Raw genomic sequence first — 576,716 nt, forward strand, 5'->3', positions numbered from 1 at the left:
ATAGAAGTGTTTAAGATTCTGAGGGGCTCAGATAGGGTGGATAGGAAGGCACTTTTTTCATTATTAGAGGAGTCAATAACCAGTGGGCATATATTTAAGGCAGTGGTAGAAGAGGGGAGTTGAGGTGAAATGTTTTCACCCACAGAGGCTGGTGGGAGTCTGGAACTCACTGCCTGAAAGGGTGGTTGAGTGAAAAACTCTCGTAACATTTAAGAAGTATTTAGATATTCATTTGCATTTCCATAGCCTCCAGGGCTATGGGCCAAGTGATGGAAAATGGGATTAGTGTAGTCAGATCTTTGTTGACCAGTGCGAACATGATGGACTGAATGGCCTCCTTCTGTACTGTAGACATCTATGAATTAAATGGAGAACTGCTGCATAATTCTGAGGTGCAGAGGGATCTAGGTGTTTTAGTACGTGAGTCACAAAAAGTTAGTATGCAGGTATAGCAAGTTTTAAGAAGGCTAATGGAATACTATCCTTTATTACGAGAGAGATTGAACATAAAAGTAAGGATGTTATGCTTCAGTTGGTGAGCATTGGTGAGACTGCACTTCGCATACTGTGTGCAGTTTTGGTTTTCTTTTTTAAGGAAGAGGTGGTTCAAAGGAGGTTTACTAGATTGATGCCTGGAATGAGCGGGTTGTCATATGAGGAAAGGTTGGACAGACTGGGTTTGTTTCCACTGGAGTTCAGAAGAATGAGAGGTAATTTGATTGAAGTATACAAGTTCCTGAATGGCCTCGACAAGGTGGACATCGAAAAGATGTTTTTTCTTGTGGGTGAGTCCAGACCTAGAGGGCACTGTTTTAACATTAGGGGTCACCCTTTTAGGACAGAGAAGAGGAGAATTTTTTTCTCTGAGGCTTGTGCAACTTTGGAATTCTCTGCCCCAGAAGACAGTGGAGGCGGGGGTCACTGGATATTTTTAAGGCAAAAGTAGGTAGATTCTTGTTATGCAAAGGAATCAAAGATTATCAGGGATAGATGGGAATGTGGAAATTGAAACACACGAAGATCAGCCGTGATCTTATTGAATGGTGAACAGGCTCAAGGAACCAAATGGTCTACTCCTGCTCCTATTTCTTATGTTCTTATGTACTTTCCCTACAAGCCACCTCTTTCAACACTGGGATGGAGATCATCAGGTCCAGGGGATTTATCTACTTTAACTCCCATTAATTTTGCTAGTACTTTTTTTTTCTACAAATATTAATATCTTGTGGATGCTCATTTACGCCAGTCTCTTGCTATTTCTGGGAGGTTTTTACTATTTTCCTCCATGAAGACAGGCACAAGGTATTTGTTTAGTTTCTTTGCCTTTTCCTTATTCCCCATTATAAATTCTCCTGACTCCACTTGTAATGGACCCACATTTGTTTTTGCTAATCTTTCCTTTTTTACCTATATATAAAAGCTTTTACAATCCATTTTAATGGCCAGAATTTTCCATTTGACGTGTGACGGGGGTGGGCCCTGCACATCCACGTGTAAAATGACGCACGGTGACGTCAGGCAAGCGTCCTGTCATCACCGCGCCCCATCGCAATATTTCGCTGGGCAGGCGTGCGATGAAGTCCAACGTGCGCCCGCCATTAATTAACAGGCCACTTCAGGCCCTTTAGTGTTCAATCGACGTCAACCTTTCGGCGCCCGTGCAATCTTCAGGTCGGTGCAAAGGCACAACGGGCAGGTGGGTAGGAGACATTTGTATTTACCTCATCCATGGGCAGGATGAGAGGGCTCACTGGGGTTGTGAATCTGCTCTGTGAAGTATTTATTGTTGAAAGTTTTTCAAACTTGCCTGTGTGTTCTGCAGTACTTCAGAATGCATCCCATTCTGGACTTTTAACCTTTAGGTCAGCATTCTGCAGTGAGGAATCTTTTCAGGCCTGCAGGTTTCAGGAAGCCTTCCCTTAGCCTGTGTATGGGAGCTGAACTGTCCACTGGAGGCAGCTCCTCTGAGGAGGAAGGGAGGGATAGAATAAGGAGGAGGCCAGGAGTGCACAATCAGCCTCCAGGGGAGCCATCTTTGGGAGGGCAGGTGCAGACACAGGGCCTATAGGAAGTCCAAGGCGGAAGGGGCCACAGAAGACACCACTATCCTGTTGCCAGGGTGTACAGGCGGCGAAGCAGCTACCTCAATATGTGTGAGGTGCAGTGCCAAATGAGGCCCTGACTGTCAAGGGAGACAGTCAACTATATCTGTCAGATCATTGGGCCTGAGATATCCCCTAACTGTGTGGGTGGATACCCCATGCCTCTGGCTCCTTCCAGGGCTCAGTGGGTGATCTTTGCAGTGTCTCCCAATCAGCTGTTCACACTTGTGTCAAGCAGGTCACAGACGCTTTGTTCAGGTGTGCATTGATCTTCATCCACTTCCACTGGGACCAGGCAAGCCAGGCAGAGCGAGCCAGAGGCTTTGCGGCCATTGCTGGCTTTCCCTGCATCCAGGGTGCTATAGACTGCACACATGTGGCCATCAAGGTGCCAGCAGGTGAGCCCGGTGCCTTTGTCAACAGGAAGGGCTTCCATTCCATGAACGTGCAGATAGTGTGTGACCACAGGATGCTGATTCTACAAGTCTGTGCAAGGTACCCAGGCAGCTCCCATGATGCCTACATCCTCAGACACTCCCAGGTGCTGGGGCTCTTCAGTGCTCCGGCTCAGCTTAATGGATGGCTGCTGGGTGACCAGGGCTATCCCCTCAGAAGGTAGCTCACGACGTCTCTCCGCATCCAAGAACAGAAGCTGAGCAGCGGTACAATAGGAGCCACACCTCCATAAGGGCTGTTGCGGAGAGAGCCATCGGTCTTCTCAAGATGCACTTCTGATGCCTGGACCGCTCAGGGGGCACGCTCCAGAATCCCCCAGATTGCGTCCCTCTGATAGTGGTTGCACACTGCGTTCTCCACAATCTTGCGCTGGAAAGGGGGGACACAGTGGACGATGAAGATGTCGACGCAGCGACTGCGGCTGCACACGATGAGTCCAGTAGTGAGTCCGAGGATGAACACGCACAGGGAAATGCTGAGGAGGTAGGCGCTGACCCCGGCATACTCCAGGGAGGCAGGGACACCTGGGAGGCTTTAATCCAACGAACCTTCAGCTAGCCCACCACAGATGGGCCACCAGGACTTGACACCTATGTGCAAATCCTGCCAGGTCAGCAGCACTAACTGAGGGCCTTTTAAATAAAGCTGAATATCCAACAAATCACTCATTACACTTTTGTCAACCATACACATGGAAAAGAAACGAGGCACCCTCAGCTATGGTTACACATCTGCATTTAATGTGTGAAACGAAAGAACTTATCACAAAGAGAAAATAATAGCGTTAACAATCAAAAAGAAATAATAAAGACCTTATCTCAGGCCAACACAAAAGCACCAGTGAAAAACCTGTGGTGTGCCTAAGGTGCCTTATGCTTTCGTTTATGGGTGCTGCAACTTGGTGCTGTCCCATCGCTCGGAATGGCAGCTGAGACAGCCTCGATGACCTTGGCGGGCATTCTCTGGCCCGTGGAGCCTGTGCTGGCCCCGCCTGGGAGGAAGTGGACAGTTCCACAGCTGGCTTCTCCCCAGTTGCCACAGCCTCACCGGATGCCACGATCACTGGCAGAGGGGTGGAGGAGCTGGTGCCCTCATCCGGAGCGCCTTGAGAGAAGCCCGCAGAGACAACAGGCAGCTGCTGCGCCAACGTGAGGTCGCTTCGGACTTCCCTGCTCACCATGGATGGAGGGGCACTGAGCTCAATGCCCACACCATCTCCCACACTGGCAGTGAGCAGCTGAGGTCATTGCTGATATGAGGGCTTGCTGGTCAGAGTGCATCCCCAGGAAGCCCTGATGGGTCTCCTGGAGTAGCCTGTCCACAAGAGTCACCACTCTCTCCATGGAGGATGCATGGTGCTTGGACATGTGGCTCATTGCTTTGGCGAACATCTACGTAGACTCCTCCACCACGGAGGCCAAGCCAAGTATAGCCTCATGTATGTCCACCAGACACTCCCACACACCCGGCTGCATTTCCTGCCCGTGCTGCGTCACGGGCAACTCCAGAGACACATCATCAGGCACCGACTGAGCACGTGCCTGCTCCCCTGCAGTCCCCTGACTGCTGGCGCCATGGGCACTCTCTGTCTCTGCCGGCTCCTCCAGTGAATGTGAGGTGCTGTCACTGCTGTGCATCGGGACACTAGCCGTTGTTCTAATACCCGCCGAGGTGTTAATATCTGTGCTGGTGCCTGCCTGGCAGAGATGGTGTGATGCTGGTGAGACTTCAGGGTCCTCAGGTGTGAGAGGGGGCCTCTGCTGCTTCTTCTCCCAGCCTGCTCCGGTGATGCTGAAAGAAGAACAAGGACATTGGATCAGTTAGTGTGCAGACAATGACAAAGTGCATTCCTGTTCTCCCGGCTCATTATGCGCTCAACCTTCCATAACCAATGATCCAGCAATGTTGCAACAATATCTAGTTTAACAATCAGCAGTGCCAAGGCTGTTGGGAGGACAATGCGGATCTCACTGTTGGGCATAAATACCTGGCCATGGCACCCCAGCCTCACCAACATCAGTAGACCTGGGTGATGGCACCTCTGCAGTTCAAGGGTCTCCTGCTCGAAGTGGCTTAGCATGAAGAGCTGTGCCTGGCCGCCTCTAGTCCTGACATGCTCGGCTGCATTCTGCGCATTCTTCTCCTGAAAAAGAGAGAAGAGCATTGATTAGGGAAAATTGCAATGGACTCTGTTCGTGCACGGCCCACCTCAACCAGAGTGGGACATATCAGGCCTCCAGTACCACCTCATCCCGCTGCTGCTAATCACTCAGACAAAGATGCCAGATTTGCTCCCCAACCCCCCACCGTCCCCTTGGACACATGCTGCCTACATCACATTCGGAACCACACAGTATTTCCTCCCATAGCAAGGAGGTGCAAGCATGTGCAGTGTAGAGGGCAGCAGATGGTTCATTGCCACACCACCTTGAATCTCTCCTTCCATCATCTCATTACCCTGACTAGGACATGTCCTGGAGTTCTGAGTCTGCGCCCAGATGCAGCTCCTCCAGGTCGCCCCCACAAACAGTCATGCAGGACTCAGATTAACACATGCTGCGGGTGGAAACTCATCTCCTCAATACCCACTCAGACTGACAACAGCATGGGCAATATCTGCTTGCCCATCCAGCAAAGGAAAAGTGCCGTCAATGATTCAATGCAGTCACGACACTGAGACTTGGGGGATGGTGGGACCACAGGGGGAAAGACTACCTGCTGGGTTAAATGCCCAATGCCAACATGGTACTCACCCTGCCAGAGTACAACAAATCTTTGATGCGCTTGCAGCACTGGATCCAGGTGCACTGTGCCACATCACGGGAGCTCACCACCTCCGCCACCTCCTCCCAGGCACATTTCGTCATGTGGGGGGGGGCCTCCTCCTACCATTCTGGGGGACCAACAACCCCCACCATGCTGCCACCTCCTCGAGGAGGGCAGCAAGGCAGCCATCAGAAAAATGAGGGGCATACTGGCCCCCCACTGGCCTATCTTCCAGCCTGGCCTTCTCACCCGAACCCCTCTGCAGTAGCCTAGCACTGGCATTGTGAGCAACCTACAAAATGCTGCCAGGCCTTCATTTAAACAGACTGCCAGGTCACCATTGGACCACTGGTCTGTGCATGCCCACCGCTGCCCACATGCTCCCGCTGTCCTCAGGAGTTGGGAAACATGCTGAGCGGGCCTTAATTGGCCCGCCTGCTTAAAATGGCGGTGTGGACCTGATTGTGGGCGGCAATCGGATCTGCACCCACCCGCTCCGCCTCCCCTGCCAGATGGTAAATTCTGCCCTATGTTTCTTGCAAGTTTGCTCTCATACTCTATTTTCCCTTTCCTAATCTTTTTCTTCATCCTCCATTGCAGAATTCTAAAATGTTCCCAATTCTAAGGCTTATCATATTTTTTGGCACCTTTATATTCCTCTTCCTTTGATCTAATGCAATCCTTGATTTCTCTTGTTAGCCACAGTTGGTAAACTTTTCTTGCTGGATTTTTGTGCATTAATGGAATGTATTTTTGTTGTAAACTGTGTGTTAGTTCTTTAAATGTTAGCCATTGCCTGTCTACCATCATACCTTTTAACACAGTTTCCCAATCTACCATAGCTAATTTACCCCTCATACCTTCTATAAGTACATATAGCTGTGATCATTTTTAAAAGTTCAATTAATTAATTTTTTTTGGATCAAAATGACTGATTATCCCTTCAAATAACTGAAATTACTCAGTATCGTACATTGTTAAATCAAAATTCAAGGGCTAATGTCAACTGCTTCTGTTGTTTAATTTCTCTCAGTCAGGATGCAAGGTTTACAAAGATATGACATTCTACTTCAGCAACATACCAATTTACTTTCTTCCTCTCAATTATTCCATGTTTAATATTTAAATCTAAATAATATTCTCCCACATTTTAGGTTCCACCACTATGTACACAATTTCCAGCACAAACTGTCAGTACTAATACTGCTCTGTAAATGCCAGCCAGGAAGTGCAAGAATACAGGACAAGGACTTGATCACTAGTCTCCCTCACTAACATTAAAATACTCTAATCAAACCATCCGCAGTGGCCTGTTGGGAACTATGTTGTGTGAAGAGCTGACAGTGTGAGCCCTTTCATGAATTACTCTATGAATATTTGTTGTTAACATCTGCATGACTTTTACTAATGCCCACAGGTCACAAGGGAACAGATTTAGCCAATGCGCAAATATTTGTCTTCCGTTCATTCAAATATATACTTTTAAATTCCTCCTAATGAATCAGGCTTTGGAAGTATTAAAACTTTGAGGTATTATCAATATCTGAAATAAAACAGGTGGAATATATATGAACAGAGTGAATAAAATCTCATTTCTTTTTTAGTATGCTCCCCTAAAGTTGAGCCAGGTTAGAGTCAATGTTCAGGTGAAATTACCCCACTGATATTTTTAAACTGACATACTCCATTGGATGCCACTACGAATGACTCGGAAACACAAAGTACCCTGCTCCCACTTACATAAGAGCCACATTTTGTACTTCACCAGGCAGGGGCAACATTTTTGCTCTTCTTCTCAATCATTTACAATCGATTATCACGTTAATCGTCTTGATCCTCTTTGTGTTAGATAATTTATACAGTTATTAGTTTCATTTTATTATTGTTGTTACAAGCTCAGTTTGAGATAAGAAAATTTGTATTTTTTGTTGGTGCAGCGCTCTTTCTCAGTACAGTAAAATCTCTCAATTCACGACTTCCTCTATCACAAATTTGCTTATCTGAGCAAAAGTCTTTGTACACCAGATTGCCCATCGCAGGCCCAAATGTTCACTTATCTGTGGTTTTAAATGTAAAAATAGAAATCAATTTTAGAAAAAGCCAAAAAAATGCCTAAATGAATTAATAAAATGGAAGGTTTCCATGACAGATTTCCTGCAGTAGAAATTGCAGACTGTGCATGTGTTGACAGCAGTTGTTTGAACATGGGTGTTCCTTGTTGCTGTGATTTAATTCCTGATCACAGTCCAGCTCCACTCTCAAGCAAAGTACTGTAAGTGTGACAAATTTTACATTGTTCTTGTTTTGTTTTATTAAACAATTTCTCCAGTAAATTTCTCTTTAAGTTTATTAAAAGCATAGTTTTTATTGCCTTTGATCTTTTATACATGTCAAATTTTAGGATGGCTGGAACCTATCTACTTGACTCCCATTGTCATTTGTGATTGTGCTGTTTGCGAGGTTTTGCGGGAACATAACCCCCATGAACGAAGGGACTTCATTGTATTAAGTAGAATTCAAAACGGAAATTTCTAACTGTTTTAGCTGGTGTTTGTATTACCAACTGTACTCTGGGAATGAGAAGTAACTTTGGAGTACCATGGGAAGGATTATTAAGACTGGCTTCAATGGAAGCTGATATTTGGCATAACTCAGGGAAGTGGAGTTAGAGAAAGAGAGTGTTGGAGGGTAGAGTCTGACACCATTTGAAGGACATGCATCTGAGGTCATTACGCATTCAATTAGATCGAGCTCTGGGGTTTAGCAGTACTTGGTGGAGTGAGACTAAGTAGAACCAATGTGAGTGATGGGTAGCATTGGAAAAGGAAATATAGAAATGATCCAGGATCTGACAGGATACCATGTGGGGTTTGGCCTTCTGTTTCCTACTTTTGCATTTTGCTGAGTTGGAACAATGTTGAAAATAAATAGTCTATATCTTTCAACAGAGATTCAATAAATAAAATTGGACTCTGCAAACTTCAAACTACTTATTTTTGACATATCTTCTGCCAAAGAAGGAAAATTGGTTTGCATGAACTCATGACTTTAAATATTTGCTTCAGCTGCAGAGAGCAAGATTTTCCCAGGAGAGCAAGGTTTTGCTACATATAAAAATGGTAGCATTCTAGCTGTCACAGAATTAAAACCATTGCCTGGCATTATTTGAACCCAATAAGTATCAGCAGAAAATGTCAGATAAATAATGTGGAATCAGAGTAGAGCTGAAATCCTGGTCTCAGTAAGAGACAGGTACATAGAGAAAAAAATTGTTTTGGTTATTTGAAAAGTAAAAGTAAAATATTAAAATAAAATGAAGTGCAAAATTTTGTATCTCATAATCCTGAAAGTGTAGTAAGAACAAAAAAAGCTATAGCTCTGATACAATATATAATTCAGTAGATCAACTGCCTCTTAAATGTAATCTATAAGAAGTGTTATATGTAACAAAAATTATTTTGTGAAGGAAATTTTAATGAAAGAATGTAATGCAGTGCTTGCATAAGAATATAATAGCCTGCAATGCTTTGGTATGCTACAAAGTGCACCACTTATTAACAGTCAAAATCGATGAATATTCAAATCTGTGCACACAAAACAAGCAATGCTTAAAATGAATACAATTTCAATGAGGCATTACTGGATTTCCCACATCTAAAACAGGTGGTGTTCAAATATACCTAATTATAAATAAAGCCAGCCTACCTGCTAAAGAGAAAGTTAGAAGACAGTGTCTTAATGCCAAAGAATATTAATAGTGCAGTGGATTACATTCTGATTCCTGTGGTGATGTAAAGTTACGAAATAATGGAATGTTTGTACAACTCAGGTCAACAGAATTTAGAGAAAACCAGAATGCAACAGTTCTAAGACCTTCCTTCACGCACCTTTCAGGCAAATACAATGGGCTAGAATTTTCCATTCCAAATGGGGCAAACCTGGGTCAGGCAGGGAGAAAATGAGACAGGAGGGAATGATTCTGGGATTGCCAGCCCCATTTCCGTCCTCTGCTGTTTTCAAGGGCGTGGGACAAGGGTCATGATCATGCACTCAGCAATCCCGACGCTGGCGACTCCATTGCGGATATGGTGATTTCAGAACCCCCACAATAATCATAGAGTTGAGCCAGCTTCAGAAGACTTCAGAAGGTGACGTGGTTCATGCCAGGTCAGAGGGGTCGTGAACCATGCAGCAAGCTTGTTCTGGAGTTGGGAACGTTTTTACAGGTAAATTTAAATGCTGTTGCCAGCTTCACATCATAATTAGGTGTTGTATGATAATTTAAGTATGTTTTCAATGTAGTGATTGATTGTGCTTTGATAGTGCATTGTTCTTAAAAGGTAAGTGACTGTTAAATTGACCAGCATTGTGAAAGTGTTCAGATGCATTAGAGTACATTATTCATTACATAAAGTGCTGCACTCAACAGTATTGAGTTTGAGATTTTTAATGTGCCAATTGGACTCTGTGCTTTGATTTTTACATTGCTTGACAGTCCAGCAATCAGTTCAGAATTTGAAATAGACAAACAGATGGCTGACTTCTTCGATTGACTGCCCAATCATCTGTTCAGCCTTTGAAGCATTGGAACAGATGGCCATCCATTTCAGTACTTCAAAGGCTTTAATGTATCTAGCTCTGGAGGCTTTGTTAACACAGTTGTGCAATGGAATATTGTTATAAATGTTTGGTTGAGCTCTAAGCCTCCAAATGGATTTAGCTCAGCAGGGGTCATTGATGCAGCTGTCAATGAGGTTATGAGCTTTGTTTAGATTGACAGTTTATGAGCTCCTAAAAGGATGCTTTTTTGAAGTGGAGTTTGAATGGCTATTTGTTTTATAAATAGTTTTGTGAGCATCCATGAGTTTTTTTTTCAAGAGGAGTTTGAATGGCTGTTTGTTTATTTTGACAATTTCATGAGCATCTTAAAGACTTCCCAATGTTATTATAGGACTCGTGAGTTCTATCCATAGTGGATACTGAATGAGTGGAAATGAGGGCAGAGGATATGGAAACAGCAGGGAGGATATGGGTGGGGGGGGGGGCAGGGGAGTGGGTGGGGTTGAGGGAGGTAACGGGTGAGAGCTAGGATGCTTAGCGCTCATGTACAGAATTGGGCCAATGTCCCAGTGAATGGAGACAGATTCCCTGACTCCAGCCCGTCCCCACCGCCCCACCTTGAAGATAGCGTGGGTGGGCACTGCTAGCAGAAGGCAGGCTCGTGACTTGCAATTCCCATTTTAAAAGGGAAATCAATATGTAGACATGCAGAATTAGAGCATATGGCACACTCCCAAGTGATGCACTAAATTGGTTCCACCTTCAATCTCCCACATTTAGATGAACCTATGCTTAAAGCTACCAAATACTTAGAAGCTAAAGATAAAATTATTTTTTATTCCAGTCTCATCATTATATATAGAATACCACATGAGCTAGACTGCTTTGTAATTGGCACTTCAGTCTCCAAATAACCTCAAATTTCAAAAACAAAGTTTGAATAGTTTCGTTAAAATCATAAAACGTACCATATCCTTCAAGCATGATTCTACATACTTTGCTCTTTTAAAATTACAATACTGGACTTATTTACAGATACTGTACAAATAAATACTTCAAAATATAGAAGTTAAAAATTTAAAACAGTTCACTTTTGTTCAATGTCTTCTTTATCCTCTTTTTTAACTTATTCTCTTTTCTATTTTTGTTGGTTACATTTTACTTTTTGTTGTAGGAACTACTTTTTATATAATGTTTGTATTATATTTAAAAATATTGTGTTGCTATTTTACTTCCTTTATTTTCTGCACCTCTAGGGTCCCAGTGCCCATTTCTGAATGGGACCTGCAACATTTGTTGCAATTAATCAATTAAAGTAAAGATTGACCTGAATCCAGACTGGACCAGGTAATGTTTGACATATTTTAAAAGGTTAAACACAGACTCAGAATGCAAGACACAACTTTTTGACATTGCTGTTTATGGGAGCTTGCTGTGCAAAAATTGGCTGCCATGTTTTCTAAATTACCACAATGACTACACTTCAAAAAAACCACTTTGGAAGTTTTTGTAGTCACGAAAAGTGGTATATAAAGGCAACTTTTTTTTTCTTTTCGTATGCAGCAATAGCAATTTGATCACAATGTAGGTTGATTTCATTTTTGTGTATTTTGTTTATTAGGGATGAGAAACATTAATACAGTAAAGATGGACCAAATATTAAAATCTGCATGATATGATCCCTATACATGACTTAAAGTTGAAAATAAATTGTTGTCAGTGTGAATCATATTCCACACAGCTTCATGGTATTATCCTTATTATGAATGTGTGTATATCATAAAAATTATAATTACATTCTAATTGTTCCTTGATCTTCTCCATTGCTAACCTAAACCCTATGATACCATGATCACCCTTCCCCAATGTTGCCCCAAGACATTTGGTCCACTTGGCTCACCTCATTCCCTGCACTTTTTCCACATTTCTATTTGAGCCAAGAAGATATTAATCAAGTAAGTTCTCCTAAACATATTTCAGAAATAGCTCCCACTCCTTACTCTTTACTCTAATATTATGCCAATTGATATTTAGATAATTAAAGCCACCCCCCACAGTATCACCATTCTATAGTTCTTGAACATCTCTGTGATTTCCCTGACAATTTGTTCCCCCATCTCACTATTTGGAGGCTTATAGAAGTAGTGTAATCTTACCTTTTTTGCTTTACAACTCTAACCAAATGGACTCTGCCCTTGCCCCCTCAAGGAAATTCTCTTTCCTATACACAATGTCTTCCCTAATTATTGGCCGCCACCTCACCTCCCATGTTTCCTTCTCTATCTTTTCTGAACACTTGATATCCTTGTATAATAAGTGCCCAGTCTTCATTTTTAAGCCACATTTCCATTATTGCCACTACATAATTTTCCCACACTACCATAGGTTGTGGCACATAAGTTGACCATTGAAAACCTCAAAAATGGGGGTTGACTTATATGCTGAAAATAAAATGTAAACCACCGGTGTGGATAGTCGTCATTTTGAAATGTGGAAAAAAAAACACCCATAATTCATATTAAACTAATGTTTATTGAAGGAATTCATTGTTCAAAGATGCCTTGACTCAAAATCAAAATGTTTAAAATGCTCAAGTTCATTTTCTTCAACATCCAATGCAAAAAGAGTTGATTGAATTCGCTCTGAGTCACTTTGGCTATGGCATCACCGAAGGATCCTGCTCTGGAGCAGATGTGGTGCTTTCACTTTAGGAATCATTCATTCACAACAAAACATCTTCCTCTCCATCAATTAAACTGGATATTCCACATGTTTTGAATGATTTGATCATACTTGGTGGACTAATAGTATCCTATGATTTGATAATGAAACCGCACAAAACATCAAGTGGAGCAGCATGTAAGTTTCCTTCATTCTTCGTGAAGATTTTTTCTCTGTCAGCCATCCATATATTCCATTTTGTGTGAACATGATCCTTGAATGGCTTGCTGAGGCACTCATCCAAAGGTTGAACTACGGACGTTAGACCCCCTAGTATAACTGCATTGTGAGTGTTATTTCCTTGCAGGCACCTCTTGATCTCATCGGTTATGTGGGATCTGAAAATATCCCACACTAATAAGCAGCATTCTTTCAGTAGGCCACCAGGGTGCCTATTTCATACATTATCGATCTATAACTTCATTCCAGCCTCATCCATTCAACCATTGCCATGGATATTCACAAAAACTCCTGCAGGGAACTTGATGTTCAGCATGGTTTTATTGGTTGAAAATTACCATAAGCTTTAATTTTGTTCCGATGGCCATGCAAGCTATTACCACCTTGAATCTTGGCTTCTCATGTCCCATCTTTTTCAGTAGGATTGTTTTTGAGCCTTCCACAGTTTGGCTGCTGGGCATATCAAAATTTATGGGCGTTTCATCCATGTTGCCGATGTGACTTAATGGCTTCTTGTGTTTTTGCTGCTGTCTGACGATGAATTGCTGGAAACTGGAAATTTGGCATTGGGGTCTTTTGGTGGTCTCTGAGCAATCTTGGTCTTCTGTTGCAACATTAGACTATTTTGTTCCATCAAGTAGCTGTTGCTGGATTTGGGGCTTTATTTGGCCTACTTAAATACGTATTTACGCATTGCATTTCTGGTGATGCTGTGACCATCCCAACGATTTTTGAGGGTCCATTCCAATATGTGCTTCTTAAGATCAGGCCAGTGGCTGGTCCCTGTTCTAATGGTGCATTTGGTCTTGGGCATCTTCTTCAGGGTGGATTCCTTCTTCCATTCTTGCACCAGTTTTTCACTAATACCAAATTCCCTCGGTACAGCACAGTTATTTGATGAGTTAGCAAATGTTATGCCTCTTAGCTTGAAAGCAGCTTTATACTTCATTTGTTTTGCTGGAAGACTCGTTTCTGCTCGTCACTCACCATTTCACCTGCTTGATCCCATCCACTGACTTAAAGTAAAAGGTAAGTAAACCATTATGCATCTTAATCTTCTTTTCTACTTCTATGTGCTGGTGCCCATCCCCCTGCCAATTTAGTTTAAACCCCCCCAACCACAATCGTAAACCTCCTCATGAGGACATTGGTCCCTGTCCTCTTGAGGTTCAAACTGTTCCTTTTTGAATAGGTGCTTTCTGTCCCAGAACTGGTCTCAATGCCCCAAGAATCTGAAACCCACACTCCACCATGCTTCATGCCATGCATCAAACCTGCCTATTTTCCTATCCGGCTACTGTGTGACATTGGGAGGAATCCAGAGGTTACAACCCTCAATCTCCTATTTCCTCCCTAGCTCTTGAAAATTTGACTTTAGAACCTCAATATCTGCTTTCTCTCATAGTTGTTGGTACCAATTCATGCACCACAACTTCTGGCTCACTCCCTTCCTTCTGCAGAATATTCTGCACCCTCTCCGTGGTGTCCTTTACCCTGGCACCAGTGAGGAAACACAACATGCAGAGCTCACAATGATGGTTACAGATATGCTTGTCTGTCCCCTTAACTATGGAATCTCCTATAACAACTGCATTTCTATGTTTTGTTCCCTCTTATACAGTCCCTTGCCCAATGGTGCCATAGTCTGGGATGCATTCCTTTGGGGTACTGTCACTCTCAGCAGTCTCTAATACTGAGTATCTGTTCAAGATTGGCACACATCCTGAAGATTTATGTACTGCCTGCCTCTTCCTACTCCTCCAGATGACCACCCATGTATTGTCCTGACTTTTCACTGCCTGTAGGTAAGCACCTCCTGGAATGTAAGATCCAGGAAACTTTCATCCTCCTAATGCTCTGCAGTGACTCCAGCTGCACCTCAAGCTTGGAAATCCTGAGCTCAAACTGGAGCAGCTGGACACACTTCCTACACACGGGATCCTCCAAACCACGTGACGTATCCTGAAGTTCCTACATGGTACTGGAATTTCAAAAGCTCTAAGCTGCCCATCCATAAGGTACAAAAAACGCTCTGTTACTTATTTAAGAATCTAGTTAATGCCCTGTTTAAACTATTAACTTTAATTATTACCTCTGGACCTGCTATGTGCTTATACTGTTATTAATTCACTTACTGCTGTACTAACCCCAACACCTTAATTTGAAATAAATACCCTAATTTAGAGAGACAGAAAAGAGAAAAATACCTGACCAATCAATCGCATACCATCTTCCTGGTTATGTCACAATTTATTTTCTTTAGAACACATTAGGTCAGACGGTCTCACTGTGCTCTCCCCCAACCGCTCCTTCATAGCTCTCCCCAGTATTGCTGTACTCTCCCCCAGTCTGCTTCTTGAGAGCTCCCTCGCTCCCGCTGTGCTCCCTCCAGTCCCACTCCTATATCTCTCTGGGGCTGCATCTTCCCGTCGGCGAGCAGGGGGCAGAGCCTGCTCGCCGACACGTAAAATGACGCGGGGTGACGTTGGGACGCATCCCGCATCTGTTAGATTTTCAGTTCGCTGGGCACACAGCTGAATCAGCTGCACACCTGCCGAACTATCAAAAGATCTATTAAGGCCATTAAAAAAGTAATGAAACTGATTAATGCATCTGCCCGTCCAACCTTAAGATTGGCAGGCAGGTGAAGAGCCCAGGTGGCCTTCAGAAAAAAACATGAGACCTCATCCAGGGGCGGGAGGAGGTTTCATGAGTGTATTAAAATTTGTATGAAACGTCTAAGTAAAGGAAATTGACATGTCCCAGCTCATGTGATAGTGTCACATGAGGGGACATGTCAGGAATATTTTTTTCTGCCTTTGATGAAACTTTGAATCTTGAGCCGATCTCCCTGAGGTAGCATTTTGCCTCAGGGAGATCTGTGTGATCTTTCCCGTGCACTCCCGGCTCAGGGAAACACCACCCACCCCCCACCAAAGCCCAGACAGGGAGAGCACAGCGCTTCCAAGCGGACGTCACATTGGCCCGCCCGTGTAAAATGATGCTGCACCCCTGATTGGGGGCGCTGATCGGGAACCCACCTGCTTGTGCCTGCTGCCACACACACACACACACACACACACACACACACCCCCACCGCCCCCCCACCGCCCCCCCGGACGGGGGAAAATACTGCCCCTATTCTCGCTGTGCTCCCTCCCAGTCCTGCTCCTTTATCTCTCAGGTTTCACTGTGTTTCCTCTCAGTCCCGCTCCTATATTTTTCAGGTCTCACTGTGCTCCCTCCCAGTCCTGCTTCTTTATCATTCAGTCTCGCTGTGCTCTCTCCCCCAGGACCACTCCTTTATAGCTCTCTCCAGTCTCCATTCAATAAAAGCTCTAGCTGATCGTCCACCTCAACTCCACCTTTCTGCACTATTCCCTTATCTCTTAATTGCTTTAGTATCCAAAAATCTATCCATCTCTGTACTCAACGACTGAGCACCCACCACTATTTGGGGTAGAGTGTTCCAAAGATTCATAGCCCTTAAAGAAATTTCTCACCTCAGTCCTAAATAACTGGGCCCTTATTCTGAAACTGTGTAACTCCCCAGCCAGGGGAAGCATTGTCCCAAGCCTGTCAAATTCCTTATGAATTTTTTACATTTCAATTAGATCATTAGCGTGCTTCCATTGCACCTTTTCCTGCCGGATGCAAAGTCAGCAGTGACCACTAGTCCCGGTGGCAGTGCTGGGACTGCTGTGCTCCCGTCTTCTGATTGGCCCTCCTTTAAAAGGATGGCAGCCCCTTTGGTATCGAAGTATTTGCCTGACCTCCATAAAATGGTTTTGTTAAGGGGAGGTCATGTCTGACCAATTTGATTGAATTTTTCAAAGAGGTGACCAGGTGTGTAGATGAGGGCAATGGATTTGACGTAGTCTACTTGGACTTCAGCAAAGCTTTTGATAAGGTCCCGCATGGGAGACTGATAATGAAGGTAAGAGCCCATGGGATTCAAGGCAATTTGGCAAATTGGATCCAGAATTGGCTGAGTGGCAGGAAGCAGAGGGTGATGGTTGAGGGGTATTTTTGTGACTGGATGCCTGTGTCCAGTGGGGTTCCACAGGGTGTTGCGTCCCTTGCTGTTTGTGGTATATATAAACGATTTAGACTTGAATGTAGGAGGGTTGATCAGTAAGTTTGCAGATGATACGAAAATTGATGGAGTGGTAAATAGTGAGGAGGATAGCCTGAGATGACAGGACGATATAGATGGGCTGGTTAGATGGGCTGATCAGTGGCAAAAGGAATTTAATCCAGATAATTGTGAGGCGATGCACTTGGGCAGGATAAACAAGGCACGGGAATCACGATGAATGGTAGAACCCTGGGAAGCACCGAGGAGCAGAGGGACCTTGGTGTGCATGTCCACTGGTCCCTTAAGGTAGCGGGACAGGTAGATAAGGTGGTTAAGAAGGCATATGGGAAACTTGCCTTTATTAGCTGAGAAATAGAAGATAAGAGCAGGGAACTGTATAAAATGTTGTTTAGGCCACAGCTACAGTGTTGTGTGCAGTTCTGGAATCCGCATTATAGGAAGGATGTGATTGCACTAGACTGAGTGCAGAGGAGATTTACCAGAATATTGCCTGGGCTGGAGAGTTTTAGTTATGAGGAGAGATTGGATAGACTGGGGTTATTTTCCCTGGAGCAGAGGAGATTGAAGGGGACATGATTGAGGTATATAAAATTATGAGGGGCATAGATAGAGTAGACAGGAAGGAACTTTTCCCCTTGGTGGAGGGATCAATAACCAAGGGGCATAGATTTAAGGTAAGGGGCAGGAAGTTTAGAGGGGATGGGAGGAAGAAATTTTTCACCCAGAGGGTGTTGGGAATATGGAACTCACTGCCTGAAAGGGTAGTACAGGCAGAAACCCTCATAACGTTAAATAAGTATTTGGATGTGCACTTGTGATGTCATGACATACAAGGCTATGGGCCTAATGCTGGAAAATGGGATTAGAATAGTTAGGTACTTGTTTGACCGGTGTAGACCTGATGGGCCGAAGGGCCTTTTTCTGTGCTGTAGACCTCCAGGGCTCTATATGACTCTCAAATGTGGTCAGGGGTCCTGCAATCATCCGAGGTGGGGTGGTCCCTGGCTTTCTCTCCCATCACCGGGATCTCTGCCACGACTACAAAACTCAGCATCTTATCTCTGGAACCAACAGCCAGAATTTTCCTGTGGGCTTCTGCCATGAGGCTGAAATCTGGGTCAGAAGCCTGCATTATGTAGAAAAAGTCACTTGTTACGATTTTTCCTGGGGCGACCAATTAATGACCATAGAGCAGATTTACAGTTCAATTAAAGACAGTGGGCTGGCTCACAAAGCTGGAAGGCCAATCTAAGGCCTTGCAGCTTGAAAGGAGCAGCAGCCTGTAATGGAAGGGAAGTAAGGGAGAGTGCTGTTCAAAATAGAGGCAACATCTGCGCAGCTTTTTAATATTTAAATTAAAAATGACTCTTGCAACCAGGCCGCCACTGTTGGGAGGGGGTGGGTGCGTAGGGGATGGGTGGGTGGTGGAAGTGTGAAGGCCCTCGGCAGGTCAGCTTCTGGCTGCTACCAAGGTAGGCAGGGGGAGGGCCTTTAGGCCTGCCTGGGGTGCTGGACCCCTGAAGTGCCGCCACTGGGGGACCCCTGCTGCCTGCGGGAGCCTGGAGGCTGACTGGAAAATCCCAATCAGTCTCCTTTTAATGGCCTTAAGTGGTGCTTAATGAACCGTGTCGACTTCCCACTGCATCTGGGTAGGTGGTCCTGCCGCACCCACTCACCCCTGATCCTGCCTCTGGTCTTGAGTCCGGATAAAACTGGCAAACTGGCATGTAGCCTGTGGGGCAATCTTTGGCTGCCACCCATCTCCAATCCAGTTCCCAATGGGAGCTGAAAATCCTGCCCTAAATCTACTTGTAGATATCTGAAGAGACTTGCCTTTGCTGGCTACACTCCTTGAGGGAGACAGTTGTTTTGTTGTGTGGTCAGGGTCTAGACAGGGGTTCTGGGGATTGTCTATTCCCAAAAGTATGCTGCTCAAGTCTGTAGTTTCTCAAAAACATTACTCTTTATTTACAACAAGTATTTACATGTTTGGACCTCCACATGAGTTTGGAGCTTCTCCTCCTTCCAGATCTCTCTAACTACTTCATCATGTGATCTGATATCATTATTACATTTTCCTTATTCATTTATGAGAAGTGGGCTTCGCTGACTGGACCAGCATTTATTGCCCATCCCTAGCTGCCCTTGAGAAGGTAGTGGTGAGCTACCTTCCTGAACCGCTGTATTCCATGTGATGAAGGTACACCCACGGTGCTGTTAGGAAGGGAGTTCCAGGATTTTGACCCAGCAACAGTGAAGGAATGGCGATATATTTCCAAGTCAGGATGGTGAGAGACTTGGAGGGGAACTTGCAGGTGGTGGTGTACCCATCTATCTGCTGCCCTTGTCCTTCTAGATGGTAATGATTGTGGGTTTGGAAGGTGCTAACTAAGGACCCTTGGTGAATTCCTACAGTGCATCTTGTAGATGATACATATTGTTGCTACTGTGCATTATTTGTGGAGGGACTGAATGTTTGTGGACGTGGTACCAATCAAGTGGGCTGCTTTGTCCTGGACGGTGTCAAGCCCCTTGACTGTTTTGGGAGTTGTATTCATCCAGGCAAGTGGGGAATATTCCATCACACTCCTGACTTGTGCCTTGTAGATGGTGGACAGGCTTTGGGGAGTCAGAGGTGAGATAGTTGTCACAGGATTCCTAGCCTCTGACCTGCTCTTGTAGCCATAGTATTCATATGCCTAGTCCAGTTCAGTTTCTAGTCAATGGTAACCTCCAGGATGTTGATAGTGGAGGATTCAGTGATGGTAATGCCGTTGAATATCAAGAGGTGATGGTTAGATTCTCTCTTGTTGGAGATGGTCGTTACCTGGCACTTGTGTGGTGCGAATGTTACTTGCCACTTGTCATTCCAAGTGTGGATATTGTCTAGGTCTAGCTGCATTTGGACGTGGACGGCTTCAGTATCTGAGGAGTCACGAATGGTGCTGAACATTGTGTAATCATCAGTGAACATCCCCACTTCTGACCTTATGATGGAAGGAAAGTCATTGATTGATGAAACAGCTGAAGATGGCTGGACCAAGGGCACTAGCCTGAGGAACTCCTGCAGTGATGTCCTAGAGCTTCAATGACTGACCTCCAAGAACCACAACCATCTTTCTCTGTGCTAGTTAAGACTCCATCCAGCGGAGAATTATCCCCGATTCCCATTGACTCCAGTTTTGCTGGAGCTCCTTGATGCCACACTCGGTCAAATGCTGTCTTGATGTCAACAGCAGTCACTCTCACTTCACCTCGGGAGTTCAGCTCTTTTGTCCATGTTGAACCAAGACTGTAATGAGGTCAGGAGCTGAGTGGCCCTGGCGGAATACAAACTGGGCATAATTGAGCAGGTTGTTGCTAAGCAAGTACCGCTTGATAGCACTGTTGATGACCCCTTCCATTACCTTACTAATGATGGAGAGTAGACTGATGGGGCGGTAATTGGCCTGGTTGGATTTGTCCTGCTTTTTGTGTACAGGACATACCTGGGCAATTTTCCACATAGCCGGGTAGATGCCAATGTTGTAGCTGTACTGGAACAGCTTGGCTAAGGGCACGGCAAGTTCTGGAACACAAGTCTTCAGTACTATTGCCGGAATATTGTCAGGGCCCATAACCTTTGCAGTATCCAATGCCTTTAGCCGTTTCTTGATATCACATGGAGTGAATTGAATTGGCTGAAGACTGGTATCTGTGATGCTGGGGACCTCCAGAGGAGGCCAAGATAGATCATCCACTCAGCAATCCTGGCTGAAAATTGTAACAAATGCATCAGCCTTATCTTTTGCACTGACGTACTGGGGATGGGGATATTTGTGGAACCTCCTCCTCCAGTGAGTTGTTTAATTGTCCACCACCATTCACGACTGGATATGGCAGCACTGCAGAGCTTAGATCGGATCCGTTGATTGTGAGATCACTTAGCTCTGTCTATCACTTGCTGCTTATGCTGTTTGGCATGAAAGTAATCCTGTGTTATAGCTTCACCAGGTTGACACCTCATTTTTAGGTATGCCAGGTGTTGCTTTAGAGATGCCCTCCTGCACTCTTCATTGAACCACGGTTGATCCCCTGGCTTAATGGTAATGGTAGAGTGGGGGATATGCCAGGCCATGAGGGTTACAGATTGGGTTTGAGTACAATTCTACTGCTGCTGATGGCCCACAGTGCCTCATGGATGCTCAGTCTTGATCTGTTCGAAATGTATTCCATTTAGCACAGTGGTAGTGGCTCAAAACACGATGGAGGGTATCCTCAATGTGAAGGTGGCAATTCGTCTCCACAAGTGGTCACTCCAACTGATACTGTCATGGACAGATGTATCTGTCGCATACAGGTTGGGGAGTATGAGGTCAAGTATGTTTTTCCCTCTTGTTGGTTCCCTCACCACCTGCTGCAGACGCACTCTAACAGCTATGTCCTTTAGGACTCAGCCAGCTCGGTCTTGGTGCCACTCTTGGTGATAGACATTGAAGTCCCCCACCCAGAGTACAGCCTGTGCCCTTGCCAACCTCAGTACTTTCCCCAAATGGTGTTAAACATGGAGGAGCACTGATTCATCAGCAGAGGAAGGCGGTACATGGTAATCAGCAGGAAGTTTCCTTGCCCATGTTTGACCTGATGCCATGAGACTTGATGGGGTCCATAGTCAATGTTGAGGACCCCCAGGACAACTCCCTCCTGTCTATATACCACTGTGCCACCACCTCTGCAGGGTCTGTACTGCCGGTGGGACAGGACACATCCAGGGATGGTGATGGTGGTGTCTGGAACATCATCCATAAGATATGATTCCGTGAGGCTGACTATGTCAGGCTGTTGCTTGACTAGCCTGTGAGATAGCTCTCCCAATTTTGGCACTAGCCCCCAGATGTTAGGAAGGAGGACTTTGCAGAGTTGCTAGGGCTGCGATTGCCGTTGTCATTTTCAGTGCCTAGGTTGATTCCAGGCGGTCCGTCCGGTATGCTTCTGAGTTTAATCCTTTACTCTACATCTCCCCGTCGTCTTTATGCCCATCATATTTACATCCTCCTGTATCTCCCCACAAAGTCTCAGACTCCACCGGTTAGTCTCCTAGGGGCCTTGACCAATTTCCCTGAGCTCATTCTGATCTCCTTTTGAGGATATTATGTACTCTCCCTTCTATTAGTGTTAGTGTTCTTCTCCTGAGTGGTTGTAGAGCTTGTCTTTCCTTCTTCATCAGGATCTGAGTAGTAAGCCCAAGTTTCTATTGGTTTTCTCTCCAAGGGTATTAAGGCTGTGGTTTCTCCTTATGATACCCTGGTCTGTTTCAAGCCTGTACAATCTTGGTTGTGGAGTTTTTTCAATGGTTGTGCCTCCCTTCTGTTGGTCTTGGACCTATACACTATTCTCATGCTTCAGCACTGCTAAAGTCACGTGCTCTATGCCTTTGATTAAAGTTCAGAGCCTGGTTGCTCCTCTGTTCTTGGCAATTTATGTCACAAATAAGACAGTTAGACATCATTTCTTTTAAACAGTCAGTAATGCCTGCCACGAGGCTGATTGCTTTGCTCTTGCAGCACATTTTGCTATTCCTAGATAACCTTGGTGAAATCTGAAGAATATCAAGCTGAAGTGTTCTTGGTATGACTGTTCTCTCATTAGACTAGTAAGTTGTGAATGACTGTGAGATACTTGTGCTATTTAAAGTTCTGCCATTGCATCAGATTAGTGGGGATATAGTCCTGCCATCATTCCAGACAATACTCCTGAACTTTGAGACGTTCTTCATTTTGTTGCTGGACTTGTTCTATTTCCTGCAACTTTTTTGCAGTAGCTGGTAAGTGCTGAGTGATTAAGGATGCATATGCTTCAACCTCCTCAATGAAGTGTAAATCCTCTTGTTTGGTTCCTTCTGATGGTACTCGTGACAATGTGTCTGCTATTGTTTGATACTTCCCTTCCACATACTCTGTGATGGAGTCATATCTCATCAATCTTAGTCTGCACTGCTGGATTCTGGGTGGCATCTTCACAATTTCTTTCATGTTCAGAAGGGTGACTAATGGTTTATGGTCTGTTTTGATTTTGAAATGCAATCTCATAACATAGCCTGAAAATTCTGTGCCCACGTTGCTGCCAATGCTTCTTTTCCTTTGTGGCGTATTGTTGTTCTGTCTCTCTGAGTGACCTAGAGGTATAATAGACTGGTCTACACATGCTGTCACTCTGCACTTGAATTAAAACTGCCCCGGATCTGTAGACGATGCATCTCCTACAATGGTTAGTAATTCTGGGTCAAAACGTGCCAAGGTTTCAGAAGAGATTAAAAATTGTTTAATCTTTTCGAAAGCATTTCAGCACCATTGTTGACCCTGTCTCAAGAACTGTCCCAAGGGCTTGTTGACCTCTGCTAAATTTGGTAGGAACTTGCCTACATGGTTGACCATCCCCAGGAATCTTTAGAACTCAGTTATGTTCCTAAGTTTTGGAAATTCTCTGATTACTTTTGTTTTTTGTGGATCAACTGTGATTCCAGTAGCTTGTATCATGTGACCTTGAAACTTGATCAAAGGTTTAGCAAACTCACATTTTTCATTCAATGTTAGGCCTGTATCCTGCAAGACACTCAGGATTGCTCTGCGGTCATGCCCTTCTCTTGTGGAGCCATGCATAAGTAGGACATGTATAGGTAGGAATTCTAAAGGGAAATTAGGGATCGGTAATAAATGCTGGTCTAGCCAGCGATGCCCACATCCCATAAATGAATTTTAAAAAGTATGTCGTCCATTTGGCATATTACTCCTTCCGTGCCTTCCAGAGTGTGAGACATTGATCTCTGGAAAATTTCTTGAGCAGGCACCATTCCAAAGGGCAATCTATTGAAACAATAACAAGCAAATGACGTTATAAATGTGTTTAGCAATCTGGATTCTTTGTCCAAAGCAACTGCCAAAATCCACTGTTCGTATCCAAAGTACTCTTGGCCAGTTAAGCAAAGCTCTCATCCACTTAGGCCATTGGGTGAATCTCACATTCCACTGATTTGTTTAGCTGAGTTAAATCCACACAGATTCTTACAGATCTGTTTGGCTTTGGGACTGTAACCATTCCTAAACACCACTTTATCACCCTTGACTTCATCCAAGGTTAGGTGAGGGATTTTCCTTTGTGGAAAGAGGCAAATGGGTTCAGCATCAGCTCATTGGGTAATATGATACTCGGTCTTTAACTTCCCTAACCCTGTAAACAATGTTGCAAATTCATTTCGAAATGTACTGCTGTAGTTCTCATCAGCAACTTCATCCACTTTGTATATTATTTTCAGTTTTAGGCATCTTTCTGGTTAGTATACTGCACTCTTGATTTTGACTGACATACAGAAGTTCAAAGATTTCTTGGTCTTTATATTTCAGCTTTGTTATGAGTTGGCCATTGACTTTTAAAGTTGTCCTACAAGGACCTTGTAATTTTCTTTTTAATCGCTCATGGGATGTGGGCATCATATATTGCCCATCCCTAACTGCCCTTGAGAAAGTGGTGGTGAATTGCCTTCTTGAACTGCTGCAGTCCATGTGGTATAGGTACATCCGCAGTGCTGTTAGGGAGGGAGTTCCAGAATTTTGACCCAGCGACAGTGAAGGGACGGTGATATATTTCCAAGTCAGGATGGTGTGTGGCTTGGAAGGGAACTTCCAGGTGGTATTCGAGATGGTAATGGTCGTGGGTTTGGAAGGTGCTGTCTAAGGAGCCTTGTTGAGCTCCTGCAGTGTATTTTGTAGATGGTAAATATTGCTGTCACTGTTTGTTGGTAGCGGAGGAGGTGAATGTTTGTGGATGGGGTGCAATCAAGCAGGCTGCTTTGTCCTGGATGGTGCCAAGCTTCTTGAGTGTTGTGCGAGCTACACTTATCCAGGCAAGTGGAGAGTATTCTATCACACTCCTGACTTGTGCATTGTAGATGTTGGACAGGCTTTGGGGTCAAGAGGTGAGTTACTCACTGCAAGATTCCTAGCCTCTGACCTGCTCTTGTAGCCACAGTATTTATATGGCTAATCTAGTTCAGTTTCTGGTCAATGGTAACCTGCAGGATATTAATAGTGGGGGGATTCAGTGATGGTTAGATGATTGAATGTGAAGGCGCGATGGTTAGATTCCCTCTCGTTGTAGATGGTCATTGCCTGCAACTTGTGTGGTGCGAATGTTACTTACCACTTGTCAGCCCAAGCCTGGATATTGTTCAGGTCTTGCTGCATTTGGACATGGACAGCATTATTATCTAAGGAGTCGCGAATGGTGCTGAAAATTGTGCAATCATCAGTGAACATCCCCACTTCTGATCTTATGATGGAAGGAAGGTCATTGAGGAAACAGCTGAAGATGGTTGGGCCAAGGACACTATCCTGAGGAACTCCTGCAGCGATGTCCTGGAACTGAGATGATTGACCTCCAAAAATCACAACTATCCTCCTTTGTACTAGGTATGACTCCAATCAGCGGAGACATTTCCCGTGATTCCCTTTGAGCCCAGTTTTGTTAGGGCCCTTTGGTGCCACACCCAGTCAAACGCTACCTTGATGTCAAGGATAGTTACCCTCACCTCACCTCTGGAGTTCAGCTCTTTTGTCAATGTTTGAACCAAGGCTATAATGAGGTCATGAGCTGAGTGACTCTGGCGAGGCCCAAAGTGAGCATCAGTGAGTAGATTATTGCTTAGCAAGTGCCACTTGATAGTACTGTTGATGACCCCTTCCATTACTTTACTGATGATGGAGGGTAGACTGGCTGGGTTGGTTTTGTCCTGCTTTTTGTGAAAAGGACATACCTGGGCAATATTTCACATTGCTGGGTAGATGCCAGTGTTGTTTTGAGATGAGAGTTGCAATGTAATCTGCTTGACCCCATCTGATAATAGAAACCCCCCGCTCTTGTTTAAACTCTGTGGGGTGTCCATCCACTTAGAGTTTGATACACCAATACTCATTTTCAGTATCATTTACCTCTCCAGGAAGGTAAGTTCCTTAGCTTGTGGTTCTTCCACTTGTTGTATGTGGCTCTGTTTTAAAATGTTCTCCCTCTTTTCACAGGTTGTCAACATTTTCGAGCGACACGCAGTTTTGAAGTGGCTTATCTTTCCATAGTGTTGCACTCTGCCTCCCCTGCTGGACCTTTTTCTCGCTTGTGCGGTGTATTCCCACCACACCAAAGACATTTCAAAATGGCAGTTGGCATGCTTTTCCTCATTTTGGTGGGCTTAGGCTTTAGTGCACTCTCTCTCTTATATCCTATAAACTGAATGGTCTAACTCGATCTTCTCCACAGGACCTCTCCTTCTCTGCAAACAATCGATCAATTCTGTTTCCTGAGTTCTGTTGCCTTGCCATCTGCACTGTTTTAACTTGTGCTAATTCCTCTTTTGCCTGTAGGAGATCTGATAATGCTTTGTCTAGAACCCTGACAATGGTTCTGTTGCAAATCAGCTCATCCTTGAAGATTCCATAATCACAGTTTCCTGCCAGCCTATAAAGATTGTTATGAATGAACCCATGCTTTCACCTGGTCTTTGCTTGCTTTTATTAAATTTAGCCCTTTCTATTACTAAATTCTGATGGACGCTGAAATAAGAGTCGAAGGCTTGCAGGTTTCTTCATAAGATGTTGAAGTCTCATCCCTTTCCTTGCTATCATGTCATTAGTGATAGATCCTACTGCTTAAAGTAGTGTACTGACCTCGTCTTTTTGATTTTTTTTTGTAATCCTGAAGCAGTTCTGTACCTTTTTCTCCAGTTATCCCAATTCTCAGCCTGTTGCAATCCTTCTGTGCTCTGAAATGGTTCTGGGAGGACTAGTGTGGATTCCATGCATTTGGTGAGCCCTGGAATTGTTCCTGCTTAGTGCTGCTGTTTGCTGCTTTGGGCCTGTGCACTGTCTAGGTCTGTTCGTATCTATTTCTCCTACCATGTCTGCCATATCCTGACATCTTGGTGAGTCTTAATTTCTTTTTTACTTTTGTCCTTCCTTCGAAGATCTCTTTGCTTGCCAGCCCTGTATCTTCTTTTTAAGGTTTGTTGGGTCTTTTGCTCATTGCCACCATGTTTTGTTGTGTCATTGGAGTCTAGACAGGGGTTTTGGAGATTTTCTATTCTCCCAAAATATGCTGCTTGAGTCTGTAGTTTCTCAAAACCATTACTCTTTATTTACAGCAAGTATTTACACATTTGGACCTGTATAAGAGGTTGGAGCTTCTCCTCCTTCCAGATCTCTCTCATTTCTGACATCATTAGTACAACTGCATCATGTATGCTTCTGGTGTTACCCCTTTACAACAGTCACAAAGAGTTATGCCTTCTCCTCAAATATGACTTTCAGACAAGATCTCCAAAGGGCCAGCCCTGCCAGTGGTTGTGAAAGTTATCATGGTATTAATATTTTATGTGATAGACAAAACCAAGCTTTCATCTGTGACATTTTCTGCATCTATCAGTCTCGTTTCTAATACTGCTTAAAACAATTGTAAGAATTTCTATTTGTTAGGCAGAATATTTTCCTTTGTAGGACAGGAGGGAAGAAAACCAGAAGACACATTTTTTTATGAGATGGTTGACTTTCCAAAAGCGCAGGGCTATATTGATAGCATTCATGCAGACATCAGGACTCTGAGCAACAAACCAGTGGCATGCCTGAGTAGAAAAGGCTTTTCTTCTATTTGTATACTCGTGGCACCAGTCCATAAGAACAGAGTAATGTGGGTTAATGTGATGCACTGGGATATTCACTGTGGCTTTATTTTGTATTGCTGAAAAAAAAGACATTTTTTTGTCAAAGCTTTTTGCCTTGCACTCAACAGGACAATTCGCAAGAAAATACCAGTGTCAGGGGAAAGTTCTCAATCCACCTCAGATTACTCTTAAAGGGCAGGGTATCTCAAAAATTTCAGCAGCAGGTGAAGCTAGCTGTTTCACGCTGCTACTATGCAGTAGTAACACAAGTGGCATTTCTCACTAACAGGATGCTGCCATCAAGCCAAAAAGACATTCTGCCTATCACACAAATGAGTAATGTGGCGTATGAGTTTCAGTGTCAGTGCGATGCTAGGTATGTAGGGCATACATCCCAAAGACTGGCGGGTCATATCAAACAGCATGTCCCTTCCACTGTTCATAACGGGTAAAGTAGGGACCATTCCCAACCAGCCTGTGCTGCAAAACACAAAACGGTGTCCAACATTAAATGTGATTCCGTGATGGGACAACATTTGCTAAATAATCTTCAGTGTGCTAAGAATTACACTGACAACCAACTTAAGATAATCAGTCAGGCTTGCAGTATGGCACATTTATGTGTACTGGAAGCTACATATATTAATACACAAGGCCCTGTTCTTTGCAGACAGAAGGAACATGTATACACATTGCACCTGTTTCAATTAAACAAACTAAGTGACAACCATTCATTGGTTCATTCTCCAGGGCAATGTCATGACCAATCAGAGTCAAGCTGCCTGGTTTAAATTTCAAACAATGCTTGGTAGTTAATTGTCAGTCACCATCAATTGGTGCATTATCCATGGCAACACCTATACCAATCATAGCCCACTTGCCAACCAGTCAGTACTGTCCTCTCAAACAATATAAATATGTTGTTTCCCTTTATGTTGGTAATTGCTTGCAAATTGTCCTGATGAGTGTAAGACGAAAAGCCTCAACAAAAATGTCTCTTTTTTCAGCAATACTCAAATGACTTTGCTTTATTTTGTGTTAGCAAATCCTCCCAACATTATTAGTGAGGACAGGAAATCTGAACTGGTAGCTTCTAAAGAAGCAAGCATGTCTATTACAGCTCCGGTTACATTCAGAAACTCAGAACACAGATGAATCAGAGATACAATGGTACTCATGCTTCTGCCTGAATTCTGATAAAATACACAATTGGAATGCTATAAGAGATATTCTGATGTTTGGGTGGGGGAGGAGGGATTGGGCAAGGGGGTACTGCTCATGTACCTGCATCCCTATCAATTCATCATACAGAGAGGACAAACCTTATAGCAAGTATACCATACAGAGAAGCTCAAAGCCTTTGGAGAGGAAAAAGATACATTGACATGCAACCAGGAATATGGGGATATTAATCTTGATTGGCATTACTTTCACCTAACTCTGTAAATCTGGATTGGCATAAATAGCCTCCTTAACTGCCCATTTTTCAAACCTCTATATGGAATGACTGAGTTCGGTAAACGTAGCGTCATTCTGAGAGATAGTTACTTCATTGCTGCCCTGGCTGCTGGGTGTTCTGTTTGGATGATCAAGGGTCCCTGTTCACTTTGTGAGTACAGGAACATTGAATTTATCCTATGGTTCAATAAGGCTTTCAAAAAACATATGATAAAGTTCTGCATCTTATGCTTTGAAAGAAGAAAATGCTCATTGAATAGTAGCAAGTTCGTTAGCTGGACTGAAAGGCAGATTGACAATAGAAGGCAGAAGTCTTGATAAGTTGAGACAGTTCTGTTTGAGGACAGTGATTAGTAGAGTTCTGTATGCATCTGTTGTGGTTTATGCCTGTTCATACAACTATAATCATAATAGAGGGAAGTGCTTTAATAAACAGGAGTTTAGTTACAGTTCAAATTATAGTCTTTTTAAATATCTATTTTTGAGAGATGGCTGGTCACCTTTAATTTGTGTTAGAAGAAATACACAAGGTCCCTTTATTGAGAGTATTGCGATTCATAGGTTTGGCTAGAAATTGCTAAGATGAAGAAATATGTCTTCCACGCCATATGGCTACCATGACACTTGTTGGCCTTCATATGTTAATACCTGTTAAATGTAAAACCATTAATGTTGATTTGACCAGAATCAGATAGCTAACTGCACAGATGTTTGTTTATTCAGTCTAATTGTCGGCTAGACATTTTGTTTGGGTAGAGATGTCAAACCCTACTTTGAGTGACTGTTGTAAGTGACTGCTGTATTTGTGCAATCACCACTTGGATTCATCTTATACCAAAAACAGGTGAAATCATGTAGTGTTACCCAGTGATCTCAGTAGAAAGAGATCGCACAGGATATTTCTGATGGTTAATTGTGTCATGCACTAACAGAAGTATATTTTGGGGCCCTCTCTCAATGCTGATGCAACATCTTCTGATACAAGTATGCCACAGCATATGTGGAGGTGATACATCCACATTCTTTAGGCCATATAAATCTTCACACAGAGCAGTGTTTTTCAGTGCTAGGCCCGCCAGCCAATGGCGGCTCCCATCAACACTAAGTGCAGCTTCCCGACTCCACATTGGTAAGTTAAAGGGGCCTGTACTCTCATGGAGCATCGTGAGATTCATTTTAACATTGTTTCCCATGTGACTGGTGCACTTTGGCGCAGCTTCTCACCACTCCCCGATCTGAGTTGTGGCCTCTTCCCCCTCTCCGACCCATCCTCACGCCAAACCTCCCACTCCCCGACTCACCCTTTTGCCACTTCCCTTTCCTGGATCTGCATTCCCATTCAAGTTCCAGATCCAATCTGAAGTCAGTCAGAGCTTTGATGTTGTAGAAGTATGAATCCTGATGGTGCAGTAGTAGGGAGCTATGCTGCTACAATCCATGTCTTTTTCAGGAAAGGGAAGCAGCAAGCGGGAGCATTTTAAAAAAAAAACATGGACTGTAGTAGCCCCAGCTCAGTACTTCTTCACCATCAGCACTCGCATTCCCACAACATTGGAGCTCTGACTTTGGATTGGAACTGGATCCTGACGGAAATGCAAATCCAGGAGAGGGAAACAGCGAGAGGGTGAGTCAGGGAGTGGGAGGCTCCGCAAGAGGGTGGGTCAGAGAGGGGGAGCAGGCCACAACTCGAAGGTCAGGGATGGAAAGAGACCACAATGCTGAGGATTGGGGAGGAGGAGGATCTGCAGCTACCAGGAGGATGAGGAAGCAGGATTGGTGGCAGGCAGGAGGTACTGTATGTAGAAAGTTATATTTTTCTTTTAAAATAAAATAAGTTTAAAAACTTAAAATTTATTTCATTTACCAATGTAGGAGTTTAGCTCTTCCTGTTTTTAAAGTATGTTTTGCATTATTCAGCTTTTAAAATGTTTACTTGCATAGGTACATTTTTAATTCCTTATATTTTCCTGGTTATTGTTTTATAAATGCTGTATTTTTTTAATTGTACATGTGTTTTTATTTTTAAGTATAATATGTGATTTTGTTTTAGTTACACACGTTGCTATGTAGCATTACATCATGAAAGAGTAGTAAGCATTGACAATTTAGTAGTCGATGTGGCTCTCACGTTGCAGGTTTTTTGCTAAAGTAGCCCTTGCTTGACAAGTAGTGAAGATTGCTTAAACTGGGTCTCAAATAAAAGTGAAGCTAGGTTTAGTATCAGCGGAATTAATGAAGTGCTGTGTTTGTGTTTTGTATCCAAGGAAGGAACAGGAGTTAATGCTTCTTTAATGTACTGTAATCTGCTGCATTGTCTTATACTGCTGTTACAATTAATAAACTTGTTCTGTAGTTTAAAGCATAAGCCGTGGTCTTACAGTATTGAATGTGATATTGATTTTTACTGCTTTGCAAAATCTAGGATATCACTAGAGGGTTTGCGATGTATCCAGCAGGCTAAATAGTCACTAGGTTTTCTGTTCAACCACTGGGCTTATTTCATTGCTGGATATTGAGTGTACAAAGTTACACTCCAGTTTGTAGGAAGTAAGGGCTTGCTTAGAATAGTGATCTCTAGTACTTAACATAGCAAAAATATCTGAAAAAAAACTCCTCAGAAACAAGGCAAATATTTCTAGTAAAGTATTTATTTTATATTAAATTAAGTACAGACGGTGTGCATTTTTATTTTCAGTAATATTTAGTACTGAATTATCTTTTGTCTTTTAATGTCTTCACTAATATTTTTACTTAAAGATCATCGACTCTTCCTTCTGTCTGAGTTTAGACATGATATTTTTGCACAGAGCTGTGTCTGAGCTGAATTTAGATTGTGCAGAGTACCTCATTTCCCAAGATACATCAGTGCTACTCAGTCAGCTACCCAATGGGATGCTTTCTACCCAGTAGCCTACCTCCAAACAATTGAAGGGGATAAATTTAAAGCTTTACTTTGGGAAAATGTGTAATAAAAATGAGAGATTATATGAAAAAGAAATGATCTGATTACATTAGCATTTTTAGCTTTTGTTTTTAATAACCGTTAGAGATTGTACTAAACTGAAGGAGAGAAGATGCCAAGAGAAAGATGTCAGGTTTGTTTTTTTCTAAAAGAAACACTGGTTATGTTTTGAAACCAACTAATAACTATCTTCACCTGTGTTTTGTTGATAGTTAGAAAAAAATTTATTTGCAATTGTGCTTGACATGGACTTTCTAATGTTGAGTACGTGTAAGTTTTCTGTGTTTTTGTTCCTTAATTGTGGTTCCCCTTTAAGGGGTTACCTACTTTGATTAGTTTATTTGACCTTTTGTTGATTTATTAATTTGTTCCCCTTTTTCTCAAGTTGCTTGCTTCAAAAGAGTAGACACTTGAGAGTGGAAATGACTGAGAGAGAGAAAAAATCAAAGACTTGAATGATTCTCCTGAAACTATAGAAGTTTACAGCATAAAATCAATGCATGGGAGCAATGTTCAACTGCAGGTCACTCATTTCCCAGCCGAAAATTGAGGCCCTTTGGCTGCCCCATTGACACCAAAGTCTAACTGTTACAATTTTGAGGCAGACCTGTAAATGGGCATCCAACCATCTATCTGTTTCCAGCAGGAGACTGCTTAAATATGAAAATTGGGGTCTTATGCAATTTTCGGGCACAAAGTTCATAGCAGCAAGGAGAATGCTCCACCCAATTGCACCCAACATTGAGTGGCCTAATCAGTGAGGGACCCTGAAACGAAGGGCTCGAGGGGCCAAATAGCCTACTCCTGCTCTTAATTCATATGTTTATATGTTCTTATGCAATACAAAAACAGGGAGATAATGGCCTAAATTTTCAGAGTCATGGAGAATACGGCTTATCCAAAATGGCGCTGGGGACCTGGATCTGGAAGTCCTGCTCCCATTTCCAATAGATCCTATTTTTACTGTTAGGGAAAAGGTGCAGGATACGATTCATACACTGGGGAAACCTGAACTCAGCAGGGCCATTTGAACTCTTCACTGATTTCAAACAGACCCTATCTTTGCTAGAGTGCAGGCCTTATCCCACAGTGAGTTACAAATTTTTAGAATAGACATAAAATGCTTGTAAAGGGCAGATGGGGTCTGTGGAACAGTCAAGCTGTCAAGTCATTTAAAATGCCTGGACTTAAATTTTTTTTAAAGGATCAGCCTGCCCATGTCTAAGTTGAAAATAATCTGCTTGCAGTTTTAATCGCTGCTTGTTGACAAAACCCTAAGTGCTATATTCACAGTTTGATTGACAGCTCCCAGAGGTTATTAAAGGATTATCTGTCTTTGATGTAGTTTTATGAATACAAATATTTGTTTTTATAAGGGACTAAGTACTAGAGGGGGTTTAAATGTATTGAATAGACTTTCGTGAATGACAGCCCCAAATCTTCCTGTCTCCAGATCACTGGAGATGGGATATATGTCAGGAGATGAGCAACAAGACCCTGTGGAAGTCCTGATGCAAAGACAAATGTAGGAATTGCTTAGGAAATTTAAACCTCCGATGGGCTGGTTCCTTGCTGCCCAGGACACTCTGCGAAAGTCTTTGACCCTGAGCTCAGGGTAGAGACTTAGGCTGGATACACGGGATTTGGTATTCATCACAATACTGGCGATGTTGTGCGTGTTGTTCCTGCTGTTGTATGAGTTCAGCTTGATGTTGCTGATGTTCTTTCACTGCTAATGGTGTTGATGTTGCACCACTTACTGGTGATGCAGTTGATGTTGTCTCACTTGTTAGTAAACTTGGTGTTTCCAATGACCTTTCCTGCTTTATTAGCTCAGGTATAGGTCTACGGACTGTGTTCCTTCTCATCTGCTTACTGGTTTCAGTGTCAATGATGTATGATCTTGGAGGCTCAGCTTCAGCAACAACTTTTGCTGGGTTTGGGTTTTCAGGATTGGATTCTGTATAGGCACAGGTTTAGCCTCTCAACAACTCAGTCAAGGGTTTGGCAAGCTTGTTGAAGTGTTGACTTATTTCAACCTCTGCATTAGTGAGTTAGGAACATAGGAACAGGAGTAGGCCATTTAGCCCATCGAGCCCTGCTCCATAATTCAATTAGATCATGACTGATCTCTATTCAACTTCACTGCCACTTTCCTGCACTTTCTCCGTATCTCTTGATGTCATTAGTCTCCAGAAATCTATCGATTTCTGTGTTGAACATACTCAATGATTGACCTTCCAAAGCCCTCTGGGGTAGAGAATTCCAAAGATTCATCACCCTCTGCGTGAAGAAATTCATTCTCATCTCTGGAGGTCTCCATCTTCACAGATGCCAGTCTTCAGCCATTTCGATTCACTCCACGTGATATCAAGAAACGGCTGAAGGCACTGGACACTGCAAAAACTGTGCGCCCTGACATATTCCAGCAATAGTACTGAAGACTTGTGCTCCAGAACTTGCTCCGCCCCTAGCCAAGCTGTTCCAGTACAGCTACAACACTGGCATCTACCCAGCAATGTGGAAAATTGCCCAGGTATGTCCTGCACACTAAAATCAGGACCAAATCCAACCCGGCCAATTACTACCCCATCAGTCTAGTCTCGATCATCAGTAAAGTGATGGAAGGGGTCATTAACATGCTATCAAGTGGCACTTGCTTAGCAATAACTTGCTCATTGATGTTCAGTTTGGGTTCCGCCACTTGGCTCCTGACCTAACTACAGCATAGACAAAAGAGCTGAACTCCGAAGGTGAGGTGAAAGTGACAGCCCTTGGCATCAAGGCAACATTTGACCAAGTGTGGTATCAAGGAGCCCTAGTAAAACTGGGGTCAATGGGAATCAGGAGGAAAACTCTCCGCTGGTTGGAGTCCTACCTAGCACAAAAGAAGATGATTGTGGTTGTTGGAGATCAGTCATCTCAGCTCCAGGACATCACTGCAGGAGTTCCTCAGGGTAGTGCCCTTGACCCAACCATCTTCAGCTGCTTCATCAATAACCTTTCTTCCATCATAAGGTCAGAAGTAGAGATGCTCGCTGATGATTGCACAATGTTCAGCACCATTTGTGACTCCTCAGATACTGAAACAGTCCATGTGCAAATGCAGCAAGACCTGGACAATATCCATGCTTGGGCTGACAAGTGGCAAGTAACATTCACACCGCACAAGTTCCAGGCAATGACCATCTCCAACAAGAGAGAATCTTTCCATTGCCCCTTGACATTTAATGGCATTACCATCGCTGAATGCACCACTATCAACATCCTAGGGTCAGAAACTGAAATAAAAACAGAAAATGCTGGAAAAACTCAGCGGCCATTGACCAGAAATTGAACTGGACTAACCATATAAATACTGTGGCTACAAGAGCAGGCCAGAGGCTAGGAAATCCTCCAGCGAGTAAATCACCTCCTAGCTCCTCAATGCCTGTCCACCATCTACAAAGCACAAGTCTGGAGTGTGGTAGAATACTCTTCACCTGCCTGGATGCAGCTCTAACAACACTCAAAAAGCTTGACACCATCCAGGCAAAGCAACCTGCTTGATTGGCACCACATCCACAAACATTCACTCCATCCATCATAGTGGCAGCAGTGTGTAATATCTACAAGATGCACTGCTGGAACTCACCAAGCCTCCTTAGACAGTACCTTCCAAACCCACAACCACTACCATCTAGAAGGACAAGGGTAGCAGATAGATGGGAACACCACCTGGAAGTTACCCTTCAAGCTACTCACCATCCTGACTTGGAAATATATCACCCACGATTCCTTCACTGTCACTGGGTCAAAATCCTGGAACTCCCTCCCTAATAGTACTGTGGGTGCACCTACACCAGGGGGTCTGCAGCAGTTCAAGAAGCCACCACCTTCTCAAGGGCATTTAGGGACAGGCAAGAAATGCTGGCCCAGCTAGCAATGCCCACATCCTATATACGAATAAAAAAAAGTCTTAAATGACTTGCCCTGGAAACATCTTATCTACATCCACCCTGCCACACCCTGTAAGAAATTTATAAGTTTCAAGGAAGTCACCCCTCATTCTTCGAAACTCAAAGGAATGTAGATCCAGTCTCCTCAATTTCTCCTCATAACACAATCCTGTCATCCCAGGGATTAATCTGGTGAACCTCTGTTGCAATCCTTCTATGGCAAGTATATCCCTCCTTGGATAAGGGGACCAAAACTGTGCACAATACTCCAAGTGAGATCTGACCAAGGCTCTATACAACTGCAACAAGACATCTTTACTCCTGTACTCAAATCCCCTTGCGATGAAGACCAATATACCATTTGCCTTCCTAATTGCTTGCTGTACTTGCATGCTAACTCATAAACAAAATCCCTATGGACACCTGCACTTCGCAACCACTCGCCATTTAAGAAATATTCTGTCTTTCTGATTTTTCTATCAAAATGAGTAACTTCACACTTATTCACATTCTATTCCATCTGCCATGTTCTAATTCATTCACTTAGCCTGTTAAAGTCCTCTTGAAACCTTCTTGCATCCTCCTCACAACTTAGGTTCACACCCAGTTTGGTGTCATCAGTAAATTTGGAAATATTACAATTGGTCCCCACATCCAAATAATTTTTGTAGATTGTGAACAGCTGTGGACTAAGCACGAATCCTGGTGGTGCCCCACTGGTAATAGCCTGCCATCCTGAGAATTATCTGTTTATTCCTACTCTCTGCTTTCTGTCTGTTAAGCAATTCCCAATCCATACCAGTATTTTTCTCCATTCCCATGTGCTCTAATTTTATTTACTAACCTCTGGGGTGGGACCTTGTCAAAAGAGTTCTGAAAATCCAAATACACTACAACCACTGGTTCTCCTTTATCAATGCCACTAGGGATATCTTCAAAAACTCCAACAGGTTTGTCAAACATGATTTCCCAGTCTTAAATTCATGTCCACTCTGCCCAATTTTACCATTATTTTCGAAATGTCCAGTTATCACATCTTTTATAATAGATTCTAACATTTTCTTACTGCTACGTCAAACTAACAGGTCTGTAGTTCTCCATTCTCCTCTCCCTCCGTTCTTAAATAATGGGGTTACGTTTGCTACTTTCCAGTCCGCAGGAATCTATAAAATTTTGAAAGATAACCACCAATGCATCTACTATCTCTCTAGCCACCCCCTTCAACCCTCTGGGATGAAGCTCATCTGGTCCAGGGGATTTGCCAACCTTCAATCCAGTTAACTTTTCAAGTACTCCTTCTTTACTAATAGTAATTTCTTTTAGTTCCTAAGTTTCACAAGTCCCTTGGTTGCCTAATATTTCTGGGAGGTTTTCTGTATCTTCTTCGATAAAGACGGACACAAAGTAACTGTTTAGTTTCTCCATCATTTCCCTTTTCTTTTCACTATAAATTCTCCTGTCCCCACCTGTATTGGACCCACATTTGTCCTAGGTAATATTTTCCTTTTCACATATCTAAAGAAGCTTTTCCAGTCCGCCTTTATGTTCCCCGCTAGCTTGCATTCATCTCTTTTTCTTAATCAATTTCTTGGTCCTCCTTTGCTGGGTTCTAAATTGCCCCCAGTCCTCAGCCTTACCATTTATTCTGGCATCCTTATAAGCCATTTATTTGATCTAATGCAATCTTTAACTTCCTTCATTATTTAGTTGATTTACCTTTCCTTTTGGTGTTTGTGCCTTAGAGGAATATATATCTGTTGTAGATGGTGTAGTACTTCTTTAAATATTAGCCATTGCCTGTCTACTGCCAACTCTTTTAATTTATTTTTCCATTCCACCATAGCCAACCATAGCCAACTTGCCCCTCATAGTTTCAAAATGAACTATATCACATTCAATCTTAATGCTATCAGCCAAAATTCTATCATATTATGGTCAATATTTGCCAAAGCTCCTTTACAGCAAGGTTATTAATTAGCCTTTCTCATTACACAACACTAAATCCAAAATAGCTCAATCCTTACTTGGCTCCTCAATGTACTGATCCAGAAACTCATCTTGCACATACTCCAGGACTTCCTTCTCCACAGCATTAGTGCTGATTTAGTTAACCCAGTCAATGTGTGAATTGAAGTCACCCATTGTTACTGTATCATCCACGTTCCATACGTCTCTAATTTCCTGATTTATACCCGCCCAATATTACCACTACATTTTGGTGGCCTATAAACGATTCTCACTAATGTTTGCTGCCCCTTGCTGTTTCTTCGCTCCACCCAAACTGATTCTACATATTGATCCTTCAATCTGATATCCTCTCTTACTAATGTACTGATCCTGTCTCTTATTAAGAGTGCTACCCCACCCCCTTTTCCTTTTTGCCTATTCCTCCTAAATTCTGAATATCCTTGGCTATTCAGTTTGCAATGTTGGTCACCCTGTAGGCACATCTCCGTAATGGCAATTAAATCATACCCATTTACTTCAATTTGTGCATTCAAATCATCAACCTTTTTGCAAATACCATGTGCATTCAGATAGAGTACCTTTAATTCTGTTTTTTTAACATTATTCTCTATTCTGTTCCTATTTGATGCTATGCTTTGTCTGTTTTCTATTTTTGCTTTCTACTTTTCTCCTTCCTTTTACCAGTTTTGCTTCCCTTGAATCTGAGCTCCCTCTCTGGTTCCCATCCTCCTGGCAATCTAGATTAAATTCTCCCCAACAGCACTAGTGAAAGTCCCCGTGAGGATGTTAGTCCTGGTCCTGCTAAGATGCAGCCCGTCCATCTTGTACAGGTCCCATCTGCCCCAGAATCACTGTTGCCTTACTTCCTCCTGGTCGTTTGGAGGATGTAGCCTGCCTGACAGAATTGCCTTGTGCTTTTTGCCATTCAATAGCTCTGCAGGCAATTTCATGTCAGCCTTGAGAAGCGTAGCTTGAAATGACAATAAAGTAAAGTTTGGGTCTTCCTTTGTTTCTCAGCATTTTGAGAGTTTTCTTGATTGTTTGGATGTGTTTTTCTATGAAACCATGTCCGTTTGGGTAATGTGGTGATGAAATTATGATATTGAACTCATACTTTTCAGCAAATTCCTTAAACTCTCCGGAGATGAATTGGATTCTATTATCACATTATACTCTTTCAGGAAACCCGTGCTCAGCAAACAGAATTTGTACTGCTGTGATGATTGTTGTAGCTCTCAGATCTTTCATCTTTCTGCTAAAAGGGAACTTTGAGTAAGAGTCTACTACTATAAGATACATTTCTTGTTGTGCGTGGACAAATCAGCTCCCACTGTATGCCATGGTCTGCATAGTACTTCAGTAGCTATCATTTCTTTCTGCTGTGTATTTCTATACTTCTGGCATACACCGCATGTAGACACCGTCTTTCTGCCTATCCAGTTCACAGTTGAGCTTACACTTCTGCATTTCCATGTATCTTCTGGAGAAGTTCTTTCTGCATCATTTTGGGTATGATTATTCTGGACCCAGCCAGCAGAACACCATCTTCTAATAAAATATCATCTCTGATTGACCAATACTGCCATTTTGCTGACTGTGTTTGCTATATCTCATCAGGCACTTTAAGGCCAAAGGGTTGATGCAGGATTTTGTACAGTCCAAAGGGTGTATTGAATGTCATCAATAGCGAAGATTCCTTGTCAAGCTTCATGTGCCATTAGCCATTTCTCATACCAAAACTTTCTGGCTGAAAGCTTTTGCCCCTGTTAGTGCTGGCATGATCTCTTCCAATGGTGGAGCAGGGTAGTAATTCATCTTTATGCTTCATTAAGATCTTTAGGATTCAGGCAAAATTTGTAGCCATCCATTTGGCTTATCTCTCACAAGGATGGAATTTACCCAATCTGTAAGCTCTGTGACTCTGGCGATCACTTTCTTTTCTTCTATCTCTTGGAACTCTCTTTCAAACTTTCCTTTCTGTTCTATTGGTACTTTACATGGGGATGAATCATTGGTGTCTTCTCTGGATCTATGGTGTATGATACTTAAAATTTTCAAAACATCCAACTGTCTCATCAAAACACTGGATACATTTGAATCAGATCTTTCTTGCTTCTGAGCGGAGGCTGCTTTTCAGTAGGTGTACTTACCTTCAGTGACACCTCCTTCATTTCATGGTTCACTGAGATCAGCTGCAGTTCTTCGCAACTGCTCAACCCCAAGATAGCAGGGTCATCTGTTTCAGCGATGTAGAATGTACAGTTAACATCTTTTCCTTTGTGTGTCCCTCTGATTTGGGTCATTCCTAACTGTGGAATCTTAGTTGCACCACATGTTGTCAGCATGGCATTGCTCGATTTCAGAGTATCTTTCTTTGGGTAACCATTTTCTTTCAACTTTTCAGGAAAGATCTTCTATCTGAGGGGGATGATGATCCTCTCTGCTCTGGTATCAAGATTAAGATTTATGGCTGTGGGCTTATTTCTCACCACTTTTCTGTTCTGAATGGTTGTATGAATTTCTTTTCTCTGGGAACCGTTTTATTCAGACATTTTATGTGGTTGTATGATTCCTATCCCTATTGCATCCTCAAATTCATTGTCACCTTCCACGATATGGATGTTTTGGTTTCTTTTCTTTCTCATTCACCCTGTTGCTTTTCCTCTGATAACACCTTTACCATATCCTTTCTTTATTCTGCACAACTTTTCCCAGTGCTTGGGGTTTCCACAAGCTCTGCAGTTTGATCCGTATCTGGGGCCAATTCCTTTGCACTGTGAACTCGTGGTTGTTCACAGCTCTTCAACATTTTTTTCTCCATCTGGTGTACATTCCTTTGATGCTACTTCTATGTATCAATCCTGCTGCCTTTCCCTTGACTTAACTGAAGGCTAGCAGTTTGGACAGTCAGCATCTTCACCTGTCTCCTCATGGCTTTGTGTACTTTGGCCGTGTCAACAGCCTGAGATTTTGTGAGCTTATTTCCAATCTGAGCTTTTTGTACATCATAGTGTTCAGAGCCCCAAGTGAACTGATCCACCAGCCTTTCATTTGTTTCTTTGAATTTATACCTGATGAGTACATTTCTCAATCTCATTAAAAAATTATCAACATGGCTCACCTGGTTCCTGCCTCAGGCTCTAAATTTCATATTGGTGGATCTGATGGTTTGACTTTGGCTGGAGATGTGTGCTGAATTTCTCGAAAATTTTATCTGCCTTTTTTCACTGTCATCCTCATTCACTTGCCAGCTATTGAAAAGATCTAATCCTTTCTCTCCTGTCCAAAAAAGGATGTAGCTGACCCTTTTGTCTTCACTTCTGTCTTTTAGAAAGCTACTGAATATCAATCTGCACTTCTGTTTAAACTTCTCAAATGCATCTACGACACTATCGGTCTCAAAATTCATTATGGGGTGGAACTGCATGTATAATGTTGCAGTGGTGTCCATTTTGTTTTTACACAACTGATTCTGTTTTTTCTGCCTCTCTTGTGGCACTTACTCGGGTTTATTTTTCTCAGTCTAATTCAGCTTTCATTTTGTTTCTCATTGCTCACAAACATCTGCTGCCACCATGTTATGTCTTGTGGTTCCCAGAAGTTTGAAACAATCACACTTCTAGACACAAATGCTGTAGCTTTCATTAAGTGCATTTTTCCAGATCTCACCATGTGCTGCAGAATTATACCATGTTGCATTGGTACACAGACAAATTAGTGAGTGTTGTGACATCCTAACCATACATGTATACACATACATGCATAAGCAATATAGTTCTTAAATAATTTTAGAATAATGTAACAATAAAACACCATTCTAAACATTACATATCAAGATAAAGGTAAGGATCTTTACCAAACAATGCATGCATAACAAAAACATTATTCTAGAACAGATACCTGTTTGAAGAGAGCTGGAGTGTTAAATCATAGAATGGTTACAGAACAGAAGGAGACCATTCTGCACATTGTGGCTGCTAGCTCTCCAAAGGAGCAATTCACTTAGTACCATTCCCTTGCCTTTTCTCTGTAGCCCTGCACATTTTTCCTTTCCTTGATTGAATTTGCTTCCCCCACATTCTCAGGCAGTGCATTCCAGATCCCAACCACTTGCTGTGTAAAAAAAATTCATGTTGCCATTGCTTCTTTTGCCAATTATCTTAAATCTGTGCCCTTTGGTTCTTGATCTTTCCACCTATGTGAACACATTTTCCCTATCTACTCTGTCCACGTCCTTCATAATTTTGAATACCTCTATCAAATCTCCTCTCAATACTCTCTTCTTCAAGGAAAACTGCCCTAACTTCTCCAAGCTATCTACGAAACCAAAGTTCTTGATCCCAGGAAACATTCCTATGGATCTTTTTTTCACCCTTTCTAATGCCTTCACATCCTCCCTTAAGTGTTGTGCCTAGAACTGGGCGCAGTATTCCAGTTGAGGCCGAACCAATGCTTTATACGGGTGAAACATAATCTTCTTGCTTTTGTACTTTCTTTAATTCTTTCATGGGACTTGGGCGCACTGGGTAAGCCAGGAGTTTTTGTTTTTGCCCATCCCCAATTGCACTTGAGAAGGTGATGGTGAGCTGCCTTCTTGAACCACTGCAGTCCATGTGCTGTAGGTACCCCCACAGTGCTGTTTGGCGGGGGGGGGGGTTCCAAGATTTCGACCTAGCATCAGTGAAGGAATGGTCATATAATTCCAGTCAGGATAGTGTGTGGCTTGAAGGGGAATTTGCAAGTGATGCTGTTCCCGTGTATCTGCTGCCCTTGTTCTTCTAGGTGGTATAGGTTGCGGGTTTTGAAGGTGCACTTATTGATAAAGCCTAGGATGCTATATGCTCTATTAACCATTCTCTCAAACTGTCTTTCCACCTTCAATGATTTGTGCGCATAAACACCCAGGTCTCTCTGCTCCTGCACCCCTTTTGGAATTGTATCCTTTTTTTATTGTGTTGCTGCGTTCTTCCTACCAAAATGAATCACTTCACGCTTTTCTGCATTTGGTGGTGGTTCAGATCCTTTCCCCCTGTGGAGAAGCTCTATGATTGGACGGATTAGAAAGAAACAACTATTCAGCAATTTTTTTTCTTTATTCTTTTATGAGATGTTGGTGTCACTGAAAAGGCCAGCATTTGTTGCCCATCCCGAATTGCACTTGAACTGCATCATGTGCTAGGCCATTGCAGAGGGCTGGGTTGGGAGAAATATGTAGGCCAGACCAGGTAAGAATGGCAGCTTTCCTTTTCTAAAGGACATTAGTGAATCAGAAGGGTTTTTACAACAATTGATGATAGTTGCCATGGTCACCATTATTGAGACTAGCTTTATATTATAGATTTATTAATCGAATTTAAATTCCACTCGCGCTGTGGTGGGATTTTGAACCCATGGCCCTAAAGGATTAGCCTGGGCCTCTGGACTCGTCCAGTGACATTACCACTATGCTACTGTCTCTTCACTATTGGTGTTAACATCATCAGTTTCCTCAAAATTATGTTCTATTTGATTCTAACACAAGAAGAAAGTTTTAGGAACATATGCCACCACATTGGCAATTACCCTGGAGAAGTATGGATCTTCCGCTCCAATTTTCTTTTGTAGCATGAATTATGTCCCCAGCCAAGTTCTGTAGCACCTTTATTCTTCCCATGTCTTTGTATGCAATTCTGCATACAATGAGACAAGACAGACATGTTGCTGAAGCTTTTTGTTTTGCACTCATCAGGGCAAATGCAACATTTCATATTCTTGTGTTTGTCCTGATGAGTGCAAAATGAAAAGCTTCAGCAACATGTCTCTTTTTCAGCAATATTCAAGTCTTGTACTACCAAATGACAATGAAATAATCTAGTTTATATGCCAAACTAGTTAGTTTTAAAGAGAGAAATTCTAGTAAATAGGCAGACAAACAGAAATGAGCATATTTGCAATGGTGCCCCTCACTATTTGAGGGTAAGCATGGCAAACATTTATATGAGCTTCAATTCTGTGATTAAAAAGGGCTATCATGAAATCTGAACAAATAAAACCCAAGCCAAATAATATAATACAACATATAGTCCGGCAGACTGGGATTGTTGTTACTTAGGCACATAAGGGTTTAGGTTAAACTTGCAAAGTGACAAATGGCAGGTCTGCTGAGTCCAATACTTTAAATACATTCCAAGATCGTGGACTTCCAAAAGGTATTTGATGAAGTGCTGCACAACAGACTCATGAGCAAAGTTAGAGTTCATGGAATAAAAGGGACTGTAGCAACATGGTTATGAAATTGGCTGAGTGACAGGAAGAAGAGAGTAGTGCTTTTGGTTTTTTTTGGACTGGGCGAAGGTTTATAGTGATGTTCCTCAGGGGTCAGTGTTAGGACCACTGCTCTTCCTCATATATGTTAATGACCTGGACCTCTGTGTACAGGGCTTAATTTCAAAATTTGCAAGTGATACAAACTTGGAAGTATTGTGAACGGTGAGGAGGATAGTGTAGAACTTCAAAAGGACATAGACAAGTTGGTGGAATGGGCAAACAAGTAGCAGATTAAATTTAACACAGTTAAGTGTGAAGTGATTTATTTGGTAGATAGAACACAGACAATATTAAACAAAGTGTACAATTGTAAAAGGAACTCAGGAACAGAGGGAGCTGGGTGCATATGTGCACAAATCATTTAAAGATGGCAGGACAGGTTGAGAGCATGGTTAATAAAGCACACAACATCCTGGGCTTTATGAGTAGGGGTGTAGAGTACAAAAGCAAGGAAGTTATGATAAATCTGTATAAAACACTGGTTCAGCCTCAACTGGAGTATTGTGTCCAGTTCTGCGCACCACACTTTAGGTAGAATGTGAAGGTGTGAAAGAGGGTGCAGAAGTGATTCATAAGAATGGTTCCAGGGATGAGAAACTTAGTTACATAGGTAGATTGGAGAAGTTGAAACTGTTTTCCTTGGAGGCAAAACAGGTTGAGGGGAGATTTGATAGAGGTATTTAAAATCATGAGGGATCTGGACAGAGTAGCTTGGAAGAAACTGTTCCCCTGGCTAGAAGGATCAAGAACCAGAGGGCACAGATTTAAGATAATTAGCAGGAAGCAATGGGGACATGAGGTGAAACCTTTTGAATGGTTAGGATCTGGAATGCACTGCATGAGGGAGTGGTGTAGGCAGGTTCAATCAAGGCATTCGCCTTGCTGTCCTCAGCCTAGCTTCACAGAAATGACAAGCCAGCTGCAACCAGGCAGCTCTGAGTGACAACGTCCAAACCCAATCAAAGTATCTGGAAAGGAAGAATGTGAATGGCTACCGGGCGAAGGCGGGAAGTGGCTCTAGGTGAATTGCTCTTTCAGAGTGGCAGCACAGACGTGATAGGCCGTAAGTCCTTCTTCTCTGCTGTAACCATTCTATGTTTCTAAGAACCTTTGTTAAAAAGGATAACTGGAAATCTTGCCAAAAATACCATGTATTTCGAGCACACACTTCACCTAAACTGACAATGCAAGTCAAACAGGTAAATAATATAAATCTTCCTGTATTCAGCAGAACTGCAGCCAATAAGAAAGCCAAGACCCGAAACAAATCTTTCACTCAGAACACATGCTCAATGTAAATGTCAATCACAGGTGCGTCATAAACGCGCACACTCTGAACCCGGAGCTCACGTTCACTTCCCCGGCTGGTGATTGGACGAAGTTGTTAAACTGTCAGAAATCGACGGGACAGGCTGTGATATGTTGTTCGAATAGCCAATAGAAGAAGAGTGTCGGGAGACCTGCCCTTCCAGTGTCATTTCTCCTCAGATCGGTTGGAGAACAGAGCTGTCCATCACAACGACCCCATAGGATAGCAACCAATCACATGAGCTATCGGAAGGGGTGGCGCATGAACCCATGTTCTTTCCCCATGATTGGACAAGAGCAATGTCGATCACGCTTCTATTGGAGCCGGGTGAGCTGCAGCTCTTACTTTGATTGGGTGTGGACGTTATCACTCAGAGTTCCCTGATTGCAGCTGGCTTGTCATTTCTGTGAAGCTAGGCTAAGGACAGCAAGGCGAATGAGTGAGACACAGAGCCTGGGATTAACTAGAGTCACTTTAACAAGTAGCGTCCAGCAACCGGACCGATTCACGCAAAAGGAGGAAAAGAAGGAACAAAATCATTCATAATATATCATTTGGGAGAATAATCAATAACCAACAGGAACCAAAATATTCTTGAGCGTCCTGGGATCCCTAGTGAGTCCGGAGTGAAGACCTTTCTTGCAAATTGTTTAAACAATACATTTTATATAATTATTTTTAAAAACGCTCCTCTATTAAAGCGGTCTCACCATGTCCTCCTCACAACAAGCATCTCAAAGAGTGCGGCGCAATGGGTCGCCGACTTCGAACCGCCTGCAGCCCATCAGGGCCACCGTGCCCTTCCAGCTGAGACAAGGCAATAACAGCCCGACCCGCTCCTCCTCCTCCTGCAGCGGCAGCATCAGCTCACCGGCAGCAGCAGCAGCTCACTCTGCATCAACTGCAACCATCTCGACCTCAACAGCAGCCACATCCACCGCCTCCAACGGACAGAAACTTTCCCCGACCTCCTCGCCCACCTCTTCGCTTTGGGCTCCGGCTGCGATTGTCGCCGCTGACGGACGCATGAGACACAGACGGTCTCCTGACAGTAGGAGCTCACCTGAGAGAAGGAGCCCCAGCTCTCCTGTTTATAAAGGTATAGAAGGAAGCCAGAGAGGCAGGCTATTGTTGTCACGGTTAAATTAAAAGAGCAGAACGATACGATTATGTGAACGCGTGTTTGTCAGGGTTATTTACTATTTTCTTCAAACCGGTTTATAAAGGTTGGTATTTTTCTAGTATATTGTCATATAAATGTACGGAGCATAGACGTTTTGAAAACAGAAAAGATTAATTGGGATGTTTTTACACCCAACTGATAAAGGTAGGTAAAGAAACACCCATGCAGCAGTTTGTAAAGCTACACAAAAGCATTGCAACAACGGGGTTTGGTATTGTTTAAATGTAAGGGGCAAGGAACTGCAATTATGTTTCTTTTCTGTGTGTGATGGTGCAAAAATAACTGCAGGGTCTGGTGATGTTTTTTGTTGATGCAGAAGGGGATTTAAATGACATGTCGTGGGCTTCTATGTTTGTATGCAGGCTAGGCAGAGACCCAGAAGGATTTTTTTTTCTCTGGGACTTCATGTACATGATGTCAGCTTTCCAGTATATCCGTGTAAGAGGCAAAAATAGATTGTTTAAAATGGCCTTTATCGAGTTAATAAAACAGTTTTTATTAACTCGCAAACACACAACGTAAAAACAGCGCTTGGTTATCTACGTCTCAGTTTAAGCAATCTATCTTGTACATTACAGGGCATTTTTTATTTCCAATATTAAAATGTAAGTGCTGGCGAATGCAAACGACGCAAAATGCATTGGTGTAAATTCAATGCCAATTTGCAGTATTTCAATATTTTTCCAATTGTCTTGTATCCATCATTTCAGATCCCACTTTCATCCTTTGAAGCCGAGAAGCAGTAATATAAAGCAAAACTCAATTTGAAGACCAAACCCGCTTGTGAAACACTGCACCGGGGGGGGGGGGGGGGGGGGGGGGTGGTGGTTCCAGAGACTGAGAGGGTTTGCCTCTAATCAGTGTTTACGATAAAGCCTTTTCACTGTTCCTACAGGCGCTAGTGCTTTGCTCCGTACTAAAGAAAGCTTTGTTTCAAAGCAGCAAGAAAACTAGATAGAAGACATTTAATTAGATTAAATAAAGCAATACATTTAAATAAAATGAGGTACACTTCTGATATAGTAAAATGTTGACGTGTGCATCAATGCAACGTGACTGACAAGCTTATGTTTTCAAAAGACGTCTTACAACCATAAATGGTTGATCCCGCAATTGTGTACAATTAAATTTGAAGTTGGATTACGACCTCGTGGTGGAATTCACCTGGTGCCTAATTGTTCTGTGCACAGCTCATCAGTTCAAGGCTTGATTAATGTCAGGTTTCAGTGTATAAGGTATTTAATTTGACCACCGCATTAAAATGTCACCTTTTCCTATTCGCTTTTCGGCTGTTTACGAGCCAGCTGCAGCAATGAAGCCACAGTACTGTTACTGGGGTTATGGCTAAGCATTTTACCTGCCCCTCCAGGCTTATGCCTGCTGATGCATTTAAAAAGTGGGAGTGGGAGGGGGAGGCGAAGAAAAATATGAATGAAATTAAAACGATAGTTTTAAATGTCTCTGCCCAGTACAGACATGTGATTAAAATGTGGTTCTAAATCTGATCCTGATCACTTACAGCCTTCCCAGTGCGTGCTTTTAAGTGGGGGAGAATATATTTTAAAGAGCGATAATGATATTCAGTGCCAGAGAATGGGCTGCTTTATTGCAGAGCTGCCGAATGCACTTGGCATTCAGACAGTAACACATGGACCAAGGGCTTCTGGCATTTTAATTCATTCGGGGGCCGTAGCAAAGGACAATACTCAAACTCCACCGAATGCGCAGGAACATCGAGTTTGCATGAAATGCCACACATATGTGGAATTTGTTTAGAAAAGCCTAACTATCTATTTGCATTTTAATAAAAAATGAAACTGTGGACATTTTTTGCATTAATCGGTGAAAACTCAGATCACGTAACCAGAATCAACCCTTCTTTCCCCTCCTCGGCCACCAGATATTGTGATTTAAGGAGAAGTCGGTGGCTTGTTCGCATTCACTGTTTACGTAACACGTTTGCTGCTGACCTGGTTTCCATGAATCGGACTTGGTTGCTTCTGATCTCCCGATGCTTTTCTGCTCTGTGCGGAGACCTCATGCAATAATCCCACTGCTGGTAGCGTCATACATCTTTAAACACTTCGACCATCCGCCATCCTGTGCAAACCACTATTGCACATTTGGTAGTAGATTGTTTTAAAAATACAAATTAGTGCATTTAAAGTCAAAACACGTTAAACCGGGGCGAAATGTACACAGATGCCCAGTTCGACCCGCCGTTCCCCGTTTGCAAATCTTTCCATTAATGTCAAAACATTATTAACAAAGGCAAATGTTATTTTCTCTCTGAAGCCACAGCTAGTTGTCACTCTTGGTCTGTGAACACGTTGATGAGCCGGGAGCCAGTGAATGAAGGCGGGGCTGGAGATGGGTTTCCTTGTGTGGGAACTGGCGGTGAATGTCAGTCTATCAGGATTTGTTGTTGTTCAAAAAAAACACTTTAACATTTTAAAACAACTTTGAGTGAGCTAGACTATAAACCCACGGGTTCAGATTTCTTACTAATTCGTATTTGGTATTATTAGCATTCATCCGTTAGTTTAAAATAGAAGCGGCTGTTTACAAATCTGATTGCAAGCAGAAAACGCCTTTGGAAGATTTGAATTTTTAATAGATTGGTTTGCGAGTTTGTTGCTTTGAGGGAGATCAACAACCCTACCTCATTCCTGTTTTTCTTTAATAGGAAAATTGCACTTCCTCCAGCTTTATTCAGTTTATATGGAGAGGGGTGCAATTCCAGATATTTCATTAATATTGCTGTTTCGTCAATGACTTATTTAGATATTTTTGGTGTAGAGGAGGATTTGACACCTCGAGCTTGTTCGGAGCTTGGCCGAAATAAAGCGTTTAGAATTGGGATCAGTTTTTAAGTACAGGTTAAGAATTAAAATACATATTTTAGGTAAAATATTATTAAAATTCTCTTTTTTGATAGAAATAATGCACGTTATGGTTGGAAATAAAAGTATTTGTTGCAGAGATAAAATCTTGGAAATTTATTTAAAATTAAATACCTAATTAAGTGTCAGTTATTTCTAATAACAAATGAGCCTTTTTGTGAACAAGTATGTTTTGCTATACTGTTCAGTGGATTTATTGTTTGGGTTTTTGCAAGCAAAAATCTGCCTAGTTTGTGACAGGCAGACCTTGACATTTTGGGGCAATACATCATCATTCCTTTGCTCAGTAATAATTTAGCCTAATACTATTTAATGCTATCATTAAAATCAGAGCATTTATAGTTGGAAATCATAGAAGTTTACAGCTTTGAAAGAGACCAATTGGCCTATTCTGTCTTTTCCAGCTCTGTGCTAGAACAATCCAAATCTAATCTCAGTGCTCTGTTCTCTCCCAGAGCTATGTATCATCCTCTGCTTCAAATATTTATCCAACTTTCCTCTAAACAATGCAGTCGGTCCTACCTCAGCCTCTCATTCTGACAAAACTTTCCAAACGCCAGTAATTGCCTATTTAAAGAAATTTCTCCTAACTTTTCTCTTTACTCTCTTGGTGATTAATTTTAAATTGATGATTTTTTGTTGTTGACTCTCCAGTTAGATGAACTAATTTCTCTCTCATCTATCACTACCTTCATTATGTAAACATCTTTATTAAATCTCTTTAGCCTTAGCTCTTGCCAGAGTAGTCATGGTATCTGGAATCCTTCTTCACAATTGTAGATTGCCAGAATGGGAAACTGTTTTTCTATAGCTTCAATGCCCTTTCTATTATTGTGTGGCTAAAACTGAGGACAGTGCTGTGGCAAATCTAATGCTCAGATTAAATTCGCAATGGCATCATTACTCTTCTAGTCTATATGTTTATAAAATCTAAAATTCTTTTGGTCTTTATAGTGCATTCGATTTTCAATACCAAACCTCAGGAAAGACCTTCAAAGGGACGTAGTGCAAATTCGCCAGAATGATATCAGGGCAAAATGGTTAAATAGTGAGGACTGGTGGCACTAACTTGGCCCTTGACTTGAAGGGTGACCTCATTGAGGTTTTCAAAATGATAAAAGCGTTTGCTAAGATAGATTCAGAGAAGCTGTTTCCTCTTGTAGAGGAATCCAGAACAATAGAGCATAATCTTATAATTAAAGCTAGGTCATTTCAGAGTGAAGTCGCATTTTCTCATGCAAGGGATAGTAATTGAAATCTGGAAGTCACCTGCAAAAATGTGAAATAAAGCATTTTCAGAGGAATAAAGAAAACAAGTGGAATAAGCACTAAATGGAATGGCACAAGGTGATGTTGATTAACAGAGCCACCTGGGCGTTTAAAAACACAAAAGTGAGAGTTTGGTCACATTGGAAGAAAGTAAAGTAGATCATCTAATTCCCTAAGCCCATTATCCATTCCATTAGATGACAGCTGATGTGAATCTGCTGGATTCATTGACATTTTCAAAACTATGATAACACATTTTTGTTGGGCAAGAATACGAATGGATATGGAACGAAGGCAAATAAATGGAGTTTAGGTACAGACTTGACCTGATGTAATTGAATGTCAAGTGATTTGGAGCTGAATGGCCAAGATATGTACCCTGGACCCTCAGGCTTTTATGGAGTAGTGTATTTGAACCCCATGGCATCTGTTCATCAACTTTCTTCATTGTCTTTCTATTAGATGTATTCTCTCAATTCCTTGTGTTTTTTTACCCCCCAAAATGCTTCCCTGTGTAATCCACATTACACAGCTTATGTCACCAGCACTGTACCCTGTAATTTTTGGTTGAAGTACAGGGTAATTTCTTTAAGTGTGTAGCCCTTTGAAAATATTTTACCCTGCACACGTAATTTAAAGGGGCCAACTTGTGCATGGCACTGCTGGACCTTTCGATTTACTGTGCAGCCATGCAGCTTAGATGGTATATTGGTCACCAGTCTGTTCATTCTACTAATCTACCTGTTTTCTTGAAGTCTTTATATTCTCCTCACTGTTTGCTAAACCTCCAGAATTGGAGGTTTTGTATGCAATAAGGAATGTTAAAGGCTTCAAAAGATTTAAGATTGTCCTGTTGATGTTCAAGACTTTTTGTTATTGGACTTATTATTATTATTATTATGCCTTATTGGATTGTGTTTGGACATATTAAGCACTTTATCTCTGCATGCAGTGTTGGATCGTAACATTGGTCAAATGTCACAGCTAAGGCTCTTTCACTGATCCTTCTGCACTCGTGTGTATTGAGTGCAGAAGTCAAACCATGGCAATTGGTTAATTTCCCCCCTCATTGTAGTGATTATCACACCCTAATTATTTATGCATAAACTGCTAAAACAGATTTAAAAACATCACCAAATGTAAAATGTCAAACACATGAATTTTACATATAATTTGGATTCAGCTCATCACTTAATTCTTTTTCTGGTGGGATTGTTTAGACTGATAGGCAACAGACAGCATCACAACGCATCCATGAAAATCCTTGGTGTAAATGATAAATTAATTTAACATCACAGCTAGGTCTGTTTAAGTGATCTTTTTGCGTAAGATCTCCTGATACAGGATAATATTGAGTGTAGTTGTCATACCATGCCCACATGCTTCTGCAGATATCCTTGTTCCTTCACAAGTGCACTTTAGGTGGGAGAGTTTGATTTTTACAGTAGTGTGCCAATTGGTAACCAAGATGAAATAATGTCTACTGTGTGATGCTCCATTTAATGTAGCTGCCCAGATGTAAATTCATGGCTCAAACTTGTCACCACCTAGCTGGAAATTAAATACACAACCATTTCAACTTTGAGTTGGGCAGATTTCACATCATTTCAATCTGTTAAACACTGAAAAATGTATTTTGAATTGAATTCTTTTTAGCATGGCACTTTTCACAACATTAAATTTCCCCACACTTTATTTGTGTATAAATATTGCAATCTGATCTCCGGACCTGGAGTATGATGTACTTGACCTTGCAAGCCAGTTTCGTTTGCAAGTATACCATTAGTAATTATTAATTAATCATTCTTTTTTATGAGTAAAAATGCTCTCAGTAGCTGTATCTTGGAGCATTGGATTCTCAGTTGATTCCAATTCCAGTCTTAATTAGCATTCACAAAAATAATTTACATTGAGATGCATTTGGCTATCATTTGATTTGGGAAGAAACGTTGATCTGGTTTTTTTTTTGTGGGTTGAAAGTTTTCCCATATTCCTTGTATATGGTGACTGTCAAAGGAACAGAATTAAATGCATCCATGGAGATTTCTATTTACTGGACTATTGTGTTTTTTTCTGTAATAGTGCAGGAATTGGAGGGAGTGGAAATCATTCAGCTTGTGATTTGGGAGAAAGCACCAAAATAATTTGTTTCTGCAGCAATTCAATATTTTTCTTTTTAGGCTGCTGCTTAGCATTACTTATTTAGTAGGCAATCAGCTGGCAAACCTATGACACTTATTATCATCTTGCTGATAAGTGTAGATGTAAGAACTGTTTGGATGACCTTGTTTTATCTTTCTTTTAGCACCTTTCTTTTCTTTCCTTCCTTACAATATCATTCGGTGGGAGGAAGGCATTTCTCTTCCCATGAATTTCCCCGATAGCATAGCTCAGGGTGACAACTTAACATGTTAACATGGCTGTGGATATGAACCCGTTTCCTTCCACTCAGTGGCATGTAACTTTTACTTCTTTGGTCTTTATGCTGTGAAATGATCCTTAGCTTTATCTGAATGTGCTGCTCAGTTGTTTGATCCCTATTCCTGGCTGTGCCATTAGAACCACCATTCCATGGCAAAATGCACTGGAGCAACAATGAGTTTTGCTTTCTGGAATGACCTCCAGCCATGAGTGAATATGCTGTCATGCCATGGGAGGCCTACTGCTAGCAGTGTCAGAAAAGCTAACACTAATAAAGTATAAAAACAAAAAACAAAAAAAAACAAAAAAACTGCGGATGCTGGAAATCCAAAACAAAAACAGAATTACCTGGAAAAACTCAGCAGGTCTGGCAGCATCAGCGGAGAAGAAAAGAGTTGATGTTTCGAGTCCTCATGACCCTTCGACAGATGTATGTCTGTTCAGGATGCTAACAGTGTAACCCTCAAAGATAGTGTCCATTAACATGTGAACAATGGTTGTTGGGGGCAGTGAAGCAGACTGAGTGACAGAGTTTTGTAGTTATTACATTACCAGTTACTGTATATTGGTTATGATTGTAATTAGTAAGTCCAGAGGCTTCTCTTCTGGTATTTTCATAATGTGGACCATTATTGACCTAAACTTCCTTGACGATGTAAAAGTTTTCATTTTGTCAGTGATTTGTCCAGATTGTGTCAGCAGTTCAATGTTCAATGCAATGCAGAGCTAAGGTGCAATCCTATTTGCAGAGGTTAATGGTGCTGGTTATTGCCTTATAGAAGACACACACATCTATACAGCAGCAACCAAAAAAAACTATTGGGGCTGCTTTGAACATTTCTGTCCCTCACTTCCCATTGAATGGAAAGTACAGTCTCATTAATTCATGTCAATATGACTTCATTCCTGTAGCACTATGGAGGCATAATCTTTTTTGTAGAAGGCCCAGTGGCCAAAATCTTTTATCAGAGGCTAGTTGATTAATCAAATAGTTGTACCCTGGTTTATGTTTACTTTGCCTATTCAAAGTATTAAAGTACTGTAAGTCATTTTGAAGAGGTCTTTGTTCATGAATGTCAGAAGACAAAAGTTTTTTGCTTTCAGTTTCTAAATGACATCTGTAGACATACCTTTTCATAAAAGGTGGACCATAAATATGAACCTATTGATGCATGGTACCTAACTGAATTGCAAAACTTTTTTTAATTAAAAGGGACCTGGGGTAACGTTTGTTTTAAATTATGGCCCTTTTAGGAGTCGTGATTTGAATGACATTCAGATTAGATGCTTTCACAAACTCTCTGATCAGGCTGCTATGGAGCATTGATGCTAGGAAGAGATTGCAGGGTATGTTTTTCTTTGGAGAAGAATACCACAGTCATAGAATAAGACAAATAAGTGTTGGTGGGAGCTCTGGGGTGGGTGCTGTGGTGGGGAAGAGAAAGTTGTAATTATTCTGAATATTTAAATTGTAATGGTTGAGGTAGGCACAATTGTGGGAGGGATTGTTTATGGGACCAGAATGTCCCCTCAACCATGAATCTTCTTTTATCCAAGTTTAAAATGGTGTGGTGTGGGTGGCTGTGGAGGAGGAAAGGGTGCAGTCAATTGTTTTAAATATAGGTGCACTCAATGTGATGATCAAGCTTTGATGCCATGCAATGGTAACCACAAGAGTATCTGCTTGTGCACATTGCTTTTAATATTGAGCAGTATGCTTAATAGGCCAAATGTACTTAATTGTTTAATGTATATGTAAAGTTTTTTTCCCCTCAAAACAGTTTTGTAGTAGATTTGTATTCTGTCTTTGAGGGATCATTTTAATTATCAGGACAAGAGCTGTGTAATATTTACTGCTCCTTCATTTTCACAGTTGAAAGGTCGAAATCTCAACAGATGAGAACCTCAAATACAATCCGGCGCACCTCATCCCTAGACACCATAACAGGACCCTATCTCACAGGACAGTGGCCACGTGATCTCCATATACACTACCCATCATCTATGAAAGACAAATCTACACAGGTAAAGAGCAAAATTTAGATTTGTGGTTTATTATATACTATATTCATATTATTTTGTGACCTTGGTTAGTGCATAACCACCATTCATTTTTTAAAAATACTTGCTCCATCATTAATTGGCTTTTGTTTGGTCCTTGAATCATATTTTGGAATGCTGATTTTTAAAAAAATCATTTGTTGTTCCGCTCTTGCTGCTGTCCCCCACATTGGGTTTAGAGAAGTTCTAGATGCACCAGTGCTAATGCCACTTTCTTAGTCATTAGTCCAGAATTACTGTCATTATCATTATCTTCTGATAATTAAAGAACTAGGAGTTGAAATGTTAGACATGATTACTGTTATTAAAAAAAATGTGTCATGGTCAAGCATCATATCTAACAAGGTGGCATTGTTTCCATAGGAACCAAGAATTGCTATGTTGTGTACAGAAGTAAGATGTGTTTTTATGGAAGTTCCACATAGTTTGTGGGCTAAAGTCATCAGTGACTTTGCTTTTCAGCTCTTAATTATAGGGCCTATTCCACTGCAATTCTTGAATTCTTGTTTGAAGTTTTAAGTTAATTTTAGTATAGTTTTTAATCTGCATGTGTAGTTTTTATTGCCCCCCCCCCACACACACACACACACACACACACCAACCTCTTTGTAGCATTTCTGGCCTACATATCTATTTCTCATAGCCTCTTGCTAATGCACATTTTCCCAGTTGCATAATTATGTCAAGGGTACACATCTTAACAGTTGCAGTGTCCAAGAAGCAGTATATTGCATAACTGCTGCAGGGTGATATAGCCGAGTAACAAAATGCTCGGCGTTTTTTCTTGCTTTTGCAACGGAGGGATGCTAGTTGTGGAAAGTTGTGTTCTTGATTTCACTACTTTGTGAAATTCAAGATGAGAGAGAAAAGGTAGGAATGGGCTGGAAGAAGTATTGTTATAATTTATTTAACACACACAGGTTTTACGGTGCAAATGTGAAGAAGTCTTGCTGCAATTATATATGGCCTTGCTGAGATCACACCTTAAGGATTATGTACAGTTTTGGCTTCCTTACCTAAGGAAGGATACACTTATCTTAGATGGAGTGCAATAAAGATTCTGTAGATGGATGAGGGGATTCTCCTATGAGGAGGCATTGGGTAGGCTAGGCTTATGTTCCCTTTGGGTTAAGAATGAGAGATGATCTCATTGAAGCATATAAGACCCTTAATGGGCATGACATGATAGGTGATGGGAGGATGATTCTTCTGATTGGGGAATCCAAAACTAGAGACCACAGTCTCAAGCTAAGGGATTGATCATTTAGGACTGAAATGAGAAACTTCTTTAGTGTAATGGTTGTGAATCTTTGGAATTCTCTATCATAGAGGATTATGGAAGCTCCATTGAATACAGTCAAAACTGGAATTGATAGGTCTGTTGATACTAAGGAAATTAAGGGATATGGCGATAGTGTGGTTATATGTAACTGTGGTTGGAGTTCAGTCTTGATCTTACTGAATGGGAGTTTATGCTTGAGGTGTATACTCCGATTTCTAATGCCCTTGTGGTGGGATTTATACGGGCATCATATTGGTGTGGGAAAGAAGCTTTTAGTAAGGCCAGAGTATGGTGCTAATTTTAAATGCCCACTTTTGTGTTAAATGCGTAAGTATTTTGAAGCTGTAAACTTCCACCAACATTCAATGTGGTATTGTGCTGGAATAGCTTCAGGTTAGACCGGGACCCATTTGTGCTTTGTTTCGGCCTTACCTGGCAGTTTCCGGAATGGCCTGTTGTTTGGCACGGGCAGAGTCACTACCGCCAAAACCATTGATTCATTGATGGGGCGGCTTCTGACATTGAGAGACCCTGTTTCCTTAACACTCTGATGGACCCCGTGATCCACCTCTGGTGATGCGTCTACTAGAATCAGTCATCCCCCAGTCTTCAAATGGCAGAAGGTGTCTTCACATGCAGGTCCAGGCTAGGATTGTGATCTGGACCCCTGAAGAAAAATTGAACTATGTCAATTAGGTTATTTCCTTACCTGAAACTCTCCTGCTTTGCCAGATCAGGTTGTGCTGTAATTTTTGGCTTCTGGGTAAAGATGTGCTCTTAGTGGTATGGGACCTGCCAGTAATATTAAAACAAAGAGAGCTCAATCCAACATTCTTGGACCATTTGGATTTGGTAATCAATGTATCAAGCTGACTCACCTTAGCACTAATACTGGATTCCCCTCTAACCCCATTGAATTTTCAGGGCCTTTGATCTTAGTATACGAGTAAACTGTAAGGGTATCTAGATGCAGGAAAATGTGATCAAATAAAATCATGTGTGTGGATATATTTTTGTATATAATAATGAATTTATATTCTTACACTTGATGTCTGAGATTTGTAAGTGACACTGACAACTTGTAAATTGCAACTTAGAAATCCAATTCAAGGGATTCAGGTGAGGAAATGTAAATGTCTAACTTTTTGTATTGGAGATTATTGATCATAAACAAGGCATTGCCAACAGGGGTTTGGTAGAATGATTTTAGTTATTTAAAAGAAACAAATTTCTTTTTTTTTTGATGGTTAACATTAAATCTGGTTGGGAAAATTCCATTGTGTTTGAATGTATTTTAACAAGTTGCGTCACTAGCTCAAAGTATTAAATGTGGTTATTTTTGCAGTACTGTTGGCAGTCTTCTTTGACTGGGTGCATTTCCAAAAAAAATAAAATTGTAATCTGCTGTATGATGTATTTTGAACTATGCCATGCAGTATTTTCTAGGTGGTTTATTGTATGTTAATGTTTCAAAGCTTTTTTCCTGTTAGATGTCTGATGCCTAGAATATAGGGCATTTTGTGGCAGATTGAATTACTATATTGTCTTATCACTTCTTCGGGACTGGGTTTGAATCTTATCCAGATTGATGAAATGAAAGTCTCATCTCTCTGGCTATAAGGATTGTGAGTAAATTAAGTTTAGGCAGTCATAATATGTTTTCTGTTGGGGCTATGTTTGTAGCAGGAAACACTCAATGGCACAAATTTGCAGTTTGTAAGGATAGGTTTGTGAAAATACCATTTGTAGTGATGTAGTGAAGAAATTTAGATTTTTCTCTTAAGGTTGTGGTCAGGTGCATTTTTATGGCAGGATACAGGGAGCTTTGCCCTCCATGTGGACAAAAGTAGAAGATTGTTCTCTTTTACGACATTAACATCTCTCCAATCAATCAGCAGAAATATACTAAAAACTTCCTTTTAGTAATTCCTTAATTAGATCTACATGTTAATTTGTGTGTATTGACTTAGTAAATCAGTAATATGTTTGTAATCATCTAAAATCCATTAATCCAGGTCCTCTTTTAACCACTTGATTGGCCCATTGAGTCATCCGGTCCAAATGGCCCACAAGAATCATGTGGTATAACCATTACTTACTCTAGGGATTTGGCTTATCCATGGAAAGCATGTGATTTAGTGATGTTATTGATTACCGCTGATCAACGCTTACTGCCCAACTCTTGAGCCAATCTTGTAGCACTCCTGCAGATGTTTGATCTCTTAATTAGTTAACGTCTTTGTTTGACTCTGCTTCTCTCTCTTAAATTACCACTTGGGTGTATACTGTTACCCAAACCCAGTTCCTCAACATCTGGACCCACCAGTTCTCTTGCTACCTTGAGCCTTAGCATTGGATCTCTCACTCTGTCCATTTGCTGTTCCCTGTTGAGGAACCCTGGGGACTTGGGATGAATGCAAATGTCAAAGTAGAAATCCAGGCTGAAGTCCAGGATCACTGAACTGCCTTATTCCCTGCCCAACTATGGGCCTACTCCCAGTTTCCCAGCCTCCAAGCTCTGTTCCTGCCAGTCCTGACTCTAGATCCCTCTTGCTTTCAGACCTTGGCGCTGAGACTGTCATTCACTTCCGTGGAACCAAAATGTATGCCATTGAGAGCAGAGACAGAGGAGATACTTACCCAGCTGAGAAATGGACTGCACCCTACCGTTTGTGCAGCAGGAGTATGATGGACAGAAGGCCTGGAAACTGAGTTGATCAGCCATAAAGGACAGGACAGAAAGTGTAACAAGACATGCTGTAAGAGTCCATATATATATCATGAGATTGAAGCAATTAATTGTAGCTTCAGAATGTTTGGACACATGAACAGGATGCCATTTTAAAAATAATAAAAGTTGTTTATGAAGAATCATCTTTACAAGTCACAACAATACCTTTTGGATCTTGCTGCTGTTTCTGTGCATTGGTGCTTCTGTAGGTTAAAACTTTACGATTATGGCTGCAGGTTTAACAGTCTACTGTTGTGGTTATAGAGTACCTTTAAGAGCCAGAGGGGCTTTGACAGAATGGATGTGGAGAGGATGTTTCCTCTTGCGGGAGAATCTAGAGCTTGGGGTCACGCTTTTTAAAAAAAAAAATAAGGGATCACTCATTTAAGACAGATGAGGAGAAATTTCTGAGGGTCATGAGTCTTTGGGGGGACACTCCCTCAAAAGGCAGTGGAAGTGGGATCTTTGAATATTTTTGAAGGCAGAGCTAGATATATTCTTGATAAAGGAGTGAAAGATTATTGGGAGTAGGCGGGTGGTTACAATCGGATCAGCTGTGGCAGGCTTGAAGGGCAGAGTGGCCTACGCCTCCTAGTTTGTATGGTCATATGTACTGTGACATTCCAAAACCTACTTAAGGTGAAATATCTTCTATCTCTTTTTTTTTTAATCCCTCCCTCTATCTCTCTTCTCCTTTCTCATTCATTTCAGCCCTTTTCTTGCACCAGATATCTTGCTACATTGTTTTAGTGTTCAGGCAGTTCAGATAATTAATGCTGAAACTATATGGAATATAACAAAAGCATCTATTAAACTGAAGACTACAGTCTACATTTTATTTTTGAAAGAAAACTCATTTTGTAAATTGTCTAATTGAAACATGTACAATTCTGAGGGGTAGATGCTGAGAAGGTGTTTCACCTCAGGGGTATCTAGAAATAGGGGGCACAGTTAGTCTTTGGAATTCTCTCCCATAGAGAGCAATGGAGGCTGTGTCATTGAATATATTCAAAGCTGAGTTAGACAGATTTTTGATCTATAAGGGAGTCAAGGGTTATAGGGGTAGGCAAGAAAGTGGCATTAAGGCCACAATCAAATCAGCCATGATATTGAATGGTCGGCAGGCTCGGAGGGGCCTAAAGGCCTACTCCTAGTTCTTAAGTAAAACAAAGGTGGAAATACTGAGTTTAGTGCTGCAATTATTTGCTATTCTATTTACCATGAAAGCATGTTTTTACTTTTTTCTGTACTGTAATTAATGAGTTGTTAAATCATTTTGTTGGACCCTACAAATAACTCTCTTTGGATAAATGTTGCATTATTAAAGCAGGAATGGTGCTTATGTTTGTCTGACATAGGGGCCATCACTGATTCTGCAAATGTCACTCCCCAAAATCCTTAAGCTTTGTCTTGGTCTGATTTGTACATTATTGTTTTCTCTCCTAGAACTATCTGATGATTTATGTTGTGTTTGTGTATCTTACAATTATGTAGCTGCTTTATGGTGCACCTTTGCCTCAACATATCGCATTGAAGAATTCCAGCACTGACTATTGAGCTAATAACTTGCATTACCAAAGTGTTGGTGAGGAGAGAAACCAGCACCAAATTGATTCAATTTGTTGGGTCTGTACCTAAAGTAGAAAAGATTTGCTTTGATTTGAGTTTTGTATATGAAAATCCGTCCCTTCTCTCTACACTGATCTAAATGTTTTCCTTCCATAAACAATGTTGAATGCAAAAAAAAGTGGAGTATTTTTTTTAAAAAAATTAGTGCTACAGAAACTTTGTCTTTGCCTTGTTTTCCTTTTCCTCCTTCCTATCTTTTTTTTTCCACTCATTCACCTTTTTTCCCCACCACATGCTTCCCAAATACTGAATTCTTTACTGGAGATGGGCCATGCTCATTTTGTACAGCATTGGTCTAACATCTCTGTAATCTTCATAAATGTACACAGCATCTCCTGAAGTGAAGCTAGCACAAGATGGGAGAGTCATAGAAACAAGGCCCTGCAGCGTTACAGTTTGATACTATTTGGGTGGGATGGTGATGTCACAGCATGTCTTAAATGCCATATTTCTAAGTTCAAAATTAGGACGTTTCAGTATCACTCATTCAAGAGTTATTGTAATTCAGCAAGTTGTCCATCACCTTCATTCTCTGGGTTATTTTCTCGTTCATGGGATGTGGGTGTCGCTGGCTAGGCCAGCATTTAATTCCTATCCTTAATTGTCCTTGAGTTGTGGTAGTCTCTTTTTCTGTCATTGTGTTTTATATTTACTTTATCTATGAACTAGTTACCTGGCTTAAATTGTTCTGTTCTTTTCTGTCTTGCACCCTCCCCCCATACCCCCACCCTTGCTGGTTGCTAATAAAGCATGCCCATAACCAGTTTTATTTTCAGTTCTGTTACTAATTACATTTCACACTTAGTCTCTACATTTACTTTTTTCTCTTACCAATTTTCTCATCATTTGAAGATATTGATACCTTGTGGGGGATGTTATTCTGTGCCAGGCCCAAGGAGCTCTGTTTTACATGTTTGTCAGCTGTGGCTCGGTGATAGCATTCTAGCTTCTGAGTCATGAGGTTTTGGGTTCAAATCCCACTCCAGAACACACATTACTCCAGTGTAGTACCAAAGGAGTGCTGCACTGTTGGTAGTGCCATCTTTTGGATGAAACATTAAATTAAGGCCCTGTCTGCCCTCTTAGGTGGGTGTAGAAGATCCTATGACACTATTTCAAAGAAGAGAAAGGGGAGTTATCCCTGGTGTCCTGGCAAATGTTTAGCTCACAGTCAATATCACAAAAAACATTTTCTAGTCATTATCACGTTGCTGTTTGTGGGAACTTGCTGTATCAAAATTATCTGCTGCATCAAAATTATCTGCTGCATTTCCTACATTACAACAGTAACTAAACTTAAAAAACTTGATTGTAAAATACTTTGAGACATCTGATGGTCATGAAAGGCGCTATATAAAAGCAAACTCTTCAAAGGTGAACATGGATAGTGACTGCCAGCAGTCTTTTTGTTCATATGCAGTATGTTATTCTCATTTTATAAAAGCTTCCGTAAGACCATAAGATGTAGGAGCAGAAGTAGGTCATTAGGCCCATCGAGTCTGCTCCACTGTTCAATGAGATTGTGGCTGATCTGATAATCCTCAACTCCACTTTCCTGCCTTTTCCCCATGACCCTTGATTCCCTTACTGATTAAAATCTGCCTATCTCAACCTTGAATGTACTTAATGATCCAGCCTGTACAGCCCTCTGCAGTAAACAATTCCACAGATTCACTATCCTCCGAGAGAAGAAATCCCTCCTCATCTCTGTCTTAAATGGGTGACCCCTTGCTCTGAGATTATGCCCTGGTCCTAGACTCTCCCACAAGGGGAAACAACCTCTCAGCATCTACCCTGTCAAGCCCCTAAGAATCTTATGTTTCAATAAGGCCGTGCCTCATTCTTCTAAACCCCAATGAGTACAGGCCCAACCTCTGACCTCTCCTCATAAGAAAATCCCTCCATCCCTGCGATCAACCTCGTGAACCTTCTCCGGACTGCCTCCAATGCCACTATATCTTTCCTTAGGTAAGGGGACCAGAACTGTTCACAGTATTCTAGGTGTGTTCTAACTTGTGCCTTGTATAGTTTTAGCAAGACTTCCCTATTTTTATACTCCATTCACTTTGAAATAAAGGCTAAGGAAGTACTGGCAGAGGTAAGAAAATTAATTAAAAATCTGTAAATTAGGCCTGAAATTGAAACTGACATAATAGGATACAGTCCCTCAGATTCACCAAGAGATGAATAGGTCAATTCTGGGGTTAAGTCTCAACCTGTCTCTGGAATGGGGCACAAAGATCTTTGGAAGTGTTGGCCTCAAATTGCTTGGGCCTGGCACCATCTGTAGTACAGCTATAGTGTATAGTGTTAATCTGGTTTGAAAAGAGACTCCCTGGCCATTTTCTGAACTTACCCACAGTTGTTCCCCATTTGTTGAAGAAGGACCAAAACTCGTCAAACTTTTCAAGTGTCTCTCTCTCTCGCTAGCAGTCCCTTCAACCGTGGAGGATGCTTGCATTGGGGTCTGTGGCAGTGGCTTGCACAGTTTAGTAACTGGATAACAATAAGGGATAGGATTCATGATGGCTACTCTTTGCACCCTTCCAGGCTACTGAGACCATTGTAGTGTTTTTACTAATACTTTGGATTAAACCTGAGGCCTTCTTGGCCAGTAATGCTCATGTAAATTCATAAACGATATCAGGGAACCCTGAATACAAAATTGAATACTCCCACATAAATTATTTAAATATTTAATTCCATACAGCCTACCTGAGTAAAGCTGTACTCTGACCTAGGCATCTATCTTATCTGAGAATATTGTCAGACAATTTTGGTCCATGTGAATGAATTAAAGTGCAGTAATTTTATTTTTAGTGGGCTTTGTTTTCGAAATTGTATTACAAAGGTATCAAAATGTTTGTTTTCATAGGCCACTTAGTATATTATGAGCCACATATATACAGTACAAAATACATTTAAATAAGGCAAATCAAGGCATTGCCTACAAGTTAAGTAACTGACTGAAAATATTTATTTTGTTATTCCATACATAAAGTTCTTAGTACACCATCCAGTTCAAGAGAGTACACTATGTTAAGTCATTGGCCTTTTACTCTTTATACAATACAGCCCAAACTGTTAAAACAAAGACATTCTCTTCATTTTCTTTGAGTCATATCTGTCCTTTTGAAGTGAGTTTGATCCACTTCAGAGTGTGTATGGCATTTAACTGCTAATTTAGCACTAATGGTAGTACCACTCAGATCAGTTTGAAGATTGTTGGTGTGAGGCATGAAAGCATGCCACACGAGTACAATTGGGGTTACTTTCCTAAAACTGGGGCTGAAGCACAGAGTGGAGGAAACTATGCTGTGCATCTCACTTGCTTATATGCCTAACCTGCTTGATGCAGACATTGGATGAGCACAATGTCTCAAGTGACACTTCCCAAGCACCTCCCCAATCTAATTGGCAATTATTTGATTTTGTTACTGCTTGAATTTTTAGCTCGAGTGAACCATGGAAGGGCTAGTAGCCAGGGCAATACATGGTGCACATAAAAAATGGGCTATAGTTTGGGTGCCTTCGTTGAATTACAGAGCCTTTAAAACACTACCAAAGTTTTCATTATTAGTTATAGTTAAAAGTGAGAGTAGATTCATGTTGAACTCCGTTAATATTTGCTAGTAACTTTAGCAGGAAGCTTTAGAAGCGTTACCATATCATACAAGTTTTGTCTCAGTGCGATGATACAATATGTCTGGGTACATTTTATGATGGTTAACAAGGACCTGAGCTCTTATGTGTTCTGAAGATGATGTCAGCTGTAGTTTTTGTGCTGTATTATTCTATACTTTTCTAAAATTAGGGAGGAATAGCCACATCAAAAGTGGTATTTAAAAGCTGTTCACACAAGACATCTTCTGCACATTCAATTGAAATCTGATGATTATTATTAAGCCTGGAGGTCCAATTAGTTTCCACCCAGTAGTTCCTAGCAGTTGATTCAATGCCAAAAGGGTGTGAGACATTTGTAAAATCAGAAAAACATGCATTGATTTCATGAGAAACAAGATAATTTCCATATAATTTAACAGGAATTAATGGAAGTGTTTTATCTATCCATCACTTTTCGCTCCTCTACTTGGAGAATGATTCGTTGCTGAGTTGTGGTTCCAATAACTACTATATATAGTTATTTTAAACAGAGCAGTTAATGAAGATTTTAAGATTGAGCATTACAGTACTTACACGCTTCAGACCACCAATTCCTAAAAATACTATGGCCATAAGTATTTTAGCCCCACAAAACAAGAACCTAGATAGAGATAATAAAGTAAAACTTCCTCAATAATAGAGTGCCTTGTATAATACATTTCCAGATCTTTAATTGCTTGACATTCAATTCTAGCCTGGTTAACACAACAGATCCCTTAGTTTTTATGTTTACAAGAACTGGATTGACTAAAAAGGTGTTTAAAATCAGCTTGTCCCACAAATGTTCCTAGAAACCACTAACTTTTTTTTAAAAAAGACAAACGAGTTTGCTTCAGATTATTAATACATGCACTATTCATTTAGCATCTACTGGAGAAGCAAATTTAATTTAAAAAGACAGAAAGATCATCCTAATTTGAGTACTAAACTAAATGGACTTGTGTTCAAAAATTTAATGATTTGTCCAATGGTTCAGCCAGTATAGGCATAGTAGCTGAGTTACAGAGACAAAGGTGGCCCCAATTCCAGAGTCTGGCTTGTGCCAAATTAACTCATTGTGAGTTTCCATGTCAATGGCCCAGGTGCAAATATTAGTTTCTCTGATCATTGGCTACCCACCAGGTTGCTTGGATTGAGTTTTTTTTTCTAGGTGGCAGAATTTGTGAATAATAGTTGGGCTTTGCTGAGGATGACCTATCCCACCTCGTATTGTTACATCATCTGTTGATGATTTTTCTGTGGCTCAGAGCTTCCCACTTCAGAGAATGTTAAGACAGGAAGGCAGAGAGGAGATTAAAAAAAATGTTTGGCAGGAAGATATGAGAAATGGTTTAGTGCCAAATTGTAAACATAAAGAGGAAGCAAATCATTTTAAAGCAATATTTTATTACACATTTGCCTTTCTCTATATTTAAAAGCTGATTTATTTTCAAGGTTGTATTCCACAGTGTTGTATTGTTGAAATATAAATAACTGGTTTTGTATATTTGGCTTGTGAGACTGGGATTTACCAGTTATAAGTTTCAGGGAAATAACATGTAGGCGTATGCTTCCTATTTGAAAAATGAGTATGGATGCCTACAGTGTCTTTCAAGTATCTGCAGCAATACTTAAGAGTTTCAGAATTAATATTTGCTAGTTATATATGGTTTTGCACCTTGGGATAGTGAATAGTGTGATATACAAGATGCAAAGCATATGAATTAGAAGCAGGAGTAGGCCACTCGGCCCCTCGTGCTTGCTCTGCCATTTAATAAGATCATGGTGTAAGGGACCTATCTTTTTATTTCTGTTGGACTGTGGGTTAGGATTACAATGGCTGCAGTTTGAAAGACATGTCCACTAGAACAGGATGAGATCGATATACAATGTTGCAGCCCTGGAACAGTGTGTGCCATGAAGGACAGGATGGTGTTGGAAAGGAGTGCTGGATCAAGGGAGGTGCCTGACAACAGCATTTTAATTGGCTTCTGACCAGGTGACCTGATTTTTGTGTGGTAGCAATGCAGCAGAAAGATCCTGGTCTGCAAAGAGATAACACCTAAAATGTCTTCTCCTTATGTTTCTATAACCTGCTCTCACTCTCTCTGAGGAAACCCCTGTAAAAAGGAAAAGGGGAAAACTACTGTTAGAGACATTGAAAAGCAAGTTCTCAACCAGTGAACTAGATACTGAAAGTGGTGGAAGACCACCTCGCGTCATCAAGAACTGAAAGGAATTTGGAAGACATCGATCAAAATCGGCCCATTGAATCCTGTACTCCAGGATTGGCGCCATTGAACTGTTTTATCCCACCCTTAAAATCCATGTTTTATGTGTCTTATGTGTCGTGTGTGTGTGTATAGAGATTTGAGAAGGGGGTAGAATTTAAGTTAGTGTTATAAGTTAGCAGTTCATAGTTCTTTCTTTCGCCACTAGTTAAAGACGATTTGTTCAATAAACAGTTATTATTAAGTTTCCAAACCTGGTGTTCATATCCTGTTAACCTAAGTTTAAAAAGTTAGGTAGAACTGGGGTCATCTGGTGGTTTGGTCAAACTTTTCACCTTGCTGCAGCTCGGGGAGCAGTGGAGCTTGATAGTGCATTATAATATCTCCAGTGAGTCGTGACAATGGTTGATCTGATGTAACGTCAAATCTGCATCCCGCCTATTTCTGATAACCTATGACCCACTTTCTTACCAAGAATCAATTCACCTCTGGCTTAAAAATATTCAAAGATTTTGCTTCCACTGTCTTTTCAGGAAGAGTTCCAAAGACTCACCACCCTCTGAGAAAATATTTTGCCTCATCTCCATTTTAAATTTGTGACCCTTTATTTTTAAAAGTGACCACTAGCTCTAGATCCTCCCATGAGGAAACATCCTCTCCACATCCACCCTGTCAAAACCCTGCAGGACCTTTATATGTTTCAAACAAGTCACGTCTTGCTCTTCTCCAGCAGATACAAGCCTAACCTATCCAACCTGTCCTCATAAGACAACCCACCCATTCCAGGTATTAGTCTGGTAAACCTTGTCTGAACTGCTTCCAATGCATTTACATCCTTCCTTAAATAAGGGGACCAATACTGTACACAGTGCTCCAGATGTGGTTGCACTAGTGCTCTGTATAGCTGAAACATAACCTCCCTACATTTGTATTCAATTTCCCTCGCAATAAATGATAACATTCTATTAGCTTTCCTAATTACTTGCTGTACCTGCATACTAGCCTTTTGCAATTCATGCACTAAGACACCCAGAATCCCTCTGCATCTCAGAGCTCAGCAGTCTCTCACCTTTTAGATAATATGTTCTTCCTGCCAAAATGGACAATTTCACATTTTCCCACATTATAGTCCATTTGCCAGATCTTTGCCCATTCACTTAACCTACCTATATCTTTTTGTAGCCTCCTAATGTCGTCTTCACAACTTACTTTTCTACCTATCTTTGTAGCAACCATCCCATCCATCCTTTCATCCAAGTCATTTATATTAATTGTAAACCGTTGAGGTCCCAGTACCAATCCCTGTGGCACACCACTTGTTACATCTTGCGAACCTGAAAAAGACCCATTTATGCCTACTCTCTGCTTCCATTTAGCCAGCCAACCTTCTATCCATGCCAATATGTTACCCCCTATATCATGAGCTTTTATTTTCTGCAATTACCTCATGTGGCACAATATCAAATGCCTTCTGGAAATCTAAGTGCAGTACATTCACTTTATCCACAGCACATGTTATGTCCTCAAAGTTAAGCCCTGAATGTTACAGAATATTTTTAAAATGTCTCTTATGTTGGTTATTTTTAATTTTGGAGTGGGTATCTCTGGTTATCCCTACCATTAGGTTAAATAACTAAAATTATTTAGAATGAGATGACATTTCAGGGCAGAATTCTAAAATTTATGTTTGCTATAAATACAGTGGAGGCTAGTTGTCATATGCAATGCTAATTGGCCTTGGCGATCCCTTTCTATGCTTTAAAATGAAAATGCTGAAAGGGTGAAAAATTTCTGCTGAACTAATTATTTTCTCTGTAATATTTCATATTTTAATAATATCAACTGTCACCCTGAGTGTTGAAACCCATTGTCAGGTTTAAAAATCTCCCCAAACTAAGTGATTGGAAAATCAATGCCTGCAAAGTACCCATTTGCCTGATGTGCATTGAACATGCCCCTTTTGGACAAGACGAGATTGGGCTTCGGGGTCACGGGATGTGTACTGGAGTTTAATCAGTTATAACCTCTTAGTCTACCACAAGGGTCAGTGCTGGAGCCTCAGCTATTTACAGCCAATATTAATGACTTTGATGATGAGGTGGAGAGTAATGTATCAAAGTTTGCTGATGATACAAAGCTAGGTGGAAAGGTAAGCTGTGGGGAAGACAGAGGCTGCAAAGAGTTATAGAAAGGTTAAGTGAGCAGGCAACAAGATGGCAGATGGATTATAATGTCCAGAAGTGTGAAGTTATTCACTTTGGTTGAAAGAACAGAAAAATTGATTTTTTTTTTAAAAGGTTTCGCACAAATGTCCAAGTCTAGTGCCAAGCACCAAAGTTGCTAATTATCTGCCCAATTCAAGTCTTTGTGTGGGGCTTTTGAAAAGACGAGCTGTGAGGCTGTCAGTTTGTCCAGGGTGGTTTGTAAGGGCTGATGTATGCCAGAGTCCTACCAGAGTCCAGAGTCCTTCCCTTGTCCAACTGCTTCCTCTTTTTGCCACCAACTTGGTTCTGGACTTGAAAATTACGCTAAGCATTTCCTTCCACATTGAAAGGTGTAACAGCTTTGAAACTCATTGACATGGATTTCATGTCACAAGAAGCCATGACAAGTTTGCCAGTGATCTTGTGCACTGCAAGATTAGCATGAATGACAGTGAGATGAATGACTAGTACACACTGTGTGAGAGTGGTTTCCTTTTGTATTGTTTCCTACCTGTTCAATTGTAATTTTGCTGTTAATGAATATGACATTTTAGCCATTGTGTTTATGTGTGACATTATTAATAAAAATTATCCTTGCTAATGAGGGATAGCTGTCTTCCATGACTCTGACCATGGTGGATGAGGCTGATTCGGGTTCTACGGACTTTATGGCACGTAGGGCATTTGTTGTCAGGTGGGATGTTGGGTCATTTTCTTTTTGCCACTTTTGCCATACCTCTTTATTTTGTCATAATTGGGCCTCAAAATGCTGACACAGACACAGACACTGCCATCCAAGGCGATGGCCTCCCAGGTTTAATGTCAATGTTGCATTTCTTCATGTTGGCTTTCAGCATATCCTTGAAGTGCTTCTTCTGTCCCCTGGTGTGTCTGCACTGACTGAACTAGGAAAAGAAGACCTGCTTTGGGAGCCTAGTATCCGACATCCAAACTGTATTACCATCCCAAAGAAGCTGATGTAAGATGATCATAGCCTCGATGCTTGTGGTACCTGCTTGTGAGAGGACACTGATGTCGATGCATATGTCCTCCCACTTAATATGCAAGATCTTCTGCAGGCAGCATTGATGCTATGACTTCAGCATTTTGAGGTGCCTCCTATACATTGTCCATGTTTCAGCCCTGCACAGTAAGGAAGGGATCACGACCAGTTGGTAAACCATGAGCTTGGTTTCAGGTTTGATGTCATCATCTTCAAACACTCACTTCCTCAGATGGCCAAAGGCTGCATGAGCAGAGTTCAGGTGATGCTGGATTTCTTCGTCAGCTTTAGACTTTTGTGTGAGAGAACTTCAAGGTACTGGAAGTGTTCCACATTCTCCAGGCACTCAGCATGAATCCTAATCAGTGGGGCTGCAGCACGTGCATTTGGAGCTTGCTGGTGGGTAACTTTTGGTTTTGTGAATGTTGAGTCTGAGTCCCACCACCTTGTATGCCTCAATAAATATGCCGACGATTCTCTGGAGATCAGTTCCCAACACAGCACTGCCACCACCATCAGCCAGGGGAAACATCCTTTCTGCATCTACCTTGTTGAGCTCTGTAAGAATTTTGTATGCTTCAATCAGACCACCTCTCATTCTAATGAACTCTAGAAAATATTGGCCCTGTCTCCTCAATCTCTCCTTTTATAGGACAGTCTTGCCATCCCAGGAATCAATCTGGTGAACCTTTGTTGCATTCCTTCTATGGCGAGTATATCCTTCCTTAGTTAAGGAAACCAAAACTGTACACAGTACTCCAGGTATGGTCTCACCAAGGGTCTGTACAATTTCAGCAAGACACCTTTACTCCTGTACTCAAATTCTCTTGTAGGCCAACATAACACTTGCCTTTCTAATTGTTTGCTGCACCTGTATGTTAATTTTCAGTGACTTACGAACAAGGACACCGAGGTCCCTTTGGACATCAACACTTCTCAATCTCTCACCATTTAAGAAATACTCTGCATTTCTGTTTTTCCCACCAAAGTGGATAACTTCACATTTTTCCACATTATCAATGAAACATGGCAGATGGAATACATTGATTGTGAATAACTGGGGCTCAAGCTCTGATCCGTGTGGTACCCCACTAGTCACAGCCTGCTAACCTGAGAATGACCCATTTATTCCTTCTTTCTCTTTTCTGTCTGCCAACCTATTTTCACTCCGTGCCAGTATATTACCCCCCCAACCCCATACTCTAATCTTGTTTACTAACCTTAACTTACCTTAATATAGTGCCTTTTAATATAGTAAAATGTGCCAAGACGCTTCTCACTCATAATTATCAGAACAAATTTTGACGCCAAAACCACAAGTTTGGAGAAGAGTTAGGTTTTAAGAAGTGTCTTAAAGGAGGAAAGAAAGGCAACAGGTTTAGAGAGGCAATTCCAAAATTTTGCGCCTAAGCAGCTGAAGATGGAGCGATTTAAATTGCTGATGTGTAAGAAACCAGAACTGGAAGAACATAGAGATCCTGAAGACTCCTGAGGAAGCTACAGACATATGGATTTGGGGAGAAGAGACCATGGAGGGATTTGAAAACAAAGCTGAGAATTTTTAAAATTGAGGCATTTCATTCCCAAACCAACATCCAATGTAGACTAGCAAGCACAGGGGTGTTGGGTGAAACAGCATTTTTGTGTGAATTGGGGTACAAGCAACAGAGTTTTGAATGAGCTGAAGTTTATGTAAGATGGGAGACTGGCTAGGACAGCATTGGAATAGTGAAGTCTAGAGGTGGCAAAGGCATGCATAAGCAGCAGATGAGCTGAAGAAAAGGCAGATTCGTATGGTAAAAGTAGGTGGTCTTGATGGACATTTAGTTGGAAGTTCATCATGGTGTCAAATAAGACAAAGTTTGGTTTAACCTTTTGATAGTTGTCAGGTAGGGAGATGGAGTTAGTGACAATGGAATGGAGTTTGTGGCAGGGACCAAAGATAATTTTGGTGCTCCCAATAGCTAGCTGGAGAAAATTTCTGCTAATCCAGTACTAGATGTTGGACAAGCAGTCTGACAATTTAGAAACAGTGGCGGGGTCAAGGGAGTTGGTTGTCAGATAGAGGTGGGTGTGGTCAGTATGCATGCTAAAGCTCAAGAGTTCATGGATTATATCACCGAGGGTCAGCATGTCAGTGAGAAATAGGAGGGGGGTCAGGGAAAGACCTTGAGTGCAACACCAGAAATAAGTGTTGGAGCTGGAATAGCACTTCAAGGAGCTTCAAGACACTTGAAGAGAGACTTTAGAAGAAGATGATGTCTTCAACTGCAGCAAAGGCTGCAGAGAAGGATAAGAAGGCACAAGAACTTAAATAGGAATAGGAGCTGACCATATGGCCCCTCAAGCCTGCTGCAGCATTCAGTATGATCTTTGCTGATATTCTGCCTCATTCCATTTCCTCTCCAGATATCCTTTGATTCTGAAACGAGAGACATGTTACCAAAGCTTTTTGTCTTGCACCCATCAGGACAAATGCAAGAATGCCAAATTTCAAATGATCACAGTTTATACTACAGGAGAAAAGGGTGCTGATTGGTTGGCAAGTTGAATCTAACTGGCCGAGGCATTGCCGTGGAGATAGCAACAGGGAACTATAGCCTCCCCAAGCTCCAGGGTAATTTAAAAAAAATAGGCACAAGGCTTGAACATATTCCTTGCATTTGCAGAAAATGAGTCCCTGTGTATGAAAGTATGTCGCTTATAGCAAGCATAAATGAGCCACTTTGAGCTCAACTGATTATCTTAAATTGGCTGTTAGTGTAGTTAGTAGCACACTCTAGACTGGGCAGTACATGCCAACCATCACAGAATCACATCTAACAGCAGATATTTTGTTTTTGGTTTTGCAAGTGCAAGTTGGTTGTGTATGGTCTGTATGCTGTCTATTACGAACAATTGAAGGAACACGCTGTTTGACTCGATCAGCCAATCTTTGGGATGTACAGCCTAAGTACCTGGCGTCGCAAAAGCAGTCAGAGTTGACTTGTAAGCTTTCAGTCCCTAAATTTGCTCCATTATTTTTTCTCTGTTGATACTAATTATCTTAATTAAGTTCCTCTCACTTTTTAGTCCCCAGGTTACTTTCTCTGGTGGTATATCTGGTATTTTGCTGTGAAGATAGACACAATATTTCTCCACCTCTGCCATTTCCTCATTCATTATTACAATTTCTCCTGTCTCTGCATCTAAAGGATCAAATTTCACTTTAGCTGCTCACCTTTTTATGTACTTGTCAGCACTTTTACAACCTGTTTTTATTTTCCTGTGTAGTTTTCTCCCATTCTGTTTCTTCCCTTTTTATTAACTTATGGTTGCCCTTTGGTTCTAAAACTTCCCTCAGTCCTCAGCTTTACTATTATCCTTCACAACATTATAGCTCCTTCTTTTAATCTAATACCATAACTACCTTGCCATGTGAGCCACAGATGGGTTTTTCCACTGTTTTTGTGTTTTAATGTAACACATGTTTGGTGAACATTTTGAATTGTTTCTTCAAATGTTTTCTACTGTTTATTTGTCGCCATAGCTTTGTCTGATTTGGGTAAATTGTCTTAGCCAGCTCTCTCCTCATACCTATGTAATTGGCTGTGTTTAATTTAAGATTCCTGTTTTGGAAAGGACTTTTTCTAACTTAATAGGGAATTTTAATTGTATTATGATCACTTTTCCCAGAAAACCTTTTATGAGATTACTAATTAACCCTGCCCCATTACACAATACTAAATATACAATAGCTTTTTCCCAGTTGGTTCCACAATGTATCGTTCTAAGAACCTGTCTACAAACTCATCTTGCTGACTACTTTGCCAATTTGAGTTCTCTAGTGTAAATGAAGATCAAAAGTGCCCCACGATTATTAAATTGCCTTTTACAAGCTCCAATTACTTCTTGACTTCTATCCAATTATATTACCACTGTTAGGGGCCCTATAAAGAAACCCACCAGCATTTTCTGACCCTTGTTATTCCTAATCACTACCCAAAATGCTTGTCCCTCCTGATCATCTGAGCCAAGATCCTTTTTTATTACTGTCCTTATGTCATCCTTTATAATTGGAGTTAACCCTCCATCTTTTACCATTCTGCTTGTCTTTTCATAGTGTTAAGTACCAACAACAATTTACATTCATATTGCACTTTTAACATAATAAAACATTTCAAGCTGCTTCACAGGAGCTTTATAAAACAATATATGACACTGAGTCATGTAAGGAGACATTAGCTCCAATGACCAAATGCTTGGTCAAGCAGGTAGATTTTAAGGAATTCTTAAAAGAGGAAAGTGAGGTAGAGAGGGAGGAAATTCCAGAGTGCTTAAGCCTATAGGATCTAGAAAATTGTAGCCACGGACACCAATGGTGGAGCAATTACAACCTGGGATGCTCAAGAAGCAGTCCATGTCCAAATGCAGCAAGACTTGGACAATATCCAGGCAAGGGCTGACAAGTGGCAAGTAACCTTTGCACTACATAAGAGCCAGGCAATGACCATCTACAACAAGAGAGAATTTAACCATCACCTCTTGGCATTCAAAGGCATTATCATTGCTGAATCCCCCATTATCCACATCCTCAGGGTTACCATTGACCAGAATCTGAACAGGACTAGCTCTATAAATACTGTAGCTACAAGAGCAGGTCAGAGGCTGGGAATCCTGCAGCGAGTAACTCACCTCTTGACTCCCCAAAGCCTGTCCACTGTCTACAAGGCACAAGCCAGGAATGTAATGGAATATTCTCCACTTTCCTGGATGAGTGCAGCTCCAACAACAATCGAGATGCTCAATACCATCCAGGATAAAGCAGCCCACTTAATTGGTATGCCATCCACCACCGATGCACAGTAGCAGCAGTGTGTACCATCTACAAGAGGTAATGTAGGAATTCACCAATGCTCCTTTGGCAGCACCTTCCAAATGCACATCCACTACCATCTAGGAGGACAAGGGCAGCAGACATATGGGACCACCACCACCTGAAGTTTCCCTCCAAGCCACTCACCATCCTGACTTGGAAATATATCGCCGTTCCTTCACTGTCACTGGGTCAAAATCCTGGAACTCCCTCCCTAACAACACTGTGGGTGTACCTGCACCTCAAGACAGCAGCTCACCACCACCTTCTGAAGGGCAGTTAGGGATGGGAAATAAATGCTGGCCCATCCAGCAATGCCCACATCACATGAAGAAATAAAAAAATAATTAGATGACTGCAGATATCTTGGGGCTGGAACAGATGAAAGAGATAGGAAGGAGTGAGGCCTTGAAAACAAGGATGTGAATTATAAAATCAAGATGTGCTTGACCAGGGTCCAGTGTAGGTCAGCAAGCACAGTTGTTATAGGTGAACAGGGCTTGGTATGAGCTAAGATATGAGCAGTAGAGTTTTGGATGACCTCAGTTTACTGCTGGTAAAATGTGGGATTCGGCCAGGTGTGCATTGGAATTGCTGAGTCTCGAGGTAACAAAGGCATGGATGAGGGTTTCAGTAGCAGATGAACTGAGGCAGGAAACAAAGATAGGCAATATTACGTAGGTGGAAATAGGCAGTCCTCGTGGTGGTGGGAATCTAGTTTGCAACCGATCTCTGGGTCAGATATATGATATCAAGATTGTGAGAAAGTTGGTTTAGATTCAGATGGTTGTAAGGGAGAGCGATGGGAATGGAGTTTGGAATGGGGACCAAAAACAATCTTCCCAATATTTAATGGAAGAAATTTCTGCTTATTCAGTACTGGAAGTCGGCTAAGTAATCCTGATAATTTAGCAAAGGTGATGGAGTTGAAAGATGGTGAGGTAGATTAGATTTAATCATCAGCGTACAAGTTAATGCTGTGTTGTTGTTGTTGCTAAGGGGGCACCATGTAGATGAGAAATAGGAGTGGGTCAAGGATGGATCCTTGGGTACATAGATAACGGTGCAGAAGTGGGAAGAGAAGCCATTGCCGGTGATATTCTGACTCTGATTAGGTAAGATAGAAGTAGAACCAGATGAGAGCAGTCCCACCAATCTGTGACACTGGAGAGACATTGGAGGAGAGTGGTGTGTGTCAACTATGCCAAAGGCTACAGACAGGTTGGGAAGGATGAGGAGGAATAGTCACTTTTGTCACAGTCACACTCTATCATTTTTGAGTTTGATAAGAGCAGTTTCGGTAGTGTGGAAGGGGAGGATACCTGATTTGTTGGATTAGAATATGGCGTGAAGGGAGATAGCCAAGATCTAATTGAATGCTGGAGCAGGCTCTAGGGGTGAATGGTCTACTCCTCCTAATGCATATGTTCGTAACCCTAATTATATTATTTGCCAGGATGCTGATCCCATCCTAATCAAACTCTTTTCCCAGTACTGGTGTAATGAAATGAAACCCTTCTTCCATACCATTGTTTGAGTCACGTGTTTAATTCTCCAATTTGCTTGACTGTATACCAATTTGTGTGCAGCTCAGGTAGTAATACAGAGATTATTACTCTTGAGATCCTGGTTCTTAATTTGGAATTAGTCCCTTAAACTCCCTCTGCTGAACCTTGTTCTAATTCTATCCATCATTGGTTCTTGCACGGTCCATGGCAACTGGATACTCCCCACATCCCACCAAATTCTTTTCTGACTGTGAAACAATGACTTAAACCCTGGCACCAGGCTGCCAACATGGCCATTGGAACTCCAAATCTCGGCTGCAGAGAGCAGTATCTGTTCCCCTGTCCGTGCTGTCCCCTACCACTACCACGTTTATTTTTACTTCCACCGCTTGAATGCCCTGCACCATGGTGCCATGGTCAGTTTGCTCATTTTTCCTACAGTTCTTATTCTCATGTACGCAGGCAGTAAGTACCTCATTCATACCTGTTGCGCAAAGCCATGGGCTGTGGCTTCTCCATCACTATATCCTGGATACCGCCTGTCCCTGACCGTTGATTAACTCTCTAAAGTACTACTTAACCTAAGGGGTATGATTGTCTCCTAAGACCATAACTATAAGGCCATAAAATGTTGGAGCAGAAGTAGGCCATTCGGCCCATCAAGTCTACTGCGTCATTCAATGAGATCATGGCTGACCTGATAATCTTCAACTCCACTTTCTTGCTTTTTCCTCATATCCCTTGATTCCCTTACTGATTAAAAATCTGTCTATCTCTGCCTTGAATATACTTAACGACCCAGCCTCTACAGCCGTCTGTGCTAAAGAATGCCACAGATTCACTACCTTCTCAGAGAAGAAATTCCTCCTCATCTCTATCTTAAATGGGCTACTCTTACTCTGAGATTATGCCCTCCGGTACTAGACTCTCCCACAAGGGGAAACAACCTCTCAGCATCTACCCTGTCAAGCCCCCAAAGAATCTTTTATGTTTCAATAAGGCCACCTCTCATTCTTCTAAATTCCAATGAGGTCATGCCCAACCTACTCAGCCTCTCCTTATAAGAAAATCCCTCCATACCTGGGATCAATCTAGTGAACCTTCTCTGGACTGCCTCCAATGCCAGTATATCCTTCCTTAGATAAAGGGACTAATACTGTTCATAGTCTTCTAGGTGTGGTCTAATTAATGCCTTGTTTCGTTTTAGCAAGACTTCCCTATTTTTATACTCCATTCCTTTTGAATTAAAAGCCAACATTCTATTTGCCTTCTCTATTACCTGCTGAACTTGTGCATGAATCTCAAAAAGATAACATACAAGGACTCCCAAATCCCTCTGCTGCAGCTTTCTGCAGACTTTCTCCATTTAAATAATATTCAGCTCTTCTAGTCTTCATGCCAAGTGAACATCCAGTGATAGATTTAGTATTTATTCCCTCCCCCACTTTTGCCCCATGATTATTTAGTATTTTTGGAATGCTATTAGTGTCTTCTATCGCAAAGACTGATGCAGAGGATTTATACAACTCTTCTGCCATTTCCTGATTCCCCATTATTATTTCCCCAGCCTCATTCTCTAAGGGGCCTATGTTCGCCTTGGCCTCTCTTCCTTTTTATATATTTAAAGAAGCTCTTACTGTCCGTTTTTATATTACTTGCTAGTTTACCCTCAAAGTTTATTTTTTCCCTTTTTTTTGGTCATCTTTTGTTGGTTTTTAAAACTTTCGCAATCATTTGGTTTACCACTAATCTTTACCACACTGTGTGCTTTTTCTTTCAATTTGATATGATCCTTAACTTCCTTGGTTAACTATAGTAGGTTTATCCCCTTCCTAGAGTCCTTCTTCCTCATTGGGATATATCTTTGTTGTGAGTCATGAACTATTTTCTTTAACGCCTGCCGTTGTTCATCAACAATTTTTTCTGTTCAGCTCCTTTCCCAGTCCACTCCGGCCAACGTTGCCCTCATTCCTTTGTAATCATCCTTATTTAAGTTCCTCTCAGTTGTTTCCGACCCATGTTTCTCTCACTCAAGCTGAATGCTAAATTCCACCATGTTATGATCATTGTTTACTAGAAGATTTTTTACTCTGAGATAATTTATTAAACGTGCCTCATTACAGATTACCAGATCCAAAATAGCCTGATCCCTGGTTGGATCCACAACATATTGTTTTAGGTATCTGTCCTGGATACATTGTATGAATTCTTGATCGTCACTATATCTGCCAATTTTTCCCAATCTACATGAAGATTAAAGTCACCCATGATTAATGTACTGCCTTTTTTACATGCCATCCTTATCTCCTGATTTATTTTCTGTCCTACAGTATAGCTACAGTTCGGGCGCCTATAGACTACTCTCACCAGTGTTGTCTTCCCCTTGTTATTTCTTACCAACACCTATATGGATTCTACATCTTTCGATCCAAGATCCTTTTTTGCTATCATACTTATTCCATCTCATACTAACAAAGCTACCCCACCACTCTGTCCTTCCTGCTTATCCTTTTGAAAAATCTCACCTTGTAACCATGTCTTAGTAATGGCTATAAGATCATACCCATTAACCTCCATTTGTGCCTTTAATTAATTTATTTTGTTCCGAATACTAGGTACTTTTTAAAGAGCCATTAATTTTGCTTTTTCACCATTTTTTCCCCCTTTGACCCTATTTGCTGCTTTTTAAAATATGTTTATACACTCTGCCCCATCCTATAACACTCTGGGTGTCATTACCTAAATAGCTGCCCTGCAGTGCTGCTACATCCTTTTGCTTTGTAAGCCTACGTATCCCCTCCCCCCTCTATTTAGTTCAAAGCCCTCTCTACAGCCCTAGTTATTTGATTCGCCAGGACACTGGTCCCAGCATGGTTCAGGTGAAGCCTGTCCCCCTGGAACAGCTCCCTTCTACCCCAGTACTGGTACCAGTGCCCCAAGAACTGAAACCCATTCCTCCCACACCAATTTTTGAGCCACGCATTTAATTCCTTTACTTTATTTACCCTATGCCAGTAAGCTTGTGGCTCAGGTAGTAATCCCGAGCTTATTATCTTGGAGGTTCTACTTTTTAATCTAGCTCCTAACTGTTCAAATTCTTTCAGTGGAACCTCCTTTCTATCTTGCCAATATCGTTGGTACCAACATGGATGACGACAACAGGATCCCTCCCCTCCCACTCCAAGTTCCTCTCCAGCACTGAGGAGATGTCCTTAACCCTGGCACTGGGCAGGCAACACAGCCTGCTCATGCTCATGGCTGCATAGAACAGTATCTAACCCCCCACAGGTTCCTAATCCCCCCCCCCCCCAACTTGAATGGCTCCCTGTACCAAGGTGCCGTGATCATTTTGCTCATCCTCCCTGCCATCCCTGCTCTTATCTCCATGACTTGCAAGAATCTCATAACTGTTAGACAATTGCAGGAGCTGAGGTTCCTCAAATGCTACCTCCTGGGTCCCCGTGCCTGCCTCACCTGTAGTCACACCCTCCTGTCCCTGATCACAGACCAAATTTGAATCACCTAATCTGAGGGGTGTGCCCACCTCCTGGAGCAAAGTATCTAGATAACTTTCCCCCTCCTCGGTGTGGCACAATGTCTGCAGCTCGGACTCCAGCTCCTCAACTCAGATCCGAAGTTCCTTGAGCTGCAAACACTTACTACAGATGTGTTCGCTCTGGATCACCTTGGTGTCCAGCAGCTCCCACATGCTGCAGCAGTAACACATCACCCATCCTGCCATCACTATCATATTTTATTTAATTAATGAATGAATTAATTAATTACTCTAGAATGCCTGCTCTTTAAAATTTATTGTAATATTTTTACACACTGGTATCAATCTTGCACTTAACAATCTATTTTTAAGAAAGAGAAAATAAAGACTAGAGATCTAAACACAAACTGAAGACCTTAATTTTACTTTAATGACTAGAAATACTTGCCAATCTTACTTATCAATCAGCTGCTCTCCCTGCTCTTGGAACAAAGTGCCCAAGTAACTCTTCCTCTCCCTGATATCCTGCAGTCTCTGCAGCTCAGACTCCAGCTCAGCAACTCTGAGCCAAAGTTCCTTGAGCTGCAGACAGTTACCACAGGTTGTTTGGGATATTTTACTGTGGTTATTTTGACTTTCACTAAGGCCTTTGTCAGGGAGAAATCAGATTAAAATGATTCAAACAAGGAGTTGCAGGAAAGATGAGCACAGATTTGGGAGGTGACAACACTTTCAAGACTTTGGAGAAGAAAAGGACTTTGGAGATGGGTCCTTACATAAGGGTGCCAAGTCATTTTTTTGTAGTTTTTCAAACTGCAAGAGGTCAACTGAAGAATAAGTTTTGTTGAGACAAGTTAAGGAAGAGTTTTGTGTGCAGAATGGGTTTGATCCTGCAAGGTCAGATAGGAGAGTGAAATTAGTTCTAATTAATTAAGGGGTTAGGTGAATGGAAATAGGATCAAGAGCTAGAATATATGCACAGTTCATGATCTCTGAAATTTCAGATCGGCAATCTAACAGTGTTGGGAATAAGACAGGAAACCCTTAGGCCCTGAGATTAGGGGATGTCCTAGGACGAGAGGCTGAGTAAATTGAGCCTATATTCCCTGCGTTTAGAAGAATGAGAGGTGATCTGATTGAAACAAAGAAGATTCTGAAGGGGCTTGATAGGCTAGGCACTGAGAGATTGTTTCTGCCGTTCAGGGCAATCTAAAACACAGGCACAGTTTCAGAATAAGGGACCAATCATTGAGGACTGAGATAAGGAGAAATTACTTCTCTCAGCGTTGTGAATCTTTGGAATTGTCTACCCCTGAGGGTTGTGGATTCTCCATCATTAAATGCATTTAAGGGTGGGATAGACGGATTTTTGGTCTCCTAGGGAATTGAAGGATATGGGGAACAGGCGAGAAAGTGTAATTAAAGCCCAAGATCAGCCATGATTGTATTGAATGGTGGAACAGGCTTGATGGGCATAATGTCTACTCCTCCTATTTTTGGTATCCTTTCTGAAGAGTGCAGCTCTGAAATAGTTGATTGTTAACAATTGTTGAACAATACATCTAACATCTATGTACAGAGATGCAGATTTCTTTGTAGAGATGGAAAAAATAAACTGGGAGTGGTTGTTACCCTGTATTTCAATGAGAACCTGTTTGTAAAAAGAATGGATTTATCTTGCTTGAATGCATGATTGATGGATCAGGATAAGCTAAATGATATTGAACATCAGGAGAAGGTATTGAATCAATAATCTGTAATAAAATATTTGAACAAACAATTAGTTCATTTTACCATGGATAGATTGGGAAACCTACAAAGGATGCAAAAGCAGTGAAATGGTGAGACAGTATTATAAAGGAGTAATTGGTCAAAGAACCCATTTGAACAAGAATTCTGATGCAACAAATCAGTAACAGCCAGAAGATGGAAGAACAGGAAACACCTTGGCAACAGGAACAGAAATTTAAGGTCATTCCTATGCTGGGAAATAGATTGTTTCTCTTTGTACTCTATCAACTTTAGAAATGTAGATTTTATGGGATAACCATGTTGGAGAAGGAAACAGTTAATTCTCAAGGAGCTTAAATGGTAATTATTAGTTAACAAGCAAAGTACCCACTTGGGATGTATAAAAAAAAACAGGTGAGACAACTGCTGAGTAGAGTTTTATATTCCAGAATAAAACTCTGTTTGAAGGAGTTGGTCTTGGTCTTGGTCTCTATCTTTGTTGTCAAGCAGCTTGTTATGGCACAGCCAATGGTAAATGCTGAGTTGTTCAAATCCTAGTGGGAAACTTAAGACAACTGCTACAAGTATTTTTACAATTTGTATGTTTTGAGATGCGGACTTTGAATTCAGTATTGATAAGACCACCAAGCCTTATAAGCTTTTACAAAACTAGATTAAACATTTATTAGTAAGAAACATGACTTTAAGCGCACACATATGTGTACAAATTACTACTATAATAACTTCTAAATCCCCTAATTGATCTGATTCCCAGTTACCCGTCTATTAAGGCTACAGTAAAACACAGATTTTAAAAGACCCAGCAAAGTAACACGATAACCTGGATAGTGGAATTCAAAGTGAGTATTTTCTCATCTTTGATTCCTTGTAAACAGCAAGTAGAGGCTTCGAGGCTGAAGGCTTTTCACACTTGTTAGATCTTAGACTGCCTGCCTTTATACACAGCCTTCTCTCCTTTTATACATATTTTCCCTTTGAATGCAAATTCCTATTGTTTCACTATGCCTTTGGACTTTTACCTCTATTCTAATAATTTCTATCAAAGTACCAATTTTACCAGTATTCTTTGAGAAAAATAAACACACTGTTTCTTCATTTCTCCTGGCTAGGTGTAATATTTCGCTCCCTCTTTTGACTTCATGCTAATCTGGTTTATTTAAAAATGCAAATGTTCCCTTTACACCTTACATTCTAACCTTTCCCTATATTAATCTATTTAACATTTCAAACCTGGCTTATCTTCTGATACATCAAAGTACCCAGACCAGCTGCCTTTAGTTCAGTTAAATTGCACGCAAGCATGCAAAGACATAGACACATCCCACTATTACTCTATAATATTACTATAATAAATTCCATTAACATTATGGACATTACTATACCTTCCTGACACAGCCATTGGAATTTAACAACCAGCAACCCGAAATAAATTAGACTGAGCATTGCTGTTGAAGGGGAAAAATAAAATTATGTGGATCATGCTTAGAAATATTGAGTGAAGAGCAGGAGGTTGAAAGGATAATAGAGAGTCAAAGTACTGGCGCTAAACTAATAAGACAAAGTTCAGCAAGTTAAGCCAGGATCTTCCCAAATTAATAGAGCAAAAGAGTTGAAACATGTTGACTCATTAACAATAGGTAATGCTTAAGTGGAATGGATACAATACCAAATAAATATATTCCTAAACCTTGAAAAGGGGTGCATCAAAATAAATTCTGTGGATAAATAGATTGAATATAAATATGGAACTTAAAGGTAAGGAATATGATAAATGATGACTAGCTGACAATAGTAAAGGACATAATGGGGAATATGTTGGAGAAATATCAAGAGATATTACAAGGGTTAAGAAAGAATATGAGAAAAGACTAGTATACAATGTAAAACAAATTATTAAGGGCTTTTATAAGCATACAAAAGGGGTAAAGGAAAGAGTCCAATTGTGGAGAATGAAGTTAGGGTGGTGCGATTTATTTATTTTTTAAAATGATGGTAAAAGAAATAATCTGTAGTAGAGGAATATATGGAACAATTTTCTAAAATTATTAGCAGAACTCGATGTGGATGAATCATTATGTCCTCATAACCCCTTTAGGCTGTTGAAAGAAGATGACAGAGATTTTGGCCACAATCTTACAATTTGCATATTTCAGGAGATTGAATCATGGGATTGGAGAATAGCCTTTAAGAAGGGATAAATGGTTAAGGTCGTTAAATCAATTATTCTTTTGTCATCTGTGGGTAAGCTCTTAGCCTCATCTTTGTTCACCTTGGCTGGTGGCGCTAATTATGCTCTGATACAATTCTGCTTGCATGGTAAAACAATACACAACTGACCAATGAGCGATTGAGGCAGACTCTTCAGACAAACTTAAAAATATAGTTCTTGATCTCGACGTGTGTGCTTTCCAGTAGGGACACTTGATGCACATTGAGAGTGGGAATCCTGATTGTTTTAAAACTTCTTTTCCTCCACAACTCCTCTGCCCTGTCCCGCCACATGAAGACCATTGTAGTGGATCCAATGTCCTATCAATCCCTTTGACTGGGATCAAACTTGGGACCTTCTTGATTTGTGCAGTTGAATTCTGTACAGGGTGGTTCGTGCTCTCGACTGCATTGTGGTGTTCTCAGATGCTGTACAGTATGCACCTCTAAGGAGCTCACTTTTGGTTAGTTGCAGACACTACTAGTTTGAAATATGAATATGCTTTTGGCTCAGTGTGTGTTCAGAATTGTTCAGGTTATAACATAAGAGTCTGGAAATGCAATTTTTGAAATTCTTCCAGAGTGTGATTTGAACCTATAGCAAGTGCTGGGTTTGTTTCTAAAGCCCTGAAGTTACAGGGGCAGGGGAGAGTGGAGTGAGGGCAGATCTATTGCTAATTGGGCTAGAATTTAGGTGTCGTCCTGCACCTGTCAATTTTCTGCCTTATTTAAAGTGCACCTTAAATTAGATTTTTGTCTTGCCCCACTTCCCCCATCAAGAGGGTGTCAGTTAAGTGTCAGTTTCTGGGTTGCCCTAGGAGCTTATGCATGTTATATCACTATTAAAACCAATGGAACTCTCGCAGGCTTCAACCTGGTGTGGATTCTATTCCAGGCTTTGCTAAAGTTCCTAAGATCGTCATGAGGGCATCAATGAGAGAGATCCCTTTGGACCATTAAATTTTACAATTGACTCAACTCCTTCAGACCTGAGTGGGGGGTCTATTCCGCCTTGGAATTACTAGAGCTGATCTCCTATTCCTGGCTGCCGTGGGATGGACGCCTCCTGAAACAGCCTTACAGGTGCAGCTATCACCCGAATTGCATTAATAGTCTCATCCCCACAATTTGGGATGAGATTTGCGTCCATTTCCATTTTGTGGTGGAGCAGGACTCCTAATATTTAGTGCCAAAGTGAGAATGTGACTGAAAAATGTTTTTCACCTGCCACTGAATAGTTTGAACAAGTGGTCTGTTCAAAGCAATTACCAAATATCAAAATATGCAAATATTGAAATGTAGATTATTTCCAAATCAAAATCCTAAATTAGTAATCTATTTGTGTTGTGATACGAGATTTTTAGGTGTTTAAGAGTAAAAATTTAAATTATTAGGAAGCAAATTCTCAAATCATAAAAAAGAAAGATGTTTTCTTTGTTCGGTTTTTGAGGTTATGAAAGATTACCATCAGGCACTGACCTTGCATCTTTTTTAAAAAATTCAATTGAGAAAATCTAATACCATTCAGCCTGTATGGTTACATACATACTGATGCTTTTCATTTTCACTTAGGGTGATTTATACTGAAGTTGAAGTCTCCTTTGTAATGAAACCACTGTGGAGCCAAAATCTGGAAAAGCAGTTGAATTCTTAGAAATGTAGAAAAATAAAATGTGGGTGCCGTAAGTCTGAAATAAAAACATAATGCAGAAAATGCACAGGTGGCCAATCAGCAATTAGAGGAGAAAGATGACTTAAAGGTGTAACCCTTCAACAGTTCTGAAATTTTAATGTATCTTTCTCTTTCAGATGCTGAGCGATCAACTGTGTATTTCTTCTCTCAGTGCTTATGAATCTGCACACGTTGTATCCACAGGCATAACATATTCTGGATCTAAACATCTAGCTTTTGGCATGTGAGCTACTTGTGTCAGGTAAATGTGCACAGGAATTGATTCTATGTGAATCAAACATTGGCACTAGAACAACCTTAGCTTCTGAGGCATAGGATTCAGGTATCAAATCCAAAACACTAATAATTTCTCCTCAGGTTCATTTCTGGCTTGCCCTAGTCTTACCACACTCACCTTTAATTCTGGCTCTGACTAACCTTATCTTGTGCCACTTTGTGTTTTCATAAGCCTCTGCCCTCTTCCCTTCACTTACATGTGCTCCATATAACATTGGCAAATGTGTGTACGTTTTCAATATCTGGTTATGTTTGGAATCAGCAGAACATTTTCAGTTAGTTATAATCTTCCTTTATTGTTTTAAGTGAACGCCCATCAACTATATGGAGTTGCCGTGATCTAATGATGCATTGAACCGATCTGCTGTGTTTTTTGAGCATTGATATGCTACAAAAATGAGCATGGGTCCTTTCTGAATAATGGAAGGCCAACAGACCCAAGTCCTATCCATGTCACATTCTGGGTAGGGTAAATGGAGCCCTACGCATTTGTTTGTTCAGGCTGCATAAATAGGCTAGTTGGTATGAACATCTGAATGCACACATGGCCTTTGCAGAAATCCTGTTGCTCTAGTTGCATATTAGCAAGTAAGCAGCTGCAGAGTGTACTCAAAACTGATCAGCTACTTTAATTCCATTGACAGTTCAAACTTTTTTTTTAAAACGCAAATTAGGTAAAAAAGGGAAACTTGTAGAAAAAAATGTGGATCCCTGTCAAAATTTTGCAAAGATTATAATAGTGCAACACCATACGAATTAGGAGCAGGAATGGGCCAGGCTGCAGCTTGTGAAGAAACTGAGTTGTGTTGTTTCAATTCTTTGTATAGTAAACACCTCGCTGATTTCTGTCAAGCATATTTATTCTCATTTTCAAATGGCCACTTGTGTGATATGCAGTGCATGCTATGTATGGAAATTTTGGTAGGAACTATTTCAGCTCATTCTCCCATAGGAATTTATAATTTTAACTTGTTAAATGAGACTTTGTGGGCCTTATGAAGGACCTGCTTCTGTTATAGTTATTTTTAGAAGAGCGCAAATTCTGTATCAACTGCAAATTAAATGTTAATACTGTAATTGTATGTGTATCACACGTTACTGTAAACTGAAACTAAATACAGGAAACTCAAAGATGGCAGGCTGTGATAATACACCTGCTTTAAATATCTTGATGAATGTCTTGTGTTAACAGTTTACCTCGAATCTTGGATTTTATTGCACCTGAGTCGAGTATGCAGAGTCAATAAATTTCCTGATTATACAAACTTGACACAGGAAAATTGCCCCAAATGATTGGATTTTTATTCCAGGGAGCAGGTGCTAACTGGAGTCTGGCACGCTGTCACCGGAAAGAGTACAGAGGCAACCATTGTTTAAAAAGCCCCCCTGCAGTGCCCTGGGACTTCGTACAATTGTAATAAAAACATTAAAACAAAAAACAGCTCTCTATCCCTCACTCTCCATGCGCCACCCATGCCATTGCATGGCCCTTCATACCCTCCATACTAACTATACATACATACTATGCCCCTCTATTCATTTCCCACATGGCCCTTTACAGCTCCTTTACCAACTCATGCCAATTCATACCCCTCCCACCACCCTTTGCCCTCCATACCAGCTCACCCAGTATCCACCATGGGTAGACCTCAGGAGCTATGCTGAGATGAAATAAAATAAAGTGCTAAATATCTATTGCAAGCTTCACTATATTAAAAAAAAATTGATAAAAGCCCATTTAAAATGTTCAAATCCCTTCAAGCACTTAATCCCTTAAAACAAACATTTCCTTCAAGTACTTAACCCCTTCTAAAAATGAACACATCAAAGACAGCTAATCCCTCTAACCACATGGAACTGTCAGTAAAACTGAATTTACAGGTCCCTCCACTGTGATAATGATGAATTATGGAAGCAGTCAAGCAAGTATAATATTATAATGCTAGCATTCTGGTTTATGTCAACATTTATTGAAATTGCAGGCATCAATTTTCTTCAACTGCTGGGTGTTTTTTAAAATGTAAAGGGCAAGGGATTTAAGTGACTTGACAGCTTCACGTTTCCACAGATCTTATCCATTTTTTACACATAACCATATCTACTCTTAATCTCAAAGGGGCACCCGACCCCTCCAAATACACCTGGCAGATTTAGACCTTTTGCTCAAATGTCTAAAGCTCATGAATCATATTTCAGACACTTGGGTGACTAAAAGTGCTTCTGAGTATTGCTGAAAGAAGGCATTTTGTCGAAGATTTTCGTCTTGCACTCATCAGGACAATTGCAAGAGTACCAATGTCAGGGGCAGCAACAACTTTATACTGTATGAGAAGAGAGTGCTGATTGGTTGGAAAGTGGACTCTGGCAGAGGTGTTACCATATAGAATGCACCAATTAATTGTGACTGACAGTTAATTGCCAAGTGTAATTTGAAATTTAAACTAGGCAGCTTGACTTTGGCCAAGGTGCATTGCCCTGAGGGAAGAACCAGAGAATGGCTATCACTTACTTTGTTTAGCTGAAACAGGCGCAATGTGTGTACATGTTCTTTCTATCTGTAAAGAACAGAGCTCTGTGCATTTATTTTATGTAGCTTCCAGTACACAAATGTACCACACTGAGAACCTGACTGACCTTTTTAAATTTGTTGTCAGCATAACTTTTAGCACACTGAGGATTCTTTTTAGCAAATGTATTCCAATAGTGGAATCGCATCTAATTATGGACACTCTTTTGAGTTTTGCAAGCGCAGCTGGTTGGGCACAGCCTGTACCTTGCCTGTTGTGAACAGTAGAAGGGACATGCTGTTTGATACGATCTGCCTGCCTTTGGGACGTATTGCCTAGATACCTAGAATCTTACCGGCACTGAAATTCATATACCACATTACTCTATTTGTGTGATAGACAGAATGTCTTTTTGGCTTGATGGCAGCATCCTGTTAGTGGCGAATACCACTCGTGTAGTAGCAGCATGAAACAGCTAGCTTCATCCATTGCTCAAAATTTTTGAGATAACTTGCCCTTCCATGGTAATTTGAGGTAGACTGGGGACTTTTCAGGGCCGAAAGTGACAGCCTTAGGCCTGCTCATGAGTTTCTGTGATATACAGCGCAGAATGATATGATCAGAGCAGCCATTATCTTGCAGGATGTCTTTGATGTGGCCTAATTCGCATCAAGTTTGCATGGTGAGCAAATGGCTTGGTCCCTATTTACAAAGTTGCCGATGAGGCCAATTTTAGTGTGCAGAACTGTAAGAATCCCAGCGCATGTATTGACCAGTGAAGGTAGGCTTGCAGTATACCATGGTAGAGACCGCCCAGCAGATTTCTGAACTAGTGCATCAAGGAAAGGGAGTTCATCTGACTGCTCCATTTCAAAGGTGAATTTGATCACAGGACGGGAGCCCATTAAGACAAGTAGGGAAATTATTACGTGCTGCTACGGATTTAAATATAGCCACATCCACATAGTATCATCCACATATCAGAATTATGCAAGGAATAGGAGGTTAGGTGTTATTCCATTGAAGATGCGTTTATCGCATGGGGGTCCCATGGCAGCACCATCTATTTGGGTATATGTTGTCGTTAAAGCTGAACTCAACTGCAAAAGTTGCTGAGTTCATAAGCTCAATGAATACTGATTCATGTGGTAAAATTGCTTCCATTTGAAGGAAGCTGTTCTTTTACATGTGAATGTGAACCGTGGATGTGTGAAAAAAATATGGGTTCCTTAGTCAAAAAACGGTTGAAAACCACTACATTAGGTATTTGTCAATGCACATGAATTTCAGGAGCATGATTGAGTTTTCCTGATGATGCAGAGTAAGTACTTTGATAAGTAGTAAGGGGGAAGACCAAAGACTTCAGAAGCGTTAGTAGAGTGGGCATAGGGGTAGCAGATGGGTTTTAATCTGGAGAAGTACAAGATAATACATTTTGGAAGGCAAAACAAGGAATGATAGCATACGTTCAGCAACAAGACACTGAAGAATGTGGAGGGAACGAGCTTGGGTGCAAATACATAATCTTGTGTAAATGAGAGTGCAGGTAGATAATCTATGAAAAGCCAACAGTATTTTGGTTTATGCATATATAAGCATAAAATATCAGGAAAGCAGCGAATTGCTTTTTGTAAAGGAAATGTTTAGAGAAAAGTTAGAATAATATGTGCAGCCCTGTACCCTATTTTAGAGCAGACATTAAAGTTAGAGAAAACAAGAAGTGTAAGTTCATTGGGTTGGCACCAGGAATGTGAAACTATAGTAGTGAGAAACAATTTGCTGCCAGACCTGCTGAGTTTTTCCAGGTAATTCTGTTTTTGTTTTTGATATATTGGAACTGTTTCCACTGGATTTAAAAAGTGTATGGGGATTTAATGAAGGATTTTGAAATTTGTAAAGGGTTTGACATGGTTAATAGTGAAAGACTGGCTGGCCAAGAACTTCCTCTAACCTTTTGCTGCTTTGGTGTCAAAACCTCACCAGAAGTGTGGAAAATCCCTGTTTACGTGTGTTGAGTTTCCACTGCACACCTGGTGAGGACATGGCAGTGGAGCAGCAACAGCAACTCTGAGGAAATTGCTAGCCTATTTCTTCTGAATGGAGAGTCAGTAATGTGTAGCCAAAATCTTAAAATTGGCGAAGAGAATGCAGAGCCATTAGAATATGGAATGCTTTGCTGTACAGAATTCAGCTGTCAAAGAGAACATAAACATTTATAGAATCTTTATAATTTTACAGAACAGGAGGAGGCCATTTTGTCCATTGTATCTGCATTGGCTGTCTAAAGAGCTATCCACTTACTCCCATTTCCCATATTGTTTCCCTGAGCCCTTTCAGATTTTGAGAACAATGTGTGTACTTCACTTTTGAAAATATTACAAATTTTGTTTCCACCATTTTTCTGCTCGTGCATTTTATATTCTAACTATGTTTGCCACATAAACAAAAGGCTCCCAACCCTTACCTTTGTTCCTTGTCATTGATCCTAAATTTATACCTTCCAGTTATCCAAATGAATGTGAAAATTGATTTTCCTAATTTACCTTATCAAAACCTCCATTATTTTTGAACACCATTTAATTTCTGAATTTATCTTAACTTTTCTTTTTAATGAAAAGAGCACCACTTTCTGTGGTATGTCCTTGTATCCAAAGCCTTTCTGCACCTTTTCATATCTTACCTTTTTAAAAGTAAGACAACCATAACTGGAGAAGTTGTTTTAACTGTGACCAATGATTTGTATGGATTTAGCATTACCAATTAGGTTCATAGACAAGTGTATTAAACACATGAATAAAGAGTCTGTGGTTTTTGTTTGCAGCAATATCAGCTTGTACACTCACTTTTAAAGGTTTGCACTTTTGAGCCCCTAAGCCTTTTTGCTCCTTGCCTCCTTTTAAAGTTTTATCATTTATTGTATTTCTTTCTCTATTCCTGCTCCTAAAATGCGTCACCTCCCATTTCACTACATTAGATTTCATCTGATATTTATCGGCCCTTTCCACTAACCTGACAGTGGCCTCCTTAAGTTGACAGTTCTCTTCACAATTAAATGTACTTTTTATCTTTATTGTCTGAATTTTCATATTGTGCTATCTATTTCAAAGTCTGGATTATGTGAGATAAACAGTGAGCAGAGCAATGGTCCCAACATTGACCCCTAGGGAACACCACTGCTTACCTTCTCAAACTGTAAGACATCCATTCATCACTTTTTAAAAACTGTTTAATTCAACCTGCTGTCCACCCTACCATACTGTCTTCAAGACTAATTCACAAGACTAATATTAACACATCTCCTAAGTGGCATCATATTAAATGTGCTTTGTCAATTCATATACAGAATCCCCACAGCATTTCCTTTATCAATATGCTCAAGTATTCCCTCAAAAAGCTCTATTAACTTGCAGAGAATTGAAGTAGGTAATGATACATGTCTATAGAAAAAGAGTTGAATTATTGGAGTAGTTTAGCCAACATTATGGACTTACCGGGTTCCTTTTGTTCTGTGAACTTCTATGTTTCTATGGTATAACCATACCATTTATAAAACTATGACCCAAAATTTATTGTCACAATGGTGAATGCCATTTGCATTGTTGTCATTTTATGTATAAATGTTACGCAGCTTCAGGTGATGGTAGAAGTACATTAAATGCAAAAGTTTAAAGATTCTGTTGGAAATGCACCATTCTGCCATTAGTTTCTTGAAACCCGCACCTCGCTGTCTGGATTCTCACTCAAATGCTTTGAGCGATGTGAAGTTCCTGTACTTGTATTATAGGTACAAAGTAATTTAAAAATTGTCATGTAATTTCAAGTCTAAGTACCCTTTTAATGACATGTATTAATTACTGCCAGTCAATTTCTCTGGCACTGAAAGTTAGCCTAACATCTGTGGTTGGGAACTTGCTGAAATCTCTAATTAAGGATAAAGTGGCTGAACACCTTGAAAGTTTTAGCTGATGAGAGAGATCAAGCATGGATTTATAAAGGGTAAGTGATGCCTAATGATTTTAATTGAATTTTTTTGAAGAGTCGACTAAAGTAGTGGACACGGATATCTATGGATGTTATTTACATGGATTTCCAGAGTTATTTGATAAAATCCTGCATAAGAGATTTACATGGATTTCCAGAGGTATTTGATAAAATCCTGCATAAGAGATTGTTAACTAAAGTTGAAGCTCAGGGAACTGAATGCAAATTATTGACCTGGTTAGAAAATCGGCTGAATGACAGGAGACAGAGTAGTGATATTGGGAAGGATTATAATTGACTAGATGTGTCCCACAAGGATCTGCCTTAGGGCCTCAACTGTTCACATTGCTTGCTATCTCATCATCTAATTCATTAATAAGTCACATATCCAGATTTGCTGATGACACAAAAATAAACTATGTAGATGGAAACACAAAAATACAAAGAGACTAGATGAATGGGGAAACAGTCACAAATGGGTTTCAGTGTAGGCATATGTGAGGTCATCCACTTTGGACCTAAAAAGAATAGAAAGGGTAGTGTCTAAATGGTCAAACAGCAGGGGTCCAAAGAGACTTAGGAGTCAAATTACATAGGTCATTGAAATGTCATGAACATTGTAGTAATTATGGTTTTGTTAAATGTAGGACTGTAATTTTAAGAATGGTCCTGTGATGTAAGACTACATGATCTGTGTAAACTAATGGGAAGAATTTTCCATTCGGTGTGCAGGCGCGCGCCCGATATGCTGGAACGTTAAATGACGTGTGATGATGTCGGGTGTGCATCCCGACATCACCGTGAAGCTGTGCGATATTTCATTCGGTGAGCGGGAGTGCGCTGGAGTCGGCTGCATGACCGCCCATAATTGATAGGCCTATTAAGGCATTAACCAGGTAATTAACTAGAATTTTACGCTGCCCATCCAACCTTATGGTTGGCTGGCAGGCAATAAGACCAAGCAGCCTTTATGTTTTTTAGGAAATCTCATCCACGAGTGGGATGAGGTTTCCTAAAGCTTTTACAAATTAAATAAAAACTTTTTTTGAAAAATAAAAACATGTCCCATTTCGTGACACAGTCTCACGAGGGGGCATGTTTCATTACATTTTTATTGTATTTCTTTATTTTTTTAAGAAATGCTTCAGCCTCCCTGAGGCAGCTCCGTGGCTCAGGGAGATTGAAGCACTCGCGTGCATGCGTGCGAAAGAGAGCTGGATCCAACTCTCCCTCCTCTCGCACAGTTGGCGCTCAGCGCTACCGCTCGCGATCCACGCACGGTGGGGCTTAATTAGCCTGCCTGCATGAAATTGCGGTGCAGAGCCGATCACAGGTGGCGGTTGGCTCTGCAACTGCTCCTGCCGAGCCCGCCTGATGCATGGAAAATCATGGCCAATGTGTTAGCACAGGCTACCTTCACAGTCAGTGCAGAGGTAGAGTTGAAAGCACATGTGTAGTTGCTGCTGGCTGTATTGTAAATAAACCTAATGTTTATACTAAGAAAGTTGTCTGCAGATCAACTCTATTACAAATAGTTGACATGGCCACACTACAACAAACTGGTGATGAAGATAAATCAGGATAAATCATGATAAATTGGAATTGGTACTATACCTCGCCCAGTGGTTGAGTATTAATATTTGTTAAAATAACAGAAGATATATTCACCCAAAATACCACAATTTGGTAAAATTGACCCCATTGAGCCAGCCACAGACGATTGGTTTCTGTATATATGCCTCGCATCCTTCTTTCAACGAACAAAATCATGGGGAAGAGAAGAGGTGAGCGATCCTCTTGAGTACTTATGGGTTGCAAAACCTACAGCTTGATTCGAAGTTTGATGGCACAGAGTGCCCAGACTTGAAGAATTTTACAGAATTAGTGGACCTCATAAAGGGACATTTTCAACCCAAACCCTCAGTCATGACGCAAAATTCTGGTTCAATTTGTGAAATAGAGCCCCGGGTGAGACAATTCCTAGCTACATGACGAATTTGAAGCAACTAACGGAACATTGCGAGTTTGTTGAGACTCTGAACGACATGCTCAGAGACACTATTCAGAGAAGATTACTGGCTGAAGTGAATCTGGATTTTAAGGCGTTAAAAATAGTGCTGGCCATGGAAAGCACTGTAAGAGATTCACAAGCAATACAAGGAGTGCAAAATGATGTCGTACTCCAAATTGGGCGGGAACAATCAGCAGAAAGTAGTGCGATAAAGTGAGACTCCACTGCAAAGAGGGAAACAGCCCCCGCTAACCAAAGAATAGGAAGAAATAATTTAGCAGCTAAATTGAAGAACAGCTTTAATCGGTGTGGAAACAATCAGTCTTTTAGTGATTGGCAATTTATCAAAGTAGAATGTTACTTTTGTCACAGAAGTGGGCATATGGTGAGATGGTGCAAAGAGAGATTTAAACAGGCTTGCAAACAACAGAAGAAGCCCAATGAAGTCTACAGTGTAAAAGAGCCTGAAACAAATTCTGACATCTATTCATTGTTTAACATGAAAGTTGGGAAGACAGAGCCAATATTTGTTACAGTACAAGTGAATGGTAAACCAGTAAAAATGGAAGTAGACATGGGAGCTTCCACTACTGTAATTGGAGAACACACTTTCAGATATTTAAATAATGGTGAACATCAATTAAATTTGGAACAAACAAGTGCCAAGTTAAAAACGTACACAGGCGAAGAAATTTAAGTAAAAGATATCAGCAAAGTAAGTCTATTATAGAAACCAATCTGCACAGTTACCAGTTATGCTATTGAGAGGCAGAGGACCAAGCCTTCTAAGGCAGATTGGGAAACCAACCTTGATTGGCCAGCGAGATTTCAAAAGGAAGCTGGAAGAGTTTGTCTTGAAAAAGGAACAAGGCAAAGTATGGCAGAAAATGCCTAGAGAATCCAAGGACCACAACAGGATGGAAAAGGAGTGTGTAAAGACTCAAAACCTGAAGAAAAAGCAGTCTATCTCAAACAAAAACATGGAAGAACAGCAGAAGAAACCCAAGGAGACCCTGCTGATTAACAGAGTTCGTGAGTAACCTTCGCAAGGAAAAGGAAAACCTGTTGAAAGACCTTCACACATGATAACATTCCCTTAGGTCAAAGCTTGTGCCCCCAGAACAGTACAAAGAGAAACAGAAGAATTTAGCACCTCTCTGAACAAACTGAAGAACTAGTTGGCAGAGAAGACACATCAATGTTCAAGCTTTCAGGAGGTAGCCAACAAATACAAAAAAGAGACAGAAGAGTTGAAGAGTCAGCTAAATGAAGTCAGAGGCTTTGAAAACAAAAATCAGAGTTTTCCAAAAGGCGAGCAGATAATGAAGTTTTGGGAGACTAAGACAAGTTGAGATTTCACCTGAAAGAAGTCTGGCCAACAGTGAAGTCAAAATGGAGGACGAGACTATACTCTGTGGTAGAAAGAAGATGACAAAAAGGAAGAAGTTTCCGAAAAGATAGTAAAATGGTGGCTGGCAGCACCTATAAACACTCCAAGGAGACAATAAACAAATTATTGAACTGTGCCTACTTTGATAGTATCCCAGTCCCTCACAATAAGCTGCTGGATGATGATGTTGAAGATAAAATCAAAGTGGTACAAGTTACTTCCAAGGCCTCATCTGGAAAGAATTCTAGATGCAGTAGACAAATATTAAGTTAACAGGTGATTCGTTGGAGACCAAGCTTGCACGCTTTCTTTTTCACTACCGAACGACCCCCCACACGACGCCGGGAGCAGCACCTGCAGAATTGTTGATAAGACACTGTCTTAGGACAAGACTGGGCCTAATATTTCCAAATTTGGAGGGGAAGGTGGAGAAGAGTCAAGGAAGCCAAAAAACTGCGCATGACTTGCATAGCCGTGAGTGACAATTTACTGTTGGAGAAGCAGCATATGTAAAGAATTTTGGTAGAGGACCGAAATGATTACTGAGTGAAGTTATTCAGTGACTGGACCATTATCATACCATGTGGAAGTGGAAGGCTCAATCACCCATAAGCATGTGGACCATTTAAGAAAAAGAGAGATGCCACAACAAGATATGGTTCCACCTGTAACCATTACTGAACCAGTATTTTCTGTTAAAGATGCTCAACCAAGTACTGACATGTCTGATGTCTCTATCGGAGTGGAAGACGCTGAACTGTAAGTGCCCACCGAGGTACCTGATGTTCATCTAGTTCCAGAGAATGAGGTTCCTGAAAAAGAATCTGAAGTCGTGGAGCTTCAGCGTTCCACACATCAGGAAACCACCCGAAAGACTGAACTTGTAAATTTCATGACCTGTATAAATATTATAATGTCATGAGATAAATATACTTGTAAATACAATACGTACAGCAAAGTTAAAGGGGGAGGAATGTAGTAATTATGGTTTTGTTAAATGTTGGACTATAGCTTTAAGAATAGCCCTGTGATGTAAGATCACATGATCTGTGTAAACTAATGTGTTAGCAGCACGGGCTACCGTGTAGAGACAGAGATGGAGTTGAAAGCACATGTGTAATTGCTGCTGGCTGTATTGTAAATAAACCTAATGTTTCCACTTAGAAAGTTGTCTGCAGATTAACTCTGTTACAAATAGGCGACAAGGCCACACTACAGCAAACATGTACAGAAAATAATCAAAAAGGCGAATGGAATGCTGGCCTTCTTATCTGGAGAAACAGAAGGAAGTAGAAGCCATGCTTCAGCTATGCAAAGCCCATATTACACCACGTCTGGAGTACTGAGAGCAGTTCTGGGCACCACGCCTTGAGTGCAGCATGGATTTACCAGCATGAAATCTGGACTCCAAGCATTAAATTATGAGGAGAAATTACACAAACTAGGATTGTATTCCCTCAAATTTAGATGGTAACGGTGATTTAATCGAAGTTTCAAGATATTGAGGAGAACAAATAGAGTAGATATAAACTATTTCTGCTGGTTGGGGAGTCTAGGGCTAGGGGCCACAATCTAAAGATTACAGCCAGACTTTTCAGGAGTGAAATTAGGAAACACCTCTGCACAGAAAGGATGGTGAAAGTTTGGGGTTTTCTTCCACAAACGGCAATTGCTGCTAGATCAATTGTAAATTCTAAATCTGAGTTCTGTTACCAAAGGCATTAGGGGATATGGGTGAAAGATGTGTAAATGATGGGTGAGATGATCCATCACTGATCAGCCATGATCTCATTGAATGGTGGGACAGGCTCCAAGGCTACTTATGTTTCTATGGAAAAAAATTTCCCCCCGTTTGTTGGGGGGGTGGGGGGGGGGGCCTTCAATTGGCACCCCCATTTGGGGGAGCACTGCCATTTTACATGTGCAGGACAATTAAGGCCTGCCCAGAGTCACGTCCGCTCAGAAGTACTATGCACACCCTGTGTGAGTTGGGGGGGGGGGAGATTCCCTCAGCCCAGAGTGCACTGTTTCGCGCATGTTGCCTCGGAGATCGTCTCCGATTTAAAACTTTAAATAAAGAGGTTTAAAAAAATTTCCCTGCCATGTCCCCTCATGTGACACGGTCATATGAGTTGGGACATGTCCATATCTTTTATTGAAAGATGTGATAAAAATTTAAAGACCTTCTTGAAACCTCATCCCGCCCATGGATGAGGTTTCATGCTTTTTTCCGAAACCCGCCAGGGCTCCCGGGCTGCCCGCCAACCTTAAAGTTGGATGGCCAGGTCCATTAATGACCGTAATCACTTTTTCAATGGACTCAATAGGCCGTTGATAGCTCAGCGGACGCGCAACTGATTTGGCTGTGCCCCCACTGACCTGAAAATGGAAATGACAAGGGGTGGCCTTGGGAGTTCTACCCAATGCCATCCCACCTCATTTTACCTGTAGGAGAGTGGGTCCGCCCCTGCTCGCTGACCGGAAGATCCTGCCCTATGAAAATGAACTATTATAAGCATGGAATCTCATTGCTTCAGGATTAAGTTGTTGTTTAAGATTTTTTTAAAATGTTACGATTATGTTTATTGTGCCACAACATTAAGGGAAGCACTTCCTGCATATGCTCAGTTGTGGTCTGTGTCAGAGCGTCAGCTGGTAACCAATTGCACCTTCTTGATATTTAGTCCACCTTTCATTTAACAACTGTGAAACATGCTTCAGTAAACGAGATTCTCGACTTCCCATGTAGAGAATCGATTGTAATATTTAGTTTAAGAGCACATTTCTTTTGGTAAAAATCATATTGACTAACATTTTGGGCCAGTCCCTAGTTTAAAAAAAATGTTCATTGAGAAGTTGGATCAGTTAACCTTGTACTGATAATGTGCAAAAATACCAGATAAAAGTGAAAAGATGCATGAATCCAATATTCATTTTCATATTATGACAGATGATGGAACTTCTGCATGTGTCTGTGATTTACTTCTGACCTTGTAATTTTTATCAAAAAAAATCTCCCTCTGGAAAATGATATGTCAAAGCTGAAGTAACTGCTCGTGGTAAGACCCCTTGTAGAGCATATATAACAGCCACACCACTGTGGATACTTTCCATATATTTTGTTTATTTGAAGCTTAAGTTTTTTTTAAAAAGACTTTCATTTGTACTTGCATTCATGACCACAAGACATCTCAAAGTACTTTACAGCCAATGAAATACTTCTGAAGTACAGTTGCTGCTAGGAAATGAGAAGATAAACTTGCTGGCAGATGTGATATGCAAATCTCCGAACAAGAGCATGTGAACAAATGTTCAAGGCAGAATGTATGCCTTCATTATTTTCTTTTCTGATAAACATAGGAGTGAATTTCCTCGCACCTTCTCCAGCTGTTTAGAGGTTTTCACTGAACTTCATTTGGCTCAACGAGAGAAGGCTTAAAGAAATTCACCTCTATCTTTTTACTTTCTGTTTAGAGTGTAACCTAATACTGCAAAATCAAGCAGCAATAATTAAATTTGCAAAGGGGTAATGCAGCCCTGTTAAAAGCTGCAACATTTATGCCAAGTGGGATTTATTTGCAAGCAAATAATCATCCAAAATCACTAAAAGGAGGATAAAATGTAAATGAACAGGAATCTCATTGAAAGCTTCAGATCTGCCCTTTTGCAAAGGATGATATCTAGTCAATTTATTCATCTGAGCCTTGTTGTGGAATTACTGCTTAAATTCATTGACTCACAAGTTTTAATTTTACAAGCCAGCTATTTGAATTTCTGTTTTCTTGCTGTTCCAGCAATCTTGGAATTTCTTTGGTGTTTTCAAATTAAACCAGAGATGAAACGTAGAGTTAGCAATTTTATGATGGGAAATAAAGGTGATTTGGTTCATAATATTAATGTATACATTACAAAAGCTGTTTGATGCTTAACTGTTGCTGAGTTAGCTCACCTTGGGTGGAGGTGTGCTAAAATTGGCCTTACTGTATTTTCAACAGTTAAGTTATGGATTAGGATTCCTGCTCCTGGTCATTTATTCTCTGATCCTTCTGAATTAGATATGCACTGTAACTGAAAAATTGCAAGGCTATGGGCAAAAGGAGGGGAGTGGGACTAACTGGATAGCTTTTTCAAAGAGCTGGCAGAAGTACAATGAGCTGAATGGCCTCCAGTGTTGTGTGATTTACAAGATTCACTTGGATGAGATATAGAATGGTTGCTGATATTCATGCATTCATTTTGTATTCCTCACTGATGTCAAGAGTGGAGGAATAACACTTGAATAGACATTCTTTTTTCTACCACTTGGACTGTAAGTAGCCCGAACTAAGATTTAGTGAGGTACTGAGGCAAGTCAGCTGTATCTTTTTAGCTATTAGTATAATATCTTTCTTAGCTCCATAGGGTAAAGTGAATGTGTAGCCACTTCCAAACACTTGCCTATTTCCAGAACAAGGTGACCAGCTAAGGGAGTAAAACTGACAGTTGTTCAAGTTTTGCTTTGATCAACTCCATATCTGAATTGGAAGAGGAGGAACTGACTATCATAGATTGCAGCTTCTCCCAGACTAGAGAAGGAAAGTCAGAAAGGAGAGAACTCTCTGGCATCTCCTTATGCTGGCTCTAGGAACACTGGTGTTGACATCTGAGCAGGCCATCTGCTCACTCTTTTGGCAGCAGGCCAATGGAATGAGCATTAAAGGCTTTACAAGAAGTAAACTTGCCCAATACTACTTACGAAAGGTTTAAAACAAAAATGCTGCTCTTTTTTTGGCTGATGTTGCTGAGCCTCTGTTTCGCTTCTCTATCTGAAGCCCCAATAAAGACATAAAATGCTGTAGAATCTCCTGTTGGCTGCATTCAAAAAGAACTTAGTCCTATAGAGTTTGGTGAGCCAGTTTTACGTTCTGTCAATTAAAAAACCCTGGTGTTAAATGTTTCAGAGATTAATTCCTTGCTCCTGCTTGGCACAATTATTTCTGGTGGATCCATGCCTATGCCTTTGGTTAGTTATTCGGGATGTTTGGATAGGTTACATTAGTTGCTTCAGAGCGCAATAAGGGTTTTTGTTCCCATTGGTCATATCTGAGCAAATGATTGCTATGTAAAAAAGAAATTGCTCACACATATGTTGAGGTGGAAAACTACCGTTATGATTTAGCTTAGTAAAATATGGATCTCATTGAATCCAGTTGGTTATAATCTTGAGATTCACATGCCATTGTTTTTTTCAGGTTAGTAGATCTTGGCTAATTTATTTCACTCTGCCCCTCCATAAAACTAAGTATTTTAAACAATTTGTGATACCCTCACTGCCACTCTGGCTCAGGTCAGTTTGGGGATTGAATCTGGCTCATTTCTCATTTTATGGCTCAGCTACGAGCTGGACAAATTAATTGAGGGGCCTGAATACTATCTTAACTGAGTTTGAGCTATATACTGATATTTTTTTTCTAAGCATAGGAAGCCCTATTGTTGATTGGTTCAATGTTGTATTTTCAACTTCTGCAAAGTAAACTTGTCATTCCAAGTTTTACATCTATTTTTTCACATCATTGGAAACACAGTGTTCTCATTTCACTTAACTTCACTTAATACCTGTCCCCTCTTCTGATGTAAATGTGGACATTTTGCAGGCACCAGAAATGATGATGGGTCCCTTACTGTCAAGTATACTTTGTTAGCACCCTCCCAAGATAGCCTGGAGGAGATAATGCATGAACTCTGAGACTGTGAAGGTGCAGGCTGAATAAGAATTTTGGAGTTTGACACAGATGTAATTGTGAGAAAAGCTGAAATGGGATAAGCTTTGTTGTGAAGATTACTAAACCAAGGTGGAATTCTCTACCCCAGATTCCAAAGTACTAATGACATCAAGGGAGATGGGGATAGCACAGGAAGATGCTGTTGAGGTGGGCAATCAGACATGATCTGGTTGAATGGTGGAGCAGGCTCAAGGGGCTGAATGGGCTACTCCTCCTGTGTCCTATGCTATTATCCAAAAGCAGAAACCTGTGACAGCCTTTCAGGAGCAACTGAATAGTTCTTTGAAAATAGTTCTTTGATTTATATTGGCATCTTGTTGTATGCATCATCTGTCTTGCTGGGCTGACTGGTTTAGTTTTCAGCTAATGTGCTACAGTGGTGAAAAAACATTTGCTGGATGCTGTGAAAGGTAATAGACCACTACTGAAATCTTAATGGAAACACCAATTTTTTTGATGTTTAGTAGCTTTGATCCTTTGTTCTACCAAACTATGCAATTAAGAATGTTTTATTTCCTGAAGTTTGAGTTTAAAAACGGCAAATGGTATGTTGGCCTTCATAGCGAGAGGAATCGAGTACAGGAACAGGGATTCCTTGCCCTGCTGCAATTATACAGGGCCTTGGTGAGACAACAGCTGGAATATTGTGTGCAGTTTTGGTCTCCTTATCTGAGGAAGGATTTTCTTGCTATAGAGAGAGTACAGCGAAGGTTTACCAGATTGATTCCTGGGATGTCAGGACTGACATATGAGGAGAGATTGAGCCGGTTAGGATTATATTCGCTGGAGTTCAAAAGAATGAGGGGGGATCTCATAGAAATCTATAAAATTCTAACAGGAGTAGACAGGATAGGTGTAGGAAGGATGTTCCAGATGGAGGGGGAGTCCAGAACCAGGGTCACAGTCTGAGGATACAGAGTGGACTATTTAGGACTGAGATGAGGATAGATTTCTTCACCCAGAGAGTGGTGAGCCTGTGGAATTCGCTACCACAGAAAGTAGTTGAGGCCAAAACCTATGTTTTCAAGAAGGAGTTAGATATAGCCCTTGGGGCGAAAGTGATCAAAGGACATGGGGAGAAAGCGGGAGCAGGCTATTGAGTTGGATGCTCAGCCATGATCATAGTGAATGACAGAGCAGGCTCGAAGGGCCGAATGGCCTACTCCTATTTTCTATGTTTCTATGTAAAGCAACTTTTCCATCCAATGAGAAGACTTGGGAGGCAATTTCCTCAGGATTTCTGTGATCAATAGGATTTGCACCAACATTACGCCAGCTAAGTAGAAGAACTCAGGAAATTCACCTCCCAGATTCAGAGCATTGATATAGTCATCACATCAATCTTTGTCTAAAAGTGTGGATGTGCCCAGAGGGGCTCTTGATGACTAGCTTATTGCCACAGCAGCCCAACAGCACTCAGACTTGTCTATCTATCTATCTATAGAACTTAAATTTTATGCATCTGAATATGTTCAGTAAATTGTCTCAATAATAGATTATAAATCAGCACTATTAAATAAAGATGATTTCCACCAATACATCAAAAACATGAGTCAAGTTGTGGATATTTCAGTAATATTTAGATTTGTCTTCAGTATCGTTGAGCACATGTTCTTGTTCTGTCTGGTTTTATGTAAAAGTTATAATTGTGAGACTATATTATATGTATTATTCTGCTTAAACATAGGTGCTTGTTTCTTTAAGGCTACACGTTAATTTCTTTGAATTATTAATTGATATTCAGGCTAGCAGTCAGAGCCCTGGCGTCCAAATATTGACATCAGTACTTTGTGTCCCTGGAGAGGATTTCTGTGCATTCAAAATTCCTTTGTTCCATTATACTTATTTTTTTAAAAAGTGACCTGTAAATTTACATTAAGATATGTGATGTCTGAAGGTGATAGAGAAAACTCCAATATATGTAATAAATAATAAAAAACATTTTCCATAGCACCATGCTGCCTCAGAAGTTTTCAGGCAGCATGGGAAGGAGGATAAAAAAAGGAGGGTGTAACGTTATTGTTTAAAGAAACAATTACAGCTGTGAGGAGGGATGATATGCTAAATGAAGCATCAGATGAGGCCATATGGGTTGAGCTCAGAAATAAAAAAGGGATGGCCACATTGCTAGGAGTGTACTATAGACCCCCAAATAGTGGAAGGGAGTTAGAAGAGCAAATATGTAGACAGATTTCTGAGTGCAAAAACCATAGGATAGTAATCATTGGGGACTTCAAGTACCCTAATATTACTTGGGATACAAACAGTGTGAAGGGCACAGAGGGTGCAAAATTCTTGAACTGTATTCAAGAGAACTTTTTAGCCAGTACATAACAAGCCCAACGAGAGGGGGCACAATTCTGGATTTAATCTTAGGAAATTAAGCTGGGCAAATGGATGAAATAGCAATGGGAAACTATTTTGGAGATAATGACCATAATATATTTAGATTTAGCATCATTATGGAAAAGGACAATGAAAGAACAGGAGTAAAAGTTCTAAATTGGAGGAGGACAACTTTTACAGAGTGGAGAGTTGAGCTGGTGAGAGTGGACTGGATGCAGCTATTAGAAGGAAAATCTGTGCCAAATCAGTGAGAGGCATTCAAAGGTGAGATTCTATGGGCACAGTGTAGACATGTCCCCACAAAGGAAAAGGGTGGTCCTGCCAAATCTAGAGCCCCCTGTTTATCCAGAAGCAGACAGGCCAAGTTAAAGCAGAAAAAGAAAGCTTATGACAGTCACAAAAGACTTACTCCTCTATGCTTTCTACAGTATTATAGAAGGTACAGGGTGAAGTAAAAATGGAAAGCAAAGAGACGATACGAACAAATATTGGCAGTGTCACATGAGCTGGGACATGTTTTTTTATATTTAGGAAAATGTTTTCATTTAATTAATTAAAGTTTTAGCAAACCACATCCCCTCATGGATGAGGTTCCCTAAAAAACACAAAGGCGGCTTGGGCTTTTCGCCTGCCTGCCAACCTTGAGGTTGGATGGGCAGTGTTGCAAACAACTTTAATTGTTTTTTTAATGGCCTTAATAAGCCGTTGACAGTTCGATGGGCACGCAGCCACCTCTGGCATCCAGCCACTGAACAAAATATCTAAATGAAGCGTGATGACGTCGAAAGTCATCGTGTGTCATTTTGCGCGTTGGTGTGTCTGACTAAGAATGTTTATTTTTCTCAAAGGTTACTGACAATATTGTCAATATGAAAGTTTTTATATTACGATGAAAATACAGTTTCAAAGACATATAAAAAAATAGAATTTATATATTAAAAAGAGAAAAACATATATAAAGGAGAATGAAAAGCTATTTGGGAGGAAGGCCTTATAAGATCTAGCAGGAGTATGTGAAATAGCCTTAATGAAGCCTCCAGCATTTGTACGTAAGTCTGCTATATAACGAAACTGAAGTTGGGGAAAAGCCATTTGGAATTCCATTGTCAAGTGGGTATTGTGTTAACTTGCTGGTTCTGTTTTAAATCTCATCTATTCTGGACTGTTGCCTTAAAAGGAGTGTAACTTGAGGTCATGTTAATAGGAATTTTAGGAGTTATTATAATTAATTGTAGTCTTACGTATGTGCTTGAAATCTTTTATATTATGTAACTAAATATTTTAATTTAATTTTAAAAATCTCTAAAGGTTTTGGTGGACTTATTACTTCTAAATTCAGTGCACACATCTTGTCATAAATACAAATTGCAAAACCATTGTGATTGTGCAGCCAAGTTTCCCTTGTGGATTTGGTCTCCCTGGCATACATCTGCCACATCATAACACTGGGCATTACTTTATGATTTACCAGAGGTTAAGTTCAAATAATTTACAATGCAATTTGGTAAATTGTATTCAACAAATCTGAAAATTTGTCTGACTTGTATCAAAAATAAGATGGCCATTGCACTGTTGTTTGCTCAGAAAAAAACTAATTTACTGGTGTCCTTCAGGGAACGGAATCTACTGCCTCTACTTGGTCTAGCCCATATGTTACTCAAGTCCATACTACCTGGCTGAATCCTAAGTCACCTAAGATAGGCAACAAGGGATTGGTGATTACATTCTGCCTTGCCAGCATATATGCTGAAATTAGATTTTAAAAAGATTCTACGTGAATTTTTAAATTAGGTGATTTAATTTGAGACTGCGTGAAGGAATGCTGGGATGCAAGAGGGGGTTTAAAAGGCTCTGAATCCAGCTTTCCGTTTGAGGGCTGGATATTAGTAGAGGCACTAATATTAAATTACCTGCTCTATTGAAGAGCCCTGTATTAGGTTATATAGTTCACACTTTACAGCATTGCAAACCCAATTTTGAGCTGCCCTCATTTAAGTCATTCCATTTTAAGATCGTGCGGTTAATGGGGCCAGTATTCAATGGGAGTTTCATTGTAATATCATTTCATGCTGGGTTTGATGTAGACATGTGACCTGATCGCCATTTTGGGGCAGCTTCTCTGCTCTCTGACCCACTCGATTTGCAGCTTACCTCCACAATCCTGCAACCCGAAGCTACATTTCCTGCCTCTTGCCGCTCATCCCCAGATCCTTCACTCATAGTTGTCAAAGCAAGTTTTGGAAGATTTCTGATGAAAGGTCATTGATCTAAAACATTAACTCTGTTTTTCTCTCTCTTCAGTTGGTGCCAGACCTGATGAGCATTTCCTGCATTTTTAATTTTTATTTTCAGATTTCCAACATCTGCAGTATTTTAGTTTTGTAAATTATAGACCTGGTAGTCTACCAGTTGTTGTGGAGAGGTTATTGGAATCTATATTTAAGAAGAGAATGACTGACTGTTTAGAGGAATTTAAGCTGATCAGAGAGAATTGATGAGGGTTTGTAAAGGGTATATCATGTCGACTGATCCTAATTTAATTTTTTGAAGAAGTAACTCAAGTGTAAGACAAGGGAAAGTCTAGGACTGTAGTTCAAATGAACTTCCATAAGTCATTTGTTAAGGTTTCATTTAAGAGACTATTAACCAAATTTAAAACTCATGGAATTGAGGGCAAATTATTGACCTCATTTGGAGTTTGGTTAGTTGACAGAAGCCAGAGAATAGGAATAATTGATAAGTACTTGAATTGAAAGAAATTGGCTAAGTTTAATTGCTAAATATTTCTGATTGTATCTTCTTGGTGTCCCAAAATGGCTGAAACTTAACACTGTATTTGTTAAAAACTTAAATAATGCAATTAAAGTCATATATGCAAGTTTGCTGATAAAACAAAGATTGTTAGCATAGTAACTTGTATGGGTAAGAGCATAAAATTACAAGGAGACATTGGTAGATTAAATTAGTGGGCAAAACTGGCAGATGGATTTCAATGCAGGCAAGTGTGAGGTCAGCCATTTTAGACCAAGAAAAGGATAATCCAAGTCTTTTTTTTAAATGATGTAAAGCTAGGGTTAGCAGATGTCTGAAGAAATTTAAGGGGCCATGAAGACATCAGCAAAATAGGGTTGCCAGTTGCAAAAATAATTTAAAAAGCTAGTTAAATGTTAACCTTTGTATCTAGAGGGCTCAAGTATTAAGTGGGGAGGAGGTTCTGATACATCTGTGTAAAGCTCTTGTTAGACCACATTGGGAGCACTGTATATAGTTCTGGACACAATACTTTGGAAAGGAAATATTGGCTTTGGTAGGAGTGCAATTCAGATTCACCAGACGATAACCAAGGCTCCAAGGGTTAAATTATGGTATGAGATCCCATAAACTAGGCTTGTATTCTCCAGAATATAGAAACTTAAGGGGTGATTTGATTGAAGCTTTTAGGATTTTGAGAGGAATTGATAACCTAGATAAAGGCAAATAACCCATGCTGCTGGGGGATTCTAGGATAAGATGACATCATCTTAAAATCAGGGTCAGACCATTCAGCAGGTGGCAACTGAGTCATAAAAAATCAGTTTCCTCTGTCGTTTTAGAACTAACTTAACGGTAATTTGGTAGAGGTGTTCAAGTGATCAAGGGTTCTGATTAGGTAAATAGCTAAAACTATTACTGATTGGTGAATTGATTGAAGAATTTAAGATGATCCAAAGAATGAAGGGTGAGGTTGAGAATGTTTTTCTGTTAGTTTGAAGGGAAGCGGGTAACTACTTGAAAAATATGAATGGTATAGTGAAATGGCATGGAGGTGCATAACTGTTTCAGAGTCAGCACAAATACGATGAGCCAGATACGATGAGCCAGATGGCTTGTCATCTGTGTATTCTTTTACTCTAAGGTCATAATAGATTAATTCTGGCTACAAGTGAAGAATTTTGAAAGGTTTTGTATGGTCATAAAGAAGAAGAAAAGCTGAAGAATAATTACAACCTCAGGCAAAAGCAAGGCCATTATAAACTGAAGTCAAGTAGACCATAAATAACCCGAAGAGTGGAAAAACAGTGGGAGTGGTGAGGCATATTTGCAAAAGAGGTGGTGTCCCTGTCAAATATGGCATCAATGGAAAAATAAAATATTATGGACCAGAAGAATTGTCTCATTATAGTTACTCTAAAGTATGGAGATCTGTCATAATATAAGAAGTACTAGTATGAGGCAACTTCAGTATCAGCCCCAGGAGAAATGTTTAATATAATGTTGATGAATAGGCTCATTCTAACATCCTGAGTTTGGAAATGGATGATGTTGAGTGTACAAAGATTCAAGTGTTGCATTATCTTATTGAAAGTTATGAATAAATAAAATGTCAATTTCATCGTTTAGTTTTATTTTGAAAAGTTCTTAAACAGTCTACATAGAATTGCAATCTGCTAAATCTTACACCATTAAGTATTTCCTTCGAAAGACATAAACATCATTAAGGAGTTCTGAAGTAATGGAACATAATTATGAACTAGAGCAAAAACCAACAATATTTCAAAATAAAGATTGGAATCTGGCATCAGGTCATCCCTATAGTTTGGGTTTTCAGTAGACCTGAAAATATATGTAATTAAAGAGAAAAACAGTGGATTTAAGAGATAGCAATTGGGTTTTGTGAATATTTTAGTTGCAGAAATGACCTTTCAGGGCAAAGCGCAAGGAATGTACATTGGAATGGATGGCCCCCAATGTTCAGCTCAGAGAAATTTTACAGAACGTGTACATCAGTTGCATAAAAAGGAAGCAATGTTACAGTAGTTATCCATTCAGTTTTTATGGAACTCGCATAGTATTATTCATAAGCACAGAATGTAATGAAATTCTAATCTTTTTATTAAACACTAAACATTTTATACTAGGGAGATACTTTTATGGAAGCCTTCATAAAAGTTGTGTTTTGGCTCAGTGGAGTTTGCAGTGCTGTCTTTAAGTAATTGGCTGATTAGAGGTTTCCAGCATATGTGAAATAGAGCTGTGAATTTTTCACATCTGTATAACCCTTTTATTGGTGGTTCTGGCAGAAAGTTAGTACTTATCCCACAGAAATGAGCTAAATCCAGCTCTAATTTTCTGACATTGTTTCTGGTATAAAAGTCTTTATAATGTCATCAGGATCTCTAGTTCTTTACTGCCCCAAACTTTACTTTTTATATTTATTGGTTCTTGTTGATCATAAAAGTAACATAAATAAAAGTTGTGCAGATGCTTCCATGGTAAAGTATCACTCAGTAGCAGTAAAGTTGCTGTGATTGTAGATGTCTGATAAAGAAGAAGAATACATGTCCCTGTAAAATTTTAGCATTTTCCAGTACTGTAATATTGTGCATCACAAATAACTACAAAAAATTGCTGGATTCTTTTCTTTTTAATAAAAGACACTGGGCACAACATTTGAATCATTTGTCTGTTTTTTGAGCACTACATTAAACCTTCAAAATGGCATCAGCAGCACACACCGTGTTGGTGAAAGTGTTGGCGTGTACACAGTGAATATCTGCCAGAAGTGTAGAGAGCAAGGGAGATCATGATGCCAATCTGATTTGATGTCAGTGGTGCCATTTTAGAGCGCATCACTCCAGCTAATGCCTTATCCTAATTGTGCACAGCTGAACAAGCATTCAGCAAGGACTCTTCATCAGTGCTATTGAAAGGGATCAACTACACACAGGATAGTTGCTGGTTGATTTCTTCTAGGATTCTACAAGTGTCTGGTGCTTTCTATATTTGTTTGAAATTGTAATAGTCAACAGGGAGTGGCATAGCAGGTGCTAAAGGAGTTTTTTTGCTGACTCTACGGGCCGGATTTTCAATTGCTGGTGGGCTCTTCACAGCTCTCAGCCTTGCTATCACCAGTGGCCTGCTGCAGTAGCATCCATGTAATGTCTATTGTTGCTGCCTCCATGGCAGAAAGTTGGTGCACATTCAGCACCTCCTGTCCTTGCCATCTCCCTAGTGTTATGTACATAGTTCTCCTGAGTGATGAGCAGAGATGAGCAGAGAATGATGCATGAGTAGGCTGCCATCCCTCAAATCTGACAGCATGACATTGACATGAGCTGCCATGCTCCTCAGTGTTGTCCCCTTCTCATCCTCACTCCATATGAGGGTGGAATAACATCTCCGTGATGCCACTGGGTACTGGCGCTTGATTATATTAGGGAGCTCTGTGGACACACGCTCTGCTGACCTCGTGTGCAAAGTTAGGGACCTGTTACTCAGGTGCCACTTGCCAGTCTTTTTCCCAGATTTTGAAGTTCTTGCTTGTTACACTAAACACATGTCCTCCTGGTGAAACTGTGGCTGCTCAGCTCCTCTGCCACCTCCAGCAATGCCCTCTTGGTCTCGTGAGAGTGTTGCTTTGACCAGAAGCTGGGAAGAGAATCTGCTGCCTCTTGGCCACAGCCTCATTCACCTCCTCCAGGGCAGAATCAGAAAATCTGGGGACTGCCCATGCCCACCTGCCTCTTCCATCACCAACTTGATCCCCTTCTGTGCCCTGGGCAGCCATCTCCGCAGCATGCGATAGACCCATGCATGGCCACCACTTGCCTTTTCAGGGGGCCCTAGGGGACTGAGTCCCCCCCCTACAGGCTACTTCTGGCACCTGCTGAACACACCCCTGCCAGGTCAATTACCTGATTTCCATTTGAAGATCGTGTCGAGGCTCAGGCTCTGGTGGCCGGATTCCTGACCTACAATTGAAAATTCCAACCCAGGCTTCAGCACAAGCCAGTTGCTCTTGGACATTGCTGCACTAGTAGCCATTCCTCTCAGAATTCAACATGACGGATAATGAATAGGGGCCCCACAAATTGGGAGAGAATGGCTCTCTGCAGGAGGCCTGATCCTGAAATCATTGTAATGAGCAGGCCGTATGAAGTTTGTGAGCTGACTGTGTTGCTGTCAGTGGGTGTGTGTTAATTGCAGACAAAATCTCAGCAACCATTTTTGGGAGCTATCGAGTTCCATAACAATTGTAATTAGCAGGCAATTCTCCTATGTCTAATGTTATGACCCAATTAATTACTCATTACTGGCATCTCAAAAATGTCATTTTGTCCCAGCTTTTCATCTTTCTGAATCATGACACTTGAATCATAGCTTCACACCTTTTGACTACGTGATGTATTATATCTGTTGTAGTAATGTTGATCCTGGTCAGTCAAAGGGATGAAATTGGTCTTCAATGCAACTGTAAAATGGGCAGTCGCAAATCAACTGCCCCTTTTACATTCTGCCTGATTTGCTTTTCCATTGAAACCAACAATTAAAGACCAAGTTTCCCTCCAGTTATGTAAAATTTAACTTTATTTGCTTACCAACACTACCAAATTCATTCACTCTGGTTTAGGCCATTCACAATAATCTGTCAGATTAGACGTAGTTCCATTTGAGAGATCTTCCTTTAACTTTCTTTCACTCATTGTTTGCATAGTATAAGAACAGCAGTAATCCCTTAAGGATTAGCTTCAGGATGTTGGAAGTATGTTCAGTCTTTGCTGTGTTAAGCAATCACATTTGTTGACTCGCTGGCATTAAATGCAATATCACCCAATTAGGAAGGTTCGCTGATCTAGAGATTTGCACATAATGTAAACTGAAAAGTATTCAGTTGTATTTTCTTAGCAACTAACATGGTATCTTTCTAATTTGTAGAATGTCAATTTAAGTACCATTTAGTTTGATGATTTATTTAACCTATTGGTGCTGCTTTGTTTGAAAGCCGGAAGAACAGCTGCTTATTCTCATTGGAGCAGACTGATATTTGCAAAAATGGCACTGTCAAGCATGCTGCTCCATGATGAACAGGCAACTGTCAATTCACAATCTCACCCGTGCATAGATTATATGAAGCCAATTCTCAAAAGATAAACAAAGCTGTACAAAGAATATTATAAAGGTTTTCAGAAGTGCTATGTTGGGTCTGTGGATACAATTTTCGTCACTAATCATGGATGCTCTTGGCTCACAAGCAAATTGGTGAGAGTAATCCATTTCATTTTGAGGGGGTGTACCATTAATGGCATGCAGACTGCTTACGCCAAGGAATAATAAGGCCATTAGGCCCATCATATCTGTTCTGGCTCTCTAAGTAGGCAATTCACCCGGAGCCACTCCCCTGCCTTTTTCCTGAGAGAGTCTAGCCATTGACCCTTGATTTCAATGGCATTACCATCACTGAATCCCCCACTATCAACATCGTTGGGGATTACCATTGACCAGAAACTGAACTGGACTAGCCATATAAATACTGTGACTACAGGAGTAGGTCAGAGACTAGGAATCCTGCAGCGAGTAACTCACCTCCTGATTCCCCAAAGCCTGTCCATCCTCTACTAGGCACATATCAGGAGTGTGATGGAATACTTCCCAATTGCTCGGATGAGTGAAGTTTGACACCATCCAGGATAAAGCACCCTTCTTGATTGGCACCCCATCCACAAACATTCAGTCCCTCCACCACCAACGCACAGTAGTAGCAAGATGCACTGCCGGAATTCATCAAGGCTTCTTAGACAGCACTTTCCAAACCCTTGACCACTACAATCTAGAAGGACAGGGGCAGCAGATATATGGGAACATTGCCACCTGGAAGTTCCCCTTCCAGGCACTCACCATCCTGTCGCTGAGTCAAAATCCTGGAAGTCCCTAACAGCACTGTGGGTGTACCTACACCACATGGATTGCAGCAGTTCAAGAAGGCAGCTCACCACCACCTCCCTAGGGCAACTAGGGATGGGCAATAAATACTGGCCCAGCCCGCGAAGCCCACATCTCATGAATGAATAAAAAAAAAACCTTTTCACATAATGATCCAATTTGCTTTTGAATGCCTCAGTTGACCCTGCCTACACCACAGTCTGAGGCAGTGCATTTCAGATCATCATAACTTGCTGGGTAAAAAGTTTTTCCTTGTGTTGCCAAAGCTTATTTTACCAATTACTTTAAACCTGTGTTCTCTGGTTCTTGATCTTTACATTTCCATCAATGGGATCAGTTTTCCTCTATCTACCCTGTCCAGATCCCTCATGATTTTGAATACCTCTTATCAACTCTCCTTTCCATCTTCTCCACGCTGACTATGTAACTGAAGTCTTTGGTCCCTGAATCTTTTCTGCACCCTCTTTAATGCCTTCACATCATTCCTACAGTGTGGTACCCAGAACTGGGTGCAATACTTCAGTTGAATCTGAACCAATGTTTTATTCAGCTTTAACATAACTTCCTTGCCTATTGATAAAGCCCAGAATGCTGCATGTTTTATTAACTTTGCTCTCAATGTGCCCTGCCATGTTCATTGTGTGTGATTTTCAACAAGATGGAGCGAATGGGAATTGAAGCATGTTGGTGCAAATTTGCCTAAACTTAGGGTGTGAAAATGTGGAGAGATTACAAAGGAGTCACAGGGCAGGAAAGAATAAGTAGCGGGATAAAGGAAGAGATAACTTAGGAGTATTAAAAGATCAGAGTTGCAGTGTTTAAGTTTCAAAGCTCAATGCATTAGAGGAACTAGAGGCAATGATTACATTGGGAGCCCAACAAAGAATGAGACCATATTAGATCTGGTTTTAGATAACATAACTTTTAGGTAGAAGAACACTTGTGAGGTGATGACCATAATCTAATTAAGTCCACATTGAAAATATAGAAAAATACAAAGAATTGTTAAAGGTTAAGCTGCTCCAATGGAAATTAGCTAACTTAAGAAGGATGAAAGAAGACTTAAACCAGATGATTTGGTTTCTCCATAGATGCTATCTGCACTGCTGAGTATGTACAGCTTTTTCTGTTTTTGTTTTCATACTTCCAGCCTGTATAGAGTTTTCATAATCACTTGCTGGGAAAGTTTTAATACTGTGTCATATGTCTTGTAAATTCAAATCTCAAGTACTAACCAAGATACTGCAGGGTATAGTCAGCACAGTTGCTGATCTGAATCATCAGCTACAGGCATGTTAACAAACTAGTAAATCCAAAGGCAAGACTGATAATTCAGAGAATTTAAGATCAATTTGCACCACTTCTGTGTAAAAACCCAACTAGTTTCCTATTTACCCCATGCTTGGCATCACTAATACGGCTTATCTGGTCATTTATCACATTACACACAAAAACTCTCACAAACAGCAAAGCACTTGCCTTCTCTTCTTATGTTACAATAGTGATAACGCTTTAAAAAAAATTCCATTAGCTGCAGAGCATTCTGAGAAGCAAGGAGGTTAAAGGGCCCATATAAGTACAGGTTCATTCTTTTAAATTTAAGAACAGTTTGAACAATTAATTTTGTTGTGTTAAGCATGTCAGGGTTATTGAAGTCATTAAGTTCTTAGAAAGTTGATAAACGGCATTATTTTTGATAATTGGTGTGAATTTCTGTTGAAGGAATGCTGTTTATGCAAATTACTTAATTACAGTCCAAAATTGATACTTGATATTTTTCATCAAATTATCTGCTACAGTCTGCTCACTGATAGCAAGTTTTCACTACTTGAGACCATTGACAATATATTCCATCCCAATCAAAAGCAAGTGTTGACCTCTTGCTGTGCTATTTTTCACTGAAGATTGGGTGAACCTCCTGTACTTCATCCAAACGGCAATTATTTGTACAAGATTTGGTAGGTTATTTGACTGCAGGGGCATCACAACTGATTCGCATCCCATTCTCATGCAACCTCCCAGCAGAGATTGCTGGATAGAAATTTCAATCGGGAGTGCCAGTCCTGGCTGGCTTTCTACTTTCTACTAAGCTTCTGAAGCCAATGTTGCCCAGTTCATATCAGAAAATCCAACAAACTGGGAATTGAATCTAGAATCAACTTGGTTTGTATGTTTGGACAAACTGAGCATGAGTACATCTTTCAGACCATTAGAAAGGCTCAATTGTTGTTTAAAGAACTATGCCACCGTAAATTCCAAATGTTGCTCTCTCTCGTGATGTCATGTGATTAGAGAGAAAGAGAGAGACTATTTTGTCACATGCAAAAGGCCTGTGATATTGAATGCAACGTATATTGGTTTGCTAACCTTGGTTGTACATATTCTTGGAGCTTCAATTGTATGACATTGCTGTCTGCAAATGTTATTGCATCTACCTTGGGTTGGGCCTTCTATAGTAGCATATTTGCTTGTGGTTACTTCTAAACTGGAGGTGGTTTTTCTTGCTGCCTCAGCAACTCCAGAAATTGTTTTGAGCTATTCATCAAAGTCAGTGTAAAATACACTGTGGTTTGACTGTAGATCTCTGGTTGTGGGAGTGAGAAATCAGCTGTCTCCCACACTGAGGGTTGAGCATGGGCTGGCAGCAGGCACAGGATTTTGTCTTTTTTGAAGAGCCAGATGGAACACTGCTACTGAGGTTCAGGAAAGGCCACTCAATGTGCCCCCCTGTCAGTCCACCAGCTTGGCAGTAAAATAATGACGTGCCCTCTCATTGGTGTGAAACATGACCACTGTGATGACTTCTAGCAGTTAAAGAAGTAGTTCAAAGTTTTTGATCTCAACAACAACAGCAATTTATATACTAAGATAAAAGCAAAATACTGCGGATGCTGGAAATCTGAAACAAAAACAAAAATACCTGGAAAAACCCAGCAGGTCTGGCAGCATCTGCGGAGAGGAACACAATTGACGTTTCGAGTCCGTATGACTCTTCATCAGAACTCAGCTCTTCATCAGTCCTGTTGAAATGTCAATTGTGTTCCTCTCTGCAGAAGCTGTCAGACCTGCTGAGTTTTTCCAGGTATTTTTGTTTTTGTTGTTACAGCAATTTATATAGTGCCTTTACGTGATGAAATGTCTCAAGGCGTTTCACTGGAGTATCACAAGACAAAGTATGACACCAGGCCACATAAGGAGATATTAGGTCAGATGATCAAAATCTTGAATAAAGAGGAATGTTTTAAGTCTTAAAGGAGTCAAGTGAGATAGAGGCACGGAGAGGTTTAGAGGGAATTTTAGAGCTTGGGACCAAGACAACTAAAGATGTGGCCATTACTTCTGGCCTCCTGTGCATTCCCCAATCAAAATTGCTCCACCATTAGAGAACTGCAGGTATCTGAGGTGAGTGGGGTTGTTGATTCCAGAGATGGGGAGTGACAAGGCCATGGAAGGATATGAAAACCAGGGTGAGAGTTTTAAAATCTAGATGTTGCTTGACCGGGTTGGTCAGTAAGCACAGGGATGATGGGGGAAATGGGACTTGCTGGGATTTAAGATCTGGGCAGCAGAGTTTTGATGACGTCGAGTTTACCAAGGGTGAAATATGGGAGACTAGCTAGGTGTGTGTTGGAATAGTCAAGTCTAGAGGAAACAAAGGCATGGATGAGAATTTTGTCAGCAGATGAGCTGAAAGGGGCCGAAGTCCAGCGATGCTCCGGAGGTGGAAATGGTTGCTCTGAGAGTCTAAGTGAAAAAGAACAGAACATGATGTAGCTTTCTCCAGGGTTCCCAGCAGTGCCTAGGAGATCCGTCATCCATCCTGGGAGATTCCTGGGTAGTCTGGGGGCATTAACAATGCTAATTATGTGTTCACGTGGATAAAGTACCTCACATCATTCACAAATAGAAGGAATGCTCATTAAAACAATTCTTTGTCTTTGAAACTGGGCTTTGGCATTGCCGTCAGTTGAATTTGTCACAATCTTTGGGTTGCAATCGACGTAGTGTTAGGACTCCCTTTCCTTCCAGCCACCATTAGATCTACTTTATCCCAGTAAAAACTTCATAATTATGAGATGTTAATGTCTGCTGTGTGAAATGAATATTCCTGGATAGTGAACCTAATTTTGGTAACTAGTTTTTCGACTGGGTCGAAATTGTCACACTGATCAAACTACAGGAACCAATTAAAAAGCCTGCCATGTTTAATTGACAGTCCCAGCTAGAAACTGTTCTTTGAAAATGATGTATTTATGTTGAACAATGATACTAACTCTGTAGCACAGCTGTTTTAATAAAAGCTGACCTTCCAGAGCTGGATTTCTACATTTGGCTTGCAATCAGTTTGATCGGAAACTTTGAGCTGTTCCAAATGAATTATGTGTTTGGCATCACTAACATTGCATTTCTAGGTGGGGAAAATAGAACAAGTTCCAAAGTTTTTGTAAGGGAAATGCCTGCACAATATCAGCTATTGCTGTGTGATAGACATCTGTTTGAGAAGCACTGTTACTGGTGCTTGTAAAATTTGCACGCAGCCATGAGAAAAGATGGAGTGGCGATGTTAGACATTATCAGCTGTTGACTAAGTCTGATCAGGAGTGACTTATAAGTTCCCCTTACTGCTGTTTTGAAGACTTAATTGTGTGAGTGATTGCATTTCATAAGGACAACAAAATTACAATGGTTTTTTTTTGCATAATTGATTGTGAACCAGAAAGCTGCAAGTTTGCTCTTTGGCTGAGAGTCACTGACCTCTCCTTTGCTCAGTTACTGAATTTCATCCATTCTGGCCTCAGTTGGGTTCCTTAATTAGAATGTTGCTTGACAGTGAGGAATTCCATTTCCAGTGGAAGAGAAGACTAATTTTCCTGCATGAATTGCTACTTTTGATGCCAAATCATAACTCTGGAGGTGTCTAACCCAGGATGTTCCGAGTGAACTAAGTCACTTGAGGGCAGGACAAGTTGTAGGAGGGAAATGTTTTGCTAGATGGAAAATGTTAGCTTACAATTTAATTCAAGGATATATGTATATATATATATATATATATATATATTTCACTTTCTGAAAAATGCAGATTAAATAGTTGCTGTAAGAGAAAAAACAATATTTGTGTAAAATGTTGCAACTTTTATTGTTTTATGGAATGGGTTGAGGCAATTATTGTTATCAGAAGAAATTGATTTTTCTAATTTTTAAGCATTTTTAGCAAATTTAAATGAGTCACATAACTCACCTCAGATTTCACCCCTCTCCCACCAGCTTACTGTGACCACAGTGTGTGCAGGTAGTGTTTCACATTTGGTTGTCCAAAAACTGGACATTTTTAGAATGTACCATGTATCAATTTTAATTGAATAAAATGAAAAAAATACTTGGACAATTTGGCTAGGTGCTGCATTGGCTCAGTGTGGCGCTGGACTAGTTATCAGCTTCACTTTTGTGTCAGTCTATTCCTGCACTCCGTGTGACCCTCCACTCACCCAACTCAATTTGCCTCGAACTGGCTACAGCTTGAACCGCCTGACCTGAAATCCAGCAAGATCAGAAATCCGGCATGGCCTTGTTGAGGTTGCCAGTTTTGCAACACTGTACCTGTACTATTTACAGGCAGCACTGCAACCGCTCCCAAACCCACAATCTGCAGTACCTACAAGAGGAGCAGCAGGTTCATGGGACTGTCCTCACCAACAAGTTCCCCTGCAAGGCATACACTACCCTAAATGTCACTTTAGTCACTGGGTCGAACTCCCTACCTGATAGCATTGTGAAGGCACCTTTTTCAAAATCTTTCTTGGGCAGACTGCACACAGACTGCAATGGTTCACAAAGGCAACACCACCACGACCTTTTAAGGTCAACTAAGGATGGGCACTAAATACCAGTTTTGCGGGAATGTCCACATCCTGAGAGTTAATCTCTGTGTGACTCTTGAGTACGAATGCTTGCTCACTGCTCTTCAAAAAGATACTCTTGCAAACAAATGAATAGAGCGATCAGTTATGATATGCATTGTTTGTGTCAATGCTGCACAAATGGAGGGAAATAAATGAGGAATTCTGCTGTCGCTTTGAGATTTTTTATTATTTGCCCCATGAGTAATTTGGGACTTATTCTGTTAAGTGAAATTTAGCTCACAAGGGATTAAATCCACATAAAATATGCATGGCTCCTGGAAATATATCACAGAAAAGTATGTTATGAGGTTGTTCTGATATAGATTAAAATATATTGTAAGCTGTTTATTGTTCATTCAGTTATTACTTATAGAATTAACCAGTTGTTTGTTTAAATGGAACAGCAAGTCCAGGCACTTGGTGTGGGCTTCCTGTTAGCAAAGTAATTTTGTAAAGTCAATTCTAGCTGGTTTCTCGCAACCTTTTTGTTGTTGCAGGTGTTTTATTCACTGGGTTTTCATCAAAGGGTAAGATGTGCTGTCGCCAGGACCCAAAGCAGGATCCGAGCTTGTGTGGGCAAGTGACAGAATCCTGGGCAGCATTTTACCAGTAGTTGACAATTACGAGGCTAATTGAGGACGGCAGCGTGCATCCCAGAGCTGCCGGGCCAGTCAAAGGGCTGGCAGTGCTAATGATAGAGGTGGTCTGTGCTGTGGCTGCATAAAGAGAAGGATGGATACCGCCGTGATGAGGTGCCCTCGCAAGCCAAGTGCATTCTTTCAATTTACCAGGATCGAGGTGGGGAGGGGGTGTAGGGTTTTTCATTGCCACCAGAGTAGGGGGGGGTTTGCCTCTGTGGGGCCACTGAACATCCAAATAGGAGCCCCCCCCCCCACCCGATGCCAGCAAAATGCTAGTGGGTCAAAGAGTGTCCCTTAAATTAACTACGGTTGATATAATTGCCCGCCGAACTCCAGTCAGCGGGCAGGCGAGCTAATGACCTTCCCACTGCTGGTAATATCCCATGAAGGTTGGAAGACATCAGGCTCCCCTCCTGATGTTTTCTGCCACCATTTTGAGGTGACCCCTCTCCCAGCTTGGCTCCAGAGAGCTGGTAAAATCCAGCCCACTGTCTGTGCCTCTCGCCTTTAGAGATGGGCGCTTCTCATCTTTGTGCTATTTATGGCATTAAAAAAAATTGTAGAATTTCAAAGATCTTCAGGATGTTGGCTTAAAGCTCAAAGATTTCTGAAGTACTTAGCAGCTGCAAAAATTACTGTCAGTAACCCAGGTGACATGCAAGAATAGAATGAGGAAAATAAATACAAGTACTCGAAATCTGGAGGTAAAGGTATGAAATATTTGCAAAATGCTACCATCTCTTCCAGTATTTGAGGGAGAAGACATGTTAATCATTTGGGTTGCATCCTTCATCTGTAAACCAGATTTTAAAACTAGATTCGCTTGGGGATGGGAGCCTGAGGAGAAATTCAGAGTAGAGAGGAGAAAAACTGGCAGTGAGTAGAGAAGTATTAACTGATGAGGATATATCAGAGCAGTATCAAGGTAAATGGAGTACTGGGAGACTTTGCCAGAATTAGAGTGGGCAACAGTAGGTCATTAGATGGGGCCAGAGTAAGGGGGAAAGTAATAAAGCCTAAATCAGGGATAATGTGCTTGTATGTGAACGCACTGAGTGTGATTAATAAGATTGGTGAACTGTAGAGACAGGTTGATGAATGGAATTATGATATTGCTATAACATAGATCTGGCTCAAAGAAGTGCAGAACTGAGTGTTAAGTATTCCTGGTACAAGATATTTAAGAGAGACAGGAAAGAAAGAAAAATGTCGGGGGGGGGGTTGTTGTTGGCCATGGAAAAGGACAGGGAACAATCCAGAGCAGGGATAATTAACTGGAGGAAAACCAACTTCGATTGGATGAGAATGCATCTTGAGTTAAGTGAGTTGGAATCAAATGTTGGCAGAAAAGACATTGGCTGAACAATGGGCCACTTTCAAAAAAATTATAGAGTATACAGTATTGCAGGCAATGTCAAGGTATATTCCCTTGTCAGCCTGGTGAAGCTACACCACAGGACTACTTGCGTGCCAAGCAGCAAGTGATAGACAGGGCTGAGCAATCCCACAACCAATGAATCAGATCTAAACTCTGCAGTCCTGCCACATCCAGTCATGAATGGTGGTGGACAATTAAATAACTCACTAGAGGAGGAAGAGGCTCCACAAATATCCCCATCCTCAATGATGGAGGAGCCCAGCACACCAATGCAAAAGATAAGGAGCATTTGTAACAATCTTCAGCCAGAAGTGCCGAGTGGATGATCCATCTTGGCCTCCCCTGGAGGTCCCAGCATCACAGATGCCAGTCTTCAGCCAATTTGATTCACTCCACGTGATATCAAGTAACGGCTGGAGGCACTGGATACTGCAAAGGCTTTGGGCCCTGAACACATTATGGCAATAGTACTGAAGACTTGTGCTCCAAAACATGCCACACCCCGAGCCAAGCTGTTCCAGTACAGCTACAACACTGGCATCTACCCAGCTATGTGGAAAATTAGCCGAGTATGTCCTGTACACACACAGCTGGACAAATCCAACCTGGCCAATTACTGCCCCATCAGTCTACTCTTGATCATCAGTAAAGTAATGGAAGGGGTCATCAACAGTGCTATCAAACGGCACTTGCTTAGCAATAACCTGCTTGTTGACTCCCAGTTTGGGCTCCACCAGGGCCTCTCAGCTCCTGACCTCATTATAGCCTTGGTTCAAACATGGACAAAAGAGCTGAACTCCCGAGCTGAGGTGAGAGTGACTGCCCTTGACATAAAGGCCGCACTTGACAGAGTGTGGCATCAAGGAGCCCTAACAAAACTGGAGTCAATGGGAACCGGGGGAAAACTCTCTGCTGGTTGGAGTCATACCTAGCACAAAGGAAGATGGTTGAGGTTATTCGAGGTCAGTCATCTGAGCTCCAGGACATCACTGCAGGAGTTCCTCAGGGTAGTGTCTTGGGCCCAACCATCTTCAGCTGCTTCATCAATGACCTTTCTTCCATCATAAGGTCAGAAGTGGAGATGTTCACTGATGATTGCACAACATTCAGCACCATTCGTAACGACTTAGATACTGAAGCAGTCCATGTCCAAATGCAGCAAGACCTAGACAATATCCAGGGTTGGGCTGACAAGTGGCCAGTAACATTCGCACCACACAAGTGTCAGTCAATGACCATCTCCAACAAGAGAGAATCCAACCATCACCCCTTGATGTTCAATGGCATTACCATCATTGAATTCCCCCCTAACAACATCCTGAGGGTTACCATTGACCAGAAACTGATCTGGACCAGCCATATAAATACTTTGGCTACAAGAGCAGGTCAGAGGCTAGGAATCCTGTGACAAATAACCCACCTCCTGACTCCCCAAAGCCTGTCCACAATCTACAAGACACAAGTCAGGAGTGTGATGGAATACTTCCCTCTTACCTGGATGAGTGCAGATCCCACAACACTCAAGCTTGACAGCATCCAGGACAAAGCAGCCAGTTTGATTGGCACCACATCCACAAACATTCACTCCCTCCACAGTGGCAGCAGTGTGTACCATCGACAAGATGCACTGCAGGAATTCACCAAAATTCTACAGCACCTTCCAAACCCACAACCACCTAGAAGGACAAGGGCAGCAGATAGATGGGAACACCACCACCTGGAAGTTCCCCTTCAAGTCACTCACCACCCTGACTTGGAAATATATCACCATTCCTTCACTATCACTGGAACTCCCTTCCTAACAGCACAGTGGGTGTACCTACACCACATGGACTACAGCGGTTTAAGAAGGCAGCTCACCACCAACTTCTCAAGGGCAAGTAGGGATGGGCAATAAATGCTGCCCCAGCCAGCGAAGCCCACATCCCATGAATGAATAAAAAAAAAGAGCAAAGGTAGGACAAATCCAGAGTGCCCTGAATGACGAGAGAGATAGAGGTGAAGGTGAAAAGGAAGAAGTCTGTGTATGACAATGTCATGTCAAAAATACATGGAGAATCAGGCTGAATGCAGAAGGACTACAGGTGAAGTTAAACAGCTAATAAAAGCAAGGAGAGAGCATGAAAAGAGATTGGCAGCTAACAGAAAAGAGAATCCCAAGGTCTTCCATAAGCAAATATATAATAAAAGGGTGATATAGGAAAGAGCAGGGCTGATTAGGGACAAAAAAGGGACTTGCATGTTGAAGGAAACATTGTCAACTGTGATGAGGATAGTTGTGAACTTCAAAAGGACACCGACATGTTGGTGGGTTGGGCAGAGAGGTGGCAGATGAAGTTCAATGCAAAGAAGTGTGAGATGATTCATTTTGGCAGGAAGAATATGGAGAGACAGTATAAAATAAATGGAGAAGCTCTAAAGTAGGTGCAAGGACAGAGGGACCTTGGTATATATGTATATAAGTCATTGGAGAGGGCAGGGCATGTTGAGAGAGCAGTTAATATAGCATTTAGTATCTTAGGCTTTATTAATAGGGGCATTGAGTACAAGAGTAAGGAGGTCATATTGAATTTGTATAAGACAATAGTTCAGCCTCATCTGGAGTACTGCATCCAGTTTTGGGCACCATACTTGAGGAAGGATGAGAAGGAATTGGAGAGAAGACAGAGGAGATTCATAAGAATGATTCCAGGGGTAATGAACTGTAGCTATGAGGATAGGATAGAGGGGTTGGGACTGTTTTACTTAGAGAAGAGAAGACTGAGAGTAGACTTGATAAAGGCATTCAAGATCCTGAGGGGTATGGACAGGGTAGATGGTGAGAAACTGTCTCCACTTGAGAGAGCATCAAGAACGAGAGGGCACAGATTCAAAATAATTGGCAAAGAAGTAATAGTGATGTGAGGAAACTTTTTTTGACCTGGAGGGTGGTTGGAGTCTGGAAACAATTTCCTGAGGGAGTGGTGGAGGCGGTTTTGATCAAAGTATTCAAATAGGAATTGGATTGCTATCTGAAAAGAGAGAATGTGCAAGGCTACGGGATGAGCAGGGGAGTGGGATTAGGTAGAATGCTCTTTCAGGGAGCCAGGGCAGACTCGATGGGCTGAATGGCTTCATTATGCACTGTAAAGATTCTGTAAGACAAAATCATATTTGATAGTATTTTGGAAATACATACAGCAAAATCTTTGATATCCAGCATGCTTGGGAATGGGTGGTGCCAGTTAAACAAAAATGTAGGTTAACAGGGAATTGCATTACACTGGACACAAGACAAAATGTGCGCTGTATCTTTGGGCAGAATTTTTTGTTTGAGGTGCGGGGAGCGGGCCCTGTACATCCGTGCGTAAAATGATGCGCGGTGACGTCGGGCAAGCACCCTGACATCACCGCGCGCCATTGCAATATTTCGCTGGCCCAGCGCGCGATGAAGTCCGACGCACGTCTGCCATTAATTAACGGGCCAGTTAAAGCCCTTTAGTCTTTAAACGATGCCGATTTTTTGGCGCCCGTGCGATTGTCGGGTTGGTGCACCGGTGCAACAGGCAGGCAGGTAGGAGACATTTCTATTAACCTCATCCACGGGCGGTATAAGAGGGCTCACTGGGGTCATGAATCTGCTCTGTGAAGTATTTATTGGAGAAAGTATTTTAAAAGTTGCCTGTGTGATCTGCAGTACTTCAGAATGCATACCAGCAGTTTTTTTCTGGACTCTTAACCTTCAGGTCAGCACTCTGCAGTTAGAAACTTTTTTCGGGCCTGCAGGTTTCAGGAAGCCTTCCCTTAGCCCGGGTATGGGATCTGATCTGTCCACTGGAGGCAGCTCCTCTGAGGACGAAGGGAGGGCTAGAAGGAGGAGTTCAGGAGTGCACATTCAGCCTCCAGGGGAGCCCCTTTGGGAGCATAGGCACAGGCACAAGGGGCGCAGGGCCAAGAGGCAGTCCAAGGCAGAATGGGCTGCAGAAGATGCCACTATCCTGCTGCCAGGGTATACAGGAGGCAAAACAGCAACTTCAATATGTCTGAGGTGCAGTGCCGAAGGAGGCTGCAACTCTCAAGGGAGACAGTCAACTATCTCTGTCAGATGATTGGCCCTGAGATCTCCGCTAACTGTGTGGTCGGACACCCCATGCCAGTGGCTCTGAAGGTCACAGCTGCCCTCAACCTCTATGCCCCTGGCTCCTTTTAGGGCTTGGTGGGTGATCTTTGTGGAGTCTCCCAATCAGTTGTCCACACTTGTGGCAAGAAGGTACAGATGCTCTGTTCAGACGGGCATTGACCTTCAAACACTTCTGCTGCGACCAGGCCAGCCAGACACAGCGAGCCTGAAGCTTTGCAGCCATTGCTGGCTTCCTCCGCGTCCAGGGTGCAATAGACTGTACACATGTGGCCATCAAGGTGCCAGCAGGTGAGACTGGTGCCCTCGTCAACAGGAAGGGCATCCACTCCATGAACGTGCAGATAGTGTGTGATCACAGGATGCACATTCTGCAAGTCTGTGCAAGGTTCCCAGGCAGCTCCCACAACACCTACATCCTCAGACACTCCCAGGTGCTGGGGCTCATCAGTGCTCCAGCCGGGCTGGATGGATGGCTGGTGGATGACAAGGGCTTTCCCCTCAGAAGGTGGCTCATGACATCTCTCCGCCATCCAAGAACAGAAGCTGAGCAGCAGTACGATAGGAGCCACACCTCCACAAGGGCTGTGGTGGAGAAAGGCATCGGTCTTCTCAGGTTGTGCTTCTGATGCCTGAACCATTCAGGGGGCACAGTCCAATACCCCCTAGATCGTGTCTCAGTGATAGTGGTTACAAGCTGCACTCTCCACAATCTTGCGCTAGAAAGGGGGGATGCAGTGGACGCTGAAGATGTCGACGCAATGTCTGTGGCTGCACACAATGAGTCCAGTAGTGATTCCAAGGATGAGCACGCACAGAGAAATGCTGAGGGGGTAAATGCTCACCCAGGGCTGCTCCAAGGAGACAGGAACACTCGGGATGCTTTAATCCAATGAACCTTCAGCTAGCACACCACAGATGGACCACCAGGACAAGACTAGGCTGCCGCCTCAATACTCGACAACTGTACAAAATCTGCCAGGTCATCAGCACTAACTAAGGATCTTGTACAAAAAGGTGAATGTCCAAAAAAAACACTCATGACACTTTTCTTAAACATACAAGTGGAGAAGAAACGAGGCACCCTCAGCCATGGTGACACATCTGGCATTTAATGTGTGAAACAGAAATTACCAGAAATATTAAACAATAGTGTAATCAATCAAAAAGAAATCATGAAGACCTAATCTTGGGCCAACACAATAGCACTAGTAAGAAACCCGTGGTGTGCCTAATGTGCCTTCTGCTTTCGTTTTCGGGTGCTACATCCTGGTGTTGCTCCATTGCTTGGAGTGGCATCTGAGATAGCCTGCTGACTCTGCTGTCCTGTTGGCCTTGATGACCATGGCGGTCATCCTCTGGCCAGTGCTGGCCCTGCCTGGGAAAGATCTACCTGTACCACAGCTGGCATCTCCCCAGTTGTCGCAGGCTCACTGGATGATATGTTCATTGGGAGAGGAGTGAAGGAGCTGGAGCCCTCATCCAGAGTGCACTGAGAGGTGCCCGCAGAGATGACAGGCAGCTACTGTGCCTACGTGAGGTCACCTTGGACATCCCTGCTCATCCTGGATGGATGTGCAACGAGCCGGGAAGCTTGATGCCCAGACCATCTCCCACACTGGCAATGACCAGCTGAGGGCTTGCTGGTCAGAGTGCATTTCCACAAAGCCCTGATGGGTCTCCTGGAAGAGCCTCTCCACAAGAGTCGCCACTGTCTCCATGGAGGACTCATGGCGCTCGGACATTGGCTCATTGCTTCGGCGAGCCTCTGCATAGACTCCTCCACCATGGAGACCAAGCCAAGCATAGCCTCATGTATCTCCCCAAGGTGCTTCCGCAAACCCGGCCGTGTTTCCTGCGCTTACTGCGTTGCGGGCGACTCCAGAGGCACATCATGTGCTTGATCCTCTGCAGTCCTCCGACTGCTGGCACCATGGGCACTGTCTCTGCCAGCTTCTCCAGCGACTGTAAAGTGCCCCTGGGACACTAGCCGATGTTCAAGTTCCCACCGAGATGCTAGTATCTGCGCTGGTGCCTGCCTGACAGAGATGGTGTGACGCTGGTGAGACTTCAGGGCCCTCAGGTGTGAGAGAAGGCATCTGCTGCTCCTCCTCCCAGCCCTGCTCCGATGATGCTGAAAGGAAGGACAAAGACAGTGGGTCAGTTAGCGTGGAGACAATGACAAAGTTCATCCCTGTCTCCCAGCTCATTATGCGCTCAACCTTCCATAACCAATGGTCCAGCAACGTTGCAACAATAACTAGTTTAACAATCATCAGTGCTATGGCTGTTGGGAGGACAATGCAGACCTCACTGTTGGGCATAAATACCTGGTCATGGCACCCCAGCCTCACCAACATCAGTAGACCTGGATGCATGGTGCCTCTCCACTTCAAGGGCCTCCTGCCCAAAGCTGCTTAATATGGAGAGTTGTGCATAGCCGCCTTCAGTCCTCACACGCTCGGCCATGTTGTGAGCATTCTTCTCCTGAAGAAGAGAGAAGAGCATTGATTAGGGCAAATTACACATGGACTCTTCTCACGCACGCTACATCCCAACCAGAGTGGGACATATCAGGCCTCCAGTACCACCTCACCTCGCTGCTGCTGATCACTCAAAGTTGCTAGACCTGCTCCCTACCCCCCCCAATGCCCCCTTGGACACATGCTGCCTACATCACATTTGGAACCACACAGTATTTCATCCCATGGCAAGGAGGCGCAACCACACGCAGCGTAGAGGGCAACAGATGGTTCTTACACCACCTTGATGCTCCCCTTCCAGCACCTCATCACCCTGACTAGGACATGTCCTGGCGTTCTGAGTCTGCGTACAGGTGCAGCTCCTCCAGGTTTCCCCCAAGCCAGCCATGCGGGACTAAGATCCACACACGATGCGGGAGAGAGCTCATCTCCTCATGACACACTCAGGCTGACCTCAGCATGGACAATATCTGCTTGCCCACACAGCAAAGAAAAATGCCCTAAATGATTCAATGCAGTCACAACAGTAAGACTTGGGGGGACCTCAGAGGGCAAGGCTACCTGCTGGGTTAAATGCCCAATGCCAGCATGGTACTCACCCTGCCAGAGCATAACAAATTGTTGAAGTGCTTGTGGCACTGTGCCCAGGTGCGCTGCACCATGTCGCGGGAGTTCACCACCTCCGCCACCTCCTCCCAGACACATTTGGTCATGTTGGGGGGCCTCCTCCTCCCATCCAGGGGGACCAACGCCTCCCGCCGTGCTGCCACCTCCTCAAGGAGGGCAGCAAGGCAGTCATCAGAAAAACGAGGAGCGCATTGGCCCCCTGCTGCCCTACCCTGCAGCCTGCCCTACTCACCTGAACCCCTCTGCTGCAGCCTAGAACTGGCCATTTTGAGCAGCCTACAAAAGGCTTCCAGGCCTCCTTTCAAACAGACTGCCAGGTTGCCATTGGACCCGGTGGTCTGTGCACATCCGCTGCTGCCGCCCGCACACTCCAGCTATCTGCAGGAGTTGACAAAAACGCTGGGCAGGCCTTAATTGGCCTGCCCACGTAAAATGGTGGAGCGGACCTGATCATGGGTGGCAATCTGGTCTGTGCCCGCCCACTTCTGCTCCCCCCACTCCCAAATGGAAAATCCTTGCCTTTGTTCAATAACCAAAACTGACCCAATGATTTAATAATTTCAATGTAAAGCCTCAGAACAACTTCTGCAGACTTACAATCTATTGTTATTATTCTTAGCTTTTTAAAACAATGCATTATCTGAACACTGAATATGATCGGCTTTCAAATAAAAAATCAAGCTGTCAGAAATTCCAGCTTAGTGAATTCCGGTTGGTAGAATGCCCGATAATACACAGTAATGCTGTACTAGTTTTGTTTTTGTAAAAATCTGAAATGTCGCCAACTTTCTTGGAACATTAATTGCTAAAAAGGAAGCTTAAATGAACACAATTTATTTTCTAATATGCAGACACTGACCATACTGTAGTGATGGATAATCCTAAGTGAAGAGGGGAAAGGGGAATTGTTTCCAGTGAATTTGTGTATTTTATGGGGCTTTTGTTTTAGATGTGGAGTGATGTATAAAAAAAAAGGATTTTTTATATTGTATGATTTTTGTATGTATAGTTATTATGATACAAAGGTGTGCTTTAACATGTGTAATGATCCCTGTTATAGTATATTCATAGAATTTTATAGAGAAAAATGAGATTATTCAACCCAACATGCTAACATTGAACCTCAAATTTTCAAGGATACATCCTTTCCCATATCCATAAATACTTTCTGCTTTGCATTTAAATGTGTTGTGATCTCGGGCGAGACCAGTAACTTTTTTTTAAAGAAATCTGAAATCCCAGTTATTTGCTGAAAGAATGAAGCCACAAGCTCCCACTGTTTAAATCAAAAGAATATTGACAGTACAAGAGTCAAACAAAGCAAACACTAAATACTATCATGGGTAAACAACTATACTCTAAAACCCCAAGCCACCATAGTTAAACATGAATTAACAGGAAAATTGTGAAACTATGAACTGTAAATTACACTTTGGCAGGTACAGCATATGTTATGAATTGGCTCGGCAATCCTTTCAGCACATATGTCAATCTCAGTCACAATGTCCTTCAGAACTCTGTCTTCCCCATAAGGAATTTCAGCTCCTCTTCTAGGAATTAGCCTGATCCCCAACCTATTTTCAGCTTCTGGATCTAGCCTCTGACTCCTTCAACCTACCTGTACTGCACCACTGGGATCATAATCTGTGCTTTGATGACTGTGTCCTTTGATGTAGTTGCGATAGTCTCCCCAGAAGTTTTGGTTTCCAATCTCAGTTTCAGTCTTAATTTCCTTAGAAACTGGAAGGCTCAGTTTCCTTTCTCCGTTTCCCTTTTCAATTATAGTCTGTCTCAAAACAAATACAAGCTTTGAAATCACAAATTCCATGGCAAATGCTATACAAGGATTCTGCTTCTGTCACTGTTTATGGTAGGGGATTCCATGCCCCAACAGCTCTGTGTTTAAATATAAATATTTTCTAACCTCAGTTCTTTCAGTAAGTTTGTCTTTTATTTACTAATACACAGAGCATTAGAAATTACGTTCCCCTGGTTATTTGATTGAATGATCATTTTGATGATCGCCAAAACTTCCTGTTAACCTTCTCTTCCTTTTAGATAGCAGGAAAAGAGAGAAGTGAATGAAAGCTTGAATGGGAAGGGGCATGAAAAAATGGTGCCAAATTGAACGAGAGGTATGGAAGAGCATACCAGCTAAAATGATCTTATAGGGAAGAAGAGTGTCTCGTGGAGTTGAGGGGACAGAGGGAGGCTAAAGAATGACGGTATAACCTGGGACGGCTAGAGGAGGACAAAGTATTTTGGTGAAGGGGTGGGGAGTTGGTTGGGATACCGTGTCTCTAAATTGAAGCTGACACGGTTAGATGAACATGCCTCTTTGGACTCGGGTGAGGGATTGGTTGACAGTGCAGCTGATCAGATAACTTTTGGGTCCGTTGAAAATCCAAATGTTATTTTGTTTCTCATTTTATGAGATTGAAACACCATGAATTTTAAAAGCACTTAAGATTAAAATAATTTTAATGCAACTTTTAAAATTTTTTCAGAGGAACGTGTCCCTGAGTCCCATCAGAAATGCAGCATAATTTTGGCTTTTAATGTGCCCCAAAGTTCAGTAGCTAGAAGGTGCGTGCCATTAAAGCTCAAACATGAATACATGGTGCACAGCAAAACACTGAGTCACAATTTGGAATTAGTGTCAAATTTATATTTCAAATATGTTTATTTAACCACATGATTCTATTTGTCTGAAGGAGAGTTTTTTTGCTTTAGTCTGAAAATGAAAGTATTGCCATCTGACAGAGCTCAGTCCATTTAGTTTTTTGGGCGGAGAGCTGAAAACTTGTGTGATTTGCCACAGAATCTGAGACATCACCAGGCTCTCCAATAGACGATTACAGAAATGAATATAACTTGCTTCTATTGCTGCACTGTTCTAAGAGCAGAGTAACACTGTAATACAATGTACGTACGACTCATTTTAAGGCAAAACAGTTGCCAATTCAAACTAAATCATTTTAACTGTTGCGAGTACAAATTGTTAGTAGAAAGTCAATCAGAATAGAAAATAGGATAATGGCCTGTAGTTACTAACCTGGGTGTGTTCAATTTCCAGTGTTGCTGATACAACAATGTTTTCTACTCCATAAATAATGCAAAATGTAATTGTAACAGAGAACACATTAAAAAAATTTGCATTTGGAATATACATTCCTTATGCCTTATTAGTTACAAATTGAATAGAGCATTCATTAGTTTAATAAATGTGGACAAGTGTTAAAGTTTTTTTTTAACTCTAATGCAAAAGCAAAATACTGTAGATGCTGGAAATCTGAAATGGAAAATGCTGGAAATACTCAACAGGTCTGGCAGCATCTGTGGAGTGAGGAACAGAGTTAACATTTCAGATCGATGACCTTCCATCAGAACAGCCATCATCCAAAACTCTGCTGTCCATGTCCTGAAACATACCAAATACCATTCACCTGCCACCCCCAAATTATTTTGGCTCCTGGCCAAGCAACATATTGATTTTAAAATTTTCATCCTCGTTTTCAAATTCTTCTACAGCCTCGTCCCTCCCCATCTCTGTGATCTTCCCCAGCCCACAGCCATCTGAGATATCTCCATTCATCAAATTTTGGCCTCTTGAGCATTCCCAATTTTCATTGTTCCACCAGTGGTGGCTGGGCCTTCAGCTCCTGAGGCTTAAACTCAGGAATTCTCTCCTTGCAGCTCTTTTCCTCTCTACCTCACTTTGCTTCTTTAAGATACTCCTTAAAACCTACCTCTTTTACCAAGCTTTTGTCATCTAATACAATTTCCCCTGATGTGGCTCGGTGTCATACTTTGATTTATAATATTCCTGTGAAGTTCCTTGGGGTGTTTTATTATATTAAAGATGCTATACAAACATAAGTTCTTATATATACATAAGTTGCTTTCCCCCACAAGGCCATCTGTAACTTGTTCTTATGTTTTGCTTTAACAGAGTGCTGACCCTTATTCTGTTATTAACACATTCTGCTATCTTACCTTTATGCCACTATTAGCCCCTCCTTTAATCTTTAGCACTACTATTAACACTCCCTTTGTGTTGTGTCCATGACATGTTTGTCAAATCCCTCCTGAGCTCCCACCTATCCCTGACCTTTTTTGCTCTATCTGTTCCACCCCCTCTTAAACAGTATAAAATCCATCACATTTCTACCTCTCTTAATCTCTAGAGAGGAGTCATACGGACTCAAAACATTAACCCTGTTTCTCTCTCCACAGATGCTGCCAGACCTGCTGAGATTTTCCAGCATTTTCTGTTTTTATTTCAGGTTTCCAGCGTCTGCCATATTTTGCTTTTATTATATAAGTTGTTCTTGTTGGGCCTCCTCCTCCTGTTAACTGTTTATTTGTCCACCATGTATATTCTTTTAGAATGAACATTAAATGTTTCATCTGAGGTGCTGTACTTCAGATGAGCTAAGCCAAGAATCATGGGACTTCTCTCATTGCGGCTTATTGATAGAGAGCTATTGCTGCTTTATTCTTAGAACTTGTGTGTGGACTGTCTAATGTCGCCTCCTGTTGTGCAATGGCATCCAGCTCAGCAGGGGAAAGCTGGAGGCCCCGCATGTGCTGCCATCCAAAAAAAAGGTGCCTATCATTTGCTGTTTCACAGGGCCCTTGATCTGTGTCCCTAAAATTCAGAGTCTCTGAAAGCACTGGGTGTTAGCAGCCAGCACCCTTCCTTGCCAATGCTCTAGTATGCAGGAAGTTACCCATTCTCTGATGCCACCAGAGCTGCAGTCTGTGCTTCAGTGGAGGAGGCCTTACCAACTGGTATCTGGCTGATTCTTGGCTAGAGGGAATTACTGTCACAGATTCCAGTGAAGTTGCCACATGCTCTACTGCTGACTGTATATACAAAATTTCCTTGATGCTGGCAAAAGTGTGGGCTGTTGATCTGTCAGCTGCTGCAAGACCTTGGAGTTAAACTTCAGGGTCCAGCATGAAGATGTGATGTCCTTCATCTTTTCAGATGTGATTTGGGTCCCACAGTTCCAACCTCATGGATAGCCTTCTCCTCTGCATCTGTTGGGAAGAGGGATGCCATATCCTCACTCCTCTTACTCCTTTGTGTTCTGTGAATCACCTGGTGCCCCATCTTCACTCATTGTCTTATTCATCCAGGAGAAAATTGTCATTATATATATTTGTATTTTTGTCCTTGAGGATCTTCCCTTCTCTCATACTCATCCTTCATTCTTAATCCCTGTGGTAGATTTGCAGGTGGGTTTGATTTGGTAGATGTGGAAAAGATTGGGGCGAGTGGTTGGCTGGGACCTCTTGCCACTAAGGGTCATAAAAATGAAATAGTATTAAATTGAATGAGGAATTCAGAGAAAATTTCTTCTCCAGAGGGTGATTAGAATATGGAATTTGCTGCTACTTGAGGCTGTGAAGGCGAATAGCATAGATCCATTTAAGGAGAAGATAGATAGGTGTAATAGGAAGAGACAAATAGAACAATATGTTAATAGGGTAAGATGAAGTGCAACATTATCCCCTCCATAAATCAGTTGGGCTGAATGGCCCTTTTGCTGTAATTTCTACATAATACTATGAAAGAAGGGTATAAGATATGTTATAACCCTCTTGGCAAAAAGAGGAATTTGTGCTGCTTCTCAGGGAAGCCACACTAGTTGCATCGGCACTGTCTAGTGCTGGAACTGTGCCACTAACTTTGTCAACTCCCCTAGGTAGGGTGGAGTGCCATCTCAGCAGCTGCATAACCACCTTCATATAGTGTGCTCCTTAATATTGGGGATCTCTGGTCCATTGTCTGTCGGGCATTGTAAACTCCTCTTAATGAAACATTGATTAAATTAGCTGAAAAACTAGCAGTAGAAGGATAACTCGCAGGTAGCATTAAACAACTGATGTAACACAACTATCTGTGGGTATCAAACAGAAAATGCTAGAAATACGCAGCAGGTCTGGCTGAGGTTCTGAAGTAAGATCCTTGACCTGAAAGGTCAATTCTGATTCTCGCTCCCCAGATGCTGCCAGACCTGCTGAGTATCTCCAGCATTTTCTGTTTTCATTTTCAACTTCCACCATGTGCAGCATTTTGCTTTTGTATCTGTTAAAAGTGGAGGAAGGGGTTTTTTAATATTCCGCATGCAGGTGAGTACTGTTTGGGAAGAAGGTGACATATGATAATCACTTGGCATAATCCAAACTCTCTACCTTTACAACTATTCTGGCTCCTGTCTTCTGTATCATTTCAATAACTGTAATAAGCTGTGGTGACCAGAATTGTACACTGTATTCTAAATGAGTGTGCACCAGTGATTTATAAAATGGAATGATTACCTCACTCTTTCAGTTCAGTATTCCTCCCGAAGTCATTGTATCCTTTCTGAGGTTTTGTGCTCAGAACTGAAAGCCATACAGTATTTATGATGGGGCCTGACCAAGACTTTACACAACTGAAGTATCATTTCCTCACTTTTGAATTTCAACCCTCTTGAGGTAACACTGGCCTTTACCACGCGGAGGCTGAGCGTCAACTGGCAGACACTTCCTCCTACCTCTCCCTGGACCATGACCCCACCACTGAACATCAAGCCATTGTTTCCAGGACTGTCACTGACCTCATCTCCTCTGGAGATCTTCTCCCACAGCTTCCAACCTGATAGTCGCCCAACCTCGGTCGGGCCGCTTCTACCTCCTACCCAAAATCCACAAACAGGACTGTCCTGGCAGATCGATCATGTCAGCCTGTTCCTGCCCCACGGCACTCATTTCTTGCTATCTTGACTCCCTTCTCTCTCCCCTTGTCCAGTCCCTTCCCAACTACATCCGTGATTCCTCTGACACCTTACGTCACATCAACAATTTCCAGTTCCCTGGCCCCAACCGCCTCCTCTTCACCATGGACGTCCAATCCCTCTACACCTCCATCCCCCACCAGGATGGTCTGAGGGCTCTCCGCTTTTTCCTCGAACAGAGGCCTGAACAATCCCCATCCACCACTACTCTCCTCCGTCTGGCTGAACTTGTTCTCACACTGAACAATTTCTCCTTTAACTCCTCTCACTTCCTCCAAATAAAAGGTGTGGCTATGGGTACCCACATGGGCCTCAGCTATGCCTGTCTCTTTATGGGGTATGTGGAACATTCCTTGTTCCAGTCCTACTCCGGCCCTCTCCCACAACTCTTTCTCTGATACATTGCTGATTACTTTGGTGCTGCTTCATGCTCTCGTCGGGACCTGGAAAAATTTATTAATTTTGCTTCCAATCTCCACCCCTCCATCATTTTCACATGGTCCATCTCTGATACTTCCCTTCCTTGACCTCTCTGTCTCAATTTCTGGTGATAGACTGTCCACCAATATCCATTACAAGCCTACCGACTCCCACAGCTACCTCGAGTACAGCTCCTCACACCCCTTTTCCTGTAAGGACTCCATCCCATTCTCTCAGTTCCTTTGCCTCTGTCGCATCTGTTCTGATGATGCAACTTTCAAAAACAGTTCCTCTGACATGTCCTCCTTCTTTAATTGAGGTTTTCCACCCACGGTAGTTGACAGGGCCCTCAACCGTGTCCGGCCCATCTCCCGTGCATCGGCCCTCATGCCTTCTCCTCCCTCCCAGAAACATGATAGGGTCCCCCTTGTCTTCACTTATCACCCCACCAGCCTCCACGTTCAAAGGATCATCCTCTGCCATTTCCGCCAACTCCAGCATGATGGAACCACCAAACACATCTTCCCTTCACCACAATCCCCCCCGCCCACCTCCCCGCGGCATTCCGTAGGGATCGTTCCCTCTGGGACACGCTGGTCTATTCCTCCATCACCCTCTGCTCCTCAGCCTCCACCTACGGTACCTCCCCATGCAAACTTAAAAGATGCAACACCTGCCCCTTTACTTCCTCTCTCGTCACCGTTCAAGAGCCCAAACACTCCTTTCAAGTGAAGCAGCATTTCACTTGCATTTCCCCCAACTTAGTCTACTGCATTCGTTGCTCCCAATGCGGTTTCCTCTACATTGGAGAGACCAAATGCAGACTGGGCGACCGCTTTGCAGAACACCTGCGGTCTGTCCGCAAGAATGACCCCGACCTCCCTGTCGCTTGCCATTTTAACACTCCACCCTGCTCTCTTGCCCACATGTCTGTCCTTGGCTTGCTGCATTGTTCCAGTGAAACTCAACGCAAACTGGAGGAACAGCACCTCATCTTCCGACTAGGCACTTTACAGCCTTCCGGACTGAATATTGAGTTCAACAACTTTAGATCTTGAACTCCCTCCTCCATCCCCACCCCCCTTTGTTTCTTCCCCTCCCTTTTTTTTTCCAATAATTTATGTAGCTTTTTCTTTTCCCACCTATTTCCATTACTTTTAAATGTATTCCACCCATGGTTTATTTCACCTCACCCCCACTATAGCGACCTTGCTCGTCCTGCTCTCCAATCTTAATTAGCACATTCTTTTAGATAATATCACCATCTTCAACACCTCTTTGTTCTTATGTCTGTGACATCTTTTGGTTATCTCCTCCTATCACTGCTTGCTTGTCCTAACAACCCCCCCACCCCCCTTCTTCCCTCCACTCCTTAAACCAGCTAATATTTCACCCCTTTCCTATTTCTACTTAGTTCTGTTGAAGGATCATGAGGATTCGAAACATCAAATTTGTTCTTCTCTGCCAATGTTGCCAGACCTGACTTTTTCCAGGTATTCCATTAGCCTATTTGGTTAATTTTTTACACCTGTACACTAGCTTTTAATGACGTGTACTTGGGCACCTAAATCCTTTGCTCCGGTGGTACTTGTCTAAGACACTGAGTTTTTTGCTTTCAATGTCTGCTGACTTGTGCATTTGACTATTTTGGCTGAAGCCAAGGGGGAATTTCTATTTTAATTTGAAGACGGTTAAAAGGGTCATGAGTTGGATAGTCTCCTAACTTTTTTGTTTGGACACTTTTGCCCCCAATTTGTTTTCATCTTTAATTGTGTTTTTTCTCTGATAGTTTAGTGTATTGTTAGATTTTGATATTCTGGTCGTGACCACTGTTCCTGAGAAAGGCAGCCAGAGGCCATGGATTAATAGTGTGGTATTTCACATATACTCTATTTAAAGCTATATTTTATTCCCTGTACTAGCTCGCAAAAACTGCACACCTAAACTAATAAAGATAAAATGTATACATGCATGTATATCCTTTTAACATGCTACTGCCAACATTCAAATTTCCAGTTTCCTATTAAATTAAGACCACAGAAATGAAAAGTGCAACAGTTGGTGGTTGCAGTCTTTATTTCCTGGAACATAAGAATTGCAACAATGTATATTTGTTAACATTTAAGGTGTAGACTGATCTTTTGAATTATTTTTATGAAGAGTCTGTGTACTATACAAGGAGTATTGTTGACTTAAATATGAAATACTGTACACTGCAGTTGCCTTATCTTGCTCAACACTTGAAATGGGATCGCAATGATTCACGGACATAGATCTTACAGGAACTGGTGAACGAACAGTGTTCCCTGTTCATTACATTTGCCTGTAGGCTTTCTGTGGGTTTTTACACCGTGACTTGTGGCAATTAAAGAGCTGAAACAATAATGTGCCCTCTACAAGGGATCCTGGGACCTGTGTGAACAGAGCAAGCAACAATATGTTACCTGAACCAATCAGATTGAGGTGCCCTTACTGAGACATGCAAAATCTAAACTGGAAGTGTAAATTAGAATATTTAATCTAATGTCAAATCATATACAGAAAGTGAAATAGAGAAAGGGAAAGAAATATGGGATTAAGATGGATCAAAAAAAGAGACAAAGTTTAAAAACATTTTTTTCCAAATTATTTTGCATTTTCAACAATAATTAAAATCAGAAGAAATGAGACATCACACTTTTAAAAGTAAATAATCTGTACCATCGAGCTTGTTTGGCAGTAATTAAGACCTATCACAGTTAAAAATTCAAGTACTTTTCTGGTGAGTTTAGTGGATATCTATTGGGTGAGCATCTCAACTTTATGGTGTTGCATGTGTTTGAATGCTGAATTCCTCGGTGTGATACTGTTAGAGCAAAGCTTGTGGTGGAGAATGGCAAGTGGGATAGCAACTTCCTGATTTCTACATTTAGCCACGCATGTGCAGACACCGGAAATTGTTGTCAGTTCACTCCTTAATAATGGTGAGCACTGAACCTCACACTCATCATTATTCTTACTGCAAAATCTGGACCCATTAGTCAGAATTCTCTGCAGGAGGCAAGAACCTGCTGTGCCACATTGGTACAGTATATTCTACAATTATGTACATTTCAGCTGATAGGAATTTTAAAAATTCATTCTCCTGATTTTGTCGTCACTGGCATCAGCATCTGTTACTCATCCCTAGTTGATATGCGGAGTGTGATGTTTCTGGTTGGTACTTGAACCATTACAATTTGTGTGGTGAAGGTGATCCCACGGTGCGGCTGGTAGAACATTCAGAATTTTGACCAAGTTACAATGAAGGGACGGATTATATGCACAAACCATAACTGTGTGTAACTTGGAAGGGAAACTTGCAGTGTTCCCATGCAACTGCTATAGTTGTCTTTCTGGGCGGTGGAGATCATGGGCTGAATTTTGCCCCCGTCGGGGGGGATGTTGATGGGCTGGCACGTACAGGCACTCTTCCGATCAGCGCCCCAGATCGGAGGCACAGCTTCATTTTACGTGGGTGGACCAATTAAGGCCCGTCTGCAGTGAAGCGCTATGCGCTCCCTGTGCGGGCGGGGGGTGAGAGGGAATCCCAAGATCAAGAGTGCGCTCTTTCGCGCATGCAGTCTCACTGCAGCCTCAGGGAGATCGGCTCTGAATGTAAAAAAGATAAAAGTAGAAAAATAAAATTTCCCTTACATGTCCCCTCGTGACACTGTCATATGAGTTGGGACATGTCCATAATTTTTACACAATCTTTATTAAAATATTTTAAAGCCTACAGGCAACTTCATCCCGCCCATGGATGAAGTTTCATGTCTTTTCTAATTGTCGCCAGGGCTCCTGGCCTGCCCGCCAACCTTAAGTTTGGACGGGCAGGTCCTTCAATTGCTTAATTGATCCTGTCAATGGCCTTAATTGGCCATTGACAGGTCGGCCTGTGCACAGCTGATTTTGCTGCGCTCCTGCCTTCCTGAAAATTTAAATCAGGCACGGTGAAGGTGGGAGCTCCCCCTGTCGACTCATAAATTTCAGCCCCATGAGTTTGGGAGATACTGCCAAAAAAGCCTTTCATGCCGAGCCTCCTATAGGCAGTACACTGGTGATAGATGTTTAGGCAAGTGGGGGAAGTGTAGGTCAAACAGACAGCTTTGTCCTGGATGATGTTGAGCTGCTTGAGTTGCTGTGAATGGTGCGTACAGCAGCCACAGTACATCAGATGCAGAGTGGATAGTATCAAGCTTCTTGAGTTTTGTTGCTGGCACTCGTGATGATGGGCACTTCAGGCAGCAGCCAGGCAAGACTTTTTGTTCTAATAGAATAGTATCTTTCAAGTTCCTGTAAATATAGAGACATTTCACAAAATGAATCATCCACAATAAAATGTTTTATATAAATTTTGTCATGTGTTTTGCAGTTCCTTTTGTAGTGTTTGTGTAATTAATGTATTCTTCTGTACTGCAGCTCTAGAATTTAAGCATGTTAATTTGGATTATCAGAATTATTTGTGTACTTCTGCAATATGCTAATAAAATGGGAAAACTCTTCAATGAATGCAGAATGGGCACACAAGGACAGGGGAAACTTTGTTTGCATTAAAGTGCAAGAACAAATGATGTTTTAACTTGTGCATCATGCTTTCCTTCAATCAATGTGTAATGAGTGCCACTCATTGGATTATACATTCCCATCCTGAGGTGTCTCCCTATTAACGGATTCACACTCACTGATATTTAATGAGATATGAACATGATTTACCTGGCATTCCAAGATGCAGGTTGAATATGCACAGCATTTTGGGAGAGATGGGTCCATTGAGTTCAATTTAATATTTTGCATCTTAACTCTTGAAGAGTATGTTTGATAGTAACTCAAAATTTGGAGTAAGTGGGGCTATTTAACATTTTTGTTAAGACACTTAAATTGCAACATGGAGGGTGGTGTGTAAACCCTCTGTGAATAGCAAACACACTGGACTTGGCATTGTTTGCCCATGGATTGCTGCATTAAGAAAACATTAAACTTAGAATAGGTAATGTAATTAGCAAATGACTTTCAAAATGCAAGATGATGAATTTTGATAGGAAGAATGAGACCACACTCCTCGAAAAATAAGAGTCTAAATGGAGTTGAGCATTGGATCTGGGGGGTGCAGATAAACAAATCACAAAAACAGTGAAACAGATTAATCTAAGACCAATTAACAAAAGTAAACAAAGCACTGGGGTTAAATCCCAGAGGGACAAAATTGAAAAGTGGCGAACCTATGTTAAACTTGTAAAGAATAATGGCTAGACCACACTTGGAGTACTGTGCACGGCTCTGGCCTCTTATTATAAAAAAGACATAGAGGGACCAGAGAACGTACAAGACTATGATAGCAAAACTGAGAGGCAATAAGTGGCAAGAGCAATTGTGCAAGCGTTCTTTCCTCTTTAAAAAAAAATGTTGACAAGTGACCCAATAGATGTATTTAGAATCATGAAAGGATTTAATGGACAAGGTGTTTCAATTTGTGGTGGAGACTAAAACTAGGAGCCATAAATATAAGATAGTAACTAATAAATCAAATAAGGACTTCCGGAAAACCTCCTTTATCCAGAGAGTGGTGAGAATGTGTATCTCACACCACAAGTAGTTGGGGTGAATAGTATAGATGCATTTAAGGGGAAGGTAGAAAAACACACGATTGACATAAGGAATAGAAGGTTATACTATAGGATTAGATGAGGAAGGGTGGGAAGTGGTTTATGTGAATCTGTTGGACTGAATCACCTGTATCTCCACTGAACATTGAATAATTAAGACAAATGGGTAAATTACAGGGCATAACCTAGACAATAGCAATGTCAATAAATATGGAATGCCGGCAAAAAGAGATTATGGGCCAGATCTATAAATGATGGCCATGCAGGGGCCTAATTCATAACTAGTGTTTTCAAATGTAGACCATATGTGAATGGGCACATGTTGAGCTCATTAATACATTGCCTCTGACTTGCACTATAAGCCAACATATTTGTCGTAGGTTTCCATAACTTAAAAATCCATAGGTATAAGCGCAACCCAGTTTTGCTAACTGCCCAGTTAATAAACTGTCGATGCTCCAGGGAATTTTACATGTCTGGCCAAAGCATCAGATCTTCTTTTATCCCCTCAGTTAACTAGTTGAGAGGGAGCAATTTTATTTCCCACTCCCATCGGAAGTCTGTAACAGAACCTTTCTGTCCAGTGTTCTGTGGCTGTCTGGGTTACTCTTTTGGGATAAGTTTGAAAACGATAATAGTTATATTGCACGTGTATCAAAATGAGCATCATCTGTAATTTGACTCAAATTCAGTTTGGGCTACATACCTAGGGATAAGAATTTTGTGTTTTGTGTTCTTTCTCTCTTTCTAATTCCCATCCCCTTTCTCTCTCACTCACCTTCCTGCTTTCTTGCTCTCACCCTTTGCTTGCTCTTGCTCTTCACCTCTCTGTTTTAATGCCTGCTCTTGCACATCTCTCGCTCGCTCTTGCCTCATGTCCCCCTCGCACTTGTCAAGTACGCCCTGTATACAAAAATCCAACCCAGTCAATTATTGCCCCATCAGTCTACTCTTGATCATCAGTAAAGTAATGGAAGGGGGTCATCAACAGTGCTATCAAGCGGCATGTGCTTCGCAATGAACTGCTCACTGACGCTTAGTTTGGGTTCCGCCAGGGCCATTCAGCTCCTGACCTCATTACAGCCTTGCTTCAAACATGGACAAGAGAACTGAACTCCCAAGGTGTGGTGAGAATGACTGCCCTTGACATCAAGGCATCATTTGACCAAGTGTGGCATCAAGGTGCCCTAGTAAAATTGGAGTCATTGGGAATTGGGGGAAAACTTTTCATACCTAGCACAAAGGAAGATAGTTGTGGTTGTTGGATGTTAATCATCTCAGTTCTAAGGCATCACTGCAGGAGTTCCTCCAGGATAGTGTCCTTGGCCCAACCACCTTCAGCTGCTTCATCAATGACCTTCCTTCTATCATAAAGCCAGAAGTGGGGATGTTCGCTGATGATTGCACAATGTTCAGCACCATTCGTGACTCCTCAGATACTGAAGCAGTCCATGTCCAAATGCAACAAGAGTTAGACAATTTATAGGTGTGAGCTGACAAGTTTGCACCACATAAGTGCCAGGTAACGACCATCTCCAACAAGAGAGAATATAACCATTGCCCCATGACATTCAGAGGCATTGCCATTGCCGAATCCCCCACTATCAAAATCCTGGGGGTTACCATTGACCAGAAACTGAACTGGACTAGCCACATGGATACAGTGGCTACAAGAGCAGGTCAGGAGCTAGGAACCCTACGGTGGGTAACTCACCACCTGACTCTCCAAAGCCTGTCCACCATCTACAAGGCACAAGTCAGGAGTGTGATGAAATACTCTCCACTTGCCTGGATGAGTGCAGCTCAAACAACACAAGAAGCTCAACACCATCCAGGACACAGCAGCCCGCTTGATTGGCACTCCATCCGCAAACATTCATTTCCTCTACCACTGACTCTGTGACTCTGGTGTGTACCATCCACAAAGATGCACTACAGGAACTCTCCAAGTCTTCTTAGACAGCACCTTCCAAACCCATGACCACTACTATCTAGAAGAACAAGGGCAGCAGATAGATGGGAACACCACCACCTGCAAATTCCCCTCCAAGCCACTCACCATCCTGACTTGGAAATATATTGCCATTCACTGTTGCTGGGTCAAAATCCTGGAATTCCGTTCCTAACAGCACTGTGGGTGTACCTACACCACATGGACTGCAGCGGTTCAAAAATGCAGCTCACCACCACCTTCTCAAGGGAAATTAGGGATGGGCAATAAATGCTGGCCTCGCCAGTGATGCCCACATCCCATAAATGAATTTTAAAAAATAGTTCAGTATGTGATCCCATATTCGCTTGACTGATTTGGAATGTCAAGGATGGCGAGGGGTGCCAGCAAGTTGACAGGAAATTAATAAGATACAAGTAACCAATATTTTAAGGGAGAATAGTGGTTGTACTTCAGGAGAAGGTAATACACACTATTCAATTCACATATACATTAATATAACCCTAAAAATCATCCAGGAATAAGAACAAAGGAAATCATCTGAAGTTGTTACTCTTTCAGAAATCATTCTGACAGATTCACGTTGCTACCAGTGTGAATTCTTGGTATTGATGGAGCCAGTTCAGCTGGTCGTGAAACCTGTTAGTTGAACTCCTTTTAAACTGTGGCTTTGTTGTTCTCACTTTCCAGACACCCAGTTTTTGGTCAGATGAAGGAACAGAAAAGAAAAGCACACATCAGCGCTCTGCTTCATGGGGAAGTGCTGATCAGCTGAAAGAGGTAATGAGTAAGCAGTCCAAAAACAGCATTAAATTAATAATCAAATTGTGAATCTTCACAGTTGGATTTTTAAAAAAGTACATTTTCCAGTTTCTATTGATGCTGAAGTGAGCCCAAAATGCTATAAATATATAATTTAGGCCAGTTTCTTAACCCGTTGCTGTTGATAACAGTTCTTTTCATGTCCCAGATAATTGATTTCTGTGAAACTGAAATTACAATTAAAGTTGCAATTTATTCCACAGTTGATTTCCCGTGATGTTTAGTTATTATGGTAGTTTTTTGTTTACTTTGCATTCTTAATTAGTTGCTCTGTAAAATCAATTAATTTTTATGTGAGCTTAGATAAAAAGTGTGGCCAGGTTATTTCATTTTGCAGCATTACAGTTAACCCTAACCCTATTCTCACCCAATGTCCAGATTCACGGATTTTTCAACAAGTAATGATGGATTAATTACAACAATAAGAACCCCTCTAATTTTTCTGGTCTGTTGACTGGGGGAGGGTGCTGAGTCAATCTCTGGTTAAAAATAGGGTTAAAAATTGTAATGATAACTAAGGATAGGAATGATGTAATATTTTTAAGAAACATGGTGCTGGTAAAGGTGGGAACTTGTATCTTGTGATGTGAAATTGAGATCAAGGCATTTTGCTGCCTTATCCTGAGGGGCATTCACCACTGGAAGGTAAAAATATTACAGCTCCCTAAAAGGTAAACATGGAATACAAAGGATTTCAGGTCCAGATGATATCCATCCAAGGCTGATTAACAAGGTTGGACAGGTACTCTGTGAACCCCTTCAGCAGAGCAGAAGAGTCTGGAATTGTTACATTAGAAGTTAGCTCATGCAGATTCCAAAGAAAAGGACAAATCAAGACTCGTAAATAACTATAGGCCCATCAGCCTAGCATCCATCATTGAGAGGTTCCATGGCAATCCTAACAGAGGATCACTGGGAAAGTGAAGGGGACAATAGATATTCTCTGGAAAATAAAATAGTTTCTTAAATACTTGATTGCTTACTGGGTTAGTAGATGAAAGTAATCCAGTTGATGTTGTCAACGTGGATTTTTTAAGAAGTATTTGATGAGATACCTTTTAATATGGTTACGTCACAAAATAGAACCTTGTGGTATCTATGTGAATTTGATGTGCTGGATTAGAAATTGTCCCAGATCAGCATCCACAAAGTTGTAGCCAGCAGTTGTAGATCAGTTTGGAGGAATGCTATTCGTGTTGTGCCCCATCAGACCTTCTACTGTTCACTGCCTTTATTAATTATCTGGACTGTGATGCTAGGGGTAAGGTAATTAAGTTTGTAGATGATACTAACATTTGTGTGAGTGTTAAGACAATAGAAGAGAACAGTGTTATGATCAGGCGAGGAGGGGTGGGATGGCTCCCCTCTCTTTTCCCACTCTGCTGACAGCAACAGGTTTTATTTAAAGAATATTCTTGCCAATTCAGTGAACGTTTAACTGTTTACGTGCTGTGACTATAAAAGGCACAAACGAGTTTCCTTGAGTTTTTTTAAAATAGAAAAGAGAATAGTACTTATTGTATTTAACCGGTATATAAAACAAAACAAATTACAGCTTGGGAGGACTGAGTAAGCAATTTAAAGTCCAGTAAAGTTGACAGGTATATGGTTCTTGAAGATTGGCAACTTAGCTAGCTTCAGGCTGAACTTGGCCCTTCTGGGTTGGCATTGAGGTGGCTTAAAGAATTAGAGAGACAACTTATCTGTTCTTCTGAAGATAGCTGTGGGATTGAGTTCTTTTTAAAATCTTTGTCAGTGGCATATGGATATTCGAATTCCAGACTTGCAAGTTGGTTGGAGAGAGAGAGAGAGTGAACAGGAGAGAACCCACTCATGGTCTTGCTCCTTCCTCATCTCAGTTGCTTGTCTGATCTGCACAGAAAACAGATGCCTGAACACGCTTTCCAACTGCCCAGTGACCCAATTATGGTCATGGCCCCTGAATTCCAGTTGTAACTTGATTAGATCATGGCTGGAATTTCCCCCTCAGCCAGGGTCCTATTGTCCATGTGATTATGTCTAATGGTTTGCCTCTACCCAATTGAGTACCCAGTAATTGCCTAGATGTTTAGCTAATAGGATAGGATTGGCACCCCCATTCATACTCCTTCAAGGCAATTTGCCCTGGTGTAGCTTTGCAGACAGGTTGTCTCTAATTCGGTGGTTTTGGAATGTAGAATATATAATGATGTAAATGTGCAACCAAATTTGACTGTGATTTCAAGTCCTTGGAATGTGGATTTAGTCTTTTTAATAATTCAATTAGTGGTTTCCAGTTGGTAAATTCAAAAATCACTTTTTGATTTAAAGCATGGTTTCACAACAACAGTCTTGTGCAAAACAATTTAGATGCGCTAAGGGAGTGAGCCAAACGATGGCAAATGACTTTAACCTAAATACAGCGTCATGCATGAAGCTAGGATCAATGAAAAATACATTTTTTCAGTATTGTTACCTGTAAATCAGTCGGGAGAGAAAAACATCCAGGTATCATTGTGCACGGGTCACTGAAGTCTTGCCACCAGTGCAGAGAAACCATAGACAAAGCAAACAATTGTGTTAATAGAATCATTCGATACAAATCAGCTATGCAGGTTTGACAGTAGGCTGTATCTGATATACTGCACCTTTGGTTCCTTCACATGTTGGCCTATCCCTCAGAAAAGGTTCAGAGGAAGGCTATGTGAATGTTTGTTAGCTTAGAGAATGTCAGTTATACCCGGGCTTCAATAGCTGGGTCTATTTACTTCAGAAATGTGTGGAATTAGAGGTGCCCCAGAGATATAACATAACAAAAGAGATGAATTTGCATGCCTATTAAAAGATTATTTTAAACAAAAACAGAAAATGCTGGAAAAACTCAGCAGGTCTAACAGCATCTGTGGAGAGAAAGACAGAGTTAATGTTTTGAGTCCGTATGACTCTTTCAGTTTGATTATTTTAGTTTGAAATAGAGGGAGAATTGGGGACCGGCATTTAAATTGTGTAAAAGTAGGAATAGGCCAGTTGTTGAGCGCTTTTTCTTTTCCCAGAGAGTAGTGAACTTCTGGAATGCGTTGCTGGCTTGTGTAATGCAGGCTGACTCTGTGCTTGTCTTTGAGAGGAAACTGCACCAGTACTTGACTGGGTCAGAGATAGTAAATAAAATGTAGGTGGATAAATAGTTGCACGCATGGTCGTAGTGATCACCTGGACTGGTTTCAGTCACTTGTGGGGTCGTAAGGAATTTCCAACTCCTTTTCCCTTATGGGTTTGTCTGTTTTTACCTATTCCGGGTAATTACATGGCTGTGGGTATGTATGCATGGGTGTGGGCAGGCTTGATGGGCCAACTGATATTTTGCCACCAGTCATTTTTCTGTTTGTATTTTGGTAGGAATGTCTTTTTTGACCTATAGAATTTCTCACTCCAGTTATGTTTCTGAGAAAATCATGGAGAGGAGAGAAAAGGACCAAAATGTGCATAAGAAATTATATTGAAAGAACTTAGAACAATGGCCCTATTTCCTTGCTGGATCATGCATCTTGCATCTTGCACCATGCTTCATTCTTCTTCCCCCAAGGAAAGATGGGGGACAGCATTGTCTTTGCTGCTCTGAATCAGGATAAGACTTCTCGTCTTCTACCCCAACTTCTGTCTTCATAGTATCTGGTCAGGTTTCCCAATGTCAACATAGTTCACTAAGAAGCTTTGTCATAGTGTTTCATATTGCTGCTTCAGTTGTATTGTTTTGAAGGAGCTCAGCTGCAGCTACATCATGTGAAGGTGCAAAGAATAGGGATAGCTGTTCATATAATTAACGAATGTCAAGCCATTATGAAATGGAAATCTCAAATAAAACTTTAATTCCCATTTTATTCAATGATTAATGTTTTAATACTGCAAAATATTTGTCTTCCTTTTAATGTGCAGCAGAACTGCGTGGAGTAAACCATTAGTGACTTGAACGGTGTTGATTAGTGGAGGTGATGGAAAGATGTAATTCCGTTAAAGCGTCCCCATGGAGAAAGCTTTTAAGAGATATAACAAATTATCTGTTCTGACCGTGCAAGAGTTTATTCCAGGCTATAACACTTTTGGGATTCAGATTGCTTTTGCCCCTTGAGCTTTGCTCTTATATGATGTCACCCCAATTTCTGAAGTTCGCTGGTTTATAAATACGTCCCAACTGTTTATTGAATATATAGTACCTGCTTTGAAAATTATCTCATCTTGCAATTCCCACAATGTATCAAACGCATAGAGATGTCAGAATTTGGAATGGATTCAAATTTGTTACTTGTTTATTTTCATGGTGGTGTTCTATTTTGGAAGTTCATAATGTAGTGAGCTAAAATTTTACTCTCTTTTATGGCTGCTGTTGAACGTAATGAGTGTTGAAATTCAATTTTGCTTGTTTTTTTAAAAAAAAGTCACCACCCCAAGACAAAGAGGCTAATTTTCCTCATTGGCATCTCCTTTCTACCTTTTTCTGGAACATTTTGCTGACTTATTTTGCTGGATGAAGATATGCATGTTTCCAAGGCAAGAAGGGCAGGTATAGGAAGAAGCCACCTGAAAATGACATTTAAAATGATAAGAAAATGGTATCAAAATACATCAGATTTCCCAAAGTTCAGGTGTGTTTGATGGAATCCTTATAGCCCCAATGTACTCCTGTTGGCATAAGTGGCCTATAACTCGGAATCCAAAACCCTTGCAGTTCATTATTCTCCTGAATGTACTAGACCTGCCCTTAAATATCAAGCACCTGCTCCTCAAAAAGTGGGAGACAATATAGCTTGGCAATGCCTCATTCCATTGTCATCCTCCCCATCTTGTGTGCTGCCTTCTACAAAAATAGGCTTGCACTGAGTAGTTGATATTAGTGGCTGGTCACATCCCTGAAATCTATAAACAGGTATTACGAAAACAATAAAGTGCAACATGGAAGAGGTTGGCAGGGCTATCTGTCGAAGGATCTCCCCAGCAAAAGAAATGGCACTAGACGTGGAAGATGCTATAAAGTGCCTTGTGTGGCCAAAGCAGCCTCCATGGGAAGTTGGGGACCACAGCTTGCATGATAGGAGGAAGAATTTAGCTAATGGTTTTGCTGCAGTGCCTAGTGAGAAAGGTTCCCCAACCATGGCACTCCTGATGAACCACAAAACCTTTATAGTGCAAGAGGAGGCCATTCGGCTCATTGAATCTGCACTGGCTCCCTGAAAGCACATTCTACTTAGTCCCACTTCCCTGCCTTATCCCCATAACCTTGCACATTCTGTATTTTCAAATAACAATCCGGTTCGCTTTTGAATATCTCAATCAAACCTACCTCCACCACACTCTCAGGAAGCTCGTTCCAGACTCCAACCATTCTCTGAGTGAAAAAAATTTTCCTCACATCACTATTACCCCTTTTGCCAATTATTTTGAATCTTTGCCTTCTAGTTCTTGATGTTCTCTTGAGTGGGAACAATTTCTCACTATTTACCCTGTCCATACCCCTCAGGATCTTGAATACCTCGATCAAGTCTCCTCTTAGCTGCCTTTTCTCCAAGGAAAACAGACCCAGCCTCTCCAGTCTATCCTCATAGCTACAGTTGTTATCCCTGGAATCAGACTTGTGAATCTCCTCTGTGCTCTCACAAACAAATAGCCGTGAATGCTAAATTTCAAAGGGAACAGCAGTTTACCCTGCATGAGAATCTATCAATAATTTTTCACATCCTCTGATCCCTGGAGCTCACATTCAGCCCATCAGCAGCCGCCTGCCAAGACCTGTGCCCTTGGATACAATTGTGTCTCAGGAAAGCAGCAAGTTCCTCTTTAGCTGCACTTGCAGCAACAGGATTTCCTTATGTTACCTTCAGAATACAGTGTGCATTCCTTGCTACGGCATGGAGGAGGATGGTGTGGAACTTCAAAAGGACATAGACAAGTTGGTGGAGTGGGCAGATAGGTGACAGATGAAGTTCAATGCGGAGAAGTGCGAGGTGATGCGTTTTGGCAGGAAAAACGTGGACAGATAATATAAAATAAAGGGTGAAATTTTAAAGGGGGTGCAGGAGCAGAAGGACTTAGGTGTATATGTGCATAGATCATTGAAGGTGGCAGGATGGGTGGAGAGAGCAGTTAACAAAGCATGTAGCACCCTTTTCTTTTACTAAGATGAAATACGATTTGGCCCAAGTGGACTGGGAGCAGCTACTTGCAGGTAAAACTGTATCAGAGCAGTGTGAGGCATTCAAGGAGGAAATAGCAAGAGTACAGGGCAAAAATGTTCCCATAAAGACGAAAGGGAAGGACCAAGTCCGGAGATTTTTACCCAAGTCTTTCTGCTCCTGCGCCCCCTTCAAAATTTCATCCCTTATTTTATATTGTCCGTCCATGTTCTTCCTACCAAAATTCATCACCTCACACTTCTCCGCATTGAACTTCATTTGCCACCTATCTGCCCACTCCACCAACTTGTCTATGTCTTCTTGAAGTTCTACACTAAACCTCCTCACTTCTATTATTGACTCCTTGATCAATATTGCAACCTGCTTCCTCTCAACAGTAAATACATGGAGTCACTACAGCCATAACAAGCATAACAAATCAAAATGGTAAAAATAAACGTACATGCATAACACTCATCTCTTCATCAAATATAAAGGGGGAATTGCAACTTGCCTCACCTGGTGGAGAGTGCATGAGAAAGCATTGATGGGTAGAATAAAGGAAATCCAAAGGGGTTTTTTAAACATATAAAGAGCAAGAGAATAACTAGGGAAACAGTAGGGCCAATTAGGGACCAGAGATGTAATATGTGTGTGGACCTGGAAGACGTGGGTACAGTCCTCAATGAATACTTTGCGTCAGTCTTCACAATGGAAAAGGGTGATGCAGGTACAGATATCAGGGTGGAGGACTGTGAAATATTAGGGAGAGTGGAGGTATGAGCGCGTTTAGTGGCCTTAAAAGTGGATAAATCCGCAGGCCTGCATGAGATGAATCCCAGGATATTAAGGGAAGCAAGGGGGGAGATATCCGAGGCCCTGGCAGAGATTTTCAAATCCTCCCTGGCCACAGGTGAGGTGCCAGAAAACTGAAGGACTGCTAATGTAGTCCCGTTATTAAAAAATGGAGGAGGGGATAGACCAAGAAATTACAGGCCAGTCAGTCTAACCTCAGTGGTGAGGAAGTTACTAGAAAGAATTCTGAGGGACAGAAAATATCTGCACTTAGAGAGGCATGGATTAATCAGGGATAGTCAGCATGGATTTGTTAAGGGAAGGTCATGTTTGACAAATTTGATTGAATTTTTTGAGGAGGTAACCAGGAGTTTTGATGAGGGTAATGCATTTGAAGTGGTCTACATGGACTTTAAGAAAGCTTTTGGTAAGGTCCCTCATGACAGATTGGTAAGAAAGTAAGAGCCCATGGGATCCAAGGCAAAGTGGAACGTTGTATCCAAAATTGGCTGAGAGGCAGGAAGTAGAGGCTGATGGTAGAGGGATGTTTCTGTGACTGGAAGTCTGTTTCCAGTGGGGTTCCACAGGGCTCTGTGCTGGGGCCCTTGCTGTTCATGGTGTACATAAATGATTTGGACTTAAATGTAGGGGGTATGATCAAGAAGTTTGCTGATGATATGAAAATTGGTAGGGTGGTAAATAGTGAGGGAGATAGCAGTAAACTGCAGGGGGATTTCAATGGACTGGTCAGGTGGGCAGAGCAGTGGCAAATGGAATTCAACCCAGAAAAGTGTGAGGTAATACACTTGGGGAGGGCTAACAAGGCAAGGGATTACACTATGAATGGTAGGATCCTGGAAAGTACTGAAGATCAGAGGGACCTTGGTGTGCATATCCATAGATCCTTGAAGGCAGCAGGGCAGGTAGATAATGTGGTTAAGAAGGCATATGGGATACTTGCCTTTATTAGCTGAGGCATAGAATACAAGAGCTGGGAGGTTATGCTGGAACTGTATTAAAAGCTGGTTAGGCCACAACTGGAATACTGTGTGCAGTTCTGGTCACCACATTAGGAAGGATATGATTGCACTGGAGAGGATGCAGAGGAGATTTACCAGGGTGCTGCCTGAGCTGGAGGGTATGAGTTATGAGGAAAGAGTGGATAGCCTGGAGCTGTTTTCCCTGGAGCAACAAAGGTTGAGAGGGGTAAAAACAAAAAAACTGCGGATGCTGGAAATCCAAAACAAAAACAGAATTACCTGGAAAAACTCAGGTCTGGCAGCATCGGCGGAGAAGAAGAGTTGACGTTTCGAGTCCTCATGACCCTTCGACAGAACGTGAGTTCGAGTCCAAGAAAGAGTTAACTCTTTCTTGGACTCGAACTCACGTTCTGTCGAAGGGTCATGAGGACTCGAAACGTCAACTCTTTTCTTCTCCGCCGATGCTGCCAGACCTGCTGAGTTTTTCCAGGTAATTCTGTTAAAGGTTGAGAGGGGACCTCATAGAGGTGTATAAGATTATGAGGGGCTCAGTTAGGGTGGATAGGAAGGCACTTTGTTCATTAATAGAGGGTCAATAACCAGGGGGCATAGATTTAAGGTAAGAGGGGAGTTGAGAAGAAATTTTTTCACCCAGAGGTTGGTGGGAGTCTGGAACTCGCTGCCTGAAAGGGTGATTGAGTCAGAAACTTTCATGACTTTTAAGTATTTAGATATTTGCTTATGTTGCCATAGCCTCCAGGGCTATGGGCCAAGTGCAGGAAAATCGAGTTGGTATAGTCAGATCTTTGTTGACCGGTGCAGACACGATGGGCTGAATGGCCTGCTTCTGTGCTGTAAACGTCTGAGTCTACCATCCGTAACTTTAAGTTGTCGAATTGCTTGATGACCCTTTGATGTGTTTTGGTGGCTGTTATTTTCAGTTACTCTGGATACTGAGCTTCATGTCCTCTGCTTTTTTAACAATGCAAGCTTGTGTAATAATTGGGTTATTTGGAAGCCAATTTGGCAGCCATTTCCTTGACCTGTAATATTTACAAGCCTAACTCAGTACATTGTGGTTGCTATATAATTATTTACATCTTACATTACATTATACTTTGACTTCAATCCTTACACCTCTGTGAAGCTTGGAGCACTTCTCTGTGTTAAAGGCACTATGTAAATGCAAGTAGTTGTTGAAATTGATTGAGTTTGTAAATAGTATATGCAAATAATCAAATTTCATTTACTTGGCAAGTATGTGGTTAGTGTTTCATTTAGGTAACACATAATATGCATTTTTATCTTCTATGACATCTTGAATGACTTAAATATTTAGAGGTGGGTTCTGTGTTACCATTGTGCGCTTTTCAGCAACACGTTTCTATTTTTTTCCTTTTATCCTTTAAGGAGGGGGTGCCATCAGTTCTGTATACATTGAGTTCCAGAGTATATTGAAGTTGAAAGGGCAGATTGCCTGCTTCCCTGTCAAATAGCACCCCAAAAAAATGCATTGTGGAGAAAATGTGCGTTAATGATATTCCCCAGTTTGCATTTTTAATACTGTTGCTCCTGATTTTCTCTTGGCTTTTCTCTTGGTCTTTTCCTGACTTTGCCCTAGAGGCTGCAGCTGTGTAAAATACCTGCAGATGGCTCTGCATGGATTTCCTCCAGTAATACCCAGCGAACGTGTGGAGTAGATCGCCCCCATATTTAAAAAAAAAACCTGTCACTATTGCTTCCTGAGCTGCCTTGTAGTTCTTTTGGTCTCAGTGACAGGCTGGCATTGGTAAGATAGGGGATTTATCTTTTGCTTTTTGAATAAACTAATTTTCCTGCTTAAGACCCTGGTGAATACTATTGTTTGTGATAAAAGCAAAATGCTGCAGATGCTGGAAATCTGAAACTAAAACAGAAAATGCTGGAAAAACTCAGCAAGCCTAATGGCATCTGTAGAGAGAAGAACAGAGTTAACGTTTTGAGTCCATGTGACTCTTATTCAGAGCTAAAGAGAAATAAAAATGTGGTGAAATTTATACTGTTTAAGGGGGTTGGAGCAGGTGAAGCTGGATAGAAGGCCAGCGATAGGTGAGGGCAAAGGAGAGACTGACAAAGATGTCATGACAAAGTGGGTGTTAATGGTAGTGATAAGGGCTAAAGGAAGTGCTGATAGTGGCATTAAGGGAATAAAGCAGAATGTGTTAATAGCAGGACAAGGGTAAGTACTCTGAAAAGAACAACATGAACAAGTGATGGTGGCCCATGTGGGGTGAGGGGAAGGGGACGATGGTGGGGAAAAAGATCGAAAATAGGATAAAAGGTGGGGATAAAACAATGAATAAATGAATAAAAATGAAAATGAATAAAAATAAGTTGATCCTACCATGAATAAAAAAAATACATTTCAGCCAAACTTGCATTTTCTGGTATTTCTGAACCAAAAGTCTACTGTTTTCAATGTTCCTTCACCTATTCCTTGTCATCATCTTTTACCAACTCCTGCCAAGATAGACTGCAGTAAATATGAGGGAATTGAAATGACTTGCAAAGGATTCAAAGCGGATCATAAAAGTTTTATAAATATATCGAGCCAGTGGTATCGCTGAATGTTAGCCCATTATACTCATGTGCTGTGATAATAGATAATAAAGAAGTATTTGTTTAAACAAATATTTGTTTATTCCTTCTCAGAGTAGAGGAAGAGGACAAAATTCCAGAGGTTTAAGGGAACAAAATATAAGTCGAGACTGGGTGGTGGGTGGGGACCGGGCGGGTGCAGGGGAGTTATTGGATTTAATGCAGGGAGCATAAGAAAGAAAATGCTAAGGGAAATGTAATGAGATTCAAGATGAACAACTCTCCAGGACCTGAAATAAGTGAGGAAATTGGAGGTGCATGGTTGGCACCCCATCCGCCGCCTTAAACATTCACTTCATTCACTGCTGATGCACAGTGGCAGCAGTGTGTACCATCTACAAGATGCACTGCAGTAACTCACCAAGATTTCTTCGACAGCACCTTCTAAACTCTCAGCTTCTACCACCTAGAAGGACAGGGCATCAGATGCCTAGGAATTCCACCACTTGCAGGTTCCCCTCCAAGTCACACACCATTCTGACTTGGAACTGTATTGCAGTTCCTTCACTGTTACTGGACTGCAGCCGTTCAGGAAGGCAGCTCCCCACCACCTTTTCAAAGACATTTAGGGTTGGGCAATAGAAATGCTGGCCTTGTAAGTGATACCCACATACCGCGAAAGAATAACAGAAACTTCCAAAACTCTGCAGATTTGGAAATTATCCCTTCTGGATTGGAAAATTGCAAATTCACTCCACTATTTAAAAAAGGAGGGAGAAATTGGGAACTGCAGATCCATCAGTTTAGCATCAGCTTTGGGAAGTAGCTTAAACTTATCAGTGATCGGGTGACTGAGCTGTTGAGCAACTTGTGTTGGGTAGGTCGTGACTGCTAATTTGGTTCCATTTTTTGAGGAGGCCACTATGATGGCGGGTAGGGGAGTGTCAGAAGATGTTAACTTTCTTTTTGAGCACCGTGCCTCAGGAAGGAATATTGATTTTAGAAGGGGCCTCCTAACTGAGCCTAAGGGGTTAAACTATGGAAATAGGTTGCAACTCTGCTCATCCTAGTCCATAAGGTTTTGTCAGAAATGTGAAATTATGATACTTACCATGACCCCTTCTGGGCACACTCTCAGGCTCCAACAGATCTTGTTGTCAGAATTGAGATTTTTATTTCAGATTGTGGTGGTGTGCTGATGATATCAAGCTGCGACATTTGCAAGGAGGATGACTAATTGTTCTGTATTTTAAGGGACTGTCCCTTATTTTGACTTTGGGATGCCTTTTGTCCCTTATTTCTGGGGCAGGCTGTGGTAGACTGACCCTGGGAGTGTCCTCTTGCCCTTTTTTTTGTGGTCATACGCATTGTGGCTATTGGTCACCAGGGGGGACAAATGGCCCTGTGGCTCTCTGTCTCCACCCAACCCCCATTCTCCCCCATATTTGTTCTACGATCGTTGTGACTTGGGTAAGGTTGGATGTTGGGCTGTATTCATTCGAGAGAGGGAGTTTGATCTGTTTCTGGTTGATTCAAGCATCGCTTCATATAAAAAGTAGACAATCTATGATATTATGCAAAGAAAAGATCTCCTGAGCTAGTTTCCATCACCTGAAGAGGTTGGAGAGGGCCTTTCCAGTTTTTTCCCCTATCTAGTTGGCACGGTCTCTTTGCAGAGCTTTCCTCACTCTAAATGACTGAAGTCTTGATTTGAGAACGGCTCTAATAAAATTAGAGCTAGTGCATTAAATATCAAGGCAGAATTACACTCATTGCGCAGGATGTGAAGAAAAATGCTCTGTTCATTCTTTGTAGGCAAGGTTAATTATTTGCTTTTGGTATCTTAAGCTAAGGTCAATGTCAGCTTGGGTAATCAGAGTATCAGAATTCTAAAAGGCAATTTAATATTGTTTGTACAAGGTTCCAGTATTTTTAAACTGTAAAATTGATTGACAGGAGCACAGCATGCCTGTGCATGTCTAAGCAGTGTGGTTGAACTTTCTAGTTGTTGGGTTCAGGGTGTGATGAATTCTGATAATTAATTCCCCAAAGCTATTAAAGCTGTGCTGAAGGAAGAAAACATACTATTCTTCAGTAATGGATTGGGTACGAGCCATCTCAAAGTTATGTTCAAAATGAAAAAAATAATTGTATTACATAGAAATTGCTGCTAATGCTCCCCTCTCCCCACCAGGCGGCTTACTTCACTGCTTACCTTCTGTTTCTTCGTCAGACCCTTCACTGCTTCCTGCTCTCACCAGCCTGATTGCCCACCTCTCGCCACTGCATCCTCCCGCTTGAGACAGAAGGACCAGCGCAGGAAGTGGCGTAAAGAGTGGGAGGGAAGCAGGAGGAGTGGTGAAGCGCACAGTGGGGAGTTGGGAGAAGCGACAGAGAGCACGGGAGCGGCAGAGTAGACTGCAGGGAGTGGGAACGGGAGGTTTTGGAAAGCAGATGGCGGACACACAGTCGTGATGTCAGTGGTATGAGTTCGTGTTGTTCAACAGCCTATCAAATCAGTAATTTGTGCATTGTTTTTTTTTTTCCAGCTTCTGAGTCTCTATCTCTTGGCATAGAAAAGCTCTGTTATATATTGACCTATATTCATGTATAGCAGGGATTACAATTTACAGAAGTGTTCCAGCCATGGGTGTATGGGCTGGAGTAGTGGGTAACTGGTTGGTTGCTTTTTACCAAATACTACAGCTCGTGGTAAAGATTGAAAGTGGAACATATGGGCCATCACAACAGTGCACTGAACTGTTTTCATTGTTACAGAGAGGAAAGTTCTGGTAACCATGTAACAACAATTAAATGCTGGTAGTCTGATTTTACAGACTTGATCGTATGACTTTCCATAATGGGTATTGAGACGACATGCTATACTTTGATATCGAGTTTAATTGTAAATGGTTTACAATAAAAATAACTACCTTTCGTGTAAGATTATAGCTTTAAAGAGTTCTGAATCTTTCAGTAAATTATAAGCGAAGTGCACCATAAGAGTTAAGTAAAACATTTAAGTTAACTCTATAAAATAGGGACGCCAGCACAATGAAAGGAGCTGAATTAGTGAGTAGCGAGTGAGTATTTAAGACTCATGTGTTTTTCTGTTATGTCCGTTAATAGTCAAATAAATAGAGGCATGGCAGGGCACCTCCTATTTGGTACACACCCTTGTTAAAAGGAAACTCCAGAAAACTTCTTGCATGCAGAAAATGTCAGCTGGAGGGGTTAAGCTGTACAAGCAGGGGCAGAGGGAAGATTGTGAACACAATAGTGATAGGGGATTCTATAGTTGGAGGAACAGACAGGTGTTTCTGCAGCTGTAGGCATGAATCAGGATGATGTGTTGCCTCCCTAGTGCCACAGTCAAGGATGTCACTGTACGGCTGCAGAGTGGTGGTGATGGTGTGGGGGGTGGGGGTGTTTTGTTGGGGGTGGAGTGGGGAAGGGTGAACAGCCGGTCATGGTCCATATTGGTACCAAGAACATAGGTATAAAAAAGGATGATGCCCTTCAGGCAGATTTTTAGGGAACTGAAAAATAAACGAGCAGGCAGGACCTCAAAACCTTCAGATTGCTCCCAGTTTCTCATGGTAGTGAACATAGAAATAGGAGTATACAGTGATTGAATGCGTGGCTGGAGAGGGTGCTGGAGGGAGGAATTTAGATTTCTGTGTCATTGGGGCCAGTTCTGGGGGAGATGTGACCTGTACAGCCTGAGCTTGTTGCATCTGTACAGAGCTGGGACCAATGTCTTTGCAAGTGCTTATTGGAGAGGATTTAATCTAATTTGGTAGGGCGGTGGGAAACAGGAGGTAACATTAGAGAGGAAAAACAAAGTGCTTATAGAATTAGCAGAGATAGCTAGCACTGGAGTAAGAAATAGTAAGCTATTAGTTGAGGTCTGATGGAATAAGAGGGAATGCAGTAAAGTCTGAGCAAGGTTTGCTGGGCATGTACATGAGCATATGGAGTGTGGTAAATAAGGTTGGTGAGCTGTAGGCACAGATGGTCATATGGAAATACGATGATGTGATGATAACTGAGACTTAACTCAAAAAAGGGCAGGTCTGGATGCTAAATATCCCTGGATAAAAGGCGATCAGGAATGATAGGGAAGCAAATAGAGGAGTAGGGGGCAGTATTGATTAAGCAGAATATTAAGAGTGCTGGAGAGAGAGGATGTCCTGGAGGGGTCAAGGACAGAATCTATATGGTTAGAGCTAAGAAACAATAGAGGTACATTACACTACTGCGTGTTTTCTATAGGTCACCAGCTAGTGAGAAAGATATAGAGGGGCAATTGTGCAAAAACTATTGAGTTATAAATGGGGGACTTTAATTATCCTAATATAGATTGGGTTAGGAATACTGCAAAGAGCAGAGATGGAGAAGTGCTTCTGAAGTGTGTTCAGGAGAATTTTACAGATCAGTGTGTTTCTAGTGCAATGAGGAAGGAATGTTATGATAGGCAGGTGGTATTTGCCAGGCTGATCAAATCCCAAAGGGAAACTTGACCAGTCTATCACAACAATTTTGTAATTTGTATTGATTACGAGAAGGTTTGTGCACTGAAGTCAGAAGTAATGAATCCACTCTCACCTTTTGAGATTTTAAAGATTAAATTAAAACATTTATTAACAAAAGAAAAGAAAACTTAAACACACGTGATTACAGTTACACAGTGACATTTAGTTTTATAACAGTTCTCACAAGATTTCTACTTAACTAGACCCCCAACTACACACCTCCTTCCAGGCAACAGTCCAAATAGATTCGTAATCTATAAAATATCCAGCAATATTACCAGAAGCACCCACTGTTGCTATAAGGGAGGGATTTCACAGCTTCTTTCTCCTTTTCACTTGAAAATGGAACTCCAAAGGCTTTTCACAACCTTGGTTATTGGAACAGTAAACTTCACCAGGCTAGAGGCTTTTCCCACAAGTCTGTTTCACACAGTGCATCTCTCTCACAGCCACTCCACACACAGCTTTCCATCCTCCTTTAAATATATTTCTTCCCTTTTGACCTGTAAATCCAGTTGTTTCAGCCTTTCTTTGGAAGCTACTTTTCCCAGAATATTAAAATCTTTCATGTTGTCACTATGACCAGCACTTTCAGGAAAAATAAATTAAATAACTTTGCCTTATTTACCTTGCCAGTTGTAAACATTTTATATTGTCCCTTTGAAAATCAAACAACCTCTCAACTTATCTAACAATGCAAATTCCATTCACACTGTATCTGCTGAGACTTCATCCTAGTTTACCCATCTCCATTTCAAATGCCTGTTTTGCACCTAATCCCTTTTGATAATTCAAACCTTGCTGTCTGATTGTCTGCAGTTTAATTAAACTACGCACATGCACACTCCATAAGCCTGCTTCAGTACCCCTCAAAAATATTAGAAAAAAAAATATTTCCTTTACAGGAGACATTGCTGGATCTGGTTCTGGGGAATGAGGTGAGTCAAGTGGATCAAGTCTCAGTAGGGGGAGATTTAGGGGACAGCGATCAGAGTTTCATATGGTTTAGGTTGGCTAAGGAAAAGGACAAGGAGTAATTCAGAGTAAAAATAATTAATTTGGGAAGGGCCATTTTCAATGTGGTGAGAATTGAACTGGCCCAGCTGAATTGGAATTGAAGATTGGCAGCCAAAGCTGTAATGGAACAATGGACTGCCTTTAAAGAGGAGACGTTTTGGGTACAATCAAGATACATTCCCACAAGAGGGAAGAGATAGGACAAATGAAACCAGATCTGCCTGGATGACAAAAGAGATAGGCAGTAAGGTAAAGCAGGAAAAGGGTTTATATGGCAGATGTCAGGTTGCTAATACAAGTGAGAACCAGGCTGAATATAGAAAGTTCAGAGAGTAGTTACAAAGGAAATAATAGAAGAATAGAGAGAGTATAAGAAGAGACTGGCAGTTAACATGAAGGAGAATCCAGAAGTCTTCTGTAGGCATATAAATAGTAAAAGGATGGTAAAAGGAGGAGTGGGGCTCATTAGAAACCAAAAGAGGCATTTATATATGGAGGCTGAAATACTAAATGAATACTTTGAATAATCTGTCTTTACCAAGGAAGAAGATGCTGCCAAAGTCATAGTGAAGAGAGATTAAAAAATCATAAGGAGCAAGTATTAGAAAGGCTGACCATACTTCAAGTTGCTAAATCACCGGGACTAGGTTAGATGTATTCAAGGATATTGAGAGAAGTAAGGGTGGAAATTTTAATGGCTCTGACCGTTATCTTCCAGTCCTCCTTATATATGTGGGAAATGCCAGAGGACTGGAGATTTGTAAATCTTACACTCTTGTTCAAGGTTAAATTCAGAAACTACAGGCCAGTGGATTTAACCTCGCTGGTGGAAAAGCTTTTAGAAATGATACTCTGGGACAAAATTAACAGTCACTTGGACCAATGTGGATTAATTAAGAAAACCCAGCACTGATTTGTTCAGGGCCAATAGTGTTTGAGTAATTTGATTTGAGTTTTTTTAATGAGCTAATACAGAGCATTATGAGGATAATGTGGTTGATGTGGTGTATGTAGACTTCGAAAAGGTGTTTAAATAAAGTACCACATAATAGGCTTGTCAGCATAATTACAGCCCGTGGAATAGTATGGACAGTGGCACTGTGGATATGATGTTGCCTGATCGACATGAATTGGAGTGTAATGGTGAACGGTTGTTTTTTGGATTGGTGGAAAGTATATAGGGTTCCTCCATGGGGCTGGTATTCGGACCACTGCTTTTTAAAAAAATCTATATTAATACCCTAGACTTAGATGTGCAGGGCACAATTTCAAAATTTGTGGATGTTGCAAAACTTGGAAATATTGTGAGAAGGACAGCGATAATTTTCCAAGAGGACATAGTTAGGCTGGTGGAACGGACGGATATGTGGCAGATGAAATTTAATGCAAAGACCCAAATTTTTAATTCCTCTCTGGCCACGGGGGAGGTGCCAGAGGACAGGAGAACAGCTAATGTGGTTCTGCTATGTAAGAAGGTTTGTAGAGATAAGCCAGCGACTACAGGCCAGTGAGTCTCACGTCAGTGGTAGGGAAACTATTGGAGAAAATGCTGAAGGAGAGAATCTATCTCCACGTGGAGAGGCAAGGCTTGATCAGGGATAGTCAGCATGGCTTTGTCAGAGGGAGGTTACGCTTAACAAATTTGATTGAATTTTTTGAGGAGGTGACCAGGTGTGTGATGAGGGTAGTGCAGTTGATGTAGTTTATATGGATTTCAGCAAAGCCTTGGACAAGGTCCCATGTGGGAGACTTATAAAGAAGGCAAATGCACATGGGATAAATGGTAATTTGATAGGGTGGATTCAAAATTGGCTTAGTTGTAGGAGACAGAGTGATGCCAGAAGGATGCTTTAGTGACTGGAAGCCAGGGTCCAGTGGCGTACCACAGGGATCTGTGCTCGGTCCCCTATTATTTGTCATTTATATAAACGACATAGATGACCATGTGGGGAGTAGGATTACTAAGTTTGCGGATGACACAAAGATTGGCCGGGTGGTTAACAATGAGGTTGAGTGTCTTGGGCTACAGGGAGATATAGACGGGATGGTCGAATGGGCAGATAAGTAGCAGATGGAATTTAACCCTGAAAAGTGTGGGGTGATACACTTTGGAAGGAGTAATTTGACAAGGAAGTATTCAATGAACGGTATAACACTAGGAAGTTCTGAGGAACAAAGGGACCTTGGCGTGTGTGTCCATAGATCTCTGAAAGCGGAGGGGCATGTTAGTGGGGTGGTGAAAAAGGCATACGGGACATTTGCCTCTATCAATCGAGCCTTAGATTACAAAAGTAGGGAGGTCATGTTGGAGTTGTATAGAACCTTGGTGAGGGCACAGCTGGAGTACTGTGTGCAGTTCTGGTCGCCACATTATACTGTGTGCAGTTCTGTTCGCCACATTATAGGAAGGATGTGATTGCACTGGAGGGGGTGCAGAGCAGATTCACCAGGATGTTGCCTGGGATGAAACATTTAAGTTATGAAGAGAGGTTGGATAGACTTGGGTTGTTTTCATTGGAGCAGAGAAGACTGAGGGGTGACCTGATCAAGGTGTACAAGATTATGAGGGGCATGGACAGGTTGGATAGGGAGCAGCTGTTCCCCTTAGTTGAAGGGTCAGTCACAATGGGACGTAAGTTCAAGGTGAGGGGCAGGAGGTTTAGGGGGGACATGAAGGAAAACTTTTTTACCCTAAGGGTGGTGACGGTCTGGAATGCACTGCCTGGGAGGGTGGTGGAGGCGGGTTGCCTCATGTCCTTTAAAAAGGACCTGGCATGTCATAACATTCAAGGTTATGGGCTAAGTGCTGGTAAATGGGATTAGGTAGGTAGGTCAGGTGTTTCTCACGTGTCGGTGCAGACTCGATGGGCCAAAGGGCCCCTTCTGCACTGTGATTCTGTGATTCTGAACTGTAAAGTGGTACATTTTGCTAGGAAGAATAAGGAGAGACAATATAAAATAAAGAATGCAATTATAAATGCGGTGCAGGAGCAGAGGGTCCTGGGTGTGTAAAGACGCAAATTGTTGACGGTGGCAGGGTAGGTTGAAAAAGCGGTTAATAAAGCTTATTAGATCTTGGGCTTTATAAATAGAGGCATAGGATACAAAAACAAGTAAGTTGTGGTGAACCTTATAAAATACTGGTTCAGCCTCAACTGGAATACTATGACCAGTTCTGAGCACTACACTTTAGGAAGGATGTTAAGGCTTTAGAGAGGGTGCAGAAAAGATTCATGAGAATGGTTCTAGGGTTGAGGAACTTCAGTTACATGGATAGATTGGAGAAGCTGGGGCTGTTTTCCTTGGAGAAGGGAGGGTTGAGCGGAGATTTGTTAGATGTATTCAAAATCTTAAGGGGTCTGGACAGATAGATAGGGAGAAACATGTTTCCATTGGCGGAAGAGTCAAGAACCAGAGGACACAGTGGATGGCAAAAGAACCAAAGTTGACATAAGGAAAAATGATTTTATGCAACACTGCCTGTGTGTGTGGTGGAAATTTGGCCTTCAAAAGAGAATTAGGTAAATATCTGAAGAGAAGTATAGAGGGCTAGGGGAAAAGATGGAGGAGTGGTACATGGTGAGTTCTTCTTGCGTGATGGGCCGAATGCTCTCCTGTGCTGTAACCATCCTTTGTTACTATATGAAATGGAAAATTTTAAAGGAGAAAAAAGCTGAAGAAATAAATTAACTTAGCAAAAGGTAACTGGATTCCACTGATCGCAATTATAATGTCCCGAACCTTTGGGTCAAACTGCTGATGAGAAAAGGGGGAAAAAGATCCTCAAGTACAAACTATTGTTCAGATATAACTGTCAGAAAAATATACAGAAGACAATCTGGCCTAGTGGACTTCTGTGCCCGATTTGCACAGAGTCCTGAAAGACTGTCAGCCTTGGCTCAGCTGGTAGCACTTTCAACTCTGAATCACAAGGTTCCAGGTTTCACTCCAAGGCCTGAGCACAAAAATCAAGGCTGACACTTGAGTGCAGTACTGAAAGAGCATTGAACTATCGGAGGTGGTGTCTTTTGGATGAGATGTTAAATCACATTAAACCAAGATTGCATCTGCCTGCTTGGGTAAAAGATCCTGTGGCACTATTTCAAATGAGAGCAGGGAGGTATGCCTGATGTTCTGGCCAATATTTATCCTTCAACCAATATCCTCCAAAAAATTATCAGGTCATTGTTAGAGCATAGCTTCCCAAACTTTTTCCAGCTGTGATCCCATTTTAATGTTTGAAAACTGATGTTACCCCAGAATGGTGGTGGTTTTGGGTGGGGACAAATGGCTTTGTCCACAACAGTTTTGAAGACACTGAAGGGGCCTCTGCTCTAAGAATCTTGTGTGCGCACATGTAATGGTGCCTCAGCACCAATCCTAGATCTGTCCTGCTGTTCGCCACCGTATGCATTCAAAGTAACCCCCACCATTACAAACCCGCCAAAGGAGCTCCCCAATTAATCAATCAGAGTGCTGAAGTGGATGGCAAATCATGGCACTGAGAGAACTACTAATAAGGGCAGTGAAAAGCTGTCCCATTGATGAACCATTTGGTGGAGAGAGGAAATTCACTTGCTGGCCAAAGTCTTCACTTGACAATCGCCAATCCCACCTTAGACCTCTCAGTTTCAAAGGATTGACCCACAACCCCAATGGGGGTCATGAATCATGGTTTTGGAATCCCTGATTTAGAGGATTGAATTTGTTTGAAATTTGAAAACATTTAATTAATTAAGCATTCTGCAAATACACAATTATTTTACTTGCACCATGTAATAAAATAGTATAGCAACTGATCTTGATTAAACTGACTTCAGGCCTTTCTATCTCAAATGTACTATGTTGAGCTTTCTTATTATAAATTAATCTTTCCTCCTACTGGCAAAAAATAATGTTTCCAACAAGCAGTATCCACCATTGTTCATGGTTGATACCGCACTGGCCAGTGTAGGAAACTCTTCTGGCTTACGGTTCTATTATTCTGGCTTGAGACAGTTGCATGGACAAGGCAAAACACACTCTAGCTACCATTGATGAAAACTGTGGAAGGCTTCCTACTATTTTATTTTTATGAAAGGATTCTGCTCAGTGGTCTTCGGCTGATCCTGCTCTTAACTGGATTTACACAGTTATACATGTTAGTGAAATGAAAATTTGGTTCCAACTACCTTCCTGTTGTACCCAGGGAATCATAACATTTATAGAAGAGATAAAATAGCAAAAGCAAAAGTTAAATGCACCAGTTTGATCATATTACATTAGAAATTACCAGTATAATAAATTAGTATAGAAGTAACAAAAATAAAAATACCTGGAAAAACTCAGCAGGTCTGGCAGCATCTGTGGAGAGGAATATAGCTAACATTTCGAGTCCGTCTGACTCTTCAACAGAACTAAGTCCAAGGACCCAAACACTCCTTTCAAGTGAAGCAGCATTTCACTTGCATGTCCCTTAATTTAGTCTATTGCATTCGTTGCTCCCAATGCGGTTTCCTCTACATTGGAGAGACCAAATGCAGACTGGGTGACCGCTTTGCGGAACACCTTCGGTCTGTCCACAAGTATTACCCAGACCACCCTGTCACTTGCCATTTCAACACTCCACCCTACTCTCATGCCCACATGTCCACCCTTGGCCTGCTGCAATGTTCCAGTGAAGCTCAACGCAAACTGGAGGAACAGCACCTCATCTTCCAGCTAGGCACTTTACGGCCTTCCCAACTGAATATTGAGTTCAACAATTTTAGGTCATGAACTCTCTCCTCCATCACCGCCCCCCCCTTTTTTTCCCAATAATTTATATAGATTTTTCTTTTCCCACCTATTTCCATTATTTTTAAATGTATTTCCATCCATTGTTATATCTCTACCTTTTAGCCTTTTTCGATTCCTTCATCCCACCCCACCCCCACTAGAGCTATATGTATCTTGTCCTGCTTTCTACCCTTAATTAGCACATTCCTTAGATAATATCACCACCTTCAACATCTCTTTGTCCTTTTGTCTATGACATCTTTTGGCAATCTCCACCTATCACTGGCCCTCTATCCAGCTCTACTTGTCCCACCTTCCCTTAAACCAGCTTATATTTCACCTCTCTTCTATTTTTACTTAACTCTGTTGAAGAGTTACACAGACTCGAAATGTTAACTGTGTTCCTCTCCGAAGATGCTGCCAGACCTGAGTTTTTCGGGGTATTTTTATATTTGTTTTGGATTTCCAGCATCCGCACTTTTTTGCTTTTATCCTAGTGTAAAAGTAACTTCCTTTTTGTTGTAGTTGACCTCTGCAACCTGGAGCCAGAGGAGGGAAAATAAATCAGTCTGTTCCTCCTCTTGATCGCTAATCCGTGACACCTCCTGGTAATTGTAATTGAATGTGGGGAACTGTTAGGTAAAGATGGGGTGAGTTGACTGAGGTAATTCACTCAAAGCCTGATAGCATACTTTGCCTAGACTTTCACCTGAAGAATGACTCAGTGGAAAAGGTAGATGAGGGCGCTCCTGTCTTTGGAATTGCACACAATCATGAGATAGTGCCTTGAGAAAATTGTTAAAGGAGAAGGCAAGGAAGAGGGCAGCTACAGGGAACATTTTTTTTACTATACCCGAAAGAAATCATGGTATTGCATATGCATCAGGAATTGTAGAAAAACAGTCAACAGTTGAGTGTCCCAATTGAAGTTTTAGTATAAACTGATAAGTTCATACAGATTCAAGTTGATCTTGTAAATATTTACTGCTATGTTTTGAAACAGTACCCAAATAATTTTAATTCAATATCACCTGTACTAAGAATGCCATGTAAAGAATGCTCGAGGCTATTGTTTTTAACTGGGGTGGGTGACGTGTCTATTGGTATGCAGATAGCAACTCACTAAGGCATCTTTGACAGCACCTCCCAAACCTGTGACCTCTACCAGCTGGAGGGACGAGGGCGGCAAATGTATGGGAATGCCACCACTTGGAAGCTCCTCTCCAAGTCACTCACCATCCTGACTTGGAACTATATCGCCATTCCTTCACTGTCGCTGGCTCAAAATCCCAGAACCCCCTTCCTAACAGCATTATGGATGTTCTTTACAACACATGGACTGCAGCGGTTCAAGAAGGCATCACATCACTACCTTCTCAAGGGCAACTAGGGATGGGCAATAAATGCTGGCCTAGCCTGCAACACCTGCTTCTTGTGAACAATTTTTTTAAAAAGCCATGAGTTATTGGGTTGTAACTCGAACAAAATAAGGCAAATTGAGTAATGATAGATGTACTCCCTCAAGTTCCAAGACATGCATTTTCAGAGTGATATGTATTAAATTATTAAATATATTTACAGTATTTTGTAACATAATCCTCAGATTGGCCACTAAGTTATCTCTAGATTGCTTATCAGACATTGCCAGTTTTGTGCAAAACAATTATTACTTCTCAATTGAGTGGTATCAATTGAAATTTGTATATGCTGAAGAAACAGCAAAATGTCATTTATGTACCTATTTACTGGTAGTGTTGAACAATTTTCTCTTAATTTCTGTTCAGCTCCTAACCTTTCCTGAATATCTAATAATTAACTGTTCATGAACCTTTTATAAAGGACATTGCGAACAAAATTGTATTTCCATCACTAGCTATTTAGCCCTTTTAACTGAGGATTTCAATGGGGCCATTGGGTTATGTGGCTTCCAATTTAGATTAGTCCCTTGACATAATTTATGAAAAAAATGAAGTTTTCCAATTTGAGTACAGTAAAAAACAGTATTTGTGTTCCTGCCACTTGAGCCAGAGATAAAACCATTTCAGAAAGTGGTTTGTCGTCCCACCCAAGGTTTAAATGTTGTTATAATACATTTTTTAAGGAGTTTTGTTCCCTGACATTTTTTCATTATAGAAATTGCCCTTTCCATTGAGATTTCACTTTCCGTTCTTCCTATTTCCTCCCTGCCTTTATTCCCACACCAATAAGCAGACACAGTTCCTCATTGATAATAAGTAATATTCTCTCTGCTCCAACTTTTAGATTAGCAGAAGATGGTTGGGCAGATTTTCTTCTCACCTCTAAAAATACTTTGATTTCCTCTGGTGATTTATTTTGAATAAGGCTAGAGATTGCTGCTTTTTTTCCATCCCCTTTGGTTTTTCAGGACCATTAATCTCTGTTATTGATGCGAAGAAATGGCAACTTTCCAGGTCTTTACTCACATTACCCTTTGACAAGAAGATACCCAGTGATGACCCAGTGATACCTACTTCACCCGCACATTATATCAGCAATCTTTCTTAGCAGGAAAGAAAATTATGGCAACTCAAGTGTCTGGAGACCAATGAACATTGCTGTAAGAGAATTAAAAAATTGCTAAGTAACACATGTGGTTAAATCGAATGAAGTCTGAAAAAGAAATACTTAATGGGATTTAATTCTCCTTAGAATAATAAGATAAATACAGTATAACAATCGAAAGAGCCCTAAATAGAAGCTAAAGAGGCTGAATGATTTGCTGCATCCAAAATGCGAAGAAGAGTGAATTTAAGATGGTGGGTCTTTGCAATAGAGGGGTTCTTTTCTCTGAGACCCTCCCCACACTGAAGTTCGTGACACGATTCACAAATGTACGGCTTGAACAGAATGACCAGCGAGACAAGTTTCTTCTGACAATTCACAATTGCTTTATTGAATTAACCACGACTCCACGGTATAAAACCCCAAACTTTAAAACCACCCGTTCCCAGCACCCGACACACTGTCACCACGACATAGTTTAAAGTTACAAAAACACAAAACAAAACATCACGTCTTGTCCTGAAACCTTAAGAAAAAACCCTCAGACGAATATCACCAAGATATGGCTGAAACAAGTTATAAGGTACTAACAAAAAACACCGACTTTTCACCCCAAACCTTCATAAAACCCTCAGACCAATATCACTATGATTTGGCTGATACTTAGAATCCCCAACACGGCTGGTCTGTCTGGTGTTGACTGAGTCAAGATGACCAGACTTGACCTTTCTTCCGACTGCAGCCCAAAACCTTCAGGCCAATATCACTATGATATGCCTGAAAACACATGCAATCCCCAACGCGGCTGGTCTGTCCAGCATTCAATATAGGCCTGAGTTAAGGTGACCAGCCCTGACCCTCCTTCCAACCATAGCCCAGATACTCAGATCTGCTCTTTTATAATAATTTAACTCAGACATGTCAAAACATATTTCCTGTTGTTCCAGTGTCCATTTAGTTGATACCACACAAAGTCCAGACTAATGTCATCAGCTCCTTCTGGTTGAAACAATAAGGGGTTTTCCATGGAAGATGTATCCAAACGAATATTATCAATTCTCAATGTATGAACAATTCTCCTGCTGTTTGAGATAGCACAGTAACAGCACCTGGCTCCGAAGTTAATGAGGGTTTGAATGACCCTATTCTAGTAAGGTCTGTGGTGCTGACCTTAGTTGCATAATGCCTTGTGTATTGTATTGCAATGTCCTTTGTGCCATTGTATTGGGTAATCAGACTTATTGATTGCATTAGTTGATGGCAGGTAATGACATTTTTATGGTACCATTGTTCCCTGATAGAAGACAGTCAATGTCCAAACCCTTTTGCTGAGTCACCATTTTAACCCCTTGCTGCCCAGCTCTGTACTGCTGACTGCAGTTTATCTTTTGTAATTTATAGTTTCAATCATGAGGTCAAAACATGTCTTTTGGTTTGAAATTGTTCCATAAATTTCCCAGTTTGAGGGGTTCTGCTTCTACAGCACAGTTGCATAAAGGGGAAACGCTTTCCCAGATACTGGTAGTAATAACCCAAGATATGCATAATGAGATTACCTTCTAACTGGGCTTGTGTCATTGTGAGGGAAAACAAAGAACAGCAAATCTTGCACCTACTCAGTCCACTGTCTTCCTTTGCAGCAAATGCAATGTCAGAGAGGTGATGTTTAACTTAGAGTTGACCACCAATGTGCAAATCATCATCTCACAAGGCAGAAGACTACCAAAGAAGTTTGAGAGTGGTTATAAGAATTAACCATTTTGAAGAACAAGAACGAGTAGTGAAACTACAGCCTACTGGCAATGTACATGCCAATTTTGGTTTTAATGATACAAAAGTTTTGGCTGATATTCAAAATGGAAATAAAGAAAGAATTTGTAGGGGGATTTAGATCTTGCAATGTTCTGTTCTTAAAGTTAACTATGAGTTACCTGGTGATAGAAGAAGAGTTAACTATAAAGTGGTTTGCCATGTTTTAGTAGCTTTGTTTTTAATAACCTCCTGTCCTCTAACAACAAGTACTCTTCATGTAAAGCTGAGGGTTGTATTTCATTTTCACATTCAAACAAATTTGAAGGTACAGTTTCAAATCTGTTTGAATTCAAGTATAAGTTGAGGAGTATAGTACTCTGGATGGTGATCATTACTGGTGCTGTGCCATGTAGATAAGTAATATTGAGAAGTGGGTCTTTTACTTGGCTTACCAAGTTACTAATTTCAGTTGTTGTGGGTAAATGCTATCTCACATATCTTGTTACAAGTGGCAAGCTGGAACCTGATACTGGAGGCAGGCTGCATTAACACTGGAATTGCAGCATTGATGGTAAACCAGGCTGCTTGAACTGATATTGCAGCTGTAAAGTAGAATGCACCTTAGATAATTCTTTTGTAATATTTTCTGTAGTTATGCAACACTATTGCTGGACTGAGTTGTTAGACTCAATGTGAAGTAGAATTATTATATGCTTCTTACAGTCTCTAAGGCAAGTTGGGAGACATTTTTTAAAATGGTGTTTATGCTGGGCTTCATGCAATTTCAATTTCACTCCAGTATGTGGTAGAATCCGCATTCTCCAGATCTATGGTTTGCCTATCAGAAGGTCTTTGGTAAAATGGACGGATGCTACATGAGACTGAATTGAATTTGATTTTGTTAATTTTAAGCATACTGATTGTTATTCAGCTAATTGGTAATATGCGTTGCGCGTTGAGAGTGGTGATGGCTGACGAGAAAAAGGCAACAGGAGCGGCCAAGAAGAGCACGAAAAAAATCATCAAAAAGACGCTGCCCAAGAGCGGCAAGAAGAGGAAGAGGTCCAGGAAGGAGAGCTACTCCATCTACATCTACAAGGTGATGAAGCAGGTCCACCCAGACACCGGCATCTCCTCCAAGGCCACGAGCATCATGAACTCGTTCGTCAACGACATCTTCGAGCGCATCGCGGGCGAGGCTTCCCGCCTGGCCCACTACAACAAGCGCAGCACCATCAGCTCCCGGGAGATCCAGACCGCCGTGCGCCTGCTGCTGCCCAGGGGACTGGCCAAGCACGCCGTGTCGGAGGGCACCAAGGCGGTGACCAAGTACACCAGCTCCAAGTAGAAACACAGACAATGCACTGCGAAATAAGTAATTGGTAACCATGCTCATACACTTCATTAACATTTTTACAGCTGTTCTATTAAGCTAGTGATTTTACGTTGGGTTCTGCTGTTAGGAAGGCAAAGGACTTTGATCAAGAGGACACCTTGGGGATATTGGTGTTTAATAGTAAAGGGTTTAAGATATACGTGCTGTAGACTCCATATAACTGAGCATCTGAAGGGATTTAGTTTCAACTTTGCTTAAGTCTTTTATTATGTAATATTTTGAAATACAGCCCTTTCTAGGTTTTATTTTAATGTGATTGAAACCATGGTGTTATTTGCCTTGCATCTGAAACTCTTTATCAACCAACTGCATTATGAGACAATGGCCAGAATTTTGTGCTTGCTGGGCAGGGGCGGTCAGGAACCCAACTGCCACTGGCAGTCAGCTCTGCACCGCAATTTTTACGCAAAGGGGCCAAGTAAGGCCCACCCAGCTTATGACTCGACAGCAGCAATAGCAAGAAGGGGAGGGAGCTCAATGTCTGCCTGGTCCAATGACGACCCAGCAGCCGATTCAAATGCGGCCCAGGCAGCCCCTGGAAGGCTGCCTTGGAGGGATGCAAAGTTGTCATGGTGGATCCGGTTGCTGGTGGACACGGCAGGCAGGAAGGCAGGTCGGCGGGGCACCTGGAGGAGGTGGCAGTGTGGAGAGAAACTCTTGTCCCCAGGGACAGGAGGAGGAAGCCCCCTCCCCCCACCTCACATAAAAAGGCCTAGGAGGAGGTGGCATCCTGTGGCAGTATGGGACCAGTGCCGGATGCACTTCAATGATCTCCTGTGATCGGGAAGGGTGAGTACCGTGTTGGCATGGGTCACTTTTCAGAGCAGTTTAGGAACTGCTGCTGCCCGAAACCCCCCCCCCCCCCCCCCCCCCCCCCCCCCCACCCCAACCCCAAATGTCGAAGAGGAAGCACCTGGGCAAAGGGGCGAACCCTGCTTGGAGTGAGTATCTTGTGAGCCCTGTGAGGTGTTCCTCAGGTGGGGTTGGCCAGGCTGCAATGGCAATGCAGGCTCAGAGTGGACAAATCAATGCTCCTCTTTCCTTTCAGGAGAAACCATCCCATAGCAATGCTGAGAGGTTGCAGACTGGTGGGGGACCGCCCTACCTACTCATCTTGACCCGATATGAGCAGGAGGCCCTGGAGTAGGAGAAGGTGCCATGCACGTAGGCCAATCAGCTGCGGTGAGGTTGGGGTGCCACATGGAGGTAAGAGTGCAGGGCACTGAGGTCAGAATGCCTGTCATTGCAACCATTACACTGTAGTCTCTATACTGATGTGCCAGGCATGCACAATGACAGTGCAATGACTTCAACTAATGTCATGTCCTTGTTCTTCCTTTCAGGCTCACTTGCAGCCCATCGGGGTGAGGATCCTGAAGGCCCACCCCCGACCCCTGAGGACAACACCCAACAGATGGCACCTGTGCCACACCCTCTCTGCCAAGCAGGCACCAGCGCAGATACCAGCACCTCAGTGGGCATTAGATTGTCGGCTAGTATCTCGGAGCACATTGGTGAGGACACTTCACACTCACTTGAGGCACAGGTGGAGGCAGAGAGTGCCCAAGGTGCCGGCAGTTGGAGGACAGCTGGGGACTAGGAATGTGCTCAGTCGGTGGCTGATGACGTGCCTCTGGAGTTGTCCTTGAGGCAGCAGATGCTGGAAGTCCAGCAGGGTCTGCGGGAGGATTTGGCGGAGATACATGAGAGAATACGTGCCATGGTCTCTGTTGTGGAGGAGTCCTTAAAGAGCATGGGCGATGCAATGACCCTCATGGCTGAGCGCAATGCCACCTCTGTGGCGACTCTCATGGAGAGGCTCTTCCAGGAGCTGAATCAGGATTTCCTGAGGATGCGCTTGGATCTGCAAGCCCTCACACCGGCATTGATCTCTGGTGGTCAGCATGGGAGATTGATTGGGCACCCAGTATCCCAGCTAGGTGCCCGACCATCAATGGTGAGCAAAGAGGTCCAGAGCAACCTCACGTTGGCGCATGAGCTACCTGTCATCTCTGGGGGCTCTTCTCAGGGCGCTCCAGATGAGGGCAGCAGTTCCTCTTTCCCTCTGCCAGTGACCGTGGCATTTGATTAGGCTGTGACGACTGGGGAGATGCTAGCTGTGGCACAGGCCACTCCCTCCTAGGCAGGGCCAGCACAGGCTCCATGGGCCAGAGGTCGCCCGCCAAAGTCGCCAAGGCCAAGAGGACAGCGGAGTGAGCAGGCTGTCTCCAATGTTGGTGCCAGCAAAGGGGTGGGGGGGTGGGGGGACACCTAGACACAAGCAAGTGCAAACTTAAAGCACCTTAATCACAACATGGCCTCAGCATGAGTGATATTTGTTTTCCCCACTTTTAATTTAATTCTTAATTGGTGTGTTGGAGAACACTCTGAATTTCATTTGTTAACTTTATGGCAAGCACCATATCATTAAATATGTTTTTGTACAACAAGCATCTGGGTGCTTCATTAGTTCTGCAGGTTAACCCATGATGTTGAGTGACTTGTTTCTCAATATACTTTATTGAAATGGCACATAGTGCATGTTGTTCACCAAGCAAACGTTCCTGTCAGGTATCAAGTATGGAGCCTGCAACCCTGGCATGTGGTAGTGGTTCTTATTTGGTAGTCTAGCTGAAGGAGCGTTGGATCAAAGCGTCCAGGGTGTCCCTGCCTCCCTGGAGGGATTGCCCAGGTCAGCGTCTATCTCCTCAGTGTTTTCCTGACCGTGCTCGTCCTCAGACTCACTACTGGGCTCATCGCCTGTTGCCTGAGCAGCGGCGTCAAGACCTTCTTCCTCCACTGTGTCCCCTCTTTCCAGTGACAGACTGTGGAGAGCACAGCATGCAACCACTATTAGTGACACACGATCTGGGGGATACCGGAGTGCGCACCCTGAACGGTCCAGGCATCGGAAACGCATCTTGATCAGACCTATAGCACTCTCTACCACCGCCCTTGTGGACCCATGGCTTCTGTTGTACCGCTGCTTGGGCTCTGCTCTTGGATTGCAGGGAGGTGTCATGAGCCACCTTCCGAGGGGATAGACCTTGTCGCCCAGCAGTCATGCATCCAGTCGAGCTGGAGCACTGAAGAGCCTGGGTACCTGGGAATGTCTCGGGATGTAAGCGTCATGGGAGCTGCCAGGGTACCTTGCACAGACTTGCAGAATCTGCATCCTGTGATCACACACTATCTGCACATTCATGGAGTGGAAGCCCTTCCTGTTGACAAAGGCACCCAGCTCACCTGCTGGCACCTTGATGGCCACATGTGTGCAGTTGATTGCATCCTGGACATGGGGAACCCAGCAATCGCTTCAAAGCCTCTGGTTCGCTCTACCTGGCTGACCTCATCTGTGTGGTAGTGAATGAAAGTCAGTGCACGCCTGAACAGAGCGTCTGTCACCAGCTTGACACAATCGTGGACAGTTGATTGGGAGACTCCACAAAGATCACCCACTGATCCCTGGAAAGAGCCAGAGACATTGAAGTTGAGGGCTACTGTGACCTTCAGCACTACTGGCATGAGGCGTCCAACCACACAGTTGGAGCTGATCTCAGGGCCAATCCTCTAACAGATGGAGGCCACTGTCTCCCTTGAGAGATGGAGCCTCCTTCGTCATTGCACTTCAGACGTATTGAGGTAGCTGCATCGCTGCCTGTAAACCCTGACAGCAGGAAAGTGGGGTCTTCTGCGGCCCCTTCCACTTTGGACTACCTGTTGGCCCTCTGCCTCTTGTGCCTGTGCCTGCCCTCCCACAGGTCGCTCCCCTGGTGGCTGAATAATAACACTAAGCCTCCTCCCCCTTCTGGACCTCACTTCCTCAGAGGAGGAGGTGCTTCTAGCAGAGACCACAATCCCCATTCCCAGGGTAAGGGAAGGCTGTCTGATACCTGGAAGGCCCCAAGTGGTATGAATCCTCTGGGGGCCTAGAAAACAACCTGAATTGAAGCCTCATATTTCTGTCAAAGTAGCTCTGAGGTAAATGAAGATGCCCTGTTCACACAAGGAACAAGTTATAAGCTAAAGTAGAAACTACTCACAATTGCACTCATCCCTCTTATCCTGCTTGTGGATGAGGTTTGGATAATTGTGGCCTGCCCGCCTGTCCATTTAGCCCATGCGATGGCCTGAAAATCGCACAGGCCATGTAAACTGCTGGACAATAGGTGTCTCAAGGGCCTTAACTTAATTAATGGTGGGCCCACCTAGTAAAATATCGCGAGGGTGTGTGTTGATGTCGGCATGCTCAGCCGACGTCAACACACTTTATTTCTTGGTCAGACGTGCCTGGCATACACCTGCATGCCGACCTAAAGTTTCTGCCCCATATGACATAGGAGCACAAGCAGGGCATTCAGCCCATCGAGTCTGCTTTGCCATTCAGTGAGATCATGGTTGATCTGATAATCCTTAACTCCACTTTCCTGCCTTTTCCTCATACCCCTTGATTTCCTTACTGATTAAAAATCTGTCTATCTCAGCCTTGAATATACTTAACGACCCAGCCTCTACAGCCCTCTGCAGTAAAGAATTCCACAGATTGACTACCCTCTGAGAGAGGAAATTCCTCCTTATCTCTGTTTTAAATGGGCACCCACTTACTCTGAGATTATGCCCCCTGGTCCTAGACTCTCCCACAATGAGAAACAACCTCTCAGCATCTACCTTGTCAAGCCCCCTAAGAATCTTATATGTTTCAATAAGGTCGCCTCTCATTCTTTTAAACTCCAATGAGTACAGGCCCAACCTACTCAACCTCTCCTCATAAGAAAATCCCTCCATCCCCGGGATCACACTATGCCAAAAATAAAGCTCCAAGTGCATTCCCGTTCTCAGTTTGGTAGTGCCATAAATTTGCCCAGTAAATTTAGCTGAAATTATAGAAGCAGGGATGGGTGAAATTGCTCTTTGGCAGTGATGTGAAACAGGTCTGATTTGCACCCTTCCCAAGCATATCTGGTATAGTGTAAAATGGACTGCCAATGTTATAACCCATTTTTGTGCTACTGAAGACCAATTTCATCCCCCATGTCTACTTTAAAGCCTTGTTCAGGTAATGGAGCCATTTGAAAGGCAAGAGCATCATTGGCTTGTATATAACTTTGAGGGTGACTTGACAATCTTCCAAAGTGAAGAAATGAAGTGAGCTGCATTAGTAGAGGCTGAAAAGTTAGTGACTGGTACAGACTGGTTGCCCTTTCTAATCAACATTTTTAACAATCCCCCATAACACAGATTTGACTTGTTAATGGGAGAGAAGGAACAAAGGGGAAAAAATAAATCTATTTCCAAACTGCATTAGGTTTGAGGTGCCATGTTCAGATTTGCATATCTATATAAATTGTTTTCCAGTTGGACTAAAGAACCTCTTTAAGAACCTTTCTGTATATGTGGCCAAAGGGGATCATCTCTGGTCATATGTCTTTTTTGGAATGTGTGTGTCAGTATATTTTAATGACCACAATTTCTGATGCTGACATCTTCTTATAGCAATTTACTTTTTCATTAACTTTGAATCTGTTAACACCATCCTCAGACAATCGTATTGTTTACCTTCATAGAATCTTACAGCACAGATGGAGGTTATTTGACCCTTGTGCCTATGCTGGTGCTTTGAAAGAGCTATTCAATTAGCCACATTTCCCTTGAAGAATGATCACTTTGCATTCCAAACATCCATAACTGATGACTAGTCCAAAACCTTATTGCATGACACCACCCCCACCAACCACCTTGCAACAACTTTACAGCATCCCTTGCTTTTAGAGAGCTGTTTCAAAATTGAAGGTGAAAGGAAAGGCGTTTGGTGGTTTGGCAGACAAAAGAAAACTCAATTTCAGGGTTGTTACAGGAGTACATTTTGAGAAGGGGGAGGATGACCACCAAGCAGAGGTGCTTAGAAGAGCATTTTCACATAATGGGCTGAAGGATCAGCCACTGCTAGAAGGGGGACCAAGGGGAAGACTCGTCTTCAAGACGTGTTGAGCACATATGACCAGAGAAGACAATAAATAGCTGGAAAAACTCAGCAGGCCTGATAGCATCTGCGGAGAGGAACACAGTTAAAAAGACAAAGGGGTGTTGATGGTGGTGATATTATCTGAGGGATGTGCTAATGGGGACATTAAGAGTAGCAAGCAGGACAAGCAAGTGGCAGATGGCCCTAGTGGGGGTGGGATGGGGGAAGGGATCGAAATGGGCTAAAAGATGGACGTAAAACAATAGATCAAAATAAATTTTAAAATGGGTGGGGAAGGAAGAATATATTTTGAAAAATTATAAATTATTGGATAAAGGGGGATTGGAAAGGGGGTGGGGATGGAGGAGAGAGTTCATGATCTGAAGTTGTTGAACTCCATATTAAGTCTGGAAGGCTGTAAAATGCCGAGTCGGAAGATGAGATGCTGTTCCTCCAGTTTGTGTTGAGCTTCACTGGAACATTGCAGCAGGCCAAGGACAGACATGTGGGCATGAGAACAGGGTGGTGTGTTGAAATGGCAAGCAATGGTCTTCTGGGACGGTCCTGTTTGATCGTGTCAGCTTGTTCCTGCCCCACAGAACTCATTTCTTGCTATCTTGACTCCATTCTCTCTCTCCTTGTCCAGTCTCTTCCCACCTACATCAGCGATTCCTCTCACGCCGTACATCATATCAACAATTTCCAGCTCCCTGGCCCCAACTGCCGCCTCTTCACCATGGACGTCCAATCCCTCTACACCTCCATCCCCCACCGGGATGGTCTGATGGCTCTCCGCTTTTTCCTCGAACAGAGGCCCGAACAATCCTCATCCACCACTACTCTACTCCGTCTGGCTGAACTTGTTCTCTCACTGAACAATTTCTCCTTAAACTCCTCTCACTTCCTCCAAATAAAAGGTGTGGCAATGGGTACGCGCATGGGACCCAGTTATGCCTGTCTCTTTATGGGGTATGTGGAACATTCCTTGTTCCAGACCTACTCAGACCCCCGTCCACAACTCTTTCTCTGGTACATCAATGACTGCTTCAATGCTGCTTCATGCTCTCGTCTGGATCTGGAAAAATTTATTAATTTTGCTTCCAATTTCCACCCCTCCATCATTTTCATGTGGTCCATCACTGACACTTCCCTCCCTTGATCTCTCTACCAATTTCTGGTGATAGACTGTCCACCAATATTCGTTACAACCCTACCGACTCCCACAGCTACCTCAACTACAGTTCCTTCGCCTCCGTCGCATCTGTTCTGATGATGCCACTTTCCAAAACAGCTCCTCTGACATGTCTTCCTTAACCGAGGTTTTCCACCCACGGTGGTTGACAGGGTCCTCAACCGTGTCCGGCTCATCTCCCGCGCATCTGCCCTCACACCTTCCTCTCCCTCCCAGAACCATGATAGGGTCCCCCTTGTCCTCACTTATCATCCCAACAACCTCTGCGTTCAAAGGATCATCCTCTGCCGTTTCCGCCAACTCCAGCATGATGCCACCACGAAACACATCTTCCCTTCACACCCCCCCGGCAGCCTTCCGTAGGGATCGTTCCTTTCGGGACACTCTGGTCCACTCCTCCATCACCCCCTACACCTCAACCCCCTCCTACGGCACCTTCCCATGCAACCGCAGAAGGTGCAACTCCTGCCCCTTCACTTCCTCTCTCCTCACCGTCCAAGGGCCCAAACACTCCTTTCAAGTGAAGCAGCATTTCACTTGCACTTCTCTCAATTTAATCTATTGCATTCGCTGCACCCAATGCAGTCTCCTCTACACTGGAGAGACCGATTGCAGACTGGGTCTGTCCTCAAGCATGACCCAGACCTCCCTGTCGCTTGCCATTTCAACACTCCACCCTGCTCTCATGCCCAAATGTCCGTCCTTGGCCTGCTGCAATGTTCCAGTGAAACTCAATGCAAACTGGAGGAACAGCACCTCTTCTTCTGACTAGGCACTTTACAGCCTTCCAGGCTTAATATTGAGCTCAACAACTTCAGATCATGAACTGTCTCCTCAATCCCCACCCCCTTTCTGATCCCCTTTTTTCCAAGAATTTATAAATTTACAAAAATATATTTTTCTTTTCCCACCTATTTTTAAATATATTTCGATCTATTGTTTTACCTCCATCTTTTAGCCCATTTTGATCCCTTCCCCTCACCCCACCCCCACTAGGGCCATCTGCCACTTGCTTGTCCTGCTTGCTACCCTTAATGCCCCCATTAGCACATTCCTTAGATAATATCACCACCGTCAACACTCCTTTGTCCTTTTAACTGTGTTCCTCTCCGCAGATGCTATCAGGCCTGCTGAGTTTTTCCAGCTATTTTTGATTTTGTTTCAGATTTCCAGCATCCGCAGTATTTTGCTCTTGACTAGAGAAGACTGCTGATGCCGAGCAATTTGAGGTGTTGGGATTTGAAAGTAAGATCACTGAAGTGTTCTTTGTGAAAAAAATCTGCATTAGGTTGTGTTAATGAGCTGGGACCTCAGTGTATAAGTGACTGAAAATGGACTGGGGGGGGGGGTTGGTGGCAGGGGCAGGGTGGGGACTGGTGCAAGTGGTGTGGTTTATCCCAAGTAAAATAAGGGTATCTGGCTTATCTTGTCTGGATTGCTTGGAACAATAATACGGTAATTTTTTGTTGTTGTGTTAATTAGCAAATACTATAGATGGAACACAGCACCATTAACACATTTCCCAAATCTTCAACTGCCCCGCTGTCTGTAACAGAAGAACACAGAGGTATTGCTCCTTATCTACAAAATTAAGCACAATTTTGAAATAAAAGCTAATTGACCATAACGTAAAGTCCCATGCTGGATGTTCCTGGTTTCTTCATGCTTTTCTGCTCAAGGTATTCTAGAACCCTGTGCCTCAAAGATGTGCATAAGAATCCTGGACAAAATTAATTTCGGCCTTATTACTGTCCATTTTCCTTCATCTTTCTACACCTGCTTTTGTATTTGATTTTCTTCAAACATTCCCAAATCGTGTCTGAGCTAGTTTCAAACAGAAGATGACCATGACTGCCTATGAATTGAAATAAAAACAATTCATGTCTGTCTGTAGACTGATGTAAACATGTATTAGGATACCTTCAAAAGATATATCTAATACTTAAGATTGCTTCTAAGACTTCTAATGTTATAAAGATGAAGTATTTTACTTGAATGGTTTCCGTATGGCATCTCAAGAATAAGGTCATTATTAAACTCTGAGATGAGACACTTGTTGAATCAACAATGTGTACTGAGAGTCTCCTGATTCTTTGATTCATCAAAAAGTAATTACAACGGTGTTCAATATTTCCCTTGTGTTTATGTAAGTGTCCTTCAACAGCATCTAGGCTGATTGTTATTTGCTCACTTTATCACTTAGCTATACACAACTTCATCGTTGATCAAAGATATAAGCCCACATTCATTTTCACACTATAAGCAAGATTGAGAATCCCTGCAAATAGAATTCTTTCACTTTAATATGAAGATCTGTAGTGTGTGTTGGAAATTGCAGAAGCTGAAATAGTTGCTTGGTAGCACAGAATTTGAGTATTGCTGAAAAAAAAGTCTTGCTGCTGGTGTTTTTTCATCTTGCACTCATCAGGACAGATGCAAGATTACCAAATCTCATAGGGAACAATAATTTATGCTGCAAGCTTGGTAGTTAACTGTTCCCCAGTGCATTCTCCATGGCAACATCTCTACCAATCAGTCTGCTTGCCAACCAATCAGTACACTCTTCTCATGCAGTATAAATTATTGTTCCCTTTGAGATTTGGTATTCTTGCATTTGTCCTGATGAGTGCAAGACAAGGAGCTTTGGCAGCATGTTTCTTTTCTCAGCAGAAGCTGAAGTATAATAATCCATTTGACAAAATGTAGCGCAAACACATGTATTTGTATATTGGTATGTGTGTTTATGTTTCATTGGGGTTTATACAGGAGAGGCGGTGGTATAGTGGCATTACTGGACTAGTATTCCAGATACCCCGGGTAGTTCTCTGGGGACCTGGGGTTCAAATCCCACCACAGCAGATGGTGGAATTTGAATTCAATGAAAAATCTGGAATTACAAGTCCAATGATGACCATGAAACCATTATCGATTGTTGTAAAAACGCACCTGGTTTACTAATGTCCTTTAGGGAAGTTTATCTGCCATCCTTACCTGGTCTGGTCTACATGTGACTTCAGACCCACAATAATGTGGTCGACTCTTAAATGCCCGCCGAAATGGCCTATCAAGCCATTCAGCTCTCAAGGGCAATTAGGGATGGACAATAAATGCTGGTCCAGCCGGTGACGCCCACACTCCATGAACAAATAAAAAAATATATATTAAGGTTTCCCTGATCTGAATTTGTGGTGTGGTCCATTTGTTAGAAACAATTAAATTTTATGAGCTGCCAAGGTCACCTTATTGAGCATTTGTGTAAGTTATCTACTTCTCTTAAAAAAGAGAATTCAGTCAGGCATTCTGTTTAATTTCCAAATGATTAATTCTTTAAAAAGTGTAAAACTGAGCATAATGCAGATCATGCTGTGGTAAATTGGCATGGTGCTGTAAAGATCCTTAGAGAGGCTCCCTGCTAGGTTCCAATTCAAAAGTAGTTCATAATTGTTAGTAGCCATTCCTGGTAAAGCAATTAAATAATAACTCCAAGTACTTTAATAATCTTTGGATACTTCGGGGAGTAATTTTAACCTTCCAAAAATGTGTTGGTTTGGCTTTGATGAGAAGCTGAAGTTGGTAGAAATTTCAAACGCAACCCCAACCCATCTCAAACCCACCTATTTCCAGTATTAACAGAGGATGAGGGTGGGCAACCAATCCTCTGTCAGGTGGCAGGGTAGATAATGAGAGTTTTTAAGGTGGCTGCAAACCTTGAAAGGTGGTGAAAAGGACCAATTCTGAAAGCCAAGTACGTTTTGCAGCACTGTCTGTTGGGCCATGAGGAGCAGGAATGTTTCCTCAGGTCCAATAAGCTGCTCTGCTTTCAGCTCCATGATTGCCAGCTACTGCCCACTCGAGCACAATCTCACGTGCCCACCCCACAAACTGCTCTCTTCTCAGCTGCAGCCTTGTCCGTTTTGAATGTTAAAGGCACTGTGTAAATACAAGCTGTTACTGTGCAATATGTGCAACAACTGGCTATTCTTAGCTACAGAGTAACACTGTTAATAAACGCTGACTAGCTGAAATTGTTAAACTAAATCTCTCCTAGAACAGTGAAATTGATGCACAATCTAGCTTCTGACCTGTTGCTCAATCTATTTCAGTCTTCCAAGGGCTGGTTAATGGTCAATTCAGCAACTAAGAAATTTAGGTTTTCAGTGCTCTATCTACGTTGTTCCAGTTCCTAGTTGACTGGGCACACAACCTTCATTGATGTCTCTCTGCTCAGAATAGCTCGAGACAGAGTGACCCTTCTCTCCAATATTGTGCACTGCTTCTCTTCTGTGGTACAGATGAGGAAATTGTAGATGCGAACCTGTTCCCACCAGTTGGAGCATTAATGGAGCACTCTCTTTCCCCTTCTCTAGAGTAGATTAAGACAGAATTTGCAGGGCAAGAGCAGAACTCATGTTAACTGTGGTTCTTTGTTTTTGCTGGACAGTGTATCAAAAGTACAGCTTGGGGCACCTGCTGCTGTAGAGACAGTTGTCACGTGAATTTGATCTAGTTGAATTTGGATAGCTTATTATTAATATGGACAAAAAATTGAGAAATTAATTGTACTGTTACAAGTCAGCAACTCGGATCTCCCATATCGTGACAAATGCTGCAGTAATCTGGGTTCAGCAAGTGACAGTTGACTCTGTGTTTGAATTTATCCAACTGTTCTGCCTCAACTCTTCTGCCCCCAAGAAATGTATTTTTAATTTCTTTATGTGCATCAGTGGTTGTTTCTAACATGGCATCTGCTCAAAAATAACATATTAGATTTCAATTAAATTGGAGCTACTTAGAGGGCCCTTGGGAAATGAGCATTATGTTTTGAATCCTGCTGATTAAATTAGTTATATTGTATTAAGCTCTTGCTGTCTGCTATATGTCATCTATCCTATTTCTATTGTGCATCCAATGTGGTACTTTTATTGCATTAAATACTGTTAAAAGGCTGATATACTTACAGACTTGGCACAATAATTGTATCTGGTCTATTGAATATTAATCTATATGATTTTTTTGAGTTGCTTTCTCTGTCCCCAGTCAGATGTTTGCAGATGGGCTAATGTATATTTATTTTACTGTCTTGGTCAATGCAGCATGGAAAACTCTAGGCTTTGGATTTCTATATAAGGGTAGCAACCAAGCAGCAATCTAGTGTTTTTATGAAAGGGAATAGAGGATTGGTGATACTAACACAAACACGATGAGCCAAATGGCCTCCTGTGTTGTAACCATTCTATGGAGCAGCAAACTTTTGTCATTTTCTATTCCTGTTTAAGATTTCCAGTGCATGTAGTTATTTTTCTTTCTAACAGTAGCTCCATAATTTCTCTATGGAACGAGAGCAAATCAGTGGGATCATATTTGTTATATTGTGCTAGGAAAGAGCAGGTATAGACATGATGAATCAAATGGCCTTCTATGGTGTGAACTTCAATGGTTCTAAATTCCATAGTGTACAGGATTGAATATGTCTGCAGTTGAAGGGGTGGGGATGGTACAGGGAAACAATATTTTCTTTACAAAAAAAGAAAGTGCTGGAAAAACTCAGCAAGTCTGGCAGCATCTGTGGAGAGAGGAACAGATGCCTTCTTTATATTCATGGAGATGTCAATTCAAATTAACTGATGTATATTGCTGCAATATGTTACGTTATATTTCTAAATGTGCCAAACTTTTGATGATGCAATGAGAATTTTCAGTGTGGTAGCCAGTTAGCTTGGAAGAGAAAGTCTAAAGAAGGAAGTTATTCTACAATTATAGAATTATAGACCAGATACAATTGAATGCAATCTGAGTACATTGCAAATAAAGTAACTGAACATATGTGGAGAGAGGGATCCATTATGTTGACAGTTAAACCATTAATTCATATTGTTGGAGGGGTTTTTGGTGAACGCCAGCTTCACTGACGGCACAGTTCCACCAAGGTGTCATGGAAGTAATTTCCAGTTAATTTATTGCCTGTGCGCATAATAATGCAGATTATTTTATCAGCTTGTAAATTCTTATTCTGCGTTATTTGTATCCAATTTTTATAGCAGATTGCCAAACTGAGGCAGCAGCTCCAGCGCAGTAAGCAAAGCAGTCGGCACAATAAGGAGAAGGACCGCCAGTCTCCACTCCACGGCAATCACACCGCTATCAATCAGTCTCAGGTAAGCTGCTTTGGAAGGTTTTAATTGCATATAACCTTCTGAACCAATTGCATTCCTCCTAGTGTAATTGTGCACTGTCTGTATACAGTCAGGTGTTTTTCATCACAATGATATTTTCACACCAAAGATATGCTTTCTGATGTAAAATAAAATTAGTAAATGCCATAATGCACAGCTGGTTAGTAAACAATTTGATGATGACTGTGCTGATGTTTCAGGTGAGAGCCTTCACCAATTCTAATGAATAGTTCCAACTGGAATTTATAACAGATTGTTTTCCTTCAGATGCTGTGCACTTGCAGCATTTTCTATTTTTGTTTTGGAGTTTAGCATTTGAGGTTTTTCTGCTTAATCTCTTATTTTCCTGTGAGTTGAGTTGTCACAGTTGATTGGCTCTTTTTTGTTTGCCAATAATATTGGTACAGATTGTGTTTTTTAAAGGTGAAGGTAACTTGAGGGGCAAGTATTGACCCATAGATGTACCTCAAGTGGTTTTGGTGTTTTTCAGATCATTTGTTTTTGAAATTTACAGCACTGCTTCAAGGTTAACTGTCTACACTCCGTTTCCACATTAAAACCGACATGCTCCCTTGGCTTCCTTTAGAGTTGAAAGTGGTGCACTTTGTTGTCAAGGTTGCAACAAGACAAAAGTGTTATTTACTGAAAAAGCAGTGGTAGCCTGAGAGCTGACTGTCTTCCCCCATCTTCTAAGATGCCCTAGGAGCCATGAAGAAAGGGAGGAAACTGGTTATCCTCAGAGAACAAATATAGATACAAGACAATATAATATTAAACAGAGAGATAAAAGCAAAAAACTGTGGATGCTGGAAATCCAAAACAGAAACAGAAATACCTGGAAAAACTCAGCAGGTCTGGCAGCATCAGCGGAGGAGAGCACAGTTGACGTTTCGAGTCCTCATGACCCTTCAATAGAACTAAGTTAAAATAGGAAAGGGGTGAAATATAAGCTGTTTTTTTTTGGGGGGTGGGGGTGTTGGGACAAGCAGCCAGTAATAGGTGGAGATAACCAAAAGCTGTCACAAACAAAAGAACAAAGAGGTGTTGAAGGTGGTGATATTATCTAAAGGAATGTGCTAATTAAGAGTAGAAGGCAGGACAGATAAGGCACAGATAGCTCTAGTGGGGGTGGGGAATACTAAAAGGTAGAAATAAACAATGGGTGGAAATACATTTAAAAATAATGGAAATAGGTGGGAAAAGAAAAATCTGTATAAATTATTGGAAAAAAACAAGAAGGAGGGGGAAGAAACGGGAAGGGGTTGGGGATGGAGGAGAGAGTTCAAGATCTATAATTGTTGAACTCAATATTCAGTCCGGAAGGCTGTAAAGTGCCTAGTCGGAAGATGATCCTTTGAATGCGGAGGCTGGTGGGGTGATAAGTGAGGACAAGGGGGACCCTATCATGTTTCTGGGAGGAAGGAGAAGGCATGAGGGCGGATGTGCGGGAGATGGGCCGGACACGGTTGGAAAAAAAACCTCAGTTAAGGAAGAAGGAGGACATGTCAGAGGAACTGTTTTTGAAAGTGGCATCATCAGAACAGATGTGACGGAGGCGAAGGAACTGAGACAATGGAATAGAGTACCTACAGGAAGCGGGGTGTGAGGAGCTGTAGTTGAGGTAGCTGTGGGAGTCAGTAGGCTTGTAATGGATATTGGTGGACAGTCTATCACCAGAAATTGAGACAGAGTGGTCAAGGAAGGGAAGGGAAGTGTCAGAGATGGACCATGTGAAAATGATGGAGGGGTGGAGAATGGAAGCAAAATAAATACATTTTTCCAGGTCCCGATGAGAGCATGAAGCAGCACCGAAGTAATCATCGATCTACCGGAGAAAGAGTTGTGGAAGGGGGCCGGAGTAGGACTGGAACAAGAAATGTTCCACATACCCCATAAAGAGACAGGCATAGCTGGGGCCCATGCGGGTACCCATAGTCACACCTTTTATTTGGAGGAAGTGAGAGGAGTTAATGGAGAATTGTTCAGTGTGAGAACAAGTTCAGCCAGATGGAGGAGAGTAGTGGTGGATGAGGATTGTTTGGGCCTCTGTTCAAGGAAGAAACGGAGAGCTGCCAGACCATCTTGGTGGGGGATGGAGGTGTAGAGGGATTGGACATCCATCTTAGTCAACTGTGTGTGTTGCGTGGGGGGATCTACATGTTAAAATGAAGAAACAAATGAAGAATGAGAGGTGACCTTATTGAAACATAAGATTCTTAGGGGGCTTGACAGGGTAGATGCTGAGCGGTTGTTTTCCCTTGTGGGAGAGTCTAGGACCAGAGGGCATAATTTCAGAGTAAGGGAGTGCCCTTTTAAAACAGAGATGTGGAGGAATTTTTTCTCTGAGGGTAGTCAATTTGTGGAATTCTTTACTGCAGAGGGCTGGAGAGGCTGGGTCATTAAGTACATGCAACGCTGAGTTAGACAGATTTTTAATCAGTAAGGGAATCAAGGGTTTTTGGGGAAAAGGCAGGAAAGTGGAGTTGAGGATTATCAGATCTGCCATGATCTCATTGAATGGCCTACTTCTGCTCCTACATCCTGTGGTCTTGTAAGAAGTGACACTCCTAGTTCATTGTATTTAAACTCCTGAAGGTGCCCCAACACCATGTTGTATATTCAGTATTGGACTTGATGTAGCTTTAATATTTGTGCATATCAATCATGACTAATAAGTAAAGACTAATTTGTGTAACTTCTGTTGACATCTGAATTAAGTAAGGCGTGCTACATTGAGGTTAAGTAAATATATCACTATTTCAGGCAGTCTTTATTTTTGTCAGTAAAAGAACACAGTATTCTACCAAATGTGTTTACTTTAAAAGTAAACTGAGAGATAGTTGGAACACTCCCCTTTGAATTCCAGGACCTGTGTTTGAATTCAGCTCAGGAAAATATGTAGACTGGATGAACATCTGTGCCTCCGTTTTCATGCTTGAAGGGTCCTACATGACCCGAATTAAGCTAGTGTTAACTACAGCACAACATCACACCAAATCGTTGGTTATGGGAAGCTGAAGTGCCAAACTGGTAATAGTACCTTTTGCTCTCCATGTGGTCGTAGTATACCTGTGTAGAAGTGCTTGGTGCTGACATGCCTGTAAAAACTGCAAAATTTCCTCATTCCCCAGCACTGTAACTATTTTTTTCTTTCATTTTTCTTTTTGTAATTTAATGTTTGCAAGAAAAGCTGATTGCTAAACCACCTTTATATCAGCCCATGGGATGTATTTTTATAACCTTGTCTGTCCTTTGTGGTGAAGATGAACGTGTTCATCAACTGGGGTATTTGGTAGGACTCCAGTGAGTATGCAGGTGACTGCTAAGGCCGATCTGTACTCAGAATGTTCTGCTGCAAGTAGGACAGAACACTGCAGATGACTGTGGCATGTCGAGTACCGGCATGTCATATTCTGAAATTCAAACTAATTTTATATTTTAAAAAACTGGACAAAAAGGCTGGAAAAGATGGCCACCCAAGGACACCTGGCTTCTTTTGTGGATTAGAACCAGTCCTTGTTTCTAGAGGGAACAAATGAACATTCCAGACTTATGTGAGGCAATACCCTTTCCTCAAAGGAGCATTATCTGATTTGAAAGGGTAATTGTAAAACAAAGGCACTGTCTCAACCCTCAGAAGTGTTAACTCACTACACAGGAAGTGGAATCAACATGAATACCACATCTTACTTAGAAAAGGCTTGAACTTGTGAAAAGCCACCTTGAGATAGTCATGTTTTCTTTGACAAAAACAAAAATACCTGGAAAAATTCAGCAGGTCTGGCAGCATCTGTGGAGAGGAACACAGTTAATGTTTCGAGTCCGAATGACCCTCAACAGAACTAAGTAAAAATAGAAGTGGTGAAATATAAGCTGGTTTAAAGGGGGGGGTGGGGGGAACAAGTAGAGCTGGATAGAGGGCCAGTGATAGGTGGAGATAACCAAAAGATGTCACAGACAAAAGGACAAAGAAGTGTTGAAGGTGGTGATAAGGAATGTGCTAATTAAGGGTAGAAAGCAGGATGAGCAAGGCACTGATAGCCCTAGTGGGAGTGGGGTGGGTGAAGGAATCGAAAAAGGCTAAAAGGTAGAGATAAAACAATGGATGGAAATACATTTACAAATAATGGAAATAGGTGGGAAAAGAAAAATCTATATAAATTATTGGGAAAAAAAGGGGAGGATCGGAAAGGGGATGGGGATGGAGGAGAGGGTTCATGATCTAAAATTGTTAAACTCAATATTCAGTCCGGAAGGCTGTAAAGTGCCTAGTCAGAAGATGAGGTGCTGTTCCTCCAGTTTGCGTTGAGCTTCATTGGAACAATGCAGCAGGCCAAGGACCGACATGTGGACATGAGAGCAGGGTGGAGTGTTGAAATGGCAAGCGACGGGGAGGTCTGGGTAATGCTTGCGGACAGACCGAAGGTGTTCTGCAAAGCGGTCACCCAGTCTGTGTTTGGCCTCTCCAATGTAGAGGAGACTGCATTGGGAGCAATGAATGCAGTAGACTAAATTGAGGGAAATGCAAGTGAAATGCTGCTTCACTTGAAAGGAGTGTTTGGGCCCTTGGACGGTGAGGAGAGGGGAAGTAAAGGGGCAGGTGTTGCACCTTCTGTGGTTGCATGGGAAGGTGCCGTGGGAGGGGGTTGAGGTGTAGGGGGTGATGGAGGAGGGGACCAGGGTGTCCCGGAGGGAACGATCCCTGCAGAATGCCGCCGGTGGGGTGAAGGGAAGATGTGTTTGGCGGTGGTAGCATGCTGGAATTGGCGGAAATGGCGGAGGATGATCCTTTGAATGCGGAGGCTGGTGGGGTGATAAGTGAGGACAAGGGGGATCCTTATCATGTTTCTGGGAGGGAGAGGAAGGTGTTTTCTTTGCCTGTTTAAAAGATCAGCTAGGGGCTGTGGTACAGGCAGTTCTACCAAAGCCATCAGAAGTATCAATTTAGCCAGCCTGTGAACCAGGCTTGGAAACAAGCTGCGAGACATCAGGCAGCCAGAATATGTAACCTGCTCCGGTTTAAAGTTCGCCTGAGAACCAACTTAGCTATTTGACTACAAGAAACCTCACAACCTGTTGTGAGCCCTTCGCTTTACAAGACCCCCACTTCAACTTAAAATCATCAAATCCATTCAAAAGACCACAAGCTTACCATGTGGAAGACCAAAGATTGTAAATCAGAGATTGAGATCATTGTAATCTGTAAAAATGTATGACCTTTATTTGTGTCCAATCTTTGTGTGTGTGACATTGCATTTAATTGATGTTGGGTAAACGTGTGAGAATAAATAACTTTCATTTAAACTCACCAAAGCTTTCTGCTGAATTATTTAATTAGAATACATGCTCAAAGAGTAAGAAAAGAGACACCTCTTTCCATACAAAGCATACAGTAGGAAAGCAAAAACATTCTGTCCGTGACAGTTCAGTTTTGTACAAGTTACTGGCTCAAGATTCCCTTTACTTGTATTTTCCTGCATTCAACTCCCCTCCCTTGATGTACTAGTTGAGAAATCTGCCAGGGGATACTCTACCACAGTCTACTGCAAGCCTACCTTCACTGGTCAGTATATACATTAGGATTCTTACAGTTTCACACTCTATAAGATTGGTCTTACCAGCAACCTTGTAAATAGAGCCTGAGCCATTTTCTCACCATGTGAGCTTGATGCTGAAATCGGGTGCATGAAGGGCATCCTGCAGGATAATGTCTACCCTGATCAGATCATTTCACACTGTATATCTCACACTCATGAACGGGCCTAAGGCTGTCACTTTCGGCCCTGAAAAGTGCCCAGTCTACCTCAGATTACCCTGGCAGGGCAAGGTATGTCAAAAATTTGAGCAACAGATGAAGCTAGCTGTTTCATGCTGCTACTATGCAATAGCAACATGAGTGATATTCAGCACTAACAGGATGCTGCCATCAAGCCAAAAAGACATTCTGCCTATCGCACAAATGAGTAACGTGGTACATGAGTTTCTATGCCAGTGTGATGCTAGGTAGGTAGGCTGTATGTCCCATAGACTAGCAGATCGTATCAAACAGCATGTCCCAGCCACTGTTCGCAATGGATAGAGTACAGACTGTACCCAACCAGCCCTTGCTCACAAAACTCGAAGCACAGTGTCCAACATTAGATGTGATTCTGTGATTGGGCGACATTTACTAAATAATCCTCAGTGTGCTAGGAATTATGCTGACAACCAATTTAAGATTGTCAGTAAGGCTCGCAATGTGGCGCATTTGCGTGTAATGGAAGCTACAGATATTAATACACAGAACTCTGTTCTTTGCAGACAGAAAGAACATGTACATACATTGTAACTGTTTCAGCTAAACACAATATGTGATAGCCATTTGCAGACTCATTCCTCAGGGCAATGCCTTGACCAATCGGGGTTGAGCTGCCTAGTTTAAATTTCAAACAACGTTTGGCAGTTAACCATCATGAGTGCATTCTCCATGTCAACACCACTTGCCAATCAATCAGCACTCTCTTCGCATACAGTATAAATTGTTCTTTTCCCCCTTCATATTGGTATTCTTGCGAGTGTTCTGATGAGTGCAAGACGAAAAGCTTAGACATGTCTCTCTTTTTTCAACAATACTTTGTAGGCTTTCAGTTTAGTAGGCAGACTTACTCCTCTGTGTTCCCAGACTGATGTTCAAAGTCTGCAGAAGGCTACACTTGCTTTGGAAAGGAACTTGCCAATCTTGTGACTATCATAGAGGAATCTCACTCCTCCCTATCACTGGCAAAATCTTTACCAGAATCCTTCGGAACTGTTTAGTGTAACGTTTCGACCAGGATCTGATACCAGAGAGTCAGTGCAATTTCAGAAAACAGCAAGGAATCACTGATAGAGTGTTTGCTGTTAGACAGTTTCGGGAGAAAGGCCAAGGACAGAACATGGACTTCTATACCAAATTTGTTGACCTGACCAAGGCCTTTGACACAGTTAGACATGAGGGCCTCAGGAAGGTAATGTAGAGGTTCGGCTGCCTTGAGAAATTCATCACATTGGTTCGACAGTCCCATGATGGCATGCTCGTGTTTCTTGGATTCTGGTGAATCTTCTGACCCTTTTCCAGTCACTAATGGAGTTAATCAGGGCTGCGTGCTAGCACCACCCCTCTTCATGTTTTTCTCCATCATGCCCTCATGGTGATACTGGCATCAAAATCAGATGGACAGGAAGCTGCTCAATCTGAGACGGCTCCAGGCAAAGACCAAGGTCTCAAAGGACATGCTTTGTGTTTTCCTACTTGCTGGCGACTGTGCACTAGCTGCCTGTTCAGGGCTAGATAAGCAATGTAGCATGGGCTTGTTCTCCAATGCATGTGACAACTTCAGTCTTACAATGAACATGAAGAAAATTGAAGTAATGTACTAGCCCTCTCCAGGAAAACCCTATCTTGAGCCTAAGGTTTCAGTCCATGACCAGAACCTGTCAACAATGGATAAGTTCACTTATCTTGGCAGAACAACCTCTCAAGCTGTCTATGTTGGCAATGAAACACATGCAGGAATTCCCAAAGCAGGTGTATAACTTCAGTTACCTCAGGAGAACAGTTTCCAAATGTATGTAGAAACTTAAGCCAAATGTACTGAAGAGACCTTGGGTGAGAAATTACAGCTTGTCATCATCCGTTTCTTTTGGGTGCTATGAGTACCGAGAGCTTTAAAATAGCGTTCACAGCAGGAGCATGCCCTTTTAGGGCAAATCGTGCTGGATAACATATTGATGAGGCCGTTAGTGCATGCTTAGTGAACATCTGCTGGAAGTATGCAGAGTAGGCAGATCAAAATGCCAATTTGCGTGAAAAGCTGATTTGATGCCAGTGCTGCCATTCTGGAGCTCAAGTCTTCAGCTAATGCCCTCTCTTAACCTTACACAGCTGAGCTTGTGTTCACCAGCAGAAAGGCCCCTCTCACCAACACTATTTAAAGGAACCATCAAATGCCTGCAGGTGAGTTGCTAATTGATATCTCCTGGCTGTAGCTTTGATTCTACCAATATTTGGTGCTTCCTTTTAAAGTTGCCAATGTCTACAGGGGGCGTTATGGCAGGTGGTGAAGGCCTTTAAGCTTGCTTCAAGACTATATAAACAAGCTGCTCCCAGCTGTTTCCCTGCTCTGCATGGCCTCTGTTTATTCTCCCTGTATTCTAAGGGCAATCTGCTGGAAGAGAGAGAAGAAGGGTCGGGGAGAAGGCCTCTCAGCAGGGGCCATAATCAACCCAGGATGGCCAGTGAGCAATTCTGCATAGCAAGGAATTGTTTGTGAGACACCTGTACTTCAGTAAGTGTCCTAGTTGACATCAGTCACCTGCTTCAGCCACAATTGCAACCTCAAAGCAGGGAAAGGACCACATTGACAGTGGCTGTGGAAGTGACTGTGGCAATGAACCTTTATGCATCTGACTCCTTCCTTGTTGGAGCTGGAGATATTCACAACATGTTGCAGTTTGCCATCCACTGTTCCATAAGGGAGGTCACTATTGCTGTCTATTCAATGAGAGCCAATTACATTTCATTCTGTCTTGCCAAGAGCAAAGCAGCAGGCAGTGAGCAGGCTGCTTTGCTATGATTGTAGATTACCTCATGAGGCAGAATGCCATTAACTGCATGCGCATCACTTTGTGGGTTAATGCATGACAATTTTGAGATGTACTGGAGCTGAAAGGACTTCCACTCCCTCAATGTCCAGCTGGTGTGTGACCATAGGCAGCAAATAATGAAGGTAAATGCCAGATTTCCTGCCAGCATCATGATGCCTTCATTGTGTGGCAGTCTGCTGTACCAGTTCCGTTTGAGCTGCCTGAGCAGATCATGTGGCCACTACTGAGCAATAAGGGCTATCCTTGATGACATGGCTAATGACTCCGGTTTGGAACCCATGCAGGTGGGAGCAGCACGTAAGCACTAAAAGCCAACTGCCACTCAAAATGTGATAGAGCAGACCAGTGATGTGCTGGAACAAGTATTCTACTGTCTGGACTGCACAGGAGGAGCCCTGCAGTACTCGGCAGAGCAGATATCAAGATTCTTGGTCTGCTGCATGCCTCACAATATTACCATTGTGAGGGGGACAGCCTTTGCCACCAGCTATACAGCGAACATCTCAGGAGCAGGAAGAGCTGAAGGAGGAAGAGAAAGGGAGGCGACAGCTTAGACAGTCCCTTTCTGCCTGATCTGTCTGTCAATAACTCATCCGGATGTGATAGATGTAACCGCAAACCAAATTCCCCATTCACCAGCTATCACTGACCATCACATCGTCTGCTTGATCACCATGCAAAAAATAAAAGCCACCTCGAAATAAACATTCCAAACCAAATTTATAAATGAAATAATGCCATTTTGTGTGCAAAACTCAACAAATCACCCTTGTGTATTCCCTCAGTGCTTGTTTCATATGTGCCTTTGCCTGCCTTAGTGCTTCTATGCAGTACTATCCCAGTGGTTGCAGCATGGCTGATTGGAAGGTTGCTGGCTTTGCCGGGGAGACATCAGATGACCTTAGAGCTGCTAGAGATCGCCCACCAAAAGGCATGACTGATTGCACCATCTTTGTATGGGTGGCAGTTGTCTAAACCATCAGGCTGATGGGCAGCAGCAAGAATACTTGCAGAGTGACAGCGATGGGAGGGTAAATGCTGTCTTGCTGAGAGGAAAGCATATTTGTGTTCCATGGAGTCACTGCTACTTTGCTGGGGTGGTGCCTCAGCAATCCTAGTGGTCAGTTGGAAGAAAGACTGCTGGTCTGCTGTGAGACCCTGCAAACACCTTGGCACACTGCTGTCATCATGGCTGTGGATTGCAGTCTGATCTTGCGTGACAACAAGCTGAGCTTCCATTGCAGTACTCATGTTGGATGGATGCTCTTGCGCTGCAATGGAAGCTATGACATTGACCACCATACTGCATAACTGTTGGGCTGTTCAGCATGGCCAACTCTGTTCATATGCTTGAAAGAATGACCTCCAAGCTCTGTGCAAAGCCCTATGTCAAGTTGGGGCTGGACTTCTTCATACCCTTTAATGTTGAATGTAGGCTTTCTTGCAAGCTTTCCAATGTAGTAAGCATTTGGTATATTGTGCATATCCATCAGCATTCCTCTGTAGGCCATTCTATCAAAGCCCTCGGAGGCCATTGCAGCAGAACTAGTATGCAACCTTATTCTTCGGCAAGCTGGTTCCTGCTGTATGACTGTCCCCAGCCTTGGGCTGCAGATCACTTGTGCTGATGTCTGACCACATACAGATCCGATGCTTATGCTACTATCTAAAGTTAGAGCTGTGCCATTAACTGAGCTGGTAGCTGCAAGTGTGAAGTCAAGTGACACTGCATCTTCACCGTTGTTCTTACTTTTCTTGCACTGTCTTGCCAGGTTTGCACTTTTTGGATATCTGAAGAAGAAAGGTGAAAGCAAGGTTGTGGTGTGGAGAAATGGGGAAAGAAAGAGGTGCATACTTGCATAATGTAAATCAGAAAAGAATGTCGGAAGGGGGCCTAGTGTGATGTGAGAGGGTGGGATTAGATATGAGGATACCATCATTTTTGATGATTTCAGCCCTGCTGGTAGTCACATCCTCAGCAACAGGCATCCCAGTACAATTTCTTCCACAAGAGGGTAGGACATGCAGGTGTGTCTGACCTCCTCCAGTTAATTCCTGCTGCTGCCAACTTGTACTGCAAGAGGGAAATGTGTCAGTGAGTAGGGTGCAAGTTGTGCAATATAGAGTATGGCAGTGGGGTAAGTGTACAAGCGGACAGTGCAGCATAGGAACGTTGAGTCGTGACAGAGATCATTGGTTATTAAATGAGTGATTGGAATGTGTTAAATTAAGTAGTATCAGACTAGTGGTGCAATTGGTAGGATGACATTTGAAGATGGATTCACTGACCTTGACTATTTGTGCATTCAGTTCCTCGAGGCTTGACGCCTAGCATTAACCTCTATGGGTATCTGCTTCCACTATCTTCTAAGCGCGTGTCTGAAGGATGTCCTGGCCCCCTGTAGATACAGGGCACCTCTCCTCCTTTCAGCCTGCTCCACAAAAGTCTCTGGTGCAGTATTCAAAACCTTTGGAGCGGAGCCAGCTTTCCCCTTTGTTGTGCCAATCTTCAATGTTTCACAGATCAAATTCACTTCCTGCATGACTGCCACCTGCCCCAGCCACAATGCAGCTCTCCTTTTTAAGAGCTGTTGACTAGTTTTCATCAGTGCAGGCTAGCTTTAAGTGGTGCTAGGCACTCTCAATATTGTCCTCATGCTAATGCATCCGGTCAATCAATGGATAGTTTGTACTAGATGGAAGCTGCACGTTCAAATCAGTAGGCATCACAAAGTTGGAGTGCTGCTTGCGTTGCATTGAATGGGCATGGGATCATCTCCAATTGTAATTCCCTTTCCTGTTTTCATGTGCCATCTAATTTAGCACCCCATGCTTTTTGGAAGCGACAATTCCTTTAATTTATCATCAGCTAAATCCCTCTGAATCTAGCAGATTTCTCTTAAAAGTACTTTAGGGGTCATCAGAGTAAATCTGGCTATAGTTACACAAACATCTGCTAGAGGTTTTGGAAATTAGCCAACTCAGAGGAGAAACAGCATATGATAGAATCTTTTTAAATTACTCATTCACCCCAACTCTCTTATGTGGAAATTAATACAAATATTTCTTTACGTCTTGCTTTATTGACTAAGCTTTTGTTCATCAGCTAAACTGCAGTTTTTTTCTTCATTTTTTCCAAGCAAAATTCTGCAAAGTACCATCCAGAAACAAATTATGGAAGCCTCAGTTACAGACTGGAAGTAGGCCATTCAACCTATTTAATCTGCATCGCTCTCGTTCTACACAAAATAAGCCATCAAATCCCACTAACTACCCATTTTTATTCATTTTTCAAGTAACTGTCAAATTCCCTCTCAAATCAATGGCTTATGCTTTAATAACAGTTTCTGGGAGAATTCCACATTCTAACCATCTTTTGCAAAGTGAAGTTATTATAATCCCGCCCTTTAATTTTATGTTTGCCGTCACTAAATTTGAGCCCTCTTGGGTGACTAGTGGAAACATTTCATCCCCGGTTTGATAGTATCACTCAAGTCTGAATCAGATGGTCTTAGGTTCAAGCCCCACTGCAGGGAATATATAATTTAGGCTGGTGCTTTAGTACAGTACTGAGGGAATGCTGCACTGTTGCAGGTCTCATCTTCCTGCTACCACAGACAGTATTTATTCCTCAACTCACCGTCACTAAATCAGATTATCTGAGCCTTATCTCATTGTTGTAGATGGGACCTTGCCATCCATAAATTGGCTGTTTCATTTTCCTATACAAGAGTAAACTAGTTCAAAAACACTTCACTGGAACATGGGAACAGGAGTAGGCCATTTGGCCCGTTGAACCTGCTCAGCCATTCTGACCAATGGTTGATTATCTACCTCTACACCACTTTTCCCTACCATCCCCATATGCCTTGATGTCATGAATATCCAGAAATCTATTGATTTCTGTCTTGAGCATGCTCAATGATTGAGCTTCCACAGACCCCTATGGTAGGGAATCCCAAAGATTCACTACCCTTTGAGTAAAGAAATTCCTCCTCATCTCAGTCTTAAATGGCCTACCCCTTATTCTCAGATTGTGTTCCCTGGTTCTAGAGTCATCAGCCATGGAAAACATCCTATCCACATCTGCCCTGTGATGCTCTGTAAGAATTTTGTAAGTTTCAATGAAATCACCTCTCATTCTTCGTGAATACAGGTCCAGTTTCCCCTGCCTCTCCTCATGAGACAATCCTGCCGGGGATTACTCTGGTGAACCTCTGTTGCACTCCTTTTATGGCAAGTATATCCTTCCTTAGGTAAGGAGACCAAAACTATGCTTAATACTCCAGGTGTGGTCTCACCAAGGCTCTATACAACTGCAGCAAGACATCTTTACTCTTGTGCTCAAATCCTCTTATGGTGAAGGCCAACATACCATTTGTCTTCCTAACTGCTTGCTGCACCTGCATGTTAGCTTTTAGTGACTCATGAACAAGGACACCCAGGTCCCTTTGAACTCTAGTGCTTCCTAACCTGCCACCATTTGAGAAATACTCTGCCTTTCTGTTTTTTTCTACCAAAGTAGATAACTTCACACTTATTAACATGATATTCCATCTGCCATGTTCTTGCCCATTCGCTTAGCCTATCCAAGTGCCCTTGAAGCCTCCTTGCATCCTCCTCACAATTTACATTCCCACCTAATTTTATGTCATCAGCAAATTTGGAAATATTGCATTTGGTCCCACATCCAAATCATTGAAATAGATTATGAACAGTAACAGCCTGCCATCCTAAGAATGACCCATTTATTCCTACGCTGGTTTCTATCTGTTAACCAATTTTCAATCCATGCTAGTATATTGCCCACAATCCCAAATGCACTAATTTTGTTTACTAACCTCCTGTGTGGGAGCATATAAGCAGCCTTCTGAAAATACAAACACCACATCCACTGGGTCTCCTTTATCTAGGCTACAAGTAGCATCCTCACAAAAACTCCAACTTTGTGAAACATGATTCCCCTTTCATAAATCCCTGTTGACTCTGCCCAATCATATCATTATTTTCTAAATGTCCAGTTATCTCACCCTTTATAATAGATTTTAACATTTTCCCTACCATTGATGTTAAACTAACAGGTCTGTAGTTCTCAGTTTTCTCTCTCCCTCCCTCTTTAAATCGTGGGGTTACATTTGCTACTTTCCAGTCTGTAGGAATTTTTCCAGAATCTATAGAATATTGGAAGAAAATCACCAATGCATCCACTATCTCTCCAACCACCTCCTTCAATACTCTTGGATGTTGCTCATCTAGTCCAGGGGATTTATCAACCTTCAATCCAATTATTTTTTGAATACTACCCCTTTATTAATACTAATTTCTTTCAGTTCCTTATTTTCACTAGTTCATTTGTTCCCTAGTATCTCTGTGAGATTTTCTATATCTTTTGCCATGAATTTTTTAGTTTTTCCATTGTTTCCCTATTCTTCATTATGAATTCTCCTGTCTCCGCCTGTAATGGATCCACATTTGTCCTAGCTAATCTTTTTCTTTTCATATACCTAAAGAAGCTTTTATGGTCTGCCTTTATGTTTCTCGCTAGCTTTTATTCATATTCCCTTTTCCTTTTATCAGTTTCTTGGTCCTCCTTCGCTGGATTCTCAACTTCTCCCAACCCTTAGGCTTACCACTTTTTTAGACAACCTTATAAGCTACTTCCTTTGATCTAATGCAACCTTTAATTTCTTTTGTTAGCCACAGTTGATTTACTTTTTCTGTTGGATTTTTGTGTCTTGGAAGAATATATATATTTGTTGTAGGCCTTGCAATACTTTTTAAATACTAGCCATTGCCTGCCCGCCATGAGATCTTTTAATGTATTTTCCAAATCCACAATAGCCAACTTGACCCTTATGCCTTCATAGTTTCCTTTGTTCAGATTTAACACCCTAGTGTGATAATGAGCTATATGTAAACTTCATGTAAAATTCTATCATCATATGGTCACTTTTTCCTAATGGTTTCTTTACAGCAAAGTTGTTAATTAGCTCTTTCTCAATTTCTCAATACATAATACTAAACTTAAAATAGCCAAATCCCTAGTTGGTTCTTCAGCGTACTGCTCCAGAAACCCATCTTGTGCACACTCCAGGAATTCATTCGTGACAGCAATAGTGCTAATTAGGTTTACCCAGTCTGTATATATAAATTGAAGGAGCCCATTATTACTGTATTAGGCAGCTTTAATTTTCTAATTTCCATCATGTCTAATGTTGCCATTACAGTTTTGTGGCCAAAAGGAAATTCAACCAGTGTTTGCTGCCCCTTGCTGTTTGTTAGCTCTACATAAACTGAATCCAAATCTTGATCCTTCGATCTAAGATCCCCTCACTAATGTACTGATCTTGTCCCTTATTAACAGCACTACCCCACCTTCTTTTCCTTTTTGCCTGTTCTTTCTAAATTATGGACACTGTTGAATATTCAGTTCCCAGTCTTGGCCACCTGTAACCTCGTCTCCGTATGGCAATTAAATCATACCCACTTACCTCTATTTGTGCTTTCAAATCACCCACATTGTTGCGAATTTTGTGTACATTCAGAGTGCCCTTAACTGTGTAGTCTTAACATTATTCCACAATCTGATCCTATTTGATGTCTGCCTTCACTTCATCTGACTTCTAATTCGCTTATTACTCTTCTACTTCCTTTTACCAGTTTTGCTCCCCTCCAATCTGGGGATCCCTCTTGGTTCCCATCTCCCTGCCAGTCTAGTTTAAACCCTCCCCAGCAGCCCTAACAAATCTCCCTGCCAGGATGTTGGTCCTGGTCCTGTAAAGGTGCAACCTGTCCACCTTGTACAGGTCTCACCAGCCCCAGGACCAGTCCCAATGCCTCAGAAATTTGATACCCTCCCTCCTATACCAATTCTCCAGCCACATGTTCAATCGCTGAATCCTCCTATTCCTATGCTCACTAGCAAGTGACACTGGGCATAACCCTGAGATTACTGCTTTTGAGGTTCTGCTTCTTAATTTCTTTCCTAACTCTCTCAAATCTGCTTTCAGGACCTCCCTCTTCTTACCCATGTCATTGGTACCAACGTGGACCACAACTTCTGGCTAATGGTTCACACTGGTTGTGAAATAACTTGAAATATCCTGAGGTCATGAACAACATTGTTCCATTTTTGCAAATTCTTACCTTTTCTGTTCCTTTTCTGTCCACCCTATTCAGAATCTTAAAAGTCCTCGATTAACTCCCCCTTAACTTTCTGAGCTCTGCAGATAAAAGTCCTAATTTTCCAAATTCTTCTTTATAACTATAACCTCTTAGTATCCAAGAATGATGGTCTTGGTACTGATATTGAATGTAGGAAAAATGTATCCTTGGAATCATTGCTTTCGTGAGACTGTGTACCATTTCCAACATCCTGATTCAATTAAATTTACTGAGAACTGGATAACCATGGGTGAAGCCTACCAAGGTAAACTCTGTATGCATGACCTTCAACGATAATGAATTCAAATCCTCGAGCTATTGTTCATTCTTTCAGTCAACAATATTTAAACCTGATCAGTTGCATTCCGTAAGTTACATTTCCATTGCCCGGCCACAACAAAAACTCTACATGTCTTAAATGGTGCAAGTGCTTCAATCATGTTTTCAAGACCGAACATCATTTAAAAACTGTAACTTTCTAATTATTGTGGTTCTTTGTGGCTCATGTTCCAGCTGTTTATAAAATGCCTACACACAAGGAAATCCATGACTTGGAAAGATATAGTGCTCAATCTCTTTTTATTCTCTCACCAATTTTAAAGTATGAGCTAGTATGGCTAGGTGGATATTAGCTGAAGCAACGTTAATTATCCAGTTTTGAGTAAGGAAGCAAAGTACAGAAAAAACAGAAACAATGCATTTGCAACTTGTAAAAAAAAAAATTCTGATAAATTTGTTAGTTTTGAAAAAAATGACATGTTGTCATTGGATGCCACCTACATGCCTCAGCTTGCCTCTCAATCCTCATCAAGTTGCAGTTTTCCACACTGCAGAAAATAGGATGTGTTTATTACCAGCAGGTGAAGACTCAACTGTTGAATAACTATTTGCTGGACAAATGTGAGCTTGCTTCATGGAAAATCACTGTTGGCTAACAACAGGCAAATAATCTATCGTTCTTTCTGCCATAAGCATTGTGAATGATGTGGTTTGCTTTTTGATTTGGAACTGGCAGATATAGAAAACAGGCAATTTACTCGGAATGAGTCATAAAATTAAAGGGATCAGTAAAACTGAGCTGGTGCATTGTACACAATACTGTGCACCACATTATAGGAAGGATATTAGTGCTGTTGAAAGGCTCAGTGCCAATTCACTAGACTAAAAGCTCAGATTTTGCTATCAGCAGTGAAGAAATGGGGCTTGGCATTCACCTAAATAAAAAAGCTGCCCAAAAAGTTTCAGCTGGCTCTAGAGTGCAGTGTCTTCTGTTACCCATGCTGTTTAATGCTGTGGGAAAGAAGATAATAAGGATGATGCAGGAAAGCTTACCAGAGAGATGTGGCTGCATCGTAGGAGGTCAAAGCATTTGGAACCTCAGGCATGCAAATGACACCACACTTATAGCTAGAACAAAGGAAAAGCTAGAGACTGTGGCAGGCCTTGTCAAAAGACACATACATGAGGCAAAGACCAGTGTTATGGCTATAAATGGCAATGGATAAGTCAAAATTAGAAGCACTGTGATAGAGGCAGTGGACAATTTCAAATATCTTGGCTTGATGATAACCACCAAAGTCACTTCGAAGAATGAAATCCAGGCTATATTAGCTACAGAAAGAGGCGTGACCAATGACTTAAGTAGCATCTGGAAGTCCCAACAGTATTAGCATGAACGTGAAAACACATATAGCTCATTTACTAGTGTGGAGTGGTGCACTCTATAGATGCAAGAGCTGGACTCCGAAAGAGGATAAGAGGATAACAACTTTGGAAATGTGGGTGTGGCGGCAGGTGCTCAGAATCAGCTGGATGGACAGAAAGAAAGATTTGATCAAGAGTTGAAATTCAGGAATCTGAAGAGTTACTAAGTACAGCTAGAGAGAGAGAGAGAGAGAGCTGGCAAGTACAGACATTGGCAAAAAAGACCTGGCAGCATTGTCATGGCAACAATTGAAGGAGAAATTGACGGTTAAAACGAAGAGGAAGAAGAAAAGTCGGATGGGTGGATAACACTGAAATGTGGACTCGGGGATGCTTGAAGGAAGCCAGAGAAAAGAAGCAAGATGATGCCAATGGCCCCACTAAGACTATGGTAAAAATGAGTGAATGAGAATGTAGCCTTCCTCTTTTCCAATGCTAGTTTGAATCTGACAACATCTATGGGGAATCTGGAGTTTCCAGCAATGGCCAGGACCAGGGAGACTAATCAACAAAGCAGGTTGAAGAATCCTCACAGGTAGCAAAGCATCGAGTCCAAGTGGTGAGAAACAGTTAGTGTAGCGGGGCTGCAAAGAGTGTGGAGAGGGAAGGTGAGAGCTCAGTCTGAGCGGCAAGAGCAGCAGAGCTACGAAGAGTGCAGAGAGGAAAGGTGAGAGCTGCAGGGATACAAAGAGCACGGAAAGAGAAGGCTAGAGCAGCAGGGATAGGCAATTTCCAGTCGGAGCCTGGATTTGGAAAGAAAAATAGAGATATGACATCATGGGGATGCAGGTAGGTGGTTGGCTGGTGAGCATTTCCTATTGAAACTACAGAATAAACTGGTGGGGGTTCTCTTTTTTAAAGTAGGTGCATTAAGTATTCATAGGAATTAGAAGTATTAGTAAGGTTTATTTGTATTGATAAAGGTTTATTCGCAGCAGTAAGATTTTTTAGTAGTAGCAAGTTTATCAACTAACAGAGAAATTGTAGAGCTGCTCCAGCCTGGTGTACAGGACAGAATTCAAAATTTGTGTATGATATGAAGCTTGGAGGCATTATAAACTGAGGAGGATAGTGGGTGGAATGGGCGGGCAGGTGGCAGTTGAAGTTCAATGCAGAGAAATGTGGCATGATTCATTTTGGTAGGAAGAACATGGAGAGAATAAAAAGTAAAGGATACAATTCTAAAGGGGATGCATATGTGCATTAGTCATTGAAGATGGCAGGACAAGTTGAGAGAATAGGTAATAACGCATCCTAGGCTTCATTAATAGGGGCATTGAGTATAAGAGCTAAGAGGTTGTAGTGAACTTGTTTAAGACACTAGTTCTTCCTCAGTTGGAGTATTGCATCCAGTTCTGTGTGCCACACTTTAGAAAGGATGTGAAAGCATTGGAACCATAAGAATGGTTCCAGGGATGAGGAACTTCAATTATGAAGATAGATCGGAGAATTTGAGACTGTTTTCCTTGGAGAAAACTGAGAGGGTACCTGATGGAGGTATTCAAAATCATGAGGGGTCTGGACACAATAGATAGGAAGAAACTGTTCCCAATCCTGAGGTTCAACAATGACAGGGCACATATTTAAAGTAATTGGCAAAAGAAGTAAAAGCGATAAGTGAAAGAACTTTATCACACAACAAGTTAGGGTTTGGAATGCACTGCCTGGGAGTGTGGTGAAGGCAGGTTCAATCGAGCCATTCAGTAGGAAATTAGACTGTTATCTGCAAAGGAAGAATGTGCAGCGTTAAGGCAGGAGTATGGGATTAGGTGAATTGCTCATTTGGAGAGCTGGTGCAGATGTGAAGAGCCAAATGGCTGCCTCCTGTGCTGTAAAAATCCTGTGATACCATATGAATGAAAAAGCAGGAAACAGAAGTTACATTCAAATCATTATACAGAAAGCAAAAATTTGGATATACACACAGGATCAAAGGAGAAATTTGAGTAACAGAAATAATAAATGTTAATGTTTTTAAAAATCTGTAACACTTATTTTTCTTAAGGAAGGAATGCGCTTGTAAGATTAATTTTTCAGCAGTAATTATGACTCGGTGCACTGTTTAAAAACTCAATTTGCCCTGTTTGAACAAAGCTCAAGATTTTCATTGGCTTTCAGACTGAGAGTAGTGGTTAACTAGATTAAGTTCATACCTTAAGAGAGATCTGAGTGCCATTTCCATTGACAAAGATCACATCAGTGCATCTTGTTGAGGAAGAAGGTATCTCTGATAGCAACCTCTGGATTTCATTTTTTAACGCTATATGTGCGGGTGCCAGAAGTTGCTGTCAGTTTACCCAATAATAATGGTGAACACTTAATGCTTTTGTTAATACTGCAAATTCCAGGCCATAAAAAGGAACAGCAAATTTAAATGATGAAAAAAAGGTGAAGACTTTTAAATCTGGGGACAGAAAAGGATAACTGCAGGGATGGGGCAGAGGGTTGTCAGGGGGAATTGAGAGATTTTCAAAATGAAGCTTTGAGAGTGTAACTTTAATTGATTTTTACCCAGTAAAAATTGGGTAATGATTGAGAACAGTGACTAAAATTAAAGTGTAAATTAGGAAAAATGCAAAGGTTATAAGAACATGAATTGCTTCAACCTTAGTAGCTATTGAGTCAGAGACTATAGCATCATTTAAAAGAGAATTAGATATATATTTGAAAGGAAGATTTGGAATTACAACCTGCTCTGTCTTATCAATCACTCATCACCTGCAGCGCTTCTTTGTCAAATTATTTGTCTGGCAACCAGTCTTGATGAGTCATTGTTTGCTTCAGGTAAACATTTACCAATTACTGCCCCATCAATCTACTCTTGGTCATCAGTAAAGTAATGGAAGGGGTCATCAACAGAGCTAGCAAGCAGCACTTGCATATATATAACCTGCTCACTGATGCTCAGTTTGTGTTCCGCCAGGGCCACTCAACTCCTGACCTCATTACAGCCTTTGGTCGAACATAGCCAAAAGAGCTCAACTCCAGAGGTGAGGTCAGAGTGACTGTCCTTGACATCAAGGCCGTGTTTGACCGAGTGTGGTTTCAAGGAGCCCGAGCAAAACGAGTCAGTGGGAATCATACCTAGCACAAAGGAAGATGGTTGTGGTTGTCGGAGGTCAATCATCTCAGTTCCAGGACATCACTGCAGGAGTTCCTCAGAGTAGTGTCCTCGGCCTAACCATCTTCAGCTGCTTCATCAATGACCTTCCTTCCATCATAAGGTTGGAAGTGGGGATGTTTGCTGATAATTGAACAAAGTTAAGCACTGTTCGCGACTCCTCAGATATTGAAGAAATCCATGTCCAAATGCAGCAAGACCTGGACAATATCCAGGCTTGAGGTGACAACTGGCAAGTAACGTTCTTTTTGTTTAGTCATTCACGGGATGTGGGCTTCGCTGGTCAGGCCAGCATTTATTGCCCATCCTTAGTTGCCCTTGAGAAGGTGGTGGTGAGCTGCTTTATGGAGCCGCTGCAGCCCATGTGGTATAGGTACACCCGCAGCACTCTTAGGAAGGGATTTTCAGAATTTTGACCCAGCGACCTTGAAGAAACTGTGATACATTTCCAAGTCAGGATGGTGCGTGACTTGGAGGGGAGCTTCCAGGTGGCGGTGTTCAAATCTATCTGCTGACCTTGTCCTTCTAGCTGGTAGTGGTCGTGGGTCTGGAAGGTGCTGTCTAAGGAGGCTTGGTGAATTCCTGCAGTGCATCTTGTAAATGGCACACACTAACTGCTATTGTGCATCAGTGGTGGAGGGAGTGAATGCTTGTGGATGTGGTGCCAATCAAGTGAGCTGGACAGTGTCATGCTTCATGAGTGTTGTAGGAGCTGCACTCATCCAGACAAGTGGAGAGTATTCAATCACACTCCTGACTTGTGCCTTGTAGATGGTGGACAGGCTTTGGAGAGTCAGGAGGTGAGTTACTCGTCGCAGGATTCTTAGCCGCTGACCTGCTCTTGTAGCCAAAGTATTTATATGGTTAGTCCAGCTCAGTTTCTGGTCAATGGCAACCCCACAGAATGTTCCTTGTGGGGATTCAGTAATGTTAATACCGTTGAACGTCAGGGGGTGATGGTTATGGTCATTGCCTGGCACTACTTCTGACTGTATTCTGTCCTACACCAAATCTTGCTCCGCTGTCACTATGTTCTTACTGACCTGTACTGGTTCTCTGTCCACCAACACCTCATTTGAAATCCTCACCCTTGTGTTTAAATCCCTTAATGGCTTGTGCTCCTTATTTCTGTAAGCCCCCACACCCTGCGCCCTCTGTTTCTGATTTTGGCCAGTTGTGCATCCGTCCCTCTTTATCCCAGCAGAGGTGATGACCCTCTGCAGTCTAAGCTGCAGACTGGAATTGCTTCACCAAACCTCTTTGTCTCCACTTCCCTTTCCTCTTTCAAGCCCACCTCTTTAACCAAGTTTTTGGTCACCACTCTTAATATGTCTTTCTTTGGCCTGGCATTCGTTTCTTTGATTACATCTCTGCGATTGCCTTGGGATATTTCCCTATGTTATAGGTGATTTATAAATGTAAGCTCTTCCATTTGAAGAGTTAATGGCCTGCTTTCTATGTTATAATTTTTATGATTTTACAAATGAATATATATTTTCTAGGATGTAGACAGCTCTCTAAGCCTTTTGGTATTAAATAGGATAAACAGCAACCTTAGATATTATACTGGGTTTAGTTGCAAGTGGTGAGTTAGCTGGTCTCAGTCATGGAGCACCGCATTTCACCACAGCGCTCCTACGCTATAGCAAGAGGCAAAGGCTTAGCCTTCATTGTGCTGCATGTGAAATGTTCTTCAATACTGGTGTTTTACTGTGGACCTTGGCAAGCATACAGTATTACAATGCTTTGGTGATTGTAATGCTGTACCGTGCCTTGCCAAAGGTTAAGGGCACAATCAGGTTCAAGCGTGGTCTCTTTCTCCCTGCTCCAAACCATGCCCTCAGAATTTAAAAGCTTCTCAACATGGCTGCCAAGGTTCATCTGTGTGAAATGGCTACAAGTGAGATAACGGAGAGTCAAATGGTGTGGAATGATATTCTTGTAGGTATTGGCTACTTTTCCATTTATCTCCATCTTGATCTCTTTTAGCACCTTTGACAACTCTTCCTTTTAACACCTGTTTGTATTCTCTTTTACATTCTTGTACCTTTAGCCTCATAGATACTTAAGTATCTTGGTGTATTTTAACTAAAAGATCACATCAGGCAGTCTGACCAATTATTTTCCTCATGGCTGGTGTGGAAATTTAAGCTGATCAAAAAATCTAACTTGTACATTTTTGAAATAACTTTTATCTCTTAAGATTCTTCATATTTTCACTTTGTTACAAATTAGTTTGTCCCATATTACTGTTGATGGAGCTAGCAATGATTTATGTACCTAATATTTTAATCATGGAAATACAAGTAAATGCTCCAGTGATTACTTTTCACTTTATTCATCACTGCAAATAGGGTTCAAGTGGTCACTTTACCATACCATGTCAAAAAAGACATCAAAATTAGCTGTATAATCATGAAAACTGCTCTCCCTCCCCCTTCCCCCCCTCCCCCACCCCTGAATTACTGAAACCATGTATATTGCAAACTTTCATTCCAGTCCTTTCCTATTTGAAATTGAAAGGAAATGAGCAGGGTATAATCATGGGTATCTAACCCCTAAGAACATGGATCTCAAAGCATTCCAGATGCCCATGCTATAATTACCTGAATATGTGTGGAACCAGGTACTTCACCATGGATGAAAGTACAGGAGTTTTTCTATGTAATGTGAACAAAGAAAATGATAATCTATGCAAGTCAGATTGTATATCATGTTATGATATAGCAGGTGGTATTTGCCAGGTTGACCAAATCCACAAGGGAAACTTGGCCACACTATCACAACGATTTTGTAATTTGAATTTATTACGAGAAGGCTTGTGCACTGAAATCAGAAGTAATGAGTCCACTACCACCTCTAGAGATTTTAAAGATTAAATTAAAACATTTATTAACAAAAGAAGAAAAAAAAACTCAAATACACAGAAGATTGCAGTTATAACAGTTCCCAATCTCTCTACTTAATCAGACTCCCAACTACACCCCCGTTTTAAGACAACAGTCCAAATAGATCCCAAATTTATAAAGTCATCCAGCAATTTTACCACAAGCACCCACTGGACAATGGACTTCCAAAGGCTTTTAACAGACCTTTGGTTACTGGAACAGCAAACTCCTGCAGGGTAGCTAGAGGCTTTTCTCCACCAGTCTGTTTCACGCACACACCTTTCAAGATCTCACATGCCCACACTTCACCTTCCACCCTTCAGTAAATATATTTCTCCCTTTTTGATCTGTAAATCCCTTTGTTTCCATTTGTCTTTGGAAGTTGCTTTTCCCAGAATATAAAAAAAACTTTCATGTTCTCATTATGGTCAGCACTTTTGGGAAAAATCAATATAATAACCTTGCCTTATTTATCTTGTCAGTTGTGAAAATCAAGCCCTTTTCCCACTTATCTAAGAACGCAAATTCCATTCACACTGTATCTGCTGTCACCTCGCCCCTAGCTTTCTCATCTCCATTTCAAACACCTGTTTTACACCTTGCTTCTTTGATAATTTAAACATTGCAGCCTAATTGTCTCTAGTTTAATTACATGCCCAGAACTCCACACGCATGCGCACACACCCTACTTTAATATATCCCCCAATAGTATTTGGAGAAATATGATAGTTTCTTGACTATCAATTTTTTCTGTCCCCAGAAGTATTGCTATATCTTGCAGTATATTCCATGTACAACCATTGCCCTCTCAAAGCCTTTCTATGTACATTAGCCTGAACTGTGAAATATGACAACCCGTGGGGCTGTGGAGGACATAACATGAGCCTTGTCCTAAAAACAAAAAAACTGCGGATGCTGGAAATCCAAAACAAAAATGAAAACAGAATTACCTGGAAAAACTCAGCAGGTCTGGCAGCATCGGCGGAGAAGAAAAGAGTTGACGTTTCGAGTCCTCATGACCCTTCGACAGAACTTGAGTTCGAGTCCAAGAAAGAGTTGAAATATAAGCTGGTTTAAGGTGTGTGTGTGGGGGGGCGGAGAGAGAGAGAGAGAGAGAGAGGTGGAGTGGGGGTGTGGTTGTAGGGACAAACAAGCAGTGATAGAAGCAGATCATCAAAAGATGTCAACAACAATAATACAAAAGAACACATAGGTGTTAAAGTTAAAGTTGGTGATATTATCTAAACGAATGTGCTAATTAAGAATGGATGGTAGGGCACTCAAGGTATAGCTCTAGTGGGGGTGGGGAGAGCATAAAAGATGTAAAATAAATAAATAAATAAATATTTTTTTTCCCTCTTTTTATAATGGAAATAGGTGGGAAAAGGAAAATCTATATAATTTATTGGAGAAAAAAAAAGGAAGGGGGAAACAGAAAGGGGGTGGGGATGGGGGAGGGAGCTCACGACCTAAAGTAGTTGAATTCAATATTCAGTCCGGATGGCTGTAAAGTGCCTAGTCGGAAGATGAGGTGTTGTTCCTCCAGTTTGCGTTGGGCTTCACTGGAACAATGCAGCAAGCCAAGGACAGACATGTGGGCAAGAGAGCAGGGTGGGGTGTTAAAATGGCAAGCGACAGGGAGGTTTGGGTCATTCTTGCGGACAGACCGCAGGTGTTCTGCAAAGCGGTCGCCCAGTTTACGTTTGGTCTCTCCAATGTAGAGGAGACCACATTGGGAGCAACGAATGCAGTAGACTAAGTTGGGGGAAATGCAAGTGAAATGCTGCTTCACTTGAAAGGAGTGTTTGGGTCCTTGGACGGTGAGGAGAGAGGAAGTGAAGGGGCAGGTATTGCATCTTTTGCATGGGCATGGGGTGGTGCCATAGGAGGGGGTTGAGGAGTAGGGGGTGATGGAGGAGTGGACCAGGGTGTCCCGGAGGGAGCGATCCCTACGGAATGCCGATGGGGGGGTGAAGGGAAGATGTGTTTGGTGGTGGCATCATGCTGGAGTTGGCGGAAATGGCGGAGGATGATCCTTTGAATGCGGAGGCTGGTGGGGTGATAAGTGAGGACAAGGGGGACCCTGTCATGTTTCTGGGAGGGAGGAGAAGGCGTGAGGGCGGATGCGCGGGAGATGGGCCAGGCACGGTTGAGGGCCCTGTCAACGACCGTGGGTGGAAAACCTCGGTTAAGGAAGAAGGAGGACATGTCAGAGGAACTGTTTTTGAAGGTGGCATCATCGGAACAGATGCGATGGAGGCGAAGGAACTGAGAGAATGGGATGGAGTCCTTACAGGAAGCGGGGTGTGAGGAGCTGTAGTCGAGATAGCTGTGGGAGTCGGTGGGTTTGTAATGGATATTGGTGGACAGTCTATCACCAGAGATTGAGACAGAGAGGTCAAGGAAGGGAAGGGAAGTGTCAGAGATGGACCATGTGAAAATGCTGGAGGGGTGGAGATTGGAAGCGAAATTAATAAATTTTTCCAAGTCCCGACGAGAGCATGAAGCGGCACCGAAGTAATCATCGATGTACCGGAGAAAGAGTTGTGGAAGGGGGCCGGAGTAGGACTGGAACAAGGAATGTTCCACATACCCCATAAAGAGACAGGCATAGCTGGGGCCCATGCGGGTACCCATAGCCACACCTTTTATTTGGAGGAAGTGAGAGGAATTGAAGGAGAAATTGTTCAGCGTGAGAACAAGTTCAGCCAGACGGAGGAGAGTAGTGGTGGATGGGGATTGTTCGGGCCTCTGTTCGAGGAAGAACCTAAGGGCCCTCAGACCATCCTGGTGGGGGATGGAGGTGTAGAGGGATTGGACGTCCATGGTGAGGAGGAAGTGGTTGGGGCCAGGGAACTGGAAATTGTTGATGTGACGTAAGGTGTCAGAGGAATCACGGATGTAGGTGGGAAGGGACTGGACAAGGGGAGAGAGAAGGAAGTCAAGATAACGAGAAATGAGTTCTGTGGGGCAGGAGCAAGCTGAGACGATCGGTCTACCGGGGCAGTTCTGTTTGTGGATTTTGGGTAGGAGATAGAAGCGGGCCGTCCGAGGTTGGGCGACTATCAGGTTGGAAGCTGTGGGAGGGAGATCCCCAGAGGAGATGAGGTCAGTGACAGTCCTGGAAACAATGGCTTGATGTTCAGTGGTGGGGTCATGGTCCAGGGAGAGGTAGGAGGAAGTGTCTGCGAGTTGACGCTCAGCCTCCGCGAGGTAGAGGTCAGTGCGCCAGACAACAACAGCACCACCTTTGTCAGCGGGTTTGATGACAATGTCAGGGTTGGACCTGAGAGAATGGAGTGCAGTGAGTTCAGAGAGAGACAGGTTAGAATGGGTGAGAGGAGCAGAGAAATTGAGACGACTAATGTCGCGCCGACAGTTCTCAATGAAAAGATCAAGAGAAGGTAAGAATCCAGAGGGAGGGGTCCAGGTGGAGGGAGAATATTGGAGATGGGTAAAAGGATCCGTTGAACTGGGAGAGGACTCCTGCCCAAAGAAGTGAGCCCGGAGACGAAGACGGCGGAAGAAGAGTTCAGCATCATGCCGAGCCCGAAATTCATTGAGGTGAGGGCGTAAGGTGAGCCTTGTCCTGTCTGTCTTGGCATTCACAGATACTCTTTGAACAGTGATTATTGCAAAAAGGGCTATTAGAATGTGAATTTCTCTGCCATGTCCTTGTCTGTACCCATAATCATTTTACAAATGAAATTAGTTCCTTGAAACAGAGGAATATTAAAGGACAATGAGAGCTAGTAAGTGTCTGGGTTTAGATGAGGTGACTCATGGAGAAAACACCGTTGTAGATTCGATGGGTTAATTGGCCTCTTTTTGTGCTGTAGCATTCTCCGATTAGTCAAAGCAGTAAACTTTTTTTTGTGACACAAGTTATATATTTTTGCTCAAACCTTTTAAATTTAATCACAATACGTATGGACTATAAAAGCCAGCAAGTGTTACATTCCATATGCCTCCCTGAATACAAATGTTGAAGTTTGATTGAGAGTAGATATAAGGTACTTAACACAAATACACACACATACACTGTTGAAAGCTCCTTTTGAGCTGAGTTAGTTATTTAAAAAGAAACCCCAGGTATAGTTTTAGGGGTATTTAACAAAATTGAATTTTTAAATTTAGAGATTTGTTTGGAATCATTATTCAGGCCAGTGCAATTGATACTGTGGTGAAAAATAAAAGAACAACACTATATATGTTAATTAAAAATAATTATCAAATATGAATTCAATATTTTAGCTATGTGTTATCTTTGAGCTAAATAGTACAATTTCTACTGTAACTGATTTATTGTTTATCTGCTTACTGTTACATTTTTGATAGACTAAAACAACGTGTGGTGTTGTGATGTCTGTCATTTTCCTTAACAGGAGAAAGATCCTGTGAAGATAAAAGATTATTCCACGATCTGAAATGATTAACTGAGGCTTTCTGTGTGTTATCCTGGGCATGTTACTGAAAGCCTACCTAGTTTTCAGAGATAGTGAAGAAAATGTTGGTCATAGATTATCTTACAGCAGAGTCACAGCTCTCAAATATATAGAAGCTGAAAATTTAAATGAAGATAGAAAAGACCCAAAAACATAAAGGCCTTATCTTCCAAAATTTGAAGATACTTTGTGTATAATTTTATAAACTTAAAATATAATTATATATAGTAGCCGGCTTTCTCATTCAGGTCATGTTTCAAAGGCAACTTCATGCATAACCACAGCTCAAAGAACATTCTATCTCTTTGAATGTAAATTGGAGTTGTGTTTTCAAAGAAGTGTTTGATAAGATCATTGCACGCTGGATGTCCCATTAATTGGCTGATCAAATCAAACATTGTTATTTTGGCTGTTTGTAATAGGCTATATATTGACCATACTCAGCCAGCCCTGTGTATGCAAAACCCAGAGCAAATCATCTGCTGTTAGATGTGATTCTGAGATTGGCGGCAGGATTTTCCACACCTGCCTACCGCCACAACCTTCCAGTCCCACCGCAAGTCAATGGACTTCTGGCTGGGGTGCTGCCTGGCCCGCGGCGGGTCCTGCCTGCGACGGGGCTGGAAAATCCAGGCCTGGGAAACACTTGCTGAACAATCCTGAGTGTACTAAGAGCTACACTAACAAACAATTTAAGATCAGTTGAGCTCTTAATATGGTTCATTTACTCTTGCTAGAAGCAACATACGTTCACAGGCAGGAACCTGTTCTCTGAAAATAAAGGGAATATGTCCAAACCTTGTGCCTTTTATGAATTACCCAGAAGCAAACGGATCCTATAGTTCCTTGTTGCTTTCTCCAGACAACATCTTGGCCAATCAGAGTCAACTTGCCAACCAATCAGCAGACTTTGCTCCTGTAGTGTGATTGTTGTGATTATTTGAAATTTGGCATACTTGTGTTTATCCTGATGAGTGCAAGACAAAAAGCTCTGGCAACATGTCTCTTTTCAGCAGTATTCAAGTTCTATACTATCAAATAAATGACTTTTGACTCCACCCCAGGAGTTCCTGGCCTCTGCTTGATATTTTCCTATAACAATCTGGTTGAATTCAGAGATTCTTCCTGTGAAGAGTCATATAGTTACACGAATCCTTATCCTGCCAGTCCATGCCACAATGAATCATGAGTCATATTCCTATCTATCTTCAGGCCTGATGAATGGTCATCTCCACCTGAAATGTTAACTCTGTTCCTCTTCATAGATGCTGCCTGACCTGCTGAGTGTTTCCAGCATTTTTTGTTTTTAATCTCAATAAGTCATGATCTCATTGAACTGTGCATCATACCACAACTTTACTTTTAGTGAAAATATGTTTCACACTTATCTTTTGGATTTTGAAACTAGCCAGAACTACTTAATGCATCCAGGAAACTACATGTTTAATACAGTGAGAGTTAACTCAGAAGCTGAAATGATAGTTTAATATTATGATTCCACCAAAGAAGTTTAACTCTGAACTGATTGTATGGGATTGGTTCAGGAGCCTTAATCCCTTTGAAGACCAAGTTGTTGTCTTGTTTTTCTTTAACTGCTGTCTATCAGATGCATTGTGCCGCTACCTTAGTGTTCATAATGTTGGATGGAAAGTCATTGAACCATGATGTGTTCTCGTTCATTAACTATTAGATTTGTTACCAGAACACTTGGGGGAGAATTTTCTCCCCATTTTGGGAGGGTGGGGGGTTGTTGGGCGGGAGCGGGCAGACACACAGCTGATTGCCGCCTGCGAAAGGCTGCACGCTGCCATTTTACATGGGTGGGCTAATTAAGGCCCGCCCAGCATGACGTGCACCCGGAAGTGCTGGGTGCTCCCTGTGCCGGTGAGGGGAGGAGGCTGCCAGAGCTGCCTCAGGGAGATCAGTTTGATATTTAAAAATTCAAATAAAGGAAAAAAGATTTCAAGACATGTCCTGAGCTGGGACGTGCCTATGAATTTTTTAAAAAATTTTTACTGAAGTTTAAAAACCTTCATGAAACCTCATCCTGCCCCTGGATGAGGTTTCATGATAAATGCGAAGGCCACCTGGGCTCTTCAACTGCCCGCCAACCTTAAGGTTGGACGGGCAGCTCAGTTAATTATTTTAATTGCTGTTTAAATGGCCTTAATAGGCCTTTGACAGTTTGGACTTGCAGCCAACTCCAGTGCGCTCCCGCCGAACTCAAGATTTTAATGACGCACGGTGACGTCAGGACGCACACCCGATGTCATTTTACATTTTGGCGAGCGGGCCCCGCCCCCGCTCACTGACCCGAAGATTCTGACCTTGAAATAAGTCTCTTGTGAATCCTCTTTACATGGAGAATGGTACATAATGTTGTGTGACACTACAAATACGCTAAATGGAATAGATTTGGAACAGAGCTAGTAGCTCCAAAACTGGACATCCAAGATGGTGTGGACCGTAAGCAGCAGCAAAAATGTATTCAACAAATATATGTAACCTCGTGGCCCAACGTATCCATCACTCTATCATTGCCATCAAACTTGGAGATCAACCCTGGTTGAATGAGGAGTGCAAGAGAGCATGCCAGGAGCAGCACCAGGCTTATCTAAAAATGAGGTAGCAACTTGGTGAAGCTACAACACAGGCCTGCATTCATGCTAAATAGCAGAAGCAGCATGCAATAGATGGGGCTAAGTTTTCCCACCATCAACTGATCAGAACAAAGCTTTGCTGTCCTGCCAAATCCTTTGTGGTGATGGACCATTGAACAACTAAACAAAGAAGAATGCTCCACAAATGTCCTTGGCCTCACTGATGGGGGACCCCAGCATGTCAGTGCAAAAGACAGGCTCAAGCTTTTGCAAACATCTTCAGCCAGAAGTGTTAAGTGAATCATCCATCTCGGCATTCTCCTGAGGTCCCCGGTGTCACATGTGCCAGTCTTCAGCCAATTTGGTTCACTCCATGTGATATCAAGAAAAGGCTGAGCACTGGATATGACAAAGACTATCAGTGCTGACAACATCCCAGCTGTAGTATTGAAGACTTGTGCTGCAGAACTTGCTGCTCTCCTGGCTACAAAACTGGCATCTACCTGACGATGTGGAAAATTGCCCAGGCATGTCCTCTCCACAAAAGGCAGGACAAATCCATCCAGCCAATTACACCTCATCAGTCTGCATGCGATCATCAGCACCGTGATGGAAGTTGTCATCGAGAGTAATATCAAACTTCACCTACACAGCAATAACCAGCTCACCATTGCTCAGGTTGGGTTTCGCCAGGAACACTTGGCTCCAGACCTCATTACAACCTTCTAAACATGGAAAAGCAAACTGCGTTCCAGAGGTGAGAGTGGCTGCCCTTGATATCAAGGCAGCATTTGACTGAATGTGTCCTCAAGAAGACCGTTAAAATTGAGATCAATGGGAATCAAGTTATGTTCTTATGAAAGGCAGAAACGTCTGAAAGTTGGTGCTCAAAGGAACTTGGATGTACTCATACAAGGAGCAAAACGTTTTAATGCAGGTACAGTAAGCAATTAGGGAAGCAAATGCCATGCTGGCCTTTGTTGCAAGGGGATTGGAGTACATGTTAGGGGTAGCATATTAGCATGGATAGAGGATTGACTAACTAATAGAAGACAGAGAGTTAGGTTTAGTGGGGCATTTTCAGGATGGAAAGCTGTAACTAGTGGAGTGCCACAGGGATTGGAGCAGGGGCCTCGATTATTTACAATATATATTAATTACTTAGATGAGGGAAGTGAATGTACTATTGCCCAATTTGCGGATGACAAAAATAGGTGGGAAGAAAAGTGGTGAGGATGACATCGAGTCTACAGAGGGACATAGACAGGTTAAGTGAGTGGGCAAAAACTTGGCAGATGGAATATAATGTGGGAAAATGTGAGGTTATGCACTTTGGCAGGAAGAATAGAGGAACTGAATATTATTTAAATGGAGAAAGAATGCAGAAAACTGCAACAGAGAGGGATTTTGGAATCCTTGTGCACGCATCCCAAAAAGCTAACATACAAGTTCAACAGGTAATAGGGAAGGCAAGTGGAATGTTGACCTTTATTTCAAAGGGAATGGAGTATAAAAATAGGGATGTCTTGCTAACAAGGCACTCATTAGACCTAGAATATTGTGAACAATTTTGGTCCCCTATCTAAGAAAAGATACACTGGCATTGGAGGCAGTCCAGAGAAGGCTCACTAGATTGATCCCGGGTATGGAGGGATTTTCTTATGAGGAGAGGTTGAGTAGGCTGGGCCTGTACTTATTAGAATTTAAAACAGAGGTGAGGAGGAATTTATTCTCTGAGGAATTCTTTACCACAGAGGGCTGCAGAGGCTGGGTTGTTAAGAATATTCAAGGCTGAGACGGGCAGATTTTTAATCAGTAAGGGAATCAAAGGTTATGGGGAAAAGGCAGGAAAGTGGAGTTGAGGATTATCAGATCAGCCATGAGCTCATTGAATGGTGGAGCAGACTCAATGGGCCGAATGGCCTACTTCTGCTCCTACGTCTTATGAATAAGGAAGTCTTGCTACAATTGTATAGGGCTTTAGTGAGACCCTAGCTGGAGTAGTGTATGTAGTTTTGATCTCCTTAACTATGGAAGGATATACTTGCATTGGAGGTAGTGAAACAAATTTACTGAGTTAGTAATTTAAATGAGAGGCTGAATGAATTAGGCCTTTATTCTCAGGAATTTAGAAGAATGAGTGGTGATCTAATTTAAATATGCAAGATTCTGTAGAAGCTTGGCAGGATAGACTCTGAGGGGTTGTTTCCCCTATCTGGGGTGCATAGAATATAGGGGCACGGCATCAGGGTACTGAGATGGGGAGAAATTTCTTCACTTGATTGTGAATCTTTGGAACTGAACCGTGGAGGGTTATGGATATTCCATCACTGTATACAGTTAAAGCTGAGATATTGGGATTTTGGGACTCTCTGGAAATCGAGGGATATGTGGAGTGGGTGGGAAAGCGGATTTGAAGATGAAGATCAGCCATGATCATGTTGAATGGTGGAGCAGGCTCGAGAGACCAAATGATGACCTCCTATCATAGAATTGTTACTGCATGGAAGGCAGCCATTTGGCTCATCGTGTCTGTGCTGTTCTCGGTGAGAGAAATTTACCTAGTGCCACTCCCCTGCCTTTTCCCTGTAGCGTTGCAAATTTTTCCTCTTTGGATAATGATCTAATTCCCTTTGAAAGTCACTCCTGCTCCTATTTCTTAACATCTTATGTTTTGAGAGCTCTTTGTGTCTATGGTCCCTAATTTGAAAACCAGTGACTTAACTGTAAGAATAATCAGATCAAAAGAGCATGGAAATGTCATTTACTTGGATTTTGTGTTATTGCCACTTATTTCTTGTTTTCCTACAAAGTTCTTTGCATAAAAAAGAATCCAACTATGACATAGAATGAGAGGATGATGAGGTAGGTGCCATGCATGAAAAGAAACATTTTAGCAAATGAGGACTTGCTTTTGGAGGCTTTATGAAGGCCTGGAGAGAGGAAGCAAGATAAGGCGCAAAGCCATTTCAACACACCACCCTGCTCTCATGTCCACATGTCCATCCTTGGCCTACTGCAATGTTCTAGTGAAGCCCAATGCAAACTGGAGGAACAGCGCCTCATCTTCCGATTAGGCACTTTACAGCCTTCCGGACTTAACATTGAGCTCAACAACTTCAGATCATGAACTCGCTCCTCCATTTTTAATTCACCCCTTTTTAATCTACTTTTTTTAATATTCATTTTTATTTTTTAAGTTTTATTTTTTACCCACTTTTTATTTTTATTTATTTTCATTTTTATTCATTGCTTTACCCCTACCTTTTATCCTATTTTCAATCTTTTTTCCCACCACTGTCCCCTCCCCCTACCCCACCCCCACAACTACCATCTGTCACTTGTTCATATTTTTTCCAGAGTGTTTATGCTTGTCATGCTATTATCAAATTCTACTTTCTGACCTTAATGCCACCATCAGCACCTCCTTCAGCTAGTACCACCATCATTAATACCCCTTTGTCCTTTTGTTTTTGACATCATTGTCAATCTCTTCTTTGCCTCCACCTATCTAGTTTCTCCTGCTCCACCCCCTTAAACAGTATAAATTTAATCACATTTTTACTTCTCTTTAGCTCTGAAGAAGAGTCACACAGACTCAAAACATTAACTCTCTTTCTCCCACAGATGCTGTTGGCCCTGAGTTTTTCCAGCATTTTCTGTTTTTGTTAAAGCTTTGTGGAATGAGTTGATTTCCTGCAAAGAACCCTTCCTCAGTTTGATCCAAGTGGGAAAAGGTGTGGCAAGCATGTAATGGTTTAATATTGCATTTGGAAGTCGTGAGCAGTGTGATTGTTGTTTGCATACGATGGAAAATGCTACTGCAGTCCTTCAAATAGCGATCACATTTTCCATCTGTTTCTTCAACATATTATTTGTAGTTGATGGTCCAAGCCTGCTATGCTTTGAGTCCTCGGAGGGACCCATTCATACAGACATTAGCTTTGGTCAGCAAGTACTGGATCTTTATACTAATAAAAAACAGAAAGCACTGGAAATACTCAGCAGGTCTGGCAGCATCTGTGGAGAGAAAAACAGAATTAACATTTCGAGTTGAATATGACTGTTCTTCAGAACATACATTTATATCTTTGTAAAAATTCTTTGTAAAACTGTTTTGGGGTTATTCCAAGATCCAGTACATTTACATATGAACTTATGAATTAGGAGCAGGAGTAAGCCATATGGCCCCTAAACCCTGCTCCGCTATTTAATAAGATCATAGCTGATCTGATTGTGGCTTCAGCTCCGCATTCTGCCTACCCCTGATAACCTTTGGCTCCCTTGTTAGTCAAGAATCTATCTACCTCTGCCTTAAAAATAGCCATTGACTCTGTCTGCACCGCTCTCTGGGAAAGAGAGTTCCAAAGGTTCACAACTTTCTTGAGAGAAAAGATTTCTTCTCATCTCCATCTTAAATGGGAGACCCCTTATTTTTAATCTGTATCCCACTAGATCTAGTCTCTCCCACAAGGGGAAATATCCTTTCATCATCCACCTTATCAAGACCCTTCAAGGTCTTATATGTTTCAGTAAGATCACCCCTCAATCTTCTGAACTCAAGTGGATACAGGCCCAGCCTGTTCAACCTTTCCTGAGGTAAGCCACCCCATCCCAGGTATCAGTTGAGTGAACACACTCTGAAATGCTTCTAACACATTGATATCCTTTCTTAAATAAGGAGACCATGCAAAACTGTACACAGTACTCTAGATGTGTTACAACTGTAGCAAAACACCCGTGCTTTTGTGTTCCATTCTCCTTGCAATAAACCACAACATTCCATTTGCCTTCCTAATCACTTGCTGTATCTGCATAGTAACTTTTTCTGATTCATGTACCGGGATATCCAGATCTCTGTACCTCAAGGGTTCTGCAATCTCTGTCCATTTAAATAAAATGCTGCTTTTCTATTCTTCATGTCAAAGTGGACAAGTTCACATTTTCCCACATTATACTTCATCTGACAAATTTTTGTCCACTTGCTTAACCAACCTATGTCCCTTTGCAGACTCCTTATATCCTCATGAATCACTAAAAGTTAGCATTCAGTTACAGCAAGCAATTAGGAAGGCAAATAGTATGTTGGCCTTCATTGCAAGTGGATTTGAGTACAGGAGTAAAGATGTCTTGCTGAAGTTGTATAGAGCAGGTGAGACATCACCTGGAGGATTGTGCACAGTTTTGGTTCCCTTATCTCAAGGGATATACTTGCCATAGAGGCAGTGCAATGGAGGTTCACCAGGTTAACCCCTGAAATGGTGGGATTGTCTAATGAGGAGAGACTGGGTCTATATTCACTAGAGTTTTGCAGAATGAGGGGTGATCTCATTGAAGCTTAGCAAGTTCTTGCAGTGCGTCACAGGATGGATGTAGATGAGATGTTTCCCCTGGCTGATGAGTCTAAAATCGGGGGACACAATCTCAGGATAAAGGGTAGGCCATTTAAGACAGATGAGCAGGAATTTTTTCACTCAGAGAGTGGTGAATATTTGGAATTCTCTAACCCAGAGGCCTGTGGAAGCTCAATCATTGAGCATGTTCAAAACAGAAATTAGTAGATTTCTGGGGACTAATGACATCAAGGGATATGGAGATAGTGCAGGAAAGTGGTGCTGAGGTAGATGATTAGCTGTGATCTAATTGGTTGGCGGAGCAGGCTTGACAGGCTGAATGGCCTACTCCTGTTCCTATGTCCTCTTCAAAACTTACTGTCTTACCTATCTTTGTGTCATCAGCAAATTTAGCAACCATACATTTTGGTAGGAAAAATCAAAAGGCTGATTTTTATTTAAATGGAGAGAGACTTCAAAAAAGTTCAGCACAGAGGGATCTTGGTGTTCTTGTGCATGAAACACAAAAAGTTAGCATGCAAGTGCAGCAAGTAATTAAGACGGCAAATGGAATTTTGGCCTGTATTGCTGGAGGTTTGGAGTTTAAAAATAGGGAAGTCTTGTTACAACTGTACAGGGTGTTGGTGAGACCGCACCTGGAGTACTGTGTACAGTTTTGGCCCCCGTATTTAAGAAAGGATAAACTGGCATTGGAGTCAGTTCAAAAGAGATTCACTAGGCTGATTCCTGGGATGAAGGGGGTGACTTATCAAGAATGGCCAAACAACTTAGGCCTTTGTTCATTAGAGTTTAGAAGAATGAGGGGTGATCTTATTGAAACGTACAAGGTTCTGAGGGGGCTTGACAGGGTAGATGTTGAGAAGGTGCTTCCATCAGTGGGGGAATCTCGAACTATGGGACATGGTTACAGAATAAGGAGACACTCGTTTAAAACTGAGATGCGAAGGAATTTCTTCTCTGAGGGTAGTGGATATCTGAAATTCTTACCTTAGAGTTGTAGAGGCTAGATCACTGAAAGTATTTAAAGAGGAGGTAGATAGATTTTTGAAATATCGGGAAGTTGAGGGCCATGAGGAGCTGGCACGAAAGAGGGACCTGGGACAGATCAGCCATGATCTTATTGAATGACAAGACAGGCCTACCCCTGCTCCTATTTCTTACGTTCTTATACATTCAGTCCCTTCATCCAAATCATTGATGTAAATTTTACCTGATTTTTGTTTTAAAAACAGACTTTTTTATAAAACACACCTAAAAAGTTGAGAATTATATTATTAGAATGGAGTTTTCCATATTGATGAGCAACCAGCCTTGGAGATCTCTGTGACCTTCCAATTCTAGCCTCTGGTGCAAATCCAGTCTTAATCACCACACACTGGTTGCCATGCTTTCAGCTTCTTAAAGCTCATGAATTCCTTCCCCAAATGTCTCCACCTCATTGTTTCTCTCTCCTTTTTTAAGAGGCATCCTAAAATCAAGCTTTTAGACTTCTGTCCTGATATCTCTATGTAACTTGGTGCCATAACGTTTTGATTGGTATCACTCTTGTTAAACGCCTTGGACGTTTTAGTATGTTGAACACAAGAAATAGAAGCATGAATGGACCATACGGCCCGTCGAGCCTGCTCAGCCATTCAATGCGATCATGGACGATCTTGGGCTTCAACTCCATTTTCCTGCCTGCTCCCGATATCCGTTAATTCCCTGAGACCAAAAATCTGTCTCAGCTTTAAGTGTATTCAATGATGGAGCATCCAGAACCCTCGGGAGCAGAGGATTCCAAAGTTCTTAACCCTTTGAATGAAGTAATTTCTCTTCATCTCAGCTCTAAATGATCAGCCCCTTATCCTGAGACTGTAACCCGGTGTTTTAGACGCCCCAATTATCAGAAACAATCTCTATGTTGACTGTATCAAGCCTCTTCAGAATTTTGTAGGTTTCAATGAAATTGCTTTTCATTCTTCTAGACGCTAGAGAATATAAACCCTATTTACTCAGTCTCTCATCATAGGACAACCCCCTCATCCCAGGGACCAATTTAATGTACATTCGCTGTACTGCCTCCAATGCACGTATATACCTTCTTAAATGTGGAGATCAATACTGCACACAGTATCCCAGATGTGGTCTCGCTAAAACCCTGTACAATTAGAGCAACACTTCTTTATTCCTGTACTCCAATCCCTTTGCAATAAAGGCCAACATGCCATTTACCTTCTTAATTGCTTGCTGCACCTGAATGAGAACTTTCTGCATCCCATGTACAAACACACCCAAGTCCATTGAATGTGCTATATTAACGTAAGTTGTTGTTGTTCGGAGCATCTGAAATTGGAAGCCAGCTCCATATTTTGAATGAGATGTCTATTAGAAATACATTTATTTATTCTTGTAACCATATTTATTCCATTTTTATGATCTATATTGAGCATTTGAAATGTATCTGAATGAATGAATGTTTTTGTATGAGTGGCTGAATTCTGATTAGGACAGTCTGTGCTCTGAAGCATTGTTAAAAGCTTAGTGCAGTTTTTTTCCACTTTATGATTTGTGTTTTTAGCACAGAGTTGACAATGTAATTTGACATTTGCTGTTATGACGTAACTCTAGGGACCTAATTAAATGCTCAGAACAGTTGGTAAAAATGCCTGAAGTCAGTGTTGGTAATGTTACAGATTCTTTGATGTGCGCTAAATTTCTAGTTTATTGCTAAGAGCAGATTTTAAGTCGATAGCCTGCATCAATGCCTTTATTGTATGCTTGATCACTGATTCCTTCTGGCAATCTTGTTAGATGATATTACACTAACGGAAATAATCCAGTGCAATTCAAGGACAGCCAAGTTGGTTATGTGCATGTAACATTGCAAATTAGGGAATATTGGGGGGGGTTTTGAACCCCATAAATGTTAATGTTGAAAATAAAACTCCTGACCCCAACCAACGCACTTTCGGTTAGACAAGAGGTGATAAGGGGGGTGAGAGTTTTGTAGGCAATTAATTGCCTCACATGTGGCTCCATACTTGGTCCTTCAATCTGGCTGGATGTGACCAGGAAACAGAGACACAAAATGCTGATCAGATCTTACCATTATATTTGGCAGGACTTTTGGGAAACACATTTTTCGAGTTTTCTGATGTCAAATAATCCCCCAGCCTGCAATCTCCTTGCTTTGGAGTTGATATCCAGTATGTTAATAGGAAACAAGGAAATGCAACATTTTTTTTAATATTTGGTCATGGCTAGACCAGTATTTATTGCTCATCCCTAATTGCCCTTGAAAAGGTGGTAGTGAGCTGCCTTCTTGAACCACTGCAGTCCATGTGGTGTGGGTACACCAATGGTGCTGTTAGGAAGGGAGTTCCAGGATCTTGACCCAGCAACAGTGAAGGAACAGTGTATTATTTCCAAGTCAGGAGGGTGTGTGACTTGGAGGGGAACTTCCAGGTGATGGCATTCCCATGCATCTTTTGTCCTTGCACTTCTTGGTGGTAGAGGTTACAGGTTTGGAAGGTGCTGTCAAAAGATCCTTGGTGAGTTGCTGCAGTGCGTCTTGTAGATGGCACACACTGCTGCCATTGTGTGTCGTTGGTGGAGGGAGTGAATGTTGAAGGTGGTGGATGGGGTGCCAATATAGTGGGCTGCTTTGCCCTGGATGGTGTCTAGATTCTTGAGTGTTGTTGGAGCTGCACTCATCCAGGCAAGTGGAGAGTATTCCATCACACTCCTGACTTGTAGATGGTAGACAGGCTTTGGGGATTCAGGAGATGAATTACTGTCCACAGAATTCCCAGTCGCTGCTCTTGTAACCACAGTGGGCTGCAACAATTACTGAGCCATCTCTTTGTTAAGTATCATGGGAAAGGTCTTTGCTCATGTTGCTCTGATCAGATTGCAGACCCTGGCAACACACATCTACCCTGAGCCTTAGTGCAGCTTCAGAGCTGGCAGATCGACAGTTGACATGATTTTCTCAGTTCGACACTTACAGTGCCGACCATTCTACATTACCTTCATAGACCTTACCAAGGCCTTCAACCTCGCCAGCAGAGGCAGACTCTTCCAACTGCTATGGAAAATAGCTGTAATTTCTTCTTTCCACAAGAACATGCACAATTCCATTAGTTATGATGGAGCAACATCAGATGTTTTCAAGATCAGCAGCAGGGTAAAGCAACGCTGCATCCTGCCGCCAACTCTCTTTGGCATATTTTTCTCTATACTGCTGTTGTAAGCTTTCAGTGACTCAAATGAGGGTTTCTATCTGCATGCCTGAGTTGTTTTACTTGGCAAGACTGCGCGCCAAGACCAAAATGTGTAATGTCCTAGTCTGTGAGTTGTTTGCTTATGACACCACGCTGGCATCCTATACTGAAGCTCATTTGCAGCAGCTTGTAAGTCAGTTCTCCCGGGCCCGCAAGGAGTTTGGACTGATAATCAACGTCAGAAGGACCAAAATTATGGGCCAGGTCATATAGACTGCACCTTCCATCAACCTAGACAACCTTCCTCTGCAGGTCATCAATGCCTTCACATACATCGGAACAACAATTACCAACATCCAGTCCTTTGACACCACAATCAGCACAGCGATTGCTAGGGCCTCAGCTGTCATGTCAAAGTTGAGAGGTTGAGTATGGACCAACAGCAACCCAACTGAAAATGCAAAGCTCTGTGTGTACCAGGCTTGCGTTCTTGGCACCCTCCTTTACAACAGTGAATCATGGACAACTTATGCAAGGCAAGAAAAGCAGCTGAACAGCTTTCACTTCCACTACCACAGACGAATATTGGACATCTCCTGGCAGGACAGAGTGCCGGAAACAAAACACGTGAATGTGCAGGGATTCCCAGCTTGTTTGCCCTCTTAAATCCGTGGTGACTCCAATGGCTGGGTCGTGTGCGGCGACTGGATGACGGCTGCATCCCCAAAGACATGCTCTGTGGTGAGCTTGCTCTTGGCGTGAGACCAACAGATCACCTATGCCTGCGATGCAAGGACATCTATAAGTGAGACTTCAAGTTGTCTGGAATCTGGTTCGATGCATGGGAAGCCCTTGCTGCTGATTGGAGTGCTTGGAGATGAGCAGTCAAAGGGTGTGGAAAAAGCAGAGGACAAAAGAAACAAACAAATGGCAGAAAAGGGAGCCTGCCAGAAGGGAAAAAAAAAATCAGTCAATCTTAGGCCAACGCCATTCATCTGTGTCAGCTGCAGAAAATGCCTGGAAGTCTGCTGTGCTTACCAGGTCTGGCCTACATGTGACTCCAGACCCACAGTAATGTGGTTGGCTCTTAAATACCATCTGAACAAGGGCATTTAGGGATGGGCAATAAATGCTGGCCTAGCCAGCGGCACCCACATTCTATGAACAAATAAAATAAATTTGTGAATTGGCCTCTACAGCCATAATAAATGACATTCAATCTAGAAGTGATATCCACCCTGGACACAGTCCATCATCTCCCAAGATGGATGTACATCGAAGGAAATTGGAAACCAGGAAATGGCAGAGATTTTGAACAAGTATTTTGTATCTGTCTTCACAGAAAGCATCACAAGGTTAGTAGAAAATGAAAAAGCAAAAGGGAGGGGGGACCTTAAAACAAAGGAAGAAATACTAGGAAAACTAATGGGAGTGAAGGCTAACAAGTCCCCTGGACATGATGACCTGCATCTTGGGGTCTTAATGAAAGTGGCTGCGGAGATTGTAGATGCATTGGTTGTAATCTTCCAAAATACCCTAGATTCTGGAAAGGTCCCAGCAGATTGGAAAGCTGCAAATGTAACACCTCTATTCAAGCAAGAAGGGAGACAGAAAGCAGGAAACTATAGGCCAGTTAGTCTAACATTTGCCATTGGGAAAATGCCAGAATCCATTATTAAAGAAGTGGCAATAGGACTTTTACAAAATTGCAATACAATCAAGCAGGATGGTTAAAGGGGAACCAGTAGATGTAATGTATTTGGGTTTCCAAAAGGCATTCACTAAGGTGCTACATAAAAGGTACATAACAAGATAAGGATTCATATTGTTGGGGGTGATATAATAACTTGGATAGAAAATTGGCTAACAGGAAACAGAGTTGGGATGAATGGAACATTTTCAGGTTGGCAAACTAATGGAGTGCTATAGGGCCTGGTGCTGGGGCCTCAACTATTTACTGTCTACGTTAATGACTTGGATTAAGGGATCAACTGCCTTGTAGCCAAATTTGTTGCCAATACAAAGATAGGCAGGAGAGCAAGTTGTGAGGAGAATAGAGTCTGCAAGAGGATATAGATAGGTTAAGCTAGTGGGCCAAAATTTGGCAGGTGGTGAATAATGTTGGAAAATGTAAGGTTGTTCACTTTGGAAGGAAAAGTAAAAAAAAGCAGAATATTACTTAAGTGGAGAGAAACTGCAGAATGCTGCAGTATAGAGGGGCCTGGGTGTCCTTGTACAAAAGACATCAGGTTGCAGGTACAGCATGTAATTTGGAATGCAAATGGAATGTTGGTCTTTATTGCCAAGGGGATGCGGAGTAAAAACAAAGAAGTCTTGCTGTACAGGGCATAGGTAAGACCACACCTGGAGTGCTGTGTACAGTTTGGTCTCCTTAAGAAGGGGATATAGTTGCCTTGATTGCAGTTCAGAGAGGGTTCATTAGACTTATTCCTGGGTTGAAGGGCTGTCTTAGAAAAGGTTGAGCATTTTGGGTCTATACTCATTAGAGCTTAGAAGAAAGGTGATCTTACTGAAACATATATTGAGGGAGTTTGACAGGGTCAATGCTGAGAGGATGTTTCCTCTCATGGGGAAATCTAGAACTGGGAGAACAGTTTAGTAATAAGGGTATCCCATTTAAGATGGAGATGAAGGGGAATTTCTTTTCTGAGGGTTGTTAGTCTATAGAATTCTCTTCCACAGAACAGTTAAAGCTGGGTCATTGAATATATTCGAGGTTTTTTTGATTTTTGATCAGCAAGGAAATCATGGGTTATGGAAGCGGGCAGGAAAGTTAAGGCCACAATTAGATCAGCTATGATCTTATCGAATGGCGGAGCAGGACCAATGGGCTGAAAAAGGTATTCCCTCTATTTCTTATGATCTTATGATTAGAATTTATATTATATGTTGCCATCACAACTCTGGGTAGCAGTGTGAAATTAAAAACAAAAGCTTTCAATAGTATGCATTCTTTGCTTTTGATTATTTTGCCCTTACTTTCCTTCCTGCCTTACTTTCCTTTTAAATGCACTTGCAACATTCCTGGATTGACTCAGTACAGAAGCACCTTCCCTGCTCACAAACCTCTGCTAATGCAGCTTTTAAGCTTGGTCATTAAGAGGGGGTGTGAGAGAGACCTGTGATAATGAGCTTCCATTTCAAAGACAAATCTTCCGCTCATTGATTTTCCTCCTTTTTCTCCTCCTGCCCAGTGTTAAAACCAAGATAGAGAATTCATCATTTGGGGAAAATACCTAATATGAACCTCCAGTCTTGGGCTTTGGTACAGCCTATCTCAGCATTCAGTGTCACAATTGCCTGAGTACCTTCTGTGTATATATACATACTTGTATAAGTAGTTGCCCATAGTTGATGCTGATGAAGAAAAATATATTACATTTCAAAAATGGCTCTGAACTCTGTAACATACAAAAGTTGATATTGTGTAAATCACAAAAACAACGAGGCACAGTTTGTAGGAGTGTACCATTACTGCTGTGTGAATGTTCTTGCTAGTATTCTAAAATCCTTTTCAAAATGTTTTTATTTTTCATAGGCCACCGCAGCAAGATTTATCCCAGGTCCAGCATCAAACAATACTGTTTCAAAATCCGCAATTTCACGGGTCCAGAACAGTGTTGAAGGCATAAATCAAGAAATAGAAAGAATGTTTATTAAAGACTGTGGAGAAAAGGAAGGACCATCGAGGGTAAGCACAAGCTCAGCCTTTATTGCAAGTGTATTTATGTAGCTGAGGTAAATGATTTTATATAAAAACCAGGCTATGATTATAAAGAGAAAAGAAAATGTGCTAAGGCTAGGAATAAAACAAATTATTGGGAATGCACATGAATAATTCATCTGAAGGAGGAAAGAACATTTAGTGTTGCAGTAGGAACCCTTCATCAGACCTGTTTTCAGGGGTCGAGCTTTCTCTAGGTTTATTATGGACTTGAAAGATTGACTGTGCTACAGTTGAATTGTCTCACAAAAGCTAGTTGAAATATGAGTTCCACCTTGGCACTAGTGTTGAACATATGCATTTGTTGATTTGGCAGTATCCTCATTTCTCTGAGAAGTATAGATGATGTGCCATTGCTCACTGAGTTGTAGCAATACTTCAAATATCATGTTATAAAGAACCATGCAGTTAGCTGTGCATAACCAGAGTTTTGTGATAGTCTTTTGCACAGATGAACTTGATCACTAGTCGGATTCTGTTTTTCTGCAGGTACCTGAATCCTGTTAGAACCTTAATGGGGGAATTAAGTCCCAATGGTGACATCATTAATTTGATTACATCACTCATCTTTTGTTTTTCTAATTAGTGTGAATGTTTTTAAGGTACTTGTTATTGCACTGATCTTATGACTGTGACCATTTATTTAATCTGTTTGGGTTAACATTACGTTCTTTTCTCTATGAAGACTACTGGGTAAGCGAATTAATTAATGTCTTATTGTCCATGTGGAACGTCTCACTCTGCACGTAACTTGGGTGTTATGGTTGGTGGACTTTTCCACACTAGTTTTGAATTCTGTGTTAATGCTTAGCCAGAAAAGAGATGTGCCTAGAAATTAGAAAGGTCATGAAATTTTTGCCTCAGTCAAAAATAGGAGAGGAGTATATTGGGGAAAGAGATTTATTTTTATTTCTCTTTCTATTTTGGCTTCTATTTTGCATTTGTTAAAAATGTCAATTTTATATAAACTTTCAGAACCCTTTGTTTTTTCCTCATTGTTCTTCTTTGAGCTTTTTTCTCTTGTGCATTCAGTCCCATGATTGTTCGTTTAAATGCAAACGCATTCACTTTTATAATTTGTCAAAAAAAATCATACTACTTGCCAATGGCACATGGACAGTTGGATTCATGCCCTATAAATGGTATTGCTTTCCACTTTGACTATAAAAGTATGAAGCAATCAACTGATTCTAACTGCAGCAGAACTTATAATTTTGCTAAGGATATATTCATCTGCATGATGCTCTTGTCACCATTTCTCATGGGTGTCCCTTGGTATCCCTGCATTACTGAAGGCAGGCCTGCATGGAAATTTGCCTAAGCTAGTGGTTCTGGTTGGGCTTGCACTGAGCAAGAGTGGTGCTGGAGAATGCAAGCAAATCTCCTGATCGAGTGTGGTCATCGGGTGGATCCTTTGGCACTGGGATTATCATAGGGAGACTTGCAGCAAACTTTCCGGGACTGGAGGCAAAGATGTTGCACTTGGAATGGGCTTCCAAGTAACAAATAACATTTTGATTGCAATGGCCTGCTGCGGGCCAAGTACTTAGGCACTGAGGGACCTGAAAATATAGGGGGTGGTGTTTGGGGGGGGGTGGGGTGACATTGTAGTGGAACAAAGCACGTTGCAGGAAAGGATGATGTCAGATTTCTATCAGCACCCCTGAGATGTCAGATTTCTAGCAGCAAAGCTTAACGGGATTAATTTGCTAAATTTTGCCGGTGAGGTTTTCTTTTTTCAGATATTTTCTGCAAACTATAAGATTCTGAAGTATTGCCTATTAAAAGCCTCATTTAGAACTGTATCTTTGGCCACTGACAAAACAATGTGGCAGATGAAAATGCTTTCATAAAAATTTCATAAAATATTTTGATGATTTAATTGTTTACCATTCTCCTTTTGGAGTTGTTTCTTGATTTTCTCTTAGTAGTTTCCCTTCCTATTTGTGTATTGTCCTCCAACACCACAAGCTTGCAGGATCTCTGTGTTGGTGCAATTTTGGCCCCTTGTTCCACCATTGGTGACTGTGCTTTTGGCTGCCTTGTGCCCTAAGCTCTGAAATTTACTCCCTAAATTTCTTTACCTTTTTCTCCCCTTTTAAGATGCTCCTTCAAACTTACCTCTTTGATCAAACTTTTGGTCATTTTCCTGATTCCTCCTCCTATGGCTCGGTGTCAAAAAAAGTACTTTTCTTGATATTGCTCTTGTTTAGCACTTTGGGATGTTTTACTACATTAAATGCACTATATAAAGATAAGTTGTTGAAGCAATCATCATGCAATGAACTGATATTTCTTACTTTCAAGGAGTTTTGAGTGAATCTCACACAAGCACTTCTAAAAATATATATAGTAAGTCATAAACTTCAAAACTAATCATGAAATTACATATTTTTTATGTTTTTGTCATGTATTGGTTTAGAAATTTGTGAGCTACAGTCATGACATGATAATAACCTATCTCTAATAAAGCTCCAACATTTCTATTGAAGGAAATAAAAGAATGGAAGTGTTGCCTGCAGTCTTGGCAGTCCTGACTGAAAAGTAGATTTGTATGAATATAGGGTGGGAATAAAAATTGGCTGTGATGCCCTCCCATGATCATGTTCACTTCCTTGCCTCTTCTATTGTGAATGACCAGTTGAACAAGCTATCAGATGATTGGTGCCCTCAAAACCCTACTCTAGTTTGGATTGCAGGGAAGTTGAAATTAGCACACCCAGCCAATAATGTTTAGCAATCTGAAATAAAAATAGAAAATGCTGGAAAAACCCAGTAAGTCTGGCAGCATCTGTGGAGAGAGAAAGAGAGTTAACGTTTCGAGTCTGTATGACTTTCAGAGCGAAAGAGAAGTAGAAATGTGATGGATTTTGGACTGTTTAAGAGGGGTTGGAGCAGGTGGGGCAAAGTTGGTGGTCAGCTACAGGTGAGAGCTGAGGAGAGATTGACAAAGATGTCATGGACAGAAGACAAAGGGAGCATTAATGATAGTGGTAAAGACTAAAGAAGGTGCTGACAGTGGCATAAAGGTAAGATAGCAGAATGTGTTAATAGCAGAACAAGGGTCAGTGCTCTGACACCACAACATAGGAACAAGTGACAGATGACCCTGGGGAAAAAGGGTTTAAAAAATGTTGAAATGGCAAGCGACAGGGAGGTCTGGATCATGCTTGTGGACTGACCGAAGATGTTCTGCAAAGCAGTCACTAAGTCTGTGTTTATTCTCCCCCATGTACAGGAGACCGTATTAGGAGCAGCGAATACAATAGACCAAATTGAAGGAGGTTCAGGTGAAGCGCTGCTTCACCTGAAAGGACTGTTTGTGGCCATGGACGGTGAGGAGGTAAAGGGGCAGGTGCTGCACCTTCTGCGATTGCCGTGGGAAGGGGATAAGGAGTTAGGGGTGGTGGAGGAGTGAACCAGGGTGTCACCAAGGGTATGGTCCCTACGGAATGCTGACAGGAGGGTGAAGGGAAGATGTGTTTGGTGATGGAATCATGTTGGAGTTGACGGAAATGGTGGAGGATGATCCTTTGAATGTGGAGGCTGGTGGGGTGAAAAGTGAGGACAAGGGCGTCCCTGTCATGGTTCTGGGAGGGAGAGGAAGGATGAGGGCAGAGGTAAGGGAGATGGGTTGGGCATGGTTGAGGGCCCTGTCAGCACAGAGTTGACAAAAAAAAAGATATGTCAGAAAGGCCATTTTGGAAGGTGGCATCATCGGAACAGATGCGACAGAGGTGAGCGAACTGAGAGAAGGGAGTCCTTACAGGAAGCAGGGTGTGAGGAGCTGTCGTTGAGGTAGCTGTGGGAGTTGGTGGGCTTGTAATGACTATAAGTAGACAGTCTATTGCCAGAAATGGACACAGAGAGGTCAAGGAAGGGAAGGGAAGAGTATTGTTGGAGACGGTTCATGTGAAGGTGATAGAAGGGTGAAATTGGAAGCAAACTTGATAAATTTTTCCAGGTCCAGATGAGAGCATGAAGTGACACTGAAACAGTTATCAATGTACCAAAAAAAGTTGTGGGAGGGGGCCTGTGTAGGACTGGAACAAGGGATGTTCCATATACCCCACAAAAAGATTGGCATAATTGGGGCCCATGCCACACCTTTTATTTGAAGGAAGTGAGACAACTTAAAGGAGAAATTGTTCAATGAGAGAACAAGTTCAGCCAGATGGAGGAGACTGGTAGTGGATGGGGTTTGTTTGGGCCTCTGTTCAAGCAAGAAGCAAACAGCCGTCAGACCATCCTGATGGGGGATGGAGTTGTAGAAGGGTTGGACGTTCATGGTGAAGAGGAGGTAATTAGGGCCAGAAAACTGGAAATTATTGATATATGACATAGGGTATCAGAGGAATCATGAATGTAGGTTGGAAGAGACTAAACAAAGCAAGAGAGAATGGAGTCAAGATGGGAGAAATAAGTTCCATGGGGCAGGAACGGATTGACACGATGGGTCTATCAGGATAGTCCTGGTTGTGGATTTTGGGAAGGAGGTAGAAGCGGACTGTGGGTTTGGGAGACTGAGGTGGGAAGATCTCCAGTGGAGATGAGGTCAGTGACAATCCTGGAAACAATGTCTTGATGTTGGGTGGTGGGGGTCATGGTCCAGGGGAGGTAGGAAGAAGTGTCTGGGAGTTGGTGCTCAGCCTCTGCAAGGTAGAGGTCAGTATGCCAGACAGCAACAGAGACTAAACGCAGACTGGGTGACCGTTTTGTGGAACACCTTCGCACAGTCTGCGAGCATGACCCAGACCTTCCTGTCGCTTGCCATTTAAACACACCTGCTCTCATGCCCACATGTCCGTCCTTGGCCTGCTGCAATGTTCAAGTGAAGCCCAACGCAAACTGGAGGAACAGCACCTCATCTTCTATTGGACACTTTATAGCCTTCTGGACTTAACATTGAGTTCAACAACTTCAGACGATGAACTCTCTCCTCCACCTTTACTCTTTTTTTAATTACAAAAAAAAATTGTATTTATTTGTTTGTATTTATTCATTTTTAAAATCCTCTTTTCACATCCCCCCCCACCCCCAAACACTCACCCAACAGGGGCATCTGTCACTTGTTTCTATGTTGTGGTTTCAGAGTGCTGACCCTTGTTCTGCTATTAACATATTCTGCTAATCAGGAACTGATTGTCTTGTCACTGTAGACTACTATCCTGACTACTGAGAGTTAGGCCGGCTGACTTCAATGGCAACGAGGGAAATATCAGAATGCTTGAAAGCATACTTCAGTCGTCACAGCATTCCCAATATTGTGATGAGCAACAATGGCCCTCAGTTCAGGAGTGAAGAATTCGGCCATTTAAATTCCACCGGCTGCCAAGTTGGAATTTGGACCCATCTCCCCAGAGCGTTAGCTTGGGCCTCTAGATTACTAGTCCAGTGACATTGCCATTGTTTCGTTTTTAAAGACAGCAGAGCTTCAGTGCTTTCTCGTTCTAGGTCTTTATTGACTAATCTTAAGATAGCAGTCTCCAGAGAGCTACCTCATTTTAGAAGTCACTTGACTGCAGCAAACCAGATAGGATACGTGGAACTGATTTGCATTTCAAATCCAAACATCCCCCTTTTCATACTGAACAAAGATACAAACATCCCACTTTTCCTGGCAAACAAAAGACAAACTTGCGTGCACGATCATGTTACTCAAGTTACCCACTATTCTCATTCATTTATAACTGTTTGTTCTTCTAGTCAGTCTCTGCCCCTGCATTGTGCACAGCCTTTAAATTGTGCAGGTCCCTTAATTGTACACATTCACGTTGTCATCGGCTATCCGTCTGGGTGATGTTCCTTGTCCAGAGAGCGTCTTTCCCATGGCATGTGTTGCCGTGGTAACTTGTTGTTCCATTGCAGTTGGTGGGGACACATGGGCCTCTGGGACTAATGGTAGTTCTGTACTCACTACAGCTGGTGAGATGCTTTCTTCCTGATTGGCTGATTGCTGTGAAGGAACAGCTTCGCTGGTTGCACGTATATGCCTGCAGTTGTGCCGGTATATTTGGTCGTTCACTTCCAACTTGCACACTCGAGGTGACAGCTTCTCTACGCATGTCCCAAGTTTCCACGTGGGTTGACTCCTGTTGGAGGGTTGAAGATTTGTACCCTGACTGGCTGTCCAATACTCAGCTCTGGCAATGGTTTGGCAATCTTGTCAAAATGAAATTTGGCTTTCTGCTGTTTCACCTTGATTTTGTCACTCATGCCTTTTATTACTTATACTTTCCATGCCTGCTGTTAGTGTGTTTCTCCACTCGAGGATTGCCTTGTACACATCTGTGCTAGATTTGCTCGATTTCTTGATGGTTCCTTTGGTGATTTTCACTGCCGCCTCAGTCTTTCCATTCAACTGGGGATAGTGTGGAGATGACGTGTAGTGTTGAATTACCCAGTCCTTTGTGAAATGGCCAAATTCCTCACTCGTGAACTGAGGGCAATTGTTGCTCATCACAATATCGGGAACGCTGTGACAACTGATGTATGCTTTCAAGCATTCTGATATTTCTCATTGAAGTCAGCTGGCCTAACTCCCAGTAGTCAGGATAGTAGTCTACAGTGACAAGACAATCAGTTCCTGCTATAGTGAAGAGGTCTACTCCCAGCTCCACCCATATTCTGCTTGGGATATCATGCGTCATTCACAGCTTCCTAGTTTGTTTAGTTTTGTACTTGTTGCACGCATCGCGCTGGCCAATGTGGTCTTTAATTTCATTGTTCATGTTTGGCCAGTAGAGCACTTCTCTTGCCTTTCTCAGACTTGATTCAATTCCTTGATGGCTTGCATCAATATGCTTCAGCATCTCTCCTTTCATCTTCTTACGGATGTGTTGTTTCCTTTGTACAAGATGCCATCTTGAATTGTCAGTTCATCTTGGTGTGTCCAATATTCTCTTGTGGCCACAGATGTGTCCTTGATGCTGTCTGGTCATCCTTTCATTACTACTACTTGTAGCACTTGGAGAGTTGTATCATGTTTTATAGCTGCTTAATTTGAGCAAGGCGCTTGTCTATCAGATTCACTGTCTACTGGGTTGATGACTTCCAAATCACGTTGAGCTTCTGCTTCATGCTGAATCTGGAAGATTTCGTAGCCTGTTGTTGCATCCTTAACTTTCTTCATGGGCAGCACTGCTCTCAATGGCATGTCAGCAATGTACATCTGTTACCTTGCTTGTATGTCACGTCCAATCTTTGTAAACAGAGAAATATTCTTTGGAGCAGATAGTAATGATTTGAGAAAAGTGCTTTGAAGTGGCTTGTGGTCGGTCTCCACTGTTACTTTGTCTCTCTCAAGCAAGTATTGATGAAAGTGTTCACAAACAAAATCAAAAGCCAGGCACTGTTCCTCAATCTGAGTGTAGAGTTGTTCTGTTTGTGTTAGTGCCCTGGATGCAAATGCAACTGGTTGTCCTCTGTGCATTAGGGTTGCTCCAAGATCTGACTCACTTGCATAATACTGCAAGGTGATTTCATCATTGATGTCATATTACTTCAGCACTGGCATTATCGTCACTAGTTGTTTGATTTTAATGAATACTGCTTCTTGTTCTGTTCCCCAATGCCATTGCACACCCTTGGCTCTGATGACACATTCAGCAAAAATTTTGCTATATAGTTCATGAATCCAACAAATCGTTGCACTGCTTTCATATTTTTTTGGTTGCTGCATTGCTGCCTCGGCTCTCACCTTGTTAGGATTTGGGCGAAGACATTTTGCTGTCAATATGTGACCCATGTACTTGACTTCAGGTATCTTCAGTTGCAGTTTGTTCTTGTTCAGCTTCAGGTTCATCTGGGGAGTTCTCTCTAGCAGTCATATTAAATTATGACCATGGTCAGCTACAGCTTCTCCCATTGTATCTCCACATCCATAAACTAATAGATCATCCACTATGGCATCTACTCCGGGAAGATCACTGACTACCTCATGCTGTCTGCATTGATACTCTTCTGGAGCTGTGGAAATGCCAAACAGCACGCGCAACCATCTGTATCTCCTGAATGGCATCCAGAATGTCATTAGAAAACTGCTTGCTGTTCTCATCCAGATTCACTTGCCAGTAACCACCCTTCATATCGAGGGTAGTGAATATCTTTGCCTTGGCAAGTTGCTACAAAATTCCTTTGATGTTTGGCTTGGGTAGTGAGATCTCCTCACCGATTTATTTAGATCCTTTGGGTCTAAGCATACTCGCAGCTTTTCGAGTTGTTTCACTTCTACCATGCTGCTAATCCAATCTGTAGGAATTGTCATTTTCTTGATTACTCCCCTCTTTTCCAGCTCTACTATTTTGTCTTTTAGGCTTGACTTGAGGGCAGCTGGAACTCTTCTCAGCAGATGCTGAATTGGTTGTATTGGTTGAATCTCAGCTACTTCTAGATGATGTTCTCCTGGTAGATGTCCCAACCCTGTAAACACATCATTGTACTCCTTTAGGATCTGTTCTGCTGTCAATGATTTTGTGTCCTATGATATGTTCTAAATATTTGGCATAATCAGAGTTACCAGTCCATGTTTTGGACTTGCTTCAGCTTACATGAGTGGCTGTTGTGTCCCATCTATGATCTGGAACTCTAGACTTTCCTTCTTGCCATTGCATTGGGCCCTGAGACTAATTTGTCCCCTCTGTATGAGTATCGCGCTATCATTTAGCCTCAACCTCACTTTCAAGGGCTTCATTTTTGGACCGCCTTGTTGAGCTACTTCGCACAGTTCTGTGAAGGTCATTATGTTGCTTGACGCACTAGTGTCTGTGTCTCGCTTCTGGTTCACTTCATACTCTCCTCTGCGATCATCATTGTAACGATTACAAATCATTTATTACCTATTAACTTGACGGAACCAATCAGTTGGATCATGTATAGTTCTTCATCAGACTCTTCTGCTGATATTTCTCCAGTAGCCATCTGTAAAGACTTGCTATGCTTCTTACTAGCCAAACACTTGTGTGTGAAATGATTTGGCTTCTTGCAGTTAATATATTACTTTCCCCATGCAGGACAATCCTTCTTTTCCTTTAAGATGTTGACTGCAGTATTTGCGCCCTGTCCTTTGTCTGAAATTGTTCTGCTCTTTCAGCCTGTCTCTCAGCATAATGTATCTCCTGGTCTGCTCTGCCATATGTGTGCTCTAACTGACGTTTTACAAGCTCTGCATTTCTACACGCGTCTATCTTGAGCGCAAGTTTCTCTTTAAGTACACTTGCTCTCATTGAGGGGTGTCTTAGGCCTAAGATTATTCTACCTTTAATCAGATCATCTTTTAGCTGTCCGAATTCACATGATTCTGCAAGCTGTGTTACTGCAGCCACGTATTGTTCAATGGTTTCCTTTGCACCTTGAGCTCTAGCGTCGATTACATAGCATTCATAAGTAACGTTCACTTGGGGTTCAAAGCATTTGTTGAAGGCTGTCAAAATCTCTCCCATATGTTTTATTTGTTCGTTGGTTAGATTCAGAGTGTATACACTCTGTGGCAGTCCCTCCCCAGTAGTGTTAGAAGTGTGACTACTCTTTTTGGTTCTGGCTTGTTAATGAACTCTGTTGCTAGCTCATAGTTTTGGCATTGCAATCGGAAAAACTGCCAATTCTTCCAAATATCGTCTTTCAATTCGACAGGGGCTGAGATTGGAAAGTTTCACACCATGTTCACATAGCCAGTATTTTACTTGCAGTCTTCTGTTTGTTTGCTTTTCCTTGTCCTTTTTCAGCAACTTGTTGCAGATTTTAACATTTGTGTGCCTTTTCGAGCTGTGTCTTCTCTGCAGCATTTCCAGGATTCTAAAATGTTTTATCCCCACTTCCTAACACCATGTTTTGTGTTTAAAGACAGCAGAGCTTCTTGGTGCTTTCTCATTGTAAGTCTTTATTGACTGATCTTAAGATGGCAGCCTCCAGAGAGTGGCCTCATAGTAGAGGTCACATGACTACAGAAAGCCAGATAGACCACATAGAACTGATTGCATTTCAAACCCAAACAGCCACTATGCCACTGTCTTCCCCAATTGGGAAACCACTAGCTCCATTGCTGCTCTGGGCTGAGTTAGGAAATCTTGGCCATGTGTCTCTAGTTAGGGAGAGGTCAGGTCATATAAGGATCTAGCTTATCGTCTGTTGCCCCTGTGCTGGGAAGTGCTGTGGTGTAGATGTTATGAGAGAGGTTTGACTATAACACCCTTGAAGCAAACAGCCTGCTAAAATTCACTGTCGGTCAAGCCTCATGAATAAAAATTACTTGAGTGAGGTCCCAAAGACCTACTGCCAATTGTTGCTTCAGGAGAAGGCCTTCAGGAGAGGACAACATTTCTTTAAAAAAATATTGAATATATATATATATATATACACACATATATATTTCAACAATGCCAGATCAGTTATGGCCAAAAGAACAGATTAAAAGTTGTGCTTTTGGTAGTTTTATGCAGTTCAGCATACAGCAATTTTTGAGGGATTGGGGGAAGGTGATAGAGAAATTAAAAGTCAAAGACTTATGGAAAAATTAAGGAAGACATCAATATGCAAAATATGCATGAATTACAATAACCAACATGTGCTTTGTTAATAAACTTGAATATGATTGTTAAGTGGGGAATTCATTGCATCAGGCTATTAGACATAAGATTTTGGTAAGCCCCTGAACATGCATCCATCCTCCAGTTTGTTTTGATAACCAACAGCAGATCATTTAATAAATCCCTTTAGGAAAAGTAAAATGAGCGTTGTGCATGAATAATGCCATACGATTGGGGTGAAACTGACGGAAAGGTAGGAGTGCTGCCGACTGTGTCAAAACAGTTGCAAACATACAGGTCACTTTTTCCATGTGTTCACTTGTGCTGTGCCAAATTCACAAATCTGTTGGTGTTTTTGATAACTTGGAGGGTGGATACTGTTGATGTGGAGATATGCCACTCCTCTGATTTTAACATTAGTTTTAATGGCCAAACATGAATACGAGAAATGCTCAACATAATTGCTCTTTCTTTAAATGCCAAAGATTGTGATCCGTTAAGAAGAGCCTGCACTGCTACAGAGTTGAATCTTCCAGATGATATAGATCAGAATGAACAACTTGTGCAATAAGTTTACGTTCTAGTAATTGAGAAACTGATAGGGTCTGCTGGAAATATGAGAGGGTGGGAATTCTGTATACCCTTATGACTCCAAACTCCTGCCACTATCACCTCAGTTGATAGTATTTTCTTTGTGAGAAGGGTCCTAATTTTATAAGTAGGACAGGTCTAAGACAAAAGTCCCATGCCTCACCGCTAACTGCTGGGAGAGAGCGTAATATAGTTTATCTGTAGCAATTAAAAGGATGCTGCTGTTTAAAGGTTAGATGCAAAGAAAATTATATAACTCAGTGTGAGATTGAAAGCGCAGAAAGTTACAAATGGCAGAAGAGGAATGATTCGTTTGTATGGAATACGTGTCATTTAATATGTGGGAAGTCTTGGACACTACTGGTGACCCAGAGGACTACATGCAGGAAATTCTACCAGAAACTTGAACTCCCCCATTTTGGAGCTACAGTGATGACTGGAATCACTATGGTGCGTCCGTGAGGCTGAGAGCTATGTGGATAGCACATTCAGAGAGGTGATCAGACCGCCGGTTAGGAGCACAGAGGCAGAAAGGGAATGGGTCCCTGCCATGCAGTCTAAGAGAACCAAGCAGGCAGTGCAGGAGGCCCCCTAGGGGTCCCGCTTGCAAATCTGTTTTCCGTTTTGGATACTGGTGAGGGCGTTGGTTCCTCAGGGAAATATAGTCAGAGCCAAGTTTGTTGGATCATGAGCAGCTCGGCTGTACAGGAGGGGAGAAAGAAGAAAAGAAGAACAATAGTGATAGGGGATTTGTTAGTTGGGGGAATAGATGGGCGATTCTGCGGCCATAGAATGGTATGTTGTCTCCCTGGTGCCTGGGTCAAAGATTTCACCGAACGGCTGCAGGGCATTCTTCTGGGAGAGGATGATCAGCCAGAGGTCATGGTCCACATTGGTGCCAATGACTTAGGTTGGAAGGGGAATGTTATCCTGCAGACAGAATTAGGGAGCTAGGGGGAAAATTAACAAGCAGGACCTCAAATGTAATAATCTCCTGATTACTCCCAGTGCCACGTGCAAGTGAGTACAGAAATAGGAGGATAAAGCAGATGAATGTGTAGCTGGAAAGATGGTGCAGGAGGGAGGGCTTTAAATTCCTGAGACACTGGGACTGACTCTAGGAGAGATGGCACCTGTACAAGTCGGACGGGTTGCACCTGAACAGAGCCGGGCATGAGTTCCTTGCAGGGTGTTTTGCTAGTGCTGTTGGGAGAATGTTAGAGAGTGATATCAAGGTGCACAAGATACTGGGAGAGACAGATAGCACTAGAATAGAGAATAGTAAGTTAATAGGCAGAATTGGAGTAGAAGGAAACGTAATGAAGTCTAAATCAAAGCTATGCTGCATGTATGTGAATGCATGGAGCATAGTAAATAAGATTGGTGAGTTACAGGCACAGGTTGCCATGCAGAATTATGATGTTGTGGCAATAACAGAGACCAGGCTCAAGGAAGGGCAGAACTGGGTATTAAATGTTTCTGGGTGCAAGATGTTCAGGAAAGATAAGGCAGGAAGGAAAGGAGGAGGGGTGGCAGCATTGGTTAAGGAGGGCATTGCAGTGCTGGAGAAAGAGGATGACCCAGAGGGTTCAAGCACACAATGAATTTGGCTAGAGCTAAGGAATAGAAAGGGTGCAATTCATTGCTCAGTGTAGTAAATAGGCCACCAACTATTGGGAAGGATGTAGAGGAATAAATCTGCAGGGAAATTGCAGAGAGGTGCAAACATTATAGAATAGTTATAATGGGGGACCTGATTTCGGATAGTGGTAATGTAAAGGGCAGAGAGGGACAAGAGTTCTTAGTGTGTTCAGGAGAATTTCCGACAGTAGTATGTATCCAGTCCAACAAGAAAGGAGGCACTGCTGGACCTGGTTCTTGGAAATGAGGTGGGCCAAGTAGATCAAGTGTCAGTGGGGAAACATTTAGGAGACAGTGATCATTGTGTCATAAGGTTTAGGATGATGGTAGAAAAGGACAATGGGCAACCCAGAATAAGAATAATTAACTAGGGGAAAGCCAACTTCAATGGGGCAATTATAGAGCTGGGTCAGATAGACTGGAACCAAAACAGTAGCTGAACAATGGGCTACCTTCAAAGAAGAAATGGTTTGGACACAGTCAAGGTATGTTCCCTCAAAAAGGAAAGGTAGAGCAAACAAATCTGGAGCGCCCTGGATGAAAAAGGAGATAGAAACCAAGGTAAAGAAGAAAAGGCTAGGCGAAGGCTAAGAGGAAATTTGATAGAGGTGTTCACAATCATGAGGAGATTGGACAGAGTAGCTAGGGAGAAACTGCTCCTGCTTGTAAAAGAATTGAGAATGAGAGGGCATAGATTTAAAGTGATCTGCAAAAGAAGCAAACGTGATGTGAGAAAAAAACCTTTTCACACAGCGAATGATTTGGGTGTGGAATGCACTGCTTGGAATTATGATGGAGGCAGGTTCAATCGAGGCATTCAAGAGAGCATTAGATGAATATTTAAATAGAAACAATGTGCAGGGTTACAGGGAAAAGGCAGGAGAATGGCACTGAGTCATAATGCTCATTCGGAGAGCTGGTACAGACACAATGGGCTGAATGGCCTCCTTCTGCATTGTAACAATTCTGTGACAGCATCAGGGCCCTAAGATCCTCAAAGGATTCAGTGGAGCTAACAATGACAATGGCTAGGACAAGGAGAAACCCCAGGGAGTATGGGGGGAGGTGACTTGTGCACTGGCAAAGACTGGCATAACTCACTGTGTATATGGGGAGGGGACCACAGCTGTCTTATACACTGTGGGAAAAATCCATATATCAACTCCTTGGTCTGTGGACACCCCCCCCACCCCCTGCCAGAGTGGGTGTCTGCTGGTTGGATGTTGCCTGCATACATGTTGTCAAACTCTCCTAGCTTTTATCCACATTTCTTCATGTACTCTGCGTCAAAGCTCAGGAACAATAGAAGTCCAAGAGGTCAATTCCCCAGGAGCCCTTGGAAGAACCAGGGAGAAAACCACAGTTCTGCTTTCATTGACATGGGCAGCTGTAGTGATAGTGGGAGTAATAAGAGCAAAGTTTTATGACAGAGTTTTGGAAGAAGGCCTCCGTTCTCACTTTCCTGTTCATACAACCTCTGCATCACTAAAAATAAGTCAGGAAAATCCAAGCAGGCCACACTGTTTCTTTGCCAGAGAGAGGAGTAAGTATCAAATATGAATCAGCCTGAAGTGCCTTGCACCATTTCTAGAAATTCCTGCATGCTGTAATTTAGGAGTTATGTAATATAAGAAAAATAGTAACTTCCAGTAGCTTACTCTTGAGACTGACTATGCCATATTGCTTGCTGTCTTTGTTCTGAGAAAATTCTACTTATGAAACAATTTATCTTTACCAGGAGATGGGTTTTTCTTCCTACTGTGCATCCAGCTTACAAACAGGTGGAGTGGGTCATAAGGAATGCGATTAATGTAGTCAAAGAAAGCACTTCCTTAACATATATTTTATCTTCATCTGTTTGCTAATGACTTTGAGCTACAAACCCTTCCATGATTGATCCCTGTTCCAGATCATTTCTGCTAACAAGAACGGGTTAGGTTTGCCAGGCAGTTCTTTAAAAAGGGGGCCATGAAGCTATTGGATTGTCATTTAAAGCCCTGATGTCCTTTAGGAAAAGAAACCTGCCATCTTTACCCAATATGGACGGGACTCCAGTACCACCAACGTGGTTGACTTATTACTGCCCTCTAAAGTGGTCTAGCAAACCACTCAGTTGCCACTATCACCTCTCAGCAATTAGGGATTAGCATTAAAAGCTGGCCTGCCATGTCCACATCAAATAAGTTTTTAAAAAATCCTTCATTGAAGGAAGGAATACATTAAATACAGCAAGACATTCCATCTACCGTCGTGTATAAGAACCATTAAAATTTAGTTTGAATTTATGTTAGGAATGGGATTCAAAGCAGGCTTCAAATCTGGAAGCATTCAGCTCCCATGCTAGAATGAAGAAATGTTCCATTCATAGGGCATGATTGAATGCTCATCTGCTTTACTTTGGAGATTTGACTCACTACACCCAATGGCTCTTCAGTTAAATTGGTCATTCAAGTGTACTATCCCTGTGTAAAGAGTTTTGTCTAGTGAACAAAAACTCAGGTTTGTTTGGTGCACAACAATCTATCAGGCAGATTGACAAATTTATCCTGTCTTTTACCATGATGCCTTCTATCATGATATGGAATGCTATTGTGTTTAAATTTTGTCCTCATGCTCATTATGGTGATGGATGTTAGTGATGGGAGAAGGGATTCTTCCACTTCTGATGTTCAGACTCAACATTAAGCACCCCTGTTTAGGTATAACAAAGCTTAGTCATAGACTAAAGCTCCATCCGCTCATTCGAACAATGGATCATAACCCAGCCTTATTGCACCACTGTGGTATTTCCATTTCCTAAGCAAGCCATCCTGTGATAAAAGCAAAATACTACAGATGCTGGAAATCTGAAATAAAAACCGAAAATGCTGGAAAAACCCAGCAGGTCTGGCAGCATCTGTGGAGAGAAAAACACAGTTAACATTTTGAGCCCATTTTCAGAACCATCCTGTGGCCTTTTGAGAAAGATTGTTCTTCAGTTCCAAGTTATGATGTGGATTGTTATTTAATTTAAGGTGGTGCAGTGTTACACTGTGTAGCAATGTTAGCCTTTCTAACAATTCTGATAAACCTTAGTCTAGCCATGCAACGAAGGTTCACTAGTCCCTAGGATGAGGGGATTGTCCAAGGAGGAGAGTATGAATAGACCACTGTTACATAGAAGAATGAGAGGTGATCTGTTGTGAAAGATATAAAATTCATAAGGGGATTGACAGTCTAGAAGTTGCAAAATGTTTCCTGTGGCTGGGAAGTCTAGGACATGAGGAGAGAGTCTCAGAATAAGATGTCGGCCATTTACAACCAAGGTAGGAGAAATTTCTTCACTCAAAGGATCGTGAATCTTTTGGAATTCTCTACCTCAGAGAACTGTGGATCCTCAGTCATTGGGTATATTCAAGACAGATTGTGATAGGTTTTTGAGTACTAAGGGAATGAAGGGAAATGGAAATAGTGTGGAAAGGTGGAGTTGCGATAGGAGATCAGCCATAGTCTTATTAAATGGTGGAACATGTTCAAGGAGCCAATTGGCCCACTTCAGCTCCTATTTAAGTTTTTATGTCCTTATATCAGCGGCCTGTTTAGAAGTTCATTATGTTTGCTTTTGATCTATGTGAAGGCAATTTCAAATTCATACAGTCTGTAACAGCTTTCTGCAGGACATAGTCTATTTTCCTTTGCTGGGTGAGGATAAAGCTGCAGTTATCCACCATGTCATGTTGTTCCTTAAAATGTTTTTTTTGAGGAGGTTGTGGCTAGAAAGATATATAATGTTTGGCATTACAACAGTATATTCTATTATACACATTTTTAAAAATTCATTGACGGGATGAGTGCTTCACTGGCTGGGCCAGCATTTATTGCCCATCCCTAGTTGCACTTGAGAAGGTGGTGGTGAGCTGCTGCCTTGAACCGCTGCAGTCATGTGGTGTAGGTACAACCACAGTGCTGTTAGGAAGGGAGTTCCAGGATTTTGACCCAGCAACAGTGAAGGTAAGGGGACATATTTCCAAGTCAGGATGGTGAGTGACTTGGAGGGGAACTTGCACGTAGTGGTTTTCCCATCCATCAGCTGCCCTTGTCCTTCGAGATGGTCGTCGTGGGCTTGAAAGGTGCTGTTGAAGGAGCCTTGATGAATTCCTGCAGTGCATCTTGTGGATGGTACGCACTGCTGCCACTGTGTGCCTTTAGTGGAGTGAGTGTATGTTTGTGGATGGGATGCCAATCAAGAGGGTTGCTCTGTCCTGGACAGTGTCAAGCTTCTTGAGTGTTGTTGGAGCTGCATTCATCCTGGCAAGTGGGGAGTATTCCATCACACTCCTGACTTGTGCCTTGTAAATGGTGGGCAGGCTTTGGGGAGTCAGCAGGTGGGTTACTTATCGCACAATTCCTAGCCCCTGACCTGTTCTTGCAGCCACAGTATTTATATGGCTCGTCCAGTTCAGTTTCTGGTCAATGGTAACCCCCGGGATGTTGATTTTGGGGGATTCAGTGATGGTAATGCCATTGAACATCAAGGGGCGATGGTTGGATTGTCTCTTGTTGGAGATGGACATTGCCTGGCACTTGTGTGGCGTGAGCAGTTGTTTGTTCACCTGTTGAAACTATGACTATTCTTATATGATTGTTTTTGAAAATTTATTATCTGCTAAATGAAGAAAGATTATAGATTGTAGCATTAAAGATCAGTCCTTTTTTTAAAAAAAATCGCTTTTACAAACGGTAAGCCACAATTTTTTCTCAATCACTATAGTTTGCTATTTCATGCTTGTCATAAAAGTTGTGATTAAACTGGGTTTTCTTTTTTATATTGTATGATTAATCCTTTGATATTTCCAGGAAAAACTTGGGTAATCAAATTCCTCAAAGTATGGAGTGCATTTGTGAATCTTATAGTAGAATTAATTGTAGACTTAATTATCTTATTCCCTATTGTAATTTGGTACAATTTTTTTTGTTGATTTACATAGTGCTATTTTCATGCAGAATTCCTGGTGATTACTGTTTCATCGATATGCATTATTTTGGTGATAGTGTTGTATAAGATGTTGGCCATTAAAGTTAACACCCCTGTGTTAAAAGCCTGTCAATTTACTCCAGATACAAAGCTGTTGTTTTGTGAACAACTCTGCGCCCTTTCTTGCCTGATTTGTCTGATTGCGCAACTTGTTTCCAAATGCTACAAGCTCAAATAATCTTTTAAACTTGTGAAAATGAGAAATGATTTATTGTGGCCAATTTCTAAGACTGACTTCAGCACTGCAATTGTGAATTGAAATCAGAATTTGATTTGTTAATCCAATAACGTCTTCAAGCGGTTTGCACCTACAGAAATGTTTTAACTATGACGCACTGTTTTGGTTGACATGTATTTAGGTGGCAGTTATACTGAAGCTCTTGGTCACAGTCACGGACTGGTGCTTGTAATGTGTATCCGCAGTGAGCAATGGATATGCGTCCAACCAGGTCCTTGCAAAGCCCTTGCAAAACAAAAATGTTTTATGCATGTGTGCTTAGACACATAATCAAAACTTTGTTCCCAAGAAAGGAGAATTGGCTTTCTACTAACATTAGAAAGTTTCCATTACAGATACTTAAAAAAAAGACTTCTAGGAAACCTGGGCAAATTTATACTACTGGGCTGGAGTTATGCTGCATTCTGTGATTTCAAATGTTAAAATGGTCCAATGGAAATCGAGGACAAGGATGAAATGTGTCTCATTACCTATGTTTGTCCCAGTATCTGATTTGCAGGTTATGCTGCTACTCCCTGATCATTATACCTGAAACCTCTTCCTATAGCAAGATAAAAGTGGCAGTATAATTGCCAATTCGTGTTCGTGGACGTCCTGTAGGATAAATCACAACTGCACAATTTTATAAGGACAACCTGTGTCTCTTGATGGACTATGCAGTCAACTTAATTGAGCACTTAGATAAAGTTGTGAGAAGATCTGATTCTAAAAGTCACCAGAAAGTCATCAAACTACTTTTGATCAGGAATTGTTACATCTGTATTGCACTCCTTTTTTTGGCATGTCTCGTCGAATTGGTGGTGGAGGGTGGGCAAGAAAGTTCAAATCAAAACAGCAAGTGAAGGGATCAGTGAACATCATTACCATATGTGCGATGGTACAATTAGGATTTTCCAAAGTTATGGACCACTGCTATAGTGAAAGATGAAGATTTTGTATTCTCATGCTAATGTTTATACAGAGTGAGATCCAAGAATAATAGATGAGTATTCTATATTTCCTTCAATTAGAAATTGGTGGACAAGAAATGCTGCAAGTTTTTCCTTTTGTAAAAGTGAATGTATGGTAGGGTTGCTAAAACAAAGGTTGGACTAGCGCCAGTAACATGATGCTACATTTTTTTGATTGGGCATGAAGAATAATCACAGTGTGACCCTGATGTCAAAGAGCAGCGTATCTGAGGACTGTAATATGCGAGACTTGTAAGTCACAAATAAATATTTCAAGCTGCCTCTTCAGTGTTTTAATAAATGCCTGATAGGTTTGTTCCCTCCTTTGTTGGGAGTTGTGGAAAACTGTAACATGGAGGCGAAATCCTGTCAGCATCATGTCATCAACTTGTTCTAAAAAAATGTGGCCTTCCTTTTCTCAAGGATTCAGAGTGAAAAATGTAAGGGAAACTATCAGCAATGCAGTGTAAGGGGGCAGTCACAATTTCCCATTGGGCTCTTCTTATTCCAATAAGAAGGCTTTGTGCCTTTTCATGCCTCCAGTCTTGACTGAGTAAATCATCTCTGTGTAATTGTGCACCAAGTTCATCTAGACACCTTTTGATTTAAATGTCCATTATACTCTTTCATATATATTCTCCACACAGTTTAGCTGAATCATCTGACTTGATTAGCTCTGGGGCAACCACTAGTCTTGATGTGGATGACGTGGTGCCACAGGCTGTATCTTATTGCTATGTTTTATAAAAAGTTCTGGGCTGCATCTTTATATCAGTATTTTTTTTATCAGCGGTAAGGTTCCTTTTCTCTGTCTGACCTCATCAAAATATGGGATAAAGTCTCAAACCTTTGGTCTACGGGAGTAAGTTAGATTCAACAGAGCAACAACATTATGGGCAGAATTTTCTGCCTGCCGGGCGGGTGGGCCCGACCTAATCTCCGGTGGGCAGGGAGCCAATCCCCGCCGGAGAAGCGGGCCCTGCCGCCATTTTACCTGAGTGGGCCAATTAAGGCCAGCCCAGCGTGACGTCCGGCGGGAAGCGCTATGCACTTCCTATGCGGGTGGCGGAGATTCCCCAAAAGAGAGAGTGTGCTCTTTCGCTCATCTGCTAAACGCTGCCTCAGGGAGATTGCTTACGCTTTGAAAAATAGATTAAAAAAATTCCCTAACATGTCCCCCTCATGTGAAAATGTCACATGAGATGGGACATGTTCATAATTTACATAATAACTTCTAATTTACATAATTAAACTTTTTAAAACCCTACATGAAACCTCATCCCGCCGGTGGATGAGGTTTCACGTTTTATCTATTTGCCGCCGGGGCTCCTGGCCTGCCCACCAACCTTAATTTTATAATTGATCCTGTCAATGGCCTCAATTGGCCATTGACAGGTTGGCGGGTGCACAGCTGATTTTGCTGTGCCGCCGCCTTCCTGAAAATTTAAATGGGGCGGGGTTCCACCCAACGTCATCCTGCGTCATTTTACGTGTTGGCGAGTGGGCCCTGTCCCCTGCTCGCCAACGGCAAAATTCTGCCCTATAAATTAGTTCAGTCTCTCTGAGGTTTTTCTTTTCTTTTATAAGTTTCCCAGGTACATGACAGGTCAAATCTGAGTGATATACTCCCAGAAAAAAGAAGACAACCTATTTAGCTTGTATGGTTGAACCAGCAACCAAACTCCTTTACTGCAGAACAGCTGAGCTATTCTTTGGGTAAAAAGTTAAACACAGAGAGGTGCTTTTTGCCTAATGAGTAGAAGTCTCAATTTTGAGGGTCCTGTGGCCTCATAAGCGGATGGCAGAACTTCCACAGCAATCTTGTCAAGCTGGTAGAAGGTAGTGCCAGCGGGTTGATGGAAGGTGCCATATTTAAAGGCCAGTCTGAAGCCTTCATACAGGCTACACACACACACGGCATTGGAAGGGATATTAAACAAGGGAACCTGTGGAAGAATGGCTGGAGTCAGGGGAAGGGTGACTCCATAGTTCAGTGACACCTTCCTTGGAGGTTCTCCTGCAAGCAGTGAGCGAATAGCGAGAGGGGTTCCTCTCACTGGATGGGAGGAGGCGGACAGCAACAGTCACAAAGTAGGCCTGGCTAGAGATGGCTGAGGAAATCAGTAGCCGCAGAATGGTCTCATGAACATGAGTGCAGTACTGGAAGAGACTCAATGACCTGGTACTGCCTGACAAGGTGAGTGGCATTCATAATTGCAAATTGGCAGCCCTGCATGCCTTAAATGGATTCCGCGAGTTGTAAGGCAAGGTGACCAACTCATTTATTGGACATGACCAGGGACCACAGTGAGGGACGGCTTTGCCTCATGCGGGAAGCCCATGATCAGTCAGGTGGTTGCTGCACCGGCAAGGCTGAATAGCCAATTGCAGCAGTCCTCCCAGTGGTGTGATGCTGGACATGTGCCACATTCTGATGAGCATAGCTGAGCAATGAAACGAGTAACACTGTGTATGTTTGTGGTTGGCAGGAGAAGAGCGCAATGTAGGAGCATCCAGAAGCATTCATGTAAATGCACCTAGAAGTACTTGGGGTTCCACTGGGTGCTGTTTATTTGCAGAATACCACACCGTTAATGCTTTGTGCAACTTTTAAGTTCTTGTAATAATACTTTAATGGCTCATTTGCTCAGTTCTGCACCAGTAGGTCATTACCAGATGTTGAGACATTTGAATGGAGGGTATGAAAAGGTGTGCACAGAATAAGGGCAGTAATGAATGTAGTCCTTTCATTTAAAGACCCATTAATTACATTAATCAAAGGCCGGGGTTACCTCAGAGAAATAAAAACAGAAAATGCTGGAAATACTCAGCAGGTCAGGCAGTATCCATGGAATATTTCTGTGAAATAGTCATCAACCTGGAACTTAACTCTGCTCTCCCTCTAGCATCTTCTGTTTCAATTCAGATTTATACAGTATTCTGCTTTACCTCGGAGAGAAACTGAATTATTTCCACCTTAAAATGGGAGGCACTTGATGGGGCACATTACAGGGCTTCCCCTGATCTGCCTAAACATTGGAACTGCATTTTCAGAAGCCTAATTGCCTGTTCAGTGGTTGTCACATGCCAGAAGTTGTAGCTTTTCCCTGCCTCTATGTTAGGGCTCCGTACAGCTATATGCTGCCATATCTTTAGAGGTTACCCCTTGTCATCCAGAATCCATCCATGCAGACATTTGGGTGGCCTCAACAGTTAAAGCACCTGGGACTGTCTACAGATGTACAAGTTGTGGCAGTTTTCTGGGAGAACATACACACCTACAGGATCCTTTTGTGGTGGTTGCAGATTATTTAAACGTTCACAAAGATCCTGGCTTCTCTGAGAGAGCTTTGATGGCCACAGGCATGCAGTTGATTACAGCGATGCTTCGGATTCCAATTACCCCCTCAGCCTGACTGGCCTGATCAGTGTGATACCCAATGTATTGCCCTACCCTCTGGTTATGGCATCTGTCCCCCATTGATACAGTGGTGGGCTGCTGACTGAGATCCCAGCGATGTCTCTAGGCAATCCCTAGAATGAGCCTGAGGTGAATAAGTTGAACACTGGGATCACCTCCACTGCCACAGGCATTAGGTGGCCTTCACATCCCATTGGTCTCAACTCCTCCTCTGGCCCTCAGCACAGGCCTGTTAACCCCTGTCTGGGCAGATGGAGTTAACTTGTACACTGGTGCTCCGACATCTCCAAGAAGCTAAGTCTTCGCCTGTAAACCCTTTCAGCTGGAATAGCATCTTCTGTGAATATTAGCCTGCCTTGGCCACGCTGCAGCTTCATCGTCCTTTGGGAGGTCCAACCATGCTCTTTGTGGTTGATTCTCTATAGCTCTCCCATTTTCCTTCTCATTGGTGGAGTCAAACTCTGAATGCAGGACACCCATTGAGATTTGGAACCTTCATGGCGTAGTGCCCCACAAACTCCTCATACTGTCTACACTTGCTGCAGTGGACCTGGGAATCACCTTTTCTAACTGCACTCTGCAATGGCCTCATATCTGAACCTCAGCCTGCCTGATTGACAAGCAGCTGTAATCAATGACTGTCACTTCCAGCCAGCACCCACTTGCTGCTGAGTTAGAGCTTGGCCTAAATAGCCAAGTGGTTATGGTACTGGGTTTGTAACCCCAAGATCAAGAGTTCAAATCTCACCATAGCAAACTATGAAACAATGTAATTTCATCTGAATAGGAATCAAGAGTTCAAATCTCACAATGGCAAACTATGAAACAATGTAACTTCATCTGAAACAGCTGGAAACAGGTTTACTCAAAAAAAAGAGTATCAAGAGTTCAAATCTCACAATGGCAAACTATGAAACAATGTAACTTCATCTGAAACAGATGGAAACAAGTTTACTCAAAAGAGTATCAAGATTTCAAATCTCACAATGGCAAACAATGTAACTTCATCTGAATAGGAACAGATGGAAACGTGGTTTGTACTCGAAAAAGTTGCTGCTGAGTTAGGCTTTGTCTAAGTAGCCAAGTGGTTATGGTACTGGGTTTGTAATCCCAAGATCAAGAGTTCAAATCTCACAATGGCAAACTATGAAACAATGTAACTTCATCTGAAACAGATGGAAGCGGGTTTGTACTCGAAAGAGTTGCTGCTGAGTTGCTTGGCCTAAATAGCCAAGTGGTTATGGTACTGGGTTTATAATCCCAAGATCAAGGGTTCAAATCTCACAATGGCAAACTATGAAACAATGTAACTTCATCTGAAACAGATGGAAACGGGTTTGTACTCGAAAGAGTTGCTGCTGAGTTCCCACCTCCTTGGAGCAGGCAAGCCTCTGACACTTAGTGGGGCCTGTGAGACCCATAGAAAATCCAAGCTTTGCAAAATTGCTCTCAGTTCATGGCCCACGACTGTCCTGTGCTTTCTCAACCCTGCTACCTGACTGGGAAATTTGCCTGGTTGTAGGAAGACATTTGGATCCACTCTGAGGTGGTTCCCTCCACGCCTCTTGCCAGGGAGCCAGTAAAATTCCAACCAAAGAAGTAGATGAAAACCATCTCAGCAGCTAATGTCAGCACCATGACTTATTGTAAGCGAAAGGAACCAACATTTGGGAAGGGTTTTCCCTGTACTGTCTGTCTGATATGGTATACTACCATACCCACTAAACCAAACATTATTTAAACTAGTTCACCTAAGAAACCTCACCTGGGCAGTTACATAATAGGGTCCTGCTTCTGCTTTGGGTGTGTCAGCATTGCAGACCATCTTTATTCTGCCAACATTTATGTGGGTAGCGCAAGTCAAATCATGCATGACCTGCAGAGACAGTAATCCAGATAATGAAAGCTTATAAATGGGAATAACTTAAAGATAGATCTTGAAGATTCCAAGTGATAGAGCTGTGACCATTTCCTTTGGCAGCTTGTTACGTTGTAGGTTTGTCCTTGGGGAAAAAAGATTGTATCAACATTGTCTTGGAAACAAATGGTTTTTATAGTTTATGTGGATGACTACCTTGTGTTTTGTCATTGCTAAAGGGCACCAGGTACTTGTTTCTGTCAATTCCCACCAGTCCATTCCATGTTCTATAAAACATGGTCAGTCTATTTTTTTCCTCCTTTGCTGCAGTCATTCCCATTCCTATTCCAAATCTTACAGAATTGTGCAGCACGTCTTTGGATCGCTTCAATCTTATTTACATTTCTCACCATGTAGAATCCCACAACTCAACTCTGGATGAACTAATGTTAGGTAAGCTATAACACTGATATTTTTGTTCCAATGCCAAAGATTCTTCCTTAGAAATCCAAGAACCCAGTTTGCTTTAGATGTTTTCTTCTGAATGCGGAGTTCCCGTTGAAGATTGTTTTTAACGTGAACACCCCCAGGTATGATTGTGTTGCAGAATTTGATTACAGAACTTAAAGCTATATGTTGGTCGATGCTTTTTGTTGGTAGTGTACATGACCTAGCATTTTTTGCCATCTCCCATTGGTCCTGCCAGTTTTGCAATTCCAGAAGTTTATCTAGCAGTGAACTGATATGATTTTGAGCTTTTCCTGGTGTATCAGCCCCACAGTCATCTGCAAATAGTTGCACCTGTTTTTTAACTGGTTGGGGAGGCCCTTTATGTACGTCAAGAAGAATAAAGGTCCCAGCAGAGTTTCCTGGGGAGCTCTGGAGAGGACTTCTTTTGGAACAGATGATTCCCTATCACATATTGCTCTGTCCCCTGTTGGTTTGGAAGAACCGGATCCAATTTAATGGCATCCCCTAACTCTACAGTAGTGGAGCTTGGACAAGCACTTTTCATGAGGAACTTTGCCAAATGCTTTTGAGAAATGCAGTATTGCCATGTGAGTAGTTTCATCTCTTTCAAGACTTGAAGCTAGGTCATCACAAGTATGTAAAGGGTGTGCTTCGGTATGTGAAAGCTGCATTTCAATAGAGAGCAGGGAGGATGCAAATCCGAGGTTCTGACGAAGGATTAATGCCAGGATAAAAAGTCTAGACTGTAGACTATTATTGACACTATTGTGATAGTTTGCTTTTAACAATATCTTTACTTTAAAGCCAACCCCTGCCTTCTCAATTTTGATGAATTTTAAATGAGTAAAGATGTTAAGCTTGTATTAACTAACTGAAATATTAAAATAAAATGACCCCAGCTTTATGTTTAATTGGTACGCGTTATCTGCCTGATTATCTGGACCTCACTCATTATACTTACAATTTTGAGAATGTACAAATATCTTCCTACGGTATCATATTTTACTAATCAAAATGGATTTGGTTGCATTTTCACCTCATTGATAAACATGGTTTATATTAAAATAATAAGCCGCTTCTGCCCTCTGGGGCTGAGACTGGAAATTGCATTGCATATGACTACTTCACTTTGCCGTCAGCCTGCTGATAATATGTGCCAACTGCAGCATTGGAGGGAAGGATTTATAAGTCAGTTGGTGTCTGCTAATGGAGATGTTTTTCAGGTACCAGTTCATTTCCATTGCACTTAGAATGAATGTCCATGCATTTTGACTGATGGAGACAATCTGCTGAAATAGATCGTACCTCCGCTGAGATGTTGTAATTTACAGGCCTTCGTTGAATGGGGGCTTGATTAAGTTTTAATGTGTTACTTGGTTTGTCTGGAAACCTTTGAACAAGGTACAATGAAAATTTTGCACCAGTGCTTCTCAAATGAGTATTACAAGCAAGGAGGTACCATAAGGCTTAAAGGATAACTGTTGAAATACAGGCTGTTGGTTTATAGTGTGAACTGCCTACATTTCAGGAAATGTTTGGTACCAATTTATATTGTGCTTTTGGCGTCAACTTTTTCTAAATCCCCTTCATTGATTCACAAGCATTTTAAAGCAACAAATTGAATTGCTATAATTGGTCACAGTAACACATGGTATATGGCTCCCTTGACAAAAGAGAAACTGAATCAAACATTTACCCAAATGCAGTGTCAAATGGGATTTACCTTATTATGTGTGAAACTAACGTGCATGCTGAAACTGGTGTGTTTCCTTTTGAAGTTGTTTCTTTACAGATCACGTTGAGTGGTGAGATTTAGCAGTATAGTGTACCATTTATTTTTTTAAGAGATTAAGCATTTCTGATTAAATGCATATCTGATACATTTTGAAGCCAGAATTATGATACATTCATGGATATTAATCTATCTGTAGAATAAAGCCATAAGTCTGTAGATGAGATGCCATTAGAACTGTTGATGTTCCTTCAGCGCACACAGACCAACACAGATGACAATATACATCCTGATTTATTTTAATCTTTCTAGCCAAATGCCTCGAAGTGTTCAGTAATCTGAAGGATTTGTATCATATGAGGCACTTTGGTGAGGGTGTTTATTTGAAATCCCGTCAGTTATATTCACATCGATCTGAGGTTTTCTGTGAAATAATAATTAGAAGTAAGACAAATGGACACAGTTTGCGTTTCAGTGCAATCTGCTTTGCTTTATTTTCGTACAAATTCTAAGCCAAAAAATGTTGAAGCTAGTTTATATCTGTGAATTTTATTTTGACAGTAAATGTAACAAATTTTAATTTGTCATGGTTAAGTATTCTCTCTCTAAGGCATACCCTAAAAATGTTCAACCTCTGAGTTCTTGTACATGCAAGGTTTATAATCTTGAGTTCTGTGGAAAGATTAGCATTAACATTTGCTGCTGCTGTTATAATAATGTAGCACTGTTTATTTATGTTCTAGCCCCTGGAGATTCCTGATGGCCACCGAGCACCTTTCCCTTCCCACTACCGCAGCAGCAGTACTCGCAGTATTGACACACAGACACCCTCTGTCCAAGAGCGCAGCAGTAGCTGCAGCAGCCACTCACCATGTGTCTCCCCTTTCTACCCAACTGGATCTCAGGAGGGAAGCCCATGCTCAACAGAAGACCTTCAGTATGACAGGGACAAAGGTGAGAGAATAGGCTTCAAAATGAGTTTATGAATTCTGTTGATGATTTTACTTCCCATTGACCACCTGCACATAGAGTCAGACAGGACTATTGCCTAATTGAATGTGGGTTTTACTGCAAACTGTTACATGGGTTAATCCTACCAGCCATAATTTAAACATGCAGATGTAACAATCCATGCAATACAGAATACAAATAAATAAATTATGCTAAGATTATTCTATCACATTTTGCGGTCATTTGATGGAATCTACCTCTCAAAATGAACAATATCGGTCCAATACAATCAGTGGGAGAAATTATTGTTGTTGTGAATAAAAGTGAAAGCTGCCATAGTCCCAGAGGACCATAGGCTGCTCTCTCATCAGAGGGAGACGACTGGCGGCGAATTTAACCTGAGGGTCATCACATCTCAGGTGAGGGGCAAGGTTGGGAAGGCAGAGCCAGTATGGGAATTGAACCCACGCTGTTGGTGTCACTCTGCATCACAAACCAGCCACACAGCCAACTGCGCTAACTGGCCCCAGTGCCAAATCCCACTTTGCTCTTATGAAGTGTTTACGACATTCAAGATTTGAAATTGCGCATACCAGTATAGAAGGTTTTTGATGCCTGGCATTCAGGTGTTCGCATTCAGGTTCTTGAGACTACCATGTTAATTCTGGAGTGGATTTATGACACAGGTGAGGGAGGAGAGGAAAACATGGTTGCCAATTTTTGTCTTCAACTCTAGGAATGTAATTGGGTAGAGTAGGTCACACGTATAATGTGCATGGCTTTTATCCATTGAAATGTTGCTGGGTCGGGGTTCTATAATGGACGGATGGGCAATCCGTTCCACTACACTACCACCTAGGAGATGAAGATGAAGATATACACCATGGTCTCCTCTACCATAATTACTCCTGCTCTTCCTTACAGTAGTTTTCCATCAGCTTTCCTTGATATTGCTTCTGCTGCCACTGCTCAAAATTTTGATAAAGTATTTACTTTTATTTTAAGTCTAGATCCATTGTAGCAGCACCAGAAGTCATGGTGAGAATAGAAAAATCTGCAGAGAGGAGGGTTAAATTGGTTACAAAGGCTCTGTAGAAGTCTAGATGAGGCAGCCCAGGCTGGTGGTGTTTTGAGAAGTCTGCAGTTCGGAATGCCTCAGTTTTATGTGCCCCCTTTTCTGGTGGGATTTGAAAATACAGAGACAAAGCGAGATTTGTTAGCTCGGGAATTCAAATAGGTCTAGGAAGTTTCTTCTTGACCTGGAAAGTTAATCAGGTAAAAAGAACTTTATGGAATTGAATTAACCTCATCTTGTTTCAGTATGAGCCTCATTACAAATATGAACCTAATTACATTTTTGTCTCAATTTCCCACTATTTATGACTGGTCACTATCATACCTTTTTCTGTTTTAATATTCAACCAAACCTAGCTCTGCATCCTTCTTTGTTGAACATGCAACAAACTAAATATGGAAACAGTCCTCGATACTTTCCAGAAACCATCCCCATTTTGAGCTCAAACTTTGCCTTGTCTCAGTCCAGATCGGATTGTCCAAGTTCCCTGTTGTTAGAGCTGTTACTGCTGCAAACGTTTCTAAACTGCTTGCAAACCTTTAAATTTTTTCATCCTTCAATGGCCTTTAACATGTTCCCAATGAGGTAACAGGCCCACATTATTTCTTAACTCAATCCAGACAAACACTTTTTTTTAATGGCTATTATTCTAGCTTTAACCAATGTCACTGCTCCTTTTTTTCTTTTATCTCTGCTGAAAGTTTTAAGTTGGAAAATTTAACCAAGCCGAGTTTTAATCAAGGCAGTGATATCAGGCTCTCCCTTCATTTTAATTAATGCCACTTATTCCTGGACTTTTATTGCTGATGCTTTGCACATTGGCTCTCTTATACTTCTCATTACCCTCTTCCATTCTGTTTTCCTTCACCCATCCTTTTGAGCAACCTTTGCTCACTGCCCTGAGGTAAGTTTATGCAAAACCTGCCGTGACTGTATTGTTTTAGACAGCCTTCGTCCTTCATTGTATTTATTCTGAGCCTCTCCCCCCTTTGTCCCCATTCATAGAAAGCAACTTCAGATATGTATAAGCTAAAGATGAGGGAGAGACCATTTTTTCTCATTTAACTCATCATTCTGTGGACACGCTTGGTCACCATCAAATACTTAGCCACCTCTTGAATGGCTCCAGGATATTTGCCTGTCCTAATTAGAAAACCATTTATTGTTTTCAGAAGTGCTTCCTGACATCAGTCCTTAATTTGCCTTTCAATAATTTGTACTTATGTGCTTGTACCCTGCAGTCATCATTTAATTTGAAATAGTGTTCTCAATAAATGTTTTTTATTCCACTTTGTTTTTGGTAAACCTGTTTTAGGTCGCCTTTCATTCCCAATCAAAGCTTTCCTCGTAACTTAATTTTCTGGACTAGGGATGAACTCAGTAGTTCTTTTCTACATCAGTTATACTTTGATGTTTTCTTTGTGTCTTCTGACCAGAACTGAACTAGGCTCTGGAATCCCTAAACCTCTCTGCCTCTCTATCTCCCTTTCCTCCTTTTAAGACATTCCATAAACCCACCATTTGACCAAGCTTTTAGTCATCTGCCTCTTTGTCTGGCTCGGTGTCATATCATGTATGATAATGCCTCAGTGAAGTGCCCTGAACTGTTTTATTGTGTGAAAGGTGCTATATAAATATAAGTTGTTGTTGGAGGGTTCAAGGTGTGTGATCAGAACTGTGTACAACTAAAACATGGTGACCTCAGACTTTAAATCTGTTGATGTGCCCTCAGCTAATAGGACCTGTCTAACAGGAATCTTGTTTCAGCCATTTTCCCATCTACCTCCATGTTAATTAGGCTATTGAATCCCTTAAAATTATGCTGCAACCTTGCATGTGGAACATTATTGAAGGTTTTCTAGACCTTTAACTTTATGAGAACCATATAATTTTACAAAGCAGAAGGAAATCAATTGGACCAACGTGCTTGGGTCTGCTTTTTGCTAGAGCAATTTAAAACTAATCTCACCGCCCTTCTTTCTCCTCACAGCAATTTATCTTCCTTTTCTGCAAATGTTGACCTAGTTTTCATCTAAATATGTGGTACTTACTTGCTCAGGTATGCCCTGTGATGAAATGTTCCATATTTCAACTCACTACATAAATACATTTCCTCCAATCTTCTTTCCTCATTCTTAGTTTTTAAACATTTTTTTATTCATTCATGGGATGTGGGCGTCACTGGCTAGGCCGGCATTTATTTCCCATCCCTAATGGCCCTTGCTCAGAGGGCATTTTAAGAGCCAACCACATTGCTGTGGGTCCGAAGTCACATGTTGGCCAGACCAGGTAAGGACAACAGATTTCCTTCCCTAAAGGACATTAGTGAACCAGATGGGTTTTTACAACAATTGACATGGTTATCATCAGATTTTTAATTCCAGATTTTTATTGAATTTAAATTTTACCATTTGCCACGGTCAGATTTGAACCCGGTCCCCAGAGCATTACCCTGGATCACTAGAATACCAGTCTAGCAAAAATACCACTATGCCACCACCTCCCCCTGTTAGTGACAGTTTTAAACTGATGATCAGTCGTTGCTGATTCCTCAGTTGCAGGGTATAGCCTTGTCCTATTCATGCTATCAAAATCCTTCAGAATATTTTAATAAATCTCCTATTAACCTTTTTCTGCTCTTGTGGAAATTGTCCCTTATCCCTCTTTATTACTATAGTTTCTTCTCCCTGGTGTCATCCTACTGAATGGTGTCTATGGCTAATTCTTCTTCTAGAATGTAGGGTCCAAACCTCGTTTTGACCCAACCTTTGTCTTGTACTATGATCTGTTTACTTCTGTACTCTTGGCCACTATTTGTAAAATCCACAATGCCTTTGGTTTATTTTTTGGGGATTTAAATACTTCTATTTGCATTTTCAGAGACTTACGCCACTGTTCCTTCACATCCTTCCACATCTTTATATTAAGTGATCACTCCAGTTCTTATTTTTCCTTCCAAGATGCAACACTCTGTACTTCTCAGCACTAAATTGCATCTGCCTGTTTGCTAATCTGTTTCACTCTGATTTTCTTACAGTCTGCCTTGATATTTGCTAAAATCTCTACCTTTGTGTTTAGACTGAACAGTGATAATGTTCCATTTGCCTGCGTTCATATTACCTATATGCATCATGAACATAAGTGAATACAGCATTGACCTTGGAATAACATTTCCAACCCTGCTCCAACCCATACATTAACTGTAATCTTTTGTTTCCCATCCTATAACCAACTTTGTCACTGCTGCTATATTTCATTACATTCTACAGGTTTGAACCTTTTGCAAATAGACTCCTGTGACATTTTATCAATTACCTGAAAATCCATATACTCAACATGTGTTACATTCCCTTTATCTATATGAAAAATTTTCATCAAAAATACCTATTAAATTTATCAAGCTTGAATTGCCTTTAACAAATTCATGCTGGCTCTCTTTGATTATTCTTTGCTCAGTTTGGCCAGTGATGATGATAGACTAACTGATCCCTAGTTAATGAAACAGAAAATGCTGGAAAAACTCAGCAGGTCTGACAGCATCCGTGGAGAGAGAAAAACAAAGTTAACATTTCGAGTCTGAATGACCCTTCTTCAGAGCTGAAGAGAAGTGGAAATGTGATGAAATTTATACTGTTTAAGGGGGGTGGGGCAGGTGGAGCTGGATTGAAGGTCACCGATTGGAGGAGGGATTGACAAAGATGTCATGAACTAAAGGACAAAGAGAGTGTTAATGGTAGTAGTTAGTGCTAAAAAAAAAAGGTGCTGATATTGGTATAAAGGTAAGAAAGCATAATATGACTATAGCTGAACAAGGGTAGCATTGTGTGAAAGATCAACATGGGACATGTGACAGATGGCCCTGTAGGGAATGGGGTAGAAGGAGGGGCGGTGGTGGGGGAAAAAGGATAGAAAATAGGATAAAACTACGGATAAATGAATAAAAATAAAATAAGTGGATAAAAAATAAAAATGAGTGTAGAAGAAAGGGGATAAAAAAGAAAGGAGGTGAGGATGGAGGAGACAGTTCATGGTCTGAAGTTGTTGATCTCAATGTTAAATCCAGAAGGCTGTAAGATGCCTAATCGGAAGATGAGGTGCTATTCTTCCAGTTTGAGTTGGGCTTCATCGGAACATTGCAGCAGGCTAAGGACGGACATATGGGCATGAGAACAGGGTGGGGTGTTGAAATGGCAAGCGATAGGGAGGTCTGGGTCATGCTTGTGGACAGGCCAGAGGTATTTCATAAATCAGTCACCCAGTCTGCGTTTAGTCTCCCCAATCTGGAGGAGACCACATTGGGAGCAGCAGATGCAGTAGACCAAATTGAAGGAGGTGCAAGTGAAGCTCTATTTCACCTGAAAGGAGAGTTTGGGCCCTTAGACAGTGAGGAAGGAGGAGGTAAAGGGGCAGGTGTTGCACCTTCTGCGATTGCATGGGAAGGTGTCTTGGGAAGGGGTTGAGGTGTTGGGGGTGATGGAGGAGTGGACCAGGGTGTCCCGGAGGGTACGGTCCCTACGGAACGGTGACAGGGGCGTGGGGGAAGATGTGTTTGGTGGTAGCATTATGCTGGAGTTGGCAGAAATAGCGGAGGATGATTCTTTGAATGCAGAGGCTGGTGGGGTGAAAAGTGAGGGCAAGGGGGACCCTACCATGGCTCTGGGAAGGAGGGGAAGGCATGCGGACAGAGGCATGGGAAATGAGTCAGACACGTCTGAGGGCCCTGTCAACCACAGTGTTGGGGGAGGAACCTTAGTTAAGGAAGAAGGAAGACATGCCAGAAGCACCGTTTTGGAAAGTGGCATCATTGGAACAGATGTGACGGAGGCAAAGGAACTGAGAGAATGGGATGGAGTCCTTACAGGAAGCAGGGTGTGAGGAGCTATCGTCAAGGTAGCTGTGGGAGTTTGTGGGCTTGTAGTGAATATTGGTGGACAGTCTGTCACCAGAAATGGAGACAGAGAGGTCAAGGAGAAAAGGAAAGTGTCGGAGATGGGCTATGTGAAGGTGATAGAGGGTTGGAAATTAGAAGCAAAATTGATCATTTTTCAAGGTCCAGATCAGAGCATGAAGCAGCACTGAAACAGTCATCGATGTACTAAAGAAGAGTTGTGGGAGGGGGCCTGACTAGTACTGGAACGAGGAACGTTCCACGTACCCCATAAAGAGACAGGCATAACTGGGACCAATGCGGGGACCCATAGCCGCACCCTTATTTGGAGAAAGTGAGACAAGTCTAGGGAGAAATTGTTCAGTGAGAGAACAAGTTCAGCCAGACGGAGGAGAGTTATGGTGGATGGGGGTTGTTCAGGCCTCTGTTCAAGGAAGAAGTGACTTAACCCACGTGGATTCCAACTGAAGTTCCATCCCTCATGTTCCGACAGACCCAGGATTATAGGTATTTACGGGACATACAATGTTCCTCCGGCTGCTGTTCTTGTCGCATTCTGAGGTCTACACTTAGTGCCATGTGCCACCATATTAACACATTCGACCTCTCTCTCCAGCAGCACAGAATCATCCTATCTCATATCTGTCCTTGTCCCCAGTTTCATTTTATTCTTCGTCTCATCTGATGCCTCAACAAGAAACTTTTCCTCTTCCTTTCAAATGCTAAGGAACGCAAGCTCCATCAACTCATTGATACCAATGCCCATCCAGGACCTCCACCCCTTCCCGTCCCTCTGACCACATCCCATCTTCCAATCCCAGCCCTGGCCGTGTATTCACCATACCCCCTGATCTTCCCCTCTCTGATGCTGAATGTTCAGGGCTCAGCAAAGGACTCCGTTTCATACCCTTACACCCTCATCTCAATGAATTTCGGGCTCGGCACGATGCTGAACTCTTCTTCTGCCGCCTTCCTCTCTTGCTCATTTCTTTGGGCAGGAGTCCCCTCCCTGTTCAACGGATCCTTTCACCCACCTGTAGCATTCCCTCTCCACCTGAACCCCTTACTCTGACCTCTTACCTGCTCTCGATCTTTTCATTGAGAACTGTCAACATGACATCGGCCATCTCAATTTCTCTGCCCCTCTCACCCACTCTAACCTGTTTCCTTAACTTGCCGCACTCTGTTCCCTTAGGCCCAACCCTGACTTTGTTATCAAACCTGTTGAGAAGGGTGGTGCTATTGTTGTCTAGCGTACTGACTTCAACCTCGCAGGGCCAACTCTCAGACATTTCTTCCTACCTCCCCCTGGACCATGACCCCAGCACCGAACATCAAGCCACTGTTTCCAGGACTATCACTGACCTCATCTCTTCTGGAAATCTTCCCTCCACAGCTTCCAACCTCATAGCCTCCCATCCCCAGACAGCCCACTTCTACCTCCTTCCCAAAATCCACAAACAGGACTGTCACGGTGGACTGATCGTGTCAGTCTGTTCTGCCCCATGGAACTCATTTCTCCCTATCTCGACTCCGTTCTCTCTACCCTTGTCCAATCTCTTTCCAACTACATCCGCGATTCCTCTCACGCCCTACATCATATCAACAATTTCCAGTTCCCTGGCCCCAACCACCTCCTCTTCACCATGGATGTCCAATCCCCCTACACCTCCATCCCCCACCAGAATGGCCTGAGGGCTCTCCACTCCTTTGTTGTATGGAGGCCCAAACAATCGCCATCCACCACTATGCTCCTCTGCATGGCTGAACTTGTTCACTCACTGATCAATTTCTCCCTAAACTTATCTCACTTCCTCCAAATAAAGTTGTGGCTATGGGTACCTGCATGGGCCCCAGTTATGTCTCTCTCTTTATGGGGTATGTGGAACATACCTTGCTCCAGTCCTACTCAGGCCCAATTCTTTTTTCGGTACATCAATGACAGTTTCGGTGCTGCTTCATGCTCTCGACTGGACCTGGAAAAATGATCAATTTTGTTTCCAATTTCCAGCCCTCTATCACCTTCACACGGTCCATCTCCAACACTTCCCTTCTCTCCTTGACCCCCCGATCTCCATTTCTGGTGATAGACTGTCCACCAATATTCCTTACAAGCCCACCAATTCCCACAGCTACCTCGACTACAGCTCCTCACACCCCGCTTCCTGTAAGGACTCCATCCCATTCTCTCAGTTCCTTCGCCTCCGTCGCATCTGTCCTGATGATGCCACTTTCCAAAGCAGCACTTCTGACATGTCCTCCTTCTTTCTTAACCAAGGTTTCCCCCCACTTTGGTTGACAAGGCCCTCAGCCATGTCCGACCCATCTCTTGCCCCTCTACCTTCATACCTTCCTCTCCCAGAACCATGATAGGGTCCCCCTTGTCCTCACTTATCACCCCACCATCATCTGCATTCAAAGGAACATCCTCCGCCATTTCCGCCAACTCCAGCATGATGACACCACCAAACACATCTTCCCCTCCCCCGTCAGGCTTTTGTTTACCCTCGTGTGTTCACTTCATTGCAGTGCTAATGAAAGCATGGCACATTGTGTTTGAAGTGCATCCCAGGAAGAACCCAACAGCACAGTTATTCAGACAATCTTGTACCTTAGTGATGTCATTAAGAATCTGCTGCCACAGCTTCCTGTGAATAGAGAAGTGTCCAACCACACCACTGGCCTCTCAAAGCAGGGTGTTTTCAATTCTGTCTGTGAAGGTTCATTTACAGTGAAGCAGGACTTCTGGGAATGGCCCAAACTTTGACAGTTTAGGTAGGTAAATCTCAGTCATGGGCCTATAGGACAACTTTAATATTGTAATTTGGCCTCGTTGCAGAATAAAGCAGAACAGTATTCCCTCTGCTATTTGAGTTTCCAGGGTTTTCCTAAAATGGTTGCTCATGCAGCTAACCTGTGCCTGTTCGTACTTACACGAATGAGTTGTGGAAGTATTTTCCCTCTAACTATGAAAGCCCCATCTCAAGCAAAAGCAGGGCATGCTATCGCAGAACCCTGGTTCAAACCCTTCTTCGTGTAGATTAGTTCCCAGTCTTCAAAAAGACGATCACCTGTCCCAAAGAACAGGATTGATCACAGTTAATCGCAGTCTGTGTTTCTGGTCTAATGCCAGCAACTGCCTTTGTAATCCTCAGTGTAAGACTATTCATGAGGTTCCTGCAATTGCACCATCTTTGCTAGCACTCTTGAAGATTATGGAAACTTCATTCTATTTTTCTACCTTTATCACATGATGTTTACAGTAATGAAAAGTAGTGATAACTTGACCAAAAAAGTACAATTGAAGAATGCAAGTACAAATGTCACAAGTTTGAGTAAAGATAGAAATTAGAGAATGGTTTTTATTCCTACCAGAACAAACTGTGAGAACATCTTCGAACCACGGTCAATCAACACCTATCTAAAAGGGTGCTGGGTTAATATGTAAACAGAAATAAAAAACAGAAAATTCTAGAAATACACAGCAGGTCAGAATCTGATGAAGGGCATCGACCTGAAATGTTAACTCTGTTTCTCTCCCCAGACATGCTGTCTGACTTGCTGAGTATTTCCAGCATTTTCTGTTTTTGTTTCAGATTTACAGTATGTATAGTATTTTGCTGCTGGAATGATATATGTTTAATTTTGAGGATTAATGAAGTGTGAAAAATGCTGCTGGAATTTTTTTTTAGGGCTGGTAGGGAAATACTTTGCTGCGTTAAGCAAAGCAAGGGGAGTAATTACTGATGCATGAACTCAGATTGGAGCAGCTTAATGGACCAAACGGCCTCTTCTCTCACCTGCCTTTCTTGTGCACTTACTCCATTGAGAGATCTGTTTGTTGGAATATCAGCTTCTGGCAGCCTTTTTGCTGGCTCAGCCCTGGCAGCCTGAGTTTCTCCTAACCAGGAAGCTATTCATCTTCCTTTTTCTAAGTCTTGAGAACTGTGTAGGGTAGAATTCTTTATTCTTTGATTCAAAAGCATCATTCATCTTGGCAGTTGCTGATGATGTAGGAGAATTTTGCAAGTTATAGGGATTAGTTAATTAGTTTAAATTTTGACATTTAATGGACATCAGCCACCTGGGGCTTAATTAAGCCATCGGAGAATCATTTCCCATAATTTTTGAGTTTCTTTGCCTCTCCCAGTAGATAGCATTATCGGTGGGTGCAGAGTAACTCCATTTATTTGATGGAGCAAGCTTGATAAGTCTATTGATCTGTCTTTTCATATGCTAAATGTCAACATATGATATGTCCAAGTGTCAATCACATGGAGTAAGTCAAGGCAGCATACTCTTTTTTTCCTGACATTGGAGTAAAAACAAACTATAGTTTTGTAGTGCACATTTCACACGTAAAGAGAAACGCACAAGTCACATGAACAATATATCCAGGTCTTAACATCAAAAATACCTTATCTAATGTGCCTCTTTGCAGCAAAATTTGCCATCTGACACTGAGGTACAATCTCATCCAATGAGGTGTCTAGGGTGCCTTTTAATTTAAAAAAAAATCTTTCCTTTAGTACTAATTTCCGTTTCTACCCCTGGATGCAATATTAACTCACAGCTAATGGTTAGGTAAGTAATTTTTCCTTAATCATTTGATAATTTTTGCATCAAATTGCGAACTGCAGGTTTTCATTACATGCCAGTGTACCTTCGATTAAATCAGTTGCCTAAGGTGGATTGATAGAATGGGAAAATTCTGTTTTCTACAACAAAATGATTTCCTGACTGATGCAATGCAGATCAGCCATAGTTACCCAGCATTTTGACAAATGTAATCAATCAAATATTCATGAACATGATCAAAATAAGCCTATTTACACTGAACTACAGTAGGTAATAGTGACTTTTAGGAGAAGGCAAGCCTGAACATTTATCAGTCTAGACTGACTCAGTTTACAAACAGATTAAATGTTACAGGACTGTTTTAACAAAAAGAAAGATAATAACAAGATAGCGGTACTTTTTCAACTAGGCTGCTACTTTGTAATGAAAATTGGCTACTGTATATAAAAAATGTTTTATATGATCCTCTGTCACTTTTCATGATACAAGGTTAGTGCCAAGAAATTATGTTGAACGCAGCATAAAATCAGCCAGCCTAATTTTGTTTCTTCATAAAGCAAATTAGGAAATTTATGAGACAAGGCCGTTTTGGACAGATTCAGTTGATTAAACAGACAAAGCAGGGCTGTAATATCTTGAGCTGTGTTATGAGTGTAATTTAAAATTTAAGAAATGGTTGAAGAAAAGTCGACTTATGTTTGTAAGTTCAAATTATCTGTTTCTGGAAAACTAGCTTAAAAAATGTTTGTCACTCCTTTTCTTTGATAATGAGTTGTTGCAATCTTGATTAAGTCTATGAACTGTCTCTTTTCTTTCTCTCTCCCAGGCATCTGCCAACTCTTGAGTTGACTACTAGAAAGTGCAAGAGATCAGTCCTGGCTGACTCACTCGGCCTTTTCATTTGTTCCCATTCTTCTCCCTTTCATCTCCCGCCCCCTGCCCTGACTTTACAATAAAGCATTCTATCGTGTTTTCTTAAGCTCTCTCTATTTTGGACTACCAGCAAGTGCGTCAAAGCTCCTCAGTGTGATTCTCTGTGTCTTTCCTATAATGTTATAACCAAGATTAAAAAATTGCCCATTGGAAAATGTTGATTATCAACCCATATCTAAGCACTTTGTAGTTTAGTGTGTTGACAGTTTCTAATGCTGTGCCACCACATTGCTCATATAACTGCTATGAAATAAGAATTGTAACAACAGAAAGGAAATGTTGTCTGTGACAGTGTCAGATGAATTAATTTGATATAGTTTAGTCAGTGTCAATATAATGCCAAAATTCTCAATAAACATGAGCATAGATGAGTTTCCCTCTAGACTTGACTATTCCAATGTTCTCCTAATCTGCCCCTCATCTTCTTTCCTCCATAAATTTGAGTTTGTTCAACTTTGCTGCTCTTTTCCTACTTCACAACATCCATCACCTCTGTGCTCGCTAACCTGCAGTGGTTCCTGGTTTCTGAATGCCTTCATTTTATAATACTCATCCCCGTGTTCAAACCTTTCCATAGCCTCGACTCTCCCTATTTTTATAACCTCCTCCAACCCTGCAAGAACCCTGTTCTCCCAATGCTGCTCTCTTGTCCATTGCTCGCTCCTTCACACTACCAATAAGATGCTGTATGAGTACAAGTTGTTTTTTGTATGACTGTTCCCAGATCATAAGCAATGAAATGTTCAATTTGGTAATGCCATCAGCAGTCAACCTGCCCATAATGAACTAAATTTTCTTTAGAAGCGCTGAACTCTAAATGCATTTCCTTAGGATTGCCAACTGGTAAGCTTTAGTTATAACTTAATTTTCTAGGAAGCATCAGTCTTGGAAATGGTTGGGCTAAAAATTTGACTGCCTTGTTTTTTTGGGGCATGGAGGTCATGATTTGCAACCTGCTCACACCAGTTCCATCAAAGGACACAACCCAAACACTTGGTGCTCCCACCTTGCTACCTTGATTTTATTGTTCTGGCTGCTGGTGCCCTCTTAGCACTGCTGTCTGCCTCTGCATTTAGCAGGGGGCCAAAAAACATTTTGAAAGTAGATGATGCAGCCAGCCTGCCCTTCTTAAAAGCAGTCTGTTCCCTGTTAAAGGAAATGATGTGCTGAATAATATTGCTTGAATTTACAACATTTACAACAGGGCAGAGGAAGGGTTCCAGAATGACGGATTCAGCACTGGAGGCATTAGTGATGGAGTTGGGCAGGAGGAGCTGCCATGATTCCATGGGGTTCAGGAGGTTCTCGAGGACCATCCTCAAAAGGGAGTGGAAACAGATAGCCAGGGAGGTCAATTCCTTGCATTTGGATCTGAGGACCTCGTTGCAGTGCCAAAAGAGGTCAGGTAACCTCGTGGGTGGCCAAGGTCAGTGAATGCATCCTAACATGATAGCCCACCACAGCACCAACCTCTCAGGCTGTTCAATGCACCCATACCCCCAGTACCATTCCCTGGCACTGAGGACTCACTCCTAACAGTCATACACTCCACCTCACCCTCACAAGCCTACTAATGTTGCCACCCTCAAAGACACCTTTCACTGCCATCACATATCACCAGCTATTCATCTATGGCAGAAACATCAACCAAACACAGCACTACACAATCACTGACATTCTGTCTTCTCTCTTGCAGTACAAGTTGGAACACAACAGAAGGGAGAAGAGCAGAACCAGCAGGGTAAAAGGATCCCTGCTTCTCCTGAGCCCGATAAAGGAGATGGCTCTCAGCATCATGGAATCAGCTGCGAGAGAGCCTGTGGTATTCGGTATCACTGAGAACATTGATGATGATGACATTTTCCTGCCTAATGCCCCTTCTCAACTCCCAGCTCGCCCTCATTCTGCTATCTGGCATGGTGAACACGCTGCTGATGATGCCACCATGGACCTCTTGCTTCCTGCCCACCACCCCCCCACCCCTTCCCTTACCGATTTCCTGTTTTCAGACACCCAAGAACTGCCTCCTGCCCAGCCACAGCAGCCCCCAGTAGAGAGAGAGAGAGAGCAACAGCGCAGCATGAATGATCTTGATCTGACACTCTCAGTCACCAGCTCAGATACTGGCAATGCACATACCTTGGGGACATGTATTGAATTGAGATCAACAGATGGCACAAGTAGCCTGCAGCCACACCAGGGTGAAAGGATAGCTTGTTTGCCAGTTCACAGGAGGGGTGGTCGCAGATGAGTTCAGCTGCAGAAGACTCGATTAGGACCGTGGAGGAGAGCGGATTCCTGTGGAGAAATGCTGGGTTCATTGGCTGGCCTGTCAGACAGCCTCCTGTGACTTTCAAGGAGCATGAAGGAGTCTGGCTCCAAGTTGGTAGAAGGCATCACACAGACCTTGTGTGGGTGGGTCACCTACTATTCTGCCATTGCTGAGGATGAAGCAATACACTCTGGTAAATCCAGGAATTCACAGTACCTCCAATAACACACCAGAACTAGTCCTGTAACATTTAATCTGTTTGTAATTTTGCGATAGCAGCAGTTCCTAAAAATTACCTTACCTTCAATTTGGTTGCCTGACCCTTTAGACAACAGTAGAGCAGGATCTATCTTGCAGTTTAGAATTTGATGTTTTCAGAATAACACGCAAAACCATTGCCTGGACCTGTGTGGTCCTAATTAGATATCCTGACATCAGCTGGCTGAGCTGTCTGACAACAGGATAACACTTTCGCAGCCTTCCAACATGTTCTGGGGAAACTAGCCAGGGACCTCTTCTCAAGAAGGTGTGTTGAGCAGGCCCCGCTGGAATCGGCTGAGGTGCAGTGTACTCCAGTGAAATATCACTAGGCCTCTGGTTGTGAATTTAGTGCCCTTTACATTAAAAAAAATCCTCATGCAGATTCGGAAAATGTGTTCTATGGAATAATCATATATACTATGGTCCAAATTAACTAGACTGATAAAGAAGAAAGTTAATGAACCTGTTTTTCTTTGTGTTTTCCCTGGATGGTAACTTCACTCCCCAACAAATACCAATTAACATCTGACATTCGCTGATGTATGCTTGACATTTCTCAAAGAATAATCTAGGAACAGTGGCAAGACAATACTCTGAGGAGATGGGGTTACAGATAATACACTAATCAGTGCATTTCATGGGATGATTCTGTTTGACTCTAACTTTCCTGCAACTTCTGATGCTATTGAAGTTCATAATAACTTGACTTGACTGAGATAATTACGCATTAAAATCATTGACAAAAATATAAGACGCAGAATGTAACAAGTTAGACTATTCAACATGTGTAGTATTAAAGCTTTTGTTCCCTCCCTCTTTCCCTCCACCCCCTCCTTTCCCTCCCTCTCTCTTCCCCTCCCTCATCCTTTTCCTCCTTCCTTTCTTTCCTTCCTTCCTTTCTTTCCTTTCCTTCCCTTTCCTTTCCTCCTTTCTTCCCTTCCCTTGCCCCTCTCCACTAGCCCTGAACCCCCTCCCCGTCACCCCCTCCCTGTGTCCCCTCCTTCCTTCCCACTTCCCTTCCTCCCGCCCTCCCCGTCTCCCCCTCCCTGTAATGCTGTATGTTGATTGAATTATTTATTGAATTGCAGTTGTTTCATGGCATTAGCACATGATCACTACAATGATTCATGTTCTCATCCCAGCTTTTGAACATACCAGTTCAATGGATCTTAGTTTTTTTTATGATTTTTAAAATCCACTTTTCTATACAAATGTGTTTGCATATTAACTCACTCAATGGCTACAGCACAATGCTGGTTGAAGAGTTTTCTTGAGAAGCTCGTATACACCAATGCAATATTTCTCACTAATAAAGTTGAATCACCATTCTGACTAATGTATTGCTTAGGAGCCAGTTTTTGGAATGCAACAACTTTTGCTCCATGTAGAGATGGCAGGCAGGTCTGGGGTTGTATTTCATCTCATGGTGAGCTCCTGATTCCTATTGTTCAGTGGTGGCAAGTGCAGGACTGCACGTCTACAATAGGAAAGTAAAAATAACTTAGCAAGTAGTTTTTTTTAAATACTATTTGTGAAGTTAGGTTAATGTTAATTCCTAATGACATGTCTGTACCCTTTACTGGAGGTCTAGAGAAAGAGTGAGGGTACAAGATTGAATTCTGGCTAAGCAGCATCCTACAATTGACTGGATAGAATATGAGTAAATTCCTAGAGATTTTTAAGTTTGGCCCAAAGTAGGCATCTATTTGTGTATCCCTGACAGCAGCCCAAGGCCACAATCAGGAGGCTGGAACTATTTTCAAGTTCAAGCCACGTTTATATCTGATTTTTGTGCTTTGTGCACTAAGAAGGTGCTAACCTGACCATTTTGGTGCGACAGAAAATTGGCCAGCTTCTGCACAACCCAGTGAGCAGGTAGAACTTGTTGGGGAGTAAATCCAGAGGGAGTGAGAACAGGCTGCAGTGGATTAAAGGTTTTTGTGGGGCAGGAAGAGCATGTATGATCTTTTCAGAGTGGCTTCCAATTAGGCTACTCAACACCTGGAAAAAAAATGGCAATTGGGACCCACAACTGGATTACGACCCAGATTTGCACACATAAGCAGCCCCATCGCCCCAGTCTGTTTTGGGCATAAGTGCCAGCTGTCCATTTAAAGACCTGCCTGAAAATTGAAGCAGGCAAGCAAACGAGCCCCCAACAGATTATCCTTTACCAGTTGCCTGATTTTCAGACATGATCGGATGGCCTGCTCCCCCTCTCCCATTCAGTGAACCAGCAAATTGCTGAGGGCGGCTAGCATAGAGGCACTGCCACAAATGGCCCATAGGAGTATTATGAATACCACTGCATGAGTACCATTGCCATTCTTCATGGGTCTTATTGTTATACCGAATGGCTTTTGTGTATTGTCAGTTAGTGATATGACGGTAGAATTGCAACTTCTGCATGAATTCTAACAAATCCTCAAGGTAGCATTTCTCTGTCTCGTTAATGATAATTTAAAGCAAAAGTTGTCCTCTGCTTTGAGGCAGACACAGGATATATTCTGCTTAGTCCTTGGCTTATAATATCTGCAAGAGTTTTTAAAAATGAAAAGACTATAGCTATAATCATTAAATAAATAGTGGCTTTCATTAAATAAAATACTTTGGCAGCTGTTGGTGTGGAGCACACATGTTTTTGCTTGGCTGTTAGAAAAGCAAAACTTTTAAAATCTTTTAAACTATCCAGCTCCATGGATAGAAAATTACATGGGAGACAAATACTATTATTTGCCCACAAAATCATTAGATTTTAATAATGTAGCTAATTACTGAAATATTGAGTAAATTTAAAGATGTTTGACCCTATACAAGTCAAATTGGACTGTTTAAATCTGCAGATTCTTGAAAGACAAAGGGATGAATGAGAAATGGCTCTAAAATGGAAGGGAAAGCAGTAGAATGTGAATCATGTATTCTGAGAATCAGTGTAAGTAGTGGAGGCAACCAACACCTGCATAGGGGACTGTGTCAAATATACATTTGTAATGTTAGTAGATGGTGTGCTTGCCGACTGGGTTGGATGCAGAAATAATGGAACTCCAGACCAGGTTCCCTTCCTCAGTTGTGCATGCATTAAGGTTTTAGACTTGATAGTATTTTCAACCTTTATACACAAGATGGTGTGCACATTGGGTTTGTGTACAGGTTATAGGGGTTGGTTGACAGGACATTACCCCCTGCACCACTTCATATCACAAAATCCAATTTACGTTTATGGATGTTCTGGATTACCTTATTGTATCTAAATTATTTTAATGCGAATTGTCATAAATAAGTATGTGTATATGTGTAAATACATATATTAATTGAGTTGCTTTATAGTTTAATCCACCATCCAAGTCATAAGCTAGTAAAAGCACCAGCATTAACTTCCAAATACGATTTACTGTTTGAATCTTTTGTTTTAAAGTGTCTTAGATTGAACTAGTGGCAGTGAAATTCATGAGGAATACAAGAATCTGTCAGGTATAAATATATATTTATTATGGGAGGTTCACTGCTGAAAGAAATTACAACACAAAATGTAAAACTTGTTCAATATGGCACAATCTTATCATGTACCTAATATATTGGAGAGCATTTCATGAAAAACAGTATATAACATGCTGATTTTTAATTTAAGCTTGAAATATTGTTGTGAATTAACACTGTTGTTTATGTTAGTTAATAAACTGGTTTGTTTCACAGCATGAAACACACCTGTGCTACTTTTGTTAATTAAAAAAAAGTTGTCCTAAAGACTTTATCCAATGTTTAAGAGATCACTACTTTGTATGATGCTTTGATACAAGACTATATCATTATTCAGCAAAAGTAAAATATAGAAGGTTTGTTGCAGTCAAATGAGATCTGTTTTCTTTTACAATGCTGTAAGCTCTTGGAGTCACCAAGATATGTTCATGGAATCCTGAAAGAAATTAAGTGGCTTGATACAATAAGTAGATTCTATCATATTGTGACAGTAATCACTTAGCTCTACATATAAGTTAAGAAGTAGAATTGCTAGAAAATTGAGCAAAATATAAAGTAATACCTTCTCCTCTTGGGACAGACTCTTATAAATTGGAAAAACATAATTTACAAGTGTGAATGCACCACAGTAACAAGAAGTGGATACCTAACTAGTAAACAAACAAGGCCGTTATTTCTCTACTTGCCTGTAGCAGTAGTATGGTGTGCGTTCTGGGGTAGACAAGCTATTTTCTATCTGGTGGTAGTCAAAGAAGAGTGCCAAATATTCACCTTTGACCTTTGTCACCTTATTTCTTCTCTCCCCTTTTTTGCTTTATTACCACCAAGGGTAGGAACCCCTGATTAAACATCGCTAAAGCTCTGCTCCATGCATGTACTTAGAGTCAAGTTTAATATGTGTTGTGCAAGAAATGACCATACCCACATAGTCAAGCTACATCTTGATATCTATTCACTGGAATTCTGCCAACAGAGATTGAAGAAAGTGACTGCCACAGTGTGAAAGCCATTCACAATATTACCCTTCTGTTTCTAATATATTCTTTACCATTTTTAACAGTCAAAATTTTACCTTCTCTGTTCTGTATTTTTATGGCTTGATTTTCATTAATTTTGGACTTTTTTGTTTTGCTTTCTTACAACCTATTTTAGGCTGAATTGATAATATACTCTGGGAAGTCACACTATGGTCTCAAGATATACTACCGCTTTCACGTCGAGCACCTCAAACCACTTTGCACTGATTCCAAAGTGACAGAATTAATGCTTCTAAATGATTCTCCCTCAAGGCTAATCATGTTTCTCTGTTGAACACCAACACAAAACTTTTATATAGAATATTCCTCTTCTAGGAATATTAATGTTGTGAAAATTTCTGCTTTAAATTTATGAAAGTCCCCTTCCAAATGTGAAGAGAAACACAAATATAATTTCATTGCAGGGTACAGACTAGCTGCCAAAAGTGCTTCGGTTAGTTCTGCATTGGAATAGATGGATCTCTAAGAAGCAAACACAAACTGAAGCAGTGCTTGAAGTGCTTACTCTCAATACTAAATAAGTTTTGTGCATACGTAGCATTCAAGAAACTTTCCAGCTGAAATGGGATTTCCAAGTAGAAGTATAGTTTATGGAATAATTTTAAATTTGCATGTAAATCAATTGTTTCAGTAGTTAGATGTCTCAGGCAATAGTAGGAAGGCTATGTATATGTAAAATACAAAACTGTGCACCCATCTGTTTTAATGACATTACTCACCCCATCCCCATTAGATTACCTTTTAAACTGGAAAAACTATACCTTTTAAACTGGAAAAACTATAGAAGCATGGGGAGAGATCAATGCAGTTCTGAAACCTTCCACATTAATCACTTTCCATACATGCCATTCTACAGAAAAGAAATGATGATTTCATAGAAAATTATAAAAGGGGAGAAACACTAGTGATTTTAAATGAAATATGAGTGCAACTTTTCCTTTTACCTGTCCGTATGACAGATACAGAAGTGGTTCAAAATTGAGTGACCTGGCAATATTTATATGACTAAACAATATTTTACAAATGGTGCTTTCAGTGTTTCCCAGTTTTGCATTATACCTGTACGCTTCTTATCATAAAATATCTTCTCATAAATCTTTCCCAGAAATAGGTGGTGTAGTACTCGATCTTTAGTGATTGTTGAAAAGTGAAAATCAGTTGACGGATTTATATTAAAATTTATTCAAAAATTTCACTGGTGCAATTAAAAAATAAAGCACTGTGTTGGTGGCTGCCTTATGTTTACCCGCATTCTGCCCCACCATCCTTTGTGACTCTGAAACCCAGATATCCAGGTGGACGTTCAGGAAGTTCAGCTTTCCCTGCCAAGGGCAGCATTAGCAGTCGAAATCAGGAGGCAAGGACTCACGAATGAGGCACTGCAGTGAAATATTTATTTCTACGTGCCACCAAGGCAGGTAAAGATGCTTTTCAGATGCCCTTGCTATTGTTTGCTTAGCTAGAACTGTGTAGTCAACAGCAATTTCCAACTCTATTAGATTATCATAACATTACTGTGCATGATTGCAAGTGAATGTTAAGTGTTCAATCAAAAACAAAAAAGTGTTACTTGGCCATAATTAGATTAAATGGAGCTTAGACTTAAAGGGGAAAAGGCCCATACATAGATTGAAACTATAGCTGGGCCAGGTATCCTCCCTTTATTCAGTCAACCATTTAATATGTCAAGGATTAGACACCATATAATGGACATAATATTCTTATGTTCTTAAAATTGTATTTGAATCCTGTGATTTTTGTTTTGATCAAACTGTCTGTATTTTGGAAATATTCAGTGTCACCTTCTCATCTCCCTCTTCCCTGTTGTAGAAGTAGTTTGATCACTCTGTCAATATATGTCCATTTGAGAACTATTTTTTTTCATTTAAACCTTCTTTCTCCATTTAGGGAAATGTAATAATGCGATTCTTGCATGTATACTTGTACATCAAGGATCTAGCAATGTTGCATTGTCAGTAATTATGTAAAATGGTGATGTGAGCCCTGATGTTGTATGGTTCCAAACTAGAAGCCTGTTTTTGTAATGTGTTGATATTTCTAACAGTAAACCATTTAATTCCATAAAATCAATGTTTTGACTGCAAGGTAATGTGAAGGTCAGGACACGTGTATTCAGGAAGATGCAAGATTGCCATTTATAAAGATGTGTTGCATCCATCCCAGATTGAGTCAGCTACTTCTTTCTCAAAAGTGCTAACACATGCCGGGATATGGTTCTTCCTCTTTATACCATGGAAGTATACAGTACAGAAGGAAACAACTTGACCCTTCATGCCTGTGCCAGCTCTTTGAAAGAGTTTTCTACTTAGTTCTGCTCCCCTATTCTGTCCCCATTAGCCCTGAAAATGTTTCCTTTTCAGCATATATGCAGTTCTATTTTTCAAGTTACTATTGAATTTATTTTCACCACATTTTCAGGCAGTGCGTTCCTGATTAGAGTCTGGATGGTGAGTGTCAGCGATATTTCAGTTGCAAATACAAGAAGTGATGATTATCATGCAACATTATTCACTTGTGTACCAGGCAACAAAAAGTTTGCTAAACCCTTCATTCCCCCCTGCTCCTCCACCAAAAGAATCAAGTTTAGTTTCCCATAAGTTTAAATTTGGAATAACATCTTTTAAGAGAAGTATTTTTTTGTGCCAGTCAATAGCTGTCAATAGCTGGCACAAACTGCTTCTTTAATCTTGCTTGCCATTTTTCCCTGAGAAAAAGCAGTTTTTTACTGAAAAAATGAGAAAAAGAAAAGAATCTGGTTTTCTCCTTCAAATCCAGTGACAATAATATAAACTGTATATCATGAAATATATGTGTTGTTCTGGAATAGTTATAACATCGCTGAGCTTGTGATTTTATTTTCTGCTTAAAAAATACGCAGGCTTACTTGGTATCTTTAAGGAGGGAATTCTGCATTAAATGGCATGTTTGGAACAATGAACTTTTGTTTGAAAATCTTCATTATTCTCTTCCTGTAAACTGTTGATGTGTTAACAGAGGAATAATGTTGGAAAATGTTCTGAGGTATGCTGTCTAAATTTTCTGCTCTTTCGTGGAAAGTTATGCTGAAAGGAAGTTATTCTCTTTATTTTCTTGTGTATGTTCCTTGTTTATGATGCACATGCTAAATGTATTAAATGCCTTAAAAAAAAACATCAATGCAGCATTGATGCCATACAGGCCATATCCTTTTTGATGTCGCCTTATTTAATGTCCTGTTCCAATAGAGTGAGGGTCACCAAACACACAAAAATTATAACTCATTACTACAAGGCATCAATAGCTATGGTGGTCTCCTGTAATTATGTTACACTCTGGTTTGCAGCCAAAGCATTTGCTAATTTGCACTTCATTGTGTGGAGTGTCTGCTGCCAGCTCAGTAGCCCTGTATTTTATACATGTAGGTGAGAGACGTCACTTGTTATAGGATGAGACGTGCTCCTTTAACTCCAGCCTGTGGAAGGAAGTTTTACTTTTCCGCACAAAATATTACCTCTGATTGTTTAACCCCTTGCTTTGCGTGTAACCAAAACGGAATCCTAGAGCATGAGAAATTATCTATTTAAAATGCTGGTCTACTTTGTCACCTGGACAAGAATCTATCCTTGGTGCCCCCTCCTATTTTTAATCTACATGGTGTCCTTCAACGACATCATCAAAGGGTACAATGTTAGTTTTCACATGAACATTGACGACGCCCAGCTCTACCTCACCACCACCTTTCTTGACTCCTCCACTGTTGCTGAATTATCTGACTGGTTAACTGAAATCCAGTGCTGGATGAACAGAAATTTCCTCCAATGAAATATTGGGAAGACTGAAGCCATTGTTTTTCCCCGAACTGTTAGTTCCTCCATTCCCTAGCTACCTGCTCTGTTCCTTTCTGGAAACAGTCTGAGAATAAGCCAGCCTATTTGCAACCTTGGAGTCATATTTGATCCGAAGATGAGTTTCCAAGCTCCTATTGTGCCAACACTGTTCACCTCTATAACATCGCCCAACTTTATCCCTGACTCAGCTCAGAAGATGCTGAAAAGCTAATTTTTTATTCTTTTGTGGGATGTGAGCATCATTGGCAAGATCAGCATTTGTTGCTCATCCCTAATTGCCCTTGAGAAGCTGGTTGTGTTGAGCTGCTTTCTTGAACTGCTGCAGCCCATCTGGACCAGGTACATCTACAGTCCTGTTAGGAAGGGAGTTCAAGGATTTTGACCCAATAACAGGGAAGGAAAGGCAAAATAGCTCCAAGTCAGGGTGGTGTGTGGCTTGGAGGGGAACTTGCAGGTGGTGGTGTTCCCATGTGCCTGCTGCCCTTATCCTTCTAGTTGGTGGAGATCGCAGGTTTAGCATGCTTTATTGAAGAAGCCTTGGCAAGCTGTTGCAGTGCATCTTGTAAATGGTACACAGTTGCTGCTGTGCATTAGTGGTGGAGGCAATGAATGTTTAAGATGGTGAATGGGGACCCAATCAAATTGGCTGCTTTGTTCTGGATTGTGTCGAGCTTCTTGAGTGTTGTGGGAGCTGCACCCATTCAGGCAAGTGGGAAGTATTCAGTCACACTCATGACTTGTGCCTTGTAAATGGTGGACAGGCTTTGAGGAGTCAGGAGGTGAGTTATTCATCACAGGATTCCTAGCCTCTGACCTGCTCTTTTAGCCACAGTATTTATATGGCTAGTCCAGCTCAGTTTCTGGTCAATGGTAACGCCCAGGATGTTGATAGTGGGGGATTCAGTGATGGTAATGCCATTGAATGTCAAGGGGCAATGATTGGATTCTCTTGTTGGAGATGGTCATTGCCTGACACTTGTGTGGTGCGAATGTTACTTGCTACTTGTCAACCCAAGTCTCGATATTGTCCAGGTCTTGCTGCATTTGGACATGGACTGCTTCAGTATCTGAGGAGTCACAATAGTGCTGAACATTGTGCAATCATCAGCTTACATTCCCACTTCTGACCTTATGATGGAAGGAAGGTCATTGATGAATCAGCTGAAGATGGTTGGGCCAAGGACACTACCCTGAGGAACACCTTCAGTGATGTCCTAGAGCTGAGAATTCTGACCTCCAACAATCACAACCATCTTACTTTGTGCAAGGCATGACTCCAACTAGTGGAGAGTTTTCCCCTCGATTCCCATTGACTCCAGTTTTGCTGGGGCTCCTTGATGCCACACTCGGTCAAATGCTGCCTTGGTGTCAAGGGCAGTCACTCCCACCTCAGCTCAGGAGTTCAGCTCTTCTGTCCATGTTTGAACCAAGGCCGTAATGAGGTCAGGAGCTGAGTGGCCCTGGCAGAACCCAAAGTGGGTGTCAGTGAGCAGGTTATTGCTAAGCAAGTGCCGCTTGATAGCACTGTTGATGACCCGCTCTATTATTTTACTGATGATGGAGAGTAGACTGATGGGGAGGTAATTGGCCAGCTTGGATTTGTCCTGCTTTATGTATACAGGACATACCTGGGCAATTTTCCACATATTTGGGTAGATGCCAGTGTTGTAGCTGTACTTGGCTAAGGGCGCGGCAAGTTCCAGTCTCTGATCTGGTTTTGTAGCCGCAATATTTATATGGCTTGGCCAGTTCAGTTTCTGGTCAGTGTGATGCCCAGGATGTTGATAGTAGGAACTCAGTGATGGTAATGCCGTTGAATATCAAGGGCAGATGGTCATTTTCTCTCTTCTTAAAGATAGTCATTGCCTGGTACTTGTGTGATTTGAATTTTACCTGCCACTTATCTAAGCCTGAATGTTGTCCAGGCCTTGCTGCATATGGGCACAGACTGCATCACTATCTGGGGAGTATCGAATGTACTGAATACTGATCACCGGCGAGCAGCCCCACTTCTGTCCTTATGATGGAGGGAAGGTCATTGATGAAGCAGCTTCATTCATACCTTCGTTACCTCAAGACTCGACTATTCCGACACACTCCTGGCTGGTCTCCCAACATTCTACCCTCTCATCTAAAACTCTGCTGCCCACGTCTTAACTGGCAGCAAGGCCGGTTCCCCTATAGCCCCTCACTGACCTCCATTATTGGTCACTGCTCAAGCAACATCTTGATATTAAAATTCTCATCTTTGTTTTCAAATTGCTCTATGGCCTCGCCTCTCGCCATTTCTGTAATTTCCTCCAGCCCACAGCCCTCAGATACCTGTGCTCCTCTAATTCTAGCTTCTTGTGCATCTCCAATTGCTCCTCTATTATTGGCCAGATCTTCAGTTGCCTCGGTCCCAAGTTCTGGAATACCCTGCCTCTCTACCTTGCTTTCCTTTTTTGACATTCCTTAAAACCTACCTCTTTGATCAAACTTTGTCATCTGACCTATTATCTTCTTATGTGGCTCAGCATCATACTTTGTTTTACAACATTCATGTGAAGTGCCTTCAGACATTTCATTACATTAAAGGAGCCAAATAAATATACATTGTTATTGTTGACATTTTGAATCTCAGGAGTAAAATTCTAATTTGGCACTGGCCTGATTTTATAAGTCACCACATTTAGGACGTTTCAATGTGTGGTGCCTGATATTTGTATGTATTGATTTTCCTCATTTGAAAATTATGTATTGGATGAAACTCTTGTGTGCAGAATTCAAAATAATTTATTAATAAAACTGTATTTGTACATGTAAGTGGGGCAGAGTGATAGTCTATCAGGAATCAATCACACATAACAACATACTTAGTTATACTTGGAGAATGTTGTAAAGAAAATAAAGTAGTGATTAGAAAGAGTGTGGTTAAGAGCAGGTTCACTTTTCATCCCAGAATGTTTTCTTCGGAATGTTCTTTGAGATTGGAGTTTACACTGGATGAATACTTAGGTGACGTCAAGGCCAAACACATCAGCAAAATTGGGAGGATATTTTGAGTTACACAAATTACAATATAGTAGCAGATTGTTTGACCCAATTGTTCTATACTTGTGGAGGAATTGATGAATGAGCATATTAATGAAATAAACAATATTTTTGTACAACTGGACAAGGGAGGGTTGTAAATCCCTTTGCCTGGGTTCAAGTTGCACATTTATGAACAAGTTCAGATACATATTCATCGCCTGAATTTAGAATTTTTATAGCAGTGGATAAAGATAAGAATTGTTAAGTTGATAGTGTCTGATAATGATGCAGAGAAATAAGTGGTAATTAAGCTGTGTGCTTTTTGTAACAAAGTACCCTGTAACTGGGAGCTCAGCAGGGATGGATCTTTACTATGAAGATAGAAAAGGCCACTGCAATCAGGAAGAGAATGTGGATCCAGTCTTTTTGTGTGCTGAATGCTCCATCTACTTTGGCTGTCTCCATTGTGCATGTTTTTTTGTTCAGTCATTTTCAGTATCACTTATGTTAACATTGCAGTGTAGTAACTCCAAGAACCTTGTTAAAAGAAGCTTTGTAAAGCCCATTGAGCTACATGCTACAGCTACATTGAAGCAGAATGTTTAGTATGCTACAGCTACATTGAAGCAGAATGTTTAGTGTAAAAACAAATTGAAGTCTAGTTTTTTGTGAAATAAAAGACATAATCACTCTGTTATGAACATCCAACCCGTTCATACCATCTTAAAGCTTAAGCTTATTCGGAACTGATGATATCTTGGACTATAACAAATGGGTATTATTGCTTTTCACCAAAAGCATGGCTTTAATCCCAAAGCGTGCCTGATTTTTAGATTACCCATATCTGGACTAATTTGCTTCTTTACTATTTGATCTTTAGTACTCTCTTCCTTTGCATTTACAGACAGCGGTAGCAACTCACCACTCCCCAAGTATGCTTCATCACCCAAACCAAACAACAGCTATATGTTCAAACGAGAACCTCCAGAGGGATGTGAGAAAGTGAAGGTCTTTGAGGAAATTACGTAAGTATTTATTCCTTTCATTCGTCTGTCAAATCCTTTTATTACTAATTACTTTTGGAAATGATCTAACCATGCTGCACCATTTGGGATTAAATAAGTAAATTATGTTTTGAGTTTTGCAAAAACACTAAAGCATCCTTTTATAAACTGGGAAAGAAAAAAAGAATTATACATTTGGAATCTACTTTTACATAGGTGTTAGCAAAATACAAATTCAGATGCTTTATTATATATGTAGGTTTTTGAATATTTGGTAACTGAAAAAGCAGAAATGTCTGCTGATTCTCGTATGGTTTCTTACCAGTAAATACGATGCTAACTTCAGTGGGATGTTGATATGTAGCTACTCCTTCATACATCCTAGAGGACCACAACTGGCACATATAGAATATTCTTTTGCACCAAGGAATGGAACTCCATTCCCAATTATATACTCTGCAATTAAACCTTTGGTAGAACTTATAAATGCATCTTAAATTGAAAGCAAATTGCTTAGACTGCAGAATGTGAATCTCTAAGGGATCAGATCAAGAGCAGCAATGATAGAATCACAGAATTGTTACAGCATAGGAAGAGGCTATTTGGCCTGTCATGTCTGTGCCAGCTCTCTATAGGAGCAACTTACCTCGTGCCATTCCCCCGCCTTCACCCCTTAACCCTGCACATTGTTCCTTTTCAGATAACATTCATCATGAATGCCTTGATTGAACCTGCCTCCCCACACTTTCAAGCTGTGCATTCCAGATTCCAACCACTTGCTGCATGAGAGTTTTTTCTCTTGTCCTCATTGCTTCTTTTGCCAATTACCTTAAATCTGTGCCCTCTTGTTCTTGACCCCTCCACCAGTGGGAACAGTTTTTCCCTATCTGTCCAGACCTCTCATGATTTTGAATACCTCTATCAAATCTGCTCTCAATTTCTCCGACCTGTGTAACTGAAGTTCCTCATCCTTAGGATCGTTCTCGTGAATCTTTCCTGTACTCTCTCTAATGCTTTTACATCTTTCCTGAAGTGTGTCACCCACAATTGGATTCAGTACTCCAGTTGAGGCTGAACCAGTGTTCTGCACAAGTGTAGGATAACTTCCTTGCTTTTATACTCTGTGCCCCTATTAATAAAGCCTAGGATGCTGTATGTTTTATTAACTGCTTTCTCAAGCTGTGCCACCACCTTCAATTATTCAATTATTCATGCATGTCTACACACAGGTCCCACTGCTCCTGCACCCTTTTTAGAATTGTAATCTTTATTTTATGTTGTTCCTACCAAAATGAGTCACTTCATGCTTCTCTGTATTGAATTTCATCTGCCACTTGTCTGCCCATCCCACCAACTTTTTAAGTTCTACACTATCCTCCTCACAGTCCATAATGCTTCCAAGTTTCATATCATCCACAAATTTTGGTCTAGATTATTAATAAATGTGAAGAGCCAGGGTCTCAGCACCAACCTCTGGGGCACTCCACTACAAACTTTGCTCCAGTTCGAAAAACATCCATTAAACATTGCTCCTGTTTTCTGTCACTTGGCCAATTTTGTACCATGATGCTACTGTCTCTTTTATTCCACGAGCTATAACTTTGCCCACATGTCTGTTATGTGGCTCTCTATCAAATGTCTTCTGGAAGTCCATGAACACCACATCAACGGCATTACCCTCATCAACTTTCTCTGGTGACCTCACCAAACAACTCCAGCAAGTTAGTTAAACATGATTTGCTCTTAAGAATCCATGCTGGCTTTCCTTAATTAGCCCAGATTTCTCCAAGTAACTATTAATTTTGTCCCGAATTATCATTTCTAGAAGCTTTTTTATCACCATAGTTAAACTGAGTGGTCTGTAGTTGCTGGGCTTACCTTTACACCTTTTTTTGAATGAGAGTGTAACATTTGCAATTCTCCAAATCTATGATGCCACTCTGAGTCTAAGGAAGACTGCAAAATTATGGGTAATGCCTCCACAATTTCCACTTTCATTTCCTTGGTTACATCCCGTCCGGGCCTGGTGCCTTATCAATTTTAACTCCAAGTGTCTGAATTACCTCCTCTTTCACCATGACCTGCATAGCATCTTCCTCCTTGGTAAAGGTAGATACATAAGCCCCACTTATCCTTTTATCACCTTTTTATTATTTATCTGCCTATAAAAGATCCATTGTCACCTCATTGAAGTTGACTTTCCCGCAGTTAATTTTTCTCACTCTGGCTTGTTCCTTTCCTTTTCCACAGTCAACAATCTTATTATACAATGATCACCATCCCCTAAATATTTCCCTACTGATACTTGGGAATGAAGTGGGCCAAATGGAGTAAGAACCAGATCTAGCAGTACCTTCTTGTTGGACTGGAAACATACTGCATTCGGAAATTTTCCTGAACACAATCTAGGAACTCTTGCCCATCTCTGCCCTTTACACTACTATTATCCCAGTTTATATTTGGATAATTGAAATCTCCCATTATAATTCCTCTATAATTCTTGTACCTCTCCACAATTTTCTTGCAAATTTGTTCCTCTACATCTTTCCCACTAGTTGGTGGTCTATAGACTTTACCAAGCAATGTCATCGCACCTTTTTGTTCATTCGCTCTAGCCAAATAGATGCTGACCTTGATCCCTCTGAAACATTCTCTCTCTCCAGCACTACAATGTTAACCTTAATCAATACTACCACCCCTCCCCCTTTCCTGAAAATCTTGTATCCAGGAATATATAATACCCAGGCCTGCGCTTCTTTGAGCCAGCTCTCTATTATAGCCTATAACTTGTGATGAAACTTAAACTCATATTCTTTAGTTTGTAGGTCAGGAACTCCAGTTCCCGATGAGCCTCGGGTCTCTTGCATATGGACTGGCCAGGAAATGGCCGCACATGCACAGTTCAGTTTTTTTTAATGTTCTTCAGGCAGGGACCAGCCCTGCACTCCTGCATAGAAAGGAAAAGAGAAAATGGCATGAAGAGGCAGGTCAGATGACCTGATAAGAACATACTGAGTGTGTCTCAGGGGGGCAGGGAGAAGGTCCCAATCTGGGGAGGGGGACAGGGAGAGATTGCAAAGGCAGTCCCAGGCAAGGAATTAAAGCCGGGGGACAGAAATAGGTCCCTTAAGTGAAGTTAATGAAAGGAGCAGAGAAATAGGCTCCGAATCCAAGAATGTAGAGAGCAGACGTTAAGCGAAGTGGGCATGTGAGGAGCCCTGAAGATCCGAGAAGGCAGCCAAAGTTTGGTGACTCCATGCTGCGGGCCGCTGGGACAAATGTAATCCTTTGGAGCTGCAGTGTTCTGCTTGACACAGCTGAAAATTTGAAATCATGCTTAGAAGGTCAGGTTTGAGTGGGCTCAGAGATCCAGGGAAAAGAACCTCGGAAGGCGAGGTTGAAATCCTGCAAGGTGGGTCATCATTGAAGCTGTCCAAATGGGAGTAACCTTTGGAGAGAATTCCAAAGTGAGATCTTCAAATGTGGAGATTGGAAAAACTCGTGAGAAAGACAAAATTTCAGTGAGCTTGTTTGGCCCACAATGTTACAAACGTCTGGGTGGGTTGTTGAGAAATCCATGGGTTCTGTTTTGGTTGCATCTGTCATCTGTTGTGTAGTGTGGTGTCTCTGACCAAAGTTTGCCTGTTAATTCGCATGTACCTCATGCTTACCCTGAATTTTAGAGTATAAGATAGATGTTGTAAATTGTTTTATCTTTCCGACCTTGTTTAGTAAAATTTATTTTTGTTTGTTTAAAACCCGTGGAAACTCATGGCTTTATTCACTTAGTAAGGGTCTTGAATCTCAAACTTTGTCTACTTTAAACAAAAAGTTATTGATCCTTAATTGGATCTCCCCCTACATCCAGGGTCTGGCCAAGGATCATTATAAACTTGCCAATTTTATTTACCACACTCCCTGCATTCGCATATATGCACACTAACCCTTTCATTACTTTCTCCCTTACTCTGAACCTGCCTATTAACTTACTATTTCCCCTTAGTGCAGTCTTCCCTCCTCTACCACTGCCTAATATTTGAACTTTATGTATCTTGTTCCCTTTTCTACTTCTAAATTCTGATTGCCATCTATCTGCGAATTTAGTATAAACCCTCCCCAATCACACTAGTGAACCTCCCCACAAGGACATTGGTCCCAGTCGTGTTCAGGTGCAACCTGTCCCTATTGAATAGGTGCTTCTGCCCCAGAACTGGTTCCAGTGTCCCATAAACCTGAAGCCCTTCCTCCTTCACCATGCTTCAAGCCATGCATTGATCCTTGCTACCTTCCCATTTCTACTCATGTTAACACATGGCACTAGGAGAAATCTAGAGATTACTATATTTGAAATCCTACTTTATAACTCTGCCAACCACCCCCCACCAGCTCCTGAAAATCTGTTGGTAAGATCTTGATGCCTACCCTCTCTGTCGATGGTGCTAACGTGCACCACAACTTCTGGCTTACTCCCTTTCCCTTGCAGAATATTCTGCTCCCTCTCCGGGAGTAAGAACAATATAAAACCAAGAGAAAAAGGAAATGTACTTAATATTTAATAACTATATGTAGTAACTTGCTTTTGGTTATTATTCTTCAGTTTTCTGCAATGATTTTCTTTTACAAATATAACCTAGGTGAATAGCTAGATTCAGCCCCAACTTGTAGGGAGGTGGGATGGGGGTCTGGGGTCTCTATGTGGATACAGAAGTCTTGATGAGTTTAACTATAGGACCTCATTATCAATTTTTTAAAATTGCATTTCCTTCCTGTTAGTCAGCCATTTGAGAGGCTGGTTGGCAGCCGGGTAAAAAAGCCAGTGACAGAAGGCCAAAGGAAGAGCAGTCAGAAAAGATCATGGCTAACTGGCGGGGTGGGGGAGGACCTGGATCATGGCAGCGAGGAGAAACAGATTTGTTTGAGGGGGATGGGGATCTCCTGTCCATCTTAACCCAGGAAGAGCGCTATAAAATCATGAACGGTGGTGGACAATTAAAGAACTCACCAAGGGAGAAGGCTCCACAAATCAATGCAACTCAGTGCAAAGGACAAGACTGAGACATTTGTAACCATCTTTAGCAGAGTGGATGACCCATGTCAGCTTCCTCCTGAGGTCCCCAGCATCACAGATGCCAATTCAATTCACTCCACGTGATATCAACAAATAGCTGAAGGCACTAGCTACTGCAAAGGCTATGGGCGCTGACCACTTTCTGGCAACAGTACTGAAGACTTGTGCTCCAAAACTAGCCACGCCCCTAGCCAAGCTGTTTCAGTGCAGCTACAACACTGGCATCTATGCAGCAAAGTGGAAAATTGCCCAGTATGCCTTGTCCAGAAAAAGCAGGATAAATCCAACCCGGCCAAATACTGCTCCATCAGTCTACTCTTGAACATCAGCAAAGTGATGAAAGGTGCCATCAACAGTGCTATCAAGTGGCACTTAACTCAGCAATAACCTGCGCACTGAATCAAAGTTTGAGTTCCACCTGAGCCACTCATTTCCTGACCCCATTACAGCATTCAACCAAACATGGACAAATGAGGTGAACTCCGGAGGTGAGGATAGAATGTCCTCGCCATCAAGGCAACATCTGACCAAATGTGGCAGTAATGAGCCTGAGCAAAACTGTGGTCAATGGGAATCAGAGAGAAAATTCTCCACTGGTTGGAGTCATACCTAGCACAAAGGAAAATGTTTGTGGTTGTTGGAGGTCAAGCATCTCGGTCCTGAGACATCACTGTAGGAGTTCCTTAGGGTAGTGTCCGAGGCCCAACCATCTTCAGTTGCTTCGACAATGACCTTCCCTCCATCGTAAGTTCAGAAGTGGGTATGTTCGCTGATGATTGCACGGTGTTCATAACCATTTGTGATTCTTCAGATACTGAAGCAGTCTGTGTTCATATGCAGCAAGACCTTGACAACATATGGGCTCGGCTGATCAGTGCCAAGTAACGAATGTGCTACACAAGTACCAGGCAATGACCATTTCCAACAAGAGGGAATCTAACCATCTTCCTTTGACATTCAATGGCATTACCATCGCTGAGCCCCACATTATAAACATTCTGAGGGTTACTATTAACCAGAAACTGAACTGGACTAGCCATATAAATACTGTGACTACAAGAGCAGGTCAGAGACTGCGAATTCTGCAGTGAATAACTCACCACCTGACTCCCCGAAGCCAGTCCACCATATATAGGCACAGGTCAGCAGCGTGATGGAACCCTCTCCACTTGCCTGGATGAGTGAAGATCCAACAACACTCAAGAAGCATGACACCATCCAGGACAAAGCAGCCTGCTTGATTGGAACCCCATTCACCACCTTAACATTCACTCCCTCCACCACTGATGCACAGTGGCAACAGTGTGTACCATCTACAAGATACACTGCAGCAACTCACCAAGACTCCTTAGACAGGACCTTCCAAACCTGTGACCTGTGACATAGAAAGACAAAGACAGCAGATGCCTGGGAACACCACCACCAAGTTCCTTTCCAAGCCACTCACCATCCTGACTTGGAACTATATTGCCATTTCTTCACTGTCACTGGGTCAAATCTTGGAACTCCCTTCCTAATAGCACTGTAAGTGTACCTACACCATAGGAACTGCAGTGGTTCAAGGTGGCTAACTGCCACTGTCTCAAGGACATATAAGGATGGGCAATAAATGCTGGCCTAGCCAGTGATGTCCATATCCCGTGAAAGAATCTATAAAAAAGAGAAAAAAAATGCTCTTGATTTAACGTCTCCATTTAGCTGTCAGCTTTTCTGTGTCTGGAAATGCAAACTAACAATTGTTAAATTTAGATCAGATTCCCAAATGCACTGTAGCAATCTGATTTAAATATTGTAATGGTGTTTTCTACCTCCCAAGACAGGGTGCATGTATGCCTTGCAACCCACTACCGTAAAAATGATGCAGGGCATGTATGTGGTGGGTAGGAGTGATCGTTAATTTCAACCCCTTTATATTCATTGTAATAATGTTTGCTATCTGAAATACTCGTACTATTTCAACTGGAGCTGAGAAGATGAAGGAGATTTTAATTGAAGTTCTTTAAATTATGATAGTCCTTGTTAGGGACATTAGAAAATGACTATTTCCTTCTGCTTCAACTTTGGTTGTGCCAGCAAAACAGACTTCATATTCTGCTGACTATTTATTATGAATGTTATTAACAATGTAATCATAGCAAGAGAATCTCTTTTTGTGATATTGATTGAGGAATAGATATTGTGCAGAGACCGGAGATAACTCCCCTGCTCTCCTTTGAAATAGTGCCATGGGATCTTTTGCATCCACCTGAACTGGCAGATTGGCCCTCGGTTTTACATCTCATCCTTTGGTTGAACAATTAATGATTAGGTATCACAAATTTAAAATTGACATTGAAACGGTGTAGAAAGGTTTAAAGAAATTTCTCTCCACAATGGATATTGGAGGAAAAGCTGGAACAAAAACAATCGTACTTCTTTTGAGAAAAAGTTGGATAAATAGTTGAAACAGGAAAATGCAGGGTAACAGAGAGAGAGCAGGGGGTTGAGGATTCATTTTGGATTGCTTTAGCAAAGATTTGACGCCATTACAGTGAACTGATTGGCCTCCTATAAGAGCCATATACTTCTGTGATACAAGTATTTCAAGATTTAGAAAATTATAGTACTATATACTGCATATGCTTTATCATATAAATGTTAATTTCTGTAAGAGGAATAATAAATAAATTACCCCAGAAATTATAGCGCTGATTTACAACTTGGTAACTCTTTAGCCCTGTGGTACACATTTTCTGGTTGCAGCATTGAAGTGTAATTAAAATATTCCCTATGGCATTCTTTGCAAAAGTTATAAAAGCATATTAATTTATATATCACATTATTTACTAATGAAGATGAATTATTTATATACATATGTGTGCAGTAGAGGACAAGAGAGAATTCAGTTAATCTAAAAGCAAAAGACAGATGGTAATTCAATAAGATTAATACAATGAATGAAAGAAAAGTGCTTTATGAAAAATACACAAAATTATAGGAAAAATAAATAGTGCAATGGAAAGAAGGATAGCAGAAATGGAGAATTGAGGTATAGGTTTACTGAATAAAGATACTTGAGATATGATTTTCATTTGAAGAATATTTCCTGTGCAATTACTGTTTTGATCCAGTTCGTACTAAGGTTAATAAATTCAGCCTGAGTAAAGGAAAGGATCAAAATTACAACAACTTGCATTTATATAGTGTCGTCAAGTATATAAAAAGGAACGTTTCAAGGCTGTTCCCATTCATGCACAAAAAAAGAAAATGATTGAGAGGCAAAGAAATATATATTAAAGATGGTGAAAAACTTTTTTTTTTGTTTATTCATGGAATGTGGGCCAGCATTTTAATGCCTATCCTAAGGACCCTTGAGAAAGCGATGGAGAGCTGCCGCTACCTGTGTCGATTATAGATTTTCATAGCAGTTTTCATACAAGTGGCTTGACAGGCCCTTTCAGAGGCACTTCAGAGACTTTGCTGCAAGTCTGGAGTTACATGTAACCAGACCAGGTCACAAGAGCTCGTTCCTTCCTTTAAGTGCATGAGTGAATAATTTGGGTTCTAATGGTTGATCCAGTTGTTTTATGCATTGATTTAATTAATTTAATTTTAATTCCTCAACTGCCATTATGGGATTTGAACTGGTGTTTCTGGATTATTAGCCTTCACTGCAATAGGGTAGAGGACAAAGACAAGATTCTTATATTGTCTTCCAGCATCTCAAATTTAAGGCCAGTGAGAAGAACAATGATAGGCAAGGGGTACTTAGTATGGGATGGCATATGGGCAGAAAAATTTTGGACAAGCTAGAGTTTATGGAAGGCGATGGATCAGAGGCCAGGAAAATGGCACCGGAATACTCAGGTCTGGAGGTGGCAAAGCCATTCATGACAGCCTTAGCAGTGGATAGACAGAAGTAGTAACAGAGATGGGTGATGTTGCAGGTTGAATCTAGGTGGCCTTTGTAATGGATAGAACTTGGGGTCAAAAAATCAATTCAAGCATCAAGCTGCCGAGGTTGCAAATAGTTTGATTTAGTTTTATGTTGGGGATGGGTTCGAGTTCACATGAGTGAGCAGAATTTGTGTTGGGAGAGCAGGAGCCAAAGGGACCCAGACTTCCTTGTATTTACCTAGAGGAATGTTGGGCTTATCAAAGATTAAATATCAGAGAAGTTAACTGCATAAAGCTGTCTTGGGTCCTTTAAAGAGCTGGACTTCAGGGCTCACAGACAGTAGTTTTGTGAAAGACTGCAGTATTGGTTTGTGAGTTCTCACAGAATATTTCATATAAAATTATTTTTAACATATTGCAAATTCATGACAAAATGCAACATTATACAATCCCTTATATAATATTGAAAGTTTGACATCAGAACAAAATGTACTTTGATCTAATTTCTTGTCACTCTTATGCTGGGAAGATTTTCCTTTCAAAAAATAAATCACCCAATTAGATATTTTGAGGTACAATGAATCCACTTTCATTAGTACTGTTTTTTGCCTTTGCTGTTTGACCTCAAGTGGCCTCGGAATGACAAAAGAGATGTTTTTCCAAATCAGAATATTTGGTTTTGTGTACAAATTTATGAGCAGTGATCTAATTAAAGGAGTCTGTATTTTGAAGCTATGGTATTAAATCCTTTTTAAAAAAAAATACATACTTCAGAATATATTCCATGTGCTGATTTGCCCATTTCCCTCAGTGGCCAACTGTTATCTGATGAGAAGAGACTCCTTATTTTTTTTAAAAGAAATGGAACAAGGTAATTGGCATTCAATTTACATTAGGCTTCCAGATCAGTCAAAGTGACCGCTTAGGGTATTATTAACCCCAAGTGATGCAAAATGTGCAGACTGCAAGGCCAGCTAGTAGATGCCTGAAGGAAACTCTTTGTAATTTAAGTACCAGAAAACATAAACCCTGCTTTTCCTTAAACTCTGACTTCAGCAAGGTTTGTTTCCTTATGGATTTTTTTGACCCAATCTCATGGCTCGATGAAGTAAAACAGAAGGGGATCACAAGATAGAAGGCTGATTGCAAATGGTGCTCAAGCGCTTCAATCAGGAAGTCTGCAAGTTACATTTGATGGGTTGGAAAATCAGGATTCAGGAAAACACCTGGATCCAACAGGAAATGTCAGAAATAAAATCCCTGGTGTTCACTCCAAAGAATGTTGCCAAGTGCGATAAATTAATTTCAGTGTAAGGTACATTTAACATTGTAAAAACCATTCTGGCACGATTATTTTACATTCACTGGCTTTAGATTATTAGTCAAAGAGAAACTTATAACCTGATGTGTTATAATGCCATTGGTGAGATGAGCATACCCAGAATGTGATGCAAAAATTAGCTTGATTTCTCCACATTGCTTGTGAACCAGTGCATTTCCTGCTGATGCAGTAGATTGTCATCAATGGGTGAATGCACCTTAGGGACTTCTGGTGGTATTAGCAAGATAATACTAATCCCATCATTGCATTTCTGTGCCTTTTACATAACATACAGTTTAATAGGAAATCCTGCTCTAGTTTTATTGAAATCAATAAGAAATCTAAATTTCTCTTTAATTAAAACTCTGGCTGTGATGTCTTTGAGGCCTGCATTCTTTCTTGCTTTCATCTTTGAACACTAATGAAGAGGAAAAATTGCAGCCTCTTTACTGTGGAATTGCTTGAATCCAGACGAGGACCTTTATTCAGTGTTTGGTGAACAGAATTTCAGTACTTCTACTGGGCCTTAACTATTCAATTCAGCAGAAGTGAAGTAATTCTTTGACATATAATACCTGTACATATAATGGTGTCAGGTAACTTCCATTTCAAACAAATAGCTCAAAAACTTGCTTTACTGTTTAGTATCAAGAGTTTATAATTTTTGTATAATCTATGCCTTTGTTCCCTCTTTTAAGACCATTGCAAAAGTGACTTGTCATAGAATTGTTGGGAACAATGTGGCTTGGAGTGATATGACACCACAATGTTGGTAATTAGTGTGCACGTGTAAAATGACCTCCCAATTAAGATGGAGATGAGGAGTTTCTCTCTGAGGGCTGTTAACCTTTGGAATTCTCTAGAGTAGTGGAGACTGGGTATTGAATATATTCAAGGTTGAGTTGGACAAATTTTGATCTATAAGGGAGTCGAGGGTTATGGGTAGCAGGCAGGAAAGTGGAGTTGAGGCCATGATCTTATTGAATGGCAGAGCAGGCTCCTATTTCTTATGTTCTTAAATTGGAAAGGTCATTGTGAGCAGGAAGATTGTGTGCTTTCTGATGAAGAGTATTGCAGCAACAATGATGGTGAGAATGTGAAGAAATGCAGCATCTTGTTTTTGCTTATTAAATGCTTTCCAATTCTTGTGGAAGTGTTAAGAATTGTCATTTCCTGCAATCATGAAGGCAAAACATCAGAGGTAATGCAGAAAAAAATTGAAAGTAGCTCTTTGTGGTAATCTGAGGTGTAATACACCTTTAAGAGAATGTGAGCAGTTTGACCACGTGATTGTAAGCGTCACGTAGCGTGGGCTACCATGTTAATGTTAGTCTAGAGTAGGGTCTGGTTGGTGAAGTACACATCATGTTAGTGCTCTGTTGTTTGTGTAAATAAATAGTATGTGCTTCATTTCATATTGGTCTCTGCATCTGCAGTACATTGTAATCGACTCACCTGCCAATAGATAAGCGTGCAACCGGTTCACGAGCAAAGCGACCCCAAAGCAGAACATAACTGGGGACAAGGCAAAGCATAACCAGTCAACAACACCAAGGAAAACTGCAAAAGCTCAACTGTAGTGAATTAGCCGTGCCTTGCAGTTCAATTGTAAGTACGTTACAATTGTAAACCCTCACCATAGTCATCGAAACTATCGTCCTCCAGTGTGCCACAATTTGTCTGCATTGAATCGTTTGATCAGATTACTGATGGCTGGTCATATCATATTGAATGCCTTGCGTTTTTCTTTTTGGCCAACGACATATTGGGGGAGTAGGAGACAGGCAGTCCTCTTATCGACATGTGGCAGTAAAACATATGCTTATTTGTAGTCTATTGGCACCCAACGCCCCAGATTCCAAGAACTTTGAGTTGGTGAATCTAGTAAAAGGCCACTTCCAATTGAAACCCTCGGTAACAACGCAGCATTTTAAATTCAATTTGAGGTGTCGCACCCCTGGAGCAACAGTCACTTGCTACGTAGCAGCCTTCAAACAATTGACAGAGCACTGTGAGTTCGGGATGTCGATTAATGACATGTTAAGACACCGATTAGTGTGTGGGATTAACAAATCACCATTCAAGAAAGGTTGTTGCAGCAACAAATTTAGACTTCAGCAAGGCGCTGGAGTTGGCGCTCGCAAAGGAGAGCACAGTCAGATATTCAGAAGAAATCAAGGGAGCACAAAATGGCGCTATTTTTCGCATCGGGAAGGAGGCACCGGCTAGAAATGGTGCGGAAGCACAGGGCTCCATTGAAAGGCAGGAAACAGCTGCCATTAACAGATCAGCAAAAAGCAATGGCTTAACAGATAAAAACCACATTAATAATAGGTTTAGAACCAGGCAACCTACAAACAAATAATTTAAAAGAACCGAGTGTTTTTACTGCCATCGCAATGAGCACATTATGCGATATTGTAAAGAAAGATTGAGGCCAAATTTCAAACAAAAAGGCAGAAGTCATGAAATTTATATAATGGAGGAGCCAGAAGAAATAGAGTCAGATATTTACTTGCTACACAACTTAGGAATGAGTAAAATAGAGCCAGTCTACATGACAGTAGAAATCAAGAGAAAAGCCATTTGAATGGAGGTAGATACAGGCACATCTATGACAGTCATAGGGGAACACATCTTTAAGAGCCTGAATGGAGGAGACCACTCATTACTCCTGGAAAGCTCAGATGCCACACTAAAGACATACACTGGTGAAAACATATGGGTAAGGGTATATGCAAGGTCCCTGTACAATATGGAAGCCAGTCTACTAACCTACCCCTAATAGTAGTAGCAGGGGAAGGTCCAACTCTATTGGTGCGAACTGGTTTAAGGAAATAAAGTTGGAGTGGACCGAGATTTTTCAACTCAGAATGAAAGATCTGTAAGAATTATTACAGAAATATGCCCCTGTGTTCAAGGAAGAGTCCGGGAAAACCCGGGCTGTAAGCTAAAATCCACATGGATCCCGGAGCAACCCCCAGATATTTGAAGGTGAGGCCAGTACCCTATGCATTATGAGAAAAAATGGATATCGAATTAGACAGGCTGGCAAGGTTGGGAGTCTTACAACCTGTACAATTTTCTGAAGGAGCAGCACCCATAGTTCCAGTACTAAAGCCTGACCAGAGTGTGTGAATATGCAGGGACTACAAGTTGACCGTTAACAAAGTAGCCAGACTTGATAGGCATCCTATACCAAAAATTGATGAATTGTACTCCAAGCTGGCTGGGGGAACCGCATAAAAGAAACTCGACATGAGACACACTTACCTGCAAGTCGAGCTAGAAAAGGCTTCTTGGGATTTTGTGACTATCAACACACACAGGGTTATATCAGTCTACCAGGTTACCCTTCGAAGTCTCATCGGCTTGTGCCATTTTCCAACAGACTATGGAAAATTTGCTCCAAGTTTGCCCCATGTGGTGGTTTATCACGATGATGTCCCAGTAACAGGACTAACTGATGAAGAACACCTGGCTAACCTGGAAGAGGTATTGAAGCGTTTCTCACAAGTTGGAGTATGTTTGAAAAGGGAAAAATGTATCTTCCAAGCAAAAGTGGTTTAGCTGGGTCATAGTCAACTCACAGGGCCTTCACCCACAAGTTGAGAGCTATTTGTGAGGCACCAGCCCTGAAAAATACCACAGAACTCAAGTCCTTCTTGGGAATGGTTAACTATTATGGCTGTTTTCTCCCAAATTTGTCGACAGTACTGGCTCCAATATACGGGTTACTCAAGAAAAACCGCAGGTGGACTTGGCAAGCCCCACAACAAGAATCTTATGGCAGTAAAGCAGTTTTTTAAAAATTCGTCCATGGGATGTGGGCATCACTGACTAGGCCAGCATTTATTGCCCATCCCTAATTGCCCTGTCCAAGGGGCATTTTAGAGTCAACTACATTGCTGTGGGTCTGGAATCACATGTAGGCCAGACCATGTAAGGACAGCAGATTTCCTTCCCTAAAGGACATTAGTAAACCAGATGGGTTTTTATGACAAACGGCAGTGGTTTCATGGTCATCTGGCTTTTAATTCAAGATTTTTTTTAATTGAATTCAAATTCCACTATCTGCCATGGTGGGATTCGAACCCAGGTCCCCAGAGCATTACCCTGGGTCTCTAGATTACCAGTCCAGTGACAATACTACTACGCCACCACCTCCCCAGTTACTACATTCATCAGCCCTGTTGGTACATTTTGACCCAAAGAATTGATTTTAACATGCAACGCATCCCCTTACGGAGTAGGGACACTACTCTCCCACTGGATGGCGGATTGCCCTGAACGTCCCATTGGCTATGCTTCAGGAACACCCAGTGTGGCAGAACGAAGATACTCACAAATAGAGAAAGAAATCTTATCCATTGTATTTGGTGTTAAGAAATTCCACCAATACATCTATGGTCGCCACTTCACCATCGTATCCGATCACAAGCCACCACTAGGTTTATTTGGGGAAGACAAGGCAGTACCCCCAATCGCCTCAGCACACATCCAAAGGTGGGCACTGATTCTAGCTGCCTATGAATATACTTTTATCTACCGGCCGAGAAGCCAGATTGCCTATGCCGATGTGCTGAGCCAATTGCCTCTAAAGGACAGCAGTGTGACTGTCCCCATCCCTCATGAACTTGTCTTGTTATTAAACTTTCTGGATCCATCACCGGTGAATGCCAAACAGATCAGAGAATGGACCAACCGTGATCCAGTTTTGTCTCACATCAGAGAACAAGTCCTGCAGGAATGGTCTAATGAGCCAAAGTCAAACCAAATGAAGTCCTATTTTAACAGGAGATACGATCTCACCTGCCAAGTTGGCATCTTATTGTGGGGAGTGAGAGTCATTGTGCCTCCCAGAGGAAGACAACCATTATTGATTGAATTGCATAGCGCTCACCCCGGCATTTCCAGAATGAAAATGTTGGCACGCAGCTACTTATGGTGGGCAGGGATGGACACTGAAATCAAAAACATGGTCACGAGCTGCATACACTGCCAACAGCTATAGAAATTGCCATCTTCTGCTCCACTGCATCCCTGGGAATGGCCAGGAAGGCCATAGGTCCACCTCCACGTTGACTACGTGGGGCCTTTTTTGGGCACAATGTTCCTCCTTATCATAGATGCTCAGTCGAAGTGGATGGATGTATACGAGGTGAGATCACCCACATGTGCTGCCACCATAGACAGATTGCATCAGAATTTTGAGATATACAGTTTACCAGATATAATAGTGTCTGATAGTGGAACGGCATTCACTAGCAGGGAATTCCAAAGATTTATAACTCTCAATGGCATAACACATGTTAAGACCTTGCCATTCTACCCTCCATCTAGTAGGTTGGCCAAGCGGGCAGTCCAGAGCTTTAAAGTCAGAATGAAAAACTAGAGAGGGGACTCTATAGCAACGAAGTTATCACGTTTCCTGCTCAGCTATAGGACTACATCACATACGATAACTGGTATTGCCCCCGCTGAGTTATTATTGAAGAGACGTTTCAGGACACAGTTAAGCCTCAGAAGGCCAAATTTAGGGGGAAGGGTAGAGAGAAATCAGGAGGCCCAGAAAAATGAACACGATTACCACAGTTGTGAAAGAAGCTTCACTGTAGGAGAAGCAGTTTTTGCAAAGAACTTTGGAGATGGGCCCAAATGGCTATCTGGTGAAGTCAGTGCAGTGACAGAACTCCTGTCCTACCATATATCAGTTGAAGGTTGGATAATCAGGAGACATGTAGATCACCTCAGGAAATGGGAAACAGACCCACAAGAAAAGATGCATCAAGCATTCCTGTTGGAGTCTACACCACAGGTAGAAGGAACTCCTCTTGCTTTGGAACAACCTGTTGAGCCTGAGAGAGTCAAAGAGGCAAACTTACAGGTTCCTGCTGGGGAGCCTAGTGGACGATTAACTCCTGAGAGGGAGGCCTCAGATAAACCATCTGAAGTTGTAGAACTATGACGGTTGACCCTTTTGAAAAAGCCTCCTGAGAGACTGAATTTGTAAATAGTTCATTCTTGTAAATAGTTAATATACTGTAAAATGTACTTTCAAGTAAAGGGGGAGGGATGTGGTAATCTGAGGTGTAATACACCTTAAAGAGAGTGTGAGCAGATTGACCATGTGACTGTAAGACTGTGTAGCGTGTGTTAACATTAGTCTAGAGTAGGGTCTGGTTGGAGAAGCACACACCATGTTAGTGTTGTTTGTGTAAATAAAATGTGCTTCATTTCATATTGGTCTCTGTGTCTATAGTATATTGTAATTGACTCACCTGCCAACAGGTAAGCAAGCATGCAACCTTGCGTCCCCAAAGTAAAACATAACAGTCTCTTTACTTTAATGTAAAAGCAAAATACTGCAGATGCCATAAATCTGAAACAAAAACAAAAATTGCTGGAAAAATTCAGCAGGTCTGATAGCATCTGTGGAAAGACAAAGACAGAGTTAACATTTTGAGTCCATATGACTTCTTCAGAACTCTCTTTACTTTCTTATGCCCTCCCCCTTTCTCTCGTAGTCCACCATACTGCAGCCCCATTTAAGCTCAGCAGTTGACCTGAAATTTTATTTGAAATGTTTTCTATTGGTAAATACTGTTTGTTAACATATAAAAATAATAGAACGAACAGTAAGCAAGAACTGAAGAGCTCCCAGGATTTCTAGTAACATTGAAACATCAATTTTGCTATTTTTCATGAAGCCAGAATTGTGGAAATAGTTATTACATAAAAAAGCTGAAGATAGTTGTTTGCATTTTGACATGTAATTATATTTTTGAAACTAAAAAAACTTTTTCATTAAGAAAAACAATGTCACAAACCTTAGAAACTTATGCAGAAAAGTTTGTTGATGTAGAAATGACAGACTACATCGATTCCCCTGGGGCAGGCAGCACTGCTAGCTGCTACTTGCATGACTTTATTCAATGGTATGATTTTTTCCCCTTTTGTCTATTCTGTGTAGAAATAATTCAAATATACTTGATTTTCAATTTATGAAATCTTGAATTGACAAATTAATCTGTTTCTTTGAATGTGGATTGTTTAGATTTTTTGTTCATACCAGTTTCCTTTCTGTAATCTCTAATTGGACATGATCAACATTGTATCTGATCCTGCCAATTCTTTTAGCAAAACTGTTAGTCATTTGGTTGAAATTGCTGTGGTGTCACTTGTTTGTTGTGTTTCAATCTCTTAGTAATTTCATACCTGTGGAATTGTTTTTATTTTCCCTGTTGTTTTTCCTCTGAATATTGGAAACTGCAGTAAAATTCTATGATGGGGCATCATGAAGATTATGTCTCCTTTATGAGTTAATTAATAATTCTGATCTCTCCTAGGTCTCGTCCTCCCAGCTCTGTCCCTTTGTTTTCCTGTCCTGACAGGAACAAAGTGAACTTCATTCCTAAAGGGTCAGCTTTCTTTCCTGTAAGTATCGTCAGCCGACCTCTGTTTTCCACCTCTGACCTGTTGCTCAAGAACTCATCAATCTCTGGCCTCAGTCCTATCATAGCATCCAATACTGTGACTGCTGAGCAGCTTCCATCTCAGGTCTCATTCTCACCTTTGTCAGATGACACCAGCACAAGGGACTGTGAGGCCTTGGTGCAGCAGACATCACGTCCACAGCAACAGCTCCATGAGTCTCAAACTGAAGAATTCTCCTCAGCTCAGAACTTTGTGATAATCTAGCCCCTGCACCTTCCACTGCTGCCCCTCCCCAAGGTGGAGCAGGCCTCTGCCCTTGTGTAGGGGTAGTCTATGTATCTGATCGTCTGCATGGAGTAGCACCTGCATTCTGAACAAAGATTCTTAGAATTTTAGCATATCTTACACTGTTCTTGGCAGGGATAGAATTCCTTTTTTTTAGGAAATGTTTGTGAGAAGCAGTGATGCTTGCAAAACACGTGCTTGAGTGTTTAAAGTGCAGACTATGCATTACATGGTATGTTTGGATGGATTAGTACTGTTGTCCTGTGTTCTGTTCCATCTCCTACAGTAAAAATAAGCTCTATATATAAAATATGCCTGTCTAAAAGATAGAAAAAATAGATGTTGTGTTGCGTTATATCCAATGGAGAAAAAAATATTGTTTACAAACAATCCAGGTTGTTTAAGTTTTTAAATTCTGTAACACATACAATGCAAAAAAGAAAAATGGCCACAACAGTTGCACAGTGCCCACCCTATGGCCTAGCTTCAGGTACTTCAGTTGAAGTCTAAACTCAGGTAATTTGGAATGTATATCCACATAGGATTTTAACGAATTTGTGGCTGAACAAGCTAAGGGGGAGTTTAGGGTAAGCATCACTCTCTTGCCTTTCCGTTTTCTACATTAACCTTTCCTCATTACATTCCACTTTCTTTAACTAAAAGTGCATTCTGATCCGGGGGAGACCTGGACGAGCGTGAATATTGAAGAACCAGCATTACTGTGATGTCTGACATCAATTGTTTTCGTGGATGTTCGGTCAAAAATTTACATAAACCATTGTTTTGAAACGTATCAGCGTTTTGTGACATTTCAGAATTTAAGAAAAAATGTTTCAGGTGTTGAAGACTGTTAAACTGTTACAAATACAGTAGTGTTGAAAACTGGGCTGTATCTAAGAAACATTCCATGTTGTGAAGAAATCGCAATGATCAAACGTTTAAGTTACATAGCCAGACTCTTCAGGTTCTAGTATTAGATATGTTCCCTTTTCTGTATGTGAACTTTGGAGTTGGAAGATATACAAAATAAAATGGTGTTACAAAGATGAAATAAAATTAATTTTTAGTTTCTCATCTTGACCCCACCTTTTACGTTAAAACCGTTATTTGCACAATTTTCGGTGGCTACTGTAAAGTAGCGTTTCTTTTTTAAAAAAGAGTTTTTAAACTATTTATTTAACGAACATGTACGTTGGTACAGAAAAATGATGGACTGAGGTTCAGCATGGCTGGTTATCTTTTTAGGATTCAATTCGATAAATGATTCCTATCATTTGAAAAGTGTTACGCTGGAAAGGATAAATAAAAAACTTGCCTGTTATTTTGCGGAACAAGGACCCAGGACTCGGCATTCAACTACAGAAGTAAAGTTTGCACCTGGTGTTGGATTTTACCACGGTAAAATGGTACAAGTGACATAAGGTGAATATCTATGAGAGAGAACTTAACTGGGGGACACTTTGGTCCAAAATCCCTTTAACTTAATCTTTCACCTGAGAAACTAGATATTAATTTTTACCAAACACTGTTGCAAATCAGTTTTGATTATGATCTTTATAAAGGTTTTAAACCAAATAGGTTGGACATTAGCTGAACGTTTTAAAAAGAAATGTAAATTTAAAACATTATTGGTCTGAGTGTATCCTACATCCAGTTGTGGAAATTTTGTTTGTCAAACACATTGTTTAAAAACTTGTTTCAAATTTTGTACATAGTTTTGCTGTTATTTCTAGCCATCATGCTAAACGGTATTTATGAGTTTCCACACAATGTTTCTTTAAATAATGCATAGTGTGGCTTTTGTTTTGTATTTTTTCAGTATATAGTTCTGGTGTCTTATTTAAAATAAAGTTATAGCAAACAGCATGAATAAAAACTGGCAATTTTATAATCACATTTGGTTTTTAGTTATAATTTTAGTTGGCAACAGATTCTTTGTATATTGTAGATCGCAAATGTTGAAGTTTTACCAGAGTTGCAACTGACCAGAACAACTACTTCACAAAGCAAATTCGTAGCTTGCAAAGTGGTTGCTTGACTAATGTAATTTTGTGCCTCCCCTTTTGTACTGTGCAAGAATAGTGTGTTTACAAAATAAATTGGTGCAGAAGCTGAAGATTTAAAAAAAAATTGGACGAGTGGATTAGCCCATAGTAGGTGAACCATACAGACCAGGAGGATCCCATGTTCAACCCCTTGTCTGTTCTGAGCTAGCTGATTTCAGCCTGGCTAATATTGCAATGCTATAATTGGCCTGAGTACCTCAGGTTATGGAGGAGTGATATGGGACACTTTTAAACCTATACAGCTTTTTAAACTTACACACATAAACTAGTCAGGTAGCCAGTTAAAATGCCCTGGGTTACTAATCTGCCTGATCCCACTCTTTCAAATTATATCAGCTGCTTCTGGAGAGTCAGATAAACTGGATGCCTAAAGCTGCTGGGGGTTCTCATTCACTAATATGTTAATCAGGGTCCAATTACATCATTGGGCCTTGACAGCATTTTTCACTGGTGCCGAGTGGAGAAGCCACAGTGGTTTTTATGTCTGTTGTCTGATTACACCTCTATAGAGTGCATTAGGATATTTTTCTTTGATAATGTAATTTAATAAAAGTTGATATACATTTTTTATATATATATATATTTTTATGTATGGATTAAATACATAATATATATGCATAATACCCAAAAGAAACGAATTAACATTTTACATGGTTGGATAAACAGTCATTGATGTATCCCCTCGCACTTGGCAATTTTTAAGCTCCCAGATAAAGTTTTTGTTAAAACCTATGTTGGATTCAATTGAGGGATTGTGGTCTGAATTTTATTTTATCACTGTCCTAACACATTGTTGAATTTCGTTCTATAATACATATTTAACTAATTATTGTCAGTTGCACCTTTGATAAAATAGCTACATCATGACATTAATATTCTACACTGGGGGAGGCGGTGGCATAGTGGTATTGTCACTGGACCAGTATTCCAGAGACCCTTGGTAATGCAGATGGTGAAATTTGAGTTCAAAGTCTGATGACCACAAAACCGTTGCCGATTGTCATAAAAACCCAGATGAAAGCAAAATACTGCGGATACTGAAATAAGAACAAAAAACTGTTGGAAAAACTTAGCAGTTTGGCAGCATTCGTGGAGAGCAAAATAGAGTTAATGTTTCGAGCCCATGGGGAGAATTTTCTCCCTGTTGGGGGGGGGGGTGCTGAGCGGAAGCGGTCGTGAGTGGGCGCACAGCCGCCCGCGATCAGCTGCGCGATGCCATTTTGTGTGGGTGGGCCAATTAAGGCCCGCCCAGCGGGACGCGCACCTGGAAGCGCTCAGCAGGCGGGGGGAGTAGGTTGAGTCAGGGTCCTGCGCTCTTTCGCGAGAGCACAGAATTCTCCGAGGCACAGAACTGCCTTGGAGATTATTAAAATTTTTGAAAATTAAACTAAAGAGAAAAAAAATTTAAGACATGTTCTCTCATGCGACAGTGTTACATGAGCTGAGACATGTCAATGAACTTTAATTTATAAACCCTTCATGAAACCTCATCCCGCCCGTGGATAAGGTTTCATGATAAATGCGAAGGCCGTCTGGGCTCTTCGCCTTTCCGCCAACCTGAAGGGCAGCTCAGTTAATAATTTAAATTAGTTTTTAAATGGCCTTAATAGGCCTTTGACAGTTCAGCGGGCGCACAGCCGACTCCGCTGCACGGCGACCGAACTGAAGATCTGAATGATGCGCGGTGACGTAGATGACCTCGTGGATGAGGTTTCCTAAGAAACATAAATGCCGCTTGGCCTTTTCGCCTGCTCGCCAACGTTAAGTTTGGACGGCAACCTTAATGACACTAATTAATTTGTTAATGGTCTTAATAGGTCTATCAGTTTGTGGCAGGTGTGCAGCCCACTCTGGCATGAGCTGGCTGAGCAAAACATCGCGAGACAGCGCGATGAAATCATTGTGCGTCATTTTACGCACCGGCGTGTCAGGCCCGCCCCCATACGCCAACTGAAAAGTTCAGGCTAAAGAGTAGCAATGTGATGTCATAAACACCCATCTGGTTTACTAATGTCCTTTAGGGAAGGAAATCTGCCATCCTTACCTGGTCTGGTCTACATGTGACTCCAGACCCACAGCAATGTGGTTGACTCTTAAATGCCCTCTGAACGAGGGTAATTAGGGATGGGCAATTAATGCTGGCCTAGCCAGCGATGCCCACATCCCATGAACAAATGAAAAATTACTAAACAAATAAAATGCAAATTTGTGTTTAATTTCCAACCTCCATAAATGTACAATCGAGAACAATTGAAAATTGCTCATTCTAATTTTCATGGACTGAACTGCACTGTTTCTCTATTTTCTCAATTATAAAACAGGTCCTTACAGCAATAACTTGTATTTATACAGCACCTTTAACAAGGTAGAACATCCCAAAGTGATTCACAGATGTGTTGTCAAACAAAATTTGACACACAGCCAACATAAAGAGATATTAGGGCAAGTAACCAAAAACATGGTCAAAGCAGTAGGTTTTACAGAACAGAGATAGAGAGGGACAGGTTTAAGGAGATCTAAGGAGCATCTGGGAGGAGAGACAGATGAAGGGGTTTAGAGAAGAAACTCTAGATGGGTACTTTACAGCTGAATGTTTGGTCACTAATGCTGGGATGAAGGAAATTGGGGATGCACCAGAGCCAGAATTGTTGGTATGCAGAGTTCTCAGAGAGTTGTAGGACTGCAGAAAGTTTGGGATAGGGAGGTGAGAGGCTATGAGGAGATTTGGTCACAAGGATGAGAATTTTAAATTTGAGACATTTCTGGACTGAGAGCCAATGTAGGTCAGTGAGCGGAGTTTGGTCAAAGCAAGAATTCCAGTGACAGGGTTTTGAAAGAGCTGAAGATTGGAGACTGGAAGATGGGAGACCAGCCAGGGTAGCATCGGAATAGCTGAATCGAGCCTTGATTATAGTAATGCAGGAGGGGCCTGAATGCAGTATTTGGGATGAAGAAATATTGGCTCATTTAAAATTGAACTGTCCGGGGAGGTGGTCAAGGCAAATGCAGAATGACATAATTTTACACTCATTTCAAGAGTAAAATTATAGTTGCCAGACTTTAGTCTTTCATTTCATAATGGTTCTTTTCCATAAAATGTTAAATGTAACATTTCTTTCTTCAAATAAATCTATACCATATCAAAATCTTTTGTAGAATGCAGTAATTGTTTATCTTAGTTTAGGGTTTTAGGGGTTCTCAACTGGAGATTTATGAACCCTTAGAAGGTTTCAAGGGTCTTCCAATTCAGTGTTTTTCAAGAATACAATAAATTTTAAAAGTCCCATTCTGCACGCAGGGTCAACAAAATAAGAGGCTGACCACCTACCAAAATCAATGGTGTCCCATTTATTACGGAAAATGAGACCTTGAAATAGAATATGAGAAGAGAATGATTCCAGCGATAAAGAAGTTCGGTTACATAGGTTGGAGAAGCTGGGACTCTTCTACATGGCAGAGAGAGGGTTGAGAGGAAATTTGATAGAGGTGTTAAAAATAATGAGAAGTCTGGACAGATAGGGAGAAGCTGTTCCTGTTGGCAGAAGGATCGAGAACCAGATGTCACTGGTTTAAGGCGGTCGGCAAAAGAAACAACAACTACACAGAGAAAAACGTTTTTTTAGGAGCAAGTGGTTAGGATCTGGAATGCACTGCCTGAGACATGGAGGCAGATTCAAGAGGAATTAATTCAGTGCATTGATGGGACGTTGAGCCAAGATGATGTTAGAGGAGGGGAGAGATCCCCTCTTCTGCAAGATCCATTAGTGACAATTGGCAGTGGATTATTCTCCTGGCAGGCTGCGTGACACACACTTTCCTGCCCCATCGCATTTGAATCAGGTAAGCATAGCGACAGGTCAAAGGAGTTTAAATGTCTGCTTTGTGGGATAGTTGACTAAGAATTAACTAGAGTGTTTTGGCTAATATTTAACTGACTTCACCTTTTGCTATTTATGCGGTTGACCACTGCTTGATCATGGCAGATTAGAGCAGGGCACGGGCAGCTGATCAAGCCGCTGCCAGGAACCCGCAGTCCCGGGTCTGGGTCCCAGGGCTATCAGTCACACAAGATGCAGATGGCTGTACCAGTTGACACTTTTTGTACTGGAATGGGCCTGGAGCTTAGATGCACATCGTATATGGTGATCCATCTGATGCAAATTGACTGCAACAGGACATGAGTATAGTAGGAGAATGGCAGATAACTGGCAATTAGAATTTAATAGAGAGTTGTGAGGTGATGTATTTTGGCAGAAGGAATAGGGAGAAGCATATAGGCTTACTGGTACAATTCTAAAAGGTTGTGCATGAACAGCAGGATCTTGGGGTTCATATGCATCGATCTTTGAAGGTGGCAGGACTTATTGAGAGAGTGGTTAAGAGTATATGTGACCCCCAAAGGACTTCAAAGAGAGATATTGAGTACAAAAATGGAGAAGTTATACATTTATGAAGGTCTAGTTAGGCCAGATATAAGAGTGTTCCATCCATGTATGGCCACCACCATTTAGGAAGGATGTGAGGGGCCCTCGAGAGGGTGCGGAGGAGATTTACTAGAATGGTTCCCAGGATGAGCGAATTTAGTCACAACGTTGAGTTTGAAAAGGGGTTGGTTTCCTTGGACTAAAGGAGATTGAGGAGAGATTTGATAGAGATGTACAAGATTATGGCAAGCAGACAAAAGCTGTTCCTGTTAGCAGATGGTATAAGGACATTTTTATTCTTTCAGGAGATGTGGGCATCACTGGCATTTATTGTCCATTCCTAATTGCCCTTGAGAAGATGTGGTGAGCTACCTTCTTGAACCACTGCAGTCCATGTTGTGTAGTTACACTCTCACCAGTGTTATTGGTCAACAATTGACCAGTGCCTTGGCGTCAGTGATCTGTGAACTGTGTAGGACACAGAACGTTTTGTTGGCCAATGATCTGTTTCCTGAACAGAAAGTAACCTCCTTCTTGACTTTATACAACATTCCAAATAAAATAGTGCAGCCTGTGATGGATGGACTTTGGTAATGCCCTCTTACATGGTGATGGTAATTAGAGTTTAAAAACACAAGAAATCTTACTTTTGGGAACCCTTCCAGACTTTCTCTAATCTGTCATAAGTTAATTGCCATGTATTAACAATGCACCTTTGATAAATATAGAGATGTGTTCAGCAATTTTTTAGAATGTGTTGCAAATGCAAAGATTTATTTGTAATTCAGTCATACAGCTCTGAAATAGAATATTTTAATAATGGTTCACATTAGCCAACTGTGACATTACAAGATACTTTCTAAGCACAGAAATACCATTCTATTAACATGGTGACAGTCCCATGCAATTATACATAATCCTGCATGAAAATTATTTATTAAATGCAATCACCATTCTTAAGGTCACTGAGTTGAAACCTGACCTAATACTGAACATATTTTTGGTTGAGGAAGAAATGTAGTCTTTTTCAAAGTCTTGTGTTTAAAAAACAAATCCCTTCTTATCCTCCAAAGCATACAAGGATTACACTACAGGACTTTGTACCACTGTCGTTTGCTGTCTATGATGGGAGGCTGTTCTCAACCTGCCACATGCTACACTCAGATGGGTTTTCTTTCATGTTCTTATACATATGATTAATTGCAGCACACATTTTTGGTTACTTTTAGCACCTGTTCCTCCGCTTTCTACCTTTTGGGTGCTTGACAGTATGCTTTGTGAAACAGTTCAGTCAAATCACAAAAGGTGGTACATACTGCTTATGAGTGTCAAGCCACAGGGAATGGTCCTACAATTAAGGCTGCTGAATCTCTTTTGAGGAAAGGAAAACATTCGAGGCTGTCAGGAATGGAGAAACAGGCGATGGGGCTAAGAGTTTCGATAGTGGTGGGTTGAGGTACAGACATAGCTGAATTAATTTTGAGATTAATATAATTTGCATCATCAAAAGAACAACCTAGATACATTGCAGTATTAGTCTTAGCAACATTTAATGTTCATACATATAATGTAGGTAAAGATACGTCCCACCTTAGTGGTTCCCCCTACCAAGTATAACCGATTACCTGGTGATCTTAAGTGTTTCTGCACTGGAAGGAAGAAATTAAATAGATGTCCAGTGGGTCCCAGTTTTTGCCTCCAGCGACGAACTAGCCAATATATCATGTATAATTACAGATGCTGTGGGGAGTAAGTGGTGGCTCCTGGAATTGTTGCTATGAGCTTAGTACAAGGCACGATAAAGGCAGAAAATTGCTGTCTTTACCTGAGATGCCCTAGCACCAGCTACGGCTCCTTATCAAAAGCATGCACGTATAAAATCATTTATTTCTGAGTGTTACACTATTATATATGTATACAATAACATACACATGAGGATCTGTAAACATTAATATCCAGGATTTCATTGGTCAATAAGTTCAGCATCAAATGGGGAGATAAGAGTTACTTGACCGGAAAGAGGAGCCACATTATTATGATGACCGAACATTCGGTAATTGAGTCATCTGTCATAGAACTAATGAAACAGATAAAATAATAGAAGAAAAAAATGTTATTTTCTTTCTGAATTCTCACTTTATTTTCAATAAGTCAAAACAAAACCACAGGAAGATTCTCAATTTCAAACAAAGTCACTCAATTAAGAAGTGAATTTTTAAACACTTTCTGTTATTAGTTTATGTTAAAAATAATGTTCTTTAAATACAACTTACTGATGGCATTAAGTTAATACATTTTTGTTTAGGATATTCTTATTGGTGGCTTTTTTTAAACTTTTTTGTTGCTTTGTTTTTCCATATATAACTTTGAAACTTTATTCAGAAAATATATATAATGCACTAAATAGCAAGTGGAAAATAAAACCATACTTAAACTATTATCTATTAACATTATGTAAAGCTTCCATGCATCTGAGCTATCATTTTGTGGAAGCATGCCTCAATAAGACAGCAATCATTAATAGGTAACAAAATGGTCAAAAAATTATATAGCATTTAAGGCTTAAAGAAAATTTCACTAGAGATTCGTAATGTTTGATTCTTGGAACCAAACAATAAATATCAGAAATTCATGTGACATTATCATACCAAAGCTTAAAATGTGGCATCAAATTATTCTCTCTGCTTCTTTAATGGATGCATTGAACTCTAAAACAGGTTAAGTCTTTTGCCAAAGGAAAAGAAACTCAATATCAACATGTTAAGCATTCATAGCATAATATCACTCACTTATTTCCGGGCTTAAGTCTTCAGAACTATCATACTTGCATCAACAAAGAGCAGCCAGCTTGTCATAACCAAATGGAACCTATTGCCACCAATGGCAAGCTTAAACTATTCAATCACAAGATATACTTGAAATACTAGATAATTATCTGATATTTCACATGTAAAATATATTATATACACTTGTTAAAATTATAACCCTGTTGTCGAAGGAGGACAAGTTTGTACAAGCATTTGAGAACTGACATGACCCAATACTGTTTTGTAAGTATGCAGTATAAATGATTAAAGTAACAGCTGTTCTCTAATTTAACATTTTAAAATTAGTTTGTTTCAAGGGTCTTGTGAGTAAATGCACATGTTGAACTGTACAAATCGGCAAGACATTGAGTTTGCTGCTAGTGGCAGATCTCAACAGGCTGCTAGTAAGAGTGCTACAATTGGCCTCAGTCCCTGGAGCTAAGGAGGGGAAAGATTATTATTCCTGTTCTGAATTATTATCCAGTGATCACTGGTATTTATTTAGCTCAGTTGTGATGCCCCAATGACTGAATAGTTGCCAGCACACATCATCTAGATTGAGATGCCCTCAATGACAATCAAAAACAGCCGCAGTCACTATTATTGATATTCATGTTTGATTTCTACTAAAGATATCACCAGTCTTTTGTTTTTCCATATGGTTCATACCCACATTTTCCAAATCAAGCACTTGAAGTTATGCTGGTTTAAAATTTTAAAGATGATTATTGATCTCTTCCGAAAGCCTCCTTGCCCTAGCTGTGGCTCAGGTCATCGTGCTGTAAATCAGACCTCCCTACAGACAGAGGACTCAAGAAGAAGTTGTTCTAGCGAAAAGGGTAAATAGGGTGGTCAACAGGACTTTAAACTAGGAAGTGTGGGGGGAGGGAAGGGTAAAACTCCAAGAAGTATGATTAATGGGAAACAAAGCAGCAGGTTAGTGTGTGGGGGGTAGATTCAACTTTATGGAAAATTATGAAAAAACTGAAAAGAAAGGAAAGCCTAGGAGAGGCTATTAAAGTCTCCAGAACACAAAATAGGACAGAGTGTTTGGAAAGGGCTAGGAATCTAACTTCAAGCACATCAGATAAAGGGACAACAATGAGAAAGGGGATGGGAAATACAGGACTGAAGGTGTTGTATCTGAATGCACGCAATATATGAAATAAAGTAAATGAGCTTGTGGCGCAGATTGAAATTGGCAGGTATGATGTGGGCATCACAGAGACATGGCTGCAAGGGGATCAGGACTGGGAGCTAAATATCCAAGGAAACACATCCTATCAAAAAGATAGGCAGGTTGGCAGAGGGGGTGGGGTTGCTTTGTTAGTAAGAAACGAAATTAAATCGATAGCAAGAAATGATGTAGGGTTAGATGATGTAGAATCTGTGTGGGTAGAGTTGAAGAACCGCAAAGGTTAAAAAACCATAATCGGAGTTATGTACAGGCTTCCGAACAGTAGTCAGGATGTGGGGCACAAGAGACACAGGAGATAGAAAAGGTGTATAAGAAAGGCAAGATTACAGTGATCATGGGGGATTTCAATATGCAAGTAGACAGGGAAAATCAGAATTGGCAGTGGTTCCTAAGAAAAGGAATTTGTGGAATGTCTACGAGATGGCTTTTTGGAGCAGCTTGTGGTGGAGCCCACTAGGGAACAGGCAATTCTAGATTTAGTGATGTGTAATGAGGAAGATTTGATAAGGGAGTTTAAGGTGAAGAAACCCTTAGGAGGAAGTGACCATAATATGATAGAAAACAAAAACAGAAACAGAAATACCTGGAAAAACTCAGCAGGTCTGGCAGCATCGGCGGAGAAGAGTACAGTTGACATTTCGAGTCCTCGTGACCCTTCATTAGAACTAAGTAAAATTAGGAAAGGGGTGAAATATAAGCTGGTTTAAGGTGGGGGGAGGGTGTTTGTTGGGACACGCAGCTAGTGATAGGTGGAGATAACCAAAAGCTAGACAGACAAAAGAACAAAAAGGTGTTGAAGGTGGCGATATTATCTAAAGGAATGTGCTAATTAAGAGTATAAGACAAGACAGATAAGGTACAGATAGCTCTAGTGGGGGTGGGGGAATACTAAAAGATAGAAATAAACAATGGTGGAATTACATTTAAAAATAATGGAAATAGGTGGGAAAAGAAAAAATCTATATAAAATATTGGAAAAAACAAAAAGGAGGGGAATAAACGGGAAGGGGGTGGGGATGGAAGAGAGAGTTCAAGATCTAAAACTGTTGAACTCAATATTCAGTCCGGAAGGCTGTAAAGTGCCTAGTTGGAAGATGAGGTGCTGTTCCTCAAGTTTGCACTGAGCTTCACTGGAACAATGCAGCAAGCCAAGGACAGACATGTGGGCAAGAGAGCAGGGTGGAGTGTTGAAATGGCAAGCAACAGGGAGGTCTGGGTCATTCTTGCGGACAGACCGAAGGTGCTCTGCAAAGCGGTCACCCAGTCTGCGTTTGGTCTCTCCAATGTAAAGGAAACCGCATTGGGAGCAACAAGTGCAGTAGACCCTGCAATTTGAGAGGAAAAAGCTGGAATCAGATGTAACGGTATTACAGTTAAATAAAGGCAACTACAGAGGCATGAGGGAGCAGCTGGTTAGAGTTGACTGGGAGATGAGCCTAGCAGGAAAGACAGTGGAACAGCAATGGCAGGAGTTTCTGGGAGTAACTTGGGAGACACAGCAAAAATTCATCCCTAGGAAGAAGGAGCATACTAAAGAGAGGACGAGGCAACCATGGCTGACAAGGGAAGTCAGGGACAGCATAAAAGCTAAAGAGAAACCATACAATGCGGAGAACAGCAGTGGGAAACCAGGGGATTGGGAAGCCTACAAAGACCAACAGAGGACAACTAAAAAAGAAATGAGGGAGAAGATTAAATATGAGGGTAAACTAGCCAGTAATATAAAAGAAGATTGCAAGAGTTTTTTTTAGATATATAAAGGGTAAGAGAGAGGCAAAAGTGGTCATTGGGCCGCTGGAAAATGACGCTGGAGAAGTAGTAGTGGAAACAAAGAAATGGCGGAGGAACTGAATAGGTACTATGCATCAGTCTTCACAGTGGAAGACACTAGTGACATCCCCAAAGTTCAAGAGAGTCGGGGGCAGAGGTGAGTATGGTGGCCATTACCAAGGAGAAGGTGCTAGGAAAACTGAAAGGTCTGAAGGTGGATAAATCACCTGGACCAGATGGATTACACCCCAGAGTTCTGAAGGAGATAGCTGAAGAGATAATGGAGGCGTTAGTGGTGATCTTTCAGGAATCACTGGAGTCAGGGAGGGTCTCAGAGGACTGGAAAATTGCTAATGTAACCCTCCTGTTTAAGAGGGAGTGAGGCAGAAGATGGGAAATTACAGGCCGATTAGCCTGACCTCGGTCGTTGGTAAGATTTTAGAGTCCATTATTAAGGATGAGATTTCAGAATACATGGAAGTGCATGGTAAAATCAGGCAAAGTCAGCATGATTTCATCAAGGGGAGGTCATACCTGACAAATCTGTTAGAATTCTTTGAGGTGGTAATGAGTAGGTTAGACAAAGGAGAGCCAATGGATGTTATCTACTTGGACTTCCAGAAGGCCTTTGACAAGGAGCCACACAGGAGGCTGCTCAGAAAGATAACAGCCCATGGTGTTAGAGGCAAGATACTAGCATGGAAAGAAGATTGGCTGTCTGGCAGGAGGCAGAGAGTGGGGATAAGATGGTCCTTCTCAGGATGGCGGCTGGTGACTAGTGGAGTTCCGCAGGGGTCTTGTTGGGACCACAACTTTTCACTTTATACATTAATGATCTAGATGAAGGAACTGAGGGCATCCTGGCTAAGTTTGCAGATGATACAAAGATAGGTAGAGGGACAGGTAGTATTAAGGAGGCGGGGAGGCTGCAGAAGGATTTGGACAGGTTAGGAGAATGGGCAAAGAAGTGGCAGATGGAATACAACGTGGGGAAGTGTGAGGTCATGCACTTTGGTAGGAAGAATAGAGACATGGACTATTTTCTAAATGGGGAGATAATTCAGAAATCTGGATGCAAAAAGACTTGGGAGTCCTAGTTCAGGATTCTCTTAAGGCTAACTTGCAGGTTGAGTTGGTAGTTAGGAAGGCAAATGCAATGTTGACATTTATTTCGAGAGGACTAGAATATAAAAGCAGGGATGTGCTGCTGAAGCTTTAAGGTTCTGGTCAGACCACATTTAGAATATTGTGAGCAATTTTGGGCCCCGTATCTCAGGAAGGATGTGCTGGCCCTGGAGAGGGTCCAGTGTAGGTTCATGAGAATGATCTCAGGAATGAAAGGCTTAACATATGAGGAACGTTTGAAGACTCTGGGTCTATCCTCGATGGAGTTTAGAAGAATGAGGGGGGATCTGATTGAAACTTACAGAATTCTGAAAGGCCTGGATAGAGTGGACATGGGGAAGATGTTTCCATTAGTAGGAGAGGCTAGGACCCAAGGTCACAGCCTAAGAGTAAAGGGAAGATCTTTTAGAACAGAGATGAGGAGAACCTTCTTTAGCCAGAGAGTGGTGAATCTATGGAATTCATTGCCACAGAAGACTGTGGAGGCCAGGTCATTGAGTGTATTTAAGACCGAGATAGATAGGTTCTTGATTGGTAAGGGGATCAAAGGTTACGGAGAGAAGGCGGGAGAATGGGGTTGAGAAACTTATCAGCCATGATTGAATGGCGGAGTAGACTCGATGGGCCGATTGGCCTAATTTCTGCTCCTATGTATTATGGTCTTATGGTTTAAGTAAAGAGAAACTATTTCCACTGCTGTTGGGCTGAATTTTACAGCCCCTCCCGCTGGCAGGATTTTTCGGTCCTGCTGAAGTCAATGAGCTTTTGAGTGGCTCACCGCATTTTATAGCCCTGCCCCGACGATGGGGCCTTATAATTTCACCCTTTATGTCAGAAACTAAAGGAAACAGATTTAATTGGCAGAAGAACCAACTGAGATGAGGATTTATTTATACATAGTAAGCTGTTATGATCTGGAAAACAGTGCGTGAAAAGATGGTGGAAGCAGATTAACTGGCAACATTCAAAAAAATGTATACTTGAAAAGAACAAATGCAGGGCTCTGGGGAAAGAGTAGGGGAGTGAGACTAATTAGATAGGCCTTTGAAAGAGGTGGCACAGGCACAATGGACTGAATGGCCTTATTCTGTGCTCTACGATTCTCACAGAGAGGTACAATGACAATGCGAGTTTTAGCAAGAATAACATTGGGAAAAATTTCCCCCCCATTGGGCGGGAGGGAAAAGTACAGGCGCAGGCAGGCACACCTCTGAATGGGGGCGCACTGCCATTTTACGTGGGCGGGCCAATTAAGGCCCACCCAGCGTGACGTCTGCCAGGAAGCGCTATGCGCTCCCTGTGTGAGCTGGGGGGGAGGGGTGGAATTCCCTCAGCCGAGAGTGCGCTCTTTCGCACATGCACACGAAAAAGCACACTCATCTCCCTGAGGCTAAGTGCTGTCTCAGGGACATTGCTTCCAAATTAAAAATCGTTAAACAAATGATAGCAAGATTTCCCTGACATGTTCCCTCATGTGACACTGTCCCAACATATCCATAACTTTTACTGAAACCTTTATTAAATATTTAAAAACCCTCATGAAACATCATCCCATCCGCGGATGAGGTTTCATGCTTTTTCTTAAGCCCGCCAACCTTAAGGTTGGATGGGTGGGTCCATTAATGATAATGACTTTTTCAATGGCCTCAAAAGGCCGTTGACAGGTCAGCAGGTGCGCAGCTGATTCGGCTACGGCCCTGCTGATCTGAGAATGGAAATGATGCGGGGTGACGTCGAGAGTTCCACCCAATGTCATCCTGCGTCATTTTACGTGTCGGAGAATGGGCCCCGCCCCCACTTGCCGACCAGAAGATCCTGCCCATTGAGTCTAGGAACAGTCCTAGTGATACCAATGTCAGATCCATACTAATGTGTGTATTACTAATCTTTCACACTAAAATAAGAGGTAGCAAAGTTAGTTTATCATTTAAAAAAAAATTACACAGTTTACTTGGACCAGCTTCAAATTCCAAAATGGAATTAACAGATGAATAACAGTCGAATTGCATACTTGGGTTCAATTCAAGGGCTTCTGGTTATAAGTAAAAATAAATTAGGCTTCACTTGTACCACTTAGTGGTGAGAACACATGGAATACTATGCACAGTTCTAGCACCTAAAAAGAGCAGGTGACAGGCCAAGTGACTTTGCTAAGCATCATCATGGACCATTCCAATGGAAGTCCACAGTCGCCATAGCCCCCTCAGGGTACCTGAAGGAGGCTGAGGAATATCTGGCCATTTTCCTCTCCAGCAGTGGCCAAAGGTAAGACCCAGGAAGGGTGGAGTGGAGCAAAAATTAAAAATACATTTTGCTGGTGACCACATAGGCTGGCAAAGAATCCTAAGCAAGCTGGCCTATCACCTGGTCTGCTGAGCAACCATCAATTTTACTGAGGGGTGGAGGGGTAACCTAAAACAGCCATTATGTCCTTAAATTACACATGCAAAGGGATAAACACATGTTTAGGCAGCCTTTTGGGATGCATGCAAAGACTGATATTGTAATATTGATGTCGCCAAGTGGCTGCAGCATGTTAGAATTCACAATTCATCCTGTTTTCCCTTATATCCATTTTCTGGACAGATAACAAGAAGTTTCTACCCTATGTCCTCCCATTCCCCCATTCTGGAAGTAATCTTTGCTGGGTCAGCAAAAGGTTTGGATTGGGAAATTCTGCTGATCATATATGTGGCACTCATCAGATGAGCTCACAGAATCAGTATAGAGAAAAAAGAGGCCACTTGGCCCATTGTATCTGCACTGGCTCTCTGAATGAGCAACTCACTTAGTTCTTTCTACTGTCTTCTCCCAGTAATCCTGCACATTCTTCCTTTTCAGATAAAAGTCTAAATCCCTTTCAGATGCTTCAATTGAGCCTGTCTCCAACACACTCCCAGGCAGAGCATTCCAGACCCTAACAACTCACTGTGTTAAAAAGTTTTTCCTCATTTTACTAATTACTTTAAATCTGTGCCTTCTCGTTCTCGATCCTTTCATGAGTGAAAACCTTTCTCCCTGTCTACTCTGTCCAGACCCCTCATGATTTTGAATACTTCTATCAATCTCCTCTCAGCCTTCCTTTCTCTAAGAAAAACAGTCCCAATTTCTCTAATCTATCTGCATAACTGAAGTTCCTCATCCCAGGAACCATTCTTGTGAGTCTTTGCTGCACTCTCTCTAATGCCTTCACATCCTTCCTAAAACGCAGCACGTGGAACTGGAGACAATACTCCAGCTGAGGCCGAACTAGTGACTTATACAAGTTCAACATAACCTCCTTGCTCTTGTAATCCATGCCCCTATTAATAAAACTCAGGATACTGTATGCTTTATTAACCACGCTTTCAACCTGTCCTGCCACTTTCAATGACTTATGCACATAGATATCCAGGTCCCTCTCTGCCTGCACCTCCTTTAGCATTATAACCCTTATTTCATACTGTCTCTTCTTGTTCTTTCCACCTAAATGAATTACTTCACACTCCTCTGCATTGAACTTCATCTGTCACCTGTCCACTCATTCCATCGACTTGTCTATGTCCTTTTGAAGTTCTAAGTTTGAATTTGTGGGTGCATCTAGTGACATAGAAAGAAATCAAAGAAGAACAGTCCTATCTTCATCCTTTGAGTCCGAGAAATTGATTGACTTTGGGGAAAACAGCAATGCTGTTACAGGTTCCTGCACCCAGTGATGAAAATACATGTTGAGTTTCTATTGGTATTGGTACTAACATGGATTGATGTAACACCAGTATCAGCATCAATAGAGATAACTGCTGCTACTGTGTAGTTCTTTAGAACTGAACCACATAGCGTACTGAGTTACATCAAACAAAAAATCGTATGTAACAATTGTTTTTACTACTGCCAACAATTAAAGAAAATGAACTAAGATGCAGGTCAGAAGGTGACCTATGTAGTGATGATTAATTGACAAAGATGGAGACATAATGGCAAAAGTTTCTTAAAATGACAATATCATTTATACCTTTCCCCTATCAATAACTCAGAGTGGATAAGGAAGAGTATGGAAGAAGAAAGAGGCTTCAAGAAAAGTGTGAGCATTATTGGCTTAATGGCCTCATTACATGCCGACATTCTTAGAAATTTAGCAGGTTTGCAGTTATGGAAAATAAAATGGACAAAATATGCTTAATTGGACAAAAATACTTTTAACTACTCTCTTTACTCTTTTGTTTGGCAACAAGACATCAAAACTTACAGATTTTGTTTTTTTTAACAGATTTTCATCTTTTATGCTGAATAAAATGATTAAACATTTTCTCAGCAGTTTTCACTGTGACTGAAATATTAGAAAATTAGGCTCTAGTACTCAACAGTCAATAGATTTACTAAAGATTACAATATTATAGTCCTGATTACAGACAATTGGTTATTTAGGTGTGTGTCATGCATTGAGGAGTTCATGCTGTTTGTCAGTTCGTCCAATAGCATCAGGGTTCGATAAGGGGTCCAAGTCAGCAAAAAGGTTAAACCATGTAGACAGATCAGTTGGGTTTTTCTGAGCAGCTGTAAATATAAGGAATAACTGAATGTCATCACATTGTCTGATAATGCATGTCAAATTCTCGTGAATCTGGAATTACAATAAATTACATGACAAAACATCAACTGCATTATGGGACATACCAGGTTGTGCGCAGCTTTTGCATGTATCTATGTATAACCTCAACTGATACCCATTCGATTCAGCACTTGATAATAACAAAAGGTTGATGTCCCCAGCGAAGACAGATTCAGGATTACACTACATTGCATTATATTTATATTTTGTACTTATGTTTAATAAATGACAATTATTATTGTATTAAATGACTGCTGCGTTCTCATTACAAAACAGACAGAACATGAAATACAATAAGTTTTGTGTTTCAATATCATTAGACACAGCTGCTGAATTACTGCTTGCAAATCTGCCAGCCAAGTGAATTTTGTAATTATATATTAGCCCATTTTTATTGGAGTTGCTTGCAGTTATTCAGAGTATACACTGAACAACGACAGGAAGAAAATGGGAAGAATATAGGAAATGTGTTATACACATGATTTTAAATGTTAAAAAGATTTAGCTGTGGTTTCTCTCTCATGCCTCATATACTTGCATAAAAAAATCTCTCATTAATTCAACAATAAGTTCACCTTGTGCTCACTGATCTACATGGGCTTCCAAATGGACAATGCCTCAATTTTAAAATTCTCATCCTATTTCAAATTCCTCCAAGCCCGCTCTAGCTTTGTAACTGCCTCCAGCTCTATACCCCTCTGAAAACTCTATGTTCCTCCAACTCAGCCCTCTTGTGGATTCCCTACCTCTTTTTCCCCACCATTGCTTGCTGTGCATCCAGCTATCTAGGCCCTAAGATACAGAATTCCCTCTCTAAACATCTCTGCTTCTCTCTCTCTCTCGCTCTCTACTGCTTTAAGATGTCTTTAAATATCTCCTTATGTGGCTCAATGTCAAATTTTGTTTAACAGTGCACCTTTGAAGCACTTGTGACAGTTTACTGTGCTTTATAAATGCAAGTTGTTGTTGAAAGTGAATAATCAAAGAAGAAATTAGGTCTTTAAAAAATAGTAACAGCTTGTGGTCCTTAATGATTACTTTCTCTAGGTATTAGGAATTGAAAATGTGAGCAATATACCCTGCCAAACTCAGATGACCCAGACAAAATTAGTGACTTTGATATAATGTACATTCTGGACAGTTAACCAGACTTTAAACCAATGAATGTTCAGTGGTGAAAGGTATTTGCCACTGTGGTATCCATTCACTGAATCTCACTGCCCTCTTTACCATGGGCATTCAGCATGAATGTAGGAATAAATGGAAAAAAATAAGCATAGCAGGTATTTTATAAATTAGCAATAACTTTCACATTGAGCATTTCACAGTGTAGGTTACAGAGAAAATATTGATTTTGCACGGCACTTTTTTAATGAACAGACTGATGGTATGATTACCTTTAAATGGATTCTTACTGATGTTCTCAATCAACCCATTTAGTTGTTCTGTTGATTGAGAGGTAGTCTGAAGACTATCATCATCTGCTGCCCAACCTAAAATTCAGCATGAAAATATTAGCTAATATAGAATTTATACATTAAATATTGCACTACTAAATAGTGCAATAGCAGATTTCTAAGCAGTCACAAGCTATTAAATGCATAATTTTTAAATATTAATTTAAACATTAAAGAAAAAAGATTTAATCAGCTTTAAACCATAATGCATCATGCACACACTACTTAATAGATTAGGAGCACATACTAGATTTACAAATATACAAGTTATTAGAAAACTACTTTCATGTGTTTCAAATGATCTCAATTTCATAGCAATTTGATTTGTGATTGGAAAAAGCCAACTATTTGTATTATCAATATCAGAATTTGTGTAATATGCCATATTCATCTTAAAATCTTTGCAGGTTAATTGCATTAACGCCACACTGTAAATCCATAACAATGCATTCACCTTGTTGGAGATAATGCTGTTGTAACCTTATGGCTTGGCATATCCATCTCGTTATCATTGCCATCAAGCCAGGGACCAACCCTGGTTCAATGAGTAGTGTAGGAAAGCACACCAGGAGTGGCACTAAACGCACCTAAAAAATGGGGTCCAACCTGGTGAAGCTACCACAGAACAATAAGCATGCTTACAGAGAGGCAGCATGCTATAAACAGAGTTGAACAATCCTAAAACCAAAGGATCAAAAAAGCTTTGCAATTCTTCCACATCCAATTCTGAATGGACAATTAAACAGCTAATTGGTGGAGAAGGCTCCACAAACATCCCCATGCTCAATGATGGGGAGAGCCCCGCAGATCAGTGCAAAAGACAAGATCAGCTTCATCCAGAAGTGTTGAGCAGATGCCCCAACCTGGCTCCTCCTGAGGTGCCCAGCATCACAGATGCCAGTTTTCAGCCAATTCGATTCACTCCATGTGATATCCATGGGCAGAATTTTGCCCTTGGTGTGTGGGATCAGTGGGGGCAGGCGGGAAGCCGCCCGTTGTCCGTGATTGACAGCGCACCGTGATTTCATGCTGGCGGGCCAATTAAGGCCCGCCCAGCATGATACGCAAGCAGCAGCACTGAATGCTGCTTGTGCGGGCAGAGGCGGGCGGGGGGGGGTGGGGTGTAAGAGGGGTGAGCAGGCCTAGCGCAAACTTCGCGCATGCATGCGAAAGAGCGCTGAATAATCTCCCTGAGGCATGAAGAAAATTATCAAACAGAAAAATTTAATAAAACATGTCCAGGGACATGCTTTCAATTAAAAATTACAAGTTTTTATTTCATTTATATTTGCTTCTGGAACCCTCATCCCACCTGTGGATGAGCTTTCCAAAAAAAATGCAAAGGCCGCTTGGCTTTTTTGCCTGCCCATCAACTGTTATGTTGAATGGGCAGTGAAAAATTAAGGACAATTGATAACTTAACGGACTCAATAATTGTCCATGGACGTGATGCCAGCTCTGGCACATGCCGGCCAACCTTATTATTGCGCTATGATGTCAGCACGCTTGGCCGACGTCAATGCACGTCATTTCATGTTCGGTCAGCTTGGGCGCACGCCTGCCTGCCGAGCTAAAAATTCTGCCCCATGTGGGGGAGGCAGTGGACCGCTGCAGTCCATGTGGTGTAGGTACACCCACGGTGCTGTTAGGAAGGGAGTTCCAGGATTTTCACCCAGTGACAGTGAAGGAACGGTGATATATTTCCAAGTCAGGATGGAAGTGCCATGGAGGGGAACTTCCAGGAGGTGGTGTTCCCGCATAACATCTGACTTGTGCCTTGTGACGGTGGACAGACTTTGGGAGTCAAGAGGTGAGTTACTTGCTGGAGGATTCCTAGCCTGTTCACCATCTACAAGGCACAAATCAGGATTGTGATGGAATTCTCTCCACTTGCCTGGATGAATGCAGCTCCAACAACACTCAAGAATCTAGACACCATGCAGGACAAACCTTGATTGGCACCCCCATCATGCTATTCCTCCACCATGAATGCACAGTAGAAGCAGTGTGTAGCATCTACAAGATGCACTGCAACAAGTCACCTAGACTGCTTCAACAACATCTTCCAAACCTGCAACCTCTACCATCTAGAGGGATAAGGGCAACAGATGCATAGGAACACTACCACCTGCAAATTCCTCTCCAAGCCACACACCATCCTGACATGGAACTATATCGTCATTCCTTCACTATCATTGGATCAAACCCTGCAACTCCCTTCCTAACAGTGCAGTGGGTATTCCTACACCACATGGACTGCAGTGGCTCAAAAAGGTGACTCACCAACATGTGATCAATTTTTATAAACCTGCAACTCCCTCCTTTTATGGCTCTATGGGTCTGCCTATATCCCATGGACTGCAGCAGTTCAAGAAGGTGGCTCACCACCACTTTTTCCAAGATGAGCAATAAGTGCAGCCAGGAGCATTCTCTTCCCTCAAATTCATAAAAATTTGAATGACATCCTCATCTGTGAATTAGATGCTTCATATGTGTTTCTGTTATGGCAGGCGGATGGTAAGTGCCAAGCTGCCCAAATCCAAGAGAGAAACTTGAAGTAGCTGCCAGAACTATTTGCAATTTGTACTTATTTCAAGATGCAGGCTTTGAATTCAATAAAAAGGCCACCAAGTCATAGGTTTCTTACAAAACAAAATTAAACCTTACATAGATCTACAAATTGCAACTTCGATAACTTCTAAATCCCCTAATTAATCTAAATCCCAGTTACACCTCTGTTAAGGCAACATTGAGACACAGGGATTTTTAAAAGACTCAGGTAAAGTAACACACAATACCCAGGACAGTCAAATTCAAAGTTAGTTTTTCTTAGCTTCAGTTCCTTATAGACAGCAGCTTGAGACTTAGGTGCTGGAGACTTTTCACACTTGTGTAAGATCTTAGAATGCCTGCCCTTACACACAGGCTTCTCTCATAGACTCAAAAATGTTTACAGCACGGAAGGAGGCCATTCAGTCCATCATGTCTGCACCGGTCAACAAAGGTCTCACTTTCCAGCGCTTGGCCCACAGCCCTGGAGGCTACAGCAACGCAAGTGAATATCTAAATACTTCTTAAATGTTACTGAGTTTCTGACTCAACCAACCTTTCAGGCAGTGAGTTCCAGACTCCCACCACCCTCTGGGTGAAAACGTTTCTCCTCAACTCCCCTCTTAGGCTTCTACTTCTTACCTTAAATCTATACACCCTGGTTATTGACCCGTCTACTAATGGAAAAAGTGCCTTCCTATCCACCCTATCAATGCCCTTCATAATCTTATACACATCTATCAGGTCCCTTCTCAACCTTCGCTGCTCCAAAGAAAACAATCCCAGCCTATCCAATCTTTCCTCATAGTTCAGACCCTCCAGCCCAGGCAACATCCTGGTAAATCCCCTCTGTACCCTCTCCAGTGCAATCACATCCTTCCTATAATGTGGTGCCCAGAACTGCACGCAGTACTCCAGTTGTGGCCTAACCAGAGTTTTATACAGTTTCAGCATAACATCCCTGCTCTTGTATTCTAAGTTTCGGCTAATAAAGGCAAGTATCCCATATGCCTTCTTAACCACATTATCTACCTGCACTGCTACCTTCAGGGATCTCTGGATAGGCACACCAAGGTCCCTTTGATCTTCAGTACGTTCCAGGGTTCTACCATTCATAGTGTAATCCCTTGCCTTGTTAGCCCTCCTCAAGTGCATTACCTTACACTTTTCTGGGTTGAATTCCATTTTCCAATGCTCTGCCCCCCTGACCAGTCCATTGATACTCTCCTGCAGTTTACGGCTATCTCCCCCACTGTTTACCACCGTACCAATTTTCGTGTCATCTGCAAGCTTTTTGATCATACCCCCTACATTTAAGTCCAAATCATTTATGTACATCATGAACAGCAAGGGCCCCAGTACCGAGCCCTGTGGAACCCCACTGGAAACAGACTTCCAGTCACAGAAACATTCCTCTACCATCAGCCTCTGCTTCCTGCCTCTCAGCCAATTTTGGATCCAACGTGCCACTTTGCTTTGGATCTCATAGGCTCTTACTTTCTTGACCTTTATACAAATTTTCCCCTTTGAATGCAAATTCTCATTGTTTCACTATGGGTAGAATTTTCTGCCTGCCAGGCAGGCGGGCCTGACCCAATCTCCGGTGGGCAGAGAGACGATCCCCGCCGGAGAAGTGGGCCCCGCCGCCATTTTACATGGGTGGGCCAATTAAAGCCCGCCCAGGGTGACGTCCAGCGGGAAGCGCTATGCACTTCCTATGCAGGCAGGGGGGTGGGGGGGATTCCCCAAAAGCGAGAGTCTGCTCTTTCACTAAGTATTGCCTCAGGGAGATCACTTACACTTTTAAAAAGATTAAAAATAGAGAAAAAAAATCCCTAACATGTCCTCCTCATGTGACAATGTCACATGACATAGGACATGTTCATAAATTACAGTAAAACTTTATTAAACTTTTTAGAACTCTGCATGAAACCTCATTCCGCCAGTGGATGAGGTTTCATGTTTTTTCTATTTGCCGCCGGGGCTCCGGGCCTGCCCACCAACCTTAAGTTTGGACGGGCAGGTCCTTTAATTGTTTAAATGATCCTGTCAATGGCCTCAATTGATAGCAAAATTCTGGCCTATGTCTTTGGACTTTTACATCTCTAATAATAAAAATCCATCAAAGTGCCAATTTTACCAGTAATCTTTGGGAAAAATAAACACACTGTTTCTTAACTTCTCCTGGCTAGGTGAAACATTTCATCCCCCTCTTTTGAATTCAAGCTAGTCTGGTTTATTTAAAAAATGCAAAGGTTCCCTTTACACTTATGTTTACCTACTTAACATTTCAAACCTAGCTTATCTTCTGTTATATCAAAACCTTCAGAGCAGCTGCCTTTATTTCAATTAAGTCCCCTCCATCCCCGTACACACATACACAGCCATAGATGCAGACTCTACTTTACAATAAATTCCAATAACATTATGAAAATTATTTTATCTTCTTGACAATATCTCAAAGCCTTATCTGTGATGTTCATGAGATTGAAGTATTAAAGGAAAGATATTTCTTGAATACTTTCAAAAAAATTAACCTTGTTAGATCTCTCTATAATACATAACTTCATCTAATAACAATAACTGAAATACATTTTCACCTAAAACTTTGATTCTCTAATATTCATCCATTATGGCATGAAATTAATCAGACTACACCTTTTGCACTGTATCAGTCTGATTCTGTAATATGTTAATATGCTGACTGCAAACAATGGCCCAGATTCTGTGGTCAGCACAAGTGGTGACAGCTGTTCATTACATTTACAATTGCTCTCAGAATTTCTGTGGGCTTTTGCACGGGAACATGTGGAGATTAGAAATTCATTTCAGCACAGTGCCATTTACCGGGGATTTTGCGGTCTGATTGAACAGGAGAAGCAACTGTGTATTTCAATAGACAATCAAAATTGAATCAAAACTGAAACAGTCTGAACCAGGAAAGAAGAATTCATTCAATACCATATTACGTACAGAAAGCAAACTAAAAAGAGGTAAGGAAGGATGGCATTAAGAGAGAGAGATAAAGCTGATTATCAATGCCAGTAAGGTTGTTTAACAGTAATTAAGACTTATCATTAAAAATATAATTACACTGGAATGCACAAGCCCAAACCTTTTCTCGTAAATTTAGTATTTATCCGTCATGTTGGTACCACAATTTTGCACCTTTCCACTGCTGAGTCCCTTAGTGAGACACTGTTGTTATAGTGCAATTTCTGGAGGAGTATAGTAACTCAGACAGCATCTTCCTGATTTCCAAATTGAACTGCACATGTATGGCTGCTGGAAATTGTAGTCTGATTTACCCTTCAATATCAAATCTGTTATTTTTTACAAGGTTCAGGCCGATATGAAGTTAATAATTTTTTGTTAAATTATTGAGTCCACTGAACAAATTGTTCAAACAATATTGTATTTAAGTTCTAGTAATTGACTAGAACTTTTATAAATGCATCAAAATGCAAATTTGGCTGTAGACACATACAGCAGAGCACAAACATCTTTCACCTTGAGTTCTTTCAACTTGTTAGTTTTATAGGAAATATTCAAATTATAGGGTTGTCACAGGGCTAATTCTTACAAGTTTCTTTGATTCATATCAATGCCATCGTGTAAATAATATTCAAGCTGTGCTAATAAGGATGATGAGCAAGCAAGAGGTAAAACAAATATGTTTTTTTTGCTTGATTTATGATCTATAGCATTGTGCATTAAAGCTCTTGAGACTGAATTATCAGTAATAAAGTGCTTGCCCACTAACATTCTCTTGCATCAAAAGTGCAGACAAGGGATTTTATGCAGGAGGTATTTGACCCCTTTGAAAATAATCAGTACACAAGTCTTGCACACTGTTTTATTCACTGTGTTGGCAAACTGTATTAAATGAAATTCAGATTTTCCCTCCATGAAATAAGATTTGCATAATATTATGTAGAAGGCATTCTTTGGCTTTAGTGTCTGAATCATATATAGCTACACACAAGCAATGAACCCTCCAGAAGATATTTTGCACTGCTATTAGTATGTCAGCTCAGCAACCTAGAACATCTAGTCAATTTTAATGGAGCTGGATTCAAAATTTTTTATCAGAGTATGGAGATGTTTCCTTTCACAACTAGGCACTCAGAACTAAGAGTGCTGGAAAAGACAACAATGAATTTGTATCATCACATTTTATGTACAAGGATTTTGAAATAAATATTACAATATGAAAGGTAATATTCAGTCGAGTTCCAAGACTAGCTATAAATATACACCTAAGCGGGAAAGGTGCCTCATATACTGTGAGCATTCATCTGAAAACTGGGAGCAGCAGGCCCATAATTTTCTGATGAATGCTCTCAGAATGTAAGGTATATCACTATAGGCAAGGATTCTGAAAATATATTTGCATATCTGGTCTGAAATTTAAATTTTCAGACATCTTCAGCCTCTCACTGCCACTGCTGGCTTTTAAAGTAGAAAAAAATAGGCTAAGTGGATGGAAAATCTTGATTTCCCAACCTGCAGTGTGGCTAATGGAACAGCGGAGTTGTGTTCAGGGCTGAGGACCCTCCAACAGTGGCAAAAAAATTTCTATTGATTCTTATTATTTTCTATTATAATGAATGGGAGAAGTAGTCTTCTTAAATTTTCTCTTTTAAACAACAATTGTAGCATGTTTATTTTGTTTTTTGCCCTTGTCTCAGTGAAAATGCCTTACCCTATTTCTGACCAGTGGACTGGGCCAATGAACTTTGGCCTCTGTCAAGGCATTTAGGGATATTTCAAGTTTTCCCCATTTTCCAATTTTACTAATTTCTGTTCTGACCTGGACAAAGGTAATTTTGAAATTAACTACAGAATGTTGCATCTGTTCCTTACCAAGGCCTTAACAACAACATATTTCATGCAAATTATCATTAATCTGTTTTTGAAGAGGTAGGATTGTCCGAAAAAGTTGAACATAGATGAACATGCCATTACTACTTTCAACCTAGATTCCGCCACTATTCATTCACACTTTTCTTTCAAAAGAAAGAATTTAATTCCTGTATTTTTATTTCATTTCACTTGGAAGGTTATTTTGATTCTCTTATTGGGTCATAAGGGCAGAGAAATGAGATGTTCCCTGTCAAAACCACTGTTCAGACTCCAGTGAGTGAGTGATAATAATACTGGTTGATTTATGCTCAGATTCTCTCACTCTCCCCATGAGGAAGTCCATCACCTGCTGTCCAGACAACACAGGTAAGAGCAGGGGCTCCACAGGGAGAACAAGAATCATTTAACATTTTTGACAGCTTTATGAATTGTAATTTCAATTATGGAAGGATCACATTAGAACTGCATCAACTACACTCCTGGGAAACATCATGCTTCTGTCTTCTATTTTTCTTTCATCGGGAATGGTCAAAGTCTAAAAATTGCTGAGCATTCATGTATCGGAACAACAATTTGGCAGTTACTAAAAAAGCATGAACTTATCCAGTCAGATTAGGGCAGCATTATAATACAGCAAATAAAATGCTAAAGAAGCAGCTAACAGGTGGCAAAATTACAGGTAAACTTGTTATTTTGAATTATGTAATGCAATAGAGGATTGCATCTTTTTTGGTGACTTGCCTGCTAGTTGCTAACATCAATAGACTATTTTCAAAGTTGATTACACAAAAGAGCAGTGGACTTGATGTTCACACAGGTCATATCTTCCTAAACACGGCTCAACGCCAATATTTCTAAAACACTTCCTGGGCTTTGACTCAATATCATAGATTGTTAGAAATTACAGCGCAGAAGACCATTCAGTCCCCAGTGCCTATGCCAGTGCTCTCTCCTGTAACTGCACTCCCTCCAGATACAGAACTAATGCATAGAATGAAGCTTGTCTATTCTCTCTCTCAGCTATAGATAGTATGTGACGTCAGAAGGTGAGGAAACTGGCAAAGTGAATAAATAACTTAAAAGAAGGATGGTTCACCCTCCCCAGCATATTCCTGAAAAAAAATTGAATTAAGTATCAAAATTATTTGCAGTGGAGCTGGTCCTTTTATGTGGAAGTTTGCTTAACCTAGCATTTTCCAATATAAGAAAATACAACATATCTTTCCCTTTGTTTAAAAATGAAACAGGAGGCTACACTTAATTTTCCTTACAATTTGTCTTCCCAATTTTACTCCAGCATTTTAGCTGCTCCCAGGTGAGTGACATGTATTCAAGCAACATATTAATTTAAATTATTTAACCGAGGTCAGCAGCTGCAAACCTCCTGGTAGTGAGACTGACATGAAAAGTGTTTGCTTCAATCGTTGCCCTGTAATTTGTATGCAAATCAAACTCACGCATAAATCCTGTCTGAAATCAGTGTAGCCCTCTTGACAATACATTTCTTTTTCAAAAATGAGAGACTAATTTTGAAAAGAACAATGGAATATCACTGTAAATAGAAACCATTATTAAAATTTCTAGATTATTTTCTAATTTCTCAACAGTAAAATGTTCAAACAGACTACTGATTCTGACAGGTCATACTTACAATGAAGCTTTTTGGGGTGATGCATTTTTAACATCAATGCAATAACATACTTTTTCTAATAGGTTCATAAATGCATTAGATAAATGTTTCCAACCATATCCATTTTTTAGGATCTCATTACATGATAGGAGAGACATATTTAGGAAGTGAAAATCTCATTTAGAAAAAAATGGAGCTGAAATGGAGAGGTTAGATAAAGGTGTGTATTTGCTATTCCCTATACAGTACACTCTTGATTTCAGCTGTACTGTTTTGGAGGTTCCCAGCAAAGGTCAAAAAACATTTATAATGTTTTTTAAGTTATTGAGGTGTGTATACTTATGACACGTGCATATGGTGATGATTTCTTCCTAGTCTCTCATTCATTCTCTGCCACATTTTTTTCTGCTTCACTTTTTCCTCTCAAACTTTTCTGCTTATCATTGTAAAGGATAATAATGCTGGAGAATGGAACTCCTCTCATTACATGCACACTTCTGGGTTCAATATTACACAGGCAAATGTACAGTAGAACTCCAGCCATTGACCACATTAAATTTCATGTAGTCTCTTTGAAGGAAATTGCGGCAGAATTTTTGTGCTAATGGCTCATGAGAACTAAGAACTGGCTTGGAGTTGCCTAAATTTGCGTCATATAGTACACTTACAGAGGAGACTTCCATAAAATTAATAAGAGCTGGATGTGAGCCAACAGTAAAAGGCCAGTCTTCCTTAGTACCACTAAGGCCTGAATTTTATGGATGGTGGGGTCTCACTTCCTGGATGGGTAAGGAAAGCCTGGGGGGGTGCAAAGAGTGCAATCAGGGTCTTGGGGGAGAGGCCGGGTGGCAGGGGTGCCTGGTTTCAGAAGGGGACTTCTGATGAAGGTGCTACCCTACTTAGCCCCCATCCCCCGGATGTAACTTTGGGCTGCATCTTCTGGTCAGCAAGTGCGGGGTGGGGCCCACACGCAGCAGTGTAAATTGACGCAGGGTGATGTCGGGCAGGCGTCCTGGTATCACTGCGTCATTTACATTTTCAGGTCTGTGTGGGGGGAGCCGAGTCGCCTGCGCACCCGCTGACTTGTCAACGGCCACTTAAGGCCATTAATAAAGTAACTGAGGTAATCAATGGACCTGCCCGCCCAAACTTAAAGTTGGCGGGTAGGCCTGGAGCCCAGGCGGGTTTCTGAAAAAACATGAAACTTTATCCACAGGCGGGGTGGATGAGGTTTCATGAGGGTATTAAAATTTTTTTGAAATGTCTAAATAAAAGAAATGGACATGTCCCAGCTCACGTGACAGTGGCACATAAGTGGACATGTCAGTATTTTTTTTTTCATCTTTAATCAAACTTTCAAACCTGAGCTGATCTCCCCGAGGCAGCACTTTGCCTCAGGGAGATCTGTGCACTCTTTTGCACATGGTGCTTCCTGGCGGACATAAAATGACGCCGCATCCTCAACAGGTGGTGCTGATCGGGAATCCGCCCACTCGCGCCCGCTCCCGCACAACACCTCCCCCAACAGGGGGGATGATTCTGCCCTTTGTTCTTTTTCCAGCTTCCCCCATCGAAGTTCAATCCTCCCACCAGCCTAAAAATTGAGGCCATATTGGCCACTGAAGGGCCTCAATTGGGGCAAGAGTGGGCTACCCATCTGAGGCCTTCATTAGAAGTCCCCTTCTGAAGCCAGGCACCCTCACCACCCGGCCTCTCCCCCAAGACCCTGATCGCACTCTTTGCACCCCCCAGGCTTTCCTTACCCATAAAATTGCTGTGTGGTCAGGACGGGCGGGAACCTGGATGGAATCCCATCCCTTCAATTTTATGCACCCCGCCTCCACCCCCCTCAAAAACCCTCTGGTGGGGAAGCATAAAATTCTGGCCTAAGTCTTATTTTCTCTTCATCTACATACCTGTCACTCCCTTTTCTCATTATGGCATCCATGGGTCTTATATTTATATTGGGCTTTTCTATTTGATTCTAACTCTTGTTCTCTTGCACTTTGTGTATATGTATTCCCTCGGTCTCCTCTTCTTGCTCAATGGGAACAGAATTTATGGTGGAGACCGAATTCAATGCTTTCAGTCTACACGATATTTAATTAGAGGATATCCGGGATTGGATTTTAGACAATCAGTGGCAGTGTCAAGAGAAGTGGTCATAAGGTAAAGCTGGATGTGCATCAGTGTATATGTGGAAGTTAGCATGCTTTTAGATGATGTTGCTGAGAGACAGCATGTAGTTGAGAAGTACAAGAGAGCCAAGAATAGGCCAATGGGGAATTCTGAGGTAATGGTGTGGGGTTAGGAAGAGAGAGCCATAGAAGGTGATTCCCCGGCCATGATAGGATAACATTTCAAAAAAAAATCTTTTGCTTGAGCTGTGTTCCCATCATTTAAAAATTTATTGAACCCTCTGATGGCTCTTACTGTGCAGGGCATTGTGGGATAGAAAGAGCAGTTTAGTACTGATGGTAGATAGCAGTTCCTGAAAATTGTAGTTCAATTGTTTGGCACTACTCTTAAGTTCTGGAATAGGCTATTAAAATATTTATTACAAGCCAGAATGTCATGTTGGAGAGCTGGCATTGATGTTTCTGGATACTGGGAATATGCAATCACAGAGATCTGAAAGATAGCACATTTTCTTTTATTTTTTCCTGGAATGTGAGCATCATGGGCAAGGTTTGTTGCCCATTTCTAATTGTCCTTATGTAGCTAGTGGTGAGACACCCACTTGAATTGCTGCAGTCCATCTTGTATAGATACACCCACAGTGCTGATAGAAAGGGACTAGATTTATCGACCCTGTAACAGAGAAGGGAGGGTGATATAGTTCCAAGTCAGTATGTTGTGTGGCTTGAAGGGGAACTTGCAGCTGGTGGTGTTCCCATGCATCTGCTGTTCTTGACCTTCTGGGTGGTAGAAGTTACAGTTGGAAGGTGCTGTCTAAGGAGCCTTGGCAAGCTTCTGCATTGCATCTTGTGTACACAGTTGTCACTGTGCGCAGGTGGTAAAGAGAGGGAATGTTGAAGGTGGTGGATGGGGTGTCAATCAAGCGGGTTGCTTTGTCCTTCTTGAATGTTGCTGAAGCTGCATTCATCCAGACAAGTGTCCCATCACACTCAGACTTCTGCCTTGTATATGGCAGACAGGCTTTGGGGAACCAGGAGATGAGTTACTCGCCACAGAATTCCCACCTTCTGACCTCCTCTTGTAATGGAAGTATTCAAATGGCTGTTCCAGTTAAGTTGGTAACCCCCAGGATGTTGATGGTGGGGGAGTTCAGTGATGATAATGCATATATGGAGATCCAAAATATTGGAAGGGAAAACAAAGTAGAAGGAAACAAGCTTCAGAAAAGACACAAAAGTCCACCACCAGACCAAGAAGAACTGTAGGTTCTGGGGCAAAACTTGTTGGATTTCCACCAGGAAATCTACAGATTTAAATATTTATTCTTTGCCTCACTGGCGATTTAACAAAAAAATTATTTTTTTATTTCAGGTGTCAAGGGTCATAAACTTCAACAATTCTTCAATGCCAATGACCCGCCAGATCCTTCTTTCCTTTCACTCACCAAACAGCGTAAGCAGGATACGATAGAGAGCTAAGCCAACCCACAACCAATGGATCAGATCAAAGCTCTGAAGTCCTACGACATCCAGTCATGAATGGTAACCAGATATGTCCCGTCTACAAAAAGCAGGACAAATCCAACTCAGCCAATTACCACCCCATCAGTCTACTCTTGATCGTCAGCAAAGTGATGGAAAGTGTCATCGTCAGTGCTATCAATACTCAGCAATAACCAGCTCACTGACGCTCAGTTTGGGTTCCACCATGACAACTCAGCTCCTTACCTTATTACAGCCTTGGTCCAAACATGGACAAAAGTGCTGAACTCAACAGGTGAGCTGAGAGTGATGGCCCTTGACATCAAGGCAGCATTTGACCGAGTGTGGCACCAAGGAGCCCTAACGAAACTGGAGTCAATGGGAATCAGGGGGGAAATCTTCACTAGTTGGAGTCATACCTAGCAGAAAAGAAGATGGTTGTGGTTATTGGAGATCAGTCACCTCAATACCAGGTTATCACGGCAGGAGTTCCACAAGGTAGTGTCCTAGGCCCAACCATCTTCAACTGCTTCATCAATGACTTTCCCTCCATTATAATGTCAGGAGTGGGGATGTTTGCTGATGATTGCACAATGTTCAGCAGCATTTGCAATTCCTTAGGTACTGAAACAGTCCATGTCCATATGCCGCAAACCTGGACAACATTCAGGCAATCACCTCCTCCAACAAGAGAAAATCTAACCATCTCCCCGTGACGTTCAATGGCATTACCATGACAGAATTTCCCACTAGCAACAACATTGCCAGAAACTGAAGTGGACCAGCTATATAAATACTATGGCTACAAGAGCATGTAAGAGGCTTGGAATTTTGCAGACAGTAACTCATCTTCTGATTCCCCAAAGCTTGTCCACCATCTACAAGGCACAAGTCAAGAGTGTGATGAAATGCTCTCCACTTGCCTGGATGAGTGCAGCTCCAACAACACTCAAGAGACTCGACAACATCCAGGACAAAGCAGCCCACTTGACTGGCACCCCATCCAAAACCTTCAACATTCACTGCTCCACCATCTATTCACAGTGGCAACAGTGTGTACTAGCTACACAATGCACTGCAGCCACTTACCAAAGCTCTTCAACAGCACCTTCCAAACCCACGACCTTTACCACCTACCTGCAAGTTCCCCTCGATGCCACAAACCACCCTGAGTTGGAACTACATCACCATTTTTTCACTGTTGCTGTTGCAATTGACAACGATTTTGAGGAGCCCATGCGAACTTCAGCTCGGCACACGGGCCCAACGGGCAGGTGGGTAAGTGATTTTATTACAAATCTCATCCACTGGCAGGATGAGGTTTGATTTTGGATTTAAAAAAGTTTAATAAAGTTTTTGTGCACTTTATTAACATGTCCCATCTCATGTGACATTTTCACATGAGGGGGATATGTTAATGATTTTTTATTTTTCTTTTTTTCAACTTTCACAACCTTTCAGCGATCTCCCTGAGGCACCTCTTAGTCTCAGGGAGATGTGCCCTCGAGCGCACTCTCGCAGTTGGGGAATTCCCCCCCCCCACCCCCCACCCCAGCCCACACAGGAAGCGCATAGTGCTTCCTGTTGGGCATCACGCTGGGCAGGCCTTAATTGGTTCGCCAATGTAAAATGGCGGTGGGGCCTGTTTCGGCAGCAGCGATCGGCTGCCCACCTGACACCGAGTTGGTCGGGCCCACCCGCCCGTCAAGGGCAAAATTCAGCCCGTTATTTAGAGCTTTATCTCAACTGTCGTTGGTTAAGTCACTCAATATCTCATACACATAGATGGGGTACGCACATGCTCACTCCACTTGCACCTGAATTTCGTATTTAGCATCTGACAACTGGCATAGGACTCCAATTTTCATATTTAAGCAGCATTACACCAATTTCAGGCTTGTGTGCTGCTCTTCCATTTAAGCCTGCCTGAATATGGGATCAGACAGGGCTTAGAGCAACAAAGAGGTGGTCAAAGTATCTCCCTGATTTTCCAGCTGCTGGCTCCTGTTTTCCAGGTGCAAATCAGGCCAAGAGTGTTCTCTCCCAACAGGTCATACTCTGTATGGAAGGAAGCTTTTTATTTCATCATAATTTTGGTGGTTTTCTTTTACACACAATAGTAAGGGCATTATGGAATGGTTCAAGTCTTTTTCAAGAACTGGTAGGGGGTAGTTTAGTTAGCATCAATAATTGTTGGGCAAAAGAAATGTGAACATTGTTGAGTAAATATCCCACGTTAGGCTAAATGGCTTCTCAAACTAATTCAGTGATGTTGTAGATAATTTACATTTATGTATAATCAAAAACTGACCCTGGAAAATTATTTGGGTTAATGGGAATTAATTGGTACACTCAAATGGAAAATTGAACCACCATTAAATGGTTAAGTTTCAAGTTAGATTTAAAAGTCACTGCAATGAGTTGTCGGGTAAGCAATTTAAAGACACAGAATGTAATTGATATAAAAGCTATACAAGGTATTATTATCAAGTTATAGTTTTTCATACTTACTGGCAACTGAAAATGATGCATCACCCAAGCTTTTGTCAAATAGTTGAGAAGGAAGGAAGCCTGATGGAGAGGGAGATTGGTCTGATTCCCCAGCTGCTGGATTGCTAGGGAAACTGAGATCTTCTCCAAACACTGCCTGCCATTCCTTGCTGAAGTCACCTTCCTCCAGTGAAGTACCATTTAGAATTTCATTCAGCAGTGCTATTTCATCCTTCTCATTTGTTCGAGATTCCATGGAATTAGTCAGCAGGTCTGCTGGAGCTAGAATTAAAATTGACAAATGCTACTATGACATTAATATTCACAGAAAATGCTGGGATTTGGTGCAATGCATGCAAATATTTAAACATGAAAATTTCATTCCCAGGAATTAACATAATGATTTATTATTTGATCCATGTCATTATAAGAATATTCATTTGGTACAAGAGCTTAACAACCTTGAATAAGCATGGTTATAACTATATTTGTTTTGCTATACATACCTATACACTGGCAACAGGAGTGAAGAATGCTGACAAACTTAATTGGATATCAATTCAAAATGCAGAAGCTCTTCTGATCATTCTTCTTTCTTCAGTAATGTCTCTTCTTTGAGGTATTTTATAGCGATGTGCACATTAATTTTTCTTAGCATCTCTATTTAGTTTAATCATATCTTTTACTCCCATGCTCTGATTCTGTGTTTACGTTAACAGATCATCACTTATTTTGGCTCACGTATATCTTTGAAACTTTTGAGATAATTTTTAGAATCTTCTGCTTTCTTTAAATGCTATACAGTTTGAATCTGTCATATTTTAGCTATTTCCATGTTAATCGCTATAGAGTGCATGCAACACTGCAGATTTTACAAATCTGTGCTCATTCGAATGGTTGAATAATTCTGCCCTGTGTACTGACATTTGTGTTTCAATTCATGATCTGCATTCCTGGTGTGGACCTTCACGTGCTGGGAGTGCAAATTTGTTCAATCTACCCTGTCTTGTAACAGCTTATCTATACTCAACAAGAACGGATTCATTTAAGGGAATGTTGAGAGACAGAAATAATCATTTTGAGAATTGGCTTTCATGAAAAACATAATGGGGTTGAATTTCCTGAAAGCTTTAATGCCTTATAAACAGAAAATCCTGCCATGCACCCATCCCGGTCCCATCACTGCGTGCTATTACCGGCAAATAAATTTAGAGCAAACTACATAATAATGAGGCTTTATTTCATTTTTTTCAGAATTTAGAGCTCCCATCTTAAGGTTGCCAGGCTTCAGAGTTAAAGTGTTGACACAAAATAAATATGGCCAACACTGGACTGCCCCTTGCTCAGCCACTACTATAGGTCTGTAATAAAATTTAAAAACAATCGAGTTTCAATTGAGAACAAAGTCCAAAATTTTATCTTTGTTGTGTGGGCACATGGCAGGCCCAATGGTTCGCGAAATGGTACGTGATGACATCGGGAGGGCTTCCCAACGTCACAACACTGCTTCGCATTATTTTAGTTGGTACGCCCGCCAACAATTAAAGGGCCAATTAAGCCCATTACATTCCTAATTCACTCTGATTTTGAGTGGCCTCTGCGCTTTTACACTCGGTGTACAGGCCAATTGGCCAGACGGCTTTCATGTTTTTCATCCATTCTACATCCAGGGTGGGATAAGAGGCCCAGAAGATGTTGGAAAGGGGAGGAGTTAGGAGTTTTGATGTGAGTTGTTTGTTCCAGTAAAACAATCAAGTCAGAGGGAGTACAGCTGCATTAAAATTCAAGGGAGTAAGGCAAGGCTGGATGGCCTCTACTTTAATGCCACGAGTATTACAGGTAAAACGGATGAGTTAAGGGTGAGGATTGACACGTGGAATTGTGATATAGTAGACATCACTGAGACGTGGTTGAGGGAAGGGCAGGATTGGCAGCTCAACATTCCGGGATATAGAATCTTCAGGCGAGACAGGGGAGGGGGTAAAAGAGGAGGAGGCATTGCATTATTAGTTAAAGAGTCAGTTACTGCAGTAAGGAGAGATGATACCTTGGAGGGGGCATCGAATGAAGCTTTGTGGGTAGAGCTTAGGAATAAAAAAGGCGCAGCCACATTGTTAGGTGTTTAGTATAGACCCCCAGATAGTCAGCAGGAAATTGAGGAGCAAATATATGCACAATTTGTGGAGGTGTGTAAAAACAATAACAATAGGGTAATTATATTAGGTGATTTCAACTTTCCCAACATTAGTTGGGATAAACATAGTGTTAAGGGCTTGGATGGAGTGGATTTCTTGAAATGTGTACAGGACAACTTTTTAGGTCAATATGTAGAGGGTCCAACAAGGGACGGCGCAGTGCTGGACCTAATTCTGGGTGATGAAGCGGGAAAGGTGGCTGAGGTGGTGGTGGGCGAGCATTTTAGTGATAGTGACCACAACATGGTACAGTTTGAAACACAAATAAAAATACCTGGAAAAGCTCAGCAGGTCTGGCAGCATCTGCGGAGAGGAACACAGTTAACATTTCGAGTCCGTATGACTCTTCAACAGAACTAAGTAAAAATAGAAAAGAGGTGAATTATAAGCTGGTTTTGTGGGGGGTGGGTGGGTAGAGCTGGATCATTTTAAATTTGTTATGGACAAAGAAATTGACAAGTTGCAAAAAAATATTTTGGATTGGGGGAGAGTGAATTTTAGTAAAATAAGGCAGGATCTGGCCAAGGTAGACTGGGAACAGTTACTTGTGGGGAAATCTACAGAGGATCAGTGGAGGGTGTTCAAAAAGGAAATATGGAGGGTACAGACTCAACATGTTCCCTCTAGGATGATAGGAAGGAGTAACAAGCCCAGAGAACCTTGGATGACCAGAAATATTCAGGTTATGATGAGGAGGAAAAGAGAGGCTTTCAGCAGGTACAAGGGAAGCAAATCAGCAGAGGCATTAGTGAAGTACAGAAAGTGCAGGGTGGAGGTTAAGAAAGCAATTAGGAGAGCAAAGAGGGGATATGAGAAAGCTCTGGCTGGTAAAAGTAGAGAAAATCCCAAGATATTCTATAAGTATATCAATGGGAAGAGGATAACCAGGGAAAGAGTAGGGCCCATTATGGACCAAGGGGGCAATCTATGGGTGGAGCCAGAGGACATCGCTAGAGTGTTGAATGAATACTTCACATCCGACTTCACCCAAGAGAATGAGGATGAAGGTATCAAACTTGGGGAGAGAGACTGCGAGGTTCTTAAGCAAATTGATATAGGGAGTGACAAGGTATTGGATGTGTTGGCAAGCTTAAAAGTGGACAAATCTCTAGGTCCAGATGATTTGTGTCCCAGACTACTGATGGAGACAAGGGAGGAGATTGCAGGGGCTCTGACCCGAATTTTTAATTCCTCTCTGGCCATGGGGGAGGTGCCAGAGGACTGGAGAACAACTAATGTGGTTCCGCTATTTAAGTATGTGGTTCCGCTATTTAAGAAGGGTTGTAGAGATAAGCCAGGGAACTACAGGCCAGTGAGTCTCACATCAGCGGTAGGAAAACAATTGGAGAAAGTTCTGAAGGAGAGTATCTATCTCCACTTGGAGAGGCAAGATTTGATCAGAGATAGTCAGCATGGCTTTGTCAGAGGGAGGACATGCTTAACAAATTCGATTGAATTTTTGAGGAGGCGACCAGGTGTGTAGATGAGGGCAGTGCAGTTGATGTAGTTTATATGGATTTCAGCAAAGCCTTGAACAAGGTCCCACATAGGAGACTTATAAAGAAGGCAAATGCACATGGGATACAGGGTAATTTGATAAGGTGGGTTCAAAATTAGCTTAGCTGTAGGAGACGGAGAGTGATGACAGAAGCACACTTTAGTGACTGGAAGCCAGTGTCCAGTGGTGTAACACAGGGATCTGTGCTCGGTCCACTATTATTTGTCATTTATATAAACGACATAGATGACTATTTAGGGGGTAGGATTAGTAAATTTGCGGATGACACAAAGAGTGGCCGGGTGGTTAACAGTGAAGTTGAGCATCTTGGGCTACAGAAAGATACAAACGGGATGGTCAAATGGGCAAATAAGTGGCATATGGAATTTAACCCCTAAAAGTGTGAGGTGATACACTTTGGAAGGAGTAAGTTGACAAGGAAGTATTCAATGTACGGCATGACACTAGGAAGTTCTGAGGAACAAAGGGACCTTGGTGCGTGTGTCCATAGATCTCTGAAGGCGGAGGAGCATGTTAGTGGGGTGGTGAAAAAGGCTTGCCTTTTTCAATCGAGGCATAGATTACAAAAGTGGGGAGGTCATGTTGGAGTTGTAAAGAATCTCAGTGAGGCCACGGCTGGAGTACTGTGTGCAGTTCTGGTCGCCACATTAAAGGAAGGATGTGATTGCACTGGAGGGGGTGCAGAGGAGATTCGCCAGGATGTTGCCTGGGATGAAACATTTAAGTTATGAAGAGAGGTTGGACAGACTTGGGTTGTTTTTGTTGGAGCAGAGAAGTCTGAGGGGCAACCTGATCAAGATGTATAAGATTATGAGGAGCATGGACAGGGTGGATAGGGAGCAGCTGTTCCCCTTAGTTGAAGGGTCAGTCACAAGGGGACAGAAGTTCAGGGTGAGGGGCAGGAGGTTTAGGGGGGATGTGAGGAAAACTCTTTTACCCAGAGGGTGGTGATGGTCTGGAATGCACTGCCTGGAAGGGTGGTGGAGGCGGGTTGCCTCACATCCTTTAAAAAGTACCTGGATGAGCACTTGGCATGTCATAACATTCAAGGCTATGGGCCAAGTGCTGGTAAATGGGATTAGGTAGGTAGGTCAGGTGTTTTTCACGTGTCAGTGCAGACGCGATGGGCCGAAGGGCCTCTCCTGCGCTGTGATTCTGTGTGATTGTGATTCCTGGATTATTGATCGTTTCTGGCATTGTTTTGATTGTTTTGGATAACTCCAGAGTGTCAAACATTTGCAGAGGCTTTCTGCAGTGCTGAAACCTGTGCAACTATCAGGTCAAACATGGGGATTGTGTACTCAGCTGGAGGGACCTCCTCAGAAGAGGAGGAGAGGGCTAAATGGAAGAAAATGCGGGTTGCCCACACGCTCCGTCCCAGAGTTGGCCCTACGGACCGAGAGGTGCAGCCAGAAGGGGTGGAGGGCCAGCAGGGCTTGCAAGGAAGAAGGGTCAGAAGAAGGCGTCAACAGCCATCAGGTTGAGTGTACAAGCAGTGATCATGCCACCTGGTCATGACAGGTTCAGTGCAGAAGAGGGCTGTCTCTCCAGGGAAACAGTCGCTTCTATCTGCGACAGGATCGGCCCCAAAATAGCCTCAAACGGTGTAGGTGGCCACCTAGTGCCAGTGGCTCTGAAGGTGACAGTGACCCTGAACATTTATGCCTCAGGATCATTCCAGGTGTCAGTGGGAGATTTCTGTAGAGACTCGCAATCCTTTGTGCACAGTCACATCAAGCTGGATACAGATGCACTGTTTTGAAGGGTCAATACCTTCATTTACTTCAGGGCAGACTAGGCCAGCCAGGCAGAGTGAGCCTGCGTATTTTGCTGCAATTGCAGGATTTCTGAGAATTCAGGGAGCCATTGACTACGCACATGTGCCTATCAAGGCACCAATGGGGGAGCTGGGTGTCTTTGTGAATAGAAAGGGCTTCCACTCTCTAAACGTTTAGATTGTGTATGACGACAAGAATGAGATACTGCGTGCCAGGTATCCAGGAAGCTGAACTACTACAACCGATTACTCCCAAACCTCTTGACTGTGCTGGTCCCTATTGTACAGCCTGCTTAAGAAAAAGCAGAAATGGAATTGGCAAGCCCCACACCAGGATGCCTTCCTGAAAATGAAGTAATTATTAAGATTGTCGGCCTTGTTGGTCCATTTTGACCCCAAGAAGGAATTAATTTTAACATGTGATGCATCCCTTATGGAATAGGGGCTGTCCTTTCACATCGGATGGTGGATAGCTCCGAATGACCCTGGTTATACATCTTGCACACTCAGTGTCGCAAAGTGACAATATCCCCGACATCACCGCGCATCATTCAGATCTTCAGTTCGGACGAACTGTCAAAGGCCTATTAAGGCCACTTAAAAACTAATTGAAATAATTAACGGAGCTGCCCATCCAACCTTAAGGTTGGCGGTCAGGCGGAGAGCCCAGGCGGCCTTCGCATTTATTATGAAACCTCATCCACGGGTGGGATGAAGTTTCATGAGGGTTTTTAAAGTTTAATAAAAATCCATTGACATGTCCCAGCTTATGTGGCACTGTCACGAGGGGACTTGTCTTAAATTTTTCTTTTCTTTTAGTAAAATTTTAAGAAATCACACTAATCTCCCTGAGGCAGCTCTGTGCCTCAGGGAGATTTCTGCGCTCTTTCGCGCACATGCTCAGCCTACATTCCCCGCCCGCACAGAAAGTGCTCAGCGCTTCCAGGCACACATCAAGCTGGGCGCGCCTTAATTGGCCTGCCCACATAAAATGGCGGCGCGCAGCCAATCGCAAGCGGCGATCGGCTGTGCGCCCACTCCCACCCAACTCCCCTGACAGGGTGAAAATCCTCCCCATATTATAATTGACCATAAGCCCCTCCTGGGATTATTTAGAAAAATTAAAGTGATACCACCTATCGCTTTGGCTCGCATCCAGAGATGGGCACTAATATTAGCCGCCTACGAATGCACTTTTGTTCACCGTTTGGGAACTCAAATCACACATGCCGACACATTAAGCCGCCCTCCCCTGCCAGCTAAAGATGGGGAGGCTCCAATTCCCCAGGAGCTGGTCTTAGTGCTAAATTTTCTGGATTCCTCCCCTGTTCAGACCAGACAAATCTGAGAGTGGACAAGTTGGGACCCACTATTGCCTAACGTCCGGGAGCTGGTCTTGAATGGTTGGTCAGGTGGATCTAAATCCGAGGAGATGAAGCCCTATTCTGATCGCAAATATGAACTTTTCTGCCAGGACAGCATATTACTCTGGGGACCAAGAGTTATCGTGCCCAGAAGGAAGTGAAGGCTATTATTAGCCAAGCTACATAGCGCTTACGCGGGCATTAGCAGGATTTGTGGTGGCCAGGCATGGATTTGGAAATAGAAACCCTGGTCAAAAGCTGTCCTCAATGCCAGTAGGTGCAAAAGCTCCCCCTCCTTAGCTCCATTGCACCCATGGGAATGGCCGGGGCAGCCATGGGTGCACCTCCACGTCGATTATGTGTGACTCTTCTTGGGCATAATGTTCTTGTTGCCCACGTCGACTGTCACCATAGACCATTTGCGGCAGAGTTTTGCAATGTATGGGCTGCCGGAGGTCCTCGTGTCTGATCGCTGGACCGCTTTTATCAGCATGGAGTTCCATGGGTTCATGACCCTTAACGGAGTTATCCATATCAAAACCTCACCCTACCACCCAGCATCGAACGGCATGGCTGAGCAGGCAGTTAAAACCTTTAAATCTGGAATGAAAAAGATGGAAGGGGATTCCATCAGCAAGAGATTGTCCTGGTACTTGTTCACATACCGGACCACGCCACACGTGACGACTGGCATTGTCCCTGCAGAACTACTAAAGAAGAGACATCTCTGCACCCACCTGACCCTTATTTGGCTGAATTTAGAGGGGAGAGTGGAGAAAAGCCAAGAGGTGCAGAAGACCAGGCATAAAGGTCATAGTCACTAAAGAACTTTCACAGTGGGAGATGCAGTTGTTGTGAAGAACTTTGGAGATGGGCCCAATTGGCTTTTAGGTGAAGTGAGTGCTGTGACAGGACCTCTCTCCTATAATGTATCGGTAAATGGCCAAATAATTAGATGACATGTGGATCATCTCTGCAAAAGAACACCAGTCCCACAAGAAGAAAAGCAGTCTTCATCTATGCTTGAGTCTGTTCCGCATGTAGAAGACAGGTCACATGATTTTGAAGTACCACTAGGGCCTATGGGACCCGAGGGGGTTGGGGAGACAAACCTGCCAATTTCCACTGAGGAACCTAGTTCCACTAGGTTGTCCAAACTGTCCCCTGAAAAGGAGGTCTTGGAAAAACCAGCCGAGGTTGTTGAACTGTGACACTTAACACATTTGAGAAAGCCTCCTGAGAGACTAGTTATTGTGTAAATAGTTAATGTGTTTTAAGCTTATTAGATGTACTTTTAAGTAAAGGGGGAGGGATGTGGTAAAGTTAGGTACTCTGTCCCTTTAAGAGAATGCAAGTGTACTGATCATGTGACAGCACTGACGAATCACCGTACAACGCAGGCAACTGGGAGCTGTTAGTCTAGTTCTGGAGGTTTCTGAGTGAGCACGTATGTTCTGGTGCTCTGCCCTATGTCTAAATAAACCATCACTGTTTATTCTTACATCAATCTCTCCCCATTATTGATTACAAGCAGCTATTGAGGAGAATATAGGAAGGTGTGCAGTGAGAGTTCGGTTGGCCAAGGGACTCATATACCAAGTCATAAAATTGTTCATTGACCCAGCATGGTTGGATGGCTGGCTACTGGGAGACAGAGGCTATTCACTAAAAACGTGGCTGATGACACCGCTAAGACCCAAGGACTTCAGCCAAGGAGAGCTACAACTGCAGTCATGCCTCCACAAGGGCAAAAATTGAGAGAACAATAGGCCTGTTCAAGATGAGGTTTTGCTGCCTGGACCACTCAGGGGGATCACTACAATATACTCCAGAACAAGTCTATCTTTTTGCTGTAGCCTGCTGCACCCTACACAATCTGGCTCTCTCTAGGGGCACCTTTTGGAGGTTGAAGACAGCGGTGCTGTTCCAGAGGCCGCAGACGTTGAATCCAGTGCTCAGTCTGAGGAGGAGCCTGATCAGTCCCAGGGTCAGGAGCCAGAACCAGCATTGAGGATGCTTATGGGAGTCAGCGAGATCAGCAAGGCCTTGATTCAGAGGACTTTCGTTTAGGACTCCAAAGCCAGGAGTCAAAATGATGTCAAGGTGACCACCACCTTACTGATCTATGCTGATGAGGCCCGCCTGACATGCTCCAATCATGCTCCTACCTCTGAAATTAACATTATAGCCTAGTCTGTGTGTGACACATGACTCCTAGACTGCCTCTCTAACAACTGCATGAAGCATTTGGAAAGGATCTCACAGCTTAATAGTGAAGTGTGAAATATACATGCACCATTACACACATGTCAATGAAAAATGATTCACTCGTGAGACGCTTTAAGTGATCATAGTGATGTAAATTTCCGCTTGCGAGTGCTACGTCTTGGTGCTGCCCCCTCATTGCCAGCTGTATTGGAGGCAGGCTGCTGACTTTGGCAAACGTCCTCTGGTCGCCAGAGCCTGGTTAGCCCCTGACTGGGCAAGAGAGTCCAGCGCCATGACTAGACACTTCTCAGTCGTCACTGTGTCTTCAGATGCGATGGTCACTGGCAGTGGGGCTGAGGAGCTGCTGCCATCATCAGGAGCGCCCTGAGAGGAGCCCCCAGATGCATGGAGCTGCAGTCGTCCGCCAACAGGAGGTTTGTTTGAACATCTCTGTTCACCATAGATGGACTTGTTGAGGTCACTGCCAGTGTGTGGGCTCGCAGGACAGAACACAACCCCAGAAGCCCCTGATTGAATTCCTGGGGCTGCCTCTTCACGAGAGTGGCCACTCTTTCTCTCTATGGAGGAAGCTGTGCATTCAGAGCTTTGGACTAACGTAGTGCACACACTCCTTATGGACTCCTCCAATATAGAGAAACATTTTCCCCCCGTTGGCCGGGGGGCGGGGGGGCAGTGCAGAAGTGGGCGTGCATTCGATCGACGCCCGCCGCCATTTTACGTGTGCAGGCCAATTAAGGCCCACCCAGCGTGACTTCCGCTCGGAAGCGCTATGCGCTCCCTGTGCGGGCGGGGGAGGGGATTCTCTCAGCCAGGAGTGCACTCTTTTGCGCATGCGCACAGATCTCCCTGAGGCTAAGTGCTGCCTCAGCGAGATCATCTCTGATTTAAAACTTTAAATAAAGAGGTTTAAAAAATTTCCCAGCCATGTCCCCTCATGTGACACGATCACATGAATTGGGACATGTCCACAACTTTTATTGAAAGATATGATTAAAATTTAAATACCCTCTTGAAACCTCATCCCGCCCGTGGATGAGGTTTCATGCTTTTTCCGAAGCCCACCAAAGTTCCGGCCTGCTCGCCAACCTTAAGGTTGGATGGGCAGCTCAGAGCGCAGAAGGTTATTGAACCTCTTCCTGCACTGCATCCTGGTCCTTCACATGACGCTAACCAGAGTTGCCACCTTCATCCATGCCTTCTTTGCTCGTGGCCTCCTATGGCTGTCTCAGGGCAGCAATATCTCCTGACGTGCACTCACAGCCTCCAGGAGAACCTGCAGGCACTCATCTGAAAAGTTGGGGGCTGACTGGCTCCAGTAGTCTGGCTCCACTTCCATCCTCCCTGGCATGGGCTCTCCAGATGTGGATGACATTTGCAGACACAATGAACAGCACAAGATCTGAAAAATGTAGTTTGACCCTCAGAAAATCTCAACAGCTTCCTGAGGCAGTACCACAACAATTGAGAGCCTTCAAGGAATTTCTTTTAAACCCCCTGCCTGCTCACTCATTGATTGGGCACCCAACCTCTTCCTGCATGCACCCCTACACCCCACCCCCCCTCCCCCACTACCCTGGCAGCACTGAGCCTCTCTCAGCATGTGTTTCATGCTGTCCAGCAGTTAATTGGCCAGACAGCATAAAATCACCATCCGAAGCCAATCGCGGCCGGGAGCAGATTTCACAAACGCTTCTAGTCCCACCAATCATGCTCGCCCGACAAGCCTAAAATTCAGGCCATAAATATGTCGCAAGAAAAAGTTGTTTGGGTTATTGGTCCTAATCCTTCATGTATTTCATATAATCTACACTATCATTTAATTTGAAAAGAAGTGTTTTGTAAAAAAGCTCTTGGCCCACCTCTGTTCAGCACAACCTCAGAACTTCCTTCTAATTTTACACCCTACATTATTCATGCTTGACCAGTTGCTTCTCTTGCCATAACACTTTCTCAGACCCTCCATCTCAGGCCATTATATTCCACTTGATAAAAAGCAGGGCAATTCCCTGCTTTCTTCAAATTATGACTTTTAACTTGAGCCTTGTTAATTTTGCACTCTCACTTAAAGTTTAATACCTTGTCCACTTTTATATTCTTCAATACACTGGTATCACCTTCATCTAACATAAATTTGAGTCTTGACCTGTTGTTTTTGAATATATTGCCTATGCTTTATGTTATCTGTGCTCTTTAGGTGAGCATATCTTGAATCAACAAATACAATGGACCAGTTACGATACATGCAAAGGCTCTCTGTTCTGTAGGCTGTCATTAAGCATAATGCAGCACTAGTGACATATACTTGAAATTAGTGTACTTGCATCATCTAGGATATTGGGATCCAGCTTTAACTCAACAACATCCTGTTCCACCAGCAAGACAAGCAGAAGTCCTCATAGCGACACCCATGGTCCAAACACTGGCACCTGTTCAAGATGCCACAGAGATGTCCACCTCACTGCGCCACGACAGGTAGCTGCTGTAGGATCGCTTTAAGAGACTGTGAGTGAAGAGTCACTGAAGGAAGTGATGTCATGTCTTACATGACCTGGGAGTTGTGAGAGTAGACCGACAAATTAAGAGATATGTAGAATGTGCTCCTATACTTATTTATATATATGTTCCAGTTACACTAAATAACCTACATAATCATCACATACTGTTTATATTCCTGTGACTCCTACATCAGTCACACAGTAAAGAAGCAAATAATTTAACACGGCGGCAGCATTTGAGGATTTTTGAGGAACATCACTTGCAATAGTGTCACAGCATTGGAGAAATTCTGAACACCAAGCACAATAAGGTGCCAGCTGATTGCTTACCTGGACTGGATGAAGACACTTAAGAGGTTCAGCAGTATAGAAGACCCCACCACAGACAAGACCTCAGGAGGTTCAACAGCTGGGTGAGTACTGTAGCCACACAGCAGCCAAATCGGAGGTCAAGAGGCTAGCTGAATAGCCACAGGATTGGTATGGTCGAATGTTCTGGCAGTGGGGCAGAAATCGAGGAAAACGCCATTGTTGTCAGTGCATTCCACATTAACTCGCTTTGTGGGTGGGCCATATTTTGAAGGTGCAGGAATGGCCTGACACCTCCATCGAAGAAGTTGTGGCTTCAGCACTTTTAAACAGAGCTTCTAAAAAGAAAACTGAAACCTGTGAGGAAAAAAGCCTAACAAAAAAGGTAAACCTGTGGTAAGGCTGTGCCTGCAAAAGGAAGACCTGTGAAGAAGCAAGTATTTTTAAAGAAGCTGGCACATCTGGAAAATGGCACTTCAATACCCATTCATGAATTGGAAAACATCAGATATAGTGCATGAGTTCAAATTATCTCACCAATGCATGGAACTGTATTTCCTGGATCAAGGTGTGGGTGAACCAGAGAAACAAGTTGTAAAAATTCAGATTGCATTGGGCAATGAGGGACTGCACTGGATCAACACGTTAGGATTGACCACTGAGGATCAAAAGGGCCTTAGCAAAATACAGGCACTCCTGGAAGGCCAACTCACAGTACAGGTCAAGTTCTGGATCCATAGATTAAAGTTGATGACATACTGGCAACATTGACCAGTTTGTGGCAAGGCTGAAACAAAGCCCAGGGGCAATATTTTACAGCCCCCTTTTGGTGGGAACGGGGCCATAAAATGCGGCGAGCTATTATAATCCCCATTGACTGCAGTGGGAACGTAAAATCCCGCTGCTGTAAAATTCTGCCCAAGAGTATGACTTTTTAGATTTTGAATTGTCAGAATGGATTTCAGAACTAGTCATTGTGTCTACCCCAATACAAGCCTTTCAAAAAGACCTACTAGAGAAGAAGGGTACAGTATTGACACATTACTAAATGATGGAAGAAAGTTTGAAGCCATTGTTGACTGGGAGCCAACATTTACAAGCATTGAGGACAGCTACGACAATTGTATGTTAACCAAGTCTCTGTAGTATGCCAAGCCTTATGGTGAATATAGCCTGAATCACATAATTCAGAATTGTCTGGTATACCACAATTCACTCCACATGATATCAAGAAATGGCTGAAGGCACCAGATACCTCAAAAGCTATGGGCCCCGACAACGTTTCAGCAACAGTACTGAAAAGACTTGAGCTCCAGAATTAGCCATGTGCCCTAGCCAAGCTGTTCAAGTACAGCTACAACACTGGCGTCTACCTGGCAATGTGGAAAATTGCCCAGGTCTGTCATGTCCACAAAAAGCAGGATAAGTCCAACCTAGCCAATTACCTCCCCATCAGCCTACCCTCGATCATCAGCAAAAAGTGTCACCAACAGTGCCATCAATTGGCACTTATTCAGCAATAACCTGCTCATTGACGCTCAGATTTTGTTCTGCCAGGACCACTCAGCTCTTGACCTCATTACAGCCTTGGTCCAAAGATGGACAAAAGGGTTGAACTCAAGAGGTGAGTATGGGTGATTGCACAATATTCTGCACCATTTGCGACTCCTCAGATACTGAAGCATTCATGCCTATTTGCAGCAAGACCTGGACAATATTCAAGCTTGGGCATGAAGTTGCAATTAACATTTGTGCCACACAACTGCCAGGTAATGACATCTCCATCAAGACAGAATCTAACCATGGTTCACACTGGCATCCATAAGCTCCCACATACTGCAGCTAAAACATACCACCTACGCTAAATGTAATTAACTAATTCATTATTTTCTTAATTAATTTTAAATTAACATCTCTCCTCACCACCAGTTACCATACTAATATAAACCTTAGTAATACAATAAACTTTACTACTTAAAAAATAAAATAAAATAGTAGATTCACAACTTCCTACTTCCCTTCTGCTAATGTTTCTTAATTATAAATCAACAACATTAAGAACAAACGATGGGCAGAAAGAGCGCAGGAGATCCAGCAACTCATGGACACCAATGACATGTGCTGTTAACATGATGTATGACCCAACCACTTAAGGGTCCACCCTGCTAAGAGCCAAGCATGAGCTCATCCAGGATAGGGAGGCAGTCAGAACTTGCTGAAGTGAACATTTTGAAGAACCCCTCAACCGAAACTCTTCAACTTGAGTGCCCTCAACTTCATTCCTCAATACCCCGTCCAGCTCAGCCCGGTGACAACCCAGTACAGAGTGAAGTCAAAAAAACCATTCAGCAGCTGAAAAACAAAAAAAATGCTTCTGCAGCAGAAGGAATCATTGCTAAAATAGAATTCTGGTGCAGATGCACAACCTGATATCCCTCATCGTGGAAGAGGGATGCTTGCTGGGAAATTTTAGGGGCACTGTGACCGTTCACGAAGGGAGACAAGTCTGATTGCAGTCACTACAGAGGTATCTCCCTGCTGTCTGACACAGCAAAGATCATTGCAAGAATCCTCTTCAATCGACTCTTCCCAGTGACAGCAGGGGAGTGGGATTAGGTGGAATGCTCTTTCAGAGAGCCAGTGCATTCTCGATGGGCCGAATGTCCTTCTTCTGCACTGTAAAGATACTGGGGCACTGTGAATACATACTGTAGGAACATTAGAATAGAAATACAATGCATCATGTTAAACACATGTTACATGTTTACTATTGTTTTCACTATAAACACATAATTTTAAACTTTGCAGTCATTAATTACTCTCGATATATATTTACAGACAGAGAGAACTATGGACTGAAAGTCCCCCTGTTGGGGGTGAAGTTGAAGAGCGGGCACGCACAGGCATGCTTCCAATCGGTGCATGCGCCATTTTACGTGGGCGGGCCAATTAAGGCCCACCCAGCATGACGTCTGCACAGAAGCGCTGTGCGTTCCCTGTGTGGGCAGGGGGGGGTGGGGGGGGAAATCCAAAAGTCGAGTGCAGCCTCAGGGAGATTGGCTCTAAATGTAAAAAACCTAAAAACAGAAAAATAAAATTTCCCTAACATGTCCCCTCATGTGACAATCTCACATGAGTTGGGACACGTCCATAATTTTCACAAAAACTTTATCAAAATTTTTAAAAACCGACATGAAACCTCATCCCGCCCGTGGATAAGGTTTCATGCTTTTTCTAGTTCACGCCAGGGCTCCTGGCCTGCCCACCAGCCTTAAGGTTGGACGGGCAGGTCCTTTCATTACTTAACTGACTCTGTCAATGGCCTCAATTAGCCATTGACAGGTCGGCGGGCGCACAGCTGATTTTGCTGCGCCCTCGCCTTCCTGAAAATTTAAATGGAACAGGGTGATGTCGGGAGTTCCCCCCGATGTCACCGCGCATTATTTTACCCATCGGCAAATGAGCGTTAAATCATGCCCAATGGGTCCCTTAGTTTCTACATATCAGATATTTAGCTGCCTAAAAAAAATCATATTTAAAGGTCCTTGAATCAAGCTACTGAGAAACATGCAGAAGAAGAATTTTTGTTTGATTGAAATGGGTACACACCAACTTTCCTCAATGATTTCCCACTTACATAAGTCCAGAGATCCTTGCCTTGAAAATTCTGAAGGAAATATCCTGATTAAATGCCATAGCTTTGGCAGAAAATCAGCAGGACCCTGAGGAAACAGTGTAAATGGCCAAAAATGCCCATTTATGCTGTTTCTCCTGGGGTTCCATCAATACTTTGTTTAAATTATGACAGTATTTTGGGGCAACCCATGAAAACTCTCCCCCATTGGCACCAGTTTAGCAAAAGCAAAGACTGGAGGACCATCCAATGTGCACATAGGAACTGTTGGTATCCAACCAACTACAATTGCCTAGCACACCATAGCAGAGCACTTGTAAATGTCACACTCGTCCCAGCTCAGACCATCCTATACAGGCCACTAGCCTGCAGGAAAATTTGCAGTCCAGTGCAAGAATCACAGCCTTTTGTTGGCAGCTCTAATACATCAGGTCCCAATAATGAGCGAAACTGGCTGGTCAAATCCTTGTCAAAGGCTGCTAATGGATTAACATGCTTTTTAAGGCTCTCCGAAAGCTTTTTGAGTTTTTGCCACCCATTGTGAAATTTCCTTCAATTTTTCTCACCCCTTTGAAATTTTTATCTCATGTCACTAGTGCCTTCTTTAGACTTGTCTGAGTTTGCCTCTGGACTTGCAATTAGGTGTCCAAGTAAGCTAAGTGAGCTGGTTGGAGAATTGAATGTTATTTTCACTTAACGTTCAGGTGAGAGTAAAAGGTAGTTATAAACCATTTAGAATTGACTTATGCTTGAAGATGTAATTCAGGCCCACAGAGTAGCAAGAAGACTGCAGAAGATCACAGAGGGCTTTAATGGTAGAGTTGTCTCAATAAACCATCTGCATGTCCGGGATATAAAGGCCACCAATTACATTTTATGATATTGCATATCTATACAGGAAAAAGGTGAACGGAAGAACAGTACCACAAAATTCTTCTAAAAGCTTAATTTTGCAAGGTTAATGGCTATGTAAACAGGGACAGCATGTTATTAACAGGACTGTCAAAATTTACACCGTGACATTCGACCTTTTAATAACATGCTATAATTGAATTTACTTTTCCAACAATATAGGCATTCAAATTGAAAAGCAAAAAGAATATTAGTGAAGGAACTGTATTTGTCATCTGTGATGTGTTGAAATGACTCTGAACAGGGTACAAAGTTAGTTACTTTGCCATGTTTTCATTATTTATGTTGTAAAATAATAAGTTTTTTCAAAAAAACATGCTCATATAATTGAGCTTAAGTAATGACATCCCCAGTATGACAACACTGTTTAACTTAATTTCAATTTTACGCTCTTACCTGATGTTATAAAAAATTATATGATGGTAGGTTTGAATACGCCGATGTAGAGGTTTTGCAAGTTTTTCTCTTACAAAAGGTCAACACGGCCAGATCTCTTGGGAATGCACTACATTTATTATTCAGCCTGAGCTCCCAGCCTGGATTAAGCCCAGCAGTGGAAGTTAGTCATAGATGGGAGGTCATGGGAAGTCTGGAGCAATACAGCCCTTATTGGGCTTAAGACCAAATTTAAAAGATGTGTTTTGCTAGCCTCTGGGGAATTTAGCTCTTAATGACTTGGTTGATAATTTAGGGCATGTTGTCCCTTAGAGAAACTCTGACAGGAGGTAGCAGTAGGGCACTGCTGTGTACATTGCCCTCAGGACCTGGAAATAAATGTGGAAGATGGCAGATTTAAGGAAGCTGACAAGATATGAATACCCAGCACTAACATTTACCAGTGACATTAACCACATAGCATTTTCATAACCTCCTGCTGGAATACAGATATGCAAGTCACCTATAAAAAAAAAGTTTTAAGGCTGATTGAGGGGTGATGCATGTAATATGGCATGCAACAGTGCCATTTACAAAGCAAATGTCCCAAGTAAAAGAAAGATAAGCACAAATCCTGGAAATATGAAATAAGAACAGAAAATGCTGGAAGAACAAGCAAATTCACCATTATCTTAAAAAAGATGTTAATACTTCGGGTCCTTAGAACTGATATACGTGTTATAGATTCCCAAATTTGAAGTGCAGTCACACAGCATGGTCCCATAAATGGCAAATGAAAGAAAAGGAATCAGAAATTCATTATAAATTCCTTTATCTTTGGCCAGTCTTTGTTATTAATTTGTTTGGTATTCATCAGCTTTGGTATTGTTTATCCTACTCTTCTTTGAATACTGCCAAGGGATCTTTTATGTCCTCCTGTGTAGACAGACACGATCTTAGTTTAATGGTTTATCTGAAAGACATCACCTCTGACAATACAGCATTCCCTCACTAGTGCATTGAGTGTTAACTTATGTGACCAAGTAATGGAGTGTGGTTCGATTCCATAATCTTCTGGTTCATAGCCAAGAATGCCACCAAATGCGAGAAAGCTTAGCCCCCTACAATGAGCAGGAGAAGGCTCGGGGAGTGCGGTGGGAGAACCAGATAAATTGGTAAAAGTATAAAATCTGACCCTAATCCACACCAAGTGTGCTTTCATTAGTTTAACTGCACTGGGTTTGGGACTGACTGAGTAAACCACTCTGGAGAGACAAGTCAGTGACATTAAGATGTTAGTGAGATCGTATTCCTCAGGTTTTGATAGCAGTTTATATTCAGCGGCTATGTGCCACGTTTCGGAGAACTAAGGAAAGTCAGCAGCGAGAGGGGGGTGGGAGCTTCCAGGTCGGTGCTTTCCAGCACTGCAATGGGTCAGGAGCAACGGTGCTTCCCTCCTGGCTCCTCAAAGAAACCTGAAGCTAATCTCTCCTCTGTGATCCACTCTCTCAGCACGCCATATCCCCATCTTGACCCCCCCCCCCCCACCAAACTATGATCAGGTCTCTCCCATTGCAGTCTGATCTCTCTTCCCTTCCTAACTGGATCTCTTGATCTCTCCTTCCTCCAACCTGAGTTCTTCCTGATTTGTCTGGTTTTTGAATTGCACATCACTATCATTTAAGTTAGCAGGCAGTGAAATTTAGCATGTTGCCTGCTTCATTATGAACAGATGCAGGTTAATCATGCATCCCTGCCCTAATCCAAATGTTCCCCTAAATATTTTGCAATGTAGTACTTTCTCGCCAGTGGGCTTAAGAAATAGGAAAAAAAAACTCATATTTAATGTATTTTTACTGGATCAATAGGAGCTCTCTTCCATTTCTTTCATCAAGGGTTGAAAGGAAATGACAAAGCGGCCTCAATTTGGCAGTGTCCAATAAAGGTGGTGCTATAGCATGAATTCTAACACAAAGCTCACTTTAATCACAGCAGACAACAAAAGCTGCCCAAAGGTAAAGGAATTTATAATGAATTTCTGATTCCTTTTGTGTTCACTTACTTCCTTCCAGTGACAAATAGCTTTTTTTATTCTTTCATGGGATGTGGGCATCACTGGCAAAGCCAGCATTTATTGCCCATCTATAATTGCCCTTGAGAAGATGGTGGTGAGCCAGCTTATTGAACTGTTGCAGTGATGTGGGTACTCACAAAGTGCTATTAGGAAGGGAGTTCCAGGATTTTGATCCTGCAACAGTGAAGCAACGGTAATATTGTTCCAAATCAGGATGGTGTGAGGCTTGGAGGGGACCTTGGAGGCAGTGGTATTCCAATGCGACTCCTGCCTTTGTCCTTCTAGGTGGTAGAGGATGCAGGTTTGAAAGGTGCTGTCAAAGGATGCTTGTTAAGTTGTTGCAGTGTATTTTGTATATAGTACAGACTGTTGCCACTGTGCACCGGTAGCGGAAGGAATGAATGTTTAAGTTGGTGAATGGTGTGCCGATAAAGTGGACTACTTTGTCCTGAATAGTGTTGAGCTTCTTGAGTGTTGTTGGAGCTGCATTCATCCGAGGAAGTGGAGAGTATTCCGTCAAATCCCTGACTTATGCCTTAAATGGTGGACAGGCTTTGGGAAGTCATGAGATAAGTTACTCACTGCAGAAATCCCAGTCTCTGACCTGTTCTTGCAGCCACAGCATTTATACTGCTGGTCCAGTTCAGTTTCTAGTCAACGGTAACCCCCAGAATGTTTATAGTGGAGATTCAGCGATGGTAATGCCATTGAATGTCAAGGGGAGATGGCTAAATTCTCTCTTGATGGAAATGGTTATTGCCTGGCACTCATGTGGCATAATTGTTACTTGCCACTTATCAACCCAAGCATGAACATTGACCCAGTCTTGCTGCTTATGAACAGGGACGCTTTCAGTATGCGAGGAGTTGTGAGTGGCACAGAACATTGTATATTCATCAGCATACATCTCCACTTTGACCTTATGATGGAAGGAAGATCATTGATGAAGCAGCTGAAGATCTTTGGGCCTAGGATACCACTCTGAGGAACTCCTGCAGCGATGTCCCTGGACTGAGATGATTGGCCTCCAAAAATCACAACCATCTTCCTTGGGTAGATTGGGCAGAATGAGGTAATTAACTTGAAAAAAATCCAATGCCTAAATTACACAGCTCTAGATTTTCCTCAGGTGCAAGTAGACAGGTTGCAGTTAAAAAGATCTTGGCTTTTTGGGGGACCCATATACACCATTGCTAGCATAGAACAGTGGGTCTCTTTGAGGGATCAGAAAAGTAGGGAAGGTCATTCAGTGAGTTCCTGACTCCACTTCTTACAAAGATTGTTTGGGGTGAATACATATTGGCTGTGGCCTAGTTTCTGGCCATTTCAACCCAGTCCCACCAAAGTCAAGACAGGGCCATGCTGGAAGGGTACAGATGTTAGGAATTAAGTATGATTAAAATGAGGACACATTGGTAAATACTTGGGGATGATTTTTTGACTCCTGATGGAGGTGAGAATGGGGTCAAGAAAGGTGTAATCTTGAAGTTTTTCACTGCAAAAACAGGTTTCCTCTCCCTTCCCGACCCTGCACTATTTTAATATGGCCTTTTCAGGGGTTGCGAAAGCCTTGGGTTATGATACTGCACGCACATCTTCTGAGATTGAGATCGCCATTGAGATCGCTTTATAGCAAATTTGAGCTTCCTCTCACCCAACTATTTTTGTGTGCTGGTGTGGGTTTTGTAAGTCATTAAAAAAAACATGCCTTGCTGGAGAGTCCATAACCACTGGGGGAAGCCTGCTGAGGAGTCAGAAAAATTCTGACTGGTAAATGAAAATGTTTTGACAACATCAAATGTCATTATTAAATGCTGTATTATAATGTAGATGTGTTTTAACTGTAGTGGTTCATCATCCTGAAAACGAAAGTTGACCATTGCATTGACTGGTATTGAGACACTTTAGAGTACATTTCCCATTGGAGAATGTGCCATTCTCAAATTCAAAACTGTAGAAAAATGTGATGGGAAAATTCCTGTCATCTTATGTACTGTGATTTAAATGATAGAAGATCTTTAGCTTTGTTAAAAAAATTCCCCTGATGTTGAAAGTAAAAAAATAATTTAAATATGTGCATCACTCCAGTGAGGACAAGCAATCTGCTGTGAAATGGAGCTTAAACACTATCTGAAGTTTAAAAAAGACCACTTGCTTTTTCAGTTTCCTTAGACTGCATTGTTTAGATTTCTCAGGGTTTGTTATCACAGTTGATATGCCGACAGATAGGATGAAGGTTGGTGAGGATAGTAGTGCCACTGAAGGGATTTCAAGGGTATGATAAGATGCAGCCAGCAGAGTTCGGGATGAGTTGGAATCTCTATGAATGCTTGGCTGAGTTTCAAAAGCTCCAGAACCACCTATCTCGCATTTTGATTGACAGTTTTAAAAGGCTATTAAAGAGTTATCTGTTTTCATGGTAAGTGAATAAGTGTTTGTTTTTACAACAGATTAACCAGTTGAGGGGATTTACATTTTTTAATGGCTTCCATGATTGAGAGGTTTATTTTTTCAGTCGGAAATATCTTTGAAAGGCAGCTTTATTAAATTGTTAGAAAATTAAGTTATTTTTTAATGCCCTTCTAAAGACATCCTGAGGTCTGCCCATAGTGGATACTGGTGACTAGCTATGGAGGATACATGGGGGAAATTGAGGGGCCTTCTGGGGTATGAGGGTACAGAGGGGGCATGGGGGGGTGGGTGCAAGGGTGAGGTTTAGGGGCATAAGAATAATGTTGGGAACTGGTCTGCTGTCTTCAAGAACCTTCTCATTAGCCCACGTCAGCATCTGCACTTCTCCCACACTGCATTATGGCTTGCAAAACCTAAGCTCCCCCACCCATGTGTCCAAGAGAGAAAAATATGGTGAGAATGGGGTTTGGAGGTGGGCTTGGGTTTTGGAAAGTACCCAACTTATATTTCTCCAGCCAGAGACAAAAATTTGGTTTCTATGATTAGTAATAAAAACATTAACATTAATTTAATCCCAAAATTAAAGCTTCCATTTAGGTTGCTATTACTACTTCAGGCTTTCAAGAAATTCAAACTGAACTGAATTAATCTAGCTAGAAAGACTTAAAAAATGAGCTTGAACATATGGTCAAAACCTACTTTATCCACTTTACATTTTTATTATTTTTCAACTTGACAAGTGTTAGATTGGTTATATACAACAAGTAATGGGCACCTTCTAGGCTACGCACAGAAGAGAAGTATGGGAATTAACTTGTCATACCTGACACATTTAAAGTTGCTATAAGAACTTAGAAAGCACTCTGTTTTAACATTCATGGATGCAGGCACAAAGGCTTACAAATCAAAAGCCTGGAAAGATTGTGTAATCAATTTGCTGGAAACAGCTTGAACAGGTTATACTGGTTTCTTCAAAAAGTTATATATATATTATATATACACTAAAAAATCCCACTTCTAAGGATAACACAGAAGTCACTGTCAATGCAATACTGCAACAGGTTTCAATTTTTATAATAATGAGTTAAATCTGAAAATGACAATGAAATGGTAATTAATTGCAACAGTACTTAGAGACTGAATCTGTCACTCAATAACCTTAGGGGCTGTGACTTGGATTCATGGCCACAAATGTAATGGCCATAATTGCTCAGTTACAGTTTTATAACTCAGTAAGTATTTTCCACAAGAAAACTCTGCCTTCCTGGTAACCAAAGATGATGAGCTGAATTTTGCCGTCAGCAAGCAGGGGACGAGGCCCGCTCGCCGACGCATAAAATGACGTGGGATGACATCGGGGGGAACCCCTGATGTCATCCTGCCCCATTTAAATCTTCAGGAAGGCGGGCCCGCAGCAAAATCAGCTGCGGGCCCGCTGACCTGTCAATGGCCAATTGAGGCCATTGACAGGGTCATTAAAACAATTAAAGGACCTGCCCGTCCAACCTTAACGTAGGCAGGCAGGCCAGGAGCCCCGGCAGGGAATAGAAAAAACATGAAACCTCATCCACCGGTGGGATGAGGTTTCATGTAGGGATTTAAAAAGTTTAATAAAGTTTTAGTGTAAATTATGACATGTCCCATCTCATGTGGCATTGTCACATGAGGAGGACATGTTAAGGATTTCTTTTTCTATTTTTAATGTTTTTAGAATTGTCAGTGATCTCCCTGAGGCAGCACTTAGCCTCAGGAAGATGTGCGCTCTTTTGTGCGCATGCGCGAAAGAGCGCACTCTCACTTTTGGGGAACATCCCCTGCCCGCACAGGAAGTGCACAGTGTTTCCTGGCGGATGTCATGCAGGGCGGGCCTTAATTAGCCCACCCACGTAAACTGATGGCGGGGCCCGATTCTCCGGCGGGGATCGGCTCCCCGCCTGCCAGAGATTGGGTCGGGCCCGCCCCGACAGACAAAAAATTCTGCCCGATGTGATATGAAAATATTGTAACATACACTTAAAAATAATCTTTTGATAGGAAGATATAGTAAAGTTATTGGAATTTATTGTAAAATAGTGGTATTTATATCTATATGTGTGTGTGTGTGTGTGTGTGTGTGTGTGTGAGTGTGCATGTGTGAGAGAGACTTAATTGGGTTAAAGACAGCTGGTCTGAAGGCTTTGGTGTGTTAGAAGATAAGCTAGGTTTGAAATGTTAAGTAGGTAAACATGGGAGATGTTTAGAAAGTAAGTTGTAAAAGAACATTTGCCCTTCTATATAAACCAGACTAGATTGTTTTCAAAGGAGGGGTGAAATGTATCACCTAGCCAGGTGAACTTCAGAAACAGTGGCCTGAATTTTCCCGTCGGCGATTTGGGGATGGGGCCCCCGACGTCATCCCGTTCCATTTAAATCTTTAGGAAGGCGGGCGGACAGCGAAATCAGCTGTCTGCCCGCCAACCTGTCAATGGCTAATTGAGGCCATTGACAGGGTAATTAAGATAGTTAAAGACCCTGCCCGTCCAACCTTAAGGCTGGAGGGAAGGCCAGGAGCCCGAGCAGGCTTCTGATAATACATGAAACCTCATCCACTGGCGGGATGTGGTTTCATGTCCGTTTTTAAAAATTTCAATAAATTTTATGTGATATTTATTAACATGTCCCATCTTGTGTGACATTGGGCAGTGTTTTGCCCTCAGATGTTGGGTGGGCCCCACCGGCTCGGCGGTGGGCGGACAGCTGACCCCCGCCACTGAAACAGGGCCTGCCGCCATTTTGAGTGGGTGGGCCAATTAAGGCCCGCCCAACGGTCTGCCCAACAGGAGGTGCTATGCGTTTCCTGTATTTTGGGGGGGGGGGGGGGGGGGGGGGGGGTTCGGATGGGGGGGGGGGGGGGGAGAGGGATTCCCTATCTGTCAAAGTGCACACTTTCGCACACTGCTCCCTGAGGCAAAGTCCTGTCTCAGGGAGTTTACCGACAGGTAAGAAAAATCAAAAAAGAGAAATATTAAAATTATTAACAGGTCCTGCTCATGTGACACACAAGATGGGACATGTTAATAAGAAACACATAAAGTTTATTAAATTTTTTAAAAACGGACGTGAAACTTCATCCCGCCAGTGGATGAAGTTTCATGAATAATCTGGAGCCTGCTGGGGCTCCTGGCCTGCCCGCCAGCCTTAAGCTTGGACGTGCAGGTCTTTAATGATCTTAATTAGCCTGCCAATGGCCTCAATTGGTAATTGACAGGTCGACGGGCGGACAACTGATTTTGCTGTCCACCCGCCTTCCTAAAAATTTAAAGGGACCGGGATGACATCAGGGGTTCCTCCCAATGTCATCCTGTGTCATTTTCCCCTTGGCAAGTGGGCCCCGCCCCCAAATCGCCGATGGGAAAATCCTGATCATTGTCACATGAGAGGGACATGTTAATAATTTTTTTTATTTTTCTGTTTTTTAACTTTGTAACACTTTCAATGATCTCCCTGAGACAGCACTTATTCTCAGGGAGCAGTGCGCTCTTTCACGCGCATGCGGGAAAGAGCGCACTTTGACAGATGGGGAGTCCCTCCCCCACCACACAGGAAGCGCATAGCGCTTCTTGCTTGACAGGTGCTGGGTGGGCCTTAATTGACCTGCCCACTTAAAATGTCTGCGGGGCCCGCTTCGGTGGTGGAGTTTGGCTGCCTGCCCGCCGCCAAGCAGTGGGGACCACCCATCAACCGATGGCAAAATTCTGCCCAGTATGTTTATTTTTCCTAAAGATTAATGGTAAAATTGGTACTATGATCATTTTTTATGATCAGGAAAGAAAAGTCCAAAGACATAGTGAAACAATGGGAATTTGCTTAACATACAAGTTCAACAGGTATATGCAACGTTGGCCTTTATTTCAAAGGGAATGGGGTATAAAAATGGGGAAGTCTTGCTAAAATTATATAAGGCACTACTTAGACCACACCTAGAATACTGTGAACAGTTTTGGTCCCATTATCTAAGGAAATATATACTGGCATTGCAGCCAGTCCAGAGAATGTTCACTAGGTTGATTCTGGTTTGGAGGGATTTTCTTATGAGGAGAGTTTGAGTAGGTTGGACCTGTACTCATTGGAGTTTAAAAGAATAAGAGGTGACCTTTTGAAACATATAAGATTCTTAGGTGGCTTGACAGGGTAAATGCTGAGAGGTTGTTTCCCCTTGTCGGAGAGTCTAGGACCAGAGGGCATAATGTCAGAGTATGGGGTCACCCATTGAAAACAGAGATGAGGAGGAATTTCTTCTCTCAGGGGGTAGATAATCTGTGGAGTTCTTTATCGCAGAGGGTTGTAGAAACTGGGTCGTTAAGTGTATTCAAGGCGGAGACAGGCAGATTTTTAATCAGTGAGAGAATCAAGGGTTATGGAGAAAAGGCAGGAAAGTGGAGTTGAAGATTATCCGACCAACAATGATCTCATTGAATGGAAGAGCAGACTCGATGGGCCAAATGGCCTACTAACGCTCCTATGTCTTATGGTCTTAAAGGTGAAAATATATATAAAGGAGAGAAGGCTGTGTGTAAAGGCAGGCAGTGTGAGAAGCCTTCGGTACCTATGCCTCAAGCTGCTGTCTACAATGAACTGAAGTTAAGAAAACTCCCTTTGAATTAGATTGTTCAGGGTATCATGTTTCTTTGCCTGGTTCTTTTAAAATCTTTGTGTCTTACTGTTGCCTTAACAGAGGTGTAACTGGGAGTCAAATTAATTAGGAGATTTAGGAGTTATTATAGCAGTAATTGGTAGACATATGTATGTGCTTAAAATAAGTTCTCTTATTAATAAATGTTTAATCTAGTTTTGTGAAAACCTATAAGGCTAGGTGGTCTTATTACTACTGAATACAAAGCCCGCATCTTGAAACATACAAATTGCAAATATAGTTCTGGCAGTTGTCTCAAGTTTCCCTCTGGAATTTGAACAACTCAGCATTTACCATCAGCTGTGCTATAACACTTTATTCATGATGGAAAGTCACAGTTAAACTTAGTTATAACAATAATGGTAAGTGGAAAATTGTTAGCAATAGAATATGCAAACCTCAGTGTCAAAATATGAATGGGAAGGGATTTCCTCAATCTTTTGTCCAGAAAAAGAATTTGTTAGCGCAAGAGATTTTTTATCCCTTTCACAAGACTTCAGCAATAATCACAGTTGACTCACAGGCAATGGGAAAATAAATCCAGTTGCAATCTGACATTAAATAGATTGGTTTTCGGTCACTTCGTCTTTCTTACAAAGAAATGGAAACAAAATAGATTGAAATGGTTTTCTTTAGCATCCAATTGTTTTTCAAAAAACACTTTTTTATTTATAGTTGTAGCTTCAGATAGATACAACAGCCTATTGAAAAACCACCAGGTGTTTTGATAATATACACAAAGCATGATCTTGAAATCAGCAAATAAAATGAGCAGAGATTAGAATAATAATCATTAGCCCCTGAGCTAAAGAGTGGATGTGTGAAATAGACTTCTTGTTATTTTGCTTAAATGAGAGTGAAATGAGAACTGAATCAATAAATGGTCAAGGAGAGCACAGAAGGTTATAGGAATAATATGAGCTTAGACAATAATAACTTACATTTCTGGAGTGTTTTTATGTACAAAAATATATCACAAAGCACATTTCTGGGGGCTTGGATAAAGAAATATCAAGCTGGTTGGGGAGGTGAAGGAAATCCAAGTTTATAGAAGTCTTTCTGGTGCAATGGAAATGGCATCTCCTGAGCTGGTAGGTTTGAACAACTGACCCACTGGAATTAGTCCAGATTACCTCTTGAGAACTGGAAGAAATTTCATTCAACTTCCAGTTTTGGGAAGTTTTATCTGTGGTTAGTCACCTTCATTTAGAGTTTAAACATGCACAATGGAGTCTATGATAGGAAAAAAGTACACAGTCTACGGTCGGAATGAATTTCTGGACCAAGTTATCTGCTGTGCTCTTTTGAATTGTAATGTCGCGGCTTAGCATGCCATATCAACAACTTGTGGTGCAACAACTGTTCACATTTATATAAGATCTTATTGTAGAAGAATGTCCTAAAGTGCTTCACAAATTGGGATCAGATGAAAATAGGGGTACAAATGAACTAAGGAAGACTGAAAGGAACATGCAGTCAAAGAACTTTTAGGATACAGCAAGGTAAAATAGTTTGGAGAGAAAGTTCAAAAGCAAGATTGCCAAAGACTGTTTCACTGGATAGTAAAGATGGAATGAGAACAGATTGTGAGCAGAAACATTGTGAGCAGGAGGCTGCAAAGAGAAGGAAAAGCAAGGCCCTGGAGGGAACTGTAAATGAGCACAAGGCTGTGTAATTGATATGCCAAGAGATAGAATGAAGGTTGATGAGGATTGTGGTGCCACTGAAGTGGTTTCAAGGGTGTGATAAGATGCAGCCAGCAGAGTTCTGGATGAGTTGGAATCTCTATGAGCACAGGAAGAAACAAAAAAAATTGGAAAAGTTTAGCCTATACATTTCAAAGGCATGAATGAAAAGGATTGACAGAAAAAGAGAGCTGGTCAATCAAGCCTGCCTATACAGTTGTAATGCCACCATGATTCACAACACCACCAAATTGGAAATGTAATTCCTTCATTGTCACTATGTCAAAATTCTGGAATTTAGAATCAAACAATGTTATGGCAGTAAAAACAGCAAGCTGGAAAAAACTTAGCAGGTCTGGCAACATCTGTAGATAGAGAAATAGAGTTAACATTTTGAGTCCGATATGACTCTTCTTTGGAACTGAAGAAGGGTAGAAATGTGATGGATTTTATGCTGTTGAGTATGGGTGGTGGGGTGGGGGGGGGGGGGGGGGGGGGGGGGGGGGCGTGGGGATGGAGGGTCAGGTAGAACAAAAGGGAGGTCAGGGTAGGAGAGATTAATTTTTAAAAATTAATTTACGGGATATGGGTGTCGCTGGCTAGGCCAGCATTTATTGCCCATCTCTAATTACCCTTGAGAAGGTGGTGGTGAGATGCCTTCTTGAACTGCTGCAGTCCCTGTGGTGTAGGTACACCCAAAGTGCAGTTAGGGAGAGAGTTCCAGGATTTTGACCCAGCTACAGTGAAGGAATGGTGATATATTTCCAAGTCAGGATGGTGAGTGACTTGGAAGTGAACTTCCAGGTGGTGGTGTTCCCATGTGTCTGCTGCCCTTGTCCTTAAAGATGGTGGTGGTCATAGGCTTGGAAGGTGCTGTCCGAGGAGCACTGGTGAATTCCTGCAGTGTATCTTGTAGATGGTACACACTGCTGCCATTGTTCATTGGTGCTGGAAGGTGTGAACGTTTGTGGATGGGGTGCCAATCAAGTGGGCTGCTTTGTCTTGTGTGATGTCAAGCTTCTTGAGTGTTGTGGGAACTGCACTCATCCAGGAAAGTGGAGAGTATTCAATCATACTCCTGGTTTGTGTCTTGTAGATGGTGGACAGGCTTTGAGGAGCCAGGAGGTAAGTTACTCACCGCAGCGTTCCTAGCCTTTGTCATGCTTTTGTAGTCACAGTATTTATATAACTATAATAAAAACAGAAAATTGCGGATGTTGGCAATCCAAAACAAAAACCGAATTACCTGGAAAAACTCAGCAGGTCTGGCAACATCAGCGGAGAAGAAAAGAGTTGACGTTTCGAGTCCTCATGACCCTTCAACAGAACTGAGTGAATAACAGGAGAGGGGTGAAATATAAGCTGGTTTAAGGTTGGGGGGGGGGGGGGGGGGGGGTGGAGGGGGAGAGAAGTGGAGGGGGGTGGTGTGGTTGTAAGGACAAGCAAGCAGTGATAGGAGTAGATAATCAAAAGATGTCACAGACAAAAGAACAAAGAGGTGTTGAAGGTGGTGATATTATCTAAACAAATGTGCTAACTCCAGCATGATGCCACCACCAAACACATCTTCCCTTCACTCCCCCTGGCGGCATTCCATAGGGATCATTCCTTCCGGGACACCCTGGTCCACTCCTCCATCACCCCCTACTCCTCAACCCCCACCTATGGCACCTCCCCATGCCCATGCAAAAGATGCAATACCTGCCCCTTCACTTCCTCTCTCCTCACGTCCAAGGACCCAAACACTCCTTTCAAGTGAAGCAGCATTTCACTTGCTCTCAATGCAGTCTCCTCTATATTGGAGGGATCAAACGTAAACTGGGTGACCGCTTTGCAGAACACCTGCGGTCTGTCCGCAAGAAAGACCCAAACCTCCCTGTCGCTTGCCATTTTAACACTCCACCCTGCTCTCTTGCCCAGATGTCTATCCTTGGCTTGCTGCATTGTTCCAGTGAAGCCCAATGCAAACTGGAGGAACAGCACCTCATCTTCTGACTAGGCACTTTACAGCCTTCTGGACTGAATATTGAATTCAACAACTTCAGATCTTGAACTCCCTCCTCTATCCCCACCCCTTTTCCGTTTCTTCCCCCTTCCTTTTGTTCTTTCCAATAATTTATATAGATTTTTCTTTTCCCACCTATTTCCATTATTTTTAAATCTTTTATGTCCTGCTAGTCTTTCCACCCCACCCCCACTAGAGCTCTACCTTGAGTGCCCTGCCATCCATTCTTAATTAGCACATCCGTTTAGATAATATCACCACCTTCAACACCTCTTTGTTCTTTTGTCTGTGACATCTTTTGATTATCTGCTCCTATCACTGCTTGCTTGTCCCTACAATCACACCACCATGCCCCCACTTCTCTACCCCCCCCACCTTAAACCAGCTTATATTTCACCCCTCTCCTAATATTCACTCAGTTCTGTTGAAGGGTCATGAGGACTCGAAACATCAACTCTTTTCTTCTCTGCCGATGCTGCCAGACCTGCTGAGTTTTTCCAGGTAATTCTGTTTTTGTTTTGGATTTCCAGCAACCGCAGTTTTTTGTTTTTATCTCTGTGTTTAATTGACTGCCACTCCTCTTCAAGAAATGCCTACCTTGAAGAAGTTCTGCTCCTCTCTGCGACAAGATTTCCGGATCTCTCTTTTGCCTTGTTCACCTTCATTGCTTTCCATTTCTCTCCTGGTGTTTGACAAGGTGTTTACTAAAACCCGCTTTCACAGCCATATCTCCTTTCTCAGTGACTGTCTCCGTCTCCGACTTACCCCATGTGGATTTCAACTGAAATTCCATCCCTCTTGTTTCAAACCCACCCAGGATTACAGGTATCTCCGGCACATAAAACGTTTCTCAGACTGCTGTTCCCGTCACATTCTGAGATCCACACTCAGCGCCGCCATATGAACACACTCGACCTCTCCCTCCAGCAGCAGCGCCGCACCCTTTTTCAAAGCTGCGCGTGTCCCCAGTTTCATTTTATTCTTCGTCTCATCCGACGCCTCAAGAAACTTTTTCTCTTTCTCTCAAGTGCTAAGGAACGCAAGCTCCAACAACTCATCGACACCAACACCCACCCCTGCCTGTCCCTCCGTCCCCACCCCATCTTCCAATCCCAGCCCTGGCCGTGTATTCACTATTCCCCCTGACGTTCCCCTCTCCGACGCTGAAGGTTCAGTGCTCAGCAAAGGACTTAGTTTTATACCCTTATGCCCTCATCTCAATGAATTTCGGGTTCAGAACGATGCTGAACTCTTCTTCCGCCGTCTTTGTCTCTGTGCTCACTTCTTTGGGCAGGAGTCCTCTCCCTGTTCAATGGATCCTTTTACCCACCTCAAATATTCTCTCACCACCTGGACCCCTCCCTCGGGATTCTTATCTTCTCTTGATCTTTTCATTGCGAACTGTCGGCCTAACATTAGTTGTCTTAATTTCTCTGCTCCTCTCAGCCATTCTAATCTGTCTCTCTCTAACCTTACTGCACTCTGTTCTCTCAGGTTCAACCCCAACATTGTCATCAAACCCGCTGACAAGGGTGGTGCTGTTGTTGTCTGGCGCACTGACCTCTACCTCGTGGAGGCTGAGTGTCAACTCACAGACACTTCCTCCTACCTCTCCCTGGACCATGACCCCACCACTGAACATCAAGCCATTGTTTCCAGGGCTGTCACTGACCTCATATCCTCTGGAGATCTTCCTCCCACAGCTTCCAACCTGATAGTCGCCCAACCTCAGACAGCCCGCTTCTACCTCCTACCCAAAAATCCACAAACAGAACTGTCCTGGTAGACCGATCGTGTCAAGCCTGTTCCTGCCCCACGGAACTCATTTCTTGTTATCTTGACTCCCTTCTCTCTCCCCTTGTCCAGTCCTTTCCCACCTACATCCGTGATTCCTCTGACACCTTACGTCACGTCAACAATTTCCAGTTCCCTGGCCCCAACCCCTTCCTCTTCACCATGGACGTCCAATCCTCTACACCTCCATCCCCCAACAGGATGGTCTGAGGGCCCTTAGCTTCTTCCTCGAACAGAGGCCCGAACAATCCCCATCCACCACTAATCTCCTCCGTCTGGCTGAACTTGTTCTCACACTGAACAATTCCTCCTTTAACTCCTCTCACTTCCTCCAAATAAAAGGTGTGGCTATGGGTACCTGCATGGGCCCCAGCTATGCCTCTCTCTTTATGGGGTATGTGGAACATTCCTTGTTCCAGTTCTACTCTGGCCCCCTCCCACAACTCTTTCTAAAATTTATTAATTTTGCTTCCAATCTCCACCCCTCCATCATTTTCACATGGTCCATCTCTGACATTTCCCTTCCCTTCCTTGACCTCTCTGTCTCAATTTCTGGTGATAGACTATCCACCAATATCCATTACAAGCCTACCGCCTCCCACAGCTATCTCAACTACAGCTCCTCACACCCCGCTTCCTGTAAGGGCCCCATCCCATTCTCTCAATTCCTTCACTTCCGTCGCATCTGTTCTGATGATGTTACCTTCAAAAACAATTCCTCTGACACGTCCTCCTTCTTCCTTAACCGAGATTTTCCACACACGGTCGTTGACAGGGCCCTCAACCGTGTCCGGCCCATCTCCTGTGCATCCGCCCTCACGCCTTCTCCTCCCTCCCAGAAAAATGATAGGATCCCCGCTGTCCTCACTTATCACCCCACCAGCCTCCGCATTCAAAGGATCATCCTCCGCCATTTCCGCCAACTCCAGCATGATGCCACCACCAAACACATCTTCCCTTCACTCCCCCGGCGGCATTCCATAGGGATCATTCCCTCCAGGACACCCTGGTCCATTCCTCCATCACCCCCTACTCCTCAACCCCCACATATGACACCTCCCCATGCCCATGCAAAAGATGCAATACCTGCCCTTTCACTTCCTCTCTCCTCACCAAGGGCCCAAACACACCTTTCAAGTGAAGCAGCATTTCACTTGCATTTCACTTGCTCTCAAAGCAGTCTCCTCTACATTGGAGGGACCAAACGTAAACTGGGCGACCGCTTTGCAGAACACCTGCAGTCTGTCCGCAAGAAAGACCCAAACCTCCCTGTCGCTTGCCATTTTAACACTCCACCCTGCTCTCTTGCCCAGATGTCTATCTTTGGCTTGCTGCATTGTGCCAGTGAAGCCCAATGCAAACTGGAGGAACAGCACCTCATCTTCCGACTAGGCACTTTACAGCCTTCTGGACTGAATATTGAATTCAACAACTTCAGATCTTGAACTCCCTCCTCTATCCCCACCCCTTTTCCGTTTCTTCCCCCTTCCTTTTGTTCTTTCCAATAATTTATATAGATTTTTCTTTTCCCACCTATTTCCATTATTTTTAAATCTTTTATGCCCTGCTAGTCTTTCCACCCCACCCCCACTAGAGCTCTACCTTGAGTGCCCTGCCATCCATTCTTAATTAGCACATTCGTTTAGATAACATCACCACCTTCAACACCTCTTTGTTCTTTTGTCTGTGACATCTTTTGATTATCTGCTCCTATCACTGCTTGCTTGTCCCTACAATCACACCACCACGCCCCCACTTCTCTACCCCCCCCCACCTTAAACCAGCTTATATTTCACCCCTCTCCTAATATTCACTCAGTTCTGTTGAAGGGTCATGAGGACTCGAAACATCAACTCTTATCTTCTCCGCCGATGCTGCCAGACCTGCTGGGTTTTTCCAGGTAATTCTGTTTTTGTTTTGGATTTCCAGCAACCGCAGTTTTTTGTTTTTATCTCTGTGTTTAATTGACTGCCACTCCTCTTCAAGAAATGCCTACCTTGAAGAAGTTCTGCTCCTCTCTGCGACAAGATTTCCGGATCTCTCTTTTGCCTTGTTCACCTTCATTGCTTTCCATTTCTCTCCTGGTGTTTGACAAGGTGTTTACTAAAACCCGCTTTCACAGCCATATCTCCTTTCTCAGTGACTGTCTCCGTCTCCGACTTACCCCATGTGGATTTCAACTGAAATTCCATCCCTCTTGTTTCAAACCCACCCAGGATAACCGCTATCTCCGGCACATAAAACGTTTCTCAGACTGCTGTTCCCGTCACATTCTGAGATCCACACTCAGCGCCGCCATATGAACACACTCGACCTCTCCCTCCAGCAGCAGCGCTGCACCCTTTTTCAAAGCTGCGCGTGTCCCCAGTTTCATTTTATTCTTCGTCTCATCCGACGCCTCAAGAAACTTTTTCTCTTTCTCTCAAGTGCTAAGGAACGCAAGCTCCAACAACTCATCGACACCAACACCCACCCCTGCCTGTCCCTCTGTCCCCACCCCATCTTCCAATCCCAGCCCTGGCCGTGTATTCACTATTCCCCCTGACGTTCCCCTCTCCGACGCTGAAGGTTCAGTGCTCAGCAAAGGACTTAGTTTTATACCCTTATGCCCTCATCTCAATGAATTTCGGGTTCAGCATGATGCTGAACTCTTCTTCCGCCGTCTTTGTCTCTGTGCTCACTTCTTTGGGCAGGAGTCCTCTCCCCGTTCAATGGATCCTTTTACCCACCTCCAATATTCTCTCACCACCTGGACCCCTCCCTCGGGATTCTTACCTTCTCTTGATCTTTTCATTGAGAACTGTCGGCCTAACATTAGTTGTCTTAATTTCTCTGCTCCTCTCAGCCATTCTAATCTGTCTCTCTCTGACCTTACTGCACTCTGTTCTCTCAGGTTCAACCCCAATATTGTCATCAAACCTGCTGACAAGGGTGGTGCTGTTGTTGTCTGGCGCACTGACCTCTACCTCGTGGAGGCTGAGTGTCAACTCACAGACACTTCCTCCTACCTCTCCCTGGACCATGACCCCACCACTGAACATCAAGCCATTGTTTCCAGGGCTGTCACTGACCTCATATCCTCTGGAGATCTTCCTCCCACAGCTTCCAACCTGATAGTCGCCCAACCTCAGACAGCCCGCTTCTACCTCCTACCCAAAAATCCACAAATAGAACTGTCCTGGTAGACCGATCGTGTCAGCCTGTTCCTGCCCCACGGAACTCATTTCTTGTTATCTTGACTCCCTTCTCTCTCCCCTTGTCCAGTCCCTTCCCACCTACATCCGTGATTCCTCTGACACCTTACGTCACGTCAACAATTTCCAGTTCCCTGGCCCCAACCCCTTCCTCTTCACCATGGACGTCCAATCCTCTACACCTCCATCCCCCACCAGGATGGTCTGAGGGCCCTTAGCGTCTTCCTCGAACAGAGGCCCGAACAATCCCCATCCACCACTACTCTCCTCCGTCTGGCTGAACTTGTTCTCACACTGAACAATTTCTCCTTTAACTCCTCTCACTTCCTCCAAATAAAAGGTGTGGCTATGGGTACCCGCATGGGCTCCAGCTATGCCTCTCTTTTTATGGGGTATGTGGAACATTCCTTGTTCCAGTTCTACTCTGGCCCCCTCCCACAACTCTTTCTAAAATTTATTAATTTTGCTTCCAATCTCCACCCCTCCATCATTTTCACATGGTCCATCTCTGACATTTCCCTTCCCTTCCTTGACCTCTCTGTCTCAATTTCTGGTGATAGACTATCCACCAATATCCATTACAAGTCTACCGCCTCCCACAGCTATCTCAACTACAGCTCCTCACACCCCGCTTCCTGTAAGGGCCCCATCCCATTCTCTCAATTCCTTCACTTCCGTCACATCTGTTCTGATGATGTTACCTTCAAAAACAGTTCCTCTGACACGTCCTCCTTCTTCCTTAACCGAGATTTTCCACTCACAGTCGTTGACAGGGCCCTCAACCATGTCCGGCCCATCTCCTGTGCATCCGCCCTCACGCCTTCTCCTCCCTCCCAGAAACATGATAGGGTCCCCCTTGTCCTCACTTATCACCCCACCAGCCTCCGCATTCAAAGGATCATCCTCCGCCATTTCCGCCAACTCCAGCATGATGCCACCACCAAACACATCTTCCTTTCACCCCCCCCCCCCTGCGGCATTCCATAGGGATTGTTCCCTCCGGGACACCCTGGTCCACTCCTCCATCACCCCCTACTCCTCAACCCCCACCTATGGCACCTCCACATGCCCACGCAAAAGATGCAACACCTGCCCCTTCACTTCCTCTCTCCTCACCGTCCAAGGGCCCAAACACTCCTTTCAAGTGAAGCAGCATTTCACTTGCATTTCCCCCAACTTAGTCTACTGCATTCGTTGCTCCCAATGCGGTCTCCTCTACATTGGAGAGACAAAACGTAAACTGGGCGACCGCTTTGCAGAACACCTGCGGTCTGTCCGCAAGAAAGACCCAAACCTCCCTGTCGCTTGCCCACATTTTAACACTCCACCCTGCTCTCTTGCCCAGATGTCTATCTTTGGCTTGCTGCATTGTTCCAGTGAAGCCCAATGCAAACTGGAGGAACAGCACCTCATCTTCCGACTAGGCACTTTACAGCCTTCTGGACTGAATATTGAATTCAACAACTTCAGATCTTGAACTCCCTCCTCCACCCCCACCCCTTTTCCATTTCTTCCCCCTTCCTTTTGTTCTTTCCAATAATTTATATAGATTTTTCTTTTCCCACCTATTTCCATTATTTTTAAATCTTTTATGACCTGCTAGTCTTTCCACCCCACCCCCACTAGAGCTCTACCTTGAGTGCCCTTTAATTTAATCTTAATTAGCACATTCATTTAGATAATATCTCCACCTTCAGCACCTCTTTGTTCTTTTGTCTGTGACATCTTTTGATTATCTGCTCCTGTCACTGCTTGCTTGTCCCTACAACCACACCACCACCCCCCCATTTCTCTCCCCCCACCCCAACCCCACCTTAAACTAGCTTATATTTCACCCCTCTCCTAATATTCACTCAGTTCTGTTGAAGGGTCATGAGGACTTGAAACGTCAACTCATTTATATAACTAGTCCAGTTCAGCTTCTGGTCAATGGTAACTCCCAGGATGTTGATACTGGGGGATTCAGAGATAGTAATGTCATTGAATGTCAAAGGACGATGGTAAGATTCTCTCTTGGGATGATCACTGCCTGGCACTTGTGTGGCATGAGTGTTACTTGCCATTTGTCAGCTCAAGCCTGGATATTGTTCAGGTCTTGCTGAATTTGGACATGTATCTGAGTAGTCGTGAATGGTGCTCAACATTGTGCAATAATCAGCAAACATCCCCAATTCTGACCTTATAATGGAAGGAAGGTCACTGATGAAGTAGTTGACTAGCTGGCCTAGGACACTACACTGAAGAACTCCTGCAGTGATGCCCTGGAACTGAGATGATTGATCTCCAACAACCACAACCATCATCCTTTGTGCTAGGTATAACTCCAACCAGTGGAAAGTTTTCCCTGATTCTCACTTTGCTAGGGCTCCTTGATGCCACACTCGATCATATGTTGCCTTGATGTCAAGTGCAGTCACTCCCACCTCAGCTCGGGAGTTCAGCTCTTTTGTCCATGTTTGAACCAAGGCTGTAATGAGCAGAGTAGCCTTGGCAGAACCCAAACTGAGCACCTGTGAGCAGGTTATTGCTAAGCAAATGCTGCTTGATAACACTGTTGATGACCCCTTTCATCACTTTACTGATAATCGAAAGTTGACTGATGGGGAGGTAACTGGCCGGGTAGGATTTGTCCTGCTTTGTGTGTGTAGGACACACCTGGGCAATTTTTCACATTGCCTGGTAGATGTCAGCTTTGTAGCTGTACTGGAATAGCTTGGCTAGGGCGTGCGGCAAGTTCTGGAGCACAAGTCTACAGTACTTTTGCCGGAATATTGTTAGGGCCTGTAGCCTTTGCAGTACCCAGTGCCTTCAGGCATTTCTTGATATCACATGAAATGAATCAAATTGGCTAAAGCATCTGTGATGCTGGGACCTCTGGAGGAGACTGAGATGGATCATCCACTCGGCACATCTGGCTGAAGATTGTTGCGAATGTTTATACTTTAGTATTTATATGCTGCTCCAACTTACTCCATGTGGATTCCAACTGAAGTTCCAACATTCATGTTTTGAATCTACCCAGGATTACAGGTATCTCCGATTGCTCCTCGGATTGCTGTTCTCATGTTCACTCATTGAGAACTGTCGGCGTGACATTGGCTGTCTTAATTTCTCTGCTCTCCTCACTCTAACCTGTGAACCTCTGAACTGGCTGCACTCCATTCTCTCAAGTCTAACCCCGATATTGTTATGAAACCTGCTAATGAGGGTTGTGCTGTTGTTGTCTGGCATACCGACCTCTACCATGCAGCGGCCAGGTACTAACTCTGAGATGCTTCTTCCTACCCCACCACCCACCCAACCCATCACCGAACATCAAACCATTGTCTCCTGGATTGTCACTGATCTCATCGTCTCTAAAGATCTTCCCTCCACAGTTTCCAAACTTATAGTCTCCCAAACCGGAATAGCCTGTTTCTACCTCCTCCCCAAAATCCACAAACTGGACCGTTCTGGTAGACCCATTGTTTTAGCCTGTTCCTGCCCCACTGAACGTATTGCTTCCTGTCTTGACTCTTTTTTCCCACTTTGTCCAAACTCTTCCTACCTACATTTGTGATTCTTCTGACACTCTGTCAGTTCAACGATTTCCAGTTTCCCGGCCCTAACCACCTCCTATTCACTACGGACATCCAATTAAGGCTGCCCAGCTTAATGTGCGAGCCATAGTGCTAACTGTGCGGGCTGGGGTAGGAGGGACAGTCATGGCCAATGCTCTTTTGCGCATGTGCGCGAAAGAGTGCTTCAATCTCCCTGAGGCACAGTCACATGAGATGGGACATGTTTTTATATTTAGGAAAAAATTTCTATTCATTTAATAAAAGCTTTAGGAAACCTCAACTTGCTCGTGGATGAGGTTTCCTAAAAACTGCGAAGGCCGCTTGGCCTTTTCACCTGCCCACCAACCTTAAGGTTTGACAGGCAGCATTGCTAATTAAATCAATTAATTTCTTAATAGCCTTAATAAGCCATTTACAAATCAGCGGGCATGCAGCCCCCACACGTCAACTGAAGAATCCTGCCCTATATCTCCATCCCCCACTATAATGGTATGAGGACTCTTCACGCCTTCCATGAATGGAGGCTCGAATACTTCCCTTCCACCACCCACATGCACCTGGCTGAACGTGTTCTCTTATTGAATCACTTCCTTCAAATAAAAGGTGTTGCTATGGGTACCTGCATAGGCCCTAGTTATGCTGTCTTTTTGTGGGGTCAATGCTCCTTGTTTGAGTCCTAATCCGTCCCCTGTCCCCTTCTCTTTTACTGGTACATCAATGACTGTATCGGTGCTGCTTCGTGCTCTTACCCAGAACTGGAAAAATTCATTAATTTTGTTTCAATTTCCACCCTTCTATCACCTTCATGTAGTCCATCTACAACACTCCCTTCCCCTCCTTGACTTCTCTGTCTCCACTTCTAGAGACAGGCTGTCTAATCCTATTTATTAAAAGTCCATAGACACCTACAAATACTTCAACTACATTTCCTCATACCCTGCTTCCTGTAAGAACTCCATTCTGTTCTCCAAATTTTTCAGTCTCTGCTGCATCTTTTCTGATGATGCTGTCTTCAACAATGGCACTTCTGATATGTTTTTCTTTTTCCTCAGTCAGGATACCCCCATTGTGGTTGACAGGGCCCTCAACCATGTACAACCCATTTCCTGCACTTCTGCTCTAACTCTTCCCCGCCCTTCCAGAACTACGATAGGATTCCCCTTGTCCTCACTTTCTACCCCACTAGCTTCCACATTCAATGAACCATTCTCCGCTATTTCTGCCACCTCCAGTGTGATGCCCCACCAAATACATCTTTCCCTCCCCTCCTCATCAGCATTCCGAAGAGACTGTTCCCTCTGTGACACCTTGGTCCACTCCTCTATCACTTCCAACACTTCGTCCCCTTCCCACAGGACCTTCCCATGCAATCACAGAAGGTGTAACACCTGCCCTTTCACCTCCTCTCTCCTAAGGCCCAAAACACTCTTTCCAGATGAAGCAGTGCTTTACTTGTACTTCTTATAATTTATTGTATTTTATTCATTGCTCACAATATGGTCTCCTCTACACTGGGGAGACCAAACACAGACTGGGTGACCACTTTGCAGAATACCTCCACTCAGTCCGTAAGCATGACCCTGACCTTTTGGTTGCTTGCCATTTTAATTCGCCACCTTGCTCTCATACTCACATTTCTGTCTTGGGCTCTGCAATGTTCCAATGCAAGCTTGAGGATCAGCACCTCAACTTCCAGTTAGGTACTTTACAGCCTTCTGGACCCAACATTGAGTTCAAAAATTTCAGACTGTGAACCCTTCCTCCATTTTGATCGTTTTCTGCGAAGTGCCAATCTGTATCTTGTTTTCATGTTTTTGCTTTCAGACAGAGCTACCTTTCATTCTGTTATTAACACTTATTCTGGATCCATACTTTGTTTCTTTACTACAACCATTACCACTCCCTTTGCCTTCTGTTCCATGACAACTTTCTCATTTAAGCTCTCCTGTCCTCTAATCTACTCCTGACCTTCCCTTTTGTTCTAGCTGACACCACACCCCTCCCCACTGTTTCAACAGCATAAAACCCATCACGTTTCTACCTCTCTTCAGTTCTGCAGCGGAGTCATTTTGCACTCTCCACAAATGCTGCCAGACTTGCTGAGTTTATTTCAGATTTACAGCATCCATAGTAATTTGCTTTTATTTTAACAACATTGCAGTACCTTCACTACAAAGTGAGCAGCCTTCCAACCAGGATGCTAACTGAGGCCTTCGTATTGGTGGGGGTGAATGGGGGGGTGGGATGTCCTTCAGTGCCTGTTTGATGGACCCAGCATTGAGAAGAGGGGGCTGCTGAAATCTACTCCCAACCCTTACCTCTGAGCCCTTTTCCCCCCCACTCCGCAATCGCCACTCTGCCCTCACTCATCTTTGGCCTCAGGTCCCTCATTTGATCCTGGGACCCTGGTGGGCGCAATGCCGGCAGCTGCCACCACTCCTGGTGCCCCTGCCTGCAATGGAGAGTTGCTGGCCCCTGATTGGCTGGTAGCTCTCGAGGAGCCCTTAATTCTGGAGAAGGCCTGATGGTGGCCACTTAGTGCCTGATGGGCATTTAATACATTGCCTTTTCCCCAATGGAGATGACATGGCTTGTTGGCTCGCCAACTGCCAGGCAAGATTCCCAACGCCAGGATTAAATTCTGCCCAATGTTACTGGGGCAGAAATGCTACCAGTCCCACCAGAGCAGTAGCATGGATAAAATTAGGTGAAGAACTATTTCACTTAAACTTGGAAACCTCCACCCCCAGTACAAGCATTCCAAATTCCTATTTCTAAAGGACTACTACAACATATTGAAACAACATCATGACTCTGTATTATGCTTCACCTGCCACACATGCACACCCCCATCCCCTGAAATAAAAATGTAGTCCAACATAAAGGAAATCACTGCACAGTTATAATTCAAATTCAAATGATTTAGTGACGCTACATTTGTTTAGGACGTAGTCGTTGGGGCTGAAATTGGCCTTGGGCAGTTAAAAAATTGCAAAGCAAATCAGTAACCTGTTTTACACCCTATTCTTATTTTCCATTTCAATATTCGGCGTGCTTCCCAGTATTGATGTCCTTCAAATATTTCAGCATACAGCACAAAGGGGAGAATTCTCTCCATGTTGAGGGGGCTGAACGGGAGCGGGCGCGCAGCCGATCTCCACCTGCAATTGGGTGCACGCCACCATTTGACGTGGGCGGGCCAATTAAGGCCCACCCAGTGTGAAACACACCCGGAAGCATTGAGTGCTCCCTGTGTGGGTGGGAGGAGAAGGTGGAGTCAGGGCCTGCGCTCTTTCACGCGCATGCGCACAAAAGAGCGCAGAAATCTCCCTGAGACATGGAGCTGCCTCAGGGAGTTTAATTATATTTCGAAAAAGTTAAATAAAGAGAAAAAATTTTTTCAGGCATGTCCCCTCATGTGACAGTGAATTTTAATTAAAAAAATTATTTGAATTATAAGTCCGTCATGAAATCTCATCCTGCCCGTGGATGAGGTTTCATGATAAATGCGAAGGCCCCCTGGGCTCTTCCCCTGCCCGCCAACCTTAAGGTTGGATGGGCAGCTCCGTTAATTATTTTAATTTGTTTTTAAATGGCCTTAATAGGCCTTTGACAGTTCAGTGGGCATGCAGCCGACACTGGTGCGCGCCCGCCGATCTGAGGATCTGAATGACATGTGGTGACGTCAGGATGCATGCCCGACGTCACCGCGCATCATTTTACGCACCAGCGAGTGGGGCCTGCCCCCACACGCCGACCCGAAGATTCTGGCCAAAGAATCTAGCAGCTGATTAGCACCTGAGTCTGTTTCTCATAAACACCACAAAGTGCTTCACAAATAATTAATTACTTTGAAGGATTATACAAGCAAATATGGCAGAGATGAATAGACAGTTAATTGGTATTGGTGGTGTTACTGGTGAAGAATATTGCACAGGATACTCAGAGAACTTCCTTGTTTTCTTTGAAAAGTGCTATTAGATATGTAAAATCCATCTGAACCACAGGAAGGGGCAGACATCTAATTTGAGGGACAGAGTATAGCGTACAGAAAATTGATTTTCAACAGCTGAAATTAATTTCTAAAATAGGATTTATCATCAGCTGTGGTAGCCTATTAGTTATAAGACCGGACTAGCATTCAGAGGTTACAAATTCAAATCCCACAATGACAAGTTGTGGAATTGAATTCAATTAAGTTTAGTAATTAATGGGCTGAAATCAATTAAAGTAAAATTAGGCAGCATGTCAAATGATTCCCACCAGGTAGGTAAAGTTCAAATTATCCTCTTAGTGTCAGTCCGAAGCTCATCCACTCAGTAAAAGAAATAATCAGGGTATTTTAACTTTTGAACATCATTAAAATCTCAGTGCCAGATGGGTGGGAAGTTGACTAATAAAGGTGGCTGGAAGTAGCAGATATTTGTCATCAAAATCAGCTGAGCAGTGGGATCAGATGCTGGGCCTCCCAACAATCAGGCACACCACTCCCCACACCCATCATCCTACCACTAATCCTAGCGAGATTCAGGCAGTGGGGGCCTAAGATTTACATATAGGGCCAAGAGGACCAGGAGCAGAATGTAAGTAAAACATATACAACAGAAACATATCCGCATTGAACGTGTTACACAAATTATAACTTAATACAACATGTGTTGCACTTCAAAAACAGAATTACCTGGAAACACTCAGCAGGTCTGGCAGCATCGGCGGAGAAGAAAAGAGTTGACGTTTCGAGTCCTCATGACCCTTCAACAGAACTGAGGTTTCATGATAAATACGAAGACCCCCTGGGCTGTTCCCCTGCCCGCCAACCTTAAGGTTGGATGGGCAGTTCCGTTAATGTGTTGCACTTTTTTCCAGTTAACTGTAACAAGTTCTTATTCAAGCTTAGTTTTAGATCACTTCAAACACATCACCAGATACAAAAATAATTTTATAAAAAGCTCACGTTGCTTGGTAATCACTGACTGCTATTTATTCATTTGTTAACTTATCAAAAAAGAGCTTTGCTTAAATGTGATCTTATGGAGACCAACTTGAAAGAAGCCTGCTCCTTCAAATATCACCAATGGTCTAAAGGGGAATAGCATGCATTGATTTTGTTTTATTTGTATCAAAGCCCTGCTTGCATTTATTACTGCTATATTCTCAGGTTAGTTAGCTTCAATCAAAAATATAATTCCCCATGTTAATATTCAGGCAGGCTCGATGAGCTGTGTGGTCTACTCCTGCTCCTATTTCATAGGACCTTAATTAGTCCTATTCCTTATATACTGTCAATGTATTTTTTAGTCATTTAAAGCATTCTTCAACTTAAGAAAGTCAAAGCTAAAAAAATCCATAAATAAGATTTGCTCTGCAACTTCAAAAGAACAGTGAGTTATTGGGAATTACAGTAGCCAGAAATGATTTTACAGTATGCTTTCTATTTTAGAATTGTGTATCATAAGACAGCTACAAAATCAATGGACATAGAATTAAAACACTTCAATGACCATGTACCTTGAACTCAATGAGTAGATTTTCATCTTCACCACTTGAGAGCAGTGACCTGAGAGAGCAAATCTCACCCCTTGAACATTACCCCAAGATTTTTACTTCCATTGACATCAAGGTCAAGAGTAATGTTTGCGTGGCATTTTTCAAGTGTGAACCTGACAGTGGGTTTCGGCACCTTATTTCATTGTTAGAGCATTATATCTGAGCTTGATCTTGCAAATATGCTTCCAGCAAGGTTTTCTGAATAGCAGTCAAGGGAACCCTAGCTAATATCTTTCACTCTGTGCCTAACCAGGAGAAAATGAGGCAAAATGTAGATCAACTCCCTCATGTGCAATAGGATTGAATCTTGGGTTTTCTGGTTTGTATAGTCTGTATCCCATTATTCTGTCCATTTATTCACAAAGGTATCAGGGAGCAAAAAGTCTTTTTTCTGCTCCGTACTAAGGTACAGGTCTTGACTACATTGTAAAGATAAGCAAACAGTTCAGATAGCTTTGATGTTTTTGCTTCAAGTTATTGATTTGTTAAAATTAGACTTGTGAACTGTGCAAAACCGATCTATTTCTACTCTAGCGTTTTGCTGGATGCAGAGAGTTTAACTATTTGACAGCAACATGATACAGTCAACAGTTGATCATATAAAATTTAATACAACACCTACCTGTTCAAGAGGCACAGAAACAACTCTTATTAAATTTTGGGTCACAAACATTGGTAACTAAAGGACTTAATTTGTTCTATTTATACATTAGGAAACATATAAGCTAATTTTTGTCATGTTCAAGGAAATTGTTAGCCTGGATTTTGCATTCACCATCAAAGTGATGGTGCTCACCACTAACCTCAAAGAAAGCTACCATCAAAGGCCTGGCTATCTCTGGGGCATATTTTCACCTTTCCAAAAACAATAATGTCATCGAGTAGGGTAAGCAAACAATCACATTGAAGAATGCTCACAGACAGCAAACTGGGAAGCAAAATGCACTGATTATTTTTCACATTTTATAAATTTTACAAAGCGGAATAAAGATTGAACATGCATGTTAAAAGCTGAAGCATCATAAACTTATTTTTATATTAAAAATTATTTTATCATAATGAAAAAATTTACACAAATACATAATTAGTTTTCCAGGACCAGGGAGGTTATTGAGCAACAATTGTGACTTAGTTCACTGTTTAAAAACTCAGTTACACCTCATTAATAAGGTGTAACATTTTTAGGGAGTTTTCACAACAATATTACAGTGCAAAAATGGGAAGTTCCCATCAGTCCAGATTTCTAAATATTACTGTCTGTGTGGATTTCAATAGCACACCCTGCAGAAGATTAGGAAATCACAGACAGCAACTTCTGGATGTGCTGTTGCCAGAATTTGCTGTCAACTTTCAGTGACTTAGAAAAGGCATTTGAGTGTAATATATCCAAGTTTGCTGATAATACAAAGTTAGGCAGGAAAGTAAGCTCTAAGGAGAACACAAAAAGGCTACAAAAGGAATTATTGACAGGTTAAATCAGTGAGCAAGAATGTGAAAGAAGGAATATAGTATGGATAAATGTGAAGTTATCCACTTTGGCATGATAAAGAGAAAAGCAGATTTTTTTTTAATGGTGAAAGACTGAAATATTGGTGTTTAGAAGGATCTAGGTGTTCTCGTACACAAACTACAAAGTTAATATACAGGTACAGCAAACAATAAAAATAGCATGTTAGTTATTATTATAAATAGATTGGAATATAAAAATAAGAAGTATTACAGCAATTGTAACAGGCCTTGCCAAGGCCACACCTGGAGAGTATGGTGTACAGTTTTGGGTCAGTGTTTAATCAAGGAGATGAGAGTCTTAGGCACAAGCTGGAGAGCCGGTGAGAGCCACATGCCATCTCCTTTAGGGAAGGCCTGGACTTGCAATAGGCCTTTCCCAGATTAAGCATCCTGGGGGCAAAATTCCCACCTGCTGATTATTGACGATCAATCATAGGCCAGCAACTCCACTGAACGGCAGCACCACCACCTCCGCAGTGGTGGCTGCCAGTAATGACACTCACCGGAGGCCTAATATCATTACGGGATCCCAGGCCACCGGTGATTGATGGTGGGAAGGGGATTGCAGAGCAGGGGTCATGGTGAAGGGAGATTGCAGGGAAGTAGCAAAGTGGGGGGGTGGGGGGGGGGGGGGGGGGGGGGTGCGGCGGTGGGTCGGGGATCGACGGGGCCATGTGGCTCGCAGCAGGTTCCCCTTCCTGATGCCAAGTCCCTCAGTCAATCACTGAGTGCCTTTAAACGAAGGAGACCTGGCAAGCAACCCTGCACAGGTTTGCTTGTGTTCACCACATTGTGAGTGCCCACCCCCACACCCCCGTCACAGGGTTAATACCAACGGTGGCGGGATGATTAATTGCCTATGTAAGGGCCTCAATTGGTGGCGGAGTGGGAAGGCCTTCCACAGGCCTTCCTGCCACTGTTTTAAGTCGGATGGAGGTGGGAAGGTGGTAGGGACCCTACCAGCCCCCCTCCCACCTGAATAAATGCCCCCTCGCCATCAAACCCACCATGGTGGAGGGCATTACTGTCCTTGGTCTCCTTACCTAAGGAAGGATGCCTTTAATGCCTTAAAGGAAGTGGTACAAAGGTTTACAAGACTGATTCGCAGGATGAGGTGGTTGTTCTACAACAAAATATTGAGTAGACTGGAACTATATTCCCTATAGTTTTGAAGAATGAGATATAACCTAATTGAAACATAGTAAGTGCGGTAGCGGGTGGGTAAAATGACGCTTTAGCCGCCAGCTGCGATGGCGGGTTTTCACACCATGTTGTACCAAACCCACCACATTATTTATGCATTCCTGGGAAATATGTGGTTTCCATGGTGGGCAGGCTCCAATTCGCCTGCCACCATGCCTGGCACCACATTTGAAGTACAGCCGTGCTCAGTGCCTCCAGTCCAGGACTGCAGCAAAGAAGACATGGCCCCAAAAAGCAAGAAGACTGCAGCCCTCGAGTGCCTTCTGGATGCTGTGCAGGCCCATTGTGATGTTCTCTATCCTTGCTTTGGCCGCAGGAGGAGCAGTAGCATTACCACTACAAATTGGTAGGCGATGGCAGCAGTGATCAGTGCCAATGCAGCACAGAAGAGATTGGCCATCCAATGCAGATAGAGGGTGAATGATCTCATCTGTGCTGCCAGGGTATGGCAACCGCCTCAGCACTCTAAACTCTCACACTCAAGTCCATCACACATTCATTGGCATCTCACTCACTGCCAGGGACATCACCACCCATTCTCACACACATATCCTTACATGTCCATCTGGCCTCATCTCCTGTGGAGACTGCCTCCTCAGGCATCAACATCTTGAGGCCACTTGCACAGATCAACATGTGCCCCCACACGCACCCTGGGTTACCCTCCTTCTGCAGTACAGCCCTCGTCCTGCAGCCTCTTCCCTTGCCTAAGGCCACTTCTCCCCCTTTGCCATGCAAGCCCTTCAGCCATTGAAAAGCCACCCACATATGGTTGATCTGGTAGGTAGAGAACTGCCGTGAGCCCCACTAAAAGTGATGTGATGCTGTCTGTGAAGCCTGGCGCTGATGACTGCGAGTGCTGACCAAAGCAAGGTGTGAATTCCCGAGTGAAGTGTAGCCCGAGTGCACGTCGTTTATGTGCTGTTGTGAAACACACTGGCGTGTTATCCCGCCGACACGGGCGGACGATCCACTGTGGGGGACACAATTCCGGCGGGCTTACCTAATAATGATATGCTGATGTATTGCAATGAGGTTCCCAATGTCGGATGGTAAAGAATGCGGCCCACCATTGGCGGGCAGAGTGGACGGTCATGAACTGAATTCACACCGTCATGAAACTGATCACCCCATATTGTCCCCTTATGCCACCTAACATGACTGACACTGGCGGACACGGAAAATCCCGGCCATACTGTTTAAAATTAAAGGGGTGGTCAGATGGATGTTGGGAGGGTGTTTTCCCTTGATGAGGAGTCTGTAACACGGGGTTACAGTCTCAGAATAAGAGACTGGTCATTTAGCACTGCGATGCAGAAAGATTTATTTCTTTTAAAGTGTTTGTAAACCTTTGGAATTCTCTAGCACAGAGGGTTATGAATGCTTAACTGCTGAGTATATTCAAATTGGAGACTGACAGATTTTTGGCTCTTAACGGAATCAAGGGATTTTGGGGGCAGGGCAGGAAGGTCTAGCTGAGGTAGAAGATCAAATATAAATGCTACTGAATGGTGGAAATGGCTAGCCAGGCCAAAAGGTCTCGTCCTGCTCCGATTTCTCAATTCTTATGCTCTTATGTTCACAGAGGAATGATGACAAACACTGGCAGTTTTGCCATCCTTAAAACTGTAAAATATGGGCCACTATCCTTCCTCGTGTTGCAGCACATCTCCTACAGTACAGCATTAATAATAGGAAGAAATTTAATAATAGGTACTAATGGACCAGGTATCCAAGAATGGAAAAATTGATCCCTTTAATCACATTTTGTTTTGTCATGCAGAGCAAATTGTTCCATAATGTGTGCTAAACCGTCTTTCCTGCCATTTGTCTGGAATTCTGACTTTCCATCGTGAAAACATGGCAGAAATCAATGTTTATGTGCAAGTAAATATTTATGCAGAGGTTGTTGCAAAAATGCAATTAAAATGAGTATTTTGAAGCATTGTGAAATGCAACCATAGTATGCACATTATAAAAAATATTTCACAGAAGATAAAAAGATGGACAATAAATTTCAGTCCTGTGAAATCAGAGGTGATGGATCTGAACCAAATCAACTTTTAATTAAGAAATGTATGGACAGCATTCCACACAAATATATAAATTAAGGAAATTTGCAATCAATTACATTATTTTGATTTGATCGATGATTATCTCATTTTCAACTAAATTAATTTGGGCAGATATTTTGCAGCTTTTTTTGCACTTACCGCTCAGAGATAAAGATGCTTTTTCCTCCTTTTTCAAATCTAACAAATCATCTACAGACTCTAATAAGGGAAAGTTTTAAAATGCTGTTAGCTCTTTTTTTAAAGGTTCGCTAGAAAGAAGGAAGAAATAAGTGTGCTTTGGGTATTACGAAAAATACATTGAGGATAACATTACCTGATTTATGTTGATTGCCTGAAGATATTGTCTCCAAAGGTGAAAAAACATCTTTTCCCATTCCAAGGGTCAATGGAGTATCTGAAAATATCCAAGTGTAAATTCAGGTTACTGACAAGTATGGAGTTTGTTGCGTGTTTGTGCTATATGGAATATTAATTTGTAATTTCATCAGTTGGTCATATTTAAAGAAATACACTTTTGCTAAACAAAGGACACTGACTTGAACAGCTGCTAATTTGCACCTGTGAAGTCACATTCCATTCCATCAAGACACCAAGTCTACAGAGACCTCAAAAGAGACAATGGCATCCCTGGAGGTGTGACCAACTCCTTCTCTCATCAAGATGGATCAGTCAGGATCTAATGACTGGACGCTAAAAAATTTTAAAAATAACTACCTCAGCAATGAAGCAATAGCTAAGAGAAACTATGTGAGACACGAGCTAGTCCTCTATATTCTTTAGAATATGCAACTGACAGGGAGAGAAGTCATGTGATGCAGCTTTTTGTGTGATGTTGGAATTGGGAGTTCAGTAGAGAACACAAAGGATGCCACAGGGAGCAGGGGTCTCCCTCTCTCTTTTTCTATGCAACATTTCATCTAAGTCTGCACCCTATTTCACTGAGAAAAGTGTCAACATGCCTGCAGTAAATAGAGACAGCTTAAAAAAAAGCTGTTGAATTTTCTGCAACAGTGATTCCAGGAGAAACGGGGATCTTACCAGACACGACTGAAAAGTAAAAACAGAAAATGCTGGAAAAACTCAGCAGGTCTGACAGCATCTGTGGAGAGAGAAACAGAATTAATGTTTCGAATCCGTATAACTCTGTTTTTCTCTCCACGGTTGCTGTTAGACCTGTTGAGATTTTCCAGCATTTTCTGTTTTTGTTTCAGATTTCCACCACCTGCAGTATTTTGCTTTTATCTTTATGACTAAAAAGTAACTGTTTCAGTGAAGAACAGAGTCCGGACACAATCAGTCAATCTTTATTGATTGTGTAAATCAGTAGTCTTTTTATCTGCATCTTACTTGACCAAGTTTAACATCTGATACTCTGTAAAGTTGTATTTCTTCTTTCTTCCATGCTTGGGGAGTGTGTGTGTTTGCAGGCATTAGTAGGAAGTAGGATATATTTGTACATTTTTAATATTTTTACCTGGATGGGTTTTAGCAATAAAACTAACTCCTTACATGTTTAACTCAGGAATACCTGTCAGGCTTATTTCCTACAAGACTACACACAGTCAGGTACATATTGGAATGGCACATCACATGCTTTTTAAAATTCAAACCTCTGTTAGAAACAACGGGGGAGTGGAAAAAGGAGGAGTCAGTTCATTGCTCCTCACATAACAAGCTGCAGAAAATTACATAATTCCCTATCTGCTGAAGTTATGGTTGAGTAAAAAGATTTGGGAGAAATGAAAAGAACTAGGAGTTACTATTTTAACAATTAAAGAAATAACTTTAAATCGAATTCCTTTCATTTCTCTAAAGGTTCGTTTTAAACACTGAAATTCCAGTCTTTGCCAGTCTTTGGCAGCGGATTGGCACATCACTACCCACTGAAATGATAGAACACCCTATGAAATGGTGGAGCTGCCAGTGAAATAATGTGCATGATTTCAACCATTTACAGTGTTTCTCTAGATAGAGGTTCTACCAGTCTCTTTCTTAAGTTCCAAAAGGAGACCAGGAGAACGATCGTGGAATGGCAGGGTTTCAACCAATCAGACACTAACCACTCAGTTAATTATCTTGGTGAATTTACTCAGTTCTTTTAGACTGTGAACACATGTTGAAATTTATTGAAATTGCATATTAATTCAATATCCAAGTTTCTTTGCCATGTGACAAAAAGGTCAACTTATAGTAGTTGATTTCTGTAGCTAGCAGCTGGGGAGGAAAAACTGGTCACTATATCCTCCAACTGCTCTATCCCTGCATTCACATGCAATTATTATGCATGGGGATATCTACGGGAGGTCAGTAACCAGATTGTAGGTAGAAAAATGGCTCTTTCTCTAGAGACACAAGATTTGAGTATTGACTTCCATCCATATTTAGTATTAAGGACTCTGAGTTAGTCTGGTCTCAGGTGAGGTCTAAACTTGACTCAGGTTAGCCTGAGGTTTCAAATGCAGTAGAGTTCAGAAAAATCAAGGAATTCATTTTCATCTCTGTTACGCGCAAAAAATAAATACAAGACAGGGTGTTATGCTATGGTAAGCTAGGTAGAAATCATCTCTGCCTATTTCTAACTTGGTGAATTTCTTAGGGAAGAAGGGGGACACATTGAGGAATGGGGCTGGGATCTGAGAGATGCCAATTTCAACTGATGCTTTTTAAATCTTGCCATAGGTAAATAGCTCAAGTTGGTGCTGTTGAGTGACTGCAAGCCTGAGCATGGGACAGAAAATCAGAGAGGCTAGTGCAAGTTTAAGTTAGCCTGCACACCATTGAGAGAGCCTGCACCTCTTATAGGACGGCTACATTACTGCTGCTGCATGTGCTGGAAATCATTTTAAAAGTGATGCTGCTATGAGGATCTCTCAATAATGGCACAACATAGGAAACAGCAGGCTCCAAGAATTTCTGACACTGCACCACCTGGGAGGAGAGGAGACATGTAATCTGCTTGCAGGGGCCCAGGAGGCTCTCCAGACAAACTGTGTGAAGATAGTGGGACCAGATAACTATGGAAGTCATTGCAGGCATCTGGCCCCAATAAACTAGATGCAGTGCTCCAAGAAGTTCAATGAACTCAGACAAGAGGTCACAGACAGCATGATGTCTTGTGGTTGCCAGAAGTTCAAAATAATCACGCCTTTTAGACTCAAGTGCTGGAGCTTCATCAAATGTATTTCTCAGATCACACTGTGTGCTGCAGCTGCATCAAGCTGTGCGTAGACCCTTTGTATGCAAACACCAAGTGTCACTAAGTGCTAAGGTTCTACCTGTCCCCGATATTACGAAGGATAGGTCTGTCCACGCTGCCGTGGAATGCTTCAAGTAGTTGGACTGTGCCATACCACCTATCCCTTGTGAAAAAATCTATGCAGAGAAATACCTATGACCATAAGTCCATCAGGCAGTGGTCTGCACATAGCATCCTAGCGACCCTGCAGGAAAAGGGGATGATGGATCCTGTTGAATGATTCCCTGAGCAGACTGCCAAAGTCATTTGGCAGAATACTTTATTGCCAGAACTGTCAAACTAGCACTAAGACACAGCTTGGCCGGTGGGCGAGCGTCCTGATGTCACCACACACTCGCGCGATATTTCGGCTGGCAGGAACACTCAAGAGTCAGCAGCACACCTGCCGACAATTAAGAGGCCTATTAAGACCCTTAAGCAGCTACTTAAGTAGAATTTTTTGCTGCCCGTCCAAGCTTACAGTTGGTGGGCAGGCGAATTTTGCGAAACCTCATCCATGGGCGGGATGAGGTTTCCAACAATGAATTTAAAAAAATACATTTTTTTAAAACTCATTTTTAACATGTCCCTCTTCATGTGACTGAGTCACGTGCGGGGACATGTTTATATTATTTGTGAATTCTTCATTTTTCATTTTAAAAATCTTCAACTCCTTGAGGCAGCTCTGTACCTTCAGAGAGCTATTCAGTGAATGCACCCCAGTGCATGTGCAAAATTCAGCGCTCGTGCTCCTTCTGTCTCCACCCCGGCAGTGCTGAAGCTCTCTGCGCGGGTTTCACGCTGGCTGACTGTTGCTGGCCAGCCAGTGTGAAATCATGTCAGGGCCTGGTCACGGGTGGGTGGACTGTTTCGCTGCCACTCCCGGACCTACCCACCACACTGCCTGATGAGGGGAAAATCCTGCCCTGCCATAACGCTGGCTGTGTTTGCTTTTTCCCATCCGGCTCACTTTAAGGCCAAAAGATAGGTGCAGGAATTTGTATTGGCCAAAGGGTGTGCTGAATGTTGTCATTAGAAAAGATTCCTCATCAAGCTTCATGCTGTTAGCCATTTCTGGCATCAAGCTTGCTGAAAACGTTTGCTCCTGCTTGTGCTGGTGTGATCTTTTCCAGTGTTGGAATAGGGTAGTGATTCCTCTTTGTGGCTTGACTAAGATATTTAGGATCCAGGCAAAATTCGTAGACGTCCATTTTGCTTCTCTCTCACAAAGATGCGATTTAGCCAATCTGTAAACGCTGTGACTCTAGCAATCACTTTCTTTTCTTCTATCTCTTGGAACTCTGTTTCAAACTTTCCTTTTGGTTCTATTGGTACTTTACATGAGGGATGAATCACTGGTCCCTTCTCTGGGTATATGGTGATATGATACCCAAATTTTCAAAACATCCAACTTCCTCATCAAAACACTCTGGGTACATTTGGACCAGATCTTTCTTGCTTCTGAGCGAAGGCTGCATTTCAGTAGGTGCACTTGCCTTCAGTGACACCTCCTTCGCCTCATGGTTCAATGAGATCAGCTGCAGCTCTTTGCAACTGCTCAACCCCAGGATAGCAGGACCATCTGTTTCAGCGATGTAGATGTAGAACGTAGAGTTAACATCTTTTCCTTGGTATGTTACTCTTGTTCCTAGCTATTGAAGCTTAGTTCCACTATATGCTGTCGGCATGATGTTGCACAGTTTCAGAGTGTTTTGCTTTGGGTACCCATTTTCTTTCAAATTTTCAGGAAAGATCTTCTGTATGAGCTCCAGTATCAGATTTATGATTCTGGGCTCATTTCTCAGCTTCTTCCTGACCCGAATGTGGCAAATTTCTTTTCTCTGGGAACAGTTGCATCAAGAAATTTTAAGCAATCGTATGGTTTCTATGTCTACTGTATCCCCAAGCTCATTGGGCTGAATAGTACCAGGGTAGGGTGGGTGGGGAGAGTGGGGGTGGCCTTTGGCATATAACCCCACCACCACACCTCCCCCTCCTCTGCCCCCCACCCGGAAAGAGCGTTGGCAGTGTCACATGAGCTGGGACATGTTTGTGAAGTTTTGAAAATTTATTTAATTATTTTATAAAACCTTATATCCCACCTGTTGCTTCTCTGCCAGCCAGCCCAAACTACTGTTGCCCATACAGAGATGTTGCAATCCGATGCTGGACCATCTAGCGTCAGAGCTGCTTGAGGGTATCCTGCAAGCCAAATGCAGTCACCCCCACTGCAAGTCAAATGCAGTCTCCCCCACTGCAAGTCAGCAGCCTTCTACCAGCCATGCTGCTACCACTGGGGAAGCACTGCACTGGATGTCAGACCAAAGACAACGGCAAGACAGGCATTAAGGGAATACACAAGAATGAATAGTTGATGTTTGTATATAAAATGTCATGGTTTGATTCATAAATTTGGTTTTGAATGTTTATTTTGTATTGGCTTTCATTTTTGCATTCTAGTCAAGTGGATGCTGTAATGGTCAGCAATAGAAGGTACGGTAAGGTGTGGGATTTTTGGTGGAATTGAGACTGTGGTTACTGGTATCACAATCAGGTGAGTCAACCATAAACAGCCCAGTCAGAAAGAGTTATTGGTGGCTTCCCCGCTTCCTGCTCTTCCTCATTAAGTCATCTTGATAGTAGGAAATGCTGTGCCCATGATAGCGACGCTGTGCAGCATGCAGCAGACCACCACAAATCTTGACTGCACTCTGTCAAGTTTTGCAGGATTCCTCCAGAGTGGTATAAGCAGGGGAAGCATTCTATAACCATGCCAATGGCCACTTTCTCACATTTCCTGTGGCAGCCTGGTTTTTGTTACATGCATGCTGTCCATGGGTTGTGCACAGGAGTCATGAGTCTTTTTGTGAAAGGATAGCTAGCCCTTGTCATCCATTAGCCATTGTCTAGTTTGCCGTGTGGCTCAAATGCTGATGACACAGCAAACTGCCTCAGAATGAAGACATCATGACCATTGCCAGGATACCAGGCATTGATTTTTATGCTGTCCTGTATTTGGTTGCACACTAGCTGCGTGTCTAAGGAATGGAATTCCTTTTCGTTGCAGTATATCTCAGGATTGACTTGTGGTGTATGCAAAGTGACCTGTGTGTAGCCAACCACACTGCACCATGGGGAAACCTGCCATCCTCATGAAGCCACGTGCTTGATCTGCCTGCTTCTCTATGACAAGACAGAACAAAATGTATTTATCTCTCTTGGAATACAGGGCCTCAGTGATCTCCTTTATGCAACAGTGCAAGGCAAACTGGGAGATGTTGCAAATATCACCTGTTCCAGCCTAGAACGAACCAGGCACATAAAGACTCATGGCTATGGCTACCTTCACAGTGGTAATGCCATCCTCATCCTGTTCTGAGACTACAGTACTGGCTGCAGCAGGTGGAAGATTTCAGTAAGGACGTCCTTAGTGAAACGCAGATGTCAGACACTGTAAAAAATCACTGTGTAATAACCTTTTAAAATCTTAAGAAATTTATTGAATATTATAAAACTCTTAAGAAGAAAGTTTCAATAGCAGCTAGTTGGCTGAAAAACACAGGACAATCCTGTTATCTCTGCCAAGGACATATCTTGACCATAGACATTTCTGATAAGGTTGGATCTCATGACCCATATGTAAACCAACCATCTGAGAAAAGGTTAAAAACAGGCTCTCAAGAGGGAAAAAAATCACTTTGAACTGGAAAGTGTTTTCAAAGTGATCCATGCTGGTTTCAGCTTTTTTCGGAGAGAGGGAGAGCAGGTAAGAGCTTCCTAACACCTTGGCTCGAGAGCAGAAGGCAGCTGTCACCAGCTACAGAGGCCAACGCTCATACCGCGCCATCCAATTGTTCTTCCTCCCGGACTATGAAAGTATTCTCGCCTGTCAAGGATCGTATGCTTTTTATTTAGCTTATGCAGAATTCTTAAACTGTTTCTTCTTAGTAATCCTGTTCCTATGTTCCTATTTTAATAAATTACTTCAAAATTACATATGAGTTTGACCCCAATTTTGGATAATCTGTGATTCCCAGACTAGAATGTTACAAATTGGTGTCTGGAGTGGGATCACAGTGGTCGAGATCGTAGGTTTAAGAAGCAAAAGTCTTAGTTAAATATATGTGGAGAAGTTCTTCGGCGAAACCAGGAGTATACAATGGCATTGACATATTACATGGAACAGCAGACAAGAGAGTTTGACAGAGAAAACAGGCACACTAGGGGCGAGCGATATCTAGGGAGTTGAAGAGTGCAACAGGAATTACAAATGTATCCTTGATAGACTTTCAAAAGAGATTCAGAAAGGTAAAACTGAGCTGAAGAAGGTTCGGAGTAAGTTGGCCTACAGTATACATGCGTGTGTATCACAGCTGAGTTAAAAAGTAAAAGGAGTCAAGGGAACGAGTAGATAGATTACAATAAAGAAAGTGATGATTGGCAGGAGAACATTTCTGCCCTACACTATCAGTTACAGAGCATGTTATACAAGAAAAAACAATGAACAGAGTTTTGAGTTACATGCAGAAAATACTAGACTGAGTGACAAGATGAAAGATTTAAGGAAGGCTTTGAGGGAATTAGTTTAGCAGCAAACTGTCACCTTCCTTGAAGCAGAACATGCCCTGTGCATAGCTAAAACCAGATTGTTTCAGGTATAAATCAGCCAACAGCAGGCAGTTGTGGCTGCTATCTCCAAAACTACAGGAGCTAATTCCAGCCCTTGCTGGGACAATATAGTTAAAAGTGCTTCCTCCTCTGCTCCACCTCTCCCCTCGTGATGAGGAAATGCCGGCGTGTGTGGTCACCCGAGTCATGGCCACAGGACAAGCTAAGATCAAGACAGAAGGGGGAGCAGGAACCAGCGAAGAACCATCCTCGTTCATTAGGGTCAGGGAAGAGGCCACCACCACAAGCTCACACAGGCCCCTTTCTCCCAGTGAAGTTAAAGCTCTGAAAGAGGAGTTGAGGTGACAGTGGGTATGAACTCCAACCCCCTCTCCCTCAAGCTAAAATGGGAACTTTTTAAACCTCACAACCAGAGTTAGAGAGGGACGACCTGAAATAGGTTTTCTTTGCTACATAAAAGCAAAATACTGCGGATGCTGGAAACCTGAAATAAAAACAGAAAATGGCTGGAAAAACTCAGCAGGCCTGACAGCATTTGTGGAGAGAGAAGCAGAGTTAACATTTCAAGTCTGTATGACTCTTCTTCAAGCTGCTTGCTGTATGTTCCCTTCGAGCTAAGATGAGAAATAGACCAAAACATTTTGAACAGAGGCTCGCTCAAGACGATAGAGGCTGCCCAAAGGAGGGCCCTAGGTGAAGGCAATATTGACTTTCACAAGGTCCTAGTTGGCATCAAATAGGTTCCCTGTGAAAGCCCGATTACATTTGCAGAGAGGCTCCATGATTGTCACTGGTGTACAAGGGACAGGGAGAGTCACCATTTTTACATCCCCAAGCTTCAAGAGCCTTTTTCTGAGAGGGCTCCAGCCATTAGCCCGTAGTGCATTGGGCATTTATACCAATTAGACAGTGGTATGGGCGAGTTGATCTACCGTTTTAACACAGATGGGAACAGATCCGTGTAATCACCCCCCAAGTAACTGCAAAGGCTAAGGACATCATAGGCTCATTGCCTAGCTAGAAATCTGGATCATCCAGGAGCTCAGAGCCAAGAAGGGGTGTCTTGGTGCACTGTTTTAAATATAAATGCTGGTGACATTTTGCCCGTGACTGTTGCAGCATGCATATTATGGAGGCCGACGGGAACATTGAGTCCTGCTTTTCCCCTCCTCCTGCACCGATGAGTCCCGATCCTGTCGAGCAGTGGTTAAAGGAAATGAAGGCAGTGATAGAGGTCATGTAAATTAGCAACAGGGCCTGCAGCCAGTGGCTGCCATGGTGCCATGGTCCCTTGGACCTGTCAAGCAGCTTCTCCGATAACTCCCATCAGTTTCCCTGGAAAAAGTGGTTTCCCCTCTCAGGTACAATCATAGTGGGAGACTGATGGTCTGTATTGTTGATAATGGGGGCTGTCAACAATTAACACCAGTTGAATTCACCTCCTCCTCAACCATCATTCATGATTCCCATCCTCCATTGTTAAAGCAGGGTGTTGTTCTCAAACATAAGAGATTCAAAAAATTGGTTTAAGGAAGAAGCTAAAAGGTTTGGAAACAATTGAAGTTTAATCTAAAATTTAACACTTGCCCCTTGAATAGGGTAAAAAACCAAATTTCATTTTAAGTCCTGACGTGGACTTACCTTGACCAAGAGGTGCACAGTCAGTGAGGGGAGACTTTGGCCTGAGTGAGGCAGAGACCGAATGAGTATATTTGGGAATTTGGTTCAAAGTGCGAAAGAGGTGCTTTAGGTAATGTTTACTGCAAAAGTAGTGTGCTGAGTGGGGAGTTCGATGAAGGGTGAGGAGGTGGTGCTTTTTTCCTTCTACTCTTTTACAGCCTCCAGTATTTGATTTCCACTGTGGTGCTGCAGAAGGAGCAGGTAAACCAGTAACTGGTATTATTAAGTTTATCACTATTCTAAGTACTGTATTGTTTTATTGGTATTGCAAAGTTTATTGGCTGTGCCAAAATCTATTATGAGGTGTAGGCTTTATTAATTATAATTAATTAACTGATAATTATTCATGAATTAACACACATTGGAGATGGCAGGGCAGGTGATGTGCTGTGATTGCAGGATGTAGGAGCTTCTGATACCAGTGTGATCTAGGGCAAACACATGGATAGCACATTTCAGGACGTGGTCACCCTGCAGCTTAAGGAAGCGCAAGCAGAGAGGAAACGGGTGACCACCAGACAGAAGAAAGGGACCAGGCAGGTAGTGAAGGAGCACTGAGTACATCTCACTCACAAATCAATTCTCATCCTTGGAAAATGATGAGAGCGATGGTTCCTCTGCGGAGGCTAAGGAGGGCAAAGGCCATGGCACAGCGGGTGGTCCAGCTGCTCAGGGTGGGAGGAAGAAGTGTGGAAGGGCAATAGTGGTAGGGGATTCTTTAGTGAGGGGAGTAGATAGGCGTTTCTGCGGTCGTATACATGATTCCAGGGTGGTATGTTGCCTCCTGGGTGCCAGGATCAAGGATGTTATGGAATGGCTGCAGGACATTCTGAAGGGAGAGGGTGAACAGCTAGAGGTTGTGGTCCATGTTGGGACAAATGACATAGGAAGAAAGAGAAATGAGGTCCTGCAAGCAGACTTTAGGGAGTTAGGTAGGAAATTGAAAAGCAGGACTTCAAAGGTAATAATCTCTGGATTATTCCAGGTGCCACACAGTAATAAGTATAAGGACAGAAGGATAGAGCAGATGAACGCATGGCTGGAGAGATGGTGCAGGAGGGAGGGCTTTAGATTCCTGGGGCATTGGGACCGTTTCAGGGGGAGGTGGGACCTGTACAATTTGGACTGGTTATGTCTGAAAAAGAACGGGACCAACATCCTTGAGGGGAGGTTTGCCAATGCTGTTACGGCGGATTTAAATTGGCAAACATGCTGTTGGGTGTGTACTACAGGCCCCCAAATAGTCAGGGAGAGACAGAGGATTAAATGGGTAATCAAATTTCAGAGAAGTGTAAGAATAATAGGGAAGTAATAAGGGATTTTAACTACCGAAATATTAACAGGGATAGTTTTAGTGTGCAAGGTAGGGAGGGGGCAAAATTCTTAAGTTGCATCCAGGAGAACTTTTTTAGCCAGTACGTAGAAATCCCAACAAGGGAGGGGGCAATTCTGGACCTAATATTCGGAAATGAGTCTGGGCAGGTGGGAGTAGGAGAGCATTTTGGAGATAGTGACCATAACTCAGTTAGATTTAGGATAGTTATGGAAAAGAATAAGGTTGGGCTGGGAATAAAAGCTCCAAACTGGGGAAGGCTAATTTTACTAAAATAAGATGCGATTTGGCCCAAGTGGACTGGTAGCAGCAACTTTCAGATAAAACCGTGTCAGAGTAGTAGGAGGCATTCAAGGAGGAAATAGTGAGAGTACACGGCAAATACGTTCCCGTAAAGACAAAGGGGGGTACCAAGTCCAGAGAACCCTGGATGTCAAGGGTCATAAATGTTAGAATTAAGAAAATAAGAGAAGCTTATGGCAGACACCAAGGGCTCAATATGGCAGAGTCCTTATAGGTGTATATAAAATGCAGAGGGGAACTTAAAAAGGAAATTAGGAAAGCTAAGAGGGTGCATGAGAAAGCATTACTGGGTAGAACAAAGAAAAACAAAAAAGGGAGTTGCAAGGAATGGAGTGGTAGTAGGGGACAGTATAGTCAGATGGATTGACACCATTCTCTGCAGCAAAGAGCGTGAGTCCAGACGGCTGTGTTGCCTGCCCGGTGCCAGGCTTTGGGACATCTGCTTGGGGCTGGAGAGGAACTTGCAGTGGGATGGGGAGGACCCAGTCTTCGTGGTTCATGTTGGTACCAATGACATAGACAGGACAAGAATGAGGTTCTGCATAGTCAGTATGAGAAGCTTGGCATCAAATTACAAAGCAGAACCTCAAATGTTATAATCCCTGGATTATTATCTGAGCCATGTGCAAACTAGCATAGGACAAATCAGATTAGGAGAAGAATGCGTGTCTCAAAGTCTGGCGTGGGAGAAGTGGTTTCTGGTTCGTGGGGCACTGGCATCAGTACTGGGGAAAATAGGATCTGTACCATTGGTCTACACCTGAACCAAGCTAGGACCATTGTTCTTGCAAGCTGCATAACTGAGGAAGCAGAGAGGGCTTTAAGTGTAAGTAGTGGGGAAAGGGTACAAATTTGGGAAGATGTTGTAAATCAAAGAGAAGAGGCAAGGCAAAAGTGAAAGGTATTTTTTACGGAAAATGAAAAACAGACCATGGGAGGAAAAGATAGAGAGTACAAATCTAACAGCAAATCAACAGATGAGACTAGAGGTTATAAAAAGAATAAAAGGATAAACTAAAGGCTCTGTATCTGAATGCATGAAGCATTCGAAACAAAACAGATGAACTGAGAGAGCACATAGAAATAAGCAAGTACAATTTGATAGCCATTACAAAGACATGGCTGCAGGAGGACATGGATTGGGGTTTGCATATTAAAATGTATAGGACATCTAGGAAGGACAGGAAGCGAGGAAAAGGTGGAGGGGTGGCTCTGTTAGTTAATGATGGTATTAGCAGAATACAGAGAAATGACTGAAGTTCAGGAAACCAGGATGTGGAAAAGGTTTGGGTAGGGACGAGAAATGGTAAAGGCAAGAAATCACTTGTGGGGATGGTGTACAAGCCCCTGATAGTAACCACATGGTAGGATGGAGCACAAACAAAGAAATAATGGGGGCTTTTCAGAAAGGCACGGCAATAATCATGGGAGACTTTAGTCTACATATATACTGGATAAGTCATGCTCTGTCCAAAAGCCTTTCCAGAAACCATTTGTGCAGCTAAATCTTTCATTTCATGTCCTGTGATTCAAAGGACAGTGAATAGCAGTCAATATGTCATTTGTAAGATTTAACCTTTGTAACTTGGAGTTAACAACCATCCTTCCAGACCAAGAAAGCCATGCACAGATAGAATAGTGCAGCACAGTGGAATATTTGACCCACTGAATCTGGGCAGCCTTTTTCAAACAGCAGTCCAGGTAGTCCCATTCTTTCCCCATATCCTATAAATTTTTCTCCTTCCAAATACTTATCCAGTTCCCATTTGAAAGCCACTACAGCTGCATAGCCTTTATCCGTATATCTGAAAACCGAACACATTCAAAACTGAACATTTTCTGAATGGTTAAGCAGTTAATTTGTATGTTCATAAAACAATGTAATATTATATTGCAGGTGTAATAAGTATTAAGAGGTAAGAAGTAGAGTGTGTAAAATTTGGCAAATGGAGAAACAACCTAATATTTGCAGACCATAGTTAGCCTAGGCTTAAGCTATTGCAATGAAATTAGGCCTAGGCCTACCGTATATACAGTAGCTACATCACATCTGAAAACCAAAAATATCTGAATACCAAAACACAATCGGCCCCGAGGGTTTTTGATAAAGGTTACCTGACCTATATTGAACCTGTTTCAACCACCTTGTCAGGCAGAGCATTCCAAAGCATTCATTACAAGAAGGAAGTTTCTCCTCATGTTGCCTCTGGTCATTTGTCAATCACCTTAAATTTGTGTCCTCTGGTTCTTGACCCTTCAGCCATTTCTTTCTCTTTATTTTCTCTATCCAAAATCTTCACATCCTTCCTTAAATGTGGTGCCCAAAATGGAAAACAATGCTCCAGGTGGGGTAAGTTGGTATTTTATATAGATTTAGAATAATTCCTGAGTTCTTATTCACCCTTCTTGCACTAAACTAAAGGACCAACTTCCTTTCCTAGTCCCCACGTTAACTGAAGTGGTTTAAAAAGTTCATCATCTCAGGTACTGTCCCTTCCACATTCGGAGACAACTCTGTGTCCCTCTGTCCTTGCACACTACTACTCTATATCCAACGTCCTTTCCCTCTGAACATTTTGTTGCCCCCAATGCCCGTCCTTCCTGCAAGCCTGTTTGTAAATCTCTCCAATCAGGATTCCACCACTGCCACAGCACTGAAACAGCTCTGAGTCAAGTTGCAATGGCATCCTCTATGACTGTGACTGAGGTGCATTTTCTGGCCTTTATATTCCTGCAGCTTTAGACCTGGTCCCACCTTACCATTCCTTCCCTAATTCGTTTTCACTGCCATTCAGCTCAGTGAGATTTCCCTCACTTGGTCCCAGTCTTCCCTCTTTGATCATAGTCAGAGCTTTTCCAACAATGGCTTCTCTTCCCAACCCTGTACATGCTGGCTTTCATATGTATGTTGAGCACACCTAGCTCCTCTCTCTCTCTACCAACTCTCACTACATTTCTACTGCCTCTATATTTCCAGCCTCCTTATCCAAGATCCCGTCTTAAGTGAGCTATAATATTTTCCAGTTAGGAGGATATAACAGCACCATCCCATCTCACTCCCTATTCACTGTCTCAAGTTGAACTAAATTGCAGTTTCAGTTTTCCATTAAACTCTGAGTGGAGCTTTCTATCGCAAAGTGCCTAATTGATACCACATTGGATAAATTATACGTTATGGATTTTCTGACTAACTGTAACACAGCTTCAAAGGGGAATGCCATGCACTATTATTCATTAAACAAAGGCTTGAGTTCCACTGCTTGGGTTCTATAATACGCTCCCATACAAACCATCCGTATGCTTAAAAGAACAGTAGCAATCACCTGAGAATCAGTTATTTGTTTCCTTTAAAAAAAGGGCTACTTTTATTTAGTATTGGGAGTTGTTCTTGAGAAGGCTTTCAAAGTTGCAGGTTTCAAATTAAAGTCGATATGATCACAATCAACGGTTACCTTTGAGGAGCTGGGTATTCAGGATCATTTAAAATGTAACAGTGTTGTCCAAATTTTTTTCTTTAGTCTTTCATGGGATGTGGGTATCGCTGGAAAAGCTAGCATTTGTTGTCCATCCCCAATTGTCTTTGAACTGAGGCCAGTTAAGAGTCAACATATCTGGAGTCACATGTAGCCCAGACCAGGTAAAGGATAGCAGATTTCCTTCCCTAAAGGACATTAGTGAACCAGATGGGTTTTTATGACAATTGATGATAGTTTCAAGGTCACCATTACTGACACCAGCTTTATATTCCCGGTTTATTAATTGAATTTAAATTCCACCAGCTACCATGGGATTTGACCCTGTGTCCCCTGGTCCTCCGGGTTACTTATCAGTGACATGACTACACCACAGTCTCCCCCTACTGGTATCTTAAATAAAAACATTGCCTCAAAATATTACTCTGAATTACTTCGAATACACTAGGTGATGTGAATGTAACAGGAAGTTATATTTTATAGTCATAAGTGGGTGAGGAATTTTAAAGGAAAAACAGTGAATCAAATATGATCCCTTTCTAAATTCAAGAATCTGCACACTTGAATTCTTGGAGTACACAAAGTAATTAAAATTCCAAAGGGACTAACCCGATTTGTAGACTTGTGGTTACATTTTGCCTTCGCAGTGTCTCGTGTTGTGTTCAGCGCTTTCACATCTCTGCCCAACTGTGTGCATGTACATACCCATCCCCGCCATCCCAACCAATCCTGTGTGGAAGTTCAATTGACAGACAATGCCATATACCAGTAGAAAGCTGAAACCTCACATCAATCAGGCGCAGCTCCCCCTCCCTCTCTGCGGTTCTCCACTCCTCACGCTTATGACTGGCAGAGGAAATAAGCAGGGGGTGGTAGGGAATAAGAGTTGATTTTTTATATAGAAAAGGAGGATTTTGAGCCAGGGCCCTTCAGACATAGTGTTTTACACTTTGTGCGCACCCCTCACTCCCTTCCAGGGCCTTGATGACAACTACTGCAGGAGTAAAATTGTATGAGGAAGTGATTAATATTGAGTTAGGAAAAAAGACACACCATCAAAAAATAATTGGAATAACTCACCTTGGGTGTAATTCAATGGAATATATCAATGAGGTATTAACGTACATTCTCATGAAAAGGAAAGTTAGATGAAATTAGTAAATTGTTAGCTTTCTCTTGGAGATGTTTGTGTCCTTGCCTCTGAACTTTTTAAGAGAATTGCATTTGATAGTCTGGCCACTACCCGAAACATTGGGATCATGCAAGGAGATAATCAGACATCTGTAGACAGACAGCATTCCTCCCCTTCCCCATATTTGATAAGATTACCTGAAAGAGCAAGAATGGCTTTTATCAGATGGAATATGTGGCATGATGAGTGTGCAAATGCATTTTGTTACATGTGAAGCAACTGACATGCAGAAATGCATGGTGAACCTGCGCTGAAGAAACGATCCCAGACATGCTCAGCTATTTTACCACAGATCGATATGAAATGGTTAATGTAGCCAGGAAAGCAAGAAAATTACATCATCAAGGCATTGGCACATACGCCACTGGAAAACTGGCTTTAAGACAGTCAAGAGGGGAAAGGTCAGAGAGAGTAAAATTAAAGTAAAAGGGGTTGGTGTTGGAACTACAGTATTGAAGGCTAGGCAGAAATAATTGTTTAAAAGAATTAATCACAAGATGGAGAATCTTTTAAGTCCAGGCTTGATCTGTTGCTTTAATTCTATGTACTTATATATTAATAACTTACAATTAGCAGCACTCCTGCAAATGGATAAGATATATCAATGAGTAAGGTAATCTGCAGATGTGGGTGCTAATCCAATTCAATAGCAAGCCGATAATGCTAGTAGCTTTTAGTATGTCAACTATGGTATGAAATCGAGAAATTAAGGAAACAAACTCAATACTTAGAAATAAGTGAGCCAGAAATCAGTTGTGATAAATCAGTAAGGAAATTTCCCTCATGGTGGGGAGATCTGTAAGAAATCGTTGTATAGCAAATTTATAAAATCTTAAGAAATTTATTGGATGTTATAGAAATCTTAAGAAGGAAGCTTGTTTAGCAGCTTGTTGGCTGAAAAACATAAGACAGGCCTGTTATTTCTGCCAAAGACATCTCTTGAGCACACAGATAAGGTTGGATCTCATGACCCATACGTTAAAGAGGCTCTCAAGAGGGAAAGAAATCACTTTGGATAGGAAAGAGTTTTGGCTGCCATCACCAGCTACAGAGATCAATACCCGCATTACAGCAACTGTCTGTTCTTCCTCCGGGACCAGTAAACTATTCTCACCTGTCACAGGCCATATGCTTTTCCTGTCTATTTAGCTTATTCATTACTTTAAACTTCTTAATAAATTACTTTAAAATAATTTATGAGCTTGACCTACTTTTTGGTCATCTATGACTCCTGAACCAGAATCTTACAACATTCTGCTCCTCACTGAGGTTCATATAGGAGAATTTCTCTCTGAACACCCTGGATGGATATGGCCTTCGGCTGAGCGTCCTGCTCTCCCTTCTTCACCCTTTTCAAGAAGCTTATCCCATGCTGTGTCACGTCTGCTTATTCTCCATATTATGCTGTAGTCCAAAAGGGAATGGAAAATACTGCATCATGTCTTGGTTGAAGTGGTTTGTACGAATCCTTGAAAAAGGCCCAAGTCCTTCAGCATGTTCCACTTCACTCCCTGTCAACAACTTTAAACAACTCTAGAAACCACCAAACACTTCCACCACCACAGCATCAGCAGTAGAAATAAATTAGCAACTAACCTGAAAGCAATTGATTTTCCCATTAAATAGTGCTTGTAGATTGGGCGGGGGGTGGGGAGATGGTGGTGGAGACACGGTGTGCTGGGGGGTAGTCGGGTGGGTTGGTGGCAGGGGCCATCCATCCTGATGCTGAATACATGTTCAGCTATGCAAGGTTAAGAGACAGCATTAGCTGGAACACTGAAGTCCAAAATGACACTGCTTGCATCAAATCAGCATTAAATGCCCACTAATGTTCCAATCTGCCTATTCTGAAAACTTCTGGCATGTGCACCATGTGTTCATGCTAACACCCTTATCAAAGTGGTGCAAAGGGGCTTGTACCAGAAGTGTGCAACAGATGCATTTTGGAGTCAAAATGGCACTCCCAGATCTGAGAAAACAGGCATTAAGGCACCAAATTTCACAGTTTATGATTCTTAACAGAGCAGAAGAACAGTACTCTTAACCATCCTCTGAAGTGGCTGAACAAACTACTCAGTTGTATCCAAACCGCTAATGCTGCAATACTGAAGCACACATCCTGAAAATGAATGATTTTTAAAAAGTGAAAGGTCGTTTCCACTGGTGGATCAGTCAGCCACGTGAGAGTGTAGATTTAGGATTATCACTAGAATGTTGATGGAAATGGTAACAAGAATTTCTTTTCACTTTGAGGATAATTAAAAAATAGAATTATTACTACAAGTGGGTATTGAGTAAAACATGAAAACATCATTTGAAAGGGAATTAGTTAAATATTTGGCAAGGAAGAAAATAAAGGAATGACAGAATTGACACAATGAAAAAGGAGGCCAGTTGGCCCATTTTGTTTGCACCGGCTCTCTGGACGAGCAATCCAGAGAATGAACTGAGATATGGGAACTGGGTCGCTCTGAATGAAGAGTTGATGCCATGGACTGAATGGCTTCTTTCTGTGCTATAAGTTCTATGGTTCATTGGCCACCTCTAATTCACATCCACTCCAGTCTAACACTGGAATATAACATACTTTAGAATGTTTTGCTACGTGTTGCGTGCAAATTGTTATTGACTAAACAAATCAAGTTTTTCAAGGTTATGTAACCATACCTGAACTGTTAGATTCTTTATTCTCCTTTTCTTCTTCTAATGAGATAAGCCTATAAAATAAAAGATTCAAAATAAAATAATCTGAAACTTAAGTTAATGTAAATATTTTCTAAGTGTTAGACTGTCTGGCTTCCAAATATTTGGATAGGCTAGACCTCAGATCTTACATTGTCCATTTACTATACACTGTTTCATAAACAAACATTGATGTATATGAGTAATTCCATAACAATTACCAGTGTTTAGATATGTAAATTTAATGAAATTGTGTAATCACAACGAATATTGAGAATATTAAAAAATAAACTCTTATGTTTGATTCTTTTAATACTTATTTACTACAAATGACTGTCTAAAAATTAATTTATTAAAAGTCATATTTCAAAATTAGGTACATGTCTGTAAATTTAAAACCCAATAAGTTGAGTAGAATTATATATTATATAATACATGCAATAACAGCATTAATAGCTAGCAGGGGTTTTTAAAAAATGGAAATTAAATATATCGAATCATAATTAATAGGTGGTATGTGTTATAATTTTCAATTATTTTTCTTTCCCCTTATGCACTTGCAGCATTCACAGTGCCCGCAAAAACCATAGAACAGCTCTAATTCCCACACATTGCTCTCATGTTTGAACATCCTATACAACATGGTTACAGCAGCAAATAAAATAGCAGAAATGTAACTCCTCCCAAAAAAGATCCATGAACTTAAATAAACTTCACAGTTTTCATGTTTACAATAAAAGCAAGTTTTTGTATGGTACTGTAAGATAGCTCAACTTCAGGCATTGTAGATTGCAGTGTATAAGTCAACCTTTGAATTTTCAAAAAGTCCTTCCAAAAATGGTGATCGTCTAATACACCGAGTATAAAATGTGAAGTGCTGGTGTTGGTGTAGATGGCTGCCATTTTGAAATTTGAGAAGAATGGTGGATTAAATAAATGAAATAATTCTAAAAGGATAGTTTGAACTATAGTAATAACACTTTAAAAATTGTCAAATTCTTCGTCTTCAGCATCTGATGCAAAGAGCTCATCAAATTCATACTGAGTCACATTGGCTATGACATCATTGTAAGGATCCCACTATGTAGCACTTTCGGTTTTATAATCATCCCTCTACAACAAATCATCTTCCTCTCCATCCATTGAATTGGATATTCCACATGTTTTGAATGATCTGATGACAGTTTGTGCATTAATAGCATCTCACAATTTGATGACAAAACCACACTAAAAATCATGTGGGCCAGCACACGTGTTCCCACTCATTATGAAGATTTCTCCATTAACCATCCACCTATTCCACTCGGCATGAACATGATCCTTGAATAGTATGTTGAGGCGCACATCCAAAGATTGAACGCTGGATGTTAGACTCCCTGGTATAACTGCAATCTGAGTGTCCCAAATTAATAAACTGCATTCTTGGCATAGGCTACTCAGATGCCTATTCTATGCATTATCAATCCACAACTTCACTCCATCCTCAAACATTTAACTTTGTAATGGACATCCTTGGAAAGTCCTGCAGGGAACTTGATTTTTGGCATGGTTTTAAGTTTGAAAATTACCATAAGCTTTAATTTCGTTCTGTTGACCATGCAGGCTAGTATCACCCTGAAGCTTGTCTTCTCGTGCTTTGTGGTTTTCACTCAAACTGTTTTCAAATCTTTCCACTCCATTGTTCGGTTGCTGGGCATATCAAAATGCATGGGTGCTTCATGCAGTTGCTGATGTGACATAATGGGTACTCATGTTTTTGCAGCTGTCTGATGATGAATCAATGGAAACTGGTAATTTTAGCATCAAGGTCTTTTGTTAATCTCTGAGCACTCCAGGTCTTCTGCCACAATATTGGACATTTTTGTTCCATAAAGCGGTTACACCAACTAGCTACTGCTCTGAATCTTTGCTAGACTCAGGGTTTGATGTGGCCTACTTAATTGCATATATACACAATGCACTTCTGGTGATGATGTAACCATTCTGACGAATTTCGAGGACCCATTCCAAGACATGCTTCTTAAGATCAGGCCAGTGGCTGATCCCAGTTTTCATGGCGCATTTGGTGTTGGGTATCTTCTTCAGGGCAGAATCTTCCTTCTTCCATTCTTGCACCAGTTTTTCACTAACATCCTCGCTGCAGCATAGTTATTTGAGTTAGCAAATGTTATGACTTATAGCTTGTAACTAGCTTTGTACTTCATTCTTTTTGCAGGACCCAATTCTGTATGTCAGTCACCATGCACGGTCTGCTCTGTGTGAGCATGTCATAAGTTCCCACATATCCTCTTGGTATCATGGCCCGTATTGCCTGCTCTGTCCCATGTGCTAACTTATAAGGTGAGTATCACCTTAAAATGTATTTCTGAGCTGAAAAATTGAGGCTGACTCCAATTGTGAGTAGAGTCCTAAACATGCATTTATTCACTGAAAAATGGGGTTGGTTGGTGGGGGTGGGGGGTGCGGAGATTGACATATAGGCTTGAACATGCATTTGATGCCAAAAAAATTGGGTTGTCTTATGTACCGGCTCAACATAGACACCACAATCTATGGTATTTTATGTTATCCACATTTATAAATTTGTAAGGCCTGATTCATTTAGACCATTTGTTGTCAAAAATGAGATACAACAATGCGCTACGACGTTGTTCCTCTGAAAAAAATACAATTCCCCAGCTTTAGAAAAAAATGCTAGTAAATTAATTTTCAAACTCTGGGGTGGAGTAGAGGAAGTGATTTTCACTGTATTCATCTGGCACTAACAAGATGGTCTGGCAGGATTAGTGGAGAGAGAAAACACAGTTAATGGGCAGAATTTTGCCCTAGGTTGGCAGGCGGGCCCTACCGGTTCGGTGGCAGGCGGGAGTCGAACTCCGCCGCTGAAGTGTGCCCCACCGCCATTTTAAGTGGGCAGGCCAACCAATTAAGGCTCACCCAGCGGCCTGCCCGACGGGAAGCGCTATGCGCTTCCTGTGCGCAGTGGGGAGGGTGGGGGGGTTGTCCCCATCTGTCAAAGTGGGAGATCAGTGAAAATTTTACAAACTTAAAAGATAGAAAAATAAAAAAATGATTAACATGTCCCCCTCTTGTGACAAATTCACAAGATGGGACATGTTAATAAATATCACATAAAATTTATTAAACATTTTTAAAGCGGACAAGAAACCTCATCCCGCCAGTGGATGAGGTTTTACGTTTTTTCTATTGCTCACTGGGGCTCCTGGTCTGCCCGCCAGCCTTAAGGTTGGACGGGCAGGGCCTTTAACTACCTTAATTATCCTGACAATGGTCTTAATTGGCCATTGGCAGGTCAGCGGGCGGACAGCTGATTTCACTGTCCACCTGCCTTCCTCAATAATTAAATGGACTGGGATGACATCGGGGGTTCTTCCCAACGTCATCCCGCATCATTTTCCTGTCGGCGAACAGGCCCCGCCCCCAAATCGCCGACGGGAAAATTCAGGCCAATGTTTCAAGCTGAATATGGTTCTTCTTCAGAACAAGTCATTTTGGAGTCAAAATGTTACCTCTGTATCTCGGTCCACAGATGTTGCCAGATCTGCTGAGTATTTCGAACAATTTCTGTTCTTACTTCAGATTTCCAGCATCCGCAGTGTTTTGTTTTTATTAACAAGGCCATAATGGCTTCAGAATTAGGTTGGTAGCCTTACTACACTGTTAACAATGACAGTGTGGCCAACTTCACTTTTAAAGGGGCCTATCACGGAGTGTAAACAGGAATTTGATTTCCATTTTAGGTCAGTGCTGATCTCATGCAGGCTCCGATAAGTTGCACAGGCGATGGAACTGAATGAGTACCCCAGAGGAGCAGGACTGCAACAATGATACTGATGCCAAATGGCAATATAAAGTAAATGCTACCATATTAAAAGGGGGGGCAGGGCCAGGAGTGGTGCTCAGGAACAGAGAGATGTGAGGGTGTAAACATACCGATGTTTGAAAAAGGCAAAAGTTAAAAAGACTATAAAAAACTGGATTGGCTTTATTAATACAGGCATAGAGTGGAATCCTCCCAGAATTGCACTAAGTGCGGTAGTGGGCTTGAGAAACGTTTTATCCTCTAGCTGCAATGGGGACTTTTGCACCTTATCATCTGTTTTCCACCTCATTAATTACGCAGCCACAGCCTTCTCATTGGTGGGCAGCCTCTGAATAACCCACCACGCCGTTACATTACCGTTTCCTCACTCTGGGTGCCATATCTAAACTGCAGTTGCACACATAGTTCTCAATTCTCACAGCTCAGGACCGCTCCAGTGAACACATGTCCCTGAAAACCAAGAAGAGTTCAGTGACCTGTCACTGAAATGCTGTGATGTCCTCCATCCTCACTCTGGCCACAGGAGGTCCAGCAATCTCATCATTCTGGCTTGGGAGGCGGTGGTAGTGGTGGTCAGTACCAACGTTGCACAGAAGAAGTTGGCCATCCTGTGCAGAAAGAGGATGAATACTCTCATCTGTGCTGCCAGGGTAAGGTAACCACCTCATCACTAAACTCACACACTCACAAGGCCAACACATATTCACTGGCATCTCACTTACTGCCGGCTCAAGGGACATCACCACTCACTCTCTCTCACACACACACACACGCCCTCACATCTCCATCTGGTCTCATCTCCTCTGGAGACTGCCTCCTCAGCCCTCACCATCTTGAGGCCACTTGCACAGATCAACATGTGACCCCATACAAACATCCTGGGATATCCCCCTTCCCCAGTACAGCCCCCATTCTGCAGCCTCTTCCCTTGCCTGAGGCCACTTCTCCCCCTTCCCCAAGCAAGCCCTAGCCCTGCAGCCATTGAAAAGTCACCCCCCGCCCCCTCTACGGCTGGTCTGGTGGGTAAAGGCCTGCAGGTGAGCCCCCTTAAAAGTGATGTGGTGCTGTCTGTGAAGCCTGGCGCTCATGACCACAAGTGCTGTCTGAAGCAAGGTAGGCAAACAAACCTCGAAATACCGAGAAAAGTGCAACTCGCCAGGTGCATGTCACTTATATATACTTGTGAAACATGTTGGCGTGGTGCCCAGATGATCCAGTGTGTGGTGATGATTCCAGCAAGCAGGGCTTATAATGAGATGCTGTAGTATTGAAATTAGGTTCCCGACATGCAGCGGCAAGAAATGCACCCCGCCATTGAATGGCAGAGCAGACAATCGCAAACTGGTTTCACAATTGCGTAAAACCGATTTTTGGCCTACTCGCTATGTTATTCGCTCACACTGCCAAATACGCCCACCGCCAATGGGAGCAGAAAATTCCGACCATAGAGTTTAAAAGCAAGGAAGCTATGCTAAGCCTTTATACAGTACTGCCGGGTCTCAGTTACAGCCTTGTGGCCAATTTTGGGCACCCACTTTTGGTAGCGTGTTAAGGCCTTGGAGAGAGTGCAGGATAAATTTACTAGTCTGGTCCCTGGAATGTGGAGAGCTGGGATTGTTCTTCTTAAAGCAGAAAAGGTGAAGAAGAGATTTAAAAGTGTGCAGAATTAAGGAGGGTTTTGATAGAGTAAATAATGAGAAACTGTTTCCAGTAGCAGTAGGCTTTCTAGCCAGTGGACACAGATTTAAAGTAATTGACAAAAAAGACAGAGGCAACATGAGGAAACTTTCTTTTTTATGAAGCAGCGAATTGTTATAATCTAGAAGGCATTGTCTGAAAGGACAGTATCTACAGTAACTTTCAAAACAGAATTGGCTAAGTACTCGAAGGGGTAAAGTTTACAAGGCTATGGAGAAAAGGCAGGTAAATGGTACTAATGGAACAGCTCTTTCAAAGAGCTGGCACAAGCACAATGGGCCGATAGGCCTCTTACCGTGCTGTATCATTCTATCATTCAATGTATAGCCCATTCAGAGCACATGGGAATTCTGACAGAGGAATCAACATTTCCTTGCTTATCCTCAGATATCAGAACTGCTGTAGTGATGTCCAAGCTATGGGTTGGGGATATTTTAGATGAGCATATTTTAAATATATATATATATATATATATATATATACTGGGTGTGTTTTGAGATGAATACTCAAAGGCCACCATTGTAATTCTAGTGTTAACACTCAATGATATGCCATCACTGGCATTATGGTACATCGCACAGGAGTACCAATGCATTGGAGCAGTAATGTGTTTCTCCATGGCAGTGGGAATGCAGATTCAACCCACTTGCTACCGAGTTTTTACATTCAATCATTCTGCCGCCACATGCTTTGCAAATAAGGAAGAAGTGTCTTTAGTGGGTCCTAACAAAAAGTAATAACTCTGAATATAGGAAGCCTGAAATAAAAAACAGAAAATTCTGGGGATGCGCAGCAGGCTGGTCAGCAACTATAAAGGGAGATGGGTTATAACATTGTGGCCATTGAAGTAAAAGCACGAAAGAGAGTTTGATCCCTATGGGTTTTCATTAGCTGCAGGTGCTAGCGTTTTGAGATGGGATAAGTGGCAGAAGTATAGAAAACAGGAAATCAGGAGGTTAGTTTTTTTCTCCCTCCCACTTTTGGATGGATCACAAACAAAGTTTTGCTGGTTCAGACCTTTTTAATAGTCCTAACTCTCTCCTCACACAGGAATGCCCCTTGAAGGAGAACTGAAACCAAAATAGGGAAGCAAATTGCCACCAATTTCAGGACTTTCTTAATCCTGTCCAAAAAGAGCAGCCAGAGGGCCTTGGATCCTAATTTTGCTGGCCTTATGAGAAAAGCACTGCTTTCTCTACTTATTTACTGCCTGCCTGCCCCATCTCAAATCCTGGAAAACACTAAAGCCCATTTACTGCAGATACCACTATGTGTCAGCTTCTACCAAGAAGCTGGAGATTCAAGAATATTAAGTGGGAAGAATGACGATGCCCAATACTAGTGCACTTTAAGTAAGACACAGTGCTTGAGTGTAAGTGTCCAGAGGAAGCAGAAACGTGATGGCAAGGGTCACTGTCACTTTCTCAACTGCTTTTTACCAAGGGAATAAGCATACAAAGCAGAAGAAGACTGGCTCCCTAATTAATTACAATATTATCTATATTTGTGTTTTAGCAATCCTGCCTGCTCGAGAACAAAGGAAAACTTTGTCGTTAGCTGTACCAAGTGATACTGGGTTTTATATTTGATTTTAAAAAAATATATAAGGTAATATTTTTAATGTTTGTTATCAATAAATTGGTGAGAAAATAAAGTGATACACAATATGACAGGAAACATAAAACTTAAACAGCAATGCTGGAGGTTGAATTGATAACACATCTGCTAATATTTACTAAAAACTTTTAAAAACCAATTAGAAATGGAGCCATTCTGCCACTTTCAACAATCAAAATCCATTTGTGGATTCACACTAAAGAAAGAGAATCAATCTGGAAGCATGAGTGCACATTACTCTGCCATTTAAAAGTGCTCCAAACTGATGATGCAGTAGACAAATGATCTTCTTCATGTGACAAGAACCATATGGGACAGTAAATTGGAAGTTGGCTGATGTCAGCCAGGGTGTGAAAATTTTTATCAGTATCCTTGGATAGGAATGGAGGGAAACTTGCCCCCTCTGACAGTGCACTTGTGGATGTGTCCAGAAAATAAAGCTTATCTGTGGTGACTCCCATCAAGTCAACTAATTTTCACTTATATGAGTGAAGACCAATGGTACACCTACAACCATTAATTTTGAATCTGAGATGAATAGATTTATGGCCATGAAGGTACGTGGATCCAAGACTGGTGACTGAACCACTATCTTCAGAAGAGCCAAAGGGGTAAATGAGGGCAGGGGGTCATGAAGAATGCTGTGCATCGGTAGCTTTAAGTTACAGGATGTGCTTTGTGCTTTTACAAAAAATTGAATGAGCTACAGTTTAGGCATTTTTGAATTAAATCTTCAATCTATGATGCTGTCAGATCATGATGCTGTACGGTGGTAAAGAAAGTGGGGAGGTACAGAACCTAAATAAAACCCTTTTTGTTCAATTTTTTGTCAAACATATTTTCCAAATACTTTATAAAACATTTTTACGAACACAAAATGCATTATTTCTGCCTCATAAAGAATGCAGCAGAATAAACAAATCCCTGCTAATTAATTTATTTATTCAGTCTAAATTTTACTTGTAGCAGTAAACTGTTCCTTGATCCAAGTTAATGTAATTACTACAAGAGGCTCAAAATAAACAAATCACTTCACAAAAAAAAATCCATATTATGCAGCACAATTTCACATCCAATGCACAAACTGTTATTCAGCGTGAAATTGCGATTTTAAGATCCAAATATCTTTCTGGCAAGGTTGTAACACTTCTTGCAAGTCTTAATTTCCTTAAAGTCTTTAATTTCATACTAAAATAACAACTGACTAAACAAATAAACATAAAATACTGCAAAATAGTTGACTAAAACATCAATGATGCAAGCAATGTGATTCCTTCATGTCACAATACATGACAATCAGGTAGGAAGACTTATGCCTGATAGTTCAACATTATCAGTATAAACCCAAGAAGTACGATCTGTTAGTAGTTTTGAAAAGATCTTTTGGCATCTCTCCACCTGTCTACCCAAGATATTCTTCCCATCAAATGTCTGTTGAAATAATTGCTCTTCTGGCTCCCATGGAAGTGACACAAACTGTAGCCATAGCATTGTGCAAAACAAAATACCAAAACCAACGGAACTCCCACCAGAGGTTACAGTATGAATTGCCATCTGCTGCAGCCTGGCAGTCTGTACTTGATTTCCATTGGAGCGCAGTTGTCAATTGCACAAAAACACCAACATCCATCTTGGCAACCATTTTACATGATATGCTTCTGATGAACAAACCCTGTCCAAAAGGCTCAATTTCTTGTCACCAGCTCCTGCGTAAACACTTGCAGATAAATTTTTGAACCAAATGCATTATGCATTTGGAGCTATGGGAGCGATTTTAGTCTGCAGTGTATGTTGGACAAATGGCACTTAGGGCATTGGCTCTGCCTGGCTGTGTCAGTGATCTGGGCCCAATGAAATGCAGTTTTCATTGGTAATGAATGCAAAGTATGTTGTATAGTAGCAGACATGACGTCAATGGTCAAGGCACCCTGATTTTCAGACATTGTGGTGGAAATGCTCATTGAAGAAGTCAGGGACAGAAGGGAGATCCTATTTCTTTTAGAAATCAGACAAGTTCCACAACCAATATGCCTAGAGAGAGCTGGTTATGCAGGTCAGTGCAAGTGGTATCACTCCCAGTATCTTTTCAGAGTGCTGGTAAAGATTCAATGAACATAATCCTGCAACACCACAATTATCCCAACAACTACCAGCTCTTCCTTCCTCCAATGCACAAGTCCCTCTTTCAATCACAATAGAGCACTGCTTATACTCAACACCTTTCAAACCCACTTTCAAATCTTTTTAAACCAACATCTTTTTAAATTTGAATTTGGAGTCATTTGTAATTTTTGTTAAGTTCTTTGATATTTAAAATTGTGTACATTTTCTTTCACCTAATGACTTGTCCCTCTTGTACACACCTGCTCCTTCTTTCAGAGTGCACACTACACCTCTCGCATCGTTACAACCTTTTTATATGAAACACATTAACCTACCTTTTTGCAGGTCAAGCTTGTATACAAAGACGTGAGTCTGGAAGAAATGGGGGTTGTGCAGTCACGTTCCAAACTCTCAATCCAAAAGAAGGATGGTATCATTGACACCATTGATGGGTCACACATCTATGAAGGTTATGAAAGTAGAAACCATAGCAGCTGGGTATTTGGTCATTTTTCCTTCCTTAACACTTTCTAGCTAACTAACTAACAGACACCTCAGATCTCATCTAAGACCTCTCAACCCTTTCTTGAAGGACTACAAAGAATCAGTTTTTGTTATCACCTCTCAATTCAGTTCTACAGTCAAATCATCCTTTGAGATAAGTTAAACATCATGCCAAGCCGGTCCTTACTTTCTCAGTCTATTGTCTAGTCCTATTTCAACACTTCAAACACTATCTTGATTATTTTAAATGCCTGAATCAGTTCCCTTTTTATATGAGCCTCTTAAAGGAATCCAAACTCAAGACAGAGAGATAATTCTGACTTTGAGTGATAGTGAAAGAGATGGTATCAGTTCACTTGTCTGTTATACACCTCTTTTAATTTTCAAGATGTATAATGGTGGCTGATCCAATATAGTCCACTTTACAGCATTAGCCAATATAATATTGGCCCCAAGAGATCTATCTTCACAGTTCAATGTTCTCAGGTTGGGAGTAATCCTTGTTGTCCTTCTCTACACCTTCACAGGCCCTAAAATTCCACAAAGTGAACTGCATCATATTTACATTCATGGTTCTGAGTTGTGCTGCTGATGTTCTACAAAGCTGAAACCTCAGGTTGGGTTTTCAGCCCCACCAGAGCCAGAATTGGAGGCGAGCAAAAGCTAAAAATAGCTTGCCAGCCCTTAGTTTCCTGGCTCCAGGCCTTTTTTGCAGAAGTGAGAATAGGGTGGCAGGGTTACCTGCAGAGCTTAATTAAGGACAGGTGAAGGAGGCGGACTGGAACAGCACTCTAGGCAGGCCTGGCAGCCCACCCTGCTGCTTAGATGTGGGAGCAGCCAGGGTCCACGCTGCTCTCCCCCAAACACTCCACAGTGATGTAGCTGCTGAATCTATTTTTTGATCAGAGATTTTAAAAAGTTGGAGAGAGAGGATGCCTCTACCTTGACGTGCCCTTCCTCTTACCTTCCATTCCTGCCTCCCATTCCTTTCAATCTGGCAGGCCTCGGACGGACCTTCCATCATTGAGAGCCCACCCAGCGTCCTGAATTGGATGGTGTACCGGCCCTCTGGCCATTAATTGGCCACCCCAGGGAAAATCACAGGTGAGTGACCATTTCCCCCCCAGGCTGCAAACAGCCCCAATCTCTGTTTCCTGCCCCCAGATGGAATATCCAGCCCCACTTGAATCTTTTAAGAAGTCAATTCTGGTTGATGGTTGCAGTAACATGTTGGAAAGAGCAGCAGAGCAGACAGGTTGCAAACTGCCTTCAAACTTAAGTTTTGAATGAGATCATTCACATAGACATGGAGATGATGTTTTTTTGTAACTGGTCCAGCTGAACTTTGCTCCTTTTCCTTAAAATATATTAATGATGTTCTCCAACTTACTCATTATCCTTATCAGATGCATCCTTTGCCACATCAGCCTTTGTATCATTATCTTCCTGCGATGCTTGCTCTATCAACTTGTTTACAGGTCCTTGCAAAATCTGTAAACAGAAATTTAATTATTTTTAAATTACATGGCATTCAAAAAATATTATATGTTCATTATAATTTGCACACTATGGCATAGCAATTTGCCACACAAAGTTGTGGGTCAAAGTAATACATTTTAGGGTCAATAAAACAAAAATTATGCTTTTTATCTTGAGAGAGCATATTTTATAACAGAAGACACCTGACAGAGATGTGGCGATGAAAATAAATCTTAGTGGCCCCATTACTAATCTCTTTTGCCTTGAACCACAATTTCTTTTTGTAACTTAATCTTTCGCTTCCATCTAACACAGACCCCTTATGTTTTTTCCCCCTGTTCACCATTTCCCTGTCTCTGTACTTGCTTAAAATCTGTTATATCCCTAAATTTTTCCAGTTCTAACAAAAGGTCATCAACCTGAAATACAGGGCAGGGTTGCCTCTGTGGGCTTCAGGGGCCCCTTGTTGGGGCTGCCAAGCTTCCAGTGCTTCGCAGCTTCCTACTGGCTCCATCTTGGGAGCCCACCTGCCATCCTTAATTGGAAGCTCTGGCCGCTTCCTCCAAAATTTCCCTCTGGGTCCCACAGCCGGCATTTGTGGGTTCCTGACCTGCATTTCATCCCATGGGTGCAATCAGGACCTGGAACAAAAATCCTGCGCATTTTCTTTCTGTCTATTCACCAAAACATTTCACAATTTTAAGGACTTTTATTAGGTCATCTTTCAGTCTCCTCTTTTTTAGAGAAAAAGGATCCAGGCTTTTTTCCTGATTCTCAGTTCTGATATTCTTTTAAATCTTTTTTGCTCTCTCTCTAGTACCTCTCTATTCTCTTCATAAAATGGCAACCAGAACATGGTCTGACAAAAGTTCAATAAAGGTTTAAGGTAGCTTCTCTGCTTTTCAATTTTATCCCTTTAGAAATAACATTAGTGCTTGGTTTTGCAATGCTTTTTTCAGTTATTTTTGTATTTGTGCTCCCATATCTTTTTGCTCCTCTGCTCATTTAGATTCTTATTTAATAGGTAATATGTGACTTCCTGATTTTTGTTACCAAAATATTATACGTTATGTTTATCTATGTTTAAATTAATCTTCGAAGTATATGCCCATTCTGCAGCCATAAGACGTAGAAGCAGAAGTAGGCCATTCGGCCCATCAAGTCTGTTCTGCCATTCAATGAGATCATGGCTGATCTGATAATCCTCAACTCCGCTTTCCTGCCTTTTCCCCATAACCCTTGATTCCCTTAAAGATTAAAAATCTGCCTAACTCAGCCTTGAATATACTTAATGACTCAGCCTCTACAGCCCTCTGAGGTAAAGAATTCCACAGAGTGACTACTCTCAGAGAAGAAATTCCTCCTCATCTCTGTTTTAAGTGGGCAACCCCTTACTCTGAGATTATACCCTCTGGCCCTAGACTCTCCCACAAGGGGAAATAATCTCTCAACATCTGTCAAGCCCCCTAAGAATCTTAAATATTTCAGTAAGGTCGCCTCTCATTTTTCTAAACTCCAATGAGATCATGCCCAACCTACTCAACCTCTCCCCATAAGAAAATCCCTCCATCCCTAGAGAAGGGGTGACTGAGGATATAAGGGGATAACCCTTATTGCCCAGTCACCACTTTGACTTGGTTCAAACATGGTTGGAACAGAGGACCATTACGAAATGAAGGAATCGTGACTGCTGCCAGGATAATGTGCAATCACCTGCATGGTGTGCTGCCTGTGCACACACACCAGCTGCCCATTGAGGAAGTGAAATCCATTTTGGTTCATGACCGAGTTCACATGAGCTGCATATAAGGCAATGTACAGCAACAGATCTGCACCCTGCAGCATGGGGAAGCCTGCTATCCTGGCCCTTTTTTGCGGCTGCAGCTGTGGCTGCAATAGGTGCTAGCTTACAGTTATGACTTATTTTGTGACCTTTGATCTGGAAGCAGTACAGTAAGGAAAATTTGTAATTTATTTAAAATGTCTGTGGAATCTGTATTTTTTTTAAGAATGTTTGAAAAGGTCTTAAAAGAGTATGCATCATTTGTAAAGGGATCAACTATAATTTTCTTGAATAATAGGAAATATTGGCCCATGTGACATGGTGACCCTTGACCTGAAAGCCAGTAACAACAGGAAGATCAGAAGCTGTGTGGCTGGCAGATACAATGATGTGCTTTTTTTTCGCAAAAATATACTTTATTCATAAAATATCTTCAACAACATTCCAAACCATGGAGTGCTACAGACACAAAGGTGAGCTGGAGGTAAAAGGCAATCAGCACACATGCATATGCAAAGAAGTGCATCAGCAGGGCACAGTTATCAAACTCGTGGTGTGTTTAGGAGCAAGCTGAGCTCTCAAAGGTCAGTTTTGTGTTTGACTGTAAGAAGAAAACCAGAATTCTTGGGGAAGCAATCTATGACTGAGCTAAAAGGGACTAAATCCTAAAAGCAGTGTAAATAGCTTAGGCATGCAAAGGAGTTGAGATATGCATCAGAATACCAGATCCTGAACCGAGTATTGTTGGTTGGTCAGTTGAAATGAAACCTTGAAAGCTGTGTCATTAGGACTGACGTGACCTGAGTGATAGAGGGTTCGTAGACGTATGCTTTATTAGTATTAATTGTAGGGACCTTGGATGGAATACAGCTGCTGGTGAACAAACCTCGAGGGCCAAATTGAATGAGTGGGGCAATGAGAAATCCAATGTACCAGAAGTTGAGTTGGAAACACTGAGATTGCACATTTGTGTGGCATGTGATAATGGGTGCTTGTGGTTGTGTATGATATATCTTTATTGAATCAACTACTTAAAGTAAAATTAACCTTTTAATCTGAAGTATAATTCACGTTTAATTTACATTGGTTCTGATTGTGTTAAAGTAAAAGTTATAAAAAATGAAGTCTTGTTGGTAATTTCTTCAATCAGTGGTCATTTAGTAAAATTTAGTTATTTCGGTTTATGGTTTCCCCCAAGGGGATTGTAACAACCTGTTTTGTGAAGACCTCTCAAACATTGGTCTTCACTGAAGATGAGATGTGGCCTTCTGCTGAGTGCCCTTCTTCTTCTCCTCCTTCCTTATCTAGCAGCTTGCTTTGCTCTTTGTGGACATTCTTCATTCTCCCAGTCACATTTAATTCCCAGAGGAAGGCCTAACAAGCCACCATATCTGAAACCAACCTGTTTCAGCAGAGGATTTTAAATAATCTAAAAATGACTTCAATACCTGCCAGACGACTCCCTTTAGAGAGTTCAAGCATTAGTCAAGCAGATGAAAGTTCCAAAAGCACATACAATTGCACCAGCAGCTAGAAGAAATAATTACAATTGCACCAGCAGCTAGAAGAAATAATCAAACAATTAACTTGTATGTGAATCATGGTCCCTTTAAATAGCACTGGTGGATACTCCTTCATTCCGTTTAACATTGTATTTAGTACAAGTTGCACTCCAGCTGTGAAAGGCACTCTATTGGTAGGCACCAGGGCCACACCATCAAGGAAGGAGGTTGAGAAAAGCCTTCTGGGAGTAAACTAAATGTAGAGGTGTGGCAGTAGGCACCAGTTTACCTTACCTTGCACTCCAGCAGCCTCCAGCCAGGTCTGAAATGAAGAAAGCACCCAACAGAAACAGAACACTCTTGGAGGTAAACAAGAAAGGAGGAACTAGAGAATCTGGTGCGTCCTAATTAGCCATTGATTGCTGTTGCTCAGAAGAACAGTAATGATTGGCCAAGTAGCCTGTCGATCAGGATGGTCTATGCACCAGATTGGCTGCTTTAGACGCTGACCATCCGGATTGATAGGCCAGTCTGCTAAAGAGCCGGATTGATAGGCTACTCTGCTAATAACCCTGGGCCCCACTAGAGCACAGGCCTGATTATTTAGCACTGTCTATACCCGCCTCTCCTGGGCTCTGTTCCCAAAGGAGACAATGCAAGGCTCTTGCCTGTTCTCCTGCTGGTGAGTGAAACCCTCGTCGCAGACGTTGAATTCTAGCCCTCATTTTTGATCTAGATGTGGCTGCAAAGCGCCTAAGAAACTGGTGCTACACAGTAAAATTTAGCTGTCTTTCTGTCCAGTTTCTGGTTTGTAATTAAGGCTGTAGAAAGGGTGCAGAAATAGTTCCCAACTATGATATCAGGAATGAGAGACTTCAGTTATAAAGGGAATCAAAAGAAATTACTGTGACAGGCAAATGAATGATGCCTGCTGTTAATTAGACTTGCCCTTGCCCATTTAATGTCCAGAGTGCTTCCAACCTGGATCGTGACAGTTGCTGAAACACTCCTTCGCAAAAGACGATTCGGAGTCCACCTTGGGCAAGGGAGAAGTGCATGGAGAAGAGAGGCCGGCAGATTACCACAGGGCTCAATGCTAGCCTCAACCCTATTCAACATATATACAAACACCTACCACCAATCATGTCCTGCAAGTTCATCTATACTGATGACATCTATTGTGTCAGCCAAGTTCCATCTTCTGCACTTTGGACCAGATCCTTAATGAAGGCGTTACAAAGTTGATGGAATACTGCAGCACATGGTGTCTCATGCTGAATCCCTCCAAAACCATATGCAGTGTATTTCACAATGCCAAAAAAGAACTGCATTTCTACATGGATGGCTAGAGACTAAAGCATTATCCCTACCCAACATACATTAGGAGTGACTCTAGATAGGACTCTGTCCTCCTGGGATCATCTGAAGAAAACAGCAGCAAAGGTCAAAACCAGAAACAATCGACTAACCAAAGGTTCTGTATCTATGTGGGCCACTGCTGCTACAACACCTCAGATCTCAGCACTTGCTCTATCATACTTTGCAGCAGAATACTGTGTACCTGTCTGATAAAGGTCATCATACAAATATCTTGTGGACATTCAATTGAATGTAATGATACGCGTCATAACTGGAACCCTCCACTCAACACCCCTCCTCTGGTTTCCTGCTTTCATTAACATCACTTCCCCACGTACCTGTCAGCTTACGAAAATCCACAAGCCGGTGGAAACCATCCGTGCTGCACATCACTGACCACTCTATGATAACCTTTTCAACCAATCCATTGCCCACCTTCAGCCTCGGTGCTCCATATGGAGAAGCTTCCTGAGCAAGATATACAAGCAGACATTCTTTGGATAAAGGAATGGGAAACACGGGAAGTCACCATATTCCTTGTGATAAACCCCACCTGTCAAATGGCGGGCTTTGACCTACCACACAAGAGTGATCCTTGTGGACAGGACAGGCCAAATCCCCTGCACAGCCAACTTCCACCTCTGGCACCTCAGTACAAATCCCTCATACATTTGTGGAGACAAAAACAATGCTGTACATTATCAAGGAGTGCATCCTCTACAGACTAAGTGGCAGACTAACCACCTGAAACTGAGCAAATGAGGAGGCTATTGCTTGGCTTCAGGGGTTTGCATTCAGTAAATGATACATTTAATCTCCAATGATATTTTGCCTTGCATGTTGCTGGATGTGCGAGATGGAATGATGCGGCACCCTCAACTTGCATTTGAGAATAATCAGGGCAAGAAAGGGAAGTGTTGTTAGAATGCTAAATTCAATGACAAGTCTGATACAAAAAGGCAAACAGAGGGAAAGAAAGATTTCATTGAGAGAGAATAAAAAGACAAAGAAAAAAGATTTAAAGAAACACAAACAACAATTAAACCTTGAAGGAATGAGAATCCACATTTGTAATAGTTAATTTTCACATCAGAGAAGTTGATTGGCAGAAAATGGTATTCAGAATTAAACTGATTTGACTTAGAAGTAATTTATTATACGTAAACTATAAGTCACTATTATACCTTCATATTAAATAGCTGTTCAGTATGCCTTGATAATGTCATGCTCTATTATTAGTGAACCATTGTTAAAATCAAAGGCAAAAGAAACAAAGGAGAAAACAGAAAGCACTAAAATAACATTAAGTATTTCTACTGCTGTTTTTCAACTTTCCAGTTATGGGAGGACTTGCACTAAAGATACAATTAAAATGTTATTACATCCATATATTATTTCCAAGCTGGAACACAGAGATAAGCACCACAGCAAGCTTCAAAATTATGTTTCCAGCCTTAGGCAACTTAGACCATGCCATGTTTAAATAGCCATTTCAATGGGCATTTTGGCACTTTATATTCACATGGAAATGAAATGCAAACTCATGAATGCTACAACATCTTTAGTGCTAAAGGATTCTGAATCATAGGACTGATATAACAAAATTATTTTTAAAAATGAATGGATCCCTATCACATGCACACATTCAACTGAGATGTTCAAAAATTCTAAGCAAAACTTTAGCAAGCAACAGATAGTAAATTATAAAATTTCTTCTGTAAATACCAGCAATACAATACTGTTGGTGGCAGCCTTCTATCTCATAACACTGTGGTTTGCGCCGTGGTGGTCAACACTGTGTTAAGCATCACCTTGTGTGGCTCAGGAGCCCCACTTGGCATGTCAGTCTCTGCTGATTTACTGCAGTCGAAAGGAATACAAAGCACTATGTTTGGCACTGGATTGGTCCCAGGGGTTGCCAGAAAGATTACATATTTAGAGATCAGTCCCGCCTTTGGTCTCCACTCCAAATTTTTTGTCCAGGTTTACTCCCTTAGCTTTCAACTCTCCTGAGGTATCCTGGAACTATTTGCCCATAGCTGAGAGTTTAGTTCATGAGTGTAGGGCGTGTCCACATGTCATTGCGCCTGCGAATTGCAAGTCTGGGGCTAAACCTCCTCCAAGTTCCTCTGAAGCTTTAATCTGGAGCTGTGAAGGACTCAGTTCCTGTGTATCACCATAAGGGGACACAACTGAGGACATCCCAATGGAGGGACTGTGTACTGACAGAGAGACTTAACACATTTGGGTCTCTTTTTCGCATTGTTGCTAGTAAGTGGTGTGGGATGAAAATGAGAAGCAACATGCTAACTTTCTTCATCCACACACTAGACATATCTCATCGACCTTTTAAGCACACAGTAACTGTTGGGAAAAACTCAAATACAAATGAATCAACCCAATGCTGGGAAAAGCTAATTGTAAAATAATTTTCAGTTGAAGGATCTCTTGTTTTGACAAAGTTCTCTCCCTTAAAACATTAACAATTGTAATCTTAAGCCAGCACTTTTGCTCAATATACGTGTTTGATTCTTAAACCGAGTAACTTGTATCCATGATTCCTCAAGCAACTTCTAACAGTTGAATCAATCTATACAAAATTGTACCGGAGATTCACCTTTTCTCCCAGGAACCTGTACATACCAAATTATATCTGCTGTAGCTTCTTGTATTAGATTAAGAATGGCAATTGGATAAGAACAGTTAAATCTGGAAAGTATCAACAATCAATAATTCAACAACGTGGCCTTAATTTAAACTAGCAGATAACTGAAATGCTACATACGTTCCCTACTGGAATTGAAACTTTACCAAAACACTAATAATAAATAATTATCTTATTTGATTGTAGCCTAAAGTGTTTGAAAAAATATATAAATACTTATGATCACAAAATCCTCCTTTACAGTTTTATCCACAGGTTATTTATATCATTAATATTTACATTTTAATATAAAGAGATATGCCGTGATATTGTTTATGAGTTAGGGGATATGCTATTTTATAATAACAGGAGTGTCACTCCAAACATCCCACACGTACTATGATAGTTATCCCTTGTGGCGTTGCTGATAGGCAAAAACACAAGATAGGTGTCTCACTTGTAACTGCTTTTATGCTTCTTTATCACTGTGTAATTATTTTAGTGTAATAGTCTCCCATCTCTAGTTTCTCCCCTTTCTCTCTACTGTATGTGGTTATCACATTCTATTTTCACAATGGTGTCTATTTCACTGTCTGACTCCTTCACTCATTGCTGCTGTCTGATTCTTTTCATCTCTCCTCTCTTCCATTTCCTCTCTCTTTTGTATGAGCTGGATTTTCCCCGAGGGTGGGAAACAGAAGTCAACACTGTTTCTAGATCTCGGAGGAAACAGTCACTCACTGGGATTTTCACCAGGGCACCCATTAATTGGCATGGAGACAGGTTTCCTGACCAATTAAGGATGGTTGGCATGCTCTTGAAGCTGGAGGGCCAAACAGAGGCCTTCCAGCTTGAGAGGAGCAGTTGGCTGCAATAGCGGGTAAGTAAGGGAGAAGGTGCTTTAACATGGAAGCACTCTGTCAGCAACGTATTTAACATTGTTAATGAAAAAAATGTTGTCTGCAGCCAGGCCACCACAGTTGTTAGAGTGTGGGGCTGGGAAATGGAGTGCCTCTAGAGAGTGGCATAAATGATGTGATGTCTGATGTGACAGAGGAAGTGCAATAAGGGAGTATGATTGGACTGCAGTGTGACTTTGAAAAAGAGAGCTGTGAGTTGGGAGAGTAAGAGAATCTTAGGTCAGGATTTCATGGCCCCACCATGGTGTGCCACCCCCCCGGCGGATGTGGCAAGCCATTTAAATCTATATTCAGTTTGGCGGGACCATAATATCCCGCCGGGCGGGAGGGGCTGTAAAATCCTGGCTTTAATCTCTTCCTAAAAATCTAAATTTTGCTTATGTTTAACATCTAACTGAAATTTACTGTTTAAAATTCTAAATTCAGCCAGGTTTAAGCAGGGATATAAAAGCTCTCCACTGGAGAGCAGTTGAAGTTAGTTAGTTAAGGAAACTAGTTTAAACTGTTTTTTCGGTATCTTGGGCTGAGCCAACTCTTTGGTTTCAGAACATATAAATACAGGCCTCTTAGTGCGGCTTAGCACTGCAGTGTGACTTTAAACAGGATCGTTGGGAGTTGTATGACTGAGTGAATTAGGTGAAGAGGGGAAGGAGGTACTCCTTTGTCTTTCTAATTTTTTCAGAAAATTGGTTCTTACTCTAATAATTGGTAGAAATTGGTTCTTACTCTAATTCAGGGGAAGAAGCTAGCTGTTTGGTGAGTATCTCGTGAGTGTGTGGTAAGTGATTAAGATCTATTCTATTCCTAAGGTTTAAAATACTACACTAACTGGTGGTAAAGTTAATAAAATGTATAAAAAAGGAAAATAATTAATTGAATAAAATAATTAAGTAGTTAACTAAAACACAGTAAGGATGGCAGGACAGGTGATGTGTCAAAGCTGCAGCATGTGGGAGCTCCCAGATGCTTTAGTGCAGACATGTTTGCCCTGGATCACAAAGTGTTTGCGGCTGAAGGAGCTTCAGCTCAGAGTCATTGAGCTGGATGCTGAGCTGCAGACACTGCGATGAATCAGGGAGGGGGAAAATTACCTGGACACTTTGTTTCAGGAGGCAGACCCACTCTTTAGGACAGGGTCTTCTGATTTGGTCAGTGATCAGGGACAGATGGGTGTGAGTGAGGCAGGTAAGAGCAGGAGTGCAGGAGCCTCATCCTTTGCAATTGTTCGACAGGTTTAAGGTTCTTTCAGCTTGTTTTGATGAGACTGGGGGCTGCAGGGTGGATGAGCTGACTCGCATGGCACCGTGGTACAGGAAGCCAATATAGGGGATTGACACTGTTCTCTGCAGCAAAGAGCTAGAGTCCAGAAGGCTGAGTTGCCTGCAAAGTGCCAGGGTTCCGGACATCTGTTCAGGGTTGGAGAGGAACTTAGAATGGGAGGGGAAGGATCCAGTGGTCATGGTCCATGTAGGTACCAATGATGTAGGCAGGACAAGGAAAAAGATTCTGTATTGTCAGTATGAGGAGCTAGGCAGCAAATTAAGAAGCAAAACCGCAAAGGTAATAATCTCTGGATTATTACCTGGGCCACATGCAAATTGAAATTGGGCAAATAAGATTACAGAAATGAATGTGTGACTCAAAGACTGGTATGGAACAAGTGGGTTCTGGTTTGTGGGGCACTGGCATCAGTTCTGGGCAAAGTGGGGACTGTACCATTGGGACAAGCTATGCCAGAACCGTGCTGCGACCTGTGTTCTATGAACTGTATAACTAGGGAAGTAGAGAGGATTTAAAACTAAATAGTGGGGGTAAGGGATAACATTTCAAAAGATGTGATAACTCAGAGTAGTGACAAGGCAAGAGAGAAAGGTGCTAATATGGAAAATGATAAACAGGCCATGAAAGGAAGGGATAGAGAGTACAAATCTAATAGTAAATCAGCAGATAAGGCTAGAGATTACAGAAGTGACAAAAAGAACAAAACTGAAAACTCTATATCTGAATGCACGTAGCATTTGAAACAAAACAGATGAACTGATAGCACAAATAGAAATAAGTAAGTACGATCTGAAAGCCATTACAGAGACATGGCTGCAAGATGACATAGCTTGGGACCTGAATACTGAAGGGTACATGACATTTAAGAAGGACAGGAAACTAGGAAAAAGTGGAGGGGTGGCTCTGTTAGTTAATGATGATATTAGTACAATAGAGTGGGTTGGCCTATTTATTCAGGAAACCAGGATGTGAAAGCGGTTTGGGTAGAAATGAGATATGATAAAGGCAAGAAGTCACCTGTGGGAGTGGTGTACAGACCCCCTATCAGTAACCACATGGTAGGGCAGAGTACAAAGGAAGAGATAATGGGAGATGTCAGAAAGGTAAGACAATAATCATGGGGGACTTCAGTCTAAATATAGACTGGAAAAATCAGATGGGTAAAGGTAGCCTAGATGAGAAGTTCATAGAATGTTTCCAGGATAGTTTCTCAGAACAGCATATTCTGCAGTCAATCAGAGAGCAGGCTATATTAGACCTGGTATTGTGCAATGAGATAGGATTAATTAATGACCTCATAGGTACCTCTAGGCAACAGCAATCATAATATGATTGAATTTTACATTCAGTTTGAGGGAGAGAAGAATGGATCCAAGACTATGTTTTTAAACTTAAGTAAGGGCAATCATGAGGTCATGTAAGCAGAGATAGCTAAAGTGAAATAGCAAATTAGGAATGAAGTGACAGACATTTAAGGGGATATTTGAGATTACACAGAATAGATACATTCCAACAAGAAAGAAAAATTCCAAGGGGATGACCTACCAGCTGTGGTTAACTAAGATAGTTAAAGATAGTGTGAGGTAATCCATTTTGGTTGGAAGAATAAAAAGGCGACTTATTATTTAAATGGAGAGGAACTTCAGAATGCTTCAGTGCAGAGGGATCTGGGTGTCCTCGTGCATGAATCGCTGAATGCTATTATGTAGGTACAGCAGGTAATACGGAAGGCAAATGGAATTTTGGCATTTATTGCTAAAGGAATAGAGTATAAAAATAGGGAAGTGTTGTTGCAACTGTACAAGGCATTGGTGAGACCGCACCTGGCGTTCCGTAAACAGTTTTGGTCCCCTTACTTGAGGATGTAGTTGCATTGGAGGCAGTTCAGAGGAGGTTCATTAGATTGATTCCAGAGATGCGGGGCTTGTCTTATGAAGATTTAAGGAGTGTCCTCACTGCATGTCATCATCATCCTCCTGCAATCAAGCGACTATTAGGGCATCCACTGTGTCTCCATGACAGAAGCATTATCATAGAGGGTATGTATGCTGCCATAAGCCAGACTGGAGTCAAGCGTTTATAAACGCAATGTGAGGATCTATGGTGTATCCTAACCGCATGTCATCATCACCCTCCACAAATCTAGCAGCTATTAGGGCCTCCCAAATGTATCTGACTCATCTGGCCAGTGCAAGGGCCTCATGCCATTCATCATCGCCTTTGAGGACTTCCTCACCCCAATCTCCATTGAAATCCTCCTCATTGGAGGAGACTTCTAGCTCCTCCATTTCCTCCTCAGCCAGCTCATCTCCTCTTTACAGCGCCAGTTGTAAAGGGCGCAGCAGGTGACGACAATGTGTAACATCCTCTGTGCATTATATTGCAGGGCTGCACCAAACCGGTCCAGGCACTGGGACCTCATTTTCAGCATTTTGATGGTTTGCTCCAAGTTGCGAGTTGCAGCATAAGCCTCATTATATCTTCGCTCTGCTGCAGCCTGAGGCCTCTGCATGAGTGTCATCAGCCACATCCTCTGCGGGTAGCCCTTGTCCTCGAGGAGCCATCCCTGCAGCCTCTGTGGATCCTGGAAGACGTTAGGAATCCCTGACCGACTGAGAATGTGGAGTCATGCACAATCCCTGGAAACCGCGCGCAGACCTGCAGGATGTGTTTGTGACGATCACAACCAGCTGCACATTCAGCGAATGGAATCCCTTGTGGTTCACGCGGTTGACACAGATGACCATGTGTTGCGACGAATATTTGTGCGCCATGTGAGTGCAGTCAATGGCACCCTGCACCTGTGGGAAACCCGAGATCTGGGCAAATCCAATTGCTCTTGCATCTTGGCTCTCCTGGTCCTGGGCGAAATGCACAAAGTTTTGCACCCTTGCGAAGATGGCATCTGTGACCTCATGAATGCATTTGTGGCTGGAGACTTGTGATATCCCACAGAGGTCACCGTGGAGCCCTGATAGGAGCCACTGGTGTAGAAGCTGAGTACCGCTGTCACTTTCACAGCCGGTGGCAGTGGATGCCCTCAGCATGGCGCTAAGTACTGGCAAATGTGACTGACCAGTTCCGTAAACACACACAGTCTTTGGTGACGGTGGTTCTCGGTCACCTGCAGGAATGAAAGACGGTGTCTATAGACCCTTTGAGAAAAGTAATTCCTCCTCATCTCTGATTTAAATCTACCACCCCTTAGTCTAAAACTATGGCCTCTTGTTCTAGAATGCCCCACAAGGGGAAACATCCGCTCCAAGTCTACTTTGTCTATCCCCTTTAGCATCTTATATACCTCAATTAGATCTCCTCTCATCCTTCTAAAATCTAGCGAGTATAGGCCTAAATTGATCAATCTCTCCTCCTAAGATACGCTCCGCATCTCTAGAATCAATTTAATGAACCTCCTCTGAACTGCCTCCAATGCAACTACATCCTCAAGTAAGGGGACCAAAACTGTGTACAGTACGCCAGGTGCGGTCTCACCAATGCCTTGTACAGTTGCAACAACACTTCCCTATTTATATACTCTATTCCTTTAGCAATAAATGCCAAAATTCCATTTGCCTTCCGTATTACCTGCTGTACCTACATACTAGCGTTCAGCGATTCATGCACGAGGACACCCAGATCCCTCTGCACTGAAGCATTCTGAAGTTCCTCTCCATTTAAATAATGTCACCTTTTTATTCTTCCAACCAAAATGGATTACCTCACACTATCTTTAACTATCTTATTTAACCACAGCTGGTAGGTCATCCCCTTGGAATTTTTCTTTCTTGTTGGAATGTATCTATTCTGTGTAATCTCAAATATCCCCTTAAATGTCTGTCACTTCATTCCTAATTTGCTAGTTCACTTTAGCTATCTCTCCTTATCTGAGAATGTCTGACTCCTGTCTGGCAGAGGGCAGCTCGCTTGTGCTCTGTGATCAGGGACTTATCATAGAGAGGCAGCCATGAAACTTTAAAATCATCGGATCCTCTGTCTGCCTTCAGCACCTGACCCCTTCAGGTACACAGCATCACTGGTCACAGATGCTGAAGAGTAGGGGGCCAGCCCCACCTTAAAAGTGTTGAAAGCACACAGAGAGAATGACGGAACTCTGACACTTGCCCATGACATTTTGGCAGCAATGACAAACACTATTGAGGTGCAGGCATCACTAACATGTCCAAAGATTGTGAGGCCGAAGCATCACTTTGGTCTGAAGGCTGCACAAAGCACATGGAAGAGGTCTTGGACACCTGCTTTTATCTTGTGCAGAAAGATTTCACGTTTGAGTGACATGAGCACTGCTCATCAGAACAAGGAATCATAGGCAGGGAGACATTCTTGGGAGTTTATTGACAATAGTGAACAGTTTGTACAAGTGATTAACACCTGTCCCCAGGCTGTGCAACTACATCATCTCACCGCTTGGCCTAAATAGCCAAGTGGTTATGGTACTGGGTTTGTAACCCAAAGATCAAGAGTTCAAATCTCACAATGGCAAACTATGAAACAATGTAACATCATCTGAAAAACAGATGGGAACGTGTTTGTACTCGAAAGAGTTACATCATCTCACCGCTTGGCCTAAATAGCCAAGTGGTTATGGTACTGGGTTTATAACCCCAAGATCAAGAGTTCAAATCTCACAATGGCAAACTATGAAACAATGTAACTTCATCTGAAACAGATGGAAACGGGTTTGTACTTGAAAGAGTTATTTGCATTTGGGTGCTGGTGCCCTGCAATACGAGCCGCCTTGGGGACATGCCCTCTGTGCATTTAGCCTACGGCCATACTATTCTGAAAAACGCCCGATCTCGTCTGATGTCGGAAGCTAAGCAGACTCAGGCCTGGTTAGTACTTGGATGGGAGACTGCCTGGGCATACCAGATGCTGTAGGCTTGCTTGGCCTAAATAGCCAAGTGGTTATGGTACTGGGTTTGTAACCCCAAAATCGAGAGTTCAAACCTCACAATGGCAAACTATGAAACGATGTAACTTCATCTGAAACAGATGGAAACGGGTTTGTACTCGAAAGAGTTACAAGCTGATAACAGTTGTCCCATGCTTGGCCTAAATAGCCAAGTGGTTATGGTACTGGGTTTGTAACCCCAAGATCAAGAGTTCAAATCTCACAATGGCAAACTATGAAACAATGTAACTTCATCTGAAACAGATGGAAATGGGTTTGTAGTCAAAACAGTTACATCATCTCACCGCTTGGCCTAAATAGCCAAGTGGTTATGGTACTGGGTTTATAACCCCAAGATCAAGAGTTCAAATCTCACAATGGCAAACTATGAAATAATGTAACTTCATCTGAATAGGAACAGATGGAAACGTGTTCTCGAAAGAGTCACAATTTATTAAAAAAAACTTGGCCTAAATAGCCAAGTGGTTATGGTACTGGGTTTATAACCCCAAGATCAAGAGTTCAAATCTCACACTGGCAAACTATGAAACAACGTAACTTCATCTGAAACAGATGGAAATGGGTTTGTACTCAAAAGAGTTACATCATCTCACCGCTTGGCCTAAATAGCCAAGTTGTTATGGTACTGGGTTTGTAACCCCAAGATCTAAGAGTTCAAATCTCACGATGGCAAACTATGAAACAACGTAACTTCATCTGAAACAAATGGAAACGGGTTTGTACTCAAAAGAGTTACATCTTACCCGAGGAGCTCAGGCCTTTCACCTGGAGCAGGACCAGCCTCCTCTACCTGGGGGTCCATCTCTGCCCCACTGAGGAATCCTGGCCGGCAAACTTGCAGGAACTGGAGACGAAAGTCACCGCTCGCCTGCGGCGCTGGACAGGACTGCTCCGAGTGCTATCTTACCGAGGTCGAGTTCTGGTCATAAACCAGCTGATCACCGCCATGTTGTGGTATCTGCTGGTCACTTTGACCCCTCCCCCGGACTTTGTCACAAGAATCCAGAGATTGTTAGTCGACTTCTTCTGGGACAAAAGATTGCACTGGGTCGCTGCCGAGGTTCTGAGTCTCCCGCTTAGGGAGGGTGGTCAGGCGCTAGTGTGCCTACGCACACAGGTGGTGACTTTCCGCCTTCAGACCCTGCAGCGATACCTCTACGTCGAGCCTCCTCCTAGATGGTGTGCCCTGACGATGTATTTCTTCCGTCAGGTGCACGGCCTGAATTATGACGTGCAGCTCCTGTTTATAGAACAGCTGGGCCTCGGTGGCTCCTTGCAGGCGTTGCCCGTCTTTTACCAGGACCTGATCAAAGTCTGGAAAGTGGTCGCCTTGCGACGCAGCTCTCCCCCGTCAGGAGTAGTGGCTATCGTCAGAGAGCCGCTGCTCAGGAATCCGCCCCTCCGTCCTTTTCGGTGGTTGGCGGAGAGGAGGGCTGTGGCCGCAGGGGTGACCAGGATCGGGGACGTGCTGGGTGGCGGAGGACTGGGCTGGATGCTCCCGCAGGAGTTGGCGCGATGTGCGTCTGTGAGTGTCCAGGTCGCAGCCGATGCCATCCAAGACCTGAGAATGGTCGTGCTCGGATCCGATGTTATTTTGGGTCTTGAGGTGGCCCAGGTGCGCGGTGGTCTTCCGTCTGAGCGTTCCCCTGTTCGGACAGAATTCCACATTGGCCCCAAGCCCCGAACCCTCCTTCGGGTGCTGGTGCCCCGCAATATGAGCCGCCTCGGGGACATGCCCTCCGTGCCTTTTGGCACGGCAAAGAGGGGCTTTTTGTATGGACTGCTGCTGCGCACCTTCCATTTTCTCGCCCTTGTCCGTCGACCGGACACACCCTGGCGTGCCTTGTTGCCGTCCGGCGGCGGAGGCCCCCGATGGGAGGCCCTCTACGGAGGTGTCCTCCCCCTTTCTATCGGGGACCTGGGTTGGAGGGTGTTGCATGCAGCAGTCCCCTATAATAAGAGGATGCATAGGTTCACGGACTCTCAGGACACGTGCCCTTTTTGCGGTCTTGTGGAGTCCGTGGACCATGTATACATAGGGTGTTGTCGGCTGCACTCCCTTTTTAGTTATTTGAAAAACCTTTTATTGATGTTTTGTTTGCACTTCAGCCCCACGCTCCTGATCTATGGGCACCCGGTGCGGATGGGGGTCGGGAAGGAGGAGGACCTCCTCGTGAACCTGCTCCTGGGCCTGGCCAAGTTGGCCATTAACAGGTCCAGGCAGCGGGCGATCGATGGGGGAGTCCCGCCCGATTGTTTGTCCCTCTTCCGCGGCTACGTTCGCTGCCGGATGTCCCTGGAGAGGGAGCACACGGTGTCTGCTGGCACTCTCGAGGCCTTCCGTGCTCGGTGGGCACCGCGGGGACTGGGGTGTTTTGTTGACCCCTTTAATCACATTTTGATTTAAAGTTTGTAAGTTTCCTTTAAACTTTGTTCTTGATTTTACAACTGACCTGAATTAGGGGCTGTGCCTGATTTATCCCAATTTTGTTGATTTGGTTTTCATTTAAAAGATTATCAAGAGTTCAAATCTCACAATGGCAAACTATGAAACAATGTAATTTCATCTGAAACAGATGGAAACGGGTTTGTACTCGAAAGAGTTACGTCATCTCACTGCTTGGCCTAAATAGCCAAGTGGTTATGGTACTGGGTTTGTAACCCCAAGATCAAGAGTTCAAATCACTCAATGGCAAACTATGTAACTCCATCTGAAACAGATGGAAATGGGTTTGTACTCGAAAGAGTTACATCATCTCACCGCTTGGCCTAAATAGCCAAGTGGTTATGGTACTGGGTTTGTAACCCCAAGATCAAGAGTTCAAATCTCACAATGGCAAACTATGAAACAATGTAACTTCATCTGAATAGGAACAGATGAAAATGGGTTTGTACTCGAAAGAGTTGCTGCTGAGTTGCTTGGCCTAAATAGCTAAGTGGTTATGGTACTGGGTTTGTAACCCCAAGATCAAGAGTTCAAATCTCACAAGGGCAAACTATGAAACAATGTAACTTCATCTGAAACAGATGGAAACGGGTTTGTACTCGAAAGAGTTACGTCATCTCACTGCTTGGCCTAAATAGCCAAGTGGTTATGGTACTGGGTTTGTAACCCCAAGATCAAGAGTTCAAATCACTCAATGGCAAACTATGTAACTCCATCTGAAACAGATGGAAATGGGTTTGTACTCGAAAGAGTTACATCATCTCACCGCTTGGCCTAAATAGCCGAGTGGTTATGGTACTGGGTTTGTAACCCCAAGATCAAGAGTTCAAATCACTCAATGGCAAACAATGTAACTTCATCTGAAACAGATGGAAACGGGTTTGTACTCGAAAGAGTTACATCATCTCACCATGGCAAATTATGAAACAATGTAATTTCATCTGGGCAGGGAAAGATCCAGAACCCTTTGGCTTGAATTTGAGCTTGGCCTAAATAGCCAAGTGGTTATGGTACTGGGCTTGTAACCCCAAGATCAAGAGTTCAAATCACTCAATGGCAAACAATGTAACTTCATCTGAAACAGATGGAAACGGGTTTGTACTCGAAAGAGTTACATCATCTCACCATGGCAAATTATGAAACAATGTAATTTCATCTGGGCAGGGAAAGATCCAGAACCCTTTGGCTTGAATTTGAGCTTGGCCTAAATAGCCAAGTGGTTATGGTACTGGGCTTGTAACCCCAAGATTAAGAGTTCAAATCTCACAATGGCAAACTATGAAACAATGTAACTTCATCTGAAAAACAGATGGAAACGTGTTTGTACTTGAAAGAGTTACATCATCTTACTCTATAAGAGTTACATCTTCTTGCTCTATAAGAGTTACATCATTCTAACTGCCCAGTGGGCAGCGCGGGGACTGGGGTGTTTTGTTGACCCCTTTAATCACATTTTGATTTAAAGTTGTAAGTTTCCTTTAAACTTTGTTCTTGGTTTTACAGCTGACCTAAATTAGGGGCTGTGCCTGATTTATCCCAATTTTGTTAATTTAGTTTAATCGTTTTGACTCGAAAGAGTTACATCATCTTAACCTTCCTAACCCTTCCTTGGTGCTCCCTGGACATCCACAGCAGATGTGGAGGCAGTCTGCTGACTGCTTTGCCCTGTCTATGATGACCTTGATGGTCGCCCTCTGGAGGGCCCTGGCCTGCTTTCATGGACCTGCTTTGTGGCAGTGGTATCCTTCTCGAGCTGTGGAACTCGAGCTGCTGGGGTCACAGGAAGAGGAGATTTGGATTGGCTGGACAGTCCGGAGTCACAAGGGTGGATGGCCCCAGGGAGCTCACCTGCTGATCCTCCTCCCTATGGGTGCCTGGGGGCCCCAGGCTGACTCCTCGAAGAGAAGGGGTAGCTGGAGTGAGGTTGAGCTGCCCCCCACCCCTCTCACGTACACACTGTTGGAAGCCAACTATGGCGTCGGTGATGGGGTTCTGCCTGTGCAGCAGTGCAAGAGCGACATCCTAGACCAAGGCCGCCATTCTACCAGTGTCGACCTTGGTGCATTGGCATGCCGGCGTTATCACCTCAGCCTGACAGCGGATGGACTCCTCCATCGTGCCTTGCAATCTGAGGAATGCAGCAGACATCCCTTCCTGATGTTCTTGGCCTTGCCTTTGCAGCTCCAGCAACCATGACATGACTAAGCTCAGAGGCTCATCGTCTGACTCAGACTCAGCAAATTTCTGGCCTCCAGCAGTCCTCCGAGTGCCGGACACCTCGGAAGTCCCTTCCGCCGCCTGCTGTGGATCAGGCAGTGCGATGTGCTCACCAGATTGTGATCCTGAGGCTACTGTTAAGCTAGGTCCCACCAAGGTGTGTGTCTCTGTGCTGATGGAGGGTGAGGGTGAGCACTGTGATGGGACTTAGAAACATAGAAACTAGGAGCAGGAGTTGGCCATTCAGCCCTTCAAGCCTGCTCCGCCATTCATCATGATCATGGCTGATCATCCAACTCAATAGTTTGCTCCCGCTTTCTCCCCATATCCTTTGATCCCTTTCGCCCCAAGAGCTATATCTACCTCCTTCTTGAAAACATACAATGTTTTGGTCTCAACTACTTTCTGTGGTAATGAATTCCACAGGCTCACCACTCTCTGGGTGAAGAAATTTCTCCTCATCTCAGTCCTAAATGGTCTACCCCATATCCTCAGACTGTGACCCCTGGTTCTGGACTCCCCTACCATTGAGAACATTCTTCTTGCATCTACCCTGTCTAGTCCTGTTAGAATTTAATAGGTTTCTATGAGATCCCCCCTCATTCTTCTGAACTCCAGCAAATATAATCCTCAATCTCTCCTCATATGACAGTCCCGCCATCCCAGGAATTAGTCAGGTAAACCTTCACTGCACTCCCAAGGAGGGTGCCTTCAGATTCCTCTTTAGAGATTTCTTCAGGGTTTGAATAGAGGCCCTTGGTGGTGGACTCTGTCGACTGTTTGGCAGATGTGCCTGAGAAAGCAAGGAGAGATAATTAAAGCATGGCATAGCCGGTGAAACAGGACACATCACTCACAGCATGGTTGGTGATACATGTTGCACTGCTGGTCCTCGCTTGGTAGAGTACTGCCGACCTCATTGTCAGCACTGGAATAGTCCATATTCTTGCCGGCCAGCTGGATGGCTCTGTTTTCAAAGTCCGTTACAACCTTGATTTTGGGCATTCCTCCAATGGTAGGTGACCCCTCCCTTTTGTTGTGTGCCAGCTAGTCCTGCATACTAGAGATGGAGAGAATGTAAGCAGGACACCTGCCAGGCCAGATGATAAGTATGCCTGGCATGTGTGGCTGGTGAGCGGTCCCATGGACAGGATGAAGACAATGAAGGTATGTGTGAGAGAGTTAATGGTGATGTCCCTTGAACTGGAAATGATTGAGCACCCTGTGGAGGTGTGAAGGATTTGTGAGTTGAGATTGATGAGAGAATGACCTAACCTGGCAGAATGGAGGAGATCATTCATCCTCTTGTGGCACTGGGTGACTGTCCTCTTTTGAAGAGCATTGGTGCTGACCTCCGCTGTCAAGGCGTCCCAAGTTGGATTGGTGATGTTGCTGCCCATTCATGGCCAGAGCAGGAGTAGAGGACATCACGGCGATCCTCCATTGCATCCAAAAGGCATTTGAGTTGCGTCATTGAACCTGGGGGTTGCAGTCTTTTTGCCTTTCAGGGCCATGTCTTCTTTGCAATAGTCATGGGCTGAAAGCACTGAGAGGTGTGCACGTGGCTGCACTTTAAATATGGCGCCAGGCATCTTGAAGCAGTGAAATGATGATGTGGCAGGCGAATGAGAGCCCTCCCGCCATGGAAACTGTGTTATTACCGGGAATACATAATTAATATGGCGGGTTTGGGACGATAGAGTGTGCTACTGCACTTTGTGCAAATCTAGGATGATTTCGCCCTTTGTCTTTCTAAAACTGTAAAGTTAGGGACAGAGGGCCCATTTTCCTGGAAATCTAGGAAATCACTACTTGCTTAACTTTGCTGATCACTTATTCAAATTTCTTATTTTAAGAATTTTATAATTGTTATTGGAAGGAGCTGGTACATATTAACATTGAATGAAGTTTTAATATTCACAGCCACTGATAGATCCCTCCCTGTCCTAATTCCCAAGTCTGGTAGCTTTCTTATGTCCTCTTCACAGCTTACTTTCCTACCTTTCTTTGTGTCATCAGCAAATTTGGCAACCATCCCATCCATTTCATTATCCAAGTCATTTATATTAATTTTAAACAGCTGAGGTCCCAGCACTGATCCTTGTGGGACACCACTCATTACATCTTGCCAACCTGAAACAGACACATTTATGCCTACTCTATGCTTCCTGTTAGCCAGCCAATCTTCTATCCATGCCAATATGTTACCCCCTTTAACATGAACTTTTATTTTACGCAATAACCTCTGATGTGACGCTTTGTCAAATGCCTTTTCAAGTCTAATTACAGCACATCCGCCGCACAAGAACTCCAATAAGTTGGTTAAACATGATGTCCCTTTCACAAAACCATGTTTACTCTGCCTGATTACCTTTAACTTATCCAAGTGCCCTGCTATAACTTCTTTAATAATAGCTTCTAATGTTTTCCCTATGGCTGGTGTTAAACTAACTGGCCCGTAGTTTTCTGCTTTCCGTCTCCCTCTCTTTGAATAGTGGAGTTACATTTGCTATCTTCCAATCTAATGGGATTTTCCCTGAATCTAGGAGGTTTTGGAAAATTAAAACCAACACATCTACTATCTCACTAGCCACTTCTTTTAAGACATTAGGATGAAGTCTATCAGGACCCGTCAGCCCTCAGCTCCAACAATTTGCTCAGTACCAGTTCTCTGGTGATTGTTATTTTCCTGAGTTCCTCCATTCCGTCCATTTATTGATTTTATAGCTGCTTCTGGGATGTTACTCTATTGTGAAGACTGATGCAAAATACCTGTTCAATTCACCTGCCATCTCCTTACTTTCCATGATCAATTATCCAGGCTCACTTTCTATAGGACCAAAGCTCACTTTGGTAAATCATTTCCTTTTAAAATGTTTATACAAACTCTTACTATCTGTCTTTAAATTTCTGGTTAGCTTTCTCATGTACTCTAATTTTTCCCTCCTTACTAATCTTAAAGTTATCCTTTGCTGTTCCTTATATTCTCTCCAATCTTTTAACTTTCTACCTGTCTTTATACAATTATATGCTTGGGTTTTTTTAAATTCTTTTTACAGGATGTTGACTTCACTAGTTAGGCCAGCATTTTGTTACCCATCTGCAATTGCCCTTGAGAAGGGGTGGTGAGCTGCCTTCTTGAACCACTGTAGTCTATGTGGTGTTTAGGTATACCTATAGTGCTGTTAGGGAGCGAGTTCCAGGCTTCTGACCCAGTGACAGTGAAGGAACTGCGACATAGTTCCAAGTCAGGATTGTGTGTGCAGCTTGGAGGGGATCTTGCAGTCAGTGATGTTTCTATGCATTCTGCTGCCCTTGTGCTTCTAGGTGGTAGAGGTCATGGTTTTGGAAGGTGTTCTTGAAGGAGCCTTGGTGAGTTGCTCCACTGTATCTTGTAAATGGTGCATACTGCTGCCACTATGTGCCAGTGATAGAGGGAGTGGATGTTCAAAGTGGTGGATGGGGTGCCAATCAAGTGGCTGCTTTGTCCTGGATGTTGTCAAGCTTCTCGAGTACTGTAAGTGCTGCAACAGGCAAGTGGAGAGTATTTTGTCACACTCTGGACTTGTGACTTGTAGATTGGGGACACGCTTTGGGGACTCACAAGATGAGTTACTCACTGCAGAATTTCCCACTTCTGACCTGCTCTTTAGTGGAGGAATCAGCGATGGTAATGGCACTGAATGTCAAGAGGTGATGGTTAGGTTATCTCTTGTTGGAGATGGTTATTGCCTAGCACTCGTGTGGCATGAATGTTCCTTGCCATTTATCAGCCAAACTTGAATGTTGTCCAAGTCTTGCTGCATATGGACACAGACTGCTTCAGTATCTGAGGAGTCGCAAATGATGCTGAACATTGTGTAATCATCTTCAAACAACCCCACTTCTGACCTAATGTTTGGGTGGATGGCTATTGATGAAGCAGCTAAAGATGATTTGGCCTAGGACACTACCTTGAGGAATTTGTGCAGTAATGTCCTGGGACTGAGATGATTGATCTCCAACAGCTGGGACCTGGAACTCCCTTCCTAACAGCACTGTGCTTGTACCTACACACATGGACTGCAGTGGTTCAAAAAGGTGGCTCACCACCACGTTCTCAAGGGCTATTAGGGATGGGCAATAAATGTTGGCCTAGCCAGTGACGTCCATATCTCATTAAGGAAAAAGAAAAACGATTTCCTTTGCGCAAGGTATGAATGCAACTAGTGGAGAGTTTTCTCCTGATTCCAATTAACTTCAGTTTTATTATGGGTCACTGATGCCACACTTGGTCAAATGCTGCCTTGATGTCAAGGGCAGTCACTCTCACCTCACCTCTTGTGTTCAGCTCTTTTCCCAAGTAGGGTGGTGGGGATCAAAACATTCTTGAATCATTCAAAAGGTAGTTAGATGCTGTGATGAGCTTCGTAGTTTAATATGGAAAGATGAGATAGTTAGTTACCTGTTCTCTCTTTAAAGAGTAGGAATGGAAACATTTAAACTAACAATTGATCAATCTAACTAAATTTACCTCGACAGAGTTTTGATTGCAATTGGACACCATTACACTAAGTCAAGCAGACTGATGCAATTAATCTTGGCAGACTAACAAATACTGTCAGAGATCTTGCATGAAAATAAGTCAATTATTTTAAAATTTTGTTCATTTAATGTCATCTGTTTATTTTTTTGAATATGTGTATTCTCTTTCTTGTAATAATGTTCTCTTTTTTTTTAAACTTTCTGGGAAGAAAGTGAAATCCACAAAAAGCATAATTTTCTCGGCATGATAAAAAAATACCACAGTAGAACCAACAGCAACAGATTTTCACAGCATGGAATGCACAATAAAAATCAGTGCTGTCATTTTTCACACTATGCGGTAACATTTGCCAAAGGAAATTTAAGGCAATTGCTATTTTTCTTTACTTTCTCATAACTTTACGTACAAGTGCTTTCCATGTTTTCTTTGGTACAACTTTCTTGTCTGATTACATGAAACCACGAAACTAAAATTGTAAATATGTTTACCCCTGGAAAAAAACTATCACCCAATTCTCTTACAACTGCCGTTTCAAAATCCCAAGTGTCCAGCCTTTAGCCCTCCATTCACTACAACATTCCTGAAGCTACTGATTTGCTCAACTGTACCCTCTCCATCATCTTTGAAGCCCTAATCCCCAGTAAATTACTCTTTGTCACCCTGGCCTGTCCCTCCGGTCCTCATTTCCGCTCCCTTAAGTCCATGGGATACAGACTTAAAAGGATATATCAGACAACTGGCTTAGCCACCATCGTCAGATCTGTGGGACCACATAAAGCACTATTTGATCTTGTTTTCGTCTGCTAAAACTGCTTACTATCCCAGGATCAAACTAGAATGCAAAGATAATCAATCCCCTGCTTTGTTTCTTGATTGTAAACCATCTTCTTAAACCCCTTGCTCTGCCTCTTCCACCATCACCTCCAACAATAAATGTGAGGAGATGGACTTTTTTGTCACCAATATCGAGACCATCTGATCAGCTGCCTCTTTTGGGTCCCTCCCTTCCATTGATCTTCCTCTAAAGTTCAGCCCTGCCCTAGCCCTGAACTCATCTTTCTCTAGTTTCTCTCTGATCTTCTCTCATGCTGGGTTATGGTGGGGCCATTTGTGACTTTGATAGGTAACCAGTATAAAAAGGGAGTTGCTGCTAATTACAAATAAGTTAAAGGATTAACCTTACAAATAAATGCATTTCCTTCTTGGAGTTGCAATGTTCTTATGCTTTGAGGAAAAGATTGATATGGACATGGAGAGGAGGAAGGAAACCCTAAGAATCCAGCATCATATGTATAGGCAGCACCTGAAATATAGGTATCAACATTACAGGTACTATAGAGCTAGGAGGTTATACGTAGAATTCACTTGAATGCAGTGAGAGAAGTGTGGTTTCCTTTAGAAATGGTTGAGCTTTGCCAGCTGTTGGCACCAGACCTGAAATCTCTTTCTACCAGGGGCACAGGCTTTGCAGCGTCTGTGAGAGTAACCTTTCTTTATACCACAGGATATATTCATGGATGTGTAACCTGGGGTGGCATAAGTCAGTCAGCCCTGTTCAAGCAGGCAACAGATTTCATATCCTTCCCAATGGAAACAGCAGAGATTTAGCACTTGAAATTTATTAAATTTATTCAATGTCATAATTTCCACGAGTACTGTGTAATCAAAGGCCCTGCCTGAACATGTCCTGATGTTCATCAACAGGGTTTTCAGTTTGTGAATATAAAACTTGTGAGTGAAGTCAGCTATATCATTTGTATGCTAATTGGAAGCTGCAATAGAAACAATAATTGTTTTTTCTGATGATCAAAGGTACCTGCAGTATTCAGCCAGAACAATGTGTCAGGACCGTTGCTTGGTGACCATGGTTACCTACTTCAACCACGGCCAATGATACCATTGTGTCACTCCGGGGTCAAGGATGATAACAGGTTCAATGAAGCTTTGTGCCATATACACATCATTATTGAACATCTATTGATACTCTCAAGTCCCACTTATGTTATCTGGATAGATCAGTGGATCAACATAGCCCACTGGATGTCCAAACCTATGGTAGCATGTTGCATATTGCAAAATTTTGGGGTTAAGAGAAGATCGGGCCTTTTATCCATTCAAGATGAAGAAACGCTATTGATTCCCTTATCATGACAAAGGCACCCAGGAAAGAGATGATGACACAGGTCAACCCACTGTCTGCATCTTGTGATATTTAGCAAGAAATTGTTGACAAATGTCTCCAGTGAATGGGATGTCATCCCTCTCCAGGGACATGCCCAATATTATTATGAATGTGGCTCAATATTATTACGAAGTTATGGGTTGCCCCAGGTTTCAACTGAGTGGGTGGAATCTTCAATCTCAACTCAACTATGCCAATTAATTTTTGACCATCTATTTCTAAGTATCCAAACTGCATCAAGCATGATGCAAATCTGCATGATGCAATCTCAGATGAGTTTCAGGTACAGTTGCTCCAACAGAAATTGAAGGTGCTCATGCTAGATGGTGCACAAACAATAAGGGCAGCACCCACATTTAATGTGGTGGTGATGATGGCAACAGCGGTGGCAGAGGAGGATCATTATACTTTTCCCCGGGAGGAAGAAACCTGCGACTCTAACCAAGAGGGCATGGATGGAGGTAGATAATGAGTGAGCAGCAAGGACAGGCAGTGCTCATGTCCTGGATTCAGTGCAGGAAGCAGTTTAATGGCCCAGCCAGATCAGGAAGATGTGTGTGCATTTGCTGCTTCAACTACAGCCTGTTGTTTAACCCCCATGCCGTTTTCATTCATTCAGTCTTCCTAGTATTCTCCGTCACATCACTTCTCATGCCTACTCAACTTTTAGCAGCATCCAACCTTCACTTTCCACATGCTTCATTTGTCTCTCCTCCTCCTGATAGCACCCAGGAGTAAGTTTCTATGCACCATTGCCACTCACCCCAATCATTATGCAATATGATGCATTTGTCTCATGGTGACTCTCACTGAATACACTGCATCTATTGGGTGCATATCTGACCTTCACTCACAGGTCTGATTAGGGATATTTCTTCATCACTTATAGGAGACTGTAAAACACAAGGAAGACACAAGGAGATGGACCACCACAATTAGTTCAGCTGACTGATGCAGAGGAGGCAGCCCTGATGACCTGTTTCCTCCTCAATTGGAGAAGAGATATGGAACTCAGAGATGTAGGTAACAGAGTTACTGATATCTCTCGCACACACATGCTGACTTTATTTCATCAATGGCTGAATTATAAAACCATTAAGCTTCAAGGTTATGACATTCATTAAAATCCTGGTAAGGACTGTTAAGATCTAAAGAGAAATTTGAACACCCAGTGAAAGAACTATGCCACAAGGTTTCAAGATTTGAAACAAAGACAAGCTTTACTGTATATAAGAAAAAATAAACAAAACAAGCACCATGAACTTAACACTATAGTTTATAAAGACTTATGTTATAAACTCAGTTCTACCTTTTACTTCTCCACATGAGTTCCCTTACACACTACAAGAGTCTTGAAAATTCATTCACTTCTGGGACCAACCCAAAAGTATGCCACAGCCCTCTGGAATTCACTTCAATTCTCCTCAGCATTTCAGCTTTCTCTGAGTTCCTTCCATTAGCTTTTGGCTAAGCGGTCCTCCAATTTTTCCTTAAAGACCTTGCAACTGTGGACTCCTCAGCTTCTTGTCCTGGCTGCCAGCAGATATGCAACTGCCTTTTCACAGCCTTCCAAACTAACTCACTGACTACTTTCTGACACAGGGTTCTGAGGACCACTGTAGATTTCTTCCTCTAGCTTCAAACTAGGCAAATCTTACAGCTTCTTACCGCAACCCCTCCCTACAAATTCCAAACTCAGCTCAAGTCCCCAGCTGCATTCTGCACATGGAATAATAAAGTTTGTATTTTCTGTACTTAGGGTGCAGACCTGACTAATATTTATCTTCTTTTGCTCTTCTGACTGAGTGAGCTGCAGGCCACACCAGACCAAAACTGCAACTGCCTTCTGTGAGAAGCATCCAGATAAATTAAACACAGAAACTTTGTAACTCCCACAACCTATCTCCACAGCAACATGACACACCTGGGATGTTCCAAACAGAAATGTAAGTTAATTACCTTTTTACCTTCAACACAACGCTGAATCTATAATCCATATGAATAAAATATCTATAATGGATATGATTGCCCTCTCTCCAGACTTGATGTTCCTATCAAGGAACTCCATTTTTGGCTAACGGCTTTTAGCCTCTTTTCATTTGGGACCTCCATAAACAGCTTAAATCTTTTATTGAGGTAAGGGTTGACCTGGCTCCATTACAAGCTCAGAGATGGGTCATCCATTGTTTAAGTTTATACTTCAACTTTGACCTTGTAAGATAAACACATTATCTTTTAACTGTAATTAACCCAAACCCCTTTGTTTATTAGGTTCTTACAAATGGAAAATTATTCTTACAGTTAACACTTTAATCTCCAACCTACAAGTTGTATTCCTAAAACTAAGTTATAGCTCCAAAACACATGAATTATGGAATCAGATATTCACAACACTTTGCCGCAGCTAAATTGTATCCTTCATATCCCTTTATTTTGTCTTACAGGGCCTCCATATGTAGAACAAGTGCCAGTGAACACCCATGAGGACAATTTTCATAGGACCTTGTTCCCTTCAGAGGGCCCACTGTCACAAGATGTACAATCACGCACTGGTGTAAATACCTGCCCTTCGGTGGGTCCATTTAGAGGATTAGTTGGATTTTTCACCACTGATCAATTCCTCAGAAGTGTGCAATGAGCAGACATTGGCAGGTCAAATGTCATGAATCAACATCAGTGGTTGTGTGGTGGAGGTTTTAATCCTGTCCAAGCTCTGTTCACTGGAAACAGATGCTGAATTGCAGGCCACTGTTGAGAAGAATGATAGGGATGGATCTGCAACTTAGCCTAGTATTGACAGATGTGCCACACACAATCTCCACAATAACAAAGTGGATGTAGGAGTCCAACTTGATTGCTGTTGCATTGTTGGTGCATGGAATTGTGAGAAAGCCATGGAGAAAGTGGCCACCTCATGGAACTTCAAGCAAGCTTCTCAAAGAGTCCATACAGGCCATGACCACAGCAGTGTGGACTTCAGATGCCAAATTGGATGACAGGTACTTTTATCTGTGGCCTTACAATATATCACCTAGCTGGTCTGCAACAGACTGGTAGGAGTGATGCAGCACGGGTTCAGGAGAGGATCATGGCAAAAGGGAACAGGGAAATGGGAACTCTACTCGAAGTGCTCCCATTTCTCATCCATTCCACCCAGCTCCCAGCCCTCCCCCCTAGTCACAGCCAGTACCCAATATGCTGCCTCACCTCTCAATGGTTGTGATCGCCCCTGCAAAGGGGGTGCAGTCCCCAGTCCTCTGACACTCTAAATTCCAGAGGATGTAGAACAAAGGCATTTCAGCAGTCAGAACAGGGATTTGAGCAACCTGCCTCTACCTCTTCTGAAGCCACACAGGGTGCACTGCATATAAAAGTGGTGGGAAGTACAAGTTCAAGAAATTATAATTCACTAAGGGTCAGCACATGGGCGTTTGACAAAATGTTATGCTGTTAAGTTTCCTTTTGTATAACGTCACACAAAATTTGTTGACTGGCACCACTTCCCATATCTAGTCCAATACTGCATTCCACATGGTAATTCATCTGTTCACTCATTTCATGATGTCAATACATGACCCATTGGGCAGATATGCAATAAATGTATGCATGGTTGAAGGATTGTTTAGCGCCAAGGATGGGTGAATGGGTGATGGGAGTGGATGGTTCTGCTACTAGGTGTGAACTACAATTTTCACACTTGGTGATATTGGTGTAAAGCTGGCATGCTGGGCAGCAATGCAAGTGGTTGGTCAGGCTTTGGTGCCCCATTTTCATGCTCCTCCTCTTCTTCTATGTTCACCTCCAGATGAGGAGAGCAATGAACCCCTTTAATGTTCTCCAATCACAATCCACTCTGCCGCACAATATTGTGCAGGATGCAGCTCACCATTATCATTTTAGAGACTCTCAGGCTGCCAGACCTATCTAGGCACACAAATCACATCTTCAACATTCCAACAGCTTGCTCTTGGACACAGATGGTGGGCATATGGCTCTCGTACTGCATTGGTTGAATTCCTCACAGATGCCATGAGCCAACTTTGAAGGTGTATCCCTTGTCTCCTCTGAGCCAGCTTTCAAGTCTGCTTCCAGGAACAAAGAGTTTTAGAATACTGAACCTCCACAGTAAGAACGCATCATTATCTGGCTTCTTCTGCTAGCACATCAGCTGTCCACTGAGTAAATATCCCTTGCAATTTCTCAGAGCTCCTGGATGCTGTGGTGGTGCTTGATTTGCTGCGTGCAGCTGATTACACCTTGCACCTGTGGGAATCCCGCTCAACAAGGTGGTTGTTTTTAATAACAATAGGACAGCAGATATTGTGCGCATTAGGAAAGCATTTGTCAAAGTGCCACACAGAAGGCTTGTTAAGGAGATGGTGGCCATTGGAATGAAGGAGAAAGTGATGGTTTGGATATGAATTGCCTCAGCAGTGGCTTCTGAAAAAGTCTTTCAGGTCCCATTACTTGCTTCAATTTTTACAAATGACCTAGACTGAGGTGTAGGGTGGCGTATTCTAAACCTTGCAGATGATACTAAACTTGTAAATGTGGTACATACATGAGGATAGTTATTAGACTTCAGGATGACAGAGACAGGATGATGACCGGGCAAAAGCATGACAAATGGAGTTCAATACAGAGAAGTGTGAAATGATGCACTTTGGGGGAACCAATATTGAAAGAGCACACTACAAATGGCACAATTTTGAAAGGTATTGATGAGCAGAGACACCTCAATACCCATAGACCAAATCCTTAAAAGGTAGCAAGGCAAGTTGAAAAACAGCATATGGGTTATGTCAGGAAGATATAATAATTTTCATAATGGTATTGGAATTTATTGTAAAATAGTGGTGTGTGTGTGTGAGAGAGAGAGAGACTTAATTGGATTAAAGGCAGCTGGTCTGAAGGTTTTGATGTGGTAGAAGATGAGCGAGGTTTGAAGTGTTAAGTAGATAACCATATGTGTCAAGGAAACATTTGCATTTTTAAATAAACTAGACTAGATAGTTTTCAAAAGAGGGAGTGAAATGTGTCACCTTGCCAGGTGGAGTTCAGGAACAGTGTGTTTATTTTTCACAAAGTTACTGGTAAAACTTAGGGTAAAATTTTCCCCCTTTTTCGGAGGGGGGGGAGTGCAGGAGTGGGCACGTTGCCATTTTTTGTAGGCGAGCCAATTAAGCTCCACTCAGTGTGACCTCTGCACAGAAGCACTGTGCGCTCCCTGTGAGGATGGGGGGAATGGCAAATGCGGAAGTGGGCAAAGGAGCACTCCGATCTCCCTAAGACTAAGTTTTGCCTCAGGGAGATTGGTTCCCAAAGGGAAAAAGTTATTCTTTGGAAAATTTCATTAACTGTCCATATCCCCTCATGTGAGAATGTCATATGAGTTGGGACATGGACATAACTTTAAGTAAAAGTTCTTCTTAATTTTAAAATTCAGTTATGAAGCCTCATCCCGCCTTTGGATGAGGTTTCATGCTTCTTCAGGTGGCCGCCAGCACTCCTGACCTGCCCGCCAACCTTAAGGTTGGACAGGCAGGTCCACTAATTGCTTTAATTGCTTTTTGAATGGCCTCAATAGGCCGTTGACAGGTTGGCGGGCACACAGCTGACTCATCAACCTGGAAATACAAATGTTGCGGGATGACGTTGGGAGTTCCACCCAACATCATTCCGCGTCATTTTACACATCGGTGGGTGGGCCCTGCCCCCGCTCGCTGACGGGAAAATTCTTGCCTTAATATTAAGAGAGATTTTTATTATCAGAAAGGTAAAGTCCAAAGACATAGTGAAACAACAGGAATTTGCATTCAAAGGGGAAAATATGCATAAAGGAGTGAAGGCTGTGTGTAGGGGTAGGAATTTTAGGATTTAACAAGTGTGAAAAGCCTTCAACATCTATGCCTCAAGCTGCTGTCCTCAAAGAACTGAGGTTAAGATAATGTACTTTGAATTTGACTGGTTCAGGGTATTGTGTATCACATTGCCTGGGTCTTTTAAAATCTATGTGTCTTACTGTTGCCTTAACAAAAGTGTAACTGTAAGTCAGATTAATTAGGGGATTTAGAAGTTATTTTGGTAGTTATGTGTAGACATATGTATGTGCTTAAAATCATTTCTCTTATTAATAAATGTTTAATCTAGTTCTGTCAAAAGCTATGATTGGTGGTCTTATTACTACTGAATTTAAGGCTTGCATCTCAAAATTTATACAAATTGCAAAACAAGTCCTGGCAGTTGTTTCAAGTTTCCCTCTGGGATTTGAACTCAGCATTTACAATTGGCTGTGCCATAACGGGTTACTTGGGTTTATGAATAGAGGCATAGAACATTAAAAAAAAATGGATCATGCTGGAATTTTTCAAATCACTGGTTAGCTCTCAACTATTATAACCAATTCTGGGAACTATACTTCAGGAAAGATGTATAGGGCTTAGAAAAGGTGCAGAGGAGATTTACCAGGATATCACAGGGTTGAGGGACTTCAGTTGAATGAATCATAGAATAGCTACAGGAGAGAAGGAAGCCTTCAGATCTGTGATGGCTGTGCTGGCTCTTTGCAAGAGCAACTCAGCTAGTCCCACTTGTTACAGTCACATCATTTTCATGTAAAACTTATTCAGAAGATGGACACTACTTTATAAACAGAGCATAAAATATGGACAATTTACCCTGACAAAATGGGCTCTAGGGAGTCAGCTGGCTTCTTTTGTGGTTTCGATACAAAGATTAACTGGTGTCTGGACATGCCCCTGTTAAATCATTAAAGTGTAAATAAATGTCCTTATAGAGGATCTTCCATTGAAGGGATATCAGGATGCAAGATCACTTGTGGAATTTACAGAAACTCAAATATAATGGTTGCTCCAGATTTTGTCTGCAAACTTAAAATATAACAAAGAGGGATGTGCAGGAACTGCTTTATCACAAGCAGGTGCGAATTGTGTCATTTATTGGGTGACAATCGCATCTGCCATCAACCTATTGTGTGGACACTGGAAAACATTGACACTGTTGTCACATGACAGAAATTGGCGTGAGATAGCAAATATCTTATTTACTCTAAGAACAGCCAGGGAGTGTTAGTCTGGCATATGAGGACCAGAGGGAAGCCGTCTCACCCAGCACAAGGGAGGGCCCTGCCTGAAAATACATCTTAGGCCGAGAAGTGGGACTAATTCGTTTTATCTTCAAGATTATATTCCTTCACTAGAGGCTTGACCACAGCTTCGACTGAAAAGCCAGAAATGTGCTAATGGTTGGACTGCCATTACCAAAACACCTAAACCCTATTTTTTGGGAAGAAATGCAGTGGATGCAAATGGAAACAAAGCATTAACACCCAAGGTTTCCAAATCCAAAAAAGGAAAGAGGAAATTAGAAGCAGTGGAAGAATCCAAAAATCCCAAACGATCTTTCCCAGATGATGACCTAGAGTGCCAAAGTACCAATAATAAGGCATTGCAGAAGGGTGAAGGAATGAGGGGGATATCTACCCACAATAGGGAAAAAAATGGCAGCAAAATCATTGCCTCTCCCAGAGACTCCAAAAGAATCTGAAACCCCAGCAAACAATCTGGGAAAGCCAAATAGAGAAAGAGGCATCCTGTGCCACTTTGAGAACAAACCTGAAAAAGTCTTTGGATTAAAAAGGTTTTATTAATCTACAAGCAAAAAAGCATTAGATAAAGATGGGCACGGTGGTTGGACGGTATCACCTAACATTGGTGGAACTGCAGTGACTCAACATGGCAACTGGGTTAGATCCCCATCAGACTGAAATGTCTGAAACTTTCTATTTCCGTGGCAGCCTGCCACTCATCTCTTGGATTGAGGGGAAACTAGAAAGATTAGGATTATTCTCCTTGGTAGAATAGGTTTGAGAGGTGGCCTAATAGAGATTTTCAAAATGATAAAAGGATTTGATAACATAGATAGAGAAAAACTATTCCCACTGGTAAGTGGGTCAATAAACAAAGGTTATAGATTTAAAATCACGAGCAAAAAATCTAGAGGGGGATTAGAAGAAAATTTCTCACGAGTTGTTAGGATCTGGAACGTTCAACCCAAAAGAAAGTGGTGGAAGCTGATTCTGTGAATAATTTTAAAAGGAATTTGGACAGGTTTTTGAGAATGAGGAACTTGGAGGATTTATGGCAAAAACAGGGATTATGGACTAGGTACAACTGCACTTTTAAACAGCCAGCAAATGCATGACTAGCTGAATGGCCTTCTTCTATGCTGTAAGTCTCTATGATTCTGTAATTTTCCTTTCATTCAAAAAATAAATAGCTTGTTTGATTTCCCCTTCTGTAATATGATCAGGTAAACAGCAATGAGGGAAGCACTGAATGGTTGAAAAAGTGCTTTAACCAGATTGACTTTAATTGGAGGCAGAATTCATAAATTTTAAAAGGTGTGAGCCTCAGCCCCAGAATAGTTGGTGGATCAGTGGAATCTAAAGATATGATTATTAACAGCTTTGATAATTATTTTTCTTTAAAATGAAAGTTAAGTCCAACATTGTAGCTTAAATTCTCACATAAAAAAAGTAAATATTAAATTATGCGAGAGCTATTATAAATATACAAGGGAAGAAATTCTGTGACATCTTTACATCTTCAGAAGTGCAGTGAGCAGGACTTTCACCCACTACTTTCACCCAACAATGATCCCCTTCCAAACCCTGGGCTAAGTTCATTTAAATAGCCTGGCCCAGCCCAAACATCTGTCACCATCCAGCCATTTCCCCTTGACATTCAATGGCACTACCATCTCTGAATCCTTCATTGTCAACATCCAGTACCAGCCACTAAATGTTGTGGGTACAAGAGCAGGTCGGAGGCTGGGAATTCTGCAGTGAGTAATTCACCTTCTGACTCCCAAAAGCCTGTCCACCATCTACAAGGCACAAGTTAGGAATGTGGTGGATGAGGTCAGCTCCAACAACACTCAAGAAGCTCAACACATTCCAGGACAAAGTAGACCACCCCTTCTACCACTTTAAACATTCACTCCCTCCACCTTGGGTGTGGTGTGGCAGCAATGTGTTCCATTTACACAATGTACTGCAGCAATTCACCAAGGCTCCTTCGACAGCACTGTCCAAACCTGTGACCTCTACCACCTAGAGGGACAAGGGAACACCACTACCTGCTAACTCCCCCTCCAAGTCACACACCATCCTGACTTGGAAATATATCACCATTCTTCACTGTCATTGGACCAAAATCTTAGAACTCCATAACAGTACTATGGATGTACACAAGAATTATAGGGGTTCAAGAGGGCAGTTCACCACCACCTCCTCAAGGGCACTTAGGTATAGGCAATAAATGCTGCCTTGCCAGTTACCCACACCTCATGAATGAATAAAAAACAGCGCAGAGACACCCACCTCAAAGAAGTGATAGTCGTCAGAGTATCACCCTGATGTGCTGCCATGTTCACCAGAGCTACTTTTCCAATTCCCCCTCTGGAAGCTGAGGGATCAGTGAAAATGGTTAGATACTTTACAATGAATGATTCACCTCCTGTTCCACCATCATTGTTAACAAGACTCACATCAAGAGTGTGATGGAACACTCAGGACTTGCCTGGATTCATGCAGTGCAATAATAGTCCATCCAGGACAGAACAGTTCATTTGATTGGTGCCTTTCCAGTAGAGCAATCATCGTTTTTTTCTCAATCATTGATTCATTGTAGTATATATAATCTACAGGACACAGGGTAGCAACTTCCCAAGATTGGGATGTCTTTGGGATGCCTCCCTCTCTTGCAACCATTACTACACAGAAGGCCAAGAACAGCAATAGCTTGGGAACAAGAAGAGATTTGAGTTCCCCTTTGTATCACAGGCCATCCTAACTGGACATATATTATCATTCATACATCATCACTGGGTCAGTCTCCAGGAATTCCTTGACAACACATGCAGCCTGCCAGCATCCCCACACACCCCAAGAACAAATAACCAAAACAAATCCATCTGGCCTTTGCAGCTTCAGGCCCCTCTTTAGACTGACAATGGGACTTATTAGCAGGCTTTAGTGAAATTCAAGTGGGAGTAGCTTGGGAACACCCCCAACATGCTCAAGTACTGGTGCAGGAGAAACAAGGTGGAAGAAGGAACATCCACCCCACCCACCCTGCAGTGCAGGAACTTATGAGAAATTTTCAACATGCAGAGACCTAGTGGATCTGGATTCCACTTCAAATAACAGAACACAAGAATTGCTAGACTAATGTCCATCTATTTCATCTTGTAGTTCCATGATATAACAATTGAATTAACTATTCACAGTAATTAATAATCATCAATTGTGTCTTTCACAGACACAGCACAAGGTAAGAAAACCCTTCAGTGATGGAGAGCCTTGGGAACCAAACTCTTCCTCCCAAGTATGCTGCACTTACCGTATCTTAAATTATTCATACACTGTAGCCCAAAATATTATTTTCTGAAAGAAATCTAATTTGTAATTGAATGAATCAACACCTTCTACTTTCACCTAGAGAAACTGTTCCACGGTTTCACCATTTGTTCACTGAAATATTTCCACTTATTCATTTTGAACGTATCACTCCCCTGCAACTTCAAGTTCAGGTCCTGCTGTCACTTTCAAGCCAGAATTGCGATTCTGGAATTTGTGCAATTTCTATGCTTTAACAAATTTTTTGTTACGTAACAGGAAGAGTTCTGTATAGTTATCTCCATTGATTTAGGTATTGCAACCTTGTTTAAAATCATTTAGTAGAAGTTGAATATTTCAGCCAGAAAGGATCCTCCCTATATTCTTCCTCGACAGAATTTCCTTCAATGGTTGCAAGATGATTTCCTGGGAATGCTACCAACTCCAAGTTCCCTTTCATAGAATCATAGCATGTTTACAGCATAGGAAGAGACTATTCAGCCCATTGAGTCTACAGTGGCTCTCTGTAAGAGCAATTCACCTACTCCCTTTTCCCTGGGTCTTTCCCCATAACCCAGCATTGTTTTAATCTTCAGGTGCTCATCTAATTTCCTTTTGAAAGCCACAACTGAATCTGCCTCCACAGTGCATTCCAGATCCAGTTAGCTATGAAAAAAAATGTTCTCTCATATCACCATCAGTTCTTTCCCAATCTCCTTAAAATTGGTGTGCTCTGGTTTCTTGACACCTCCAAAGGGAACAGGTTCCCTTCAAGCGACATTCTACCCTGACTTGGAACAATGTCATTGTACCTCACTGTCGCTGGATCAAAATCCTGCAACTCACTTTATAACAGCACTGTAGATGTATCTATACTGATGGACTGCAGCGGTTCAAGAAGGCTGCTCACCACCACATTTTCAAGGGCAGCTAGGGATGAGCAATAAATGCTGGCCTTGGTAGCAATGCTCACATCCCATGAAAGAATATTAAAATAAAAATTCTCTCTATCTAGTCTAACCAGAGCCCTCATGATTTTGAACACCTCTATTAAATCTCCTCTTAATCATCTCCTCTAAGGAGGGCAACCCCAGTTTTCCAATCCTTCCTTGCGACTGAAGCTCCCCATCCCTGAAACCATTCTCGTAAACCTAGTATGCAGCCTCTCTTAATGCCTTTACATCCTTGCTAAAGTACAGTGCCCAGAATTGGACACAATGCTCCAGTTAAGGCCAAATCAGTGTTTTCTAAAAAGTTCATGTCACACTATCTTGACTTGGATATATATTTCCAATCCTTCATCAACACTGTTTCAAAATCTTAAGGGCAATTAGGGATGAGCAATAAATGCTGGCCTAGCCAGCAATGCCCATATTCAGTGAACGAATAAAAAATGTGGTCATCATACTTGTCTCTAAATTATAGATATGAAAGTTCAAGCACTGCACCAAACGCTAATTTGTGAAAGACAGCATTCAGGACTGAAAAAAACAACTAGTAGACATAATTCACACGCTCTCAAAGTATTGTACTCCGGAGTATTATTTTAATACTTATTTTGTTCATGTCTTTCAGGTCAAGCAGCTTTATACAAACCTTGAAAGAGATGTGAATCTTGTTTTTAACACAAATAGGACAGAAGATATCAAAACAGTGTAGTTTTTAAAAAATTTATGTAACTATAATGAACATGCAAATCCAAATATACATTTACCTTCAACATTGCAAATTCATATGGCTGGTAGCCTTTGAAACTTTCATGAATAGCTGCCATTGTGTGGGATGTCTTTTCCCAGAAATGGAGTAATGTTGTCTGAATCAGAAAAAAATAACAAACATGTAATATCACCGTCAAATGTGTAAACTATCTATGCTTACCAGCCAAATAGTGAATGTTTCATTTATAGGATTAGTATTGAAAATCAACAAATACCTCACATTCATTCTGTGACTTACTCATTACTGAATGAAATAACTACAATCCCCAACAGTAACAAAATTATATACATTACCATTTAACATCCACTAGCAAAGAACTTTAAATGCTTAAGATTCCTGCAATAAAACTACCCATGTAGCGAAGTTAACTCTAATTTTCCACAAATCATGAAATAGATACAGCTGTGGTCTCATACAGACAAAGCTGTATTTATTTGAAACACTTAGAAACATTTGGTAGGTGAGGAAATTGGACGCACTGAGGAAGGAGCTACTGTTCTGACCTTTTACAAAAAAAGTGGTCCTAGAGAGGGAGCTGGAGACCAGCAACAGGAGGTGATAGCTGGAGACTGGAAGCATTAATTAGGTGATTGGTGAGTTAAGTTTTTTTCCTATAACCAGGGGCAGTAGTTTAAACTGGTACTAGAGATAAACAGGGGAAATAGTTTAAACTGTTACCAGAGATAAAAGTATTGTATTAAATGTATACAACGTTGCTGCATTCAAGTGGGGGGAAATTAAAAAAGAAATGTAGTAGTAGTAGTAGAAGACAATATAGTTAGGGCATTAGATACAAGTCTCTGCAGCTGTGAGTGAGAATCCCAAAGGCTTGTTGCCTGCCCTGTGCCAGGGTTAAGGACATCGTCTCAGCATTGGAGAGAAACTTGAAATGGGAGGGGACGGATCTAGTTGTTTGGTCCATGTGGGTACCAATTACATAGATAGGCCTAAGAAAGAGGTTCCGCTAAGAGAGTATGAGCAGCTAGGGGCTAAATTAAAAAGCAGAACCACAAAAGCTAAGAACCTCTGGATTACCACAGGGGGTGATGGTGGCGTAGTGGTAATCCAGAAGCCCAGGTTAATGCACTGGAGACATGGGTTCAAGTCCCACCATGGCAGCTGGTGGAATTTAAATTTAATTAATAAAGCTGGTTCACTAATGTAATTGAGGGAAGGAAATCTGCCATCCTTGGCTAACTAAGGAAGTTAAGGGTGGTATCAAAATGAAATAAAAGGTGTATAATGCTACAAAGATTAGTGGTAGGCCAGAATATTGGAAAAGTTTTAGAAACCAGCAAAGGATGAATAAAAAAGCAGGGGGACAAAATTGGAGTGTGAAAGAAAATAGCAAGAAATCTAAAACAGAGGGTGGAATCATTCCAGACGTGCATTAAGTACAGTAGTGGGAAGGTAAAATGATGTTTTACTCGCCAGCCACAATGGCGGCTTTTCATGCCATATCGTCCCAAATCCGCTGCATTAATTATACATTCCTGGGAAAGACACTATTTCTATGGTAAGTGGGCTCTCATTCACCCGCCACGCCATCTCCTCGTTGCTTCAGCACTCCAAGCATCATATTATGTCCCAGCCGCGCGCACACATCTCAGTGCATCCAGCCTTCAACTGCTGCATAGAAGACATGGCCCTGAAAGGCAAAAAGACTGCAGCACTCAGATTCAATGATGCGCTCTGTGAGTGCCTTATGGACACAATGGATGCTCACCGTGATGTCCTCTACCCATGCTCTGGCCGCAGGATGGGCAGCAAAAGCACTAACCTGGCTTGGAAGGTGGTGACAACAGTGATCAGCACCAATGCCTTGCAAAAGAGGACAGCCACCCAATGTCGAAAGAGGATAAATGATTTCCTTTCTTCCACTAGGGTAAGTCACTCTTCTCATCACTCTCAACTCTCACATCCACAGGGCCCTCACTCACTGCCGGTTCAAGGGACCATTCATTCTCTCTCACACACCTTCATTGTCATCATCCCATCCATGGAAACCACTTACCACCCACACAGGCCAGGCATACTTATCATCCAGCCTGGCAGGCATCCTGCTTAAACTCTCTCCATCTCTATTTATGCAGGACAAGCTGACACACTACAAGAGGGAAAGGTCGCCTACCGGTGGAGGAATGCTTGAAATCAAGTTCCACACAAACTTTGAAAACAGAGCCAACCAGCTGACCAGCGAGGATCTGGACCGGTCCTGTGCTGACAGTGAGGTCAACCAGACGACCATGCTGTGCCTGATGTGTCCTGTTTCACCGGTCACTGCCATGCACTAATTATCTCTCCTTGCTTCTGCAGGCACATCTGCCAAAGAGCCGAAGGAGCCCACCACCCAGGGCCTCTAATCAAGCCCTGAAGAAACCTCCGAAGAGGAATCTGAAGGCACCCTCCTTGAAGTCCCATCACAGCGTTCATCCACACTATCCACCAGCACAGAGACACACACCTTGGTGGGACCTAGCTCTACAGTAGCCGTCGGATAACAATCTGGTGAGCACATCACACTGTCTGATTCACAGCAGGCGGCAGAAAGGACTTCCGAGGTGTTCGGCATTTAGAGGACTGCTGGAGGCCTGAAATTTGCTGAGTCAGATGATGAGCCTCTAGACTCGGTCATGTCATAGTTGCGGGGGCTACAAAGACAAGCTTGGAAGGGATGACCACTGCACTCTTCAGATTGCAAGGCATGATGGAGGAGTCCATTCGCCTTCAGACTGAGGTGATAGCACTGGAGTGCCAATGCACCAAGGTCAACACTGGTAGGATGGTGGCCGTCATGGAGACCTTGGTCGAGGACGTCTCTCCTGCACTACTGCGCAGAATGAGCTCCATTGCTGATGCCATAGTTGGCCTCCAATAGTGTGTACTCGAGAGGGCCTTCGAGGACCTACTCACCCTCATCCCCGTACTCCTCACCGGAGGAGAGCTGCAGCTCCTCCATCTCCTCCTCAGCCAGCTCCTCTCCCCATTGCATCGCCAGGGGGCAATGCGTGACACCCTCTGCGGACTATATTGCAGGGCTCCAGCAGACTGGTCCAGGCACTGGAACCTCATTCAGCACCACTCCAAATTGTGAGTTGCAGCACAAGCCTCATTATACCTTCGCTCTGCTGCAGTCCAAGCCTGCCGCATGGGTGTCTTCAGCCATGTCCTCTGCAGGTAGCCCTTGTCCCCCAAGGAGCCATCCCTGCAGCTTCTGTGGACCCTGGAAGACTTCTGGCATTTGTGATCGACTGCGAATCTAGTAGTTGTGCACACTCCCTGGAAACTGTGTGCAGACTTGCAGGATGCGTTTGTGGTGGTCGCACACCAGCTGCACATTTAGCGAAAGGAAGCCCCTATGGTTGACATAGTTGTCCCTTTGTTGCAACGGAGATCTGAGCGCCACGTGAGTGCAGTCAATGGCATCCGGGGAGTGCTGTCCACCACTTGGATGGTCAGAGTTTAGTGCGCTGCATGGCTGCCCGAAACCCCAATCACCTCTGATGCACTACACCCAACCAACTGGTGGCAGCTTTGCCCATTGGACTGCATGCTGTCTCAGCTCAAGTGCAGGCATTCTCCTAACCAATGCTACAAGGCTGCACTGTTAGCTTGAACCATGGGGCAGACCGATTGAAACGGAGATGATGACATTTCACAAGGCTGTGAGCACCTCCACCAGTGACTGCTCCATGTCCAGCTTTAGCAAGAAGATTGTACAACTTGCCCAGTTTGTCCAACTGTTCTGCAGTCCACTAAAACGCTCATTTGTTTGCAGTCCGTGCCCGAGAGGTGAAAAGCTCTGGAGCACTTGGTGGCGCTTTGATGCCTCCACGTTGCTCGAGTTGGCAGAGAAGCTAGAGGATGGGCTCCAATCATATCAATGTGGCTGCGCCTGAACTGTTTTAGCTGCAGAGGAATGCTCACTTTATAGAAGGTTTCCCTATGGTATGGCCACTTCCCTCACCCACCCCATCCCTGCATGTGCTTGTTCGCTACCTTCAAATGCAGGGCAGCCCTTGCCCCCCCCACCAAGTCACCTCCATTGCAAGGAAGCCCTTGCCCACCCCCCAACCCTGCCAACATTTCTCAACTTCGAAGTCCAACAGGCGAGCATTCAGCAATGTTACTGTGTACTCACCTCTGAGTTCCCCTCAAAGTGCAGCCCACCAGGTGCATGCCTTTTATATGCTGTTGTGAAACACGTCAGCATGCAATCATGCCAATATGGGTAAACGATCCAGCGGGGTGGGGAGGGGGAGGGAGCTGCGATTCCAGTGGGCTGGGCTTATAATGATATGCAGATGTATTACAAGGTTCCCAACGTCCGATGGCGGGAAACGCAGCCCACCATCGGCAGGTGGAGCAGATGATCACAAACTGATTTCACAACATCGTGAAACCAATTTTTGGCATTTTAGTCATATTGTCTGCTCACACCACCAAACACGCCCGAAGCCAGCGGGCACAGATAATTCCGCCTAGAGAGTAAAAGCTTTTACAAGTATATAAAAAAGAAAGAGTAGCTAAAATGAGCATTAATCCTTTACATTCTAAGACTGGGGAATTAATAATAGGAAACAAGGAAATGGCAAAGACTTTAAACAAGTATTTTGCATCCACCTTCATGGTACAAGACACAAAAAGCACCACGTGAATAGTAGAAAATCGCTGTCACTGGAGAATAAGTAATGGAACTTAAGGCTGACAAGTCCTTTGTACGTGATGACCTGCATCCCATGTTCTTAATAGTGGCTGTAGAGATAGTGATTGAATTGGTTATAATCTTCCAAAATTCTCTAGATTCTGGAAAGGTCCCAGCTGATTGGCAAATCAAAAATGTAACACCTATATTCAAGAAGGGAGAGAGACAGAAAGCAGGATACTATAGGCCAGTTAGCCTAACATCTGTCAATGGGAAAACGCTAGAATCCATTATTATTATAAATGGATCTTTTTCAGGATGGCAAACTGTAACTAATGAGTGCCACAAGGATCAGTGCTGGGACCTCAATTATTTATGATCTAAGGGACCAACTGCATTGTAACCAAATTTGCTGATGATAAGATAATAGGTAGGAAAACACATTGTGAGGAAAATACAAAGAGTATGCAAGGGGATAGGGATGGCTTAAACAAGCCCGCAGAAGTTTGGCAGATGGAGTATAATGTGAGGTTCTCCACTTTAGCAGGAAGAAGAAAAAAATCAGGATATTATTTAAATAGAGAGAGTTTGCAGAATGCTGCAGAACAGAGGGATCTGGGTGCCTTTGTACATGAAATCACAAAAAAAAAATCAGCATGGAGGTACACCAAGTAATTAGGAAGGCAAACAGAATGTTGGTAAAAGCAAAATACTGCGGATGCTGGAAATTTGAAACAAAAACAAAAATAGCTGGAAAGACTCAGCAGGTCTGATGGCATCTGTGGAGAGGAATACAGTTAACGTTTCAATCAAGAGTTCTGATGAAGAGTCATACGGACTCGAAACGTTAACTGTATTCCCTTCTGCAGCTGCTGTCAGACAGAATGTTGGCCTTTATTGCAAGGGGAATGGAATTTAAAAGTAGGGAAGTCTTGCTACAACAGTACGGAACATTGCTGGGATCACATCTAGAGTGCTGTGTACAGTTTTAGTTACCTTACTTAAGGAGAGACATACCTGCATTGGAAGCAGTTTAGAGAAAGTTGACTAGGCTAATTCCTGGGGTGAGGTTTTGTCTTATGAGGAAAGATTGAGCAGTTTGGCCTATAATCACTGGAGTCTAGAAGAATGAAAGGTGGTTTTATTGAAACATAAAAGATTCTGTGGAGGCTTGACAGGGTAGATGCTGAAAGGATGTCTCCTTTTGCAAAGGACTCTAGAATAGAGCAAACAATTTAAAAAATAAGGGGTCTTCCATTTAGGACGGAGATAAGAAGGAATTCTTTCTCTCGGAGGGTTCTTAGTCTTTGGAATTCTCTTCCCCAGCAAACAGTGGAGATTGGATCATTGAATATATTCAAGCTAAGTTAGGCAGATTTTTGATTCACATGGGAGTCAAGAGTTATGGGGAACAGGCAGGAAAGTGAAGTCAAAGCCACAATCAGATCAGCTATGATCTTATTGAATGGCAGAGCAGGCTCAAGGGACCGGATGGCCTACTCCTGCTCCCCTTATGTTCTTATGTAAACATGCAAATGTTTAACATTTTTAAAAAATCAAATTCTATCTTCAATAAAAGTGATCTTAATTAAGCTTCATAATCTGCAAATTTCCAAATCTCCTTTGCAGTATAAGTTCTGATCTCATTTTCACATATGACAAAATATTTGATGGAGTATTAAAGATGTAATTTTAAAATTGACTGTTTTCTTCACAGTCAAATCAATGCTTGAAGCAAGGGTTTTATAAAGCAACATGAAATCTCAACCCTTTGTAACTTTGGTCAAATTCAATTAAGTTGCAGTCAAATTGAGCTGTAAAGTCAATGGTGAAAGAAAACTTGTAATGCAGCTGAGAGAATTAGCATCCTGGTTAGTTAAAACAAGTTTGAGCAATTAGATATCCACAACTTAAATAGCTGATAAGATTTGAATTCTAGGACTGAGATAAATTTTGTTTACATCTGAATTGATACTCCATCCCCTAATCACTGGGTGGAATTTTGTGGTGCTGTCACAATGGAGGTGGGGCTGTAAAATGCGGCAAGCCGTTCAGAAGACCGTTCACTGGAAAATCCCGCCGCTGGGAGGGGCAGTAAAATTGCACCCAATCATTTCTGCTCAGCAGATTTTAGACGACTTAAACTAGACCAAAACCATGCCCAGCCAAGCCGTCCCGAGCAAGAAAAGATATTTTAAATTAAATTCACACACAATTAATTTGGTAAAGAAGAAACAGAGAATTCACACAAAAGGGGTGGATTTTGTGCTCCCCTGCCAGCAGATTTCAAGGCAGGGCATCATGTAAAATCCCAGTGAGTAGCCTTCACACTGCCTACCTGCCTTCCCCCGATCGGTATGAAATTATATGGTGCGCAGTGGAGGGATCAAGAGGCCTGCCTGCCCTTGGGCCTTGAGGCTCACACCCTGCAGGAAGCCGACAGTTTTAGCTGTGCAGTCTGGTGTTGGGCAAGGGATTGAGGCCTACTTTGCAGTTTTCCTGGGCCCAGTAGAGGAGCACACCATTCCCCTCTTAAGGTCATTCCCCTTTTAACCCTCTCCCAGCCTTTTGAATCAGGCCCTGCAGCCCCCAGCTCTGACCCCAGGTTTACCTGGAGTTCTTGGAGGGGTGGGCTGTTTGCAGTCCCAGCCATGGCCCACTCTTGACTCCCACTGCCACTGCTGGGACTACAGACCTGCCAGCTATCAGATTGTTTGAAAGTCTGTAAGGCGGGACTTCCTCCCGAAAAAGGGGCGGAAGTCTCACCTTAAAGCAATTAATGCTGCTCCCAGTGTTAAATTGCTGAAAGGCAGCTGTCAGGATCATGGTTCCCCCTGCCTTTTTTGAGGGGGTGGGGTGCAGGGCACCAGGGTGCCCCAAAAAATCCAGCACAAATCAGCTGCAGTATTTCAGCTTTCAGTGCTTTTAACTAGATTGTTTACCATTTACACAACTCAACTGTTATGACAATTTTTTTTTAAGAGTTAGAAGCCCTTCCTGATCAAAACATTAAAAATTGGCTCATCAACATTAAAGATGAACTGACAATATATTTAAAATAATTAGCTTCCATTATAATTTTTAACTGCTAATTAGCCTTTACTGTAACAGCAAACTACCAATAGAACAGTCAACAGTTAAAAGGTACATTTGTCAGGTCTGTGACAATTCTCAGAAGAGAAACACCAAATTAATTTCTATCCTTCAGATTTTATTTTTGGCCTCAAGTACTTGTGAAGTGAAGTGATTTCATGCTCATTTTGTTCTAAATAACCTCACACAACAATAGACATTGGGTTACAATTTAATTAATATCATATCCTAAAGCTACAGAATCTTCAGAGACAAAGAATTAACATCACCCCATGTTAATTATTACACTGCAACTTTCTTAAATTATGCTGTTATAGTTAAACTATAATTAAGAGTATAGCAGATAACAGCAGATAGGTACATTAAAAAAAAACGACATAGGCTTAGAGAACAACTGAAAATGTTACGTTCATTGTCAGCATAATGTTCAATTGATAAATTACACATTTTTATTTGAGTTTGTAATATGTTCACAGAAATTTATGGAGCACAACATCCATTGCTGCCACAAACTCACAGACGTTAAGGTGGTCTAGTGTTATGGTGAGAAGGTACGTGGCATGTCTTAACAATATGTGGAGTCCCCAAGAAATGTGTCAGATATTGATAGAAAACATCTATAACAATTTCCAAGTGCTGTTACTGTGGATAGGAAACTGACAATGATTTAAATCGACAGTCAGGATGAGACAACGATGTATGTTATAACTTGATTTATTTAATCTAGGGTTGGAAACAGTAATGTGGCAGGATTTTTAAAAATCTTAGATAGGCTGAAAATATTGACCTCATAGCAACAACAGATTGTAGTGATGAACTAATAAAATGTTCTATTTTACCACATATATTTGGATTACAGATTAACATAAAGACAAGGTCATTTAATTTGGAAATTTGAGGAAGATGTAGAATTACAATTGGTGAGCATGCAGTTGAATAGGTGGGAAGGGTTGTATAACTTAGTGGGTTAATGCAAGAGAATAGGAGTTATGTAGAAGGCATCAAAAGAAGGACTGAACTTGTTCCTGCTACCAACGACATAGGTAAAAAAAGAGATGAGGTCCTACAAGCTGAATGTAGGGAGTTAGGACTTAAATTAAAAAGTAGGACCTTAAAGCTAGTAATCTCAGGATTACTACCAGTGCCACGTGCTAGTGTGAGTAGAAATAACAGAATATATCAGACGAATACATGGCTGAAGAAATTGTGCAGTGGAAAGGGATTCAGATTCCTGGGACATTGGGACCAGTTCTGGGGAAGGTGGGACCAGTACAAACAGGACAAAAGTGGAAGGCAAATAAAAAGGGGGAGTAACAAATGGGTTCATAGTGCAAAATAAAGCCAATATGACTAACAAGTTTAAAAAGACAAGTCTGAAGGCATTGTACCTTAATGTGTGGAGCATTCACAAGGTACGTCGTATGAGGAAAGATTGATTCGACTGGGCCTGTATTCATTAGAGTTTAGAAGGAGAGGGGATCTAATTGAAACATATAAAATTCTAACAGGGCTATACAGACTGGATGCAGGGAGGATGTTTCCCCTGGTTGGGGAGTCTAGAACCTGGGACCACAGTCTCAGGATACAGGGCAGGCCATTTAAGACTGAGATGAGGAAATATTTCTTCACTCAGAATGTGGTCAACCTGGGGAATTCTCTACCACAGAAAGCTGTGGAGTCCAGGTCACTGAGTGTATTCAAGAAAGAAATTGATAAATTTTTGGATATTTAAGCATGAAGGAGCATGGAGAGAAAGCGGAAATATGGCATTGTGATAGAGGATCAGCCATGATCATATTGAATGGTAGAGCAGGCTTTCAGGGCTGAATGGCCTACTCCTGCTCCTAGTTTTTAATTCAAAAGTTCAACAAATTTAAGTTTCAGTACAACTGCAGTCAATGTGACTGCTGAACATTCAAAACTACTTTGGATCAATAGCAGTCTGATCCTGGAGCAAATGTAGTATACTGCAGACTTACTTGTCCTTGTCAGATAGCAGAGATGTTTGGAAATGTGCAGAGGAAAGGTAAAAATAATATTATTTGTTTGTTTCACCTCTAAATAATATTCCTTTCCAAAAATGTTATTTCAGACTGGTTTTGATTTTTCACTTGTTTATAACAATTATCAGTAAAGTAGACAAATTAATCATAGGAACAAAGAACAAGTTTAAAAAGTTCTAACCTGATATGTTGCTAAAATATGAGAAAGAAGATTGCATCGACTTGCTCCAAGAAGGTCGACTTTCTGGCACACATCATTCTTTAGTTTGTCAAAGTGAATCTTTGTGTGGCGAACTTGGCCTTGGACCTTAAATTATGAAGAAATGACCTAATTATGCAGCGATTGAACACAGTTCTCGGAGCGAGAAGCACAAGTAAAAAGTGAAAATCAAAATATTTCACTATATGATTAAACTATTGTTTATCAAAACCAATTACACAGACTTATCAGGAGGTTTGTTTTTACAAACCAGGATCTCTGTTCACAATCAGCTGTCAAACTTTGTTTGCTGTCTGAATACTGGAAGAATATCTGCATTCTACAAAGTGGCATTTGTTTAACAAATTTTATCCCTGTTCTCATTGGAAACTAATTTATAAGTTTATAACTGCTAAGATCTTTTTTTAAAAATACTACCCTTGGCAGAGTTCTTCACTGGTTCCCACAAGCTTGTAATAAAGATTGATTGTACAACAGATTAGCGTTCATATAGCAGAGGGCAAAAAAAAGTCATTACTTGCCTTTATGACCTCTTTTGCATCAAAGACAACTCAATAATAGGGCACGGGTTTATTCCTAAAACACCAACTGACTCGTGCTTTCTCAATGGATGTTACCTTACCTAATCAATGTCTCCAATGTTTTTCATTTTTATTTCAGATTAATAGCATCTGCAGTATTTTGTTTTTTGTTAAAGTCATTTTATTAATTGGGTGTTTGTAGAGTTCAGGAAATAATCATTAAGTATATACAAAAGGAAATGCATGGGAAGGGAAAGAGCAGAATTAGAATAAAGCATAGACGAGGGGAACATTTTGCATTGGAGCTCTCTTCCAAGTTGCCTGATGCTTTTAGCAAAATACTTTATGAAGCACCTAACACAACATACCAAACACTTCACATTTGCTAGGATGGCTATAGTGTCTGAATGCCAGTTATAAACGAAAAGGCAGACCGACAATAAAAAGACCATAAGCAAGTGCTTTAATTACACTCAAGATCCTTATTTTAATGAAAACGACTATAAATTGCAGCATCTCTGAGACTGAAGGTTGGTGCACTGTGTGAATGATTAAACTTTTTGGCAATCATAAGAATTTCTAGATATTATATGTTTAATCTGTTCACTTAGTTCCTCTGATCTAACAGGGATAGGTCCAGGAAGGCATAAATGGAAAGTTCAGGCTTCCCATGTGGGCACAGGTGTCCAATGGAAAGCATGGTTGGAGACATTGTAAAGAAAATATTATTCTGCAAACAAGTTTAATTGGCTTCCTGTACATGGTGCAAATTTTTAATCTTTATCATGTTACAAATCTTAGTTCTAATAATAAACCACATTTCAGTTGTGTTACAGACAGGGTCGGAAGAGAACTGAAATCCTTGTACCCTTTCTCTTACTAACCATAATCAGTGGGCAGAATTTTACCCTTGGTGGGTGTGTTCGGCGGGGGCAGGCGGGGAGCTGACTGCAGCCCGCGATCAGGACCGGATCGCGATTTCATGCTGGCAGACCTGAGCATTCATGTCAGTGCTGCCTGTGCAGGGGGTGTGTGGGGGACGAGAGGACGAGTGGGCCAAGTGCGAACTTCGTGCATGCGCACGAGCGTGTGCATCATAAGCTCCCTGAGGCACAGAGCTGCCTCAGGGAGATGAAGCGATTTTTAAAAAAAAATGTCATAAAAAACATCCCCTCATGAGACTCTGTCTCATGAGCAGGGACATGTTATTAATTAAATTTTAAAACTTTATTTTATTTTTATTTGCTTTTGGAAACCCCATGCCACCCATGAATGAGGTTTGCAAGAAAACGCAAAGGCCGCTTGGCCTTTTTGCCTGCCCGCCAACCGTTAGGTTGGACGGGCAGTGAAAAATTTACATTAATTGATTATTTAATGGCCTTAACAGGCCTTTTATTTGTCGACAGGCCTGCTGCTGACTCTGGCGCGTGCCCACTGACCGAACTATCACGCAACTGCGTGTTGATGTCAGCACGCTTGGCAGACGTCAACGCATGTCATTTCACTTTTGAGTGGGTCGGGCGCATGCCTGCCCACCGAACTAAATTTTCTGCCCAGAGTGTTGTTTTGAAAAGGAAGGTGTGTGTGTTTCTTAGGCCCTGGAGTATGTACGGTTAATTTTAATAATAGCTACAAACTTTCATGGGTTTAAATAAAGAGGATTTCCTACTTACCTGAAAGTCTAAACGCTACCTCACTCATGCACACACATGAGAAAAGATACAGTTCAAGAGAATAGTGCAATTTTACAGGTTGCAAACAAAAGAATAGTTCATAGTTCTTGTTTGGCTTGTTGTAGGAAGAACAGTTGTTGCGGGCTCATTGAAGGCAGTACTTTCACTCTAAAAGGGTAGTTTAGGTGGGTTCAATAGCTGGAGTTCTATCAAGATTATTGCAGGACTCCCTCAAAAAAAATATTCAGCAGGTGGATGTTAGTCACTTGTAGTTTTTCTTACCAGGAGATCAAGTTTCTTTACAGGTAGACTTAGAATAGTAATCAGGCTGAGAGACTTTTAAGGTGTAGCAGTCTTCAGGGTTAAAAAGGTAATAGGTGTTACAGCCTTCTTCCACAGCTGTATTCTGCAGCGGGTGTTCTTGAAGACTGCCTAGGTTCTCTTTGGCTCTTGGGATAATAGATTTGTTATCTGCACCCTGTTTCAGTCACATCATGGCTAGTTTCAATGCCTTCCATTGGCTTCATTCCATTATGTGGACAAAGTGATTGATACACAATGGTGAAATGATTGATAACCCATCAACATACCAGCTATGATTAGCTCACAGGAAGATCTTATTGGATATTCCACCCTCACAGCCTACATGTCTGGCAGCCATTGTTTGCTAGGTCTCTTCCATTGAATGGTTAAGGATGGTCCCTTTGTACCTGAGGAAACCATTTGCATTTGAGAACTTCCCAGAAGCATTTTGTCTGTGCAGAAATTGCACAAGACACCTGAGGCTAGACAGCCGTCTTAGTCACCTAGCTGTTGTCCATTTTTAAATAAAAGACAGTTCCAAAAATATATATATTTAATGCAATCCATATTTAAAGATATGAGTAGAATATGCCATCACTGGTCATGGCAGTAAAGAAAGCAAGGTGGCACCCAAAAAGATGTACATGAGATGGGCATATCCATGTACAATAGGCAGCTTATTATATGATAGTGGATTTCCTGTGTTGTTGCGCTAACTTGCATAACTGCATTAGAAGGGACATGACCACTAAAACATGTAATGTAGAACTTTGCTGCTATGATAGGGCTGTGTCATTAAGTCCACAAGTCCAATATTTAAGTAAAAAGCATCAAGGCAATAGAAGTGGAATTTGGTGAGTGAACTGTGCTGGGTGAAGTCAATGAATCAGGATTTAATTGCTCTTCCAAGCTGTAAATCAGCACCTAGGGTAAAAAGCCTAGCTTTTCCTAGTTTTTTTTCAAGTTTCTTTTTTCCTAGTTCAAAAATAAGTGCTAAGCTAAATCATACACAATAGACATTTTACCTCCTGTGCTGCTTAATGTATTTTCTGTTGATGTAATAGCTTCTGTGTACATTCCAATGGATTTCAGTCTTTTTAAAAAAAACTACTGGAATAAATTTGTATCTGAGCCACTCAGCTGGGGAAAACCTAAGGAGAATTAATTTGTCTATGATTAAGTGTACAGAAAATAGTGCAGCACCAAAGATGATTTTCTGTCTTTATGCTGCTTGCACAGAGCCTTAATGAGAAATTCAGTTGCATGTACATTCTATTGACAGGCGAGGCTCTCTACTAACAGTGGAAAGTTGATAAATTACCTCGGAGATATGATGTGCCATTCATTAGTACGCACATACATATCTTTTTCATTATATCAATTTATAGATACAGGTTACACAATGGCCAAGTAATTCAAGGAGTTTTATGCTTACGTTTGAGATTTGAATTAAAATTACTTATAAATTGTTGCTTAAGTACCAGTTCTAATGCCATCAGAAAAAGTAGAGCATATCATTAGGGGTGCTAGGGAATGAGGAAATGAGAGAAGCTCAAAGTAAACATGTCCAAGTTCAATTTAGACAAAATTATTTCATCTGCTGTCTAATTTTCCAGTATTAATGAGGATGACCATGGAAAAGTCACCATTCAGGCCATTCCCCTCAGCTGGACAAAGTTATTATTTTTAAGAAATACACTGGTAAGCCACCCACAATGGTGGAGGACTTTGAAACAGAAACAACTTGTACAGACAATATCTCAAATAATTTGTCCTTTCTCAAAACATTCAACATTCAAAACTAGAAGTGTTTGTACTGTTTCAATTCAGTCAAAATATTTTTACAAAGCAGATTTAAACATAAGACAAAGGACCACATATTTATTATGATCAGTTTTGGGTGATAAATTAATGGTGCGTTTCCAGTGCATGTTGAGCAGAGCCCCAAGGCTGCACAGAAATTTGGCCTCAGGCCTCACTGTAATTAGTGGTGAGCTTCCAGAGCCCGTTATACTTCTACAGCTAGTTAGCCCTTTGACTGGGAGAAGTGTGGATTCACATCCCTTGCCAGCAGTGACCCTCATGTAAGTGCAGTCTGACACAAGTCATCTCAGGATCTCCACTCCATTTGTCATATCCACAAAGCCAAGAAACCATCTTCTAATAAACCAGGAATTTAAAGCATACCGTGTGATTGCAGACTTGTCTATATTGGGGAAATAGGCTGCAGTCCACACACTAGTCTAAAGGAAAATCAAACATACTTCAAACACAGTGAATGGGACAAGTCAGCTATTGTCAAACATGCTCAACTTAATGACCACCAATTCCAATGGTCCAGGACTAACATTATACACTACGTACTGACATTAAGGACAAGTCAGTGAGGCTATGGAGATCTACCAACACCAAACTGACCCCCCCGACAGCGGCCTTCTCATCAGTGACACCTGGCTACCCGTACTCAAGAAACACATTATCACCCATCCTACAGTCACCAATCAGCAGTAAGAATATTAATATGTACTGACCAATTACAAACACTATAGCCTGACCGATCAGCAGTAAGATCCTACTCATATTCCCACCCCCCACTATATATACCTACTTTTACCTATTCCATTCATTCTTCCGTACAATGGGCAGAGTATACTGCCTGAAATGTTGAGGCCTATCAGTTCTTCCAATTAACTTTTTTAAGGTAACAACCACTCTTTTCTAAGCAAAATTTTACATGATATAACTGTAAATTTGTCTTCCTCAATATGATTTTGTAAATCAATGACACCCTATAAAAATACTGGTATTCAACTATGGTGTATGTTATTAAACTGCAATGTAATAAATAAACAAATTGGCACATTCTTGGGAAATCAATTGCGTGCAAATCAATTCCTACTGCCCTTGTTAAAATTGTACCAGCAGTTATGTTAAAAAGTAGTCTCTCCCTTAAACTTTGTGGCCTTATATAACAGTCTTTTCATTCCCAAGTCAATGACCCCTTCACTCAGAAGCCTATGGTATGTGTGCAAATAAAAATGAAAGCCTCTAGGTTTACATTGAAAATATTAGATTTTTCTTCTTACTTTGAACAAAAATCCCTTTTTTACATGGGAGATTTATCAATTAACCTAATGTAAAATGCACTATATAGATGCCAACTAAATGCTATTTCTGTAGACTTCAGTTGGTAATAAGATTTAATGTTCTTTCCACCTTCCTGAGTTAGGATACTTCAAACTGACCTGATATTTAGGCCATGGTTTACACTTCATTCTTAATTATATATAAATGTTGACATTGCTGTGTTCCCAAATTGTATGCATCTCTTTTATTCAGGAAAAAGTATGCAAAATAAAGATGCTATCAAAATACTCATGGCAAGTACAGGATAAATAAATGTTTTAGCTTTTGCTTCTACATGTGGCTTAAAAACTGGAAGGTGCTTGGTTAAAAAACAACTGCAGGATAAAGCAGTATTCACAAAGTGGTTTTGTTTTTCTACTAAAAGTAACTTGAACAGCAAGACAGAAGAAAAACATATCAAGTCGAATTAAGGATGCAACTGTCTCGTCAATGCAAGTTCATCTACAAATACATGCTAGTAGTTTTTAAAAGATGCGAAAGAAACAGATGAAGTGCATTTCAGTCAGCCAGCAGTAGATTTTACAGTACTACAGTTGTACCCCGACTTTATTTCTTTCACTTTCACATCAAGCTTTTTAGTACAGAACTTGATTATTGCTGGAGAGACATGTTGCCAAAGCTTTTTGTCTTGCACTCATCAGGTCAAACGCAAAAATACCAAATTTCAAACAATCGCAACAATTTATACTACAGGAAAAAAGGGTGCTGACTGGTTGGCAAGTTGACTCTGATTGTCTGAGATGTTGCCATGGAGAAAGCAATGGGGAACTATGGGCTCCCCAAGTTCTCGGGTAATTAAAAAAGGCAGAAGGCTTGAATATATTCCTTTTGTTTGCAGAGAACTGGTCTCTGTGTACGAATGTATTTTGCCTCTGACAGCCATAAATGAGCTACATTATGAACTTGACTGATCATCTTAAATTGGTTGTTAGTGTAGCTATTAGCGTATTCAGAATTGTTGAGCAAGTGCTGCCCAATCGCAGAATCACATCTAACAGTATTTTTTACTGATTAAGGTCAGCGTAAAAATTCCCATGATGCTATTCAAAGAAGAGTAGGCCAATTTTCCTGTTGTCCAGGACAACATTTATCCTTCAACAAAATTCACAAATAAATTTGCTGGTCAATTATTTCATTGTTGTTTTTGGGGTCTGGCCATGCACAGATTGACCACTATGTTTGCCTATATTACAACTGTGTCTAGGCTTCAAAAGGTAGCTCATTGCTGTGAAATGCCTTGCAATGTTCTGTGGATGTGTAAGGTGATGACATGTGCAAGCTTTAAATTCCTTTCTTTACGTCACTCATACAAAGATATAGACACAAGAGAAATCCAGCAAGCTAGCAATTAGATTCCATCAATATACCAAAGTACAAAGCAAAGGTGGAAAATTCTATTTTCTAGCTAACTAATTACAAATTACTTTTTTTAGGCTTGATAAGCTTGATAAGTTGATAAAATTACCAATTTATTTATATAGCCATTTGATCTGCATGGGGGTGCTGTGTTTGGCTGCAGTAGAGACCTTCAGTTGGAGATTGGTGATTGAGGGAGTTTAAGGATCAAATTAAGGGTTAAATTCTATCTAAAGCCTAGTCTTTCTTTAATTTAGCAATTAACTAAAAGTTGCTGTTCGGGTTGGAAAAAGGTGAGTTTTAGACTGGAAAGGAGAGGCCAACGAGAGTGGTATAAAAGGGCATGAAAACCAGAGGCCAAGACCAGAGAGGAGGGGCGTACCCTCAGGACCTTCAGGCGGTGGAGTTCGAAGTGACATCACGATTCAAAAAGTGACGTGGTGCAGGGGAGGCAGCTGATTGGTAAGTAGGGTCAGATGAGTCCTTCTACTTTTTCTACTAATTAAACTGCTGCAGTCCATTAACTTAAACAAAATAAGATGAGGACTTTGGACTGTAGTAGTAGTGTTTGGAGTGGAATAAGGCCTCTAGTGTAATTAGTATTATTTAAAGGGAGTAACTAATGAACTTAATCTAAAGGGAAGTCATGACAGCAGAGCTTGCACCTGTCCTCCTGTGCTATGTGGGAAGTCATGGACACTTCCAGTGACTCTTGACCATGTGTGCAGGAAGTGTGTCCAGCTGCAGCTACTGGCTAACTGCATTTTGGAGCTGGAGATGTGGGTGGATTCACTGTACAGCATCTGCAATGCTGAGATTGTCGTGGACAGCACATTCAGTGAGGTGGTCACACCGCAGGTAAAGACTGAACAGGCAGAAAGGGGATGGGTGACCACCAGGCAGAGTAGAGGAAGCCAGGTAGTGCAGGAGTCCCCCTCGCTAACAGATATACCATTTTGGATCCTGTTGGGGGCTGATGACTCCTTAGGGGAAAGCAACAGGAGCCAGGTCCATGGCACCACAGGTGGCTCTGCTGCACAAGAGGGGAGGGAGAAGAGTGGCAGGACTATAGTGATAGGGGATTCCTATAGATAAGGGGAACAGATAGGTGTTTCTGCAGCTGTAAAAGAGACTCCAGTATGGTATATTGCCTCCCTGGTGCTAGGGTCAAGGATGTCTCAGAGAGGCTGCAGGGCAGTCTGAAGGGGGAGGGTGAACAGCCAGTGGTCATGGTACATATTGCTACCAACGACATAGGTAAAAAAAGAGATGAGGTCCTACAAGCTGAATGTAGGGAGTTAGAACTTAAAAAGTAGGACCACAAAGGTAGTAATCTCAGGATTACGGCCAGTGCCACATGCTAGTGAGAGTAGAAATAACAGGATATGTCGGATGAATACGTGGCTGAAGAAATGGTGTAGGGGGAAGGGATTCAGATTCCTGGGACATTGGGACCAGTACAAACAGGACGGGTTGCATCTGCGCAGGATGGCAGATCGAGGGTCCTCGGTGGGGAGTGGGGGGAGGGGCGGTGTTTGCTAGTGGGGTCAGGGAGGGTTTAAACTAGAATGGCATAGGGATGGGAACCTAAGCAGAGAGACAGAGGAGAGGGAAACAAGGATAGAAACGAATGACAGAAAAGTAAGAAGCAATAGTGGAAGGCAGAAAAAACAAGGGCGAAAAACAAATGGGGTCATGGTGCAAAATAAAGCTAAGATAACTAACAAGGTTAAAAAGACAAGTCTAAAGGCATTGTATCCTAATGTGCAGAACATTTTCAATAAGTTAGATAAATTAATAGCACAAGGAGATATAAACAGTTATAATATAGTTGCAATTAAGGAAACATGGCTGCAGGGTGACCAAGATGGGAACTGAACATCCAGGGGTATTCAATATTTAGGAAGGGTAGACAAATAGGGAAATGAGGTGTTAGTAGAGGACAAAATCAATGCAATAGCAAGGAAGGATATTGGGTCAGAAAATCATGGATGTGGAATCTGTTTGGGTGGAGATAAGAATCACCAAGGGACTGATGGGGGTTGTCTATAGGCCCCCAAACAGTAAAGGAGATGTAATGGAAGGCATTAAGCAGAAAATTAGAGACGCATGCAATAAGTGCAAAACTGTAACCATGGGGTGACTTTAATCTACATATAGATTAGTCAAACCAAACTAGCAATAATGCTGTGGAGGAGGATTTCCTGGAGTGTTGGTTTTTTACGTGATGGATTTTTAGGCCAATATGTTGGTTGAGGAACCAACTACAGAGCAGACTATCTAGACTAGGTATTGTGCAATGAGAAAGGATTAATTAACAACCACGTTGTGCGGGGTCCCTTGGGGAAGAGCAACCATAAAATGATAGAATTGTTCATTAAAGTGGAGAGTGAAGAAGTTGAATCCAAAACTAGGGGCCTGAATCTAAACCAAGGGAACTATGAGGGTATGAGGTGCGAGTTGGCAGTTATGGATTGGGGAACCTTACTAAAAGGGTTGACAGCAGATAGGCAATGGCTAATATTTAAGAAACGTGTGCCTGAATTACAACAATTATTCATTCTTGTCTGGCGCAAAAATAAACAGGAAAGGCGGCAGGAAACAAAGAGGAGACATATAAAATTGCCAGAAAAAACAGTAAGCCTGAGGATTGGGAACAGTTCAGAATTCAGCTAAAGTGGATAAAGAAATTGATCAAGAAGGGGAAGATGGAATATGCGAGTAAATTTGCAGGGAACATAAAAACTGACTGTAAAAGCTTCTATAAAAATGTGAAGAGAAAAAAATAAGCAAAGACAAATGTAGATCACTTACAGACAGAAACAGGGAAATTATAATGGAGAACAAAGAAATGGCAGAAGAATTGAACACATATTTTGGTTCTGTCTTCACTAAGAGGACACAAATAATTTCCCAGAAATATTAGGGAACCAAGGGTCTAGTGAGAGGGAGGAATTGAAGTAAATCAGTATTAGTAAAAAAATGGTGCTAAAGAAATTAATGGAGTTAAAGGCTGAAAAATCCCCAGGTCCTGATAATTTACATTCCGGAGTACTAAAGAAAGTGGCCCTGGAAATATTGGATGCATTGGTGGTCATTTTCCAAAATTCTATAGACTCTGGAGCAGTTCCTACAGATTGGAAGGTGGCAAATGCAACCCCATTTAAAAAGGAGGAAGAGAAAAAAAAAAAAGAGAATTACAGACCAGTTAGCCTAACATGAGCAGTGGGGAAAATGCTAGAGTCTATTATAAAATACGTAGTAACAGAACAAAAATGAAAACAAAAAACTGCGGATGCTGGAAATCCAAAACAAAAACAGAATTACCTGGAAAAACTCAGCAGGTCTGGCAGCATCGGCAGAGAAGGAAAGAGTTGACGTTTCGAGTCCTCATGACCCTTCAACAGAACTGATTTTTCTTTACAAGGAGAGAGCAATATAAGCTGCTTTAAGGTTGGGGGTGGGGGGGGGGGGGGGGGGGGGGGGGGGGGGGGTGAAGAGAGAGAGAGAGAGAGAGAAGTGGAGGGGGGGTGTTGTTGTAGGGACAAGCAAGCAGTGATAGGAGCAGATCATCAAAAGATGTCACAGACAAAAGAACACAGAGGTGTTGAAGTTGGTGATATTATCTAAATGAATGTGCTAATTAAGAATGGATGGTAGGGCACTCAAGGTAAAGCTCTAGTGGGGGTGGGGGAGCACAAAAGATTTAAAAATAATGGAAATATATAAATTATTGGAAAAAAAACAGACTGGAGGAACAGCACCTCATCTTCCGACTGGGCACTTTACAGCCTTCCGGACTGAATATTGAATTCAACAACTTTAGGTCTTGAGCTCCCTCCTCCATCCTCACCCCCTTTCTGTTTCTTCCCCCTTCCTTTCGTTTTTTTTCCAATAATTTATATAGATTTTTCTTTTCCCACCTATTTCCATTATTTTAAAATCTTTTATGCTCCCCCATCCCCTGTTTAGATAATATCACCAACTTCAACACCTCTGTGTTCTTTTGTTCTTTTGTCTGTGACATCTTTTGATGATCTGCTCCTATCACTGCTTGCTTGTCCCTACAACAACACCCCCCCTCCACTTCTCCCACCCCCACCCCTCCTCCCACCACCCCCCCCCCCAACCTTAGACCAGCTTATATTTCCCTCTCCTTGTAAAGAAAAATCAGTTCTGTTGAAGGGTCATGAGGACTCAAAACGTCAAATCTTTTCTTCTCTGCCGATGCTGCCAGACCTGCTGAGTTTTTCCAGATAATTCTGTTTTTGTTGTGGTAACAGAACACTTGGAAAGCATTAACGGGATTAGACAAAGTCAGCATGGGTTTATGAAAGGGAAATCATGCTTAACTAGTGTACTGGAGTTTTTTGAGGCAGTAACTAGTAGAATAGATAAGGGAGAACCAATGGATGTGATGTATTTGGATTTCAAGAAGGCTTTTGATAAGGTCCCACATAAGAGGCTAGTGGGCAAAATTAAAGCACATGGGTTTGGGATAATATACTGGCATGGATGGAGAATTGGTTGACAGACTGAAAACAGTGTAGGAATAAATGGGTCTTTTTCCAGGTGGCAGGCGGTGACTAGTAGTGTACGACAGGGATCAGCACTTAGGCCTCAGCTATTCACGATATATATAAATGATTTGGATGAGGGAATCAAATGCAATATTTCCAAGTTTGCTGATGACACAAAACTGGGTGGGGTCGTGAGTTGTGAGGAGGATACAAGGAGGCTTCAGGGCGATTTAGACAAGTTGTGTGTGGGGGCAAACACATTGCAGGTGCAGTATAACATGGATAAATGTGATGTTATAAGCTTCGGTGTGAAAAACAGAGGCATGGTGATATATTGGGAAATGTGGATGTACAAAGGGATCTGGATGCCCTTGTATACCAATCAATGAAAGTAAATAGGCAGATACAGTAAGCAATTAGGAAGGCAAATGTTCTGTTGCCCTTCATTGCAAGAGGATTTGAGTTCAGAAGTAGGGATGTCTTACTGTAGTTATACAAGGTCTTAGTGAGACCACACCTGGAGTACTGCATAGAGTTTCTGTCTCCCTACCTAAGGAAGGATATACTCGCCATAGAGGGAGTGCTGTGATGTTTCACGAGGCTGATGCCAGGGATAGCCGGACTGTCATACGAGAAGAGATTGGTTTGACTGGCCTGTATTCACTAGAATTAAGAAGAATGAGAGGGGATCTGATTGAAACGTATAACATTCTAACAGGGCTAGACAGTCTAGATGCAGGGGGGATGTTTCCCATGTTTGGGGAGTCTAGAACCAGGGCCACAGTCTCAGGATATAGGGCAGGCCATTTAGGACTGAGATGAGGAAAGATTTCTTCACTCTGAATGGTGAAGCAGGCTCAAAGGGCCCAATAGCCTACTCATGCTTCTAGTTTCTATGGTCGTAGAGAACTTGAGTATTGCTGAAAAAAAAGAGAGATGCTGTCAAAGTTTTTCATTTTGCACTCATCAGGACAGATTTGCAAGCATACCAACTGTAAAGGGAGCATCATGAGAAGAGTGTGCTGATTGGTTGGTAAGTGGACTCTCATTGGTGGAGGCGTCGTGATGCAGAATTCACTAGGGAACAATTAACTGCCAAGCTTTTATTTAAAATTCAAATCAGGCAGGTAGACTCTGATTGGTCAAGGCAATACCATGGGGAACCAGGGAATGGCTGCTCCCAAGCTTTTGTTTTGTTGAAAAAAAGCGCAATGGGTGGGCATGCTCTTTCTGTGCGCAAAGGAAAGGGCCATGTGTGAGAATATATGTAGCTTCTAGCATGCGTGAGCTACACTACGAACCCAACTGATAACCTTAAATTGGTTGCCAGTGTAATTCTTAGCATAATAAGGATTATTAAGGACAGTGGATGTTATCTACATGGAGTTAAGTAAGGCCTTCGACAAGGTCCCTCATGGCAGACTGATACAGAAAGTGAAGTTGCACAGGATCAGAGGTGAGCTGGCAAGATGGATACAGAACTGGCTTGGTCATAGAAGACAGAGGGTAGCAGTGAAAGGGTGCTTTTCTGAATGGGGAGCTGTGACTAGTGGAGTTCCACAGGGATCAGTGCTGGGACCTTTGCTGTTTGTAGTATACATAAATGATTTGGAGGAAAATGTAACTGGGCTAATTAGTAAGTTTGCAGATGACACTAAGATTGGAGGAGTTGCAGATAGTGAAGAGGACTGTCAAAGGATACAACGGGATATAGATCGGTTGGAGACTTGGGCAGAGAAATGGCAGATGGAGTTTAATCCAGACAAATGCGAGGTAATAGGAATTATACAGTAAATGGCAGAACCCTTAAGTGCATCGATGGGAAGAGGTATCTGGGTGTATAGGTCCGCAGATCACTGAAAGTGGCAACGCAGGTGGATAAGGTAGTCAGGAAGGTATATGGCATGCTTGCCTTCATTGGCAAGGGTATTGAGTATAAAAGCTGGGAAGTCATGCTGCAGCTGTATGGAACCTTTGTTAGGCCACACTTGGAATATTGTGTGCAATTCTGGTCGCCACATTACCTGAAGGATATGGAGGCATTGGAGAGGGTGCAGAGGAGGTTTACCAGGATGTTGCCTGGTCTGGAGGTTATTAGCTATAAGGAGAGGTTGGAGAAACTCGGATTGTTCTCACTAGAGCTACGGAGATTGAGGGGCGACTTGATAGAAGATTACAAAATTATGAGTGGCATGGACAGAGTAGATAGTCAGAAGCTTTTTCCCCAGGGTGTAAGAGTCAATTACTAGGGGACATAGATTTAAGATGAGAGGAGAAAACTTTAGAGGATGTGCGGGGCAAGTTTTTTACGCAGAGGATAGTGAGTATCTGGAATTTGCTGCCAGAGGAGGTGGAAGCAGGTACCATAGCGGTGTTTAAGAGGCAGCTTGACAAAGACGTGAATAGGATGGGAATAGAGGGATATGAACCCCGGAAGTGCAAAATGTTTTAGTTTGACAGACAATATGATTGGCGCAGGCTTGGCGGGCTGAAGGGTCTGTTCCTATGCTGTACTTTTCTTTATTCTTTGATTGTATAGCAAGTGCTGTCCAATTGCAGAATCACATGTTGGACACGGTGTTTTGAGTGTTGCAAGCACAGGCTGGTTGATTACGGTCTATGCTTTGCCTGTTGCAAAACGCTGAAGGGATGTGCTGCTTGATATGATCCGCCGCCAGTCATTGGGATGTATGGCCGACATACTTAGCGTCACACTGGCACTGAAATTCCTATACCACATTACTCATTTGTGTGGTAAGCAGAACATCGTTTTGGCTTGACTGCAGCATCCTGTCAGTGGAGAATACTACTTGTGTTGCTACTGCATAGTAGCAGCGCAAAATGGCTAGCTTCATCTGTCAAATTTTTGGGACACCTTACCCTGGGCAACCTGAGATAGACTGGGCAGTTTTCCAGACCAAAGGTTGCGGACTTAGGCCCATGCACAAGTTTGTACGATACACAGTGAGCAATGGTCTGATCAGGGTAGCCATTATCCTGCAGGATGGCTTTAATGCACCCTATTTCAGCAGCAAGCTTGCACAGTGAGCAAATGGTTCAGGCCCTATTTACAAGATTGCCAATAAGGTCAATCTTATAGAACGTGGATCTGTAGGAATCCCAATATTGACCAGTGAAGGTTGGCAAGAGAATCCATTGGCAGATTTCTCAACTAGCATGTCGAGGAAAGGGAGTTCGTTTGACTGCTCCATTTCAAAAGGTAAATTTGAGCACAGGGTGGAGCCCATTAAGGTCTGTAAGGTAATTCTTAAATACAGCTGTGAATTCAAATATAGCAAATGTATCACCTATGTATCCAAAATATGCAGGTGGTTTGGTGCCATTCCATCAAAGACGCATTTCTCATGGAAACCGACAAAAATGTTTCCCAGACCTGAGCCTAGAGGGGATCCCATGGCAACACCATTTATTTGGGCATAAATGATGTCATTAAAACAGAATTCAACTCCACGAGTTTATGGGCAGAATTTTGCCCTCGTCATTTGGGTGCGGTGGGCAGAACCAGGAGCTGTCGGGAAGCCAACCGCTGCCAGGGATCGGGCCCCGACTGCTATTTCACGTTGGCTGGCCAATTAGCCAAATACACGCTGCAGCGGGGTGGGGTCAGGAGGATCACAAGTGCTGAACTTCGTGGGTGCGCGCAGTAAAAGCTCCCTGAGGCACAGAGCTGCCTCAGGGAGCTGAAGATTTTCAGCACTCAAAATAAAGAAATGAAAAATAATGAAAACGTCCCCTCATATGACTCTGTCACATGCAGAGACATGTTAAATAGGAGCGCAAAAAGTTTTTATTGTTTCTTTAATCACTGGTCGTGGATGAGGTTTCACCAAAAATGCAAAGGCTGCTTGGATGCTGAACAGTTGGACAGGCAGCGAAAAATTGATTGTACTCAATTAATTGATTGAGGGCCTGAACAGACTGCTTAATTATCGGCAGGCATGCTGCTGACCACTGCGCCCGCCGACTGAAATAATGCGTGAGTGCGGGACGACTTCAAGATGCAATGTCATCATGTGTCATTTTACTCTCGATCGTGTTGGGTGCAAGATCACTTGCCGTGCGAAAAATTCTGGCCCATAAGTTCAATGAATACAGATTCAGACAATGGCAGCACATCTACATTGCCATGATGTGGTGGCACGGTGCACATGTCCATGACATCGTTGAGCGGTACATCAGTGAATAGGCTAACATTATTGAACAAGCACATGGACACGGCCTTGCTATCGATATGCAAGTCTTGTATGGTCTTCACAAAGGTGAAGGAATCCTTCACCGTATATGTGGAAAATTTGCTCAGAACGAGCAATTCACGCAACCATTTGGATAATTCATGTTGTGCGGAATCAGTCATAGATAAGATAGGGCTTAAAGGGACATCACTTTTGTGTGTTTTGCGCAGTCCATACATACGCAGATACAGTGACCCATGAGGATGAATCCTATCACATATACCACCCGGCAGCTTGTTACTCTTACATAAGTCCAACAAGTGTTTTTGTAACTTGTTTTTGAGCAGGGCTGTCCGGTCATGCTGAGTGGCAGATCTAATGGATAAGAATTTGGACTCGCCCTTAAGAATGGCATGCAAGCTGTTGATATCGTTACACATGTTAAGGATGACTATACAAGTTTCTTTGTCGGGTTTACAGATATGTCTGGGTTGGCCTTGAGGCCTTACAAAACTACCAGACATTTTTGTTGCATGTGAAAATCAGCCAAAGCATTCAATACCACACAATATGCGAACACTAGATCAATTAGGCACACTTTCAAGGATTCAGCATCTTCAGTAGATCCTGGTTTGTGGTGGAATAGCTGGGAGTAGAGACATTTGAACCTCTTTCCATTTGATGTGGGATGAAGGCACAGCAAAATTGAAGCTATGCGCAAGAACAAACTCCTTAATTTCAGACAGTATGTGGTTAGAGAGATTTACATGTTTGGCAGTGTCATTAATTGTGATGCCAAATCACTTAAGTGCATTTACAGTGTGGGTGTGTTTCAAGCGGGTGTTGTTTATGGTTGGATCATCTATTTAGGCAACATAGCGGCACAAACAGATGAAATCGAAAAATGAAAGAAATTTGCGCATCATAGACCAAGTGCAGTGTAAATTAGTAACCCTACTACCAATTGCTTCAATCTCATCCTGCATAAATGCTTGTTCAATCGTGGGACTGTGTCTTATTTTAGCATTATCAATTGGCAGACAGCCATTCCCTGATTCATTCCCCATGGCAATGCCTTGACCAATCAGTGCTGACTTGCCTGGTTTGAATTTAAACAAAAGCTTTGCAGTTGACAATTCCTTGGTGCATTCTCCATGGAAATGTCTCTACCAATCAGCACTCTTTTTATACCATATAAATTGTTGTTCCCTTTACAACTGCGAATCTGTCCTGATGAGTGCAAGACTTAAAGCTTCAACAGCATGTCTCTTTTTCAGCAATACTCAATTTATTTATTTGAAAGTAACAATTAGTCGAACCTCCACCTCCAAACATTCATTAGCTTTCTGCTTCTTGTTGCATTAGATCCTCTGTGAACTGTTGCTGATTGGGTAAATCTCACTGGCCATTTCTATGCCTATATTAATTTTATTAAGCTGAAATTCAGCTATGCATTGATAAGAAAAACTGAATTTTTGATCAACTTTTGAAACTTTTTCCAGTATTGTTCCTGTGCATAACATATGGGGATTCCCAAATTTGTCTTGGATTTCCGCACCTCTTCCACCACTGTTGCAGTAGACAAGTGGGGAAAACCCCACAATAAGTCACCCCGGAGTCTCATTCCACTTGAAGATAATTATTGCATCTTTTAAGGAAAATTAGCTAAATTCTTGAAGTAGATGAAGATACAGGGGAAGTGAAGAGAGAAGTAGGTGGTGGGATTATTTTTGGATTGTTCCAGCAACAGACAAGATGGACCCAAATGGCCTCCAATTATGTTGGAAACTGCTATGGTACTATGTAAGCTAAGAGGTTGGCATTTTTTCATGAAGAAAAAATGATTGTTCTAAAGATAGCTCATTCCATTTAATTATGCATTTTCAATCGAGATTTAATTTTGCCAGTTGAAAAATCATTTTGTTTCCTTCACCTTGCATAACTTGCCAGAACAGTAATTAAATGCAAACAAATTATGCAACGGTTTTACTTATTTAAAAAGGTGAATTTCAATGCTTCCTCCTTAAAAGATTCTAATATTTTTTAAGAGAATTCCATTCCAGATAGATAGTGCAATAATTCCAAAATCAAAGCACTTTGTTGGCATTGAATCAACACCATTTTTAAAAACAGCACATTGTATGGGTGCACTGGCTCATATCTCAGCTGGAGAAAGAACTACAGAAGAGAGGAAAGAGAAGAAATAATAACAACAAAAGAACCAAAATGGCACACGAAAGCAGGCAAACTGTTTTGTGGTTCTCATACTTCTTGCTTTCATGTGTGCAAGGTTATTGTGGAAAATCTACGAGAAAATACAGGAGGGGGTTGTGGGGCGGATTGCAGGAGGAGAAAGTATCGTCTGCAGGAACAGGAAGATGATGGCCCTGGAGTACATGAACTGTAAGCTGGCCTAGATTTTAAACTTTACTTTAGTAGGATTTAGTGTGCTTGCTTAACTTGAGCATTTTATCTCAAAGGCTTGTATTCTGCAACAAACCAACTAGGTCAATTCACCTTTTTATACTAACGAGATCAGAAAAGATGATGTTGCTAACCTTTTACAGCAAGTTAATTTAATATAGTACTGTGAAGTAGACACTGACTAGCAGCAGATGATTGTATTAGAAAAAAGTACCTCAATTACCCTGTAATTGAAGGACAGGTAATTAATAGTTAATAAGAGTCAGGTTATACTTATTTCTGTATTTCCTGCTAATATTCCTATGTCAGGATTAAAGTTTGAAACTTAAAAAATGCTGTAACAGAAGCTATGAGAAAGGAATCTACACTATCCATTATTGGCTTCTATCGGAACACACCGACTTTGACTGGCCCAGTGCTGGTCAAATGAATAGGACACTTGGGAAGTATTAAGATAAAGAATACATCTTGAAATAATCCATTGTCTTATGTTTAAGGCAATATGTGCAAATGGCCAGATCTAATTAAATTAACCCTTACAACATTATCAACCAACTGGTTAACAACAACCATTGTGGGCTAAGGTGGGGTGATGCTAGAATTAGGTATAAAAGAGCATTTCAGGGACACACTGAGGAGGAAACTGGTTTCATCACTGGGGCAGAAGGAGTTCCTGTCAGCATGTGATCAGTAGTGAAGCATTGGGCCCAGCAACAGAGGCATAATTCCTGTGGGCAAGAAGGTTAAGGTTGTTTTCTGCTTCTTCTTAACTGACCATCCATTTGAAGGCATGAAGTCTGTAGCATTTGGTTGAAAAGTATACTTTTGTTTTCTTTCATTAGTAACTGTCAAGAAATAAAGACATAACCTCATCATCAGGAGGTGGGGAGTACTACTCCAAGCATGGCTTGGGAGTTTTGCGCATGCACAGTCCAGCATTTTGAAGTTCTTTGGACCAAGGATGGGCCCAATGTGCCTGCACAAAAAGAAAAAAAGCACAAAAGCTAGATCATGTGACCAGGGAAAGGAGTGCCAAAGTCAAGACAAATCCCAGACAGGGGACAGGGAGAATTCCCAAAGGGAGAGGGGACCAGGGAGTTCCAGTTAAGAAGAATGGGAGCAGAGAAAAAGACTCTAAGCAGAAAAAGGGATGTGATTAGCAAACTTTGAGTGGTGAGGGCTTGGGAGAAGCCCTGGTGATCAAAGAGAACTCAGGAGAAGCTCTGAAGGTCTAAGAAGGCGGCTGAAGTGACTCTGTGCTACAGGCAATAGGGCAAAGGTACCCTTTTGGAGCAGTAGTGTGTTCCTTGGCCTGGCTGAAAAGCTGAAGGTGTGCTTGAGAGTTGGTGCTAGAGTACAGACTCAGGAATCCAGGGGAACCGAGTTTTGGGAGACGAAATTGAAACCCTATGTAGTGGACCATTGTTGAGCCAGTTCGAGTTAGAGCGACGTTTGACAAGGCAAAATCTTCAAAGGCAAAGACAGGAATCCCTCCTGAGAGAGACAGAGTTTCAACAGGATTGGTATACTTAGTGTTTATTTGATATTTGGGTGGGTTACTGAGAAACCCATGGGATCTGTCTTGGTCACATCTGCCACTTATTTTGCAATTTGGTATGTTCAACCACAGTTTGCTGATTAATCTGCACATACCTTATACTTACCCTGAATGTTAGAGTATGAGATAGCTATTATAAATTGTTTTATCTTTCTAACCTGGTATAGTAAAGTTTATTTTTGTTTGTTGAGAACCTGTGGAATCTTGTGGCTTTATTCTCTTATCAAGTGTCTTGAATCTCAAATTTTGTCTACTTTAAACAAAAGGTACTGGCTCCAAAACGAATTGTACTAAGAACTTGGAGGTTTGGTCCAGATTCATATCAATTAACTAAAGAGTTATCAACTATTGTTAAGTGCATTGTTGTTCTCTTTTGATTATGTTCAATAAACTTTCGCATTATTTGCTAATTCAATGTCTGAGCCTTTGCTCGATGGCTATATCTTGCCGAAGTAAATCAGTTTAAATGGTTAATTTGGGTTCCAGAAATTAGGTTTCATGCATCTAAATTAAATCAACTTTAAATATATCAAAGCACCCTTCTTTAGACTTAGAGAACTAATTATTAAATCACACAAGAGGATAAAAAGGGCTCTTGCTGAATGCTTATCCCAAGTGCAAGAACTGAGTCACTCAAACTGCACAGGTACATGTGAAATATGTAGGTTCCAAATGTGTGTCCTTAATCTCTCAAGTGTTTGTCTTTGGAGGTTCTGCTCAAATTATACATGTGCAGTAAAATAATAAAATGTCAATTATCATACAAATGGAGACGAGTATATACCTTTTTGATGATGAACTTTAAGATGGCTGCCGAGGGGGTTACGTAACTTTTGCAACTTCAAAGCCTGGCAAGCTTTCTAGAAAGTTCCAAACTGGATTATAATTGGCAGGGATCTCCCTTGAATGGACATGCATAAACATCAGTCTTCTATGGAATTTCACAACTGCTCTTGTCATGCCTTACTCAAACACAGGGACATTAAACTCCCAGCCTCCCGGTCTGCCATGTAACAAAGGAGGGCAATTGAAACCGAGGGTGGAATTTTCCCATCCCACCCACAGTGGGTTTCCTGGCGCTCGGGAGCGAAGAATCCAGCGGCAGAAAAAAGAGTTGGAAATCCGCCGGCATGAAAACAGCTTGCAATTCTCCTGATGGTGGGTTTATGGCGGGTCAGTTATCCCACCAACTAGTGGCGTGAATGTTATTTGCATCATTAACATCTCATGAATGCTGATTAAAACAGCTGCTCGCCGAAATCTCGTCACACCTTCCAATCTTGCGTCATGCCAGCAGGAAAACATATCGGCCTCAAACCCATTTGAAATGGGGTGGCGTGCACAAGTCGGACCTTAGTTTGCTGGTAAATTCGAGGGGAGTGCAATATACGTAACCCATCTGCATCGGTGCTGCGCTCGTCTTGTTGCGATGGACACCTCACTGCTGTAGGGTTGGTCTGCTCCTGCTCTTTGCCTACATTATCCCGAAGAACACCACTGTGATGTGGTACTCATGCAGGCCTCCACTTACAGAAATTAGGGCCAGGAGTTTACAGACCCTCCCACCCAGCAGGATATTACGGTCCCACCAAACTGAATGGAGATTTAAATGGCTCGCTGCATCCACCAGAAGGGGGAGACATGCTGCAGTGGAGCCATAAAATCCTAGCCTAGCAATCACTTCAATGGGGGTGGGCAGTGAGGTGAAGTGGAGTTGATGAACACACAGAGTGGGCAATGGGGAAAGGAGGCTGTGGAATGGCAGTGAGGGGAAAGGCGAACATGAGGGGGGCCTTTCTGGGGTCACCCTCTGACTTCTTGTTGCTGCAGGAGTGAACAGGAGTCCGCTTATAAAGAAAGGAGGAAGGCCTCCTTACAATGAAAGCCTTTGAAAGCCAATGGCTTCATTAGTACTGTTAAAGGACTACTCAGAACTCAGTGACTTCACATCACAGTCGGTGCATCTCAAGTGTAATACACAGGAATGTAGATTTGTGAATGCAGGCAATCGTGAAGGAGGCATAGCTGTACCATATATAGAATTCCACCAATGAAGGCCTGTCACCTGACCCAGATTTGACACTCCTAACAAGCCAAAGGGTTTTAAACTAAATAGAAAGGGGGAGGGTTCTGGAGAAGGGATACGAAGGCTTACAAAGGAAAAGGGTATGGCAGCATTATAGGGTAGCTATTTAGGTAAAGATACCCAGATTGTGACAGGAAGGGACAGAGTGTACAAACATTAAAAAAGAAATCAGCAGCAAATAGGGTCAAAGGGAGATTAAAAAAATGGTAAAAAGGTAAAATTAATGGCTCTTTACTTAAATGCCTGTAATATTTGGAACAAAATAAATGAATTAACGGCACAAATAGAGGTTAATGGGTATGATCTCATAGCCATTACGGAGACATGGTTACAAGGAGATCAAAGCTGGGAGCTAAATATACAGGGGGATGTGACTTTTCAAAAGGACAGGCAGGTAGGAAAGGATGGTGCGGTAGCTTTGTTAGGACGAGATGGAATAAGTATGATAGCAAGAAATGATCTTGGATCAGAAGCTGTAGAATCCATATGGGTGGAGATAAGAATTCAGAAATTTACCAAGGGTCCTTTGACAGCACCTTCCAAACTCACGACCACTACCATCTAGAAGAACAAGGGCAGCAGATAGATGGGAACACCACCACCTAGAAGTTCCCCTCCAAATCACTCACCATCCTGATTTGGAAATATCTCCCTGTTCCTTCACTGTCACTGGGTCAAAATCTTGGAACTTCCTTCCTAACAGCACTGTGGGTGTACCTACACCACATGGACTGCAGTGGTTCAAGAAGGCAGCTCACGACCACCTTCTCATGGGCAACTAGGGATGGACAATTAGTGCTGGTCCAGTCAGTGAAGCCCACATACCGTGAATGAATTAAAAAAAATAAGAGAATGAAGACACTGGTGGGAGTAGTTTATAGTAGCTATACTGGAGGACAGAGAATAAATCAGGAGATAATGAGGGCATGTAAAAAAGGCAGTACATTAATCATGGGTGACTTTAATCTTCATGTAGATTGGGAAACTCAAATTGGCAGAGGTAGCTATGAGCAAGAAATCATAGAATAGATTTGGGACAGTTTCCTAGAATATGTTGTGGATCCAAACAAGGATCAGGCTATTTTGGACCTGGTAATGTGTAATGAGGCAGGTTTAATAAATGATCTGAGTAAAAGATCCCTGAGGAAGCAGTGACCATAACATGGTGGAAATTTGGGTTGGAAACAACTGTGCTAAACTTAAATAAGGGTAATTACAAAGGAATGAGGGCAGAGCTGGCTGGAGTGGACTGGGAAAGGACTTTAGCAGTAAAGATTGTTGATAAACAATGGCAGATGCTTATGAAAATAGTTTATGACTCACAACAAAGATATATCCCAGTGAGGAAGGATTTGAGGAAGGGGATAAACCAACCATGGTTAACCAAGGAAGTTAAGGATAGTATCAAATTGAAAGAAAAAAACATACAGTGTGACAAAGATTAGTGGTAAGCCAGAGGATTGGGAAAGTTTTAAAAACCAACAAAAGATGACCAAAAAAGGAGGGAGAAAATAAACTTTGAGGGTAAACTAGCAAGTAATATAAAAACAGACAGTAAGAGCTTCTTTAAATATATAGAAGAGAGGATAAAGTAAACATAGGCTCCTTAGAGAATGAGGCTGGGGGAGTAATAATGGGGAACCAGGAAATGGCAGAAAAGTTGAAGAAATACTTTGCCTCCGCCTTCAAGGTAGAAGACACTAATAGCATTCCAAAAATACTAAATAATCAAGGGGAAAAGGAGGAAATAAATACAATAACTATCACAAGAGAAAATACTAGGGAAACTAATGGGGCTAAAGGCTGATAAGTCCCTGGGACCTGATGGGTTATATCCTTGGATATTAAAGGAAGTAGCTACAGAGATAGTGGATGCACTGGTGGTAAACTTCCCAGAACCCTTAGATTCTGAAAAAGACCCAGAGGATTGGAAAACTGCCAATTTAACACCCTTATTCAAAAAGGGAGGGAGGAAAAAAAACAGGTAGTTATAGGCCAGTTAGCTTAACATCCATCATTGGGAAAACTTGAGTCTATTATAAATAATGTAATAGCAGAGCATTTAGAATTACATAATACAATCAAGCAGATTCAGCAATGGTTTCATGAAGGGGAAATCATGCCTGACAAATTTGTGAGAATTCTTTGAGGAGGTAACATGCAGGACAGATAAAGGGGAACCAGTAGGTGCAATATATTTGGATTTCCAAAAGACATTCAATAAGGTACCACACTAAGGCTATTTAATAAGAGCCCATGGAATTGGGGGTAGAACATTAGCATGGATAGAGGATTGGCTAACTAATAGAAGACAGAGTTGGGATAATGTGGGCTTTGTCAGGATGGCAACCTGTAACTAGTAGAGTGTCAAAGGGATCAGAGCTTATTTACAATATATATTAATGACTTGGATGAGGGAAGTGAATATACCATCGACAAATTTGCACATGGCACAAAAATAGGTGGGAAGGCAAGCAGTGAGGATGACACAGAGTCTACAGAGGGATATAGAAAGGTTAAGTGAGTGGGCAAAAACATGGCAGATGGAATATAATGTGGGAAAACGTGAGGTTATGCACTTTGGCAGGAAGAATAGAGGTGCTGAATATTATTTAAATGGAAAAAGACTGCAGAAAGCTGCAGCACAGAGAGATTTGGGGGTCCTCGAGCATGAATCCCAAAAAGATAACATACACGTTCAGTAGGTAATAGGGAAGACAAATGGAATGTTGGCCTTTATTTCAAAGGGAATAGAGTACAAAAATAGGGATGTCTTGCTAAAACTATACAAGGCAATAGTTAGACCACATCTAGAATACTGTGAACAGTTTTGGTCCCCTTTATCTAAGGAAAGATATAGTGGCATTGGAGGCAGTCCAGAGAAGGTTCACTCAGTTGATCCTGGGGATGGAGGGATTTTCTTATGAGGAGAGGTGGAGTAGGTTGTGCCTATACTCATTAGAGTTTAGAAGAATGAGAGGTAACTTTAATGAAATGTAAGATTCTTAGGGGGCTTGACAGGGTAGGTACTGAGAGGTTGTTTCCACTTGTGAGAGAGTCTAGGACCAGAGGGTACAATCTCAGATTAAGGGGTTGCCCATTTTAAGACAGTGATGAGGAGGAATTTCTTCTCTCAGAGGGTAGTTAATCTGTGGACTTCTTTACCACAAAGGGCTGTTGAGGCTGGGTCGTTAAGTATATTCAGGGCTGAGATAGACAGATTTTTAATCATTAAGGGAATCAAGGGTTATGGGGAAAAGACAGGAAAGGAGTCGATTGTCAGATCAGCCATGATCTCATTGATTTGGTGGTGCAGATTCGGTGGGCCGAACGGCCTATATTGCATCAACAGCGTTTCCTTTATCAACCTTCCCTGTTACCTCCTCAAAAAACTCCAGCAAGTTAGTTAAGCATGATTTTACCTTGATGAATCCATGCTGGCTTTCCTTAATTATCTTGCAGTTGTCTCAGTGATTATTGCTTGTACTATAGTTTCCAGAAGTTTCGCTACCACTGAAGTCAAACTGACTGGCCTGTAGTTGCCAGCTTTTTCCTTGCACCTTTTTTTGAACAAGGGTGTAACATTCGCAGTTCCCCAGTCCCCTGACACTTCCTTGGTGTCTTTTTTTAAAAATTCATTCACGGGATGTGGGCTTCGCTGGCTGGGCCAGCATTTATTGTCCATCCCTAGTTGCCCTTGAGAAGGTGGTGGTGAGCTGCCTTCTTGAACTGCAGCAGTCCATGTGATGTAGGTGTACCCACAGTGCTGTTAGGAAGGGAGTTCCAGGATTTTGACCCAGCGACAGTGAAGGAACTGCGACAAATTTCCAAGTCAAGGTGGTGAGTGACTTGGAGGGGAACTTCCATCTATCTGCTGCTCTTATCCTTCTGGATGGTAGTGGTCGTGGGTTTGGAAGGTGCTGTCTAAGAAGCCTTGGTGAAGTCCTGCAGTGCATCTTGTAGATGGTACACCCTGCTGCTATTGTGCGTCGGTAGTGGAGGGAGTGAATGTTTGTGGATGTGGTGCCAATCAAGCAGACTGCTTTGTCCTAGGCAGTGTCCAGCTTCTTCAGTGTTGTGGGGCTGCACTCTTCCAGGCAAATGGGGAGTATTCCATCACATTCCTGACTTGTACCTGGTAGTTGGTGGACAGGCTTTGGGGAGTCAGGAGGTGAGTTACTCGTCGCACGATTCCTAGCCTCTGACCTGCTGTTGTAGCCACAGTATGTATATGGCTAGTTCAGTTCAGTTTCTGGTCAACGGTAACCCCCAGAATTTATATAAAGCATTTACTACAGTAATTTCTAATTTTAATTACCTGGAATTGAATTATCATCATTTGCCTTCCATTGTGCATCAATAGCCTCTGATTTTGAAATCCTTTTGTCCAAAAGCTGAGAGAGAGAATGGGCAGTCTGCAGAATAATAGCAACATCACAGCAAAAAAAGGTCATGTTACCTTGCCTTTCAAGCCCTGTGAAGCCTTAAATCTTTTAAAAGTCTCCTCCAACCTGTTTCGAACAGCTGAAAAATTGCCTGTAAGAAATTGGACCTCCGGTTACAACGGTCATCAGGACCTGTCTACATGACCTGCTGAACAGCTCTGAAAAAGAGTGATACGGACTCGAAACGTTAACTCTGTTTTTCTCTTCACAGATGCTGTTAGGCCTGCTGAGTTTTTCCAGCATTTTCTGTTTTTGCTGCTGAATAGTCTTTACTTTGAAGGAACCCTGCAGTAAATCAGTGTTGACACCAGCCATGTGAACTTACTCAAATGAGTGAATAGATAATACTCCTTGTTTAAATCCATGATTGTCTGCTACTGGTGACTTTTAAATTGACTGCAAACTAATGGAAGTTTGTGAACACCCATCAGCCTCATCAAAATTACACTGATTATGGATAGAAGGGATAGAAAGGAAAGGAAATTGAGGGTTTCACTCTCTCTCTCTTCTCTGTCTGGAACATAAGAATTGTGGGTAAACTACAGTCCAAATAACCTAATACTTAAATGAAATCATGGGTTATTAGTAGTCATTTGGTAGTACAGAACTTGAGTAATGCTGAAAAAAGAGACACGTCTAAGCTTTTCATCTTGTATTCGTCAGTACACTCGCAAGAATACCAATATAAGGGGTAAAACAACAATGTATACTACATGTGAAGAGAGTGCTGATTGGTTGGCAAGTGGCATTGCCTAGGAGAATGCACCACTGATGATGACTGAGTTAACTGCCAAGCATTGTTTGTAATTTAAACCAGACAATTTTAACCTGATTGGGTCAAGGCCTTGCCTTGAGGAATGAGTCAGTGAATGTTTGTCAATTATTTTGTTTAGCTGAAACAGGCACAATTTATGTACATATTCTGTCTGTCTCTGGCCAGTGAAGAGTTCAGAGGAAATGCGTGAGCAAGATGTAGGCTTTGCCATAAGCAACTTACTACTCTCAATGATAGAACTCCCTCACAAATAAGAGCATGAGATTACAAGACATAGGAGAAATAGGCCATTCGGCCCATCAAGTCTGTTCCACCATTCAATAAGATCATGGTTGATCTGATAATCCTCATTTCCACTTTCCTGCTTTTTCCCCATAACCCTTGATTCCCTTAATGATTAAAAATCTGCCTAACTCAGCCTTGAATATTCTTAATGACACAGCCTCTACAGCCCTCTGTGGTAAAGAATTCCACAGATTCACTACCCTCAGGAGAAGAAATTCCTCCTCATCACGGTGTTAAATGGGCGACCCGTTACTCTGAGATTATGGCCTCTGGCCCTAGACTCTCATACAAGGGGAATCAACCTCTCAGCACCTACCCTGTCAGGCTCCCTAAGAATCTTATATCTTTTATTAAGGTAGCTTCTCATTCCTCTAAACTCTAATGAGTACAGGCCCAACCTACTCAACCTCTTCTCATAAGAAAATCCCTCCATCCCCAGGATCAACCTAGTCAACCTTCTCTGGACTGCCTTCAATGCCAGTATATCTTTCCTTAGATAAAGGGGACCACAGCTGTTCACAGTATTCTAGGTGTGTTCTAACTATTGCCTTGTATAGTTTTAGCAAGGCATCCCTATTTTTATACTCCATTCCCTTTGAAATAAAGGCCAACATTCCATTTGCCTTCCATATTACGTGCTGAATGTGTATGTTATCTTTTTGGGATTCATGCAGGAGGACCCCCAAATCTCTCTGTGCTGCAGCTTTCTGCAGTCTTTCTCCATTTAAATAATATTCAGCTTCTCTATTCTTCCTGCCAAAGTGCATAACCTCACATTTTCCCACATTATATTCCATCTGTCAAGTTTTTGCCCACTCACCTAATCTGTCCATATCCCTCTGTAGATTCTATGTGTCACCCTCACCACCTGCCTTCCCATCTATTTTTGTGTCATCCGCAAACTTGACGATGGTACATTCACTTCCCTCATCTAAGTCATTTATATTGTAAATAATTGTGGTCCCAGCACTGATCGCTGTGGCCCTGATACAGGTTGCCATCCTGAAAATGCCCCCCTTATCCCAACTCTATCTTCTGTTAGTTAGCTAATCCCCTATCCATGCTAATCTCCTCCCCCTCAAGCACCATGGGGGTATATCTTAAGTAGCCTTATGTGCGATGGTTAGAATGTGTTCATTCCATGCACCTCACAACGCAAACAAGACCAGTTAACCTCGTGAGCATCTCTGCTCCAACACTGTGCTCCATTACAAAAATGAAAGACCAGTTCTATGAGGAGCTTGCCTCAGCTATCAGCAGAATCCCCAAATCAGAACATCTTTACGCACTGGGGGATTTCAATGCAAGTGTGGGCACAGACCATGATGCATTGGCCCTGCTGCCTCAGACATAATGGATAGAATGAGAACAGACAGAGACTACTTGAACATTGCTACTACCACAAGCTTTGAGTAGCCAATGCCTCGTTTCAGAATAAACCATGCTACAAGTTATCCTGGAGTTACGCAAGATCAGGGCAATAACACAGCTGATTCTGATCATCACCAGATGTTAATCTCTGAACAGCAATCTCAAAAACAGCTGACTGTGATAAAGGTCACTCCCGGGTGTGCACTAGGGTGAGGATGCAACCCTTGGGGATTTTTCATTCAAAGCTGAAATGCTGCCCTCATATTAACGTCAACTATGATGCCTACCCAGATAACAACCAACAGTTCTTTGACTTGATTGAACAGCAGCTCTCCAGCATTCCCACACAGAGTGCAGAAGCAAAATGTAACATGCTTCAAGTTCCTCAAGGTAGTATCCCAGGCCGAACCATCCTCAGCTGCTTCATCATAGGGTCAGACGTGGGGAGGTTCGCTGATAATTGCACAATGTTCAGCATCATTCGCGACTCTTCAGACTGAAGCAGTCCATGTCCAAATGCAGCAAGACCTGGACAATATCCAGGCTTGGACTGATGAATGGCAAGTAACATTTGTGCCACACATGTGCCAGGCAATGACCATCACCAACAAGAGAATCTAACCATCACCCCTTGACATTCAATGGAATTATCATTGCTGAATCTCCCACTATCAACATTCTGGGGGTTTATCATTGACCAGAAACTAAACTGGACTAACCATATAAATACTGTGGCTACAAGAGCAGGTCAGAGGCTAGGAATCCTGTGATGAGTAACTCACCTCCTGACTCCCCAAAGCCTGTCCACCATCTACAAGGCACAAGTCAGGAGTGTGACGAAATACTCCCCACTTGCCTGGATGTGTGCAGCTCCAACAACACTCAAGAAGGTTAACACCATCCAGGAAAAAGCAGCCCGCCTGATTGACACCCCATCCATAAACATTCACTCCCTCCACCACCGACAAACAATGGCAACAGTGTGTACCATCTACAAGATGCACTGCAGAAACTTACCAAGGCTCCTTAGGCAGCACTTTCCAAACCCATAACCGTTACCATCAAGAAGGACAAGAGCAACAGATACAAAGGAACACCACCACCTGGAAGTTCCCCTCCAAGCCGCTCGCCATCCTTACTTGGAAATATAATGCCTTTCCTTCACTGTTGCTGGGTCAAAATTCTGGAACTCCCTCTCTAATAGCACCTACACCACAGGGACTGAATAAAGGAGACCAACATATATACTCCTGAAGGATTCAAACATGTGAGCAGAGGCAGACTATTTAAGCTGATGGAAAAAACTGGCTGCCCATCGAAACTGCTCAAGATGATTTCCTCTTTCCAAGACAACATGATCAGGTCAGCTATAATGGTGCAACATCAGAACCCCTTGAGATCTGCAGTGGGTCAAATAGGGTTGTGTTCTGGCATTGGCATTCTGATATTTTCTTTTCTTTGCTGTTGTCTTATGCCTTCAGGCCATCTAAACAGCTTGTCTAATTTCATACCAGAACTGACAGAATGTTGTTCAGCCTTGCTCCCCTGAGATCCAAACTAAGGTATGCCAAGTCCTCAACAGAGAATTATTCTACGCTGATGATGCTGCACCAACATTCCACACAAAGTTCACGTACAGTGGCAAATGAACAGGCTCTCTCACACCTGTAAAGAGTTAGGTTTCAGGGAGACAAATGTTATGGTCCAGAATGTTGCCATATCATTATCAATCAACATTGACAATGTAACACTGGAGGTTGTTGACAGCTTCACTTATCTAGCTTACTCAATCACTTAATGCTGCAACCAACAAATGCAACGTAAAAGCTGCAGTTGTAATGTCGAATCTGAGGAAGAGTGTGAGGAAAAACAGCAAACTGACTGAGAATACCAAACTGCGAGCCTACAAAGATTGCATCCTTAGCACGTTCTTCTACAGTAACGAGAGCTGGACAACATATGCCTGGCAGGAATAAAGGCTGAACAGTCTCCACCTTTGCTGTCTCAGACGTATCCTCGGTATCTTTTGGCAGGATAAGGTCACCAACTCAGAGGTCCTGGAGTGCGTGAACTCCATCAGCTTACACTCATTGTTAAGCTAGCAACATCGGCGCTGGCTCGGCCACATTCATTGGATGGATGACGACCATATACCCAAAGACCATCTGTACAGTGAATTGGCCACTGGATCATGATTTCCTGGGCCTCCATACCTCCGCTACAAGACCTGTGAGCGTGATCTGCGGATATTGACAATGACAACTGGGAGTCAGTCGCTGACAGCCATGACCTCTGAAGGTTGACAGTGAAAGAGGTGAGTAGAAACGAATAGCTTACCTGGCCAAGAATAGGGCCCAGTGAAAACAGAGGCCAGCAAATCATGCACCTCTCAGCCCACCGTCTTCCTCTACAAGAAATGCGGTCGAGACTGCCAGGCAAGCGTGTGGCTGCTGAAGCACACCAGACGATGCTTAACAGAGTTGACTAGCATAGCACAAACCATCATCGTACAAAACAGAAGGCTGCCACCAAACAATCGTATCTTGATAATTCAGTTTATTAAGGAATTTATGGGACACAATGGCCTGTGTAACCTTAATCTGTGCTGAAATTGATATGATCCCATGGTGTGCACATAATTGAAAACTATACCATATGTTGAAATTACACATATTAGTTACATGTTTTTTCAGATTTGATTGTCAAGAAAAACAGTTTCTACTTCTTCAAATTTTAACAACATTACTTAGGGGCCGCGTTTGCCTAATTTTATTCATTGAGCATTAATTTAATTGTAATACCCAGGTGAGCACAGTATTCGTAAAACTCTCTTTTAAGGAATACTGAAACACCGATTTAATTTCCTCTTCAGCAACTGAAAGTACAATATACCCTGGCCTGTGACATACCATTTGGTACCGTGTTAAATGATGATACATTCCCTCAAGCTCTTTCCTTTTACCCAAGATCAACTTCTGAAAAGCAGCAGATAATTAATGAATAGTTTGAATGTACAGATGTGCCTTGGCCTCCTGACACCATTTATAGGTGAGCTAGAAATAAGTAGGCTATTTCTCCTAAATGGCTCAGTGCATTTATCCAAAGTCAATTGAGCTTAACCACTGAACAATGAGCCAGTGAAGCAGGGAGATCTCAGAGTTAATCCCGCCTGTGGCAAATTAATTAATCATTGTCTGGATGGGACAGGAGTAGGGTTACCAATTCTCCGGGATTGTCCTGGTCTGTCCAGAAATTAAAGATACATCCCCAGAACATCGGTGCAAGCAACCCAGGAGAAAAATCATAGGTGCATTAAAAAAACTTTGAACCAGACTTTTCTCTGAGCAGGGAATGAACCATGTCCACCATTTGTTTGACTTGCACTTATGTTTGGGCTTTTGCACAGTGTTGTGACGTGGCAGATGATATGTGCCAAGTGGATCAAATCCACGAGAGAAACTTGATCATGCAGTCACAACAGTTTTGCAATTTGTATTTATTTCAAGATGCATGCCTTGAATTCAGAAGTAATAAGCCCACCAAGACTTTCATTTAGTTTTCTAAAAACGTCTCTAAACATTTATTAACAAAAGAAAAAATTTCAAGCACATACATCGGTCTATCAATTACTACTATAACTTCCAAAACCCCTAATTAATCTTGCTTCTAGTTCCATCCCCATTAAGGCAAGAATAAAAAAAAAATTCAAACAGATCCAGGCAAGTCATCACATTACCCTGGGCAGTAGAATTCAAAGTGTCTTTTCCCAGCTTCGGCTTCTGTAGATAGCAGTCTTAATGCACAAATACTAGTGGATTTTCATATTTCTGGTAGATCTTGCAATGCCTTCCCTGGCAGATAACCTCTTCTCGTTTATACATGTTTCTCCCTTTTAATGTAAATCCCATTGTTCTGATATGTCTTTGGAACTTTACCTTTCTCATAACATAAATATTTTCATGATGTTAATATTCTCAGTAACCTTTGGGAAAAATAAACACACTGTTTGGCCTAGCTTCTCTGGCTAGGTGCAACAACCTACCATCTCTTTGAAATTCAAACTGCCCTGATTTATCTAAAAATGCAAATTCTCCTCACCTCACTTTCTAAGACTTCAGCCGTGTTTACGTATTTAGCATTTCAAACCTAGCTTCTTTTGATAGACCAGCTGTTTCCAATTCAATTAAATCCCACACACACAGAGAAATTATTCAAACCCCACTATTAACCTACTTTTACAATAAATTACAATAATATTATGAGAATTATTATACGTTCATGACACACAACAAGTTGATGTCAGTCAGCAATCCAAAATGTGGGACACCCTGTGCAGGACATCTGGCACCTGTATTAACAGGGCAAACAACTGTGTATTGCCTTAATCAATCAGATTGAAATACTGTTAGTGAGCAGAGCAGAGTCTGAACCAGGAACTTGTTTGTTAGAATAGTGATTTCAATGTCACACCAGAATACAGAAGGTGAAATAATGAGAAGTAATAAATTATTGTATTACAAGGGAGAGAAAAGAAAAACTGAAAGAAAAACAATTTAAAAAAAATCTAATATTAAACAAATGAAATTTGAAGAAATGAGACCACACTGCAGAAAGCTAATTCTCAGTGCTAGAGCGGTGGTTTGGCATTAATTATGACTTACCACACCATTAAAAAGGTACTTACAGTGAAATCGACAAGCCCTAACATTTCTTTTGGCCAAAGTGTTGAATATTCCTGGTTATAAGGTGTTCAGAAAAGTTAGAAAAGGTAAAAACGGAGGAGGGGTGGCATTTTTGGTTAAGCAGGGTATTGCAGTACTGGAGAAGGAGGATGTGTCAGAGGATTCAAGGACAGAATCGATCTGGCTAGAGCTAAGGAATAAGAAGGGTGCAATTACATTGCTTGGTGTAATATATAGACCACCAGCAAGTGGGAAGGATTTGGAACAAATCTGCAAGGAATTACAGAGGGGTGTAAACATCATAGAGTAGTTAAAATGGGGGACTTTATTTACCCATAAAGAGACTGGGATAGTGGTAGTGTAAGGGACAGTGAGGGCCAAGTGTTCCTAGATTGTGTACAGGAGAATTTCCTACAAGAGTATTTGTCCAGTCCAACAAGAAAGGAGGCACTGTTAGACCTGGCTCTTGGGAATGAAATGGGCCACGTAGATCAAGTGACAGTAGGGGAACATTTAGAGGGCAGTGGTCATTGTATCATATGATTTAGGATATTTGTCAGTCCAGAGTAAGAATAATCAACTGGCAGAGAGCGGACTTCAATGGAGCAAGAATGGAGCTGGACCAGATAGACTGGAACCAAAGGTTGGCAGGAAAATCAGTAACTGAACAATGGGCTATCTTCAAAGAGGTTACTGTTTGGGCATAGTCAAGGTATGTTCCCTCAAAAGGGAAGGGTAGGACAAACAAATCGAGAGCTCCCTGGATGACAAAGGAGACAGAAATTAAGTTAAAGAAAAAGGGATATCAGGTAGCAAATACAACCGAGAACCAAGGTAAATACAAAAGGTTCAGAAGGGATGTGAAAAAGCAAATACAAGAAGCAAAGATGGATTATGAAAAAAGACTGGCAGCTAACATAAAAGGAAATCCCAAATCATATAAGCAAATCAATGGTAAGAGGAGGAGTGGGGCCAGTTAGGGACCAAAAAGGGGATTTACACATAGAGACAAGAGGCATAGTTGAGTGGGGAGTCAGACGGCGAGATGCCATTTATGCACAACTTTTAGAGGAGCAGGACAACTCAGCCAGTAACTTCTGGATTTCCATGTAAATAATGGTGAGCACTGTTAGTTTCACCACTATTTTTAGAACAAAATTGGACTCTTGGTGCTTTAGTCATTCTCTTTTGTACTTGTTTATTTTATAGTTATAAAAACATTGAAAATAGGAAAAATTGCTGTTCTATCCAGGCAGTTGAGGGTCATGTGATGAAACCTCCGGGAATGTGTCCATTCCCGTGTTGAGACAACCTTAGACGAGATTCATGTAAACCGATTGTTACCAGTTGCTGAGGGATCTAGAAAGCGGACTGGGGGAGTAGGGACATGGGTAAAAACATAATTAAATGCAAGATATTTAGGACAGAGAGCAGGGGAGATGCTTTAACACAGACCGTTTTGAGGTCATACAATGAACTGTCAGAGTTAGTGATTGAAGCAGTGAACAGGTCAACATTTAAGAAAAGGTTAGATAGGTGTTTGATAGAAAGGTAGATAATGAGGCTTTAGAACAGGATGAGCACATAGATCAGGCCTGGGAAATGGGATTAGCACTGAAGATCATGTGGACAACCTGTTTCTGTGTTGCTATTTCTATGTTACTCTATGTAGTTAATTAATAATAGAAACTGTGCTAAAGAGGTTTTTTTGTCAATAATTAAAGCAAGTGACTTGTGGCATGGCACACTGTTGTGATTTTTTAAACAATTTTTGTGCAGCACAATTATAGGTTAAGAAATTCCTGGATGTAATGAAAATGCGGCAATATAGCAGGTGTGCCACTATTAGTGCATGAACTCTTACATTTTTGCCAGTATAAAGAATACAATTAAGAATCTAATGTATCAAAACTCCAAAACATGTCACTGATTTAAGAAAAAAACACAACTCCACGATTTTGGGAAAATCAGGGTTCTGAGTATGCATTTCTGCAAATTGTGCAGTAATAGAAAATATCTTACGTTGCCAGTATTTATTTCTAATTGTAATCCTTGACCAAAAGTGATCACAAAAGATCTCATCAAAATATATTATTCTTACCTTCCTAAATTTTTCAAGGTGCTTATACATATCTGGGTCCAATTCCTGAGAAACATCTTTCATCCACAGTAATGCTCCTCGATATTCTGTGCGAGACTGTTCCATTCGGTTCACAGTCAACCAGGTGTCAGAAATGGCACGGTACCTGAAAGTTTCCACTTCCTGGTACAGTCGACATAAAGGACTGCGGAGTGCCAACCTAAAGCATTAAACAACAGCAGATTAGTGCTTTTACTTCTATGTCATTACTCAAAAGAGAAGCAGCACTATATTTCCCTCCCCATTTCAGTGATTTAGCTGTTGTTGTTGTTACAAAATGAAATCAAGACACTGGGAATAAACAGCAGCTTGTTATAACAAGAAAATAATTGGAAAACGTATTTTATGTCCCATAAATTTATTTTCCTTTATTTTATTTAGGCCATTTGTTACATATCCACATCCTGTTTCTCCCTTACATTTTGATTTATTAGAATCCCATTACTTTAGTATAGAAATTACATGGTCAGAATGGACAGGCATGGAAGAAAATTTGGGAAGGAAATCTAGCACAAGGCAGAATCGGAAACAAGTTAGTAAAAAAAAAGAGTAAGTGATGGAGATTTAAAATCAGAGATGAGTAGCAACAACAAAAAGCAGTGCAGATTTAGAAAGAGGAGCTGCAGGTGAGTGAGGCAGGTGCAATGAAATCAGATTTTAAAGCCAAATCAGCACTACTGGATAAACACAAAGGAAGGAGATTAAAAATAAATTACACCCAGCAGGACAGAAAACTGAAAATTCAGAAACAAATTTTCATCAATATTCTGACATCCCTTAATTAACTTTGTAATATTCATAATTATACCAGCATTAACCTCCAATTTGTGCTGGCAAATAATATATTCCAAAATAACACCAACATGCAGATAAGCACTTAAAATTGTACAATTAGGGCTGAATATTCACCCACTACTTTCTTGTTCCTATTTCCTCATGGGACTCCCATTGTGCACACAGGTGAGTTTGCAGGGCTCCACCAGATTTATCGAGACATCTAAGATGAGACTTCAGAATGTCTTTAACTCCTGTTTAGCAAAGTCTTGCACCAATCAACCATCCTCATACATGGATTTGACTCAAGGGGGTTGGCATGGTGTATTATCACATCATGAACACATCATACCAGTTTCCTAAACAGTGATCACTAATGTTTTGCATAAGGTGATTGGAATGTTAATGGAATGGACGATTTACTTTTGTTAGTAAAATTAAAAGATTTGCCATATGGGCAAGTACAAATCCTGCTTAGTCACTCCATGAACCTGTATGAAATGGATGTCAAGCACCAGTAACAGTACACAAGTTTCCACCATCAATTACATTATAATTATGAGATGGGTTTGAGGAAATGGGCGCAGGAAGTTGGACATAGCCCTTTGATCGCATTTCTATGTGGTAAAATAAGGTCTTAATAGGTTTTAAAAGGGAACTGGTCATTTTTTGGGATGATTACCCGTGTTCAGTTTTTCAGTGACAGAGTTGAGATTAATAACATGTGGCCCTGCATTATTCCCCAAAAGCCACCATAAAACAGGTTGTAATTCAGAGGCAAATACAATGCTTAAAAGAGACCCTCATTTAGCAATTTAGTGTTTTGTGCAGAATAAAGAAATGATTTATAACCAAACAAGTTAAAAGCCTTGGACACAAACTCATCCAACTTATTAGGAATTCAAGAGCAATATTTGTGTTAGCCATGTAGCCACAGTTACTAGGTTGCAAAATTGTTTTACTTCTAACATAATATTTTCCCGTTCATCATGTGCATAACACCCATATCATGTTAGCGATTTGGACAGGTGACATGATTCCAGGTCTTTGGCAATGCTGATCTAAAGGCATCCACTAGGAGATTAATATTAACAGCTCACATTCACTCACTTTGGAAGAATACTCTGATAGCTTAGAGCAGGTTGTGAATTCAATGCATTTGAAGGAGTTGGGGAGTCAAATCTGTTTTCCTACTTGTGCACCATGCAACTCACCTACCAGTGCACCACCAGACTATTAAATATGCTATGGAATATTTCCTTGGCATACTTTTAATACCTTTGCTGTGAGGAGAAACATAGTGCTTTTCCAGATGCTTGCATCATTTTCCCTGCTCTGGTTTTATCCTGTGAACCCTGTGATCTGAGAAATCGTCCCAACTCATTTTCTTCCTGAGACAAAACTGGAAAGGAAAAACAAAATGTATAACTTCATCACAACTCAAAACTTAGGTTATGCATTTACTCTCCCTTTTCATCCATTATTTATAATTATTTCCCTTAGCTAAAAAGAGGAAGTGCCAACTGAGAGGCTGACTCTCTCACTTGGTGCCCAGTTTAGCTATAAGAAATAGGAGTAGGCCATTCAGCTTGCTCCACCATTCAATTAGATCATGGCTGATCCAATTGTGGCATGAGCTCCACTCCTACCTATCCCCCATAACCTTTGACTCCCTTGCAGATCAAAAATCTGTCGAACTCAGCCTTGAATATATCCAATAACTTGGCTTCCACAGCTCCCTGTGGAAAAGAACTCCAAAGACAAATGATCCTCTGAGAGAAGAAATTTCTCATCACCGTCTTAAATAGGAAACCACTTATTTTTAAATTGTATCTCCTAGTTCTCTGTGTCTGAATACCATGGACACCCTGAGGGGAAACATCCTCTCAGCATCAACCCTGTTAAGCCCCCTCAGTCTCATTTGCTTCAATAAGATCACCCCTCATTCTTCTAAACTCCAACGAGTATAGGTCCAATCTGCGCAGCCTTTCCTCATAAGATAACCCCTTCACCCCAGGAATCAGCCTAGCGAGCCTAGTCTGAGCTGCTTCCAATGCAAGTATGTCCCTCTTTAGGTAAGCAGACCAAAACTGTACACAGTACTCTAGGTACAATCTCACCAATGCCCTGTACAATTGCAGCAAGATTTCCCTACTTTGATATTCCATTCCTCTTGCAATAAAAGGCCAACGTTCCATTTGCCTTCCTGATTACTCTCTGCAGTCTCTCTTCATTTAAATAATATTCTGCCTTTCTATTCTTCCTGCCAAAGTGCACAATCAAACATTTTCCCCCATTATACTTGATCAGCCAAATTTTTGCCCACCCACTTAACCCATATCCCTTTCCAAAATCTTTGTAGCCTCCTCACAATTTGTTTCCCTACCTGTCTTTGTATCATCAGAAATGTTGACTATAATGCAGTTAGTCCCTTCAGCCAAGTCACTAATGTAGATTGTAAATAGTTGAGGACCCAGCATTTATTTCTATGTCATCTACGAGTTACAGTTTGCCATCCTGAAATTGACCTGTTTATCCTGACTGTTTCCTGTTAGCTACCCGGTCCTCTGTGCTTCTATCTTAACCCCAACACTGTGAGCTTTTATCTTGTGTAGTAAACTTTTTTGTGCACCTTATCAAAAAACTTTTGGAAATTCAAATACATTACATCTACTGGTTTCCCCTTATCCATTCTGCTTGTTACATCCTCAAAGAGCTGTAATAAATTTGTCAAACACCATTTCCCTTTCACAAAACCATGATGATTTTGCCTGATTTTGGGCTCCAAAATCTATCATACATCCAACATTAAGCCAATTACATAAGCAAAAAAAAAATCACAGACGTTATATTTCATTCAATGGCTTTGCCTCCTAAAGTTACATCCTCCTAAACTGCTCCTCTCATGGAAGAATTTTAAGATGGTAAGCATTAATACTGTTGTAGGATGGCTGAGTTGTACTATTAGTAATAGAGTTCATCTTCAGACAACTTTCTAAGTGGAAACATTTAGTTCCTTTAGAATATACTCAGCAGCAACTACACATGTACTTTCAACTCCAACTCTATTTCTACACTGACTGCTGAGGTAGTCCACGCTACCCTCCTATTGGTCACGTGATCTTTCCTAACAATTATTGTGCTTAAAGGTACATTACACAATAAATAAAACCATAATTACTATAAATACCAATTTTTCGTTTTAAAATCACACTCTCAACATTCATCTTTTCTCTTCTAATACATGTCTGTATTAACTTGGTGGATACATGCACCACCTATGATTCTGAATGGTTCAGAACTAGAAGCTCCCAAGTTCAAACCCTGATCTCTGTAGTTTTCTAGGCAGCAAAAAAAAAAAGTGGCCACAGTTGCCTTGGGCTGACAGAGAGAAAAATAATTAGTAATGCTCCTCTTTCTCCATATCATCTCAATCCATCAAGTTTTGAAAGCTTCAATCTCAGTAGAGGTCATCAGTAAATTGTAACTGGTCTTCAAGGTTCTTCTGCCCTTTCAAGTGACCTCCCACCTCTTCTAATGCTGCAGGGGCAATCCTGCAGAATATTCCATCCTTGGAGTGGATGGCTCTTACTTGCTGGTAGGGACTGTACTGGTACCCAACTCTGCACAGTTAACGTCCCCAGTCTTGGGAAATCAGTCAAAGAGAATATCACCAAATCCAAATTTTGAGGTCAGACAAGATATGCACAGGTAACATGAGTTGAGGTACAGATCAGCCATGACCTAATCAAACACTAGAACAAATTCAAAAAGCTAAACAACCTTTTGTTTCTATCGAGTTTTTTTTTTACTAAATTACCACTTACATTGAATTATAATTTTAATTACAAAAATATTGTAAACATAAGTAAGCTCTCCCTGTAACCTTCAGTTCTAAATTTTAGACAAAGCACAAATAGGAACATAAATGAACATCAATGTACTGAAATCAGTTAAATTTTGTATACAGAATAGTAAATAAAATACGTACAACATATCCGTTTCTGGTACTGTTCAATGACCTTCAGAAGTTCCATACATGTCCTCTGAATGGAATGGAATATCTAAACGAAATACCAAAAACAAGCAGGATTAACGCAATTGCATATGATGAGGACATAACAATAAGCAGAGGGCCATAACAAGAAACTTTGCAAAGTATAATAGCTGACAGGTTTGCCACAAAGGTGCCCAATGTTGATTGTTCACTAAGGAAGAGAATAGTCTCAAAATACCTATATTGGCTAGCTGAGGAATCAGAATCAGGTTTTCATTATTGTCCACAGATTAATGACAAAACCAGGTGCTATAAATCTGCCATTGGTCCCATCCTAAATGTATTAGGTTTAAAGGTGTGCTCACTGCTTGGCTAAATGCTTTAATCCATGCTTTGACTGAATCCTGTTGTGAAACTTTTCAAATCAAAGTTGCAGTCAATTTTGGGATAGACTTCAGACTAATTTTTATTGAATTTGCACAGCCATTTTTCCCCCAAATAAAAAAACAGTGCAAAAGCAAAATGCTGCAGCTGCTAAAAATCTGATCAAAATGCTGGAAATATTCAGTAGGTTTGGCAGCATCTATGGAGAGAGAAACAGTTAACTTCTCAGATCTGTGTTCATCAGGATATATATTCTATGAAAAAAAAACACAGTACATCTAGTGTAGGCATCATATTCTGGATGGCTATATTTAAAAACACAAGAGAAAGAAACATAGGTAGTCAACCCATTGTGGTACCAATTGGTTGGAAAATTAACATGAATGCTTAAAAAGCATGATACCTTCAGGATTTGGGGCTGGTGCTGCAGGGTAGAAAGACAACTTCCTTTGTACTGATAAGCTTTGGTTACCATTTTATGACCTCTTGAGCAGGTGTATGCAGGTGGACTGCTAACCAAACAAATGCTCGGTCATCACATTTCCACGATCAATGACATGGTCAGAGCTGAACTAACAAATGGACACGATCCAGGCCCATATGTTGGAGAATGTCCAAGCCATTTATCCATTTCTGCATTATAGTAGGACACCTCAGAGTTTTATAACCAGCAAAGATGGATTGCAATGCCATTTCTGAGTTGCTGAACACTATTATGGTTTCTGGGGTCAATATGTTGATTGTAAATCTATATGTGCCAGCAAACACATAGTGCCCTACCATCCATTCTTAATTAGCACATTCGTTTAGATAATATCACCAACTTTAACACCTATGTGTTCTTTTGTTCCATTGTTGTTGACATCTTTTGATGATCTGCTTCTATCACTGCTTGTTTGTCCCAACCACACCAACCCCCTCCACTTCTCTCTCTCTCTCTCTCCGCCCCCCCACACACACCTTAAACCAGCTTATATTTCAACTCTTTCTTGGACTCGAACTCAAGTTCTGTCGAAGGGTCATGAGGACTCGAAACATCAACTCTTTTCTTCTCCGCCGATGCTGCCAGACCTGCTGAGTTTTTCCAGGTAATTCTGTTTTTGTTTTGGATTTCCAGCATCCGCAGTTTTTTTGTTTTTAACATAGTAATATGCAATGGCTGCAATCTGAACATCAGCTGATGCTTCTATCATGAATATCAATGGCATGGAACACTCGCCCATCCACTGTGAACTTGGTTTCTGAAATCATTCTCTGACTGCAACCATCTTACCCCTAAAAAAAAAGTGGCAACTGTTAACTTTTAGGAGATGGTAAACATACTAAATGATGCACTCTCACCATTATATTTTTGCGAATAATGTTGTTGCCTAGGAGGGGGGGATTCAAGGGACTGAGAGCAATTAGGCGTGACATCAACTGTGTCAATTTCTCTGCTCCCCTGGCTCACTATAAGCTGTCTCCTTCTGAATTTGCTGCACTCCATTCTCACAGGTCCAACACCAACATTATCAGACCTGCCAACAAAGGTTGTGAGGTTGTTGTCTGGCATACTGACCTCTACCGAGCAGAATCTATCAAGGACTCCCCCCACCATGGTTGGCTAGGCCCTTGACCATGTCAGACCCATTTCCCGCACCTCTGTTCTTGCCCTTTCTCCTCTCTCTTAGAATCACAATAGGGTTCCCCTTGTCCTCAGCTTCCCCTCCACCAGCCTCTGCATTCAACAGATAATTCCCTAACATTTCTGCCACCTCCAGCAGGATGACACCAGCAAACCCATGTTCCCCTCCCCTGTCAGAACTCTGAAGGGAACATTCCCTCTGTGGCACCCCAGTCCACTCCTCAATCACCCTAACACCCCGTCCCCTTTCTATGACACCTTTCCATGTAAGGACAGGAGATGCAACATCTGCCCTTTTTCCTCATCTCTCCCCAAATACTCCTAGATGAAACCATGATTTACGCATATTTCTTTCAATTTAGCAGATTGTATTTGCTGTTCACAATTCACTCTCCTCTACATTGGGCAAACCAAATGCAGATTGGGTGACCGCTTTGTAGAACACCTATATTCAATTCACAAACATGACTCCAAGCGTCGGGTGGCCTGTCATTTTAATTCTCCACCTTGCTCTGACATTGACATCACTGTCCTCAGCCTACTACAGTGTTCTAATGAAGCTCAAGGAACAATACCTCATCTTTGAACTCAACATGGAGTTGACAACTTCTGACCATAATCTTTGCTTCCCCCATTTTGTTTACTTTTCTTTGCACGTGCTGGCCGAAATCTCATTTTTCTTACTATGCTTTCCGGTGGCAGCTGTTCATTATTCGGCCATTCACACCTCCTCTGGACCCATCTTTTGCCTCTTTACTTGTCCTATTACCATTTCCTTTGGCTCTGTCCCATGTCTCCCATCTTCCATCCTGTCACACTGACTTTCCCTTTTGATCTTTTCCACCCTCCCTGACTTCACCTGCATAAAGGCCATTACATTTCTAATGTTTCCCAGTTCTGAAGAAAGGTCACGATCTGAAACATTAAGGACGGCATTTTCCAGCCCTGCCTGCCACCAGGATCGTCTGGTCCCACCGACAGTCAATGGATGTTTGGCTGGACTGCCAAATCTCTTGCAGCTGGTCCTGCCATGATGGGGTCGGAAAATCTCAGCCTAACTCTGTTTCTCTTTCCAGTTGCTGCCAGTTCTGCTGTGTATTTCCAGCATTTTCAGTGTCATTTATTTTCATAGGAATTGGGTACAGGAGAATGATGAGGGGCAGACAGAAAAAGGAATGGAGGGGTATGGGCTCAAGAGAAGCGGATAATGTTGTAGAAGTAGTGGGAGGCAAGGTCAAGACAAGAAGGTTGAGAAGATAGGAAATGGAACGGATATTTGGAGAGGCAAAAGGAATTAGGAATAGATGCAAGGCAAGCGGGGGTGCATGTAGGATCAAGACTAATACAGCCCTCCATCACTATCTCCCAAAATACTACAGGCCACTTGATTCCTACTTCCACTCAACTCATCTACGCAGCAACACCTACTCCCTTGTTTCCCTTCTAAAGCCATATACCCAACCTCATCATTATATTCTCACACCATTCACTGATGCCAGCTGCCACTCGTGAACAGCAAGACATGATATTGATAAGGGGTTTGAGGAGACATTGGCAGGTAAGCATTCACATGAAAGTGCAAGGGAACAAGGATTCCCTCCTAGATGCACTGTGTCTCTCTTCCTACTTTACCACCCACCTTCCTTGCCTAGCAATGCAAATACCTGAACAAGACTCTACATTGAGTGCACAGCTAAAGGAACCATCATATTCTGATTCACCATGAACAAAGTCATGGGTAATTTACCAATAATATATTAAATCTTGAGTTTATGTGCATTTATTCTTCAGTCATCCACAAATACTTTGTCCAGTCACACTATTTCCACCATGGCTGGATGTCACATTTCTACCTTCTTTTTATTACTTATCTGTCCTTTATATCTGACTTCCATCGAGTTTCCTCAGCTACATCTCCAATATGTGTGGCACTGTGCAAATAAAGTGTGTTCCTCAAGTTCAAAATTTCCAACTTCAGTGGTTGATAGAAATCAGTATAAGAAGATAAGGATGGTTAAAAAAGGCTATACAAGCAAAAGTAGACTATGAGAGTACGTTTGCATAAAACAACATAATGACTTCAGTAAGTACATTGAAGTAAGCAGCAAGACAATAGATCATTGAAAGGCAGGAATGATGATGAGCAATTGGACAACCAGCAAATGATGGATATCCTGCACAATTTCCTTATACGGGTACCGGACCCCGTATCCAGGAAGCTCAGCACTGGACAAATCCAGCACTGTGCTGGATTTGGGGAATTTATGGATTTTGGGTCCTAGGCCTAGCATGTACAGTGCATTTACAATACATTAAATAAAATGAGAAAAAGAGAATAAAAAGTTTCCTTTATTTACTTTTGTTTAACTTTTTCATTTTCTTAAATTACATCTCAACTGAAGAAGAGTCAGCATCAGAAGGAATGTCAGGATGGTAGCTGGTGTACAGACACAGGCTGGGGGAGTTAAAGGTTGAGGCTCCATCATGTCTCTTTTAAAGATGCTCTGAAGCTTAAGTTGTTCCAAGTATGTGGGCTTTTCTTTCAGTAACACCTCTTTTGTAGACCCACATAACATGCTGCTCTGTAATGAAGCTCTTATGCTCCATCCCACGAATCAATTCCTCCATTATGCTTATGCACTTGTCAATGGCATTTTATCCTGTTTATCCAACGCACCTTTTTCATCGTCATCATTATCACTCTCATTCTCTTTATTCTCATTCATGACCATGTTGCATATTTCACTGTGTGAATTGGAGGTGAACTGGAGCACTGTTGTGAATTTTCAGAATCCTCAATAGACCCTTGAAAAATCCCCTTAAAAGACCTAGGATTCTGGCTTTTACCAATAAGCAATTTATACCTGAGCATATCTGCTGCATTTGAACATCCAAGTACAGTAAACCGTTCCTTAAAATCTTTGAATTTCATTGGTGCTCTCGTCAACCATTATATAGGTTTTCCTGGGAACATGCCTCCAACATAATGAGGTCTCATCAGCACTGTACACTTGTTCTGCTGTTAGATCTACTTCTGATATTATCGTGGAAAATTCATCCAAGTATGCCTCTGCAGCTTCATACGTACGAATTAGGAGGAGTAGTCCGCTCGGCCCCTCGAGCCTGCTCTCCTAATCAATAAGATCATGGCTGATCTGATTGTAACCTCCGTTCCACATTCCTGCTTTCCCCTGATAACCTTCCACCCACTTGTTGACCAAAAGTCTATTTAGCTCACCTTAAAAATATTCAAAGACTCTCCTTCCACTGTCTTTTGAAGAGTTCCAAAGACTGACAGCCCTCAGAAAAAAATTCTCCTCATCTGTCTTAAATGAGCCACTCCTTATTTTTAAACCGTGACCCCTAGTTCCAGATTCTCTCACATGGGGAAACATTCTCTCCACATCCAATCTGTCAAGGCCCTTCAGAATCTTAAATGTTTTCAATCAAGTTGCTGCTTACTCTTCTAAACTCCAGTGGATACATGCCTAATCTGTCCAACCTTCCCTCATAAGAAAACCTGCTCATTCTCTTCTCTGAGCTGCTTCTAATACATTTACATCTTCCTTAAATAAGGAGACATACTTTCAGTAGATGCAGACCATGGCATGATTAAAATTTGTTATACCATCCTGATGAGTATTCACATAGTGTCATTAGGCCCATCCCTTCATGGAACACTTTCACATGGGCCATGATAATGAAGCGATCCAATGGATAATTTTTTGCTTGATGTTGCATGATCCACCCTAGTAACACTGTCTACATGGACCATCTTTGACTGATAGTGTGCTTTCCTATTCTCCATTAATTTGGGCAGATCACTGTCAGCATTAAATTTAAGTAACTTCTCCTTTTGCTTTAAATCATAAATGGTCGATGTACCAAAACCATATTCTTCACTTAATTTTTTTCACCAAGGCATCCTTCTCTGGACGCTTTGGAACTCCACTTTCTGCTAAATATTCAGCAACAAATGCTTTCTCTTGGCACTCCTGCCAGCCATGTGGCTTCCTGCTGGCCTTTTTGACTTGAAACCAGGGCTAACAAAGACTAGAATTGCAGAGAGACACTTGTTTGAACAGCATTTGAACTGTTTGTAATCGACATGGGAATCGATTCCCATATCAATTAAAGTGGCAGCTCATAGAGTTCTGCATGTGCCAATCTCAAATTGCTACCCCAAGCGCCATCATTGGGGTAGCCGGCTTTTGGATCCTTCTGAATTTTGGGATGCCGAATAAGGGATCCGGTACCTGTATAGGTAAAGAAGCTGGTGACTCTTTCCCAGAAGAGAAGAGGAAATTTTAAAGACAGTGATATTCTGCGCACGGCACATGGTGGAGTTAGGAACATTAAGCACAGGCAGCTTGGCTGTTATTTGGGCTTCCTGGTATATGGTGCTGGAAGACGCTGCCAGGGTGCCATCAGGTGGCTACTGTATGCCAGTGCTGGACGTTTCACAAAAGTTTGATTACAATATCAAATTTTGCATTCCTAACTAATATTACAGTAATAGATTTAAGGTACAAATTGGCTATTTGCAGTGTCATCTACTGGTGGTAGGTCAGATTTATGATAATTAACTTTATTCCATATTTTGTTGCAGCAAGTAGCAGCTGACATTTTTAAAATCAGACTGAGCCTGACAGCAATTTCCAAAACAGTTTTGAATAGAATGTTGTAACGCACTTGGCAATTTTACTAACTAAATAACGATTACTTGTAGTCAGAGCCACAGGGGAGCGTTTTCACAGGAAACCAATGGCAATAAAACTTTACAGCATGGAAGGAAGAACACTTGTCTGATCCTGCCACTGTTACTTTTTAAAGGAGAAGTCCAATTCAGCTGCCCATTCCAAATACCCTTTAAAAGTGTTGACGTTTCGACGTCAACTCTTTTCTTCTCCGCCGATGCTGCCAGACCTGCTGAGTTTTTCCAGGTAATTCTGTTTTTGTTTTGGATTTCCAGCATCCGCAGTTTTTTGTTTTTAACCCTTTAAAAGTGTTATTTTTCAATATATATCCACTTCCCTCTTAAATGGTTTTATGCATTCTGCATCTAACACTGCTTTGGGTAGAACAGATTAGCCTAGAAATTGGTTTACACTGGCCTGTTTTTGTTTATGGACATTTATGCAATCAATGTGATGAAAACTGAGCAGGTACAGTGTAAATTACCCCCTACATAAGTAAACAAACCCGATAATAATGCTTTAAAGTTTCCAACCCCGCACAGCTTTTATATAAGAAAGATGCTATTTCAGACCATGACTTTTGTCCACTAATTTCACAAAGTAGAAATTTTAAGTAGGAATATTTTCAAGGAGGAACATAAAAGGAACTACTTGTTGATGATAAAAGAGATGAGTTAAAGCAAACCTGAGGGCACTGTTAAAGGGTAGGAAGAGGATGGGCTTTTAGAACCAAAGCAGGCCAATGGTAATTTGAGTTCCATTATCTTGGGCCTTCTGCCCCCTGCAGAAAAAAATATTCAAAAATCTCTTCTTCAGCCTTGCTGGACCCTTAGATTTCCCTCTTCGGTTTTCTAATCCCAAAGCCCATTTCTTCTGCTCTGTGCTTATAAAGCCCGAGAATCTCTCTGATCCTAAAACTGCTAATTCTCTGTTCTTAGACTCTCATCCAAAGATCACTCTCCCATCATTTCAGGCCTGCTTAGAATTCCCAGGTCCCTTTATTCCCAGATCTTGGTATCCCCTTTCAAAATACAGTAAAGTGCGACTTTCTGGCCCGTGCTTTGCACTTTGTACACAGAATCACGCATCGAGCAATGCTCCCTCATCCGCGGTTTCTTCTCCCTCGCTTCCTTCCTCAGGGAGACAGCAGCCATAATGGAGCAGAGACCAGAATGGTTGCAACTGAAGTGGCTGTGTTTATTTTGAAATCTTCACCGATGTATTGTTCAGAAGCTCTCCTTTCTGTCGGATGTAAGTACTGCACCACAATTTAGAGTAACTGCCTAAACCAATGCTCCCCTCGCATGGCTGGAACTTATCAAATTCAAGCCCCATGGAAAAACATGTTCATTGTTCGCGATTTCGCCGTTTGTGAGGTTTCGCAGGAATGTAACTCCTGTGAACAGTGGGACTTTACTGTACCACTATATTACCCAAGTACTGTCAAAACCCAGACTGTATTCCCAATGTTGTTACCTCTCACAAGTGCTCATACTGTTAAGTCTGTGACCCTCGTCGTACTATGAAATCATAGGATTTTACAGCACAAAATATGGCCAGTTGGTCTACCTGCGCAGACTGTCAAAAAGAACTAACCACACTTTGCTATTCGTGTTTACAGTTGTGTACCCACTTCCCTTTAAAGTGAATTCTTCTCCCAAAATTGTTTCAGGTAGGACGTTCCACATCCTTAATAACCCTCTGCATTCATTTTAAAAACTTTTAACTTCTTTCATTTTGACATCTCATTTCTTCACAGCAAGACATCTCCACCTGTTCCATCCTGATCCTAACATCATACGTTCCTCATTTCCAACAGATATCCACATTTCCCAACTACTGCACAATATCTACTGTTTTTCTTACCTTCCCCGCCATGGGACAGTGTTCAGGCTATTGGCCTCCAAGCCAGCCTAGTCCTGATTCAAGTCCCTCATTCTTCACTAGCAAATGGAAAATTTATAGTCGAGTCTCAGTATTTAATTAATATTTTCATGATCGAGTCCAATAATTCATTCTCAAACGTAAATGTAAATGTATTTTCCAATATTGTCAATGCAATCTCAGTTGAAACTTACACCACAATTCTCTACAAGATTCAACCATTCAGCTATAAACAAAAGTTTATTACTATCCTTTGCTTTTGCCAGCAAAAACATACAGGAAATATTGCACTTCAACAGCTGCTACTAATGAAAATCTACTTCAAATTCCACTTACAGCTCATGAACTAAACAGTTTCCAAACCACAAAACTGCACTTTCATATCAGAGCTAAATTATTTAGTCAACTGATACTTTAGATCCTCTAAGCATTAAGCCTTCTAATGCTCTTCCTTTTAATGACTTCTTAGAAAGTGCACTCAAAATCCTTTAGCCCTCCAAATATCCACTAGCCCATCCAAATGTTTCACCTTCCAATTAGGCACTTTACAGCTCTCCGGACTTAAAACTGAGTTCAACAACTTCAGACCATGAACTCTCTCTCCTCCATCTTTACCCCTTTTTAATTCAATTTTTAAAATTTTTTAATTATTTATTTATTTATTCTTTTTTCACCCTTTTTTCCTCCAGCACCCCCTCCTCCCCTGCTCCCACAGGGCTATTTGTCACTGGTTTCTATGTTGTACTTCCACAGAGAGCTGAATCTTGTTCCGCTATTAATACATTCTGCTCTTACCTTTATCCCATTATTAGTACCTTCTTTAGTCTTTACCACGACCATTAACATTCCCTTTGTCTTGTCTCCATGACATCTTTGTCAATCTCTCCTTAGCTCCCACCTATCCCTGACCTTCTATCTTGCTCCACTCTCTCTTAAACAGTAAAAAATATCCATCACATTTCTATTCTTTAGCTCCAAAAAAGAGTCATATGGACTCGAAATGTTAACTCTACTTCTCTCTCCACAGATGCCGCCAGACCTGCTGAGTTTTTTCAGCAGTTTTTGTTTTTATATCTTATATAGCATCCATGAGGCTGATATTCTAAAATACCCACAGATGATAAATGAATGCTTTTAGTGGGGGACTTAAAACCAAATGCACCCACATTTAACAAATGTCTTTGGTTCTGGTTGGAGATAAGCCATGGGCAGGTAAACGCAAAATATAACAGGTGCTGGAAATCTGAAATAAAAAAGAAAAAGGATAGAAAAAAGGGATTTTAAAAAGGAATAAAACAATGATGAATAAACATAAAGCAAATAAAAATTAAAAATAAATTTAAGAAAGGGATTAAAAAAGGGGTGAGGATAGAGGAGAGAGTTCATGGTCTGAAGTTGTTGAACTCAATTTTAAGTCCAGAAGGCTGTAAAGTGCCTAATTGGAAGATAAGCTGCTGTTCCTCCAGTTTGCTTTGAGCTTCACTGGAACATTGCAGCAGGCCAAGGACGGACGTGTGGGCATGAGAGGAGGTCTGTGCCTGCCCCCTACTATAGACAACAGATTTAGAAGTATACAAATTCTGCACTCAGAACAGATTTTCACTGTGGGGTGACCGACCAGCAGAAGGGGCCAAATGATCCCCATTTCACTAGTGAAAAGGCAGCCACAACTTTAACCCTCCAACACCTCAGTCTCATTTGAATCCAATTCTTGAGCTGCTAATGCCAAACAAAGCTTCCTGAGGCAGGTCACTGGTTTTGGGCTATGACAAAGCATACGGCAAAAAAAAAGTTAATTATAAGTGGCTGCGCAACTTCTGATAACTCAAGGTCAAAAGCAGATCTGCCACTGTTAGCAAATGCCTATGAAAAAATCCAAATTCTTTATCAATGATCTGGTTAAAAAAGAAATTACATACTTCGTTACCCTGAAAATAATTCCCCCAACTGTCTGATGAGTTACTTATTACACCTAGTTCAAAACACAGTCCACTGGAATTTTGTGTGAAAAATCTTGCAACAGCAAACACAATTTAGAGCAGGAATGATTCTTATGCCACTAAATGTACTGTCTCAAAACAGAATTTTCCATTGGTTTTGCCTATAGACTCTTAGGACTGGATTTTACATAATTAGGAAGACTTCGCGGATCTTTAAAAATGCCATGCAGGGCCCAGATGTGGAAGTCCTGTCTCCATTTCAGACAGCTCCAATTTTTGCCATTTGGGGAAGGGGGAGGGCATGAATCACACAGGCAGGGCCATTTGAACTTAGCACTGAGTTTAAACAGTTCCCAGCTTGGCTGATCCAAGGGCCTTAACCCTCAATGTGGGAGTAACAAATTTATGCAGTAGATGCAAGTGCTTTTGAAAAGTGGATAAGTACTGTTTAAGTGTCATGATTTGAAGTTCTTTAAATTCCCTGCTCTTTACACAGAAAGAAAGCTTGCCGAAGTGATCAGTGAGTCTTTTGAAAAAATCTCTGCTGGACTGCTTTGATTGACAGGCTATCTGATGTCGATTAGAAAAAAAAATCCATCTGTTCATGCAGTTTCAATAAAGGTCTTTATTGATATTTCCAAATTGCTATTATGTCATTATGAATGTTTGGTTGAGTTTTAAAATCTATATTTATTTCAACGGGTGGCAGGGGGAAGAGAAGCAGGGCATTCTGAATTCAGAGTTTGATTGTCAGTTTAAAGACCCTATTAAAGGATTAGCTTTGTGGAGTCTGAATAGAAGTTTACTTTTATAAGAGATTAATTACTTGGGGAGATTTACAAGCTCTGAATGGGTTTCACGAATGGGACTTTTCTCATGATCAAGTGTATATGAATGGGAGCAGTATTCGATTGTTAGAAATTTATTTTTTTCCTTTTCCACATTTGCCCATCGTGGATATTAGGCAAGTGGCATGGGAGGGTAGGGGGGTGCATGAGTTGCCATAGAGGTGGTAGGGGATGGGTGGGGATTGAGGGGTTGCAAAGGCTAGAGGGCACAGCAATAGGTGCAAGATCATTATTCAGAGGTAAATGAGGCAGGAGGGCTCTTTCCCATCAGCCAGCCTCTTTTTCCTCTGTATCATCCGTAGGGTTGGTGCCCACATGCAGGACACATCAAACAACTGGCAATAGGATTGCACCAGTGGCCCAAGGGGGAGATGGCAGCAGGTCAAAGAGGGACCACAACGTAAGTCAAAAACTGATCCATCATTTGAGAACTTTCTAGACGGTTAACGGCAGAAAGCTCCAAGAGTGGCAGCCAGGCCTGCAGCTGAAAGCCTCTCACAACCGCATGTGTGCTTCATTTTCCAACACCATGACCTACTAGCCAGATCAGACGCAGCTCAGAGTGGAGAGACACAGTGTACATCAGGGCAGTGGGTGGGCAAGCGTGGAGACACAGGAAAATTGGTCACATAATGTAGAAGTTTTAAAACTCGTGACAGAGTTATCTATATTATTGTATTCCTCCCAACTTGCTGAAATTTCTAATATGTACACATATTAATAAAAAGCTTATAGGGGCTTCAACTTCAAAAAGTATTAGGAAGGTATTAGTGTCTAAGGGTGGGGCAGCTTTCACTATGAAATCTCACACACAAGTGAGGTATGCTCCTTCTCATCATAATTTGTATAATTGTGTACTTGTATTTGCCTTTTCCTTTAGAAATGGTGGACTTAAAAAAAATACATTTCATCATGGAACAATTTCCCAATAGCACTGAATGATCATTCATTGTCCTTAAAAAGGAGAACAAAACCATTCTGTTGAAGTAAGTAACATAAATTTACTCAGTTTAATCCCCATTAATACTTCTAAGCCACTTTGTATTTAACCAGTCTGCTGATGCACAATTACATTCTAATGGTTGCTTGGTAGTACAGAACTTTACATCTTGCACTCATCAGGCCACTCGCAATAATACCATTATAAGGGTGAAATAACAATTTATACTGTATGTGAAGAGAGTGCTGATTGGTTGGCAAGTGGGGTTGCCATGGAGAATGCACCACTGAGGTGACTGACAGTTAACTGCCAAACATTGTTTGAAATTTAAACCATGCAGCTTGACCCTGATTCCTCAGGGCAATGCCTTGACCAATGAGTCAGCGGATGGCTGTCACTTATTTTGTTTAGCTGAAACAGGTGGGAGTGTATGTATATGTTCTTTCTGTCTGCAAGAATAGGGCCCTGTGTATTAATATTTGTAGCTTCCATTACACGCAAATGCGCCACATTGCTAGCCTTACTAACAATCTTAAATTGGTTGTCAACGTAATTCTTAGCATACTGAGGATTATTTAGCAAATGTTGTCCAATCACGGAATCACAACTAACTTTGGACAGCGTTTTGAGTTTCTCAATCACAGGCTGGTTGGGTATGGTCTGTACCTTGCCTGTTGCGAACAGCGGCTGGGACTTGCTGTTTGATATGATCTGCTAGTTTTTGGGACATAGGGCCTGGCATCACACTGGCATTGAAGTTCATATACCACATTGCTCATTTATGTGATAGGGAGAATGTCATTTTGGCTTTATTTTAGTGGATTAGTCACTTACCTATGTAACTGAAAATATACTTTAGACATCAGTTGCATTATTTAGAGGAAAATGATCATGGAGTGCTCATTCTACTTAAAGTATGAGTCAGCAGAGAAGTTAATTCTAGAGAGGAGGATGGAGAAAATAAATGAATATCTGACTTACTGACCCATCAAAAATAGCTTTTAAATACGAGAGGTATCTTTACAGAATTGTCTCTCTGGTCTGGAATTTCATATCCAAAAATTTGGATACACCCATTTCTTGGCCACTCATTTTAATGAGATGAAAATTGTGAAAGGCTTACATTCAAACTCCCAATGCACTGCTGGTAAGCGAGGCTCCACACTAGGGTTGAGACTAGGTACATTTATCTCTATTTAATAGAGAGGTTGAATACAAAATGGGGGCTAGTGGTAAATTACTGCTAAAGGTCCCTTTTCAAATGTTAGATCATTAAAGTGAGAGTAACCTGCGATGAACATCTTAGTACAATTTGCAATGTCATAATTTAGTTTAAATTGAATTGATTTGCTTTATTTTTGGGAAGTAGTTTGGTAGAAATAGTAATCAATGGGAACGATGTTATTAACTATGTCATATTAATTTGTTTCCTGTTTCTTTCTGGGACTTACACTCGAAGTAAATAGTGCTCTAAAATAACATTTCTATTCTGTACAATACATCTTAAAAATATCAAACTGAACTTCTACTTTATCAAAGTACAATATTATTTATTCCTTTATTACCACTTCCTCAACATGCCCTGCAAAATTTACTCACACAACAATTATGCAACAATTATTAATCATGTTAAGACAATTGTTCCTACATTTGTACAGAATTTTACTAGTTTGGGCTATTACTGTACTTAGTTCATGGACTTATTCCCACAGCACAGAGAAGTTACTGGTCAAAAATCACATGATATGCTCTGTGACTGTGATCATGGGTCTCCTTACACTCCACAGCATTTGATATGGCCAACTGTACTATTTTCCTCCATTGCCTCACCTCCTTTGCCCAGTCTTTGGGTGATGCCAGTAAACTATGTTGAACGTAGCCAGGTATCTGCAGCAATAGGTTCTCTTCTCACTTGGGTATTATTTCCTCTCCAGCATTTCCCAATGATCTATTCTTAATTCGCTCCTCATTTTCATCAACATACATACATACAAGCACAGAACATCTTCCACCGTTTGTCTGCTATGCCTCCCAGCTGTCTCAACCCTACATCAGTGTCTGTTCTATCAGACCACCTGTATGACATTAACTCACAATCAAGTTAAAACTCCCATTCAAAACATCAGAAACATAGAAAATATGATTTTCAGCCATGTCATAGACTTGGCTTCATTGCTCTTGACTTCATTCTCTCCCGAGCAAAAACAGGAATATTCTAATTTTTGGACTGCCCAATGGCAGAGCCTTATGGGAGTTTGCGCGTTCTGCCAGCCTATAGTATGGAACCATTCTGAGGTCCAGGCTTTGTTTAAATGGGCATCCCAATAAGCTCGCCAGATATAGGATGGTGCAATTAGTCTGGGAAATGAGCAGCCTAAATAATATCTTTAGGGCTTGGAGACTCCTCCTGTCCACAATAAAAGCTTTTAAAAAAATGCATTTATAGGACCTCTTCAGCAATACTGCCAATATTGTTGTACACTGTATTGCACACACTCTAACCAGCTCCATCCTAAAATGGGATTTGGGGTCTATATATGTCAGAGAACCCCAAGTGGCATATTAAAGGGGAGTTACTACCTGAAGCAAGTGGTCGCTTTGGCCAACCATTGGTAGGCTCTTGTAGGAGCCACAACATCGGTATTAAGTGAACTGTAAGTCAACCAACTCTATTTGGAGACCACCTCTGTTCCATCAACACAGTTTAAAATCAACTCCATTCAACCTGAACCAGATCATACAAAATTTCGACAGCCTATTTGATTGGAGCTGAGCTTCAAAGCCAACATCCTCTCCGTCACCAAGAATTCCTACTCCCTCCACAACATATATCTCCATTCCTACCTCAGCTACTGCAGCTCTTTCCCTTGGTTTGACATCTCTAGAATTAATTGTTCTAATACCCTCCTTGGCTTTCTCCAATCTGCATAAACTCCAACATGTTGAAAACTATACACACCTCTCCTGCATTAAGTACCAGCCTCCCGTTACTCCTGTACTTGCTGACCTACACTGGCTGGCTGCGCCTCCCCCCTCCCCCCACGCCCTCACCCCCACTCAGTGTATTAAATTTAAGAGTTTAGTCGTCCTCTTCAAACTTTGCACAGCCTCATCCCACCCTATCTCGTAATCCTCCAGCCTCTTAACACCTCCCGCATCTTTTGGTCCTGACTCTAGCATCACTTGCAACCTCTCCCCAGCCCCTCCATGGTTACACAACTTTCAGCTGCCTTTGGTCCTATTCTATCATACTCCCTCCTTAACCCATTTTATCTCTCCACTTCTCTCTCCATCTTAAAAAAAAAAATGAATACCATTTTGGGACTCAAATTTTTGGTCACTCCTAGTCTCTGCCTCTATGAATTAACATCTGCTCCTCCATCTCTTTCCATTTTGAAGTACTTTGGTACTTTAAAAAAAACACTAAATATATATTTTTGTTGAAGCCATAAAATGTGTTTTTAAAAAATGAGGCAATTAAGACAATTAAGTCAAAACAAACTTAAAGCTGAATACAAAAAAAATTGCATTCACCATGGCTGAACTTAATGCAAATCAATTAGAAATAAACATTATCCACTATTTTACCTCTAATTTAGAGTCAAGGTCTGCATCTGATGCAACGACATGCTCATCTTCTTTCTTTCCAGTCACTTTAATAAATGTTTGCTTGGTCTTCCAGTACCTTTGCTGCATTTTGTTTACAACCGAACTGTCCTGGTTTCGGACATACCGACTATAAAGTTCTCGAGCATATCCACTAATAAAAGAGAAACAACTTGGATTATTTATTCAATCTACATGGCAATGTGCCATCTTGTCATTTCAGTCTCTTCTGCTGACCTGGAGACACATGGGACTAACTTGATTTGCAGTCCACATGAACAGTTAATAGGTTCTGCTCAAATGGGAGAAAGTGGTATACCCCAGAGGAGAAAGTTAGGTCCATTTTGTTCTTGATGATATAAATGGATTATTTTGACTTGGACACAGTGAGCACGATATCCAAATAGAGTGATGACACAAAAATAGAATGGTAAACAGCAAGGAGGACTACAGAAAAATCCAGGAAGATATGGACATGTTAGGGGAATGGACAGCGAGGTGACATGGGGGAAAGTGTGAGGCAATATATTTGGGAAAAAACACAAGGAATGGAAGTATATAATCAATGGAAAACCATTGAAGGTTGCGGAAAAACAAAGAGGCTTCATGTTACAAATACTTAATTCCTTGAAGGTGTGAGCATCAGGTTTTAAATAGTGTAAGATGAGAGAGGTTACAATGTATATGCACAAAGCAATGGTTACACCACTAGCTGAAGTAGTGTGTGCAGTGGTGGGAATCCCATTGTAGATAGGGTATTAAACCATGAACTGGTCATAGATTCACCGGAGTGATATCAGGAGTAAACTCCTACACAAAAAAAGATTGGAGAGTTATTTTTAAATTCAATGGAATTTTGAGAAGGCGATTGGGAAAGACTATTGGGGGGGGGGGGGGGGGGGGGTTTAATGTAATTGATGTGGGTTCAGCCCACCATTTGAAGAACCTGACCTGCATCACCTCTGAGGGGGAGGCCTGACCAAATTAACTGCCAGTCAAGCACTTAACTGGCAACCACTGGGCCCTCCCCAAGATTCAGGACTCTGGGGGCAGAAGTCACACCTGCCGAGAGCTGTCAGCCAATCAGAGGCCAGAAACTCTATTACAGACAGTACCACCAGTGAAAGGTGGCTGCTGCCAGCAAGGCACCAAGGGAGAAGCCTATGATCACCAAGACCCCCAGGCCACAGGTGAGTGAAGATGGGCTAGCGTTCACAGGGGGGGCATTGGAAGCAAAGGCAGGGATGACTTTCAGTGGCCACAGCCCTGCCCGATGCCAAGATCCTCGAGCTGACACTATGCCTTGGAAAGAGGAATGCTATGGCGTTCTGGAGGCATGGGAAAGCCATGCCATTGGCAAGTAATCCCTGAGCCACCTGTAAATTCCAGTGGGCTCAGGGATAATTGGTGTCAATTGGCTCAATAATGAGCCCAATTGACAACCCGCCAAGAATAGTTTCCCCCATGGGCCCATTTCTACATCCAACCTAATTATATGAGGTTCTCCTGCTACCAGGAGACTAACGTACAGCCTCTCCCACGATTAAGTGGGTCCAGGTGCCATGATTCCAACGGCGATGGGCTGTATTAAATTTGTTAAAAATTCTTTCATGAGAAGTGGGCATCACTGGCTAGATCAGCATTTATTGCCCATCCCCAATTGCCCCTGAGATGGTGGTGATGGACCGCCTTTTTGAACTCCTGCAGTCCATGTGGTATTGGTACACCCACAATGCTGTTAGAAAGAGTGTTCCAGGATTTTGACCCAGTGACAGTGAAGGAACAGCGATATATTTGCAAGTCAGGATGCGTGTGTGGCTTTCAGGGGAACTTGCAGGTGGTGTTCCCATGCATCTGCTGCCTTTGTCCTTCCAGGTTATAGAGGTCATGGGTTTAGAAGGCGCTGTCGAAGGAGCCTCAGTGAGTTGTTGCACTGCATCTTGTAGATTATGCACACTGTTGCCACTGTACATTGGTGATGGAGGGAGTGAATGTTGAAGATGGTGGATATGTCAAGCGGGCTGCTTTGTCCTGGATGATGTTAAGCTTCTTGAGTGTTGCTGGGGCTGCACTCATCCAGACAGGTGCAGAGTATTTCATCACCCTCCTGACTTGTGCCTTGTAGATGGTGGACAGGCTTTGGAGAATGAGGAGGGGAGTTACTCACTGCAGAATTCCCAGCCTCTGACCTGCTCTTGTAGTGACAGTATTTATATGGCTGGTCCAGTTCAGTTTCTGGTCATTCGTAACCCCCCAAGACATTGATAGTTGGGAATTCATTGATGGTAATTCCATTGAATGTCAAGGTGGGGAAGAATACATTCTCTCTTGTCGGACTTGGTCATTGCCTGACACTTGTGTGGCGCGACCTTACTTTGTCAATTATCAGCCCAAGCCCGAATGTTGTCCAGGTCTTACTGCTTATGGATACAGAAAAAGATCCAGTCCTATTTCCTTTGGTAAACTGATGGTGTGTTCCAATGATCCCAAGACATTTTCCACCAAGGGAACTTGGTAATTTAAATTCAATTAACTAAATAAATCTGGAATTAAAAGTCTAGTACCAGTACTGATGACGATAAACTACCAGATTGTCATTAAAAAAAAAGCATCTGATTCACTAATGACTTTAAAGAATGGAAATTTTCTGTATTTACGCAGTCTGTTCTATACATGGTTGCAGGCCCATAGCAATGTGGCTGACTTAACTGTCCTCTGAAATGGCCTCACATGCCAAGGGAGAGTTTCAGAAGGATAAAGCCAGACAGACCTTCCGTCATCAACCTAGGCACCAGATAGACAAAGACACGACCCTGCAAAGTCCTCCTCACTAACTTCAGGGAACTTGTCCCAAAATTGGGAGAGCTGTCCCACAGACTAGACCAGCAACAGGTAGGCATACCCATAGAATTCTATTGTTCAGCCAATGCCTTAAACTCTTCCTTCACCATTCATAGGTATGTTCTGTTCCACTGGCAGGACAGAGCTAACAAACTTTGCAGCAGTCATACTGTTGGGAAGGAGTTGCCCTGGGAGTCCCCAACATTGACTCCACAACCCATTAAGTCTCATGGCATCAGGTCAAACATGGCATGGAAGCCTCCTGGTAATTACCATCTACTGCCCTCCTTTGACCAATGAATACTCTGACTCAAAGGCTCAGACATCTACAGCACAGAAGGAGGCCATTCAGCCCATTGGGTCCATGCCAGTCAACAAAGATCTGACTACACTAATCCCATTTTCCAGCTCTTGGCACATAGCCCTGAAGGCTATGGCAACACAATTGAATATCTAAATACTTCTTAAATGTTACAAGAGTTTCTGACTCAACCATCCTTTCAGGCAGTGAGTGCCAGACTCCCGCCACACTCTGCATGAAAAAATTTCTCCGCAACTCCCCTCTTAGCCTTCGACCTCTTATCTTAAATCCATGTCCCTTGGTTATTGATCCATCTCCCAATGGAAAAAGTGCCTTCCTATCCACCCTATCAATGCCCCTCATAATCTTATACACCTCTCAACCTTTGTTGCTCCAAGGAAAACAGCCCCAGCCTATCCAATCTTTCCCCTCCAGCCCAGGCAGCAGCCTAGTAAATCTCCTCTGCACCCTCCCCAGTGCAATCAAATCCTTCCAATATTGTGGTGACCAGAACTGCACGCAGTATTCCAGTTCTGGCCTAACCAGTGTTTTATACAGTTCCAGCATAACCTCTCTGCTCTTGTACACAATGCCTCAGCTAATAAAGGCAAGTATCCCATATGCCTTAACCACCTTATCTATCTGTCCTGCTACCTTCAGGGGTCTGTAGATATGCACACCAAGGTCCCGATAATCTTCAGTACTTTCCAGGGTCCTAGAATTCATAGTGTAATCCCTTGCCTTGTTAGCCCTCCCCAAGTGCATTACCCCACACTTTTCTGGGTTGAATTCCATGTGGCACTGCTCTGCCCACCTGATTAGTCCATTGATATCCTCCTGAAGTTTACGGCTATCCTCCTCACTATTTAGTACCCTACCAGCTATGTGTCATCTGCGGACTTCTTGATCATACCCTCTACATTTAAGTCCAGATCATTTATGTATACCACAAACAGCAAGGTCCCCAGCACCGAACCCTGTGGAACCCCACTGGAAACAGACTTCCAGTCACAGAAACATCCCTCTCCCATCACTCTCTGCTTCCTGCCTCTCAGCCAATTTTGGATCCAATGTGCCACTTTGCCTTGGATCCCATGGGCTCTTACTTTCTTGACCGGTCTGCCATGAGGGACCTTATCAAAAGCCTTGCTAAAGTCCATGTAGACCACATCAAATGCATTACCCTCATCAACACTCCTGGTTCCTCCTCAAAAATTCGATCAAATTTGTCAAACATGACCTTCCCTTAACAAATCCATGCTGACTATCCCTGATTAATCCATGAGTCTCCAAGTGCAGATATATTCTGTCCCTCAGAATTTGTCCTAGTAACTTCCCCACCACTGAGGTTAGACTAGGCCTGTAATTTCCTGGTCAATTCTTCCCTCCCTCTTTTAATAATAGGACAATGTTAGTAGTCCCCCTGTCCTCTGTCACCTCAGCTGTGGCCAGAGAGGATTTGAAAATTACTGCCAGGGCCCTGATAGCTCTTCCCTTGCCTCCCTCAACAGCCTGGGATACATCTCATCCGGGCCTGCGGATTTATCTACTTTTAAGGCTGCTAAACCTCCTTTCTCTCTCTCTGTTAATTTCCTCTAATATTTCACAGTCCTCCACCCTGATATCTATGCATGCATCATCCTTTTCCATGGTGAAGACCAATGCAAAATATTCATTGAGGACTGCACCCACGTCTTCTGGGTCCACACACAGGTTACCTCTATGGTCCCTAATTGGCCTTACTCTTTCCTTAGTTATTCTCTTGCTCTTTATATATTTAAAAGTGGCAATTAAGACCATACAAGTTTCACGCAATTACCATCGTCAATAAGAGAGCATCTAACCCTCTGCCCTTGACATTCAATGGCATTACCATCTCAGAATCCCCCACCAAGATCCTGGGACCCACAATTGACCCAAAACATAAGTGGGCCAGTCATAATACTGCAGCTACAAGGGCAGGACAGGGACTAAGTGTTCTGCAATGAGTGTCTCACCTCCTGACTCCCCAAAGCCTTTTTCACCATCTGCAAGGTGCATGTAGAGAGTCTGATGGCAAATTCTCCACTTTCTTGAACGAGTGCAGCTCCAACAACACTCAAGCAGCTTGACAACTTCCAGGGAAAAGCAGCCACTTTACTGGCATCCCATCCACCACTTTAAAAATGTACTCCCTCCACACTCACACAGGCAATATACAAGATGTACTGCAATAACTCACCAAGGCTCCTGTGACGGCACCTTCCAAATCCACAACCTCTATAGCCTAGAAGAACAAGGGCAAGAGGCTCATGGGGACATTACCTTCTGCAAGTTCCCCTCCAAGTCACATACCATCTTGACTTGGAAATAAATCACCATTCCTTCACTGGTGATAAAGTCCTGGAACTTCCTAAGTGACAAATTTATGACAGTATTTAAAACATACAGACTGCCATGGTTCCACCAGGTGGCTCACCACCATCTTCTGCAGGGCAATAATTGCTGGCCTTGCCAGCAATATCACATCCCATGAAGGAATATAAAAAAGGATGGCAGTGATGAGTGGTCATCCATTTAAAACTGTCAGGTAGAAAGTGACTGCAGAGGTTGGGAGAGATTTATTTACACAGAGAGCTATTACAATATTGGAATGGTTTGCTGCAAGAAGTAATTGAATAAATATGTTAACCATCATTTTCCATGCTGACAGTCAGTATTTGCTGCGGAAAATCAACACTTTCACTACCTCTGAAGGCACCCCTGAATGCCTGAAAGGTTCTTGTTTGCAATGTTTGCTATTTTCCTTTTACCAGAACATGGGATTCATCCTGGTTACAGTAGTATAGTGATTAAGTTACTCAACTAGTAACAGAGGGGTCTGGACCAACAATCTGGAGAACATGAATCCAAATCCCGCCATATCAGAAAATCTGGAAGTAAAAAGCTGCTATTACTAAAAAGTGACCCTGAAGCTGTTGGATTGTTGTTAATATCCAATTGGTTCATTTATGTCCTTTTGGGGAAGGATACTTGCCATCCTCGCATGCTCTAGCCTTCAAGTGACTCCAGTCCCATTGGTTATCTCAATTACTTTCGGAAGTGGCCTAGCAAGCCACTGAGTTGTATTAAATTTCTACTTTGCAGTTCTAGAAGGCAGCCCATAACCACCTTCTCTGGGAAACCAAGGATGGCAATAAATACTTACCAATGTACCCACATTTCAAGAATAAATTCAAAAAGATAATTGTTGGTTTCTCTTTGAACCCGCTGCAGCTGAAGCTGAAGCAAAGTAAATCAAGAATTCACTCATGTGGCGTCCGTGCATTGGTAAGGCCGGTATTTATATGTCTGATCTGGAAGCATACAAAGTTAGATATGCTTCTGGGCAATGAAGCAGGATAAGCAAGTGCTCCAAAGGGAGGAGAACTTTTGCAAAATAACCTAACTTGATTCACAGTGAAAATAGATGATAAAAGAAAAATGCTGAACTAAACATAAATCAATGGACTGGATGTTAACTAATTTCAATGGAATGAAGCAGGGGAGGGGTCTGACTAGGGGATTAATTAATTAGAAAAAAATGGCTGATCCAATAACAGGAGATATTTACATATGAGATGGATACTATACAAGTTACCAGCATTCTTACAAGAGTAAATAATGTGCTTCAAAGGCTGAAGTTCCATTGATAAATAGAGGAATTGGTGGAAAAACATGGGCTCCAAGCAAGGCATATAAGAAACAGTGGCAGGGACAAGGGAGGATATTTTCACAGGAGAGCTTTAAAAAATATAAAAATAGTAGAAAAGATGCAAAATAAAGTTATGAAGTTGAGAGGGAATATGATGAAAGACTGCCAGACAACATAAAGAGAAATTACAAGGACTTTTCTAAATAAAAGAAAGTCAAAGAAAGGGGTGAAAACATGTAGAGGGAAAAGAAAGGTCTTATATTAAAGCACAAGGGAATGACAGAGATGCTAGGTATTTTGCCTCATTATTTACAGAGGAAAGTGAAAGTGAGGACTGCAGGAATATTTGATGATGACGTTGAAGAGCCATGCATTTTTGGAGGTAAATATTCAAAAGGAATCTATTGAGAAGAATTAGTCAAACTAAATGTTGGATAGTCACCAGACCCAAATGTTACACATCCCTGGTATACGTCCCTGAGGAAGTTTGAAGGAGGCAGTGTAAGCAGATGGTGTGGCCTAGGAATCTGTGATGGAATCTCTTTAGTTTTCCAATCACGTAAATAATTTGAACAGGCTAAAGGGAAAAATATCAAATATTATGGATATCAAGGTTGTTGGCATGGTGAACTGTAAGGAACAATTTGGAAGACCACATGACAATGCAGACAATGCGAGAATGCAGCGAAACAAGAACTACTACATTTTGGGGAAAAGAACAATGAAAGAAAATAAACTTTGAGCAAGAGTGTTCTTAGCAGAGTGGAAGAACAGAGTTTTAGCAGTGCAAATATTTGGGGTCATTTTCATCTTCACCAGCTGCGCTGGACGGAGGGGATCACTAGAGTGTGGTAAAACCTGTTCAATTTTCATCCAATTGATATCAAAAGGATGAAAGCATGGTGGGTCTACAGTGGAGGAAGTGACCCACATCATCAGTTTCACCATTGTACAGTAAGCTGACAAAGTTGATCACTCATCCATGTAGAATGGCCTGCTGTGCTGTAATTTCAATTAATCTCTTCGATTTTTCCTTTACATACATACTTGTAAGCAAAATGTATATACAAAACTTTTTGTGCATGATTAGTCACAACACTGTTTTAAAAATAAAATCTGCAGCTATATTATGTTTAGAATTTACGGCTTATTCTCAAGTTGCTTCACTTTTTAGTTTTTTACTCCACCTTGCTGAATTGGTCTTTCAAAGCAATGCATATTATGCTTGGGGTTTTAATAAAGTTAACTTATTTATTTCCATCTCTTTTGAGTTGGTTGTCTCTCTTCCTCATGCATTTTCTTTCCTCACTATTCTGTGCCTGCATAAGATTTTTCAGTAATTTTAGGAAGGTAGGTAAGGAGACAATACTTACTAGTCTGGATGGTCCATGTTTTCACTAGAACCTGAAATAAGTGCAAAACATATTAAATGTACAGAAATGTTTTAAAATGACTATGCATTTTTCAAAATTGGATAGTTTTGTTTACCTCGCTACAAAGATAAAACATGCATAATGAAAGCAACTAATTCTTAATCGTATTTAAACTTGTAAAAGAACCATGGCTAGACCTTAGAGTACAGTACACAGTCTGGTTTCCACAAAGCAGGATGTAGAAGCACTGGAGAAAGTGCAAAAAGGATGATACTAGAACTGAGAGGGGGTATAATTAGTGTTAGTAAACAAACGGAAAGTTTGTTCTATGAACATGAGTAATTTCATTGTATTTGTTTCATTTTATTATGAATTACTGTCTTGAATTTAAATTGTGTTTCATGCTTTTTAATCTGCTATAATTTAGTTATTGTAAAAGGATCAGGTTGCAAATAGCAATACAAATAATTACATAGTACAGAAAAAAAGTCAGTCACCCCAACAGGTCTATGCTGGTCTTTATGCTTCAAATGAGTCTTCTCCTACCTCACTTTCTATTACATCCTATTAACATAACCATTTATTTCTTTATCTCTCATGTACTTATCCAGTTTTTCATTAGATATTCACCTCAACCATTCCATGTGGTAGCAAAATCCACATTTTCATCATTCTCTGGTTAAAGAAGTTTTGCCTCAACTCCCCATTGGATTTACTAGTGACTATCTTACATTGATAGCTCTAGTTTTGGACGCCCAAACAAAGGAAAGTATCTTCTCTGTACCAATCCTATTTGAACACCTTCATAATTTTAAAGAGTTCTGTCAGGTCACTTCTCAATGAAAAGATCTACAGAAAGGAGCCTCAGCCTGCACAGTCATCCCTCATAACTGTACCCTCTCAAATCAGGTATCAACCTTTTTGCACTTTCTCCAGTGCTTCTATATCCTGTTTTATGGAGAACAGACTGTATAGAGTACTCTAAGTGTGGTCCAACGAAGGTTCTGTATAAGTTTAACACAGCTTCTCTGCTTTTGAAGTCTATACCTCCCAAAATGAACCCATATTTTGTTTGCACATTTTATGGCTTGTTAACCTATGACGCTACATTTAATGATTTGAGAATTTTTATCTCAGATCACTTTGTACCTAAACCCCATTAGACTCTTATTTTCCAAGATTTAGTTGGCTTTTTTATTCCTCCTACCAAAATGAGCCATCTCGTACTTTTCCATAGTGAAATTTATTTGTTATTTACAAACTTATTCTAAAGTCTGTCAAGTTTTCATGCATAATCAAAAAAAAATGCTGGAAATACACAGCAAGTCAGGCAGCATCTGTGGAGAGAAACAGAATTAATGTTTCAGGTTGATAATCTTTTATCAGAACTCGCTTTTGCATTAATCTTTCCTTGTATTTTGTTTACTCCATTAGCCTTAATGTGGTGGCATCTGCAAATTTTAATATTGTTCTTCTGGGTCCCAAGCCCCAGTGTCAGCTTTAAATCATGCAAAATGTGTAATATGGGCAATAATACGTTCACAAACAGTAGCACTGTGATGCACAAGAAGAATAGATGCAGATAGAATGTTCAATCACTGTTCACTTAACACAAGTTATTATTAGTTATCCACTTGAAACTCTGAATTTTCCAACTTATTTTTATGTTTCATATTGAACAGTTTGCATCATTACAAAATAATTAATAAAATACTCTCAGTTTACACACGTGTACTCTAGGGTTGCACTCAATTAAGTTGAGGATATGAAAGGCTTCATACCGCTCCCCAACTCATCCTTTCTCACCATACAGGGACGGAAGCCTACAAAATATCTGTCCCTACCCCTCCCCAGATTATTGTTTGACAATTATCCTCACGTCTACCCTCAAGTTTGGACTGATTCTTCAGAACTTTGAATATCATGCTCAGGGCCAGCGCAAGAGTTTTAGGTGCCCAAGGTAAACATTCAGCCTTGCACCCACCCGTACCCCATCCTCCCCTCCACCATTAACTTTCATAAATGAAGAAGGTAAAATAGGGCTAACAGTTGTTCCCCGTCACTCCCACTCTCTCACAACTGTTAAAAAATTGTCAAACTCGCGGGTAGCTGTTATCTGTGACCTGCCCTCGCTCTGGTCTCAGCCTCCCACTGTTCAGCATCACCATGTTCCTGGATTCCTGCATCTCTTGTGAGACCTCAACAGCCGCATCACCACAAGATCACCCAGGAGCTTCAATTAGTTCAAAATATGGGACTCTTAGGTAACCGGCATCACCCATTCCCCATGCATGATAAAGCCTGTTTGTCTACTCATGAAACTGCCTGACAAACAGATTTTAAGAACACAAAAACTTTTACATTAATTTTTTTATATTTATATTTTCTAATTGATTTTGATCCAATGTATGAAAAAGTTTCATTCTCAAGGTGAACTTTAAAACAAAACCCTTATTTGAAATTAATGTTAGAATGTCATTATTTAAATTTATGAATGAAATATTAATTTGAATTCATTTTACCTGTGTGACTGAATGGTTCACTGACGCTTGGGTGAGGGGAGACAGGAAGATACAAATCGAGACAAAGTAACCATGCTATGCCATTGTTTCCCAACTTTAGTATATTTTCAAACACACTTCTAATGTTTCTGTACAATAACTTTCTTTCCCTTAGAATCTGCTAGTGAAGGAATCCAGCTGTCTTTACAGAAATCCTTGTTTTATGCAGAGATTTCTTACAAATGAACACAAGAATTAGGAGCAGGAGTAGGCCATTTGCCCCTTCGAGTCAGCTCCGCCATTCAATAAGATCATGGCTGATCCGAGTATAACCTCCTGGCTGCCACAATAACTTTCACCCCCTTGTTAATCAAGAATCTATCGACCTCTGCCTTAAAAATATTCAAAGACTCTGCTTCCACCACCTTTCGAGGAAGAGAGTTCCAAAGACTCACAACTAAGAAAAAATTTTCCTTATCTTTGTTCTAAATGGGTGACCCCTTATTTTTGAACAGCGGCCCCTAGTACTAGATTCTCCAACAAGAGAAAACATCCTTTCCACATCGACCCTGTTAATATCCCTCAGCATCTTTTTCGTTTCAATCATGTCCTGGCTTTGTGAAGTTGTTCTTTACCTTTCCTTCCCTCTCTCTTTTTCTCTCTGTCCCTCTCCCCTTTATATCTCTCTCACCCCTTGTCTCTAGCTGTCATCTGTTCTCTCTCTTCATTTCTGCTTACGTCTCCTTCACGTGTGTGTGTGTGTGCATGCGCTCGTATATCTCTTCCTCTGTTTGGTCTGTGTGTCTCTCTTGTGTGTAGGATCCGTCGTTGCTTGTGGTGTGTCACACTCCAATTCTCCCTCTTCTACTTTTATTAAAGATGAAATGTTTTGTAAGTTTTACTATCCACTCTGATTTGGTATGCTAATTACTTCCAATCTATTGGTTGATTGATTCCAGGGTAGTGTCTTTTCCTTTGTGAAGTTTTTTTTTCCTTCCTCTGGCTCCGGTTACAGCCTCCTCCAAGTTGCTAACATGCTACTGCGAATGTGCTGCCTCCATGCATTCATTCAACTTTTCCAACTTGGTCAAGTGCTGTGTGTTCATGAGGAACAGTGACAGAGCAGGCAATTACTTCAAACATAACGACAGCAAACCAACCTAATTAGACAGAACCTGTGAATGGAAGAGCAGCTCTGTCTTACCCGTGCCTGCTGCTCCTCCAATCATGACTCTGCAGTCAGCTCCCACTCTCAGCAACTATCACAAACTGACAGCTGGAACTGCTGCTTCCCTTTGGGCAGCTTAGTGGTTGGCTGGTTTAAAAAAAAATAATCGAATTGTCAGTTTAACTAACAGTTGTTCTGAGCAGTAACTGCTCCTTCCAACCTTTGGGCAGCTTTGTGGGTCTTGGGCTGGCTTACAGTTCTGGCTTTACAAAAAAAAAATCAGCAGTTTTTTGCTGCCCCAACCCCCTCAAAGTTTACCAACCTAGGTGACTGCCTAGTTTGCCTAGTGGTTGCAAATGTCCTGATCGTGTTTAGGACCTTTCCTAGTGTAAATTCCAAGACTACTGTTCGGTTCTGAACTTCACCACCCTTCCCAATATTAGGCCTGAACAAAATCTCCTTATAGTTTGCCATAATTTAACCTTTATCAAAACTCTGTTCATGATACTTCTTGATTTATGATTACAGAATTGCAGAATTGTTACGGCATAGAAGGAAACCATCATGTCTACACCGGTTCTCCGATTGAGCAACTCACCACGTTCCATTTCCCTGCAGCCATGAACATTCTTCCTTTTCAGATAACAGTCGAATTCCCTTCTGAATGCTTCAATTGAACCTGCCTCCAAAACATACTTAGGCAGTGCATTCCAGGCCCTAATCACCTGCTGCGTGAAAAAGTTTTACCTCATATCACTTTTCCTAATTACTTTAGATCTGTGTCCATTCGTTCCCAATCCTTGACTTTTGACTTCAATGTTCATCAACTTATTCCTATACCAGTGTGTGAGTGTATGATTTTATCATAGTATTCCTATTCTCCATTATATAGTGTTTGTTACTTATTTATATATTTTTGGGTTTTATTTTCCTTTACCTTCTGTAGTTATTCCTACATAATTCAATATATTAGATTAACAATGGCCCGGTGGCACAATATATTGGGCTGGGTTTTTGTTGCAGAGGTGGGTAGTGAGGTAGAAGGTGGAGATATCCAGACTCAACAGTCTCTTTTCTGTAGAAAGTGCATGATTCAAATTCAATTTTCCCTATTGAGCAAAGGCTGAGGGTTGGGGTTGGGGTAGGATGGGGTGGGGGGGCGGTGTGGCAGTTGCAGGATACAGTCGGGCCCATCGGCCCCAGAAGCAGATCGGAGGTGTCCATGGGCTGGCTGAGTGCCGAGGCAGACTGATTAAAAGGCCTCTTCTGTTCTCTGGGACATTGTTCCAGTTGTTCTGTTAAATTTTAGGCCCTCTAGTTCTCACCCCTCACAACCCACCACCTGCCCAAAACAATCACTGTAACAGGCCTGGGTTTTAGGTTTTATTTTAGTAGGATTTAGTTTGCCTGCTTAACTTAACCATTTTTAGAGCTTTATTCTGCAAAAGGATAACAAGGTTATGCCACCATTTTGTACTAATGCCTTATATGAAAGAAGCCATTTTGTGATTTGAATACCTGCTGCTAAACTATGCAACATTTTAGTACACTAACCACTGGTTTGTAAAGTAGCAATTGACCAGCAAGGAATGATTATTAGAAGTAGTACCTCAATTACTTTGTAATTGAAATAATTAATCAGGCAGTTAATGAGAGTTGGATTTTATTTATTTTTGTTTTTCTACTAACATTCCTAATTGTCTTTTAAACATGTTGCAAAAGTGTCTGTGGGAAACAACTGCATTATTCCACCAAGACCTCTATCAAAACAAACTGTCCTTGACTAAGTCTAGTACTGGGGCTAATGAACAAGGCACTTGTTTTCTTTATCTTAATACTGCACATGTTGAAATAATTCATTGTCTTATATTTAAAGCAATGTGCAGAGATGGACAAATCCAATGAATTTAATCCTTACAACACTAATGACTAACTGGCTGTTAACAACAACTTTGGATCAAGAATTAGTTATAAAAGAGGGTTTTGGGAACCAAGAGAAGGAAAACCAGTTGTATTATTTTCTCAGGGGATAGAGGTAGAATTCCTGTTGCACAAGATTGGATAGTGTACCACTGTGGCAGAATTCCTGTTGGCATGGACTCCAGAAAATGCAGTTTCCTTCCAAGACAGAGGCAGAATTTCTGTTGATGAGAAAGGTAGAAGTAGTTTTCTGCATCTTCCTAATTGGCCATCCATTTGAAGTCATGAAGTCTGTTGTGTGTACTTTTGTTCTTTTTCTCTTTTAGTTAATTGATAAGTGTATTGTATTATTTTATCCTTTATTCAATAAACATTTATTTATTAATTCAGTATCTGAATCTTTGCCTATCTCTGTTGTACTAAAACAGTTTTAAAGGTTAATTTGGGATCCAGTAATTAGGCCATACACAGCTAAATTAAATCAGCTCTAAATTTATCACAAACACCTTTTAAAACTATCACTCCCTATGCCACCTCCAGGCCCCTCACACCCTCCATGCCAACTCATGCCCCCCATCCATCCCCATGGCCCTTTATAATCTCCATGCCAACTCACTCACAATCCCTGGCCCTTATACCCCCACCGCCGCCCCCCCCATGTCAACTCACCCAGTATCTACCATATACGGACCTCAGGAGCCATGTTGAGATGAAATAAAATAAAGGCCTAAAATTGTGATACAGCCTTCACTATATTTAAAAAAATATATATCTCCTATTTATTAAAGCCCATTTAAATCTAATTTCCTCAAGTGGTTAATCTCTTATAAAAACAAACTTCTATTCATAAGCCACAAAGACATCTAATCCTTTGATAAACTCTTTGAGCTATCAATCAAACTGTGAACTTACCGGGGGGGCGGGCGGGCGGGCGGGGCGGTTCTGAGATAATTATAGCTTGTCAGAATCAGCCAAGTATTCATAGGTTAGGATTTCCCAGTCGGTGTGGGACCCACACGCCAACACCTAAAATGACGTGGAATCCTCCCGATGTCACCCCACATCATTTCAATTTGCAGGTCGGCAGGGGCACAGCCAAATCAGCTGTGTGCCCGGCAACCTGTCAACGGCCAATTGAGACTATTTAAAAAGTAATTTCTGTAATTTAAGGACCTGCCCGTCCACCCTTAAGGTTGGTGGACAGGCCAGGAGCCCTGACAGGCTTCAGAGAAAGCATGAAACCTCATCCATGGTCAGAATGACGTTTCATGTAGGTTTTAAAAAATTTAATAAAAGTTTAACTAAAAGTGATGGACATGTCCCAACTCACGTGACAGTGTCACAGTGTCGCATGCGCACAAAAGAGCACACTCTCGGCTGAGGGAATCATCCCCCCCTGCCCGCACAGAGAGCACAGTGCTTCCTGGCGGACGTCATGCTGCGCGGGCCTTAATTGGCCCATCCATGTAAAATGGCAGCATCGATTGGAGGCACGCCTGCACGCACCCGCTCCTGAACTCCCCACCACCACCCTCGCACCCCCCCCCCCACCCCCCCCACCCCCCCACACCCAACCTCCACCACACCACCGACGGAGGGAAAATTCTGCCCATAGATGCCTTAGGGAAATGTCAACAAACAGCTATTGTAACTGCTAGGAGAGATTTTTTTTAAAAAAAGCTCTCACTGACATTTGCAGCCTGATTTTTTTTCATTATTAAAGGCTGGTCATTTAAATGACTTCACATCATGACAGTTATACAGACCTTATCCACCTCTCAAGAGCCTTTACGCCTACTCCATAAATTCGTGACTCCCACACTGTGGGTTAAGGCCCTTGTTACAGCCAAAATGGGATCTGTTTGAACCCAGCACTGAGTTCAATTGGCCCTGCTGAGTGCATGTCTCCCACCTGTGAGAATCACGGCCCCTTTGTCCTACTGGTAAAATGGGATCTGTTGGAAACGGGGACGGGATTTCCACATCCAGGTCTCGCTCACCATTTTGGAACCTCCATGAAATCTGCGACTCCATGGAAATAGGTGCCATTATCTTACCAATATACTAACCATGGGTAGTCATATCATTGCAATTATTTACATTTATTAATGCATTTATGGATATTCTGCAAATTTAGGTTACTCAGCATTCTCCTGGATTTGTATCTCTTCAGTGCAAGATGCAACCAACAGACCAAAGTTACATTATTGGCTGAAGATCACCAAGTACAATAACAGTAGTCTAGTTTAGAGATTCACTTCTTGTGTAAACAGAATATCATTTTTTCCAATATTATTATTGTGGGATACTGTGAAGCAGGCTTGTGGGGGTTGTGTGTATGTTGTTTGTGTTTGTGACTAATTTAATTAGACTGTAGACAGTCAGACTGCAAGGCTTAAATCATTAAAGGAATAGGTGCAAAGCAGACATTTTGAAGTGGAAATGGACAAGCTAAAATGGGTTACAAGTAAATACAACATGAATAGGAATTTGCATTAGGAGATAAATGAGTTGATGATTTTATAACTGGTGAATTTCAAAGAAAAAAAAGGTAGTTTTACAACTGACAAAGATCATAAATTAAAAAAGCTAAGCTATTAAGTTTATTTTTCCTGAAAGTGGTAGTCATAAAGCCATGATGAAAGATTTTTAGATTCTAGGAAAGGTAACTTTCAAAAGACAGTTAAAACCTATGGGTTTGTAGACAAAAGGGCAATATTGTACCAAGGAAAGATTGAAAGCTGTAAGGGTGTGTGGCCATGTGATCTTGAAGACTGTGCTGTGTGAGCACAGTTGTGTGAAAGAAACAGCTTCTAGCCACCCCAGAGAAGTGTTTGGTTGGTCCAGAAAGCAAGGTTTTGTTACAAGCCTTGGATTTCCATTGTTGAGTGAGAGGGAAAGAGAAGCTTGTGATATACCTTCCCTATAGCAACATAATATTACGGTAATATTACTAAATGTTTTGTACATTAAGAATCTATAGGGGCTATTGCCTGGAAGCAAGTGTTTATTTGAGAGTCTAGCTAAGTAGAAGTCTTTTGAGAAATGTTATAAGAGTAAATTTAACTGTGTAACTGTAATCTTGTGTGTTTAAGTTTTTGTTAATACATATTTAAATTTAATATTTAAAATCTCCAGAAGTGGTAGTGGAATCTTTACTTCTGACTTCAATGCACATACCTTCTCATAATAAAAATACAAATTGCAAATTAGTGATAGCTTGACCAAGTTTCCCATTGGGATTTGGTCAGCCTGGCAATTACCACCTGCCATATCATAACTCTTGGCTGGCTAATTTTAATATTATAAAAGAATGAGAAGGAGCATCATCATCATCTAACACTAAAAATGTTCCATGCTAAAGTTTCAAACCTATCAAATGGTTCAATGGAACACCTCAGCACTTTTTCACTCCAAACTTACACTAGCAAGGACTTATACCACATCTAAATGTTGTGTAACCCCATCAAAGGTGGCCTTGCAGCTCTTGGCTTTGGTTTGCTCAGCAGTGAGATCACTAGCCTGACTCCTCAATTACATTACATTTTTGTGCCAATAGATTATGGAAATTGCTTTGCATCAATGTAGAAATAATAATGATATTGGAACATAAAAGTGTAAAAGCAGAACTCAGTTAAATTATCCTATACTGCAGATGGGACAATATATATATGCCTGGTAGGCTATTTTTAAAATCACTTTTTTTTTTTTTACAATTAACAGCAACATAACAAACATTAGTCAGTCTCTTGTGACATTTCATACGGAGAGTCAAGACCTGTACAATTAAATTGTCAGGTCTCCTAAGTTTTGGAAATGGGGCAGTAGAATCCCTGAAGATGGTGGGCAATCACCATTGGTGTGGCCACGGAAATGTTTGCCCAGGCCTAGACACATGGCTGGAGAGGCTACACGTCAGGTGGTAGGACCATTGAAAATGCTATCAAGGTCCTGTGGCATACATAGGACCCCAAATGCCATTTCTGGAGTGAGTTGGGCATAGCATATGCCATACATCCTCTGATCAACAACAGATGACGATCTGGCTGAAGACGATCCCAAATGATCCTGCAAGATTCACAAATCGAGCTTTGGCAACCATTACTCGAACCTGCCCTCTTTCCAAGGAGCCTTCCCTCTTCTATCCTGCAAGTCAGCTGGATTGCCATGTGACCCTCAGTTTCTAGCCACAGCTTGCTAGATCAATGCAAAATGGCCCAAGCTCCTTAGCGGGACTATTGGTCAACATGGCCCCAAACAGTTGCCCGGATTCTGTTTTGGGGAAAATCCATCTTGTATGGTATGAAAAATGTTTTATCCCCATGTGATCAAAGAATGTGTTGATTATGGATCCTAAAACAGTGAACAACAGAAGCTGTCACTGTAACAACATAGAGGTAAAAAATTAGAACGGAGAACTTAAATTATAACTAATGTGTTACTAATTTTGTTCCACATGATACATTTGCAGCAGGAAAACCCAACCCACAGAAACAAAGTACATGAACAATCATTCACAACAATGCAAGGTTATTGATGAATGCTGCAACACAACTAAGCAAGCAAAAATCATTAATAAATCAACACAGCACTGGCTATGACAATCAATAATTCATACTACAGATGCACCACATTAATAAATGTATATAATGCTGAAGGTATAAAACAGTAGGCATCCATGAGTATGAGTAAATACACAAATCAATAAATTAACAAAGCAACAGACAGTACTGAATGAATTAATGAAACAATGGACAAATGAAAAATAAGCTGTAAATTAATGGAGCAACATACAGCTTCAAATTAATGAACAAAATAATGAAATATTGGTAAAACCAGCACATTAATAAATGAAGGGAGGGAGCCATGAGCACCAGTGAATTTATGGAGAACCAGCCACCAGCAAACCACACAAGAGAATTAGTAAATTAATAGATCATTGAGCTACAGAGAGATCAGTAAATTAACAGCAACAATCATTAATAAATGAATGGGCCAGCAAGCACAAGTTAACACAAAAATCGGCAACAGTGAATTAATAAATTATTAGAACATCAGCCACCAGTAAATACACAGAAACAACATCAGACATCATGTATCTTTATTCCCACACAGTCATGAAGAAAGTAGACGAGATCACTGCTTGGGAATTCATCATGTAGCAAACCCATAATGGAACATTCAAACAAGGAGCACGAGTAGGCCACTTGGCCCTACAAGCCTGCTCCGCCATTCAACAAGATCATGGCTGATCTGAAAGTACCTCAACCCCACATTCACACCTACCCCTGATAATCTTTCACCACCACCGCCGCCTCCCCACCACCCCCCCCCCCACCCATGTTAATCAAAAATCTATCTCATCCTGCCTTAAAAATGCTCAAAGACTCTGCTTCCACTGCCTTTTGCAGAAAAGAGTTCCAAGGATTCACAACTCAGAAAAAAATTCTCCTCATCTGTCTTAAATGAGTGACCCCTTATTTTTAAACTGTGACCCCTCATTCTAAATTCTCTCACAAGAGGAAACATCCTTTCCACATAGACTCTGTCAAGACCCGAGGATCTTAAAGGTTTTGATCACATCACCTCCTACTCTTCTAAACTCCAGTGGATACAAGCCTGGTCTGTCCAACCTTTCCTCTAAGACAAACCGCCCATTTCTGATATTAGCCTAGTAAACCTTCTCTGAACTGCTACTAATGCATTTACATCTTTCCTTAAATAAGGAGATCAATACTTTACATAGTGCCCTACATAACTGAAGCATAACCTCCCTATTTTTGTATTCAATTCCTCACAATAAATGATAATATTCTATAAACTTTCCTAATTACTTGTTGTGCCTGCATACTAGCCTTTCGTGATCATGCACTAGGATACCCAGAGCCTTCCAAATCTCATGGCTCTGTAATCTCTCACTATTCAGATAATAAGTTCCTTTTTTATTCTTCCTACCAAAATGGATGATTTCACATTTGCCAGGTCTTTGCCCACTCACTTAACCTATGTCACTTTGTAGCCTCCTTACATTCCCTAGCAACTTACTTTCCTACCTATCTTCGTGTCCTCAGTAAATTTAGCCACCATTCCTTTGGTCCCTTCATCCAAGTCATTTGTATAAATTGTAAAAAGGTGGGGCCCCAGCACTGATCACTGTGGCATGCCACTTGTACATCTTGCCAACCAGAAAAAAAACCTGTTTATGGCTACCCTCTGTTTCCTGTTAGCTAGCCAATCTTCTATCCATACCAATATATTACGCCCCACACCGTGAGCTTTTATTTTCTGCAGTAATCTTTGATGTGACACCTTATCAAATGACTTCTGGAAATCTAAGATGCACTTGTGGGGCCCTGGCAACAGAGTTCAACACGCACTGGGAAAGCAGTTTCAGGAAATATAAGTGACGACAACGACAACAACAACAACAAGTATTTACATAGTGCCTTTAATATAACAAATTATCCCAAGGTGCTTCACAGGAGCATTATAAAACAATAGTTGACACTCAACCACACAAGGAGATATTAGAGAAGATGACCAAAAATTTGATCAAAGAGGTAGATTTTAAGTTGTGTCTTAAAGGAGGAAAGAGACAAAAGGGGCAAAGAGGTCTACAGAGGAATTCCAGAGCTTAGGGCCTAGGCAACTGAAGGCACAGCCATCAGTGTGGAGCAAACATAACTGGGGATGCTCAAAAGGCCAGAATTAGAAGAGTGAAGTTACTGCTTTCACAACTAAAGAGTTACTGTGGGTAATTTAATAAAATTCAAGGATGAGCATGGTAAAGGAAGAGCCAGACATGACTGACAGAGGCAATAGCAGGGACCATTTAAAAAAAAAGTTTATTAAAGCAGGGAACAGACCAGAGTGGAAGTGATTTTACTTATTCTTCAGCGACACAAAAAATGCCAGGCCCAACTGGGTAATAACTTCAGCTGGAAGTGTTGGAAGGCCAAAAACATGTGAAAGGCAACTGTTTATATAGGAATGAATTACTGATGTTCTTGTAGAATTTTACATTGACATGAAAGCATAACTGAAAGGTTATGACCACAGGAAAAAGACTTGTAGACAGGAAATGTATGACATACACAAAGCTTTTAATAAATGAGTTAATTTCTTGGGGCTTTGCATGTGGGAAGTCAAGAGCTAGGCCAGAATTTTACCCTTGGCAGGCAGGCGCAATCAGCAGGTTGGCGACAGATCAGGAAATGGGCCACCGCCCATGATCAGCCCCCGACCGCAATTTCGTGCTGGCTGGCCAATTAAGACATGCCCAGGGAATACAAATATGTATGCCCAATGGTCAGGAAGCGGCGGCAGGGGCCTATTGGCCACCAGGGCCAATGGCGACCCAGCAGCCTATTTAAAAACAGCAAACGCTGTTCCTTGAAGGCTGCCAGGGAAGAACATATCTTCTGCGTTCTGAGCACTGAAGTTATGGCATCAATTGCAGCTGGAGACATCAGGCAGGAGGGCAGGTTGGGTGGGCACTTGGCCCCCTTGGTTTTTGGAGTACCTCGTGGTCCTCCTGGAGGTGGCTGCCAGAAAGGACACCCTTGTCCCCTGAAGAGGCCACTGCACCTAACAAAAAGAGTGTGGGAGAAGGTGGCAGTGCAGGTCAGCAGCCATGACGTTATATGGCGCACGTGGGTGCAGTGCCACAAAAGGTTTAATGTCCTGCTGCACTCTGGAAGGGAAAGCCCCATGTTGGCATAGATCATTCTCTCCCCCCCCCCACCCGCCCCCACCCCACCCACCCACCCACCGTGGAGCTCAGGGATCTAAGAGTCTGAGTGCCAAATGTCAATGATGCTGGACCTGGCCAAGGGGGTGAGCCCTGGCTGCTTGGACTAAGTGCCTTGCGGCTCAAGGGCCACAACTCAGACATGCCCTGCAAGGTGTTCCTCAGGTGGAGTTGGCTAGGCTGCAACGGTGCTACACGTAGAGAGTGGACTAATCCACGCTCCTCTGTCCTTTCAGGAAAAGACGACCTACAACATTGAAAGGTCGCGGACAGATGGAGGCACCCAAAACCTCCTAATCCCATCCAGATTCGAGCAGGACATCTTGGAGCTGGTGAATGGCCATGCATCTCACCAACCAGCCATGGAGAGGCTGGGGTATCAGATGAAGGTAAGAGTGCAGTGCATAGAGGTGATAGTTTCGGATGGTGCAAACATTCTTGTGTAATCTCCTCATTGATGGGAACCTCAAAACTGGAGTCCACATTGATCATTGAAAGACGATGGCACCATGATGCAGACCTCCATGGTCTCACCATGGTGTCTGGCATGAACAGTGACAGTACGATGACTTGTTTTGTTCTTCTCCCTTAGATTCACCAGCATGCACTCAATTGCAAGAGCCACCCTTGACGCCAGAGGCAGGCTTCACACGCACCTGCATCACACCCACTCTCTGAACTAGGCCAAGACATAGGACTCGCAAATACAAGTTTAAGGCACCATGAGCACAAGAAGGACTGGTCACAGGTGACTTTCTGTTGTGTAATATTTTGTTTATGTTTTCTGGTCTGGGAATTAAGACCAGAGAATATGAGTTAGTTTCTTTGGAATTTCAAAAGGAGATAAATTTTGCTTTTGTCATCATGGCCTGAGAATGGTTCACCTTTGTATCTTTTTGCTGCAGGGTATGCCAGTATGTAATGCTGGACGTGAGTGGCTCTTAAAAACTTGATTGCACAGGCACCGAATGGATTTTGGGTTTAAATGAAACGGTCATTTCAGACATCCAGAATAGAGACGACAGCCCTGGTATAAGATGGAATCAGATCTTTGGCAGCCTAGCTGAAGGAGTGTTGGATCAAGGTGTCTGTTTCCCTGAAGGATGCAGGGGTCTGCCTCCACGCCCTCAGTGTTCTCCTCCTCACCATGCTCCTCTTCTGACTCACTACTGGATTCAACATCTGTGGCCTGTGGAGCTGCATCAACATCCTCTTCCTCCAGTGGCTCCCCCCTTGCCAGTGCCAGATTGTGGAGAGCGCAGCATGCAACCACTAGCAGTAACACTTTTTCTGGGGGATATTGTAGTGCTTCCCCTGACTGGTCCAGGCATCCGAAGCGCATCTTCAAGAGACCTATGGTCCTCTCTATCATCGCCCTTGTGGATGCATGACTCCTATAATAACGCTGCTCTGCCTCTGTTCTTGGGAGGCATCACAAGCCACCCTTGTTGCCCAGCAGCCATCCATCCAGTCGGGATGGAGCACTGAATAGCCTCGGCACCTGGGAGTGTCTCAGGATATAAGCACCAAGGGAGCTACCAGGGTACCTTGCACAGACTTGTAGAATCTGCATCCTGTGGTTACATACTATCTGGAATATGAGTGGGATCCTTTCCTGTTGATGAAGGCACCTGGCTGACCCGCTGATGACTTGATGGCCACATGTGCAGTTGATTGCACCCTGGATGTGGGGGAACCCAACAATCGCTGCAAAGCCTGTGGCTCACTCAGCCTGGCTGGCCTCATCCATATGAAAATTAATGAATGTCATTATCCACCTGAACCGAGCTTCTGTCACCAGTTTGACATAACTGTGGACAGCTGATTGGGACACTCCACGAAGATCCCCCACTGACCCCTGGAAAATGCCGGAGGCATAGAGGTTGAGTGCCACTTTGACCTTCACAGCCACTGGCATGGGGTGTCCACGCACACAGTCAGAGCTGATCTCAAGCCCAAACATCTGACAAATGGAGGTCATGGTCTCCCTTGAGAGGTGGAGTCTTCTTCCACATTGCATCTTGGACATATTGAGGTAGCTGCATTGCTGCCTGTAAACCCTGGCAATGGGGTAGTGGCGTCTTCTTTGGTCCCTTCCACCTTGGACTACCTGCTGGCCTTGTGCCCCTCAGCCTGTGCCTCTCCTCCCACAGGTCCCTCCCCTGGAAGCTGCATTGGGACACTGGCCTCTTCTCCCTTCTGCCCCTCTCTTCCTCCTTAGAGGATGTGCCACCAGCTGAGACCACAATCCCTACTACCAGGGTAACAGAAGACCATCTGATACCTGGATGGGTTCACATGGTCTAAATCCTCTGGGGGCCTTGGAGACACCAATGAGTCCTGAAATGAAGCCAAGAAATGCTAAGAATGAAACTCAGAACAGAGATGAAGGTGTCAGGTTCAAATAAGCAACCAGTAGCAAAGTATCTCCTAAACTCCCCACTACTCACAATGGCAATGCTGCTGAACTTTTTTATTCTGCCCTTAGATGAAGTTTTGCAAAATGTGAGCTGCCCACCTGCCTGTTTTGCCCATGCGACAAGCACAAAATCACATGGGCAACATAAAACTGGATACAATTGGATTTTCAATGGCTTCTTAATTGATGGTGGGTGCAGCTCTGATTCCCACGTGCCCACGTCAACCTGAAGATTGCACACATGCAGGATGGTGTTGGGATGCTCGTCCGATGTCTTCTTGCACTACCTTACACCCGATCAAGTTGGGTTTGCGCCTGCCCATGAGGCGTAAAATTCTGCCCCTAGTGTAGTCTTCAGCTAGAATGGTTAGAGATTGAGGAATAACTGAACCAGGGCGCACAGATTTCATTCCATCCCAACATTTCTGTCCTTATTTTTTATATTTCCATTATCAATTCCTTTGTCTATATTTATAGTGAAAGCTCCATAAACTTGTCATGCTTTAATTACAATTCTCTCATCAATGACGGTGCTATAGAAATTAATCATGGAAATCCAGATACGAAGTACATACATGCGTAATACTTTTATTAGAGATAGATTATTAGTACACAGGTCAAAAATATCTGATATTTTGTTCAATATTTAACTTTGAATATGAAGGTATATACATCTTTCCAATGCAGAAATGACAATTAGGCTGCTTTAATTTTCAAATTAACAGGGCCAGATATCGCTATAGCCTTTTTCTGTTTATATGCAACACATTCATTTTCAAAAGAGGCGCTATCTTCCCCAAAAAAGCTTTGACATTTTTGTTTACAAATATACAACGTATACTGTCACTTGCGCGTGACAGCCGTAACAAAAATAACACCGCTATTTTCCTTCCAAAAGAAGTACGCAGAAATTTTGACATTTATCCAAAGGCAATAATTAAACTTATTGCCCACTTCATATATGACAAGTGATCCACAATACATCCTAGTCAGTGTTTCAATATCTGACTAAATGCTCCCTAAAATAGCTGGGAATTATTCAGTAAATTCAAGCGAACGCACAGCCATCTTGAAGAATAACCTGCTATTGGAAAACATTACATCTTAAAGGAAAACAGACGGCTGCCACAAAACTCAGCTCTCCCCCCTGCATCCTTCTAGGCCACCTTTTCATACGGGAGATCAGTGGCCGCACAGTTTACATCAAAAACACAGAAAAAAAAAATAGCGAGAGATCACCAAGCCACAGAACCTGTAAACTGAAGCCGAAATTATATCCATTCCGAACACAAGAGTCGAGACCTCATCTAGCTGCTCCCTGTTGGTACTCTTAGTCAAAGGCATGAAAAAAAAATCGTCATTCCCTATTTGTGTTTCTGCCCTGTGCTTTAAATAATGTATTAAATTTTCCTCCTAGCAACAATATTTCAATTGGTTGAAAGGGATGGTTGCCACCTACCTGTGTCCAGCGGGCTGCGGGGACAGGAAGGAGGAGCAGCAGCTACAGGCTCCAAGCGCTGAACGCGCCACTCAGGTGTGTCTCTGACGCACGCGCGCGTCAACAATGCCCGGAGAACACGTAGCGTTCCAGCAAGCTGTCAGTCAGCTGATGAGGTTCCACAGTGCTTCCTCACACAAGCTCCTCCAAACGTAATAGATGCATTTGCAGAGTCACTGCTAGCTAGTAGTTAGACGAAAGATTAATTCAAAGAGATTTCATAAGTAACAGCAGTTTGCATTAACTGTCCCCCACATGCAAAAGGATCTTGCGATAAGGAGGGAAAGCAATGAGGGGTCACATAGAGGGATCGGTGGAAAGAGATAAAAAACAGTGGCTAGAATGTAAATCAAAGACACAGGCGAAGGATTTTAGGAAGGCTTTGGAGAGCAGGGAGGGAGGTAGCAAGGCAGAGGGAACCAAGTACTCAGATCTAGAGGGGCTGGACCAGAGGAGTTGAATTTTGCTGTGTTTTGGTGTGCAGAACACATTTATTGTGGAAGATGGTGCTCAAATTGAGATTGTCTGGAGGTTAAAGTGAATGGTAGGAGTGTATGGATTCATTTGCAGAAGAGAGGAAGGAAAGGAGAGAGCAGCTGTGCTACCAAAAAAGAAAGCAGAAGAAAGGGTAAGGAGTGTGTAGGGATGTCCTCCAAGTGACTGAGTGGGGAAGGAACAAATGGGTGGGCAGCTCAAGAAAATTAGTAAAATTCAAGCCTTAGACCACTGAAGGGATCGGTCTTACGGATGTGTTTCCAAAGGGTTACAGACATTATGGGTGGAATTTTCCATTAATGAGACTAAATGCAGTAGTGGGCAGTTTCAGCAGCACCCACCCCACTGGCTGGAATGGCAGGAACTCGTGCTCAATTCCACGCTTGGAGGGTCATCAATCATGCAAAGGAGCATATCAGTCTGAATTATCTGGCAGATTAGGGGCTGATTTGTTCGCCTTCCATCAGCTGGCAGTTTCGAAGGTCTGGGTGCCATATTTAAAGGCCAGTCCAACACATAATCTCACTCTCTCCAGCCCACCAGAGATGTCTGGCAGCCAGAAGAAGGTGGCTGAGAGCCTCAAAAAGAAGGCAGCACCCAGCTTCATGTACCAGGCCCTCCAGGCCTTGTCAGAGGGGTTCAGGCACACAGGCAAGTGCTCTATCCCAGAGATGGCTGCCTCTGGGATAACCTCACCTCTCTGGCCTGGGAGGCCGTCATGGAACAGGTCAGTGCGGTTGGTAACCGCACCCGAAATGCCATCCAGTGCAGGAAGAGAAGGAATGATTTCATCCGCTTTACCAGGGTAAGTCATCTTTCAACTCCCTCCAATATCAAACTCTTATCTTGGTATCATGCACTCAAATGGCTACTCTCTTCAAGAATCTCACAAAACCATTAGCAGGGGACACATATCAACACTCATTCTCTCACTGAGACTTTCACATCATTACTATCCCATCTATCATGTTTCTCACACTCCATCCTCTAGCCTTCTGGGGAGGGCTCATCATACTCAGAGGACATGCATCTCACCCAACCTCTACTCCATCCCTTTTCATCACATGCCTCTCTCTCTTCTTCATATAGGTCAAGCTGGTGCACAACAGGTGCAAGTGGGCGCAGACGGCTAAGGGACCACAGACAGCATTGCCCTCAGTGAGTTTGAGGAGGTTGCAGCCGGGTTGGCTGGGGAGGACAGGGATCGCTCCTGTGGGGAAGGAGAGATCAGCCTCTCCCAGCAACTTACTACGGATCACAGCTCCATTGCCTCATCAAACCCTGACAATCACAGTGACTCACATGCAGTCTTATATTGCTCATGATCATTAACTGAAACTCTATTTTCTACTCTCTAAGCACCAGCAGATCGAGGCCCCCAAGCTAGTCTATTACAAGTGCAAGCCCCCAGACCACAGTCTGAAGAGGAAGCTCTGGAAGAACTGTCGCAGCACTCACACACACTCAACAGCTCAGAGACAGACACATCTGTGGGGCACAGCTGTAGATTAAGCTCAGACTCACTTTCTGGGGAACACTTCACTGACATGTCCCTGCAGCAGTCAGAGACAGGGACAGCTCAGGTCTCTGGCACTCGGAGGGTTGCTGGAGACCAGTCACCTGCACAGTCCAAGTCAGATGATAAGCCTCTGGAAGCAGTCATCAGCCCAATGTTAGAGATGCAACAACAGGTGGCAGAACATCAGGCAGAGTTTCAACAGTTACTTAGTCGACTAGAGTGAACAATGGAGGAGTCCATTTGCCTTCTGTCTGATATCATGGCTCTGACATGCAAATGCCTCGAGGTCAACATGGGAAGGCTGGCAACCACCATGGACACATTGGTCCAGCAGGACTTGCCGGATTTGCACTCGGCCCTGCATCCCATAGCCACACACCCTGATGGGCACCATCAAGATGTAGGCAATATGGGACGAGAAACCTTGACCCTCCTCCAGGTGCACCATCTCCTTCAGGAGTCAGGGAGGGCCCTCGGTCACCCTCAGCTGGACACCCCGGGGGCCTCCACTCGGGGCAGTCCAAGGGTGTGCAGCCGCTCACAGCCCCCTCTACCTGTGAACCTATCTACTCCAGCTTCTCAGGCCACTGAAGGTGCTTCTGCCCCTGAGCACGTGATCCTTATCATGCCGGGGCCCTCCAGGCCTCAGACCACTGGAAGATGTCCGCCAAGGTCATCGCAGACATCAGGATGTAGCAGTCAGCAGGCTGCCTCCACTCTTCTGCGGATGTCGGGGCTGAACCCAGGCATAGCGGTAGAGTTAGGAAAGTTAAAAATTGATGTCACTTTTGGGTCACGGGTGTGCTAGACACGTAAGGGAAATTGCACTTTTGTGAATACATTTGATGTTTGTGTAAATGTTCTTGGCAACTGAAGGCGTTGTGATTTTGTACTTTGGAGTCCTCTTATTTCAAGATTTAGCCATCCTCCCACTCAATGATAGTGTCCCACTGTGAGATTCACATTCCTGTGATGTCAACCTCAGTTGAACGAACCGGTCTCTGCATCCTTGTGTGAAGTCAGGGAGATGCAGCAACTGTGATGTGAAGCCATTGAGTTCTGAGTAGCCTTTTAACCGTGCTAATGAAGCCATTGGCTTTCTATGGCTTTCATCGCAAGGAGATCTTCCTCCTTCCTTTTGTAAGCAGACTCCTGTGGCAACAAGATGTTAGAGGTCAACCCAAGAAAGGCCCCCTCTTGTGTTCGTCCTTCCCCCTGACTGCCACTCCACTGCCTTCCCTCCCTGTTGCCCCCCTCATGTTTGTCAACCACACCCTTGCCTCACAGCCCACTCCCAGTTGAATTGTTTCTGAAAGTGGAGGCCTGCGTGAGTACCACAGCACAGTGGTGTTCTTTAGAACAATATAGGCAAAGAGTAGGAGCAGACCAACCCTGCAGCCCCAGCAGTGTGGTGTTCATTACAACAAGACTGCCGCAGCACTATGGCAAGTAGGTTACATAAGTTGCACTCACCTCGAAGTTACCAGCAAACTAAGGTCTGACTTGTGCACACCACTCCTTTTCAAATGGGTTTGAGGCCGATGTAATTTCCCGCTGGATTGGAAGGCATGACAATATTCCAGTGAGCAGCTATTTTAAAGAGCATTGTAGAGATGTTAATGAATGCAAATGGCGTTCACGCCACTAGTTGGCGGGATAACCGACCCTCCATAAACCTACCATTGGGAGAATTGCAAGCTGTTTTTACACTGACAGAGTTCTGACTTTTTGCCTGCCACTCCATTATCCGCTCTCGCCTGCCATGAAACCTGCTGCAGGCAGGATGGGAAAATTCCACCCTATGATGGGGTGTATTTAAATAGATTTTTGGGAATTCTATAAGCTTTCTATATATGTTGTGCTATAAATTTTATTTTTATGTAAATAGAGATGGCTAGCATTGCCCCAAAAACAAATGAGAAGAAATTGTTTGTGCAGTTTTATTGGTAGCTTTGAAAATGTTGTGGGTTATTTGCAGGTTATTGTTTCCTCGCTGTAGCGGTAGGTTTTTCGCACAAGTCTAATGGTATCCCAATAAATCAGCATGGTTAAGAAAATCATTTATCTGTAATGTATACATTTAAGGTGCACCATACACTGTATTTAAGAGTATTAGATAGGTAATCACAACTTCATGGGCAGAATTTTCTGCCTATTGGGGCGTTGTGCGGGCGCGTTTGCAGGAGGGCGGATTCCCAATTGGCACCACTGGTCAGAGGCTTGCCGCCATTTTATGTGGGCAGGCCAATTAAGGCCCGCCCAGCGTGACGTCCACCCTGAAGCTCGGTGCGCTCCCTGTGTGGGCCCTGAGCAGGATCTGTGCGCTCATTTGCGCATGTGCCAGAGAGCCCACAGATCTCCCTGAAACAAAGTGCTGCCTCAGGGAGATCGCTTCAACTTTAAAAACTGTGCTGAACGGAGAAAAAAAATTATTGACATGTCCCCTCATGTGACACTGCCACATGAGCTGGGACATGTCATTTACTTGAAAGTTAAAACGTAAAAAACATATTTAAAACCCTCATGAAACCTCATGCCGCCCGTGGATGAGGTTTCATGTTTTTTCAGAAGCCCGCCTGGGCTCCTGGCCTGCTCGGCAACTGTAACAACCTCAATTAGGTAATTAACAGGCCTTAATAGGCCTTTGATAGTTCGGCGGGCACACAGCCGAATCAACTGCGTGCCCACTGAACTGAAAATCTAAATGATGCGGGGTGACGTTGGGATACACGCCCAACGTCACCCCACATCATTTTATGCGTCGGTGTGTGGGTCCCAACCCCGCACGCTGACTGGGAAATTCTGCCCCAGGTGTTCAAACGTGACTACTGAGTCCTTTTCAAACGGGTTTGAGGCCAACGTAATTTCCCGCTGACGAGACGTGAGATTGGAAAGCCTGACAAGATTTCGGTGAGCAGCTGTTTTAATGAGCATTCATGAGATGTTAATGAACGCAAATGGCGTTAACGCCACTAGTCAGCAGGATAACTGACCCGCCATAAACCTACCACTGGGAGGTTTCCAACTGAATTGGCATTCCTGAATACCAGCTCCAACATGTCTCTGAGTTCTTTATGTGTACTCATCCTTAATGATAAAATCTTCCAAATATGTTTTGACACATTATAAAACCACTGGTGTTTAGTGATGTTCTAAAAAGACTGGAGGAGCTTACATGTACATGTGAAAGCTCTATTAAATTAAAATCATGCGAATAATTGGAAGCACACGCAACTGCAGGAAAATAAATATGGGCCTGGAGGCTCTGCTAGGTTACACTTTTTCAGTATTTCACCCAAAATCAGCCAAACCAATGCAAAAGGTCACAGAATTTCAAGCATAGATTACGTTCATTGCAAATTGCATTCCTGTGATCTTTTGTTCTAATTTTTAAAAATATTGCACTAGAAGCAAGCCTTACTCACAACACCTGCCATACCTGCACATTGCATTGATAATCACAATGAGATTCAGTTAATTGTGCTCATTTGTGGACTTTCAAGGAGGCTTTTGAAATTAAGCTGATTTCTACGTGCAATGACAATTGTAGTCACTTTTGAACATATGCAGTTGTGTTTATCTACCTAATATTCTTAGATGCATTGTATGGTGCACCCTAAATCTATACATCACAGTTAAATGATTTTCTTAACCATACTGATTTATTGGGTTACCATTAGACTTGTGAGAAAAACCTACCACTACAGCGAGGAAACACTAATAGGAATGTTTGAAGACTTTTGAATCTGATTTTAATTCACTAATTAACTGATTGCAATACCCCTACAGAATTAATAAATGTTTCTTTATACTTTTTGAAAGCCATTTTCAGTTATTTAAAATTATGCCATTCACAATCACTAAGTTCTTAGACACTGATTAAAAATGATTAATTTTTAAACCCATTTTCAGCAGTATTAATCAAACAGCATCAGGTTACCACTTTTAAATATATTAAAGGTTATTTTTAAGGCAAAATTAAAAAATTTCATTCCTAAACACTTGGTGATTGCACTGGTTCATGGCATATGTTATTCTGCAGTATGTAAATGTTTGGAGGACAAACTTGAGGAATTCCCAAAACTAATGCAATTGTGGATGCAATATGCATCCAATTAGGCAGAATAAGTGGAAACTCTACCCCATGCTCTTTAAGTACTCAAAAGCATCTGTAACAATATTAATTTTTTTGTCAATGGTTTGATTTTCAGTAGTTTTAAACAGTACCATCAAGTTAAAGGTTCCCCAGGCCTTAAAAGTCAGTATGTTTGAGAGAAATTTCTTGCCAACTGTACTTATTTGAAGGAAACAGTATTTTGGTATGCTAATTTCTTGATTGTAATCAATTTACTGCTAGGACATGATGCAGTACAGAAACACTTTCTGTATGCCTAATCGAATGGGCCACAAGAAGGAGCTGGCTTTTTTGATTAGAAGATCAATTATGCCAAAAGCACTTGGAATATGTCTCATGTCTACAGTGGTGGAAAATTATATTAAAATACCTAAACGCAAACAATGTTTATTTGCAATCCTCACCAACACCATTAACCCTCATTCCTTTGTTATTGCAAATATTACTTGTATTGACCAGTCAATTACTTTTATCTGACAAATTGACTTCCAAAACAAATGTTGGATCTTCAATGGAATTATGAGTAAGGAGGACATTTCATCAGTTAGCACTTTGGTTTGGTTTGAAACAACAAATTTATGTTACACATTTAAAGTAGCAAAATGTCTCCAGACTCTTCACGGGAGTGTTATCAAACAAAATTTGACCCCAAGCTACATAAAGAAGGCAGGTGACAAAAGCTTGGTCAAAGAGATAGGTTTTAAAGAGTGCCAAAGGAAGAGAGAGTGGTAGAAAGGGAGAGAATTCCAAAGCTTAGATTGCTGAAGGCCTAGTATGAAAATAAATGAAGCTCTAAGCTTGCATTGAAGTATTTCTTATAAAGATTGTATCCTGTTTTCCCTATTTTGATTTGAGAAGTATTTCATCTCAAGTGCTCCAAGCAGTATTTGAGGGAACTAGATAATGCAGTGAGTTAGACACAGTCCATTCACCACGTCCTGAAGCTGAGTTTGAATGCATGCTGATTCGTTAGAATTCTGCACCTGCTAGCTGTAAGGATCCTATGTCTATTGACAGTCGTGTTTTTTGTAGGATGGGCCTCTGCCACAAAACTTAACTTAGCAGTAATGTTACACGTGGAGGTTGACAGAAGGCTAGTGTGTGAAAAAGAATAGAATTGCTCTTGGTGTAGTAATGGGTGCTATCTGAGGTTGGAGCTAAGGAGCATTGAAAGACACCTAGCTATGCTATACTCAAACTGCTTGATGCCGCCACTGGATATCTGAAGAGGAAAGTGTTTAATTCCCAAAGAACTTATCTTGTTAATCACAATTTTTTGCTATGTATGGGCCCATCAATATCTTAGTCATATCCTTTCTGTAAATAATTCCACTTCAGAATATACATGCTTAATAGCTTGGCCTGTACCACTAAGCACCTCGAATGGCATCTTCTCCAACAATATTAGGCATAGTAGATTCCTACATTCTACCCAATAGCAAGTTTGCAATTAAAAGGGGTGTTGCTTGCCCTATCACACTCCATGGGCAGCATTTAATGGAGGCGACAGGGATTTTGCCTGTCAGCTGGCGAGCCAGTGAGAGCCCCTAACCAACCATCTGGTTTTTTAACGGGATTGTCCTGCAGTTTTGCTGATTGTTCCACATCCCATTTTTTGTCCTCCCAGGATGCCATTCATTCCATGTTTCTACAGCTTTGATTGGCCAGCGAATTGCCTGGAGTTTCCTCTTGCTGCAGCCTATGGGTCTTTGTGATTTATGCAACTGCACTGCACTCCTGCCATCAGCCATGAGGTGACGGTGGAGCACCTTGGAGAGCAACCGAACATGAAGATGGCAGATTTGAATTCAACTTAATTTTTTCATTGAGCAGATTCTTGTTAAAGACAGCACTATTCCCTCCGACATCTTCCCTACCCCCCATGGTCAAAATATCCCTTACTTTATTTTAAAAGAGCTGGTCACCCTGGGTGGGGGTAGTGGGGAGAGGAATTGAGGGGGAGTCAGCAGGAAGGGCAGGGGGCTGGCTCTCAGCAAGCCCCCTTTCCTGATGTCAAATCCCTTGATCAGGCACTGAGTGTCTTTGAACGAAAGGCACTCCCACCCCCCACCCAGCCACCACCAGGGAGCCTACAAACAACAACACATGGGTTTATTTGTCATGCTCCCCTCATGGTGAGCCCCCCATGCCCACTCCTAGTTTAATACATGTGGCGACAGGATGAGGCCCTTAAATGGGCATTAGTTGCCCACTTAAGAACCTCAGTTGGTGTAAGGGTGGGTAGGCTGTCCATGGGCCTTACCGCTACAACTTAATCAGGGTGGAGGTAGGAAGGTGGCGGAATCTCTACCTGCCACCCTCCGGCCTGATTACTCACCCTCGTGCAACCAAACTCGCCATTGGGAGAGCATTAAATACCTCCCATACTATACGCATATTATTAAGCTTCACATTATTGGTATCTTGGTCTAGCTTGTGCAAGATACATTTTGTAATAGAATGGGTAACACCATAGATCACGGCATATAAGTCGATACAGCATATAAAATGACCCCATTTTATTGACGCCAAAATGCACGTTTAGGCTTATGTTCAACATATGTGTTAACTGGCCCTCATGTTTTGCTAAAAGAATTTCCTCGGTCTACCTGGATTATATCAATTTCAAAAGCATCAATTTTTTAAAATATTGAAATGCAGTATGACTATATGAATTCAATCATATCGTGGGGAAACATCACACAGCGTTATGAAAAAAGATAATCTACAATATTAAAAGAAATCATTTAGTGAAACCATGTCAAGAATTTATAATAAATCTACGTTACATTTTTTATCCTGGTTAGTAACATTTGTCTTCATGTTTTATGTGAACTGTAAAACTATCCATTGGACAAAGCTTCATGGATGGAGTGTGTACATTATATGATGCTGCCACTGGGGATTGCCACGACCTGCAGTAACATAGAAACATAGACAATAGGAGCAGGAGTAGGCCATTCAGCCCTTCGAGCCTGCTCCGCCATTTATACTCAGGTTATAAGTCAGCCCCAGTTTTTGGAAGGGTTTTTCAAAGCTTCAAATGTTGATTTAAAGGCCGTAATCTATGGTAAGTATTCAGAACAACGTGTATTGCAACTCTCAGTCAACATCCTGGGGCTTACCATTGACCAGAAACTGAACTGGACTAGCCATATAAATACTGTGGCTTCAAGAGCAGGTCAGAGGCTAGGAATTCTGCAGCGAGTAACTCACCTCCTGACTTCCCAAAGCCTGTTCATCATCTACAAGGCACAAGTCAGGAGTGCAATGGAATACTCTTCACTTGCCTGGATGAGTGCAGTTCCAACAACACTCAAGAAGCTTGACACCATCCAAGACAAAGGAGCCCGCTTGATTGGTACACCATCAACCACCTTAAACATTCACTCCCTCCACCACCAATGCACAGGGCAGCAGTGTGTACCATCTACAAGATGCACTGCAGCAATTCGCCAAGGGTCCTTTGACATGGCACCTTCCAAACACACAACCTCAACCACCTAGAAGGACAAGGGCAGCAGATGCATCGGAACACCATCATTGCAAGTTCCCCTCCAAGCCACACACCATCCTGACTTGGAACTATATTGCTGTTCCTTCACTGTGGCTGGGTCAAGCTCCTGGAAATCCCTCCCTAATAGCAGTACCTACACCACATGGACTGCAGTGATTCAAGAAAGCAGTACACCATCACCTTCTCAAGGGTAATTAGGGATGAGAAGTGAATGCTGGCCTAGCCAGCGACACCCGTACATCCTGTGAAAGAATTTAAAAAATCATGAAGGAGCACATGAGGAGACAGGTGATTACACCTGACTGAGATGGAGACTGAGTAAGTAGCGAATTATGTTCACATGGTATGTTCTTCTATGTGATTTTCAGGTTTAAGTATAGATTAAGAACCAAGCATTGACTTAGAACTAACAACCTTCAAGTAAGTTGGACTAACCCGTTAAAGAGGGAACTGCCTGGTAGTGCAGTTAACTGTTAATCATCTGAAAGCAGTCGGTTCAATTGATGTTTATTACTGTGGCAGGAAGCTAAACTATCTAGTGACTCATTAGAGGTTCTATAAAAGAGACAGGCTTTTCAAACCATACAATCTGTAAGGGGTATGCGAGGAGACAGGTGACTACACCTGAGTGAGACAGAGAACAAGTGACTAGTGAATCAGGTTCACATGGGAATTTGATGCACGGAGGAAAGAGGTGTGGTATACATAGGAATTATTCTAAGCTAATTAAGAAAATAATTAATTCAGTTAAGCTAACTAAACAACATAAGAGAGCCTACTAAGTAGTGGGAGTTCAGAGAGTGAGCCCATAAAGCAGTGGAGAGAAAGATCCGGGAGTTTACAGAAAAAAATCTAAAAGTGATGTCCCGTAAGTTGATTTGTTGGTAAGTATAGGTCTTTCTGGATTCAGCACAGAAGAGACAATTGGTGAGTGACAGATGAGTTATTATATTACGCCATACTGTAGTAAACACTTTATATAAAGTTTAAGGTATGTCAGTGCAGCTTGGCCATGTGGAATGTGCATCCTGTGGGATGTGGAAAGTCGTGCAGGCACCAAGTACCCTTGATGATTACATCTGCAGGAAGTATCACCCAGCTGCAGAAACTTGAGCTCTGTGTTGCAGAACTCAAGTGGTGGCTGGAGTTACTGTGGTGTATCCCCAAGGCTGAGGATCACCCTGGTGCTAGGGTTAAGGCTGTCACAGAGTGGCTCTAGGACATTCTTTTGGGGGAGGGTGAACAGCCAGAGGTTGTGGTCCACATTGGGACCAATGACATAGGTAGGTAAAGGGATGAGGTCCTGAAAGCAGATTTTAAGAAGTTAGGAAGGAAATTAATAAGCAGGACCTCAAGTGCAGTAATCTCAGGATTATTCTCAGTGCCATGTGCTCGTGTGCATAAGAATAGGAAGATTGAGCAGTTCAACACATGGCTGGAGCAATGGAGTATGTGGGAGATCTTTAGATTTCTGAGGCATTGAGACTGGTTCTGGGGCAGGTGGGACCTGTACTAGAAGGACAGATTATACCTTAACAGGACTGGGACTAATGTCCTTGAGGGAAGGTTTGCTAGTGTTGTTGGGAGAGTTTAAATTAGATTGGCTGGGGATGAGAACCTGAGGGGAAATTCAGAGTGGAGAGGAGAGGACCTGGCAGTGGGAAGTAATGAAGTATCAACTGATAAGGATGATATAGTAGCGAATAGTATCAAGGTAGATAGAATACTTGGAGAGTTTGATAGAATTAGAGTAGGCAATTGTAAGTCATTAGATGGGGACAGAATAAGGGGGAAAGTGAAAAAAGCCTAATTCAGGGCTAATGTGCATGTATGTGAATGCACGGAGTGTGATTAATAAGATTGGTGAACTGCAAGCACAGGTTGACAAGTGGAATTATGATATTATTGCTATAACAGAGACCTGGCTCAAAGAAGGGCAGGACTCGGCATTAAATATTCCTGGGTACAAGGTGTTTAGGTGAGTCAGGAAAGGAAGAAAAGAGGGTGGGGTGGGGTGGCAGTGTGAAAGTCTCTAGGGTTCAATGACCATTGCATCATAAGGTTTAGGTTAATCAAGGAAAATAACAGAGAGCAATCCAGAGCAGAGATAATTAATTGGGGGAAAGCCAACTTCGATGAGATGAGAATGCATCTGAGCCAAGTGAGTTGGAATCAAATGTTGGCAGAAAAGATGATGGCTGAACAATGGGCTGTCTTCAAAGAAAGAGTATTGCAGGCAATGTCAAGGTATATTTCCTCAAAAGGGAATGTAGGATAAATAAACCCAGAGCACCCTAGCTGATGAGAGAGATAGAGCTAACATAAAAGGGAATCCCAAAGTCTTCTATAAACATATAAATAATAAAAAGATGGTAAAAGAAAGAGTAGTGCCGATTAGGGAAAAAAAGGGACTTGCATGTGGAGGCAGGAGAAATAGTAGAGGTATTAAATGAATACTTTGCATCTGTCTTTACAAAGGAGGAAGATGCTACCCAGGCCGAGATGAGAGAGGAGTTAACTAGTACACTAGAATAAATTACAATTGAGAAGGAGGAGGTTTCAGAAAGGCTATCTACTTAAAATTAATAAGATACCAGGACCAGGTGAGATGCATCCAAAGGTACTGAGGGGAGTGAGAGTGGAAATCGCAGATGCACTGGTGATAATCTGCCAGTCTTCCTGAGACACGTGGGCAGTGCCAGACAACTGGAGAACTGTGAATGTTACACCCTTGTTCAAAAAGGGTGCAAGGATAAAGCTGGCAACTACAGACCAATCAGTTTGACTACAGTGGTAGGGAAATTTCTGGAAACTATAGCTCAGGACAAAATCAATAGTCACTAAGACAAGTGCAAGGCAATTAAGGAAAGCCAACATGGATTAATTAAGGGAAAATCCTGTTTAACTAACTTGCTGGAGTTTTTTGAGGAGGTAACAGAGAAGGTTAGTAAGGGAAACACTTTTGATGTGGTGTAGATGGGTTTTCAAAAGGCTTTTGATACAGTGCTGTACAACAAATGTGAGCAAAATTCTAGCTCATGGAATGAAAGGAAGAGTTAAGGCACTTGGATAAGAAATTGACGAGTGACGGGAAACAATGAGTAGTGGTTAATGGATGGTTTTTAGATTGGAGGAATGTTTGTAGTGGAGTTCCCCAGGGGTCAGTTTTAAACATAGAAACATAGACAATAGGAGCAGGAGTAGGCCTTTTGGCCCTTCGAGACTGCTCCGCCATTCATTATGATCATGGCTGATCATCCAACTCAATAGCCTGCTCCCGCTTTCTCCCCATATCCTTTGATCCCTTTTGCCCCAAGAGCTATATCTAACTCCTTCTTGAAAACATACAATGTATTGGCCTCAACTACTTTCTGTGGTAGCGAATTCCACAGGCTCACCACTCTCTGGGTGAAGAAATTTATCCTCATCTCAGTCCTAAATGGTCTACCCCGTATCCTCAAACTGTGACCCCTGGTTCTGGACTTCCCCACCATTGGGAACCTCTTTCCTGCATCTACCCTGTCTAGTCCTGTTAGAATTTTATAGGTTTCTATGAGATCCCCCCTCATTCTTCTGAACTCCAGCGAATATAATCCTAATCGACTCAATCTCTCCTCATATGTCAATCCCACCATCCCAGGAATCAGTCGGGTAAACCTTAGCTGCACTCCCTCTATAGCAAGTACATCCTTCCTCAGATAAGGAGACCAAAATGGCACACAATATTCCAGGTGTGGTCTCACCAAGGCCCTGTATAATTGTAGCAAGACATCCCTGCTCCTATACTCGAATCCTCTGGCTATGAAGGCCAACATATTATTTGCCTTCTTTACCACCTGCTGCACTTGCATGCTTACCTTCAGCAACTGGTGTACAATGACACCCAGGTCTCGTTGCACATTCCCCTCTCTCAATTTATATTCAGGTATATTTCCTGAATATTCAGGAAATATTCAGATAATAATCTGCCTTCCTGTTTTTGCTACCAAAATGGATAACCTCACATTTATCCACATTATACTACATCTGCCATGCATTTGCCCACTTACTCAGCTTGTCCAAATCACATTGAAGCATCTCTGCATCCTCCTCACAGCTCACCCTCCCACCCACCTTTGTGTCATCTGCAAATTTGGAGATATTACACTTAATTCCCTCATCTAAATCATTAATATATATTGTGAATAACTGGGGTCCTAGCACTGACCCCTGCGCTACCCCACTAGTCTATGAGGACCCTTGCTCTTCCTGATATATATTAATGACCCATAATGTGGTGTTCAGGGCATGATTTCAAAATTTGCAGATGATACAAGGATTGGAAACATCAACTGTGATGACGATAGTCTTGAACTCCAAAAGGACATAGATATGTTAGTGGATTGGGCAGACAAGTGGCAGATGATAAAAATAAAAACACCTGGAAAAACTCAGCAGGTCTGACAGCATCTGCGGAGAGGAACACAGTTAATGTTTTGAGTCTGTATGACTCTTCAACAGAACAGTGGCAGATGATGTTCGATGCAGAGAAGTGTGAGATGATACATTTTGGCTGGAGGAATATGGAGAGACAGTATAAAATAAAGGGAGAAACTCTAAAGGTGGTACAGGAACAGAGAGACCTCGGTGTATATGTACAAAAGTCAGGGCATGTTGAGAGAGCAGTTAATAAAGCATATAGTATCTTAGGCTTTATTAATAGGGGCATTGAGTACAAGAGTAAGGAGGTCATGTTGAATTTGTATAAGACACTAGTTAGGCCTCATCGGGAGTACTGTGTCCAGTAATGGGTGCCATACTTATGGAAGGATGTAACAGCATTGGAGAGAGTACAGAGGAGGTTCACAAGGATGATTCCAGGGATGATAAACTATAGCTATGAGGATAGATTGGAGAGGCTAAGACTGTTTTCCTTGGTGAAAAGAAGGCTGAGAGGATAATTGATAGAGGTATTCAAGATTCTGAGTGGTATGGACAGGGTAAATAGTGAGAAACTGTTCCCACACAAGGGAGCAGCAAGGCACTGTAAAGATTCTGTGAAAAAACTCTCAGAAGTGAAGTGGAAATCCATTTTGCTAGATCCCGCCCCACACCAACCCCCACCCACCACCCCTACTCCCCCTGCAGTCCTAGGTTGTGCGAGCACAGGGGACTATTACAGTCTGCAAGACCCTCTCTGGAGCATACTGAAGGACTCCACTGGATCAGCCTAGGTACTGAGTCTTATATCCAGCAGCCCAATTTGCAGATGGTTGCTCAGGTGGACCAGTGGCAGGTACTGAACCTAATCCTCTGCTGTGGTTCCTCACAGGTGTGATTAGTATATCTTGAATAGCCCTTGTCTCTGCGAACCCATTCTTGAAGGCACATGGTGGTGGTGGCCAGGGGATTTGGGGCTGGGTGGGGGGGGGGGGGGGGGGGGGGGGGGGGGGGTGGTGGGGGGGGGGGCGGTTGGTGATGGTGGAAGGTGGGGCATTCCAGAACAGCTCTAGCACCTGGGAATGCCATAGTCGGAAGGTATCCATGGCCGTTTCCCTGGATCTTTGCACACAACTGAAGGATCAACTTTTGATGGTTACAGACCAGTTATACATCAATGAAATGGAAATTCTTCCTGTTGATGAAGGCCACTGGCTGGTCTGTTAGAGCCTTGATGGCCACATGGAAGCAATTAATGACACCCTGCCCATGGGGGAATCCAGTGCTGACCCCAAACCTAATGGCCATCTCCAGCTTACTGTCCAGGTCAGTTTGGTAGCGCACATAATCACTGGTCCTCTTCATCTCCTTGATGCATCAATGGATCATCTTCTGGGAGTTCCCATATATATCCCCAGTGCTTTCTCGGAAATATCCAGAGGCATAGAAGTTAAGAGCTACAGTGATCTTCATGGATGTCTACCAAACCCCAGGAGTCTCAGCTCTTCCTGAATTATACTGCATAAATTGGTGACGGGCTCTCTGGAGAACCTCAGTGTGAGCCTACATTGCTGTTTGGACATCTGCAGATAGTTGAGCTATTTCTGGTAGACTCGCTCCTGGGGACAGACACTTCTTCTTGTGGGAGGCTGTTGGTGCACCCTCTGTGTCTTTCTCCAGCATACCACAAGGTGGGTGGCCCTTTTGCTACTCCTGCTGTTGCTGCTGTGATTTTGCCGGTGCCTAGAAACCCCTCCCTCTGCATTTCTCCTCAACTGAGGTAGGGAGAGCGGCATTATGACTGGGTGAATCAGTCCCATGCCAGGTAGAGTCTCTCCTTCTCCTGTCTGTTCTTTACAGCCTACCTCCCTCAAAACTTCTCTCTTGCTAAGCCATTGAGAGCAGATGTTTTTACAATCCTAGACCCTTATTTTGGAGCTAGCAAAATCAGATATACCTCTTGATTAATTTCCCTCAACTTCAGCCAGAGGAAACCGGCCACCCAAACACATTCTTGAGTCCAGTGAATCTAACCTGCCACTTAGCCAAAGGAAGAAAATCAATCAGGGGTTTTACCTTCCTCCCAACAGTCTAAATTTCAATAATATTTTGGCTAGGTATTAGGAAGTAGTATAAGTTTAAGTTGTAGATGTTAGGAATAAGTTTTAGCTTTAAGCTTAAGTCTCATTTGTATTTCTGTATTTGTGTGTTAAAAAAGGGGGGGAAATTGAGTTCTGGTTTCACTTTAAAAGGTGTCTGCATTCTAATGAGGTTTTATGAATCTTGAAGGAAAGTTAAAACAAACACAAGATAGAAAAAAACTGTGCTGTTGCCTTGCAACAGGAGTCCAGAGAGAGCGAACCACAGAAACAGAGAAATGGAAAGCTGTTTGAGTTCAGTTGGCGATTATGCCCTAAGGTGGAGGAAGCAGTGTAAGTTTCTCTCTAACTTGACCTACTAGCAGATTGCTGAGGCAAATAAGTCTAAGAATCTTGGATGAGTTGCTCTAAAATTGAAGTAACTGTGAATGTCAAGTGAGGTCTGGATCTCAAGGGAGATACCAAGTTGTCAACAGTCTCCTGAGAGAGTGAACTGCAGGGAGCAGATCCTAAAGGAAAAAGAAGCCCTTTAAGTCGAGTTAAAGGACAAGGACAGGAATCTGGAACAAGTGGGTGGAGGGTTGATCAGAAATCCATAGCATCTGTTTGGGGTGGCATCTTTCACTTGGTTTCAGAGTGTGGTGTGCCTGACCACAGATCACCTATTAGTTTACATGGACTGTGCACTTACTGTGAACATGAGAGTATAAGATAGCTTTTAGAACTTGTGTTATCCTTACAAATCTGTATATATCTGTAAATTGTGGATGAAGGAGTATTGTAATATAGTTCACCTTTTCTTGTCTAATAAATGTTTTATTCTTCTGTTAAAAGTTCATCAGCTGACTCCTATGACTCTGCTGAGATATTTACAATGAATTTTGGAGTTGGATCATCAATAGTTATGTGGAAAGTATTCATTTGATCAATAATAGACCATCTTTAATTAGTATCCTATATTTGCTGCAAGGGTCACCTATTATAATGAGGGTGCCTGTTCCATATCTGGGCTTTATGTTACAGTCATGTTCATCAATGTTGCTTAGTCAAGGTATTGCGTCTAGTAAGATAATAAAACTTGGGCCTAGTGTTTTGTTTATCTGTTTTTCAGCTTTATTTAATGAGCTAGTATTGTAGCTTACATGCTAGTATCATAACAAGAATCTGGAATACTATTTATTTGGTGTGTGTATTCCTTATCAGTAACGTCACATTTTTGAAGGGAGTTGACCATGTTGTGTTTGCAAGCTAGCTTTGTCCTGTGATAAAAAAAATGCTGCTTGCTGTAAGTTTTATTGAAGAGTAACTTTTAACCTAATATTACTGTATTAATCCCATATTATCTGACCTTTATTCCTTCACACAGGTATCACTGCTCCTCTGTGCCCCTTGCAGAATGCACCAACCCTCCTCACCCCCCTCCCCCACCACTCCATCCCACTAGTGCTGCAACATTTGCACACCTCCCCCCTGACAGTGCTATCAACTTCACACGTATCCCCCACTTCCCCTATCCTTTGGTGCTGCCACCATCACACACTTTCCCCCTTCCCTGTTGGTGCTGCCACTTTCATACGTTCCCTCCACTAGTACTGCCATCTTCACATATCTCTCCTCCTGTTTGTTCTTCCACCTTTACCTGCCCCCCACCCCAACTTCTGCTGCCATCTGGCAAAGACTTCAATTCCCCACCCTGCCTTCCACTACACATTGCCTCTGATTTATGGCTAGGATGGCAGAAGCAGCATTGAACTGCCCCCACCTCTTCACCACCTCCTTTAACCACCGAAGCCATGTGATTGCCTTGCCCTGTTCATAAAATTCTAAGAGCACTGTAAAATTTGAGTTAATTGCCTTAAGTGGTATTTTAACTACCTTCATTGATTTCTTAGCGTGGTGTCTGCCTTCCAAGTTTGTTGCCAAATCTAAAATTCAAAAGTGAAGTCCCAATATCAGACTTTCATGAGAATGAGACCTGACCATACTTTATGCCCCCATTGCTGATCTCACTCTCACAAACCCGGTAAAATTCCAGTTGAGGCTGCACAAATGTTTTATAATGGCTCATTGTATATTCCTTGCTTTTGTACTGTATGCCACTATCTATAAAAACAGAATCCTGTATGTCTTTTTAATCACTTTCTCAACCTGCCCTGCCACTTTCAACAATTTAGGAACATAGGATTTAGAAGCAGGAGAAGGCCATTAGGCCATTCAAGTCTGATCCACAATTTAATGAGATCATGACTGATCTGGTTGTGGTCTCAACTCCACTTTCCTGTCTGCCCCACATTACCCTTGACTCCCTTCTCTAACAAAAATCTATCTAACACAGCATTGAATAAATGACCCAGTCTCCACTGCTTTTTGGGGAAGAGTGATCCACAGACTAACAACTTTCTGAGAGAAAAAATGCCTCCTCTCGTTATCTTAAAAGGGACACCTCTTATTCTTAAACTGTGTCCCTTAGTTCTAGTCTTCCCCATAAAAGGAAACATTCTCCTGGTATGCTCACTATCAAGTCCCCTCAGGATCTTACATGTTTCAATAAGATCACCTCTCATTCTTCTAAACTCCAATAGGTATAGGCCCAGCCTGTTCAAACTTTCTTCATAAGACAAGTGCTTGACCCCAGGAATGAGTTGAGTGAACCTTCTCTGAACTGCTTCTAGCATAATTGTATATCCTTTCTCAAATAAGGAGTCCAAAACTGTACATAGTATTCCAGATGTAGTCTCACCAAGGTCATGTACAGCTGCAGTAAAACTTCCCTATTTTTATATTCAATTCCTCCTGCAATAAACACCAACATTCCATTTTTGTTCCTAATCATTTGATGTACCTGCATACTAACTTTTTGCGATTCATGTACTAGGACACTTAGATCCCACTGTACCACTGAATTCTGCAATCTCTCTCCTTTTAAAAAATATTTTGCTTTTCTATTCTTCCTGCCAAAGTGGAAAACCTCATATTTTCCTGCATTATGCTCCATCTGCCACATTTTTGGCACTCAATTAACCTATCTATATCCCTTCGCAGACTCTTTGTATCCTCGTCATAACTTGCTCTCCTTTGCATCATCAGCAAATTTGGCCACAATGCACTCGGTCCCTTAATTCAAGTCATTGATATAGTTTTTAGATAGTTGAGACCCAAGCACTATCGCTATGGCACTCCACCAGTTACAGCTTTCCAATCTGAAAAAGACCCATTTATCTCTACTCTCTGCTCCTTGTTAGCTTATCAATTCTTTATCCATGCTAAAAGGTTACCCCCTACACATTGTTATGACCCCAGCTGCGATTACCCCTGGACAAGCCTGATCCCACGGTGGAACCCAGCTTGATAGATCCTAACTTTTATTTTTTTGGGTTAAATACGTGGAAAGTGGCTACTGAACAGGAGTCACAGGAGTCAGCTGATGAACTTTTAACAAAAGAATAAAACATTTATTAAACAAGAAAAGATGAACTATATTACAATACTCCTTCACCCGCAACTATGGGCAGAATGTTCTGCCTGTCAGGCGAGTGGCCCTGACCCAATCTCTGGCGGGTGGGGAGCCAATTCCCACCAGAGAAGTGGGCCGCACTGCCATTTTACCTGGGCGGGCCAATTAAGGCTTGCCCAGTGTGACTTCCAGCAGGAAGCGCTATGCGCTTCCCCAAAAGCGAGAGTGCGCTCTTTCGCACATGCGCACGAAAGAGCGCACATCTCCCTGAGTCAAAGCGCAGCCTCAGGGAGATTGCTTCCACTTTGAAAAAGATTAAAAATAGAAAAAAAAATTCCCTAACATGTCCCCGTCATGTGACAATGTCACATGAGATGGGACATGTTCATAATTTACACTATAACTTTGTTAAACTTTTTAAAACCCTGCATGAAACCTCATCCCGCCAGTGGATGAGGTTTCATGTGTTATCTATTTGCTGCTGGGGCTCCTGGCCTGCCCACCAACCTTAAGGTTGGACGGGCAGATTCTTTAATTGTTTTAATGATCCTCTCAATGGCCTCAATTGGCCTTTGACAGGTCGGCAGGCCCGCAGCTGATTTTGCTGCGCCCCTGCCTTCCTGAAAATCTAAATGGGGCAGGATGACGTCGGGAGTTCCATCCAATGCCATCCTGTGCCATTTTACATGTCGGCGAGGGGCCCTGCCCCCTGCTCACCGACACCAAAATTCTGCCCTATATCTTTACAGATATATACAGATATTTGCAAGGATAATGCAAGTTACAAAATCCATCTTATACTCTCATGTTCACAGTAAGTACACAGTCCATCTAAATCAACAGGCACCCTGTGGTCAGACACACCACACTCCGAAACCAAGTGACAAATGCCACCTCAAACAGATGCTATGGATCTCTCCTCAACTCCCCCCAGATGCTTGTCACACCGTGAGCCAATTGGTCTCACTGAACTCCATCTTTCACATGAGGGTTTCCAACCTCCACTCTCCAAGAACTCACTTTGGAATCTTCTCCCAAATCAACACTTTCTCTTAGATGCCTTCCACAAGGGTTCACCTCTAGGGTTTCGATGTTCTCCTTCTGATGTTCTTCTTCCCTGGGTCACAACATACATTCAAGTTATCTTCCACGCACTCTCTCTTACCGACTCAGCTGTCAACAGTATATCACAGTTTCACATGCCCATAGCAATGAATTACAGACCTTTAGCCAACTCTTTGGACCTTCTTGCCTCTTGCAAACTGTTCTCACTTTAAATCTGCTTTCTGCATCTTTTGTCTCTTTAAATCTGAAGCTTGGTGCCTTTCTCTCTGCCCCTCACTCTTAACCTCACTTAATAGGACTTTTTCCAGGTTTCAGTCCTTCCTTTGATGAGAAGATCTGCTTGGGACTTTCCCCTGTTTCATTCCCCTGAATTTTTGGGGTTTAACTTTAGCTTGGGACTGGCTATCTGTCCCTATTACTCCAGTCTCTCCTGGCATCTACTTTCAAACCCAACTGAACTCAAACAGCTTCCAAAATCAAACTGTTGTTTCTCTTCTTGTGTGTGTGTATATGTTTGTAGGAGGGGCCTGCCTCCCTGGGCATCTGTTGCTAGGCAAGGACAGTGTTTTTTTCCTACTATTGTTTGCTTAACTTAGCTTAGCTTATGGTTGTAAAACCCTCAGAAATGCAAGCACCTTTTAAAGTGAAACTGAAACTTAATTTGACATTTCTTAACATACAAATGCAGAAATACTAATCAAACTTAAGCTTTAAAGCTAAAACTCATCCCTAACACCCACAAATATCAAAAAAAACTTATTTAAACTATCTCTATTTCCTGACAGCATAAGCTCTTGTGTAGAAACCTTTGATGTAGCGCCTTATCAGATTCCTTTTGGAAATCCAAGTGCACCCCACCTACAGGTCCCCCTTCATCCACCTTGCTTGTTACTTCCTCGAAGAACTCTAATAAGTTAGATAAACATGATTTCCCTTTTACAAAACTATGTTGACTCTGCCTGATCTTATTATGATTTTCTAAGTACAGATATGACAAGCATCTGGTGGTGCAGGAGGAAATAGAAGAGGAAGGGTGGAGGCAGCCAACACAATCAATTTCTAGTTAGGCTGTCCATGGGCGCTTCATCTGACTGCAATATTAGTGAGTGTTACAACACAGCTATCTACCCAACAATGCAGAAAATTGCCCAGGTATGTCCCATCCACAAAAGGAGGAGAGTGCGAGAGAAAGACCCTGGGTAAGGCAGTTAGCAGTGCCGAGAGGAGGGTGTGACAGGAGGACCCCGAGCCAGGCAGTCAGCCGTTCAATTGAGGCATCCAAGAGGACATTAGATGATTATTTGAAAAGAAACAATGAGTAAGGGTATGGGGAAAAGGCAGGGCAATGGCAGTAGGTCATAATGCTCATTTGGAGGGCTGGTGCAAACATGATCGGCCGAATGGCCTCCTTCTATGCTGTTAAGATTCTGTGATTCTGTGGTTCTGAAATTCATATCGACCAATTACTGCTCCATCAACCTACTCTTGAAAGTCAGCAAAGTGATGGAAGGTGTCATTGACAGTGCTATCAAGCAGCCCTTGCAGAGCATTAACATGCTCACCGATGCTCAGTTTGGATTCTACCATAAATACATGGCTGCAGACCTCATTACAGCTTTGGTTTAAACATGGACAAAAGAACTGAACTCCAGAGGTGAGGTAAGAGTGACTGCCCATGACATAAAGGCCGCATTTAACTGATGTGGCATCAAGAAGTACCAGCAAAATTGAAATCAATGGGAATCAATCCACTGGTTGGAGTCATAACTACTACAAAGGTGGATGGTTGTGATTGTTAGAGACCAAATATCTTAGTCCCAGTACATTGCTGCAGGAGTTCCTCTGCATAGTTCCCTATGCCCAACCATATTCAACTGCTTCATCAATGACCTTTCCTCCGCCATGAGTTTAGTATGGGGATGTTTGGTGATGATTGCATAGTGTTCAGTACCATTTGTGACTCCTTAGATACTGAACCAATTTTTGTCCTCATGCAGCAAAACCTCGACAACATTCAGTCTTGGGTTGTTAAGTGGCAAATAACATTTGAACTACTCAAAAGCCAGGCAATGACCGTTTCCAAGAATAGACAATCTAATTATCTCCCTTTGACGTTCAATGGCATTACCATTACTGAATCTCCCACTATCAAAATTCTGGGGGTTGCCAATCACCAGAAACTTAAATGGACCAGCAATATAAATATTCTGGCTATAAGAACAGGTCAAAGGCTGGGAATCCTGTAGCGTAACTCACCACCTGGCTCCCCAAAGCCTGTCTACCAGCTACAAGGCAAAAGTCAGGATTGTGATGGAATTCTCTCCACTTGTTTGGATGAATGCAGCTCTAGCAACACTCAAGAAGCTTGACATCATGCAAGACAAAGCAACCGATTTGATTGGCACCCCATTCACCAGTGTAAACATTCACTGCCTCCACCATCGATGCACATTGGCATCAGTGACCTACAAGATGCACTGCAGCATCCAGCCAAGTCTCATTTGACAGCACCTTTCAAGCCCATGACCTCTATCACCTAGAAGGACAAGGGCAGCAGACAGATAGGAACGACAAGTTCCCTGCAAGTTCCCTGCAAGCCACACACCATCTTGACTTGGAACCATATCGCTGTTCCTTCGGTGTTGCTGGTCAAAATATGGAACTCCTTTTCTAATTGCACTGTAGATGTACCTACATCAGTTGGACTGCAGCAATTCAAGAAAGGCCCCTTCTCACTGCCACCTTCTCAGGACAGTTAGGGATGGGTGATAAATGCTGGCCTCACCAATGATGCTCACATCCTATGAAAGAATGAAAGAAACCCAAATTCCCCATTCACCAAAAGTTCTACATCTTGCTTTCCATCTGTCATTGACATGGTGTGCCCTCTTAGCAACAATGCAAAAAAAAAGCCAGCACAAAATAAACATCTGAAACCAAATTTAGAAATTAAACAATGCATACAGACATCAACTAATCACCCTTGTACATTCCCTTAATGCCTGTCTTCTGTGTGTCCTTGCCTGGGGTCCAGTACTCTTAGACACTCCATTCTCAGGTGTGCAATCACTCAGCACTGTACTTACTGCTGGCCGAATGTTACAATCATTTAATTTTTTAGGCAGCACTAAGTTTGCAGAATAGCCCTGCATTCCAATACCCACACCCATTTTCGGGCTCTGTCCATATAATTTTTCTTAAACAACCTTCTCAACTTGTCCTGACACCCTCAAAGATTTGTGTACAGACATCCCCAGGTATTTCTGTACTTGTCTCTCATTTAAAACTGTTCAATTTAGTTCATATTGCCTCTCCTCATTCTTCCTATCAATATGTATCACTTATTTCTTTGTGTTAAATTTCATCTGCAACATATCTGCCCATGTTACCAGCCTTTTCATGTCTTCCTGATGTTTATTATTCTTCTTCTCATTGTTACTACATGCCTGAGTTTGTATCTGCAGTATTCAATGGTTTGATTGACCTGGGTTTGATTTTGTGAATCAGCTTTCTGATCTATGTAACTGCAGTTGATTGCTTAAGCCTGTGGCTGGAACTAGAGGGTTTAAGAAAACTGTGAAAGTTCCAGAAACAACTTGGGTTCTGGCTGACATGTGTTTATGGGAAACCTTCTAAATTCTGAAATATCTTAAATCATTGTAAATAAGCCTAATGTAGATTTTGAACTCATGTCATCTCTGCATTGTTGAGATAAATTAAACATCTAAGATATACAGCAGTCCAGCGAATACGTAACAGTACCTTTTGCATACTTTGACATTATGCTCTGTATGCTCAAACCCAGGTCAAAAATATAAGCATCAAAAAGTGCATTAGTCCTAATAATGACCCCTGGGAGAAATCACTGTGTATACTTCTGTGTAGTCTGAAAAGCAATTGTTCATCATTATCCATATCTTTCTATCCCTTAGATAATTTTATATTCATGTTTCCATTGGCCCTTTAATCTCTGGACTATACTTTTAAACAATTCTCTCATGTGCTACTCTTACAACTGATTGCCTATAAATTACCACTGCCGTGCAGTTAAGTTAGAAAACAAATCTAAATTTCAGTTTGATAATAACATATTTTCTGTAGCAACTGACTACCTATAGGAGGTTTATGACTTCTGAATTTTATTTACATTGATTCGTGTTTACTTTCTAGATATCAAGTATATTTTTCTTAAATTTGTATACTGAATCATGACATTTCTTATTATAAAGTACAATTAAAGTAACCATCTCATTTTATTACTACAGTGTTTCTTTGCACTGCTTAGATAATTTTCCTACACTGCAGATTTGTATTGCTTTCCTGTCACATAGAGGCTAATTAACAGCTTGAACTCACTTGTGTAAACAAGTGCCCCCAAAAAGTTAGTTTAATACCATGTCATATAGTCAATCATATTTATGTTGTGATGTATGATGTATTTTAAAATCAGGCTACAACATAAATCCAACTGACAGCTTAATTGTTTTAAGTATGCATAATTATGTTGTAGAACGTCCTCTAATAATGTGCTACAGTTGATGTGCTTTACACCATTTTACAATGGCAGATAGCATTATTTGAGGTATGACATCAATAGACAAGTTTTATTTTTGGTTTAACTAACCATGTAATTGTCACCAATTTTGTTGCAAAGTGAAAAGAGACTTTGTACCTTCTCTAATATCGTACTAGTTTCATAGAAATGACAGTCCAGAACAGGCCACTCGGTGCAACCAGTCCATGTTGGTGTTTGTCCTCTGTGTAAGTATTGTCTGAATCCTATGTGCCTGCTCTGTTCCCTTATCCCTTTATTTTCCATTCCTTCAACTACCTATATAATCTATTAAAAGTTAATATGACCTTTGCTTCATTCACTAACTTTGGTAGTATCTCATGATTCTGTAAAAATGATTCTGGTCTGTCTGTCCTAAATCTTTTACATTTAATATTATGTTAATCTCATTCTAGTCTCCCTAACAACTGGAAAAGTCTTGTTGTATTGACTCTATCCTACCATTTTTTAAATGTTAATCATTTCAATCAAATCACTTCTTAATCTTCCCTGTGCTATCAACAACTGTCCATTTTTTTTTCAAACCTTTCTATTTGTATTTACTCATGTCAGGTAGAAGCCTAGTGAATTTGGATTGTCCCCTCTCTATTGCTTTAATTTTGTTCCTATAGTGTGGAGTCCAGTATGTCACAGTATTTCAATTATGGTGTAATTAAGGTTTTATATACATTCACCGTTACATCTCAATTTTTATATTTATATTAATTTTCAGAACAACAGAAAGACTCTTGTCATAGTTGGTAGTTCCTGGTCAAAACTAATGCCGGCACTTTGAGTGGACAGGTGGTGGTGTCACCTTCCAAATGTATAGCCAAATGGAGGGGCCTTAGTAAGTGTCGTCACATTTGAGAAAACTTTAAATCAAGATCAAGGTCATGGATGATAAGGGTCCTGTTCATTAATGAGAGAATATTATGGAAATAAACAGAGGAAGTATCCATTCAAATTCCCTTGTTCCAGTAACTCTTTATACTACAGAAATTTGTCCGGGACCGGAGTGCCCACCATGAGCTTGTTTGTGAACACATTGAGCCACTTGGGAAAGTGGGCGGTACTGCTCGAGCCCAGGCCCCCTGAAGGCACAGGCCCTGTTGATTAGCACCATGTGCACTAACCTCTCCTGGGCCCTGTGTGTGAGAAAGAACCCAGACACTAGGAGTGAATCGGACGTACTGACACAGGAACACAGATACAGACACACAGACAGAGGCTGCTCAGTGCGGGGACACATACGCACATGTCCTGCCTCCACCCCACCAACTCCCAACTCCTTAGCTTGGCCCCGGTCTCCTCCCACTTCCCTGGTGACCAGGTCATGGGGTCTAGGCTGTCTCTATTGCTGTGCTTCTTAAGTGAAAAGGCAAAAAAAGGTTTTATTATTTAGCTCTGCAACTTATCAATTTTTAATGGTAATTTTTATTAATTACTTATTTTTAAAAATGATCAACATATTGTTTTGACATTGTTGTTTACGTTTTCTTAAATCTTATCTTTTTTTTTAAATTTGTGTTTAATGTTGTGCCAAAACAGATGTCAGGCAGCTGCTGCTGGGTTTCTTGCTGAAGGGAAATGAAAGGCTCATAAGGAATCTCTTACCTTTTGAAGGGCTGGCAAAAGGGGTTAATTTTGCTCCAATAGGCAGGAGAAGTGCTGGAAATGCTCAGCATATCTGGAGGCATCTGTGCAGAGAGAAATAGAGGTCAATGACCCTTCAGCAGAACTAGTACAGATTGTGGAGTTGACTTTGTTTCTCTCTCTGAGGATGCTGCCTAGTTTGTGAAATATTTCTGACATTTTCTCTTAATATTTCAGATTTCCAGCATCTGTAGTACTTTGCTCTCCTATTATATACTCCATGCTCTGTATTTGTAGGTTTTGAGAGTTTCAATTTAAAATGAGAAAATATTTATCACTTAATGCAAAGACTAATTTTTCTGTTAACTTGTGTGGATAGAAATAGCACATTATTGCAGGTGAATAGGTTGGTGCTAATTTATTGGGAGCTTTTGCCATTTTTAAACTTGGAAGTGCAACCAGGAGTCATGTGCCAATACAATAGGTCACTGTTAGTTCAAGGTATTCTCATTTGTATATAGGATTGCTGTTTATGCTGCTTGAGTCTTTTGGATGTTGCTGTCCTAATATTGCATAGGGCCAGGTTCAAAGAAGTGGAGCTGGTTGCATAATATGAACAACTAAGCTGTGGTTTTAAAGTGTATCATACTGAAATCTGAGCTTTTGATGGGCTTTAGAAAACTTTGTACAGAGTGCAAAAGCCAAGAAGGTTTGCTCAACTTACATGAAACAGTTCAACTCCACTGTGACTATGGATCCCAATTCTGGGCACCCGAAGGTGGTAAGGCGGAGGGGTAAAGATGTTTCTTTTGGGATGGTGGTGGTCAGATAAGGGGCCCAGAAACAGGAGAAGCATCAGGGCCCATGTTTTCTCTCTCTGGCCCTACCCAGCACTATCTCCTTCAGTACAAGGATACTCAGGGCAAACTGCTGACAACACTTTTCCCAACCAGTATTTGCATGCTGTATATTTCTGCCTTCAGAATCCTTGCTGAGTCAAGGCAATAGGGTAGCTATTGTCAGATAATTAATGCTTCTCCTTCTTTAGAAAAAATGCAAAACAGGGGGTAGACTGCCACAACTGGAGAGGAGCAACACCCATACATTCCCTTACTCCATGTGGGATCTAATCATCCAAATGCACAACCAAGATATGCTGGTGGAGACAGAAGTTGCAGAAGAAGGCGACATGGTCTGATTTGTCCTACAGTCTCAAAACTTTATTCTATTTACTCAATTTTACCCAATTTTAATCACTCCGCCAGTGGCTGCTGTACTTTCAGCTGCCTATGCCCCAAACTCCTGAATTCCCTTCCTAAACCTCTCTTTCCCCTTTTAAGATGTTCCTTAAACATGCCTCTCTGACCAAGCTTTTGGTTATCTGTCCTAGTATCTCCTTATGTCACATAGTGTCAAAGTTTACTGTAAATCACCTTAGGGTTATTTTACTACATTAAAGGCGCTGTATACATGTAATTTGTTATTGCGTTCATACAAGCACTGACATGCAAGTTTGTGTACATTGGCATGAGGGTTTAGACAGTCAGCTGGAAGACAGACCACTGCTTGATCCAAGAAGTAGAAGTGAGGAGAAGCAGATGGAGGTGATCCAGGAAACAACAGTCTGAAGCATAAGGTTACCATATATATTCTAGTAATAGATGATCTTGTATAAAAGTTGACCCTCGACATTAACTCTTTCTACTTAGCTTCCAGTTGCTGCCTGCTCCGTCAGTATGGGCACAAAACAATGGTAAAGTGAAAGCCCTGAAGTGCGTCGTTGTACCCAAGAACATGCATGGATTTCAACCGCTTGAAAATATTACTTCTGTATAAGTCAATGTGCCACATTTTGCCTGAAAATTTGGGCTCAAAAGGTCGACTTTTACACAACTATATACAGCATATCTATCGACAGAGTATGAAAGCTTGAATCTGATCCCAGGAACGTGACTTTTAAAAGAAAAATGTGTTTTGATTATGTGATATTGTTGGAGTTAAAGGAACACAAGCATAAAAGCCTTAAACACATAACAACTATTGTGGATGATTCTATAACCTGCAAATCTTGCTGGTCAGGCACAGCATCAAAAGCTTACAGTCCGTCTTGGAACAAATGGTAGCTCCAAGGTCAATTTTGATGCAGCTCCTCACGGAAAATGCCAGCATCATCCCTGAATGTTCAGGCTGCAGCCAAACAGATCATGGCCTGCAAAGTTACCTCCTTCATGGACACAATAACTAATTAGCATAGGTGAATGGAGAGAGTGCAATTTTTATGAACTTCAGCAGTATTCTTGTTGCAATGGCATCTGTTTACCCAAAGATCAAAACAGTGAAGTGAGCCCAGAAACAGCAGCAGCCATGGACGATAGCAGCATATTCACTCAGCAATCCAATCTGCTTCTGCTGGTGACTTTACAGAAAGCAGGCAAGGACAGGCTTCCCCTTCATCGATGAAAATGCAGCAGCCTGAAACGGAATCCTGTTTGCGAGATTGGGAGTTATCTCAATCCTGAGGGCCTTTCAAGACCATCATTTTCTAGCCAACTACCAGCCTTCAGCCAGAGGGATACATTGAGTACAGCACATTAATACTGTTAAGAAGGGAGAGTGCCAAAGTAGCAGGTACTAGGCTCAAATCTATATCACTGAATTGTTACAGTGCAGAAGGAGGCCATCCCATCTCGTCTGCACCAGTTCTCCAAATGAGCAATTCACCTTGTACCATTCTCCTGCCTTCTCCCCCATAACCCTGCATATTCTTCTTTTTCAGATAACAGTCCAATTCAAATTTGAATGCTTCAATTGAATCTACCCTCGCCACACTCTCAAGCAGTGCTTTTCAGACCTTAACCAGTTTTCCCTCATGTCGCTTTTGCTTCTTTTATCAATTACTTTAAAACTGTGCCCTCTAGTTTTCTATCCTATCAGTTTCTCCCTATTTACTCTGTTCAGATTCCTCATGATTTTGAATACCTCTCTATCAAATCACCCTTCAGCCTTCTTTTCTCTGAGGAAAATAGTTCCAACTTCTCCAATCTATTTTCATAACTGAAATTCCTCATCCCGGGGACCAATCTCATGAATATTTTCTACACTCTCTCCAATGCCTTCAGTGCGGTGTCCAGAATTGGATGCAATATTCCAGCTGAGGCCAAACTAGTGGCTTATAAAAGTTCAACATAACCTCCTGCTTTTGAATTCAATACACCTATTAATAAAGCCTACGATACTGTATGCTTTATTAACTGCTCTCTCAAACTGTCTTGCCACCTTCAATGACTTGTCCACGTATACACCCATGTCCCGCTATTGCTGCACCCCTTTAGAATTGTACCGTTTATATTATCTCTCAATGTTCTTCCTACCAAAATGAATCACTCCACATTTCTCCACATTGAACTTCATCTGCCACTTATCCACCAACTTGTCTATGTCCTTTCGAAGTTCCAAACTATCATCCTCACAGTTCACAATGCTTCCAAGTTTCATATCATCTGCAAATTTTGAAATTGTGCCCTGTACACCATAGTGTAGGTCATTAATATATATCAGGAAAGGCAAGGGTCCCAACACTGACCCTGAAGAACTCCACTACAAACATTCCTCCGCCCTGAAAAACACCCTTTAACCATTACTCTGTTTCCTGTTGCTCAGTCAATTCTGTATCCAGGTTACTACTGTTCCTTTTATTCCATGAGCTATAACTTTGCTCACAAGTCTGCTGAGTGGCATTGTATCAAATGGCCTTTGGAAGACCATGTACACCACATCACAGCATTGCCCTCACTAACCCTCTCTGTTACTTCTTCAAAAAAACTCCAGCAAGTTAATTAAACACAATTTTCCCTTAAGAAATCTGTGCTGGCTTTCTGTAAGTAATCCTCATTTGTCCAAGTGACTAGTAATTTTGACCTAAATTATTGTTTCTAGATGTTTCCCAAAACCAAAGTTAAACTGACTGGCCTGTAGTTGATGGGCTTATCTTTACACTCTTTTTTTGAACAAGGGTGTAACATTCGCAATTCTTCAGTCCTCTGGCACCATCTCTGAGTCTAAAGAAGACTGGAGAATTATGGTCAGTGCCTCTACAACTTCCACTCTCATTTCCCTCAGTAGCCCTGGATGCATCTCATCCAGTCCAGGTACTTCATCAACTTTTAAGAATAGACAGCCTATCTAATTCCATCTCCTTATCAATTTTAGATCCTTCCAGTATATTATTTACCTCCTCTTTCAATGGGGCTTGGGTAGCATCTTCTTCCTTGGTAAAGACAGATGCAAAGTATTCATTTAATACCACAGCCAATCCTTCTGCCTCAATGCGTAAATCCTCTTTTTGATCCCTAATCAGCTCTACTTCTTTTATCATACTTTTATTATTTATATGTCTATACAAGACTTTGGGATTTCCTTTTATTTGCTTTTTTACTTTCCCTCTGAACCTTCTATATTCAGCCTGGTTCTCCATTGTATTATCCACCTGACATCTGTCATAAGCACAATTTTTCTTCTTCAAGTTCATCTCTATATCTCATCTGTCATTCAGGGAACACTGGATTTGTTTTCCCTACATTTCCTGTTCAAGGGAATACACCTTTACTGTGCCCAAACTATCTCTTCTTCAAAGCTCTCCTATTGTTCGGCTACCATTTTTCCTGTCAACTTTTGATTTCAATTTATTCGGCCAAGATCCATTCTTACCTCATTGAAGTTGGCTTTCCCCAAGTTAATTATTCTTACTCTAGATTGTTCTTTGTCCTTTTCCATAGCCAACCTAAACCATATGATACAATGATCACTGCCCCTAAATGTTCTACTGACACTTGATCCACCTGGCCCACCTCATTCCCAAGAACAAAGTCTAGCTGTGCTTCCTCCTTCATTGGACCGGAAACATACTGCTGTAGAAACTTTTCCTGAACATACTTATTGGAATAGTTTCCCCATCTGCCCTTTGCACTACTTATATCCAGTCTATATCTGGGTAATTAAAGTCCCCCATTATTACTCTACAATTTTTGCACCTCTCTGTAATTCTACATCCTTTCCACTATTTGGTACCCCATAGGCTACACTGTGCAATGCAATTGCACCTTTTTTGTTCCTTAGCTCTACCTAAATAGATTCTGCCTTTGACCTATCTGGGATATCCTCTCTCCCTCAAGCACTGCAATGCTTTCCTTAATCAAAATCACCACTCCTCCTTTCCTTCCTTCCCATCTTTCCTGAACACCATATATCCAGGACTACTGAATACCCAATCCTGCCCCTTTTGGAGCCCAGTCTCTGTTATAGCTCAACATCATATTTCCACATGGCAATCTGTGCCTGTGACTCACTAATCTTATTAACCACACTCCATGCTTTCACATACATGTACATTAACCCTGTTTTAGACTTTATTAGTTTCTCCTTTACTCTGATCACACCTAATAACATATTAGTCCCCACTCTGGCACTATCTATCTCTCCCAGTAGTCCATGCACCTTGGTATTCCTCTCTGATGTTTGTTCCTGGTTCAATAAATTATTTTGGCACAGTAGTTGTGTTTGCATAGGGTTTCCTTTGGAGCTTTTGCATGACATGCGATGCAAAGAAGTGTTTTTGTACTGGGACATATGTAGAGTGGGCCTGGAAATATTGAATGTTGTGATTTATTGCAAGGGTTGGGAAGGATGGTGGAACGATTGAAAATTATAAGGTTTCTTGGAGACTTTAGGACAAAATATCATGAATTAGGTTTGGGAAAATAGATTTTGCACTGTTAAAGGTATTTGTCCTACTGTCTGCTGTCTTGAGGTTCCTCTAGTTGCTCTTTGGAGAGTACATACAGAAGTTTCTGCATGTGCCTATCTCTTTTAATTACTGTAGATGAATGGAACAAATTGACAATTAGGACACTAGCTGGGTCATTTTGTAGGAAGCAACTGACCTGTCAAGCTTCAGTATGCTTATGATGTGCTGCATAATGTTTCTGGTGAGACATGCACCTTGTTGTTTATGTGCATGATTCAGACGCTAGGATGGGTAGAGAACCATTTCAATGGGTCTCCTCAGCCCTTTCCTCCCTATTGATCCCTGGAAACAATTGCACATAATGGAGAGGAAAATTGGTCTCAAAACTCCAACTCATTTCATCATTATTAAGTGTTATTATACTTTTAAGGTCAACTAGATTACCAGTAACTAACAAGCCCTTAATTGGCATTATTGAACAAATGCCAATAAAATAATGGCAGGTCATTAGTGTTGATAAATTTTGTTCACACAAGGTGGAAAACTGCTAATTGCATTCAAAATCAGTGACATTTTTATCCTAGTTTCTCTTGCACGTGCCACCCACCCCAAATATGACATCAACCTGCATGGATACTAGCAGTGGGAAATATGTTAGATTGAAACTAAACACATCGTTGATAGTGATTTGTAAAACAAACCAGATTAAATAATGAGAATTACCTGGAAAAACTCAGCAGGTCTGGCAGCATCGGCGGAGAAGAAGAGTCTTCTCCGCCGATGCTGCCAGACCTGCTGAGTTTTTCCAGGTAATTCTGTTTTTGTTTTGGATTTCCAGCAACGGCAGTTTTTTTGTTTTTATCTCAGATTAAATAATGTCTCTACAACTTCAATGCAAGAGGAAAACAATATTGGCGTGTTACTGTGCTCATGACACAATGTGAAATGTTAATTAAATTATGTTCGAATGGAACTACTGTGCTTTGAACAATCTTGCACAGTGCATGATAGATTATAATGTTAATAAACTTTATATTATTGCACTTAATTAATGGAAAATTAAGAGGACATTGTAATAATTTATTTATTTGGCAACTAGACTTAAGCACATGGGTATAAAATGTGTGGTTTTAAAAGAAATTTGTCTTTTTTTTGCCATGCTTAATCTACTAATTACTTAATAAAATTGTAGGCGGTGAATTCACACACATCTCTCATGTTCATATTTATGTCATTTTTCTGGAGTTTCCACAACTCTTTTGCCAAGGTTATGGCAGTTGCCCAGGAGAACCCCCATGGAGGAACCCACAAAGAGGTTCTTGCATTGTGGTTGCATACTTAGTGCATGGAAACCTAATGGTATTTTGAATTGTTACAATGGTGAAACTTGTCAGCCTTCACCATCATTACAACAATACAATTGACAGCAACTTCTGGTGTCTGCAAATGCGCAGTTATACACAGAAGTTCATAAGTTGCTGTTACTGATTCCCTGCTGCTCCACAGGGTGTGATGGTGAAGTCCCTGCTGGTGAAAATCTTTAAACATTACTTGAATTGACATGAGCTTCCAGTTTTACACTGTTAGTCATGCTTTAAAAAACCTTGAAACATTTAGGCCTCGTAGAGTGAGGTGTAATTGGGTTTTTAATGACATACTAAGTTCTTATTGACTACTGAAAAGCTCTCTGGCATTGAAGAACTAATTTTATTTTTGTGAAATGTCAAATTTCTCCATTATGATTAAACAATTCCACAGCTTTTTATTCTTTTTATGTTTGTTTATGATATTTCAGTTTCTTTTTTACTCTCATGTGTTTGTTCTAATCTTTATTTCACAGTCTGGAAATTATTAAGAAATGAAGAATAATCAGTGGCAGTTATTTTCTCGTTTGCTGTCTGTGAGGATTCTTCAATGTGATTGCTTCCTTAGTCTGCTTGATGACAGCACTGTGCCTGGAATGCTGGAGATTCCCTTGAGCTGACACCAGAA

General features: G+C 42.0%; 3 protein-coding genes and 1 pseudogene across 15 annotated transcripts; 3 read left to right on the forward strand and 1 right to left on the reverse strand.

The window, feature by feature from the left end:
- The first annotated feature begins 45,870 nt into the window (after positions 1-45,870).
- On the forward strand, positions 45,871-301,610 carry LOC121276470 (glucocorticoid-induced transcript 1 protein-like). The gene is made up of 8 exons (XM_041184912.1): positions 45,871-46,605; positions 55,156-55,307; positions 143,170-143,259; positions 183,969-184,085; positions 227,769-227,921; positions 255,137-255,347; positions 281,633-281,753; positions 299,347-301,610. The coding sequence occupies exons 1-8, from the start codon at positions 46,218-46,220 to the stop codon at positions 299,696-299,698; spliced, it is 1,584 nt and encodes a 527-aa protein (XP_041040846.1). The 5' UTR covers positions 45,871-46,217; the 3' UTR covers positions 299,699-301,610.
- Positions 170,348-170,728, forward strand: LOC121276471 (histone H2B type 1-O-like). The gene has a single exon (XM_041184913.1). It carries the CDS (start codon positions 170,348-170,350, stop codon positions 170,726-170,728), a length of 381 nt encoding a protein of 126 aa, XP_041040847.1.
- A 15,669-nt stretch (positions 301,611-317,279) lies between the features above and the next one.
- ica1 (islet cell autoantigen 1) lies at positions 317,280-542,194 on the reverse strand. Of its 13 annotated transcripts, XM_041183207.1 has the most exons (16): positions 542,092-542,100; positions 530,614-530,684; positions 524,875-524,905; positions 516,669-516,840; positions 500,758-500,830; positions 498,045-498,168; positions 495,954-496,152; positions 460,475-460,600; positions 450,548-450,646; positions 412,533-412,633; positions 401,362-401,411; positions 383,163-383,243; positions 382,988-383,047; positions 334,332-334,592; positions 319,095-319,190; positions 317,280-317,642 (listed from the first exon to the last, which is right to left on the reverse strand). In XM_041183207.1, exons 3-16 carry the CDS (start codon positions 524,889-524,891, stop codon positions 317,521-317,523), a joined length of 1,581 nt encoding a protein of 526 aa, XP_041039141.1. In that variant the 5' UTR covers positions 524,892-524,905; positions 530,614-530,684; positions 542,092-542,100; the 3' UTR covers positions 317,280-317,520. The 13 variants fall into 13 exon arrangements, 12 of the variants coding, with proteins under 12 accessions (XP_041039141.1, XP_041039138.1, XP_041039140.1 ...); XM_041183204.1 differs by lacking the exon at positions 530,614-530,684 and having other exon boundaries at positions 542,092-542,194; XM_041183206.1 differs by lacking the exons at positions 530,614-530,684; positions 542,092-542,100 and adding an exon at positions 541,885-542,008.
- On the forward strand, positions 426,893-427,012 carry LOC121276638 (annotated as a pseudogene).
- Positions 542,195-576,716: the final 34,522 nt, after the last annotated feature.

The sequence above is a fragment of the Carcharodon carcharias genome, chromosome 3 (genome assembly GCF_017639515.1).
Source record: "Carcharodon carcharias isolate sCarCar2 chromosome 3, sCarCar2.pri, whole genome shotgun sequence".
Taxonomy (NCBI): domain Eukaryota; kingdom Metazoa; phylum Chordata; class Chondrichthyes; order Lamniformes; family Lamnidae; genus Carcharodon; species Carcharodon carcharias.

What these genes read in the sequence shown, in the direction of transcription:
- LOC121276471 (XM_041184913.1), top strand. Translation starts at nt 170,348, where the DNA reads ATGGCTGACGAGAAAAAGGCAACAGGAGCGGCCAAGAAGAGCACGAAA.
- ica1 (XM_041183204.1), bottom strand. An exon ending in ACCTTGACTCTAAATTAGAG is followed by an intron (nt 500,831 to 516,668) that starts GTAAAATAGTGG and finishes TATTTCGTTTAG; the next exon opens with ATATTCCATTCCATTCAGAG. An exon ending in TAAAGAATCTAACAGTTCAG is followed by an intron (nt 383,244 to 401,361) that starts GTATGGTTACAT and finishes GGATATTTTCAG; the next exon opens with ATACTCCATTGACCCTTGGA.
- LOC121276470 (XM_041184912.1), top strand. Translation starts at nt 46,218, where the DNA reads ATGTCCTCCTCACAACAAGCATCTCAAAGAGTGCGGCGCAATGGGTCG. An exon ending in CCGCTATCAATCAGTCTCAG is followed by an intron (nt 184,086 to 227,768) that starts GTAAGCTGCTTT and finishes TATTTTTCATAG; the next exon opens with GCCACCGCAGCAAGATTTAT. An exon ending in AAAAGGAAGGACCATCGAGG is followed by an intron (nt 227,922 to 255,136) that starts GTAAGCACAAGC and finishes TTTATGTTCTAG; the next exon opens with CCCCTGGAGATTCCTGATGG.